Raw genomic sequence first — 576716 nt, forward strand, 5'->3', positions numbered from 1 at the left:
TATATATATTAGATGAAAATAACATATACGCTAAAGTTGAATCTCATAAAGATTGCCTCATGATTTAAGACGATCTTAATTGTCTATGTGACTATTGTATTGAAAACAATTTGTTTTTAAATATTAATAAATTTGTTTGTGTTATATTGACGAGAAAAAGAAAAATCTTTAATTTTGATTAAAAACAAAACAATAATGTTCTAATGTGAAAGCATGAAACTAAAGATCTTGGGATTGTTTTAAACTCTGACCTATTTTTTGAATCACATATCAATAAAATTACTTCCAAAGCATTGAGCATGTTTGGTTTCATAATTCGAATGAGTAAACACTTTAAAAATCCAAAGGCCCTAATTTCATTATATTATACGTTGGCACACGTTTCTCAGTTATAGAAATTCCAGGATGCCATTTATATAACAAGATTAGAAAACATTTAGAACAAATTTATAAAGTACTTAAAATACTAAACCGGTCTTTCTTATCTCTTAACTCTCACTACCTCCACCTACCATGGAATCACTTCTTTACAACGCTGCAGAGTGTGTACGGACCAACTACTGCTTCACAAAATTATGACAGGAATAGTTGGCTGTGCAGAATTAACGTACAGAAAATATGTACATCTCCCCTCCCCTCCTTATCCTCTCTTCATACATCCTTGTCCCAATCCCGCCCAATTAACAAAAAACGTTATTTTAAAACAAAAAAAGTTTTTTTTCTTATTAAAAATATATATATGAAAATGAAATTTTTTAAATTAAAAACTTAAATGTATTTATAAAATATGTATAATATTATTTTGACTAACTTTGTACAATTACTATTTGTGGAAATCTTTTATTGGTTCTGAGCTTATAAACTATATCTGTTTGTTTACTATTTGTTTACTAGTTTTTGTTGGCACAGGGCAATGCATTGGTACTCAAATTGTTGGATATCTTTTTAATTTTTTGTACATGGAAAATAAAATCATAAGTCATTCGTTTAAGGTGCCAGTTTAAAGACAGTGAAATATTGCAGTCTTGAATTACTTTCAAAAAAATATTTCACGTCCACCCAGAGATAAATTGAACCTGAGACATCGATCATGATAGATGAACGTTACAAAAGATAAAAATCAATATTTTTTACGTGTAATTACACAAAATTATTTTTCATTTTATGAAAAATTATTAAAAATGCATGAAATCAAATAATGAACATATTACAATTATCAGTTGAGTCAATCAAATCAAACTGTAAAAATGTAAACCACTGAATTTTGATAAAGAGTAAAAAAAACAAAGTAAAAAAATCTTATATTCTAATCAAATCGGCAAACAAACACCTTTTTATTATGCTAATGCCAAAGTGGGGATGGTTTGAAAGAAAAATTCCGCGGCAAAATGAGTGAAGGGGTTGAAACTTGCGGTCAGAGGAGGTTGGTTGGGTGGTTTTCTGCGTGGATAATTAGCAAGGTCCAGCGGCTATTGCAAGGGAAGGGATGTGATAGCTTTGTTTCATCCCCCGTAGGTTAATTTCATTTGTTTTTCATTACTCTGAAATAATGATTTATAACCTTTGCTTGATCCTGTAAATTTTTAACTACATGGATTTATAAGGTCATCTGGAATAAATACGGTAGGTTGAGTTTGAATTCTTTTATTTGAAAAAGGTGACATGGAAATGTCATTAATAAAAAGATCGATGAATATAATATATCAGGGTGTTTGGGAGAGAGTGGGATAAAAAAAAGGTAGATAAAAGGGGGCATTTGAAACAAATTTGCAGTAGTGGCTCGTTCCAAAATATCATCAATTCGTTAATTAGTTTTAAAAAAATGTTTTTGCTGTCATTTTCCCAGATTTTAGTATTGTTCCTTTGATGGGAAAAAATTGAAGGCTTATGTTAGCTCCAAATAAATTTTGTTTGCTTAAATAGTGTTGAACCATCGTTGAATGAAAATTTGGTTCATATAATCATTAAAAAAACAAATGATAGGATGCAAAATATTTTACTCGTTAAAAATGTTCTGAGTTGTTGTTTTTGATAGGCCTAACTACGCAAATAACATATTTATTTTTTTACCAGCAATGCCTTTATTGGAGCCTTTATTTCAATATTGTATTACATGTAGCATACTGTTCAAAAAGACAAACTTACCAAATTTTTGCTCTTGTAAAACGGTACAATACTACCAAGGCAAACAAAATTTGTTATAGCTGATACAAGCCTATTAAGGGTATAATATGAAATCTGGGAAAATTAAAAATAAAAACATTAAAAAAAAAACCGTTATTATTATTAATTGGTGACGTTTGAGGACGGGACTTTAGAGAATTTTTTTTCAAAAAAGTCTTCTCAATCTATATTTTTTTTTGTACCACTCTACCAAATACCTAATTTTTATTATATTTGTTATACCTTTATAAATTATAATCATAAAATATTAAAAAATATTTTGCAGATGATAAAATTCAGTACCCGAACAAGCAAATATTTCTACAAACATTTACACATACCGAAAATATTGATGTGTAAGGTATAAAAATAGGTATTAAAATCGTCATCATCAAAATACAAAATTGAAATCTATTACTCATTTGCCTTTTTAAATCCATAAGTAATTCTCTACAAATGGTGGTTAATTTTTTAAATTTTGTTAAAATATATAAATAATTATAATAAGTAAAATTCAAATATAAATAAATAAATACTAAAAAGCGCGTCGTATGCTCTCTGCCTACCCCTACGAGAAAACGATGTGGTGGTTTGTGATTTTGGTAAGTAGAGAAAAAAAATCACAGGGAAGAATTTAATAAAACCTTATGTTTTATGTTTAAAAAATTTAAATATGAACGACTCCCTAGTGAGGAAATCCAGCCAGTCTGCAAGCATTAGATCAACAAAACCGGTAGCGAAAAAACTATTTATTTTATGGTAACAGCACTTCAAATTACTGTTATAACAGGGGTGAATGAATCCACCCTGCGCTTGCGGTGGTTTGTAGAAGTGTATTGTTGGAGCTTTTTAGGCGTTTCTATAGACCCCAGGCTCTTAGACAAAATAGGGCAGCAAAGGAGTTTATTCGTCCAGCCGTAAACATTTCCGAGCACCTAGGGAGTCCAAACAATTGCCTACTGCATTGTTATAGGTGACCCTTAACTTATTTTAGTCATTATTCCATAGTTCCGCGGTATACGTAGAATTCAAATATGATGTAAGAGGATATTTTTCACATCGTAACTGCTTTCAATAAAGCAACTTGCTGGCATAGATGAACTTATAATGATGGCTCTTTTCTGTATCTCTGTGCATCTGTTTTTTTACCATCATCAGTCAGCATGTGGCCTAGATATTTGACTTTAACAGTTAAAAAATGTTGGTTTCCAGGGATCTAAGAGGTAGTCGCATGAGTTCAGAAAATTAACTCGTGTGCTTAAACATAATACAGTGAGTGGTGACACTCGTTGACGATGTTCTCACTGCTAGGCTATCCATTTGACGTGGGAGTGGGCGGAGCCATCTGTAACATAGCGATCGGCAGCTGGGCCGAAGATAAATTATTCCGAGGCACTCAGATTCAGACTTTCCTAGATAAAATACGTATTCTTTATAATAAACGAGTATCTCAACATCAACAATCTTTTGTTTTCTGGCGTTCAAGTTATTACACATGAGAACATAGGATATAAGAGATATACTATATACATAAGTTCAAGGTATTAACATAAGTTATGTCCGTTTTTTTCCAAAAAAATATCCGTTTTTCAAAAGAAAATTTTCCGTTCTGTAAGATGTTTTGTTTGCTTTTTTGTTTCATCTATTAAAAATGGAACTAACGTTGAATGTAATTTTGAAAATTTATAGCATAACATTTTAGACACCTCTGTCTTTTCACGTTCAATCAAGGGAATAAAACTGCCAAAGCAGCTCGCAAAATTTGCGCAGTACACGATGAAGATACTATGTGACTAATCTTTATATATATATCTATAATTTTTCTGTACGTGTGATGTCACTGAACTCCTCCTGAACGGCTAAACTGATTTACGTGTGGTTTTCAGCAAAATGTAGATCTTTTTGCTGCGCGTGTTTGTAAATTAAAATCTTTATTCTTATCAGTAAAAATAAAGTTAGGAGCATGAATATTTTATTTATCGACTTACCAGGGTTGCGTTGGACGAAAATGCATATATTTACAAAAAAAAATGCAAGGGTGTTATTTGTTTGTAAAAAAATGTTTACAAACAGTATTCGTATTTTATGGAACCCAATCAAATTTTTTCCTTAGATTTTTAATAATTTCTACCCATTTATTTATGCTTAATTAAACCATAAACAATAACCTAGAAGTACCTACCTTAATTCAATATTTGAATATTGATAATTTTTAGTTTAAGAATTAAATAATTTACAAGTACCGTGGTATTCATTTATCAATAAAAAGGCTTTTTTCTTTTATTCGAACAGTTTTAGCATGCTTTCGCGACAAAATCAGTCGTTTTTCTTTACATTTCTTTTGATTTCGAATTAAATGTCTCGCTCACGCAAAACCCGGCTGGCGATTAAAGAATGACTGAACATCGATAAAACGTTTGCGTAACCAGCTAATAGCAGGCAAGCCAACGTTTGGGCAGGATAACGTTTCGTTTGTCGAGTCCGCTAGTTTGTTGTAAAATTATACAGAAAAATACATTATTGACCAATTTGTTGTAATTTTTTGTTGTTGTTACCCTTGTTCTCTTCATTTGGAAAAAACGGACACAAAAATGTTGACACCAAAAAATGTATGTCGATAATACATTTTCCTTCTCTATTTTACATCAAATTAGACAATAACTCATAGCGCCTTCACCGTACACTAGGCAAATATCGCGAGCAGCTTTGGCAGCCTTATTGCCTCGATTGAACGTGAACAGAAAGAGAAGTTGAAAATGTTTACTATCGTCTAATTGAATTGTATCAAAAAGGCTTGTTATTTAATAAAATCAAACGTATAATGTAAAAACAAATACAACATCCTAAAGAGCCGAAAAAATTCTAATGAATGACGTACACCTATAACCTTGAGCAATTATTATTTCTTTTGGTGTTCGTTTTTAAATTTGGAATAAAACCGACCTAACTTATATAAAAACCTAATATATTGGATCAAAGAAATACAGGAAGCTTTTTTTATCCAATGTTAATAATTCATTACAGTTCGTTCGTTAACAGGTCGTAAAATGTATTGAACTATAAATAAAGACATTTGACTGAACGTGATTAAAACCCTTTAGATACAATCATATTGTAATCATTACAAAAGTCGTTTCATGTGTTATTTTCATTTACGTATACTATTTATTTCGAATAAATCGATACTTTCAATGGCACCAAAAACATACTTTACTCTACTGTCAGAATGTATTGTAGAGTCATCAATCAATTAATATAAGGTATACACACATGTCGTGGGTATTCTGCGAAAAAGCACTAAGTCAAAAATTTGCTGTTTTGATTTAATGATGTGGTTATACTGTTGAAAAAATACTCTAAAATTTGCAAAAACGCACTTAGTCCTATCTATACTACAAGTCGAGATATTTTCTGTAATAAGTCAATATAACAAAAATCCGTGCAGAGAAAAAGCACCAAAAGACAAGGTACGCCGTACTGGCGGGCCATCAATAACAATATTTCGGTTGTATTCAGCGGAGCTTATGGAGCAGTACTGACTTGAGAAAAAGTGAGATTGTTGGTCGGCGACATACTTTCCTGGAGATGTGATGTCTACATGCTTCACTCAGGGGCAAACGTGGCAATTTTCTTTTTTTTTTTCTCTCTTTACTAATTAATTATTATTTTACCTAATGTAGTAGGTACTTTACATTAGATAAAATGATTATACAACTTTTTTAATTTTAAAAAAATACATTTTTCACAAAATGACTATAGTAGGTACAATGTGACTTCACTTTGAATTCCGTAATGTGGTATTATGTATCAGCGAAAATGCACTAAGTCATGTCAATCCACCATTATTTGAAAAATATTTTCTGAAAGTTCAGTTATTATTTATTAAACTATTTATTGAAATGTAGTATATCGATCAATTAACCATTTTTTCAAGTTGGCTTAATAATGTTTAGTATTAAAAAAAAGTTATCTCGTTACAAATTTTGAATTTCAGTTATCTCAGAAATAGTAATTTGAATTAGTGCTTTTTCGCAGAATACGCACGATATATTGATTTAACTTTCATTACAGATTTTTTAGATTTCAGGCATTATTTTTAATCTTTAACTGTTTAAAAACAATTAAGAAATGAATGTGTTTTTTATAAAGTAACATATATGCGGTGTCAGAGAAGTTTTGATAAACGAATATTTGAATATAGTTTTTCTTTTACTCTATCGCAGATGCCTCCAATGAAGAAGTTTGGTGGTTTTTAAAAACTAATATCTCTGGACACAAACTTTCTCCAACGAGTAGTTCCTTAAAAGCACGCCCCACGAGTCATTTTACTAAGTGGTTATATTTTTTTACTGTCAATTTTGCAATCCGGTAAACATTAGTCGAATTCAGTTATCAAGACAAGGCAAATAACCCGAATATATAATAGCTACTAATTTAATATTTTTTTAATTTTTTATAATTTTTTTTGTTTGACTATTTTTCCATACATGCAAATATAAATACAAAAATACACTAAAGAAAAAAAAATCTTAAAATTAAGCAATAATATAAATTGGAAAAAATGTTCACAAAGACTTCAGCGTGTGAGCGTGGGTTATTCTTTTTTTAATTATTAATAAGTTTATAGCATATAAATATGGTATGACATGACCATCAAACGCACTATGTAAAATCTCTCCTACCCGGTCGACTGTACTATTTATTTAGAATTGTAGACACATACACCATGTACATCATAAAACGATTAAATAGACCACCATAAAACCCTTATTCGTACGTAATGGTGAATAAGTAATCGCATGCAGGAAAGTGAGGTGATCAATATGACGCTTCAAACGCTAGTTTTTTAACAGTGAAATATTTCAGTAAAACAAATAAATAATAAGTGGCTATTAAACATTTCTGCCAAAACATAAGCAATAAATTTAAAATCTTTAAAAAAAAATACTGGTTTACAGTAATAAATTTATTAAGTTCAAATAACATATACTGTCAGTTTATTTATTGAATAAACGTTTTATTATAAAACTTACATTTGAAGCACTAACATTTATTATTTATTTTATTTAGTTCTATGATTAACATAGTCTAATATATATTTACAACACAATATTTACATCTATACTTATTCAAACATTGTTTATCACTATTATACACTATAAATCCTAATTTATAATATTCACTGTTTTATATGTACATTTTCATTAGTAAAAATATAACAAAATACCTTTTAAACAATTTTTTTTAAAATAAATATATTTTTATGGTTGATCCAGTGTAAGTTGGATTCGTTCCGACGCTGACGTTTCGGCTACCATTGCAGGAGCAACTTCAGAGTAAACTGTGCACCTACCGTTTATACAAAATGTAACTGACAGCTTGCTAAACAAAATATTAAAGAAACAAAATATTTTAATGATATTTGGGACTGTGGGAAAAACAATTGACCACTTTTTAAACCCAAAAGACAAGAACCCCTGGAAACTGAAGCAGTTTATAAACCGAACTGCCAAGGATGTGATAAAGTGTACATTGGATAAACAGCAAGGAAAATAATTGATGAACTTAAAAGGGCGTGTTAACTAAGGCACCCTGACTGTAATGATATAGACACAAGACATATTTTTGATTTCGAACCATTGATTTAGAATACCTCTAGAAATTACACTGCACTCATAATAAAAGAGGCAATTGAAATACATAATCATCATTCCATATCCGCTCCCTAGTAAGGACATATGGTGTCTACAGAGAGCTTTTGTACACCTCTATCGGATGTCAGCTTCTGTGCATCCACTCAAGTCAAGTTTGCGTCCCGTAGTTCTGACATGGACTGCTGACAAATAGTCAGCAGCGGACATCCAGGACGTCAAGAACCTGATGCCTTATGAAGTAGGCTAGCGTGGTTAAGGTTCTCAGGAGGTATCCGAAGTATATGACCCAGCCAACCGTATCACCTTCGCTTGATGACAGTTGTCACCAAAGTTGACTGCGTGCGTTCTCTTTTTTCTTTATTCCTAACAAATAGAAACACCCAAATAACATAAACAAAGACGAAAGGCTGAAATTAATCTCAACATGTTTCCCGGCACTACACTACAAAAATGACACAGAATGTGCCTGCTGCTAACTGCGATACGGTATAAATAACTAATACGCAAACATTTTTTTTTTACAAAACACACAGTTTACCCTGAAGATGGCTCCTGCAATGGTAACCGAAAGTCGAAACAAATCAAACTTACACGGGATTACCCAAAAAAGATACATGTTGATAAGACTGACCGTGAAAACCCATACACCTATAAACTTTGTTTTTAACCACTTGTATATATTTTTCTACCAACCTTACGTACCTTGAAAATGAATCTTCTATCGATTTAAAACCGGTCAGAACAAACAAAGAAATTAAAAACAAAAGCATTTCATATTTATTTTATTACAAGTTATATTATTTCTTCATTTAAAATAATATTTTTTGTGAGTGTTTGCGTGTAACTTTGCATGTGAATATTAAGTTTTTCAATATTATTTTTCATTGTTTGTATAACAAATGAATAAATACAAGTATCGATTAAAACAGAACAGAATTGGAACCGAACTCATAAATTTTGTGATCCAATATACAACCAGCTGTTGGATCAAATTATTTGGGTTTTGTATACAGCTCCAATCAATAGTCATTGTTTTCTGGTTGTATGTAAATATTCCACCAAACATTGTACTGATACTCACGCTGACAAAATGTATCAGAAATTTCACTTGATACAGATTTTTCAATAAAAAGTGGACCGTATTTCGAGCGTATTATTTTTTTACACACTACCAATGAATTGCAATCCCTAGAGATTTTCCTTATCAATTACGATGAAGAAGATTTTTCCTGAAATGCAACCATTTATTTATTTATTTAACTTTTTGTACATAATGTTACTTGAACATTGGCGGGCTTATTGCCAAATGGCAATTTCTTCCAACCAACCGATAAAAAAAAAGTTTTATTTTTATAATTCAAGTTACAGAACATTTTCAATAGAAAAAATAAATAAAAAGCTGAAGATATATAAAAATAGAAATAAACGTATTTGTTAATAAATTACCTTTAAACAAAACTATTACTCAATAGGAAAAGGGAAAAAAGGGAAAAGAGGAAAAAAAAGGAGGAGAGATTAAGGAAGAGAAAGGAAATGTTTCTTTAGACGTGATTTAAACAGAGATAATGTAGTAACATCTTTGATGGTGGATGGGAGATGATTCCACAGTCGAGCCGCATGGACACTATATGAGTTAGAGAAGAAAGAGGAATTGTGGATGGGTATTAAGAGAGTGCCTTGAGAATTAGAACGAAGATGTTATCCATGAACTGATAAGTATTGAAATTTTTCATGCAGGTATATAGGAGCGTTTGGACTATAGAGTACGTTGAACAGAAGTGAGAGGGAGTGATAATCTCTCCGCTGTCTAATTTTGAGCCATTTCAGTTGCCTACGATAGTCAGAAATGTGGTCATGTTTCCTAAAACCATGTATTCTGAAGTCGTTCAAATTTATCGAGTTGTTCACAGCTTAAATCAGTCATGGAAACATCAGCGTTATCTAGAATGGGTAGTAGTAATGCTTGTACACCATGAGACCACGGACCGATTGTCAATTAAAGGAACAGTCGTGTTCTAAAACCGGTATGTTCATTAAATTTATTTCCGTGATTTAACAACATGAGCTATTACAAATTTAGTAATTCAAAAAAGTTTAAATTTTATTCATCTTTTTCCTAATTTAACCTTTCGTAACCTTACCTAAACATCCAATTGAAAAAATAAAAGTTTTGTGTTTTATTTCATGTTCTAGAAAAATTTGAAATGAAATGTTAAAAATAAAACACTTTGACATAAGGGGTGTCTCGAAACTCTCTTGAATTTGGAATTCAGAATGATTTTTGTTGTGTCAAACATGGAAAACGCATATTTTGAATTTTTCATTAGCAAAGTTTGAGGTTAAGTCATGGAGCATTTTTTAGTCAAGCAACGCATAAAAATTGTGAAAATTCACAACTGAAATAGTGAGTTATTAACAGAGCCGGTTAGAAAATGTCACACATTTTTAAGTCATCATTATGCATCGTTTCGCGCCGCTGTAAAGAAATTGTTGGCTCCGTTCAGGGTGTTAAAGCAAGTGGCTGTCTTCACACGGGTCATTGCGCCAGTTAGAAAAAGTACACGAACTCCCATCTGCCTCCATTCCTCATCGTTTACATAAATCAAATATCGTCAGAAGCTCTTTGCAACGAATTTGGATTAAAGACCTGTACATGCACACTTGTACAATTCATTAAACACAATATATAAAGCCAACAGACCATGCGCAGCGTCAAACATTTGTCAATTGGATAAAAGAGCATCAACACGATGGTGATTTTACCAAAATAATGTCTTTAGCAATAAGGCGCACTTCCAACTTGATGGGTACATCAATAAACAGAACGGTTGGATTTGGAGGACTAAAAACCTACGAGTAATTCATCAGCAGCCTATGCACCCATTGCGTGGGACCGTGTGGTGTGGATTTCGAACCAGCAGAATCTTTGACCCGTATTTTTTGAGAATGCAACCGGAAATGCTGTGACCGTCAATGGTCTTCATTATCGTGGCATGTTACCTCCATTTTTATGGCCTATGATGGATAAAATTATTTTTGATGACATTTGGTTTCAACAAGATGGTGCAACCTGCCACGCTGCGGCAGGAACACGCGGCGTGGGGAAAAGTTGATTTCCCATCAAGATCGTGTGATCTGACACGTCTGGACTTTTTTTTTGGGAGTTTCTGAAAGTATATGCAAATAATCCACAAACAATTTTGGAGCTTAAAACGAAAATTTGACTAGTTATTGATGAAGTTCATGTGATCGAAAATTATTGTGAAAAGGGTGAACATTTGTCAACAAAGCCCAGGCGGGAATTTGTCTGATGTTGTGTTCCACACGTAACCTCCGTATACATATTTTGCATTAACCTTTCCCTTACTGTCCTAAAAACACCCGCGAATTACGGTGCTGGGTAGTCACTACACATTTAAAAAAAGGGATTTAAAAGGAGAAAAATGGAATATTTATAGGGAATGGCTTTAATTAACCATAAAGTAATTCGAAGATGATAATATTTCAAATCTAGCTGCTTAAAACATGAAAAAACCACTGGGTATCGCTAAAGACTCGGGAAAAACGTAGTACACTCGCGCCTACTTCCCAAGAGCTACTAAGTAGCTAGAAATGGACTACGTGACTGAACATGTAGTGGACGTGTAACGCCAGGTGTTATTGGTATACTGTGAGTATACTTTTTATGATATTTGTGATTTATCCCCGATTTCCGATAAAATGCTTTTTTCGTGCCTAATAAGTACTTATTATTTAACCAAAAAATATTTCAGTCGATATGTAAATGTGCAATGGAGGAATACTGAAAATTTACACTTAATTTTTATTATATTTATAAAGATATTATAGTTATTAGACGCAATGTGTACTAGCTACACATCACCGGGGAGGGAGGGTTAAAAAGAACTCAAAATTTTAATGCAGGACGTGTTTTAGTAAAAAAAAAATACAATTCGACTTCTTGTGTTTCAAAACCTACGTTTTGAAACACCTTTATATATACCATATGCGAGTTTAATATTGGAACAAAACTAGTTTCAGATATTCTGAATTACCTATCTTCAGGTGTAAATAACAACTTAACCAAAGTAATTATACCGAATATTAATAAAGTGCTGGTAGGGTTAGATGGAAGGGTTAAGACAGAGTGGGGTGGAGATAGGTAACTCAGAATCCCTGAAACTAGTTGTGTTCTTAAAATAATTTCGTACGTGGTATATATATTTATATTCATAAAGTGGTTTATTTGAAATATCATAATTAACCTTGTAATTTAAAATTGACAATAATTATTTTCCTTTCGGACAAAGATCTTTTAGCTTTATGGCTCCTAAAATTTATAGTAAGGTTGAAAATATTTTATTCACCCAGCACAATGTAAATACCATACAAAAAAAACCAATAGCCTATTAAGTTAGGAAGAAAATAAACTCAAAGCTTATTAAACTACATTGCAAGGTAGTTTAATGAGCTTTAAAACAAAGTTATATTAATATTTATAGTGTCCACGACAATTTAAACACTAAACTTATACAATACAAAGATAGGAAGGATAATATTTATACATTTATGTATGTGTGTGTATGTATGTATGGATGTGTATGTGGGTGTATGCATGTTTATAAGGGTGCACACGTGTGTGTGTATGTATTTTGAAATATATAAACAAACATATAATATGTTAGTCTGCCTTAACACGGGTCTTCTCCTATTAGGCATTACATTAAGAAAAAAAAAATTTAAAATATATATATAAAAAATGAGAAAATGAAAATAAGGTTATAGAAGAGCGGGACAAGAACCTTATGCACAATTCAGTTCGGCTTAATAAGATAGTAACAACTCGATAAAGAGCTTGCACAAAAATTAAAAATGGTCATCAAGCAAACTGAATGAATATCTAGGAGAAAAAAATATGGGAATCTAGGCATTTAAAAAGATTCATTTTTAAATGCCTAGATCAGATGCCTAGCATCATCTTTGTAGTAACAACCCATTAAAGGTATTTCTTGCCACTAGAAATTTATCTTTTCACAACTGTTTGTCTCTTGTGGTCTCTTCCACGTTTTTGATTTTTAAATAAGCGCCAATTAAGAAACTAAATATAAATATTTTTTTGGATAATTGTTTCGTTACGCGGTTGGTGGCTTTTTAATTTAATATTTCATTGTTGTACACCGAACGGTTTAATCGATTGTCCTGAAACGGACTTCGTTAAGTCTCTACAAAACAATTAATTAACTACAGGAGAGTGAAAATGGTTTTAACATTTTTTTCGTATTTGTAAAAAATACTCTACTTAGCTTTAAAATGGGTTTTATTGTCCTTTTTCCTGTATTTGAGTCGAAGTACGTAAATTACAAAGGTTACCCCCAGTTGGATTAAAATAAACATTCACAAAATATTTTTATTTTTTTATTTCTATCAGTGGTTTGATTTTATATTTTTTATTTTGTACATATGCATTTGTTGTATTACTGTTGATACTTTTTGTTTTTTTTTTAGGAATATAATTTATATAGTTTTTAGATTGTTATTTTCAACATAAAAAAAAAAAAAAATTTTCTCTTTGTCTTGGTATAATTATATTTTGTATTTTTTTTTGTTCAATGTACCTTTGATAAAAGATAAACTTACAAGTCTTTTTTTAAAAAAACATTTTCGTTTGCCTATTAATGATTTATTTTTTGCATAATGTGTTAGTGTGTTCATTGTATGAAACCGTTGTGTTATAAAAGTATATACATTTAATTTTTTTATGTTTTTTTTCTCCCTTATTTACTGTTTATTATTTAAAGTATTTATTTAGTACTCTTCGCACTGTAAAAGGCACTTGGTGCCGTGTATATGAATAAATAAATAAAAATCCCAAGTAAATGTAATCATGTATTTATGAAGAAAAAAACATATCAAAATTTAAAATAATGGTCAAGACATATGTGATAAACAATTTATAAATTAAATATATTTGCAATGTTATTATTAGAACACACATAACAATATGTGTGATATGTGTGCCCTAATTTAAGATTTAAATAATAAAAATAAAAAAATGTATCAATTATTTAACTATTTTAATCAATTGAAAAGTAATGACCAATTCATTTGTTAAAATAAATTGTAACAATTATGAAATGACAGAAAATAAATTTATAAAACGAAATGTTTTATTTTAAATCTTTAAAAGTGGCACTACTTTTTACATTTTGTAATTCGGTGAATATTGCAGAAGACCGTAGGTACTACTTATTTATTTTATATTAAAACTAGCGGACCCGACAGACGTTGTCCTGCCCGAACGTTAGCTTGCTTGCTATTACCTTGGAATAAGACTTTTCATTGAAAAGAAGATACCTAGGTACTTGTTTATGGTTGAATTCCAAAACATAAAATTATTAATTTTTAAATAAATAATTCGTTTTGGACATATCCTTTAATGACTGGGAGGAAAAAATATTGATATTTTACTTGTGTTTTTTATAACCTTTCCAATTCATTTATCTCAATTTTTTTCTTGTACAAATTGTTTATTGATCAATTCTGTTTATATTTTTTTAAGTTCAAACTGTTCCCTTTTATGATTTGTAATAATTGTGTCATTGAAATAACTATGTTTTAATTAATTCTTTATTTTTTTACAATAAATTTATCTTTCATTTTTAGGTTTATGTAAAATATTATGTCATTATTACTTCCGACATTTAATTTTTAATTTTAATAGTTATAATTTATCATTAATATAAGATTAAGTTTGTTAATATTTTGATTATTTTGTTGTAATTTTTCTAGTTACTAAGTTCTATCTTCCTTCTAGTTTTACTGTGAGTTTCTATTTTCTGTTAAATAGGCACTATCAGGTTTTGGTGGGTTTTTCTGTTAGTGCCTATTTCAATTTGGATATGTGTTTATTATTACAATTGATATTTTGATGTTATTCTTGTACTTATATTTTTCTTGTCTTTTGTTTGTATCTATATTGTTATTCCTGTATGTTTTTCTTATGTTTATAAATGTAACTTGTTTTTGGCCGATGTTATCAAGTTTTGGTAAGGGGCCCTAATAAGGAAAAAAAAAAACAGGGGAGCACTTTTCTCATGAATACGATATTCAAAAATGTATTCAATAGTAGTAAATATTATTTTAGTATTACAAAAAAAACTGTAAAAAGAAATAAATGTGAAGAAATCATAAGGAATGTAAGGAAATAATCTGATAAGAATCTATGAAAACGAATGTGTTTTGTAAACATTTAAAAGCTATCTTTTATAAACATAAAAAACAACATCCTTCCATTTTTTGTGTTTGCATTCTCATCGAATGCAACCCTGGCAGGTCGATAAAAAAAAAATAATGCTTCTAACTTTTTTTTCACATTATCGATTGAAAATTTTAATATCTACGAATACGCACTGCGCTAAGATTTACATTTCGCTGAAAACCACACGTAAATTAGTTAAGCTGTTTAGAAGAAGTTCAGTGACATCACACTTACAGAAGAATTATATATAAAAATATATGAATTGTAGGTGTCTGCGAGTATGCAATGATGTCAGTTGTTATTGTTGCAAATTCACAAAAAATCATAACCCATCTACTTACCCTCCTATCTCACATCAGTCATTTGACAATTAGTGCTGAATCTAGAACGGAAACCATTGGTATATTTTGCTATCCGCTCGCGCCGCCGCCGCGACTTGAAGCTCGCTGCCAAATGCCTTCCATTTTACACATATCGGTTACATTAAGCCTCGACCATTGCGACCGTAATGCCATTAAATAGTGTCAAGTGTCAGGAATCAATCCCAAGACATGCAGCAGGAAGAAGAAAGAAGCCAGGAACAGGTTAGTTGCTATCTCACTCTAGTCCATCTTCAACAGCAGAGTTAGTAAACGACATTTAGCACTGGTGTTGGTTGAGCTACGACCAACGCCATCGCAATTTACACAACATTAATTATTATTATTATTTAAATCTTTAAAAATAAAATCTATTTATATCTCACCATTATTTTAAAAGCTGGTAGACTTCGCGTCCGAGGAAAATTTGATTTCTCAGACCATCCCGCTAGAAGATATTATATTTAGGACTGGTTATATACCTAAATTAAAAATGGAAAACACAAATTAATACATTGGTTAAGCGAATAAGAGAGTGTATATATATTTTAATAAAACTTTGAAATATCTTCCAAATTGTACAATGTACAATCTTTACGACAATATGGTATTATCTGTTGGGGAGGTTCCTACACAAGTGTTATTTACTCAGTAAAAATAGTACAAAGATGAATAATTAAAAAAGATTTTACAAAAACCATCAACATTCCCAAAATATAACTATTTAAAATTTTTAATGTTCCATCGATTGACACAATATATAAAAAAAAACAATTTTTCAAATCTAAATATATAAAGAGAATAAAAAAAATCTATACCTTAAGTTATTCACGTAGACGCCAATATTATATTAATATGCCAACATTTAGTACTAAATATTTTGAAAAAAGTTATATATATCAGAAAAAAAAATTCTATGACAATTTGCCCAACGAAATAAAAATTATCAATGTCGATTCAAAATTCAAACTAAAGATAATTATAATTGTTTTTCAACCTCTTTAATTAAATGCTGCTTTTTCACATTTAAATCATGTTTAAGTTTTTTATTTTGAAATTAAAGAAATATGTGTTTTTTCAATGTTTTTTTTTCTACAGTACTTAAAGTTCTTTTGTTAAGTACCTTGAAAACCTTATTTCATAATTTTCTTTAACATGTTATATTTATTTATTTATATACGGCATTTCTGCCATTTACATATATGTGGTATAAAGAGTGCTAAAAAATATAAATATAAAAAATCTAGTATGATTAATTAATATACTCGAACTATACATATTATAAATAACTTGAAATTCGTACATATTTTAAAGAAATTTTACAATAACAAAATACATTAATCAATTAAATTATAACTATTCTAACCCAACATCCTGAGTTGATTTGATTTTTTTGATAAAAATATGTTGGTCACTTTATTTTTTAAGTTAAACAGAGATTAACTATATATATTAAAATATGATGCATACTCATTCCCAGTATTCTGGAATCTAAAAATGGGTGAGTTATATTGAGCTACCGTTCGAGAATTTTGACAATAAAATATTGTAGATGTTCTGCTTAACCAAGGTGGTACATATAATGAAATCAGCTTCAGTAGATCAGGGGTATCAAACATTGGTTTAACTATTTTATATAAAGTCGTAAGATCGGTCGATGTTCTTCGTTCTTGCAATTTAGTTAATTTAAGTGAGTAGAATTTGTTATAATTTAATTGATTACTAGGAAAATCCATCTTAAAATTAATACATTTAATTATGTGCCAGAGAGTGAGTGTGCGTGTGCGTGTTTATGTGTGTAATTATACATGCGTGCGCACGCATGCTCATTTGCATGCATATGTATATGCACTTATTTATAAAAAAATGTTTTATATCCCTTCATTTATTTTTTTGAAATATATGTGTATTTTGTACTTAAATTATTAATATTGTAATCCCCACAAGAGGTTGCTTCTTTTTTGGTGTAGTATTTTGTTTAAGTTTTTGTTTCTGTACTTTTGCTTTATTATGTATTTCTTTTTGTTAACATGTTGTAACTTAATATTATGTTCAATAAAAAAAATAAAAAAAATATAATACAAATATAATGTTACCACGGAGTTTATGAAAGCGGGCCGTGAAATAATTTTGTATGACTACACAAGTCTATTAACCGATGTATAAAGGAAGAATACACTCCTTCAGATTGGAGAAAGGCTGTTGTTATGATGTTTTACAAAGAAAAAGTCTTTAGAATGAAATTCGGAAATTATTCAGCAATCAGCCGTTTAAGCGCTGTTGGCAAAACGAATATAACAATACTGATTGGGTGATTAAGAAAAGTAACTAAAGATAGAGTGTTGGATATTCAGAGCAGTAATATGAATGGAAGAGGATTTATTTAATTTTTGCTTTACGAAATATGAAACTTTTCTAGCTAAAAACCAAAAGCGTTTCTACGCATTGGTCGATCTGCAAAAAGCGTTTGATAGAGTTGACAGATTTGAATTATGGAAGGTGTTCTCGGAGCATGGAATAAACGCTAATCTGAGAAATGTTGAATTTAAAATGCTTATAAAACTTTTCATTACGCCTAGGACTAAGGACTTTTATTGCATTTTTGCCTTTATTTAACTATGATCTGTGTTTGCGTATTGCATATGAAAATAATAGTTTGTTAATAGTAAAAAGTATTAATTTTCTTGGTGCATACGTTCTTTAAGGTTTTAATACTATGCCAGTAATAAAACCCGCAGAAAACCTTGTTTGCCTATTTCGCGCCCTAAAATGGTAATTAAATTAATCTCGAAACATTATTTATGTTCAATTTTTGAGTTTGTTCAAACTTTTGTAGACAAATTACTGGATATCACCCCTCGGAAGTCATTAAGATCAACAAATTACAACAGGGATGAAGAACACCCGAAAGAAGGGAATATGAAAGTCTAGGCATTTATAGGGCTTATGACCTGTCATTGGCTGGTTTGAGTGGCCATTTTACACACTGTGCAATATTTACCATTTTGCCTATGTTTGAACATCCCCATTTTTTCAATTCCTTCATTTGTTGATTTTGTTGTAGTTAAAGAGCTGAAACCTTTATTGTTGTGAAAATCAACTAATGGAAGAATTTAAGATATATGGATGTTCAAACAAAGGCAAAATGGTGAATGTTGCACAGTGTGTAAAGTGGCCACTGAAACCAGCCAATGACATGTCATAAGCCCGGTAAATGCCTAGACTTCTATATTCCTTTCTTAAAGGTGTTCTCCACCCCTGTTGTAATTTGTTGATAATTTATGTAGATCTATATATACATTTTCTCAAAAAGGAATTTAGAAAAAAATGTTGTCTATAAATAAATTCTAGTCATTTTTTAAACGGAGAAAATAAAAAAGGGGAAAAAAGTAAGGAGCTAACAATTTTGTGACGATTAATCTGGTGCTGTTTTTACCCTTAGGAATAAGTTATAAAGAAAATATTATTGAAAACCTCATACCAAGTTTTATCTCAATTCTCGCTGAGTTTGCAGGTAAAGTAAACCATACGAATTTATTCGACTTATCGAAGTCTCCTTAAAACCACTTGTAACAGTTTGAAACTTAATGGGAGTTGGGCCCAACCCTCAATTATTGGCATCACCCCGTAGGGTAGTGGATTCGGGGCGACTGTGTAACCGTGCACCACAAAAAGAAGATTTATTCCTAACTTGTTCACTATTTGTCGGATTACTTGATTGATTTAGTGAATTTATAAGGACCGACTTTGAATTTAAATAAGTACATTAGTCGCGAATTCAACCCAATACTTTCAAGGTTACGGTAAAACAAAATTACGAGAACGAAAGTTTATTTCAGTTCAAATAAATACATTTATGCCGCAAATTGAGTTCTAACTTCAGGAAGCAATACATTGAATTTCAAAGTTAGATATAAAGCTTTTTTGTTTCAGTCAAACACATTCGTACTAAACATTTTATTTAAATATGAAACCAGATAGTAAAACATAAACATTATTAATATTACCTTTCGAATACCTAGCGTCAATACGAACTATTGTCAGAATTCATTCTTACATAGATCGTGTTCCACCTTTAACAACTTTTTTAACTTTATAGATACCTATCATACAGGATTACAAATATTTAAAAATAGTGAATTGAAAACTTTTGCACACATTCATATTGTTATTTTAAATAAAATTTCTCTACTGAAATTTGTATTACTGCTTAAATCGCTTTAATGAAATTTTATCAACTACCTTTGTTTTAAAATCTTCTCCTTATATTGCTTTTTCAAATTTCAAAGATTACTTGCTATACTGATTACTTGATTACTGTTACTATTATTTTTTCTCTGCTGCATTGACATGTTTTTATACTTTTAAACTACTTTTAATTACTTTTCTTGTATATGATTATTAAATCAAAATATTGCTGCTCTGACTATAATGTGTCATTATTTTAAAATATGTTTTTTAAATTTACTGCCTTGAATTTGATTTAAAGATTTTTTTCGTCGTTTCATTGAATCCCTTAAAATATGTTTGTGTATATTTATGTTTTTCCTTTTTAAAAGTGTTTTTTTTTTATATCTGAGCATGTGTTTCATTTTTTCATTTAATTCTTACTTTTCAATTACTTCTACAAAATTTGTTTTTCCTCATTTTAAATATTATTTCCAATTGTAAATACTAACAACAAACTCTTAAATAACTTTTTTTGCTTTGATTAAAATTTTTAAACAACTTCCATTTACGTTTTTTTCCTTCTCTTTTTTATACTTTCATTGTTACCTTATTTATAATTATTGTATCGTATGGAAATTTTACTGGTCATTTAGAGTTAAGTCTAACTGTGTAAAATATAAGACTATGTAACCGTACTGTATGTTTCCTGAATAAAAGAAAAAAAAATATTGTAAATTTGATTCAATTTCATTCAATTCATTGGAGTCAAAAAAATATCGAACGGAGATAAGCCCGTCTCGTTTTTTAGTAGTTACTGCGTTTGCTTACCATTTTTAAGGTCTTGGGTTCAATTCTTGTTAGGGTGGACATAAAATATTGGTTTTCATGGTCATCTGAATTCCAATATTTCAACGTTCTGAAGCGTAAGACTGATTACTTCCATGTTACAAAAATTATCCTGATACACTGCAATTGAAATGAAATACAGTTTTATGTGCATCTCTGGATACTTATGAACGAAGTTTTGCAGAAAGCAGCCAGCCATAGTTAATGTGCATCTGAGTTAATAGCACTTTGGTGAAAAGAGTGAATAGTCAAATCTGCACAACAGTTACTGTTGTAATGTTATTACTTTGTCCAATGATAAATAATCCTTTTTTTTTATACTACAAAAGAAAAATTACGAATTTAACCAGTTTTAGTGGTTTTTAAAGTCTGGCTGACCACACAAACTAAAATGTGCATTTTTCAGATAGCAGTTGCTCTAATAAAACTTTGATATAGTTTGTGTCTATGCATTGAACAAATTAATTGTATTTATACGAGCTGAAAATGGCAATGCTTTGTTATTGTTAGATTTAAATACAATCTGTAGTTTAATACCAATTTTTGTATTTAGTCTAAATTAAATATGAACGCTTACATTATTATTTATGTATTTAGGATTTTCATAAATTGTGAGGACAGAGAATATTAATAAATAGGTATTCGAACATTGTTTTCCTGTCACTGTCTTGCGATGCCTTCCTAATACTATGCGAAAAATATAACTGCCTGTCAGAATTTTTGTTAGAAAAGACAAAATCGACGTTTCGTTGTCTCGTTTTCCGCACCTCAAAAGTCAACCGATTATTTATAAACCTTGAGGATGTTATTTGGAAGATTTTACAAAAAACCGCACGTAAATATGTTTCCCAGTTAATGCAAGACTTATAACAGAAATTCATATATATATATGGAATGATTTGACTGCTTAGTTGTGAATAATTACTTAATTTATCAATTATTATAAATTTGAAAAAAAAAACTGTAATTAACGAATTTCGGTGATTTTTTAAAATCTAGCTGAGCACACAACCTGAAATATGCATTTTGCAGAAAACAGCAAGATTTTAAATTGAATTATTTAACTTTGAAATGTATAAGGTGACATTCTGTAAAAAAAAATTTTTTTTTCAGGTTTTTTTAAATTAATGAAATTATAAATTAAAAATACTTACGTGTTTAACCGTAAGATTTTTTTATTGCTGTTGATGTTTTCTGCAAATTGAGAAATACCATTTTTGTGATCAAGACTATTTTCAGAAGGTGATTATTACAGTTTTTGTTAATGAAAGCCGCCAGGTTGTTTTTTACAGAACGTGGAATTGACTTTACTGCACCCGATAACACCAATATATCATTTTTTATAAATTGTTAACTACCTGCCTTATGCATATCTACGTTTATATGATGAGGATGATACAGTGTTTAGAACAGTATTTGAATCGAGTTGTGGTCCCGTGGATCGCGTTGCGCTCTAACGGATCAGAGATCCAAGGTTCGAATCCCTTCTAATCCAACTTGATTGGAATTTTCTAATAGTGAGTTATTTACAACTCATTGAAAATGACCACCAAACTTGAAATATTTGGGTGAACCTTAGAAACGCTAATATTTCATTAAAAAAATAATTTAAAAAAAACTCAGCACAAAGATATGGTTATAAAGTAAGCCTCTTAACCTCAATTATTTCGCACATAATTTATTAACAACTTATAAACTATTCAATACGACGAAGGTGATGAAAATTAAATTGTTTGGTTCAGCTCACCTTCTCAGGGCCCTTTTAAGGGTAACCACTTTAAGTAGAACTATATGAAGTAGAAATAAGGGTTTAAAGTAGAGGTTTCTTCTCTGAAGTGATGGTTATTAAAAGAAAGTAATATTAAAGTAATTAACATTATATATTTTTTAATTTTAAACCTTCAAGTGCAGAAAATAAACAATTTGGTGGACTTATTGTTAAAAGCAAAATATCTCAGCCGACCAAAAAAACAGACTAGATAAAAAAAAATTGTCAAAAATTTGTCCTGTAAAAATATATATACGTGACAAAACCTAATGAATTAAAAATAAAGGCAGCTTTTTTTAATTTTTTTTTTTTTTGAAAAATTTCATAAAAGATACATGTTTTAGAAAAAAATCTATACAGATCAACTTTTATACATCAAGTAAATGTTATCACTGTAACTCTCCAAAAAAAGAGACTAACTCTTGTGCTTGAAAAGTGAGTTAAACTGTTGTAGTTGTTTATTTATAAGAGTTTTTTCAATTTTGAATAAACGAGTACATGAAAAAAAAAACAAGAATTTATGAAGAAAAAAACATAAAATATTAATACATCCATACTAATTAACATTTAATGCAGTTTTTACACGTATTCAAAAAATACATAAGAGAAATTTAATGTGATTTGTTTTTGGCCGATGTTATCATGTTTTGGTAAAAGGCATTAATAAAGGGAAAAATGTTTTTTTTTTAAAAATTTTATGCCACAACTTGATAAGTAAAAAAGTATATCATTTGAGACTTGGGTTAATTATACAGAGTGACTGGAACTGAACTCGTCATAGCAAATTCACGCATAGATAAGGTCATTTGCTAATTATTGGATCTTACATTCCCTAGCTAAAGTTTTATAGTTTGGGAGGTATGTCAATTTTTATACTTTATTGAGATTATTCCAAAACTTTTTTTTCAAGCACCCAGAACTTTAAATTCATTGGATATTTTAGTATTTTTTAATTATTTGTTGGTAGTCATAAACATTTTTGATTATAATACTTCAGAACTTTCCTCAAACTCGGGTTTAAAAATTAGATATTACTCTTTAAAAAAATATATTTTAAAAAAAATCTGACGATAAAATACAACCTGAAGTAAAAAAAAAAACTACTGTGTTTAAATAATTTAATCGACTCTAAGTTAGTTTTCTAGTTCGTCATCTTTTAAAAAAAAACGTAGTATTTTATTCTAAAGAAAAAAGAAAAGAAGCCTAGTTTCCGACGTTTCTTTCCGAAGTTCCCTAGTTAAAATTCCGACGTATTTTAATCACAAATGTTTATAACTACCAACAAATAATAAAAATATGGTTATGTTTTAAGTGTTCCTGGAAAGTGGCCAGGAAAGTTGCATTTTTACAGGAAGAGCTTTCTTATTCCGAAATAGGGCACTTTTAACAGAAAAAAATTGCTGATAAATGATGTGCCATATTGAGCAATGGAAAGTGTTTACATTAAGCATAACTGTTTAGTCAAAAGAAACTCATAAAAAAAACAAAAACGTTTTCAAACGTCATTAAATATTTTAAGTTTGATGCTTTTTAATATAAGTAATAAAAAATCAATTCGTATTTATAAATGGTAATTTTTTCAGCGAGTTGAACTCACTTTTAGAAAATGCTGCTAAGTTGAGGTAGAGTGGGGTTTGAACCTCGGACCTCTTGTCCGCGAGACCGCTACACTAGCCACGAGACTTTAACTCAGATTCATTAATTAAAATTTGTTAATTTGACTTATTTTTAAAAATGTAACTGTTCATTTCTTAGTTTGGAACGGAATTTTCGAAAATAACGTAAAATAAGACAAATATAAGAAAAATACTCATTTAAATTGTTTGAGGTGTTTGTTTTAATTCGCTTGGTTAAACTTGTGTTTTAAAAGCTTTAATTAATAATTTAGTCCATTGGGACTAATTAAGATATTTTGAATAACTAAGTTTTGCGAGTCTCTCGTGTAATAAGCTAAGTTTAAAGCCATTTGCAAAATAATCGCAACCTCTTTACTAAACAACGGAGCGGCCATTTTGAAACAAGCGTATTAAAATGGTTTGTTGCTTAGATTATTCGAAAATTGATTTTCACCATGTTCTAGAATTTTTTGTCACATATTTTATAAAATATTATATGAGTATCGAGATTTTTACATGTATAAATTACAAACTTAATATTGGTAGTTAAACGGGTAAGCAATATTTAACGAAATTGGATTGAAATATTGTAACATAAAGAGAAAACACTCCGTACAAATCCGAGCTAAAAAGTAAAGGAATGACCAGCGGAGGAAGCAAGTATCTTCACGTCATATCACGTCGACTTTGACAAGCAAAACAAGTAGTACAGTAAAAAGCACGTACTGTTTTTATTGGTCTACTGTAAGTTCTATTCAGCATGTCACTCCTCTCCGCATACGCGTCACCTTTGTTTATCGTTGCAAATGTCACTTAATTCATAAATATCTCGGCAACTACCCTGAATATTACCACATTTTATTGTAATCTTCGAAAAAAACCTGAAAAAATCACAGGTTTACGCAAATTAGATAATATTAAATAAAATTTTTGGCCGATTAGAATCTCCGAAAATGACAAATATATAAAAATTCAACAATGTTTTGATTTTGTCTAAATGCTTGCAGACTGGCTTGATTTTCTCCCCAGGGAGTTGTTCATATTTAAATTTTTTGCAACAGAGTTTTACTTCACAAAAATCAACAGACGGAAGAGTCGAGTAAATGTGGATATTCAAACGTAAACATAATGGTGAATGTTACACAGTGTGTAATGTGGCCACTTAAATAAGCCAATGACAGGTCATAAGCTCTGTAAATGCCGAGACTCTCATATTCCCCTTCTCAAAAATGTATGACTTTGTTGCAACAAATTTAAATATAAAAATTCAATTGAGAGAAAAAGATTTAATCTTATAAGATAAAGAACATATTATTTTAATAAGATGAAAAGATAACCTCAAATTAACACACAGTGAGTTTTTTCACTTGTTCTTTTGTCTGTTAAAGGTAAAACAAGAGAATTATTATTAAAAACTCGTTTTTTATAATATACATTGATAAATGATGAGTATGTATAAGCTATATTATTAGAATCGTTTAATTCTGCTTTAAATATTTTATTTGTGTTCAACCTTATTCCTGATTTACCTGATACGTAATTATGAACGAAATCAAGTATAATAATGTATGAAAATGACATGAAAACCAGTGATATGAATTCTGCTTGCTGGATATTTTCTTGATAGCATATTATAATGAGTCTACGTTAGACGGATGACATTGCCTGCACAACCTCTGTAGAACCTTTACCCCTTTTTTTCTCGATTTGCCTGCCTAAAGAAGATTTTACTTGGCTTTCCATTCTTACAGTTCTAAAGTGAAATTTTTCTTAATTTCCTGTGTGTGTCGCGCATATTTGAACTATAGAAATTCATTTTGTAAGCATTTTCGTTTTACGAGAATGTGTTTGACTTGAATTACTACTGAATATTGTAAATATGTAAACTTTTCATGCATTCAAACCTTAAGGATTTTCAGGATTCCAATTTTAATATATCGACAGAAAAAATATTAATATTTGACAAACAATAGTAAAGGATTTAAAAAAATAGAAGTGACAAAGAAACTCAAGGCATTTACAGGGTTTATTACTTGTCATTAGTTTTTTTAAGGGGGCGCTTTATACATTGTGAAACATACACCATTTTGCCTTTGATTAAAAAAATATTGATGCTTTAAAATAAGCGGAAATTATATGTTAAAATATGGATAAAATTATCATTTTTAAAAACCAGTTTATGACTGGTCACGAGACTTGTTGATGACAATATTTTTGTATTATCTTTTCAAAAATGTTCACATTTCTGTTGGGACATCATCTTTTAGTACAAATATTAAATAACAAAAAACCATCACGCCATTTTCCCATAGGGGTAAGTAGAGAAGATTGAATGCCATTTTTCTCTGTCTTTGCATACTTACCTTGCATTCAGTATATTCGTGCATCTTATTAAGCACGCACGTCAATTATTCCGACTTTTAATATGTTCATCTTCACGTTGAATTTTCTAAGTAAGCTTTGTTAGTTTTGTTGGACTTGGTCATTTATTTATTGACAGTCATGGTTCATTTAAACAATTTATAGGGTTTCAATATTACAATATAAGAATAGTAGCAAAGAATTTTAGAAAAAAAGAAAAGAAGCATTGACAAACATAAGGGACACCAAAACAAGATCTGGATTATTTGTTAACTGCTCGTTGAAATCGCTGTAAACTTAAACCAAAAAAGTCCAAACCTTTTCCTGAGTTGAGTTGAGTCATGCCATGTCTTTCTCGGTATTCCTTGTTTTCTACACATGCGAGTATATATATAATGAGTACTAATCTTCTATTTAAGTAAATTTATATTGAAGAAATATATATATTTACCTATACTTAAAACATTACCTTCGTGGTAAAATCTTTTCACTTATTTTTTATTTAAATAAAAAAATTAAATAAAGGATTCCTTGAATTCTTATATTTACTAAAATATTTCAATTTTCCGGACCATTTCCTAAAAGTCTGAAATGGAAATCGAGTTGTGGTAGAGTGGGATTTGCACCTCGGACCTTTGGCCCGTGAGTCCACAATACTACCATGGGACCACAACCTTGTTCGCAACCCGTTACGTTAGTAAGTACTAGTATATAGCCATCTTTCACTATCGTATGCGTATGTACAATGGTTTAATTGTGTAGTTTTTCGTAATTACTATGTATACTACGGTGATGGTAAAGGAGAAAGTGTATTTTAGTATTTGCATGTTAGTATTGTGAGTGTCCTGATGAAGAGACGGGAACGTCTCGAAACCGGTATATATAAATAGTCGGATTGTAGTTATATACTTTTAAAAAAAATATAAGAATACAAATACTTGTGTTCTTATTATTCACCTAATTATTCAAATTTTTGGATTATTACCTAAAAGTCGCAAATAACTTGTGGTGAAAAAATATAAATCGAGTTGGTAGAGTAAAATTTGTGCCTTGAGCTTTTGGTCCGTAATTCCGCAATACCATCGCGTCAGTAAATATTTTATTCGTATAACAATATGGAGTTCCGAAAAATAAAATGACTACTTAATTAATATTTTCTTTCTATATGTGAATATATCGTCATGATTGTAGAACAACGACGCATGTGATTTTCTTTTAATATACATAAGAGAAATTTTATGTGACTTGTTTTTGATCGATGTTTTCATGTTTTGGTAAAAGGCCCTAATAAAGGGAAAAATGTTTTTTTTTTTTACATTTTATGCCACAACTTGATAAGTAAAAAAGTATGTCATTTGAGACTTGGGATAGTTATACAGAGTGACTGGAACTGAACCCGGGATAGCAAATTCACGCATAGATGAGGTCATTTGCTAATTATTGGATCTTACTTTCCCTAACTAAAGTTTTATAGTTTGGGAGATATGTCAATTTTTATACTTTATTGAGATTATTCCAAAACTTTTCTTTCAAGCACCTAGAACTTTATATTCATTGGATATTTAAGTATTTTTTAATTATTTGTTGGTAGTCATAAACATTTTTGATTATAATACTTCGGAACTTTCCTCAAACTCGGGTTTAAAAATAAGATATTACTCTTTAAAAAAATATAGTTCAAAAAAAATCTAACGATAAAATACAAACTGAAGTAAGAAAAAAAACTACTGTGTTTAAATAATTTAATCCACCTTTAGTTAGTTCTCTAGTTCGTCATCTTTTTTAAAAAAACGTAGTATCTTATTCTAAAGAAAAAAAAAAGAAGCCTAGTTTGTGGAAAACGCCGACGTAATTTAATCACAAATGTTTATGTTATATTGTAGTTTACGAACAAAAAATAGAAAAATACCAAAATAATGAAAAAAAAAAAAGTTCTGAATGCTTGAAGGTCGAATTTTAGAAAATACTCAATGAAGTCTAAAAATGAACATATCTTCCAAACTATAAAATTTTAGGTAAGGAAAGTAAGGTCTAATAATTAGCAAATGACCTCCTCCTTATGTGAATTTGCTATGGCAGGTTCAGTTCCAGTCACCCTGTTTATACGTTTTTTTTTCGAACTTCAAAAAAAGACTTTGTATAAGCTTTTCAAATTCAAATATAAAAAAAGGCAATATCACATTTTTCACATATCCGTCGTTGCCCTACGATTCCGACAGTACATTTGTTTCTAGTATTATCAGAATGTTTTTTTTGCAATACAAAAAAGTTAAAGCTGAAACAGTTTCCAGCTTATTACCATATTTACAACCACGAAGGGAATACAATAATTTGTAAACATAATTTGTGGCTGGCAACTGATTTTGAATGTGTCCTTAATATCAATATGCAACCTGATTATGGAAGCATTAATTCAGTTACAACGTGTATTTGATTGAAATTGAAATGGTTATGGCTCAATAAAACGGGAGCAATAGGGTTGTAATATTCAAATCAAATACATTAATTTGGTGACTGACGTAATAAAGTTTAGAGACAATATGTATTTTTCGACCGTTCTCTTTATTTTTGTTTTTTTTATTTCATATTTTTTTAATGACAGGTGCATTTATTTTTTTGCAAATGCAATTCTGACCGGATCATTATTTTTTTCTAATATTATAAGAGTACTCTTAGTAACATTTATTTTTTATTTATAAAAAAAAAAAGTCAATGTTATTAATGAAGTTGTAAAGAGCAAGGAAAAACCATGAACATAATATGCAATATTCAAGAGTTTTAAAATTTACGACTTAGTATAAAAAAAAAATGTACACAATTAGAACATGTGAACTAAAACTCAACAATTTTTGAGCTAACACTGGTAAAATTAAACTAATCTTGCTATATTATTTTCCAAAACAGTTTTATAATAAAGCATATTTTTTTCAAATGTTATTCCGCAAATGATAAAAATATAAATCAAAATCTTCATTGTGAAAAGTTTCATAAATCTTTTTATCACAATTTTACGTCATATTTATGACCCTTATCCATAATATGAATACAAAAGTAAATATATTAAAAACAACAGAAAAATGTAAAATTGTGTTGTTATGAATTTTTTTTCAAAACAATGACGTCAACTTTAATGTACGAATTTATTTATTTATTTATTTATTTAAATATACATTTTTACGAAATGGCACAAAAAATATTCTGTCATTTTTTGCTTGTACTGGGAGTAGGCTCAGTTTATTAAAGGTCGGCAAGCTAGAAGTATTAGTATGGCTAATGTTGCAATCGGTTCCTATATGGACAAATGCCTGTTCTAAGAAACTAATTTGTTGCAGCAAATATGGTTACCGATTATGTTTCCCATAAATAAAAATAATATTGAAAAAAAAGAAAAACAATTAAAGCCCAAAAAAGAAAGAGAAAATATATATACAATTTACATTGATCCAAAAATAGAAAATATGTATATGTATAAATAAGTATAAAAAAAAAATGATTCAATGGAATTGTATAATATTTAAATTATTATCCTTAATACATTTTCTGATTCCTTACTTCCAATATCTGTCAACCAAATTGTAACTCCATTTTTCAATACTGTTTCATCATATTTACAGATTTATTAGACTTCCGAACACACGGCATCAGGTAATATAGTTTAAGTTAGTTAAAAAGAAATGATTTTTGGAATACCGCTGTACGTGCTATTGGAATCACCAAATCGTTTCTAACCGTACTCCTGGTTGAGTGCGCATGACTCACAATTACCTGAGTGATCCTGTTTTTGTGAGTGTCGAGTATTATTTTTATTAATATAGATTGGTCTGAAGTCAAAGACGTCTAAGGATTCAAAAAGAAAATCGAATTAAATATGAAATTTTAATTCACTGTGTAATAAATTAAATAATTTATATAATAAAATCCTGCCCTTTGAGATAATCTGTGTCTAAATGGATGAAAAGTACAGTGCTGCATTTGAAATTTAAACACAACGTGAACCAGTGTTTTTAATTGAATAGTATTTATTTATTTTATTTATTTTATTTATTTTATTTATTTTATTTATTTTATTTATTTTATTTATTTTATTTATTTTATTTATTTTATTTATTTTATTTATTTTATTTATTTTATTTATTTTATTTATTTTATTTATTTTATTTATTTATTAATTACATTATGCATATATTTGTTAAGGACAGAGACACAGTTTATAGCGACACAATCAGGAACGACCCATGTCTGTGAACTTGCTCCGACTCGCTAGAAAATCCGTGTTGAGTCGGGGCACTTGTAATTCATTCATAACCATACATTCACACACATATATACATATATATTCACACATACATATGTGTATTATATTTTATATATATACATATATATTAAGTTTATTTCTTAGGTTAAAACCCTGAAAAAGGAAATCGAGCCGAGTTCAACTCGTAAAGTAGTGGTTTGTGCATTTTCCTACCATACTTGAAGTCTCATGTTCGATTTCTGGAAAGGCAGAAATAAAATATTAGTTAAGGGTGCTTTTACATTCCAATATTATATTGTTCCTATACAAGTACCCGTAAGACTGATACTAGGTGCGTATAGGGATATAAAAATTATTAAAAAATACCGTACGATACTTTTTATTATAGATGTAATATTACTATAATATTTTTGTCATATGACAAAAAATGTTTTTTTAGATTTATCTAATACGACCACTCTGAAGATGCCCAATGGAGGGTGAAAGCCCTAATTGGTCAAAATAAATAAGTATAAGTGTACCAAGTATTTTTTGAATTAAAAACTTATATGTAAATATAAGTTATTACATCATTACAATGGAATTCCATCAAGAATTGTCAATAAATAATTTAAATGAAATAAAACATTTTTGTTTGAAATTAAGATAAACTTGACCATTTTGATAATAAATGGTCAATGGAGAATTATTATACAAAACCATGAAATCAATTTATGGGACCACTAACATTATTGATCGTTTAATAAATCAATAAGATCGCTTTAAGGAATCAGAATTTGAGAATAACATCCTATTAATATTTGATTTAGAAATTCGATGTCTGAGATTTGGTATGATTTAATATCAATATAATTTGGCAATATATACAATGAAAGCGTTTGGAAATACATTATTCCACAATTTATTATTCCACACTTAAAGTTTTAACCTGTCATGAAATAAATAAAAAAAAATCTGCTATTTAGAGAACCTTTATAAACTTCAGGTTGTGATCCCGTGGCTAGTGTTGTGGACTCATGGAGCATAGGTATGAGGTTTGAACCCCACTCTACCTTACTTGATTACCATTTTCTAATAATGATTCTATAAGGCGCTCTAAGTGTAACCAATTTTACGCTGCTGTAGATACCAAATGGCTAATACAGTGCGCTCATGTTTTGACACGTGTTACTCTGTTATATTGTTAATAATTCAACAGAAGCATATTTTTTTACGTCATAGTTAAAAAAAGTTATCAAAATGGAATTCAAACTCAACAGTGTTTTTGCTCTGTATTTGGCTGGAAAATCGAGCTACGACATTTACATGTGAACAAAATGTGTGTGTATCGGACCATTTCACATTACAATGATACTGGTAGCATAAAAAAAACGCTATGAAGGTGGACTTAAAAAAAAAACATTGACAGAAATGGATCGAAAGGTGAAGGCCAGAATTCAACGTAATCTACGATAAAGCGCCGTCCAATTGGCGAAAATTCTCAATGTGTCTGCTCGTAGCGTACGGCGCAAATTAAAAAAATGATCTCCAATTAAAGCCCTACAAAACACAAAATTGTAAGATTTAACGCTTGCATAAAAGGCAGTTTGCCTAGCAAGAATAAAGGTGTTAAAACACTTGCACGTTGGCGGCGAGCAAGAAAATTTGTTTTTTTCTAATGAAAAATTGTTTACGGCTCAGCAATATGCAAACAAACGATCGTGTATGGTTACAGTGCAAATTAAAAGGCGATTTAGACCAGCGAATTGCTATGCAAAAGCAAGCGCCTGCATAAGACGCTCACCACTCGTTTCTATTGAACAGGGTGTAAAGGTACATCAGAAAATCTACAGTAAAAGGATTTTAAATGATGCGTTGTTACCTTGGGCACGTTAAAAAATCAGTAAAAACCATTGAACAAGACTCGGCACCATCCCATAAAACCCGTGAAACCCAAAGTTTTTTACAAGAGAAGGTTCCCAGCTTCATTTCATCACAACGGTGGCCTCCATATTCCCCGGACTAAAACCCAATGAACTTTTCCGTATTATTCATTCTAGAGGCCAAAGTATCAGTTAAAAAATATGAGACGGTTGACGCCTTGAAGATTGCTCTTCGCCAAGAATGGGACAAAATACCATCAGCCCACATTCGTGCAGCGTGTGAAGCCTTCTAGGACAGACTCGAAGCTTTTATCCGCGCTAAAGGTTATTTCATCGAGCAATAACATATTTTTAGGAAACAATTAAATATTTACAATAAACTGAAGTTTTTAAATTAAAAAAATCAAACTAGACAAAATTTAAGATATTTTTAATAGTTAACACTTCGAGTGCCGACCTCTTTATATGTATATTTAAATAAAAATATACCCAACATTTAAATAATTGGGTAAATCATAAGAACGAACATATTAATTTTTACAAAAAAAAACTCATTTCCAGATCATTATAGATATCACCCGAGAGAGGTACTATAAATAAAAAGGACTCCAACTGCGAATTATTTAGAGCATTCGTTGTATAGAGGCAAATGATGACCAATTTTACGCTTCAGGTGTCATTCCAGTTACTATGAAATAATATTGATACGTGTAAATATCTTTTTAAATAAATATTTTACGACGAATCGACGAGAACTTGTACACTCCAGGTAGATAGAAAAGAATTGTCTCATGTTATAATGTTTTGCGTTATTAAAAAAAATATTTTGTAAAGTTTTTGAAATGCTGGTAGTAGATATTTCTGGATATCACCAATTTAAGGTTAACACTGTATCAACCTTGAAATATAGAAGAAAGGTTTGTTCTGTCAACTTTAAAAACGTAAGCTCGATTTTATTAACGAACCTTTTGTGTTGTTTTTTCACGTACAGGAGTTTTCTTATTTAATGGAAAGTTTTTTACTCACTATAAAAACTTTTCATTTTACAAAGAACAGCACTTGAAAAATATTGAAGTGGGGTGCTGTGAATAACTCGTAACCGAATTTTGATGAAAGAAAAAGTGAACATATGGAAGAAGGTTTTCACGCATACACATTTCCTCGAAATAGTAAACAAACATAATACAAATTTATTTTTAAAATATACGACCCAAGCCAACTACAACAGTTAAATGAAAAAACACATGTACAAGAAATTTAACAAAAAGAAAACTATGTGGCAAAGACAAAAACGGACAGTAAAATAATGGTATACAATATGAAAGCGATAAATATTTAAGATTTTAAGCTAAACTTTGCCAATTTATTTTCATACTGCACTGTTTAAGTGGCAAAGAGATCTAAAAAAAGCCTGAACATCTACCAATAAGTTTGAGAGATTTGTTAGCAATATTATCAATGTGTTCACAATAGGAGAGTTAATTAGCTAAAGTAATGCCAGGATCCTTTTTTGACGAAGCCATTGGAAGACTATTGATTCAAGACCAAATTAAATCCTTCGTTACTACCATGACGCGTTACTTATAAGCAAACAAAAAATGAAAGGCTTATAATGTACGACTACATTATCTTGACGTTTTGAAAGTTGAGAACTTTTAATTGACTACAGAATATTACGAGGCATGTTAAAAAAAGTAAGTGTATTGTGACTATAACGAGCTGTGGTTTTTTGTTGAGTTGGGTTGAGAGTTGGCAACACTGAGTGGTAGAGGGGGATATCCTGACAAAGCCGCCTCCGTGGTGTAGTGGTCAAGACGCTTGACTTACGCACGGAAGGTTCCGGGTTCGATTCCCGGTGAGAACACAAAAATTAAAATGTGATTTTTCTCAAGCCTGGTTGTTCTGTAATGTAATTCACCACTGTAATTGGGCCTCCTGGCCTGTTGTGGTGCGAAAATAATTTTAAAAAATTAAAAGCGAACATCGCAGAAACACGGCAGTACGTAAACTCACGTGGTAGTGTAAGCTCACGTTGTAGCGTCCAGTTGTGTGAAAGATGTCGGTAAGGAACTTCGTCAAGTGCGAGCCACGTGCTGTGATCCACTTCCTACTCGCAAAAGAAATAACAGAATAGGATCAATACGGTTTACGGTGAATGTGTTATGAACACAATAAGTGTGTTTAAGTGGTGAAGGAAGGTAAGTGGAGGCACAACAAATGTTCTTAACGAACAGAGAATGGCAAAAAAATCTGACTTCAGTGTTTTGGGACCGAAAACGCATTATTTTGGACAAACATCTGTCTCAAAGGGAGACTATTAATGAACAACGATATTGTGAGACCCTAAAAAACTGAAAAAGTGCAGAACGCTGACAAGAGGAGTGTGCTTGTTGCACGAAAACGCCCGTCCTCACACTGCCTTAGTCACTGAGGCGCTCTAAGGCTCATTTTATGGAGATGTTTTGAACAACTCCCCGCATTTCCCTAATTTGGCGCTTTCAGATTATTTGTTCACCTCTCTGAAGCACACATGGACAAACAGGTGCAAAAAAAGGTTCTCAAGTAGGGTAAAAAAGATTTAAAAGCACAGTGCAAAAAATATAATAATTACGAGATATGTTTCGTATTTACTCAACATCATTTCCTTTCCGCGTCCAATAGTGTATGGAGCACTGCATTGGTACACCAATTGCAGTGTATCTTGACTAATTTTTGTAACATGAAGGTAAAGTGATCAGTCTTAGGCTTCAGGTACCAGTTCAGACAGTAAAATGTTCCAGGGTAAAAACACCTTTTTTCAAATAAGCTTTCATGTCAACCATGTTGGGAATTGAATCCGATTCCTCTTGCATGATAAGTATACGCGCTGACTACAACATCATGAGGCCGACAAAATTTCGTATTTACTAAGGGAATTCAAAAATAATTTACTACCTAATGGTCTCTTTTCATAAGTTATCAATAAGTAATTTTTTCTAACATTTGTTATTGCAATTTTAAAATTATTTTTCTGATTTTAGATTTTTTTTTAGCTTTTGTGCTTTATTTTCACTTATATTATATGACTGTTTGTCACACATTCAACATTTTGCTTATGTGTGAACATCCATATTTCTTTTATTCTTCCATTTGATGATTTTAGTGAAGCTAAAGAGCTTAAACCCCTATTGTTGAAGAATAAATCCATCTTATCGAATTATTTCACGTACTAGGCAACGCCTGAAAACAATTTTCCAATTTTTAAACTTCTTTTATACCGTGGGTTTTATTTCAATATTTTGGGTTTGCCCAAATGTTGTAGTTTTACAATTTAGTTGTTTTACTGATAAACTTTTAATCTCTTCTCTATAACTGCGCAACTTATAGAAATGGCGTGATGGTACATTATTGTTGATTGACGGTGATAAAAAAACACAAGATCAAATATCGTATGTAAGTATTTGTCTTTGAAATTTAGCGTGACTATGAATATATGGATTGTTTTCAAATGATTGCACTTGCAATTCTAAGAAAAACATTTCTCCAGGCCGTCCTTCGCTGGCCGTCTAGCCTGAGCTCGGATTGATTCGTTTTCTAACAGCATAATAAATAAGAAGTGCTCCGAGATAAAATAGCGGGGGTGGAGGAGAGCAACTATATCATTCCATCGGTAAACTATTCGAATAAATCACCCAAGAACGCCTGTAGGGAATCTCACTGCGGTCGCCTCGATCCTTCCGCGATATCTGTGTTTGTTATGCCGAGATTAGAATGTTTTATTGGCCGAATTCAATCCAACTTGGTCACATCTGCAAAGAATTGGAACGATATAGAAAATATTCTCCAGTGGTTATTGCAACGTAAGAATATTTTTTGTGCTTATTCTTAAAATGCTCTACTTCCGATAAGACATTTTTTTTTTGTCGACCACGTGATTATTTTATAAGCCTATACACATAAGCTTAGAAGATTTTTACAAAAGATAATGGTTGAAACCGGATGTAAACTGAGAGGGTGCAATACAATAAATAAAAATAATATATTGAACCAGAGCAAAAAGAGTATTCTATTTTAATTAGAACAGGGGTCAGCACTTAAAGTGTTACCTATTAAAAATTATGTAATTTTTTTTGATTTTGATTATTTAATTTTTAGAACTTCAGTATATCGTAAAAAAAATCAATGTTTAACAAAATTATGTTATTGTTAGATGTAGTCACCTTTAACGCGGATAAAAGCATCAAGTCTGCCCATAAATAATTCACACGCTGCATGAATGTGAGCTGATGGTATTTTGTCCCATTCTTAGCAAAGAGCAATCTTTAAGGCTTCGACCATCTAATTTTTTTTTAGCTGATACTTTGGCAAAGTCCATTTAGTGTAAGTCCGGGGAATGTGGAGACCACTGTTGTATTGAAATAAAGCTAGGAATTTTTTCTTGTAAAAAACGTTGGGTTTCGCGGGCTTTATGGGTTGGGATGGTGCCGAGTCTTGTTGAAACGTCCAATAGTTTCTACAGGTTTTTTTACGTGCCTAAGGTAAAACGCATCAATTAAAACCTGTTTACGGAAGATTTGCTGATTTACCTTAACGCCTTGTTTTTTTTCAATATGCGCTCCATGCAAGCAGACATATTGAGATTTTTTGCAAATCGAACTGCGCTTTGTCGTGGATAACGTTGAATTCTGGCCTTCACCTTTCGATCCATTTCTGTTGATGTTGCTGTTTTTGGATGTCCACCTCCTGGCTTTTTTTGAATGCTACCAGTATCATTGTAACGTGAAATGGTCCGATTCATAAACATTTTGTTCACATGTAAATGTCGTAGCTCATTAATAATGTCTGTTTGCGATTTTCCAGACAAATACAGAGCAATACTGTTAAGTTTGAATTCCACTTAACAAACTAATTTAACTTTTAACTTTTTTTAACTGTAACTTTTAACAAAACGCTTCCGTAGAATTATTAACAATATAATAGACTGACACGTGTCAAAACATGAGCGCACTGTCATCAGCCGTTTGGTTGCTACAGCAGCGTGAAGTTGGTAACACTTCGAGCGCCTACTCTTGTATATTAAAGTAGATTGTAATCGGAAAAAAAACAAGTAGACTGTTATTAAAAAAACAGGTATTTTATTTTGTAACTATATAAATTAATGCAAAAAATAGAATTAAATGATGTAAAATGTTAGCCTCGCCATGTATTTCCCAGCAAAAGAATATTATATTAAATATAAAAATATTATTCAGAAATTGTGGAAGAAAAAATTTAATAAAAAAATGCAATCAAAATTATTTCAAGTGTACCGAGAAAAATTATATGTTAAGTAATCAGAAAAGTAAAATTGAAATACAGTTAGTATAAATTATAGTAAAAACAGCAAACAAGTAACTGTTTTCACGTAAATCAATTTTAAAGAAACTAAAATACCTAAAAAGTCACATTAAGAAGTATTATTATTGTTATAAAAATACGATTTGGATTTGGAAATACTCGTAATAAATTCTTATCTGGGAAATTTTACGCCAAAGAATAAATTTTTAAAGTTTTTACCAACCAATAAGTAGCAAATTTACACAAAAAAATGTGAAAAACAATATTTTTATATCGCTCTTAACTGTGCTAAAACGAAATATTTTAAGGTAAAGTTTCATTTGGTCATTTTTTTGCTTTGTAAAACTTTTTCAAAAATATGAACAAAAAATTAATTATTATAATTTTAATCATCTCAGTACCCTTTTGATCCCCATCCATAATTTTCCCTTCTTTACAAACTCATGTACTGTTAACTCGGCTCGACTGTAAAATCATCTCTTATCCAATATCAAGGATCTTTCTAAATCAACTTTTTAAACTCGCCTGAATAACATTTTCATCTCTTTCTTAAACACTCTTTTCTTTTTTTTTACCTTTAAAATCGATATTAAATGACCTATAATCACAAAGTGCTAGTGTTTTTTGAGAATGCATTTTTTTTTTTGTATTTTTTGTATACGCATTGAAAATAAAAATAAATACGACATTTTGAAGAGCAAGTCCGGTATTATTGATAAGATCAAAAAAGGGTCATTGAAATGGTTTGGTCGCGTAGAACACGTGGATAAAGAAATGGTGATGATGATAAAGCAGATATATAAGGTGAGAATGAATGGGCACATAAAGCGTGGACAACCACGACAGATGCGGCATGATTAGATAAACCAAAATCTAAAGTCTGGTCATGTCAAAAGCAAACACAACCAAAAAGCATGTATGACAAGATGTATGAATGTGAAAGAAGCTAGGAATATTTGTCAGGATAAAAGTGTGTGGCAAGTCATCCTCTCTGCCTACCCCTACGGAGAAATCGGTATTTTAGTAGGAGTCCTTCAGATTAGCTCTTAATCAGCCCTTAACTTCATTAAAGTTGACAGATGGAATAATTGAAAAAATATGTGTATTCAGGCAAATGAAAAATTATAGATGTCACACAGTGTATAAAGTGGCCACTTAAACCAACCAATGACAGGTCATAAGCCCTGTAAATGCCTTGACTTTCATATTCCCTTCTATATAATGTTCTCCATCTCTGTTGTTATTTGTAAATTTTAATGACTCCCTAGGGGGTGAAATTCAGTATTTTGTCTACACGCATTTAAACAAACTCAAAATATTGGAACTAATTAAAAAGTTGACAAAACATATTACAACAGAGATGAAGAACATTTTAGAGAAGATATCTAGGCATCTACAGGGCTTATGACCTGTCATTGGCTGGTTTAAGTGGCCAATTTACACACTGTGTAACATTCACCATTCTGCCCATGTTTGAACATCCACATCAACTCTTCCATCTGTTAATGTTTGTGAAGTTAAAGAACTGAAACTTTTATTTATGCGGGTGAGATTCATCTAATTGAATTATTTCACCTACACACTAGGCAACGTCTGAAATTTTTTATTTCTTTCAATTTCTATACTTCTTCATGGACCAGGTGGATTTATCAACAATATTTTGAGTTTGTCCAAAACTTTGTAGACAATGACTGGATTTGACTCTCCGGGGAGATGTTAACATTAACATATTACAACAGAGATGAAGAACATTTTAGAGAAGGTAATATATGTTGATGTTAACAGCTCCCCAGAGAGTTGAATCCATTCCTTGTCGACAAAAATTTGGACAAACTCAAAATATTGTTGTAGTTGATATAATCCAGATTCAAGAATATCGAATACATAATAAAAATTTTACATTTTAAAAATAATCCATAACATTTGCTTAGCTTGCACTGCCACATACAAGTGTAGTATATTCAAGGGACCTGTTACAAAACCTTAAAACATCCTTTTACCTTTTACCTTCTAGCTTTCCGTATCCGGTTTAAGAAGACACCTTGACGTTTTTCAATACAGTCGTACCGGTTGAGCATATGCTTACTGCAATGAAAATACGGGATACGAGGAAGTGAATTTATTTTATTTCCGTGTTTGAGACAGGAAGCAGGATCTAGTGACGTAGATACAGGACAATCTGGCATGATCAGAATATGTTTCGGATTTGTTTCCTTTACCTCCTCCTCACATAAAAAACGTTTTATTTTTGTCATTTCTGTTTTTGCGAATAAAAAAGATACATTGAATTTAATAAGAGTATATTTCTCAATGCTTCAAGTAAAAAAATATACGCACTTCACGGGCATATATTTTTAAGTTTTTGCAATCATATTTTAAAGAAACTTTTCATTCAATAAGGTTTTTTTGTTATTTTAAATATGTCGTTTGTCGTATGCAATTATTTATTTTTATTTATTGGATTTTTTAACTTTGTTTATTACTATAGTTTAACACGGCCAAAAAATCAATAATCAGTTATTGACTGGGTAATCTGTTAATTATTGGCAGTGAAATAAAATTACAGAGTAAGAAATTATTATATTTTTAACTAAACTTAATATATTTTTTATTTGTTTTTTGTACAACAAAGCCAAGGGGTCTAATTACGTAAAAAGTAAACCAAAAAGTGTGACTTAATCAAAAATCAACCCTCCGTATCAGCAACAAGTATTTTAGTCATTACACCTTTGAGGCCAAATTTTTTTTCTTTGATTTTTATCTGTGTAAACTGTAAATCATAGACTAACGCTTATATATCCCTGCAAAAAAACTGCTTTTGCAGTTTGGCGGGAATTAAAAAAAATGTTTAGAATTTAAAAAAAATAAATTAATTTTTAAAAATATATATATATACATATACCTCCTTGAAAAATTTCAACGCTTATCAGCGAATGGTTTACCTCTTCGTTTTAATTCACAAAACAACCTTTTTATACCAATTTGAAATTCTATTTTCTTTTCTAACTCATATAGTGTCCATGCGGCTCGACTGTGGAATTATCGATGTTTCTACAGTATCTCTGTTTAAATCACGTCTGAAGAAACATTTTATTTCTCTTACAAATTACAACAGGGATGGAGAACATAAAGAAAATAATATTTTTTATGAAAGTCTAGACATTTATAGGGCTTATGTCTCTCATTGTCTGTTTTCAGTTTCAGCAGGAAAGTGTTTATTTGATATTTTAAAATACAATATATCACAAATTGTTACTCACTTAGTTGAAAAACTTTTTGGTGGGAGTCATTTTTTTAAAAGGTTTATTTTACATAACATGATTAATATTATACAAGTTTATTTATAAACACGCACGATAAAATATGAAAATGATATTTTTTTAGTTCTTTTTTTTCATTTGAAGATCTTTCATGGTTTGTGGGTGATCATTGAACCTTTGAACCTTGTAATGTTCGTTCTCCGAAGTAATTTGTAATTCAGGGAACGACCTTGGAGCTCTTAATTTCTAATTTAGTGTTGTGAGTGTGGGAAACTCTTTTTTTTTAATTTCGGAACAACAAAGTGATCTACAATCAATTTGTAGTGACAAAGTTGTTTTACCGGCAGGACATTACAGAATTTAAAATAAATACCGCGTTTAAGTAGCCACTTTACACGCTAAGTAACATTCACCATTTTGCCTATATTAGAACATCGATACTTCTTCAATTCTTCCATCTGTTGATTAAGTGATGTTAAAAAGACCTTTATTGTTATGAAGAGATTCATCTGATTGAACCATTTCGCCTGAAATCAATTTTCCGATTTTCGAAATTCTTCTTAGACTAGTTAGTTTTAGTATAATTTTTTCTTCACTTATCAATTTTCACTTTTCCTATATTCCATTTTCCATGGAGTGTAAGTATTTATTAAAAGTATTTTATACACAAATACTGTAATTTATATTTGTATATGGATAAAGTTATAATTTCATATTTTTTTAAATACGTTTTGAAAAATAAATTACATAAATAACATTTTATTGCTCAATTGGAATAAATTTTCATTTGAAAATAAACCCGTCATTGTAAGATTTATATTATGTACAGAGAGTTAAATAAATAAAATAATTTTATTTAAATGATTGACGCATAAAAATCAACATCCTTTTCATACACAAAACGGTAAAACAATTTAAATAACACCATCAATAAAGAGAAAGTGGTCATTAGAAACTTTAACAGTTGGTAGGATAGGGAGGTGGATGTTAGTTATATAGGCAGGCAGTAGAAGGGTAGTAGTGAAGGAAACATACGGGGGATGGATTCTTTGGGCCTTGGGATTTAAAAATAGATTGGTTTTCGATCTGCGGTTGCAGTGAGGAAATATATAGCTGAGAAATCAATGTGCAATCTATTACTTCAGTAAAGTTGTAATAAAATAATCAGAACAAAAATACACGTTATTAAATACAAATGGTGCCAAAGGAAGAAATGTTTATGTTTATTTGTAATAAAAGAACTTAAGAGGAAACGTAGTCCCGTATTTTCTCCATGGATTATGGAACCAAATTATTTTTTTTACGTAGTATGAATATTTACCATTTTCTGGTTTTCCTTTTTTAATAAATTGTTTCTTATGGAAGCTAGGACCATCCAAAAATATTTATTAAAACGCCCAGTTTTATCAGCCTTTATTGGGTGTACGTTATACGAACATGTTAAATAATTTTGAAAAACGGAAAATCACTAACACAGAAAATTTAATCATGATCCTATTTCTAAAAAAAAAAAAATGCAAAAATGTGTTTATATTTGAGGAGCGGAAAACGGAAAGGTGAAACGTCTATTTAATTCATTTTATTTATTTGAAAAATCAGTAAATCGTGTAGTTGTCTTTTTTGCACTGTATCGGGGAGACATCTGCGAGATAGTGACAAAAGACAATGTTCAAATATTATGGCGTCAAAATTCTTACCTAACGCATATCCTCGTAAAGACGTTTAAAAAAGCTTTCTTTTCGTCCAGTAAAGTTGAAAAAATGATACATGGGGTCATAAACCTTTACCTAGAGAATTATGTTTAAAAAAATGCTTATAATTATAAGTAACTACTTTACTACGAGAGATAACTTTTTTTACAATTCAAATTGTGTACAAAATGGGGAGTGACGTCTTACAATAATGAATTTATTTCACTTTAAATAAGTTAATATTTTCTGTATAAATGTGAACAACAAAAAAATATATGCTGTTTTCAATCAGTGCAACACAAAAAGAAATATAAAATGAATCATTTAATTATATTTATTGTTTTTCATAATATTTTTTTTAACTTTTTCATAAATGAACCGTATTAAAATAATGGTTTCATGCATATTTTGCAAAATTATTTGTTGTTTAAATTTAATTGGAGGATTATTGGTAATAATCATATTAATTAAAAATGAATAGGTATTCCGTCTTCTGTTGTCAGCAGATGAAGCGGATAGATGACGTTGTTATCACACTAAACCATAGAAAAATAAGCCACTTATATATTTTATTACTTGTATGTATGTACTTGTACATGGTGGTACAAATTATGAAAATAAATATAGCTTACCTATTAAAAAAGTCACAGTTTGCCACTGGTCTAACTGCAAAACTTGTCAAAACAACTATATGTAATTGCCGGTATCCCGCAAAGGTAACATTTTGAGGGAATTCAAAAGTGCATTCAAATAAGGTACTTTTACAACTATTAATTTCAAATACTTTTATTTAAATCACCTATTGTCTATTTTGTTTCATCGGCAATCTGACAGATGGAAAAATAATTAATTTTTAAGTAATGCATATGCTTCTTACACATTAATTTGCTAATTACACATTTTCTTTAAGATCCTAGCAGTATTTCTACACTTTAAAAGGACACAACACGCCATGGTTGAATTCAAATCAGGAGTTGCATACTGAGCGACGTCTACAAAGAAACTAATGGGTGAAAACGTTAACCTACTCATTTATAAGTAGTTTAATCACCTTCTGATTAATGTGCTTATGCGGTTTCTAGACAATTCTTAATTCTATGATTCCGTGTATAGTTCGCACTCTTTTCCATATCAAATCTAATGATGAACGTTATAATGCATTACAAAACATTGAAAAAGAATGCGAACTATAAACGGCTTAGTTTTTTTTTCCACATCCGCTCCTAAGTGGAGAGTGTGGAGATCATCAAACGCCTACACGAGACTCCATCGCCAGCAAGCACTCTCACATCCTCTCACGTCAATCTTGTGTTCCTAAGTTTGGCCGAATAAAGCCGAAAGATCATCATCAACTGCCTTCCAGGATAGTAAGAGCCTGCAGGAGTTAAAAAAAACTTTACTTTTAACGCTAATATCACAGTTATTCACAAACAAAGCCAAGCTCAGCTAAAAAAGCATCCGATCGAACCGTTATGTTTATGTTGTCAAATAAAACAAAATGGCCACTAATTAGTTGCTAACCGACAAACCAACATCGCTTGCGTTCTATCAAACAAAGTGATAGGGCGTCTTTCTAGATTACACATTGTTACTCTGAGCGCAAGACATTGTTTAAACTCTAAATATACAACGCCATTCATTCAAGTCTCTGAATTATTTATTTCATATTCGCGCAATTAGGGGGGTTAAATGCAAAACCGCCACTGTGCATGATCACTACTTTTAGGAAGACCAACTTAACCAACAGCAAAAAGACTATATCTTTTTAGTTCAATGCGCAACTTGTGCATGTTATAAATGGTAGAACTTAAATTAAATAACTGTTTGGCTACTAGTTTTGTTAATTTTCCCATAAGAAACGATCATTCACTGATGTGGTTTTGCATTCGACTCCCTTAATTAACCTCTAAAGTTTGTTTAAATATACACAAAAGGAAAGGATAATTTACCTCTGAAAGGTTTTAAACTAGAGCATTTTTTATACATGTATTTTTTGTCATATTGTAATATAGTAGTTAAACTTACCTACGGATAAGACAATCAATTTATATTCCTACAAACAGTAGTTTTTTGCCCCCGGGCATTCTTATCTGTGGGGAGTTGGTGGTAGCCGAAGGGTGTTATAGGGGAAGGAAAATTGAACGGGTTGTTGATCAAATGAAGGGTTGGAGACTTGACGGGTAGATAAGAAAACTGAGGGTTGGGATGAATACTTTCCCTTAGAGGGGCGAGTTCAGTGTCTGGTTTCAAATATAAATGCCAATAACATTGCATTGTTTTATTTTGAACATAAAAATAGTAATTAATTGATTTCTGTAAACCATACTGTGTATAAACTGCGGTAAATATAACGTGGTTAGCCAAATTGTAAAATCTCAGGTGTTAAAAAATATGTATTATCGTAGATCAGCCTTTTTACAATTCCATCACATTTTGTGATTTGGCTAGCCAATATGTACACATTTTGGTTTGAATGGCAACCAGCTGCGATATATACAATATAAAAACACACATACTTTTCTGCTCACTCAAATTTAAAATACACATTTGATCATAATATTCATAATTACAATACGCGTTATTCAGGGAATCTTCATGTGTCTAAGTATCGCTCAACAAAGTTTGGCAGTAGGTCCTTGGAAAATATTGGCCATTCCGAATATAATAAACTGCCCGATGAGCTAAGACACGAAAAACTGAATAAAAAATCCAGAAATGTCGCAATTAAAAAATATTTCTTAAATCTTTTTGATATTGATAATTATTAATGTAGTTTATACAAGATGGTGTTTTATGTTTCTTATACAATAATGTTTTCTTTTTATTTCAAATAGATTAATTTGTGTGATATTATGTATTGTCAAAAAAATGTTTTTTCTTATTTACGGTCCCAAATAAGTTTCCTATAACTCCAGAGAGTATAATATGTAATTTTTGTATTATATGTTTTATTAATAATATAAAAAATTAAAAAAATAAAATACATTTTTCATTATAAAAACCAAATTTAAAAATATGCACGGTTTAAAATTTAATATATTAAATACGGAAGTTTTTAAAGACGTAAAGTGGGTTTTGCATGTTGGTTTGCATGTTGGTTTAAATGGTGTCCTGACGAAGAGACAGGTACGTCTCGAAACCAGTACACACAGAAAAGTCGGTAAGTGGTTCTATACAAATATTTAATAACATTTATTCAATATGTTATTTTATGAAATGTTTTTCTACAGGTTTATTACTATTTTTTTACAATAAACACTTTGTCGTCTTACGATTATGCATAAAAAGTATATGTATCTGTATATCGATCGTTATGGAGAAAATTATTGCACGTGCAAATTCATATTTTCATTCCTGAACGTAAGACCAGTTGTAGTAAATAATTTTATCTGGAAGACAAAAAAATAATCGAAAAAAACAGTATAGTCAGACATTTACATACGTAGGTAGTCACCCAATTGTACATTCAGAATCAGTGTATTACCCTCCAGCTCCCGTTTTTGCAACTTTACACAAACAATTTTTTTTTATATGTTTAAAAAAAGCAGTATTGATAAATATTTTAAACCTATAAGCAGAAAGTTTTTCATTTCCAATATCTACATGTTTTATCCATTCCGATAAAGGTAGCAAAGTTCGCATTTGAATTTTTACTAAAGTTATAAATGTAAAATGATTTTCTAAATTTGAACTTAAAATAATATTATTAAATTGTAAATATTGTATGATTTATAGTAGAATTCACTTTAATTCTTGTACTATATTAAACTTTTTATTCCTGAGCTAGGTTCAATTTGTTTTCTTAAGACTATGTTTATAAACATTTAAACTGATGCAAAAAAAATATAAAGGCATTAACTTATTGAGTTAACTTCCAAAAATAATAATTTCTAGGTAATTATGAACAAAATTAAGTTATAAAATGCGAGTATAAATATACAGGGGTCGGCACTCAAAGTGTTAGCAATTAAAAAAATTTTAACTTTTACAATTTCGTTTTATTTTATTATTTACAATATTATAAAAAAATATCAATGTGTTTCTTTTTTGGGTGAAACCGTGTGTGCTGGATATGTTCCGAGGTTTTGACTACCATTGCAGGAGCCATCTTCAGGGTAAACTGAGGATGGCTCCTGCAATGGTAGCCGAAACGTCGGAACAAATCCAACACACACAGTATCACCAAAAAAGAAAACAAATTGATAACAGTGACCGTGAAAACCTTCGCACCTATTAATAATATATGTAAAAAATTTATCGTAAAAAAATATATATCTTGGTCGATATAACCACATTTGGCGCTGATAAAAGTATCGAGTCTATCCAAGAAGGCTTCACACGCTGCACGAATGTGGGATGATGGTATTTTGTCCCATTCTCGGCCAAGAGCAATCTTTAAGGCGTCGACCGTCTCATATATATTAGCTGATAATGTGGCCTCAAGAATATACTTATAATATACGAATAGTCCATTGGCTTAAAATCCGGGGAATATGGTGGCCACGGTTGAACTTGGGTTGGGTTTCACGGGCTTCATGAGATGGGATGGTGTCGAGTCTTGTTGAAACGTCCAATAGTTTCTACTGAATTTTTTACGTGCCCAAGGTCACAATGCATCATTTAAAATCTTTTCACGGAAGATTTGCTAATTTACTTTTACGCCCTGCTTTTTGAGCAGGCGTTAAAACTTGCACTTTGTAGGGCTTCAATTGTTTTTCATTTTTTAATATGCGCCCCATGCTACGAGCAGACATATTGAGATTTTTTGCCAATTGAACTGCACTTTCTCGCGGATTACGTTGAATTCTTGCCTTCACCTTTCGATCCATTTCTGTTAATGTTGCTGTTTTTGGATGTCCACTTCAATGGCGTTTTTTATGCTACCAGCATCATTGTAACGTGAAATGGTCCGATACAAAAACATTTTGTTCACGTAGCTCATTAATAATGGCTGGTTGCGATTTTATAGCCAAATACAAAGCAATAACACTGTTGAGTTTGAATTCCATTTTGATAACTTTTTCTAAATGTGACGTAAAACAATATGCTTCAGTAGAATTATAAACAATATAACAGACTGACACGTGTCTAAACATGAGCACACTATCATTAGCCGTTTGGTATCTACAGCAGCGTGAAGTTGGTAATACTTCGAGTGTATTTGTGTGTGTGAGTGTATGTAAACATCATAGGATGTATGTTTGTGTGTATAATTATATATGAAAATATATTTAATATCTTACTGTATACCCATATACCAATCTGGCAGTGGCGAATGGTGATTTTATTTACAGGTAAGCTATAAAAAATATCATATATTTGTATCTACATAGGAGGTACATAATATAATGTAAGAAATATATACTATAAATTGATATTTTTCTGTGGTTCTGTGTGATACAACAACTCTTACCCATGAAATCAACTCAAACTACGTAACTTTGTGATATATTAAATTATAAAGATATATTCTCCATTACTTTAATTTATAAATAAATAAAAAACTCCACTTTGAATTCAGTCGATATTAGGTATTCAATTGAAATGTCAACTAGCCGCATTGTTCTAATAAATACTAGTGCTAAAAACGGCCGCGTGGAGTACTATATGTCCTGCAATATGACGCATGAAAGTAATTATGGCCTTATGTCAAAAGTACCATCTCAAAGAAAAAAAATCCTTAAGAAACAACGTTTGAAATACTGTTTTCCGAATCAAGAATTTTCAAATAATTTGTGTAATCTGCAAGTTTAATCTAGAAGGGAAAACCCGAACTGGGGTTGATACATTCAAAATATAGTGTACTTATTTGTATGAAAAAATAAGCTGAAATAATTGGCTAGTTTCTTGGCTCACCGCAGGCGCTGGGCGCGTTTTATTAAAATTTATATTTATATTAGGATAAAAATACAAACGGTGGAAATGATAAAAAATAAATGGCAATTATTTATTTGTTTTTCAGTACATAAAGTTACAATAAAAAAATATTATGGTAAGTCAAATATAAAGGTAAGCTGTGCATAATCGCTTCTATACACGGTTCACCCCTGCTATCTGGGTACATTTCCTTACTATAAAAGCCCATAAAGCGTGTAAATTAATAAATTAAAAAACGCAAAAGAGGTTTTCATATAAGCGTTAAAAATAATGTTAAAACAAATCATTTGCGACACAACGACTGACCCTTTTGGTTTTTGTCTCTAATAAACCAAAGTTACAGACCGTAAGCTCAGACCAATTAATTATATTATACCTAATATCGTTTGTGTTTTGTGAGCTATACGTTATGTTTCACTGAGCGGTTTTTCCTTTAGTTTTTTTGTATTTTCATCCACTTAATCACTTCGTTCAGTCAAGACGAGAGGTGGCTTAGAGGGCGAGACAAATAAATTGCTACAAACCTTAAACAATTTAACATCTTTTTCTTGATTAAACATAAGTAATCATATATTTGTTGACGGCAAACTCATGTTGTCCAAGAATTACTAATAAATAAGTAGATTAATCATCTTAATTAAATAGGAAAATTCTGATCGTAATTCAAATTTGCAATAGAAAAAAGGCGTACGAGACTACAATATTTTCAGTACTTAAATAGTTTTAACATAAATATCACAGAAAAAGTGCGTCTATTTTTAATACCCATATATTCTCATTAGTTTGTGTAAGAGACTAATGAAAATATAACAACAAGAATACAAGATACTCCAATAGGGATCTGATACTAAATGAAGGGGTCAACACTGTTTTGGCATTGAGACAACACTTTTGCGTTGGCAAGAAGGTTTATAACTTTTTGCCACAATCGTGGAAAAGCGGGAGTGTTGTCAAGTCGCGGAAGGTGTTGACCTCGCTCTTTAGTGACATTGAATGCCGTGGATTGCAGATGCTTACTGAATGTTAAAAATAAAATTTAAAAAAAGTAATAATTTAAATAAAACATATTTACAAATGGTAATCATGAAGTTTCGCATTATATGTTAAATAAATTGTTTATGTTTTATAAATGTATGTATGTGTATGCACATAAGTGCATGTACATGTGTGTGTATGTATGTATGTATATGTGTGTGTATATGTGTTTATATGAGTATGTATGTATATATGTATATATGTTTATGTGTATATGTATGTATCAAAATGTGTATACGAGTAAGTTTATATTTTATAAGTCTGTGTTTCCTATTAGCTTGTAAACCATTTCATGTATTAAAATGTAATTCCTATCTTAAAACGGGGTATGTACCCTTGTTAGTTAGCTTAAGTGGAAAAAAAGTTGCAAAATGTATAAATAAATAAATAAAAAAATAGAAATAGCAACCAGTCACTTAATCACAGATGTTTATCACGTCGATTAAAAGTTCTGAACCACCACTTATTCATAAGAATTTTTTGTTGGGTCAGTAACTACCGATAAGTGAGACCATGGCGATTAAGCTGCTGGACAAGAATTTGAGATTCGATTGCAACTCTCAGTTAAGAATCCGTCAGGATGAAATCAAGTAAAGAAAAGTCTTCATTGCAGTATATGCTTGGTGCGTTCACCAATCATGATTGAAATCCTGGGTTCATATAAGATGGACATAGTCATTATTATGCATATAGTAAATAACATATCAATCGCTTCTTTCGTAATAAAATGTTTCCTCCTATGATCACTTGAAAAACTAACTTCAAATCCTTTTTTATTTACTTAAACTCTCATTTATGCTGTGTTTGCTGTTAGCAGAAGAAAGCGGTGTTATCACTCCTGGCAAAAAGACGTTATACTTGCCATATCTGCCCGGTAATGCTATTACCATACCTACTGTAATCAAAAATAATTTCTAATATTGTTTTAGTTATGTTTGATTATTTGATAAAAATAAGATAAATAAATGGGTATAAGCATCGGTTGTCTGAACTGAACTCTTGTCCGTCTGTTTTGTCTTTGTCGCATAGAAGGGAGGTGGTAAATTTACTCATCTAAATAGTAGACTTACTCAAGAGAACCGTTTTGTCTGCTCCAAAGGAGGTTGTAAGGACGATTAGAGTCTTTGCATATGATTGTTTCTACGGTTGATAATAGAAAATCAGGGTTTTCGCAAGGGATCAGTGTTATTACCAGATATAATTTTGCCTGAGTTCCATAAGGATCATGTTAAGATCTTTGCTAGGACTTTGCCAGTAGTGTCTTGATCATTCTATGTATTTATGTGCTTTGGCATTCGTATTGTTTTTCTTCTCTTGCTTCAGTTTATGTTTTTCTGTTTTTTTTTTTTTAAATAAAGAAATATTTGCGTTCTTATGATTAACCCAAATATTTAATTTTGAGGGCCATTCTCAACGAGTTGTAAATAACTCACTATTAGAAAATGGAATCAAGTTGGGGTAGAGTGGGATTCGAACCACGGACCTTTGGTCTGTGAGTCCGAGACACTAGCCACGGGACCACAACCCGACTATGTCGTATGGGACAAATACTTCAAATGGTTTCTAAATGTAATTGGGTTTTGTGCAATTGTTTGTTTAGTTACGTAACGTTACGTTCTTCTTCCTTTCCGAAACGAAATCTGGAGCATGCGGCCGCGGTCTCAATTTGGAACTAACATTGTATTGTAATAGTACACTGTCATACTATTTTTTTTTTTAAATATGTGATTGTACTGACCATGTGTATTTGATTGATCACAAATTAACAGTAGTGTAGTGAGGGGTACAATTGAAGCTTTTAAAGATTTTTTGTTTTGTTATTTTCGCGGTTTTATTGAAAAAAAATATTACATTTTTAGTAAATAAGTTTTTTCAAAAACTGATAGTGAATATGTGAATCTGAAAAAATACACTAGTCTAAATGAACGGTTTCGGGAAAAGGGTGGGTGTTTTTCATTAAAAAGAATCCATAATGCCTTTCGTTAGCCTGTCGATTGACTTGATAAAAACAAAACAAACTTTTTATTTCAGTTGAATCATAACAAGTAATCAAATTATAACATATTTTAAAGGTATGTTTCATTTACTTTCCAAATGTCAAGGGTATTAATAACTTACATAAAGTAAATTTGTTTTCAATTACCTTTTCTCGTTCAGTCCTCAATTCACGAACAAACCAAATAATTGAGCCAAATTGAAAGCGGACCTTAATTTTCCCTGAAATAGCGCGCATGAAAATCTGTTCGTAGAAACAATAAACTTTTTTCATTACTTACTATGGGTTGCTCATACGATGGTAATTTGAAATTCTATGAAACTTTTAAACGTTTTCGTTCTGCGAACGAAACGAAACATGCCGTTTAGTGAGAATTTGGTGACGTAATTATCGAAAAAGTGCTATATTAGTTTTGAAAACAAGTTGCTTGAAATTTCATAAATAGGTGATTGCCTATCAGAATACCACTCTTATGACAGTTAAATCAAATAAAGCACTTACATTCGCAAACGTTTTACTTTAAGGTAAAATATATTTAAAATTAAAATAATAATTTAAAATAAAAGCCAAGTGTCTAAGAAAGCAAGAAAAAAAGCAAAAATATTAATTTTCGCACCAACAAGTCATAAAAAAATCTCAGTACTCGTGTACTACCAAAAACCTCTGCAGTACGCAAGACAAATCCTAACATCTTGAACGAACTACTACAAACTGTTTCGATCTGATCATTTCATTTCATTTCATTTCATTTTTTTTTTTTTGCACCACGACAGGCCAGGGGGCCCAATTACAGTGGTGAGTTACATTACAGAACAACCAGGCTTAAGAAAAATCACATCTTTAATTTTTGTGTTCTCACCGGGAATCGAACCCGGAACCTTCCGGGCGTGAGTCAAGCGTCTTGACCACTACACCACGGAGGCCGCCATGAAATGTCAGGGAACTCACAAAAGCGATGCCTAGATCTTTAACCTTCAAAGTCAGCATAAGATTGTGGTCATTCATTCCATTGCGGAAAAAAAGCGTTTTCGTGTTTGAAAAGTGTACAAATAATAAATAACGTCAACAATGCATTTTGTTATAAACGAAATAAAATATTTTTAATAAAAATGAACTTTTTCGTTTGATATAGTAAAACGATTATATAAAAGATTAGCATTTTTCATAAAACTATGCCTCACAGATTGCTTTTTTTATGTATGTAAACATCTTGATTGTAAAATCAATATCTAATTTATATTCATGGGCTTTGTGTAGCGACAGCAATACACTACAAAGCACTTGCCTCGAAAGTGTGTCAATTCGAAAATAAAAAATTGGCCAACATTCATTTAGAGGCAATTCGACATCCTGTACCCAACTTTTACACGATTAGTTTCGCTTTGTGTATTAAAGTGGATAATATTTTGGTACTTATACACTTGGTATTATAAAAAAAGGATCAGATGATGTTTTAAAAATGAAAATTGTTAGTATACAAGAAGAAGAAATAATAAGAAAATATGTACATTTTCCGGCGTTTTCTCGTAGGTGAAATAAACTAATAGAGTTTGAAAAAATATATAAATTCTACATACATTCAATCCTGTACCGCATATCAAGCCATATATGGTTTCTCAAGTTTAAGAACGTAATAAAGTGATTCTTTGTAAAATGGAACTTTTTTTTTTGTTTATGGCAAGTCCAATGTAACAACAATAATTTAACCGTATGTGCAACGCGCCCGGCTTAGCGAGTTCTACAAAAATAGTGTTACATTTATCATTGAAAAATTAATAGTTAAAGGTAAGTGATAACTATAAAAAAATTGAATCTATTGATTTGGTGTTTATTTTGTAGAACTCCATATTTAAACTTATAATAAGAAATCAAACACTGATTTGAGTCTACTGAATACTTTATTTTATTTTTACAAATAAATTTTATATGTTTATATTTGTAAAAATAAAATAAAGTGTTCAGTAGACTCAAATCAGTGTTTGATTTCTAATTATAAGTTTAAAAAATTAAATACTTATATGATGAATCCCTGAAAACAAAGAATGTGTTTCGTATTTATGAAATTTTATATTTTTATCTTATTTTTGAGATATTTTTTGCAACCGCCATATTCGGCTTCGTATGCATTGCGGTCTAAAACACTATCAAACAGGTATGGTTTCGTATGCATTTAACGTATTTTCTTTATTTTTTTTCACTGATCAATGGACAGTAAATGCCCGGTTACGATGGCGTCGTAATAATAAAAATGAATATATGGCACTGTATGACTTTAAAATTGCAATCTCGGAGCATTTGCGAATGTCGGGAATAGTTGTATCCAAAAAATGTGGTCGTCCGGCTGTTGTTTTGGAATATGGAACGCCGAGATCGAGCCGAGTCAATAGTCCATCAGGTCGAGGTGACACTCCATCCAGCTTGCCTGATTAACCAATACCAGTAAAAATATCAAGAAAAACTCCAGCACGACATTAAGAGCTGCCTTTGAAATCTGTGCACACAAACAGTGTCGACTATATTTTCATATAGACAAAAAATCGACAACTAAGCCAAAATTGCTCAACCGGCCGTTTCTTTACCAAATGTGAGTTAACTTGTGCTTCAATGGCAAACGAAATTGCCCGAAATTGCATTGATTTGTCATCAAATCAATATAAAATTTGGTTATTGTATCTATTTCCATGAATGCATAGGAATTCATATATGGTTGCGTGTACATTTACTTGAATGCACACGAAGCCTTTTATGTTTTTTTTTCAAAAATAATGATTCATTTTTTTATTATTATTTTTTTACTTTGTATCGTTTTGTTTTTTTAAATTAAACACGTTTACAGAAAAAAATAATTTGAAATGTATATTTTTAATAATTATGTGGTAGAGACATTTAAGCAAAAGGTTTATCATTTTTCATTAACTGATTTCAATTATCAAATTTGCTATTCTTATACATCATCTAACAAGTCCGAGTATTTTTATAATATTTCGAAATCCAGTAGGAAGTAAAATACAGTTCTGTGCGCAAAATAGAATCAGAATTCAAGACGAGTGATTTTAACTCGATGGATACTCTCAGGTAAAAATCTAGTTAAATAAAATCGATTAAAGACACGTCACCTTGTATTTATTTATTTAAAATTGACTTTTTTCTTAAAAAATACTTGGGCGAACTTATTGTTTAAAGCATCTTCCAGCCAAAAACAAACTAGTCAAAAGAAGAGTTGGTCAAAAATTTGTACTCAAAAATCATCTAATTGATATAATAATAAAAAAACCTAATTAATTAAAAATAACAGCCGTTTTTTTTAATGGGAGATAAGGTTTGCACATATTAACTTTTTTAAAAAATCATTATGTTTTATATATTAAATGGTGAGGAATGTAGAATCTGATTATGTAGATATCCCTACCGGCATCCAGTTGGGTATTTGCACCACCCGCTAGTATTAATAGGACATAATAAAATATTGCAATGTAGAACTATCTTTAATACTGAAATTTTACGTGCTCCTTGTCAGAAATTGCACCTAAGACCTCAAGCATGACAAACACCAACTACTACATTACAAGGAGAATTTTATTTACTTTATGATCATAATCTTTTACTTCGCTCTACTCAGGATAGAACACTTTCCATTCTTCGAAAAAGCACATTATTTTTCAGGTATTCCTTTTCCGTCCAAGCTGCTAGACTTTGGAATGATCTACCTTTTCATATAAAAAATGCACCTTTACTAGCCACCGATTATGATAACAATTGTTTTTTAATATCAATCGTGTTATGACATCGCTTTAAGGACAAAATATAGTGCAATTAATTTTATTTTATATTATGTATGTAAGATTCCTTTGTTTTTTTTTCTTTATGAGTCAATTATTTTTATATATATTAAAAAAAAAAAAATTTTAGGCTTCTTTTCGAAAAAAAAAATATTTGTATTTGTTTGTTATTTTATATTTTTCTATGAAACTAAAAAATAAAATTTTGTTTTGTTTTATATGATACAATTTATATTTTCGAGGAATGATTAAAAGTGTTATTTGAAAAGACAATTCAGAAGATATGGCACTTACAAAACTTCTGAACTTACATTGGCTGTTTTTAAGTTTTTAAATTTACTCATTTAAAAAAGAGTGGTTAATGTGGCTACTTTCAACACTGTAACTTATACCATTTTATTCATGTTTAAACACCTATGTTTATTTATTTTTTTCACCTGGTAATTCTTATGAAGTTAGAGTTAAAATCTTTACTCATGTGCCCGAGATTCATCCAAAATTGAAGACTAATTATTTTAAATCAACATTGAAAAGCACACAACAACAACAACAACAAACCATCACGCCGTTTCCCCGTAGGGGTAGGCGAAAATGATAGAACGCCATAACACTCTATCTTGGCATACAGACCTCGCTTCCTCTACATTCATACATCTTCTCATGCACGCACGCCGATTATTCCTACTTTTGACATGTCCATCTTCAAGTATTTGATGGACTTGATCGTGCCATGTCTTTCTCGGTCTTCCTCGTTTTATGCATCCATCAACATTTGCATTGTAGATCCTTTTAGCCGTTCTTTTGCTGTCCATTCGCTTTACATGTCCAAACCAACGCAGCATCCCTTTCTTGATTCTGTTAATAATGCATGTCTCAGCCTGACACACTTCACGGATCTCGACATTTGTGCACCTATCATACATCGTTTTACCACACATTCGCCCGAGGGATCGCATTTCGACAAGCACACAATGATTATATTAACCAAACGAGACTTAAAGTGATTTTACCGAATAATATGTTTATTTAACCCTATCGGGTTTTTAAAATAGTAAATAAACAATCAAAGTATGTTTTTTTTTTATTCTTTTGTTTTCAAATCTCCCTGTGGGAAAAAACTGAAGTACTTTTCTTAAATCTTTCATTCTGAATCAAATTTACAAGCTGCTCTTAAGCTCCAATTTCAACTCACTTTACTTAATAAGAAAATCTTTTCTGTTTTATTTTTTTTTTATTTTTAAATAACTAAAACGGATGGTAATGGTCTTGATATTTTTTTCGTGCGACATCGAATAATTTTTTTATAAAGTTTCGAAATATGCATATTTTGAATTACTCAAAAACGAGACATTTCGCACCTCGTGGAACAAACGGCACGTATGACGTTTTGGCGTAACTTTTACGCAACTTTTGTTAGACGCCCAGTAGGCGGTCACAACGCGTGGCGTCATAATGACGTGAAACCAAAAGAGAGCGGTTTTGTAAGTGCTAATTATTTAAACCAGAAAACCGTAAATGAAAACTTGTTTCGAATACATTGGTAAATACATAATTTGAATCCTTAGAATTCGTTTTAAATACATATTGTATTTGTATCGTTATTCCTGAGTTATAAAAATACACTGTTGTTAACAAAATACTTATGAAAGCGGAACACAATCTTGGGTGGTTTATGCAATTCCGCTCAGAGTTATTTTCACTCAAAAGGAATTTAAAAGCTCGATGCAATCTTGTTCAGAATAATGAAAAATGCTTCCGTCATAGTAAATAATGTATTTATAGAGACATATCTATGAAGGTACATATATACAAAACTAGTCACGTTGTTGCCTTGAGATAGTATTTGTTTCCTACCACAAATGAATTTTTATTTTCAGAACAACTTTTTACTAAAAATGGCTACAAAAGTTAAATACTGTTTTTTTTTTCAAAATTAAGAGATCAATGAAGCCCAAAAATTGATATAAAAAATCATCCAATGATGTATTTTTCAACATTATTTTACATCAAATTAACTAATAATAACATTTTCTACTTACTCATATTTGAAAAAAAAAATCCAAAATAAAACTTTCAATATTTGTTGCATATTTATTTATTTGACGAACTTATGCAGTCGATTCTAACGATGGTGAATTCAATTTTTTACTATAAATTCAGGCACTAATAAAATAAAAATACAACGTAATAAAAGTAAAGCTAGGACAAAAAAAATATAAATTAGTACCTCAAGACAAGATCCGGTCGATCTTAGTGATTTTTGAAATCTAAAAGACTTACACCAAAAAAGTCCAGATCTTGTCTCAAGTTTACAATACGACACAATCGGGACATTGTACGTTATATATATATATTTTTTAAATGTATTTCTAAATGCATCAACACCTTAGATTTCATAATGTATTCTTAATTTAGTAAACCCACGCAAAGGCTATGCCTATGTGAAATTTTTATTAAAAAAATAAAAATAAAGTGATTTATATTATGTTATAAAAAATGTCACAAAATGTAAAAAAAAAAGGCAATTAATAATTGAATTCATAGCATCTTCATTGTATATTGCGCAAATATCGCGAGCTGCCACCTTTCCCACGTCTCTTTCCTCTCTCTATGATTATCGAATGAAGCTTCTTGTTCTTCATTTTCTACTATCCGTGGCCCTGTTATAGGTCCTGTCAAACATAAAGATCTGGTGGCTTCCAAAAAAAAATTAGGCTTTTAAAAAGTTTTGTAATTATTTCGGCGTATTGATCATGTCCAATCGATTTAATCCCAGTCAGTGAAGAATTCACAACTCTATTTTTTCAATTTAATAAAGTGCATAATGTGTAATATTTATTTAAGAACAACGATGCTAAGGCTACCAGATAAGAGAGAGCTCCTTTGGGTAGCGTTTTTTGTTTGGCAACGAGCATTTTTTCGTGTATGCGGGAACCGCCAAGGAGACTTATGATCTCAGATGTTGAAAGGAAACACGGTCTCACTTTTTTTCATACAATTGCTTTCCCGTATTTTCTTCTTGGATTCTGGGACAAGAACAGTGATTTTCACTATAAATATTTATTATGCGCGGGTTTTCATAGTTTTGTTTTTCTGTTAAATTGTTTCGTATGGGAGATGGGTCCACCTAAGAACCCAAAAAAGGACCCAGTTTTATATGCTGTCTTCGGACGTACGGTATACAAGCATCATAAATAATTTTGAAAATCTGAAAAGTTGCTGACCCGGTAAATTTTTTGAATAAAAACAATCAAGTCAGTTCAGTTCGTCAGTTTCCGTCAGTTCGGGGTGCGGAAAATGGGACATTGAAACGTCAATTTTGTAGATTTTAGCTAGGTAAAATCGGTCCAACGTCTTGTCCTTTTTGCACAGTACCGGGGAGGAATTTGCTCGGAAATGATGTAAAAATAATGTAAAATACCTTAACATCTAAATTTTTCGACATTGTTTATCTTTTTAACATCATAAGCCAGATGTTTTTCCATGAAGTAATACTTAAATCCGGGATTTCGCCTCGATGGCAATTCTCGAGTAAAAATTCTGAAAAAGGAAAACAAGTTATCAGTTTGCCTTGTGATATATGTATAACATATGTGAAGATACAAAGTAGTTGGTGCGTTTGCAAATACAGTGCCCTATGCACCACCAGAAGCAGAAAGAATGATATTAATGAACAATGTGATAAATTGTTCCAATAAATGTTAGTTAAAATTTGTGTAAAACGACTTACCGACTTTTCTACTTATCTACCGGCTTCGAGGCAAAGCCGTCTTTTCTTCAGAACAGTAATTAAACTAACACACATACTTTATTTTATTGGGTAAAAAGAACATTTCCGATACCAATTAATTAATTGACTTTTTTTAAATGCTATTTAAGAATTTTTCTTTTTAATTTACCTATTTTTCTTTCCAGATTTAAAATGTTCAGTGATTCTCGTTTTATATTTTTTTTCATTTTTTCCAATCTGGTATTCCTTGTCATTTATGAAATTTCAGTTACTAATTTGAATATTTTTTTTTATGCTTTGTGAAATCACGATGTATAGACGGAAAAATGTATAAAGTAGGTTTGCTGGGATCACTATCACTTACGCATATTATCACTTTGAGATGGAAAATTTCCTAAAAACAGTGGCAAAACCATAAAAATAATACATTTTTTAATATTTAAATGTATAATACAGTACGAATGCCAATTACAATGAACAAACATCATTAGGTATTTGTGTTTTATACATGTTGTATACATGTTCAAAAAAAAATTGCATGGTACAAACAATGACAAATAAGTCAATAATACGCATTATTATTAATAATAAGGGAAAAATACTCTATAACTCGTAATCTCAGCATGAAAAAGATCCACCTCTCTCAGTAGGCCGTTCAACAGTCTAATCATCCTACCCACAGACCTCATCGACGGTAAATTTGTCCCGCATTTAGGAAGAACGAAAGCTAAAAATACATATGCCAGTGTACTTTAAATCTTTTTCCTGGATCACAATCCCGTGAATTCGTCCGCAACAAGCCTCACTTGTTCACTCCACTTACTCCAGCCCTCAATCTTTTCTTATCAGTGCAGCTGCTTCAGCGCACGTCTCTGATCACTTGGTCCATAAAGGCGTCTCTTGGCCGACCTCTGTATTTTCTACTCTCAGCCATTCCTTCTGCAATAGTAAGTTGTAGACTTGGGTGCCTGATGTTATAGCCCATCTAGTTTGCTCTTAGTTGGACTATCCCATAAATAATTTTTCTCTTTTTACAGATTTCACTCAATACCTCGCTGTTTTAGACGTTATCCGACCAATAGATCCCCAGTATGCGTCTGTAGCACCACACTTCAAAAGCAGCCAGACGTCCGCACTCATCCTGGCAAATGGTTCATTTTTCGCAGTCGTACAGTAGTACACTCCAGACTTAAGTTTTGATAAAAATTTTACAGACCCTAATATTAATGTTATTTGATTAAAATATCTATGGAAATTTGAATAAAAGTACTTTAAAACAACATTTTTCTCTTTTGATTTTTTGTTGGAAGATTCTTCTGGGTAAAAAAAGCACCATGAATATAACAAACAGGTGGTAGTATTGATTATGGCAAACACTGCGCTACTGCGGCGAACTTTTGCTTTCTATCAAAATATTTTACGAAGATAGCTACAATATAGGTTTAATTGCCTGCACACACACCTGTTTAAAAGATTTTAAATTCATTGCATTGAAATTGGTATTAGGTACTAACTACGGTATCAAATTATAACAATGAGGAAAGTAGGTCATTGTTCATATCAGAGGCGAATCGTCGAAATAAACGATTATGCACAGCTTACCATTTTATTTGACTTTTAATATTTATAGTAAACTAGCGGACCCGACAGACATTGTCCTTCCCGAACGTTGGCTTGCCTGCTATTATATTGGAAAAAACTTTTCATTTACATGTTTGTGATTAAATTCCAAAACTAAAAATTGTTGATTTTCAAAAAGTATTGAATTTAAATAGGTACCTGTTTATGGTTGAATTCCAAAACATAAAATTAATATTTTTTCAAATATGGCATTCTTTTTGCAAACTTTAAGCTCCGGTCATCTCACCAGCAAAATGGTGTACTTATGTAGGAGTTCAATTTTTAAAAATGTATTGAATTTAGTATAATTTTGGTGTCACCAAAAATCCAATAAAAAAAAATGGGTAGAAATTAAAAGAAATTTAAGGATAGAATCTGATTAAGATCCATAAAAAACAAATTTTGTTTGTAAACATAAAAAAACAAACCATTTTTATACATAAAAAAATAACATTTTTCCATTTTTTTGCAAATGCATTCTCTTCGAATGCAACCCTGGCAGATCGATGAATATAACATTTATGTTCCTAACTTCTTTTTTACAAATTAGATTGAAAATTTCAATATTGACGAACATGCATAGCGCAAAGATCTAATTTTTTTTGTAAACCGCACGTAAATTGGTAAGGCCTTTTAGGAGGAGTACGGTGACATTACATGTACAGAGGAATTGTGTATATAAAGATATGTTTAATAAATAAAAAAAATAATTGTTAATTATTATAAATTACCACCACTGTTTGATCAATGAAGTGCGCCCAGTGCCTAGCCCGTTCTCAGTTCTCAGTGAATGATGAAACTAGCAAATTACCTTAGTATATTACTCCATACAAAAAAATAGACCAAATTTTACATTTTTAACCTAAATCAGCTTTTTTAGTACTAAAACAAGCTTGCAGATTACTTATATTATGTAAAGATTTTCTATTTGTAAACTAGTATTTCGAACATTATTTCCGATGGACTATTTTTCTAAGACAGGATACCGTTGACATATTATGTATCACATAGAACATGCGGCGTTTGCAGTGGCCGTTTTTTGGCATTATTAATTTTAAAAGGAATCGGCCAGAGCTCAGCGTAAGCAGTTTACTGCCGAATGTCATTGTGGTATTTTTAATGAACCTTTGTGTGTACAATACAACAATACTTTTGTATTGAATTAAAATATTGTAAAATAAAGCTAAAAATGTCGCGTGGTTAATAATTATTGTCGTTTGAGTTAATTTTTACAGAACCACAGAAAAAAAAGTAGTTTATTACTATATTACTTACATTTAGGTACAAATAAGCGAACATTTTTTGTAGATTACCTTTGAAATAAATCACGGCTCGGCGCTGGTTTATATCTATCATAAAATGTTTCGGAACTAAAGAAAAACTTCTGATTTTATTTATGTATAATAGTTTTTTTTATTACCATTATGTGTTATTTTACTTTTCCACATTTGCCTTCTTCAAATTCACAAGTATGCTCATTAAATTACCTTAAAATTGAAAAAAATTAAAAAATTGTTTTTATAATACATGATATGTTATTATTGGAAGGTAATTTCAAATACTTAAAAATTTAAATTTATTTCAACAGAGGGAAAAAATTTTTGAGAAGGGAATATGGAAGTCTAGGCATTTACGATCTGTCATTGGCTGGTTTAAGTGGCCACTTTACACACTGTGTAACATTCACCATTCTGCCAATGTTTGAACATCCACACTTCCTCAACTCTTCCATCTGTTGACTTTTGTGACGTGAAAGAGCTGAAACCTTTATCACGGGTGTGAAATTCATCCGGCTGAACCAAAACACTTACTAGGCAACTCATGAAAACAATTTTCCAATTTTTATACTTTTACCAGGTAGTTATTTCAACAATGTTTATGTATATGAATAACTCCCTAGGGAGGAAATCCAGGCAGTCTGCAAGCACTTGGACATACTAAAATATTGTTGAGTACTTTTATTAATCGAGAAATGTGTTTTGTTTTTTACGTGAAAAAAAATGTAAATTGGTAGGTAACTTTTTAATGAATTTCTTAAACTATACCGTTATCAGCACACAAACCGCTCCCTCAAGCGTCAGGATTTTATTTCCTCTTTACAATAGGAAGAGATACAAAGTTCCGACTTCCTTACGGTACTCCCAACTAAATATGATATTAAAATTCAGCTCGACTTTATGAACGCAGTAAGAATTTTCAAACGATTTCAGTACTCGGGGTCACAAAAAAGCTTTAGCAGTTCTTCTAGAAATCAAAACGATGAAATGGAACATAAAAAAAAACATATTTAATCTAATTGATTTTCATATAAGGCCTTAAAAATGTATGTTCAAGAAGGAAAGCGATATTTTTGACTTGTGTTCTTCATTTTATTTTCCACATCCGCTTCTAAGTGGAGCATGTGGACATCACCAGTTGCCTCCAGGAGCCCCTTTCGCCAGCCAGCACTCCCACCTCCTCCCACGTCTATCTTACGCCCATTAGCCCCACCAAATAATTTGAAAGATCTTCATTGACGCAGGACGGCGTGAGTCCGCAGGTTTAAAGAAGAGGACACTTGGGAAAAGGCTCTCCTGAGGCATGTGCAGCACGTATCCAAGCCAGGTCCACCGCCGCATCCTCAGGACGATCGTTATAAGATGCTGCGTCCGTTTTTGGACTTCAATGTTAGTTATAAAATCGAACCACCTTATACCTAATATTCTCCTCAAGCACTTACTATCAAAACTCAGAAGTTTGGTGTTCTGAGCTTTAGTGAGGTGCCAAGATTTGCACCCATATATGAGTACTGGTATTATACAAGAGTACTCAGTACAATAGTTTCATATTGAAACAATATCATTTATATACAAAATGATTTTAATATATATTAACAAATAATGGCCAGACGCATTGGCCCAAAATGATAAGGCTGGTGAATATTTTCTACAATCTTAACTATTTAAGATTGAAGTTGACATATTACATCAAACGGCTTAACGTTGCTTACATAATATTTTTATTGGGATTTTGGCAAATAGCTGAAATTTGTCCTCTAATAATAATCTTGTGTCCATACACATGTAAGGGATTATATACTGCTGCACTTGAATGTAATTTCTAATATATGTAAAAGCCCGTAGGGCGTGTAAATTAATAAATAAATAAAATAAGTAAATATTTTCGCTTAGTCAAAAATACATTAATATTACATATTTTAAAACGTATTTGAATTCTTATTTAGTCATATTTCAATTCATACCATAACTTTGTTGTCTATTTTTATTTGTTTTTTAATACTGTATTATCTTGAATTTTATTCAATTTTTTTGTTTTTATGTTTTGTGTTTTTTTTTTATCACATGTATTAAAAGCTATATGTTTGTTGAAAATAAAAACATAGTTAAATACCCTTTTAGTTAAACAATTGTATTTTTTTCAATTGCATTTTAAGTTTTAATATTTACTTCGTTTTGGATTGGTATCTTTAGCTCTTCTATCATTTTGAAAGAAAATATATTATCAAAAAAATATTTGTTAATCAGATTTTTTGTCACACTGGGTATATATGTATTATTTAATTCAAAATACTGTGGTCCTCTTTTCGCATAATTTTCTCGAATTTCCAAAATTTATTCACAAATGTCTCACAGCACCCCGAAGAGCCAACCCTTTTAAATAAAACACAACCAATGTTCAGTTTCTTCTGTTAGACCTTTTCATTGGCATCGGGCAAAATTGGTGTCGTATGTTTTTACACTATTTGAAAGGGAGTTTGAATGAATAACGATTTCCACCCCCGTGATAGTGACAACTTTTCATATCTACATAAGGGTAAGGATAATAAAATAAAGTTTTCTCATTCAGGATAAATATACACAATTGAAAAATCTTCGACAGGTTTTTGTTATTTTCTTATAATTCCTATAACTCTTTTTTATACCGTAGCTGCATATATACATACATTGGAGTAGATTATTAATGTCGCAGAGTAAGAAAAAAATCGTATCAAACTACTCGACTTTCCATCCTGCGTCAGTTTTTTTGCAATTGCCTCTAAATCAAGTTCTTTACTATGTAAAAAAAAAATACAATTGATAAATATGAAACCAACGCTTTCCATATTTATCTATTTAAGCTAGTGATTTGTATTTAAAATCACCGCCGAAGATTGTCTATGTTACGCAATCGTCGCTTCTGCCACTTATTATAAAGTGTTGAATATAAAATATCAGGATCAATCTTCAAATTAAAAGAACCCAACAAAATATAAACACTCGTTCAGCAACACAAATTTACTGTATTGTCCCATTTGTATCAACCGCCTTTGGTAAAAAGCAATATAATGTATTTGCTCCAAAGTGATTTATTGCCAAATATAAAAGACTCATAATGTAAAACAAATTTTAAAATGAAAATAACTGCATATATAAAAAGTATAGCGAGAGATTTTTTTGAAAAGTATATGTTAATCAAAAAACGTAGTACTTTATATAATTGGTACACATATTATTTATATTTTTATTTATTTCATTGCTTTATATTTGTTTTTTATTAAATATTATACTGTATTATTAATGTTTAAGTAACATGTATTCTTGGCACATATATATATACTTTTTTTTATATAATAACGATTCTTAATTTCTTACATTTGATTAGCTAGGCATTTATAATTAAGTAGTTTTAGTTTTTCTTTTTTATGTTATTGTTTTATTAGTATAGGACTACTTATGCTCTAAAGATAGAAAATCTCCATCTTAGAACAGGCTGAGGCATGTAAGATGGAGACTACTCGTATCATAAACAGAGAACACTCCGTTATCATTTTATATTAATTAGTTTGAAATAGATTCCCTGTTATTATGTATGAATACAATTTTTTTGCAATAAATAAAAAAATAAAAAATAAATCTAAAGGGAAATGATGCAGGAAGGTAAAAAAAGCTACAAACAAGTTAGTGGTTATCCTATTCCAGTCCACCTTCCCTAGTCAAATTAATGAACAACAATGAGGAATTCCACTGTTGTCTAATTTATTTTTTTTCTATTTCTATTCTAGCGTATTATTTAACTAAGCAAAAATATACATATATTTTTTTTTTGTGCGTTATTTACAAAGATATGATTTTTTAAAGTTACATTTATCAAATACCGTGCCAAATGACTCTAATAAGTGTGTCACTTTTCAGTAGTGACGTCATGAAACGGTTGGCGTTCTTACTTTCACTGACCGCGGTAAGTTGTACTTCTCTAGCCAATAACAAAACCGACAAGAATCTATGGAATATTGCTTTGATTACTTAATTTAGTTGATCGTTATTTGTTCATTTATATATTATGGTTGTTTTTACGAACGTTACGATTTAGAACAACCTAGAAAGTTGACGTAATCTCTGGTTGAAATGTCAACGAAGTATTATTTGCCGGATATCTATACCTATTTTTTTTTTCTATGGTCAAATGTGCGGGGGCTTTACAGCGGAAACCGGAAATACTACACGTAGATTTAAGGAGTGACGTCATTATTTACGATTTTAAAATGATTACTATTTTTGACATTTTTTATTTACTTTTGCGTGCGTTTTTGAGATATTTTATCATACTCCAATTTTTTTTAATATTCACGTGTACACGAAAACATTTTTAAAATTTAATTCCGGGTTGGACTGAAATTTCTCACTGACACCGGCGTGGTTGACGCCACGACCGTCAGCATAGCAAATAGCATAGCATTAATAATTTGAAATTCTAAAAAAATACAGCCCACTTAAATCCCACTATTATCATACAAGCCACGAGGCTTGCGCTGGGGGAAATTCGTTTTCCGAGTCTTTCCCGGCCAAACCTTACATTAGAAAAATTCAACAGCAACAAACTATCACGCTGTTTCCCCGTAAAGGTAGGATAGAACGTCATACTACTCAGTCTTTACATACAGACCTTGCTTTCTCTACCGTTTTCTAAAGCACACAACCGAATAGTTTTGTTTTTTACAGGTCCGGCTTCAAATATTTTTTTGTCGCACCATAACAGGTTAGGTGACTCAATTACAATAGTAAAATGCCTGGGATACCCAATTAAAAATAAAAAAAAGTTTAATTTTTGTGTTCGCCGGAAAGCGAATTCTATGGGTGAGTTATGCGTCTTAGATTTGGTCATGCTCTTTTTTTTGTTTTCCGTATTCATTCAGCTAGTAATTGATTAATAAAAAATTGAACTACTAGTGGGAATAATGTGTCTATTTATTAAATGAATACACTTCTACACTAATAAGTTCAATAAATGCTGACTCCAGATTCAATTTTCAAAAAGTTAAAAAAGATATTGAATTTAATTTACCTTTTTTAATATTCAGATCAAAAGAAATTTACGCATTTTTAAAAGCCGAAGCTTCTTTAATTTTTAACGTACAAAAATATCGTGGGTAGAAAAACCATTTATAAAACTATGAACTATACGAGATATTTTATCTTACATAAAACATGTAATCGTGATTCCACCTTTGTTGTCACAATTATTTATAATCTCGTACTTTTCTAGAATAATTTGCTGATATTTTTGATATAAAGGTTATATTTAGGATTTAAGAAAATAAAAAGTGACATAGTCAGATACATAAAAGTAACGTTAATAAAATACCTAAATTAATTTAGATAAAAAAATATCTTATTATGTAATTCTAGCTTTAATATTATGGAGTTTATTGTCAAATATCAATTGTAATTAATATCAAATATGAAATGAAAATTAATCACTCGATTCAACGAGTTATTTATACAAATGAGTAATAAAGTAATAATATGACCTTAGTTAGAAGTTTTTGTGGTCATTGCGTTTTTCACATAAATAGTATGGAGATGGCTAAGCACCCATTTTTAATGTTTAGTTGAATTTTCCCATCAAGGAGCTGGTTTATAAATTAATGTATTACGAAGCATTATGTATTTTTTATTTTTTATTTATTATTTCCTCACACCCTATAATCACCTCGTGGTATTATTGTTTTGTCTACCATGTGAGAGGTCTCAAGTTCGATTCTGGACATGGTTGATATGAAATATTGATTTAAATTAAACACACTAGAATATTTCATAGCCTCTGGACTAGTACCTGAAGCGTGGGACTGATCATCTTACCTTCTGTTACAACGATGATCAAGATACGCTGTGATTGGTGTACCAGTGCAGTGCCCTATGTACCATTATGGAAAAGGAATTATGATTATGTTGAAGATAAAAAATACAAACAAATAAAAAATACAAACAAAATACAGTCAATTCTTCAGTCTTCAATTATATGAATTATTAATCTTTAAAGTATTAACTTTGTGATGAAACATTTTAATAAATTTAATTAATTATTTGTATATAACCACTTACCGACTTTTTATGGTTTCCAGTTTCAAGACAGACACGTCTCTTCGCCAGGAAACTAATTAAACCAACCTGCAAAACCTACTGTACACCAATGTTTGAGTATGTCCAAATGCTTGCAGACTGGCTGGATTGTTGCATTGTTGAATTACTACCTAGTAAAAGAAGAAGTATAAAAATTGGAAAATATTTTTCAGGCGTTGCCTAGTAGGTGATTTGGTTCAGCTGGATGAATCTCACCCACGTGATAAAGGTTGTAGCTCTTTTACTTCACAAAAGTCAACAGATGGAAGAGTTGAGGAAATGTGTATGTTCAAACATGGACAGAATGGTGAATGTTACACAGTGTGTAGAGTGGCCACTTAAACCAGCTAACGACAGGTCATAAGCTCTGTAAATGCAACATAAAAGCAACATAAAATATTTTCATAACCTAATCAGTGCATGTTTTTTATAATCAGTGCATTAGCTTATTAAAATGCATGTCGTGTTGGTTTTATATTCTCGTGCAACAACTAGCGCATGTATTTTCTTAATTAAAATGGATGTTTTTATTATGAGTAGGTGCTTTTGTCATCAATTGAAATGTATTTTGAGCATGGCAGGCATAAACTAATAAGTTTATCAATTTATGGCTGCAAATATTACCGATAACCAGTTGGTCAAACAAGGCGGTTGGTTCCCCGCCTTAGCGCACGGTACAAACGAATATAAATAAGCAAATATTCGTGAGCTTCCAAGTAAATTTATATAAACGAGGGTGGAGTTCTATGGCTGTCATGTTTATTGGCTGGAATGGCAATTTTAAATGCCTCCATTACTCCTTTGGGAAATAAAACAGCTGCGTCGACTAATTTACACCCTCCATAAATATTTCTTTTTAGGTGACATTTTTTTCAGCAAAGCTCTGATACAATATTTCGAGTATGTCTAAATCTTCTTAGAATACAAGGCTAAAAAAACAATGATGTCATTAGGATTTATGCTTCCTTTAATTTTTAAAAAATACGTATTAACTAGACACATTGGTATTTAATGAGACATGCTGGTGGATAATCATGTAAAATTTTCCAATTGCTTCCAATTTGCAGACAAAACTGCCCCCGTAATAAGCCATTTGAATGTAAAAACTGCCTAAAAAACGCTTCAAGAAGATTTTTTAAATCTCATTAAATGGGCGCATGGCTATAGCTTAGTAATAAATTCTAAAAAAACTTGTTGATATATCCTCACCATATATCACTTAATGTGAATGTGAATTTTAAATGAAAATACAAGTTCACATAAATTTTTGCTTTTATTCAAATTCAAATATAGAATCTGATAAATGTAATTGTCCCATTATAGATGTTGTAAATAATCATAAGTATTTCGAAATAATTATTGATTCTAAATTTAGCTGGGGTGCTCATATTGATGAAATCTGCGATTGATTAAGGTACTGGCTAAAAGCCATTTATGAAAAAAGCATACTACCTTTCAAAACGATAAAATACATATATATATACCTTGCTCATTGAATCGATTATATCTTACAGAGTGCTTGTCTGGGGTCTCACCTTCTAGTCTCACCTGGGTAAAATTTATGATATTCAGGTAAGACTATTAAAGAGGATTGTACCAGATAGCATAATCCGTGAAGCGAAACATATGGGTGGAGGTGTATATTTTAAAAGTATGTAATGTCCTGCCGGGAAAACAACTTTGTGACTACAAATTAATTGTAGATCACTTAGTTGATCCGGAAAAAAAAAAAAGGGTTTCCTTCACTCACAAAACTAGATACAGTTTTGTGAGTGAAGTTACTTCGGAGAGCGAATATTGAATTGCGTTGTTCCTAGGTTGTTCAATGATCTCCCACAAACCATCATAAACATGAAAGATCTTCAAATGAAAAAAAATGAACTAAAGAAATATTTTAGAAGTAATTTTATTGAGAGATGTGAATTGTCTGGTTTAAAACTGCAAAATGTTTGTGATTTTTACAAGTTCAAAATTAAAAAAAATTGTGTTTGTTAAGTACTGAATTTGCATTTTGTATACTGGCAACTCATACAAGACTTAATATCCCGTTTCTACCCAAATCCTTCCTATTTCAAATTCTTGTTCTTCTAGCGTCCAGTGAGCAAGTCACATGTAAAAAGTTGTCTCTCTGATAAATCTTTATTATGAAATGTCCTACGTCAGCATATTTCGTACAGAGTGAAGTTAACCATAATCTACACGATATCGGTATTCGTGCTATAACGATAGTAAAGTGAAATATATATATGAAACAATCTGAAGAACTTTAAAAGTAAGAAACAACTTCCATTCAGTCCACTTAATTCTAATTCCTTCTGTTATTCAGTGTACAATACCTGAAAGGCATTGAGCTGACCAAACATTCCTTTTTGATCCTATTTGAGACGGATATATCAATCTTTTCCTAAAATTAATTCCCAATATCTATTAGTCTTACATATAATTAAGAATAGTCCAGAAGGAGCGTAGAATCATATTTGAATACATCAGACAATAATTTCTTCTCTTAGACACACCTTCGCCGCGCGCATACTTGAAGTCACCGAGTAATATTGCCAGATCGCGATGAATATAACCATAACACAAATGTAAGGTAAAAAAAAACAATTTGTATTTTTCAAATTTTATTTTACATAAAACTGATATTTTTATATCACGTTAAACAATATTTCATGTTTTAAAGATAATGTCGGCCAAATATCTACCACGGCGTTGTTTACCACGGGATTAAAATCCGAGGTTCAATTTTTATTATTTCTTTTATTATATGAGCAACGTAGGGTTAAAAAATTTACTACCCTGGCAACACCAATGAAATTTCCATTTTGTTTCTTCGACAATCTGACAGATTTGATAATTACACATGAAATGTGATTGCATCCTGTTTCTTTAAGATCCTAGCAGTATTTTTACACTTTAAAAGGACAAATATCGGGTTGTGGTCCTGTGGCTAGTGTCTCGGACTCACGGACCAAAGGTCTGTGGTTCGAATCCCACTTTACCCCAACTTGATTCCCATTTTCTAATAGTGAGTTATTTACAACTCGTTGAAAATGGCCCTCAAAATTAAATATTTGGGTAAATCATAAGAACGCAAATATTTCTTTTTCAAAAAAAAAAAAAAAAAACACGGCATGGCTAAATTCGAATCAGGAGTTGCGTTCTGAGCGACGTCCACAAAAAAACTAATGGGTCAAAACGTAAACCTACTCATTTATGAGTAGTTGAGTCGCATTCTGTTTGATGTGCGTATGCGGTTTCTGGACTATTCTTAATTCTATGTAGTCTTTTATGAAGTTTTCATAAATGTTATTTTTTTATTTTTTCATTGGTGACACGCAAATTCAAATATCGTTCGAAAATTCATTCGGTTCGTAATTCATATAGTAGATAGGTAGACACCTACGCAATATTTTTAGTTGATGCGTAAGGTTATACATTATTTTTTAATGGCTATTTAGATGCGCCATAAAAAGAATTACAAAATAACATTAATGTGAAATTTCTGTATCAACTATTATTTTTAACTATTTCATAGATTTATACAACCAGTATATTAACTTGATGAATATTTATTTTTAAATTACCTTACTACATTATCGAAATGTATAAATCTTAAAGTATTTTAAAATTTTGTACCACGTCTTCTGAAATAATATACCGATTGGCTCAATTATCATTGACAAATTTACTGGCTGCTGTCAAATCTGTAACTGGCGACAATTCATCTAGAGGATTTTAATATACAATATAAAATCAGAAATGATTTCCTCAAAAGCCATATTAGTGTCAAAGCTTTTGAAGAGGCTGATTTTGACCCTCCAGAACACGACCACAGATATAGTTTATTGATCAAACAGTTTTATGAAATTAAGAAGATATATTTATCTTTTTAAAGTAAATCCAAAACTCTGTTCAAGGGGATCCACTAGTCACGTCAATAATTTTAAGATAATTTCATGTCAAATTCTGCCACATTTCAATAGTAAGATTACTCATTGGTAAAACTTTATTTTAAAATTCAAGAGCCTAATACACAATAATGACTTCATAAACGAAGTTAAAAAATTGCATAACCTTTTTGGATGTTTGCAAGGAAGTGTTAAATATCGTAAAACATCTACCAATAAGGAACAGTTATTACATCGATGTTACCAAGTTACTAGAAAAACGGAATGAAAATCGACGTCTTATTGCAAACAACCATCTTGACAATATTACATCTTTACCTAATCTAGGTATAAAAAATGTAAATTCAGTACTTAACAGAATTTTTTATTAAAGCAGGTATCCATTCACATTATTTACCGACCCGCATCTACCACATTTCTTCTTGCTGGATTTGAATCCTAGAGAGGCCACTTAATCATCATCCTCATTCAAAGTGCACTGCATTGGTACACCAATTGCAGCGTATCTTGATCATTTTTGTTTTATGAAGGCAAAATGATCAGTTTTACACTTCATGTACTAGTCCAGGGAACATGAAATATTCTTGTGTAAATACAACCTTTTAAATAAATATTTAAAATCAGCCATGTCGGGAATCGAACCCAAACCTCTTGAATGGCAGGCTAACTCGCTGACCATTACACCACGAGGCCGAGGCCACTCACTAAAGAAAAAAAATATTTCCATAATTAAAATCAATCCAAACTTATAACATTTTTTAATAAATTCTGTATTTTGTTCCTATTATTAGCCCAAATGTTTCAATTTCAAGGGCCATTTTGAGGAGTTGTTAAAAACTCTATTCGATAATAGAAAAATACTAGCCGCGGGACCACAACCCAATTTTGCTTAACGGTATCATGTGAATTTCGACAACCGTGCCCAGCAGTGTGAAATAGGCCAAATTTCGCGACTATCTTTTGAGTCTCAATGTAAAGATGAAGGCTCTGAAACTGTAAAAAGGGTATAACTTTTGAATAATAATACGAGCTCCATACTATTTTAGGTGGCCATTCTCTGAATAAAGAGCTGTGGCAGCGTCGAGACGTGTCCGCGACACTCAATTTGTCAATAAAATTATTCAAATTGTTCGCGGGAAAAATTTTCTTCTCGCTTTGGTCGCCATTATAGATCCCTTGAAAACAAACTGACCCTTTTGCTATACCCTGTTTACAAAATTTAAATTTAAATTTTATTATAAATATTTTAATTGTGTTCTAAATTCTTGGATACTATATATTGCAACAAGGAAGGATCACATTTTGAGGAGGAGATATGTAAAACTTGTCGACAAACATTTGGTCGACTAAAAAAATATAAGATCCAACCTTCAAATCAAAATTCATTAGTTTATTAATGAACCCTTTTATCTACAAAATTTGCACTACTATGTAGTAATATATAATATTATTATTAATATTAAAAGCATTAACTTTGTGGTCACACATTTAAATAAATGTTATTTAATATTTGTATACAACCACTTACTGACTTTTCTATGTCTACCGGTTTCGAAACGTACCCGTCTCTTCGTCAGGACACCAATTAAGCCAACATGTAAACCAACATGCAAAATTCAATACACACCTTTACCATAGTTGGTGAATAATAAATAACATAACTATGGTGTGAAGGTGTGTAGTGGGTTTTGCATGTTGGTTTGCGTGTTGGTTTGATTGGTGTCCTGACGAAGAGACGGGTACGTCTCGAAACCGGTAGACATAGAAAAGTCAGTAAGTGGTTATTTACAAATATTTGATAACATATATAATATAATTTACCGGAAATCAATTTCAAACAATAAAAAAGTCTCAATCCATCATGGGACAAAATTTTTAACTGTGTAAATTGTAGTTGCAATCGTAGTGTAAATTGTACTATATTATAATATGACATGATATGTTGGTGAGGATGCTTAAAAAAATATTGATTAAATAATTATTTAAAAACCTAGGATCCATTTATTACATTTAACGTTTGAAGAACTCTATGTAATAAAAGTCATTTTAAATATCTCTAATTTTAGCAACGTGTAACATCAATTACCGTGCTGATGTTTAAACAACAATATTTTCTCAACTCTTACGTCGTTTTAATGGGTTTTTTCTCTCACTTCAAGTTTTCAGTTCTAAAAAAACAACAAAACTTTCATAAACATTTGTCAGATTAAAATAATTGTATATTTTTTTTTAAAGTAATATAATTTATTCAAAGCAAACAACCACTTTCTAATCTTCTTGTTTTCATTCTCGTACAAGTAGCAAAAAAGAGGGTCCGTCGTACTTTCTTCTTGTTTCCAATGTTTTTAGAATTGTAAGGGTTGATCCAAATATGTGTGTGTGTGGCTCGCCTATGTTTTAAATACGGTGTCTTGTAAGTTATAGTGTTTAAAAAAAACCAAAACTTTTATTAAAACATGTAGTTTTTGAGAAATTTTCCTGCTTATTAAAAAATAGTTCCGTTTAGTTCAGTGTCAGATAATGACATTTATTCAGAAAGCAAATATAACAAAACATAATCATTCATTACACATGTCACCCTTGATTATTAGCGTCCTCATGATTTACCGAAACATTTTCATTTAGACGATTTTTTTATTAGTTACAAATAATTTTGTCTTGAAATAAGGGACATGTTGTGATAGAAAAGAGTTTAAACTTTGGATCTTTGATTCGTGAATCGGCAAAACTACCACGGGTTTATTGAAACTGAACTTATAAATTGGACAATATTATACCCATGTTTGCAAATAAAAAACGATCGACTTACCTATTTGTTTTGTGATTCAACATCTGCGGCACATGACTTCTGGTACACCGTGTGTATTGTTTGTTTGGAGGTTTTTGTTCCACAAATGTAGGGGATGAAAGATACATCTTTACCAAATATGACGTCTTTGGAAATGTTTTTGGTACAAGGTTGAAAAAGTTGATCTGAATTTTGGGGAAGGAGGAAAGCCTGATTTCGATATGTTATTTTAGAAAGGAAAACATTTTAGTCAAGAATGAATATAAATTTGATAAAAACGTACATTCAAAGTCTAGTTTTTGTGAAAATAAATGTTTATATTTGATATTGAACAAGTAAGTTTTTATTTAAATACTAAACTCCTTTGGGTCAAAAATCGAAAAAAAAGTAAACAGAAAGATTAATAACACTAGAAACAAATTATTTGAGAATTCAAAAGCTTATTAAATTGTGTGTTATGTAAGTTAGATTGAATAAAACAGTTTCAATAAAAACCAATACTTTATTCGTTTTCTTTTAAACAGTTAAAAGTATTATAAACAAGTTGTTACACTTTTTTACATTGTACACATTTCGATCATTAGTTTGAACGTTTATACACGCCAAAAAGAAAAGTAACTCATTATTATTGCAAAAAAAAATTAAAAAGTCAGAAATTATTATTTGAAATTTAATATTCTTTTGCTTGTTAAATTAAAAAAATAATCTCATTGTTTAAAGATACACGAAATATATGACACCTTTTTTACACAATAGTACAAAAGTATGAGCAAATTTTATTATATAATATTACATTCTTTATGGCAAATAAATAAAGTTATGTTTTTTAATTGAAAGAAAACGTGTTTCTGATAAAAAAGACAATAAGTAATTACAGAGGTATAACGATTAATAAAAAAAGATGGCGTTTTGTTTTATTTTCCGAAACCATAGTATTACATTTAAAAAATAACCCGAATCTGACTTTATTTTTTAAAGCTGTAATAATTTTCATATTTAATTATTTTCTTATGTAAGTATCAATAAAACATAAGTAACAAAAGCAACAGCTTACCTAACATATATTTATCTAACGTTATATTGTACAAAACATTAGTTTTTCGTTTTTTGCATATTATTATTATAAGCTCTATTTACAAGACATATAAAATATTATTAAATTAAATTACATATTATAATAAAAAAAGCAATTATTACATAAACCAATAAAATGTTTGATTCTTTAACTGTGACTGAGATGTACAACAAAAAGTATTTACGTCATAAAAGTCAAATATAATTATGTACATTTTTAATTAATCATTAAATAACTTAGTTAACATTTAAAAAATAAAATGTTTATTGATCAAGGCTTTAAAAACAAAATACTTAATTCGGATAAACTCATGTTATTTATTCTTAATGTAATTCTATATAAATAATTTTGTATGCCTTAATAATTTTAATTACTTTATCAACATCAAACAAATCTTGTTTCAATGTTAAAAATTAACAAGCACATTTAATACAATATTATAAGGTATTTACCGTATTAAAATTAAAGAAATTAATAAAGGTAGGTTTTATTTACAACTAATGCTCTTTGAAAACTTGTTTGAGTAACAATAAATAAGTATTTTACATTATTATATACACGTATAAATTAATACTGCTTATAGATTTTATACTAAAAAATATATTTACAATTATAAAATCTTATTAACTGCTTTAGTGTAAATATAATAATATAAACCCATTTTATACTGATGTGCTGCATTTTAAAATATCTAATTATTATCATATTTTTGTTTTCATACTAATTTAAAGTGACTTAGATTCACATTTAAAGATTCTTGAAACGTTTTTTGATCAGTCGCATTTTGTGTATCGTTTTGTATCGTTAAGGAAACAGAAGGTAGGCAGAACATAACAAACATTGACATTTAATCGATAAAGTCCTGTACTGATTTTATTTAGGAAATAGAAAACATTTAACCCATGTCATACTAATTCAGAAAACTAAGTATTGAAAAAAATCTTATCAGATTAAATCCAATTTTCGATAAAATTGGAGGCAGGTACTAAATTATATTTGGAATTTGTGATACTAAATGACAATTGATTAATTAATTAATAAATTTCAGTAAAAAAACTGTAAATGACAAAGAGCAAAATTTTAAAGAGAGAGAAAATAAATTACAATAAACCATGTTTTTTGTTATAATTAATACACTAATATTAAATTTACCCGGCAAGCAGTCAGCGTGTTGGTCAACCATAAAAAGGGCATGGGTCTGATGCATGACTGATGAATTAAACAATAATATTTGTACACTGCAATATTTCGTACTCCTTGGGATGGTATTTAAAGCGCAACACTGTTTATCTTGCCTCCAAGTAATAAAAAAAAAGTATTTCACAACACTATTTATTCTAAAGTAATGCTATAAGCTGATTTCTAACGAAAACATGAAACTACATAATTATTTATAGATGGCGCTTATTATTTATCTCATTTTTGGTTTTTTACACCATTTTCTAAAAAGGACTTTAATTTTATTGTTATGGTATTTGTTACAATCAATTTAGTGTTAAGTTTCAGCAAACCAAGTTTTGTAAAATTTTCATTGAAAACAAACGTAAAAATATATTTTTTTTTTAAAAAATTATAAAAGCGCCATCTATGAATAATTAAGTTCATATTTTCGTTTTAAATTACTTTATGCAAAGGGCTTAGCATAATTTTTACTCATTTTTAATACTGACAGGCTTTGAGAACCTATTTGATTTATCTATCATTGGCTTTTTCAAATGATCGTTTAACACAATAAAGCATCAACTATTTTTCCAATTTTTTGAGAAACATATTCTTTCATCTTTCTATACAGGCTGATTCAGGCATTAAAAGTAATGAAAGTATTTTGTTAAAAAAGTTATGTTAAAGACATCGTAAACAACATAGATATGTTGTTTTTTTCAAATATTTATTCAAAGGTCTGGAGGTCTGGTAATAATGACTTCATCAATAATTTTTCATTCGAGGAGGGATTGTCATAGTATGGCTATTTTCCCCATACAAAACATAATTACTTGTAACCTACGATTTGTGACATTTTTTTCTACATACGAGTATATTTGTTATTTACCATTGACATTAATACATAAATACATGCTCTGAGCCCTTGAAAATGATGACACTTAACTCATGCCCAAATGTTTAGTCACGCCCAATGTGTATTTAGTAATACTTCGATCGCTATATAGGCGCGACGTTTAGAATCAAAAGCAAAATGCCTGCTAGTGTTATGAAAACCTTTCGGATTAACGATGCAAAAATGATTGTGCAAAACACTGTAATTTAAAAAAAAATAACCTGTAAATATTTGTTCATGATTGATAACAAAGCTTAAAACAATAATTATTCAAATATAAATTTATTTTTTTGTAAACGTCAAACTACACCCAGTGGCGCAATTGCGAAGCTCTTCTTAGTTACAGGGATGTACTGATAAGAATTCGTTTTTAAAGTACAGTAAACGTGAGTTAATATTATTTTTGTATTCCTAAAATCCAGTGAATGGAAATAAATGGGTCGAAATTATAAGGAATTTAAGAAAATAATCTGATTGACATCCATCAAAAAATAAAATTAATTGTTAACATAAAATACAAACTTTATTATATACCAAAAATGAGGATCCTCCGATTGTTTCTGGCACATTCATGCTCGTTAAATGCAGCCCTGGTCTAAATAAACTTACTCATTAACTATGCGTACGTTTTCATGTCACTTTTTTTTTAAACATTGAACTATAAAGGGCACGTCTATGTATAAATATGTCAATGCTATTTACCCAATTTAAACAACAGAACATCGTGCAAATGAAATAAATCATTTTTATATATTTTAAAAGTCTTTGAATTTTATTATGTGACGCTAGTCACTAATTTTTGTTCTCTTGATCCTGGTTTAGTAGAGTTGGTGGAGAATCGGGTATCAGGATAGCAGATAGAGTAGAAAGGCGAATAATAAGACGTGGTGCGCCTGTGAAGAGAGTATGAGTGGCTGTCCTCCCCTCTGCATGGCGGCTGGATACTCTCCTGATAGCACGGACAACCGTTTGTCTATATGAGAATTGTAGTACATATGCAATGGAGCATATTATGATATAAATGATTAAAAATTACTGCCCTTTGTTGCTAGAATTGCATATTAATTATTATACAATATAAATAAAAAGCGTATTTTCAGCTTTGATCGTATTTTGATATATGTTTTTATAATTATAAGCAGGTATGTATGTACACTTCAGGAGGTATCGGGAATGCAAAACAATGACCTTAATATTTCTTTCTGAGGTCTACGTTAAAGGCGCACGGAATGAATGCGTCAGTGTGTTGTGACGTAGACCCCATCTATACATACAGAAACATGTATACAAATATGATAAATCACAAAAAAAGTTAAACCTAACGGTATTTATTAACATCCAAAAATATATTTGAATCGGTCACTTGAGAAACCTCATAAGTAAGTCAGTCTAAACTTTTTAGAACTCACACAAAAACTGTTTGTTATTATCTTTATTATGGTTTGAATGAAGTTTTTACGTAATACGAAACTTAAATAAAAAATAATGTGATGGTGCAAGTTTTATTTTAAATATATAGATATTCCTATCGGTTTCGTCCATACAAAAAAAGTATTTTATTGGTCAATAAACGAGTTACTATTTAAAAATTTTCAACTTCATATATTGTGATATTATTGGATTGAACTCCACTGCTTTCACTGCTTCTTTCACTACCCTTTTCACTGCCCCTTTCACTGTGAGTTTGGCAAATAGGATAGAATGCCTTTGTCGGGCATTGTCATTTTGCTTCATGACCATTGTAATGGTCAGCGCGTTTGCCATGGTTGATTTGAAATATTGATTTTAAAGGGGTAGAATACCTTTAAGAAAAAAATATGAAAGTCTAGGCATTTACAGGGCTCACGATTTGTCATTTGCTGGTTTAAGTGGCCATTTTACACACTGTGTAACATTTATCATTTTGCCTATGTTTTAAAATCCATATTTCTTCAATTCATCTATCTGTTGATTTTAGTGAAGTAAAAGAGGTCATCAGCCCTGTAGATCCCTAGACTTCCATATTCCCTTCTTTAAAGTATTCTTCATCCCTGTTGCAATTTGTTAATCTTAATGACTCCCGAGGGGGTGAATTCCAGTCTTTTGTCGGTAAACAAACTCAAATATCGTATTAAAATGGTGTTTGTACCTGAAGCGTGAGACTGATCATCTTGCCTTCATGTAACAAAAATGATCAAGATACGCTGCAATTGGTGTATCGATGTAATGTCCTATGCACCATTAGGTGCGGAAAGGTAATGGTGATGATGACCTCATGACCATATTGCAAACACAAATGGTATCAATAACTGTATTTACTGTATCACAATAGCTTAAGTCAATTATAGTAAATTTATAAACTTAATAACGTAAAAAACTATAACCAAAGTATGAAATAGTGTATTCTTTAACAAAAAACTAGTTTTTTAACGGAATAAAGTGCATTTCAAGTCAAAGTCATATCCACCAAAAAACTGACTTATAGGGTTTCTCAAATGACCGATTCATTTATAATCTGCCTCATAGTCCAATGGTCATCGCGATTACCTTCCATGTTAGAGCTCTCGTGTTCAATTCCTTTCGTATTTTGAGAACGTCTAAATTTTTATAGACGAATACTAAAATGATGTCCTGATTGGATTTTATCTATTTTAATGTCTCAAAACGAATGATCATTGTATAATTATTTACATCATTCCGTGTTAAAACGTTTTGTAAAAATGATCACTATCCCTACTTTTTAAATAGGCATTCAATTGATTGAATTTAAACCGTGGTCGGAAAATTCTGTATGTTTTGTGTAAAACATGTAAAAAAAAATCATCCCACTAAAAAACTCCAGATTCGATGTGAAAATAGCGATCAAAGCTGAAAATACGCATTTTATTTACATTAAATGGAAATAGTTTTATAAAAATATAATACAACATGTGGAGGCAATGGAACATCACGGAACATCACAAACATAAAAAGTAGTACCCATTATCATAACTAAGCGGCCAGCATTTCAATAATTGCTAGTAAAAGTATTGGGGGAAAATAATATATATTTTGACATAAAAAACTTCAATTGCTCTTATACAGAAATGTAAATAATAAAAAAACATAAATTTGTTAAAAATATAATCAGAAGAACATTTTAATAACAGTTAGATAACAGGTTTATAAAATATTAGTAATTAATTTATTCCAACACATTTTTAATGTCTTTGATTGTTAACGGATACATACTTTACTCGATCAATTTTTTAATATTTTTATTATCTGATTTTGTGACCTGTTTAGGTCATTTAGACTTCAATAGCTTATTTAGCGCTAACCCCCCCCCCATCCATAAATAAAACATCCAAAAGCAAAAAGTCTTCATTCGCCCTTTGTAAATCTAGCGTCCCACATGGTTCCGTGCTTGGTCCCATGCTATTAACACTGTTCATTAACAATGTGTCTAAAATTATAATATTATTTGGGTCATTCACATTTTCTTATTGTTATGCGTTACTGCTCTTTTTGAGATACAAACAATAGACAAAACCACGTATTTCAATGCACCCAAATCATCAATAATTGGATGTCATCAAATATACTCAAACTTAATCCATATAAAATTGAGCTTCAATAGACAAAGAAAGAAAACCGACAAAACCTTTAAAACTGATCTCGCGTTTTAATCACATGTTGTGATCTTACTCCTCCTATAAATAATGAACTACTGGGTGTTCATTTAGATTAATATCATCTCTTTATTCTCAGGTCAATTAAACGGTAAGTGCTGGTTTCTTCTATCTCCGACAAATCAAATCTGTACCCAGAATTATTTCCATAGATGCAACTGAAGCCTTTGTGAATATAATTATCGTTTTGCAACTTGATTACTCTCAAAATACCAAACTAATAAACGTTATTCGTTTCATTTTTTTTTGCACCACAACAGGCCAGGAGGCCCAATTATAGTGGTGAATTACATTACAGAACAACCAGGCTTGAGAAAAATCACATTTTAATTTTTATGTTTTCACCGGGAATCAAACCAGGAACCTTCCGTGCGTGAGTCAAGCGTCTTGACCACTACACCACGGAGGCCGAACTTCAATTTGTTTTCAATGCAGTAGCAAGGCTTATTATGGGAGTAAAAAAATATTCTCACATCTCATAACATCTTTGAAATTTGCACTGGTTGAAAAGCCCAGAGTGAATAAAATACAGGTTTCCTGCACAGCATTAAATCTTTAAAATGAAATAGCTCCAAAATAGCGGATCTATGTGTTAGGGAAAATACATGTCAAAGAAAATCTGCTATTAGGTCAACATTTGAATTAGGCAGAGGACAACATGTTGAAATCCGGCTTTGCTCAAACACTGAGTTCGGAGATCGTGCGTTTGTCTGCCTGGAACTAATTGTCTTCACAATTACGAATCATCGAAAGTTCCAGTCACTTTAGATATCAACTAAAATCTTACTTCTTCCGTTTGTCATACCCAAATCAGAAAATATTTTACTTTAGCTTGGAATGTAAGTTGACTTATACAATTGTAAAGCGCTTTTAAGGTGATTTTTCACAAAAATGGCACTTTATAAATCAGACAAATATTATCATTTAAAAAAAAACGTAAAATTAAAAAAGATATAAAATTTAAAAAAACGTGCTACTAATATTAAATATGAAGTAAGGATGTGACTTTTGTTTTTCATGAATAAATGGACCAAAAAAGCAAGATTTTCTGAGGAATATTCATGAAAACTGTTTTTTTTTTTTAAAATACTTTATTTTATTTTTTAACTCCAATTATTAATATTGGTTTTTTAACCCTTTCGAACATAAAGAGCGTATTTTGGGTCACCGAAGTGGCATATTTTTTCAATGACTTGTTTGTTATTATTTTCATTCATTTTTATAAAATCCTACACCACATTATTAAAAATGCAAGAGTTTTATTTCAGTATTTTTCTGCAGAAGTTTTTCAATAATAATTCAGATTTATGTTTGCTTCTTCTCGCGTGCAAACAGCAAACATCATAATTCAAAGCTTGACAGTTTAATAATCTTTGATATGGTTTTCAGTTTGAAAGTGAGCTTTTTGCAATTTAAGCGCAAATTTCCGGCCATAGCCACAAAAAAACGGATTTTGCGCTTACATGCATTTCTTTTCTTAATTCTCCGCTAACGAGTAACGCGATATTAGATAAATTCTCTTCAGTTTCACTACGAGAGCAGAGCGATGCCATACTTGTACAGCATCCTCTCGTAACAGTATTTTATGAAAAAAAACTGTGAATTTCGCATAAAACTATAAATGTTTTTAAACATTTTATATTCAATGTGACAAGTCATAACAAATTTATTATAAATATCGAATTTATATCATTTTAGCTAGGGTATTTCTGGTACTCCCCTCAGGAACTCACGGATTCATTCACGCTCAGGCCTAGAAAGTTTGATGTGTAAAATGTATTGAAATAAATAAGACATGTGATTTAAATATTAACTTTGCATATGCCACGTTAGGCATTACGAAGTTAAAATATATTTATTAAACAGATGAAAGAATAACAAAAACATCTCATAAAGACCACTCTTAAAATTTATAGACCTTGTTTTTGTAAAGAGATTGGTCTTATACAAACTAACGAAAAAGGAAGCAAAATAGAAAGTTGTGTAAGTTTGTGTGTATCCTTTTCAAGGTGGATTAAGGACGAAGAGTTTATGTTAATTTCGAAGCTTTGTGCAAAAATAACATTTACCTTTATTCCGTCCGCAGTTAGCTAGGAAAACGAGCCAACTTATCCAATAAACTTTCTATGCCTTATGAACGGAGTTGTTCCTTTTGCAAAGCAAAGCTAATTAAACGTTAATATGTTGTTACTGCGGTAATTTTGTTATTCTTGTGTAAACAAAATTTTGAAATAACTCATAGAAACTTTATTAGAATCCATACCGTACCTATCCATAATCAATTTGTAATCGATTCGATCACTTCAGTTAAGTAGCTAAGCTTAGAGTATAAAATAACTTCTGCTGGCTTCGTGCATATTTAATCAATGTTTGTAAAATGACATGAGGGCAATCATTGTTTCTATAGTGTTAGACAAATATTATATTACATAAACAATTTCACTTTCGAGAAGATACTAAAGAAATAAAAATTAAAAATTTAAAATCTAAAAAGTTCAAACCAACCCTGATTTTACCGGACCTAGTGGATTGGCACGATAGATGTGAATGTGTTTCTAGAGTATTAATATTATAGATTGTTTATAAAAATCATCATTTTAATGATTGATTTTAATCAAACACTTCCTCACACCCGATGGTGCATAGGGCAAGGCATTGTTAAATCAAATGCAGCGTACCTCGATCATATATTATAGAAAGGTTAGGTGATCAGTCTTACGCTTCAGATGCCAGTCCAGGGACAATAACATACTTAAGTGTTAATTTTTATAAAAAATGATTTATCTAGCTGCATCCAGTGGTACATAGGACACAATATTGTCACTCCAATCACAACGTACCTTTATAGATTTATTTTTTCCATGCAAGGTAAGATTATCGGTCTAACCCTTCAGGTATAAGTCCAGGGGCAGTAAATATTTCAGTGTTGAACCACTATTAAAAGTAATTAATATTCCACGTCAACTCTGCCAGGAATTGAACCCGGCATCTCAATAGCAGTAAGCAAAAACGCCAACCATTACATTACGAAGCCGATTTATAGACTTTTGATTCCTTTTGTAAGATTTTTACTTGAGAGTAGCCTTCGAGTCGAAATCGCTTGCCCAGAATTGGTTCCATTTCCAACCTCTTTTGAATAACAGTTTTCTTGTCAATCTTCCCAGCAATCTAATTCGGGACATAAATCAAAATAGGTGAACGCGCTTATCACTATACTACGAGGCAAAAATTTCTCAAAACGAAGTGAAAATTTAGTTCAGATTAGTCGGCCTTACGGTTGTACTGGTAAGCCTATTGTCTGCTATTAAATAAATAAAATAAAAAATAATGCAATAAAAATCAGTCCATCCTAGGTAATTTTATCACGCATGTGTAGATGTGTTCGATTCGATCCTTCTAAAATTGGCTGTATTTTTACAATTGGTATTCCCATCCCCATTTTACCATTATAATAAGGGTAATGTTCTCATCCATTTTCTATTACTTTACGTAAGCGTAATTCTATACCAAGTTTATGTGTAGGACCCTAAATATAATAAACCTGTGATAAGTCTACCCTAATTGATTTATTTTGATTTTATTTATTAATTATCATATTACCCATAAATTATAATTTATACAAAGTTGCTTTGACTATCTAACTAGGGTTATTTACTCTGTTCTAAGACAGTGAAAATAAAAACAGTAACCAACACACAGAAACAATAATAAAAGTAGCGGAAATAGTGAAAAACATGGTAACACAGTAAACAAATATTTAATTACCCAGTAAAATACGTAGTAAAAACAAAATACATAGTTAGAAAAATATATGTTGTCGCAGTGAAAAAAATGCATGTGTATAGCGAAAAATATATTTTAAAAAAACCTTGCCAAATACCAGGTGAATAGAAAAAAATATAGTTAAAACACAGTACAAGATGTAATAAAAAAATATATATAAACAGTAAATTAATATATTAAATATGTTGGTTTCTTACTGGATTAGTAATTGAATTGTTTTTTTTTACCTGAAGGATCTTTTGAAAAAGAGGTGTTACTGTAAAGGGTAAGTAAATAATCCTATCACCAGACAACACCGGCTTGGAAACGAGTATGGAGAAGTTAATACTTTTCGTTTTCCATTGTGAGTTTTTAGACTAGAAATTCTTACGGTGATAAAATTAAAATCACCATCGTCATTATCTTTCTGCGCCTGATGGTGCATAGGGGACTGCATTGGTACACCAACCGCAGCGTATCGTGATTATCAGTTTTTCGCTTCTGTGTGAAAAAAACCTTTTAAATAAATATTTCATATTATCAATGTTAGGAATCGAACCCGAGAGTTCTTGCATAATAAGCAAATGTGCTGACCATTACATCACTAGGCTGTCTAAAATAAAATCAAAATAATTTACGTTACTCGAATGCTTTTAAATCACTGACTTTTTGTATTTTATTTACCTACACTTAAATAATAAATACCGACTGTTAGTTAATTTTTTTGCCTAAAACTGATTTAATTTTTGAAAATATTGAAATTAGTACCTACCTATTTTTTGTAATGTTTTACTTTGATTTATTAATATCTATAAAGCATAATTTATTTCGATAATAGAGAAAATCAAAATATATTTAATAAACACGAGTACATATTTACTTTTAAAATAAATTTCTTTAATTTTTATTTTGTACCTGTCGCGATATAACCTCCTGGGCGTATATAATAAAATATATTTCTATATACAGAACTAATATAATAAACACCAATGAACTTCTATCAAAAATTTTCAGTAAAAAGCTTGAATTAACATAGTTTTGAAACATGTTTTTTAATAAGCCGGGATTAAAATGTTCGTCTAAGGATTAGGAGCGTAAAAATATGAAGCCCATTTGTCAAGCTCCGGTTTACCGGTGGTGTTTGAACTAAACACAGGTAGGTAATTCTGCCGTTACCACGCTAAGGAGAATTATTCTTATTTGAAATGAGGTAATCAAGTGTATATGGTATTATCCGGGTCTTTGAAAGTGTTCCTATTCCGTGTTCAGATCACTGTAACTACCGCAAACAGACCCCTTTCAAAGTCATAATATGAAATATGTAAAGCGTGTATTGTATCCGACGGAGAAAAGGGATTACATGTTTCCTGAATAAGGGAACTATAAAAAACATACACAAGATATGAAACTGAATGGTGCGGTATGGTTTTACTATTACGCGTAATTCAGTTGATAAAGAGAGCTTCACAAGAATGAACAGTTGGCAGTCAAACATAGGCAGAATAGCGTTTGTATCACATTGTTTAAAGTGGCCTCTAAAACAGAATGTTCGCTAGTTTCATTTTCATTTATTTTTTTCTTCTAGCAGATTCTGAATGTATTCATTTGATAAAAAAATAGTTTGGTCTTTGGGGCACAGATTTTGATTTTAATAAAAAAATTAAAATTAAATCATTTCTTTTATTACTGAGCGTATTAAAAAAAATTATAACTCTTTTCCAGGTGATATAAATTTGAATCACACCATTTCAGAAAAGGAGAAACCTACTGTTAATATCAGTTAAAGACTAGTCACATATTTATGTTAGCGAAAATATAATGTCTATGTGGTTATTATTATTCCATTATTTATTCTTATTATTTCCAATATTTTAAGTTCTATCAATAAAGGATTTAGTTATAAAAGCGTATACAGTACCCAATGAATGAATCACTGAACTTACGTGTTGGAATTTTCGGAGGTCCAAATTACTTCTAAAACTAATATTTATATGTCTCATGCTTCACTCTAGGAAATAACGTAATATTTTTTTCAGGCAGACTTCATGTTTTGAAAAAATTTCTAAAAGTTTTCATAAATTTCATATATGTATTGTGTCTCGCAACGGGAAGACTATTATTTTTTTAAATAATTATTCCTAGAAATAGATTTTCTTCAACCTAGTTCATAAAAAAAGAAAATGGCTCTGTTTCGCAAGAACATTGCATACTCTTTCCCTATTTGCGCCCTATTTGAAGACTCAAAATGAAAAAATGTAAAAAATATCTCATGTCTATAAAACAAAAAAATAACATTTCTTCCAGTAAATAATAATAATATATATAATAATAATAATAATAATAATAATAATAAAAATACCCACACATAGGCCCTGACTTTGTGGGATTTTTTAAAAAGTGTTAATGTTATTGTATTAATTGTAGTTTTTATTTTGTATTTGTAACTCATGTATACCCGTTGTAAAATATAAAGAATTATTTATTTATATTTAAAAAATAAAATTGACTTCTATAAATGTTTAATTTACTAATAAGCTTGATTGATGTACCATCATTACATAAAAAATGACTCCATATTTATGTTTTATATACTAAATAGCTTAATTGAACAGGTAGTATTCGCTGGTTGCGAAAATAAATCAAATTTAAATCGGATTGTGGTCCTGTGGCTAGTGTCTCGGTCTCACGGACCAAAGGTTCGTGGTTCGAATCCCACTCTACCCCAACTTGATTCCCATTTTCTAATATTGAGTTATTTACAACTCATTAAAAATATGGCCTTCAAAATGAATTTTTGGGAGAATCATAAGAACGCAAATATTTATTTTTACTATTAAAAAAAAGAAATGAAATTAGCAATGTGTTGTTCCTTAATTAACATAGCACAGATATTATTATTATTTATTTTATTTATTTTTATTTTTTACCAATGTCCCGATTGCGTCGTAATGTAAACTCGATACAAAATTCGGACTTTCTTGGTATGTCTTTTTTTATTTAAACAATCACTTAGATGGACTAGATCTTGTCTTAAGGTAGTTATAATTTTTTAATTTTTTATTTTGTCCTTTTTTTTTAAAGTTGTATTTTATTTCAGCTATCTTTATTATTTAAAAAAAATGTATTAACCATTGTAAAATGGACTTAATAAGTTAATTTTCAATAAAGCAAATTAAAACCAGAGACTTTAAAGTACAAGTCAACAAATCGTTTAAAAATGCAGGGTATATTGCAAATTTCCAACGTACTTTTTTTATAAAACCAGACAGCATTGTCTATTTTCCCGACCCGCACTTCTTACAAATAGCAGAAAATCATCTTCAGCTCTACAAATATATTCAGACCACAATAGATTGTTCATATGTGAGGATATTTTCAGCACCAGATATGAGGAATACCGACGATTGGTGAGGCGCATACTAAATACTCTCCACCTCCCCTAACCACATAAGGAAAAAGGAGATAAAATGATATTAACAATATAAATACAGAGCCATTGATCTTTTTCACCATGGTGCTGGAAAACGATTCAAAATTAACACGACTTTCAGTCAAAAAGGATTGGTCTGCTTCTTGATTAAAGTGTATAACCTACTTTTATTGTCTATCGGCAATTAAGAACTGTCACTATAAAATTGCTAGCTAAAATGAATAAATGAGGGGATTTAGGCACGGATTGATGAGTGGATAGGTCAATTAGCATACAATGTGCTTTTATTGTTTTTATTTGTAGTTGTTACTAATAGGATAAATGTTAAAAGAAAAATTAATAAGTTATGTTAAAAAATAATGTTGAATGTTTCCCTCGGTACGGACTCTCCGGTGAGGGAACGTTGTATATAAAAAAAATAGTTAATAAAAATAAATTATAAACGGATTGTACAACTTAATATGGCGCGGTAAAATTACCTAGGGTAAAATGATTTTCATTATAAGTTATTTTTTCATTCCATTTATTAAGCTGCAAAAAAATGTACTGAAACTGAAAACGACATAAAATGCAGAACCTGCTTTTGATGAAAAATTGTCTTTTGTTTATCATGTCAATGAAATTTCAAGCAAGGCATTAAAAATGTTGGGCTTTATTTTGAGAAATACAAAAAACTTCAAGTCCATCCGATCATTGAAAATATTATACTGTTCTCTTGTAAGAAGTAATTTAGATTTTAATTCATCAATATGGTCACCCTGCTATAATGTTCATGTTTATAATATAGAAAACATTCAACATAAATTTCTACGATATATAAACTACAAACTAAACATTCCAATTCAAAATTTGAATTATGACTATTTATTAACACTGTTTAACCTAACAACACTTTCTGAAAGAAGAACTATTGATGATCTCATTGTACTGTATAAAATTGTAAACTCTCTTTTTGACGCACCAAAAATACTTGAATTGATTAATTTTAGAGTACCGGCTGTCAACACTAGGAGTACTTTATTGTTTCATTGCCCCAGTACTTCTTCCAACCAACAAAACAATTCATTGATACCGAGACTGCATAGGTTAGGTAACACTTATGGAACGGCTGCAGACATTCTGTCCAATTCTTTACCATCTTATAAGTCCAAAATATCAAGTTTATTTGTAGCTGCTCGTCAAACCATTATTGACAATTCAATTTCATAATTTAAAAAAATACTTACTTGTTTATTTTTATTACCTTATACTTGTTTTTTTTATTTTTTACCATTATATCAAATTGCACTGTAGTATTGGCAAATACGCATTTCATAGATACATATTTTTATTTCTTATTTTTTCGTAATAATATATGCTTGCTTGTTTATTAATTTAACTTAAAAATGTCTTTCTTGCTTACCGTAACACTTTATTTATTGTTTGCCTTACAGAATTTATTTCATAAGCTTATATCTTTGCATTTTTTGTTTATATGCTTACTGTTTTTTCTTGCATATCTTTGTTATTATTGTTTTTTTTTTTTACTTTGTATCATATTCTTTCTAACTAATTTCACATATTTTTTCTGTATATTCTGTTTATTATTTAGTATGTTAGCATGTAATTCATTTTTATTTTTTGTAAATGCCTTTTGGGCGTTAATGAACAAAATAAATAAATAAATAAACAGAGAACCTGTCAAACATTATAAAACGAAGAATACTAGATTGCATGCCTGACAGCTCCCTGTAAATACGTCCCGTCTTAACTCAATAAATATTATGTAAGCATAGAATTAAGAACAGTCCAGAAGAAGCGTTGAATCATATTTGCATACATCGGTATGTGTCCAATAATCTCCCTACTATGGCCTACTTTTGCCGCGCGCATTCGTGATGTGGCCGCGTAATGTTGCTTGATGGGAAAAAAATAATCATAACACAAATGTAAGGTAAAAAAAAGCAATCTGTTAATTTCTCTAGAATTTTATTGTGCACGCGGGAACATTAATTGACACAACAGAGTAGATAAGTAAAGGGTCATTTAATAAGAGTAATTGAATTTATGAACCTTGAACTTAAAATATAAAACAAATTTTATTTTACATAAAACTGATATTTTTATATCGTGTTAAATAATATTTGATGTTTTAAAGAGAACGTTGTTCAAATGTCCCCCATGGCGTTGTTATATCAGAGGTTTCTAATTATTATTAGTTCTTGCATAAGATGAGCAAAGTAGGGTAAAAAAAATACTACCTTGGCAACACTATCGAAATTTTCATTTTGTTTCTTCGACAATCTGATAGATGGAAAAATAATTTTATTTTTAAGTAGTGCATTTGCTACTTAAACATTTGTTTGCTAATTACACATGAAATGTGATATCTTTCATCTTTTATCTTTAAGATCCTAGCAGTATTTCTACATTTTAAAAGGACACAACACGGCACAGTTGAATTCAAATCAGGAGTTGCGCACAGAGCGACGTCTACCAAGAAACTAATGGGTCAAAGCGTAAAGCTACTCATTTATGAGTAGTTATGTTGCCTTCGGTTTGATGTGCGTATGCGGTTTCTAGACTATTCTTAATTCTATATCTGTAAGTAATCTAAATCGTGAATAATTTCAAAATAATGACTTACAAGATTCTAAAAAAACTGTAAGTAAACAAGCTTGAATTGAGATTTTCTTCTAATGGATCATGTCGACAGCAAAAACATTTTTTGAGGATTTTTACCTTAGAGCAGCCATTGAGTCAAAATCACTCGTCCAGGATTTTAATTCGAAATGTTTGTTTGAAATATGGTTTAACATATCAATATTTTATTGTCCCTTGGCTGGTACCTAGACCATTAGTCTGATAATCTTACCTTATTCATGTTTATCAGATGTGTGTAGGGAAATGATGATGATGATCATATCGGATATTGATTAGCTTTTTTTGACTTTGAACACTGTCCAATCACAGCACACAACATAATTATGAATCTAATTTATCGTAGTTATACAGAAAGCAGCGAGTCCAAAATTTTGAAAAAAAAAAAGATTTTAGTGTTATCGGGTGCTGTAAGGTGAAGTTTATGTTCTGCTAAAAACAGCCAGGCCACTTTCAAACAAAAAACTATAACAACCACCTTCTGAAAATAGTGTTGATCACAAAAACGGCATTTCTTAATTTGCAAAAAACACCCACAGCAATAGAAAAATCTTGCGGTGTAGATGCTGACGGGAAGATAAATGCCTCCAGAAATCTAGTTTACGTAAATAAATTTGAGTTAATATATGTATAGGTATTTATTTTAATTTTATGAATTCATTAACTTGAAAATGCTTGATATAAAAGAAAATGTTTCGATACAGAATTATACGTATATATTCAAAATTTAAATGAGGTATCATTGAACATTAGATCCTGTCGTTTTCTGCAAAATGCATGTTTTAGGTTATGTGGTGAGCCAGACTTAAACAAATCACCAAAACTCCTTTTACATGATATAATGAACTATCTTTCAAGATACTACAACAAATAAATTAAGTGGTTGTTTATAATTAAGTACCGTAATACAAAATGACATGTTCAATACATAATCACACAACATACTTCAGAGTTTTTCTAGGCCAGGCCGTTTTCTGCAAAATACACATGTTAAGATATGTGGTCAGCCAGACTTTAAAAATCACTGAAACTGGTTAAATATCATCACACTCTTTTTTGTAGTAAAAAACTCATTTTTGTATTATTTATCATTTGTAAAAGCAAATTACATTCCAACTGTTGCGTAGATTTGATTATTCACTCTTTTCACAAAAGTGTAATTATTTCAGTTTAATTTTTTTATAGCTCGCTGATTTCTGCATAAATACGATTAATTGTGTCTTACTTATGATCATTCAGAACCACATTGGACATTGATCAAGGTCTCTTACCGTTGAGCACATGTACGGAGATAGTCTTAGACTGAGCGTTGCTGGGGTTACACTGGTAATGCCCGGAGTCCGAGGGACGAGCATTCTGTATAAGCAAGAAAGAAGTAGTTGTCTCTCCTTTCTCTGTGATCACACTAACACCACCACGAGGCGAATCGTAGCTGATTATCTGTAAAAACAAACTTGCATCATTTCATGAATAAAATTGAAAAAAAAATCTATTTAAACTGTCTTTTATATAATAGTTTTTTTTTTTAACACATATGTACATTTTTTTGGGTTAAGTGTATTTCTGATTATTTTAGATTAACTACACTCACTATAAGAAAATGGGAATCAAGTTAGGGAAGAGGGAGTTCGAAACTTGGACCTCTGAACCGTGAGTCCGCAAAACTAGCCACGGGACCACAACCCGATACGAATCTTATAAATAACCGTCAGCTAAAACTGAAGGTTGTAAAAGGAGACGTATTAGTCGGCACCAACCTTCCAAGAAACGAGGAGTGATTTAAGTCTGGTAATATTAGTAAAGTGAGAGAAGTATTATCATTTGACACAGAAGATGTAATGGTTAATGTGATTCATGAAAGTAAGGAGAGAATTGCGCTCTTCCGGACCACTTGAGGACCCTAATTACTTTCATAAAATTGCAGAAAGAAGAGACACCATTAGCAGTTGATGGATAGCGGCCATTTTGTGCACACAGCTCGCTTGCTTCTAAAATTAAATGTTGTAGAATTTTAACATTTCTACTAATAAGATACAACTTGTTAAAGTGTATTCATTCGTCATTTTTTATACAGGGAAAACAAAGAATCAAGCTAGTAGCAGTACTGAGTAAAACCCACAGTGACCGAGAAAAAAGAAATATTTTTCTTTATTTATTTTTCTAATATGTATGAAAAGTTTTAACGAAAATATTTTATAACCATTTAAAAAAATAAAAAAAAGGATTTGCGTTATTATGATATATCAAGAGATACAAAACTTTGGGAGCCATTTTTAACGAGTTTTAAAAAGCTCAGTATTAGAAAATTGGAATCAAGTTGTGGTGTAGTTTGAACCCTACTGAACCTTAGTCTTCTGATCCGTGAGTCCGAGACATTAGCCACGGGTCCACAACCCGATTAAAACAACTTGGTTCATATATTTATCTGAGAGAATAAAACACGGGAGTCCACTTTTTGCTATTTATATGTGAATAAAACACCGAACTCCACTCTAGTTTTATAAGTAAATGCTTTTTTAAGTTGAAGTATAAATCTGAAGCCAACTTTGTTTTAATGCCAAAAACATCATTTGTCCCAGATAGGCTACTTAAATATGCATATTTATGGTTAAAATATTATTTTACCATGAAAATTCTTTATAGATTGAAATTATCTTATTTGATTAAAATGTTATGACATTATGAAAATCACACAATCACACAATCACAAAACGTTTTAGGTTTCCTGTACATTTCGTTCAATGTGACTCCCGTGGTTTATCCTCTAACGTCTAAGATACAGATATTAGATTCACGTTTGTTCATTTAACCCACAACTTATAAAGATCCGTGCGCTGAGCGTTTGGAGGACAATATATATGTTAGTAAAATACTCGTAAGTGTAAATATCTGTTTATAAACTATGAATTTTAATAAAAGCTAACTTAATTTTAAAAAAAATTAAATAAAAGGAATAAAAAACATTAAAACAAATGTTTTAATTATGTGTCCAAGCGGATAAATAAAACATTTTTGTGTATGAAAAAGAATCAAATCCTGGAAGAGTGTTTTTGACTCAGTGGCTACTTTCAGGTAAACGCCTTAAATAAGGATACCGATTTTCAAACCGCAATATTTATTTGTTACACGACAAGCACCTTAGGCGTAAGACTAATCACCCTACCTTCATAAAACAGGTGATCGAAAAAAGCTTCATTCGGCTTACCAATGCAGTACCCTATGCATCACTGGGTGCGGAAAGGGGGATTTTTTTCATTATGTTTTTTTATAAGCATTATAAAATATTGGTAGTTAAAACGAAATATCTAGAATAAATCGTCAACAATATGACTAAACCTAAACTGCTTTATGCCACCCTGTGAGCTTAAAAAAACATATTTAATAATCAGTGTTACGGACGTCAAACGGAAAGCGGCCCTTGTAGGGACCGCCCCTGCGCTATATTAAAATGTTTAGACTTAGGGATCTCGGTATGTGTTAGAAATGAGCTGCCCCTCCAATAAAGACTAGTATTTGTCACTTTCGGGGGTGGCCTTTTCCATACCGAGACATTTAGAATAGGCATTTAGTTACAAATTAGTTTTAAGTATATTTTTGAATGTGCATCGTTTCGCGCTGCGTTGCCGCCGCAAGAATGCCGTGAGAACTGGAGGGGGTAGTGCCTATATACGTGGAGGGAGGGAGACGGATGGAGCGGGCGTGCGGCCTTCTCTATCGCTCTCTCTCTCTCCACGCGGCATACGACGGCTAGACCCGCTCGGCGGGGTGAATGGTGGGGCACGTAGCGCGAACGGTATATAACGTGTACAAATGAAAATAAATGACACTTCTTCTCTGACGTTTGGCTTTTACTCATCTCTACTCGCTTCTCCCCGACCCGGCTTTCTACTCGATTCTTCTTCACTTCGCTTGACACCTTCGCTTCACCCTGGACTTGGATTTTGGACTTCTCTCCCTACGGATTCCTGACCACGGCGAACCGGCAACTTCAACCTGAAATAAGAGGCCCTTCTGAGGACATCTCCGGCCCTGACGAGTTAGACAAGATCGCCTAGCCTCCGCTGCCTTACAACCAGTGGATCGGGACGTGTGCGTTAGTGACTGCAGCGGAACCACAACACGACGCCGGTAGCGCGTTAGCTACATTGTTGGTCCTTCGAGAAATCCGGATCTGCTGTCGTCACACGAGTGATCATCTACCTGATGCCTGCTTCTCTTCGGTCTGGAAGAAACGCCGCCATGCAGGAAGGACGCGCCGAATCCGACTCCGGTTCATCGACTTCGGCCCAGACGACAACGGAATCTACCGCCCACTCAAGAGAGATGCGAGCCATGCAGCAGCGACTGATGCAGGACATGACGGCCGGGATGGTTGAGATGTTCAAGGAAATGAGATCTCAGCTCCCGCTCATGTTGGCCGCTACTACAACCCCAGAGAAGACCACGACGCCCGCCGGAGCGAGCGCCGCGGCGGCGGCGCCTACCTGTGCACACCTTGGGTCGTTGGAAACGACCCAACCCGGGCCTGCGTACTTGGAGGAAGCCGCTGAGCCACGACCGAACGTAGCAAGCCCTGCGGACCACGCTACATTAGACCCGACGACACTCGGCTCCATGGATTCGGAGACAAGACGACTCACCGGCGAGTGGGTTGACAACCAGAACAGTGCTTCATACCCCACAGTTGACAGGATGGCCGCAGCATTCGTGAGGGCACTGAAGGACGGTGATTCGACTGGAGTGACGTCGCAGCCACGAAGTGATGACCCAAGGATGACGTCATTCATCGCGAGGCAGACTGGTGCGAGAGACTTGCCGCAGTTCTCCGGGGATCCGCTAGAGTGGCGGATTTTTAAATCGCAGTTCAACCAGTCTACGGAGATGTGTGCATTATCCAATGCAGAAAACATCATACGGCTGCAGAGATCACTCACAGGACGGGCCAGACAGACTGTATCAGCCCTACTCGTGGACCCGGGCAGGGTTCCCGAGATCATGAAGATGTTGGAATCCGCGTTCGGACACCCTGAGCTCGTCGTGGAGACGGTCTTGGAACGGGTGCGGAGGATTCCGAAGCTGCCAGACAACGCGTCCGCGGAAGCCGTGACGGATTACGCCGTCGCAGTGAGGAACGTCGTCGCGACCGTCGAAGGATTCGACGGTGAACACCTTTCTTCGCCGAAGCTTCTCTGGGAAATGGTAGGGAAGCTTCCCTACACGCACCGATGGATGTGGATTACGTCGCGCATCGGGACGAAGAGAAAAGCGAAGTTAAGTGAATTAGCCGACTGGCTAAAGGACGTGACGGGCGTGATACCTAACGCCGGGTGCCTCGATATCAATACAGGCCCCGTCAGGGCTGAAAGGAATCGCGCCTCTAAAGGACACGTGCTGCTGAACGTACACAGTGAAAGTGAAAAATGCGCAAAGTGCAACGGAACACACAAGCTCGACGTGTGCCGCGAATATTCGGGGCTTGGCGTGAAAGACAAGTGGGCATTTGTGCGCGATTTAAGACTGTGCTTCCTGTGCCTTGGGGAAACGCTGCCGAACGTCGAAATGTCGGGCAACAAGGTGCAACATAGACGAGTGCGGAGGAAGGCACCATCGCACACTACATACGCCGCGCGCCCAGTCGACGGATGAGAATGTGTTACACGTATCGCGGAAGGAGGGCTCGGTCGCCCTTAAAGTGTTACCTGTGACTCTCAGTGGACCGAAAGGTCGAGTAAATACATACGCGTTACTAGACGAAGGTTCAACTATCACACTACTGGAAGAAGAAGTCGCCGACGCGATCGGAGCGCGCGGTCTACAGGCCGGTATACAAGTTACGGGTATAGCCGAATCGCCGCGAGTGATGCGTCATCGCGACGCGTAAAAGTGATAATAAAAGGCGACGCCGGCGCTTATGAAGCGATCGCCTACACAGTTAAGACACTCAACTTGCCGACACAAAAAGTTAAAAGTTGCGACAACTCGGCGCGGGAAGTGACAGTGAGACCTAAGATGCTTATAGGCCTCGATAACGCCGAGTTAATAGTGCCGCACGGCCGGGCGGAGTTTCGAAGTGACGGCGTCATCATAAGTGATACGCCGCTTGGCCGCGTCGCGTTTGGCCGACACGTGAGTCATAACGATAATAACGCGAGTGCACCTACGGGTGAAAAATATAACGAAGATAAGTCAGTTTCTAATGGCATAGTGAAAACGGTCCTAGTGAGTGCTAAAGGACCGTCGCGTGATGACGCGCTAAGTGAATTAGTGAAATTTAACTTCAAAGTGGATTCGATCGGAATCACGACCGCGCCGCGGATATGTGCCGCAGAAAAAAGAGCGCTGGATATAATGCATAACTCCACAAAGCAGCTTCCTACAGGCCGGTGGGAAACGGGCCTGCTATGGAGTTCAGACAACGCATCGCTCCCCTACAACCGAGAAGCGGCAGAAAAACGCCTCTACTCGTTGGAAAGAAAATTAAAAAAGAACCCGGTACTTGAAGTTGCGTACCGGGCTAAAATCAGCGAGTATGAGGAAAAGGGATACGCCGTTGAGTTATCCAGGGAAGAAGAGGCACGAGAAAACCCAAGGAAATGGTTCCTGCCTCATTTTTCGGTATGCAATCCGAACAAGGTTGGGAAAATTCGGGTTGTGTTCGACGCGGCGAGCCCTCACAGAGGTGTGTGCCTCAACGACCACTTACTGACGGGACCGGACTTGCTCACGTCACTAGTGGGGAACATACAGAGGTTCCGAGAGGGTGGCGTAGCTATCGCCGCCGATATAAAGGAGATGTTTCTCCGCATAAAGATGACACCCGATGACACGATGTCACAATTGTTTTTGTGGCGTCGAAAACCGAACGAAGCAGTGAGGACCTTCGCTTTCACATCCATGATGTTCGGAGCCAGGTGTTCTCCGAGCAGCGCCCAGTACGTAAGAGACCGCGTGGCCGCGGCAAATGCTGAATCATTCCCGGAAGCAGCGCGGGCTGTACACGAGAAAATGTACATGGACGATTATTTGGACGCCGTGGATTCGACTGCGGAGGCTGCAAAATTGGTGAAAGACGTCACGGCCCTCCTGCTGACGGGGGGCTTTGAAATGACGGGATGGGCATCAAACAACGCCAAGGCATTGTGCTCGGTCCGCGACGAGGATCGAGCCAAGACGGCTATCATCATTGGCGAGGCCGCCACTACGGAAAGAGTACTAGGCGTGCGGTGGGACCCGCACGCAGACTATCTAGTATTCAAGTATAACCAAGAGGGCGGTGACGAACCTGAATGGCCTACAAAGAGGCAGATGTTGGGAGCCGCCATGAGGGTCTTCGATCCAATGGGATTTATTGGATGCATAACAGTGAGGGCTAAAATACTGTTACAAGCCGTGTGGCGATCGAACATACAATGGGACGAGGCTTTAAAACTAGAACACGTGCAGAGATGGCGCGAATGGCGGCAGTTACTAGCCGAAAGTAACTGCGCAATACCGAGGTGTTGTATCAACAGGAAGGCGGAGGAAATAACAATGCACGTCTTCAGCGATGCCTCGGAACAAGCCTGCTGTGCGGTGGCATATTTTGTGCACAGGGCGGGCACTAGCTTTATTATGAGCAAATGTAAAGTAGCGCCGCTAAAGCCTTTATCGATACCGCGTCTAGAACTTCAGGCGGCGCTACTCGCCGCGCGGTTAGCGGCGAGTATAAAGAGGGAAAGCCGCATGAAAATTAAAAGAACTATATTCTGGACGGACTCGAGCACGGTTCTATCCTGGATACGCACAGACCCGTTGAAGTATTCAACGTTCGTAGCAAACCGACTCGGGGAGATCGATGAAATCGCCGGAATAAACGGTTGGCGCTGGGTACCGACAAAACAAAACCCGGCGGACATCGGAACGCGAGATACACAGCCACTCGATCTGTCTTCGAACGGCATGTGGTTCCGGGGCCCAGATTTCCTCTCCCGGCCGGAGAGTGAATGGCCTCAGGAAAAAGGGACAATCTCGCCTCCTGAAGACGCGCTGGAGATAAGACCACCGCGTCACTTTGTGGGCCATTGCCACACGACGACAGGACTCCCGGACGTATCCCGCTTTTCATCGTGGGTACGACTTATACGGACGACGGCCTGGGTTATGAGGTTCGTCGGACGTTGCCGCCGTCCCAGACAACGTGACGAGCCCGAGAAGCCGGGAGGTGACTTCGAACTCCGGGCCGAAGAATTGAATAAAGCCGAAGAAATATGGGTGCGCCTGTCACAGAGGCGTGCCTTCGGCAAAGAAATAGAATGCCTACAACGGGGAGAGGCCCTACCGCCCGGAGGACGGCTACGCGCTGTCACGCCGTTTATTGATGGAAGCGGCATACTGCGTATGGGAACCAGACTACAAAGGATAGATGACCAGAACGTGAATGCCCCGCCAATACTGGACGGCGGGGATGAATATTGCAGACTGATGATAAGTTACCAGCACGCAGCATCAGGACATCCAGGGACGGAGCGCACGATAAGCGATATCAGGTCGGGCTACTTTGTCGTGCGCCTCCGTACGACGCTGCGAGGGATCATCAGGAGCTGCCGGGCGTGCCGCATGCTGAGATGCATTCCGAAGCCGCCACTGATGGGACAGCTGCCGGCGGCCAGGCTGGCTAGCGGGGAGCGGCCGTTCACTCACTGCGGCCTCGATTTCTTCGGACCGATGACCGTGACACTGGGACGGCGCACTGAGAAAAGGTACGGTGCGCTCTTCACGTGCATGACAACGCGGGCGGTGCATATGGAGTTGGCATACTCCCTATCCGCGGACTCGGCTATAATGGCTCTAAGAAGGATGGCCGCTAGGCGTGGTCACCCCGCGGTATTGTACACAGATAACGGTACAAATTTCCACGGGGCCGATCGCGAGATGAACGCGGCCATAAAGGAGCTAAGCCGAGATGAGAAAATGCTCGGTGAACTAAGCGCCAGAAGGGTGGAGTGGAAGTTCATTCCCGCCTCCTCACCACACATGGGAGGCGCCTGGGAGCGCCTAGTAAGATCAGTGAAGGTAGCGCTAAGCGCTACTATAAAAGCGCGTTCCCCACGGGAAGAGACACTGATAACGGCGCTAGCTGAGGCGGAATACAGCGTCAACAGCCGCCCGCTAACACATGTGTCTGTGGACCCGAAAGATAAGGAGCCGTTGACTCCTAACCACTTCTTGCTGGGATCAGCTGGCGGTTTACAGCCTTTGGTCCATTATAGTAAGGCGGAGGAGGCCACTTGCCTTAGGAAACAGTGGCGAGTGGCCCAACAGATGGCGGACATCTTCTGGCGACGGTGGGTGCGAGAATATCTGCCCACGCTGGCGCAGAGACCGAAATGAAGGGACCCGGCAACGCCCATACAAGAGGGAGACCTGGTATTAATAGCGGACCCAAAGCTGCCACGCAACACATGGCCCCGAGGACGAGTCACGAGGGCCAGCCCGGCAGCCGATGGACAAGTCCGCGTGGTGCAGGTCAAGACGGCGACCGGGACCTACACGAGACCAGCAGTCAAGGTGGCGGTCTTCGCCGAAGGGGGCCACTAGCAGCCGAAGGACGTCCGGATGCTTCAGCGCAGCGGAGACTGCACCGGGGGAGTGTTACGGACGTCAAACGGAAAGCGGCCCTTGTAGGGACCGCCCCTGCGCTATATTAAAATGTTTAGACTTAGGGATCTCGGTATGTGTTAGAAATGAGCTGCCCCTCCAATAAAGACTAGTATTTGTCACTTTCGGGGGTGGCCTTTTCCATACCGAGACATTTAGAATAGGCATTTAGTTACAAATTGGTTTTAAGTATATTTTTGAATGTGCATCGTTTTGCGCTGCGTTGCCGCCGCAAGAATGCCGTGAGAACTGGAGGGGGTAGTGCCTATATACGTGGAGGGAGGGAGACGGATGGAGCGGGCGTGCGGCCTTCTCTATCGCTCTCTCTCTCTCCGCGCGGCATACAACGGCTAGACCCGCTCGGCGGGGTGAATGGTGGGGCACGTAGCGCGAACGGTATATAACGTGTACAAATGAAAATAAATGACACTTCTTCTCTGACGTTTGGCTTTTACTCATCTCTACTCGCTTCTCCCCGACCCGGCTTTCTACTCGATTCTTCTTCACTTCGCTTGACACCTTCGCTTCACCCTGGACTTGGATTTTGGACTTCTCTCCCTACGGATTCCTGACCACGGCGAACCGGCAACTTCAACCTGAAATAAGAGGCCCTTCTGAGGACATCTCCGGCCCTGACGAGTTAGACAAGATCGCCTAGCCTCCGCTGCCTTACAACCAGTGGATCGGGACGTGTGCGTTAGTGACTGCAGCGGAATCACAACACGACGCCGGTAGCGCGTTAGCTACAATCAGGTTTCTAAATAAGACGTAATTAATTCATTGAGTTTTTAAGAAATTTTTTGAAATGCCGACAAAATTGAAATATGTTGGCAAATCTTAAAAATGATAATATTTATTGAAAAAAAGGGTATGTGGAAAAGCACTGTTATTGTATTGAATTCAATTTCTCTTAAAAAATAATTTCTGTTTTTATTATCTATGAAAACTATTAGTAAATTATAACAATGGTTTTCAGGAAAATAAACGCGTTTTATATACGTGACTAACAAAATGTTCAATATTTTAATTCGTGTCCAAAAACATATTTTTATTTTACAGCTTCTGTTAAAATTAATTAAAGTTATGATTCTCCTTTCTTTTAAATAAATGTACATATTTCACAAGGAAGACTGAACAAAGGAAGTTTTTTTGGAAATTACGCGTAAAGAGGAACCCATTTACATACGAAATTGAAATATTTTTTCAACACAGGGAAAACAAAACATCTTGGGATTGATATTGTCTAATATAAAGGAAATGAGGTGCTTTATTTTATATGTTCTTTATATTTAAAGCTAATGCTAGTAATTTTTTACCAAACAAACACGTGTATTATAGAAATAAGAGAACATTATTGTTTGTATTTATTTATTAATTTCTACTTTAACAATTAAGTACTCGTATTATTTTTTTTATTCAAAATAATATCCCCTCACTGGGGTGTCCCGTGCCGAGGGAAACATTTTACAATATGTATGATGAATCATGCCTTAAATTAGTTATTTAACCTAGTAATAATAAGAAAATAAAAACGTAATCAATCTAATTAACATAATTATAACCGTAAACATAATAAGCCAAATAAACTAAAATAATCATAAAAAACATAATAAATTCATATAAACTTGCAGACAAAATTTCAGAATCAGGAAACGATTTTTTACCTATTCGGCTTGGTCCACTTATCGATCCGTGCGCAACCCATCTTAACTATCCATTTATTAATAGCAATTTTATATTGAGAGAACTTACATATTGTCCTTATTGACAAACAAAGTAGATTGTACACTTTAACCGAGCAGTTGGCCAATCTTCTTTAACCGAAAGTTGTATTAATTTTAAGTTGTTTTGCAGCATTAGAGTGAAGTATCTAGTAACTCTTATATTAATGTAATGAGTTTTGGAAGGTAGAAAATAATGTTTGTATGCGTAAAATAACAGAGCTTTTAAAAATAATTGTTTTACAGATGTAACATTAAGATTTACGAATATTCCGAGGGAGCTTGTTCTGATTGAGACTCTCAAGATAATTTTTACCAAAGCTTTTTGTGCAATGATTATTTGTTTGATCAACGTGTCATTTGCACATCCCCATCCAATTCTACTGTATTTCAAAACTGATTGACTTATCGCGTAATATATTTCTACAAGTTCTTTTAGGCTGATTATATTTCTTATAGGTTTAAAAAAGTAAATTTGTTTTTTCAATTTATTTTTAACATGTTCGATTTGATTACTCCATCTTAAATACCCATCTATATAAATACCTAAATATTGAATCTACTCTATCCAAAAATTGACTATTACATGTAATATTTGTAATTTGGTTATTGTTATTATAGCTGTGAATAGCTAAGGAAAGATTTAGATTAAATATGGATTTATTATTAATTTCAAATGTTGTATGAATAAAAATAAAAAAATTAAAAAACCGACGTCTCAGAGACGGATTGATTTATGGATAATTTACCTGAGACAGAGAACCTTTTAAATATGTACATATAAATTTGGATTTTTGACTATTAAAAGGGTTTTAGCCATCGCAAGCCTGTTAAAATAATCACTATACATATGAAACATTTAATATTCTACTTATGACAAATCTACTATTATTTTATTTTTCAGACATTGGCTGATTGACGAATGTTCCACGACGTGTAAAGTTGCCACTTACACCTGCTAATGATTGATAGGGCATAAACCCTGTAAATACCTAGACTTCCATATTCCCTTCTTAAATTAGGTTGATGCTCGGTTTTTGTCTTGAAAAGGGCGGTGTTAGGAATAGAGCGAATTTATAAACCACGACTTTTTTTGGGCTGTGAATAGAATAAAATAAATAAAATAAGTTTGGATTGTGGCCGATAGAGATATGGTAACGGTTTTGGTTTACCCGATCGGACTTGTTTTTTCCAGTTTACTAACAAGCTTATGAACTAACATACCCCTTCGCCGTCAGAATTAGGAAAATTAGTTTGTGGATGATACTAAGGTTGCTCTGACGGCAATAGGGGCATTGAAAGCAGTAAATGTAAATGAAAAATGAAAAAAAACTGAATATTTTGTTAACAATATTAAAAAAAAAAAAACAGAAAATTACCGCGCAAAAAAATCATTGTTTTTTAATGCGCGGATCTGAAAATAGGCCACAAGACCTTTCGAACGGATTCGGTTAAGTGGGCGGGGCTTTCGATTCCCTTCTCAAAAATATTTTCCATCTCTGTTGTAATATGTCAACCCTTTGCTCTTCGATGGTACAAATTTGTCTGAGTACAAAATAACACATATATACCTATCTTATAAAAGAATGAATTTTGTTTAACTAATAACTGGGACGTTTTTGCGTAGTTTTGGCCATTTTTTATAACTCCACCAAAATTACTCCTGGGAATCCCTTTGCGTAGAACCGTCACCGTGGCTGTGTAAAATTATAATTCCGTTGCCAACATCAATATTTTTATTATGATAGCCGATAAGATTTTTTTTCAACATTTTTTTTATTTGATTATAATGTTGGTTATTCGTTAAAATATATATTTAGAAAAACATATCGTTTTAAAAAAAAAGCAACTTCATTTTATTCTCATTCCCTAACTCAATTTTTTATGACTTTTGTTTTAATAAAGAAAGATTAAAAAAAAAAAAACAAGAAAACATATTTTATCGTTTTCAAGCTAAAAATAATAACTACTGAGGGATCAAAGGTTTAATATTATAAAATATGTTTTGATCCGATTTGTATCTATAAACACTACCAACCCACTCGTAGTCAGCTTTGAAAGCACTTCCTTCACTTACTAGAAAACCGTTTTGAAGACCGAGGGTCTTTCTATCGGTTTTGCTTTTACTAAAAGAAAAAATATTTCAAAATCGAGTAAATTAATTTTTAAAATTTCAATTTAGTGTACTCGTACCATGATTTTAGTTTTATTTAAGTTTCTTGCCTTAATTGCCTTTTTACAGTGAGTTTGGCAAATTGTATGAAGGGGTAATGTCGAATATTTTCATTATTCCTCATGATCATACGAGTATTTCAAACAGGAATGGTAGCAAAAACTGTATTTACTTATACCATAATAGTCAATGTCTATTAAAGTTAATTTATAAATTTCATTTTTGTTTTAAAATTTCATAACTCCGATGACTTTCACATAAGTCACAAAAATATACTTGCCATAATCGTGCACGTAGCACCGCTTATTTATAAGTAAATGGGTTGTTAGATGGTAGGTACTACGTTCAATAATTTTAACTCCAAGGGTTAGTAACACTGCTTCTCTTCGTTGAGAAAGAACAGCTGTAACAATCGGTAAGTACAAACCTTAAATAACTTACAGAAGTCTGTTTTGGTTGGTTAGAGATATTGTTTAAAGCAATAAGGCCGAAAACGTATGCACAAACTGTTTAAAAGTTTAATCAATAAATAAGTTTTCAAGTTAATCAAACTTTACAAACAAAAATGTCTTACGGCATCATTGTGATTCCAATAGATGTACGCTGGTGCTTCAGGAGAAAATAGCACGACACACGTAAGGTTAATGGTGCTTCCTCGGTCTATATAAAGGTCTGGTCCTCCAATAATTTCTGTTGTTGGTTCTGAAACAAACGATAACAAAGTGTCATTAATTTATAGTTTACTAATATTCTGCAGCAATTTTATAATAATATCGTTTGAGGAGACAGTTTCTTCAATTTTAATATATTTTGATTTTGGTAATTGCAGTGCCCATGCATTAGGCACTAACATGGTAAAAGTGTATGTACATTTTATCTGTTTAAGTTGCGAGCGGTGCTAGGTGGCCGGCTCTATGAATTCGGGTTTGGCTTTCCTAGTCACTCACACGTCCTTGCTATTATAATTGTATTTAACGCTTGAATTTAATTGCTAAAAGAAATATTCGAGTTTTAATTATTGACCTAATATGTATTAATTCGACCTATCAATTGCGATCACTTGCGCCTGGAGTATTTAATGATCCAGTTTAGGATATCACAGCAATGTTAAGAACTGAAAACTTGATTAATTATCAATCAGAGTGAATTATTTTACCTACATGCTAAGCAACACCAGAAAAAAAAACTGTTTTTGAAAATTAACAAATGGAAAAATTGAAGGAATCACCATCATCTCTATATCCGCACCTAGTGGTGTATCGGCAACCGCATTGGCAGCCAATTGCAGCGCATATATATATTTTATTTATATGGAATGTAAGGTGATCAGTCTTACGTTTCAGGCGCCAATCCAGAAACATTAAAATATTACAATGTAGCACCTTTGAAACGAATGTTTCTCGCCCTCCCACTACACAACGGGGAGGATTACTTATTTGTTTTTTTATTTTTTTTGCCAGGACTTTTACCTGAGAGTACTTATCGAGTCAAAAACGCTCATCCACGATTCTTAACTATCTCGGGCACGAGGTAAAAAATAAATAAATATGAATGATTATCGAATAAATAATATGAATGTTACACAGAGCGCAAAATGAATTATCAAATCAGCAAATGGACTGGATCTTCCTTAGGGGGAAAGATTTGCGTGAGAAATTCCCTGATGGTTTTTCAAATATTTCAGTTGGTTTTATTTCAACTTCATTTTTTTTTATTTTTTAATAAATTATGTATTTTTTTTTATTGCATGTGTTTTTTCATATTTGACCTGCCATGTACATATTTTTTATGTTTTGGTTATATGTAGTAAATATAGTAATATTGACTGTAGAAAATTCATACATATATTCGTCCCAACTCAAAACAGGACGTTGGTTCCATGGAGTTAGGACTTGCGTCTCAATAAATGTTTAAATTAATATGATGTGAATAAATAAATAAATTAATAAAAATAATAGGAAAATAAAACAGGTATTTTGATAGCTTTTTACAAACAATGAAACGCATATTTTTTAATTTATGTAAATTTTCATAATAACATGGAAAAAACAATAGAGAATTGGAGTGTGGCATTTTTGTCACAATGTGTTTTAATGCCTCAAAGCATTCTCAATTGTCAAAGAAATAAAAAATATTTTTTAACGATTGCTTTGTCAATATTTTGAGTTTTGCCAAATTTTACTTGATCATTTTACATGTTCTCCGTATACCTGATTTTTTTTTTAATGAATATGAACTGGTTTAATGTTGCCGTATATTTAAACAGAGATGAAAAACATTTGGGAGAAATGAATACAGATGTCTAGGTATTTACAGGGCATATAACCTGTCATTATGGTTTACCTCTTCGTTCTCATTCTGAAGGCACTCTCTTAATACCCATACACAATTCCTCTTTCTTCTCTAACTCATATAGTGTCCATGCGGCTCGACTGTGGAATCATCTCCCATCCACCATCAAAGATGTTACTACATTATCTCTGTTTAAATCACGTCTGAAGAAACATCTCCTTTCTCTTCCTTAATCTCTCCTCCTTTCTTTTTTCCTCTTTCCGCTTTTTTCCTTTTTCCCATTGAGTAATAGTTTTGATTTAAGGTAATTTATAAACAAATACGTTTATTTCTATTTTTATATATTTTTAACTTTTTAATCTTTTTTTTTTCTATTGAATATGTTCTGTAACTTGAATTATAAAAATAAAACTTTTATTTTATTGGTTGGTTGGAAGAAATTGCCATTTGGCAATAAGCCCGCCAATGTACAAATAACATTATGTACAAAAAGTTAAATAAAAAATTAGCCGGTTTAAGTGACCGCTTTACACACTGTGTCATTTAAAATATTGTTGACAAATCCACCCTGTCCATGAAGAAGAATTGAAATTAAAAAATATTTTATGTGTTACTTAGTATGTAAGTAAAACAATTTAATAAATCTCACCCAAATTTTACAAACATAAAAAGATAAAAGAATTATAAGAATATTTTAAATATAGGCAGAATGGTAAAGGTAACACAATGTGTAAAGTGGCCACTTAAACCAGCCAATTATAGATGGAATGTAAATGTCTTGACTTCCAATTTTTTTTCTCTAAAAAGTTCTTCATCTCTGTTGTAGTATATTATTTGATTATTTTAACAAAGCGTAAAAAACGTTATGGAATATTTTAATGGGGGAACTTACAACAACCGTATTAAACCATTAGAAACTATTCAAAAATTTCTATTTAAAAAAATGCTTCACAAAAATTGCACTTTTCCCTATATCCAATTGTTCCAAGAATTGTTAAACTTTTAGACATAGGACAAATAAATTGTTTTCAATGTTTAAAATATGTATTTAAAAACCAAAATTTATTTACAAGTAATTCAAATATAAAGTCAAAGAAGGAATCGTGTATTAGAAATACCACATTGTAAAACGAGGCTCGCACAGAGACATGGATATTTTATAGGCCCAAAATTATTTTTTTTTTTACTGACAATATTTCATTAATTCCAAACTTTTAAAATTTTCCTTCTTTTAAAAAACACTCACTATTCTGGATACAAACTAAAGATATCAGCTTTTTTTTTCTATGATATATTTTGTTGCCCTTTAATAATGACAATAATAATGCCCTTTAATAATGCCAAAATGTTCATGTATTTATAATTTTCTCAAACTGAATGGTTTGGGTAGGTAGGAAAAAATTGCCTTAAGGCAATACGTCCGCTCTTATATGTATATATATGGTATATGTATATAAAGTGTCAAATAAATAAATAAATAATAATAAGGAATATTTTTATGTTTTTTTCTTATTTTCTTTTTTAATTACTATAAAAAAATACCAAGTCTTTTACAGAATATTTTACTTTCTCTTTTTTATGTTATATAAAAATATTATAACTGTCTATTTATTATAGGAGCAAAAATTCATTGATATTTTCTTGAATACTCACGAACAGGCCAAGCCTTTGTGGGATTTTTTATTTACTATTTTTACTACAAATATGTATTTCATTGCTATGTAATTATCCTTTATTTTTTTAATACTCTGTATCACCTCTTATGTATATTGTAAAAAAAAAATATATATAAAAAAATAAATATATGCAGCCCGAATATATTTTTTTTCGATTTTTTTCAATATTTCAAATACGTGTCTCTGTTTGTTTCACGGCGATTGAATCTTGAATGAAATTTATAGCAACCAATATCATCATGCAATCATCTGTTTATAAGAAAATGTACTTTAATTGCATTTAATGGTATAAACTTGTGGCGTGACATTGTTTAAAATGATGTTTGGTGTTTATATTGGATTTTGTAAGCACTAAAATAGTTTGAAACAAACCTGTCACCTGATAAAATTGATGCATTAGAATACTTTCAAGCTTATAATAGTTGTTTTTTTTAATGAATTATATTTTTTAATTGAGCAGAATGTTGCCAAAAATCAATTAAAATTAATGTTTTTATCCAATATATTAATTGCCAATGGCGAAAATATCTTCTTAGGGAGAAGTCTCGCGTGGTCTCATTAAAACACAAAGAGAATTAGTTTTATTCCTTATTGTAAAATTCAATTTACTGCAAAAATATAACACTAACCGGAAGTTCAAGTTTTTATTATTATTTTCAGAAATTCATGAAGCTTCCATAATAATGAGATCAATTCTTTTCGCGGCTTTCTTCAAGAAAAATACTTCCGCCACTTTGTTGGGAAAGGTCCCTGAGTGCATTTTTTATCCTTTGTGAGAGAACTTGAAGTGAAAAAAGGAAAATATCAGAGAGCTATTCTGCAGTAAGCGGCTAGTCTTTAACTGCAACAATGGCTTGCACTCGTTACTCGTTAGATGCAATTGGGTTGTTCCAATTCAACGACGCAAAAATAAGATTAAAATATTTTGCTACAAAATTTTTAATCAAAAAAATTATTAAAATGAATCATGTTGATTTTTGTTTGTTTTAAGTCATGATATTATCGAATTGAAAAACAATGTTTTCTATCACATTCATTCAATTTATATTTCATATTAGTAAGAATAACAATATAAAACATAACAAAAGACACCAAAAATAACATTTATAATGGAAAAATAAAATTAAATAAACGTTACAATCGCATAATATTAGGTATATTGAACAGTAACAGGTTTAAAAAAAATATATTATGGTTAAAACAATTATTAAATATCTACATGAGGACTAATTAGTTGCTCAACTAAAGGTGTATCGAGAATTTAATTATATAAAAATGAACAAATTTTATAGCAAAAAATAAAATAAAAACAAAAGTATCAATAAGTACTCAAAAAAAATACTTTTAAATTAATTAAAGAATTTTATAAGCTTTTTAGATCTGTATAGATTGTTTTTTTTTTTTTTTTTTAATTTGGTTGATCCAAATTCTGATTAAACAATGCGTTCTTATTATGCCATTTGTTTGTAAAATCAAAAGTGTTTATTTCCAATGCTAAAATTATCAGTAATTCTAATTTTTCTCCAATTTAATCATTTTCGTATGAATGAAAATATTTGACTATTTCAAAATGCGCGTCATCAAAGCAATGAAGACTTTTTAAGTGTAGAAAATGCAAAGCAAAATAAAAACGAAAAATAGCGTTAACTGTTCTATTACGAGGAGAGAAAGCGACGTCAAATTGGCCGTTCTATTGCAATCGAGTAGAAGAGGTATGCAATGGGGTAAATTAGCGTAATTACGACCTGAAAATGTTGCACAATCTAAGCCATAGAATATCTTCTCTTGATAACAGTGACAATACTAAACTAGCATAGTTGAGTATGGGTTATATATATTCCACAAACCATGTACAGTGTAAATATACATGAATAGACTTTTAATATTCCAGAAGGCGCGTAGAACCAAGTTTGCATACATCGCACTGTGTCCAAAAGTATCCCAATTATCACCCCCTGCACGACATCCCGCAGCGCGCATGCGTGAAGTGGCCGCGTAATGTTGCTAGACCGCGAAATATATATTATCGTAACACAAATAAAAGTTGATTTTGTCTTATATTTTAGTACGTTTTACAACAAAAAATATTTGACTGACTGGTCTTTTGAAAAAAAAAGACTTTTATTAGGCAGATGCAAAAAAAAAACATTAAATAATCATTAAGTAATTGAGTAAATTATTACCGTTCAATATTGTAACTAAGGCTTATTTATTGTTTATTTATTTATTAAATTTAACAAAGCATAATTGAAAAATGGTAAACACAAGTCCGTATAATATAAACAGGCACATTTGAAATAAAAACATATAAAGAAAACTAAAGCTTGGACAAAAAAAAAAATAATAATTACTACAATATTTTGAGTTTGTCCAAATTTTTGTAGACAAGGACTGGATTCAACTCCCTTGTTGATAAATTACCTGGTCCATGAAGAAGTATAGAAATTGAAAAAATAACTTTTTCAGGCGTTGCCTAGTATGTAGGTGAAATAATTCAATTAGATGAATCTCACCCGCATAAATAAAGGTTTCAGCTCTTTAACTTCACAAACATCAACAGGTGAAAGAATTGATGGAATATAGATGTTCAAATATAGGCAGAATGGTGAATGTAACACAGTGTGTAAAGTGGCCACTTAAACCAGCCATTGACAGGTCATAAGCCCTGTAGATGCCTAGACTACTATATTACATTTTCTTAAATGTTCTTCATCTCTGTTGTAATATGTTAAATAATGACTACCTCAAAACAAAGATCTAGTATATATAAGTCATTGTTTAAATCTAGAAAAACTTACACCAAATAAGCCCAAATCTTGTCTTGAGTTCACAATACGACACAATCGGGACATTGGTGCATGCAAGCCATAGTTTGTGCTGTGCTGATCATTGACCAGCAAGCTATTTTTTCGCAACCAGTGGATCGGAATATTGTATGACACTTTTTAAAAGAAAGCCGGATAAAAAAATTTACAACCCTGGAAATACTAACAAAATGTCCATCTTGTTTTATTTCACAATCTGGCAGATGGTAAAACAATTGAATTCTTCAATAATTTTATATGCGGGTTCACTATTCAAAAAAAAAAGGAATAATCCGCTAAGCCTCTACTTAGAGGCTTGTCAGCAGATGGGATAGAGGGGATATGGAAGGAGGTAATGAAAAATACACCACAGCACCCAGACAAATTGACAAAAAATTTCTAGGATTTTTACCTGCAACTAGCGAAAATCGAACCGAAAAATTGGCCGTTTAACCAACTGCACTACGACAAACACGTTAAAAAAATGACATAAAATTAACTTTGAGTTTGTAAACTGATATATTAGTTTTAATAGTTGATCGCCGAGAATATTGTATATTTTTATTTCTATGTAAACAACACTTTTTTGACCATGACTTGTGTGATTTAGTAATTTAAAAAAAAATTTTTTTTTAAATAAATTAACTTGTAAGTAATAATTATGTATAAAAAATGTAATTGCCTTGCTTGAAACGAAAGAACTTTAAATAATAAAACGTAAATACGATAAAATGTTTATAAATAAAACAAAATAAAAAATAAAATTTTTAACACTAGTACTAATTGTTATTTGGAAACATGGTTAAATCTTTTTTTTTTTAATGAGTAATGAAGACATTTAAAAATGCAATATTAAAAGTCGTTAAATCACTACTAAACGTATGCAGATAGATATTTTGCATGTCTTACGGTACAGGTGAGGGAGATTTCTCACCCCTATTGCGACGCTCCGCTTTCCAATTGATCAGAAAAGCGAACCTCTTTGATGTTTATCAAATTAGATCACAAAGGCAAAACGTTCTCATCATTCTCTTTGGCCTTTCTAAGCAGCACACGCGAGAGAATGGATCTACAATCTACATGTATGCAGAAATATTTTACATTGTATTGAAGCATGAATACACGGAAAAAACTTGCATCAATGAAAATTTGTATTTAAAAATGTAATATACGAAGCATTTAATTATTAACTGCTTAAGATATTTTAATACACAAAAGTCAATAGTGAAAACACTCCATCCACGTACCCGAAAACCATTTGAAAGGCAGTGATCTACCGTAATGTAAACCGTGATTTTAATTTAATGTATCACTACTGCTTTCCTATTGTTATTACTTTTTTGTTTGACAAATTATTTAGTGGGCTTATGTCGGATATTGTCATTCTTCTACATGACCACACTAATTTTATAAAATTCTTTTTAAAAAAGCCAGTTTCTACGACGATATTGTTATGAATTTAAAACAACAATTAAGACTATTTGCACAAACTACATCATTTTACAAAGACACATTTATATGTTTTTTATGTCCCGACTTGGTAGAAAATTCTGTATTAAGTCGGGACTCTTCGATATATAAATCAAAAATATTTATTTACATATAAAAACAATATACAAGTAATCAAAACTATATGCAAAATAATCAAAACAATATACTGAATAATAATTGAAAAATGTAAATAATAAAAATTTATACATGTCAAAAAAATGGAATGTAAAAAAGTTAAATAATAATACGTATGACAGTGATGATATACACATATACGTATTTGGAGAATAATGAAGACAGCAGCGATGTTTTATATTCATTCCCAAAGCAATCTCAAACAGTGGTCTCTACCCCTCGATACAATACAATTATGGATCTTCATCTTAAGTATGTAAATTGTTTTGGAGAACTTAATATTTTCATCCAATACGTTGAACACTCTTGGAGTTATATATGAAAAGTGTCTCTGAGCAAACATCGTGCGTGTTTTCGGTATTAAAAAGTTTAGGTTACGCGAAACCTCGTACGGGCATTCTATTGGGACCTCCTTCCGTAGTCGCCTGACCAGAAAATTGTCAATACATTCTTAATATAGATTTGACAAATATCAAGAACTTTTACCGATTGAAATAATGGTTCAGATGAGTAGGTTGGAGGGCACCGAAGCATAACTCTAAGAATAAGTTTTTGCGTCTTGATTAGGAGGTTCATGACAATTGTTGAGCCACCTCCCCAGCCAATTATGCCATAAGCAAAATTCTTTTTTAAAAATTTCTTAAATCCAATGCCCTTTATAACGTCACCAAAGAATACATTTCATTATCATGCATTTAGCTCAGCATTTTTTTTAGGTTACTAACTATTTCAATCAAGTCTCAATAAAAGGAGATGTTGACAATTACAACACCCAGGGTTTGAATAGCAACATTACTTCCCTTTTAAGGGAAAGGACAGCACACAATATTTGTTCAGTTCATATCCAGAGAAATTAAAGTCCTTTAATAATACATAAAGTTATTAAATAAAAAACTAAAATTCTGCTAATATCACTAACCATATTTTGGGATGCCCCTGAGAGTCTCCCATTTCTCTACACAAGAGCTAACAAACTGACAGAATTAAAAAATTCAACAATGAGTTGCAACAATATAGAAGTTTGTTCGTAGGGAGAATTGTGAATGTTACACACTGTGTCAAGTAATTACTTAACAATTTTCTTATCAATATAAATAAATGTATATGTATCGTATATATAGGATACATGTGATTTTATTTTTTCTCATGAACTAAAAAAACTAGCTAAACAGCATTAAATTTAAATTGTTTTACCATATTTTAAATTATTGATTATCACAATGAGGAGGTTCAGTGGTTTTTTATTTTTTTATTTGTTAATAGACTATTAAACTAAGCAAAAAATTATATATTTTTTTATGTATCGTATTGTCAGCGTTATGATTTTAGAAAGTTTCGTATTTTTAAAATTAATCCGCATGTGACGTCTCAAGTTCTCTTCCGCTTTTTCTCGGTTAATTATGCTGATCGGTCTATTGACGATGAGGTAACCGGAAATCTTTCAAAACTATCTTCTCATTGGTTGATTCGTATAAACTAGTGATGTCATTCAAAGTAGTTTGTTTTTATTAAAATATTTTTTTTGTACATTCCGTACAAGAACTTTTGCCGCATAATTAAGTGCTCTAATTTTTACTTCCAGTAAGAAAACATTTTTTGTATCCAATTTCCCGTAGGGCTGAAGTTCCCCATTGAAAATAGGCTTTGATTATAAGAAAAATCAGTGTAAAAAAGCCTTTTTAACCATCAAATGGGTAAAAATATATTTTTAGTTCTTCCAAGTTATGGATTAAAACAGCAAATGTCGGTTTATAAGACGTGTAAATGCCTTAATATCAGCTCAGTAATGACGATGTCACGAGAGCAATAAAACTGTTTTTTGATCAATCTAAGTGGATGAAAGTGTTAATCTGTAATTAAAAAAAGTATGTTTTATTATAAATTTCCACCTATTTATTTTACTAACGTGAACATTTTTGTTTTTATTATTGTTTTAGTTATCGTTATGACGTTTATAAATGAAGTTTTACTGCATTTTCATTCACCGTAACTATTCGTTTCAGCAGGTTCAATTTTACTGAATGGTTATTTTTAATGGGTCAAACCAATAAAAGTTGGTTGCATCCTTCCTACTTCTAACCATTAACGGGTAAATTTAACCTTCAACTGTAAAAGCAGACTTCAATAGGCGAATCAACGGAATGGGTCATAAATGATCAATTTCTATTGTGAGACTTTGAAAGTAAAGACCACGACTTGTAAAAGCTTAGAGTTATTTATATAAAATATGCTTCAGTAAATGAAATTTTAAAAAAAGAATCTGGGTTGAGAAAAATGAATAGAAGATGCTTTATTATTATGATGGTCTGAAAATAATATCTTTGAACAATATCCTTAATTTGCATTTTGGATCACATTGAACGTAAAAATTATTAAATTAAATAAGGTTTAATGCATACTATAAAATTTAATTTGACTGATTTTCTTACTGAAATACAAAATGACAGCCATTTAAGCGCAATAAATTGAATTTTTCGAAAACATCAAGCTCTGGTTAAGGGTCAAATGAAGTATTAAATTTTTTTTTGATATTTTTTGCATTCCGAGTAATCCAAAAGGTAATTTTATAGACCTCTTTTATTTTTAAATATGGACAAAAAATATCGGCCCACCCTATTGTATCAATATAATAAACATATTATTTCCTCACTAAATGCATGCCAGTTTGGAAAATATAGCGTTGCCTCTAACAATTGAAAAGAAAAGATCAAATCACGATCTACATGCGAATAATTATGTGCAAAATAAAATCAAGGAAGACAAAACTACCTACGATTTGAAATAACATATTATGTTTGTATATTACGCGCTTGTAACGCGTGCATTTAATTATATTTTATTGATATTTTATAACGTGGCGCGTACAACTATTTAAATCTAACCTCTTAATTGGAGTTGTTTTGGTAGTTGACATTAATGTCGTTTAAAATAGGATAGAAATCTAATTGTATTAATTTAACCATAAGGAGAGTAAACAGTTTATGTTGAGATTTATCAGCAATAACTTGTGACATTTCGTAGAATGTAGAATAGTACAACGGGCATCGAAAGTTTATAGTAACATTAGTTTATATTCTAGAATATTCCTTCTAAGAGGAAACACGAGAATGTTGAACAAGTTTTAAGCGTTTCCAATACCTTCTTGTACCAGTATTTTAGGACCCTTTGTAGATGTTTACCATTTTGATATTTCGCAAGTTATTCTGAAATAGATTTATACACTAAAGTGAGAAACTTAAGATTTCATTAGTAATTTAAAATGAACGAACCAAAATACTATAAACTATCTTACTCATAAGAAAGATTTGTTTATTTTTTATAAGTTAACTATCTATGTATTAAGTTTCAATAATTCATCATCATACCTTTGTTACACCTGAGGGTGCATAAGGCAATACATTCGTTCACTAAATGCAGTGTACCTCGATTATCTGTTACGTGAAGATGATCAGTCTTGCTAAAAAAAAATAACTTCCACAATATATAATTACAAGAAAGATAGATAACATTTTTGAGAGAGGAATGTGAATGTCTTGGTATTTACATGGCGTATGAAATGTCATTGGCTGGTTTTAGTGGGCACTTTATACACTTCAGTATATTTGTTTTTTTTTTTTTTTATCAACATTTACGGCCAACTTTCCTTGAAAAAAAATTATAATGGAAACATTTCAGGTAATTTTTTTTTTAAAACATTCATATTTTTTTACCTTAGACTTAGAAACAAAAATTAAACCTTAAAAATACACAATACACTAAGTAGATCTTTTAAATAATTATCAAATAAATGTATGAGCTAAATTAATTAATTAAATATTTCATAAGATAAATATAACAAAAAAATATAAGGTTACTGTTTCATATAAAAATTATCCCAAAGGTTTAAATACCATTCATCATCTTTGAAAAAAATCAAATGGCATGTTCAATAGGAACAATACACAACATAATTTATATGAGATACGTGGGAATAGCTATTTCCAAGTTCATGGAGTCCGTTTAAAACGGTATAACAAAAATACACTGTCCGTGAATTATTGCTACAAAATGGTGAAACCTGTCTAGTCTAGTCTAAAATCGTATTTTGAAATTTTTTGTTTAAACAACCACATTTCTTTGATTATTTCATCAGTTGATTTCTATGAAGTTAAAGGCTGACCTATATTGATGCAGGTGATGAAAGCCAGTCCTTGTCTGTAAAAGTTTTGACATTGTCAGTAAAAAAAACTGTTTTCCTTTAATTGAAAAATCAATTATAATCTTGGTTAAACTTAAAATTTATACATGACGATTACAATTGAAATTGAAATTATTATTTTTTTTTTTTTTAAATAAGCTCCTTACGTATTTTCGAAAAACGTATCGTTAACTTTCTTTATTACTGTAAACATTGTTCGCAGTGTAAACAGTCAATCTTACCTCTATTTATTTTCCTTTTTTTATTTATTAATTAAAGGCCTCTGACAATTTGTACAGTTAACATACATGTCATTAGAACAAAAAAGAACTTGTGAATATAGAAAATAAAGGCCGTGACTTGGAACAAAGGTAAAGAAAGATAGACAGTCTCACAGTCACTCAGTTTAGCCATGGCATCATATCACACTTTTCTTGACACTGGCAAGATCCAGCCCAACAAACTCCAAGTCACTGGAAGAGCTTAAAAGTCTACACATTCTTGATATTGGAGAATCAAAGCCATAGTTGTATTTGGTAGATTTGACATGCAAAAGATTGTTGTTTCTAGTGATACGGGAGGGAATATGGAAGAATATTGTACGTAACAGAGAAATGACATCACTTATTTAGTTTAGTATTTAAAAAATATATATTTTTTAATTTTTTTTTATTAACTTACAATTTTAAAAAACCCGTTAGGGTTACATTAGAAATTTTATATTGTCTAGTCATTTTATGTGTCGTCTAGTCTAGTTAGTTCAGTAATCATGTGCTTTTTCAGATTGATTTTAAATTTGTCTCCAGTAAAAGTTTTCAAGTAGTAAGGTAAGTTGTTGTAGTGTTTAAGTACATTATGTCGTATTTTTGACTGTCCTGTGTTTGTCTTTGCATTTTCAATATGATAGTGTTGTTGTCTGGTGTCATATTTGTGTATGTCAGTATTTTTGGCTAATATTATGTCGTCGTCTTGTATGTTTCCCAGTGTTGTTTTGTGCACAATTTTTAAGATCTCAATTTTAGTCAAGTAGTTTATGTCAAATTGGTGTGTTTTTTTGTACAATTCAGTCGTAGAGGTCAGATAGGGTAGGTTGTATGTTAGTTTAAGAATTTTATTTTGTTGTCTTTGTAAATTAATATAAAGTCCAATTCTGTTCCATGGTTCTCCGATGTAGACATTTGTACACATTTTTCTATATCAGCATAGGAATAGGTCCTCTTTCAAACTTGAGCTACCACACGACTCTTCTCAAAAAACGATGCTGGACGGATTCCAAATGGTCAATATGATTCCGATAGTTTTTCCTCTTTTTTATCGCATATACTATACTACACTCATTTTTCACATATTTCGGAATGTCATAATTTTTGAAATCGCCATTTAAATGATTTAATAGGGACTTGAATAACTTCTCTCTATTTTCTAACATATGGTGTTAGCTTAGCCTTTTTACATTGGGCAATACTCACAGTTAAGTACATCGTAAAACTCCACCAATAGGCTTGAAATGACAGTATGTACTATTCTGCCGAAATGATAAAAACATATTTTTTTCATAGCGTTGAACATGCCGAATTTTGTGCCAAAAAAAGAGTATGTGCTATTGAGATATATCACTAGAGTCAACATGTGGGTTCGAAATATGTTTCCTCAACCAGCGGCCAGTTGGCATATGTTTGATAGAACGGACTTTAGTCTGTTGCAAGCGTTCACCGGCTATTTTTCTCCTCGCAATTACTATTACTATTACTATTGCTTATATGTACGCTAAGATACTATTCAAATCAATCAAGAAGAGCGATGGTATAACTTTTCACCGGTAAGTAATTTATTTATTTATATATCAACGGTTTAAGAATCTTTTTACAATAAAAAAAATTACAGAAATAATCACAGCAGAGAACAATTCATTATTTTATATTTAATATGAAATATAACTACAAAATTCAACTGAATAATTAAAGCTAAACAAATTTATTAAAGTAAATTTTTTTTTTTTAAAAACTACTACAAAAACTTAAAAAAGAAACAACATATCCAAGATGACTAATAAAAGATAACAATTAAAGTGAGAAAATCTTATGCTCTAAATATAAATATAACAAAATAAAATTGAGAATAATTCAACATAAACATAAAGTGGCTAGTATTTAGCTAGGTAATAATGAAAAAGAAAAATAATGCTACAATAATATTTTATTAATAATACGTTTTTTGGATCAATATGAAAGCTTAAATAATCTGAATAACACCTTTATTTTATCAGTTGGTTAGAAGATGATGTAATTTGGCAATAAATACACAAATGTATAATTTATAAATAAAAAAATATACAAAAATACGTATCCGAGAAAAAAAAATTAAATCCAATAATGTATTTTTTAATAAATTCATTCTAATTCTAATAATATTTTTATCTCAATAAATATTTGCTTAAAATGGCTATTTTGGTGTTAAAAAACGTTTTACCAATATGTTACCAGCTATCTCCTGTCTCTGTTCTTCTCAGTTAGACGGGCGTTTAGTGAAACGATAAACAAAGGTGACGCGTATGCGGAAGGGAGTGACATACTGTATAGAACTTACAGTAGACCGATGTCAACAGTCCGTAATTTTTACTGTACTACTTGTTTTGCTTGTCAAAGTCAACGTGATATGACGTAGCAATACTTGCTCCCTCCGCTGCTCGAATTTGTATGAAGTATTATCTCAATGGTCAAAACATACTTGGAAATGCTTAAATGGGTCTTACCTCACCCACTGTATTCACCGGACATTACACCTTTCGATTTAAATTTGATCTGATCAATGACTAATCGCCTAGCTGAGCAGAACTTACATTTTTAAAATTATTATTTTTATTTATTTAGTCCTTAAATAGCACAAACAAAACATATGAATGTCCTAATATTAACTTATATCTCATTATTATAAAAACACATGCTACATTATTAACATTTCTAAAACATATACGAACACTTCAAAAAAAAAAACTTATTTAAAGCCAACTCGAATAAGATTACTTTTTAAGGGCTAACTTTTCTGCTTCACACATGTTTTTTAGCTTACATTGAAATGGAATAATATTTTTTGTTCTCTTATTTCTAATGTTATTTCCTTATAATATAACTAAATAGCTCGGTGCATCAGCGAGTTATGTGTCTTTGTCTTCTTACTTAATTTTTATTTCTAGTTTCATATCTGCGTTCACATTGATTAGAAAAAAATTTTTTTAGTCAACTCTTTTGTGGTATATTCATTAATCATTTTGTGAATAAAAAACATTACATTAGAATGTATCATATAAATATATATGAAGATGCAACAAAATGCCTTGATTCGTGGATAATCTAAAAAGATGAGTAGTTCTTTCAGTTGTTTTCGATTTATATTTGTTTTGTGTATGTGTAAAGAAAATATTGTGGACAGTGTTTTTTTTTCGTATTTATTGATATTTATGTAAGTTGAAAAAAAAAATTGTTGCAACAAACCCGCCAAGTAAATGATAAAAATTCTTCAGTCTTTTTAATTTAAACTACTAACGTAGATATTTCGAAAGATTTCTTCGCGTAAATAAATATTTAAAAAAAATATATATATTCATGCATCGTGAGTCAAAATCAATTCTGCTTACTTACGGCTTATCAAAACGGAGTTTTACGTTTCGCGTGCACGATAAAAGACTATCTCCCCTGTACAGGGGGAAATAACCCAATCTCGTTCTACTCGTGTACCCGTGCTCAGACGGTTTACGATCACTCTTTTTACAGCCGGAACATCGAGTTTGCGGTTAGGTCACGTTTCATAATTCGACCAAATTGTTTTGTTCCTTTGATGGCGCTTAAAGCGATACAAAGTCAAACGTCAGTTTCGTAAAATCACGCGAAAGTTAATTAGAATTAGTTTGGAGCCAAACATAATAAAAGGTTTCTTGGAAAAACAGTTTATTTTTGCTTTTTATTATGTTAAGAAACTGGGGTCTAAATTGTGAATTGGTTATTCTTTTATAAAAAGACATTATCATTACGTTATGTGAAACCGTATTACAATTCAAGTTAAGACATTTAACACACACTATTAAACTATAAGGATTTTGACCGGTGCCGTGGCGCAGTTGGTTCAACTGCCAACTGTAGTTCGATTCCCGCCAGTTGTAACAAAATAATTAAAAATATTTTTTTCTGTTGGTCTGGGTGCTTTGCTGTATTTTTAATTACCTCCTTCCGTATCCCCTCTATCCCACCTATTTATTTAAAAACAAAACCTCTATAAAGTATATCAAATTCTTTATGGACAAGTATTAGATTCAAATATTTAAGAAATTCACATGGTTTTAAAGATATTTCAACAAAGACGGATTTTTTTTTTCAAAACTTTTGAATACCTCAGGGGCGCTTTACAAAGTGATTTTGTAGATAAATAAATGTAATTGAAAGTCAAACAATTTATTTTTTAACCACATGATGCGGATTTATTCAAATGATTTAGATAACAAGTGGGTTTGAAGTTTTTTTCGGAAACATCACTTCACTCTCACAGTTTTTCTTTTTTGCTGAGAGGGCATTTCATGCCATAGGGCCTGCAACTGCAAATGCGCGTTCGCCGAATTTTGTGCGCTGTTTGCGTAGAAGTATAATAACTATTTCTCTCGCCGTAGACATAGCTGAGCAAAACGTAAGACGCCTGTTAGCTAGTTTATCTATAATGCATAGTTCCCTTAACACACAAGAAAAAAAAATATCATCATGTCATGTCCGTTCCCTAGTTAGAGCATATGGTGTACACAAAGAGCCTCCATGCATCTCTATCGGCTGTCACCTTCTTCGCGGCCTTCCAAGTCAGTTTCTCGTCCCGAAGTTCTGACATAAACTGCCGACAGTCAGCAGTGGAGGTCCAGGTCGTCGAGAACCTGATGCCTTGTAAAGTAGGCAAGCGTGGTTAAGGCTCTCAGAAGACATCCGCAGTATAAGGCCTACCTAACGGTATCGCCACCGCTTTACGACAGTTGTCACCGAAGTTTGATATATTTAGGCATGTTAGGTAATTTTCAATGAATTATTTTGTCCATCAGGAACTTTGAAAATAACAAAATTTACTCATTGTACAGGGAATTTAAGCTATTCAATGAGTTACCTGAAGAAATAAAGAAAATAGAAAAAATCGAAATATTTAAAATAATTTTAAAAAATATGTTACGGAGAAATTTTGATAAAAAAACTGTAATATTATTAAAATTTATATAAGTTCTTAAGATGACATGAACTAACTTGATAAAGCATAAATAAATAAATAAATAAAATTTCAAGTACCTTGAGACAAATATATAAAACTAAAAGAAAGAGATGTAATCTAATTAGATCACTAAGCACGATACATAAATAATTTGAATGCAAAGAGACAGTGATTATTAAGCGGCGATCATCTAGGAGATGGGTAACTTGAGGTTAGGAACCTCAAGTTACCCAAGGTTGACTTAACTACAGGGAGTTTTTTCACACAGTATGTTAAAGGTTAAAAATGAGTTTAGAACACTTTATTTGTAAAACAACAAAAATGGAACTCCGTGACCTATCAAAACAAATATTCGTCTGTTTGTAAATTAACAGTTTTCTTTTCGTTTTCTTTTCGTTTTCTTTTCGTTTTCTTTTCGTTTTCTTTTCATTTTCTTTTCGTTTTCACGGTACTCGGTTTTACGCAAAAAAGCCGTTGCATAAGAATAAAGATGTACGTACGTACAATAGCGCTAACACGATCAATTTATTGATTTGACGTGATGATATTTATGACCTCATATTCAAAGCTTGCGCCGCAAGATGTTTTTCACTCTATGAACTGCATTACCGTTTAGAGTAATAAATATTTTTTACCTATTTGGGCTTGAAGTCGTTCCATTACAACCGCCAGAAATAAAATTTTACGATACGTGAAGCAATGTAATTTGCTGTGGCGTTCCAAAACATTACACGGGCAGAATTTCACAGAATTGAATAATAATAGGAAATAATATTTAGGCAATAATCCGGTTCAGAAGGACCAACACCATACAAATTACATAAATATTCAATTATATTTTCAGTGATTAAGTTACGAAAAAGATCTTTGGCCTTGTGGTGTAATGGTCAGCGCGGTTGCCTACCATGCAAGAAGTCTCGGGTTCGATTTCCGACTTGGTTGATATAAAATATTTATTTTAAAGGGTGTTTTGACTCCTAAATATTTCATAGTCCCTGGACTGGTACCTGAAGCGTAAGACTAATCATCTTACCTTAATGAAACAAAAATGATCAATATACGCTACGATTGTTATACCAATGCAGTGCCCTTTGCATCATTAAGTGCGGAAAAGGAACGATGATGAAATTAAAAAAGGTGCTTTGGACAATTCAGTGTGGAAAAACTAGCGAAAAAAAAAGATTCAAGAATATTTTCATTGATTTTATTGAGATAGGAGATTCATGCAATAATCCGGTGTGGAAGGACTGACACCATACAAACAGCTTAAAATTTCAACATGTTAGGTGATTTTGTTAAACAGGTGATTTGGGCAATAATCTGGTTTAGAAGGGCAATCGCCGCTCATGAACAAAATATTATGTAAATATTCTACAATATACCGTATTTTTCGGACCATAAGACGCATTGTTTTATTCTAAAAATTCAACTAAAAATTGGGTTGCGAGTTATGGTCCGATGCGTTTTATCGTCCGCAAAATGCGGTAACGAGTGTTAAAATAAAAAATGTGAGATAGGCAACAATCCGAAACATCTAGATGTAGGTTATGCAGTGCAAATGAGGAAACACCCACACAAATCATATGTGAAGGTGATGCTTAACATCATAAAAGAAGCCTCATCCTCGGGGGACCACTAGTTAATCTTGAGGATGTTAAAGAGCTCGTCCCATACCTAGTAACCCGATACTTGAGGTAAATGGGTTTGGAAGGAGAGATTTAGCAAAATGAGAACTCTCCCCTTTCACACGGTAGCCAAGCTTTTTGAAGACCTGGGCTTGGAGGGCGAGAACTATTTATGGGGATTCGTCATTATCGATCTTTTAAGGCCGCAGTGACGTCAGAAGGTTGTATAGCACCTCAAAGAATAAGAATAGAGAATAATTATGTCCAGAAATAATTCACCGTGCAAACTAAATAAATATTTTACAATGTTTTGAGTATGTTCAATGAAAGTCCAAAGGCCCTCCCTTTATATCATGACTTCAATATCACCTCCTCAAATATTTTTTATTAAATAAAACCTTACCTTGAAGATATGAGGTTCTCGATATTATAATAAGGTCCAGGCTATTTTTGTAAATGTTCATTCAAATCAGTCAATGACAGGTCATAATTCCCGTAAGTCCTTGAATATTTATTTAAAAATATTCTTCAACATTGTAAAATCCGTGAAACAAAGTTATTATTTAAAATATGCAGAATTTTTGGTTTTCCGAAAAATATTAAATAAAAATATATGATTCGAGTAAGAAATAAAAGAAAAATAAATATTGAAACAAAAGCTAACGGAAATATTTATTTCCAAAAGTCATATTATTTATGAAAATGCCTCCCTACATAAGAAACATAAAAGTATTTCGGTACTTTTATAACAACTCTAGAATGTTGGATTACGCTCTTGTCAGAGAACCAACCCTTGAGAATTTCCGTATAAATCGAGAATACTTTTTTCGGCATTCCTAATTTTTTTGAAAGGGTTACAAACCGCAGATATCAAAATCGTAAGAATTTTTAATGTAAAAATATTTTTGCAAGGTTTGTTTACTACCAATTCGAAGCATTTTCGATTCCAGTAAAATGTCAGACATTTTGTTGTTATTTTGGAAATTCCAGATATCGTTTTACGTTGTTAAGTTGCAATAATGTGCACAAATGTTTCTCAATAATCATAATATTAAATAAATGTGTTTGATGTTGAAATAAGATAGAGTTGAAAACCTACTCCATCACTATGGTACGAGTAATATACTTTAATGAAGGTGGGATGTTATTTATTATATTGACACATTCAGACAATAATGATTTATTTACATAATACAGAGAAGGTGGAAATACAGACCAGCAAAGTTTGGTACACATGGTACATTCTTAAATACATGCGGGCGTATATCAGGATTGAATCGTCAATATAAGCGATTAAGAGCACCAAACTATTACGTTGGACTATCCATTAAAATGTTTTACGGTTACTTTACTTACAGAAAAACAAATACTTAAATACTATCTCTTATATCACCACCTCATTACTATCGTTTGTATTTTTCTTCAAATATAAATAAAACGCGCCCAGCGCCATCAGTGAGCTATAAAACTAGCCGATTATTCCACCTTATTTCTTCATACAAATAAGTATACTATATTTTGAACATTATAAGCCCAGTCGCGGTTTTTTTCTCTTACAGAAAGCTAGCAGATTTTTTTAAAAACAGTATTTCATACACTATTTCTAAAGGACTATTTTTCTGTGAGATGATTCAGTTGACATATGACCACCATTACTTTCATGCAGTCATATTGCATGATATGTAGCGCTCGACGCGGCTGTTTTTGGCAATATTTATTTGTAGAACAAATCGACCAATTGACATTTCATTCGTTATGGGAATATTTAATACCTAATGAATTAATTGTGCTATTATTTATCAATAATATATATATATAAGTTATGTATTGAAGTAATGGAGAATATAGCTACATAATAAAATACATCACGAAGTTAATATAAATCGTCATTTAAGTTGATATCATGGTTAAGAGATGATGTTATATCACACAAAACCACAAAAAAAATACAATTTAGAGTATATTATATTGCACTGTAAATTGTAATTACTATTTACATAGGTACAAATTTATAATAATTTTTGATACCTGTAAATAAAATCACCGTTCACGTTAATGCATAAATATAAGAGGGTGTGTTTGTGTCAGCAGATGCAGATGCAAAATCAAAAGCAAAAGCAAGCGCAAAAACAAGTGGGAGTGTATCGCAGCCATAAAGAGAAAGTCGTAAAATATTTTATAATAAATAAATAAAATCTATTTATTAATTCGTTAAAAAAGAGAGGGAAAAACACTTTTGAGAAGGGAATATGGAAGTTCAGGCATTTACAGAGCTTATGACCTATCATTGGTTGGTTTAAGTGGTCACTTTAAACACTATGTAACATTCACCATTCGGCTCATGTTTAAAGATCCACATTTCCTCAACTTTTCCCTCTGTTGACTTTAGTGAAGCAAAGCAGCTGAAACCTTCATCTTGTGGGTGAGATTAATCCAGCTGAACCAATTCGCAACGTCTGAAAACAATTTCCCTAGTTTTAAACTGCTTCTAATACCAGTTGGTCAACTCAACAATCTTCTAAGTATGTACATATGAGTGGAGACTAGCTGGATTTATGTTTGCATCCCTCTTCACTGCAATTTGGTTACATTTTCTAATAGTGAGTTCATAAAATTAAGAATAGTCCAGAAACCGCATACGCACATCAAACAGAAGGCGACTCAACTACTCATAAATAGGTAGGTTTGCGTTTTGACCCATTAGTTTCTCTGTAGACGTCGCTCAGTATGCAACTCCTGATTCGAATTTAAGCATGCCGTGTTGTGTCCTTTTAAAATGTAGAAATACTGCTAGGATCTTAAAAAAACAGGATGCAATCACATTTCATGTGCAATTATCAAATGAATGTTTGTGTTGCTAACGCATTACTTAAAAATTCAATTATTTTTTCATCTGTCAGATTGTTGAAGAAACAAAATAGAAATTTCGTTAGTGTTGCCAGGGTAGTAACATTTTTCACACTACTTTGCTCATATAATAGGAGAAAAAATGATAATTGAACCTCGAATTAAACAACGCCGTGGTGAACATTTGACCGACATTATCTTTACCAACATAAAATATTATTTAACATGATATAAAAATATCCTTTTTAGGTAAAATAAAATTTGTTTTATATTTTAAGTTCAAAGTTCATTCATTCAATTACTCTTATTAAATGATCATTTACTTATCAACTCTGCTGTGTCAATCAATGTTTCCGAGTGCACAATGAAATTTTAGAAAAAATAACAAATCGTTTTTTTTACCTTAAATTTGTGTTATGGGTATATTCTTCGCGATCTGGCAATATTATGCGCAGCGAAAGTGTGTCTAAGTGGGGGAATTATTAGCATAGTCCGATGTATTCAAATATGATTCTACGCTCTTTCTTTGAGTAAGTTATTCACAACTCGTAAAAATGGCTGGCAAAATTGAAATATTTCTGTGAATAATAAGAAGCCAATATTAATTTATTATTAATAATATAAGATTCCTCTTAATTTTGTCTTTTTCATGCAACTTGTGTTGTCAATTTTGATTAAAGTGCTAAAACCAAGTTACATTATTTAACAAAAAACACTCAAAGCAAAAGTGACTAAAATCGGAAAAAGAAACAGACAAACATAATTTTTTTTTTGAGCAATCCACTACTTTTCTTATTATTAAACGAACTAATTCATCATCATCATCATCATACCTTTTCCGCATCTAATGGTGCATAGGACACTGCATTGGTACACTAATCGCAGTATATCTTGATCATTTTTGCTACACAAAGATGACCTGTCTTACGCTTCAGGTACCAGTCCAAGTACAATAAAATATTCTAGTATAAAAATATTAAAAAAAAAAAAAACATTTTATGTCAATCCTGTCGGGAATCTAGCCCGAGACCTCTTGCAAGGTGGGCAAACGCACTGACCACTACACCACAAATCCGACAAAATTTATATGAAATACATATTTTTTTTAACTTTTCAAATTGTGAAAGCTTTGCACAGATTACGAATTCAACATTATGACTCCTTTCTAAGGATTATAACCAATATTATTTTAGCCCAGAGACGCGATTTATAGATTGATTAAATCTATTTACTTTGTCATACGCCTATAGAATAAGGCTAAAGCAATAGGTACCCATTCACATTCTTAATACAGATTATCTTCCTTTCATGTATTAATTTTACACCCTTTGACGAAATATTGTGTGACAAGGACATAAAATGAAGGCTGTTATTATTATTTGTGAATTCACGTGACGTGTTTAGCGCTCTTAAACGGAATAACAAAGTTGACAAACTAATGATTATGTTGTTAAAATTATATAATAATGATAGCGAAACATTCTTGATATAATGATTATAAATAATTAAGACAACTTTAATTGCATTTATCAATTCAATGTTCATTTTTTAAAAGGTCTTTGATTTTGTAGTAACGAATTAAAAAAAAAAAAATTGTTACAACAGAGAGGGAAAAAAACTTTGAAAAGGAATATGGAAATCTAGGCATTTACTATTATGACCTGTCATCTTAATCTTAAATATTCGTATGAAAAAAGACGTCGTCAAAAAACAGGCGCAATCAAGGTAATACATAAAAGCTTTTCCACTTGAACTAAGAAATAACGTTCAAAATATTGTATATCCTGAGGATACTTACTTATATTGTTGGCCAGAAAAGCCGAGAAATAAAGCAAGGATTAAGGCAGATTAAATGTTGTGGAAATGCGATCATTAAGAGCGCTGTATGGGAATAATGTGTGTATGAACAGCTCAGTGGGGAAAAGGATTTAAAAAGTACGAGAAATAGAGGAGGATTAGAGGGAGGTAAAAAAAGAAAATGTGCTAAGAGTAGAAGATACTTGAAGAATAACCCAACTCACAATTAAACAATATCAACTATTTTAGCTGAATTATTCACATACTCGTTCCTATTCATCTCGTTTCGAATATTATGTAAATGTTTTTATTTATATTAAAGAGCAGTTTTTAAAGAAATCACGCTATCGAAAGTTTTCAACATAAAAATGATCTTTAACGTCTAATTTGAATGGTTAAATAAATAAAAAATAATACTGTTGACGTTAAAAAATATATGATATTCAATAAACAGTTATATTTACTACCATTTGAATGTCAACAAAAATATTTTTCTACGTAAGATTTTTCATTAAATAAACCGTTTAAAAACGTGTTTTACTTATACCTACTAGAGATGAGTTCGGTTAGACCCATTGTAAATCCTCGATTATTTATTTTATTATTTATGTATCAACAATTTTACAGAAATAATCTCCATTAAATTTGGCCATACTTGTTTACAAACCTTGGTACTGACAAGCTTTCACGTTGTGTTAGCGTTGTCTTATGTGTATGTTTATACCTTTTCTGGTAGTTACTATCAAATCAATATCTAGTAACAAATTTTAGCCAGAGAATAGCATTTTCTGACAGGCGCCCTTGTTTTTTAAAAAGTTCAGGTGTTTCTTCCTTTTCAACATGTTCATTATTTTATTATGCGTCCATGTAGCTACAAAAAAAATAAATTAGTTATTAAATACCATTTTTAGCATTTTTTTAGTGCTAATCTCCACTTTCTGATTTTAGAATTTGTCTTATAAAACAACATAAATGTCTCTTGTAAAGTATGCAAAATGGTTTATTAAACATTCAAGAACTAGAGCAGCGATGTGTAAAAGTTACACGTGACTGGTAAGGAAGAAATAAATATGAATATTTTCAGTACTGTTTTTACAAATGTTTGGCAAAAATAGTCCGACGAAAGCTTATTTTCTCCATAAAAAATAATGTTAGTGAAATACCGCATCAGCAACTGATATTTGCACTCCAGCCGTTTGTATCGGTTGACTGTTATCGTGGAGTTCCATTTGGTAGATTGGAACAGAGCGAAAGTGGTGTTAATATCACAAAACAGATCATTTCGCTTGTTTGTTTACAATAACCATATGGTCTACCTTAATGGAAAGACGTGCATGCAGAAAATTGTACATACAGGAAGTATTTTAAAAAAAGGCATTTAACAAAAAAAATATCGATATATTGCAACATAGATGAAAAGCATGTTTTAGACGAGAATATAGAAGTTAAGGCATTAACAGGGCTTATGACTTGTCGTTGGCTGATTTAAGTGGCGACTTTACACACTGTGCAACATTTATTATTCTGCCTATTTTAAGCATCTATATTGCACCAATCTGTTGATTTTTGTATCCATTAGTAATATTTGCGCTCTTATGATTTACCCGAATATTTCATTTTCAGGGAATTTTTATACATTATGTTTATTGTACAGTGGCGGGTTTATTGCCAAATGGCAATTTATTCCAACCATCCACTAAAAAAAAAGTATTACTTTTATAATTCATTAAATTTTTTAAACACAAAAAAACTGAAATAACTGTATTTGTATATAAATTACCCTAAATCAATACCATTACGCAATGGGAAAAACTCACCCAGAGAGGTGAAAAATGTCAATGTCCAAAGTAATATTGTTCAACATAGAGAAAGTCCGTCAAATAGGCATAAACATTGGTAGGTTGGTCCTGAATATTGGAATGTGAAACAGTCTATGCTGTTGCTGTCTAAGGTAATTAATTATCCGGAACATAAAAACTTATTTCAGGGTTGTCAACAATACCGCGCAACAATCGACAAAAGTGCGTGGTTAAATACACATTCCTTCTGGTTTTTAAACTGCTGTAACCATGCATACCCTGGAGGAACTCAATGGGATAAAGCTATGGATAATATATGTGTATGGTATTATGGTCTTCTCAAGTCCAATGAAACCATCTTGGCAGATCGCTATCGACTATAATTGATGGGTTTGAGCAAAGCATTGAAGAAAAACCACAATACAGAGACACGACAAAGTAATTATGCAGCGTGACAACGCGCAGCCACATGTTGCAAGGCCATTTGGAGACCATCGAATAGGAAGTCCTACCCCACCAGTCGAATTCACCAGACATGGTTTCATCTTATTACCACTTGTTCCGATCGATGACTTAAGAAAGTGCCAAAAAATGGCTCACATCAAATCGTGCATAAACTCAAAAGATTTCATTTCATCATTTTATTTATTCATATATATGTACATTACAAAATAAAATATCTTAATTCATACATATAGAAATAATTAGGTAAGATTAGGTATATGTAAAAAAAACACATTAGTATACATAATATCCAAAGAATAATATGTTAAAAAAGTAAGAGAATCTTGTAACGAAAAACTCCCTCAGAGACGTGAAAAATGTCAATGTCCAAAGTGATATTGTTCAACATAGAGATAGCCCTTCCAACAGGCATAACCATTGGCAGGTTGGTCCTGTATATTGGAATGTGAAACAGTCTATGTTGACGCTGTCTAAGGTAATTATCAGGAACATAAAAGCTAATGCTCCGCATAATTTCAGGGTTGTCAATAATACCGCGCAACAATCGAAAGAAGTGCATTGTTAAATACACATTCCTTCTAGTCTTCAAACTGCTGTAACCAAGCATACCCTGGAGAAACTCAGTGGGATAAAGCCATGGATAATATCCGCACTCCCTCATGTAGAGAAACCGAAGAAATTTCTTCTGAACCCTCTCCACCATAAGAGAGTACTTCAACTCACACGGTCCCCAAATCATCGAGCCACTCTCGAGTCTACTTCGCACCAACGAGTTATAAAGAATTCTCAGTACTCGTGTACTACCAAAAACCCTAGCAGTACGCAAGACGAATCCTAACATCTTCAATGAACTACTACAAACTGTTTCGATCTGATCATGAAATGTCAGGGAACTCACAAAAGTGATGCCTAGATCTTTAACCTTCGCAATCCGCAATAGATTCTGGTCATTCATTCTATAGCGGAAGAATAGCGTTTTGTGGGCCCTGGTGAAAGACATAACTGAGCATTTTGAAATATTGAACAATAATTTATTTCGTCTTCCCCATTCAGATACGTTTAATATATCCGTTTGGAGAGAACGAAAATCATCCAAAGTTTTAACCCTCAAAAATAGTTTCAAGTCATCCGCGAATAATAAAAAACGCGATTTGACTACAACTTTTTTAATATCATTGATAAAAATAGAGAACAGTAATGGACCCAAGTTGGATCCCTGGGGAACACCTGAGTAAGTATTAAAAATTTTTGATGCAAACAAGCCATGTGAAACGTATTGATTTCGGTTTCGGAGGTAGCTCGCCATTAATTTTAGCATTCCATCCGAGAAACCGATCTCACTCAGCTTGTTTAACATAACATCATGATCGACTGTATCAAAGGCTTTGGCAAAGTCATTATATGAACAGTCAACCTGATGTCCTGCATCTAATGCAGCCGTAATATAGTCTGTAAATATCATTAAATTTGTTTCAACCGAGCGACCCTTCCTGAACCCATGCTGTTCATCTATTATAAATGGCTCGACTCGAGAAGCGATGATTTTACTTATTAAAATTTCAAATACCTTAGCTGGCGCTGAAAGTACAGCTACAGGTCTATAGTTTTCTACGGATGACTTAGAGCCACTCTTGTGTATAGGAGTAACTTTAGATATCTTCCAAATTTCTGGAAAGACTCCTGTATTTAATGACAAATTAAATAAAAAACAAAGCGGCCCCTTTAAAAAATCTACGCATCCTTTAAAAAAGAACGTCGGTAAAAAATCTGGACCAAGAGAATTGGTATTACTCAATCTATCTAAGATGAGTCTAGAGGAACCAAATGCCAGATGACACCGGTTTGTGGGACTGAAAGTCAGATGTTTTCAGCTGTGGGAGCTATTGGGGTTACCATATTGTGGACCGGTCACCAGTTGTGGCCATCGGCTGTTTCACGGCGCTACCATACGCTTCGTAGGTAGGCCTTTAAGCGTGCATACTTCTACTACTCACTCTCACGGAAATGCGATTTGGCCTGCGTTACTAAGAAGATGTAAGGAGTCTATTGAAATCTTCATCAGCATCTTGCGCGTACGGCACTTTGCGTTACAGAAATTTGCAAATAAACAATCGGTGATAAAGAAAGTAAAACATCTGTACTTACAGGAGTATAATACACTATTTATTAATGAACGAATTAAGAACCATCGAAATTAGTAAAAACAATGTTTCAAGATTGTCCAAATTTTTTTAGACATGGACCGGATTCAACCCTCTAGGGAGCTGTGGATATTTACATTTTACAACAGACATGAAGAATATTTTACATATGGAAATATATAACTCTAGGCATCCACAGGGCTTATGAAAAGTCATCGGTTGGTTTAAGTGGCCATTTTACACACTGTATAACATTTACCATTCTGCCTATATTCAAACATCTATATTCCTACGATTCTTCCATCTGCTGACGTTTTTAAAGTTAAAGAGCTGAAACTTTAATCGTTGTGGATGAGATTCATCTATCTGAATTATTTTACCTACATACTAAGCAACGCCTGAAAACATTTTTCAATTTTTATACTTCTTAGATGTTTGTATAATGCAGAATGGTAATTTTTACAGTGTGTAAAGTTGTCACTTCAACCAGCCAATGACAGGTCAGAAGTCTTGCGGATGCCTAGAATTTTATACTCCCTTCTGTTAAATGTTTTTTTATGTTTGTTATAATTTGTCAAATTAGTTTACTTTGTGTATTATTTTATATATTTGAATTTTTTTTTCTGATACATTTATGTTTTTTTAAAATTAGATTAGGGATGTAACAATAAAATCAACACGACGAGGATCTTGGATCTTGAGTAGCTGCGGCAAGACGTGATAGAAAAAAAAGTGGATTGGTCAGTGCGTTGGCTTTATATACTTTTGCTTACGTCACTTATCCTCAGAAGTGCCAACTTAGCACGCCTCTCGTCCATTGGTTGGTATCTTCTTTGAGGCACCACAAGTCGTTCTTTCAAGGTAGTTTGCGTGTGCTGCCGGAAGATGGGAGAATGTAGTCACTAGCTATGGAGAAAACTTTCAATGACATGTTCTTTACTTTTTAAAATAAATAAACCCATAATTCACGAAAACATTGCGGTAACTTTTTCAAGTCTCCATAAAAAAAAAAACGTTTTGCGCATTTTGAAAACAATAATTAAATTGTATTTTTAATTCATTAATTTTCTTACAGACCTTTTATTTTCTGATTGCAAATATAATTTGTATATTGACGTCTGAATAACGAAATACGTGAAACTTTTCTTATCAAATAAGATATTTGATAACAAATATTAGATAACGTCAAAGTAATAATCTTAAGGAAACAACCATTATTCGTTTCAGAGTCCTTTTACAAATAAGTGTCCTTGAAAAGTTCCACAACGAGGAGACCTTTTAAGTTTGGCCATGAGCTTAAAACTATAAAACAGCTATTAAAATAATCATAATTAATTGAAGTAAGCACCAAACTTGTTTAATTAAGTGGAAACTTTCACCAAGAAGTTATATCCAAAATTTTATTTTAACATTTTAAAAAGAATATTTTTTTACTAACAGTAATTTTTTCTATTCATAAAAAAAATGCAAATTAGATTAATTAAGTTCGGCTATGACATAATGTGCAATTTTTAAGAATTTAGGAAACCTTCTTTTAATAAGTTGTTTAATTTCTTAAATATGTGTTTTTGAATCTAAAACATGTATAAACATATTACAACAGAGATAAAGAACATTTAAAAGAAGGGAATATAGAAGTCTAGGCATCTACAGGACTAATGACCTGTCAATGGCTGGTTTAAGTGGCCACTTTGCACACTGTATAACATTCACCATTCTGCCTATATTTGAACATCTATGTTCCTTCAATTATTTCATCTGTTGATGTTTGTGAAGTTAAAGAGCTGAAACCTTCATTTATGCGGGTGAAAGTCATCTAATTGAATTGTTTCACCTACATACTAGGCAACGCCTGAAAATGTTATTTTTTCAATTTCTATACTTCTTCATGGACCAGGTAATTTATCAACAATGTTTTGAGTTTTTTTGCCATTTAGAACGATTGACATAGCTAAGCTTGTCTAAGTCTTTGTAAAAAAAATACTTTTTAAACATACACGTATTGTAATGTTATGTTTGATGTTTGTATGTTTGTTGTGATCAGCTTCATCAAAGTAGGGTGCATGAGTTGGGCTGGACTTTTAATTAGAATGGACGGCGACAACCCAATAAAACACCTAACTCTATCCGTGCCACAAGGTGGACACAGTCCAGGAACGCCAAAATGCGATGGATGGACTGCATCAGCGTAAACGAACGTTGGTACTAGGGAACTTGAGAGGAAGGGAAGCTGACCGACATAAGTGGAGAAGACTCCTGGGTCCTTCAGGGTTGTCGAGTTCATGATGATGCTGATGAATGTTTTTTTATGGACACATTTATTATTTATTTATTTTTCAAGTCTACTGAACACTTTTTTTAGTTCTTACCAATATAAAAACAAACATTTCGTGACAATTGTTTTGCCTTGTTAAGGCATAATATATTAATCATTTTATAATGCATTTATATTTTTAGAAATTCTTAAAAACATAAATACTTTATAAAAATACATTTATGTTTATAAAAATTTCTTCAAAATCATTTTTAAAAAAATATTTTTCAAAAATATATACAAAATAGTATAAAATTAAAATTTTGCTGAGTTACATACATACGACTCGTCAGCAGGTTCTTATAAATTGCTTCGATTATTCGTTTAATGATCTTTGGTTGAGGCCGTAAATATTATGAAAAAACATTAAATATCTCATATTACATAATAGTTCATATGTTTGAAGCTTAACGCTATACAAATAAAAAATATAACAGTAGTACATAAAAAAAAAAAACAACTGTAACTGATAGAAAAATGCTAACGTTTCGTTTTCTGCGGAAACACCCTTTAGCCTCGAAGAAAAATGACGATGATGAAAAACTATCAGGGTGAGTCGGGTGTTACGACTCGGTATATGTAGTAACACATACATACGTACTCTCGTGTACTAGTGTCTATCAGGGGTGGTTCGTGTTTTTTGATTATAAGTAATTTGGCAATGTTGCAGAAAGTGGCTGGGCTACATTAGGCGAATGCCACCTGATGATCCACTCTGCTTGCCTCTTTTACTAGCCACTTGGAAGTAAGCTCCCCAAAACACCGTTGACGATTGTTCACCAAATGTATGGTAGATATTTCACATCATAGTGAAAATAAACACGAAACGATAAGGAAACATAGGGTGGATCGACTTTTATTGAACTATCATTATTTTGATTTATTTAATGCCAGACAAACGAAACTAGATATTTAATAAAACCGACTATTCTCGAGTTGGTTACCTTTTGCTGGATTTTTATCTGCAAGAATCAACTGGGTAAATTTAAAATAAACACCTAATAATATTGTAACAATAAAAAAAGTACATATTTTGATTTCAATTTTTAAAATATTTTTTTACCAGTAACCGAGTTTCGTCGTGACCGACATCGTCAGACTGGTCAAACCCAGTCACATGTATTTTTTTAAAAATAAAAGTGGAATAAAACTGTTTACTAATTTTTATTATTATAATTAAAATGCAGTTAAAAGAAATGTCAATAGAAAAACTCAACCTTATAATATTATGAATGACGATCTACCCCAATTTTACCGTGATATAAGGAATTGGATGAGATGTGTGAAATAGGCCAATGTATATACTGGTATAAAATGTACGGTAAAGGGTGGCAACTAAAAATAAGTGTTTCGGTTATTTAAAAGGAGTAGCGGTAACAGTTACCGTTTCACAAAATTTACGGTTTCTAAATAACAAAATAAATCATCGTGGGCATTGAATCTGGCACAAGTAGCTGCTGAAATCATTATTAAAAAATAAAATTACCCATTACTTTTAACGAAACAGGCTATGTGAATCTGTTCTTAAATAACAGTTTAGAGCAGTGTAGCCAAAACCCGAGGCCATCTCCCCCCCCTCCGGGTAGCACTTTTTTTTTGTTTTGCTTGAGGATCCACCGCGGTCGCGGTCATAAGAATCAGATGAAAATCTGCAATATTGGGGAAGAGGCGGAGGATAAGGTCCGTTTACCTACGCCGCTTTAAACTTTTATTAAAAAAAAAAACAGTTTCATGAAGCAGCTTAAGTTAAGTTTTTCTTTTTAGTAATAGTTTTTTTCGTTGTTTAAAACGATTTCAGCTGATTTGAGAGAATAACGTCATGTTTTTTTTCTTTTCACTACCACAAGAGGAAAACAGCTTGGGTTTGCAAGATCAGATTTGACTCTATCAGCCTACCATCAAGCAAATGAACTTACATTCCCTATCACCGAGACATTTGTAACAATTCAACCAAGGTGCAATGAGCGATAGGGACCGCATTGAAAGCAGTCAATGTAAATTTTTAAAAAGCAAATCTTTTAAATACAAAGATTTTAAAAAGTAATTATTCGTTTGTTGCAGTTCTTGTTTAGCAATCCCCGAAGAATGTAAACTCAGGTAATATGCATCTCGTCTTTGTTAGTTCAATACCGCGGATAAACTATATGACAAAATGTTCAGGAGAGACAAAATAAATTGCGATTTCCTTTTAAAAAAAGATAAAAAAAATTAATTTAAATGCAGTTTTTTTGATGTTGTTGATTTATTTTAGAAAATTTATTCTTACTATCGTATGAGTCCATACAAAGTTTATTATGGCAGATATGTATAGCTTATTTGCGGCAACAGCCTTGACGCAAATCGAGCCCGTCTCATTCGCTGCGTTGGATTTAGAGATATACGCGGTATTGTTTGCTTCGTCAGTAGGGAAGATTCAAATGGTACTGATTTGAATCGAATGAAAGCAGTTAATTAGTCAAATTTGAAATCCAAATATACCAATCAATACGGCTTATCTCAATCAATTAAAAATGCCAAAAAAACGGATTTAGATGTTTTTCACTCTTACGCGACATCGAACTTGATTAGGCAAGATATTCGTCTTATTTGAAATGTGTATCGTGCTTTGCAACACTTTTTTTTCAAATAAAAATGTTTAGTCATACGGGAAATCGAACTAATTTATTTATTCATTCAAAATAAAACTCGTTTCATTATTTATGAACTTATGAAGGCTTTTTAGGCTGTGCCCGTATCAAGCCATAATAATTAACAAAAAAAAAAACGTTGTAAAATTAATTAGATTAAATTATAATGACATGTGATGCAATAAAATAACAATCCATAAAAACAAGGTATTAGTAATAATAACAAAATTAAACTATTAAAATCATACTTAGCAAATCGGAAGCAGTATACATATGTTAATGAAAAAAAAAGCCTTTTGCAAACAGTAAATTCTGGAGTACCCCAAGGATCTATTTTGGGTCCAATTTTATATATTTTTTACATTTATGATTTGTCACTGTACAATTTCAAGGGAAAAATTATTATGTATGCCGACGACATTGGATTATTTTATAAAAATCAAACAGACGTATTAACAAACAATGACATAAACAAAGACCTAACTATGTTGACTAAATGGACAAACACAAACTTACTTACACTTAATGAAAAAAATGCAATATTATCCATTTTGAATCTAGAAAAAAATTTCATAAAGTATATGCTTACATAAATAATGAACGACTTACTGAAATTGAACATGTTAAATACTTAGGACTAACAATAGACAGACAATTAACATGGACAATTCATATCAACAATTTAATTAGCAAAGTGGCGACATTATCGAGTATTTTTTTAAAAATCAAAAATTTTGTTCCAAAAACGGAAAAAATTCTAATGTATGAAGCCTATGTAAAAACTAAAATATGTTATACGCAACTACTATGGGGAGCAGGATATCAAAATGACATAAACAGACTACAAAGACAAATAAATAAAATATTTAAGTTAGTATATGACCTTCCCTATTTAACTGCAAATATAGAACTTTTTAAACTAACTAAGCAATTAAATATAACTGAACTCTTTCAACTAGAATCATTTAAATTTATCCATAAATTAGCCACTAATGTAATTGTAGACAAAGAACTAAAACTTGTAAAAAATTGTAGTCAACATGGACATAATACGAGAATATCAGACAAATACCATATACAACTTTCTAAAACAAGACAAGGACAATCAAGACTAAAGAACCAGGGACGGAAATTATACAATAAACTACCGGACAAAACTGAACAAAAGACTCAGACAAACTTTTAAAAAGACGTAAAAAATATTATTTTGAACAACAGAGTATGAATGAAAAATGTATATACTATTCTATGTAAAATAAATGTAAAAATCCGTAAGGGTTAATTAACAAATTTTCGAATAAAAAAATTCCAAAGAATACAATACACAAAAGATAATATTAATAATATCATAAAATAAAAGATTGCAAAAAATGTTTTCCTACGAGCAGTTTAAATAAGAGCATTAAATTGTTCGCCCAAGTCACACGCGGAGTAATTTCAGAAATACGAAACTTCTAAAAATTACAGTGCTGATAATGCGATATATTTAATTGTTTTTGTTTACATGTTTCAGTTGATTTTAAATAAATTTTAAAGGTTAATTGGTATTGCTGTTGATTTTTACAATAAAAAAACCAAGTTTTTTTTTTTTTACATAAAGTACGCCCCTGGTATCTTTAAATGTATCGGCGCACACATACATTTTCCCTTGACATATGATATACGGCTTCAGTACTAAGGTTGCGGACATTCGATGTAAAGAATTGGAAATATTACAACTTGTTCTCTGTAACAGAGATAAGATAAGATATAAGAAAATTATTTAGGAACGGAAGTTTTTCTTTTCTTATTACTTAATCCTATGAAAAAAAGCTTACACGATTATTTTTAGTGATTTCGGTTACTGATTTTCTTTTACGTCTACCTAACCTTTCTTTACTTCAAGTCTTATAAAATATATTATGTAGGTACTAAATTTATTTATTTTTTTACTTATAAACAATTTCTTTCACATAATTTCAGATGATCAGTCTCAACTCCGTGGGACTAAAAGTCCGGTTTCGAGTATAGAGTAAAGATTTTTTTTAGGTTGTAGTTTGATAAAAGGTAAAGAATTCAAATGATTTTACCATTTTTAAACACCGTTATTTCAAAACCAAGCCATTAAAATAAAATAACAATAAAAGAAAAACGATCATTTTCTCAAGTATTTCTGATCAAGACTTAATACAACAAACATATAATTACTTTTTTACCGGCAGATAACGCCTCTTAATTAAGACTTAACGTAAGTGCATTGATACTATTGGTAAATTTGGTTCAGTATTTTAAATAAATAAGTATGAGACAAAAAATGATTCAAGCAAAATCTTATTATTTTTTAAAAAAACAAGCATTTTCAATAATACAATTTCCTAGCATTTTTCTTATACTCTTAACTAATAACGCCTTCAACAATCAATCATTTAAAATAATTTTAAAAAGTTTAGTTCTCACCTTTTTTATAGATTAATATTTTTTTTGAAAAAAAAGTAACACGAATATGTTCGGGTTTCATGTGTCATTTAAAATTTCGATTTAAGTAAAAATTTAATGTTTATATTAGCCGTTTAATGGCATTGAACCCGAAACCCTTAGTATATGTAAAACGCAGTAACTATTCGATAATAAGGTCGATCTACTCCTAGTAGACTGGCCTTTAAAGCGTAAGACAAATCATATTTTTTTTTTTTTTTTATTATTTATAAAACATACAATACAGTTAGTAGATATTTATTATACTCACAGGAGTTATATTTAAAAAACTCATTTAAGACAGAACATAAATATATTTTTTTTATGACAATACATAATATCACACATAGTTAATACACTCCAAAGTAGTAAGACAATATAATATAAGAAACACAAAACACAGTACTTTACACTATCTATATAAATAACATTAATAGCTATCACGATCAAAAAGATTTAAGTAATATTTTTTAATTGCGACAATTTTGGTTTTACTATTTTACTTTTTGTTTTTAAGCGCATCGAGCAGTTTATTGAATTCAAAATGGCCAATATTTTCCAGATACTTTTTTCCAAACTTCGTTGAACGAAATTTAGTAGCATCAAGATTTTTAGAGTTACGCGTGTTATGGTTATCTTCTATTCGTGTTAAATCAATTTTCCTATTTAAAACTTACCGATTATTTTTATCTACTTCACATTTTAACGTTTGATATATCTCATAGAGAGAGAACACTAAGAAGTCGATATGGAAGTCTAGACAATAACATGGCTAATGACATATTATTAACTCCTTTAAGTGATCACTTCACACTTCTACAAAGTCATAATTCTGCATTTGTTTAAATATCTATAATTCTTTTCCTCTATTCTTCTCTATCTCCATATGCTTACTTTTGTAAAGTAAACCACTTAAACTAGTCAGTGACTTATAATAAGCACTGTAACAACTGAAATTTGAAAATGTGTTAATACACTTTTAAACTAAGACAAACATTTTCAAAACATTTATCACGTTATCTTAACATGTTTTTATTAAAATTTGTAATTATTTCACCCTCGACGTCACGCGCTGTCGTTGGTGGGTTGTGTTGAGATAAAAAAACTCAACAAAATACACGAAACGTTGAAAAAAATGGCTTACCTAAAATCTAAAATTTATCACAAATCATAACACATACAACGCTATACTAAATAAGTAATTTTTCACAAAAACCTGTAACGTCTTTAATTAGTTCATCTTTAACAAAATCATTTTTAATATATTTTTTCATACGTTTTTGAGAAACTCCGCCGTACAATTAAATACCCTTATATTACCGCGAAAGAAAACATTTTTTAAATCCAATTTTCCGGAGCACTGAAGGAGTTTTTTTTTTTCAAAAGTCTGTTTCATAGTTGGCAGAAAGATGTTGCTTTAAGCAAAAAAACGCGCAAAAGTGTATATATTTTAAGAACTTGAAGTTCTAAATAAATCAATATTAGATTTTTTGTAAAGATTACACAAATGTACTTCCTATCTGTCGTAAAATAAAATATGTCATTTCATTCTCTATATGTCGATAAATAAGACTTGATTCAAATTATTTTTAATAACCAACGCATTATGTTTTTAACAGTCACTGGATGAAAATAATCTGCCCGACCATCTACTAGATCACCTCTGCATGACGTCACAGCCACCCTTTTAGTTATTACCCCCACTTCATTCGGAATCTTGGTCTGTATAAGGGTACTTACAAGTGCTGTAAAGTCCCTGTGTAGTACATTTATCCTCTGATAAGAACGAAACGTGAAAACTTTTCCAAATATTATCTGATCGAGACGCTTTGTTTCTGCGTAGGTTGCTAGATTTTTGACCAAAATAAAATCAATATCAACTTTAAGATCAAACTTGTTTTTAATTAAGTCACTATCGTTATCTACTTTTACTATTGGTCCGATAGTTCTTGAATTGACTAAATTTAAACAATATTTTAACCCTCCACGGTGATGTGTAGCTATTTCACATTGCGCCAAACAACTATAATATCTTTATAAATATAATAAATATTGGGTTTAGATTTTCAGTATTTCTCCATTATACATTTTCGAATCGACTGAAATAATTTTCTTTTTAAATAATAAGTACTTATTAGGCACAAAAAAACATTTTATCGAAAATCGGGAATAAATTACAAATATCATCAAAAGTATAACAATAACACGTGGGTGTATGTACGTGTGTGTGTATGTACATGTGAATATATGTGTATATTTATATATACGTGTGTATATATGTGTATGTGTGTATATATGTGTATATCTGTATGTATATGAATCAAAATGTGTATCCGAATAAGTTTATATTTTGTTTGTCTGTGCTCTATATTAATTTGTTAACTATTATAATATATTAAAATGTAATTGCCTAGCTTGGAACGGGGTATGTACCCTTGTTAGCTGGGCAAAGTGAACATGGAATTGTATTTTGATAATGAGTGTGAATAAATAAAATAAATAAATAAACACTTGGAGTTACACGTCCACTACATGTCCTGTCACGTAGTCCAGTACCAGCTACTTAGTAGGTCTCGGAAAGTTGGCGCGGGTGCACGTTTTGCCCATACATTAGAAATACCCAATGGTTTTTTCATGTTTTCAGCAGTTAGATTTGAAATATTATTATCTTTGAATTAAATTATGGTAATCTCTTTAATTATTTTAATGTGTAGTGACTACACAGCACCGTAACGCGCGTGTATTTTTAGGACAGTAAGGGAAAGGTTTATATGTCGAAATTTTTGGAGACAGGGCAAGATTACACTCTCGATGACACGCTTATTCTTCATCCGTCTTGGTACAATTCATCCGTCTGTGTCCAGGTGGATGAAGTAGAACCGTAAACCTAGTAGAGTCTTTTCGACGCGATGGCTACTCACAGGTAAAAATCCTGAAAAAGAAATCGATCCGGGATAAGTCGGCCTTGGAGCGCAGTGTTGGTTAAATTCGCCTTCCGAGCTTGAATTCCCTGATTCGATTCTTTGTAGGATCGACGTGAAACAATTGTTTAAAATGTGGTTTAACACTGCAATACTTTACTGTCCCTGGACTGGTATCTGGGGCGTAGGACTATTCTCCTCACCTTCATGTAACAAAATATTGAAGTTCACTGCATTTTGAATTTAAATATAGTGCCTTATGCACCACCGGGTATAGGTATGATAATAATGATATACTTACTTACACAAATTTAAATCCGTTCATTCAAAATCCCAATTCACTTGTTTTACAAAAAATATTATTAATAAAACATTTAAGGCACAATATTTCAAACCAGGAACCCTTGATCAATGATCTCACATTATTAACTAAAAATACTTTCCAGCAACAAGAGTGTTTGCCTCTTAAACATTATTTCGATGTGTTTTCAAACAGCGTCATATTTTAACTCGTATTTACTTCATTACAATCTAGATTTTCAATAAAATTTTGATAACCATTTTTAAGACTAATTTAAATAAACATATTTAACAAATCAAAAATGTTTTTAGATTGCCCATATTTTTGTTGACAAGAACTGGATTCAATTCTCTTTAAAATAAACATATTACAACAGATATGAAGAACATGGCCGCGTAAACTATCCAATGACAGGTCATAAACCCCGTGGATGCTTAGACTTCTACATTTCCTTCTCTTAAATGTTATATCTAGGCGTATAAAATAAAAAAATAAAAAAAAAAAAAATCGTACTTGCATCAAAACAAAAAACCTCAATGAAAAAAAACATGGTTTTAATACAGGTTATTAAAATTTAAATGCTTTTTAAAGTTATGCTTTAAATATAAATAACCTTTTTTAAGACTAATTTAAATAAACATATTTAACATATTAACAATGTTTTTAGATTGTCCAAATTTTTGTCCACAAGGACTGGATTCAACTCTCTGGGTAGCTGTTAATATTAATATATTACAACAGATATGAACATGGCCACTGTGGATGCCTGGACTTCTACATTTCCTTCTCTAAAATGTTAAATCTAACGTAATTGCATAGAAACAAAAAGCCTCAATTAAAAAACGTTGTTATTTTAATTTTAATACTTTTTTGAAACTATTGTCTTTTTTAAATAATGAGTCCATATTTTTGGACATGTACCAAATAAACCGCAAGATATTCCTTTAAACAATAAGTCGGCCAAATAACTTATTAGTTGTACTTGATGGTTTAAATAAATAAATAATGTCTGCGTTCATCTTTCCGGTCCTGAGTCATTTTTCACTGCACGCTAGTCAACACAATTATTTGATTCAATTATTATTATTTTTCAATATCATAAACAATTCTTTTAAAAATCACAAAAGTGAGCAAACACAGCCTGTGAAAGGCGTTTTTTAGCATTATCAGAATTAATAGGGACTCAAATCAAATTAACGGATAAATCTGGTGTGTTTTTCTTCTCACCCCTTACATAATACAAGCGATTTATCAAATAAGCCGGTTGTATTATCTCAAATGAAAAGAGTTTTTTCTGCTCACTTCAGAAGAAATAAGAGAACCGAGGAGGGAAAAATTGTTTTACAGGGTGGATACAAATTACTGAGAAAAAAATGTTTTTGATTAGCTAAACATTACAGTTATTTTACATCATGATAACCCTTTCTGCACCCAATGGCGCATAGGGCACTGCATTGATACATGAAATTTAGCGAGACTTTTTTTTAGTATTTTTGTGCAACTAATTAATATTATGATGAAGGTGTATGGTGGATTTTGCACGTCAGAAAAATTAGTGTCCTGACCCAGAGATGGGTTTTTCTAGAAACCGGTAGACATGGAAAAGTCAGTAAGTAGTTACGTAGTTATATGCAATTATTTACTAACACGAAATTAAATAAAATGACCTCAAAATCAAGGCAGTTAGTATTTTTTTAATAAAATTCCATCGTAATACTAGAAAAGAAGCTGAAGAATTTATGTCAGAGTGAAATTTTTATTTATTGTAAGTGTTGTTTCTTTTTTTCTCTTTTTATATCATATAAAACAATTAGTATAATTGATGTAACAAGTATAAAATAAATAATACACCGACACTGAAAAACGCAGTTATGAGCCAGCGGAGTAGCAACATCCACAAATAAAAAATGAACAATGTGCATTGCTCAATAATAATTAAAACTACTTAATAACCATAACAGAGTAAGTCACTCTACGCATAAGAGAAGGTTTTTTTTTTGGACAGTTACAGTTATAAAATCAACTAAATATGTAAAAGTAGACAGTAATAGAAAAAAAAAGTTTTTCATTACATAAATAAAAGACAAATGAGACTTAAATCCACAAATTTCTAATATCCAGTGACCGGTTTCATCGCTTTCGCGACATCTTCGAGACTAGTATCTTTATTTAGGAGTTCAATGTATTTATACAAAACAGAGGTATGGATACAAAATTCAAAACAAGATGATACTAAATTAAACAAAGTTATTTTTATCTTTAGGATCATTATTTTTTTTTTCGGTTTCACTAATGAGTTGATAAAATACTATTTTAATAAGTTTAAGTATTTTATTTTAAGTGACCCATCTTTCGTGAGTGTGATTTTTGTCAATTATGATTTCTGAAAAACAAAGGGTCAGAAGTCATTAGCAAAAATATACTACAAAAAAATATTTCATCTAATTTTTAATTTTGTATCCTTACCTCTGTTTTGTATAAATCCATTAAACTCCTTAATAAAGATACCAGTCATGAAAATGTCGATAAAGCGATGAAACCGGTCACTGGATATCTCAAATTTGTGGATTTAAGTATAACTCGTCATTTATTATTATTAATTAATCATATTAATTTCCATCAAGAATTTTCACTTACAAACATAATTTTTTTTTGTAAAAAAAAAGTGTATCATTTAATGTTGCCATATTAATTTATTTAAATAAAAGACGTATTTTTGTAAACTTTGTTAATCATTTTATTTATTTTGTTAGATAATTGAAATAAAAAAAGGCTAACAAGTAAAGTCTAGTATACTAAAATTTAGTTGGTACTAAATGGGCTGTTCAAGACAGGGGCATACCTTAAGTTGATGGTCAATGTCAGGAAGACCGACATGACACACAAAAAAGAAGAAAAAATAAATTCTAGTTCTCTAAGTCCAAACTTCAGGACCATGTATGTAAATATTTTTATTGAATTTTATTTAGAACACAGTAATAATATAAGTTTCAGGTACCAGTCCAGGGGCTATAAAATATTATTGTATAAAAACACCCTTCTAAAAAATATTCCATATCGGAAATCGAACCCGAGACCTCTAGCAAGGTAAGAAGCTGACTGAACCAAGAAAATAATAATAAAGAGAAGAAAATTAGGAAATATAGGCATTTACATGACTTATGATACGCCATTGGCTAGTTTAAGTAGCTTTATTCAATGCGTTACATTTACCGTTCGATCTAAATTTAACATCCATATTTCTTCAATGCTTTTTTCAGTTGATTTGTATGAAATATATCAGCTGAAACCTTAATGAAGACTGAATTATTTCAACTACATTCTAAGCAACGCCTGAAAACATTACGTGTTTCTTAAAAATATTTTTACATACGCAAATATTTTTCTGATCTTGTTGTGATCATAAGGGGTAGTTTAGTTCATGGATGCTAGAAAGGATAGGAACTATTTGAACGCCACGCGTTGTCTCGCAGCTTCGCTAAATGGTCCGCAGTCGAAAGCAATTTATATTTTCCCAAGATTGTCTTTCCTTTTACTTTCGGCGGAAAATAGATTTTTTCGACAGATATTTTTATGATTTAAAGGGCTAAGGATTACCGTTTCTGATTTATCGGTTAATGTCGCCTTCGTAAATAAGCTTCGAGTGTTTTCGTATAAAGTTTGATTCCAGAATAAGGAAATTCGCGAACATTCTGAATTACGAACATACTTTTACATTATGGCCAAAGTTCAGATACATTTTTTGGAATTTATGAAGACGTTTATTCATTGATTCCTTTAGAACAAAAACAAGATTATACCTCATATGTAATGTCTACAAAAAGAAATTTTTGTCAAAATTTTATAAAAAAAGTTTGTCATTGGAAATTTACAAAAAAGATATTTCAAGTTTTTGGAATTTCTGATATTAGTGTGTAAAAAAAATTAAGTATCCTGTTATGTTGTTTTTTTAAAATGCAAAATATTTTTTTTTATGCTTTTCAACCTATTCATTCTTGTGGAATTTTGATATCACATGAGTCTACGTATAATACAATACTTGATATCATCATCATTATACTCCTATCCGCACCCTCAGGTGCATCGGGCACCACATTAGCCCATTGAATGTAGAGTACATCAGCCTTACGCTTTAAGCGCTAATCCAACAACAAGAAATATTACACTTTCCTTTGAGTCAATACTTTACAAGTATGTTGACTTTCCCAGGAATTGAACCCGGAATCACAAGCATAGTAGACAAACGCGCCAACGTCTACTCTAGGAGGCGGACTTATCTCCACTCGATTTCCTCATTTGAATTTTTTACCTGAGAGCAGCCATCGAGTCGAAAGCAGTCGTCTAGGATTCTGGTTCTATTTCGGACAAGACAAATAAAATTTACTCTATTTAAGATGTAGCTAGTGAAGAAAAAGAGTGATCTACTTATTTTACGTCAATGATGATTTACAATACTTTTGTGCGTAGTTAAACTAAAAATGATAATAGTTTCATAGAAATTTCAATTAATATTCTTATATAATAATGAAATCAATAACTAAGCACCTAATTAATGAGAAAATCATGTAAATATCTTAAATGAATCACAGTACTTTATAATCAAAAATAATGTTACAATATATAATAATTATATATGCCGTATGAATATACATGTACAGAAAGAGACTTTAAATTAGGACCATTTTTTTATTAATTTGCATATTTATGGTTTTATCGAAATATGATTTTGTATAGAACACTGCAAAAACTTCATCGTCATTCCCTCTTCGCACCTTATGCTGCATAGAGCACTTCGTTGTGAAATCAATCGCAGAGTATCTTAGTCATTTTTGTTACATGAAGGTAAGGTGATCAGTCATACATTTTAGATACCTTTTAGACTTAAGGTATCCTTATCTGCCTTAACTTTTGAGAATAATCTTTTAGAAATAAATCTTTATTGACAAATACACAACTCATTTTGTGTTGTATTGTACATTATACAATTTTTAAATAAAATAAAAAAAATCAGCAACAAATGTAATTTGATCTATTTTGTGTTATTCGATAATAAAATATATATTTCTGTATGCAGGTGAAATTGTGTCGACCAATACCTATGAATTGTGTGTTTTCAAGTTTTAATTTAATTATATACATAACTACGAATATTTGGAAAAAAAATACGTATCTGGTCAGTCTTACGCTTTGGATGACAGTGAAAGATTGTGGTGTAAAATCACCTTTAAGTGTTAATAACAAATATTCCATGTTAATCTTGACATGAATCGACCCAGGATCTAAAACATGGTAGGTAAACGCATTAACAACTGGATTATAAGGTGGATTTTATTCTACCGGATTTATTTTAAAGGATTCTTTTTGATAGGAGTAACCATCAACTCAAAACAATCGTAAAACATTCACAAACAGAAGTGTGTTTTTTTACCAGATCAGAATAAATAAATAAACTTCAAAGAAAAAACCAATCCGAGAATTAAGTTGTAGTCCCACGGTAGTGTTGCAAACTCATGGTTTAGAGGTCGTGGATTCTCTTTTTTTCTAACAAAATTTGATTTACTGTTGTAGTATTTTGATAACTAGTTTTAAATACTCGATAGCACTCGCGCACCGTTTTCGTACACCTCTCTACTCATATCTCACTATTATCACATAGGCAAGTTAGCTTCACATCTAAAGTTTCTGTGTCTCGCACCATTCAAATTGAAATATTAATTCACAAACAAAAGTTCCTTGAATAATTTATCTAAATGAAAGTAAAAGTGAGCATATTGCTTTAAAGCAATTTCTTACCACATATCCAAGCGTTAAATTTGAGAGTATATAAACATATTGTAGGTTTTTAATAATATCGTCATCATAAAACCAAACATTATTACACATATATATTTTTTATGAAATTAAAAGTGACTTAATGTCTTTACCATATTATAAAGAGAAAGGGAGTAAAGAGAGAAGAAAAGAAGGAGAAGAAAGGAAGAGCGAAAATATTCAGGATGTGACATTTCACACGTGATTTAAATGTAAATAAAGAAGGGGTGTCTCTGACATTAGTGACTAGATTATTTTATAATCAAGCACCAATTACTGTTAAAGAAGAGAAAACAAATAGGAGTGGTGTATGGGTTTTGAAAGGGTTATCACGTTACCAGAACGAAGAAATAGCCCATGTTGTGATATATTTTGGGAAAACTCTCTCTAAGATAAACAGACGAAGTGGGACTAATTAAAATATTGAGAAGAAGTGATATAATATGAATTTTTTTTCTATTCCTGATACAGAGTAGTTGCGTGCAATTTTTGCTTATGAATTCGAGTTTGTGAAGATCAAAGATATAACGTATACAGACATTTTAAAATCGTTCCGACTTATCGAGAAGTTTAGAAATAGCATCTGAATAATACACATCTGCATAATCAAGGAGTAGAAAAAGTTAACTCTGGACTTATGTCTGATTAACGTTAATTGGCAAGAAATTCTTCAATCTTTGAAGTGTGTGCGAACTGCTATAAAGTTTACGAATAACTTAGTTAACCTGATTGTGCCACCTTAAATGCTCATGTATGACAAAACCTAAGTTTTTGACTGAGGTCATGAATGGTTTATGTAGTATATTTCAGAATAAATATTAAAAAATAATAAATTAAAGTTTAATTTGATCTAATGTGATGGTCCCCCACTGCGCGCGAAGGTTAGTACACGGTTCCAATAAACTCGCAGGCTCTGGATTTTCCTCCCTTTGGAACATCCCTTGATTTAGTTTTCCTAGTGTAAGCTCAGCCACTGAAGATAAGAAGGAGGGATCCCCTAATTGGGTCGCGTAGGATAATGTTACTCGCAAATTAAGGCTAAGTATAATATGCCTGCCGATTCGATAGTTTCCTCCTTATAATTAGAGAAATGTGGAGCCGTTTTAGAAAATTAAACTCTATTATTTCAAAACTATTGTGTCACCTACTAACACACATGGTTTTATAAGTACTAAACTTTACCCTTTTAGCTCATATTTATTTACTCACGTACCCACCAAAATTAAAAAGTGGCGAGTTTGTTTTTTAATTGCAAGTCTCTCTCTATAATCCACGTCTCGTGTCTGAGGATGTGATCACACCCAATTCCAGGCTTGGCTCGTCTGTGGACAGTCTTCCTTCATCTGGAATTATCTTGTGCTGTTCTGTAAGCATTTGTCAGTGATAGTTTGGATGATTCAGTGACCGAGCAGCTCCGTCCTGTCGGTTGACGTCCACGCAAACTTGTCCCTTCGACATTGACCAATAGGATAGTTTTTTCCAAACTTTCAGAGTTCCTTCTGGAAATATTCCAAAAAACTGTAGGTTTTTTTTACCGTACATGGTTGTTAGTCTTTCTCTCATGTCTAGTTTAAATTCGTAGCATTCGCCGCAAAAACACCACATTTCGAAAGTTTCGATTTTTTTATTTTCAGATTCTTTCAGTGCCTAACACTCCACACCATATATAAACACTGAGAATACCAACCTAATTACTAGTACCATTCCATAATTTTTATTTTGCTTATAATGTTAGTCAGCATACCAAAAACAAGTTCATTTTTAGTTTTATGGCTGACATTTAGCTGGTTTTTTCGTTTTTCAAGTAAATTCTCGTGATTCTCCTTAATTATATTTAAAGCATAAGTTTTACAATAAAAAAATGTAGGTACTATAAAATAACTCTTGAACTTTGCCAATTTGTTATCAGTTACAGGCTCAGCAACATTGGTCCATTGAAAATACTTTTGTGAGGAAAAATGTTCAAATAATGAATTCAGTTGATATATGTATTTTATTTATATTCAGGATTGATTTAGATATGAAATGATTTATTAGTTTCAAAACACTACTTTGATTTCAGTGTGTATCATTTTTGGGAGATCCCGTGTAAATTGGGTTCGTTTTGACGTTTTGGCTATCATCGGAGAAGCCATTTTAAGGGTAAACTGTGGATTTTGTTGAAAAAAATATGTGTTTATGCACTAGTAATTTGTACTGTTTTGCAGCCCGCAGTAGGTACATTCCATGTAATCTTTGTAGTTCTTAGTGCTTAAAACCATGTTACGTTTAATATCCACGGGGTCACCCAAAAATATATGTATTGATAACAGTGACCGTGAAAATCAACGCATCAAACTACTTAGATTTGTTTATTCAGTGACTATTCCAAATAAGACATTCGTCAAAGAAAATATTACAATTAGAAAATCAAAATCGTGATGTTTCTAACATCGCAATATTTCAGGCTTGGGAAAAAACGGCCAAACACGTCAATCCTGACACACAAACTAAAGTTTTTCCACATTTATTCATATTGTCATTAACGCCCTTCAGGCAAATATAATAATAGAATACATATATCACTTTAAAAATTCTGTCATATTTATAAGTAAATGTAAAATCTTAAAAATGATGTAAACTTTGTTTTGTGTAAAAAGAAGCCTTATATAAATAAAATGATTGCACTGTAACAGTTTCAAGGTATGATCTACTTTCTGAACAGGTTTCGCCTAAATCGAAGCCTTATAATTTATCATTGAATTCCCCGTATTCAGGATATTACTTTAACTTAATCGTATTTATAATCACATGTCACATTTATAATTCTTAAACGGGACTTTTATTAATTATAAGTTTAATTTACTGCTCAAAGGTACTATAAAATGAAGTATAAAATTAGTACGAAAAAACATTAGTCTGAGTACAATATTGAATGAAATAAAATAAGATGGTAATCGTTTTTTTTTCATCATATTCTGTCTATACGAGATATTAGTAAATCAATATTTTATGGAACCTTAAAACGCCTGAAAAATAAGAAAAAAATCACTATGTATTTCATTATATTTTTTTAGAGTATATGGGTTAAATATCACTAATATTTCACTACGTTTTTTGTAACTATCTGGGTTTTAAAGACCTGCATAAATAAACTCCTAGTTTTTTAAATATATTAATAAATATTGTTTACTATTTCATAAGTTCTTAATATATAATAAACGGGCTGAACCCAGCTTTGCTTTGCTATTGCTAGATTTGAGTACATACTCGTACATATATATTAAATTAACATAATCTAAAGTTTGACATTAACAGGTGCGAAGGTTTTCACGGTCACTGTTATCAATATGTTTCTTTTTTGGGTGATACCGTGTGTGTTTGATTTGTTCTGACGTTTTGGCTACCATTGCAAGAGTCATTTTCAGGTTTCATCACTCAATTTACCCTAAAGATGTCTTCTGCAATGGTAGTTGAAACGTCGGAACAAATCCAATAGACACGGTATCACCCAACAATGAAACATTTTGATATTAAATATTGGATTGAGTTAAAATTTAATTTGTACATATACATTATTATTTTTGTGTTTCGAATATCATAAATTGTTAGGATATGCGGTGACAGGGAATTTCGATCAAAAGGTTTATATAATAGAACATTGTTTTCCAGTCACTGTCTTGAAGATGCCTCCCCAATGCTGTGCAAAAAAGACAACTGCATTTCAGACCTTTTACGCCTAACTTAAATGAACAAAATAAATGTTTTGTTGTCCCATTTTCCACCCCTCGAAACTGAACGGATTTGTGTTTTTTTTTTTAAAGTATATCAAAATGAAATTTTCTGTATTAGTTCGTTTTGTTTTTTTCAAAAATAGTTATTTTATTTGTATGCCGTTCGCCCGCAGATAAAACAGGACGTTTTTATGGGTTTTTGGATATTTCTTATTCCCATAATAAAATATTCAGAAATAAAGCAAAATTTTTGAGACATTACGATGATAAATATTTAAAGTACTGTGGCGGGTCGACAACGACGGCACGAGCCGAACATTGCCGAACGCCGACGTAGAGCGTACGAACGGGCCAAACCGGCTTCGAGAAAACTACCGGATTCCGACCTCACCGCACGCGTCTTCGAGGCACAAAATTACCGCCAATTTAGATTTACCAACTTCATTTTATCTTGCCTAATATAGTTATTAGAATCCTTCTTTCAATGTGTTAGCTTCAGTAGTTTAGTTTCGTGAATAAATCTTTGTGTAAAACGTAAGTACCCTGTTTTACTTGCTCTCATTCTGTGCACCCACATAACTTTGTACATCACAAAATTAGGCCACCAACTAGGTGCCTACATAAAGGTGGTAACAACACGACTAAAAGTGGTGACCCCGACGTGATCACGAAAACACAACATTAAACAATCAATCACGGTGACCCCATTCAAATTCCATAAAAATTGCGCAAAATTTCAGACAGAAATATCTTCGCTTGACAAAATTGTACAACAATTACTTTTTTTCGGTCGGTACATGAAAAATTTAAAATTTCATTTTTAATTTGATTGCACTTTTAATTTATTTGTAATTAATCAAGGTTAATCTATTTCAAGGTTAACTTATTGTAAGGTTAATTAATTTAGTATAATAGAATTATATTATAATAATTATAATATATAATAGAATTAGATTTTTCAAAGACCGAGCGAATCGAGTGAATTTTTCTGTCGGTAACAATCTTCAATGTAAATGTAACTAATGTAAATGTAATTAATGTAACTAGTGAATTGATTAAACTGTGATTAATTTCTTAACAATATTACTCGGCCGGGATTAATTCAAACAGGTGATTCATAATTTAACTAAAATTATTATAAACAAACATAATATAATACGTTCGAGCGACTCGCTCACCAAAAATCGCACGCCGAGTAATACATTCCTACAACACATATAAATTTTTTTTTTTTTTTATTTTTCTTGAGTCGAACACACAAACAATTCACACGAACATTTACATAGGGTGCCAGATTGAGTAGAGGTACTTACAGGGTACCGGAACATAATTATTTTTGACAAATATTATATGGCGAGACAAGCGTGACGTAGGCATCCGAAAGTTTTCTCCTTGTGAACGCACTGCGGGAGTAAGTTTTTTTTTTACCAGCGAAATCTATCGGAAATATTTTTCAGCTGGCGCAGTCGTGCACAATACTTGCAATTTGTAAAATTTTATTTTTGTAAACAACTTGAAACTATCAAACAAACAGATATTCGGGCGGCTAAGCCGACGAATGTTTAACTTAGTACGTGGACATTAGTATCCATACTTTTTTTCTATATACATTATATTGTGTGACTGTACTATATATGTTTATATTTTTAACCTAGGCTATGCATGTTATTATGTGTTACAGATTTGAAGTTTTACCATAAACATTTTTAAACTTGATATATTGTACAACGGACAATCAAAAGGAATATTAATATTGAGGGGACCACTCAGGCTTGGAGAATACAAATACCTAATAGTTGGAAAATGTGTTCCGCCGTATGGTAAAATAATTATTTAAATTTTCTGTTTTTAATTTTCTTTTCTATAACTTGCACAGTACATACATAACAAATAGTGACTCTGACATTTAAAAAATAAATATTTTTGTTTGAAATTTAAATTTAAATTTAAATTTAAATCTAATAATTTAAACTTAACTTTTTAATACAACTACACTCATTATTGAATACTTTTATTTCAATATTTTAACTTATACTGTAATCATTATTACATACATTTTTCTGAATTTTTTTTTAAAAACGAATATTTTTAAACAGTAAACAATGGCTAACAAGGACAACACTGACTTGACAAATATCAACACAGCAAACAACATGTTCCACACGGATAGGATTAGCGTTAAACTACCACAGCTATGGGTGAACAACATCGAACTTTGGTTTAAACAGATAGAAGCACAATTCGAGTTGGCAAACATAGTTTCAGAAGACGCACGTTATAGTCACTTAGTGTCAAAACTTGAACAAGCGCACATAGAACAAGTTTCAGATATTTTACTCATGGAACCGAACCGAGCAAAATATACGAGGCTGAAGGAAGCTATAATCCAACGCATGGGCTGTCCACAGGACAGAAGGAGAGAAAAACTGTTTTCTTCCTTACAGCTTGGGGATCGAAACCCATCCAGCCTACTTAGAGAGATGCGGACGCTAGCAATAGGTTTACAAATAGACGAAACGACGTTGCAATACTTGTGGATACAACAACTGCCCAAGACGATCCAAGCGCATTTAGCCATAAGCGAAGATGACTGGGATAGGCAAGCGACGATAGCAGATCGCCTAATACAGGTGTACACACAGGATAATGTAGCGGTAGTAGGTACCAACAATAAAAATAACATTTGTAGTTTAGAACAGTCCGTACAAGCTCTAACCCATAAGGTAGAGAGTTTATTTCACACAATCAACAAACAGCATAGTCACAACAACAATAACAATAGATTCAAACACACAACAAGTAACAGCAGTAACAATTTCAATAACAACAAATACAACAACAATTTCAACAAAACAAGCTATAGGGCCAACGGAAATAACAAGAAAACTATTCTTTGTTACTTCCACACAAAATTTGGCGATCAAGCTAAGAAATGCGTCACACCATGTGAATTTAAACCGCATCTAGCTTCAAAAAACTAGATGGTCGAATCATAGCGGAGGCGGCTGATTCAACCAACACAACACGTCTCTTTGTTAAAGATCGTGATACCGGTGTGTCATACCTCGTTGACTCCGGATCGGAAATATCATTAATTCCTAGATCTTTACACAAACGCCATGGAGAAAAGTCTAAGCTAATTCTCTATGCAGCGAACGGGACTACGATCCAGAATTTCGGAGTTACCACGGTAACACTGAATCTGGGATGTAAACAAATGTTTACATGGAAGTTTATAATAGCGGATACGACACGCCCTATTATAGGAGCAGATTTTCTCCACAACTTCCACCTGTTAGTAGATGTTAGGAACAAACGGTTAGTAGACAATACAAACGGCAAGATAGTCAGAGCATTTGACATCTCCACAAACAACAACATAACATGTTCCATATCATTAACAGACAAAACCAACATTTACCACTCACTCATATTGAAGTATCCACAACTAGTAGATATCAATAAACCATACGCAGGGCTGGATAAACACAACACAATCCACCATATAGATACCCGTGGCAAACCCGTTATGTGTAAGACTCGTCGGCTGTCCCCAGAACTACTGAGGCAGGCGAAGCAAGAGTTCGATCACATGGTGGCTCAAGGTATTTGTAGACCCTCCAAGAGTGAGTGGGCCTCTCCATTGCATATGGTGAAGAAGAGCGATGGTACTTATCGCCCTTGTGGCGATTACCGTAGCTTAAACGCACAGACGGTACCTGATCGTTATTCCTTGCCACATATCCACGATATATGCAATGACTTATTTAACTGTAAAATTTTTTCCAAAATTGACTTACAACGAGCATATCACCAAATTCCAATTAATGAAACTGACATTAAAAAGACAGCTATAACCACACCATTCGGGTTATTTGAATTTGTAAGAATGCCATTCGGACTATCATGCGCTGCACAAACATTCCAACGTCACATCAACGAAGTCACAAGAGGTCTAGAAGGAGTACACGCATATATCGACGATATATTGATCGCTTCACCAGACGAAGAAACACATGTGGAACACTTAAAAGCTTTGTTCCAGCGACTTCAAGATCATGGAATGGTGGTAAACCCATCTAAATGCGAGTTTGCCAAGAAAACACTGTTATTTCTTGGTTATGAAATTTCGGCTGAAGGCATCGGACCCTCGCCAACAAAAGTGGAAGCCATCACGAACCTCAACAAGCCAGAAACCATTAAGCAGTTGAGAAGATTCTTGGCCATGGGAAACTTCTACCGAAGATTCATACCACGAGCAGCACACAAATTGATACGACTACACGATTACCTCAAGGGAGCAAAAAAGAATGACAACAGAAAAGTAGAGTGGAACGAAGTCACTACACACGATTTCGAAGAGGTCAAGAACTCGCTGATCAACGCCACTAAGCTTAGCTACCCAGAGGAAAGCAGCAAGATGTCAGTGTGGACAGACGCCTCAGATTACGCAATCGGAGGCGTGCTACAACAAACCACAGACGGCATCAACTACAAACCGATAAGTTTCTTCCCAAAAAAGTTGAACAAGGCTCAGTGTTCATATAGTACGTACGACAGGGAACTACTAGCCATTTTTGAGACTGTAAGGTACTTTCAACATTATCTGGAGGGCAGAGAATTCTGTATATACACGGACCATAAACCACTACAATTCGTGTTTAGAAGGAAAAGTCACGACAAAGAAAGCCCCAGACAACTCAGATATCTAGACTACATCTCACAGTTCAGCACGGACATCAAATACATAAAAGGAGAAGACAACGTCGTCGCCGATACCTTATCAAGAATCGACATGATCGAACAAGAGGCAAACATATCGTTCGAAAAGATCCATAAAGAACAAAGGCAGGACAACGAACTACTCGCACTCTTGGACGACAAGAACACTGCTCTGAACCTGATCAAAACCAACATGCAGGGACAAGAAATCGTCTTCGATCTCAACAAAGGCAACATGCGACCGTACATCCCAAAAACGCTACAGAGATCTTTCTTCAACCAAGTGCATAACCTCAACCATGCAGGAGCCGACGCCACGACCAAGACCATCAGTCAAAGAGGCGTCTGGAAAAATATGAAAGCAGACTGCGCAGCTTGGACGAAGGCCTGCATACCCTGTCAGAAGAGCAAAGTCAACAAACACACGAGGACACCGATCATCAAGATCGACATGCCGAGACAGAAATTCTGCGTGGTTCATGTCGACCTCATCGGACCTTTTCCACCATCAGAGGGACTGAGGTACTGCCTCACATGTATCGACCGATACACTCGATGGGCGGAAGTAATCCCTATCGCAGATATCCAGACCCACACAATCATCAGAGCCATCTGGGACAACTGGATTGCGAGATACGGCGTACCGGAGAAAATTATAACTGATCAGGGTAGGCAATTCATGTCTACGGACTTTAACTTGTTTTGTTCCAGATCAGGCATAGCACACTCCAACACGACGCCTTACCATCCACAAAGTAATGGCATGATCGAGCGATTTCATAGAACGCTGAAGACGGCCATTAAAGCTCACCACCCTGTTCCGTGGACAAAATCGATCAGCACCATACTACTCGGACTGAGGGCCACACTGCGCACGAATGCAGAGCACTCAGTAGCAGAGATGCTGTATGGGTGCAAACTAAAGTTACCAGCAGACATCCTGGAGCAGACGAACGACTACATTGACCCGGACTCCTACACTAGGCAACTGGTAAATTTCATGCAAAACGTCAAACCAAGGCCAGTCGAGCACCACAATAAAGGTAACGTTTTCATCCACCCGGAACTAAAGAGAGCCACACACTTGTTTCTGAGGGACGACAGAGTGTACAAACCCCTGATGCCGAACTACAAGGGGCCCTACAAGGTCATCACCAGGGCGGAAAAGACGGTAACACTGGACGTGGATGGCGAACATAAAAAGGTTTCGCTGGACAGGTGCAAGCCGGCGTTCCAGACAGCGGAAGAACGAGCCAGTCCAGCAGAAACGGAAACACCAACAGAACAACCGGCATACACAACGCGTAGCGGCAGGAGGGTGACACAGCGTCAGTTTTGAAAAACAGATTTCAAAACTTGGAAGGGGGCTGTGTGGCGGGTCGACAACGACGGCACGAGCCGAACATTGCCGAACGCCGACGTAGAGCGTACGAACGGGCCAAACCGGCTTCGAGAAAACTACCGGATTCCGACCTCACCGCACGCGTCTTCGAGGCACAAAATTACCGCCAATTTAGATTTACCAACTTCATTTTATCTTGCCTAATATAGTTATTAGAATCCTTCTTTCAATGTGTTAGCTTCAGTAGTTTAGTTTCGTGAATAAATCTTTGTGTAAAACGTAAGTACCCTGTTTTACTTGCTCTCATTCTGTGCACCCACATAACTTTGTACATCACAAAATTAGGCCACCAACTAGGTGCCTACATAAAGGTGGTAACAACACGACTAAAGTACCATAATCCAGGGTGAAAATACCGGACTACGATTATATGACGAAAAGTCAGACCATGTTTCCTTTCAAGATAAAACATTATTGGGTATATTCTCAAAGTTGGCTTCATAATGCTTTCACGTAACCAAAAACCGGATTTCTTTAATAAAACCATTGACCTATCAGTACACATAGACGCACCCTGAGCCCTCTAAAACTATGACACTTAACTCAAGCCCAAACGCTCAGTTGTGGCCAAAGCGTATTTATTCGTTTCTTAACCGCCAGCCGGTTTTGCTTGATTGTGCGTGAAAGCGTGTAAAAGCTGTCCAAAAAAAAAAGGTGTAACTTTTTGTTCTTAAAAAGAAACCAAGGTAATTGTTTATGACCGAATTCCAAAAACAGAAAATAATTCATTTTAAAGTGAATATATTTTTTTGCAAATGTCAAATTATGCTCTTCTACCAGCAGGGGTGCCCTTTTTTTAGGAGTGCAATTTTCGGAAATGCATTAAATGTCTGCTAATATTCTTTCATCATTACTGAAACAACAACATTCTTCTTTTTTTTTTGTTTATGCATTCTCGGCGATTGCAGCCGTCGTGAACGATAAAAAAAACATTTACGCTCCTTACTTTTTTTCTAATTTTTCTTTTGAGCCTGATAAATTTTTTTATTTTTTTATTTTACACATTATAAATTTTTGGTATATGTTTTTCCGCATTTATAAATTAATTTTAGGGAAAATAGTCCATTTACACTAGTTAAGCGAGTATTATATACATGCTCCAACTTATTTTTATATTCAGATAGAGACTGATGCTGAGAAACCAAAAAATATTTTTATATGTTAAGTTTATCTGAGAAAATTGATAAGTCGACAAAAAGTTAGGACGCCATAAAGGACCAATTAATCAAAAGAGCGAAAGCCGGAAAGAAAATAATGATAAATGAAGCATTTATGTTAATGTTATGTGTACAATTTCAAAATAAATAATTTATTTTATTTTTATTCGCGTCATGCTTGGAAGTGCGAAACTTATTTTCGTAAGTCACGATTTAGATGAGTTTTTATTTAATGTCATCATTATCATTATCATCATTCTCAACCCGCACCTAATGGTACATAAGATACTACATTGGTACACCAATCACAGCGTATCTTGATAATTATTATTACATAAGGGTGAGATGATCAGTTTTGCGCTTCGTACCATGAAATATTCCAGTGTAAAAACACCAATTTATTGAAATATTTCGAATCGAATCGAACCTAAGACATCCGGTACGATAGGCAAATAAGTTGACCATTACACTACGGGGTGGATATTGTAACGGTTACAAACTGCTGGCCGTCACAAACAATTATCACACGGCCAATCTTTGCATATTTTCTATTCAGAATACGTGTCTAAAAACGCGGCATTTCTAAGCTTTCTCTTTCGTGTCGACTATTTAAGGCAACGGATCACTGACAATTTATAGGGGGCTGCTTTTGGCGCAAATTATTAAATTACTTTTATTTATGCTGATCCACGGTCTTAATGACTCACATTTATCTTAGATTGTAATTTACAGAGCACCTTTTTTTACCTATTTATATATTTTTGATATTTTATAAAACATATAATTGTCACACAAACCACAGGTGGAAAACATGTGGAAGTCAATCTGAGGTGCTACGGAGATTAATGTCTCTCGCGAGAGAACGCATTGAGAGAAGAAATTATTGGATCGCGGAGCTGTCTCTGAAGCCTCCTGAGGTTAAAGCGCGGTGTTGGGTACCCGATCAGTGGACCACAATTGAACGTAGTTATGCAAAAAAGCAGCCAGTCATATAAAAAACAAACTGAAATAATAGCACTTTTGTAAAATGAGTGAATTATCAAATTTAAACCACACTTGGAATGTTTTTGACTTTAACAAATGATAAACAATGAATACTTAAGTTTTTTTATATTACAAACAAGAATCCAATTATGTATTTGACCAGTTTTAATGAATTAAAAAAAAACTTACAATTTTCTAGAGATGTGGGTGTTTTTTGCAAATTGAGAAATGCTTTTTTTGTGATCGACACCATTTTCAGAAGGTGATTTATACAGTTTTTTGTACGAAAGCAGTCTGGCTATTTTTAGCAAAACAAAGAATTGACCTTGCTACACCCGATTACGTCAATTTATTATTTTTTTAAATTGTGGACTGGCTGCTTTCTGCATTACTACGTTCAATTCTACATCATTGAAGAGTCGGACCCAGATGAACCCCATTTATTTCAAAATCCCATCTTCTACGGATCTCAATGCTGTTCGGATTGACACCTGGTCTCGTTCGGATAACTTAATTTTAAATCTGTTAATCAACAATTGTTTATTTACATTGATCATCTCAGAAGCATTACATTTATAATTGTTATAATTACAATAGGAATAATTTAATTATATTTGTTATCTTAGAAGAATTTAATTTATACGTTAGAATATTTTAAAATCAGGTTTCGTATATTTGCCGGTTTTAATTGTTTACATTGAAATTTTAGGAGTTTGTAGAAGAACATATTTTATTTATCATAGTTAAATGAATGAAAAAATCAGGTATCGTATTCATCATCATAGTAACATCAATTTAGGAATCAGGTGTTTTATTCTTCATATTTAGATCAATTTAGGAATCAAATAGAGTCTAACATAGCAAATAATTCATAATTAAATTCACATACTGCAAAGCAAGTGTTTCATTTCTGATATTAATCTCCAATACGTCTTTGTGTTGAGTTTTGTTAAATTTCAAATCTCCGAATCCCTGTCATGCTGTACCGTTGTGGCCTAGCCGGTGGCCGCTGGTTTTGGGATTGAAGGATCGCATGTTTGTGCGGGTATTTTTTGGACAAATTCTTGCAAAATTTAAATAATATGTGGTTTATCAACCCCTTTCGACCTACCGCGACAACATTAAAATGTCAGTGGAGGAACCCCAAATACAGAAAATCTATTAAAAAAGCAATTTATTTCAGATATATCAAGTGTTTTTTGAATGATCTTTTTAATGTATTTAAGCCACACGGTTATTATAAAAAAATTCTTTACAATTACAATGAAAAAAAAAAATTAGGTTATTTTTACTGACCCTCGTACAAGTTAAAAATTAAAAAATGGCCGTGTAAGATCGATACGGAGGAAATACGGCGAACAAAATGTTTGGTGATCCGAAAATTTGACGTATCTGTTCAATGTTGCTAGCTGAGAAAAGCTTCTATTGTTGCTATTCGATAGTGATCACTAGATTGGGTTTCAATTTTCTACAATCCAATCAAACTAAAAAAATGTATTCGTTTGTTTGTTTGTTTGTGAGAAGTGTTTAGTAGACATTTTTTTAGGCATACACATTTATTCCCCTTGTAAATACGATGCTTATACGATCGTTCACAAATATTTCAATTCGCTTAAATGCGAAGGCAAACAAACTCGAATACGCCTGATCCGTGTGGTGAAATAACACAATACAAATGGATTTTGATAATAAACCTAATTGAGAGTGAACTAAGAGGATATAAAAATAAAGTGTGGGGCATTCTTCTCTGGCCGAGTTTTTTGCAATAGCGTCGAGTTTTCGGATACGAAACTGGCCTTTATGTACGGCAAATACCGTTTAACCAGCCTTTGCGATTGGAGAAATGGCGCTTTTATGACTCAAAATAAAATATACAAACACTTGAAGAAAGAAATGATATTACGTTTTAGCCTAAACTCATTACATACAAAGGCAAAACAAATACGGAGCATTCGTTACTTTGGTATTATTAGTTCAAAAATATTGTACAAAAAAACCTCTTAACGTAATATATGTGAGCCGTTTTATTTTATTTTTGACATGATGAAAACAGAATTTGCAATAATTTATCATAAAAACAGTGATAACGTTTTCTTATTATTTCTTTAGTATTTTCCAAAATATTTTAAGCTATTTTATTTACTTTTTGATCTTTCAGGGCTTAAATTGATTCTAATTAATTAATATAATTGTACATATGTAAAATAATCTACAGTGTCATTCGTCAGTTTTCTTACAAGTGTTCATCTCGATTTTTTTTTGTATTTTTGCGAATTTCATGACGGTTTTATATTTAAAATCAGCCAATGACATGCCATTAGCTCAGTAATGTAATGGAGGGTTAATGATTTAAATTGAACTATTTGGCTATACTCTTATATCCAATATAGGTCCAAGATAAGAATTGAAGAAATGTAGGTGTTCAGACAAAAGCAGAACGGTGATTGATGAACTGGGTAAATTTGCAAGTCAAACCAGCCGATGAGAGATCATTAGCCTTGTAAAATCCTGGACTTTTATATTCCCGTCTTGAAAATACATATAATCTATATCTGTTATAAAAAAATATTCGGCTATTAAAAACTGTGAACCTTTGTTGAAATGCTTTTGGTGTAAAATTTTTTGCAAGATAATTGTCCACATTTTTTTCCATATTGCCGGCGAATTTTTTTTATGACAAGTGAACTCTGAGCATTCCGTAAAAAAATAATTGTACCTGTACAACCATAACTAGGTAGTCATAAAAAATCTCTTATGATAATGGAGTATTAAGGTTTTATGATGACAGTGTATGATCAAATAAAAAATGTGTATCTCTGCCTAACCATTTAGGGATCAGGTGTACCGCTGGTATACCAAAAGAGAGTCAGACTATTATTATCCCCGTAATAAAAATCTTGTTTAAGGCAGATTCAAACCATAAAATCCTGCGAAGCATAGAAATGAAAACATAAAATTCTCCCTAAAATTACAATAAATTTCTTTCTCAATGCCTGGTTTTGCGAAAAATATTTTATTCCTTTAGTAGACACAAGGGTAAGTGACTTCACGCATTTGCGGATATTTGCCGTGCGATAATTTGTCGTTTTTAAATGAACTAAAAAAGTGTTTTTTTCAAACATAACCTACTTTTATAACTTGGACATAAGTCTTCCTTAATATTTGTGTAAGATTTTTGACTGAGCATCCAAAAATTACAAATTTTTCGAACGGGGGACCAACGACCACAGCGCTTGCATATACATTATGCAAGGTGTGTCCGGAAAATAAGGTCAGTGATTTTTTTGACCCGACTGTACGTTGGAGCGCGCGCAAACTAGTAAGAAATGGTAGTGGGGAAAGTCAACTAACGAACACTGGGCCTCTCAATTTTCTCCGGCCATCTGGAGAGTGAAGAAAGACGTTTTCTCGGAAGTTGTTTTGGGACCGTGTACAAAAGTCAAAGTGCAGTGCTCGGTAGAGCGAAGGATGGCGATCGAGTTTTGCGTCAAACTTTGCAAAACTGCCACGAAAACTGTCAAAATGATATAAACAGCCTTTGAAAAAGATGCTCTGTTGGATCAACAAAAGTCGGCGTTCTCTTGTTTCAAAATATCTAAAATTATCAAATTCAAAATCAAGACGATACTCATTGCGTTTATTCCCAAATATTTAATGCAGTCAACTGGTTTTAAAATCTAACACAAACAATTAATGTCAAAAAACTGGTCCATCGCGAGTTTGTACCACATAAATTTTACGTGGAAGTGCTAAAAAGTCTGAGACACAGAATTCAACGCGTCCAGCCGGATATCGCAGACGACTGGAAGTCGCATCACGAGAACGTTCCAGCCCACAGCGCCTTCCTTGTCACCAACTACCTGGCCAAAGCATTAGCTCTAATGATTCCCCAGCCCCCTCTACAGTCTGGATCTGGCTCCCTCCAACTTATTTTTGTTTCCACGCCTGAAAGGACCCATGAAAAAAAACATTTCGAGACTATCAAGGGGATCCAAACAGCTTGTACCGCGAGCTTTAAGGGGCACCGGATAAGGAGGCATTCGATGTCTGTAAAAATCAATGGAGCTAATGCATCAAAGCAAAATAAGCCTGTTTTGAAGAATTTTGACGTGTTGTGACGAAACATTTAATAACTTCTTTGTAATCGACTCACTGACATTACTTTCCGGACTCTCCATGTAAAGCGTCATGACAGTAAAAAGTTGGATATTTATTTATTTATTTAGTGTGCAAACAATAAAAAAAAATAATGTTCACAGAAATATTCAAATAAATAAAAAAAAACACTTATTTGTCATTAAAAACATCTAAAATATAAAAAAAATAAAATTTAAATGAAAAAGTTGTAAAAATTAATTCATTACTATAAAATTTATCTTATTTACACATGTTTACATTAATAAAATACGAATTGAAATTAAATTAATTAGATATTTTATTGTAAGAAGCTTATACCTTTATATAAATACAATAAAAATAATCAATAAAATACCAATAAAATAAGCATTGAAATAAAACGTAAAAAGCGGGAAATCATCCGTCGTATTATTAACAACTTTATTTTTTCTATTAAACGATTTTAAAAATTTAAAACGAAAAAAAAACGCTTCTTTCTTTTATTTTCAAGATTATAAAAAAACAGGATGCAGTCAAATAGTTATAATAATACTCGAGTTATCGAATTAAATTTGACCTATGGGGGATTCGACTTTCCCTTATCGATCCGGCTAGGTTAAAATCCATTTTCAATTTTTACATGTTATTTTACCGTTTTCTTATTGTTGTCCTAAAAAACATTTTTTTGATTATTCAACCAGCGCTCATAAGAGAGAAAATAAATCGATTAGTTTTGAAAAAAAATAAAGGTGCGTGCATTTTAAATGTGTTCAAATGTATTTTTGAGTATTTTTTCATTTATTTTTATGAAGTGTCGCCATTCAAAGATTTAATGTTCGTTGAAAAAAACATCTAAAACTACCGTTTTGAGTAACTTTTGAACCACCCAATTCCACAATTTTTCTTTTCCTTGTGTCTCATCAGGTATCTTCGACGTTGGAAATCACTTCTAAAAAAGTCTCTCTTTCTTGCGTCGCTCAAACTCACTACTCCACTCACCACATAATGGTCCAGTCTCTTATGTTGTGCAGCCAGGACTTGCCTTCTGCCAGGACCACATTGTCCCTCAATCTTGTCAACTAGTATACATTAGAGGACTTTATACTTGTTTTCACACAGAAGGCGACCAAAATAAGAAATCTTACGGACCTTTGTATACTTTAACAATTCCTTGTTAAAATTATCTCTCTTATCTCTTTTAGACCTCTACCTTGTTGACCAAATCTTCTGTCTACGGTACACAAAGCATTATTCTGTAAAGTCACATCTCAAATACTTCCAATCGGTTCATAAAGTGTAATTTTAAAGTCCATACATACAAAAAAATAGACCAAACACAGAACTTCATTATTTTCTGATAAGTTTTAATTTCCAATTATAATTGCAGAATATTGAAGTCATTTCGTTTAATATGCTACAAACCATTTTGATCCTGCGTTTCACCTACATATCTGCATATACACAATCATCAGCGGCGCTATAGCTCGTTGCGGGCCCTGGGTTCCTCCAGAATCTGTCTCCTTTTCTCAATGCACCCTGCAGCTCTTCTCCAGTTCATCAGGGTTCTGATTTCTCTGATGTCACTTTTCACATTTGCATCTACATGTTTTGTTATTATACTGCCCTTTATACTGTATTTTAATTGGTCCACCGTCTCCAATAATTCATTTCGTAATCGTAAAGTAATGATCGAGTAGTCGGTCCTGCCAAATTCCATGTATTTTGTTTTTTTAATTTAAATGTTTAACCCCAATAATTTCTCTGCGGCGTCATTTATCTTATTTAGAAGTTCTTGAATATTAGCAATGTTATCAGCAAAGATGAATTGGCAAATATTATACAGCTGATAGATGTGCCGTTAATCTTCAATCAGTTTGAAAAGTTTTCTAAGACTTTTTGAATGACATAATCTTACCTAGAGTCATCATCATCATTCCTTTTTTCGTACATAAGGGTACATTAAACTCTGCATTGGTTCACCAATTGCAGCGCATCCTGATTGTTTTTGTTACGTGAAAATAAGATAATCAGTCTTACGCTTCAGGCGCCAGTCAAGGACTATTCAATAGTAAAGTGTCAACTATGATGGGAATCGAATCTGAATCGAAACTACGTAGAGTACATATTGAATAATATTGACGAAAATATGCAACCCTATCATCCATTTTATGGTTAAAAAACCAAGATAAAAATTTTGACGAACAGGTAAGCTTGCAAGATTAAATGCATATTTGTGATATAAACTACATTTAAATTTAGAACGTGCGCGATACCTCTTATCCTTCATTATAGGATGGAAATATTTGGCTTTGCAGTTACATTAGGGGTTTAATCACGAAATAATTCAAATGATGGCTGTAAACTTAGCGCAGAAAAACGTGTTTATTGCTTTACTTTGAATATCTTTATGCTATTACTGTGCTTTATGTCATGTTGCATTATGGTAAGAAATATTAATTATTATTCACCCTTGCTTGCTTGGGGCGATTAAAAAATTCCATTTTTCACAATCCAAAAACACGAGCAACAAATAAATGTCAATTTAATACCTTAGTGGAAAGATGTTTAAGTATATGATGAAGATAAGATATAATTTTATACCCGGTTTATAAGGCCCTTTAATGCCAAGTAATAAACCCACTAAAGTCTTAAATAAATACAAGAAATTATTTTTGTATAATTCATAAAAAAAAAAAACACCATAAGATCTTTAAAAATATTTCGTGATACTTTTCAATTGAATCATCACTGTTAGTCTAAATACAGTGTATTTCAATTCTTTGTGAGATGAAAGTTTGGTGATGAATCCTAGGTTTTAGATGCTAGTAAAGGAACAATGAAATAAATGTAGATTTTGAAAACTTATTTTTAAATGAATAGCGTAAACTAATTATTATTTTCTCATATTTATTAGCAAAACATTTGTGTTCTTATACAAAAACTTTTTTAATGTCTATCGAATTCTTCCAATAGCCTTTGTTGAAACTCAAAATAAAATGTATACCCACAAACAGGCCATGCGATAGTAGGATTTTTTTGTGATCATCATCATCATCATTCCCTTTCCGCACTTATGGTGCATAGGGCACTGTATTGGTACACCAATCGCAGCGTATTTTGATCATTTTTGTTACATGAAGGTTAGAAAATCAGTCTTACGCTTCAGTTACCAGTCCAGGAACAATGATATTTTCTAGTGTGAAAACACTATTTTCAAATAAATATTTAAAATCAAGCATGTCGGGAATCGAACCCGAGACCTCTTGCATGTTAGGCTAATGCGCTGACTATTACACCACGAGACCGAAGCATTAGTTTTAACGTTTTTAATTTATTTTCAGCAGCAGTTGTCAAAAATAAAAAATCCGTTTATTACGACTCTGGCGATGTAACGGATTTATTTAACACAAAAAACAAAATGTATTCGGGTAAATAAAATATTAAAAAAAGCCGACAATTTAATATAATTATTTTGTGTTAATGCAATAGAGTATTCTGTATTTGAAACTAATTTATACCTATCGTAAAATAGAAAGAAAAAAATTAAAAAAAAAAAAAAAACTCTTTACATCAATACTTTAAGTCCAAATTTTGAATTTATTGAATTTATATATTTATCCGTGTTTAGAATTTTTACCCAAAAGTCTAGCCTTCTAGTCGAAATCACTCGTCCAGAGTTCAGGTTTTATTTTACTCACATATTTGCATGTTTTAACCACCAGTATAGGGATAAAGTTTTTAAAAGTTCATACCTACATTTGACTAAATTACTTCATACAGAAACATAAAAAAACGAACACTTGATAGTAAAAAAGTCACAAAACAAACAACTTTAGAAAATCCTTGTTGTAATAAACCTTGAAACAAATAAAAATGTAATAATAAAATAATTCTACTCGCAACATTATTATATAGGTTAAATTTTAACCTGGTTAAATAATATACTTAAAAGTGAATTTACTCACCAACTACATTTAAATGTATAAAATGACTCATATGAGGCGTTGTTGATATTTGACACTCATAAATTCCAGAATCCCTGTGCTGCGGATATTTGATCTGAAAAGATTCAAAAAAGAAAAACTTTATTATGTTATTATTATAAAAAAAATATTATTTAAAAATTACTTTTATTTAAAAAAAACCCCGAATCATCAAATAACGTCAGTAAATTGGAATAAATAGGCTTTTAGATTTAATTTATTTTGAAAAATACAAATCGGATTTTTAATGAAATGTATCACTTAGCTTTAGCGCAGATACAACAGAGCATTGCTAAAATGGATAAACTATTTATAATTCTATGTCAAAATCTAGGAAATCTGGTTGTAAAACTGAGAGATTTGTTGATTTTACTTCTCCATGCAATATTTGATCAATGAGAGTCAAATATGTTGATGATAAGGAGTGAAAGAGATTAGTGGTATTTATAAATGTTGCTGATACACCAAAAAATTAACTGTATAATTTCATGTTTTCATCTTAACTTCAGTGAATTAATGAATTTCATTCCGTGCCAGAAGTTTGTCGTCTATTAAAGTTTTTTAATTCACGGGCGTTGAGAACGACCAAAGTGTTAATTTTCTACAGAAACTCGGTGTATTTGAAAAAATGCTTAGCAATCAAGTAAGTCAAAATATTTAACTGGAGGCCAGAATAAAAATATGGAGAACAGATAGGAAAAATAACGCGATAGATATAAAAAAATACTACGTCAAAAACAAAGAAATTCAAAAACCAAAGATTAAACAATTTTTACAATAACGTCAGAAGTTCTTCTTTTTTTCTTCCACATCTGGTCCTAAAAAAGCACGTGGACAACATCAGTTGCTTCCCGGAAACCTTATCGCCAGCCAGCACTCTTCCTTTCTCCCACGTCAATCCCAGCGTTTCTTTGTTCCACTGAATAAACTCAAAAGATCGTCATCGACGGCTTTCTAGGACAGCGAGAGCCCGCAGGTTTAAAGAACAGGCAACTTAGGTTTGAGTTATCTTAAAGGCATGCGTAGTACGTGTCCAAGCCAGGTCCACCGCCGCATTCTCAAGTCGCTCGTTATAGGAGGCAGCTGCGTCCATTCTTGAACTTCAATATTAGTTATAAAAACGAACCACCTTATGCCTAATATTCTTCTTAAGCACTTACTCTCAAAACTCAGAAGTTTGATGTTCAGAGCTTTGGTAAAATGCCAAAGTTTGCACCTATATAAAGGTACTGGCATTAAACAAGAGTTGAATAATCAGCATTTAGTTTTGGATGAGTATAGACTACAGTTCTAGACAACACGAATCACGTTAAAAGTTGCTCCAGCAATTTTTAGGCGGGTTGCGAGCTTTTTGTGCAAGCTTCCATTCTCAGTTATGTGAACCTTCAAGTATTTTAAGCTGTAAACTTTCTAGATCCTCTACTCATTAATATAAAGAGTCTGATCAGGGTCAAGACAGGGTTTGTTGAACATGATCTGAGTCTTTTTAGTATTATTACTCAGACCCAGATGAGTAGAATTTTCCCGTAGTTTGTCAACAGTTTCCTGAAAATCAACAGCAGACTTTTCAAGAAGAACCGCATCGTCTGCATACTCAAAAATCACACAGTTTTAGGGGGTAGTTGACTTCTACGCTTCAATCGGGTGATATTGATTTGCGCAGAATTTAATCCATCAATATGATGAATTCAAACTGTGCAATAAAAGGGTGTTGAAAATTAATAAATAGCATTTTAACCGAGATATTTGGAAGCGATTTAATACTTTTATTACCTGGAGTGTATAGTCTTCTGAATGAAGAAGGTGAATGGCTCGAAACCGAAGATCTGAAGTATATGTGTACCTTCCTACAGTTAGAAGATGGATATCTCGATGTCTCACCCAGGAGACTTGGAGTGGCGTCTGCTGAAAAAAAAATTCACCATTTAGTGTTTTTTTGTATTAATACATAAAAACTTCAAAACGTAAGTAAACATCCCTTGCTACTCAATTATTATAGGGAAGAAATAGTTTTTCTATATTTGTTTATATAAATATGTGTATATGCTTTTGATTTCTTTATTATTTTTTTTACTCTTTCAGATATATTAAATTACTCATTGCAATTCAATGCATTGCAACAAATAAATTACGAACTTTTGAATTACTTCTACTATAAATTCTTAAACATGTTTTTATCAACTTAATTGTCTAACCTTTGTACTCGTATAACTGCAACCTATTTTTGTTTAAAAACTTTATTATGTATTGTATAAGCAAATTTATATTGTAAAAGCTCTATGGACATTCAATGTATAAAAACCAAATAAAAAATATATATAAATTAAAATGTTGGAGAAGTTTAAGAATACAATTTTTACAAAAAGTTTGTTTTTTTACTTCTGAAGGCCAAAAATGTTTTTTTTACTGTAGATAATATATGACATAATTAATTACGATCCGAACGATAAAATATTTTTATGTTTTTAAAAACACATTTTTGCCTTGAAAACAAAAATGGAATTAATTTTCGTAATTTGATTACATTTGCGTCTTTAAGCTTTTTTGGTTATTTCATATTTTTTTAATAGTGTATTAGTATTATGAATGCAATTACATTGATTTATTTAGTATTATTTGTTTATATTTTTGATTTAAATTTTGAATAAAAATATTTTTAAATAAAAAAAAATAAATTTAATCACCACACAAATCCGATCAGTTTTTTTAAAGTGGTTTTGTTTGATTCAACCAACGCCAACGCAGTGTTATCGATTAAATCCAAAAACTGTGTCATTTGGGGTCTAACCCTATAAGTAGGTTAGAACCGTAAATTCGAGTATTTTCAATTCCTGTCATTGTCCTTGGGTATGCATGGCCCCAAACCATAACTTTTAGAAACTCAATAAGATTGTTCATGGCATAATTACCCCTTTACAAATTTATGCGAAGCCAGCTTTCAAAGGCTAAACCAAATTAGGCGCACAACACCTTCCCGTAATCTGTTTTTCATTTGAGAGAGTAAAATAAAAAAAATAGCTGAAATACAGCTGAGGAGTTATGTATTTCTAACAGGCTAAAATCCCATATCGCGTGATTTCATTACTTTGCTTGGAAATATACGACTTTGTGTTTTTTTGTTTTTGACAAAAGAACAACATTTATTTTCGGTTTTATAAAAATATCAAAAAGGTAATAAGAGATAATATTTGCTAGATGCTAAATATAATTCATTCAAGTTGTTAGTATACAAAATATTATTATGCGTTAAATTTTTTGAAAACATGCCATTATTATTTCACGGTTATTACACAAAGCACATTTTTTCTTTTACAATAATTACGCTTTTTCCCAGAAAAAATAGAAAAAAGATAAAAATACATAAATATCTACAATGCTCCAAGATGGTATTTATTTCGCAATTTTTGCAGTGTACAGAGGTTTTTGTTCCAGGTCCAAAATAATTAGGAGTTTCCTGTGTTGAGGCATAACCTTTTACGCTACATACGTAATTTTCATTGGATGATACTAAAACAATAAAAATTTAAATATAAATAAATTACACCATACAAATAAAAGGAATTTGTCTATTTTTACAAGAACATTATTTAATTAACTTCATTTTGATATTATTTGCTTCTTACAGTACCTACGTTTGGCAAAATTCGTATTTCTATAAGTGGTTAATAAATATTTTATTTGACGAAATCCTTGAAGAGTCTTGAAAATCTTAAATTTTGACATCTAAATTTTATATGAAATGCACAGGTCAGATCTGTCTTTGTTTGGCACTTTTCAAGAATAACTGTTTTTGTATCTTGTCTACTACCTAAAATTAAATTGGCTGTGTCAGCCGTTTCAAATAATCGAAATATAAATTAAATTAATACCTTCTAAGAAATTGATAACCGCTAATAAAATTATCTAAAACCGAAGTAATTAATGATTAACAATATTGACAAAAGATGTTTCTTAATCAAAAAGCATTTGATTTTCCTCCATTAAGTTTCACTTTTTTATTGGTTATTGTATTATAAACACTAATTTATATTAAATTTATGGGCAGACATATAAGCAAATAAAGAAAAAAAGTACACAAATAAAATAAAAATAACTCATTTAGACTAATAAAAGCACCCGGTAGCAGGCATTACTTCAAATCGTGTTTTTATTCTAGTTGTTTTGTATTTTAGTTCAGTTAGTTGGCCATTTTAGTTACCATTGCATGACACACGCTCACTGGAGCATGTGGATGAAAAAGAGAAAAAGTAAAAACCGTAGAAGTAAAATGGTTTGAGTACAAACCACATGTGCACGGAAATTTAGATCATAGGGATAATTTATCAAAGATACAAAACAGCACGGAATAACAGAACAACATATTTATCTTCAGCAAGATCACATAATTAGTGGACAATAATCGCTTTGATATATGTGAGCAAAATATTATTGAATTATGCAATATTCGTAATGAATATTAACATAATTATTTTTTCCTGTTTTAGTAAAAAAATATGTATGTATAAAATACGTTTGAAAAATGGCAAGTTAATTGCTAAAGGCGAAGTATAAATACTGATCAATATAATACGATTGTTTCATTTGTAAAAAAAATGTCGTAACACCTTCACATAAAAATAAAAACATATTAATTAGGTAGGAAGTAAAAAAATAATGTTTCTTTTTAAAACGAGACAATGATACGACATTATAATATTTGAAATGAAAGTAAATAGAACCAATAAGATTTAAATTCGTCTGTGTCCAGACGGATGGAAAATACAATTCTGTGTGCACAATAAAATCAGAACCCTTTGACAAATGACTTCGACTAAAAAATCCTAAAAAAGAATATTGAGTGGAGAAAGGTCCGAATTACAATACGTTGGTTGGTGTGTTAACTTGCGGTGTTTAAGGTTTTGAGTTCGACTTCTGGGAAGATCGACATGAAATATTTTTTATAAGGGGATTTCAGGTATTTACTTTTACTATTTATTTATTAAGATAGGTGGATACCTCACTTTTTTCAGTATCCCTGGACTAGTTCAGAAGCGAAAAACAGATCATCTTATGTACATCTCTGTATCACATGATCGAAAAATACTGCATTTACTTTACCAATGCAGAATTACGCAATATTAGGTGCAGATAAAGGTTTGAGAAATTATCAGACTGAGCTTGTAAAATCACTTTATCAATAGAATAAACTTAAATATTTTTCTTTTAATTGAATTTTTAAAGACTAACTGATATCTTTCCGTTTCTTGACAAATGAAGAACATATGAGGATACAAGAAAAAAAAATACAACAAATTAATCAATAATATATTCTCCTTCATTATTCTACCACACATGAGTCAAAAATTCATCGCATCTTCACCGTACAATGTACAATTATCGCAAGTATCTTTGGCAGCTTTATCCCCTCGATTGAACGCAAACAGAAAAAGTTGTCAAATATGCTTACTCTATTATACTTGACATTATATTTTGAAGGATTGTAATCAAGTAAAATAATATGTGTAATACAATATTCTAGAGCGAAATTTTTATTTTGAATGACGTATAACCTTGACAATTTGTTTGACTCTTGGTGCTCATTTTTAAATTAAAAATTAAATGACACAACCTTTGTTCACACTTAATATTATGGATAAATTAAACAAAATGTAAACATCGCGATTTTCACAAAAAATATATTTTATGACTTTGATAAAAAAGTGACATCGTCGCCGTTCAGGCAAAAATCACTTACTCTAAAAAATTCAGTTTAAAGTTAAATATGAATATGCCATTTGAAGTGTAAAATTCTGTACTTTAAGAGGCAAAAGTTGCGTAAATCGAAATTATTTGATGTCGGAGCAAAACAGTGGTGTGAGTTTCAGTAAAATTTTAACAAGCATTAAAAAATATAGGTAGATAGCATTTATTGACAATTAAGGCAGATTTTTATCATTTTTTAATTTTGACAGCATCTTTCTAAAATCAACATTTTTTGTGTTTGGGCATTTGCATAATAGCGCATAAAACAATGAACACGTTAAAAAGTATTTTACAAATGTATTCCAAACATTAAAATTAAATAATTATTTGTGGTATTCTTGTCGCTGACTCTTTTGGGTTTGCATTGTCCGGATTATAAATAAGCGAAAATCACGAAACGAAATTTTAGTCGCCGTGCCAAACCGTGCGTAAAAACCATCCAGATGTATAAAAATACATCCGAAATAAAAAGTTACCCATGAAATCAAAAAGGCACGAAGGAATTTAAACTAATATTCTTATTGCGATTTCTCAAAACTGTGTTTTTTGGGTTGGTGACTTTTGCCAAAACGGGGACAATGTGTAGTACCCGAAAATTTGGAAATATTTATTTTTCATTGATATACGGTGACCTCAGTGGTATTTTTCCGGGTTTTTTCTTGCTGTTATAAGTGTAAAGAAACTTAAATGATTTAAATTAAAAACATGCATATTTTTTTAAAATTAAGCGCTCTTATCAAAACCAGTTTGATTGTTAACTCAATTTTAAGTGGGTAATTGAAACACAAGGCTTGATTTTTCCTATCTTTAAATCTTGAACTATTTACCGTCAATTCCTTCCGCCCTCTTCCTAATATTGCGGTTCCAGGGGCGGAGTTTGGCACCAAAACTAAATACAAAGTGCCATAAATTACGTACGGCCCTGGCCATAAGTTTCCGGGAAATAACGACCTGACCGTTAGACTAGGTTAGGGAATATCAAATACCAGAAACACAGCCCTTGGCTTCGAAACCACGAAATCGTTGAACACAAATAGTGCGAAAATGCAATTTAAACGGTCAATAAGAAAAAATCGTTTGAAATTAGATTTACCGATTAAATCATATTTTAGAAAAATAATAGATTCATTCATTAAATAAATCTTTAATGCAAAACACTAAAAACTGGAGAAATTTGTAACATTAACTCAGAAAATAGCAATTTGCTTGTTAGCGTGAGTAGTATCCTGCTGGAGAAATGGGAACGTCTTGGATACGGTAGATATAGAAAAGTCGTTATATACCTTCAAATATTTTTTTAATATTTAGGTTTGACGACAAAGTTAATGCTTGTAACGTATTGGATGACCAAATTAAGTTCTCCAAATCAATGTCTATGTTTAGGATGAACATCCGAGGGGGAAACACCACTGTATAAGATTGCTCCAGGAATAAATTTATAGTATCGATGCGTCTTCATTATTACCCATTTATGTTTATCGTCTTTGAAAAAACTTAATAGCGATGCTTAATTATTTGAAAATATGTATTCTGGCTATTGTTTATCGAAAAATAAAATTTCTTTACAAAATATAAATTGTACCAAATAAATGTTAAACTTTTAACACATTTTTGAATTATTTTATTTAAATTTTTACTGTGTAAATTAATTACTGAATTGAGAAATTAAACTGTTAAATTGATTAAAATTTTAGATACACGATCTGAACTTTGCTACACCATGAATTTATTAAATACCTCATCTGTATTGTATTTTATGACATGTATACGTTTTTATTTTGTATTTTTTATATTGATGTATCATCATATTTTTTTGTAAATGTATTGATTTTTGAATAGAAGAGTCTCGATTTAACATGGATTTTCCAAGCGAATCTATTTAAATTGTGTGCTAGAAATACCACATTGTAAAACAAGGCTAGCACAGAGATACGCATATTTTGTAGGCCCAACTTTTTTTTTTTTTTTTTACTGATAATATTTCGTTAGTCCCAAGCTTTCCCTACCTGGTAAAAGAAGCAGAAGACGAAATTGGAAAAATGTTTTCAGGCATTGCCCAGTAGGAGAATTGGTTCAGCCGGATGAATCTTACCCGCATTATAAAGGTTTCAGCTCTTTTACTTCACAAAAGTCAACATATGGAAGAGTTGAGGAAATTTGGATGTTCAAACATAGGCAGAATGGTGAATGTTACACAGTGTGTAAAGTGGCCACTTAAACCAGCCAATGACAGTTCATTATCCCTGTCAGTGCTTAAAATCCCATGTTTCTTCTCAAAAATATTTTCTCTCTCTGTTGCAACAAATTTTAATATGAACAACTCCCTAGGGAGAAAATCCAGCCAGTCTGCAAGCATTTGGACATACTCAAAACATTGTTGAAAAATATTATTAATTAAAATTAAAAAAAAAAAACGATACCGCTTCAATAAGCTAATTCAGTTGATCCATTTAACCTGCTCTAATGTACAAGCATGATTATTTTTCACTACAGTCAGGAGCTCAGATAAATTTGGGCGGATTAACGAAATTGTAAGCCACGTTAGACGTACCCAAATAGCTTTATCCGTTGGGGTTTATTCGTTTCCAAACACGATTGTGCTGAATTTGGATTAACAGATTCGATCAGATCAATGAATTATTTAAATTCATTGCCATATTAAGCCCATTTAAAAGTATCTACGATTTAAGCTATACGGTTTGGTTTCAGAGATACCATTACTAACCTTTGGGTTCGGATACAAACACACAGCTTATAAATAGGCACAGACCAACTGATTTTGTCTTTATTTACGAGTTTAGTTAAGTAAATAAGATTTTTTCTTTCAAGAAACATCATCATCATCATCCGTCCAATAAACAATGCTCTGAGTATGCTCAAATGATTGTGCTGATTTGTGGCTGTTGTTAAAGCTGGATTTTCTCCCTTGCGAGTTACTTATATTTGAATAAGTTGAAACAGAGGAAGAACATTTTTGTGAAGAAAATATGAAAGTCTAGGCATTTACATGGCTTACAACTGTCACTGACTGGTTTAAGATGCCACATAACACACTGTATTACATTCACCATTCTGCCCATGTTTATGAATCTCACCCACATGATGAAGGTTTCAGGTCTTTTACTTCAGATAAGTCAAAAAATAGAAGAATTTAATGAATATGAATGTTTTAACATAGGCAAAATGATGAATGTTATACAATACGTAAAGTGGCCACCTAAACCATTCAATGGTAAGTCTTAAACCCTGTAAATGCCTAGTGGTTGCGAATTATGTGAGTATGCATTGGTCGAAAATTGTAACAATTTCTACATCTTTTGTACCCACAACCAATGTTTACTTCCCACCTCAGTATCCTTTGATCACCCGCCACATTAAGACCTCGTGTCATGAATTGCGCGTTTATTTCGCTGAAAGTGTGCCGCATCATAGACTTTGTTTTCACAAACCACCAGTGTTGAGCTCTAGATCGGGAGCTTACCCTTGTGTTAGTGCCACTTGCAAGTGACCAGTCGGACCACAGCAATTCTAAAAAGAACTAAGAAAAGTTTGGTGGTATCTATTCCTAATCCATCTCATTTGTTGAGGTTGTGACCAATTGACACGGCATACCACATATCAAGAATACTCTCTTATTTTCTTCTTCTTCTAGCGCCTTGCCAGGTTCTTTTGAAGTTGGCGATAACCACAGCAAAAGCATATGTATCTGTCCTGCGCTAATTAACTAATCACAAGACGACAGCTTGATGCCATAGTGATTCCTGTGAAAAGATGACAAGAGTGGTTTTTAGTTCCCTTTTTTGGTGGATTTTCTGCCGGGGTTACCTTCCCTTAACTGGTTGATTTTGGTTTTGAGGCACCAAAATTTGCATTTCATCTTCTCATTATCTACTATGAGCACGCCGTTATGAGTATGGTCCCATTGCCCAGGGTTCGCAACGTAGACGCTAACGAATTGGACTAGTCAGTAGTGTTGCCGATGGAATGCAACTAAGCGTTTGCAGCATTTTATGAAATCACATCCTCCAGCAAGATGTGACTTACTGCGACCCTACTGACAGTTGGAAACACTTATTTTCATTTAAATTAAATACAGTCCTCTCAGCTAAATAATATCGTCGAAGCCCCAAGGCTTCGCCCCCGCCATTTCTCGCCCAGCAGTCGCGTGAAATTTTGTTTTTCCGTCACAAAGGTTCCCAAATTTTCTTCTCAAAAATGTTTTTCCTCTGTTGCCACAAATTTAGATCGTCCGTCTACTTGAAATTTATTGCAACATAGAACATAAACATTTTTGAGTAGGAAACATCTCTAGTCATTTACAGGGCTTATGACCTGTCATTGGCTGGTTTAGGTGGCTTTTTTACACACTGTTAAGCATTTAGCATTTTGTTCTCAAGGGTAAAATTCACTCCCACACTTCTTAGGGTAAAATTCAGCCTCGTCAACAAAAGTTTGGACGTACTAAAAATATTGACCGTAAATGTACGTCTGTTTTATAGTTGAATGAAAATACCATAATGAAATTAAATGTTAGTGAATGTAAATATTTTTTTTTTTAAGTAACTACTTACCGATTTTTCAATGTCTACCGGTTTCGAGCCTTACTTGTCTCTTCATCAGGACACTAATCAAACTAACATCCAAACCCACTAATCACCTTCACCATAGTGGTGACACGAAAATATTTAACCTACTTGCAAAAAAGATACATGCTATGGAAATCTTATACCAACGTGTACTGATTATAATAAAATCTTTTTTTTTTGCACCACAATAGGCCAGGAGGCCTAATTAAAGTGGTGAATTTCATCACAGAGCACCCAAGCTTGAGAAAAATCAAATTTTAATTATTGTTTTCTCACCGGGAATCGAACCCGGAACCTTCCGTGCGTGAGTCAAGCGTCTTGACCACTACACCACGGAGGCCGCTTGTGTAATATTGTCGGAGCAATAATTGATTGATGGAAGGGAGGGGGATGAATTTACTTTTTTTTTGGGCAACTACTATGGCGAAGGTGTAGGCATAGTGGGATTAACAGGGTAATGAATGTCCTGATGAAGAGACGGGTATGTCTCGAAACCGATATAAGACGGTAAGTGGTATTATGTTATTTTATTATTTCTTTTATTTATTATGGTTCACAAACGATAAACAATACACACGACATTGGTAAAATAATCACAATTTGTTATGTTTTGATATTGTTCATCAATAATATGTAAATAAAACATGCACAAATAAGTAAAAAAAGAATATATAAATATTATTTTTTATAAAAATTCAAGATCTTAAATACATTTTATAAAACACTAATTTAAACTAAAAGATTATTACAAATAATTATTAAATAAGATTTTAAAACCACTATCCCATGTCGGCCTTGGGGTGTAGTGGTTAGCGCGTTTGCCTACCATGCAAGAGATTTTGAGGTCGACTCCCAACATGGTTGATAAGAACTATTTATTTGAAACGGAGTTTTTACACTGGAATTATTATTTCATAGTTTTTGGACAGGCATCTGAAGCGTAAGACTTTTGGACGAAATGGGAGTTACATAATTTTTACCTTGTTTATAATGCACAAGGTTTATATTTACTTCAAATGAATAGTTATTTATTTGTGTACTTTGAAAAACAATGTACTATTAAATTTACTTCAATAAAAAAATATGTTTATTATATGTATGGACCAGAAACTGATCATCTAATTTACTTTATTTTATTTATTTACCATTTTGTACATAATGTTAATAGTACATTGGCAGGCTTGTTGCCAAATGGCAATTTCTTCCAACAAACTCAAGTTACAAAACGTATCCGATAGAAAAAAAAGCTTATATTATATTAAAATAGAAATAACTGTATTTGTATATAAATTACCTTAAATCAATACTATTACTCGATGAGAAAAGGGAACAAAGAAAAAAAAGGAATGGAGGAGAGATTAAGGAAGAGAAATGGGACGTTTCTTCTGACGTGATTTAAACAGAGATATTGTAGAAAAATATTTGATGGTGGATGGGAGATTATTTCACAATCGAGCCGCATGGACACTATATGAGTAAGAAAAGAAAGAGGAATTGTAGATGAGTATTAAGAGAGTGCTTTGAGAATTAGAACGAAGAGGTAAACCATTAACTGATAAGTGTTGATTTTTTTCACTGAAGTATAAATGAGCATAAGGACTATAAAGTACATTTAAAAGAAGTGAGAGGTAGTGACAGTCTCTCTATTGTCTAATTCAGCCATTTCAGTTGCCTACGATAATCAGAAATGTGACCACATTTTCTAAGACCAAAAATATACCTTCATGTAACAAAAAATATCAAGAAACGCTGCAATTGGTTTGCCAATGCAGCGCCTTATTCACCATTAGGTTCGAAAAGAGAATAATGATGACGATTTAGTGGTTGGATACAATCAGTATTGCCAAAACTGTTATAATATTTCGTTGAACTCGTTATATAATCTGGATTCGGTTAGGTGTAATATAATCGTAGGAAGGCCTGTAAATCACACAATTGTGAGTAAAATTCCGACGGTTTCAGGTCCACTGGATCTCGTCTCCGGGCTCCATAAATACTCGTACACGGGAATTACGGTTGACCTCTTTCGGATGAAGGCTCGAGGGTAACTCCCCGTTATAATTGAGTTCCGAACCATATAACGCCGGTAACGGCCGCTACGGCGCTAACGTCTGCCCGCGTTAGCGACGCCGAGCCCTGAAATCCGTTATTTGGCCTAAAAACAACTAGATTTAAGCGCCTCTGTTTTTATTATTCCTTATTTTGATTTTAACGATGGTTTTTAAGATAGCCCCGATTTAAATTAATTAAAAGTTATCAAAGCGGCTTAGCACGAATAACTTAATTTCTTAAGTCTTGTTTCTTCTAAAAAACTTACGGAATATAATATTATTTCTAAACTCAAGATAATTATTTTTTTGTTAAATATTATCACGATCACAGTCTTAAAGTGCACATAAAGTATATAGGACACTACATTAAAACATCAGTTGAACGTAGTTATGTAGAAAACAGCCATCCATAGAAAAGTGAAACAGAGATTATAGCACTTTATTGAAAAGGGTGGATTATCGATTCTACACAACAGTTAGAATGTTTTTTAATTTGGCAAATGATAAATATTGCATGCATTGGTTTTTTGTAACACAAAAAAAAACAACTATTTATTTGGTGAGATTTAATGATTTTTAAAGTCTGGTTGACAACACAACCTAAAAACTGCATTTTGCAGAAAACAGACAGTCCTAGTAAAACTCTGACGTGTGTTATATCATAATATAATGATCATATTATTTTATGTTAAAATTAGGGTACTTAATTGTTAAGAATAACTTAAATCATTTTTCTAATAATCTTATAATAATTTAATTATGTTTGAAAAGAACTTTGGTGATTTTTTTAACTTTGGCTGACCACACAACCTACCGCAACAACCGTTTTCATGACATTTTGACATCATGGAATTTTCAAAAGGTGGTTATTACAGTTTTTTGTATGAAAGCAGCTTGGCTGATTTAACAGGAACATAGAATTAACCTTCTTGAACTTGATAACACCAAAATAGATTTTTTTCTAAATTGTGGATTGACTGCTTTTTGCATTACTACGTTCAATTGTAATGTATCCTAATAATTTATTACGTGGTAGTAAGGTTGTAATATAAAATAATTCATAAAATCAATCATTATATACATCTACAAGCAAAATTACAGAGACGGGCAGTGACAATCGAACAATTTGGAATATTTTACAAGAAATTTTTCACACCAATAAAAGTTTTTCATCAATACAAAAAAAATCAAATCGATCGCAAAATTATTGATCCTGAAAAAACCCGAGTGAAATTGCAAATTTCTTTAACAAATTTTTTTCCTCAGTTGGTCTGCCACTAGCCACTGATAATATTTAAAAAAATGAAAAATACGGAATATGAACTTGCACTCAAAAGTGAATCCTCGCCATTTGTCACTGTCAAACATCTAGATAGATTTCAACTAACAACAAATAAAGAATTTACTAAAACAATGTATTCTTTAAAATATACCAGTAGCTTGGGAAAATATGGAATTACCACCAAAATTATGAAAATCTCAAATTCTGGCTAAAACTGGATGCTTTCCTTTTTGTTTAAAAGAGGCTACGATACTTCTCATTTACAAAACTAGTGAAAAGTTATCAATTTTCAACTATCGTCCTATCTCCCTATTTTTAAACCAGACCAGACTTTAACATTTTCTTAATGGTGAAGATCTTTTGTCGGAGAACCAATATGGTTTCAGAGAGGGTACTGCGGATGCTATAGCTGGCATTACTAAATATATCACACAAAGCCTTGACAGTGGTAATAGGCTTATTTAGCCAAAGCCTTTGATATAGTATCTCATGTGAAAAAAAAAACAAAAGCATATCGGCAGCAAAGATACCGTTTTTGGATGGATAGATAATTTCTTCACACTGAAATCACAAGCAGCAGTAATATATATATACATCTCAAGGAGAAGTACAAAGTGGAGATTTTCAATCACACTTTGAAGTTCTGTAAAAAAGTGTCCTCAGACCAGTTCTTTTCCATATATTTACGAGTACGTGCTTCCACTTTCCATTATGTTGTATCCCAACTCAACACAGAACATTTGGCCTCATAGAGTTTGGAATACGTTATTATTGTATTTTTTTAATTAAACATGTATGTGTACGGCTCATAAATAACAGTTTTATGGTAAAACAGGCTCATTTTCAAACAAACACTTTCTAAAACATCTTGAAAATTTCATTTATATTTTTGGTCATGGTCTTTTGCTTTGCTTATTTCAGAAGAGAACGTTTCCTATTTTTTCACATAGCACATCTTTTTTTAGCAATTCCTTTTCAGTTCCAGGCGCTAGCTAGACTTTGGAATAAACAAAATCATCATTTCAAGAGAGAACCCTCTCGACCACCTTCGAGAAACGCTTGCAATACTACTTTGTATCCTTAGAACCCTAACTTTCTTTCATTTTAAAGTTTGAAAAAAATATTTTTTTCCTTTCCTTTCCTTGGTTCCTCTTTCTCTCTCTCTCCTTTCAAACTCATAACCTGATTCCACATTTCTTAAATGTTCTTTTTTCGAATTTAATAAAACCTTTTTCTTTGGAAACAACGTACTGATCACCTCGGTTAATGCTTGTGATTATGTATCGGCACGCTCGCTTTGAAATGGTTGAGTCATGAGCAAATATGATTTTTGGTCCTAGCACGACGCAATAATTTCTCATCAGTATTTAGTTATACAAATCCATCGCGTCTGACTTTTCAAATGCCGAGAATTTGATCCAAAACATTATCTCAGTTTTTAATCAATAAGGTGGAGAACTCCAGTATAAGGTGAGTGTCTGACGTCATATTTTTTATTTATTTATACTTTTACATTATTTGTATTCTTTTTTTTTATACAGAATAATGTTCCCTCACTGGGGTGTCCCGTGCCAAGGGAAACATTTTACAAAAATGTGAAACATGCCTAAGATAATAATATTTAACAAAGTTATGAAATATATTTAACAAAGTTAAAAAAATTAACAAAATAAGAACAACAAAAAAAACGTTATTTAAACAAATTAACCTAAGTATAATTAACATAATAAACAAAATAAAAAACAAAAATATTCATAAAAACGTAACCAATTTATAAAGACTAATTAATAAAATTCATAAACTGCATACATTTTACATATTTGGCTTGATCCACTCATCGATCCGTGCGCAACCCACCTCCACTATCCATTTCTTAATAGCCATTTTATATTTTGAGAACTTACTTATTGTCTTTATGGATAATGGAAGTAGATTGTACACATCAACCGAGTAGTAGGTCAATCCTCTTTAACCGAAGGTTGCATTTATTTTTTTGCAGCATCGGGGTGGAGTATCTTTTTGGTCTTGGAGTTCAGAGAATTGTTAAAAATGAACTTCGCAAACAAAACAGATAAACCCGCAAATTGGCTACCAGTAAATCGGCACCTATAGATCTTTCGGTATGTGGCAGGATCAATTAAAATGACAGTAGAACAAAAAACCAGTAAAGTGTGCTAATGCAACATTTTGTTCATCATTGTGTGTGGATAAAGAAATGATGAAGGCGATAAAAATTGAACCTTGGAATTTATGTCAACGTAATTTTTCTTCGAAATAATTTCACTTAACTTTCGTTTTAGTAATCTCTTGACCTGAACCTTAAGTGGGTTATTTTTTAAGGTGGATACTAATATATTATTTATGAAATTTCGAGGATATTATCTTAGTTATATTTCCCTTAGGGATACAGATAACCCTGAATTCCAGGTCGATAGAAACCTTTTTTTATAAAAATACAATAAACATTAAAACATGTTTATGAATATGTGTATTCAGAAAATAACGGGAATTTGTAAATTTTGCGGGTTTAGAGAGTCCGATTGTCATATTTTTAGAAATATGTTAGTATACATGATCCTGAAAACAGCCAAAATTTTCAGCTGTATTAATTGTTTACTTTGTCTGTGATAGCCGCTAGTGTTTTTATGAGCTCAGCAATTTTCATTTGTTAAAAAAATGGATAAAAGAATTTGAATATTTTTTTTTTGTAAAAAATGGAATAAAGTGTAACAAAGTCTAACGAATTATGTAAAATGTTAACAAAAGTCTTTACTGAGTCTGTTATGAGTAAAACAAGAGTTTACGAGTGTTTTAGGCGTTTCCAAGATGGCCGTGAAGACGTTGAAGATGACGGACGGCCGGGACGCCCCAGCACATCAACAACCGATAAAAACGTGAAAAAAGTTAATAAAATGGTTTTGAACGCTCGCCAAATCACAAAAAAGAAGTTGCTGATGAGTTGGCATATCAAAAGGCTCATGTTATAATAAATTTTCGTATGTTTTGGGTATGAAACACGTGGCAGCAATATTTGTTCCAAAATTGTTGAAATTCGAACAAAAACAGCGGCAAATGGAAATTGCTCAGGGCTCACTAATTGGAGTCAACAACGATGCAGAATTACTAAAACATGTTATCAGGTGACAAAACATAGGTTTACGGATATGATGTCGAAAGTTAGACTGAATCGTCTCAGTGGAGGCATTCTGGACCGCCAAGTAGAAAATTGCCGAGCACGCTGAACACGTCTGACGATAGCTGCTACCTCAAATAAAGTAAACAATGAATACAGCTGAAAAAGTTAACATACTTAAGGAGCATGTATATCAATTTAAATTTATTTTAAATTTGACAATCAGACTCTCCGAACCCGCGAAATTTAAAAATTCCCGTTATTTTCTGAATACACCTCGTACTAGTATGTTTTTATTTACTTTGTCTGTTCTTTCTTTAAAATGAAAAAAAAAAAAACATTAGTGTTTTTACGATTATCCCAAATATCTCAATTTTGGTGGCCATTTCCAACGAGTTGTAAATAACTCACTAAGATAAAATGGAAATCAAGTTGGGGTCGAGTGGGGTTCGAACCTCGGACCTCTGATCCTCGAGTCCGCAACACTAGCCACAGGACCACAACCCGATTCATTGTTCTAATTGTTTTATTATTATTATGTATAAAAATATAATTGCATTGCATGGAACGGGGTATGTACTTTTGTAAACTGGGAAAACTTTTAAACAAAAGAATGTGTATATGATAAAATGTAAAAATAAATAAATGAAACCTTTTATGAATATTTGAAAATAACTTAAACCATACATTATATTCTTTTCTGTTCAAATATGCAATAATGCAGAATTCCTTTGTAATATCTGAGGCATTCATTTTATAAAGCATTATTTAATGAAATAAAATTATTGTTATTAATTGATTCGGCATTCACTTTGTAAGACTTTATCATGAATTATAATATAAATAAAAACTCTATTATTAATGTTACAGGTTTTATTATCTTAAAAGAACACAACTGTAGTTTTAGGAGAGCATTTTTTCCATCGACGGGCGATATGATAATTATCATTCCCTTTTCTAGAATTGATGGTGCATAGGGCACTGCACTCTCACTCCAGGGCCTATGAAATGTTGTAGTATAAAAACCCCATTAAAAATAAATATTTCATGTCAACCATGTCGGAATCAAACCCGAGGCCCTTTGCGTGGTAGGCAAAAGCGCTTACCATTACACCACGAGGCTGACAAATTCATTATATATTAATATAAAATTTATTCACATATTTAAAAAAAAAAATTATTATAAAAATAAAATAACTTTGTTTTTATGTTCATCCCTCACTCACCCCTGACTGTATACATATACATATATACAGGGTCTTCCAATAAGGACTTCCAAACTTTAACAGTTGATAGTGGCCATATTTTTGAAGCAACATCTGTAAAATCTGATGTTATTTATTAAATTTGTTTTGCCAAATCACGATGGACGGATATAGCGTTCAACAACACGTGCAAATGATAAAATTCTTTTATCAAAATGGGTGTTCTGTTCGGGCAACGTTTCACGCGTTTTGCCCATTTTACGGTCACCATAGGCGTCCTATCAAAAGGATTATTCACAGTTTGGTGGATAAATTTGAGCCCCCTGGTTCAGTTATCAATCAACTAACATTCGTACGTCAACAAAACGCAAGATCTGTCGAAAACATCGCCTCTATCCGAGAGTGTACAAGAAAAACCGAGGCAGTCGATTTCGCGTCGCCCATAAAAACTCGGCCTTTCGCAGACAACAACTCGGCGAATTTAAATTGACCTAGAAACTAAAGGTAAACGGCCATAGACAACGATGTGTGTTTGCTGAATGGGCTCTGTAGCAGTTGGAAGCTGACCCTAATTTTCATCGAAAAATCATCTTCAGCGATGAGGTCCATTTCTGGATGAATGGGTACCTCAACAAACTAAAGTGTCAAATTTGGGAAGATATTAATCCACATGAGATTCAAGAACGTCCAATGCATCCCAATAAACTCACTGTTTGGTGTGAATTTTGGGCTGGCAGCCTCAAAGGTTCATGTTTCTTTGAAAACGACGTTGGCCAGGCCACCACCGTCAACGGCAAGCGCTATAGGGTGATGATTCCCAACTTTTGCTGACCTAAATTGGATGATATGCGACTTTCATTTATCAAATAAATAATTGATAACCATATAATGTTGGTTTGTATTTATCCTTGAAGAAGGCGATGTGTTGCCGAAACATGTTGGTATTTTTTTTTTTTTAAATAAAGCGGTAAATAATAATTGAGAAATTAACTGTATGTTATTATATTATCTAGTATTTAGTAGTAGTCGGCCTCGTGGTGTAGTGGTCAGCGCATTTGCCTACCATGCAAGAGATCTTGGGTTCGATTCCCGACATGAAATAAAATATTTATTTAAAAAGGCGTTTTTACGCTAGAATATTTCAGAGTCCCTGGACTGGCACCTGAAGCGTAAGACTGATCATCTAACCTGCATGCAACAAAAATGATTTTTTCAATGTAGTGTCCTATGCACCATAAGGTGCGGGAAGGGAATGATGATGATGATGATGATCTAGTATTTCTCTTACCGACATTGTCTTGTTGCCTCGCATTTATCGAGAATAGGCGTCTTTACTTCGGCAATGTGTCTTTGTGAAAATGACGATGAGACATTAGATCATCTGTTTTTTTACTGTCCCCTCTACGAAAGACGCAAATTCCTTCAAAATATTTGTGAAGAATATAATACGTTCCCTCTTAACGTAAAATTCTTACTCGCCCAGAATGATTTGGATACTTATTTACTTCTGACTAAATTCTTAAGGACAAATAATAAAAATATTAGAATTTGTTAAATATTATTTGCCAAATTTAAATAATAAGTCTAATTGAATGTCCCTCTTTACTTTTGGCCCAAAATTTCATGTTATGTTTACGTTTAATTTGGACGGTAAAAATATTTTATTGTCATATAACTCTTTCATACTGATTTTAACTACATCACATTATATTATATTTTTTCGTGGGTATGGGTTTTTTTTGTCGTTCACTGAAGCGTATATTTTTTTAATATCTTATTCTTGTTTCTTAGAGCCAAAATCACTCGTGAACGAGTGGAGGCGTATATATAAAAAAAAGCCTTTAAAATAAATAAACAAGTGTCAACACAACAAACATTATAATATGAACCTTATCATAAAACTATGTAGGAACACGAAGTTTGTGACTTTATTTTCTTTTTAAATATGTAAGTGTACCGAAATGAAAATTAAAGTTTTCCAAGGCAAAAATAAAATTTAAAGAATGTTTTTAACTCGATGGCTGGTCTCAGATAAAAATAATTCTAGTGGTTGGCGCATTCGCCTACCACGCCTGAAGTTTTTAGTTCCATTTACAGCATGGTTGCTGTGAAATAATATAAATTGCTGTGATTTTAATTACAACATTTCATGGTCCCCGGACTGACTCGATCATCTTACTCCCATGTAATCAATATTTGAAAAAGGTTGCAAATGAGTATTTAATGCGATTCCTTAGGAGTCGTTAGAATTGGATAAATGTTACGCGACATTGAAATAGAGAATACAAATTTCAATAAAATATAAATAATTTTAAAAAATTAAAAAAAGATAATCAATTTTCACGGTAGAATTTTTTTAGTTCACAAAATAAGTTTTACATTTATATTTAAAAACTTTTTTTCATCTTTAAGAGACGTGTTCGAAAATTTGTATTTTACAGTAAGCAGTTAATAAGCATGTATGCCAACAACAAGGCGGTATTATGACGAAGGCTCTATTGCTTTAACTTACTTTTTCCAAAGGAATATTTTTCTCTTAGTGGATAAAATCATCCGCTTATACCAGTGCTTCTCAGTTTTATTTTTTAAATGTAAAAATATAACCAAGCAGTAAATTTTAAAAAAAATCTGTGATAACGCGTGCTTTTTTTAAAAACAAATGTACTTTATTTATTATTTTTAATTAATTTTAAATAGGTATTCATTTAAGCAAATAAGATATATTGATATAGACTATACAGGTTGTAGTGACGTTAGCAGCTTGTAAAGCACTAACTTTCATATAAAATAATGAGAATCAATATGAGAAACAGTTTTCTGGAGGTTTGTGCATCATTAAAAAATAAAATAGTTGAAAAAAAAAGGCAGTGTAGGTGAACGAAGTATCTTTTAAATGACCAAAAATAAATACAAAACGAGGAATAAGATAAAAAGAAACTATATTTCCTAAATTATTTACTCTGGTTCTGTTTCGAAAGCTTGACTCTACTTATTGTGGCATTAATGTGGATGAAGGAGATAAAAGAGTTTGACCAACCTTTGATTTGCTGATGATATATATTCACTTTGACAATACGGAGGACGAAATAATATCAATGTTGATACACTCCCAAAATCAATGCAACAAAGTGAGACTAAAAATGAACATAGATAAGACAAAAGTTTTGTCTACAAGTTCAAAACTGCTAATAAAGATTGACAGCCAGGGCATTGGCAGAGTCGAATCATTGGTGTACTAAGATCACACTATACTCTCGTCGCAATGGATCTTCACAGGTCGCGGTGACATCAAAAGCTTGCATAGAACTGACCCCCACTACTAAAAATAGGTCACACTGTTGAACAAGGGAGAAATAATTTGGAATCTGAATAAAAAAGAAGAAGAGAACTAGGATAGGCCGCATTCAGCAAAGTATTCAATATTCTGAAATCTAGAAGTATCCAAATACACCTGAAAAAAAAGGTGTTTTATGCATGCGTACTCTCTGTGATCATGGATGGGTTAGAAACATCACACATTAATAAAATAATCCTACACAAGCTTAAGGTAACAACAAAGAGCAATGGAAAGAAGAATGGTCAACATCTTGCTCAGGGATCGCAATACGAATCAGTGGATCAGATAAAAAGAATAACGGAACTAAAGTGGGAGAAAGGTCATGTTTTTTGGATGTCGGACGGTAGATGGACAAAAAAATATACATATTGGAGGCTGAGAACCGGACGCAGAAGCGTATGGAGGCCCCAGACTAGATGGTCTGACGACATTAAGAAAGTTGCAGTTATAAAGTGGCGAAGGGTGGCAGATTAAATAAAATTGTAGAGGTCTTTGTTAAACATAAGACTCGAAAAGAAATGTAAGTAACGTAAAGTCGTAACTTTGTGTTAAACCACTTATTTTAAATGTTTTTTTAACGACTGGTTTTTAAGTTACACAAACGAATATAAATATTAAAATGTTTTATTTTCAACAGTGTTATTATTAATTGGTTTATTATGACCGTCTAGAATACTTTCATATCTTCAGGTTAGAATTTAGAAGGATTTTGGCTGGTTTGACATTCTTGCACAAATGAATATCTAACTGTATAGATGCCCATGATATTCTTGTTCAGATCAACCTTAATTTACCTCACCGCAACTTGCGTATCAATGCTGTTTTTGCTGCGGAAAATTATAAAACCAACATCGGATTATTTTCTCCTCTGCCGAAGATCTTAAAAAAAGATAACAAAATCTCATTAAACGGTACTTTTGATGTGTTAGTACAGCAAAAGCAAGCATTCAATAACCAAGCAGTGTTTTAACTCCTGACTCACGACGACACACTTGCCATGTCCGTCTAAATTATGGCATAATTATATCTTTCTAAATTAAACTAGATAGTTTAGATAGAATATAATTATATATATATATACTAATTAATGTCAATCTGTTAGAGCTTCCATAAGCCTGTTGAATGGCTTAAAAAAAAATTGCTATTAAATTCAAAGACATTGTATACGTTTTTTTGCTACGTAGTGTTTTTTATTTGTAAAGGTGCGGTACAAAGTTGCTTCGTTTTAATTTTAATTTAATGAAATTATTTTGATTATTATGTTAATACTTTAATTCACGGAGAGAAATAAACACGGCCTATGATATGTGATTAAATTCAATGATCAGAATCAAAATATAACTATTCTGACTTTATATTCCGTTATCTTATATTATCAATTATTTATTTCAATACATTGCATACATATACAGTTTACATACATATGTATAAGGGTGGGCATATTGCCTTAAGGCAATTTTTTCCTACCTGTCTAAATCGTTAAATTTACAAAAAAAAATCAAGAGTATATGAACATACTGTAGGTGTGTTTTCATATTTTTATTAAAAAAAAAAAACATTAAAGTATATTTAGAAATAGTTATTAACTAAATATTCCCACTATACTATAAATAGAGGAGGGGATAAAAAGGGAAGGAAAGAGGGAGGAGAAAGGAAAAACTCACATATTCAAGAAGTGATATTTAAATCATGTTTTGAATGTGCATAGAGAAGGGGCGGGGGCATCTTTGATATTAATGAGTTGATTATTCCACCAACGAGAACCAATTACTGTGAAATAGAAAGCAAAACAATTAGGGCATTCAGTTAATCTATGTTTCGTTGTAACTTTAAAACACAATAATAGGCTTTCTTGCCTCCCGTTTTGAGAAACACTGACAAAAAACGTACTCCTTCAAATTGTTCGTTTAAGCCTTTATATTAAATTTGTAATATTAAAGAGTATTTCATAAATATGTAACCCAGTAAAGGCGATCATATTATATTTTCCTTAAAGTTTAAAAAAATATTTTTTGTGGCAAAGTTTGGCTTGACTGGAAAAGGGGAAGAAATGTCTGTTTAATATTCAGGCTCCTCTCTTGTCGATTTCGGTATCTTTTCTTATCTTAGGAAGATGTTTTTCATGAAACTTCAGGCATAAAGGCGGACAAAATTAACGATTAACCGTAATGAGATATTTTTCAAAGTTTGTTTTTTTTCGAATTTTTTTGGTAAAATCAAAGAATTTTGCAGCTAAGAGTTTGAATTAAAAAGTTGAAAAACTTTTTATGCCCCTGTAAAGAAAGACGAAGATTAAAATAATGCTACGGAAGATATTATCTGATTACTTTTTTCGCAAGACTTTCCTAATGTTCCTTTTAATTATCTTGCCTTTATAATTTCGGTTACTCAAAACAGACAGAAGAAAATTAAAAATTGTATTATTTAATTTTATCATCTTTTAATTTAAATAAACAAACATTATCAGAGATGAATCACATTTTGAAGAAGGCTTACTGGCCATTGGCTTTTTTTTGAAATAATAATGTTTTGTTTTTATTTTTTTAAATATACATAAGAACATATTACAACAGAGATGAAGAATATTTTAGAGAAGGTAATATAGAAGTATAGGCATTTACAGGGCTTATGACCTGCCTTCACTATCTAACACGTGCACATGACACACTGTGTAACATGTAACACAGTGTTTAAAGTGGCCACTTCAACCAGCCATTGACAGGTCATAAGCTCTGTAGATGCCTAGACTTCTATATTACCTTCTCTTAAATGTTCTTCATATCTGTTGTAATATGTAAATATAAACAGCTCCCCAGGGAGTTTAATCCAGTACTTTTCTACAAAAATTTGGACAAACTCAAAATATTTTTAGTAAACATAAGAAGTAAAACAGGAGTATTAAAAAAATTAAGAATAATAACATAGCAATAAAATACATGTCGTTTAAATGACTACTTTACTTACTGAGTAACATTCACGTTTGTGTTTATGTTTGAACATCCATTTTCCTTTAATTTCAACCAACTCTTGATTCTTGTGAAATAAAAGAGCTGAAACCTTTATTGATGCCAGTAAGCATTATCTGACGGATTTATTTAACCAACAAACTAGGAAACACCTGAAAATATTTTTAAATTTTTATGCTTCTTGGATCAATTGGTTGAATTAACAATATTTTCAGTTAATCCAATTTTTTGTAGACATGGACTGGATCCGATCCTCTTGGAAGTTATTAAAATAACATGTTAATATAAACAGAAACGGTAAAATTCTAACAAAAATATTACATTTCATTTTTCTTATCTTTTTTATTTGTTTATTTTTCCATCAACATGTTATTTAAAAAAATATATAGTTACAAAAATACACTTTTAAAAAATACATTTTAAAATTAAGCTAAAACATGAATTGGAAAAAATGCCCACAAAGACTTCAGCGTCTGAGCGTGGGCCATTCCTGTTTAATTATTAAAAGTTAATTGCATATGTATATGGTATGACATGAATATGAAAAAAAGAAAAAGAATGTGTCTATCTGTTCCTTCCATGCTGATCCAAGACCTCAAACCTATTTTAAAATGTACCAGTGATTTAATGTTTTGTAAATCATTGGTTAGAAAATTAAAGGATTTCGGACCAACATGTGAGGAGTGCCTCTGTGCGAACTTAATTCTGCATCCTGGAACTGACATTACACTATCGGATCTATTATTAATATGATTTAAATTATTACTGAACAATTCTCTATTCAAGTTAATATATTTTATGCACTAAAATATATTTAATTTTCTAAAATTGAATTATTTGCCATAATTAAATGGAAAGAGGAAATGTTTTTAAGGTTTGCGAGGTCTCATTTTCGATTTTTGATGAAATTGAAGTAAAATAGTTATTATTTATATAACGCGTTTGATAAGTTTATATTTAACTTAATTGGTGGCAATCATCTTGTTGTTTGATGTTCTATTTAAATAGATATTTTTATTTAGATTTTCCATAACACGAATTTAACCATGACCGCACTAAAAGTCGGACAACGGGAAAAAGATTATAACTTGAGTATTTAGATGATATTCTAGTAATTTCCACTTAGCGTAATTATTGAAGGTTGGGTACTAAAATCGCGTGTTTCATTTGATTCTAATAATGAATTTAAGTAATATTTCATTGGATGGGTCTAGTTAAACTACCATTTAAAATTGAGTAGCTTTTTAAGTCCAACGTGAATCAGATATAACTATTATTATACGTAGAGAGTGATAAATGAACATTTTAAAAGGTCATCTCGAGGACCATTAAATATCATGAGAATGAGCCAGCAAAATGTTAAAAAATGACTTCACAAAAAATAAAGAATACAACAAAAATTTTAATTTTCTAATGTACTAAAAATTTTCTACACGAACCACAGGTGTTGTCACAACTACAATTGTCGAGAAAATTGGGATTAGTTTGCAATAGTAAAAATAACATTAAGATTTTGGGGTAAAATAATAATAACCAAACCTTGACAATTTGTCATACATTCCATAACTATATTGTTTTCGCTCTATTTTTGTTTTATAAGAAAACAATTGAATAAAGAGTATTTCGAGTTTGTTCTATTATTTGCAAACAGCTGAATGTGTCACTAATTTGTTGTAAAGTGAAGTTTAAGAGATTAAAAAATAACACAGATGAAAAATGGAAAAAATATGGTTGTTCAACAAGACGAGAATGGCAAATGCTTCTTAGTGTGTGAAATAGCCACTTAAATAATCTAATGACATGTCATAACTCCAGTAAATGTATAAACTTCCATATTCCCTTGTCCTTAATGTTATTCATCTCAGTTGTATTATATTGATTTTTGTAACTCCCTAGGGGGTGAAATCTAGTCATCGTTGATAAACATAAAATATTTTTGATTAAACTAACTGGTCCAAGAAAAGCACGAAATTGAAAAAATATTAAAAGAAGGTTTACAGTAGGAAGATAAAGTAATTTAGTCAAATGAATTTCATTTACATTAATAAAAGTTTCAGCCTTTTGTTAACACAAAAATCAACAGTTGGAATGATCGAAGAAAAACAGATATTCAAACATAAGCGTTTAAACTGTTTTTCGTTTTTCTCTTAAATAAACATTTGACATTCCTTCTAAAATATTTTCTACTAATAAAAAAATAATATCATTATACACAATAAGGTTAATAATATAAATCATTCAACTATGTGCCCTTAAATATGTACACGAGTAAAAAAGTAAAATTATACGTAAGTACCTTGGTATTTTTCTAGACAGTGATATGAAATAGAAATGACAAATAAATGTTATCGTTAAAAGATGTAGAAATTTTATTTATATATTTGTTAGATTGTGAAACGTTTTCTCTCTAAAAAATATTAAAAAAAACTGTTTAATACGCAATCACACAGTATATTCTCCAGTATGGAATAAAACGCTGAGGAGGAGCTTACAAGACGAATTCTCGTCTACTTGTGATTGCCCAAAAAACCATAGCTAAAATTATATTTTAATAAAAAAACCTAAAAATAATAATTCCGAATAAATTATAAAAAATACGATATATCTTAAATTGATGACATCTTTTAAAAAGCATATTTTATATTATATAAACTTTCAACGAAAAAAACCCACTTGTTTTTAATATTTTCGATACTCTTGATTTCCCAATAGTTTATTTTCACATAGATGCAATACAACTGCAGCATTAAATCATCATTCATTTGTAGGTATTTAAAAAAATAGTATTCCAGAAATCTTCAAGTCAATAGCAAATGTTGAAACCTTTAAATTTAAATTTAAATTTTAAATAGCACGTGAGGCCCACCCTATCCTGAACTCCATAGAGTGGAAAATTGTGTCATTTTTGGAATACAATACATAATTTTAAAGTATTTGTTTTAGATAGTAAAAATGAAATGTAAATCAAATATAAAATATGTTTATATACTTTATTTTAAAAAGTTAAAAAAATAAAACTTAAAGAAAAACGAACTTCCTCTACAAACACGAGTTTTCAGTATATTAGAGAGGTAAAACCGTTATTCTTAATTGTGTATGTACAAACTATTTGTAATTTTATACTCATTTTGTTAACCTTTTTTTTAATAAATAAAAAAAAGGAAAATTGCAGCGGAAAAATATTTCAACGTTTCATCTCAAACCTTTACAACGTAAAATAATAATGGCTGAAACAGGAGGTGGCGCCGTATTCTACAGCCTGAAACTCCTGAAATTCATTACGAAAATTCATAAATCAAAACCCAGCAATATTTTTCAGCCGGTGTTGCCTGAAACTTGAAATTAAATCACCCGTCCAGGTTTGCACTTTCAGCTCTTCATTTTACAACCGCATTTAAATGAAAATAACCCGAAAAACAAGAGTGATTTTGTCATTTAAATATGTTTTTCGAAATGCTAAATATTGCAAGATTCCATTTTCTATGTTTTACAATATGTAATAAATATGTCATCGTCATTATCATAATTTTAATTTTCGTACACATATTGATACTCCATCTCTCAAACCAATTATTTAAATAATTCATTTTACGTTTTATGATACATTTTTATAAAATTTAATTTAAATAAAATTCATTATAAAAATTACAACACAATATAAAATAATTCATAAAGTTAAAAAAAAAACACAATATAGAACTTAATTTAAAAAAAAGTATATTAAACTACGTAATGGTTTGAACAAAGGATTATATTTTTAAACCAAAAAAACTCACAATTTTTCGAAGTCAGTTTTGATTTTGCATCATAAAATATTTCCCCTTTCACAGGAAATGATTTTTTAATATACAATTTCCTTGTTACTTACTTCCTGGCAAAAAAGGCAATTGTTCACCGCCCCTTAGTTAGTGGGTACAATACAGCCTTAAGGGTGTGTTTCTATAATAACAATACCACGGACAATATTTTATATGGGGAAGAGGGAAAATGCGTGGGAACCTCCAGGCTGTTATATGGAACCTTCAAAAGGCCTTTGGCTAAAATCAAAGCAGTAAGGACGTTTCTCTGTAATTATTAACAGCGGGGATACATTTTGTTCCTTTGTGGTGTATTCATATTATTAAATCATCAACAACAACAAAAAATCCTTATTATTTCATGTCATTAATAATCGAGATTGTAACGTGAGGCACCATTTATTTTTGTTAATTTTTATCTACAGACTTAAAAATATACCCATCAATAAATTGTGTATACTTGCATGCGTGTGTTTAATGAAATGTGTTGGTGTGTGATATAATTGTACATATTTGGTGTGTTGAGAAGACCAGGTTATGTGAACGTCAACCGACGCCGATGCAATGGCGTGTGGCAGCTTGGCCACTGGATTATTAAACTTATCTTTGAATTATCATAATTTTCTAAGTTAACACATTTAAAAGTCTAAATGCTTACTGGCAAGCCTAAAAGTAACCATTTTCAGACATGAGGTGAGGTTTTAAATAAAAAAAATTGTTTGTAATTCATTCAAGTGATTTTTTTCCACTTTCGTCAAAATATACCTAGATTGGAAACAGGGAACATTCTGCACATACTCGGGTTGGTCAGCGTTCAGGAATGGAAAAGAGGGCAGGGTAACGAGATGCTTAATTGACCCGATCAAAACTATCCGAAGCTCAAGAAAAGTATAGACGACATGGTTGCGGAAAGATAATGATAGCCTGAATAAACTTGAGCTTGTCGGCAGTATAAGGAGCGAAAAGTAATAGAAAGAGTGTCAACACCTTGTACTGACTGAATTAGGACCTTCGAAAAATACAAACAACTTTTTCATTAATAAGGTAACAAAAATAAAGTTTGGTTACGTAGAAAAAAAAACTAATAGTAGAAGCTAAACAGTAATATATATAGCAATATTGAACTGTTAAAAGAGACTGATTGATCAGATTTTACAGAAAAAGTTTTTTTTATGTAAAAAGTAACCACAACCAAGAAAAGTCTAGGAATATATGTCAAGACAGACACATTCGAAATTCCACCTTGTATGCTTACAAAATAGTGTAATGATAGTCATCATATTTTTTTATACTTCGGTCACTACATTGGTACGCCAAGCCGTTCAAAAAAACCCTTAAAATCAATACTTCATGTTCACCCTCCCAGAAAAAAACCCTGATCCTTAAACATGGTGAGCGAACGCGTCACCTGCTACGCAATGAGGCGGACTAATCTCCACTCATTTAATTTTTTTAAGATTTTCACCAGAGAGTACCTAGATATTGAGTCTTAAACAATCGCTCAGAATTCTTGTCCTATTTTAAACACAGAACTCTATTCTTCATCTGCCTGGATGCAGACAATAGTGATGATAGTAGAAGCAGAATATTAATCTTACCGTTTTGTTCCCCAGATTCTTGATCCTGCAGTTAAGGTAAGCAGTTTTACCCAGAAGGGCAGTGACGTTCTTGGAGGCGTTGACGTCGAAGTATGGACCCGATCTCGAACCACCGGAAGTTCCAACGCTCGCACTCCCCGTGACGCCCACACCCCCGAGAGAGTTGTCGAGGGGCGCGGGAGCTTTGCCCTCAGCGCTAGCATCTTCAGGTTGCTTGCCTTGGGTCCGCTGCGCGGAGAACACTGAAAAAAAAACAATTCGAATAAAATACAATATGTGTATGATCAAATGCAAATAAAAAAACGAAACCAGTATCCCAATGAAAACTTGAATTGTGTTTTTTTTTCTATATAAAAGAGAAGGAGTTAGCTAACGAGCACGCGCGTGTAAAGTATTTTGTCTGATGCACAAAAACACGTTTTTCGTTGGTCGTTTATCAAAAATACCTCAAGCAATGCGAGGACCATCTGGCTCCGATGCTTGTCTTCGACAATTTTTAAAAAAAATTAAGTTTACGGTCCACCGTAAATAATTGTTCACTCGGTTCACTCCATACAAGATTATATTAAAACCACCAACGGTAAAATTTATGAAAATTAAAAATATTCATCTAAGTGAAAAAAAAAAAACATGTTTGTGAATTTTTATATTTGTTTTATTATATTATTTGTGTTATTAGCTAAAATGCAGTTGATAGCGCGTTTGACTACCAAACAAAAGATCTTGAGTTTTATTTTCGGCATAGTTGACATGAAATATTTATGTAAAAAAAAATTTACACTTAATATTTCATAGTCCCTGTACTGGCACCTGAAGCGTAAAAATGATCATCTTAACTTCGTGTTACAAAAATATTGCAATTGGTGTACCAATGTAGTGCCCTATGCACCATTATGTATGGAAAGAGGAACGATGGTGATTAAGGAAGAGTTTTGACGTTTGTGCAAATTTAATATGGAAATACAACTAAGATGCGGATGGATTCCCGCGAAAACAGTCATTGTATTGGCCACGCCCTTAATACATCACGATAAGTGTAAATTTTTAACTCTCAATGCCAAACATGTCACGTTTTTCTAGGGACCTGTTTTCTCATAATTTATTTTTTAAAGTAACGAATGAAAGTAAATTCTCCACAATTTTTATATCAATTTTAAAAATACTTTTTTTTTTACCTATTTCATATATTTCGGACAAAAGGATTTTGAGTATAATTCTATTTAAATCAATAACCTACTTCCACTATCTATTGAAACAATTAGCAACGAGAAAATGTTTAAAAAGGCTATACAAAAATGGATAGTGGAGCTAGGTAAAAGTAAAATGGATTGTCTCATTCGCTAAAACCGATATTGAATCAACTGCTCCACCAGTGCACAGCTTTTGTTAGGTTTTCGTTATTTTCATTGTGCGTTTTGTACTATTAATAATATAAATGAACAAATATTCCTTGTTTTTTAAACAGTCCGAATATTTTGTTAATTATCTCTGTTTATCAAATTAATCTTCTTTGTTTATTCTCAAATGTAAGAACATTTCTGAAAAGTATATTGATAAGTGTCTTTGGCACAATTTAAACAAAAAATAAACAAATTAATCAGTGAAACTAAGAACAGGGGGGTTTTTCTACTTATCTAAGGTGTTAGCATATAAATGGATAGTGATATAAATAGACAGTGATATGCTAACACCTAAGATAAGTGAAAAAAAACCCCCAGCTCTAAGTTTCACTGATTAATTTGTTTATTTTTTGTTTAAATTCTATGACTTTGTGAAGAATATTCTGTGTTTCCTATATTAGTTTTATATCACATGTCGATTGGAAAGTGCTCTCCCGAAACTGTAGTAGTATTTTTGTAGAAGAATAAAAATTTTGTAACATTAATAACAAAGTTTGATTTTCATATTAATTTAAATCAAATATATTATCAATAAAGCCCATTTTTTTATTTAAAAATAACCAATTGTGTAACTTTCAATCTCGTAGCCCCTCCTTCCCAACCCCTTTCCATCACTCATTCTACAACGTATCGCCAAATGTAATTAACCTAATTTTAATGTTTGTTCGGACATGGTAGCAATTGCATCCTCTTTAAATATGCATGTAATTTATGTATTTTTTCGTATAAACCGAGTATACTTCAGTGATGATATAGGTGAAAGCGTATTTTAGTATTTGCATGTTTGTGTAGTAAGTGTCCTGATGATGAGACGGATACGTCTCGAAACCGGTAGACATAAAAAGTCGGTAAGTGGTTTTATACTTATATTTATTAACGTTTATTAAATTTAAGTTTGGAAGTAAAAATTCTTGATGGAAGTTCATTGTAATTTATTATATAAATAAAAGACGAGTGAAACTTTAATCGACAAAATTGGAATATCCAGTGACTGGTTTCATCGCTTTCGCGACATCTTCGAGACTGGTATGTAAAAATTATTCAAATTAAACCTAAAGGCCATAAACTTGACAAACTAGAAGTTCTCGAAATTAATAGATTAAAAAATAAACCCGACGTAGAATGGGCATTCTTCATTACTTTACCCATTGTAATATATTTTTACTAATGACTTTTTACCCTTTGATTTTCAGAAATCATAATTGACAAAAATCACACTCACGAAGGATGGGGCACTAAAAATAAAATACTTAAACTCATTAAAATAGCATTATATCAACTCATTAGTTAACCCAAACAAATTAAGATAATGATCCTTAAGATAAAAATAACTTAATTTTATTTACTTTCATATAATTTTGTATTATCTATCTTTATCTCTGTTTTGTAAAAATACATTGAACTCCTTAATAAAGATACCAGTCTCGAAAATATCGCGAAAGCGATGAAACCGGTCACCGGATATTCCAAATTTGTGGATTAAAGTATCACTCGTCATATATTGATAAAATAAATTTATTGAATTTACAAATAACAAATCGCATATTTGCAAGTTATTTCTAGTGCACCTAATTAAAAAAGAAGAAAACCTCTTGAAGAAGGTAAAAGGGTAATACGAGTACAAAGGGCTTTCATCAATTAAACTGTCCTTCAAAAGAGGTTTCAAACAAATTGAGAAGCATATTAAAGGGCAAATGAAATAGAAAGTTTACCCCAAAACGATACGAGATTGATTGGTTTTTTTATGAACAAAAATGTTTTATTGTTGTGAATTATTAAACGATGATTTTTGAAATTTAAAAACTTATTGCAACGCCAAATAAGTTACTAATGACAATTTGTTTGGTTGAATCAAATATGCATTATTTAAAAAATAGTTCACGATTGCATTTCATCCATGTACAAAATAAGGCGTATCGTATGAAGTGAAACGAAAAACTGTAGTGTGAAACCACATTTTTAACAAACAACTCATATTGACTCCATCCTTAATCAAACACTAGACTTTGAGCATTGTAGATGGCAAAAGTGTCAATCACTACACTACGAGGTGGACTTATATCCACAATACTTCAACCAAATTTTCTTAAAGTAACTATCGACTTGAAAATGAAATCAATAAATTAAGACAAAGGACATAGCAAGTCTTAAACACGCTTTTCTGTTTTTCAAGGCATCTTGTTCTTGCGGTCCTAGAAGTCTTCGTCTAATACTTTGACGGTAGCTAACGTCTAAACTAAGGGACGCAAAACTGTCTTATGACTCAATATGTTAGTTAACTGCAGACAGATGCATAAAGAGATTCAGTGAATACCATATGTTTTACCAAAAGCACTGACATGGATTAAGCAAGTCAAGTTGTCGAGTCGAAAACACTACCAGGATTTTGTTTTTATTTTATAAATTAAATAGCATACTTAGTTTATTCGTGGTGTTCGTACCAGAGATGGTTTATTGGTATGTGCATAAATAAAAATAAAAATATGTATTCATCAATTAGTAATTATTATTAAAAAAGCATATTTAATACAAAGAAAGAAAGATTCATTGCAACATTATACTTGTACAACATTATATTTATTTATTTATTCATACTTTTTCTTTTACAAACCATAATTAATAATAAAAACAATGTGACCTCACTGGGGTTAGCCGTGCCTAGGAAACGTAACAATATATTAATAAAAATTAATTACATTTGCAAATAAACAAAGAAGGCTAATTTAATAAACTGAGATAATTAACAAAGTGTTTAGGCAGTTTGAACACTACATATTTATGTTTATAATGAATTTATGTACATATATATTATTCATATTATTAAACGCACTTAAAGATAATTTATTTAACTTCTATCTAGCTCCACTCTCCATTTTTTATAGACTTTTTGAATATTTTTTCGTAAGTTATTGTTTTTATAGATAGTGGAAGTAGGTTGTAGATTTTGATTAAATGATAGTCAAAATCCCTTTGTCCAAAAGTGGTATTAGTTTGTATTTGTTTAAGTTGTGTATTGAGTATTAAGTGACTAAATAGAATAAGACAATACACATATCGGCCTCCGTGGTGTAGTGGTCAAGACACTTGACCCACACACAGAAGGTTCCTGGTTCGATTTCCGGTGAGAACACAAAAAAATAAATGTGATTTTTCTCAAGTCTGGGTGTTTTGTGATGTAACTCATAACTGTAATTGGGCCTCCTGGCCTGTTGTGCAAAAAAAAAAACACCGGGGATTACCAACGCATACGCAGATTTTAAACATAAAGTTTGCGATATCACTTTGACCATGCGCAATGCCATAATATAATAACGTATTTAGTTGTGTAAAATGTGCGTATATTAACATCAATGCATATAAAATAGTATACAAATAAAAACAATTGCAAATGTAGCGTTCCTCGTTCTCCATAGCAGACTTATAATATTGTTACAATATTATTTTAATTATTATAGGTACAAATTGTCAGAATGTAAAGAAATGCACTGCCGTGGGTTTTGGTCAGGAGCCGCCAGTAGTTCATACATAACTTAATATTTAAAAATGGCCAATTTACGCATTCATTTCAGTAAAAAAATAAACGGGAGATTGCTTAAAAGCGTTGTTTTAAAATTTAATACGCTAACGTACAAGTTTTAGAAGAATATTACGGTTTGGTATAATGAGGTTAAAAGTAAATATAGCTGGAGAAAATGCATTTTAAGTGCGATTATTAAAACACAGCGTAATCTTAATGTTAGTTCCTTGGGCATATTAAGTGCAACGTAAATAATAAGAAAGAGGTCGTTTTGCGATCTTAATGTGCTAACTAGACTTCTTATAAAGTCTCCAACAAGAATGTTGCAGATAACTTGAAAATTATTGTTCTGAACCCGGCTAGAAATAAATAATCATAATTGTTCTTCAGACCGATAAAATAACTTGTACTCAATTTTTTTTAATGATAAATGGTTTTCTGATAAATAAAGATAAAGACTGAATAAATATTTAAGACAAGGTATTTACCGAGTCTTAAAGGCAGTGTTATGAACTCCGGGTCAGGAAATCCGAGGTTCGAACTCTCCTCTACAACTTGTTTTCCATAGTCTAACACCATTTTTTAACCACTCAAAGAAAATGGTCCCAAAATTATAAATTCGGGTAAATCGTAAAAAAAACTTTTTTTTGCCGGTTTGAACGGCCACCTTACACATTGTGTAATTTTAACCATTCTGCCTCTGCCTTAATTTCAATATTGCTCAAATTCTTTCGTCTGTTACTTTGCAAAAATCAACAGATAGAAAAATTGAAGAAATATTGATATTTGTATCTAACTCAATAATTGTCACACTTTTATAATCACATTTTTTAAATGGTTTTTATTTGTGTTATAATATTTTAATGAGTTTTTAAGTTTGCTTTATTATTTTACGACTGATCAAATCTTATTTGAGATCCCTAACGTCGTAATCACTTAATTTATATCAAAATAATCATAAAAATATATTTTTGAAGTATGATAGCTACCATATCGCCAAAATATGTTTGCTTTTCAATATAATATTTAACTAAAAGCCTACTACTACTAAAAGGCAAAACTTTTCATCTCATTTCAGGATTTCAGAAATTACATTTATTACTGAAAGCTTAACAATAAAACTGCTGAATATTGATCTCTTTATACTGACACGCTTAGCTGAAAAGAGCTTAATACCAAATTGATTTAGGCACTGAATTTGCTGAAAAGAAGATAGAGAATGTTCAACAAAGGAAAAATCCTTTTCTTTTTTCATTTCCACTTCCGCTTCTAAGTGAAACATATGCAGACGATTTCAAGAATCCTTATCGTCAGAAAGCACTCTTGTCCTATCTCACGTCAATTCTGCAACCCAAAGTTCTGTCGAAAAAAGCCGAAAAATCATGGCGCGGAAGAAACTTGCAGGCGCAGGTGTAAAGAAGAGGCAACTTGAATTCAGGATATTTTTAAGCATTTGCACCACGTGTTTGTGCCAAATCTATAGCCCCACTCTCGAAAAATTGCAAAAAGAGGCTGCTGCGTCCGTTCTCTGACTTCAATGTTGGTAATGAAACCTAATCACAATATACAAAATAATATTTTCTTCAAGCGTATACTCTTGAAACTAAGATTACGTGTATTTTTTACTTTTGACAAACGTTGAATAAACGCTATATTTTTTGACCGTGTACGGACTAGAGTTATAAAAAGCATGCATCCACCAACAGTTTCTGACCATTTCATGCTACAATTTTTCATTATGTGAACTCCAAAGCTGTCATCTTTCTCGATCCTCTAGAAAAGACACAACTTTTTTAGAAGCATCAGGAAAAGATTTGTTGCACATAATCTGGTTCTTTTAGGTATCAGTATTAATACCCAGAAAAGCGATTTTTTTATATCTTTTCCAGAAAAAAATGATGATAAATATTAATTTAATTAAAAATTTCAATTGGGTAAATGGTTTATAAAAATAAAAAAAAATAACTTCAATTCCAATGGTACCGTCATCTTTTTTTAAAACAAAAATGTGTCGTTTTATGCAAAATTATGATTTTTTTATTATGTGAGACTCAATGTTTTTTTATTTACAATTTTATCATATCAACATTATTTAGTTGAAATCTTTGCCCAGCTAACAAGGGTACATACCTAATTCTTAGCTAGGAAATTCAAATGAGGTTATGGTCATATGACAAATATTATAATTGTAAGTCATGTTAAAACGTAGCTCATATTTAAAATATTAAAATACACAAAAACGCTATTTTTCATTTTCTTGGAATATGAGAAAACCTTCGCAGATGGGAAGTAGGTAGTTTTAATATTAAACGCATGTGGATTTCCCTTTTAGAGGAAATATATTATTTAATAACATGACGCTTCTTTATATTAAGATTTTTGAAATATTAAAATTACAGAATTTATTTTCAGCTGTCGTACGCCACCCTCGTATTATATACTGAGAATTTTTTTAATATCTCTCCTATGGTGATATAAAAAATCACTTCGTGTTTCAATTTTATATTTGTATCAGAAACTAAAATTCCGTAATATGCTCAAACTAGATTTTAACCGTGCGGCTTTGTTGGTATGGTGTTAGAGATAAATTATTATTATTTATTTTTGCACAACAACAGGCCAGGAAGCCCAATTACAGTGGTGAATTACATCACAGAACACCCAGGCTTGAGAAAAATTATATTTTAATTTTTGTGTTCTCACCGGGAATCGAACCCGGAGCCTTCCGTGCGTGAGTCAAGCGTCTTGACAACTACACTACATCAAGGTAATAAATTGTTTTTTCGCTTAGCAATAATTTTGCTGATGAAATGACATATTTTTTCGGGATTAAATTAAACTTGTGTTAATTGCTAGTCCTTCAACTATTGTTATGAAAAAATACGATGGCCCAATAATCTACGGCAAGGTAACATCGTTATTCTGTTTAAAAATAAAAAATTCTACATCAAAACCAAAACGAAAAGCAAACCAAACTAACTGCAGCTTAAGTAATTCAATTGTTTAAATTAAAAAAAATAGTTTTAAATCAATTCTTTTAGACATCACACTTTACCACCTACTCATTTTCAAGTAATGTTGCTGATTTTTGAAATACTTTTATTTTAAAATTTGGGATAAGAATTAAGTATGCTATTTTCTTTCTCACCTCTCCGGCTGTCCTTATTCAAAAAATATATAAATCAGTTGCTTCATTAAGATGTGAAGAAAACATAAACAAACAAACAAACACAAGTTTGAAGCACTGAAGATGAAGTTTAATTTTCTGTTGATTTTGTTTTCAATCATTTGTATTTTATTTGGAAACTCCTTAACAATTTTTTGAGTTGGTTGTTACATGTGAATAAATTAATGGTTATCATTGTTTTTTTCTTTTTATACTGATGCACTACGTGTAAACTTTGAATAATGTTCTTGTTTTGTGTAATTAATCGATTTTATTGTGTAAGATTATCATTTACCCCAGCTAACAAAAATTCAGTACCATGGAGTTAGAACTTGTGTCTCAATAGATACAAATACAATTATTTGTGAATAAAAGACAAAACCAAGTTATTGATCCCTGAGATTAGTAAAAATCAAATTCATGTATCTCTTTTTGATTATATCTGGTCCTCACCGCCTTTTTCTATTTGGTCATTATGATGTAAAGTTCACATCTTTCACATTCAGTTTTTTTTGGTTTATAGTGCCATTTTTATTCGGGCTCTTTGCCGATGTTTTAAATTTAATTTTGTGTCTATCAACAGGGTTGATAAAATTGACGTAGTTATTTAAATAATCTTTCGTGCTTAGGATTTCGATCGTCTCGCAGTAGTTCTTTTATGAAAATGACTGCAATTCTATACGAAATTATCAACGTGCATGAAAAAATATTGAAAAATCCAACCATCTGAAATATATTTTATTTTTTCTCGACATTTTATTTAAAATCGTTTACAATCAATAAACAACGAACACAATATCGGCAAAGTAATCACAATTCGTTACATCACAATATTTAGAGTGTGTCCATATTTTTTAAAACAGGCTAGATCTCATACGCAAAGACTTATTTAGATTTTAATTTGTTAAAGCATTTACAGAACTTATAATGCCTAGACTTCCATATTATCTTTTAAAAAATGTTTTCCATCTTTGATGAAACACATTTAGATCTAAATAACTCCCTAGGGAGGAGATCCAGCCTGTCTACAAATATTCGCACAAACTTATTGTTGATTGAACTTACTAATAAAAGCAGAAGTGTGAACACAATATGAAAAAATAAGTTGTAAAAAATCCTTAACATTTTTTTTAAATGAACAAGCTTAGTTAAATTTTATTTATTTGTGAAGTTTTCTACTTATAACGATGATTTGATAGACATAACGTTTTAAAAGAAATACAGAAAAAAAAAATGATTATGATTTATTAATTTGGTATTTAAAAAAAATTACAAACAAAGAAAATTATTTTTTTTGATTTTTTTTTAATTGAACAAGGCTGCACAAAAAAATGCATTAAAGTAATTTTTGAGATTCATCATAAGGTTTAAAAAAAAATACTGATTTTTAATTTGTAATTTTGTAAATATAGTTTTATTAAAAAGTAATAATTTTGAGATTCGAAGTAACTTTAAATGGTAAGAAGCTTAAGATATTCATACAATCAAGAAAAGAGTTCTGCGTTGGTTTGAGCATAAATACCAAATGGGACGTGAAATAACAGCTAAAAAGATATATGATGTTAATCAATGCAGGAAACGAGGAAGAGCGATAAAGATATTGGATTACCAAATCCTGCAAACACTTGAAGATAGTCATGTCAAAAGTTTAAATAGTCGACATCAGTATATAAGATGTATGATTGCAGAGAAATATAGTTTTCTGTGCAAATACAGAGTTAAATTGCATTTTATCCTCTTTGCCTACCCATGCGGAGAATTGATGAAGTGGTTTGTTTGTTTTGTTTTTTATAACATTATATGCTACAACTATAAAAAGATAAATATTTTGTAATATTTTTGTATAAATTGAAATTAACATATTACTTTTGTTTAAATTTATTATATTCATATTAACTTGCACGAATGAATAAAAACAAATGTTTTTTTTTTAAATGTTAAAACCATATATTTTGTAGATGGGATAGAAATAAATTTTATTAAGTTCAACAAAGTCAAGGAATTAAATAATGTAGATCTCTTAAAACTGCGGTTTGTTTCTTGTAACGAATCTGTTAAAAATGTAATCAAAAGTAAGTAATAAATTGAGAGTATCAACGAAAACTAAATCGTCTAAGAAGCAAATAATAAATCCACCCCCCCTAATGCGGGGTTGATTCTATTTTACCAAGGGTTAGCCGTGTTGAGGGATGGTGATACGGCTTAGGGTGGGTCCACTTAAAAGGTGCGTCCTCGAGAGGAATCTGCGACAGATAGACCATAAAGAGATCCGGGTCATTTACTGGACAAGGGAAGTTTATTTCGCACCCCCGTCACAGCTCGTGGGTATAAGAAGACGACGGGAACTGTAACGTATGAATAAGGATAGGGAGTTGCAAATTAACAAAAAGTAGATAAATTATTGGTGATGTCTGCTTGCATTATTTTTAACGAGGCTTATTAAAATTATAACGAACATTATCGAACCGTGTTTTTAGAGTAGCCGATATTTATTTTATGCAATTATAAAAAATCTTCAGTACACGATAGACGTGATAAACTTTATTTTTTTCAATCTTTTAGTCTTATTTAATATTAATATTTTTAGATATTTTTTTAACAGTGATTTTGCTAGAATAAAGAAGAACAGAGTACATGACCTGTCACCGGCTTGGTTATGTATTCACTATTTTTTTTAAATTTTATATTAATTACGTTACTATTCATTATAAAATACATTCAAGGCGAGAAGAAAATAATACGAGAGGAAAAAAAATATCTTTACAATTAAATGTGATAAAATGGTAAAATTAAAATACTCAGTAATAAGAGTAAAAGCTATCTTCTATGAACTTTTTTTCAGCAACACAAAAAATTTCGATTTCCGAAGAGACACGGTTGTGTAAAAACATTACTCTTTTTACTAGCATTTTCATTGGTAGGCTGGTTCTGGAAGCAGGAAAATAAAACAGTTTAAGCTGTCTATGTCTAAATTAGTTATAAGGAACATCAAAAAAACTCTTCTTTACGTCTTAAGTGATTGTTACACCACGATTCTATCAGAAAAAAAAAAATCTAACAACTGTAGCCAAGCATACTAAGTATGAAGTCTGACGGGTACAACCACGTATGGTATCCGTACCTTAAGTAAACATACCTCAAAATTTTCAAACTTAACAGAGTACTTGAACTCCAAGATCAGAGATCTAGACTTAGGTCTTCTTCACGCCAATGAGTTAACTTTACTCTGTGTAGTATTCACCATTCTGCCTACAGGTAGTTTAACTTCCATATTCGCGTATGGCATTTTTAGATTCTCTATAATACACTTGATTTTAATATTACCTACATTCTCATGCATGTTGGTTAGCTATAGACATTATGAGTATAGAGAAAACTATACTAGAAATATTTGTATTGGATTGGTTGCATTATTTAATAGTGGATTGATGATAGTGATTCGATTTTATGGAATTAATACTATTTTTACAGCATGTGAATTTTTTTAAATTATTGCTAGAATAACATTACGTAAAAGCAATCTCTAGCATAGCCATAGAAAATTGTTTTTTCAAAGGAACGTTTGAAACTTGTTTTAAGTATAAAACAAGTTTATTAATATTTTTAAATCAAGGTAGTTATTTTCTAATCATTCCGAAAGTACAAATTCACTGAATCAGCTCGCTAATAAAACTTTCAAGTAAGCTACTTCAAAGCTTCGTCAGTTTCATGAACAGAACACTTGCATATACATATATTTATTTATTGGAAACAATGTTTTGAGTTTGTCCAAATTTTTGTAGACAAGGACTAGATTGAACCCCCTAGGGAGCCGTTAATATTAACGTATTACAACAGAGATAAAAAACTCTTTAGATAATGGAATATGGAAGTCCAGACATTTACAAGGCTTATGAACTGTCATTGGCTGGTTAAGGTGGCCACTTTACACACTTTGTAAAATTCACCATTCGGCATATATTTAAACATTTCTTCGAGTCTTCCATCTGTTGACATTTGTGAAGTAAGAGAGCTGAAACCTTTATTGCTGCGGGTGAGATTCATATGATTGAATTATTTCACCCACATACTTACATCTTTTTGTGGTTAAACTTTGTGAGGAATGTAGTAATAAAAGAACGGATGCAGTAAACTCCGGTGACAACTGTCATCAAGCGGAAGCGATACGGTTGGCTAGGTTTTATACAGCGAATGCCTCCTGAAAGCCACAACCACGCTTACAAGGCATCAGGTTCTCAATGTCCTGGACGTCCACTGCTGACTGTTTGTTGGTAGTTTATGTCAGAACGTTGGGACGAGAACGTGACTTGGGAGGACGCAAAGGAGTTGGCAGCCGAAAGAGATGCATGAAGGCTCTTAATGGATACCATATGCTCCAACTAGAGAGCAGACATAGAATGCTAATGATGAAGATGATGATACTTCTTAGACCAGGTGGATTTATAAACAATTTTCTTCATTTCTGTTGTAATATATTAATATTACCAGCTCCCTAGAGGGTTAAATCCAGTCCTTGTCTACAATTATTTGGACAAACTCAAAAAATTGTTGATGAATCCACCTGGTTCAAGAAGAAGTGTTAAAATTAAAAAATATTCTCAGGCGTTGTCTAGTGTATAGTGAAATAATTCAATTAAATGAATCTCACCCGCAACAATAAAGGTTTCAGCTCTGTAACTTCACAAATGTCAACGGTTGGAAGAATCAAAGGAATATAGATGTTCAAATATAGGCGGAATGGTGAATGTTACGCAGTGTATTACCAGTCAATGCCTCAGGGCTTATGACTATAAGCCCTGAGGAGGCCTAGACTTCTTAATTCTCTTTTCTAAATAGTTATTTATCTCTGTTGTAATGTGTTAATGTATTGGCAAGTCAAACAGAGAGCAAATTTCGTTTCCAGTGTTCTGTCGTTTGTTTTGCTAGCTGTAACTAACCATCGCTAATTACACAGGTGACCGAACATGAACTGAATCACGTGACTGGTTTCCTACTCTACCTACGAACTTCCCTGCCAGCTACCCTTACCCGACTGCCAAGCTGTTCGGAAACTACTCCATGTTACAGCATAATGTATTACATGAAACAAACCACGCATATGTATTATTATAATTCAAAGGGTGATAAGTTTGAAACACACGCGCGATAATAACTACCACCAGGTAACTTCAAAATCAGGATTTTTGAATTAACCAATTAAACTCATTTTTGTATCTACAAAAAAACAAGTCGTGACGCATTTCAGTTTCAGTGTTGCAGAGCAGCGTTTTTTAAAAATTAAAAAATACATATAAGAATTTGTTACCCACTAAGTCAAAAGACTTTTCGGTGGGGCACATTTTTTTTTTATGACAGGTTTATATTACATTTATATTATTCATATTTTACAAATAAATTTATAAACGGGCACTATAAAGTATCTAAAAGATATTTCTTCAGCTCTTTTTTTTTCATTTGCAGATCTTTCATTGTCATGATGGTTTGTAGGAGATTATTAAACAATCTTGGAACAACGCAATTTAATGTTCGCTTTCCAAAGTAATTTGTAATTCGGGTAACAAACAGGGAGCCCTTAGGTTTTAATATAGTGTTGTGCGTATCAATATTTTTATTTAAAAAAAACTCATCTTCTTCTTCTTCAGCTTTGTTCTTTCCACTGCTGGATAAAGGCCTCTTCCAAACGTCTCCATTTTTTCCTCTCACTCCTTTTTATCATCTAAGTTTTACCGGCTATAGAGGCAATGTCATCGACTCATCTTTTTTGTGGCCTTCCAACAATTTTTTTGCCGTTGGTCTCCTTTTTATTATTCTGCCATAATTTTGCCTCGCTAAGTGTCCTGCCCACTGCCATTTTTAATTTCGCTGCACGATTCATGATATTCATGTCTCCGGTTCAACGCGTTATTTCTTCATGTCTTATTCTGTCTTTTCGACATACGAGCGAGCATCTGTCTTTCTATGGATCATTGCGTGAATTTTAATTTTAAACCACTTTTCAGTGGTACAGACATGGTTTTTAGTTGGTATGTAGTCACCAGCAATATGCACAGTTCATAAAATGGTCTTTTTAAGTATTTGTCTTTCTATGGATCATTGCGCGCATTTTAATTTCTGGCTACTTTTTTAGTGTAAAAGACATCGTTTTTAGTCCGTATGTAGTCACCGGCAATATGCACAGTTCATAAAAAGGTCTTTTCAAGCATAAAAGGACTTGTTTATTTTTAAAAATATATTTTAATTAGATTGCCAAAGCAGCCAAAATTCGCTATTTTTTTCTTGGTTCACTGTCTGCTTATCTTAACCGAGTTTGACTTTATTTCCTTGATATATGTATTTATCTTGTTGAAAATGTTTCTCCTTGTCAAACTCATAATCATTGTTTCATAAATATTAATTTCCCGGTTTGATTCATTTCGCCTGGTTCATACATGTTTTTTCTTTCGACCACTATATCACCTGTGAATTTGAGATATCTTAAATACATGCCATCAATCTTTACACCTTTATTTTCCCAATTTGGATTTTTAAATACATATTCCAAGGCTGGCGTAAAGAGCTTTGGCGATAATATGTCACCTTGTCTGACACTTTTTTCTAATTTTATCCTTCATATCTATGTTGCTCTAAATTTATATCAACCTTCCATTTACCTACCGCAGCTTCACACAACAATAATTAAGTGTGTGTCTGCCTGTCAAAACCACAATAAATTTAGTACTAAACTAACATCAAACATAAAGTGTTTCCAACAAAGTATCAACAACCGTGATGTGTTAGCGTCCACTCAGACCCCTTGTTCCTAACACAAGAAACTGGGCCAGCATAATATGACCGCCAGCTTCAACAGAAGGTTCCAGCATCATGTCATGCACCAATATTAAAGCAGGTTCGTGAACTTGCTTTCCCTGCAACCATACAGTCCACTCTAAACTTTTTTCCTTTTTTTCGTGGGTGAGAAATGTCTACTTCATCGAGTAAGATATAAAAATGCTGATCAAACGATTATATAATATGAAAAGTAATTAAACTACCTTATATGTAATCAAGGTTTTGAGTATGTGCAAATGTTTGCAGACAGGCTGAATTTCCTCCCTAGAGAGTTCTTTAAATCTTCCTTACCTTCCATTCCCAAACATGTTTGCACTCTGTTGCAACAGATTTAGATCTGAACATATGTATATAATTAAAATTCTGTCATATCTTATATTCTATACCATTGAATAAATTCTTTGCAATTTTTTTTTGTAGCACGAAAGACATAGCCTAAGAATCAATTATAATTATTAGTTAAGTAGAGAGACGTTCGTTGAGTGCACTATTTTTATTATTTTTCAATAGCTTTATTCTTTTATTATTTTTCCAAAATGGATCCTGGTTTAGCGAAAAGTAAAATAATTAAGCAAACTGTTATTTGAGCACTACGCGATGTACAATAAATAGTAGCTTTAACAACAAATACATAAAATAATAATCAAAACAGTTTTATATATTTTTTGCTACTGCCCAGACCAGGGGGTCCAATTACAGCGTTGAATACAGCACAGAATACCCAGGCTTGAGAAAATTACATCATTAATTTTTGTTTTCTCACCAGGAATCGAAATCGGAACCTCCCGTGAGTGAGTCGATTGTCTAACTACACCACTACACCACAGAAGCCGCCAATATTTGCACGTAAAACAACAAAATGCTTGATAAAATTATGCATGTAATTGTAATTATATTTATTTGATATTAGCACTAATATTTTATATTTATTATGGTATAAAGAATAACAACGTATACTTTCACCAGTGATACGATATTCGAAATCATTTGTATGAATCAAATAATGATTTTTCCAATAAATTGCCTTGTAAAATGTTGAATTAAATACATAATATATTTTACTTTGAGTCTTTTCTGAAGTAAAATATCATATTTGCATTTTTACAGAACCCGCAAAATATGTCAAGTTTTTTTGTAAATTTTCATAAAATTACATACAAAAATAAATGCACATGCCATTTTTTAAAATAAGCATATGTTTAGATTAATACTGGACAAAACATATCATATTCCTTCACCTGTGAAATTGCGTTTTGTGGGTTCAGAAGTTATACGTAGGAAGTGTAGATGTGCAGAATAATATTATTAAAAAAAAAACAAATACATTATACCACTTAGTTACAAACAAGAAATAAGCATTTCTTTATTTTCTCAAGTGCTTTTTCTTAAATATACTTAAGCTACGGCAGTCAAACATGTTCATCGAACATATCTTATTTAACCCAATCAATTTAGTCATGGCATTAAAAAATACAGATAATCATTTGTTTGCGAAAAAAAGAGACAAAGATATGATAAAGGAAATGGAAATTCAATTTTAATATTGAAAATTAAGATATTTATGTTTTGCATTTTCGAAATAATGATTTTACAAAATGTTTCCGCTCTCCATGTTAAAATAAAGTTTTCATAGATTGCGAGGTAATTAAATCCATTTGCATGTGACATGTAAAATCAACCTCACGATATAGTTTTAAGCTTTTTAAATAAGAAACATTTTACTGCTGTAGTTAAAACCATTTGTAATATGTAATTGGTATAACACACATTTAATAATTTACAATTTTAATCAAATGTCTTAGAAAAATACATTTTGGTAATTAATCGTGATTTTTAAATCTGAGCTTAATTCATTTCATATTATATATTTTGACATTAACATCTTACCTCGGATCGTGTAAGACAAACGTTTGAAATATGAAGTAATGAAAAATAACAACTAAAATCCTGTATACAGGGTGGCCGGAGAAGTGACGTCCAAAAGTAAAATAAAGGTGCCTCATATTGAGGAGAATCCGAAAAACTCAAATTAAGGTCCCGCAATTTTGCGTGGTTTTCGAGCTATGATTTTTCAATTAGTTTTTTTTTAATTTTCAACCAGATTGGTTTTTAATTATTTTTTTTGGATGGTTTTTTCAAGACATTTTTTGCAACATTTTTTTAAAATTGTACTGGCATGCATAACATATCCAGCTTAGAACCATCAATGGAAGCTACAAGAGTATTGACCTTAAATACAGGAATAAGGTTAAAGCGCGTCTGACTTGAACTTTCAACTTAAAATCAAAAATTTAGAAAAACAATTCTTTCTTTTTTAAGTAACCTTAAAAACTGTGTTAGACTCCAAGCTCTCTTAATAATATACCAAAAAAGTACTGAGTAGGCTATTATTTGATCGAATCAGCCTTCAAAGGTACTGAGGTGGAAAATCTCTCATACCCGTATGCAGAGACAAACCTTAAGGTGAGGAAAGTACATTCTATAGTCTTCACCTTCGGGTTATTCTCTACATTTGAAATTAGAATGTACTTTCCTCACCTTAAGTTTTGTCTCTGCATCAGTCACTCTCACTTTGTATTTACTGCTACTCGTGTTGCCATTTTATCTCTTACAGTTATTTTTGTTAGTTTACAAACTATCTTAGTAAATTATCCTTATAAACTATTCAGTTAAGTACCTTTAAAGGCTGATATTATTTGTCGGCCTCGTGGTGTAACGATCAGCGCGTTTGCTTACCATGCGAGAGGTCTCGGGATAGATTCCCGACATGGTTGATAAAATATTTTCATTTAAAAATATGTTTGAATACTAGAATATTTCACAGACCCTGAAATAGCACCTCAATCGTAAGACTGAACATCTTGCCTTTGTGTAACATAAATGATCAAGATGTGCTGCGATTGGTTTACCAATGCAGTGCTCTATGCACCATTAGGTGCTGAAAGGGAATGATGATGATGATGTTATTCGCAAATAATAGTCTATAAATTACTATTTTTCCATTATTTTTGTACTATTTTTGTATTATTACAAAAGCCTAAAGTCAAGCGCACTTTTATAAGTTACCTTTTAAAAATTTAAATATCAGTTGAAAGTTCTAGTCTGACTCGCTCGAACTTAAATTTTGCATTTAAGGTAAAATATTTTTTAGCTTTTATTTTTGTTGATCAACTGATTATGTAATGCGTAAAAGAACAATTAAAAACGAAAAAGTAAAAAAAAACTTTCTGAAATTAAAAAAAAATTAAAAACAGATCACGTCAAAAATTTTCAAAATCCTATTGAAAAAAATAAAACTCGAAAACTACGCAAAATTGCTGAACATACATAGGGGTAGTTTGGATACCCATCAATATGAGACACCTACATTTTAACTTTGGACGTCATCTCTCTGGCCACTCTGTATATATCAACGCCAAAGTCCTGTGTTTTTATCATAAAAATAAAATTGAGTTCCGCAAAATTCAACTGAAATTGTTACGAAAATAACATTAAATAAGGAATTCAGTCTTAAATAACATATTTTTGTGTGTTTTTCACCAACAGTATTCCACACGTTACGGCAGCATTTTCGACAAAATTACGATTACCAAACGAAAAGCCTTTATTCAACCGGGCAAATAATATGAAGTAAAGGAGAAAGGTGTGTAATAACTACGGCAAGATATTGTATTTTTGAAATGGATTTCATGCACGAATTATGAACTTTCTTTTACAAAACTTATGTTTAGATGACGTGTTCTTCAGATCCAAGATTTCAAAAATATTACCAGATTCTGATTTCAACCAATTACATATATATTCAAATTATAATAATAAAAATACGTATGTAGTTTTATTCCACTTTTATTTATAATTTATTTATTATTTTTTTACCAGTGACCGGGTTTCGTCGTGACCAACATCGTCCACCAGTCTGACGATGTCGGTCACGACGAAACTCGGTCACTGGTAAAAAAATTATTTTTAAAAAATATATAAATAAAAGTGGAATAAAACTATACGTATTTTTATTATTGTAATTTAAATGCAGTTCCTCAGTTTATTTATTTATTTGTTTTTTAATTATTTTACATATTTATTACAGCAATATACAAGTAATTATTTACACAACAAATTAATTTAGTAGTAAAAGTAAGCATACACATTTTTTATTTTTGCTGTTGGTTCATCTAAACTGCCTAACTAGGGATAGCTTCCCCGTTCTAAGGGAGTAAATTATGTATTTTTTAATGATATTTTAAAGTATTTACAGTTTTATCATAATGTGTGCTTTTTCAGTCTTAAAGGTAAACAAATGAATATCCAGAAAAAACATAAATAATACCAAAATCTCTATATCCTAAGTCCCAAGTCATTACTAGTAAAACAAGAAATCAGCTTACGTCCTTCTACATCGGACAACAAATTCTCTGACTCCCTCCGACCAATATGGATTAAGAATGCAGTCAACACCTTCCTCAGCCTGGCAATCCCACCACATTTCCACGAAACTGGGATAAGGTTATATACCCTCGGGCCTATATAATATTGCTGCCTTTGAGCTAAAAAAGTATTGACTCCTCTCTGTAGAATCAGATCCTTATTGGAGTGTCTAATATTATGAACATGACAAACCCTTGCGTATTTTTCCCTGTTGAGATGTGTGACCGCTACTGACCTCAATATACACTGTTGACGAATATCCAGCACTTGAAATTCTTTGAAGAGCGAATCACTCGGGTATCGGTATGGTTTTTTTAATATAACTCTTAACACTGATTTTTGAGCTATAGCTGCTGAAGCCATAGTCGTTTTAGTGCAGTTATCATATATATTCAATTTATAATATGTTTTCTTCTTTGTTTAGTTCGAATTTTTGGTATAATTTTTGGTGGTGACAAAATGAAAAAATACGTAATATAGGATAACTGTACGTATTATTTGATTGTTATCACTCTTAGACATGCTAAAACTGAGGCTCTGTGATTTTAGCATGAAATTGATATATCCTGGAGCAGTAAATTACAACCGGTCATCCTTCCTGTACATATAAATTATTTATGAGGGTTACATGTTTTGATGGACATATTATAATCCTTTGAAAATACATAACAAAGCAAAGGAGCTTAAAATATCACACAGCGAACATTACATAAACGAGAATTTCGGATACCAAATTTAATTCAAATTATTTCACATGCTTTTAAATTAATTAAGCAAACTTAAGATTATTAAATATTTATGTAAGACTTCAAAATATTTTTTTTATCAATGGATGGGTGCTCTTGTAAATGGATATGATACAGAACTTAGACATTCTAAATCGAATTTTCGAAAATATATAAATATAACGCATTATTTATATTTAAAGGGTGAACTTTGTGGTCAAACATTTGACTAAATATTATTTAATATTTGAATATAACCACTTACCGACTTTTTCAAGTCTACCGGTTTCGAGACGTACCCCTCTCTTTGTCAGGACACAAATTAAAAATGTTGTACATGTTGATTTGCATGTTGGTTTAATTTGTGTACTGACAAAGATACGGGTACGCCTCGTAACCGGTAGACATAGAAAAGTCGGCAAGTGATCTACAAATATTTAGTAATATTTGGTAAAATGCTTGACCACAAAGTTAACGATTTAAATATTAATAATGCATTATATTTATTTATTTTGGACCATTAAATTACTGTATCACTGTATTTTTTATGGTACGTCTCGAAACCGGTAGAAATATAATGCGTTCATTTTAAGAAAAAAAAACACAAAAAAGTGTATATTTTATAGTGGTGATAAATTCTAATGTTATCTTATTCTTGACCATTAGATTTAGTCTTCAATAATTATAGCACCCATACTACTGCTTGAAAAAATACCAAGTGTTAAAATGGATAATATTTTAAATACCTCCAAATGTTTTCAGACAAAAGCCGGAATCTAGAGTTATTGAGATTAATATTTAAATGATTAATTTGTGAATTAATTCAGTCAGATGAATCTCTCCAGCATCAAAAAAGGTTTCCTTTCTTTTACTTGACAAAAATTAACAGATGGTAGGCATGTTCAAACATAGGCAGAATGAACTAGGAAAATACTTCAGTGGAGATAATGTGGAAGTCCAGGCACTTACATGGCTTCAGCGGGCGTTCTCCGTCTATGTTGTAATATGTAAATTTTAATAACTTCCTGGAGGGTGACATTTAATCCTTGTCTACAGTATATTGTTAATATCTATGTATGTACGTTTCAAACACTGAAATACTAGTTAAATATTATTACTGATCAGATTTCACATGGAATAAAAAAAAACATTAATAAATAACTTATATAAAAGATAACTTAAATAACTATGTTCTCAGGTTATTAGCTTGAATGGAATTTGAAAAATATATATATATTGAATTAACCCTGTAAAACCTTAATTGAATCTGGCAGTTATTATATTTGATATTATAGAATTCCCTTTTTTTCCATCAAGGTTTAAAGGTTCCTTTCATTATTATTTTGAACGCACGTTTAATTAAAAATTATGTTTTTTAAAGTACTTTTGGGAAATAAATCCAGTTGCTAATTCATACTACAATCCATTTTATTAATTTAAAAAAATCAATTATAATGATAATACACATAAATTAAAACACATAACATATCAAGTCAGTTGGCGTTTGACCTTAAATAATTCAGATATGAACGGAAAAAATTAGGTGCTCTAACGAAGTAGAAATGTTTAAATGTAAACGCCATTATGGGCTGGATTATGTATTGCAACCTAGTGAACAAAAAAATAATGACATATAAATATTGCGGGCAACTAAAAAACAAAAGCCCGACATTATTATTTTTTCAAAATAAATTTAATTTTCTTAAGCCCTTACGGATTATATTCCTTTAACAAAATATATTTTTTTATAAATTCGTATTTAATTAAAATTGGTTGCAACAAAAAGAGAATACATTTTCAAGAAGGGGAATATGGGAGTCTTATGACCTGTCATTGGCTGGTTTAAGTGGCCACTTTACACAGTGTGTAACATTCACCATTCTGCCTGTGTTTGAATATTCACATTTCCTCAACTCTTCTATCTGTTGACTTTTGTAAAGTAAAAGAGATGAAACTTTTATCATGTGGATGAGATTTATCCGGCTGAATCAACTCACCTACTAGGCAACGCCTGAAAATAATTTTCCGATTTTGTATACTTCTTCTTTTATCAGGTAGTTAATTCAACAATGTTTTGAGTATAAGGAATGCCTCTCTGTTGCAACTAATTTAAATATAAACAACTCTCTAGGAAGAAAACCCAGCCAGTCTGCAAGCATTTGAACATACTCAAAACATTGTTGTCGTATTTTATTGTCTGTGATAATATTTTAACATCTTTGGAAAATGTTGTTTTAGTCTTGTTTAGTTTGATTGTATAATTTCTGACCCTGGTTAATTAGTCTCGACTGGCCACTACTCGTTTTGGAATGTTTTATGTGATATTTATTTATTTTAATTATCAAACACGCCGAGAGGGCTTTTACATCACAGGTACAAAATTAAAATTCAAGCGTTTTATGGTATAACAAGACAACACGTAGGTCAAATAAATATTTATTCTAATTAACGGATTTTAAAATAATTATTTTTATGTTTTGAGTCACATTATGCTTTATAGATAAATAAATATAAATAAAGAAAAGATACTTCTCAAAAAAAGGTCGGTGAATCACTAAACGTTTTTCAAAAATTAAAACAGTTTTAGGCAAAAACTTGAAGTAGGTAAGTAAAATACAAAAAGTCAAAGCGATTTCTTTATATATTTTTATTATTTTATTGTTCTGATTTTCTCCTTTTATATCTGTGTTTAGAAACAAACGTTTTTTTCAAGTTTTAGTTATTTGTCAACAATAACAAAAATGGCTGATTTATGAATAAATTTGAAGGAAGTTCAGTTGCATTTATTTTTTTAGTCTGTTTCAAGAGTTCTTTAGTTGTTGTCAGATGAAGAATGTCATATTATACTAAATTAAATATTTTATTTGTTTCTTTTTGAAGTCTGCTTATGTCATTTTGGTTTCCTGTTCCTCATAGTGATTGCATGGAACATATTTTACATAGGCTTTATAAATTAGATTTTTTTCCATTTTTGTTTTTTTATAAATATTTTTTAAAAATAAATAATGTTGCTTGTTTGCTAATTAAATTAAAGTTATAAATTGTCAATGTCAATTATCTGTTTGTTGTTGGACGTAAGTTTTTTATGTGTTTAATTTAATTAGTCGATGATCGTTTATATCAGCTTTTTTTAATAGTATTTTTTCTAGATTAAAAAGAAATAATTCGATTTTTTCTTCATTCTGTGCAATGAAATGTGCGATTATCCATTACGTCAACATAAAAAAATTAAAACGCGAAGTAAATGTTACCCAACGAGATGGTAATAGAATTTAGTTTTTCTGTAAAATCAAAGCTTCCTGTATAAAAAAAGAACACACGTTCTATCCCCATTTAATTGAAAAGTAATACAATTTTCTTGTATTTTATTTAAAATAAAAGGTTTTTCGTAAGAATTACAGAGCACTCAGTACTTAAAGAAAATTGAAAACATGAATCACGTAAATTGTATTTTTCCCATAAAATTTTAGGCCGTTCACTATCTTCAATATCCAATGTTTATTTTTGTGTAAAAACTGCCATACATAAAACTCTGGCATATTTTACTTCGTTCATTGCTTTCAGTACAGATTGGATGTTTATAAATATTCAAAACCTACAAACATTCTACTTGATGGTTTCTTTTATCTCAAGGCTATAAGATTTTTTATAGCGGTACATTTGGGATTCGAGAATAAATTATTAATTTAAAATAAATTTCTTTTCATAATAAATCTGTATTTTTTTACGGAACTGTTTTTTTAATATTTTTTTGTGTTTGTTAGACAAGTATTATATAAATTTGATAATCTTGTAAAAATAGGAAAAAAATAATATTTAAAGGGTTTATTACATAAATTTTTCAATCCCTTGATTTTTGTGAAGTCTCATATCCGCTTCTCAAAAAAGTTATTTATAGCAATTTAAATCAACACACTAGCATAACCCAGGTGCCTCAAAATCCACAAAAAAAATTTGATCTACCCAAAACATATTTTCATTTTTAATAAAAAAACGAATTGAAATTTTTATGGTTAACCAAAATATTTTTTTTTCAGCCATTTTCAACGAGTTCATCACAGTGGTGAGTACAGATTACTTAAAATTTATATTCATATTTATGCCATTCTTTTTATGTTTTTTTACCGCTTGTAATTTTTTTTATTACTTAAAATAAGTACATAAGAAAATATTTTTATTTTATTGGCTGTTTTCACCGAGTTTTGAATATATCACTTTTGTAAAATAGGAATCAAATGAGAGTAGAGTGGTGTTCCGAGCCTCGAACCTCTGATTCGCGAGTTTGCAACACTAGCCACGAGATTACAACCCGATTCATTTATAAATTGTTTACATGAATATAAACTGTTTTGATGTATGAAAATTTTCCAAACATTTTTTTACAAATGTGAAGTTTCTTGTCTATAAGAAACTGTACATTTTTTTTCAATTTCGTTTCTTTCAACGCCTGAATTTTTTATTTTTCAATATTTTGAATTTGTCCTATTTTTTTAGACAAGTACTGGATTGAACTCTCTAAGATGTTGTTAATATTAACATATTGCAACAGAGATGAAGAACATTACCTTCCTTTATTTTACCTACATTACCTTCTCTAAAATGTTCTTCATCTCTGTTGAAATATGTTAATAATTTTATTTTTTAATTTGAATTTAATATGAACCACGAGAATCACAGCTCAGTCAAATAAAAGCCAATCAATTTGTAGTTATCGATGCAATGTAGGAATCGTTGAATTTATCTAGAGTTACGGAAACTTAAATATGGTTTCAAATCACGTTTCAAATAAAAAAAATAAAGGATTTCCTCACGGAACCATAAACGTAGGGGATGTAATGGTTTAATAAAGGAAGCAGATTAGCAACCATTATGAAACTAATTTTCTTTTATTGAACCTTAACCGATCGCTTGGGGGTGAAATCAATAACCTAACGTTCCAATGAATATTAAACACTGGTTCAAGATTTAGTAGAATGCGGCTTTTAGAGAAATTCAACTGAAAGTACACCAACATATCTTGGATTTTTTTCACTTTAACTAATTTTTTTTTAGATGGGAATTGCTTATTTTTTACTTTGCTGATTATGAACAAGGCTTGTATTTACTGCAATAGGAGCTTTTAAACTACTGTAACTATTGTGAGATGATCTGGCGGAAAAGTCGGCTGTGGCCATGTTAAGCACTTTCTTCACATTTGTTAATTGAAAATTAAACCACCGAAAAAAAAGTTCAATTTTTTTTGTCAAGTTCAGAAAAATATCCGTATGGCGGAAGGTTTGGGAAGATTTTTGGCACAGTATCGAACACAATATATTTTTTTAAAACTAGACCGTACAGGCATCTCCATAGCTATTCCTTGTCTCCATGACTTTCATAAAGTCAAAAATGTCTTCATTTCTCCGTACGAAAAACAACAAAATATTTAACATCATCAACTCAGCCGCGTTTTTTTAGTACTAAAGAAAGCTTGTCGAATACAAATATTATTTAAAGATTCTCTATTTGGAAACTAGTATTTCGAACATTATTTCCAAAGGACTATTTTTCTTTGATGGGATGCCGTTGACATGTTATGGATCACATAGGACATGGTGGCCTCCGTGGTGCAGTGGTCAAGACGCTTGACTAACACATTGAAGGTTCCTGGTTCGATTCCCGGTGAGAACATAAAAATTAAAATGTGTTTTTTCTCAAGCCTGGGTGTTCTGTGATGTAATTTACCACTGTAATTGGGCCTTCTGGCCTGTTGTGGTACAAAAAATGAGAAAGAAAGAAAGTAGTAAAACGAGTATAAGAAAGTAGGACATGTGGCGTTCGATGTGGCCGTTTTTGGCATTACTGATTTTAAAAGGAATAGGCCAGTGCCCAGTGTTGGCATTTCAGTCATAATATAAATATCTGCTAAATGTCATTGTGGTATTATTTAGAAGTATTGTTTTAAAATACTGTGAAATAAAGCTGGGCATATCGTGAAGTCAAAAATAATTGTTGCTTAAGTTAATTTTCACAGAACCACAGAAAAGGAGCAAAAATTCATTAACATTTTCTTGTATACCCACGAACGGGCTATGCCTTTGTGATATTTTTTGTTTACTATTTTTCTATTAATATGTATTTCATTGATATGTAATTATGCTTTAGTTTTTTATTACTCTGATTAATTATTATGTTTATTATAAAACACAAAAAAAAAAATTATAAATATATTTAAATAAATAAAATACAATAAAAAATAGCGGTTTATGATTACATCAAACTTATATATACTTACGTTCATAATATAAACTTATATGTAGGTAGATTTATTAATGAATATTTTTTGTAGACTTTCTAAAAAAAAAATCACCGCTCATCATTGGTACCCATCAACATTAAGATCTATTTGACTATTATTTCGCTTTCCATTATTTCTCCATGCCCGAACCTAAGACAACTCAGCATTTATTTTTGCGACAATGCTCGTTTCATTGATTGAATTGATGAACTGGGTTGAAGTCTTGTTGTAACATCGTGAACTCACGGGTTCAAGATTCAAACTTTGCGCTACTATAACACAATTTCTCATTTACGGATTTATTTGTTATACATATTAATCATCTATGAGCACTCTAATATTAATATTATATATAAAGAGATACTACGCACGAACTCAAATAAAACTTAAGTGATGGCACCTACCCCTGTAAGGATATGGAGAGATAATATACCAGTAGAGACAGTTAATGAATATATATCTCGGCCATAAAATTGTACTGGGCAAGGAAAATCAAACGAAAGAGATCAACCGAAGAGTTGGGTTGAGATGGGAAGATTTTTGAAAATTTAGTCAAATTTTTTAAAATGTTCCAACCCCTATCTATATTAAACAAAAAATGTTTTAATTCGGTGTTTTTCCAGTACTTACATATGAATTTGAGACGATCACACTGTCCAACAAAAGTGCGTATAAACTGAGAGTTGCCCAGAGAGCCATAGAGCGAGCGATGCTAGGGATTAGTCTTGGAGATAAAGTAAGAAATGAAATCATAAGAACCAAAACAGAAGTGCTGGACATAAATGAAAGAGTTGCAACGTTGGAGTAATACAGGGCTGGTCATGTTGCTCACAGCTCAAACAATCAATAAACAAAAAGCCTTCTATTTTGTTGCCCTTGGGCTACTACTAAAAACCCCGGACGACCGCAGCTCCACTGGAGAGACGATATTTTGAAGCATTCGTGAACAGAGTGGATACAAATAGCTTAAGACCGTTCGGTATGGAGAAGGATGGAGAAGACCAATGATCAGGAGTGGACGACTACAGACTGAAGAAGACGAAGAAGAAGAATATATACATTTGGTGTTTATTTATCTACAGTTAAAACAAAAAAAATTACGACAAAACCAAAGAATATTTAATAAAAAATATAATTAAATGTTTGTGAATATATCAAAAATCCCTACGTATAGGATCGAATCTGCATTTAGCGAGATTTACCGAAGAGCAAAAAAAAGTTTTATATTTTTTTAAGAAGCTATCTAGAATCGTCAAACAAATGTCTATTGTATTTCAATGATATTTATAAACAATAACGTAATTTCAGAAATATCATATCGTAGAGACTGTCTTGCAAGCACATACCGACTTTTCTATGCCCAACAGTTTTGAGACGTACCCCTCTCTTCGTCAGAAAACTGATTAAATTATATTTAAATCCCACTATACTCCTTTAACAGGGCCGCAATTACAAATGCTGTCTTCGTTGTAACATATCAAGATGGTATAAGTCGAATCAATATTTATGTACGAAAATGTTTTTTTTTGCTTTACAAATTAAAGTATTGTCATCAGTAACCTGTAATTGAACATGTTTAGAAAACAAAATTGTATTCATATTATATTTTTCATTCAGAAAACCTAATTTTACTTAGTAGATAAAATTAAAGATAAAAAGTGCTAACTTCTCATTGTAATACGGGCCCCGTAGAAGTCTAAGTGTAATTGATAAACATAAAAAAGTTGGTAAGTGGTCATATCCAAATATTAATTTATTAAAATGCTTGAACGCAAAGCCTTTAATATTATTATTACAAACAATGAAAATTATTATTATTGCTCGTACCTTTTAAATGATTTAAGGTTTTACTGAGGTTAATGTCATAAATTGATTGTAATAAAATATTTTCGATTAAAAGTCCATCGCATCCGTTACCAGAGTCGTTAACTTTTACTATCGACGATTAATGGATTAATTTGTTTCAATTAATTTCATCTGCTCCCGTTCGAACAGCAGTTGTCCTATTTAAATTGCTTTCCGGAGTCCAGACACGAAGCCTTACCCTATATCCGGCGGAAATGCCTGGCTGTAATGGTTTAGTTTACCCGTCACAGGTGCTCGGCAGTTGCGCTATTGAGATGCCTTACTTTTCGGTAAAGTAGACATAGCTATTTCGTAAATTCATACATATCTTTTTTGGATCTGTCAACCAACGATTCATGTCAACAGTTGTTTGACAATTTTTCTTACGTTATACATTTTTAAATTGAAAATATGATCTGTTCAGGTGGAGGAAAAATACAGTTTTGTTTGTGAAATAGAACCAGAACCATGTACGACCGTTTTAGACTCGATGGCAGCTCTCAAGTAAAAATCCCGGAAAATAAAAAAAGAGTGAAAATAAGTACACATTGTAATGTAGTGATTAGCTTCTTAAGGTTTTGGGTTTGATTTCTGTCAAGATTGACTTGAAATATTGCTGTTTTAACCGCAATATTTAATTTTCCCTAGATTGGCACCTGAAATGTTGGACTAATAATATTTTTATATTAAAACCAATCGACAGATATAATTAATCCTTATTGATTGGTATATAAGCAGATCACTTATTAAAGATTTAAAAAGAACGTTCAAAATAATACCAAGAGACATATTATAAACTTTATAATATAACAACAAAATATACATAAAAATAATTATTATCTCCGAGAGACAAGACATTCCCCTGTCGCATACAAATGTTTTATCTTTCGACAAATGACATTACCTTCATGTAACAGATGATTTAAATATACTGAATTTGGTTTACTAATAAAGTATCTTATGCACAACTAGATGCGAGAAAGGAAATGACGTTATAAAATAATACTTTATTCACCCAAAAACTTTTTATTTTGAATGCTAAACAGATGGATATCAACGTCAATCTTTACATAATTAGGGAAAATTCGATTTCGGGATCACGAATTTATCTTTAATCTCAAATGTATGAGATTCCAGAGTAAACACGTCCAAATGTCTAAAGTTTTGTAGTCATTAGCGAGATAATTTAGGGAATTTAGTAACTAATGAAGCCTCTTTACTTTTAGATTTGATTTTATATCCAAGAAAATCTACAAGGTCTACTCTTTTCACGTTTCTTATTGAAACGAAAATGAAAGAAATTCACTTCTTTATTTGAAACTTAACGATCAAAGCCTCCATTGTGTTTACAAGATTCTCCGTTCCTATTGGCTGTGAATACCAATTTGGATTTTCAAAAGTACCTACTTAAGAGAGATTATTTAAACACTAATGGACAATAGAGAATTCAGTTTGAAAGTGTTAAATTCAAATATTATTTTCAAATTCAATGAACTCCTTGACTGTAGTACCTACCTGCATAAAGTTTAAAGTATTTATTTCTAGTATTTTTAACTATCAAAACCAATTACAACTTTTTAAATTTTTATATCTACTCACTTAATTTTTTATTATATAAATAAAACACGAGTGATACTTTAATCCACAAATTTGGAATATCCAGTGACCGGTTTCATCGCTTTCACGACATCTTCGAGACTGATGTGGCGAAAGCGATGAAACCGGTCACTGGATATTCCAAATTTGTGGATTAAAGTATCACTCGTGTTTTATTTATATAATAAATTACAATGAACTTCCATCAAGAATTTTCACTTACAAACTTAAATGTTTCACTTAATTTTTGTTTGCCTACTCGAATAATTAAACGACAAAACTTTTTTTTTGTTTTTCAATACTGTGAGAAGCGAACATATATACAATGTATTAAGTTATTTGGTAAACAAATATTACACAAACGAAAAATAATATTAAAAAACATAAATGTTATCTTATAAAAAGACATTACACATTTTCCATTAATTACTTAGCAAAATTTTAAAATACTTATTTTTTAAATGAGAAAACACTACAAAATGTGCTGAATGATGAATGTGTTGATGAACATTCAAAAGTAAAGTATAAAAGCTAAAACGTTTATTGTTGCGGAAGAGATTCATCTTTGATTGAATTATTTCACCTACATACTAGGCAACGCCTGATCATATTTTATAATTTGGAACTGATTTAATGTTTTTTTTTTTACAAACAGGGGGGTCTTAAACTGATAATCAACCGGAAAAAAAATTGAATATGTTTTTATCTTACAATTTATTTTAATCTAATCAAATTAATTAACAAGCTGTCAAAGTAAAAAACGGACTTTTTTGTGTAATGCTGAATACTGACGAATAAACAATAATGGATATGTACTTAGTGTTTTCATAATGGGTGGTGCATAGGGCACTGAGTATGCGCACTTAATGCAGCGTATACTTATTGTGTGATTGATGATTTTTAGTGCCATCATTATTGTAAGACGTTCGTATTTTTAAACACTATTGAAATTTGTTTCAGATTTCTATATTATTTTTAAAAATGTTTATTATCTTTATATATTGCAAAGACCTTAACTCAAATCCTATAAAAACAGTGTATTTTATCAAATAAAAAATGTAAATGCTGCCTATCTCAGAACAGGTATTTAAAAATAATGTGATATAGTTTTTTTATTACATTTGATGGTTTACTTGAAGATTTGAAAAAATCGTCTTCACATTTATTTATTTTTAAACTTTAGGTACAAAAATGAGGTTTGTTGGCGGTCTTTTTGCTAAAAGCAATATCTTCCAGCCAACTAAAAACAGACTGTTCAAAAGAAGAGTTTGTCAAAAATTTCTATTACTCTTGGCTCTATCCGACTGGGTTTTTCCAGGGTATGCATGGCTACAACAGCTTAGAGACTAGAAAAAATGTGTATTTGACTACATATTTTTATCGATTATTGTCGATAATCCTAGCCACGGGACCACAAACCGATTATCCCGATTATAATATTTTCGCTTAAATTCGTTGAAGATATGTACAAAGCATACTTTTTCTACATCAAAGAAGTAAAAATAATCATCGAACGCACGTTTAATTAAATGATCGATCTAAATTGAGGGTGAAAACGATAAATACTCTCAATAAAAACTTACAATGACGCCGCGCCGGTCTGAAGTTTTTGACTTTTAAATCAAATTTTCTTGTAATTTTATCGCGAATAAAGCAAATTGTTTGCCTTGCTTAATCGATAAACAGATAAATCGTTTCTTCATAATGGGGTGTTTCATACAAAAAAAAACACTTTTCTCTTGAGGAAATATTAACTCAAAACAGGGAGGGAACGACTTTAGTAGGCGTTTTTTGTAAAACGTCACTTAAGGGTTAAATTTTGACCAATAAAAATACCAGAAAACAGTTTTCGTAGTTCTTTTGAATTGTTTTATCGACGCCTTTAATCATGACTTTACAAAAAAGACCGAAAAACACAAATTATGTTTTCATGATAACCCATTCGCCTCCTATACTCGAATCCCCATCGGATGATTCCTGGCAGGAAAAAGGTAAAGTAAACGGTAAAGGTAAAAAAGGTAAACAAAATGGTAAAGGTATGTCATTTGAAACTAAATTCTATGGCCCACAAGATATTGTATAGGGTTATACGTTACATTATTTAATTTTATTTTATTACAAGCAACAAAATGGAATCAAAATAGACTAAGATGAGTATTTTTGATACCTCGTTGTGTTTGCGTTTAGGCGAAGGAATAAAGCTGCCAAACCTGCTTGCGATGTTTGCGCAATACTCAGTGAAGATGCTATGAATTATTGACTTATTTGTTGAAGCTTTTTTTTGTATCTGTATGTTCTCATCGTTTCGAAAAAAACGGACATGACTTATGTTAATACCTAATATATTAGGATTTATTAAAATCCTTGTTTTTTTCTTGCCTTGAGCTGAGTTGATTTCTGTCTCTAAAGTAAAATCTAAACCCTTAACCAATTAATTTAAGACTCAGTGACTATTCTCAGATAGAAATTCTTAAAAGGAAATTTAATGAAGATAAGTTCATCTCGTCGTGTATTGGTTTGCACGTCGCTTACTATGTGTTAAGTGCTATGATCAATCCTTAGCAGGGTGGACGTCAAGTATTGAATTCAAAAGTGGTTGGTTATGGACTGGCACCTTAAACGTAAGACTGATCACCTTATTTTTCATTAAAAAAAATAATCAAGATACATTGCAGATATAATAAAATACCTTTGCATCTCTGGGTGTGGACAGGAAAAAATTTGATGAAAGATGATAATCGGTGTTTTGCTGTAATGTGGGTATTAAAATAATGACCTTTGCACCATGAAGAAAAATAAAAGAATAAATATGTTGATGGTTATGACTTCAATAATGTTTTTTTAAAATATACGACACGTTAAAAAACAATTTCGGCAGATTTCAATAAAAAATATCGTTCTCGCATAATTTTTCAACGTATTTATAAAGTGTTCCCTTACGATATAGGTCACACTGCCTCTTTTACCCTTTTAACACTTTATTAGGGGTCATTTTTCCACTGTCAGCACTTGAAAATAGAGGACTCTTAAAGATACACAAACACAAAACATTTGGAAAGAATATCAGATTGTTTTACGTCAAAATGAACAAGGTAGTGGTAAGAAATATCGGTAGGTTTTTTATATGTGACGTTCCTTTTTGTATTTTGCCTTAAACTCGGAACAAAAAACAGACAGGAAAAGTTACAAGATTTGTTTGACGGACTCACGACATATAACGTAGAGTGAAACTAAAATGTCCAAACTTTTTTTATGTCAGACCATTTGAACTATAGTAGCGTGCAGACGGAGGGGTCCAAAAAGTGACTTATGAAGAAAAATGTTTTTCGGTGAATTTTTTCACCGACCCGTAGTATTTCTCTAGCTGTACCAACGTAAAAATATATGAATTCAAATAATTTTGTGTTTCGTTATCATTATTGTAATTACCTTGTGGTGCAAAGGGAACTATATTAACAGTCTTATAAGGAAATATTACATACTACGAATACCGATTAGAATTTGAAATAGATTGAGAAAAAATAATTGTATTTTCAAAATCAATATGGATATTATGGAGAAATGTTTTCATCCTTAACTTTTTATTTCATTTTTTATTTACCCTAGAAAAATGCGACATGTTTGGCATTGATAATTGTGACGTCAAGGTTCGTAACGATTTTCCATAAAAAAATAAACGACTTCAAACAATGTTCAAAATAAACATGAATCGTGACGTATTGCGGCGTGGTCTATGCAATGACTGTTTTCGAGGGAATTCAAAATAATAAATTTAAAAAAATATATTTGGAACTAATAAGTTGTAAAAAAATTCAAACATAGTGAAATATTTAACGAAAAAGCAAAAACAGTATCTTGTAGAGCAGAATTTCTTTTCGAATGACATGTAATTTTTAATATTTTGTTTTTCTTTTGGTGCTTATTTTAAAATTTGAAAAAAAAACCACCAGAAACTTATTTGACATCTCAAACATTATTTATAAACCCTGTTAAATAGGTTTTGAGACTTTTTTATTTTTAGTTTTTCTCTTAATATGGTAATTTTACTTTTGTTTGTGTACAGTTTCAAATGCACAGTATTATTGGTTAAATTTTGCTATCATTTTTATTTAATTGAAAATAACGTCTTAATTATTTCATTAATTGAAATTCCAACACAACATGTTATTTGTTGCTTTACGCTTTGTAGGCAAATTAATCTATACGTTTAAATAAATGTTTGTTTTGAGTATTATTCTCCCAATATCCTTAAAATAAAATAAACATAACAGAATTATAACAAATTTACTTTTAAAAAGTTTTCCTAAATTGAGATAATTTTAACTTTTGTTTCCGTTTCCCAAGCAGTATTTCTTCCCAGCAAAACTTTCTAATGAATATTAATAAACTTTTACAGCTCGCTGACCAAAAAATATGACGATGAAAAATGGACATCTTTAAGTACTCCAGAGACATATTCAAGATACAAAGTTGTTTGTTTGACAACACTGTAATAGCTAACTTTTCAAGAATCTGTCAAGGTTGGATAAAAAAAACTTTTTTTAGCTAAATAAAAGTTTGAAGAATTGAAATGTAGGCTTGGACGTTAAATTTGTCTAAGATAAAACATTGCTAACGTGTAAACAATTAAATTCTTGACTTTTTATCAAGAAAAATAAATGAACTATCCAATCTTTATGGGGATACTTGAATAATTTGATGATTGGCTTGACATAATAAAAAAAAATCGTGACGCTTTAAATAAATATAATGTTTTCATATTTAAGCAATAATAATTTTGTAATTACTTAGAAATAATTATGTTGTAATTTGTTTATATTTTATGTCTTATGTTTTAGTGAACGACAAAACAATTAAAACAAAAAACAGTTTTTTTAAATCATTTAATTACACGTATGCGCGTTGTGTGAAAAGGACGAAGTCATTGTTTTTAGCAAATTTTGACAAAAGATTTGAAAAAAATACGTTTGTCATTAACACGCGTAATTAAGGTTTTTGCAACTGGTGACTGAAATATGAGATGTTTGTTTATCCAGAAATTTTCATGTTTAACGGCAAGTTATCAAAAGAACACTTGTACTTGTTCAAAAAATAATATTTTCATAGTAACATAGTAACATAGTAACATAGTAACATAGTAACATGTTACTTTAAAAACAGGAGGGATTAAGACTTTAAGATTCGTAACGAATGATTTCGTAACAGATAATTAAAATGGAAAAAATATTGAATGAAAAAAAAAAATATAAAGTCTTTCAACAATACTTTGAAGAACTTTTAAAAATGAATAAACCATTCGAGAAATAACATATTTAAAAACCGTGTCAGAAATTTAATCTGGGACATTAACCATAATAAACAAACACGCAAACTTTTAAACAAAGTGAACTAAGTTATTTAATATGTTTGTAGCACTATTTACAGATCGATAGCATACACGGGTGCCAAATGATTTTACGACCAAAGAGGCAACTCAGCATTTTCTATTGATATATTTTATTCCGCAAAAAACAACAGTCATGCACATGGGACGTTAATTTAATTACAAAAAAATCGAATGATATAGCCAGTGCAGCGTCCTGGAGTACATTAAATTCGTTCCCGCCATAGAGACACGAAGAACAAAGGAAAATGGCCTATAAAAGTATGACAAGGCGTGGGAATACCAGTCAGTCAGCTCGAGTCAGTCAGCTTGAGTCAGTCAGCTAGAGTTAGTCAGACATTTCCAACAGTCCAGTAGTTCAGTCTGTTAGAAATACTCTCCTACATACGAGAAATAAACTATTAAGACCGTGGATTTTTCTATTGGTTTCAGTCATACAAAAAAGCAATGTTTGTCAATAAACGAGTTACTCTTTTTAGTGAGTCAGTATATTTGAGTTTGAACTCTATGTTACTCAAACGATTCACAAAAAAGTTGTTCATCTTTTTTGCCATGTAACAAATACAAATTGAACGCCAACCTCGTTTTAGCCGTCAATCTCTAACTGGGGTTGGAGCTCCACCTTACATCAACAAGCAAAATCTTACACATAACATATATGAAAATTGAAATCAAATTCTATGTTCATGTAACAAACCAGTTCATTTATTTAAAAAATATATTTTTTTTAATTTAAAACAAAGTGGTTGAAAAACAATATTATTTTTATTAGTACGGGCTATTTGACGCTTGTTTTCTTTTAAAGATTATTTGAAATAAAAAGATAATACGAAAACGTTTATTTAAGGTTTTGGTTATATAATATTTTACAAAAAAAACTGTATTTTCAGCAAAACGACGTTTTACATGTGATACTATATTATGTACCACTTTATTCACATCAGAGCGGAGAAAAAACTTCGTTTTATTTTGACACAATTTTCTTGAACGCTTTCTGGATATAATAAAGATAGCCGCTTTTACTGATTTGGCCAAGTTTTATGGTCAGCATAAACACGTAACTAAACAAAGAAAAAATCTATGTGGAGCATCGCTGCTTCTAATAATAAGTTATGCTTTAAGAAGAAAATCAATTCCTTGTTATCACAAATCAAATCACTTAAGTGAAAATTCTAATTTGTTAAATTACATTCTTTTTTTTTTTTCTTTTTTTAAATTAAAGTTTTTTTTTGCACCACAACAGGCCAGGAGGCTCAATTACAGTGGTGAATTATATCACAGTAACGTAATTCTTGCGCTCTGCGTTTACAAAGAGTTAAATTCATGGAAACATTAATTAATTTGATCCGGAAAATTGTTTATTTTTACATTGAAAATAATAAATTTTCTGTGAATAAATATAAAAATCAACAAACTACAAAATTTTAGAGAAGGAAATGTGGAAGTGTAGGCAATTACGGGGCGTATGACCAGTCATTGGCTTGTTGACCTGGCCATTTTATTCAATGCGCCACATTTACAATTTTGTCTATGTTTGAATATCGATAGTTTTTTAACTATTCAATCCATTATTTGACTAATGAAAAGGGGAAAAATCAAACAATTATTATAAACAACGAGAGTATAACATTCATTCGTGAAGTAAAATATCTGGGTGTGATAATCGACGACACCGGTTCGTTCCTCTCGCATGCAAATCGATATCGACTTAAGCATGAAAGAACGTGGGATCAACAGAGCTACTTAGAGCCTTAAAAGTAACGTAATTAGGGCTATTTATAGAGCCATCTATGTTTCACAACTGACATATGCAGCCAGAATCTTGTGGAATGAGGTTAAATATGGAACTGTAAATTGAACCATTTTAAGTGGTCAAAGATTGCCTTTGTTGGCGATCCCAGGGCCTATACGACTATTTCTACAGCAGCATTGCCTATTTTGGCAGCTGAGCTTCCTGCTTACTTGGGGTTAAGTCAAGCAGCAGCAATTAGTATGCAGAAGATAAGGGAACCGGTTGGGTATTTAGGATAGTAAAATTCTTATAGCTCATGGTGGCTTTAATTAAATTTCTATTATAACTGTCAATGGCTACGTCAACGAGTAAAGTTGCCGCTATTGGTGTAAGGGAAACCCTCAAATAATTGATAAGGCTCTATAACTTGCGTAAAAACTTACTGTCTGGTGTGGATTATAGTATGGTGGCATTATTAAGACATTTTTTTTCAAAAATGAGCAAAAACCTAACGTTACTGTAATTGATGAGCGCTATTGTACCATGCTAAATGTTTTTTCCCCTCAATTTGATGAAATGCTGCGCAAAGTTATCTTAAATTGGCGTTACTGGATCAACCAGTGCAAGAAAAGCTGTGATTGTCATGTAAACGATATTTTGCATACACGTACCATCTGATAAAACGATTTAAAAACTTTTATGGTAAATTTACGGTGTTTTATTTAGTTTTTACCTGTAAATCCTAAAGTAAGCCGTAATGACATCAAAAATAAAGTTGAGAATTATCGACCGGTCTCAATCTTACCAGTGTTTGGCAAAATATTTGAAATATTAGTTTATAATCACCTTTTATCTGAAGTTGCTTTACACATCCCAAATGAACAGCACGGTTTTATGCGGAAACGATCAGTAGTTTCTAATTTAACGCTCTTCACAACCGATATTGCTGAGTATATGGCCAAGGGATTACAATCTGATGTTATTTACACTGATTATTCAAAGGCGTTTGATCGTGTTGATCATTCAATCCTCTTAAAAAAGTTAATAGCAATCGGAATTAATAGAGATCTCTTATGTTGGCTTGGTTCTTACATCAGTAAAAGGAGTCAGGCAGTCGTCGTTGGCGGGCACTCTTCTGACTTTTCCTTGCTTCCATCTGGTGTCCCTCAAGGTAGCCATTTAGGACCCCTTTTATTCAATGTATATGTTCATGATATAGGCGATTGTTTTAATAACTCTAAATACATTATGTATGCAGACGACATGAAGGTATACTTAAATATTGAAAATACTAATGACTGTCATAAAATGCAGGAGGACCTCACTAGACTGTCGGTTTATTGTTTAAATAATAAACTATCGCTTAACCCTGAAAAATGCCTAAAAATAACATTCAAAAGAAAGACCCGTGCCATCGATTTTAATTACAAATTAAATAATACAAATATTAAATCTGTCGAAACAGTCCGTGATTTAGGTATCCTCTTAGATGAAAAATTAACTTTTAATCGTCACATCGATGGTATTACTGAAAAATCTTTTAGAACACTAGGATTTATACTACGCACAGGCAAACCGTTTCAAAATACCGATACTCTTAAAAAATTATATTTTTCTTATGTTCGTAGTTTACTAGAATTTTCTTCACCTGTCTGGTCTCCTTATTATAAAATTCATTCCTGCAAAATTGAAAGAATTCAAAAAATGTTTATAAAAAATTTAAACCGTAGATTACATCTCAATTTTCCAGATTATCGCCAAGCGTTCGTTTTTCATGATATCCAAACTCTCGCTGATAGACGAACCACAGCTGATATAGTGTTACTCACCAACATAATATCTGATAAAATAGATTCCCCCGAATAGGTTAACCGCATTCATCTTAAAGTACCACAGAGACAAACGCGTTATACACAACTTTTCCACATACCTAAATGCAGAACAAATTCGTCAAAAAACGCTACGATTAACCGTATTATGGATACGTATAACAGGAAATTTAACGAAATAGATATATTTACCAAAAATATTAAATTTATCAAAACTGCCATAGGTAATAAATTGTCTTTGTCCGCATCCTCCTCTCCGTTGCTCTCTATCCCTGAACATATATAAGTTTTATAGTGAGAAGATCTTTTAATATAATTATGTATCCCCGTACTGCGGGCCAACTGTTTGTGACACCTGATTTTTATAATCCGAATCATTTCTATTAAACTTATATGTTATTCTTATTTATATATTATGTAGGTGCATATAATATGCATTTGTGTGTTCGTTTTGAATCAACGTTCGCGTATTGTCAATCCTTATTTTATTGTTGTCATTATTTCGTATTTACTGCATTTTGTGATTACCTACTGTATTGTATAGGACTCGTCCCACATTATTCATTCGATGTGAATCAGTTAAATTTAAAAAATAAAATGCTTTTTTTTTCTTCAGAATACGGTTTTGAAATTTAACATACTTAAAAAAAAAAAAAAAGCAATTTATATCATTTCGTCATTTGAATTTTAACAAAAAGGTTTCTAACTTTTTACTAAGCTCTTTATTGTACCATTTTTAATACAATTTACAAGTTTTAAGCAAATATATTATTTTCATACTTACGCACCCATACAAACGCACCCTCTCCTTCTTTCATTCCCACACGCACATGTATCCTCTCCCTCATTCATTCACGCATACACACATTCACATACACATGAATACAAACGTCACACAAATACAATTACTAAACTTCTTTTCTTATATATTATGTGTCATTATATTTACAGTGGATTTTTTTAATTGGCTTTAGTATTGTTAAGATTTTTCTAATTATTTTGTTTATGTAATAGCTGTAAAAATCCCAAATAAAATGAAATAAATAAATAAAATAAATAAAATAAATGACGAACCCCTGGAGGCGGATATTAAACGTATTGCGGAGTTGACTATAAATGAATGGCAGAGATGTTTAGAATTCTTCCAAAGGGTGGGTGAACCTTTCCCTTTTACTCAGACCCGAGGACTGGAATTTAAAACAAAGACTGGTGTCTAAATCACCGAGCAGTTCAAATAAGTTCAGGTCACGGAGAATTAAGCTGTTGACTCTACTTTTTCGCTCTTGTTAATGCTCCAAATTGCACTTGGAGCGCATATAATCAAACGGCCGAACATGTCTTGGAGCATTGTCCCTTTTAGGATGAGGAAAGGAAAGTAATGTTGCACGTCTTGATCAAAGTTACCAGACCAGTATAGAATCTCGATCTAGTTTAAAACAGTAGGCATTTCAGATTATTTACTCAGTTTTTTAGCCCTTAGGTTAAGAAATGGGAGATAATCACATGTGCCTTATAATATTGTGACAGATACTTGCAAAACAAATATAGATCTTGTCTTTGAGAGAACGTGCAGAACGTTTGGTAAATTAAATTTGTCATATTGTCCAGAAAGAACAATCTTTCTGGGTATAAACTGAACTAATATCTTGTGCCATCTTTTTCCATTACAGGGAAGAATTGTTGCTAAACCTTGCTGTTGAAATTGTCAAACGTAGCACTTATCTACTAAGAATCCTTTCACTGTGACTTGATAAAATTTATTAAATTAATATTTTTTCATTTTTTCAAAAAGCAGTGCTACATGCATGATTATAGGATGTATCTTTATGTAATCTGACGTTATTAAATTTATAAAATTAGCGTAATGGACATAATACTATTGTGATACAAGTAAATACAGTTTTTGCTACCATTTGTCTTTGCAATATGGTTATGAGAATGAATGAAATATTCGAAAAAGAAATTCCATATATTTTGCCTAACTCACAGTGAAAGAGGTAGTGAAAATAGAAGAGTTCAATTAGATCAAAATCGCGAAATGTGAAATTGATAATCTAAAAAAAAGTAACTCGTTTATTGACAAAAAATATTGCTTTTTTGTATGAGTGAGACCGATAGGAAGACCGATTGTCTTTGAAATGGTTTCGGGTAGGTAGAAGAATATACTTTCATTGTTATTTTAATATAATGAATGAACGAAAACATTTTTTGCTATGGGTGAGATTATGACTGAATTATTTTACTCGCTTGTTAGGCTATGGTCGAAAATACTTTTCAATTTTTATGCTTCTTCTTAGACCAACTGGTTTTATCAACAGTGTTTTTTGTTTGTTCAAACTTTTGTAAACTTGAACTCGATTTGAACCCCACTGGAAGTTATCAATATAAATATACGAATATAACAACAGAGATGAATAATATTTTATAGGAGGGCCTATAGAAGTCTTTAGAAGTTGGCCTCGTGGTGTAGTGGTCAGCATATTTGCCTACCATGCGAGAGGTCTCGGGCTTGATTCCCGACATGGTTGACAAAAAAATCATTTTTAAAAGATGTTTGTGTTCTAGAATATTTCACAGTCCCTGGAATGGCACCTCAACCGTAAGACTGAACATCTTACCTTTTTGTAACATAAATGATCAAGATGTGCTGCAATTGGTGTACCAATGCAGTGCCCTATGCATCATTAGGTGCAAAAAGAGAATAATGAAAACAATAATATATTTGAAAATTAATATTATATAGAAGTGTTGGCATTTGCAAGGCTCATAATTTCTAATTTAAACCAACAATGACAGGTCATATTGTCCTGTCAATGCGTAGAATTATATTTACCCGTCAATAAAATATTCTTCATCTCGGTTGTAATTTATTAATATTTTTATCTCTTAAAGGGTGTTGAATTCAGTTTTTGTCTAGAAAAAGTTGAATATACTCAATATATTCTGAAATAAAAACGTTTTTTTTAAATAACAATTAATATGAAAATGCGAAGTGTTAGAGTTTTTTTATGGCATTTTTATTGCTAGAAAGTTTTTCCGAAAAAAAAAGTGTACTTGTTCATTATAAATTACTTAAATGTTTAATGTTTTTCAGGTTTACAGGGAAAATATCTGAAGCAATGAGAGAGATAAGCAGAGAATTCAAACAAGAGGTGAAAATCTCTTAAAGGAAAGTCTCAAGTGAATTCAAGGGTGAGTGGTGAAGGCTCTTTCTCTGGAAAACATCCACTTTGTAGAATACAGCCTCTGTAAAGAGATAATGTAAGTAATGGTGTAAAGAGAATTTATCTTACAAACAAAGCACGATAAGGAAACTTTCCGGTCTCTCAATATATCCTTTATTCTGTGCAATAAAATTTGTTTTACTGCGATGAATCAGGTCCTAGCAATACAAAATCATATTTTTACATTTGACTACTGTGAAATTGTCTAAAAACTGATACAAAAATTGAACAACATTTGGCTGACTTGATTACTCCGCATTTTTTTCAAATTACAGGGTAGTGACATTGAAAAGGTGGTCAAGTTTAAGTACCTTGGCAGCATTCTAACAGAGAGTCTCGACCCAGATATAAAAATTAAATGCATAATTGAGGCAGCAAGAGCTGCTTTTAACAAAATGGAATCCCTCTTCTGCAATGAAAATCTAAACTTGAAAATAGGGCAAAGATTGATAAAGTGTTATGTGTGGTCTATTCTGTTGTATGGCTGTGAGACTTGGACTCTGAAGGGGAACACTATGAACAAGTTGGAGGCTTTTGAGATTTGGATGCATCGCATAATGCTTAAGATATCTTAGACAGACTTGATAACAAACTTAGACGTCTTAAGTCAAGTTAAAACGAAGAAAAAACTCTAAACCACCATAAAAACAAATATTTTATTGTCAAAATTCTCGAACGGTAGCTCAATATAACTCACCTATTGTTAGATTACAGAATACCGGGAATGAATATGAATCACATTTTGATATATTTAGTTTATCTCTGCCTAACTTAAAAAATAAAGTGACAAACATATTTTTATCAAAAAGAGCACATCATCTTCAGAAGATTGGGTTGGAATAGTTATAATTTGATTGATTAATGTATTTTGTTATTGTATCATTTCTTTAAAATATGTATGTATTTCAAGTAATTAATAATGTGTACAGTACGAGTATATTAATATTTCATACTCGATTTTTTTTCTTTTTAATATTTTTATTTCTAAGCACTCTTTATACCACATATATGTAAATGGCAGAAATGCCGTATATAAATAAATAAATAAAAAGTTCGTAAAGTTTGATATTTGTGGCATATAATGTGAGGAAAAAAGTACCACTTGCTTCATTTTGAAGGACAAGATTGAGCGTCACTGAGGAGTTGGAAGAAGACAGATGTCTTGGCTGCGTAATATACGAGACTGGACTGGCTTCAGGACTGTGGATCAGATTTTCTGCAGCACAGGACAGAGAAACTTTCGCCAAAGTGATTGCTAACGATAGAGATACCTGACAGGGCACTGAGAGAAGAAGGAGAAATTGTCACCCAAATAAATTAAAAATTATTTAAGTTTTTACTGTATTTGAATTTTGTTATATTTTTGTTTTGACGTTACACAAGTATCTCTGTAGTTCAATTTTTAAAAAGTTAAAAATACTTCATTTTGTGCATAGAGTTAATATGTAGGGTAAAAAGAGACAGTGATTATCGGGTAATTTCTTAAAATTAACCTATAGTAACCTTAAGTTACCACACAGTAACTTAAGGAAGTTTTTTTACACATAATTTCAAAAGAAAAGGTGATCAGTTTTTTTAATTTTATTTTTTAAGATTCTTAAAAAAAAACAGTTTTTTTTATCCATTTTAACAAACCATGGTTTAAGAATTAAATGACAGTGAATTGAAGTATTTAATAAATTAACATTTTGTAAAAACAAAGGTTAATAACTAACGATAAAAATCCGTTTTTAAACAAACAAACAATCACACCGTTTCCCCGTAGAGGTAGGCAGAAAAGATAGATCGCCTCATAACTCTGTCTTTGCATACATAACTCACTTCCTCTACATTCACATACATCACCTCATGCACGCACGCCGATTATTTCCACTTTTGACACGTCCGTCTTCAAGTATTTGATGGACTTGATTATGCCATGTGTTTCTCGGTCTTCCTCGTTTTTTGCATTCATCAACATTTGCATCGTAGATCCTTTTAGCCCATCTATCGCTGTTCATTCGCTCTACTTGTCCAAACCACATAACACCCCTTACTTAATTGTGTCGATAATGCATGTCTCAGCCTTACATAGTTCACGGATCTTGACATTTATGCACCTATCAAACATCGTTTTACCACACATTCGTCTTTGGATTTTCTCCCTACACAACTTGTTATTTAGACCTAAATTTGTTGCATGCAAAATAGAAAAATAGTTTTCAGGTGTTGCCTGGTAGGTAAATTGGTTTTGCCGAATAAATCTCACCCACATGATAAAGTTTCAGTTCTTTTACTTCACAAAAGTCAACAGATGGAAGAGTTGAAGATATATGAATGTATAAACACAGACAGAATGGTAATGTTACACAATTTGTAAAGTGGCCACTTAAACCAGCCAATTACAAGTCTCTGTAAATGCCTAGACATTCATACTCCCTTCTCAAAAATGTTTTCTCCCTCTGCTGGGACAAATTAAGATTTTTTTAATCAATTATACGTTAGAAATTATTTAACGATCATTTTCTGTAAACTGTGTGTCCCAAAGTGATGATCATACATAAAAAGTAATTTTCAATGTGCTTTTATCATACAATATATGTTTATTTTATGAAATATTGTTCGCAACTTACCGTGAGTATAATTTATAAGGACGACAAGAATTTGCTCCTAAACAAACACACCAGCCACAAGCCAGCTGTCAATGTAAAAATCGAACTTTTCTGTGTAATGTTAATTACCAATGTATACAAAAAATTTTTAGACGTATTTAGGGGTTCCAGTAATTAAAAAATCGACTCCCCGTTGAATTTCGGTACACCTGAGCTTAAAGGACAAAAAAATCTTTTTTTGTTTTTAGCGGACTAGACTAGATCAAAATAAAGTACATTAGATACCCCTTTCTGGTTCCCTTCTAAGAAATCCAACAGCAGTATCATTTAACTTACAAACGGATATTTCTACATATTTTGCTCGATAAAAGATAAGTCTTCGAATTGAAAAAATATCAAACAGTATTTTCCTAGAAAAGTGAAATGTATGAGAGAATGGAAAGTTTATATAAGGAAATCGAGTCAACCCTTCAGACGACAAATAAATTATGTAGACATACCGACCACACATCAAATAACCCGAATGGTTTCCTCGGGTGTGGAGGGTCGTTCTTTTATTACACTACGTGGAGACTCACTCGGGAACAAACATAGACCACCCTCTTCCGACAAAACGAAAAAATTGCTTGGATTTCATCTAAATTCACGCGCTTTGAAACAAATTAATATTTATTTATTTTATTTATGAAAAATATCAACTGTATGTACCACCTATTACATAAAATGAAAAATATGCTCAATTTCTATTTAAATTAATGAGTTTAAAAACGAATTTTCAATGATTTATCTATTTGAAATTTCAAGTGTAAATGATAAGCACAGTTATTTAAAGTAAAAATAACAAGTTTCGTAATTTAGAGGACTTATTGCTAAAAACAGATTGGTCAAAAAAAAGAGTTGGTATTTTTTTTTATTAAAAAAGATAATATATATCAAAAGATGATCATCATCATCATTCCCGTTCCGCACCAAATGGTGCATAGAGCACTGCATTGGTAAAAAATGATCAGTCTTACGCTTCCAGGGACTATGAAATATTCTGGTTTGAAAACACCCATTTAAATAAATATTTCAAATTAACCATGTCAGGAATCGAACCTGAAACCTCTTGTTTGGTAGGCTAACGCGCTGACCATTACACCACGAAGCCGATAAAAGATACATATATTAAAAAACCCAATTTTTAAAGATAATAGCAGTTTTTTTATGGAGTAAAGTGAAATAAAAGTATATTATGTTAAAAATGTGGAATTAATCATTAATCTATTTATTATGAATGAACATTATCGTTAACAATGTTACGATTTTTTCAATTATTTATTTACATATATTTAATTCGTTAAAGTTAAATGGCACACTTGAATATCTTTTGTTTTATATTTTTTAACATGTATTTTTTATCTTTTCATTTAAATATATTTTTTTTTAAAATTATATGTGTAGCAAGCATAACTGCAGCCAAATTGTATTTATTTATTTATTTTGTAAACACAAAAAATGATTTCATAAATGTAAGCTAAAAAAACATGTGTGCGGCAGATAAGTTAATTCTTAAAAAGTAATCATATTCGAGTTGGCTTTAAATAAGTTTTTTGTGTACGAATATTGTTAAGAAATTTTAACAATTAGTAGATGTTTTTATAATAATAATATGTAAGTTATTATAAGAATATTCATAAATTAAGTTCATACTATTTTAAAATAAACATTAAAAAAAAATAAACATAAAAAATTTAAAAAAACAGTACATAGTTGTAAAAGTCCTCTGAGAGTTTATAAAAAAAATCGTTAAGTAAACTTAGGTAAGTGTATGTTTTCTGTGTTTGGGTGGAATAAATCATGTTTTTTTAAAGTGAAATAGATGACTCTTGATGAGTGGTTTTAACTTTATGGCTATTATAAGATAAAAAATATGTAAAATGGAGATAAATCCTCCTTGTTGCATAGTAGAAAAGTAGTTAGAAGTAGAAAGTCAATAAATTACTAAAAACGACTTAAGAATAATACATGCGTCAGGTATATATTTGGTATAAGAAATTGTGTCAAAATTTCTGAATATCATAGGAAACTAAAATGGCTGAAAATTTGATTATCACTCCCTCTCACTTCTGTTTACTGTTCTTCGTAGTTCTAACGCTCCTATGTACTTTCGTGAAAAAAAATCAACGCTTACCAACTCATGGTTTACCTCTTCGTTCTTATTCTCAAAGCATACTCTTAATACCCATCCACAATTTCTCTTTTTTTTCTCACTCACGTAGTGTCCACGCGGTTTGACTGAAATATCATCTCCCATTCATTATTAATGATATAAATTAGAAAAAAATATTTTTAACGGTGTCTTTGATCAGTGCTAAAAAAAGAAAAATTAAAAATGTAACTTTTCACTTCTTTTTTAAATATATTACATTTCTGACTAGACTTTTTAATATCTTTGTTCATTTCTAAAGTATCTTTGTTAAAATCAAGTCTGAAGAAACATCTTCTTTCTTTTTCTTAGTCTCTCTTCCTTTTATCATTCCTTTTTATTTATTTTTCTCATTGAGTACCAATATTGATTGAAAATTTATGAACAAATACAGTATTTTTAATAAAGTGAAGTTTTAATCATTTTTATATATATATATTTTTCTATTGAATGTGTTTTGACTCGAACAAATAACTATTTGGCAACAAGTCCGCCAATATTCAATTTGTATTATGTACAAAAAGTTAAATAAAAAAATAGTGGGCCCGTTCGTTTACTATGATTGGGTTGCTGGGATCGATTCTTGGCAGAGTCGATGTTTGTTTTAAAGACGGTTTTATTCTGTCAAATTTCACTATCATTGACCTGGTATATGAAGCCTCACACTGATCAACATTATGTGGCAATCAATCGAGAGACGCTACATTTGGTATTTAAATGTAGAAGTGAGTGCAGATAGAGGTATGATGATAATTAAATGATATAAAACCTTAATTGGTGAAGGGGCTTTTGGTTTAAATTTTTGTTGGCATTAAGAGGTCATACCATTTATTTACTCATTGCTTAATACAAGTTTAAAACCTTCATCACACTAGAGATTTTGCTCATATCATTATAAAGTGAAGATAAGGGTGGTTTCAACTTTATTCCCTTCCCTGATTTGGTATTAAGTCAGGCTTAAAGCCTATCTGAATACAGCCGGGATGGGGTATAAATCTGCATTAGAACCGTGATGTTCGGCAGCCTCCAATTCATCACTCCATATCCCTCTTTTCCTGGACTAGAAAGGGTTGTTTTCAGAGAAAGTCGTCCTTTAAATTATTCAGAAAGCTCTCTGGGCTTTTTAATCTTGCTAATATTTATGAAGCGCGTTTTAACTTGGATTGCCTTTCAAATTATTATGTAATTATTTAATGAAGAATATAATGCATGAAATTAAGATCGCATAAAATTCCGTAAATATTAGGGAGGAATGAAATTCAAATAAAGCCTTGTTAATAGGATAAATGAAACAAAGAATTAAAAGTACTCAATAATATTAAATAATGTTTAATGTCCCTTAAAACAATTTTTTTGACATGTTAAAATAATAAACATACGGATGAATTTTTCATATATACATTTTTTTGTAAATTGCATTTATAATAATCCATACCAGAATGAGATTGTGGTCCGAGGTTCGAACCCCGATTTACTACAACTTAACAACCATTACGTGTTGTCCAGATGTTTATTGAAATATATAAAACTATTTGAAACACTGTAAAATGAAAAAGTTGTCAGTGTATAATAAGTTTATGTTCATTTAAATATGTTTATTTTAATGTGATATCAAAATTTCGAATTGGTCAACTATATTATGAAAATTCCTCTCCTCTTCTCCTCCAATCTATTTCCTCATCCCTTAACCTTCTAAGGGGCTCTTTTTTTTTCTCATGTCTCATATATTATTTTTCTCTTTACTGTGTAACATGTTCTCTCATTATATTTGTGAAAAACTTAAACAGGAAGTAAGTACTATTTTTTATATTTTGTATTCTTATATAACAACTGTTGTTTTTCCTTAATAAATAAAAATAAAATAAATAATTAAAAATAAATATATGTTAATGTCATAATTTTCAATTGTTAGTTTATGTTCCTTTATTTATGTTTATTTAAATATGATATAAAAAATTTTAATTGGTCAATTATGTCACGAAAATTCCTTTTCTCCACTCCTCTACTCTATTTCTTGATCTTTTCTCTTTTTTTTTTCTCATGTCTTATATAATATATTATTTTTCTCTTTACTTTGTAACTTGTTCTATCATTATATTTGTGAAAAACTTTAACGGGATGTATGTACTATTTTTTTAATATTTTGTATTCTTAGAATACAATAACTGTTGTTTTTCCTTAATAAATAAAAATTAAATAAATAAATAAAAATAAATATATTTTGATGTCATAATTTTCAATTGTTATTTTTTCTATTATTTAATAAAAAACATACTTCCACTTTCTATTATGTTGTATCCTAACTCAAGACAGGGCTCTTGGCCCCGTAGAGTTTTGGATATTTTATTGATATTTTTTGTGATATATGTGTATGAACATGAATAAATTTAAAAAAATATATTTATTAAACAATTTTTTGTGCCATTGATTGAAGAAAAACTCAGCAAGTTGGCTACGGACTAACTCAAATCTTTACCGGCCGCCATTTAGATCTCTCAGAAATCAATAGCTGTCCATGTGACGATGAGACGCTTCCAGGCGTTCATCATTTAATGATGCATTGTCCCGTTTTCAGTTAGAGCTAATGCAACTCTCTAATTGCCTCTCGCATCTGCGAGATGTAGAAATTGAAATGAGGACCTGCGAGATACCGTAACAGTAATAAATCTTAAAGACTCATCACGTGAGGTAATTTCATACACGGTAAAGGTTTTTGTTGAAATCAATAGGACAGAAAATGCCGAACACTGTCAAAGTGGAACGAAAGGTCCGTTGATTATAGTCCAACTTCTCCTAAATGCAATTTCTGTATTTTAATCTTCTTAAAGCAAATGCAAAGAAGATTAAAAAAAAACCACAGTCAATTATTCCACCCGATCCTCACAATGCAGTTGGAGAAGTTAGAAAGAACATCCATTTGTAGTGAATAAAAGCTTTGTACATAATGAGCATGGCAAAATAAAACAATTATTTTTAAAAAAATATACATAAAAACATATAATTACTCACAATATCTTTATCTCACACAAGTCTTAAAATGAAAATATTTGAAACTTTATGATTTATTTTTGAAATAAGCGACCGTTATTTTATGTAAAAATGTTTATGCATCAAGGTGTTATTATCATCAAGTTTAAGACTATTGATCTTGCATTTTTGAACTTAATACGACTCAATTGATGTTTTTTGAAACATTAAAAACATTTAATAATGTTAAAGCCAACTTGAATTAAAATTTAAGTGACAAACAACTATTAAAAATCTACACATTAAGAGGTCTCATTTTTTTGTCGAGATACGCTGCAATTAAAAAATACGAATGGCCATGGATATATTTTAGAATATTTATCATGTTAATTTTTTTTTTAAAAAACCTATCAAAAGGTATTCTTTTTAAAGAAATATTTGTGAGCTATTATCAGTCATGCTGAGATCTTTAAAGCTACTAAATCGTCTTAGTAAAAATACGAAAATAAAACCATTTGCGAAAGTTTTTTTATGGCGTATTGTAAATATTCAACGTTAAAAAAATTACGCCATATAACACAAATTTGAAGTTCTTTTTAAATGAACAAAAAATTGTTACAGTTTGTTAGTTTCCAGAATCTCTTTGTTAGTACGCCATATCAAATAAGTAAAAAAGTAAGAGTCATTACATAAATTCCATCCAATGTGAAGTTTCATTCATATCTTCAGTAAAAGTCGATAAGTTATGTACGTAAAAAACGAAATCCCTCCATAGAAATATTTTATAAAATATTTTGTAAGGTTTTTGAAAAAAAACATTTTTATCATCGTTTACTGATCCACACCCAGAGGTGCATAGAGCACTGCGTCGGTACTCCAATTGCAGCGTAATGGTTAATTTTATTACATGAAACAAACCACACGAAAACAGTCGTCCAAGGTTCTGGTTCAATTTCATACGGTCAGAACTCCAAACCGTATTGTTTAACCACCCGGAAATAGAGAACATGGGTGGCAAATATGTGTCATTATTATTTTCTTATCCCCACAAAAATGAAATAAATCTCGATAATTTGTTACAAGAAAACAAGATGATCCGTTTTAAGGTCTAGGTCGGTGCCCGTCCAAGAACCCTGAAATAATGCATTAAGGGGAGCAAAAAGCAAATAGCTGGCAGCTGTTGTATATTCCCGTTGCTCAATCACATATGTTTATCGACGTAGTTTAAAAGTCCTCAAACAACTTGACCGATCACAATGGAACATGATTAATTGACAACGATACATTGTGCACAAACAATTGCAATTTTTTAAACGATTTATTAAAAACATATTACAACAGACAGGAAAAACCTTTTAGAGAAGGTAATGTAGAAGTCTATGCATCTACAGGGCTTGTGATCTAGCATAAACTGGTTTAAGTGGCCACTTTATACACCAGTAGCATTCATCATTCTGTTTATGTTTAAACATCCGCATTTCCTCAACTCTTTTATGTGTTGACTTTTGTATTACTTCTAATACACTATAAAGAGCAAAATGTTTTCCTTCTCCGTTGCAACAAATTAAGATCTTAATAACATCCTAGGGAGGAAATACAGCCTGTCTGCAAACAATTTGACATACTCAAAACATTGTTTAAATAGCGTATCTGGGGTAACTGATGTTTTTTGCAAAAACACAAAGTGGACTTCAGATTTTCATTTCAATTTTCAAGTTGTCAAAAGTGGACTTCGGTGTTTTATTTAGAAATAAATAGCTTATTGCGTTTGTTTCTGCATTTTTAACATTAAAACGATAAAAAGTGGACTCCCGTGTTTTATCTTCTAATGTCCCACAAGGCTCCGTGCTTGGTCCAATGCTCTTCACACTGTTCATTAACGATGTGTCCAAAATTATCCACTCATTCGGGTTACTTTCTCACTGTTATGTGGATGACCAACAAATTTATTTTTACTGCTCTCCTGAAAATATAAACAATTAAAAAAATTGCGTGTCTCAATGCATCTAAACCATCAACAACTGGATGTCATCAAATAGACTCAAACTCAATTCATCTAAAACTGAGCTTCTATTGATAGCGACAAAAAAGCAACAACACCTTTAAGTCGGACCTCCGATTTCAATCACAGGTTGTGATCTTACCCCTTGTATTAATGTTAAACTACTGGGTGTACATTTAGATTCAGATCTTACTCTTCATTCTCAGGTCAATAAAATGGTAAGTGCTGGTATCTACCATCTCCGACAGATCAAATCCGTGCAGAGAAATATTTCTATAGACGCAACAAAAGCTCGTGTAAATGCTCATGTCATTTTGCGTCTAGATAACTATAATGAAATATACGCAAATCTCCCAAAATATCAAATTAATAAACTTCAATCTGTTTTCAATGCAGCAACAAGGCTTATTACGGGAGTAAAGAAATATTCTCACATCTCGCAACATCTTGCACTGGTTAAAAAGCCCAGAGATAATAAAATACAAGCTTTGCTGGACAGTATTCGAACCTTTTCATGAAATGGCTCCAAGATACCTATCGGACCTTTGTATTAGGGAAAATACATGTCAAAGTAAATCTACTCTAAGGTCAGCATTTGATTCAAGAAGAGGAAAACTTGTCGATATCCAGCGCTCCCCAAACACTAGATTCGGAGATCGTGCTTTTGCCGTTGCCGGCCCCTCTGCCTGGATCCAATTGCCTTTAAACCTACAAATCATCAACAGTCCCAGTCAGTTTAGATTCACTAACACTAACTTAAAATTTCACTAACATCCCACGTTTTAAGACTTTCATACCCTCAATTTTAAATCTGAAAATATAATATGTCAATTTAGTTGAGTTGAGTTAGAATGTCAGTTTAGGTATAAAATTAAAAAGCGCTATTGAGGTGATTTTTCACAAAATGGCACTGTATAAATCCGCCAAATATTATTATTATTATTACAGATTTGGAGTAAAATTCTAATGTATTCCTTGTTAACTGAGAGGAAAAAGTGTTTTCTTGCCAAATATTGTTTAAATCGGTCACGATGTGTTGGTGATCCAAGTTGTGTTATATAATGGAACATATTAAATATTTAAAAAAGTAAAATAATATGTAAATATTTGTTTACAAAGTAAAGAATAAATTTCATATAAGTGATTTCATCCAAGAATTTTTGGTATCATAAAACAGATTCTTTCAGTCGTTTCAAATGCGTCAAAACATTGTTACGAATTTACCACAGAAGAAAATGGTATAACCGATAGCCAACACTCGTTCGGTGACGTGAAGTAACGTTCCTTAGAGAGTCCCGGATATATATCGATTTCCAACGTTTGTTTTCCCTCTGGGACTTAAAGAGAAACGACCGTCACAAGAGCCGAGGATAGAAAACGGAAAAACGAGATGTGAATTCGCCTGTAATCTCTATGCTTAAAGCGCGATCAAATGCTTTTCAAAGGAACGATAGTGTTTGAACAAAATTCCTGCTTTAATTATGAATTTATTTGGTATACCAATCGATAGGTTAAATAATGAAATTTCGTTTTGTGGATAAGTGAATAAATAATAAATTTCTAAAGTTAATATATTTAAAGCGCAAATTAAATAATAGTAATAATAATCACGATTTATTTACAAAAATTACAATTGTGAAGTAATTTATTTATTTATTTTATTAGGTAAACAAACAGTATGTTCACAAATATTGCCAATTTCTTTGTATATTAGTGTAAAAAACTCATGCACACGCCAATAAAATGTTAACACTTAATGCGATAATTTAAATAATATTTAATATAATAAATGTAAAACAAACGAAATGAAAAAATATGCAGATGATAAAAAAGTTAAATATCTGCTTCCCTCAAAATTTATATAACTTTTGACCTAAATTTACATACATTGTCAAAAAAAATATCAGCTTCGGTGAATATATTGTTATATTGGTTGCATATTCTAGGTATTGTTGATTGTTTAAAATAGTTTTTTTGACGCGTTTTCTGTGTAAAACAGAAGATTTTGTCTTGTCGGTCTAGATGGCACACGGAATGGAAGTTTTTCAAGTGGGTTAGGAGAATCAATTTTATTATTTATAGTAATCTACATGTTTTAAAAAATAAATTTCTCTGGAGTTTGCTAGACTGCTAAACTAGGTACAACCAAATGAAGGAGACATTTTATGCAAAATAAATAATAACAACCTACTTGTTCCTTTAAAATATATTTAAAGAATATTTATTCTACTCTTTATTATTTAAGAATGTGTTTAGGCAATTTTTCTGATATTTCTCCACCTAAACCCAGTAACAAATTTTAAAACAAATTTATTACATTAAATCCCACCCATAGTTTTGCAACGTTTGAGTAACGTATCAAATATTTTGGGGCCCAGAAACCTGATATTTCTTTGCTCGAATTCAGAGTTTGTGGTAAAACCCATGACCCATCCTCTAGTATGACTTCTGGAAGTGTAAAAGTGATCCTTTGGGAATTTGACAGAATAATTTGCAAACAATATACTTGTATAAAAATCTATTTCTAAGATCCCGAATTTCTCAAAAACTTGACGTTGGGATACCTGAAGGGCTTTTTTTAAAAAATATTTCAATAATCGGTATTTGAGCAGATTCGAGAGGTTTTTTTTTGTATTGATTTATTAGAAATACTTATTTTTTTTAAATCACGAAAAATCCATAAAATTGGATGATGTGATTTTTTTCGTGCAAACGGATAGAATATGCAATTTTGTGTGTGAAATAGAAACCGCATAACTACTCTCGGGTAAAAATCCTTAACATGGTAATAGAGTGAAGATAAGTCTGCCTTGTTGTAAAATGGGTGGCGCGTTCGATTATTGACATAAAATGTTCCAAGAAAGTCAACAGAGTATCTTTTTTATAAATTATGCATATCTATCTAAGAGTAAAATGCTTTATATGATTTACTAAAATATTTCATGTGGAGGAAAATTTTTAACGAGTTGTAAATAACTCATTAATAGAAAATGGGAATCAAATTGAGGTAGAGTGGGATTCAAATCACGGATCCTTGATCCGTGAATCCGAGAAACTAGTCCTAAAACCATTGCCCGATTAGTTAAAGGTTTTTTTTAAACGTGTAACAGTTCTGCTACAAACTATTTTAGCCATAACAAAATCCAAAATATACACAAAAATTTATTTAAAATTAGTGTTGCACAACAAGTATACAATTCATTTATTTATTTACATACGTGTAGTTTATTACACTTAACTAGAGACATACGTCTCAGCTCCATGGGACTAAAAGTCGTGTGTTGAGATGGGACAAGCAATTAGTTGACACAGATACATGAGTATATTACCACAAATATAGGATCGGAAACATAAAAAATAACTAAAAAAACATATATATCGATATGGCGAACAGTAAACTCAAACATTTAGAAAATCATCAAGGAGTTTCCTACTCAAATTCCTAGCACTAAAGAAAATCCAGTACTTGACTCGTCTCTCAAAAATAATTTTTGTTCTTGAGAGCTTATTACGTTCTTCCAAAATATAGAACACTCTCGATGCGACAAATAAGAGATCTCTCTTAGTAAATAAAGTCGTACGAGTTTTGGGTATGACATAATCAATGTATATTTTCTCACTGTTACATTATGATGTTGATTGTTAGAAAATTCATTTGAGATTTATTCGCCGTGAAACTAACGGACGAGTATTTGCAATATTTTTAAAACAATGTGTTTTTAAGTTAGTAAATGTTTTGCGCTTTGAAAAATAAGCAAAAAAAACCTGTTTGAAATTTTATATTTCTTTGCAATTGAGAATACTTTGAGGCATTAACCGTCATGCGTGTCCTGGATGAATAGACTAAGTTCTCCAAAACAAAAACCATTTTGAAGAGAAATGTACACGTTTTGATTTCGGCTAAGGGAAGAGACCATTACAGGATACTGCTGCAAGACATTGCAAAGATTTTATATTATCAATTGTATTGTTTAGATGTTGATTAAATCAATGTTTATGTAGTTATTGTTATTTTTTTGATAATATGTCTGCTTCCACTTTCCATTATGTTGTATCCCAACTCACCACAGGGCATTTGGCCTCATAGAGTTAGGAACAAGTCATTATTTTTTTGTAGTATGTATCTTCGCACGAATTAATAAATACAAATGTAACACAACAATACACAAAAATGCTAAAATGTTCCAAAAATTTTGTACCGTTTTTATAATTTTATTATGAAAATTAAAAAACAACTAAAGAAAATTTATTTCATTATTTGCAGAAGGCTATCAAAACATCAAGCGTTATTTTTAATTAAAAAAAAATGAGTTGTAAAGGGTTAATACGTCATTTTAAGGCCTCGAAATTCTACATTTATTAAATTACAATTTAAAATAAAAAAATATTCGTTTACACATAATCTTTTTTTTTTGTTGATAAATTGGTTATTAAGGAAAAAGGACCATAATTATTTCATTCATATTTTGAACCTTTTTTATGTAGCAACCATAATATATGTTTTTAGATAACTTAGAAATACACATGTTGAAAACAATAGAATAATTAAAGTCCATTAATTAAAATACGCCATTGTTGTGAAAATTATCTTTGAGGCTCTGTATTTATGTATGCTTTGTTAAGTTAGTTCATAGCATCATTAGAACAAAAATAAACTTTTAATGACATTATATTTTTTTATAAAGAATCTCAAGAACATATTTTTAAAATTAATTTTAAATATTTTAATTCTTGCTTTTTCTTTTATCTCCTCCGGTAACCTATTGTTCACCTTCCATTCCTTGTATAGTGAGTTTTGAGACCCAGTTATTCTCCTTATTGATCATCTTATTTTTTTTTATCTCTAGTTTTATATGTATGACATAGTTTGTAAAATTTGATTACATTTTTTAATTCACAAATCCTTTTAATTATTTCACGTATAAAAATTGCAACATTTTATTTTATTTGTCGCTTTATTGTGAGCAGGCCAATTTTTTGGGCATCCTTTCTACATGAAAATACGTTTATTTTTTAGTAAAATCCTCATTTTTAAGAATTGGTCTATTTTTTATATCCCCTTTATTACGTTCAAAAATAGTATTTTATTTGAGAACATTTAATTGTTTTAAATATGATAATACTATTATTTATATCTATAGTAGGAACTCAGAGTAATAATGCACCAAGCCGTAGAGGGGCCCAAACGTAGGAAAACCATTCTATAACTATTGAGTATTAAGTTAGCTACAGTTCGCAGCAAAAGAATGGGCCGTACTCAGGTCGAGAATTGCCAAATGGATATAAATTTTCATTGTCAATATTTTTAAATATGTACCTCTTTATTTATTATTGAAGGGTTGTTCCAATTTATTTTTCTATAATTCACCTATATTTATTTTATAAAACTGAAAATACATGTGTGTGTTTATTTTTTTATTTATTTACTCATTTTAATCATAATTAACTGATGTTATATTTATTGAGACATATACCCGTATGCAGAGACAAACCTTAAGGTGAGGAAAGTACATTCTAATCTCAAATGCAGAGAATAACCCAAAAGTGAAGACAATAGAATGTACTTTCCTCACCTTGAGGTTTGTCTCTGCATACGGGTTATAAATCCCAACTTTTTTTTTTTTTTTTTTTTTTATTATATTGAAAACATATTATACATAATTATATACAATATTCCCAAGGAGTTTTTAAAAAAAAACTCATTTAGGGACATACAGATAATAATTTTTTTAGAGACGTTTTTAAATTTTAAACTATAATATTATTTAACAAAAGCAGAAAAATTAAAATTATGATATACTACAAATTAAAAAGGGTATGAAAAATACTTAAAAATAACAGAATAAACAGAATACTAGGCATGGAAATAAATTCAAAATAATGTTTACATTATGCAATCTGGGAAAGAAAATTGAAAAAGTTTAAAAATTACATGGATGTATATATACATACTGAACTAGTACAAAATAAAATCATTTTTTTTAATTAACAAAATATGCGCACACCCAATACAGGTTAATTTTTTTTATCAAAAACGTTGAAAAAATTGAAATTATGTATACAAGCCAAAAAAAGTATATAAAAAGAAAAAAACACAAATAACATTTAAATAGTATTAAAAATTACATATACAAGCAAAAACGGTGAAATATTAAAAGGTATATGTTCAAGATGCGCATTCTCTATAAACTAACATTATTTATTCAAAGTACTTCTGGAAAAAATAATTTTTCAATTCGCACGTCCTGTTTCTATATTTTAAAATAGGTACTTTAAATTTTTGTGGCAATTTATTAAATTCCTTGAAACCTATGTATTGTAAAGATCTAGTACCAAACTTCGTAGACTTCACAGATCCAATATATATATTGTTTTTTGATCGAGTACTGTACCGATGGATGTCTCCAATGAAAACTGGCTTTATGTTACTGTGCATTGAGTCGAGAGTAGTATTAATGATAGTGTCAGTTATCTCGAAATAGGAAAGCATGCTAAAAGGCATGATTTTTGTTTCAAAATAAATGTCCCTTACATGAGTATCATACGGTAGGTTTGTTTGTTTGTCCGTCACATCTCCGAAACGGCGAGGCGTAGCGGCTTGAAATTAGGACACGTCATTTTAGATGCAATTTAAGGTTGACATTGCTATTTTCGAGTTAAATTTGAATGGACCTCTATTCAATAAAAACTCAAACTTTATATGGATGCCTAGTGCGGCCCTGACATATTGCCCGTAATCAACTGTCATTATATACAGTAAACATACTTTAATTCACAAATTTATCTCCCAAATTGAGAAAAAATAGTATCTGAAGTAAATATGTTGACATAAAAAAAGTTTTTAAGCATCATAATTCACGTGTCGGGACAATAAATGCCAAAAATCAATGTTAATCATGGGAAAATATTTGAAATCAATAACCTGTGAAAACTGACTCCTAAAAAAACACATTTGACGCTCCTACTGCTGCAACCAAACATACTGCAATTCACCTTAGTCTATTTTTATTTATTAAAACGTAAATATCCAAGTTATTTACAAACAAAGCCAAGCACAGCTAAAAAAGCATCCAATTGAACCCTTATGTTTATGTTGTCAAACAAAACAAAATAGCCACCAATTGGTTGCTAACCAACAAACCAACAAACCAACATAGCTTGCGTTTTATGAAAAATAGTGATAGGGCTTCTCTTTAGGTTCACGCATTATTACTCTAAAAGTAGAAACGTATTTAAGGTTATCCAAAGCAGTAACAATTAAATTAATATTCGCCACGATTATAAATTTATATGCAAATAAATGGTGAATTACCCAACGTCTAAGAGAATACAACCTTTTTAGGTATTAACATGCTTAATTTTATTTTCGATGATTAACTAAAAGGTCAGGAAAGGTAGAGTTAGGTCAGGTGAGGAGAGTTGAGGTAGAAATGGCGGTGGAAGGAGGGGAGATAAGGTTATTATTTAGGTCATTAGTCAAACCAGCATTCAACAAATCCAAATATGGAGCAGGCATTAAATATGTAAATTTAGATTTTGAATGTTGATTTAAAAGGTGTTTAAAATTCAGCGCTTTTGATTATTTTAAACAGAAAAATGTTTTAATAGAATATAAAAATAAAAATTCGTTAATAGTTTTATTTCACTTCGTTCATAATTTTTACCAGTAACCGGGATTTGTTGTGCCCAATATCGTCAGACTGGTGAAAGACTGAACAAATGTCTATGTTATATACAAGTGCAAGCAAGGGTTGCAGTCCAAAAATGCAGATTCACCGAGGAATGTCAGTAAAAAAACTCAATATTTTAATAGATTGAGATTATTAACAAATAATTATTATTAACTTCTTGGATTTATTAACAGAAGCACAGGTGACTTCAAAAATATAAATACCCTTAAAACTCTCTTCTATTCCCTAGATTGCCCGCACTTAGAGTATTCCTCTGTTATCGGGTATCCATATTAGGATGTTCTCATCAAGAATATTGAATCAGTTTAGCATCGATTTTTAATAAAGATAGGCTGGAGGTTGGGTTATCCAGAGACCTATATAGGTATAATGAGTTAGAAACTACCTTGAATATATCTTCTCTTCAAGACCGTCGAAATAAATCCGACCTTATAGTCCTATTTTAAATTCTCAACTCACTCTTTGATGCGCCTGAACTACTGAGCTCAATAAAATTCAAAAGCCCAACCAGAAACCTCAGACAAAACGTACTCTTTCATACCGATAACCATAGAACTAACTATGGTTTTCATTCCCCTTTGCTCAGAATTCTTTGGTCTGCCAACAAACATACCAGTCTTGATTTATTTAATAACAAGTTGTCTTCTTTCGATCACTGAATCAAATTCAATTATAAACACCTCTCTCCCGCTTCCACTCCCACAAAGTTTACTATAAACCATTGAGTATTTCTAATTTTTTTTATAAAAACTTTATATGTATAAATGTGTCCATTAAAATGCCCATTGGGCATATATATAAAAAAATAAACAATTAGATTAACAACGGAAGTGTATCTTTCTACTGAAAACAGCGGTTTTTTTATATAAATTAGTTATTTGTACATTATTTGAGACATTTTAACATTTTTTTACATTTAACATTAACATTTTTATCATTTTTTTTTTACCACAACAGGCCAGGAGGCCTAATTACAGTGGTGAATTACATCACAGAGCACCCAGGCTTGAGAAAAATCACATTTTAATTTTTTGTGTTCTCACCGAGAATCGAACCCGGAACCTTCCGTGCGTGAATCAAGCGTCTTGACCACTACACCACGGAGGCCACCAAAGACATAAGTTTCAACTCTATGGGACTAAAAGTCCTGTGTTGAGATGGAACGAGCAATTAGTTGACACAGACACATGAGTATATAACCACAAATATAGGATCAGAAATATAAAAAATAATTTAAAAAAAACATAAATATGGTTAACAGTAAACTCAAACATTCTGAAAATCATTAAGGGGCATTAAGTGGGCCACATGGCGACGATATCTACCTACTGTCAACAAAAGCTTCTCTTCGGACATCTATCTCCCTTTGTTAACCATGGAGTTGAAACAGTGTTTGATTTATTTAGTTTTTTATTGCTTACTTCTTGGTATGAACACTTGACCAATTTACTACTATACTCTATTTTTTTATAAATTTATTGATATTGTTTTAACTTTGCTGGAATTCCTCTCATCCATGCGCTTTGTAGTTGCACGATGATTGGTTATCTAGCTTTAATATATCAACTTTAAAATACCTTAGTTTTGTAAACGGAGTCTAGAATTCCAATCGTCTATGCGCTTAGTAGCAGCAAGGCGTGTTGTAATCTTACTCCTTTTTACTATTCATATTATTATTATTTTGAAATACACTAAATTTATTGTCAATTTTTAAAATGTGTAAACGGGGGCTAAATTTCTAACTGTCTATGCGTTCTGTAGCTGCAAGACGTCTTGTAATCTAGCTCCTATCTATTATAATTTTTGATTGATCTTAATTGAAAACGAGGAACTAGAATCCCAACCGTCCATGCGCTCTGTAGCTGCAAGACGTACTGGGATATTTATTAATTGTACAGCGCCCTTGAGGTGATTTTCACAAAAATGGCGCTTTATAAATTATCCAACTATATATATATATAAGGAGTTTCCTACTCAAATCTCTCCCACTAAGGAAAATCCAGTCCTTAACTCCTCTCATGAAAATAGTTTTTGTCCTTGAGAGCTTAATACGCTCTTTGAAAATATTGAACACTCTTAGTTGTTGATAAATGGTAGGTAAAATGTATATGCATTTTCGTATACCGTCACATACCTTATATCAGGAAATAAAAAATTAACAAAATTTATTTTTTAAATTATTTTTCCACGCCTATAAGGCTTTTACATACATGAAAGTTATCTAAAATATAGTATATTAAATAGAGTATATTAACAACATAAAATTTAAAAAATACAGTATAAAGCAACAAAAGATAGAACAGTGTTTAGAAGTATAGTTGGGATAAAAATAAAAAGATGAGTGTAATAACAACATAAATTTTAAAAAAATACAATATAAAGTAATAAAATATAAAACTGTGTTTAGAAGTTTAGTTAGTTTTTAAAAAAAAAAAAAAAATATTAAATAAGCTGAAGAATTGCAGTCAAAGGTTCAAAGCAGCTAGGTACATAATGTTAAAAAATAAAAATAATTTTAAGTTCTATTTGATATGGAACATAAACATTGATATTTAAAATTTACAAGACTCACGTTAAAGACACGTTACCGAGCGTTATAAAGCCGAGGCAATCAATTTCGCCGGACATAATTAAGTTAGTCTTTATGTGATAACATCTGGCATTCTTTTATCTCAATGATCAGAGTTTTACTGTAGTTAAAAAAAATACGTAGGCACACATCATTTTATGAAAAAAAAATCGATAAACATTTTGTTTTGAACACCATTTTGTGAAAAGGACCTAAATGATATTGTTATGGTATTTGTTACAATCAATATAATGTAAAATTTCCGCAAACCAAGTTTCGTAAAATTTCCATTTAAAATAAACGTAAAAAAAGGCATTTTTTCATAAAAAATATAAAAGTGCCATCTATGAATAATTATTTTCGTTAAGAATCACCTTAAATTCGATTATCTCAGAACTGGTTTGAATAACTTTATGCATTATGTCAGTAAATCCTCGATATATAACGTATTGTATATATTTCACTGTAATATAAAAATATGTCGATGAACCGCACACAAGAATATCGTAAACTGGACGTCCATTTCATTGTTCTTATCGGTATTAATTTTATGAAACGCTTAGAAATCTTAAATACACATGAATATATTAATTACTTTCAATAAGAAATATAACAAATTTGGTGTTTACTTTAAATTAAAGTTCCAGTAATTGATATTTAAAGTTTAGTATTTTGGTAAAGAGCAACATTGTTTGTTAATTGATTGAATTTTTGAAGATCCTTATTACTTTTACTTTGTTTTTACAATGTTTTTTTAAAATACCTTATTTTACAATTCATATACATATTTTTTGTTACACCTTAAACTTTGTTTTTAACAAAGTTTTTCTATATTTTTTGCTATGCACATACATTTTTTTACTATGTCTTGAACTATGAATTTTGTTTTTACTACGGATTTATTGCGTTTTAAATATGTTTTTTCATTGTCTTTTAATATATTTAATTTTTCTCTGTATCTTACTGGATTTTTCAAATAAGTTTTTTTTAAACTATGTTTTTACTATATTATTTACATTTGACTTGTACGTTTTTTGCCATGAATATAAATGTGTTTTTCTATACGTTTTTTACCTTTATTTATGTATTGATTTCTGTTTTTTTTTTTTTTTTTGAAGAGCTAAAAACGAGGTAAATTACCCTAGTTAGATAGTCAAAGTAACTCAGTATACATGTGAATTTTATGTATGGAAGATGATGATAAAATTAATAAATAAAAACGAAAAAACACTTTTCAAGGAGAAAATATTTACAAACCTCTTCACTATACAATGGCAGGCGCACAAACATATTTCTGCGGTGTAATGTGGTTTTAAGTACAATCATAAGGCAAGAAATAAAAATATTCAAGTTCAGACAGGAATCGAGTAACTGTAATTGTCCGTTTCATGGGACGTCCGTTTTATTGACACTCACTCTCCCCTACATTAAAAACCTGCTTGAATACACAAAGGAAAACGACTCGAGAAAACTGCCATCGTTTCGGAAACTAAGTTAAGGACGCGGAGCGGAGAAATGATTAAGTGAAGAACAAGAAAGATATAAGACCCAAAAAACGAAGTTGAGTGAGGAAGGAAGCAGAAAAACGTTGATTCGGTACACTGCCGCTGCAGCAGATGTGATGCAGGGTATCTTAGGAAGGGATGAGATAGTTTCAAGAATCTCATTTAGGGTGGCATAACTTCTCCTGGAGATACTGAACACGTAACAACTAACCCCGATAAAGTAAATTGCATTAGTGATGAGAAACCTTAACTTAAACGGAAAATTTTGTAAGCGGGTTTTACTTCCGTTTTCAGCTGACTTCTAAAATGCTCGAGAATTGTGTTTCGGAAAATACAATAAACTAAGTGCATTTTATGATGTTACCAACCTGCATTAAATAAAAAACAATGCGTTCCTTAGCAAAATTATGATTTCAATGATTTGAGTTTGTCCAAATTTTTGTTGTTTGACTGGATTCGACTACCTAGGGAGCTGTTAGTATTAACATTTTACTTGAATCAGCCAAAAGCCCTGTAGATGCCTCGACTTTTGTATTTCTTTCTCTAAAATATTCTTCATCTCCGTTGTCTTATGTTAATTTATAGCATAGTAAAATTGGCCTACAATAAGAATTACAGTGTCAAAACGTAAATATGTATTGAGTTTGTACAAATTTTTGTTGACAGGCTAGATTCCTTCCTTATATTTAAATAAATAATTCTTCTGTACGTGTGATGTCACTGAACTCCCCCTAAACGGCTTAACTGATTTACGTGGAGTTTTTAGAGAAAAGTAGATCTTTGCGCTGCGCGTGTTCGTAGATATTAGAATTTTCAATCGAATCTGTAAAAAAAGTTTAAGTGCGCATAATACAAAAAATTCGGCAAAAGGAAAATATTGGTCATTCCTAATTTAATTAACTGCCCGATGAGCTTAAACACGAAAAGTCAAATAGCAAATCTAAAAGTGTCGCAAATAAAAAATATAACTTTAATCTTGTTGATTGTGACCGTTATTGATGTTATTTTTATATAAAAAGAACTGAGTTTTATGTTGTTTAATAATTATCGCAGTAGGCTTAACTAGCAGTTCACAACGGAGTTCTAGTGCCAACTCTTATGTATGGGAGCAAAGTATGGAATTTAAAAAATTATGATGACAGTAGGTTAAATGCTGTCAAAATGCGATCCCTGAGGCAAATGTGTGGTAAAACGATGTATGATAGATGCACAAATGTCGAGATCTGTGAAGTGTGTAAGGTTGAGCCATGCTTTATCGACAGAATCAAGAAATGGGTGCTGCGTTGGTTTGGACATGTAGAGCGAATGGACAGCGAAAGAACGGCTAAAAGGATCTACGATGCAAATGTTGATGGATGCAGAAAACAAGGAAGACCGAGAAAGACATGGCATGATCAAGTCTATCAAATACTTGAGGATGGACATGTCAAAAGTAGGAATAATCGATGTGCGTGCATGAGAAGATGTATGAATGTAGAGGATGCGAGGTATTATTATTATTATTATATTTGGATAATTTATATATTGCCATTTTTGTGAAAATCACCTCAAGGGCGCTGTACAATAAATAAATATCCCACTACGTCTTGCAGCTACAGAGCGCATGGACAGTTGAGATTCTTGTTCCTCGTTTCCAATTATGATATACAGGAGCTAGATAACAGCACGTCTTACAGCTACAGAGCGCATAGACAATAAGAAATCTAGCCCCTTTTTGCATTTTTTATTTGACAATAAAGTTTAGAGATTTTGTGATATTTAGAAAAAATAAATAAAAAAACAATTTATAAAAATAGAAGTTAGACCACAACAAGTCTTGCAGCTACTGAGCGCATGGGCGGTTGGAATTCTAGACCTCATTTACTAAATTCTAGGTCTGTATGCTAAGATAGAGTTTTATGGCGTTCTATCCTCTCTGCCTACCCCTACGGGGAAACGGCGTGATTGTTTGTTTGTTTTGTTTGTTTGTAATAATGTTTTCTCACTTTTTTGGATGTATTACTTGTAAATATGTATGGTTTTATGTATTGTCACAAAAATGTTTTCTTTTTATGAACGGTCTAAAATTATTTTTTTTCAAATAACTCCTGCAGCTCAATCACAAATGACTATCGACGTGCTAATTAGTGGCGTGATAATTTTTTTTTACCGTGGTTGTTTATCGTATGCGCGGTCACAATGAAACATCCGTGAAAGTTATCGATCGGGATTATTATATTTTTTTATATTGTCATACTTTAACCTGATGCTTGGCAACACCTAATATTAAATGTCAAAATTAAAAATATTTACGTTTCGCAACGCATAATCCGTCACATATTTGAATTTTACCGGTGTAAATATGGAAAATATTCCTGAACTGTAAGTAAAATAATTTTATTTTATTTTTTGTTTACAATTTGTCATGCTATTTATTTGTTTTGAATCAAATTGAGAAAGCAATTAAACGAAAAAATTGTTGAAGGTATGAACACGATAAACAACAAACACAACGTTTTATTTTCTTTGATTTTACTGGGTAGTTTATTATATTATATAACATTCGTATATCTTAAGGCATTTGGTGGAAGAGCCATTTTATATGTTAAATTTAAACTAACCGACACGATTTACACGCGCGTTGACTTTTTTGATTTGACCACAGATTAATAAATTTGAAGTTTTGACTACGGAACTTATCTATGGCGTTTTGCAACGTGACCGCGATAACTTTAGCGTGTTCATAATTGTTCGTTGTGATCGCTCAAATACTTAGCACGTTTTTTAGCACGTCGATAGTCATTTGTGATTGAGCCCCTGGGAGTATAATATCATATTATGAATTATATATGTTCATAGTAAAAAAATAAAAAAATGTATGATTAGGAGCTGAGAGATAGCTTTTGAAGGTAGTCCAGCATCCGTTATCCTCTGCCTAGTTATTGCAAACATCTGGTGAATAGATGAGGGGCTCCAAAGCTGGTTGTTTCCTATTGAAAAGCATTAAGTATTAGGTGAGTGGAAACGTAAGTTGTGTCCATTTTTATCCAATGGTAAAAAATGGTAATGGTTCATTTGAATAAAAATGTTCTTTTCTACTAGATGTTGTTTGCTTTAACGTTATGTATATTATTTTTTTTGGTTAAAACCTTAAAAATGGCATGATAAGTAGACGAAAGATCGAATTTTCGACACTTCTTTCTGTTCGCGTTCAATCGAAATAATCAAGCTGCCAAAGCTGCTTGCGATATTTTGTGCGGTGAATATGTTTTGTTAAGTTGACTTATTTGTTGTAAAGTAATGTGAGAGAATACTTTATTGACTAATTCGTTATATTTGATTTAATTTTCTTATTACGAGTATTTTTTTATTCTTGTATCATTTGTATTTACATCTATGTTTCATTTGTTGGTTATAAAAGGTATATTTTCTGATTTATATTCATTCTTCAATTTTCATTATCATCGGTTTATTTTCTAATTTACATTGATGTTTTATTTTTTTTATTTTGGATGGTACATTTTCTAATCAATACTTACGTACGCTTCAATTTTTGTAATTAAAGGTTTGTTTTCTAATTAAAATTCAAGTTTCATTTTCTAATAATTGAGGGGATATTTTTAAGTTCATAATTCTTCTCCGTTTTTTATTATTATCGGTTTGTTTTTTAATTAATATTTAAAAAAATAAACAATAAGAATTTCAATAAGATTCCTTAGCAGATCTTAATTACAAATTCTTACCAAACTTTTAAGAAAAAAAATCATTTTAATGGCTAATTTGTAAGAAGGCTTTATATTGATTATTATTTTATGTTAACAGTATCGGTTTAATTTTTGGTAAATAAATTTTGTGAGAAAAATGCGTAAGCTTTTAATTATTAATAATTGTGAAGGAAAAATAAGAAACCCGCTGACAAGCGGCTTAGTGGCTTTTATCATTTTTTTCTTTTATATTTTCTGTTCATGTTTACCTTCTTAAATAAAAAAATAAAAAACAATAATAATTATAATTTTTTCATCATCATTCATAGTTTCCTTCCCGCATCTAATGGTGCATAGGGCACAGCATGGTACACCAATCGCAGCGTACCTTGATCAATTTTTTTTGTTTCATGAAGGTAAGATGATCAGTCTTACACTCCAGCTACTAGTACAGAAATTATGAAATATTCTAGTGTGAAAACACCTTTTGAAATAAATATTTTATTTCAACCATGTCGGGAATCGAACCCGAGACCTCTTACATTGTAGACAAACGCAGTGACCATTACACCACGAGGCCGAAATATAAAAAAAAATATAAATATATATTTCTTGACCTTTTAAGCATCATTTCATGAAAAAAACAGATGCGAAAAAAAAGGTCCTGCTTATACACGAAAATTCTCTAGCTGAGTGAGCCTAGTGAAATAAATAAATAATAAATTGGTGCTTTGAGAATAAGAACAAAGAGGTTTACCATGAAATGATAAGCTTTGAAATTGTTCATGAATATCTAGACCATATTTATCTATGTAAAAAAAGTATTGTACGCTTAAAACTAGCAAATATGAGTGCTCGTAAAGAATTGAATTATTCCACGAATTGTTTCAAGTCAATTTGCAGTTTATTAGGCACATGAAATAGTCTCCCAGTGGTATATGTAAGGGCTTTGTTTATTAACATAAGATTAATTTATGGCCGCCCCCACCCTTGTGCCGTGTTTAATAATGCAAGCGGTAAATGGTCGGCCCTCATGAAAGCGTGTATGAAAACGCGCTAAACGTAACTATCTAAATTTGAAAACACTAAAAACGTGTCTTTACGGGAATTTTAATGTTAACGGCGACGTAAAATAGGAGAGAGAATGGTGAACTTTGAAGCAGCGTATAGCAGTCGATCAACGTACAAACAAGCATAAAACGTGTTTAAACTGAGATAAACATATTACTCTCGTACACAGATTTTGTCTGTGGGCAGGCGGATGAAGAATACAGTTCTGCATGTGAAATAGAACCAAACTTCTGAGCAAGTGTTTTTGACTCAAAGGCATTTAATTTTCACAAATAAATTATTCAGTTTAAGTTATTTTACTTTCATGTTACATTTAAAAGTGTCACGGGCACAAGAATCGGTGATACAAAAATCAAGCTCCGCTCTTCCGCGAATTATTCCGGTCAAAATCATTCCATATACAGTATAATATTTTATTAACCTTTTACAACAGAGATGAAGAACATTTAAGAGACGGTAATATAGAAGTCTAGGCATCTACAGGGCTTATGACCTGTCAATGGCTGGTTTAAGTGGCCACTTTACACACTGTGTAACATTCACCATTCTGCCTATATTTGAACATCTATATTCCTTCAATTCTTTCATCTGTTGATGTTTGTGAAGTTATAAAATGTTAATGTAAACAGCTCCCCAGGAAGTTGAATCCGGTCCTTGTCTTGGACAAACTCAAAATATTGTTTATAATATTTTATTTAATATTTGTTTCAGTACTGTAGAACAGCGTATATTAGATATTTTTTACACGAATAAATAATTTTAACATATTTATTACAACAGAGATGAAGAACATTTAAGAGAAGGTAATATAGAAGTCTAGGCATCTACAGGTCTTATGACCTGTCATTGGCTGGTTTAAGTGACCACTTTACACACTGTGTAATATTCACCATTCTGCCCATATTTGAACAACTAAATTACTTCAATTCTTTTATCTGTTGATGTTTGTGAAGTTAAAGAGCTAAAACCATTATTTATTTATTTATTATATATTACCTTTTCTTGAATGTTCTTCATCTCTGTTGTAATATGTTAATGTTAACAGCTACCCAGGAAATTGAATCCAGTTCTTGTTTTCAAAAATTTGGACAAACTCAAAATATTATTGAATAATTTATTACCTACTAAATCTAAATACTTTTTGGGTGGACGCATTTTTTCGGACAGATTGATTTTACTTGCCTATCTTTAATTCATAATTACTTCAAGCTTAACGCCACTACAATTGTGCTTGTAAGTGCTCATCAATTATGCAAGTAAAGTGTTTGAAAACATTTCTCAAGTAATTACGCTGGGCCAGCTCAATACACGTACTGCGTCAACTTAGACTGCCAGCTCAACACACGCAAGCTGTGCCGGGGTCAAAATAGACCGCCGCGCCAGCTGAACGCACACGAGCTGTGCTAGCGTCAACCTAGACCGCTAGCTCAGTACACTAAGCTGTACTAGCGTCAACCTAGACCGCCAGCTCAACACACATATCTAAGCAGTACCAGCGTCACGCGACCGCCAGCCTTCCTATCGAGGTTTAAGCACTACACATAAAGTGCGCAGCATGTGATTAAATTGCGCGACTCTCCTTTAAAAAATACAGACCAATGTCATTTATAGTTCAATAAGACGAGGTATCTCTGCAAACCTTAAAAGTTCAATATCTTATTCACATAATGGTTAAATTGTCAAAAATTCATTATCATCATTATTCCGCTATCCTCATAGAGTACTGCATTGGTGAAATCATATTTCAATCATATGTTACATAAAGAAAAGGCGATCAATCCTACGCTTTAGGTGCCAGTCCAATAACAAAAAAAGGCAGTCTTTACAGTTTTCATACTCAATATTTAACGACCACTCTGCCAGGAATCGAATCCAGGACTTCAAGAATAATAGGTGAATGCGTCGACCACTACACAACGAGGCGGACCTATCTAAACTCAATTTCCTTATTCAGGATCTTTTATCTGAGAGCAGCCATCGAGTCGTAAACACTTATCCAGGGTTCTAGTTTTATTATCATATTACAACAGAGATGAAGAACATTTAAGAGAAGGTAATATAGAAGTCCAGGCATCTACAGGGCTAATGACCTGTCAATGGCTGGTTTAAGTGGCCACTTTACACACTGTGTAACATTCACCCTGATGCCTGGACTTCTATATTACCTTCTCTTAAATGTTCTTCATCTCTGTTGTAATATGTTAATATAAACAGCTCCCCAGGGAAATGAATCCAGTCCTTGTCTACAAAAATTTGGACAAACTCAAAATATTGTTCTAGTTTTATTTCTCGCACATAACTTTTTTTTTTATCCGTTTGGACACCTATTTGTAAATAACTATTTTAGATTTTGTGAACACACATTAAAATTAAAATAAACAAGTAAAATATTTTTGCTTAATCACATTATGTTTTTGTCAAATCTTTGCAATTTTGTTAATAATTTCATGAATAAAACACATAAAAAAATTAAGAGTAAGCTACGCTAATGAACTAAAAACTCTTCAAATAAATTTGATTAAGTATGTAGGATTGTTGCGTATTTCATTTACATTTCGATCTTTGATACAGGCAGTAAATCAAACATTTCATTACTTAATGCATTTTGTCATGAGGGCTCAAAGTTTATACATAATTTAATAGTCTGCTTATAAATTTATGGGTTCATAAATCATCCATTATGACGAGATAACGAAACGTAAGGAAAAAAGTTCATATGTAACAAGTCAATTAAAAAATAATGTATTGCGCATTATTGCCTCGTAATGTCAACGCGCCTTTTTTTTTATTCAGGATTTTTATAATAAGCAAATATTAACGCACCTTTATTTCTGGAAGTGGAGTTTTTACTCTACTTAAAGATAAAAATGAAAATGTTTTGAGAATGTCTGAATGTTTGCAGACAGGCTGGATTTATTCCTTAGGAAGTAATTTAGATCTTAATTAGTTGCAACTGAGAGGGAAACATTTTTGACAACGGAATATGACAGGTCATAAGCCCTGTAAATTCATAAAATCCCCTCTCAAAAGTATTTTTCCTCTGTTGCAACAAATAGACATCAAGCGGAGGCAATACGGTTGGCTAGGCTTTGTACTGCGGATGCCTCCTGAGAACCATAACCGCGCTTGCATACTTTACAAAGGATTTAGTTCTCGATTTCCTGGACGTCCACTGCTGACTGTTCCTTGGCAGTTTATGTCATAACTTCGGGACGAGAGCCCAAAGAGTTGGCAGCCAATATATATGCATGGAGGTACTTTGTGGATACCATGTGCTCCAACTAGGGAGCGGACATGGAATGATATGCAACAAATAAAAATTAAAATAAGAATAAAGTGATAGTTTAATTCTTAAAAGGGTGTGCTAAAAAAATATTTTTCACGCAATAACGTAATAAAAAGAAAAACAACATAGATATATACTGTCGAATAATTCCTTTTCAATAATTTATAAAAAAATGTAATAGAATTTAGGCCAGGTATAGCTAAATTAATTAAAAAATCATAAATCATATAACTAGCGTGCGCTTCCGCTAAGTGCCAATAATTGCTGGTGACGTAACATCGTGTTACCACATGCAAAAGATGGAATATTCTCAAGTTCAGACAATTGAAAAAAAAAACTTGGAGGCATACCTACTGTTTAATAATTCCTTATCCATAATTTATAAAAAATAAACATATAATTAAGCCTTGTCATAGAAAAATAAATTTAAAATCTTAAATACGCTGCTTATTTTACATGCGTGCGTCCCCCATCACTGTCGATAACCGACTGAATCTGTTTTATACAAACACTGAAACACTTAGAAAAGCGTCTCTCTCTTCCTTGTTATGATGTATACGTTCGTGCTCTCTCATACTGTTCATTGCTGTTTTGGCGGACATTTGTTCTTCGCGTAGTAAGGATAAATATTTTTTTTATTAAAAACTAGCATAGTCATACAAATTTTACTTCCTAAATCAAAGTTGCTAATGTTCATTTGAGGATTACAAAAAATACCATTTCATTTTTTTTTTAATAAGAGAAATATATCAAGTGTTGTTTCGTATGTATACTAGCGTGACATCACAGCCACAAAAGACTTTTAATACAGAGACGTATTTGCGGAAACTGGTTGTTAAAATGCTTGTAATTCAAGATCATGGTTTTTGGTTTTGAAGGTTTTTGGCTTAAAAAATACAATTACCAGCGGGTTGTTGAGTATAGTTTAAGCCGCCCTTAACACATAGAACAGACGCTGTTTGTATCCACCCACTCTGGATCAGAGTCTAGGTACCTGTAAATTTTGCAAGAGTCCTATTAAGCATCTATATACAGGAGTTGAGGAAAATGGGCTGATAAAATGAAAAAGAAGAATTAAAGAAGAATCTTGTCGCGTTTGTATACAGGTGAAATGTGTAAATAAATCTTTTTGATTTAATTAATTTCGTGTACATCAAAAGCAAAATTTGTTAAGCACTATACTTGTATAAATCACATCAAAGTCGCTGTATAGTAAATAAATATCCCAGCACGTCTTGCAGCTACAGAGTTTATGGACGGTTGGGATTCGAGTTCCCCGTTTTCAACTATGATCTATTTCAATTATAACAGATAGAAACTCAATTACAGTAAGTCTTGCAGATACAGAGCGTACATTTGGTAAGAAATCTAGCCCCGATTTACATTATTTTTTAATTAAAAAAAAAAAACTTTTTGAAATAATAGGAGTAAGATTACAAGTCTTGCAGCTACTAAGCGCATGGACGGTTGGAATTATAAACCTCATTTACAAAATTATGGTATTTGATAGCTGATAATATTTACATATTGTAGCCAGATTTTCAATCGTCTTGCAATACAAAGCACACGAACAAGTGAAACTCAAGCAATTTGAAATTAAATATAAATTTACAAAAACTAAACATTGAGTAGAATAGTGAATTTGTCAAGTGTTCATGCTCAAAAGTAAGTAACATAAAATTAAATCAATAAAGTACCATTTCAACACAATGTTTAACGAATTAAAGAAAGATATCCAAAGGGTAGCTTTTTAAGATTTTCGGTTGTTACCGCCGCACATGTGCCTAACGAACTGCTCGCTGATTCCTGATAGATGGTAGATGCACATGTGTAGTTATCAAAAAATGATGCCTATTATTTCAACGATTTTCTATCCGTTTAGGCTTGTATTATTTTAGATGTGCGACATTCTCACTCAATTTATTTTTTGCACTAATATTAGTCAAACGCGTGCATGAGAGTGGCTTAAGAATTAAGATATTATTTTGTACATTATAAGAAAGTCAATATTAAAGATATGATGTATTCAGCAATAAGTATCCCAATAAGCAACACTGTTGTAATTTATTGTTGAAGGTGGTGTTTCAAATAGTTAAATCTGGATACTTTCGCGTTACAATGAATAATGTACTGTTATTATAATAAGATTTTAAGGTAACATGCGCACTGTTTGAAAGATTCTGTTGTTCACAATTTGTCACATATTTTGGTCAGAACAAAAAATAAAACAATGATTTAAAAAAATATTATCAAAATTAAACCATTTTTTAGTGTTACAATTTTTATTATTTAACAAGAACACTACTATAGTTTCGGGAGAGCACTCCTCCCATCGATGGGTTATAAAAAACTTTTATATCACCCGTCTTTTAAAAGAGTTTTATATCACCCTTTGATAGAAGGAGTGCTCTCCCGAAACTGTAGTAGTGTTCTTGTAAAAGAATAAAAATTGTGTAACACTAATATCAAAGTTTTATTTTCATAATAATTTATAATGACGTGTTACGAAGTGAATGCCGATTCGATTAACAATAATATAAAACAAATTGCTGTCTTTTTTTCACGTATTGTCTACATATTGACGGCATATAAACCCTAATTTAAAGTTTTTTTAGCAGTTAACAAAGCGTTTGTATTGATAATCATATTTCCTGACGAATTTATAATGCTAATGCTAGTTTTGCACCACTTACCCATTATGTTATATAATACTTTGATAGTATATAGGCGTGTGACATGTACATTGTACGTATATTGAGAGAAATACATTTCGCTTTGTAGATAAAATTTTTGGCCCTTTGTCGCACGCGTCAGCCTTTGTAAATCCCGCCAAGTCATGGTATGTATAATGTATTATGTAAAAGATTTATGCCTTTTGGTCGCGAAATGTCTCCTGAGCTCTTTACTTGCATGTTTCGGCTCTTCCTTGTGCATTATTTAAAATTTATTAAGAAAACATTTCCATTTTCCCCAAGTTAAATAAAAACGTTTGCAAAAACTTAAACTATATCCACCAGTATTTTTGCATTGTTTTTTTGTTAATTTTCCTACCTTTATCAATTAACATGGCGAGATAGATTTAATCTTAATTACATTTTGCAGGTTTTAACGGCCTTTCAGATCATTGTTACGTTTTTCTGAGTAATTGTATCGTGTGTTATTAAAACTCCTACTTGCCGATGTTTTGGACAGTGTTACTGTTAAATCACAAAAAATTGACAATCGTACTCTCCGAACCCGCGAAATTTGAAAATTCCCGTTATTTTCTAAACACACCTCTTATTTGTCAACAATTCTGTAGTTTGGATCTAAAGAGCCAATGACGTTAATCGTAATACTACACGAGAGTTATTATTTTCCCATTTTGTGGCGTTATAATGAACTCTTGAAATGTTTTGAAAACAACAATATTTTCAGTTTGTCCAAATTTTTGGAGACAAGGACTGGATTCAGATGAAAGAATTGAAGGAATATAGGCAGAATGGTGAATGTTGCACAGTGTGTAAAGTGGCCACTTAAACCAGCCATTGGACTAACTCAAAATATTGTTGATAAATTACCTGGTCCATGAAGAAGTAAAGAAATTGAAAAAATAACATTTTCAGGCGTTGCCTAGTATGTAGGTGAAAGAATTCAATTAGATGAATCTCACCCGCATAAATAAAGGTTCAGCTCTTTAACTTCACAAACATCAACAGATGAAATAATTGAAGGAATATAGATGTTCAAATATAGGCAGAATGATGAATGTTACACAGTGTGTAAAGTGGCCACTTAAACCAGCCATTGACAGGTCATAAGCCCTGCAGATGCCTAGACTTTTAAACAACCTTCTCTTAAATGTTCTTCATCTCTGTTGTAATATGTTTTAAAAACAAATATTAATAAAAAAAACATTTCCAAGGCTAAAGGAAAAAAATGGTATGAGTCCCATTTTGACTTAGGAATGCAGTTTTGATAGTAATATTTGTTACCATCAAATTAAAAAAACAAACAACGGAAGAAAATGAATAGTCACTGAGATATTCGTCCTTAAAATATGGCGAGCAGGAAAAAAAGGTTAAGTTCTAAATATTTTTGAATGCTTACCGCAGAAATGAATACAAGTATTTTGTTCAACTCCTATCAATGGCAGGCGGCTACTTCAAATCATAGTCTACCAGCAGAAATAATGCAATAAAAAAAAAATCTAATCATTTGAATGACAAAAAAGTCACTATAGCTTAAAGAAAAGATCAAGAGCCAGATTTTTTACATAAATGAGACTGATATATTCACTTTTAGATCAAAGACAACTTTATTACCATTTTATAAAAAAAAAATGTCCCTTTCCAAGCAGACACATTTACAAATTGATAAATAAAATCTTAAAGGGATTTCTTAAAGAAGCCATAATAATTGTTCCTGGTAAACAACAGTTGAAAATACTAACTTAAATAATACTTTGACGATAAAAATATGTTTTTTTTTGGATTTATCGAAATTTCAAAGCCCCAAAGTAACGATGTGAACATTTAAAAAATCTTAAATATTACCCGTTACTTGTAACTTACATAATTTTTTACTTGTTTTTGCTGACACACAACTTTTTTCCCCCGAACACTTAGATTTATATTTTTGTTTTTGTTTTAGGTTCACGTAATGAAATATTTGTATTTTTTGGTTTGAATTTATATAAAACAAACACAAATCCAACAAATTAAAATCTTGTTTAATGTGTCAAGTACTTAAGTAAAAAAATGTGTGGATGTAAACTTAAAAAAACAAGTGTATTAAAAATCTCAAAACCCACATTTTATGACGTACATTTCTTTTTCTCTGTAGTCTTCATATACATGTTTGTGTTTTAATAAAATGGTTAACTTTTTTTTCAATTGTCTCTACAAAATGGTGTCAATAAAATAATGAAATCTGATATTGGGCCCTTTGGATCCGTGGCACAGAATTATGGAAGAAAATGTCAATTTTTTTTTGGTAGCTGCAACTAAAATAGATTATTTACAAAAGCTTTTGTGGAATCATGATATATAAACTACCTAAATAAAACAAATTTAAGCAATTTTCAGTTATTATTTACAATCATTCACACGTTTAATATAAAAGCGTATAAAACAGTATGTAACCAAAAAAATGGCGGATTTTGCATTCCGATCTAGTTCCGACGCGCAATCTGTAATTGCACATATTGTCTTTCGTTTATTACACCATATCAGAATTTATATTACACGTTTACAAAATGTAAAGATGTTGTCAGTGTTTATTTTATTAGAAATCGCTTAGGGTTTTTTTTATCTTAATCTTATTAAACATGTTCTTTAATTACGTGTAATTTTTATTTTGTTTGAGTGGAAAGAAAAAAAAATTTCGGAGCACCCCAAGGATCTATTTTGGGTCCACTATTATATATTTAATTCATTAATGACTTATCATTGTACAATTTTAAAGAAAAAAAAATGTATGCCAACGACATTGGACTTTTCTTAAAAATCAAACTGAAGTATAAACAAACAATAATATAAACGAAAACCTAACTATGCTGACTAAATGGACCAACTAAAACTAACTTATACTTAATAAAAAAAAGCAATAATATCCATTTTGAATCTAGAAAAAAAGGTCATAAAATAAATGCTTACATAAAAAAAGAACGACTTTTTGAAATTGAACATGGTAAATATTTAGAACTTACAATAGAAAGACAATAGACATGAATAACTCATATCAATAATGTAATTAGCAAAATAGCAATATTATTGAATCGTTTTTTCAAAAACCAAAAACTTTGTTCCGAAACTGGAAAAATTCTTATGTATAAAGCCTATATCAAATCTGAAATATGTTATATGCAACAACTATGGGGAACAGGAAACTAAAAAGATGTGAACTGACTACAACGAAAACAAAATAAAATATATAAGCTAGTATCTGACCTCCTTTATCTAACAACTAAATACTTCTTTGAAAAAACAGAACATTTAAATGTAAATGAACTTTTTCTACTTAAATCTTTAAAATTTATTAGTAAGTTAGCCACTAATATCACTGAAGACAAAGAAATAAAAAATAAATGAAACGTAATAAACATGGACATAATAGAAGAATATCAGAAAAAAATCACAAATATAACATTCCAAAACGAGACAAGGACAATCGAGACAAATAAATTAGGGAGTGAAATTATACAATAAACTACCGGACAAAAATAAACAAAAGACTCAGACAAACTTTTTAAAAGATGTAAAAAATATTATCATCAACAACAGAGGATGAAAAAAAAAAAATTTTGTAAAATGTATCCGTAAGGGTCAATAAATAAATTTTCAAGTACTTTTTTTTTAATTCAGCGTCTGTGTATGTGTCTGTAGCATGTGTAGAATCAAAACCCTTGGATGACAGTTTCTTACTCTATGAGAATATCTTATCTCAGGTTAAAATCAAGAAAAATCTGAAGGAATTTATCTTCTTTTGCCTATCACATTTGAGGTTTTATTTTATAAAATTATTTGAGAACTTTAAATGTTTTTTTACAGTTTAAATGACTTTCCGAACAAAATAATCATAAACCAACTCCACTCTGAAAAAAACAAGGTAAAAAAAGGAACAGAAAAACGATTAAAAAACAAACATGTTTGTTTAAAATATTTGTATTTATTTTTGAGTCAGCAGTTTATAAAATTGTGTAAATATTTGGTATTGCTTTATCATGTTTATTATTGTTTTCTTTAATTGCAAGAAAACATTGATTTTTCGGAAAAGTAAATCTGATCTTTCCGGAAAATAAACAGTGCGGTAGCATAATTTTTGTTGACTTTGCGGTTTTTCCATTATTTCTGGAAATTGGAAATTCAGGATTTATGTTTTTATCTACAAATCTTTATTGTCCATTTTATTGCCCATTTTTCATACCTCATTGCAGTGAAATAATTTTATTTTATTTGTTTAAGTATTCTCTTTTACAACCTTATTTATTTGAACAATGACTTAAAGAATAAAAAGTTTTATAGTTTGAATATTTCATGAACATATTGGTGGATTCCATGGAGTAATGGCTAAGATGTTTGACTCACACACGGAAATGTCCGGGTTGGATTCCCAGTGAAAAGACAAAACTTAAGTTTGATTTTTCGTAAGCCTAGGTAATGAGAGTTGTTATTCAACACTTTAATTAGCTTTTCTGGCCTTTTGTAGTGCAAAAAAAAAGTTCTTTAAATTTAATTTTTAGAAAAAAATAATTCTTTAAATTTATATTATTGACTTGCTTTATCTGTGGTTTGTTGGGTTTACTTTTCGTTAAGGTTTTAGAGTAGGATTTTAGATTTGTGAACATAATAACAATATCACATTTTTATAGACTAACGGATCATCTTATTTTATATTATATATATTCTTTCATAGTCATAGTTGGAAGACCAAGCTACTTTCAATCCTGATTGAATATATTATTCTACCAGGAAAATTTCTATTGATAATCAAAAACTCTTATTGAAAAACGACATGGCTACTTAATTTCTCCCTTATATCACGCTAGCTAGTTAATTTTAAAAATAAATGAAACAGGTATGTTTAGTTAAAGTTTGTTTTTTATTGTATTTAACAAATTAATATTCTCCGCGACTAGCATTTGCGTAGCGCATTCTGTTGGCCCAATTATTTGTTTTTTTTTTTCCTAAATTGCCTTTATTTTTTTAAGAGTGTACTTTATATTGGCTTCTTATGCTTCGATAGTGGTTAATTTGTTTTCATAGACGAAAGGAAATAATCCGATGCCGTCAAATTTATGAAATTAATATGTTGAATTTATGGTTTCTTAAAGAACCTTATTATACGTTCAGCAAACTGAACACCAATTTTATGAAGTAATTTTTTACAATTCGTTAGTGATTTTCGAGTGAAAAGCATCTTATTTTCAATTTGAGTATTGAAACAGAGCATAATTTTAAAAAAATGTTATTATTCATTTAATAAGACCAGACAGTATTTCTAATCGAAAGTTATAAAACAACAAAAAAAACACAAGTTTCATGAAGTATTACTGAATGTAATCTTTTGCGTGGCAGTATAAGGATTATCGTCATGCATACCTTGTACATTATGTACCTACGAGCAAAGAGGGAGTTGTAACGTACAGGTTTTAAGCCCCGCTTACTCAAGTATATTAGCGCTATATAGTAAATTATAAATCTAGCATATAAGAACGTTATCAAAGATTGTGGATTGGAGTTTTACTGCTATGCAGATGATGCTCAGATTTATTTTTATTGTAAACTAGGTGAGAGAAGTGTGTTTGTTGATTTAATTTATGGATACATTGAGAAAATAGAAAACTGGATGATTGAAAATAGACTAACATTAAACCCATCTAAAACGGAATGATTATGGATGGTTTCAGCCAGACGACAGAATTTGATTCAGGATACAGCACTACTTGATGTAAAAAGTACCGCTTTACCCACCGTTAAGCTACTGGAAGGTAATGCTTCTACCAGCTGAGACAAATTAAATGCATACGCAAAAAAAAACCGGTTGATGCCGCTCGTCAATTAATATATGCGTTTGTTGTGTCTAGACTTGATTATTGTAATAGTATCTATGCAGGTCTACCACTGAATAAAATAACTCACCTACAGTCTGTTTTAAATTCCACATCGAGACTAATTATCGGAATCTCAGAGTTCAGTCATATCACTCCACTACTTCGGGAATTACACTGGTTACGTTTTCCATAGAGGGTAAAATACAAACTATGTTGGCTTATGTTTAAGTCACTGCACAACTCTGCTATGGAATATCTAGGAGAACCATGTATTCCAGATAAATAAGCTGACAGACGTCTTACGCTTAGATCAGCTACACCTTTGTTAAAAGAAAAGTTATTATACCTCAAAGCAAATAGTGCACTAAATTTGGTGAACGCGCATTTGCGGTCGCAGGCCCTATGGCATGGAATGCTCTTTAAGCAGAAGTGCGAAACTGTGAGAGTGAGGTTGATGTTTTTTTTGAAAAAAATTAGAACCAATTTCTTCTCTAAATCATTTGCATAAATCCGTACATGTGATAAAATAGTATATTAAGTTATAAATAATGATAACAAACATATAAAGTGTTTTTTGGTCAGGTTAGTCTTCACCTTACATGGATCATATCGTTCTAAAAGGAAGGTGTTGGCAATTCTGTCAGTTGACGGCAGTTTTTTATTAACGTTGAACCACAATTTATTTTTTAGAAAAAAGAGAAAGAAATAAGAATGTAAGAATCATAAATATTTTAAATAGAAAGCCCTATTGAAGAAAGTTAAAGAATTTAAATTTATTAAGGATAGAGAAAAAATTTCATAAAGAAAATATCTAGGTACACATATACAGGGCTTATAATCATTTCAATTACAAAATGACGCCTGAATGTACTTCATCTTCTACCAGAAATGATCAAGATTGAAATTTCTTGCTAATTAATCTATTTTTGCTTAAACGTTTTTCATTGATAGCTGCTTTTATCTAAATCAACCTTTAATCATACCCCAAAGTAAAAAAGGTTTTTCTTTTTAAAATTAAAAGTTTTTTGAACATCTAATTTTTTTTATAAAAAAATAATTTTGTTTCATTAGTGACGAGCTGAACCCGGCAATACTTTGCTATTGCTAGATTTGAGTTCATACTCGTATACATATTAAATGAACAAAATCGAATGCTGTCGAAATACGATATCTCATGTAAATGTGTCGTTAAAATATATACGATAGATGCACAAATTAATGTTGAGATCCGTAAATTGTGTAAAGCTGAGATAAGAATTAATAACACTATCAAGAAAGGAGCTCTGCGTTGGCTTGGAGATAGAGAGCGAATGGCCAGCGAAAGAACGGCTAAAACTATTTACAATGCTAATATTGATGGATGCAGAAAAGAGAAAAACCGAGAAAGGCATGTTATGACCAAGTTCAACAAATACTTGATGATGCATGAGAAGATCTATGAATGTAGAGGAAGCGAGATCTGAAAGCAAAGATAGAGTGATGTGGCGTTTTATTTTCTCTCCTTACCCTTAGACGGCGTGATAGTTTGTTGTTGATGTTGTTATTGAAAAAAAAACATTTCTCTAATGCCATAATTCAGAAAAGAAATACGTGAATACGTTTGTATGAAGAAAAATCGTACCACGTTTCCTCTTAAGGTTAAACATAATTAAGTGTACATATCTAAATTAACGAATTTTTTTTAGTAAAAACCGTGTGGATACACGTAAAAAAGATGTTGTAACTTTTCATTGGTAAGTAGGTACCTAGGTTTATGATTGAATTCCATATTTAAAAATAATTAATTTAAGTAGCTTCCTAAGTACTTGTTTATCTTTAAATTCCGAAACATAAAATAATCTATTATTTTCAAATAAAGAATTCTTTCAGCAAATGTCAAACTCTGCTCAGGGATGCACTTGAGTCAGGAATGCGATTTTCAAAAATGTATCGAATGTTAGTTGATATTATTGTAGTATAACCAAAAATCCAGTAAAAAGAAATAAATGAGTAGAAATTATATGGAATTTAAGGAACTAATCAGACTGGAATTCATGAAAAACGAATGTTGTTTGTAAACATTCAAAAACCAGCTTTTTTATCTACAAAAAATAACCTATGACCATTTTTTCTGTATCTGTATTCTCGGCGAATGCAACCCTGGTGATGGATAAAAAAACAACAGTTATGCTCCCAACTTTCTTTGTACTTAATAAATTGAAGATTTCATGAGCTATAAATCTTTTCGTGGTAAAGATGTACATTTATCTAAAAACCGCACGCCAATCGGTCCGGTAGTTATTCAATCCATCGAGGATAACCATTTGAACATTGCTTTTTATATATAAAGATTCAGTTTTTTCAACTACTGTTAAAACAAAAAGTAAGTTCTAGTTCGTTCAATAACATTATTTTTTAAACATTTTTTGAAGCATAAGAATAAAAAAGTGATCAGTTTTTTTTTTAATAAAAAGAAATATTTGCGTTTTTATAATTTACCCAAATATTTGAATTTCGGTTGCAATTCTCAACGAGCTGTAAATAACTCAATAGAGGAAAAAGAAAATCAAGTTAAAGTAGAGTGGGGTTTGAACCTTGGACCTCTAATCCGTGAGCCCGCAATATTCCCCACGAGACCACAGCCCGATTCAACCTTTTCGATTCGCAAGCAGTACAAACCTTATAACTTTAATAGCATAATGAACAAATAGTGCTGCGATTTGCTTAAGTGGTGATTTGGGATTGGTAATCAGGTAATAATGTTTATTCGAATTTTAAAATTAAGTGTATGCTACCACATTTCATTATGTTGTACCCCAACGCAACACAAGGTTTTTAGTAATGGAGTTTGGGATACTTAACTATTTTACGTATTGCATATACTTTTGTAATAAATAAATCAAGTAAGACAGTCATAAATTGTACTCACCGAATGCTGGACTGAAGAACGTTACTAGGAGTAGAAGAGCCGTTAATTTGCCAGGAGGTTCCATGGCCTTCATATTTCCAGCAGTTGTGTCAGTATTTTGACAGTTTGTTTATTTGCCGCGACGTAAAACACATTTTCATTCGGACAACGAACACAAATTTGACAATTAACGCCGTTTCCAAGCCACGGGATGGTTTACACAAAGCAATAAGTGTCACAAACCTATTCGACTTTTACGTCACGCCGAATTCTCCGTTCCCCATTTTAATTAAACTATGAAGTAATTTATTTTGAAAACCCGAAGACCTTATAAAAGACTTAAACTAACATAGAATACGTCTTTAGAGTCTTAGCCGTCTAGAGCATTTTAGTCATGGAATTAATTAAACAAATTCACAAATTTACCGCAGTTTTTGGAGTTGTTAACCGCTTTGCAATTATTTAACTGAGTTTGAAACATTTCTTAGCACGGAAAGTCTTATTTTTCTTGGGTTTTTGCCTTATCACTACCATTTGCGTGACAAAGCAATCCGTTGTAGCTAATGCTGCAGTGTGCGTGCTCAGCCAATCACAGCTTTCTGAAACAAAATAACGACAAATTATTTTATAATTAGGCGCCATACGATCTGCTTTACTTCGTTAAAAAATATGTTTTATGACCCTCAACGAAAACAAATAATATCATTTAATAGTAAATGGTGTTTTTTTTCTTTCAACATATTTGTTGGATCCTATTTCATTACAAATACTTCATTTTACTAGCATTTTGATCCTTAAAACGTGGATTTAAAATAAATGTAATTTTCCTTGTACATACTATATATTACTAGCGGACCCGACAGACGTTGTCCTGTTCAAACGTTGGCTTTTCTGCTATTAACTTGGAAAAATATATTTCATTGATAAGAATTTCAAAATTAAAAATTATTAATATTCAAATATTGAAATTAAGTAGGTACCTAGGTACTTGTTTATGATTGAATTCCAAAACATAAATTAATTAATTTTCATTTATAAAATTCTTTTTGCAAATGTTAAACTCGGCTCTTCTCACCAACAGGTGTGCACTTTATTCATGAATGCGATTTTCAAAAATGTATTTAGTGTCAGCTAATATTACTTTAGTACTACCAAAAATCCAGTAAAAAGAAATAAATAAAAAAAAATTACAATGAATGCATGGAAATAATCTGATTGGGATCCATAAAAAGCGAATGTTGTTTATAAACATTCAAAAACAAACTTATTTTAAACACAAAAAAACAACATTCTTCCATTTTTTTTGTAAGTGCATTCTCGTTGAATGCAACCCTGGTAGGTTGATAAAAGAATATTGATGCTTTTAACTTTTTTTTACAGATTTGATTGAAAATTTAAATATCTACGAACACGCGCAGCGCAAAACCCTACATTTAACTAAAAACCGCAAGTAAATTGGTTAAGCCGTTTAGGAGAAATTCAGTGACATCACACGTTCGGAGGAATTACATATATAAAGAAGAATATGCCAAACATTTTACTTCAAAATAACCGATTTCAATAAATCAATATATTATGTTTATTGTGTATCAATCAAATTTTAAAATAAAATGCCTTTTTTCAGAATACGGTTTTGAAATTTAAAATAATTTTAAAAATACAATTTATAATATTTCTTGATTTAAATTTAAACAAAAAGGTTTCGAACTTTTTACCAAGTTCTTTATTGTACCATTTTCAATATAATCACAAATTGTACACAATTATTTTTTATTACAATTACGCAAATTCTTTTCTTTTATATTATGTGTCATTAGATTTACAGTGGATTTTTTGAATTGGCTCTAGTATTGTTAATTTTCTTTTTACTTATTTTGTTTATGTCATAGCTATAAAAATCCAAAATAATAATAAAATAAAATAAATAAACGTTTATTTTTGTAAAGTAAACATAAAGTAGCTCGTCCAGGCCTAAGGAGGGTTTCTAGGGTCCCACAGAAGCGTATTCTCTTGAATATTTTTTTTTTATCACCATATCGATTTCATTCCCATAATGTTAAAAATGTATTGAAATTATTTAAACATTTTGCAGTCGAATGTTTTCAATAATAAATCACATTTGCCTTTGCTTTACCCGTGCAAACAGCAAATATTACAATTAATCGCTTTACAATTTAACAATTTTTGATACGTTGCTCATTTTACACGTGTGCTCCTTATTATTTGTTCGCTTATTTTCACCAATAACAACAAAAATCCGGACTTCGTGCTTTAGATTTTAGATGCATTCCTTCTACAAACTCTTCGTTGTACCTTTCCGCTAACGGATTGTGTGACTCAAGATCAGTGTTATACAACTTGCAGCAGCGAGACAAGCGCGATGTCACATAGCGCCCTCTCGCAACAGTATTTTCTGAGAAAATGAATGAATTTTGCAGAAAACTCAAAGAGTTTTATAAATACTACCACAATAATCAAAATGACATTTTTTTAAAGCCGTATTAACAGCATTTTAGCTGGGGTAATCTTGGTACCCCCCCCTCAGGAATTCGAGGATTTTTTTCACCCTTTGACTCGGAAAGGTTAAAAATCTTAAAAATTTTAATGTCAAAAAATACAAGCTTCTATTTATGAAAAAGTTTTTTTCCATATATTTTTTGTAATTCAAAAATATACAAAGTTAACACTCATAACCTATGATAAAAAAAAAACTTAATTTCCACGAAGCCATTTTTTTGTATTATTATATTTTGTTTGTATTGATAACTGTTTTTCCCGAATTTCATGTATAACATTTCTCAGTAATACTTGAATGGCAGAAATGATGTAAAAATGAAATGTTATTTTAAAACATCATTAAATATAGTATTCATATTCGGCGCTATTGCTGACTTAAAAAGTATTTTAAATTAAGCATGAATTTTCGGTTTTTGTGTTTTTTTTTTAGTTATAATTTGAGTTATTGATTTTCATAAAAAAACAATGTATCGTTGTTATTTTAATTATCACATTATTATGCCACGTCAGTTTTTGCCACTACGAAGTTTCGTGCAGCATTACTGCCTCTTTTATCTGGACTGACATATCAGATCGTAATAACCCTGCAATACTCTGGAAAAAAATTTAAATGAATATTTTTTTAGTTTTTCATCGGAACAGGCCAGATGACCAAATCGCAGTATCGAATTTCACAATTCTAAGAATCGAGTTGTAGTTTCAAAGCTAGTGCTGCGGATTTACGGATCAGAGGTCTAAGGTTCGAGTCTCACTCCTCTCAGCTCGATTCCCACTTTTTAATAGTGAGTTATTTACAATTCATCAAAAATAACTCATTAAATTGAAATATTTGGGTAAATTGCAAGAACGCAAATATTTTAATATCTATTTTTATTATAAAAAAAACTATTTTGTTTAAAGCAGTGAAAAAATATCAAATGGGATAAAAATTAGACCACATATTTTTTTTGAGATCTTGATGATTTCTGCAAATTGTATAGTCTTTTCTCAATTCTGAGTATTCTGTGCTCACCAATATGGTGGATTTTCTGTCATGGTGTGGTGCATTACAATAAAAAAAATTAAAACTTCAAATTTTTTTTTTAACAATTTTCAATATTATTTAGGTATTTCTTAACAGTACACAAAGACGAATATAAAATATAGACAAGGGACAAAACGCTAAACAAATTTATTCAGTGATCGAATAAACAAACTCTGTATGTGCTTCCACTTCACATTTATAGAGGGGTGTCCACTGGGATACTTCACGTGTAAAAAATAAAGCAAACACTTGTGAAAATTAATCAATTTGTGGGAACATGTTAATAAATTCAAAAGAAAACACGGACCTGACAATTAGGTCAATTTATTTGACACTGAAAATGACGCTTTTTTTATTAATTTGATGTTTAATTTGTACTATTTAATTTAAATAGAGGTAGAACGTGGCTAGAATCATAATTAGGTAAATGAGATTTTTTTAAATATTTGTTTTTTTAGGTAACCGTGAATAATACTTTTACATTCCTGTTTATAAGACTAGTTTTTTTATAAAATAATATTATTTTACTTCGGGCTTGAGAATTTTTTCGGTAATGTTATAGCTGAGGTATTTTCCTCACACACGGAGCGTTTTAAGTTTGATTCCCGGAGTGATAAAATCTCTCTCCCGGTGAGATCTTCTTCTTTTCAAAATAGATAATTCAGAAATTTCATTCATGACTTAGGTATTATCATTTATAAGCATTTAGGGTGGCACGATCAGGTTAACGAAGTTAGTTGTAAATTTTATAGCAGTTTGCACTTACTTAAAAGATTACAGAATTTCTTGCCAATTAATGTTAAGCAAACATTAGTCCAGGGCTTACTTCTTCCACTCCTTGAATATGCGGATGTATGTTATCCAGATGCTAACTCTGAATTACTTGATAAATTAGAACGATTGCATAATATTTGTATTTGTTATATCTTTGATCTTCGCAAATTTGACCACATAACCGAGTATCGCACGCAACTACACTGGCTCAGTATCAGGCATAGAAGAAGCATTCACATTCTATCACTTCTTTACAATATTTTCAATAATCCCACTTTGCCTGTTTATCTGAAAGAGCTCATCCAACCTCTTTCACAACACGGACTATCTCTTCGTTCGTGTAACGATATAATCTTTTTAATGCCCTTTCATAGCTCTAACTTTCGTGCCTCCTCTTTCACAATAGTAGCTGCTTGATTGTGGAATAATCTACTCACTAATGTGAGAGACACCCCTTCTTTATTTACATTTAAGTAAAGATTGAAATATCACTATCTAAATATTCAAATTGTTCCTTTGTCCATCTTTCCCTTCCTTTCTTCCCGTCTCCTCTCCTCTCTTTATAGTATAGTGTAATTTTTTTTAAAAACATATTTTTATTCTGTTAATCTTTATTTTTAATTTATGTATAAAGTTGTAAGATTTAATATGTCCATGTTTTTAAAATTTTCTCAAACTGAACGGTTTTGGGTAGGTAGGAAAAAATTGCCTGAAGACGATTCCCCCCCCCCCCCCCTTATATTTATATATTTTCTACGTATATAAAGTGTCAAATAAATAGATAATTATGATCACATGAGAATTAATGTGATTTTTTTAAGCCTAGCTGTTCAGTGTTGTAATTCAAAAACACAATTGAGTCCTGTTCTTCTAACATGTACAAAAATAAATGGAATATATATGGTTATATCGAACTGGATTTAACCTTTTCAATTATTGATCGTAATGCACATTTTAATAGAAAATGACAGAAATATGCATGTTAGAAAAATGCATAAAGCTAAGAGTCACAGACATAGTGTGCAAAGTTATCACTAAGATATTGCAACAGAGGAGAAAAACTCGTTGAAAGGGAGAATATGAAAGTCCAGGCATTTACACAGTTGTGCAAAAAATATATATGTGAATGCCATTCTTCAAAATAAATAGCTTCTAAATACATATCTAAGCTATGTTGTCAATATTTTCAATGCATTTTTATTTCTATTTGAATCTAAAGTTCGAACTTAGTAACATCACAAAATATTCTGAAAATTCAAGCGCCGGAGTATTTGAAAAATAGGCAAACGTCAAAAGCAAGAAGACGAACATTTTACTTGAGAAAAGTTTGAAACTTTTTTGAAAAAGTGCCGCTACATCAAAAGACATCATCTATTTTGGTCTGAACTTTTAAATATTTCACTTGTAGCACTCATTGGGCAATTTCCAAAATACTTCAAGCATTATATTGGTCTTTTATATCAGCAAATCATAATTCGTGTTTGATTTCCATTTACCTGACATAAAATTATTGATACTCTATTTCTTTACATATTCATAAAATTTTTTTTTTAAACTAGCGGACTCGACAGATATTATCCTGCTCGAAAGTTGTCTCGCCTGCTATTATCTGGTTGAACAAACGTTTTTGCGGAAATAAGGACACACTTTATTTATTTTCAACTTTTTGAAAAGGGTTAATTTTTTATTTTATCTCCTCATGTGATTGGCAAAAAGTCCTCATCGTGCTCAAATCAAAATCACGCAAAAATTACTGCTCTAGTTCCATCATTCAGTTAGAAAATACGGGAATACATGGTAATGAAGGAAAATCATAGCGTGATTAACCCTGAGCCCTCTAAAATAATGACACTCAACCCATGCGAAACGCGAATTTAGTCATTCTCTAATCGCCAGCCGTGTTTTAACGTGAGCGTGACATTTAGTTCGGAACTAAAATAAATTAAAAGAAAAGTGCCCAATTGTCAAAAGTGCGAAAACTGTTCGGATATAAGATTTTTTTTTATATTTATGTATGTATGTACGATATTTATTTATAAAGGTACTTGTTTATGATTGAATTATAAAACTAAAAATTGTTAATATTCAAATTTTGAATTTAATAAGGTACATTTGTATTTGTTTTATGGTTAAATTTCAAAACATAAAATAATTCGTTTTCAAATAATATAATTTTGTAATAAAATGTAAAACTTTGCGCTACTTACCAACTATGGTGAATTTTGTGTAAGAATCCGTTTTACAAAAATGCATCAAATGTCAGTTAATTTTTTTTTTTAATTCCTAAAAATTCGTTTAAAATAAGTTAACAGATAGAAATTCAGAAATCATAAAGAATTTCATCAATTTTGGATTCACTCAAAATGATTCTTGTTTGTAAGCATTATAATAAAAACTTTTTTTAACCATACAAAAAAAATAACATTCTTCGAATTTTATGGAATATGTTTTAATTTATTTACAAACCTAATTCACGTAAATTAGATTATTTTGCAAAAAATCACATGTACATTGGTTCAGTAGTTATTGAGTCTATAAAGGACAAACATACATACTCTTACATTAATTTATATATATATGTATCTTTGTATATATATATATAAATATAAAGTATCACATCATTTAAAAAATGTATACAATATTTTTAAAGTTTAAATACGTTTTCAAGTTTTTTGGTAATTAAACTATTATTTTGAAAGAAGAAATGTTTTAAAAGAAAATAAAACTTATTTAAAAAAAATTCGGTAACACCTATGATTGGAAATTACTTAACTTTATAATAGGGCAAAAAGCTGATTTGTCCGGTATCTAAAGCACTGTTTACTAACAATAAATTGAAACAAACTATATGCCTATTCTTGTTTTTCTTACTCCAACCCACGCGTAATGTCATTATATATTACATCACATAATAAGTACGTAGCATGACATATAATTGGCCCCACTTTTGACCATCCATTTATATTTTAGGAAGCACTTATTTTTAAATAATACGTTTCAAAAATTCATAAAAATCTGACGTTTGGTTCACAGGTTACAGCGGTATCAGTAATACTTTGATTAATTTAAAAATAATGGAAAAATATTAATTGCTTGTGTTGATAAATAATTGCTTTTTTATGAGATAAAATACTGTTAAAGCAAAGTAAAACAAGTTTTAGTGAAGTGGTTTCCTGATTTTCAACGCAGCCATATGGACACCGATGATGCTGAACGCTGTGGTCGCCTAAATTCGGCAGTTGTTCCAGACAACATAAAGTCCACTTATTGTTTTGGCTATCGTAAATTGAAGTTGCGTGGGATAGCTGATCCTTTAAATATATCAAAAGGCAGTGTGTTCAATATTTTACATCCATCTTTGTCAGTGAGACAGCTCTCTTCGAAGTGTGTACCGCGTTTGATCTCAGTTAATTAATTTTAAAACCATTTATCCGCTCAAATTTCCTTGCCTCCTCTTTCACAGTAGTAACACTGCTGAATTGTAGAATAATCCCCTCAAATGTAAGAGAAACTTCTTTTTTTTTGACATTTAAATCAATATTGAAATGTCACAATCAAAATGTTGGAGACGTTTGTTCCTTTCTCCTTTTTCTATCCTTTCCATCCCCCCTCCGTTCCCCTCTTCATGATAAAATGTAAATTTTTAGTTTATAAAGTGTTTTAATAGTTTTTATTAAGTTATGAGATTCTGCATAAATACCCAGAATATGTCCATATTCCTGTAATTTTCTCAATCTTAACCGTTTCGGTAGGTAGGGAGAAATTGCCTTTAGGCAATATGCCCGCCCTTTATCATATTTATAAATTTAATACATATACATATTAAATAACAGGGAATCTATATAAAACTAGTAAATAGAATGTTTAAATGGGGCTTACATATACAGTGTATATATAAACATTGTATAATATGTATTTAAAGTGTTAAATAAATTGATTAAAATCAACAACGCGTCGACAATTCAGAGCGTTGTTTGATTTTTTTTAGTGTAATAAAAGACTTTTTCACACGGTATGGGACAACAGATGAAACATGGATCCATCGCTAGTAGTTAATACGTAGTTGGTAATTATTGTTAAAAATAAATTTAAAAATACTATAAAAAGTTACATTTATTTCATTTGCCACTTTTTAACATACCTACGTATGAAATTATAGAAAATAAAAATATTTTTCCTTAATAAAGAATAAAGAAAATATTAATTAAAACTGGTATTATTTAAAACTAATTCATAAACAAGATATCCAGCGGCAGATTTCCGATGTTAATTTTTTTTTTTTTTTAATAACACTATATAAATGAAAACGATTTTTTACTATGAATAGAAAACAAAAACGGATTTTATTTTTTAATGATCACATTTTCTGAATGTGGACCATTGCTTTGTATGCACTCCCCTAACCTGTTCCGCATATTTTTAAAAACACATCTGCACAGTGCACTAGAAATTACATTTATTTCAAGTCAGACATTGTCTTTGAACTGTGCGATACTGGCCGGTTGATTTTTGTCGCCGAGACTTTTGAGATAGTCTAACAAAAAAAATCACTTGGACTGGGATCGGGAGATCTCGCGGGCCAGGCGATGTCGCCAAATCTGTAGATAACGTTTTCTGGGAATAATGCCCTAACTGCATTCATTGATGGCTGGGTTGTGTGGGTAGCTGCACCATTTTGTTGAATTCGTGTGATTCGATCGAAAAAAAAACCGCCGTCAACTTGTTGTCTACAAAACCTGTCAACCAACTCGCAATGTCTTTCAGAATTGACGGTCACGGCTGCGCCTTGCTTGTTTTCAAAAAAGTAAGGCCCTATAATGCTCTTGCTAAAACGACACAACAAACAGTATTTTTTTAGCTGTCTTGTAGCATCTTACGCATTTTTTTCGGATCGTTTGGATCCCAGTAGCAATATTTTTGTTTATTGACATAATCGCCGAAATAAAAATGTGATTCATCGCTAAGAAGATGTTCCCCATTCGATCAGTCTGTTCGGCATAGATTTTCCTGATTCATAATAATTATTTTGTAAATTTTTCATGATTTGAATATTGCAAGGATGGAACTTTAATATCTTCTTTAGGATCGTTTGCAAAGTTTACCTGGGGATGCCTTAAACCGTAGAGCGTTTGCTGATCGAAAGTCGCAGATTTTCGAGTTCAGAATAACCGACTCGTTGCACGTTTTCTTTGGTTGATACCGTCGGTCTTTCGTCGGCCGACCAAAATTCGGTTTGTTTACTTTTGAAGCTGAAGCTCTGAATCGTTTTGCCTAGTTTTCGATTATTTTATTAAATGGCGTATTACAAATGCGAAGTATGTTTAAGAAAGCACAAAACTTACGACACGCGGCAATGGGCGAAAACTCATTAGTTAGGTACGCCTCAATAGCGTGACAAATCCACGATGCTCACGATATCAAAACACCCTCTCGCGTCTCTCCCGCACTTTCCAATAGAACATTATTTCAATTCAAAGCCGGAAATCTACCGCTGGACACCTTGTACTCAAAATAACTATTTGGAAAGCTAAGGTATGCCATTATATATATATTTTTTGTATTTTCTCAATTCAAATATATTTTTTTGCAGGCTCTATCACGTATGGTTTCTTATTCTGAGCTCATTGATCTACATATATTTAATAAATATATATAATATACGAGTATGTATTTTTTCAATAAAAACACAACAATGCTTCATATCTCCTTCAGAATCAAGAAAACGGAACCAGCTTTTGTGAAAAGACATTTCAATAGTTCTTGACAACAATGAGTTAGTAGAAGAGCGCAACCTATATACAAAATTGAAAATATTTTTCAAAGGCTTTAAATAATTTCCTCTTAAAACCTCTTTCTTTCAATCTAGTTGTTTACGCTTGAATAAGAAATGATTTTCTGTTTTATTCACTTAATTATAAAGCAACTTGTTTTTGCCTATTATTTATGTTCTCCCGTTCCTTTAACCTTCCTAATAGGCACCTTTTAATCAAATCATCATCAGTGCCAATTACAGTGTCGGGTCCAGCATATTTTTTTTTTTTTTTTTTTATTTAAAAATTTATTTATAAACCCTTACGGATTATAACATTCATTTTACATAAAATAATACATACATTTTTCATTTATACTCTGTTGTTTAAAATAATATTTTTTACATCTTTTGTAAAGTTTGTCTGAGTCTTTTGTTTAGTTTTGTCTGGTAGTTTATTGTATAATTTCAGTCCCTGGTTCATTAGTCTTGATTGTCCTTGTCTTGTTTTAAATAGTTGTATATGGTATTTGTCTGATATTCTCGTATTATGTCCATGTTGACTACAATTTTTTATTAGTTTTAGTTCTTCGTCTACAATTACATTAGTGGCTAATTTATGGATAAATTTTAATGATTCTAGTTGAAAGAGTTCAGTTATATTTAATTGCTTAGTTTGTTTAAAAAGTTCTCTAGTTGCAGTTAAATAGGGAAGGTCATATACTAACTTTAATATTTTATTTTGTTAACTTTAATATTTTATCTCGAATTTCATGCCATCCTTTGCTTATTTTCCAATTAAGGAACATCGCTGAATTTAAAAACAATACATGAAAAACTTAATTTATTACTGAGATTTTTATCTCAAAGATGGTTCTAGAATTATTATTTTTAATATCTAATTTTAATATTTTAAGCATCATGCCGTAATTATTATTTGTCTGATTAGCGACATTTATTTAGAAGGAAAATAGTTTATATCATTAAGCTTTATTTTCTTAATTTTACTAAATATAACATACTCATGTTTCACAATTTGTGTTAAAATTGATCGCGCTTTACCAACAAACTAATTTTCCATCGAATTTACTGAAAAGCGCGTAAATGTTCATGCAAACTTTTGAAATTAGCTTAAATGGGAATACAAGCCATGTTGTATTTATCATGTGAGTAATATTTGCAATTGATAAATGATTATTAATTAACCATTGACTAAATTACGCGTAGTTAAAATTCATCAAAAATATATAGTCTGGTCTCATTCAAAGACTAACATTATTTTCCACTTTTCTGCATCGTAGTCAAAACTGAACAGCTTTATCGAGAAATTTATAATAAAAACAGTGTTTTGATTCAAAATAATGTTTATAAAGTGAAATTTCAAACCCGTTCTATCTGATAAAGTAAATGTTTTTATTTACTCTTCAGCCAATGGAGTGGAAATTTCACAAGAAAACTTTGTCAAACGAGTAAATATTTTGACGTGGGAAACACTTTTTGATTATGAAAAATAAACGATAAGAAACTGTGGTCGAAAATGTCTAGATTCTGCAATTTTGCGTGTTATATAAAATTATTTTTAAAGATACGATAAATTATGAAACGTTTTCTTTCTACAACACTGCAAGTGAATAGATATATTTAAGATGATATTTTCCATTACATAAGAGAATCAAATTTCCTTTTGTATCTGGGTGGTTAAAAAATACAGTCATATTTGTAAAATAATAAATAAAATTCAGTCATTGTTAGGTTATATAAGTCCTGGTGATGAAGAAGTTCCCATGAAACTGGTTGACTAATAACTAAAAAATATATTGGTTTATACAAATTTAAAATCAAATATTTTGTAAAATTGAACCAAAATTATGGACGAGTGCTTTTTTTTACTTAGCTACTCTTAAATAAAAGTCCCAAATAAGAAAATCAAGAACATCAGTTCGCCTCATTGTAAAGTGGTTGGCTGGTTCGTCTCCTATTCTTGAAGTCTATATTGAGTTTGAAGGTTGTTCAAACTATTATGGTTTTTTTTAGTGAATGTTACTGAGTATGTAAAGTGGCTACTCAGACTAACCAATGAAAGGTCATAAGCCCTGTAAATATCTAGATTTCTATATTCCTTTCTCAAAACGTTTTCTCTCTCTGTTGCAGCAAACTTGGATTTAAATAACTCCCTACGGCGGAAATGCAGCCCGTCTACAAACATTTGGATATACTCAAAATATTGTTGAATTGTACACACATTATTATTATAAGAGCACACATAACAATATGTTCATGTGTGCCCTTTTTCAAAATTAAAAAAATACCAAGATAGAATTCCAAGAATAAAATATTTGAAATTCATATTGAAAATTGATCTCAGCGTGTAATTATCACGTTAAAGATTATTAATTATGCCATAAAATTTAATTAAGGAACCCCCAGATAATTTAAATTATCTCATATATCCAGTTTATTACCAGGAGCACATAACGCGGCCGCGGGGAGCGAAGTGTCACTTAAGAATGAAGAATACAAGGCGGGTGACCCGACTTTATCACTGTTGATTTTCTCGTTCCGTTTTAATTATTTTACCCTCCGTTATATGTGATCCTGGTCCCAATTATATGCTTTGAGCTTTTGAAAATATTTGTAATACGCGTTATCCCAAAATCCTACGCCCACGCAATGCTTTGCACCTCTAAAATGTTAACAGTACTCCCCCCAGATCTTAAAATAAACCACGTAGAAATTATATTTTAATGTAAGCCGATACCTTTTGTGAAAAATCAAAATAAAGTTTATCTGAATTTTACTTAAATGCGTTTTCAATTGAAACGATAAGTTTTGTGCGTAAAAGCATAATAGAAAGAAGGTAACTACGTATTAATTTAGAAAACTTGTAAGTTAAAAATAAAGAGAGTTTTTTATTTATTTATTTTATTTTGGCAAAGATTCATACTAAAAAACATACAATTTGAAGGTATTTGTCGATATAATTTCACATGTTTCTTCAATTATAGAATTACACAAATAAATGAAATAACGTTTGGTTTTTTTATTTAAATTTTTAAAGCCTTACTTATAAACCTGGTATAAAGATACGCGTAGGCGTACTTGAAGAATAATAATGGAAATACCATCTATATTCTACCACAATAATTAGTATTTTATTCCATTTCGTATTCTACTACTATATTTTGGCGTAACCTTATACCAGGTGAATAAATAAGGCCCTTGAAATTTCGCATACAGTAAACAAAACGATTAAAAATAAGTTGCACGTGTGTTCTTATTAACTAAAATTAATTCCTAAGAGAATATTCTAAAAAGTTGGGAGAGTATCATGAAAAATGACAAGTTTGTTATCTCAGTAGTAGATTATTATTTAATTATTTATGTTTAAAGCATTAACTTTGTGGTTACAAATTTCAATATTAGTACATAACCACTTACAGACTTTTTCAGTCTACCAGCTTCGAGACTTACCCGTCTCTTCGTCAGGACACCCACTACACGAACATGCAAATACTAAATTACACCTTCACTGCTGCATTGGAGTTTATAAACTCCAATGCAGCTTGTGTTTATCAAAAAACATTGGGAGAGCGTCACGTTACGTCAATATTTGCATCAAAAAACACATAAGATGTTTAAATAATAATAATTTTTCAAAGTTTGCTAATCATTTTATAACTTTAAATAACGATGTTGGTAGGGATAAAATATTAAATATTTTACATTCAAATAATAATAAAGGACTTAAATGAAATACTATGGAGATTTTTCACATAAAAAAGCAAAAAAAAATTATATTCCCTAAATAAATAATCAAATATCTTTTCAGTACAGCCCTCTGAGATACCTATTCTCAAAACTCAGTATTTTCCTGTTTGGGTGTGAGGTGCTACAACTTGCATCCATAGAAAAAAATAGGTGTTATGCAAGTGTTATGTAGGCGGCATTTGGTTTTCACTGAGTACATATTCCACAATTCCTCTTTCTTCTCTAACTCATATAGTGTCTACGCGGCTCGACTGTTTAATCATCTCCCATCCACCATCAACATTATCTTTGTTTAAATCACGTCTAAAGGAACATCTCCTTTCTCCTCCTTAATCTCTCCTCCTTTCCTTTTTACCCTTTTTTTCCTTTTGCCCATGGAGTAATAGTTGTGATTTAAGGTTATTTATAAAAAAATACGTTTATTTTTATTTTTATATATCTTAAGCCATTTAATCTTTATTTTCTCTTGGATATGTTCTGTAACTTGAATTATAAAAATATTTTTTAAATTTTATTGGTTGGTTGAAAGAAATTGCCATTTGGCAATAAGCCCGCCAATGTACAAATAACATTATGTACAAAAAAAATAAAATATCTGATCTCCAGACAGCCTTCATCCTGTTGAATGTGGCGCCTGCTTCTCCTAACCGCACTCCCAGTATTTTTTAAAGCTCCCCTTTTCCATTACTTTGTTATTTGAAACTCTCGACGCGCTCGATGAATTAGTTTGACAAAGTCAGGGGATTTTGAGCATCAAGGCACGAAGTGTTACACAGTTCATGGGTTCTTGCAATATTGATTTTAAACCCATGCATGCAAAATACCTATTTAGGCTTTTTACAGAGGCCTGAAAACCCGTTAAACGTAATTATTTGTTTAATTGTATTTAAAATGCAGTTGCATAAAAAGTTACAATATTTTTCAGTACTGGGTACTTAAAAAATATTTTCAATTTTAAAATACCGATTCTAATAAAAACACTGATTTTATTTAATAAAATAAAATTATAAATGTTCTTCTTTTTAACAGACCTTAAGATAAAAGGATTTTTTTGGGTGCAATGAGCGATAGAGAAGTAAAGATAAAAAAGATAGACGTCACAGTGAAATAGTGAAATGCAATCTGGACTAGGTACTCCGTGTTTGTCATTGTTGATTACATCCTGACAGACGCTCGTCTGCGTAAAGCTCTCTTCTCTTATACCGTCGAGTGAGCCATGAATACATAACGGTTTGCCACATCTATCTCCTTATACTCATGATACTCTGGGATCCGAGTTCGCTGTGAGTTCAGAGGATTTACAGAGGGGTGAATGGGACGTGTAAAATAAACACCAAAATGAGCAGTTTCACATAAAGTAAACCAAGAGGAAACGATTAGAGAGAGTGCATTTTTAAAACAACCTATTTATTGGAATGAAGGTCATTACAACATTACATATTTAAAAACTTTTTAAATTTTTTTTTTTCTGAAATCGATATATATTTTCTGACTCTTAACCGCTACAAAGAAAATGCTAAAGCCTTAATTGCAAAAAAATAGTTGTTGTATTATTTTTTCTAACTGTTTTTAACAAACGTTGTATGATATGTATTTGTACATATATTTTCATAATTATATTGATTTTTTCTTGATAAAAAATGATAACAATTTTGGGTTACTTTGTGTCAATCTATTGGCGATAAGATTTTTTTAGCGAGTTAGCGAAACACTTTTTATTTTTGCATGTTTTGTTTTCATTTCACAATGATTACAATATATATATCACAAAAAGAGTAATATGGAGTGACTAAGTGGTTGATGGGATTGGTTGGTTTGTGGCTGGATGGACCGCCAGTTAATTATGGTCCACCTATCTTACCCAGCCTGTGATTTCCCAATTGTTAATGTTTATTTATTCTCCTTGTAGCAATGGCCATGAGTAGTTACGGTTGCTATGAGAACAATTATTCGCATTCGTAGCAACCACCATCAACAATCTCAAATTTTCTCTCTTCACAATTCGTTCTGAAGACAACCGCATGTATTATGATTTTTCTGCCCGCATCCGCTCGCCTTTCAATCATCTGCCCGCATTCGCACACCTTTTGATCTTCTGACCGCCGCGCCGCACCGCGCCGTCGCATCGCGTCGAATTTAACGATATATTCCCCGCATAATTAAAGTAAAAGTTCAGTGTTCGTCAAAATAAAGAAAACACTACCCTGAAGCCAGGACTTGAAGATTGAGCATCCGGATACCTGTCCCTGATCCCCATTCCTGACTTCCCAAAGGTATCATTTTTGTCTGATTTTTTTTTTTTAGCCACATACTATTTTGTCCGCATCTGCCATCATCGCGCAAACGCATTTTTCTTACCCCGTAAAAATAAATACAGATCAACGATTCATTCAAGTAATACCCACGCAAATTGTAAATCGCTACCCCACAAGTAGTATGTTTTTTGTTCGTTTTTGGCATTGTATTGAGTAATATAGATAAAAGTATTATTGGCCTTAAATTTGAATATATTAGTAAACTCACTTTTTTCCTGCATTCAATAGTTGTTATTTAAAAAAAAAAAACGGTTTTGAGGATCCTTGACAGGGGTGAAAAGTACCCAACTTGCAATGAACACATAATGTTCTGCCTCATATATCTCGATAACGACACTCTGGGTTCCAGGTTTTCTCTGAATTCAGAAGACTTACGAAGTAGTGAATAAAATATGTATAATAATTTCTACAACCATCAATTATATTCATGTTCGTGGCACTAACTTTGTAATTATACATTACAATTGAAATTAAAATAATTTCCTACATTTTGTTCCAGTCTAACTTGCTAAAAACAATTGCCAAGTATCTATATAACACTTGACTCAAAGATTTTTTTTTATTTTTTAAAAGAAATATTTGCGTTCTTATGATTTACCCAAATATTTAATTTTGAGGGCCATTTTCAACGAGTTGTAAATAACTCACTATTAGAAAATAGGAATCAAGTTGGGGTCGAGTGAGATTCGAACCACAGACCTTTGGTCCGTGAGTCCGAGACACTAGCCACAGGACCACAACCCAAAAATGTATACTGTTTAAATCTTAAAATACCTATCTTTGATATAGGAGCACGTAGTAGTTTTGAAACATGTGGGCAATTAAATAAAAAATAAGGGGTGAAAAACAAAGCAGTTTTATTTTAATATCTATCAAAATAGTAAATGTTATATTTTTAAGGATCACCGTAAATTCATTAAAAAAAAATTAGAGCTAGGTACTCGATTATTAAAATGGAGATTAATAGAAATATCAAATGACGCTGAAACCATTATTGTATTCAAAAATAGTAGGCAAAATATTGATTTAAAATTCAATAATTTATTGATTTATTTAAATGTACAATACAGCACTAATGCCAATTACAAAATCCATAAATAATATAAATATGAAACTACAAAAAGCACAATTAATTACTAGGGCCACCAATACACGATACATAGCTACATAAGAAGAGTCTAAAACTGGTAATCCCAGCATGGAAAAAACCCACTTCTTCCGGTAGGTTGTACAACTGACCAATCGTTATTCCCACAGGCATCATCAAGGGTAAATTCGTTCTGCATTCTGGAAAAACAAATGGTCTGTGTTGCCTAGCTCTTAAATAGTTTCTCGGTACATATAATTTTATTCCCTTCAAAATGAAGGGATTGTAAACTGACCAGTTCAGAAGTTTAAAGGTCATCATAAGCAAGAAAATGCTCGGCTACATATGTTTACTTAAACTCACACAAATACTCAGAAATTCAGGATTTCTGTGAGTTAAGAGGGCTAAAATAAGGTATGCAAAACTAATTTTTCAGTTTTATTACAAAATTTTTCATTGCATTGCATTGATTAAAAAAAACGGCATGCTTTGAATGTAAGAATTAACCAAATGTAAAAAAAAGACAGATCCGAGATCAAATTTGTTTTTATTAATAAATCACGGTGTAAAAGATTCCCTTTATAAATGGACATTCAATCCACTGAAGCGCGTTGATTATATTTGGACTAAGAATTTGTTATCCCACGCTAAAAAACAAAACAACCTTTTTGTAAATATAATTTATTATTGACAATAATTAACAAGCTTATGTGATTATGTTGAAAAATTGTTTTCATGGTTGAAAATATAATAAAATGTAATTTTTGTGCATTTGATTAAGAATTACAACCTTTTTAATATGAAAACATTAATAAAAGCTTTATGAAATTTTGCTTCATACACAGCATACTTCAGAATTTAAAAATCAACAATCTGAAGAATGCAAATCAAGATTTTTTTACTAATTCTGGTCAAATTCTTCTTCTTCAGTGGTTAAGATGCTTGAATCACTCACGAAAGCTTCCTAGTTCAATTCCCAGGGAGTACTCAAAAATGTCTTTCTCTCTTCAATCTGGTTTTATACAAGCTAAAGTGTTCTGTGCTGTAATTCACCGTTTTAATTAAGCTTCTCTGGTGCAAACAAAAAATTAAATTAATAAACTTAATAAAATATATAAAGTAGTAAATTTCCATAAATCTTTTAAGCAAGGAATATAAAAAAACAATAGGCATAGTGACAACTCAAAAAAAAAATACAGAATATATGTCAATTTAATGCCTAAACACTCATATTCACACAAGAAAATTACAGGATATACGTCATGTTAATGCCTTAAAACTCATATTCCTTCTCAAAAATAATCCTTTTATACAAAAATGCACCAGTAAATATGAACATCGAAACAAAATAAATTTATGCTAACTCAGATATTTGAATATTAATAATAAAATTTGATTACTCACTTTTAATTGAATTTTTCAAATGAGTTTCAGGTTAATTGAAAATAGAATAGGTTTCAAGGTTTTATGAAAACCCTTTTGTTGTAAAAGGAAATAAATCTGCGTTAGTAAAATTGAAAATACAAAACTTGAAACATATTTATGAAAATCATTTCAAAAAGTCTTTCATCGTGTCTATTTTCAAAATTTTTAATTAATTTTCTGAACTGTCCTGTAATATTAACGAGAACAAAATAAACAGACCCTCCAGAAACAAATGTCTGAATAAAATCAAAATAATTTTTAGTCAAATAAATTAAAGTTAACTACGAATCTGTTTTGTGTAAAATACGAATTTTTTATTCTTACATTTTGGACGATCAAATAAGGCAAAATAGTGTATTAACCATAACATGACCTATAAATAAGTTCTACAATTTAATGATTACATGTTAACAAATAATGTAAATGAATTTGAAATGAATACAAGCTTTATTTAGGGCAGTATGAGGTATTGACCACGTATTAACCTATTTTTTTTTTTATTCTAGTATTTTTATTTATTTTCTTTCATGTGGCTTATGGTCTCCGGGAGATCATTGACTAGACTTGGAATGAAACGATTGGTATTTGTTTTCTAGAATATTTTGTGATTCACGGAATGACCTTAAGTTTTGATCTAGTGTTGTGAATGAGTGTCGTTTAATTGCCTATAAACTTATAATTACATTTATGAAATAAGGTAATAAATATATCGTTTTAGTATGTAGTAACATTTCAAACATAGGATTCTCTTAACAAGGAAATTCATTACTCGAGAAATAATACATCAGACAGCATTGATATCACGTCACAAACTATGCAATCAATCATTCTTGCCTCCATAATATTCCGTATAATCCCCTTCGTTGCTGTCCCCGGCAAATGATTGTTTTCTGTAAGAGTGAAGACTTCCCGGCAATGACATGGAAATTAATATTATTTTAATCGAGCAATGAGAAAATAGAACTAGGTGAGGAACAAAATAAAGAATGACGTGGAGAAATAATTACAAAAAAATAAGATAAAATTGTATATTAACTACAATTAATTAGTTTTAAATCATCTGCCGTTTGGTGATGAATACATTTTTTTTAAGGAATAGATCAAAATTTAAGTATTTAAGAATTTTAAGAGTTATGCTTAACTACATCTTTGAGATTTTTAAAAAATGCATGAATCTGTTTTTTTTTGGTTTTGTAGAGAATGTAACATGTATTAAAAAATGAGTGATGTTAATTAGTTAAGATTTGTAAAAACCAATATTTCACGTTTGTAATTTGGCAGATAGAGCGTATAAAAATATATATATTTTCTTAAACATTTTATTTAAGTTATAATTTTATTTATTTACACAAAACTGTAAAGTTTAAATATTTATAAATAGATACTATAAAAATAATAGGGTCTGCTATTCAATAACATGCTTCTACTAAATTGTAATAAAATAAAGCGACGATGGTTTAAATCATATGAAAAATAAAATGATAAGTAATTGAAACAATGTTATTCAGATAAATGAAAATAAAAGAAAAAGTGACAAAACAAGAAGATAGTGCGAAGGAAAAAGAAGGAAATTGATGAAGAGTGGTGAAAGATGAATGATAGAAAGTAGAAGAGGAAAATTGCATTTGATTTGATGACGAGAAATAAACAGCAATAAAAGACAAACCGTATTTTTTCAGTTATTCTGAATCATAATTGTTGGTTCATTTCAGTACGTATTATATGGAAAGTTAAATACATCCAGGCTTTTGAAATTTTTGTTCAACATTTAACAACAATGTTTGAGTATGTCCAAATGCTTGCAGACAAGTTGGATTTCCTCCCTAAGGAGTTGTTCATATTTTAATTTATTTCAACAGAGAGGAAAAACGTTTTTGAGAAGAAATATGTAAGTCTAGGCATTTACAGGGCTAATGACCTGTCATATTCTCATATTCCCTTCTCAAAAACGTTTTCCTTCTCTGTCGAAATAAATTTGAATATCAACATTTTACATATTATACGGAGTTATCAACATTGAGAGTGAAACGTTTTTGAGAAGGGAATATGGAAATCTAGGAAAAACTAGCCAATGACAGTCCTGTAAAGGCCTAGACTTCAATATGCTTTTTTCAAAAATTGTCCCCATAATTCTGTTGCAATAAATTTCAAGTATAAATGATTGTGAAAAAAATAACTTTAAAATGATGTAGTATATCGACGAATACAAAGTGTTATTTCTTAAACTTAGCAATAACCATGATCAGAAAAGTAAATAAACTTCTCAACAAGATTTTGGTGAACAATGCTACTTAAAGGCTTGATTCTAGATAAGATTCCGAAAAATGTTATTATTTACAATCTTAGGTTTCTGTAATAGTTTAATTCTGGAATGAAAATATAAAAATTGAATTTTTATAAAAACAATTATTTAGTTTCGTCAAAATCAACCAGAAAAATATATTTGAAGTAACTTAAGAGTATAAATTATTGCTTTTGATAAGAGAAAAATATCGCATACTGCGAATACCAAAAGAATGTGTTAAATGGATTTAGAAAAATGTTTTCAATCGTCTTTTTAAAAATACGCCTTCACGAAAACGTGACGATCGGGACGTAAATAAAGACGGTCAATTTAAACGATCACAAACTAAGGGCAAAATTTAACCGAATCGTAACCTAAAAAGGGCGGAGCAAATTAAATGAAGTGAATTTTTGGGAAATTAAAAAGGCAAATTAAAAATGATTTTTTATGCTACTAATAAATTTAATTAAAAAAAAAAAACTTAATTAACAGTATTTAAAGACCCCAGTTAAGTATTTTTTTTAAACCGTGGTAATATTCTATTAAACAATATTGATTTTACTAATTTGATAATGATTTATTCCACTTTATAATTAATTAATGCCACCGCTAAACACACAAAACAAAAGTAACTCAATTCAAATTTCACAAAAATTTCAAGCTTTATTCTGCTCAGAAAATTGTGTTACTAAAAATAAACTGATTGTTCTGCAATCATTTTTTAAAATTTAAATTTAACATTAAAACCAAAAACACAATTCATTCCTATTTAGTTCTGATAATGTTTCATTTTGCTTACGGAATTATCGAGTAGTAAAAATTGCTTAAAATTTAAATCTGAAAACAGTTTAATTAAACCTTAATTATTATAATAGTTTCCGTATCTTGCGCCTTTTAATGCATAGGGCACTGTACTGGTACTGGTAGCACTAAGTGGAGTTTGTGTACATTGCCAGTCGCTTCCAGGGCCCGTAATACAACAGTCAGTTAACATTTATTTAATTTAACATTACAGGCGGCCTCCGTGGTGTAGTGGTCAAGACGCTTGACTCACGCACGGAAGGTTCCGGGTTCGATTCCCGGTGAGAATACAAAAATTAAAATGTGATTTTTCTCAAGCCTGGGTGCTCTGTGATGTAATTCACCACTGTAATTAGGCCCCCTGGCCTGTTGTGGTGCAAAAAAAAATGTAAATGTAAAAAAAATAAAAAATTATCTTCAATTGTCTCTACCACCAATAAGCTACAAAAAGTGGCTTGGTGGGATTTTAGTTTTAGTAAAAATATAACAAGTGATTTTTATTTTAAATTGTAAAAACGTATAATTATACTATTAAATAAATAAAATAAAAAAATAAAAAAAAAGTAAAATTAAGTTTTCTGTATGAAAAATATAATATGTGTTGAATTACAGTCCTTGAAAATCAATATATTATCACATCCTCCATGCCAAGAATCAAACCCGGAACTTTAATCATGATAGGCGAATGCGTCAATCACTACACGCCCTTATCTCCATTGGATTTCCTTTTCCAGGATTTTTCCAAAAGAGTAGCCAACGAGTCAAAAATACTTTTACAGGGTTTTGGTTCTTTTTTACTGTTTCCTGTAGTTGACCGGACACACAACGTTTGTATTTTGTTTAAAATTATTTTCGTACCAGATTTCATGTTCATAGAGCGATTTATCAATTGGGATGACATGTTATATCGTTCCTTTAAGCCCCCGCTTGACAGAAACCTCTCAGCCATAATGTGATATTACGAGGCATAATCCCCGTAAAATGACCATTTCTCTACGTTCATAGTCCGTACTACTCCTTCGAGACAATACCTTCTAGATATTATTTGGAATGAAACTATTTTGTCAGAATGATTTCAATTTTCAACGCGCACAAATAATTACAAAATCATAAAACAATTTTGTTGTGAGTATTTTCTATTATTTGATTAAGTTTTAATAATTAAACGGTGCCATCAATCTTAATTTGGAAAAATTAAATATTGTGAAAGTTGAAATTTAAGATAAGAGTTGCCACGTTTGAGACTTAAGTGTGGCAATATAAAAAAATATTAATAAATTACAACAGGGATAGAGAATAACCTTTAAGGGGGTAAAATGGAAGTCTAGGCATTTACAGGGCTTATGACCTGTCATTGGCTAGTTTAAGTGGCCACTTTACAAACTGTGTAACATTCACCATTTAGCCTATGTTTGAACATACATATTTCTTCAATCCTTTCATTTGTTGATTTTAGTGAAGTTAAAGAGCTGAAACCTTTATCGATGTGAAGAGATTCATCTGACTGAATTATTTCACATACTAGGCAACACCTGAAAACAATTCTCCAATTTTTAAACTTCTTCTGGAAAATGGTGAATGTTACACAGTGTATAAAGTGGCCCTCTTAAAACAGCCAATGACAGGTCATAATCCATGTAAGTGCCTAGAGTTCCATATTCTTTTATTTAAGGTATTTTCCATCCCTTTTGTGATTTGTTAATCTTAATTACTCACGAAGGGGTGTCATTAAGATTTTTAATTTGAACAAACTTAAATATTGTAATAGAAAAATGTTTTTATCCCCAACTGATAAATTTTAAATACAGGAATCGCTAAAACGATAAACAATCATTGTGAAAAACTTTTATCGAACAGGTTATAACCGACAAGTGCGGCCATTACGATTGAGCTGCTGGTTCTATTTCGCACACAATGCTCTGTTTTTCATCCCCTTGGACCTGAATATGATAACAATTTATATAAACGGAATATATAATTCTAAGCATTTAAATGGCCAATCACCTATTATTAGCTGTTAAGCATTTGTTATAGGTCCTGTCGGATATACAGATCTGGTGGCTTCCTGTTTTTCTTAACATTTGGCTGGCCAACCGCCGGGTTAATGCAATAAATAGCATGATAAATAATAAATAAATATAGCAGTTTTGGAATATTTTCCATATTTACACGGGTGAAATTGTACGTTGCGAATTGTCAATATTTTGATATTTAACATTGTGTGTTCACAGATGTTCCATTGTGATCGCGAATACGATAAACAACCATGGAAAAAAAATGTTATCTCGTTGCTTATTAGCAAGTCGATAGTTATTTGTGATTCAGCTACAGATGCTACTCTCAGGTAAAAATCCGTCATTATAAAAACTCGAGTGGAGACAAATAGGCCTATGTGGTGTACTGTTTTTTGTGTTTTCTTGGCATTTAAATAAATAAATAAATTCATTGACCAAATAAATATATAAATAAATAATTCTAATGAAAGGTGTTAAAATAAATTATGACCTTTTTTTTTAACAAAAATAATTTCAAGGCTGTTAAAAAGTTTTGTAATCATTTCGGCGAATTGATCATGTCCAATCAATTTAATCCCAGTGAAAAATTCACTTCCCTCTTTTCTCAATCCAATGAAGTACATATTATGTACTTCTGGATTACTTTCTTTCAGCACAAAGATCCTAAGGCTACCAGATTTCAGAGAGCTCCTTTAAGCAGCTTTCTTCGTTTGATAATTAGTAAATTTTCCGTGTATGTGAGCTCCGCCAAGGAGACTTATGTCCTCAGATGCGGTGTGCGGTATGCGGTGGTCAAGCTGTTTAAACATTTGATTGGATTGAATTTGGTAAATTATCCGAAATAAAATAATTTCATTGGATTTAATTCTACTTTTATTTTTTTAATTTGCAAGTTTGATAATGTCCTAAGAAGACAAAACGCGTCACATTTTGAAATCATAGTAAACCATAATTGGAAAAATAATAGGAAAAAAAGTGGAATTAAATAAAATTAAAGTATTTTATTTTAGATACCTTACTAAATTTAAATATGGAATTCTGCCAATTATCTTCATAAACAATAAATTTGATAATTTATCTGACTCTGTTTACAATATTTATCTTAATCAACTCCCTATATCCTGTTTCAAGCGTAGAATGCAGGGTTAAATAAGGGAACGACATTTATTTTATTCTTCTGTATTCATTTTTAATTTATTCAGTAGCTCAATCACAAATAACTATCGACGTGCTTAAAAACATGCTTAGCGTTTGAGCGATCACAATTAACAATAATGAACAAGCTGTCATAAGTCAACGCGTGTGTAATCTCTAAATCAACGCTCGTGTCGTCTTGTTTTTTTGTTTTCCTTGTAAATAAATACAGTTCACTGTAAAAAATCGGCGTTAACTATAAAAAATAATACATTTGCAAAATAGTAAGAAGTATATCTCGCAAAAAATAAAAATTAAATTACAATTACTATGGCGACTGTTTTTCTTAACATTTGGCTGGCCAACCGCCGGGTTAATGCAATAAATAGCATGATAAATAATAAATAAATATAGCAGTTTTGGAATATTTTCCATATTTACACGGGTGAAATTGTAGGTTGCGAATTGTCAATACTTTGATATTTAACATTATGTGTTTTACGGATGTTCCATTGTGATCGCGAATACGATAAACAACCATGGAAATAAAGTTTTATCACGTTGCTTATTAGCACGTCGATAGTTATTTGTGATTGAGTTACAGATGCTACTCTCAGGTAAAAATCTGTCATTATAAAAACTCGAGTGGAGACAAGTAGGCCTCTGTGGTGTACTGTTTTTTTTGTGTTTTCTTGGCATTAAAATAAATAAATAAATTCATTGACCAAATAAATATATAAAAAAATAATTCTAATGAAAGGTGTTAAAATAAGTTGTGACTTTTTTTTTTAACTGAAGAAAACAGGAGAATATAAAAAATAAATACAAAAAAATTAGTAAATAATTTATTCTCATTCATCATTATACTACAAATTAATCAATTATTTATATCAATCTCATCGTACAGTGCGCAAATACCACGAAAAGCTTTGGCAACTTAATTGCCTAGATTGAATGCGAACAGAAAAGGGTCCAAAATGCTCATTTTTGTCTTATTGACATTCCATTTTGAAGGCTTGTAATCAAATAAAATAAAACACGTAACGTAACAACAAACATTAAATCTTGTGGAACATTTTTTTTTTTCTTTCGAACGACTTATAACATTTATCGTTTTGTTCTAGTTTTGGTGAACATTTTCCAATTTGGAAATATAGACAAAACTTATGTTAACACCTTTTTTAAAAAATATCAATCCACCCGATCTCATTTTATCGTATCGTGTGGATTTTTTCTATAGTGTGAAATGGGTCCTAAGGGTAAAATCTAGTAGGTACGTTATTTGGACATACTAAAAATACTGTCTTTATTTATTTAACTTATTTCTCTGCGAGTTTTCTGTGTTCAGGCAGATGAAAAATACAGTTTTGAGAGTGAAACATAAGATATATATTATAGAAGTCAAACTAAAAGATGGGTCATGGGGTCTACCACAAACTCTGAATTCGAGCAAAGAAATTTCAGGTTTCTTGGCCCTAAAATATTCAATATGTTACCCAAACATTAAAAACCATGACCCGAATCCTATTAAACAAATTTGTAATAAAATAGTTACTGGATTTAGGTAGAGAAAAATCGTTAAACTTACTTTAAAACATTTTTAAATTACAAATGGTATATTTATTGTATAACTTTATAATAAATTAACTAGACATAATCCAGAAAAATCTATTACCTAAGTATGTATGAAGCAAATAAAACAAAAAGTATTTTTTGTTAATAAACCATTTTTATTATTATGATTATTATTATTATTATTATTATTATTATTATTATTATTATTATTATTATTATTATAATTAATAAAGTAGGTGGAACATTCGCATACCATTCCTAGAGTCCAGGGTTTGATTCTTTCTAGGGCAGACATAAAATATTGGTTAGAAAGATCGCTCTTGTATCCTGTGTTTCTTTACTGAAGTTTAAGCGTAATACGGATCATTTTACCTTCCATGTACCAAAAATATACAAAAACGCTACTACTAGAGTAATAACGCAATTCCCTATGCACCAGTAGGTGTGGATAGGAAAATGATGATTATGATATGAATCTTCCTACACCCTCCGCTTTTAATGATGTAGAAATCTGTGTGGTTTCGCTCTTTAAAAAAGAACTCGCGATGAAAATTGAATTATCATTTTAGACATTGGGGCATAAAAACGAAATTTGCTACTGACTGATGATATGTTCGGGATCTCAAGAAGAGATTGATTGCAACAAAGATAAGACATGAATTATAATCTTAAGTATTTTGAAAACGGTACGTTTTCACTGCATGCTTCTCCGATGGCGACAAATTAGGTAATTGTTGTATTTTATCATCATTCCATGTACGCTCCCTAGTTGGAGCATATTGTGTCCACGAAGATTCTCCAGGCATCTCTGTCGGCTGCCAGCTTCTGTGCATCCTCTCAAGTCAGGTTCGCGTCCCGTAGTTCTGACATGAACTGCCAACGAACAGTCAGCAGTGGACGTCCAGGACGTCGAGTACCCGATGCCTTGTAAAATAGGCAAGCGTGGTTAAGGCTCTCAAGAGGCATCCGCAGTACATGGCTAAGCCAACCGTATCGCCTCCGCTTGATGACAGTTGTCACCGGAGTTTACTGGGTCCGTTCTCTTATCACTTCATTCCGGACAAATACAAACCACGGCACTTTTATTATTTGTAAAACTCACTATTTTGCTGTTTTGGGCCCTAGTGAGGTGCCACGATTCGCATTTATAGAAGAGAATAGGTGTTATGCAGACATTAAATAGGCGGCATTTGGTTTTTTATGTTGGTTTATTAAGTGTATTTCAAAATTGGAAAAATTACTCTTGCAATCCGAGCAACCATGCAATTCTTCTGAAAGAACGAAACTGGACAGTAGAGTGGGCTAGTATTTATTTTCCGAATTTTCAAATGAAAGGGGTCTTAAAAGTTGCCTTTTGGATAACTCAGAATGCAAAGACCATCAAAATTAATATTTAAGACTACTCTTGACCCTCAACCAGAGCTTAAAATTTTCAAAAAAGTCGATTTTTTGCGGTAAACTGGCTGTCATTTCGTATGAAAATCTGTCCAATTAAATTTTATAATGTGCATTAAATTTTATTTAATTAGTATCCAACGGCATAAATTGCACTTTGTTTTGTAATAAATCGGTAGCATTGTTTTAATGAGCCATGATTTTCGTCAATATTAACCAGGCGCTCAACGAAATCAGTTCCACGGAGTGTAAACTTTTTGCATTTCGGTAGTTTTAAAACGTGTTTGAATTTGTAATGTGATTAAGTAATACCTTTACAAACAAAATAATAATTTTGTCAATATAGATAATTAACAAAATGTTCAGACAGTGAAAAACTTCAAAAATTTGGTTGAGGGCCAAAAGTAGTATTGAATATCTTTTTAAATAATGTTCACGTTCAATGTTATCCAAAATCCAACTTTTTAGACCCCTTTCACTTTGATGTCTAAAAATATAAAAAAACTTTATACATCATCGGCCCACTATGCTAGACAGTCGGGATATGACTAGTGGGAGTCCTTTAAAATGGAGACCAAATTGTACAAGCATATAATTCGTTATGTTTTTAAGTCATGTTTTTTTTTTAGAATGGAATAATTTTCAGGAATTCATCCCTCTTTTATGCACTTGAATGTATGTTGCCGCACTGCATACCGCATCAGAACATACTTGTACAAATACTGAATACGGTTGAGATAGGTTTAGGAGAGAAACACAACAAATAACTTTGTACTGCAAATTGTATCACATAGATCCTTATACACGGTTTCTCCTCACAGCATTTCTAGCTGGAAAAAAGCGGACATACAACTCTCGGTATGTCTTTGATTTTTTAATTAAATTAAAGAAATTTATTTTGTTATAATAATGTCAAAACGAAAATGTATATGATTATTTAATTGACAGAACATTTTTTTTGTATTAATGTCATTTTACTTTTTTATTTTCGTTTATTTTATGACGAACGAAAACGGTGATAGTGAAAATTTCAAATGTGATAATGCAACTTCAACTCAAACTAATTTAATTGAATTTGTGCAAAAAACAATTCTTCGTAATCAAACATTTAAATGTAACCTGAGCAGGACCCTTCAGTTTTATGATCAGCGCCTACAACATTTTGGTCTAAATAAGTTGAAATTTAGGAGACAGATTCTACACTTGATATATCTTTACAAAATAATTTATCGTAATTTTAGTTTGACATTTTGTTTAGAAAATGTACCCCTGAATGTCCCCAGTCGGCGATTGAGATCGTACACAAAATTTTATCTTCCAACCCTCAATAATAATATGGCGCACTTTTATGCATTATCACGTACATGTGCTAAGATTTTATAACAGGATATAATCTATTGCTGATATTTATATCTTTAATGATAAATTGAATAATTAAAGGAAAACTGTAACGCAATTTATAAAATCAAATGGTCATTTCTGATAGTTAAGTAAAATAATTTGTAAGAACCTGTTAGTAATATTTAATTGTTATAACTTTTATAACAATCATAGAATTTAATTGAGCTAGCTAATTTAAACAAAATCTGTTATAATTTTTGTTTTCTTTATTTGTGAATGCTGTGTTCACACATAATTGATTAACAATTTCTAAAATAACGATTTGTGTTTATTATACCAATGTCAAATAAATTGTTTATTGCTTGTCTACCAAAATAAATAAATATTGCATTTTTATAATAACAGTTGTAGTATAAATTGTGGTGAGGATCCTCTCCCAGGTGTAGGTGGACAGAAGAGACGGTGTTGAGTAATTGAAGGTGTATTTTATTGCATTGCGTTCTATAAGATTCGATACTACGTTGTGAGTGACTCCAATGAGATGACTTGTTGAGCTGACGGTTTGGGCTGACTGGGCATGACCACACCCTGTGGTCTCTTTATGAGCCACGTTCCTTTGTTCTTTATGTCTCAATGGCGCGAATGAACTACATGACCTTATTCTTATTTAGATGAGCGTTTTCTGTGCCAAACTTTTAGTCTTGCAGAATATATTTCACTGCATTCAATATAAAATTATGACTTGCTTCATCGGTCTTCATCTTCACGTAAAATGAATGCATGTGTGTGTATAATCGATCAATAAATTATGAACCCCGCAGTGTGGTAGTTGATTTTGTCCACAAATAAAGCTGACAGATAACATAACATATTTGGGAGTTTTCGTTGATGAACAATCTCACGTACAAAACAGCTGATCGATAAAGAAAATTTATACATGCATTATACAATAATTTAAGAAATGTATAAGATCAAAGCTCTATTCGTTTGGCGTATTTTGTACTTTTTCAATCAGTATGTATGGGGTGGTTGTGTTCAGGCAATCCACATACCGTTCATGTTCATCCAAAAAACAATTTTTATATCAATATCCTACTACCTTGTCCTCTGATTCATTGTTTAAAGAGGCCAAAGTTCTTTGAATTAGATAAATTGACTTTAAATCATGTCTGATATACTTTAAGGCCACTAAAAAATAAAGAAACTAACAAAAAGTAATAACCGGATATTCCTTTAATGTGAATTACTGCGTACCAAAAATAAACACACTTGACTAAGAGGCATTTCTCTGTAGTAAGTTCAAGTATTTTTAATTTACTAGAACAGGTAATAAAATATATGTGATTCGTTTTCAAAAATTACATCTGTTTTGCTGGAACAGGAATGAAATGTGGAATAACTGGTGAACGAGCAATATGTTTCTTGATTGTGCCACTATAAACGATGTCCCTGTCTTCAATTAATACAAATACAATGTTATTTATAAATAAAAATTAAACATTTTGCCACGGAAGCCGCTGAATTAAATGTGATCATTATGATATTTGAATTAACTTGAATTTTTTAGAGTTACCCTTAAGTAGTCACGCAAAAAAGGAAGTGCAAAAGAGCAGGTTTTGAACCCCGGAATACTAATTCAAAAACCACGATATTATCACGGGACCACAGCTTCTATTTGTATGAAACCAAATTTCAATATTCCAAGGGGAATTTTTTTTGAAAACCTACGACTAAACAGATTGAAATATTGTGACAAACATACAAAGTAAGGTGATCAAAAGGTAGGATATTGTAACAGCTGTATTTTATGGAGGAGCCTTGATTGTATTTTGTACCCATCATGAATTAAACATTTCTTTTAGACCACAGATATATTTTGCAGACTTAAATCAAAAATATAGTTTGCAAAACAATTTCTTTTTCTGGGTTCTTGTACAGTGTGGTATTATTTATTTCTAATGCAGTATTGTTGAACCTGTAATTTTTTTCAGGTACTTACATTTGAAATATTTTGCTTGTCAATCGTTTTGCTTTTTAACTCATCCGGAAGTTCCGTCTGAACGTGGACTTTACATGCTTGTATTCATTGTGTGTAAAAAATAACAGTAAATATACTGACGACTGTGTCACGGTGCAAAACATGAGTATAAAATGTAATACGCATGAGCTGTTTTTTCTTCCTACTTGCAGAACCAGCCTGCCAATAGGAAGACTCATGTCTTAACCATAAAATTAAGAATAGTCCAGCAACCGCTTACGAGCATCAAACAAAAGGCGACTAAACTACTTATAATTGAGTAGTTTTACGTTTGGACCCATTAGTTTATTTGTAGACGTCGCTCAGTACGCAACTCCTGATTTGAATTCTTTGCCGTGTTGTGTCCTTTAAAAGTGTAGAAATACTACTAGGATCTAAAAAAAAATAGGGTGGGATCATATTTCATGTGTAATTAGCAAATTAATGTGTAAATAGCAAATACATTAAATTATTTTTTCATCTGCCAGATTGCCGAAAAAATTAAAATTAAAATTTCGTAAGGTTTGCCAGGGTAGTAAGTTTGCAAACCCTACTTTGCTCACCTAATGAGAGAACTGATGCAAATTGGACCTCGGATTAAACAACTCTGTGGTAAAAATTTTACTAACATTATCTTTAAAATATCAAATATTATTTAAAATGATATAAAAATATCCATTTTATGTAAAATAATATTTAAGTATATATTCAGTTCATATATTTAAATGTATGTTAAAAGTACAAAGTTCATAAATTAAATTACTTTTATTAAATTACCCTTTACTTATCTACTCTGTTGTGTCAATCAATATTCCGCGTGCATAGTAAAATTTTAGAGAAATTAACAGATTCCTTTTTTTTTGCCATACATTTGTGTTATGATTATATTTTTAATGCGCGTGGCATAAGTGGGGCATAGTGGGGGCATTTTCGGACACAGTTTGATGTATTCAAATATTATTCTAGGCTCCTTCTGAACTATTCTTAATTTAATGGTCTTTACTAAACCGTATCTCTTTGGATATCGACATATTGTTGACACGTGTTACTTTCTGAAAAAAAGTTCAGAGAGGATAGCTTCCCTTTACTCTAATTACTAAGTAATATTTTTTTTTCGATTTCATCACATTTAAGAGCTTGTTCAGAAAATGCCAATAAGCTGCGATTCTCTCGTGCGTAATACGCGCGACCGTTGCGTACAGAGGAAGCGTACCAACGCGCGAGCATTTGGGCTGAACAAAGCGCACTTTATATGTGCACTAGCTCTGGAGTTCACGAATAAAAACATCAACAGATGAAAGAATTGAAGGAATATTGATGTCCAAATATGGGCAGAATGGTGAATGTTACAGTGTGTAAAGTGGCCACTTAAACCAGTCATTTACAGGTTATGAGCTCTGTAGATGCCTCGACTTCTATGTTACCTTCTTTTAAATGTTCTTCATCTCTGTTGTAATATGATAATATAAACTGCTCCCCGGGGAGTTGAATCCAGTTGTCTACAAAAATTTGGACAAACTCAAAATATTGTCAAACAATGAACTTTGAATAAATTTATTTCGATGTTTTGTTAAAACTAGATTCATTTTCAGAATCAGAGACCTGCCGAGTCTGTAAAGGCAACTAACATAAAACTTCTACGGAATATTTCACTATTAATATTAGTTTCTTGCAGAACCACACAATGAAACTTTGTTTTTCTTTTTCAGTACTTTAAAGACACTGTACTTTTTTAGAAAAGACTAAAGATTGTTTAACTTTTTCAAAAGTCCACGTTGTTACTTTTTCTTTGAATAGCCTCTTGAATGTATACTGATTTCGCGTAATTCCTTCTTTCGAGTGCAAATAATTTTTCAAGTATTAAAACACTTTAAGATCAAGTATAAATATAAATATTGTGTAGTAAACACTATATAGAACCATGAATACTATCATCGAACTTTTTTATTTATTGCTGCCCCTTAGTGAAGCATATTTAAGCAAATACATTCCTTCACATACTTGAAACTATTTTAAATACCATCAGTTTTACATATACAAAAAAAGCAAAGTTTTTGCGTTGTGTTGTTTTTTAGTGGTGATAAATGTGCCTTGTGGTGTAGTGGTTGGCACGTTCGCCTACTACGCTTGAGAACCCGGGATATATTCCTGGCTGAGAGGGTGTATTTTTTTTTTCGAAGATGGTTCTTGACTACAGTATTTCACTGGCTGCCTAAAGTGTAAAATTAATCACCTTACATACCATATAACAAATGGATCCAGATGCACTACGATTGGAATAGGTGAAACTATTGACGGTTATAACGTATGTGAATTATTCTCGTATTACTTTGTCGTGTTCCACGACTATTATAAAAATAAACCAACAATGATCGGAGCTTAAACAAATTCAAACGTAATAATAATAAAAAAAATAATCGCCATTTTAAACAACTTAAAAAGGTCTAACCGTCGTTCGAACCGAACTACACCGGACGACCGCGTGACCATACTCTCCAGTCCTTTAAAACACGGCTGGCACGCCAATCCATTCCCCGCTGGACCTTGGGCAAGTGTGCACGTCTCTATCGGAACCCAATAGTTCCCGCACGAAGCGTAGAAGCTTCCAGCATTTTATTCATACAAAAAAATGTGCCGATCATAAAATGTTTCCTCAGTAAACCTGCTTGGTGGGTAAGCAAAAATAACGTTTAATTAAATAATAATACTCACTTTTCCATAAAGTTCAGTGCATAATTCGCTTCTCTTTTACAGATAAATAAATCAAAACAACGCTCATTTGAAATAGCGTCCGTTAAAACAAGCCGTTTTGTTATATCAACGACTCTCCATATTGTAAGTATCTTTTAAAGTACGGATCAATTTGTTTAATCTTTTGTCTAGTACCTTTTGTAATTAAATGCTTATTCTAGCATGAAGCGTCTCTTTACCCCCACAATTTAATCGGATCCACGCACGGTAATCACGTAATTGCGTCTCGCGCGGACCTTCAACTCCAATAACTTCTTTAAAGCGGCGGATAGTCAGGCTTTATCTCTTTTTCATGAAAATTCGCTAGGATGGTTTGAATCTACGAATAACCGGTATTTTCTTTGACCATCCATTGTCAAAGTTTGTGGTTCAGATCCTATCCAACACAGTGCCTTTGTCATCAGGAAAAGAGAATCAGACTATTTCCACAAGAGAACCCCTGGCCAAATTTATTTGGGTTGTTATTCACTTAGAACTAATTTTGCTTAATTTTCTTGTACATTATTAATCCACTAAATTAATATCAATCAGACTGTTTCCACAAGAGAACCCCTGGCCAAATTTATTTGGGTTACTAGTAACTTAGAAATAATTTTGCTCAACAATTTTGTACATTATTAATCCACTGAATTAATCTCAATCAAACTGTTTCTCGAAGATAGCCCCTGGCCAAATTTACAAATAAAAAAAACTTGTGCTTGAAAATAATGGTCACTGTTATAACATTTGAATTCTCAGAGGAATAACCCTGTAATTTGTTCTAGAAATACTGTTAACTGTTGTACACACTGTAAATTAACATTGTCCATTTTTGATGTTCTGTTTCTTAATAATTCTTAGAATAAACTCAATTGTAACGAACAACTGACTTATAATTCTGTTCTTCCAACCGAGTTACTCCTAAACAAGGAATAATTCGGGTACCTGAGGACCCATGGCTTCCTTAAAAGAACTCCGAGCAATACAAGACCAAGTTCTACCGGAGTGAGTCGAGGGCAAGATCGTAGTAGCAGAAGTAATACGATAATTTTAATTCAGTTTTTGACAGAGAAACAAGCGTACACAGTTAATTAATTTTTGTTTATTTCCAATGCAATGTAATAGCATAATATGATAATCTAAGTAGCATTTGCATTAACAAAAACATTGTTTTAAAATACGTTCGAATGCTAGATGCAAATAGAGGCCCAGGTAGTGATCGGATACCTCCAGTGTTCACAATTAATTGCGCACATAAATTATCTATTTTTTTTGCTCATATTTTTACAAAATCACTAACGGAAGGATTATTTCCAAGCAAATTGAAGAAAGCAAACACCATACCAATTCATAAAAGTGGGAAAAAAATTGGATCGAAAATCATTCCCCTATTTCCATACATCCAGTATTCAGTAAAATGTTCATAAAAATTGTTTATGATCAAGTTTGTTTTTTCATTTGTGACAAGATCTTTTGCAATGGTTTACTTTTTATCTGACAAACCAATGTCAGTCTGTTGTAATCGGTGGTTTCTGTTTGAATTTTGCTTCTATACCATCAGAAGTGCCCCAAGGTTCACACCTCGGGCCACTCTTTTTCAAAGATCATATTTATGATAACGGTGAATGTTTCAAATTTGCACAATTTAGTATTTTTGCCGATGATATGAAAGTATACTAACCTATCAATTATGATTAAGACAGTATACATTTTTCAGAAAGCCTGAATAGATTGAATACATATTGCATTAAGAACAGATTATCTATTAACATTAAAAATTGTCAGCAAATTTCTTTTTACCGCATTCGTTAAAAAAAAAAACTTATTTGAAATCAACGAGTTAATCATGATTTCTTCTTCGGAAGTCCGTGACCTTGGTGCTGTACTTGATAGTAAACTTACATAAAACAAACTTTTGGAAAATAATTGAGAAAAAGCTTACAAAAGGTTAAGGTTTGTCATACAATCAACCAAACCCCTTACATAAACTAATGCAGTAAGAAAACTTTTTTTTGTATGTACGTAGTGTCCTAGAGTTTGGTTTTCTGATTTGGAATCCTCAATAGAATACTCACAAAAATCATACTGAACATATTCACAGCTGTTTTAGATCATTTAATTTTTAAAATAATGTTTCGGTTTCAAGTAAGGCCGAGTCCGTTCATTTTCATGAGGTTCAAAATCTTTCAACTCGGCGTATCATGTTGAACATGCTTACTTTATAAAATTGTTTAAAACCTAATCGATAGCCCAAAATAGTTTGAAGCATTTCATATCAAGTACCTGTCCGTAAAACTCGTCATTATGTACTTTCCGACATTCCAAGCTCAGACTAATTATATGAAAAATAGCACTCTTCGAAGAACACAGACTACCTATGACGACAGTTTTGGTGACATCGACATAGTTCACTATAAATACTATATTTTTGTCAGATCTGTTAATGAAAGTGTCATTTTAAATCTATCTCCTGCTTATCTTTTGTACATAAAGAATATCTACTACTCGTATCTAATTGATCATTGTTGGTTGTGAATTTTTATTAGGAAATATAAATGTTCAAACTAATATGAACTATACAATGTTTTATCTATTTCATGCACTTTTTATTTAATTTGGTAATGTATCCAAAATAAAACAAGTTTATTGGATTGTAATTCTACTTTATTTTTTATAAAATATACAAAGGGTATATTGTGACGCGTTTCGTCTTGTTAGGACATTTTCAAACAAACTCATTTTCAACAAGACGAAACGCGTCACAATATACCCTTTGTATATTTTATAAAAAATAAAGTAGAATTACAATCCAATAAACTTGTTTTATTTTGGATACATTACCAAATTAAATATGGAATTCTACCAATTATCTGCATACACAATATATACACTTTTTATTTATTTAGTTTTTGCAATATTCCTTTTTTTAGTAATACTCTCTTTTTGTAGTCATAATAAATTAATGCGAAATCTGCAATTGCTCTTAATTTTTTTTTTGTTTTCTTGTACGAAAAAGACTACGATTTTCATAATAAATAAATAAAAATGAAGTGTTATGTGCACCACTGGTGCAAATATAAAGATCATGATAAATTATTTGTCCGCCTACAAGTCCAGTGGTCAACAAATTTGTATACAGTGCAAGATATCACGGGTTCCATTCTCAATATGGTTGCCATTAACTATTTATTAAAAATAAAAAAAAAACCGCAGTTTTTTGTCGTCACTATATTAATACTTTTAGTTAAAAACTGATCTTAAAAGTACAAATTTTAATTGAAATAAGCCGAGACATCTCGCACAGTAGACAGACGAAGACGAATCAATGTAGATCAATTTCTATTCTTTGATTTTTCGTTTGAATTTTTCTATTTCAATTTTACTGACACACTCGTAACAATTTCTACATTTATTTCCTAACCACATATTTCAAAAATGCAACCACAGATCGAAAGCCAATCTATTTCTAATCCCAAGGCTCGAAGAATCCATCCCCAGTATGTTTCCCTTACTACCGTTCAACTGTCTACCTAACTGTAACACATCTCACTTGTTCTACCCCCATTAAATTTTATAACACCTTCTTCGCAAAACATTGCAGTCTATTTCAAATAACTTATATTGTCTTAGCATTTTGATTTCAAATATAAAGTATATTTCAACATAAAAATTGAGAAAAACAACACTTAAACAATAACATATTTATTATAAGCTTCGCGAATTCGAAAACTCATATTTTCAAAGAAATTTACGTGTGGGTGATTTGTTGTACAAAACTGCAATTTTTGAACTAATAAAATGTAACTTAATATTTCTTAGTATTTGTAAACAATCAATTACTGACCTTTTTTTACTGGTTTCGAGACACGCCCGCCTGTGTCGGGAAATTATTCACAGTTTATTTTCTCGCCACATTCACGCAAAAACTGAGAATTTTAGGGACCATCAAAATGCGTGCAGGGAATATCACCTCTTTTTAAATTAAAATTATTGGGGGTCTTTCATATACTGTCGAGTAAAAAAAACTTTATTTGTTCTTAAAGTGGCATAAAAAATATTTTTGAATTTATAATTTTAAATTCCCGCGAAAACGGTTCGTTGCATTGGCCATGTCTCTAATTCGACATGATTCGGTTAAATGATGAACTTCGTTTGTGACCAATCAAATTAAAAAAGAACATCGTTACAAATCCTGACCTCACAATTGTCAAGGTCAAATATGTCGCGTATTTGAGAAGACATATTTTTTAGCAATTTTATTTTATTTGTTAATTTGAGCACGAATTTGGCTCAGCGGCACCATTTTCTCCATCGTGTCGATATTTTTTAAATATTTTAAAAGACCGTATTAACCTCTTAAGGACAAAAAAAGTTTTCAAGACAGGGGTTCAGGATTAGATTTCCCTTAAGAGGTGGGATTTGAGGTGGAGACTGACGATTTTTTAAAATTATTTGAGTAGCAATAAACTTTCAAGTTGATCAAATGTTTGTCTTAGTTATTTTTAAGTTGATGTGTTTTATGTTATTTATTAACCCTTATATAATATCATTTAAAAAAAAATATTTCTGATATTAACTCTTGAATGGGAGATAAGAAAAACGTGTTGAAAAGAGAAAAATTAACAGTGCACTAAGAATAATAACAACAGTAATAAACAGTAGAACGAATGAGTGATGAAAAAATAGTTATACTAAGTAAAAGACAAAATATTCTTAAGTTCAGATATTTGAAAAAAAAACATTGATTTAAACAAAAATATAGTTTAAGCCTGTTAAAGCAAAATAAATTTTAAAATCCAGTTAATTAAAAAAATACTGATTTGAACGAATGAAAAATACACACACAACTGATGTTTTACTTGTCTTATGCATTGGACGTATATCTTTGCCATCTAGATGCTGTTGTCTCATTCACACAAACACCTTCCACGAAACAGTGTCTCTGTCTTTTTTGTTACAAGTTCTATACTCGTGCTCTTTTTTACTCAGTTTAACATTTTTATTGTATTAGCATCACACATTTAATTATTTTGGTAAATGGTTTGGTTACCAAAACTTATTTAATTACTCTTCGCATAGCATGAATGGATATTTTTAAATTAAAATCCTCAATATATATACAAATTTTACCCAAATCCGGTACAAAAAAGTCCATTTGAAGATTTTAAAAATAGAACTTTATCATTAACTATTTTAAACAATCTAAAATACCTAGAATATACGACCAATATAACAATATATTTATCGAGGCTGATATTTTTTGTGATAATGTATGTAAATTTAGGTCAAAAATTATAGAAATTTTGAAAAAGCAGATATTTAACTTTATGATTATACACATAATTTTTCAATTCGTTTCTTTTACATTTATTATATTGAATATAATTTAAATTATTGTATAAAGTGTTAACAATTTTTTTGGTGTGTGCACGAGTGTCTTACACTAATATACAAAGATTTTGGAAATATTTGTGTACATACTGTTTGTTTACCTAATAAAATAAATAAATTAATTAATAAATTACAAAAAATACGAGAAATAAATCAAATTTTGTATCCTATATAGACTCATATTACATCATAGTCACACAAGAGCTTATGATGATATTGTTTTGTACATTATTGTTGTGTTATGTTATTTAATTATATTATTCGTCCAAACTCAACACGGGACTTCCTATGGACGAATATTGCGAATAAATAAATATTGGAACATAAACATCTAAACACTAACTACACCATCACTACGGGTAAATTTAGAAAAATTAAATAAATTCAAAGTAAATTTAAAGAATTTTTTTGAACAAGTGTAAAAAGTGCATTTAATTTGAATTAGTATGAATGTATTATTATTTTCTATTTTTTTTTTATGTATTCCATAAGTTTTTTTTTCTTATGTACTCGTGTATTCAAAATTATATAATGTCAAATAAATAAACGACTATAACAGTGTAAGTCACTCTCCAAACACAAGAATTAGTCTTTTGTATTTGAAAGCTACAGTTACAACATTTAATAAATGTATAAAAGAAGATTTGCATACAATTTTAAAAAACATGTACTATTTATGAAAAATATTATTTAATTTTTGAAAAAAACATATCCTTTAAATGATGTGTTCAAATTCGATATATATGTTTATTATGTTTATAATGATATATCTGATTTTGTTTTTCTTTTATTTTTTTCTCTTTTTGATTGAGCTGATACTGTTTTACTACCGCCCTTTTTTTACTGAAATTGTTTATGTTAAGATATTTATTTTTAAGTAGGATTAATATTTCTATAGGTAAACTTCACCAACAAGCCACAAAAAGTGGCTGGGTGAGGTTTTCGTATTTATTAGTTTTTTTTTTTATGTGTCTTAATTTTTATTCATGTGTACTTTTAAAATTAAATAAATGAAAAAAGGTAATTTTAATTTAAAAAAAAAATAACAATTTAGGGGTTATAATCAAATAAAATAATATGTGTGACGTGAAAGAAAAACACAACATCATATAAAGCAGAAAAACATATTTCAAACTACATGTAACATTAAAAATGTTGTTTTACTCTTGGTGTTCATTTTTTGATTAGGAAAAAAATGAGCACAACGTATGTTATCATTAAAAACTAATTAATTTTAATCTGCCTTTCTTTTATTCAAAAAAAAAAATTAAAGATAAAGTTTTAATTTTTAAAAAAAATCGTATACTTCTTAACTGCAATATATGCAGGAAAGTCTATTAGTAAAATATTGAGTCGAAAATTACGAAGTTCAGTTACTCTGTATCGTCAAAGCTGTAATTTTTTTATTAGCATAAAGCCATCTCCCACAAATTGACAATCACGTGGAAAATTTTAAACAAGTTTTCATTCCCTCGCCTTATGCAGCTAAAGTAATCCACTTGCATCATTCGGGGAGGCGTTTACTTTATGGCATTAAGTCTTACTCTGCTTCGAATAACACACGAAAATCAATATGTGAAACATGCCACTAACTAAACCGTAAAGGGAACCGTTTTCATTTTTATGAAACTGGATCGTGTAATTTTACTCAAGTCAAAAATTTATTTATTTTAACAACATGACTATCGTGATCCCTGATCTGAGATCACTATACTTAGGTATAGTTAAAATCATATTAAATTTATAAATTCAGTGAAATCCGGATATGAGAATCGTGGATAATGTTATCATTCGAATATTCATCGTCATCGTCATCGTCATCGTCATCGTCATCGTCATCGTCATCGTCATCTAAGGGTTAAATAGGTTAATAAAAGCTAAATTTACGTTAACCCTGCTTGGAATCAAGCCTCGAACCTCAAGTATGATAGGCGAACGCGTCAACCATTATTATTTTTTATCAAGTATAAATACTGATTTTTTATATACTACCATCATTGCCTACAACTAAAATTATTTGTATTCATTTTACAAAATGTTCCTTATTGTTTAATATTTATAATTTTACCTTGTTAATTGCTTCGAACAGATCACGTTATATACTCGTAATTGCTATACTTCGGTTGAACAGAAAAAGTTAAGAGAAAATCTAGACTATTAAATTTCATCATTTCAGTATTTGCTCATGTATGGCTTCTATGAATTAAACGCTTAAAAAAATAATATCACAAAGGAATTTTCAGACACAATTTTCGCTCCACGCTTATAAAATTATTTTGTTTCTAAGAAAATGTGAAAGGATTTTAAATGTTCCATGAATTTATTTTAGTTTTTATTTTTCAAAACCTTGCCACGTGGCCAAGATTTTTTTTCTCAAAAATCCGCTTTGAGATGTAAAGGTTAACGTTCTTAGCACTTTTTTATTAGTAAAAAAAATGTTAAATACAAAAATAGAATAAACAGGAAAGTTCGTTACACAGTGAGATAGAACCGTATTTATTCTTTCACCGAGAAAGATATTACAACTAATTTTATGTATAGGCACCTATATAAATTATATTTTGTGTCTGCCTCGTGCCCAGCGTATTTGCCTACTATGCAAGAGGTCTTGGGTTCAATTACCCACGTGCTGGACATACAAATATTTATATAAAAAGGTGTTTGTAAAGTAGAATATTTCATATTCGCAGGTCTGGCACTTTAAGCCTAAGACTGATAATCTGACCTACATACTGAACAAATCCAAGATATGCTTCCATTGGTGTACCAATGCAGTGTTTTTTGCACCGTTGGGTGCGGAAAAAGAACGAGAACATGTTTTTCTAATTATGAAAAATTGTTTAAAAAATTATAAAAACAAATATGAATAATACATTATGGTAAAAAATAAACGGGAATTTGAAAAAAAATGCACAATTTTAAGTTTCAATCAGTTTTCATTATTATCTCTTTTACAAAATTTGCCCTTTGCGGCAATATACTGATGCCAGCGCTTAATTCAATTGTCCATGCACTTTTCAGAGGCTTGCAAAGATATGGCCTTTAGCTCTAGCAGCAAATTATCTTTTATGGCATCAATCGTCTCAAAGCTCGTTCCTCTTAATAGCAAGATCTTGGGAAAAGAAAAAAATCAGACGGGTCTGGAAAATACGGTGCTTAGCTGATGAGATTATTCGAACTTTTGGCTAAAAACTCCGAAACAATCACCGCTGTATGAGACGGCGTTCTATCGTGGTGTAAAATCCACGAATTGTTCTTCCACATTCCTTCAGTGTTTTTGAGACGAGGGAGGCAGTTGCGCATTTCATCCCCAAAACATTTCAATGATAAGATGCTCAATAACACAGCAAGCTCTCATTGACCGGTTTAAGTTTACTTTTGTAAATTTACTTTGTTTTCTCTTCTGTTCATGAAGCATTATATCAAAAGCTCGTCGACTTGTGCCGATCACTATACAATTATACAACAGATGGACTCCACACTTAGGATTCTTACTTAAGAGTGGCTATTGTATCGCATCCATGATTTGAATTCTCTTTCACGCTTTTTCTTTCCCTTTGTGAAGCATTTGGCTAACACCAGTCAGCTCTACTCAAGCCCTGTCTTGCGTCAGCTCCTTTGCTTCATCCCAAAACAGTTCAACCTCTCAACGCTCTTCTGAGAGCAGCTAGCGTACAGTCATTAGCGGTAAAAAAACTTCTTATAGTTAACAATTATGGTTGATCTTATGTAAGATTTACAGCAAATAACAGCCATTTTCAGAGGAGCATTTTCATGAATACGCTTTTCAGACTGTCGGGTTTTCCTTAAAATTTCTTCGTCCCTGACAATGTCAGATTATTCAAAGTTTTTACTGCAAGCATCTTTTTAATTGATTCATTATTTTTTTGTATTTTGGTGAGATAACTCGACTCACATCCGTTGAGCAACACTTTCAGGATGCATGTGTTAAAAGAATGATACTCCATTTTCGTCGAATAATGTAACGAATCCCAGACAAGTATTTCGTTGAAGAAGTTGATAGGTGGACCTCTAGAACACAAAATTGTAGACCCTAGGAAAATAAAAGAAAAATGGGAAGACCATAGACGAGGTGGACTGACGACATCGTAAAACTCGTGGAAATGAGTGAAAACGGAGTGCCCAGGTCAGAAAAATATAGTAAAATTTGAAAGAAACCTATATCCAGCAGTAGAGAGAAACGAACTATTAAGAAAAAAAAGACTAAAACTCTTGCTATATTTTGTTGTTAAGCTCTTTTTGCATACTATCGTCTCTTGTTATGTTTGTTCTGTAGCTATTAACTTTGGCAATTGGTCATCCATAATATATAAAGTACTAATCGCAATCAGAGCAGGTTATGTAGGATGTTACATTGGTATTTTTACATTAACCCTAAGCTCTTCTTAATATGAGTTTTTTTGTAATGAGTGAACAAGATCTTTTTAAGCATCGATCGACGGGCGACGCGCGACGTTTACCGCGTTGTTGATACGTAACTGGTTTCTTTATTCTAGACCAGATAAAGAAATTGAGTGATTGTAACTAAGAAAAAAAAGTAATGTTTTACTATTGTCTTCAATGCACCCATTTACAGTAAAAAAAATCATTTAACATGAGTTTTATGATTTGCAAAATTTTTCGAGAAAGAAGAAATAATTTTTGAAGCAAAAAGTTAGTTAATTTAAATAAGTGTGAGCTAACGAGCCAACCGATATCAGAGGCGTCTCTCGAGAGAAGTGTCAAGTGTAAATCCGCCTAGAAATTACACCCGGGAGGGCAAACTCTCCTTGGTGTCCGGTATTTAAGCCGTAGAAGAGTTAACAAGAGAAAAAATAAAATACTACGTGGAAAAATCTTACTAAGAACGAATTTTGTAAGGAAAACTTGAAATATTTTGTGCAAATTTAACCAGCATCATTAGGGTTTCAGCAACAAATCAAAAGATTGCGGTAGGAAATTCAAAAAACTTGAATGCAAAATATAATTATGAAAGTAACTGGTTATTTAACGTCAGTGAATTATTTTACTGTGTGGCGGTGCCTTGAAATTGCACAAAATACAATACGACACCGGTCAGCAAAGGGCGCTGTCAAAACGTGAAAAAATGAGAAAACTAAAAATATCACTATTTTCTACGCCAATAGCCTCAAAACAAATACGTGATGTTAAGCTTTTAAATATCTTGATTTAAAAATACTGTTATTGGAAATTCGATAAAAGATTTTTTTCACGAGAATGCGTCATCGCGAATCATTTGATAATCATGATCTGTCTAATAATCGTAATTAAATATAATCCATTCAAGATATTTTTCCAACGGATTAAATTTCAACATGGCTGTCTTTAGCAGCCGTTATAAAATTAATGAAAGAAAGACAATTAACCAAGAATGTCATTTTACAAAATAAAACTTTGACCGTAGCGCGATCACAAGCGAATGAATGTAACTAAGTCATCACAAATAAATATACTTGGGATGCTATTTTTAGTAAACGCACGAATATTAGTCGGGCCAATTAAGCATACATTTGTCAAGGTGATTATTTTCGAATATTTCCAAGACGTCATCGTTCAAAAAAGTGAATTTATAGTGTCTAGTGTATAGTGCAAAACAGTGTCCGCCTGGTAGGGCACACCTGATAGGGCATATTAAGAAGACGAATGTTTTTTTTTAGTTTAGAGAGTAAATTTGAGCCAACAAACTAAATTTCTCAACTTGCATCCTTTATTGCATTAAAATACGTTTAAATGAAACTTTAAAAAATAACTAATAACATTCAATAAAAAAAATCGCTGAATTTCCGTAAGAAACAAAACGTGTTCGATACTGTTTTCACCCCCCATTGCGCATTTCTCTTTTGTTCTGTATTTCGTTACACCCAGTAAACAGCCCTTAAATTACGTGAGTGATTTTTCGCGTGTCACATACGATATACTTTGATTATACGTAACTCGAATATGGAACTCACAAGGGGTGGGATTAGGGAGGTTTGGTATTCTGATTTTCTAGCATGTGCGAAGAAAAAATATTTTGAGTTGGTCCAAATGTATGTAGACAAAAACTGGATTGCAGCAAAAGAGCTTATCATCATCATCATCATCATAACACTATCCGTTCCTGACGCTGAGTGAAAATACTAAATAAAACATATCGCAATCATCTGTTACATAAAGCTAAAATGATCAGTTATACGTTTCAGTTACCAGTCAGAGGAAAATGAAATATTGCTTCGAAAAATAATATTAAAAATTCATATTTAATTTTGACCTTGCCAGTAATCAAGCTTGGTAGCTCAAATATGGTAGGCAAACGCACCAACCACAATATTACGAAGAAGACTTATCCGCAATTGATTTCATTTTTCACGATGTTTCCCATAGAGTAGCTGTTGAGTCAAAAATACAACAGAAATGAAGCACATTAAAAAAAAAAAAAAATTGAAATAAGGGTTTTTTTTATTTATTTTTTTCTTATTTTTCCACTTTTGTTTCTTTCATGTGACTTTAAAAACCTTATCGCCAGCCAGCACTCTCTTTCCTTTCCACATTTATCTCACCTCATTAATTTCTGCAAAATACAACCGAAAAATAACTGCCTCACTCTTTATTTACAGTTCTCTATGACGCAGAGAGTCCATAGGAGTGAAGAAGAGGCTACTTGGTTTAAGGCTCTACTGAAGCATCCGCAGCACGTGATTATGTCAGCTTCCTTACCGCACCTTCAAGATGCTATTTACTTGAGTTTTGTAAAAATTACCTCAAGGGGCTTCCTTACTTCCAATGTCTGTCAGTCAAATTGTTTTTCTCTTTTTCAATGCTGATGATTTATCAGATTTCACAACAAACGTGTAATGGACGGTTTCGGTGTTTGCTCAAAATTCTCAACACAACTATCTAGGTCCCATTGTATTGCTGCAATCTGTAGCTAACTTCGTGGTCAATAATCATATAATGGTTTTTTTTGCATAGGTGACTCTATAAGGTTATTATTCTAAGGTTGCAAACAATCACTGCACACTAACCGTTCTGCCTATTAACCAAAAAACCACGCCAGGAGACCCAACTACAGTGGTGAGTTACAACACAGAACACCCAGGCTTGAAATAATCGCATTAATAATATGGCGAACTTGAATGCATCATCACGTATGTTAAGATTGTATAATAATGTGGAAAGTAATGCTGATATTGATATCTTTAATGATACATGAAGTAATTATAGAAAAATTGTAAAGCAATTTATAAAATTAAATATTCATTTATGCTAGTTACGTAAAATAATTTCAAAAAACCTGTTAATAATAAATTATTGTAATAACTTTTAAAACACAATAGAATTGAAATAAGCTATTCAATTTAAAAAAATATAAATTATAAAGTTTTTTTTCTTTATTTGTGAATGCTGTGTTCACATATAATTGATGAACAATATCTGAAATAACAATTTGTGATTGTTATACCAATGTATGGTTTATTGTCTGTGAACCAAAATAAATAAAATAAAAATAAAATATTTATTTTGTGTTCTCACTGAGAATCGAACCCGGAACCTTCCGTGCTCAAGTCAAGTGTCTTAACCATTACACTACAAAGGCCGCCATTGTATGTAGTTATCTTTGTAGACTGAAACTAGAACCTTTTACATGAAAGCCTAGTATCTCAATAGAGATAATGGAAATAACTGATAGTATTCATTAGTAATATTTCTATAAAGACTTCACCAAAAAGTCAACAGATGTCACCTTTGTGGAAATTCGGAATAATGTGATAGAACTTCTGTTTAGACAAGATCCGGAATAAAATAGGGAAAATGACGTAGAAATCACAAGCATTTTGCAGATTGATGAATGTTAGATAGTTTGTAAAGTGATCATCAAACTAGCCAATTGCAGATCATAAGCCATGTAAGTGCTTTATAATCCCTCTTGAAATATCAATAAGTATTCTTTCTTTCAATCAGAGGCCTAGCGGCCCCATCTGTCGTACACAAATAATGCAAAAGGTTTATTTTTGTATGGTTTCTTCCAGTACAAACTTTATTAGGTTGTACGGGGCAAATTCCTATCCCAGAAATTTAATCCCCGCTGGTTAAAAGAGTAAGAATGGATATTCAAATAAATGTTCAAGAAAAAAGTTTGAGACTTCAATTGCATTGTTTGGAAGCCATGTTGACTTTTTTTACTCACTAAGCTATGTTGCACGTGCAACAAAGATAAATATTATGTAATAATTTTACCAAACGTACGAATTGCCTGCTAGTTTATTAAAATTATTTTATCATTCTCTGGAGGATCATATCTGACTCATTTTATCTATGGAATTAATGAACAAACTCCATACCTCTAACTTGTCACTCCACAAAATAAACCATTAAGTTACACTCATTTGTGTGAAAAAATGCAAATTTGTATATTTTAAATATTTTCTTCAAGCCGTTGAAACTGACAACAGATTTATTTTTGATTAAATACAGTCCAAACTAATTTATTTTTTTGCTTTTGATATAAAACACAGTTCAGCCAAGAAATGTATACTGACGGTCTCCGTGGTGTAGTGGTTAAGATGCTTGATTCTTGCGCGGGAGGTTCTTTGATCGTTTCTTGGTGTGATAACAAAAATAAGGATATGTGTTGTATCTCAATCCGGGTGTTTTGTACTTTAATAACACTCAAAATGCCTATGTTTGTAGATCCCTATTTTTAAATTCTTCTATCTGATCATGTCTAAACATCTACATACCGTATAAAAAAAATGTCTTTTATTGTACGTATATCAATACTATTAACATTATTAAACATATTTTGTAAATAAAAATCTGACGAAATTTTAATATTGCTGTATGGTTACATTTTTGGATCAGTTGCACCGAAAAAAGCTAACTGATTATAAAATCATGGCAACGTTTTAGTCAAAATGGGCAAACAGCTTGCTTTAGCTAATCCTTGTTCATAAAAGTAATTTAGTCCATTTTAATAAAACGTGACAATTATTCTACTTTCAATTTATAGAAACTTAAGGCAAATTAAAAAATAAATTGCAGTGTTTAAAGCGCTTGCTTAAATAAGCCAATGTCAAGTTATAAGCACCGTATAAGCATATGTTCCCACATTTTTTTACTCTTAAGTTCTCTACATTCTGTTATAATACGAGAATCTGGCAAAAAGTACATAATTTACTTTACTTTTTATATTTATACAGTAACATGCGCACTCCTCATTTGTTATGAACAGTTGACGTATGCTTCTGCGCACCTTTATTGATAGCATATGTTTTAACTAAAATAACCTTATTGTTTAAAAAAATCTGAATGAAGTTTTACATTAAAAGAATTTGAGGAACTGATGAAAAATTTAAAAAAAATTTAAATCTTATTACAGTATTTTTTCATTATCATTTTTCAATTGTGTAAAACATAAATAATTCAAATTATATAAGGTATACTTATTTACATTATATGAAGTATTATTTCGGAAAAAATAAATGTATTTCAAATTAATTGAAGGGTATATTTTTAATTTGTAAAGTGTTCTAGGAACGAAAGATGTATTATTCCAAATAAATGTTCATCTGACTCACCTGCTTAGTGAGACCCCTTAAGTTGACGTATTCCAATTATGAAAAAAGCCTCGAGCGCAAAAGCCTTTCCGGTTGAATTGTCATAGCGTGCGTGCCTCCAACGCAACATACAAGTAACTTTGTAAGTATACCTGCACTCAAAATACGTACACTCTGAATAATTAACCGGCGTTTTGATTGACTACATAATTTTTTACTGTCCACTCAAACCAATATCGTAATACTAATTTTATAATAGTTTTCCTCGTTACGGAACTCCATACGTACCGTTTGGCGGCAATTACGAATTACTCACGTTCGAATTGGATTCTATTTCTACTGTTCAAATTGGGCGCAATCACGCGTCAGTTATTGACGTGTGTGTGACAAACCGTGATATGTCATTTCGTAATTTCGGGGTTGGTTGGCGGTGCGACGCACGGGGCGCGGGGGGAGTGTTGGAATGGCGAGACGTACTCCTCCCGCGACGTTTGGGGGGAAACTGACTGGCCGGGTTGTTCCCGCAGCTCCGTTCCACCCCCAGAACCCTCCCCCACTCCCTTCCCTGACCTATCCCCTTCCCTAAACAGCTCCAAGCCATGCTACCCTACCTTCACGTGTATTGACTGTACGCTAAAAGATACGTCAAAGACGGTCCAAACTTTAAATTCATGAAAAGGAATGTATTTACTGTTAGTAGGTAAAAAAAAAACATTTGTTTTAATAAATTGTGGCTAAAAATTGAAAATACTATATCTAGTACAGCTTGAAATTTTTTTCGGAAAGCGTAAGATAATTGATGAGATAATTATTATAAAACACGTACCGTATGCTATGACAAAATTAAACAGTAAGTTCAATAAAAAAATAAAACCATTGTTTAAGAAGTAATTTGAAAAATTCATCTGTAATTTGAAGGCTGCTACCAAATGCTTATTATAACCAACAAAAAAGTTATTGAATTTGAGAATATTTCATCGACATCCATAAAGGTTTATGCTTTTTTTCTTATACTTATTATGGACAAAAATATGCATGTTCAAACAGACTGGTTAATACATATTTATATTTGTTTTTATAAATATATACGCGAGAGAGAGGCGCAAAAGTTCATTCCTCGATAGCTTAGAGACCGCATGAACTGATCCAAGATGGTCCAACAAGGTCAGCCACCACACACGTTACTAAGGACGTTTACTGCCACTTAATATACAATGAAAATCGACTTACCTGTGTTGAAGTGTTCTCCCTTGCTCCACCAGATATTATTTTCGGGAATGATGCGGGTGTACAGTTCTTTCTTTTCCTGCTTTGTGCATCAGTCTTTTTGGATATTGGATGCGGTGATGATAATAATGCTGACATTTTAGCGGTTACTTTATATAGCAAGATAGCGGTACGAATATTATTTTGTGTTAGTTTTTCATGCGGATAACAGAAGACCATTAATTTGTTTTAAGAAGAATACAGTCAGTTTTATTTGAATATGGAATTTGTGAATTGTTGCGGTGCGGTAGGTACTGCCAGGTTGGTCAGTTCCTACTTCTCAAGGAAAAACCGCAATCAAAACATATAAATGGCAGTAAATATTCACGCGTCAATAATATTAAATGTATATTTAAAGCATTAACTTTAGAAGACGCTGTCAAAATTTATAAAAAAAGGATAATATTTATTACTAAATTGTACCTTGATCAGGAAGCTTGTATGCTTTTGAAACCAGGCGGTTATTAAAAAAATTGAAAAGTGAAAGAAAGAGTGAATAATATCAATATTTAGTAGTGAAAAAAAAACATGGTTTTTTTTTACTTTTCATCATGGATTGGTTAAAATTGAACATTAGGAAAAGCGATAAATCCAGTGAAAAAAAAAGAAAATATATTTTGCTCGAATACACTAAAAAAACCCTACCAATACAGACATACTTTTTATAGAATTTCCAGAACAGACATTAGGCAAATATACATAAAGACAATTTTAAGACACTTTCATCAATACCCTGACAGACATAATGACGGACAACAAATTTACGACACTAGGCAAATACAAAAAACAACACTTCTGCTACCAAAGAGAAAAAAACTAATTACGAATAAAGACACTATAATTTTCTGGCTTCTAAGCTATACAACTTTTTAAATATGGATATATTAGTAAGCAAAACGAAAAACAATGTTTTCAAAACTCTAGTCCATAAACTAATTACCAAAAGGACTAGACAGAAAGCTAAGGGATATGTTTCGTAAATCAGAATATAATTTTAAATTCATGAAAGTCCTTTCTCATTTTATTCATGTAGGTTTATTTTTAAATCTTTATATATTTTTTTTTTCAAATTTTTACACCTATATTTTTATGTGACTTGACAATTGATGTGAAAGTTTGTACTTTTATAATATATGAAATAAATAATACACTGACACTCCGGAACATGCCTGTGGGCTAGTGGATTGGCTACATCCATTAATAAAAAGTAAATGTTATGAAATGTACAAACAAACAAATAAACAAACAAACCATCACGCCGTTTCCCCGTAAGGGTAGGCAGAGAGGGTAGAACGCCACAACACTCTATCTTTGCATACATATCTCGCTTCCTCTACATTCATACATCTTCTCATGCATGCACGCCGATTATTCCGACTGTTGACATGTCCATCTTTAAGTATTTTTTGGATTTGGTCAGGCCACGTTTTTCTCGGTATTTCTCTATTTCTGCATCCATCAACATTTGCATTGTAAATATTCTTAGCCGTTCTTTCGCTGTCCATTCGTTCTACATGTCCAAACCAGCGCAGAGCTCCTTTCTTGATTTTGAAATGAAATGTACATATTGCATTAACATTTTTTTGTAAACTATGTATTTGAATTATATATTGGATTAAATAAATAAATGAAACAAAATAAAGTAATGAATTATCATATTTTATCAATTGATTAATGTATTTGACGTTATAGTTAATAATTTTTAAATATCTTGTAAATAATTCAAAAATGAGTTGTAAAATAAATAAGTCTAGATGTATTTACCAAAACCGTAAAATATTTTATTTATTTATTTAGGTGCTTTTTGTTTTTTTTATCTAAGTACTTGTTTTGTCGTAAAAAAAATATAGGTGTGAGAACCTATGAGTTTATTATGTGTTGTATGTATTTATAGTGCAGATTCCGCATTGATGAATCATCAGACCGGCGGCGCTCTGCTGCCAGTACAGCGGTCGTGTTATGTTAAGTTGTAACAATAATGATAAATGTGTTTACTGGTGAAATGTTTACAATTGAATGTTATGAAAATCTGGATTGAATTTTGAAACTGTCAATTTATTGCGAAATTAAATTATATTATTTTTATTTCGAAAGGCTTTAAGAAATACCTCGCCCCGTAGGACAATTTAGAGTAAACTGTATTGTTAGGGAAAGAAGGTTGCGCAACTCCACTTAACTGCTGATGATGAAACGTGACGTGTGATGGAACCTTGCTGGTGAAGCTGGCGGTCGTTAGACGCTAGCACAGCTTGTATGGAGCTGGAGGTCTAGATGGACGATGGCACAGCTCGCTTGTTGAATAATTATTTTAACACTTTACTTGTTTGATGTAAGATTAGTACTAAAAATGTTATATTGTTTCCGGCACTTACACATCAAATTATTGTTGCGTGGAGTGGGCTAAGAAAATGGGACGGACGGATGGGTAGATATAGGTTGAGACTTGTTCCAAATTTAGGTATTTTTTTATGTAATTTGATGGTAGCAACATTTTTATTTAATGTATTTATTGTTTTGGTGCAAATGCACTTTAATTTTTATTAATTTATTAATTTTATAAAAAAGTTACCCGCTTGTAAAATGATTCAACTTTGTGTGTAACAGTTAACGCAAGATTTTATACAAATAAATATTAAAAACCCCCGCGTCAATTTTATATTTTTGACTGTAAAAACCACTTAAGTAACTACCAAAGACGATGTTTTTAAAATACAAATTTAGGTTAAACGTGTTTTATAAAACAGTGTTTCTTGCTTTATGGGTTTATGCTGGATTTTGTTCATTGTAAGCCAAAAAAAAAAATTTTATCATTTTTTCCTATCTTAAACATGTTTAATTAACATGAAGAACATGTAAGAGAAGGTAATATAGAAGTTCAGGCATCTACAGGGCTTATGACCTGTCAATGGCTGGTTTAAGTGGCATGTTAATATAAACATCTCTCCAGGGAGTTGAATCCAGTCCTTGTCTACAGAAATTTGGACAAACTCAAAATATTGTTAACAGGTTTAAGTTGATTTTTTATTTGGTAATTTTGTAGAATTTGGTTCTGTATTCTAAAAATGTTAATTAAACTCTCATTTGAGTTTACAAATTTTGTTTTTTTAAACTAAAAATCTGACATGTTCTTAATTGATTGACATATCATGAAACCAAAAAAATAGAAATTAATATTAACGGCTTATCAAAAGATAGTACTGAGCAGTATTATTTACTTTGAATTGGGTTTTAAGTAAGGTTCCGGATACATTTGTCATTTTTAGAATTAAAATTACTAATAATACGAGTAACTCTAACCAACTGGAAAGTCCAATGAAAGCGTTATAGAGGTAGATCAAGATGGATATAAATAAATCGTTGGCAATAAGAACAGAGCAAGGCAGTAAATAATAATAAGTAAATAACATTTGCCAAACACAGGAGCAGTAGTAAATAATGTCCTATATCGTTTAGATTGTTTAGAAAAGGTCTTGTTTTTGTACGCAAATAAAGCAATGAAAACAGCCCTGAGGCATACCAAAGAAGTGATATAAATATTATGAGAAAGATGAAGAGATTGAAATTGAAGGAAATGTAAACGAAAAAAAGTTTTTCGAGACAAAAACCGATGCAGATAATGCCTAAAAAATTATATAAACTTCTCCTGAAGCTTACCATTGAAAATAAAATGACTCGCTTTTACAAGTAGAATTCTAGAAAGAGGCTGACAAAAAAATACGGATGAGAGACATTTAAAGCTGGTCAGTAAAAATGGCCAGAAACAGAAGAAAACTGAGAGTTTCCCATTTTGGAAAGTGTCTAGGAGAAAAACAATCATTAAAATTATTACTTAACCATTGATAAGCATTGGCAATCAAGCCATGTTATTCAAATGAAAATAGTTAAAACAGTAAAATTATACATACCAAAAAACAATTATATTTTTTTATATTTTCCATCTCGCTCCTAGAAGACGAATTTGCCAGCCTTCACTTTCGTTTTCTGCCACGCCAATCATGCGTCCCTTAGTTCCGCCAAATAAATCAGAAAAATCCTCTTCGACGCCGATGGCCTTCTAAAACAAATTAATATAAACCTTAAAAAAAAAAATTTATTCCCTGGAGAGTATAATATTATCTTAGACGTACCATTGAGTGTTTTAGTCAATAAAGTTTAAAAATACGAATACCGGACAGTCAGTTTGTTTTAAATTTAATAAAAAGTTACATTTTAATATTAAAACGTGCTTTTAGCGTTCGATCGAAATGTCTAGACAAAATATTAACTATAATCAGCTTATAATGAAAACCGCTCAGAGAAAAAAATAAAGTGAGGCATTTGAGAATTTCAATAGTTTTATTTTCAATTCTTTGATCATCAGCGTCGATTCAGATAGATTAGATATTCAAAAGGATGTACAGCTCTAAATTATTTTTTTTAAATAAAAATAAGTGAAACTTTAACTGTTTGAAAAAAAAAACTTATGGAAATCTGTATGAAAGTTCAATAATTGGATTAAAAATGGCTTGAAAATTTATTAGGATCTTCGCGAAAAAATACACAAAAACTTTTTTTACATCTTAACCTTTCTTCTACTTTTTTATCTTTTCTCTCCCCTCAGTGGGGGTTGGAAATTATCACAGCAATTCTTGCTTTGTTCGCAGCTACTCTGAATAAGGACTGAGCGCTGCAATGGAACCAGTCACGCAAGTCAAGAGATGCGCCTTCTACCTACACTGCGTCTTCCTTCAATCCTTTCCTTTGGAATGACTTGTAAAATGTTTTATTTTTCACCTCTTATCACATGCCCGAAGTACTCAGTTTTCTTTTTTTATGGTCTTAAGAACCTCTTTATCTTTTTCCATCCGTCGGAGAACGTCATCTATTCGGATTCTGTCCACCCAGGAGATTTTGAATGTCCTCTAGTAGCGCCACATTTCAAAGACTTCGATTTTTAAAAGTAGCTTGAGTGAGTGTCCTTAACCTTTTTTATTTAAAATCAATAAATTATGCTTAATCTAACAAATTACACCTACGATTAACTGCGTAATTATTTACAGTAGTGAATAATCTGTGTTGAGATTAAAACAATGCAATGTAGTAAAATTAATATTGTTTTGACTTTTTTTATCACATAACGTTCATTCATATAAAATAAATAAATGTGTCTGTATTACATTCACAAAGAAAAGAAAACATCTTAATTTTTATTACAAACTAAACAATAATGTACTAATAAGAAAGCACGAAATTAAAGATCTTGGGATTTTTTTAGACTCAAAACTACTTTTCGAATTGCATATCAATAAAATTATCTAAAGTATTGAGCATGTTAGATTTCATAATTCGAATGAATAAATACTTTGATAATCCAAAGACCCTTATTTCATTATATTATACATTTGTCAGAAGCCATTTGGAATACGCTTCTCAGATATGGAATCTCCAGTATGCCATATATATAAGTAGAATAGAAAATATTTAAAACAAATTTATAAAGTACCTTAAATACAAAACCGGTATTTCTTATGTATCTACTCTCACTGCCTCCACCTTCCATGGAATCATTTCTCTACAATACCGCAGAGTGTGTGCGGACCAACTACTGCTTTACAAAATTATGACATGAATGGTTGACTGTATAGAGCTGCTTGGTGTAATAACAATACATGTGCCAGCCAGGATTTGTAGACGGTACCACCTGTTTCATGTACCAATAAGTAAAACATCGTATGTTAAAAATGCTTTTTTTCGTAGGACTTTTTCAATGTACAATACAAAATTTAAAAATATAGATTACACAAACATCACTCTGTCAGATATAAAATTTACACTGAAAATGTATTATGTAACTTAGTAGACATTATAATAATAAATATGTACATCTCCCCTCCCCTCCTTATCCTTTCTTCAAGCATTTTTGTCCTTATCCCGCCCAATTTACAGTAACTTAATGTTCTTAAAATAAATATCAAAATATCCTTGATTACTGAGTACATGAAAATAACATTTTTATATGTATAAATTGTTTGTATTTATTTGATATGTAATATTTTATTTACTAACTTTGTATACTATGTGGAAATCTGTTATTAGTTCTGAGTTAATACACTATATCTGTTTGTTTACTAAAAATATGTATGTAGAACTGTTGATTTCCCAAATAAAATAAAATAAAATTTAAAAAAATATTGGATTAAAACTCAACTATATGGACTCCGTATTACAGTTCTCACCAATATACTCTCGAAAGAGTTCAAAATATTTTTTAAAGATACGTTAACTTTAAACTTGGAATCAGATATGAATTTATTAACTAGGAGTTTTTATTAAAAACTTTAAACTTGTTAAAACTTACTGAGAGAAGAAAAACTAAAGATTTACTATATTTATTTAAGATTGTAAACTTTACATGGAACTGTTCAAATCTATTAGCACTCATTAACTTCAAGGTACCTGGACGAAGGACTCGTCAAGTACCTCCGTTTAGTTGCAATAATTTGCGAACAGTATACTCATATAATGCTAATCTGAATCGACTCCATGTACTCGGCAATAACTATTACGACGTTGCTTATATTTTTAACATAACGTATAGTTTATATAAATCTACCCTATTTAATCATTTCAAAGATAGTAAACGGTAATTTACATTTTTTATATTAAAGTGCTTTCTATGTTGTTTACTTTTGTGTACCATATTTAAGTATAAAGTTATTTTTTAAATTACTTTAATTGTTATTATTATTACTATTTTTGTGGATTTTTATTTTGAGAAAACAGAATTGTATGTACCTCTTAAAGAAAAAAATATAAAAAATATTTTCCCTTTAAAATTTTATCCCCACACATTGTTCAATTATTTAAAAAAAATCTAAATATGTTCTTCATACGAAACTGCCGTGTTAAAGAATTTATTTAACATAACTAATTTGTTTAGTGTTGATTTTTTAGTTGAACTATAAAGTTATATTTCATATTATATATTACATAATGATTTTTTTAATGCTGTGATTATTTCTGTAAAACTTTTTACTCTAAAAGGTTCCTTGGACCGTTAATATAAACATAAATAAATAATACTTTTTCATTTTATTATGATATTCACATATGGATGTGTTTATATTATTTTTAATATAATATGTATATCAATAAGGTAAAAGGCACTGCGTATCGTGTATATTAATAAATAAATAGATAAATAAATATAAAATAAATACATATAAACTGGTAGCCGTTTTAATAAAGATACATGTAAATATATTACAAAGGATATGAAGAACATTTTCTACAAGGGAATATTGAAGTCTAGGCATTTACAGGGCTTATGATTTGTGGTTGGCTGGTTAAAGTAGCCACTTTACGCACTGTGTAACATTTACCATTCTGTCTATGCTTGAACATCTTAATTCCTTCAATTCTTCCTTCGGTTGAACTTTGTTTGAATAGAGACCAGTTGTGTTTAATTTACTTAATGGCTTAATTTATGTACCATCGTAACTTAAACAAGTAGTATTCGGTGTGCTGTTCCTTGATCAGCACAGCACAAACTATTTCCCGATTGTGTTGCATTGTAAACTTGAGAAAAAATCCGTACTTTTTTCGTGGAAATTTTTACTTGATTTAAACAATTATTAAGATGGACCAGACCTTGTCTTGAGGTAGTAATTTTAATCCTAGCTTCAATTCTCTTTATTTGTATTTTATTTTAACGCTCATCATTCAATATCATTCCCTTTCCATTCACAATGATGCATAGGGCACTGCATTGGTAACCAATCACAGCGTATTTTGATTATTTTTTAAGGTAAGATCATTCATAAAGGTAAAATCATCAGTCTTACGCTTCAGGTACCAGTTCAGGCACTTAAATGAAATATTAAAGTGTCAAAACACGCTTTGAAATAAATAGTTTATATCAACCATGTCGGGAATCAAAACCGAGACCTCTTGAATGGTAGGCAAACGTGCTGAACATTACACCGCGAGGCCGACTATTTAAACTCCATCGGTGTATATTATAGAAAAATGTATATACCCTTGATAAATCGACATAATACGCCCGTAAATAAATAAATAAATAAGACTTTCGTAATTAATCCAGGAAAGTGGGTAGGATTTTATGAATTTAAGAAGCTGAAGCCATTATTGATGCAGGAGAGATTCCGTTGTATTATATTATTCCATTCTATAAAATATTCTCAAATTTAGTTATAATATATTAATATTTACAACTCTTAAAGGGGTTGCACTCAGTTCTTGTCCACAAAAATAAGGATAAACTCAAAATATTGTTGATAAAATCTGCTGGTCCAAGAAGAAGTATAAAAGTTGGAAAGTATTTTCAGGCGTTGCTTATTATGTACAATAAATAATTCGGCCAGAATCAAATCAGCATCATTAAAAGTTTCAGCTCCTTAACTTTAAAAATATCAGTAGATGGAATAATTAAAGAAATAAAGATGTCTAAACATAGGCAGAATGGTGAATGTTACACAGTGTGTAAAGTTGCCACTCAAACCAGCCAACAAATGGTCATTTGACCGGTAGATGCCTAAACTTCTATATTCTCTTCTATAAAATGTTCTTCACCTCTGTTGTAATTTACTAATATAAATAACTACCAAGGGATATGAATCGAGTTCTAGTCTGCAGACAAACTCAAAATATTATATTATAAAAAGAGATAGACATAATTCTAAACTCACTATTTGATGCGCTTGAACTACTGAGCTCAATAAAAGTAAATATCCTAACTAGAAACCTCGGACAAAACTAACTCTTTCATACCGATAACCATATAACTAACTATGGTTTTCATTCCCCTATGCCCGGAATTTTTAGGTCTACCAACAAACATACCAGTCTTGATTTCTTTGATAACAAGTTGTCTTCTTTCAAACGATCACTGTATGAAATTAAATTATAAACACCTCTTTTCCGCTTCCACTCGCGCAAAGTCTACTGTATACCATTGTTTCTTTACTTTTTTTATAATAATTTTCTATGTATAAATATGTCCTAAAAATGCCCATTGGCGGTAATATAAATAAATAAATATTTTTTGATTCAAATAAGTTAAATTTCCGATAAATGCAATAAGCCATGACATTTTTTTTTAAACATTTTATGTTTTAAATGTAGGCATACAAGAATTGAAATTTACTTCCTAAGAAGTTTTTTTTTGTGTTTTTTTATTTATTTTTCAAAAATATTTACAAAATAGTCTTAAAATTGAAGTCTTGCTGGTTCGTTTAGTTACAATTCTTCAGCAGGTTCTTATTGATTGCTTCGATCATTTATACTGCTTTGATTATTCATACATTATTTACATTAACGAAGTCAAGGCATCCACAGACCTTAAGTTACCATTAAACATACTGTCAAATATTCAACATTCTGCCTCTGTTTAAATATCTTAATTTCATCAATTATTTAATAAGTTAATTTTTGTGAACTTAAATTGTTGAAACCTTTTTTTATGCGAGCGAGATTCATCTTACCCAATTATTTCACCTAAATATTTAAATCAGCCAATAACAGGTCATCAGACCTGTTAATGCCTCGATTTTCATGTATCTGTCCACAAACATTTAAACTCACTCAAAATGCTGTTATTTCTACTAAATAGTATATAATATAAAAAATAATTTCGTACTTCATAAATCAATAACGTCTGTTAAAGTCCAAAATTAGATTTATTCATTCGACGATCTGAAGTTCTCTTACAAAAGAAAAGTAATTTCGCCCATTGTTCGCAAACAGTTAGCGAGGGAGTGAAAAATGAAATAAGTGCATTATCGTTGGACTCACAAAGGCCTACTTGGGTCGCCATTTTGTGTTTCGGTGAGATATGACACCGTCCCGGCGGCACTCGAACCCGGGACTCAAGAGCTCAAGCGATTCCTAAAAGACACGTTCCGTTGCACTCGACATACTTTACCGAGATTACTAATAAAGAAATGAAAGCGGAATTTTTTTCAAAAAAGGAATGTTTTTAAATAAGGCACAAATATACTAAAACTATAAATATGGAAGCGTTTCTGTTTGTTTGTTAAGTTGTATTTTGTATCTCACCGGATCGACATATTTTTTTGTATAGATGCTCGTATTGCACAAGAGGTGAGTATAACATTTATAACACAGTATAACACAGAGTATTTTTCAATCCCAAATAAAAAAAAAGTACAATGAAAAAAATATTTAATTTATCGATAATGAGCCATATTATTTGAGAATGAGTAAGCAACTGTTCCAGCTGATAACAAATCTACCGAAATCTATCGATTTATTCGTCTGAATCTACCGTTTTAAGGTTGATGGAGGTTGGCAATGCTTCCCACTTCCCATTTCCTAGCGCGCTCCACGCAACAATAAAAACGCGTGTAGTGCCTGTCAAAAACACTTTAAATTCAATTCAGTACACAAATAACTTTCTACGTGCGAAGTGCTTTCAGCAAACAAGATCAACAACGGAGCAGTGCGACCGTCTACCCAGACCGCCATCTCCAAACAAGCTGTAACCGCCAGCTTCTCCACCAGGTTTCTGTACCACGTCACGTTTAAACATCAGCTGGTTAGTGGAGTTGCGCAATCTTCCTACTCCAACAATACAGTCTACTCTTTAAATTATCCTCCTCGAGACGGAGATTTCTTCACACCTTGCCCACTCTTTATTTTAAACAATTTATTTTTAAAATCTTTATCACTTACATATGCACACCAATTGAACGTAGTTATGCAGAAAGCAGCCAGCTAAAGAAAAATGAAACTGAGATAATAGCACTTTTATGAAAAGAGTAAAAAATCGAATTTACACAAAAGTTTGAACGTTTTCGACTTTGACAAATAATAAACAATGAATTCATGAGTTTTAAACTATTCGAAAAACGGGAATCTTGTGGTGTATTTTACCAGTTTTATTGATTTTTAAAGTACCGTAAGATTTTTTAAGTGTTGTGGGTGTTTTTTGCAAATTGCGAAATGCCGTTTTTGAGATCGACACTATTTTGAGTAGAGGATTATTACAGTTTTTTTTATGAAAGCGGTCTGGCTGTTTTTAGCAGAACATCGACCTTACTGCATCCGGTAACACCAAAATCTAATTTTTTCAAAATTGTGGACTGGCTGCTTTCTGCATAACTACGTTCAATTGCACCGTATTACACATGTATCCAGGAAATCCATCGGGCCCGGTAAAATAAGGGTGGGTTAACTTTTTATTTTGTTTTATTTTTTTATTTTCTCCTCACCTCGGTGAAAACTTTGCTAAAGAAGATGAAGGTAGATTGTATGTAATGGTATGGGTTAGCTCGAATTTCAAAATGTTGATCGAGTTTGTGAGTATATTATAAACCATTGTTTTATTATCCTTGTTTGTATTTGCTACATAGTTTTATGCTCTTATTATTCAATTTCTTGTACATATCGTTCGCATCGTAGAACAACGACGCATGATATTTTCTTCAAGTTTACGAGAAAGTGGTTTTAAATTATTTTTTGACGCTCTTTGTTACTACTCGATCCATCAAAAAGTAAACCATTTAATATTTGGGTTAGTTATCCGTATATTTTTTTTCAAACCTGGAAAAAAAAGCCTTTTTATAACTTTTTTAATATCAAAAATAAAAGAATGTCAATTCAATTGTCAATTGTTTATGTCGCATTTTTTGCACATCTGTCGTTGTTCTACGATCCCGACAGTATGTTTCTTCAAATAACTGTTGTTATTGGCTTAGGCCGTATATTATGTATACTAAATAAATATGAAAAATCGATTGGAGATTTGTCGGCCTAATGGTGTGCTGGTTAATATGATGACCGGCCATTAAAAATTAAAAAAATAAAAAAAATATTTTTAATTCGATAAAAGTAAAAATATCTTATGTTATTTTATTGGGTAGGGTAATTTTTTACTGTGGCGTGTAAACGGCCTATCTTGTATCATGTCGTCGCCGGAGATTTGAATTATTGTAAGGAGTTTAATTTTGTTTTATTTGCAATTTTTTACTCAAGCAAAAGATATTATTTATATAAATAGAAAAATAGAAACCAAAACTACAAAAATACTTCTATGTTTTTAAAATTTTTTATCTTACGAATTATTCATGAATGGAAAACTAGATATGAACGTAATTTCCATAAAAAAATATTTAAATCCTTAAATTTTCATATCGCTAGAAAACTTTATATGACTTTCATGAAAAACCCCTCCTAGCTTGCCTAAAGCTCGACTATTGGCTAACCCTGCGAGACTTATAACTTTAAATACATGAAAATTTAGCTTCCATCTTGTTGCGTTGCTTAATTTTTAACAAACTGCGTCTAAAGTGCTTTAAAAAATTATTTGAACAGATAAAAAAAACTAGTGTTAAGGAGACCGTAAAATTTACATTTTTAAATCTAGTGTGTGTGTAAAATTAAAAATAGGATTACTATTCCTTTATATAAATCATAATTGTTGTGAACAGTGCGGTATAAAATACTGATTTTTAAGGTCATTAGTTTTAATTCTCAAAATAACTAGTTTAGAGAAATGAGAAAATTAATCATGATAAAATACTCACCAGAGTTCGAAGGATACATTATTTCACTGCACATCACAATATACATATTTTGTGATATTTATTCATTTGTTTATTTATTTAAATCTTAAAGTAGGGCACACATATCATACATATTGTTATGTGTGTTCTAATAATAACATTACAAATATATTTAATTTATAAATTGTTTATCACATATGTCTTGACCACTATTTTAATTTTTGATGTGTTTTTTTCTTCATGAATATTTTTTTCCATTTCGTAATACTTTTTAATTGCTTTAAATAAAATTGAATTTTGTGACTTTGCCATATTTATTGCAGATATAAATATTATATTATTGAAATTGACAAAAATTAAACATTTGTCTTTGTTTTTACTTGATATTCCGTCCTTTTTTGTCGTTTTTGTAATATTTTATTTTTATTTACTTTCAAAAATAATATCTTAAAATCTAAATAATATTTTTTTTATTTTTTTTTATTTTTATTTAACTTTTTGTACATAATGTTATTTTTACATTGGCGGGCTTATTGCCAAATGGCAATTTCTTCCAACCAACCAATAAAATAAAAGTTTTATTTTTATAATTCAAGTTACAGAACATATTCAATAGAAAGAAAAAAAAAGATTAAAAAGTTAAAAATATATAAAAATAGAAATGAACGTATTTGTTTATAAATTACCTTAAATTAAAACTATTACTCAATGGGAAAAGGGAAACAAGTGGAAAGAGGAAGGAGAAGAGATTAAGGAAGAGAAAGGAGATGTTTCTTCAGACGTGATTTAAACAGAGATAATGTAGTAACATCTTTGATGGTGGATGGGAGATGATTCCACAGTCGAGCCGCATGGACACTATATGAGTTAGAGAAGAAAGAGGAATTGTGTATGGGTATTAAGAGAGTGCCTCGAGAATGAGAACGAAGAGGTAAACTATGAACTGATAAGCATTGAAATTTTTCACACAGGTATATAGGAGCGTTAGAACTATGAAGTACATTGAACAGAAGTGAGAGGGAGTGATAGTCTCTCCGCTGTCTAATTTTGAGCCATTTTTTGTTCCCGCAAAGCTAAGACTAAGCTAAGTCTGTAGGTTACATTTAAGAAAAGAGATATTTTATATTATAATGTCAGCCTGTATGTCAAATTCAACAAATACTTGAAGATAGACATGTCAAAAGTCGGAATAATCGGTGCGCGTGCATGAGAAGATATATGAATGTAGAGGAAGCGAGACCTGTATGCAAAGATATAATGATGTGGCGTTCTATTCTCACTGCCTACCCTTACAGAAAAAAGGTTGATGGTTTGTTTGATTGTTTTTGTTAAATTGAAAATACAATTCAGTGTGTGAAATAGAACCAGAATCTACGATGAGTACTTTCGGCTCAATAGCTACTCCCGGGTACTAACTACTCTCTACCCCGAATGAGGAAATAGAGTGGAATAAATCCGCCTCATAGTGTAGTAGTTGGCACATTTTCCTACTATGCTTGATGTCTCGGGTTCGATTTCTGGAAAGGTCAAAGAAAATATTTTATAAAAAGTTGGCTTTACACTGCAACATTTTGTATTCGTAGACTGGTACCTGAAACGTAAGACTGATCCTCTTACCTTCATGTGACATAATTGATTAGGGTACATTATATTTGATGTACCAATAGAGTGCCCCATGCACAATTAGAGGGGACATTTAAAGTTATAATCAATTTTCAAAACGAAGTATTTAACAATATAACGCGGATTTTTTATTAAGGTAATGTTTTTATTGGAAGAGAGCGTATGTTTTTATGATATTTTTTTTTGTGATTTCAAAATAATTCAACTAAGCGTAACGAAAATAATATTGTAACAATTTTTCATTAAATTTAAAGAGCGCTTTAATTTGTAAATATATAATTTACTGTTTTAAAAATATACTTTTTTTTGAACTGTTATTCTTGACATTGTTCAATATGTTGTAATGTTTTTTTTCAGTAAAAATTATAATCTTCTTATACAGGCACAGCTTAAAAAGCTGTGATAAGTTTGTGAATATACTATAAAATTTAATATAAATACATATAACCAAATGAAAATGATCAAATCACTTACAATTTGTAATTAGCATAGCAATCATATTAATGAATGTACCACTATTTTCTCTCTGAAGTACTGTGTATTTTTATTTCACAACCCCTTTGAAACTCCCTTCACAGCGGTATAGCGCATTCACAATAATTTGCATAAGAAGTTTACTGTTTTAATAAAAGTTCTGGTAAAGCTTCTACTAGGGTTAGCCACAGAAGAGCCAACTTACTGTACTCTATTCATTTGAAACCTGCAATCAACTACTAATGAGTCGAACGCTTTGTTCGACCTCTTTTTGTTATTAATTTATTGTATTGTAAGTATCTATAATCTTTAATGGGGTTGCGAAACACGTTGTTCTATGCAAAACTGTTGAGTTTAATTAAGATAAAATCAACATAATTATTTACCTGATGATGCATAGAGCACTTAATTGGTAAACCAGTTATATCATGAAGGTACGTATACTGATAAGTTTTATGCTTCAGAGCCTCGATTATGATGGGAAGATAAAATATATCTTCAATTTTATCTACAAAGTAAAATGAAGTTTTCTGTAGGAAAAATAAAATGTGTTAACAATTTTTTTTTATCTTAACATATTTAATTATCAGTTACCGACGAGGATATTCGAAATTTTCATACAAATATATTTTTTTTATTTTTTTCCATGTATTTAATATATAAATACATGGAAATATTTTTTTTAAATTTGAACAAGAACGATGGAGGAAAGAGCGTTTTACATAACTAGTGCAACAGACTGATAGACGAAATATATGTTTATTTCGTGTCACGCTAAAAGCGATGTTGAGTTTTTTTTTTTTTTTTAAATTTATTTTAAACTTTAATTAGAAAAAATAAGTACTTTGGTGGACTTATTTCTAGAAGCAATATCTTCCAGCCAATCAAAAAAACAGACTGGTCAAAATTTTGTACTAAAAAACCATAAATTTATAACAAAAGATACATACATATTTAAAGATGAAATTAAAAAAACGTAATTAATTCAAAATACCAGCTGTTTTTCAATTGGGAGATAAGGATTAAACATATTAACACGAATAAAAAATTTAAAAAGTACATTATGTTATACGTATTAAATGATAAAGAATGTGGGATCAGATAATGAGTTTGGAAAGAGAGAGAAATAGGAACCTAGAAAAGAAAAAAGGATAAAAAAAATATATTTGAGAAAAAAAAGCCGTAAAAACTCAAGGAGTTCTGGTTTCTGGGGATATATAATAATGTATCAGGCTTTTCTTGATTTAAAAAAAAAATTGAATTGAATTTTGACAAGCAAGTTTAAGGAGTCTTATTAATTATATAATAATTTGTATAAAAAGCCTAATACATATATAGTGCATCTTTTTTCAAAAGTAAAAAATCTATTGACGATAGGTGCAAAGCGTTTTATTGTTTTTATAATCTAGGTATTTTTAAAATTTCTGTTGAACATTTTCAATCCTTCCAATGTATATTATGTATTATGGTCTACACCCGACCAATGAAAACTCCAAATTACTGCATACAGAAGTGTAGTATAGAGTCTTCAAAGTTTCTTAAAGGGTTTGTTCATGATTAAAATAAAGCTCACAATTCGGTAACATTTTTTAACAACAAAATTTATGTGATACCCAAACAGCAATCTATTATCAAAAATAACTCCCAAGTCTAATCTCGCTGCACCGTGAAATACAATTATCTTAGTAGAAATTTTTCCTTTTTTTACATTGAATAAAGTTTTGAGGTATTAATGTAGAACTGATTTTTATTATATTTATCAATTAGACGGTAAAGATCTTCTTGGATATTTATATTCAACCCATTACGTTATGTGGACGATAAATTTTTGAATACATACAATATTATTTTTGCGTTCTTTTAAAAAAGATTTCTTAAAAATAGTTTTAAAATGCTTTTATTTATGTTGTTATTGATTTTATTTGATTTTACTCTCTTAAACATTTTTACGTAAAGATACGTAAGCAAACATTTTTTATTAATACAAAAAACACTGGCGTGCTTGTGAACCAAAATATATTTTTTTAAATTAACAATTTGTAAGTAAATGAACACGACCAAGTTTGCAATACAACCTTAAGACCCAAATCCATTTCACTAATCGATATCTCAGTATCCCACTCTACCCTACTTGATTCCTATTTTCTATCAATAAGTTATTTAAAACTCATTAAAAATGGACCTGAAATTGAAATATTTTTCATTTGAAAAAAATATTTTAACAGAGGGAATCGTTTTTTGACTCCAATTAAATGAATATAACCTTAAATCCAAAGAATTAAGAAAAGTCTAGAAGGAGCGTAGAATCATATTTTAAAACGTCAGACTGTGCCCAAAAAACATGCATGAAGTCACTGCGCAATATTGCCAGATCGCGAAAAATATAACCATAACGCAAATATAAGATAATTATATTTAAATTATTATTTCTCTAAAATTTTATTTTTATCACGGAAACATTGATTGACACAACAGAGCAAATAGTTGATGAACTTTGAACTTCAAAAATAAATAAAAAAATATTTTCCATAAAACAGATATTCTTACGTCATGCAAAAAAATATTAGATGTTTTGAAGATAATGTCAGTCAGAAGTCCACCACGGCGTTGTTGAATCTAAGAGGTTCAATTTTTATTAGTTCTCTCATTAGATGAGCAAAGTAGTCTAAAAAAAATGACTACCCTGGCAACACTAACAAAATGTTTGTTTTGTTTTCTTTGACAATCTGTCAGTTTTTAAACAAAATAATTCAATTTTTAAGTAATGCATTTGCTACTTACACGTGCATTTGCTACTTACACATGAAATGTGACCTCACCCTGTTTCTTTAAGATCTCAACAGTATTTGTACAGTTTAAAACGACACAACACGGCATAGTTGAATTTAAATCGGGAGTTGCGTAGAGAGCGACATCTTCAAAGAATCTAATTGATCAAAACGTAAAACTACTCGTTGAAGGGGAGTTTAGTCGCCTTCTGTTTAATGCGCGTATGCGGTTTCTGGACTACTGTTAATTCTATGCTTAAATCAAATGATGTATTTTGAAATAAACATCTCCTTTTACATCATTTTTCAAAAAATATTTACGAAGGTTTTTAGCAGACAAGTAATGGATATAAAATTTTTTTCAATAATTTGAATCATTATATTATCTATCATTTTTATTTATTGTTTTTTAATGGTGCCTCTTTACTTTTAGGTAAATTATTTTCATGGCAATTTTTATTTTGTCCGTAACCACTCTGACTTCCAAGGACTTCCATCTATACAGGAATCACTCTCTTAGGTTTCAAGTCAGCAGATAGTACTTTTTTACCTTCTCTTTTGCCCTTTCTTTATAATATTGATTGATTTCAATCAAAATAACAGTCTAATTTTTTTGTGGCCTCTGGTAGTCAGAATCATTTCGAAAATTCTCCAATTGTCAGACTACACAGGCTAGGAAATGAGTATGGAGTAATTGAAATGTTTTGTTTTCCATTGTCAGTGCTTAGAGTAAAAAAAATACGGCGATAAAATCAAAACATTACTCGAATGCTGTTAAAATCAATCTGAATTTTTCTATTTTGCTTGCCTACTTTAAATAATACCTAATGTAAGGTTTAACTTTACGCATTTTATTATATGCTTGCCTACTTTGACGTAGTATTTCCCATTTACTGTATATCTATAAAGCATAATGTAATTTGATACTAAAAAAAAAATATTGTTTAATAAATAGCGTCGTTATTATTATTTTTATTTTATTTGGATAATTAATACAGTGCCATTTTTGTAAAACTCACATCAAGGGCGCTGTACTGTGAAATAAAACTTCGGCACGTCTTGCAGCTGCAGAGCGCACAGACGATTGCGATTGTAGTTCCTCTTTTCCAATTATGCTTTTTTACAGAATAATCGATAGAATCAAGATTACATGAAGTCTTGCAGCTACAGAGCGCATAAACGATATTAAATCTGGTCCCATTATCACTCTGTTTTAATTTGACTATAAAGTTTAGTGTTTGAATAACATTTGAAATATATATATATTTTTTTAAAATAGGAGTTTAATTGTAACACGTCTTGCAGCTACTGAGCGCATAAACGGTTGAAATTCTAAATTTCTAAAATTCTAAAATTCTAAACACAAAATTTTGGCATTTGATAGTTGAAAACATTTACATATTGAAGCTAGATTACCAATCGTCTTGAAGCTACAAAACACATGGATGAGTGGAATTTAAGCAATTTAAAATAACAAAAAATAAACATTGAGCAGAGTACATAATTTGTCAAGTATTCCTGCTAAAAACTAAACAACCAAAATTTTAATTAATAAAGCAATGTATAACATCAACGTAAAAAAATAATTCAAAGGGTAGCTTTTGAAGATTGTAGGTATCGTGGTTACTGCTGGACATGTAGCTAACAAGCTGCTCGCTGATTCCTGGAAGATGGCAGATGCACATTTATGCAGTTACCGAGGGATGGTGTATATTGTTCCAATGAATTGGTGCTCATTTTGGTCGGAATTATTTCGTTTTAGGATAGGTACGCACCATTCCCGCTCATTTGTTTTTTAAGGTTAATTGCGGATAAATGCGCGTGTGAGAGTGGTATAAGGATTGATTTATCATTTTAGATGTTATTAAAAGGAAGGTATTTGAAATATTTTGCATTTAAAAAAAATATCAGTTCGTTTTCAGTAGCACTGTGGTAATTTATTATGGGGGTAGTGTTAGAGATATTTAAATTTGGGAACCTTCGAGTCTTAAATTAATACATTTTTAAACGTCTTTAATGGAATCATTTGAATTATTTTTAAATAACAGGCGCATTGCTGTTTGAATGTTTCCTTTGTTCACTACTTGTCACATATTTTGGTTAAAATAAAGTGTTAAACATTGCAATTTCGTGTATAATCTTCTTTACCCTTTTTTGTCCACAAATTGACCACTAACAGAATGTTTTTTTAACAGTTAACTTTAAAAAAATTTAAGGTTACGATTAGAAAGAGGAACTTTATTTCGCGCCCAGTCGGGACGGAGGTTGAGCGTTGAACCCCATACCCATAGCCCTTTGGACGTATATGGGTCACAAACAAATATGTAAATAATAATAAAATAAAAAATATTTTTGTCAAATTTGATATTTATTGCAACAATGAGGGAAAATGCAACATTTTTGAGAAGGGGATATGGAAGTATAGGTTTTTTCTGTTCTTGTCAAGACTTATAACCTAGATTTCTATATTTCCTTCTCGAAAATATTTTTTCCCTGTCTTGCAACAAATTAAATTATTGATAATTTCATTGGTAATGAAATCCAGCCATGTCGATAAACTTTTAAAAATACTACAAATATTGTTTAATTTATTTATTTACCCCGTTTTACTATGTCCATTTCAATTAAATGCGGTGTTTCAGGGCCAGACCACGAAAATTTAGAAGAACATTCCCCACTTTTTTGAAATCCCGATAGTATTTTTTTATTTTTTTTTTAAGGAAAAAAATCTCTTTTTTTTATTACAAGAGAAAAATAAATTTTAACTGAATATATAAATTTAAAGCGTTCCTTTTGTTAGTACGTTAAAATTTTAATGTCCTGTCATGTCAGAATAAATTTTGCGGCCTCCGTGGTGTAATGATTAAGACAGTTGACTCACGGGCGGAAGGTTCCAGGTTCGATTTTCGGTGAGAACACAAACATTAAATGTGATTTTTCTCAATCCTGGGTGTTTTGTGTAGTTAGGCCTCCTAGCCTGTTGTGGTGAAAAAATAATAGATATTAAAAATTGGATGACTTTATAATGTTAATGGAATTTTTAAAAATATGTTATTAAAAAAAATGTGTTGTTTTCACATATAATTGATTAATAATATGTAAACATAACAAATTGTGCTTATTTAACCAATGTTGGTTATATTGTTTATTGTTTGAAAACATAATTAATCAAATAAAATAGTGTATCCAATAACAAGAGCTAGTCCCTTTTTAGGAAAGTGACAGTTTTGAGATAAACTAAATATATGCATAAAAGTAAATTGCAAAAGAAGAAAAAACACTTTTCATTTTATGTAATCGTAAATTAATAAGAATAACTTTTGATTGACGTACATTTTTTTTTAAATAGATACGTCAGAGTCATCGTGAATTGCGTATAGAATTGGAAGGAACAGTCTCTCAAAACACCGGAGGTATTCTATAAACAAAACTTTATACGAGAATTACACATGCAAAAAAAGGTTGTCTTTTGAATATAAATAAGGACATTTGCACGAAAACGAAAAAGCTCCCGGAAATGCGGTTATATAAAAACGTGTCATAAAATAAACGTATTTTCGTGCGAACGACAGATGGATAATTTTTTTGGCTTAAGGGTTTTATATTATTTTATTTGTAATAAAGTTGCTTAAGAAAACGACTTTTTTTACATTTATTTTAGGGGGATTCAAGTAAAGTACATTTATCTCATCTGAATTATTTATTTATTTATACATATACACGGCAAGTAGTGCAGATGAACACTTCAAATAATATAGAGTAGGTAAACGAAAAAAATAAAAAGCATAAAAAGTATACATGTACATATTATACACAGTGGTTTTGTACAATAATCACGCTAACATATCGTGGAAAAAATAAATCATTTAATGGTATATAAAAATTAAAAAGTTAGAAAAATCTGAATTTTTCTAGTTAAAAAAGGACAAGTCGGTATATCTTAAATCATAATATGTATGTACATAAAAAAAATAAAAAAATTACCAAGCTGGAGAGAAAAAACGTTTTTTTTATATTTAAGAATAACAATCCTAAAAACATAAATATATATTTACAAAATGTAGAATTTTTGTTTTTAATGAAAAGCCAAAATAAAATTAAAATTTGTAAGTATACAACAATAGCCTATCAAATAAAAGTAACCGTTCTCCATTTTTGAAATAGTTAAATAGAGTTGATTTATATAAACTTTATTTTATGTTAAAAATATCACCAACGTCAGAATAGTTATTGCCGAGTACTTACATGGAGTTATATATTATACATACTTAAATTGTTACAACGCATCTTTTCGAATAAAAAATTTTCACGATTTTCAAATCACTGAGGAAAATCAATGGATACGCTAAATGAATTTAATAAAATAAATAAACTTTCAATGAAGACGAAAAACGATAAAATATCAATCAGATAAATTTTTTTTTTCTTTCTATTATTGTTATGATTCATCTCGAGTTTTGCAATAATTTAGTTTCCGGTAAGATAATTTGCAAGACCATTTAAAAATGATCATTTAATAGTCGGCTTCGTGGTGTAATGGTTAGCGCGTTTGTCTACCATGCAAGATGTTTCGGATTTGATTTCCGACATAGTTGATATGAAATACTTAGTTAAAAGGGCGTTTTTACACTAAAAATATAAATATAAATAGTCAGGAAAAAAAAAACAATTTCAGCTGCGATTGATGTGCCAATGCAGTGCCCTATGCATCATCATGTGCGGGAAATACATTTTGATAAATAATTAACTCACTTCCATAAATAAAACAGTAACTCCAATGAACACAATAAATAAAAATAGACAAATAATAAAATAAACATTGCAATACCGTAAAACTAGGTACCACATAATTTGTACACATTGCAACTTAAGCGATTTTTCACACATTTTTTACACAACATTCATTAATAATTCAAAATGAACGTAGTTATGTTGAAAATAGCCAGCAATAGAAAAGTGAAACTGAATTAATAATACTTTTGTGAAAAGAGTGAATAATCAAATCAATAAATAATGCAAGCATTCATAATGCAAAAAAGAATTTAACTATTAATTCGAACATATTAAATCATTTTAATGTCAACCAGATCTAAAATTGAATGAAACATGTGACATTCATTTTAATTACATTTTGACATCATGAAATTTTCAGAAGGTGATTAGTACAGTTTTTTTTATGAAAACGGACTGGCCGTTCTTAACAGAAAAAAGAATTGGTTTTCTTGATTCTACAACACCTAAATCTATTTCAAAATCGTGGACTAGCTGTTTTCTGCATAACAACGATCAAATAGTCATTGTCCGAGCAGATAAAAAATAAATGTAGTGAAGTATTGACACTCGCTTGTTACAAGATGTCACTACTATGCTCGTCGTGTAAGTGGGCGGAGCCACGTGGAACATGACAATTAGTAGGAGGCCGAAAGAAAATCATTACGATTCCACTCAGATTCAGCGCTCTAGCTATAGGAAGTATATGAAACTCTATCTTCACAATAGCAATCTTTTCCGTGGCCACTATTAAGTTTTTACAATTTGTAAATTTTTGTGCGAAATAGAACCAGAATTCCGGACGAGTGTTTTCGATTAAATGGATGGTCCTAGGTAAAAATTCTAGAAAAATAAATCAAGTGGAAAAAAGCCCGCCTCGCAGTAAAGCGGTTACCGCGTTCGCCTACCATGCTTGAGACCTTAAATTTAATTTCTACGAGAGCCGATTTGTCGTACACCTGTGTAATTAATGAATAAATGAAAACATATTTAAAAAAAATTAAGGACAAAAGTATTTGCCTTCATATTTCCTAAGCATTTCAATTTTGGGTTCATTTCAAACGAGTTAGAAAACTCTTCGATAATGAAAATTTTTTTTAGCGGAGTTTGATTCTCAAACCTTTGATCCGTGAGTCCGTGACACGACTCGAAATCATCGTCATTATAAAACTATTCATGGTGGTCTTGAATTTTCGTTTAATTTTTGAAGCAATATAGAAAAAAATATTAATCGTACAAATAAACAATCAAACAAACAAACAAACGATGCTCCCCCGTGAGTAGAGACAGAGATGATAAAACGGCATATCAATCTGCATTTGCATACTAATCTCGCTTCCTGTACATTCTTACATCTTCTCATGATGACCCGCTGATTATTCCGACTTTTGACATGTGTATCTTCAAGTATTTGTTAGATATCATCATGCAAGTTTTTCTTGGTCTTCCTCATTTTCTGAATCTATGAAAATTCCCATTGTCAATCTTTTTAGTCAATCTTTTGCTGTCCATTTGCTCAACATGTCCAAACCAGTGCAGAACTTCTTTCTGGATTTTGTCTATAGTGCTTATCTCAGCTTTACAAAATGTACTGACATCGACATTTATGCAACTTTTGTACATAGTTTAACTACACATTAATCTAAAATATCACATTTTGACCATGATTCACCTTACTTTTATCCTTGTTTTTCCAATTTTATAATTTGCTCCCATAAACAAGCGTAGGCACAGATACTTCATTGTGAACTTCTAATTTTTCTTCCAGTTGCAAACTTTTATTTGGCGAGATTGATAAAAATGCTCCGTTCACTCTTTTTTGGGAGCTCACTTTTCTTCCAATATCTTTCTCAGTCATTCCATTCCTAATAAATATACTTTACATACATATGAAAATAAAATCAAAACATAATGTGTTTATTTTTATTAAAACTAAACAAGAGATGAATAATACACGGTAAGACAAAGTTTTTTCTGCCAAGCAACATGTTTTACTTTACATAAATTATACTGTCAGTTTGCGTTGAAATTTAATACTCATTTTAGCCGAAATATAATAATAAATGAAGCTTTTTTTCAAAGCTTTGTGACGGGTCGTAAGGATGTAGCTAGCACAAAGGACTTTGGGTAGAAAACCTAATGTAAAGGTAATTAATTTCAGGTTTTATAACGTGTAATTTCTACAAAGTAATTTTAACGCAATTTATAAGTGAAAACTGTCAGTTGCATTCGGTCCAAAGGGAAAATAAGATTATTCTAGAAAATTGTCACAAGTTCGTGGACAGAATTAAAGAATTCCCTGTCTAGCTTTATGACAATGTTCAACATTTAAAACACATGAATACAACTTTTTTTACCTTTTTTAACTTCCGTTTATTATAACAAGAATATAAAATACAATCATAAAAGCATCTTTACAATATTTTGTCATTCAAACAACTATGCAATATAAGTTATTCATAACTTAGGTCTAATAAATAAAATAAAAATCGATTATGATATGTAAATAATGTTGTGCGAATTTATGTGAACTTCAAGCGGTTTGATTTATGATTAAAAAAAAACGCATAACCTATGATGAATTATTTAGTTATTGTCAACGTCAATCGTTTTGCTCGTTACTTTACTGAGTTGTACAAGTATTTGTGGATTTTTGAGGTATTTAAAACAAGATGTTGGCGAACAAATTTTCCAGATTTTGAATTCAGCTCCACGTCATATTGTGTCCATGAAGTTGTTTTAATACTTCATGAAGAATATGTTGAATCGTTTTAATTTGCCAGAAAATTCATTAGATATCAATCGAAGGGCTTAAGGGTGGATTTCTCGCAATATTTTTATAATAAAATTTGAGGCATATTTTCTATTAAATAACACCAAAAAATGTTTATTTTTTTTCAAAAAATACATTGAACATAGATCTGCCTTTGTTTGTATTAATTCGCCTATTGTATATACTATAAAATTACCGTCATAATCCATCAAGTCGCTGTTGTAATGATCGTACTCTGAATTATATTGTTCCGATGACGTATAAATAGACTTTTTCTTAAAGCTAAATTATTATGCAGGTAATAAAAAGGTCGAATGCGTCAATTCATTTCAGTTTTAAATAAACAATAACGATACACTTTTATGATATTCATAATTTTATTTTCATTTGTTGCAACATAGAGAGAAAACGCATTTGAGAAGAGGAAATGGAGTCTACGCATTTGCAGGACTTATGACCTGTCATTGGGTGGTTTAAGTGGCCACTTTACACACTGTGTAACATTTACTATTCTACCTAAGTTTAAACATCCACATTTCCTCAACTCTTCCATCTGTTGAATTTTGTGAAGAAAAAGAGCTGAAACCCCTATCACGTGGGTGAGATTCATTCGGCTGAACCAATTCACCTACTTTCTAGTTAATTAATTCAACAATGTTTTGAGCATGTTCAAATGCCTGCAGACAGGCTGAATTTCCTCCCCAGGGTGTTGAACAACTCCCTGCCCTTTGGATTCGATCACTGGACTTCTCACTGTACGGATGCCGACCGCGGCGTTTTCTTCTGGATTTAATTGTTCTTTTAAGGACAACAAATCAAATCGGCTTTGATTATAGTTTAGGGGAGTATGCGCTCAGTTCTTCAACTTCCGCTGCCTTACAATCAGCAAAACGGACGGACTAGTAAACGTCGTGAACATGCTAAACTCGCCGGTAGCGCGTCAGGTTCATGAATTGTGAGTTTGTAATTTTCTTTTATATTTTATTAGAATCCAATATAAATTACTTAAAATATGAATTACTAGCTTTTACCCGTGGCCTCGCTTACGTGGTATAAGAGAGAAATTGTTTAGGTAATCAATTAGTTCTGTTCCCCATAGAATGAAATATTTTATTGGAATTGAAAGTAGCTTGGTCTTCCAACAATCACTGTGAAAGAAATACCACGATCCGTTTGTCTATGGTAACGTAGCATTGTTATTCTGTTCACAAATCCTACAATAAAACCAAAACGAAAATCAAACTACATTAACCATAGATAAAACAAGTAAATGAAATAATTAATTTCAAATTTATTATTTGTCCACTTATTATCAAATAATGTTGCTCATTGTTAATGTTACATATATTTTTTCACTGCGCTTTTAAAAAAAATATGTATTAATGATAAGTATCCTTTTATACTTTTCAAGTTTTCGGCTATCTCTATGCAAAAATAATATGTCGATCGGTCGCTCTGTTGAGACGTGAAGGAAACACAAACAAACAAACACACTTGCGCATTTCAAAGGATTATTAATATTTTATCTTTATTTGTGTATGTCTATAAAGCATGATGTAATTTGATACTAAATTAAAAAACTATTTATTAAATATCTTTATATTAACTTTTGAGATATGAAACGTTTGAATTTTAATTTTGTGTCTGTCATGTAAAACCTTCTGGGTCTATTAAATAAATCAAAAACAAAAATATACACGATAAAATACAGTTTATTTAAAAATAAGATATTTTATAGTGTAAGACTTTTTAGTAAAGCTGATTTTCAATGTATTTTTGTGAGTTTTTCTTCAAATAACCAATGCGTCTTGATACTGGGTTTAAATATTAATAAAACCAAAACGCCATAACAAGAACAATCCATCATGCCGTTTCCCCGTAGTGGTAGGCAGAGAGAATAGAATGCCATATCACTGTCTTTGCATACATACCTCGCTTCCTCTACATTCGTACATCTTCTCATACACGCACGCCGATTATTCCTACTCTTGACATGTCTATCTTCAAGTACTTGATGGACTTGATAGTGCCATGTTTTTCTCGGTCTTCCTCGTTTTCTGCATCCATCAACATTTGCATAGTTTATTATTTTAGCCGTTATTTCACTGTCCATTTGTTCTACATTGTAACGCTTATAGTCGGCTCCGCATTCTAGCGCCACAGTGTAACGCTTGAGCTCGCCCTACGCATGTAGATGCTCATAAGACCACCTACATGGTTTTGACAGCCACTGAACAAAAATCAACCGTACGAATCTAGCTCACTTGCAAATGGGTAAAGACAAAATTACAGTCTGATCCTAGATAATGAAAGGGTTGTCTCTTTAAAACGGATCAGATTAATAAATAAATATAAATGTAAGAGTGAATTCTGAACGACGTTCAAAGCGCCCTCAAACGGATTATACACATAGGTTTCTAGTCAATAGATGCCAGAGAAAAAGGGGCATCATTGAAATAGATAAATAAATAAATAAATATTACCCGTTTGTAAATAAAATCCAATTTACTGAAGAAATCAATAAATTAAATATTATATGGCCGACTTTTATTACAAACGCATTCACCAAACTAGCTCAGTCAATCAAATCCTGCCCTCTGCGTTTTTTTGTTACGGTTTTATCTGCCCGGAAGTTTTTCACAAGTCACACAGTGTTGCCACTCTCAAAAATTTCAACTCGCGTGCCGGCAATGTGTAAAATGTTCCCAGCTGCGGAAATTAAAGTAACAATGCATTGAAATTGACTCGTAACAACATGTCCAAACCAACGCAGCACCCCTTTCTTGATTCTGTCGATAATGCAAGTCTCAGACTTACACAGTTTACGAATCTCGACATTTGTGCACCTATCATACATCGTTTTACCACACATTCACCTGAGGGATTGCATTTTGACAGCATTTACCTACTTTCATAATTATTTTTCCGATTCCAAAGTTCGCTCCCATAAATTAGAGTTGGCACTAGAACTCCATTGTGAACTGCTAGTTTAGCCTCCTGCGACAAACGAATGTTTGCCGAAGTAGATTTCAGTGCATCGTTTATCCTGTTCCTAGCATTCACCATCCTCGCAATATTCCATCCCTAGTAAATATACTTCCCAGATACACAAATTCTTCTACCTGATTCAGAATATCTTCGTTCACTCTGATCTCACATTTAGTTATATTTTCATTCCTTTCAAAAACCATCACTTTCGACATATTAATATTCATAAGCAAATCGCTTTTCTTGCATACATCGTGGACTTTTGTTACCAAGAAATGCAAGAAATGCGAGAAGCACGCTAAAAATCCATGTAAGGCGAATATCGTATTTTAAAAAAACGATCCTCAATTTATGTAAATCGTAAAAGTAGAAAGAACAATACAAGTTTATAATATATAAGAGTATAATATGGAAGGGTAGTAAGTCACTCCACCACTAAGCAGCTAAACTAACTTGAAGTTAGGGCACTTCGCATTGTAAATGCAACGCGAACTTGTATTTCCTGCAAACTTTCCTGTGTGCAATAGTCGCTTACCAGACCCGGCCAATCTAGGTCATTGGGAAATGCCTATTTCCTATTGGATGACGCATTTACATACAATATCATTATTCTGCCACAAACACGAAATACGAAATCAAATTACCGCATTGAAATATTTTTGATCACTGTTTCGATTAATAAATTTTGTACCTCAGAGGCAGACGGATGCAAATCCAAACGTCAAATGTTCAACAATAGCCTAAAAAATCTTCTTTCTCTAAGTTATTTCTGATAATTCAGAACATTAATTTGTATGTTCGGTATCTTTATACATTGGTTCTTTTATTATACAACTAACTTTTTTTTTAAACCATTGAACATGACCATAAACTGGATACGAAAATCGAAATGTCATTTGATCAAATTATGGATTTGCATCGGTTTCGCAATTTTTAAAGTCCGAATCAAACAAAATAATTGGTTTCAAATAAACGCAGTTTTTACATAAAAATCGCAATGATCTCGTTTTAGCCGTGTACTTTTCATATACAATAAACATCAAAAATTAAATAATGAAATATTGCGTAGCTATAACAATAGTTAACAAATAAATAAACAATATTCAAAAATAAAATAAATATTGAGGCGAGTAAAAAATAAAATCAATCTTAATTTTAAAATTGCAATCTAAATAGAACCTAGCTATTAAACTTTATGTACAAATTGACAAAGTATGTATCCGGGCGGATAAAGAATACAGATCTTTATATTTTTAATCTGTATTTAGTCATTCTTTAACCGCCAGCCGATTTTGACGTGATCTTGATATTTTGAAACCCGAATGCCTGATAGTGCGCGAAAAGGAAAAATTGGTGTAACTCTTCGTTAATAAGTCACTTGTTTATGAATGAATTCCAACTCTAAAAATGATTCATTTTGAAATATATAATTAGAGTAGGTACTTAAGTACTTTATTATGTTTGAATTTCAAAACATAAACGAATTTAATTCTCAATATACAATTCTTTTTGCAGATTTCAAACTCTGCTCTTCCACTAACAGTGGTGCACTTTATGTAGGAGTGCGATTTGTAAAAAAGTAATAAATATCATTTAGTATTATTTTATCAATACTAAGGTTTTTTTGAAAAGAATGGCGGGGTAAAAATTATAAGACATTTATAAAAATAATGTTGTTGATGTGCTCGTATACGGCTGTCAACCTCATTTTTCGACCGACTCTGAAGACTACAGAAGCATTTATTAATTTAGAAGCGGTATACAAAATGTAAATAAACACACTGTTTGCATTTAATCATCACGACATCCTCGTATTATTTCTATTATAAGGTACTTTTAATTTTGATGTTCTCAAGAAAAATATAAAAAAACGATATTGTTATTCTTCGCAGATCAAAAAGAATCCCTTTTATTGTAAAATACATCCCATTAAATGGGTTTTGTCATAATAAGTCCAACGGGATAATTACTCACATCAAAGATATTTTTTCCAGGCTTTTTTAAAGGTAAAAGACGCGTCATCAACAGGGGTAGATTTTGATTATACGGTAAAAATGTAACAACAAAAAAAAATACTTTAGTATAAATTTAGCAAATACTGGTATTGAAACGAAAAATTTTTCCAGGATGGAAAATATTATTGAATTTATTTATTGGGTTTTATATGACCCAACCCGCATTTTCACACTTAGTAAATAGTACACAATTCATTAAAACCTGGGACATAAAAAAACCTAATAGTGTTAACAGAAAATATCAATTGAGTCTAATGATTATTCAATTCTATGAGGCTTCTAGTAAAATCTGCCGGAATATGAAGCTGCATTTGGGCAGTTTTTAGAAAACTTAGACACATACTAGAAAATAAAGAGATTCCGATTTATCTCAAAAAAGAAAATTAATTAATCGTGTGTACTGCCAGTTACTATGCAAGCATTAAAGACCATGGCCCTTACAAAAATAAATGTAGAAAATCTCAAATGCATACAGCGATCCACGGAAATATCCATGCTTGGTATAAGTCTAAGAGACAGAAAAATAAATAAGGAAATTTAGAACAAAACCATCAAAATATCGGTATATCACGGATCGCGTAGCAAAACTGAAGTGGCGATGGGCAGGACATGTTGCGAGACAAGACTCCACAAGGTAGATTTCTAAAATTCTGAAGATGCAGACCTTGGGAGAATAAACGAGGCGTCAAAAGACCTAAAAAAGATGCTTCGACGACAAAGCCGCTGTGAAAGGTAATAATTGGCTGTTAGCAGGAGTGGCGAATGGTGATTTTATTGACAGGTAAGCTTTAAAAAAATATCATATTTTTGTACCTACATAAGAGGTACATAATATAATGTAAGTTATTTATAATATAAATTTATATTTTGCTGTGATTCTGTGTGATACAACAACTCTCATCCATGAAATTAACTCAAACGATGTAACTTCGTGATAAATTATTTTACATGATATATTATCCATTTCATTAATATATAATTCATTAAAAAATAAATGGAAAATACCACTATGAACTCAGTCGATATTATGTATTCAATCGAAATGTCAACTGGCCGAATTGTTCTAGTAATTAATAGTGCTATAAACGGCCGCGCGGAGCGCTATATGTCCTGCAAAATGACGGATGAAAGTAATTGTGGTCTTATGTCAAAAGTACCATCTCAAAGAAAAATAGTCCTTAAGAAATGATGCTTGAAATACTGTTTTCCAAATCAAAAATCTTCAAATAATTTTAGTAATCTGCAAGTTTAATCAAGGATTAAAAACCCGCACTGGGGTTAATACATTCAAAATATAGTTTACTTATTTGTATGAAAAAATAAGCTAGAAGAATTGGCTAGTTTCTTGGCTCACCGCAGGCGCTGGGCGCGCTTTTTAAAAAAACATAATTATATTAGGATAAAAATACAAACAGTGGAAATAATTAAAAATAAATATTATTTTTTTATTTGTTTTTCGGTAAATAAAATGCTCCTGGTAAGCAGCAACCGACCGAAAGAAATGGAAGGATATGGAAAAGCCCTTTATCCAGCAGTGGAGGACAGAAGGCTGAAGAAGAAGAAGAAGAACATAAAATACCTACCCGAGTAAATTCAAGCATAAAAAAATACAATAGAGAATAAACAATCCAAAAAAGATAGGTAGGTACATGAAATCATAATAAACAAAAATATTTTTGATATATTTTTAATGAATGGTTTAATATGAAAACGCGCGTTTATCGCTGTTCTCGCGATGTAATCGAATCTTAGGGGTCGTTCAGAAACGCGTTAAGAGTCTTAAGTATCGTTCATCAGAGCTGCGGTCAGCATAACGCACTATTAATATGTCGTTAGGTCCGCAGTTATGTCTCTTCGCCATAACTTATGGATAGTTAACTAGAATTATGAATTACAACATATATATTTAGCAGAGAAGCGAAGCTTCCTGAATAGAAAGCCTCTAAATTGTGCGTAAATGGATACCAAATGTTTTGTAATTAGCAAGTTCCCAACAACCAGAAACAAACAGAGACAAAACTGTTTGATTTATTGAAACATTAAAAATAAAAATCTTTTTTTTTATGCATAAAGCGATGTTGAAGCAAAAATATCAGTTATTTACGATTTTGTTATGTTGAAAAACTATTACGTAAATAACATAATATATCAAAAATAATTTGAGAATGTCCAAATATGTCAAATACATATAATCGTTCATTGTCACTTATACCCGTATGCAGAGACAAACCTTAAGGTGAGGAAAGTACATTCTATTGTCTTTACCTTCGGGTTATTTTCTGCATTTGAAATTAGAATGTACTTTCCTCACCTTAAGTTTTGTCTCTGCATATGGGTATTAGACTTTGAATCAATATTGCTTCTTAAAAAATGTTTTATATTTCTGTTGTTATATTTATTTTTACGCCTTATGGGCTCTTAAATTTATAAGCAATACATCCAAGTGCAGCAGTGTAACATAAATATATAAATTAAGTTAAAGTTAAGAATGACATAACAAATGCTAAAAAAAAAAAATCTTAAAACAATGAAATGTACCCACATATATACGTATGTGGGTTATACATCAAGATAATAAATATATTTATTTAAATAAATATATACACATATGAATATACTCTCTCCCTTATGCATACATACATACTCATATATATATATATATGTAAATATATTTACACACATATAAATTTATGTTTATATTATTATTGAGATACCGAAAAAAAATAAACTTAAAGTTAAATTAAGTAAATAAAGAATAAACAAAAAGAAATTTTATACAGAATATTATAAAGCCTTTGGAATATTTAACATATAATTATTGCTTTTATTTATTTATTATTTATTAAACGGTACTTCTTCTTCTTAGTTTTTCAATGGCCATTTCACCTCTCAACTCGGGTGTTCTGGCCAATATTAAACGGTACAAGTACCTTTAACAATATAAAATGTAATTTTAAGTTTAAGTGTTGGTTAGAAATACAAAAATCATAAAACAATATTAAAACATGGCTATAAAAAAATAAAAAATAACAAGAACGATTTATTTACATGTATGTATGTCAGCATACAAAAGATTAAAAAAAGCCGATAAATATATTAACTCATCTAATACATAATAATGAATATTAGATGAGTTAACCCAAAATTAATAGCATCAGTAGCTTTTGCAAATCATTTGTTAATCATTACCATAAAACATCAAAAAATATTTATAAAGAGATGATTTAAATTCACGGGGACATGAATTAAAAATGTCGGTATGAGAGGTACATTCATTTCCTAGTGTGTGTATACGCGGTATAGGAGAGTGACAAAGATAGTTGGTTTAAGAAGGGTGACAATATTATAGAGTATTTTGTCTATACGTGTTGGTGTATTGATTCTTATTAAATTTATCAAGACAACCTACACGCATCCATTTCACCATTTCACCATACTGGTTATCTAGCCGGTATATATAATCGCAAGTCCATACAAAAATATGTCAACATTAAATATTACGTATTGTTCATTTTGTAATTCTATTGCGAAATAGTTGAATACTGTCAGATTTGAAAAACACAAGTTCTATTTTATTGAATAAATAAAATTAATACTATGTTTTCATAAACCACCCCCACGCTTGTGGTTTTGAATAAACAAAGCAACGTTAGTTAATGAATAAAAAGATGACAAATATATTTTTACTAGTATAAACTTACATGAATATTAGGTAAGGTAAAATGTGTATTTTGAAATAAGGGAAAACGGTATACATCGAAGAGTGAAACATTTGGCATGGCACAAAATTAATTAAAAATATTTATTTAAATATAATACATGTTTATCTGCAAATATATACAGTTCATTATGTTACATACACATTTTCATTTTTTTTCCATAAGCTTTTCACGCCTAAAAGTGCATAAGGCACTGCATTGTTACACCAATCGCAGCGTATCTTGATATTTTTTTTGTAATATAAAGGTAAGATGATCAGTGTTACGCTTAAGGTGCCAGTCCAGGAACTATGAAATATTCAAGTGTGCAGATTTTTAAATAAACATTTTTATGTCAACCATGTCGGGAATCGAACCCGAGACCTCTAGCATGCTAGGCAAACATGCTAACCACTACCTCACGAGGCTGATATATATATTTATTTATTCTATAAATATAAATATATTATAAACATATGTGAACTTCAGTACGATTAAAAGAAAACACAATTTGAAAAATATGAAAAAGCTTGAAAAAAAAGCCTTTAGACAAGATCTGTTCTAAGTAATTGTTTTCATCTAAAAAGACTAAAACTAAAAAAAAAATCATGTCTCATGTTTACAGTATGACACAGTTGGAAAATGCAGGCCATAGTTTGTGCTGTTCTGATCAAGAAACAGCACGTCCCGTCGTTATTACGGAACCAGCTGACTAGAACATTGAATGCCACCTGTTCCAGTAACACGGAATATCAATTAAGATATACATATTCAGACAAGTATATACTCGTACTTACTTCATTTAACCTTCAAAAGATTTCTTGAGAAATATTTTTACAAAGATAGAAATTATTTTTTAAATTTAGGATAGAAATTTAGACGCAATAAGCATGCTGTCCGTATCTGGACGGAGCAAAAATATGGTTCTGCATGTTTTTTTTTTTTTTTAATGGGGGAGACAGTGTTATTCACTTTGCTTATAATGTATAGGGTTTAAATTTCACAAGTGGATTTTTTTTCCCGAGCCAGTATTTTAGTTGGAAGTAAAGAGTTTCGTCAATTTTATTTACAAAGTAAAATTAAGTTTTCTGCATAAAAAATATAAGATGCATACATTTTTCTAAACATGTTCTACAATATTGTATACGCTCATACAAATAACACTTAAAAGACTGAGGTAAATAATCCCTTTGCGCGCGGTGATGTTACTACTTGTAAAAAACTGTTTCATAAATATTTCTCATATTTTTCGCAAATAAACATAAAATGTAGCCCTGTTGTAGCAAAATAAATTAAAAATAATACATCATAAATACGTAACTCATATTACGCGCGTGCGTCCCTCATTGCTGTCATTAAAAGACTGAAGACCGAATCTGTTTTACCCATCACCCGCCCCAGAACAGCGTCTCTGTCTTCCTTGTTATGAGTTCTATCTTCGCGCTCTCTCTCATACAGATATGTTGTTGAATTAGCGGACATTCATTATTCGTGTAGCAAGGATAAATATTTTTTGTATTAACATCCAGCAAAAAATTTACAAATTTTACTTTACTAATCCGGTGTGAAAATGTCAATTTGAAGATTACAAAGAGTGGATCATTTAAAAAAAATAAGAGAAATATATCAAGTTTTGTGTCCTAAGTCGACTGGTGTGACATCACAGCCACACAAGGGTTAAAGACAGTCGAAAATATCTCTGTTAACCTGGCTATTTTTTTTTAGTTCTATCGTAAGGGAGGAATTTCTGCTGTCGACCTGTAAAGAAACTTCTCAGCATTTGCTCAGAGATAACAACAGAATCTTCGACAGCAGTAGGCCTTCCGTCTCACTTGAAGTGATCAAGGCATATTATACCATGTAAGATTCTACCTCTTGTAATAAGTCATTTTGACTGATTACGGAATGGATGTAACTTTGATCCTCACAACCGCTTCTGCAGCTTACACTTTCAAGCTGTGACAAACTGTGACTTTTGTAAGCTGTGACAGCTTACGCTTTCACAGCTTACAAAGACAATTTGCCATAAGATCTTGTAGAGGATACAGAACCATTTCACTCATCTCTGCTCAAGCTCTAACAGGATTTACACCGTTAGACCTTAAAATTCAAGAAAGGAAGGACATTTATAATGTTAAGAAATTTGGTAAGCTGTATTCCATTCCAGATGATCGCAAGTATCAAGGAACTGCAAACTATTTCGATTTACCTCACCCGTGCGAAAGGATTCCCGAAAATATTCTTTTACTTGACAAAGATATACCTCCTTATGCTCCCAACGAAATTAGAATCTTTACGGATGGTAGCCTGCTCGACGGAAAAGTGGGAGCGGCATTCGTTCCTTTTGAGAGTGATAAAGAATTACCAGGCAGAACATTTAAATTAGATAATTTCTGCTCAGTTTTCCAGGCTGAACTACTCGCAATACGAGAAGCTCTCGAATGGTTATTAAAGAAACCACCAGAGAGATGGGTTATTGCAAAAATATTATCAGATTGTCGTTCGGGCGTTCAAGCTATAACAGATACTCGGTCGGTAAATCCATTCATTGTAGATATTCAGAGTAAAATTAAGCATCTAAAAATAAGAGGGATGAACATTCAAATATGCTGGATAAGAGGACATGCTGGTATCGTAGGAAATGAGAGAGCGGATGAACGAGCAAGATCCGCAACTTGTAAAAGAACGGCACCTTTCTTCTCAGAATTTCCCCTTAGCTTTGCCAAACGCTGTATAAAACAAAATACGCAGCAGCGTTGGGAGGATCATTACCGCGCTTCTTCTGCAGGTAAAATCACTAAAATGTTTTTCCCAACGCTGGCTGATGCAGCAAACTTCCGTCATCATCACCAAAGTACTTTCGAAACGACTCAAATTTTTACCGGACACGGAGCTATGAGAAGTTATCTATATAGGTTTAAATTAAGGAATGATGACTATTGTCCATGCGATGATATTTCTTCACAGAGTATAGAACATCTGTTATTTCAGTGCCCATTTTTCAGTTTGCAACGCCATAATCTTGAAGCAGAATGCAGGAAAGATGGAATATCCTTAACAGATATCCACACTGTAGTAAAAAGTAGTTATCATGCGCCATTGTTCTTGAACTTTGCAACAATGGTGATTGGACTCATAAAGGTAATAAACCAAAATCAGTGATCGAACATCCCATTTCCAAGACAAACAAAAACTTTTTTTTCCGAGTACCTTAGCCTTGTACATGACACGTAAGGCTACTAAATACAGGAGTCCAAATATATAAAAAAATAAAAAAAATAAAAAAAAAACCGCTTCTGCATTGTGCCTCAAGTTATGTGTTTCAAAGCTAAAAAAAACGGCAATGCATCAACAAATTATGTAGGTAAATATAAACAGACCCCTGAACAAGTGTTTTCGACTAAATGGCCAAAATTCTGCCTTGAATTGATCGATTTCTGGCGGAGAATGTGAAATATTGATTTTAAAGGTGATTCTACACTGAAGTTAACACTTGATTCAGGTACGCTGTAATTGGATTACCAATACATTGTCCTTTGAACAACTGCGTGCGTATAGAGAAATTTCGACGAGGAAGCATAAAAACCTCAATTTGCTCACCGACGTTCATTCTGGCAAAACTATACATTGCATGTCAATTTGACATAAAAATTGTTGAAGACAATGTAACCTTATACGCATAAATTGGCATTATCATACAAAAAACGATAAACATGAAAATGACCTGAGAAAATAAAATATGGAAATAATGTTTTACATCAAATACGTTTTTGCTATTCTCATAATCTAAATCTGGACTAAAAATATATTTTTTAGGCCAACAGTATTTTAAAATGAATTTTTAATAACGTCCTTGTGGCAATATTGCTGAGATTTTTCTTTATTCGTTTTGGGTTGATTCTTGGTGAGATCGAAACAAATAATTAGTTTTTTCAATAAATAATTGTCACGTTTTTTAAAAAACTGAATTGTTTATTATAATTTACAGTTAAATAAAATAAGGGTTTTTGAAATACTTCAGAGTAAACAGATTTTTTTTGTGCTTAAAAGTAGGTAGTTTAAAAAATATTTTTGGATTTTATATGTAAAATTCTCGCAAAAACGGTTCATCGCATTACCCACGCCCCTAATATGTCACGATTCGGCAAAAAATTTACCTTTGTTTGTTGCCGTTAAATTTAAATAGAACGTCTTCACAATTCTTGACGTCACAATTGTCAAGGCCAAACATGTCGCGTTTTCGTGGAGACGTATTTTTTAACAATTTTTTTTTTTAAATTTAATAATCATTAAATTTGCATTTACTACTTAAACATTCGTTTGCTAATTACACATTAATTGTGATACCATCCTGTTTTTTTTTTTAATCCTAGCAGTATTTCTACACTTTAAAAGGACACAACACGGCATAGTTGAATTAAAATCAGGAGCGTACTGAGCGACGTCTACAATGAAACTAATGGGTTAAAACGTAAACCTACTAATCTATGAGAAGTTTATTCGCCTTCTGTCTGATGAGCGTATGCGGTTTCTGGAATATTCTTAATTCTATTTTTACAGGTTACGAAATATTGTTGGATAAGCAAATTTATTTTTTTGTTCACAAAAAAAAACAAAATGAAAATAATTCATAAAATGCGATTGTATAAAATCCCGTTTGTGGATGAAATAATTACTTTTACTTACGCTGGTTAGGTACTCAAGCCCAAGGCTTGAAATACTAAGAAATAAATAAAATATCTTTACGATATGTTATCTCTGTCTCTGGGAAAAAAAACAAATGAAGTCATATTTCCAGCTAATGCTTCAATATTCTAAATTATATTTTTATGGCGTAGTGAGTGCCCAACATAATATACGGTTACGAGCATAATTTTTTTTCGACCGCGTAAAACTTGAACAACGGTTTTCAAATTTCAAATTTTAAGTTCTAAATCAATGACGAGCTATGGATTATAATAAACTTAGTAGATACTCCCACGTATAATAAATAGACTCTCAGACGAAATAAATAAAAGTGAAATAAGTAAAACTAGAGTTTATTTTTTTTTATAACATTCTAAATTTAATGTGTTTAAAAATAAAAATCAAACAATGTTCAAAAAAACGGTTTTTGTTTGGTATTTTTTTTATATTTCAGTATTAAAAAACTTTGTTTTTTTACTTTTATTTTGTTGATTGACATATTTGAGAATTTTTTATATGTTCATAATACTATGGAACTTAAATATTTAAAGAGTGAAATTCCTGCAAAAAAACTGATTTTGCAGTTTGGCGGGAATTAAATGAATTTTTGAAAAAATACTTTTGTAAAAGAATTTCAACAAAAAAAAGGTGAGCACTTGAATGATTCCGTGTATAGTTTGATATTCTTGTCAAAGCGTCAGACTTTCACCATTCATAAATTTAATCTTAGATTTACTTAACTGTATTTCTGTTTTATTGTATATATTATGGTGACAAAATATCACGAAGAAGTTGATGAAGCCAAGCATTCACAACCATTTATAGTTTTGATTTTATTTAAATATTTTTTGATAGTCATACAAAAGCAGACTCCTAAAGATTGTTACAGTTGATACAAGGAAATATGTTATTTTTTTCTCTATTTTGCTATATGGTTATGTTGTTTTTATTGTTTTTGCCAATAGAACGTGGAGCAGTCACCGGATTTCAAACTATTCATATATGTAATCTTGCAAATATTTGTATGGTATTTGCGATATAATTTTTCAAGAATGAAATATGTTGTTCGTAGAAGGAAAATATTTATACTACCTTGTTCGCGTTTTTCCATGCAATGTTGAACCATAATATTGCCTTGTTGTGTGTAAATATTTTAATAACGGAATACTAAACTTCAAACTACAGAAATAAAGTAAAATTATTGTTTTAAAACAAAAGTTTAAAAATAAAATGACGTAACGCTTTTGTGTAAGAGTTTCCCGTCGACCTTTGTGTAATGGATCCTCCCACGAGAGATTCGGCTCAATTTATCCTTTTTATTTTTAGTAACATATTAAAATTACCTAATGATAAAAGTTTGGTTTGAACCTAAATTATTCAATAGAAATAAAACGTTTCAGAATATTAAAAATCGAGGCATTTATATAATTATTATAGCGGACACCAATTGTTGTGTAGATCGCCAGTTTTTATTTTTCAAAGGAATAACCCGTTAGGCTTCTATTTTAGAGGCTTGTTGACAGGTGGAATAGGGGATATACGGAAGAAGGTAATGAAAAATACATCATAACACCCAGACCATTTGAGAAAAAAATCTTTCATGATTTTGTTTTCTTGCAACTGGTGGGAATCGAACCCACTACACCAGTTTCACAGTGGGCCGTCCAACCAACTGCGCCTGTTGGTTGTGGTGAACTCATTAGTGATCGGCTTATTTTAGACTTTACTATTGGCGCAGTAGATACGTCATAAGTGTGTATAAACTACGCGTAGATGTTTTTAGTCATGTGCTACAAGCTAAAATGTGACGTAGGGAGTCGATTTACGTCTTACATACGAAATAAAATCGCACGCGTGGTCCCATTTTGTTCTGAAAAAGGTTGTTTTACAATTTATAATAATTTAAAAGTCTGTACTCACAAAAGTTTTGGACACTATTTATTAAATATTAAATAAATTTTAATTAAAAATAAACGAAATTGGTTATTGAATATATTTTCTTTATAAATGAGCACTAAAGTAAGAATTTATATAATATACTCATTATGCGGTTGGCAATTATTTCGAGTTGCGAACATCTTGGATCTTTGTTGTAGGTGGCGAGCTGCAAAGGTAGAGAGGAGGAGGAGTGATCAGTGCGTCGGTGTTTTTATATGCTCACCTACGTAACTGATCCTCGAGTTGCCAACCTATCGTGTTTGTTGTCTATTGTTATTATTTTGATACTTTCCGGTACCTACTTTTATGGCACCACATAACTATACACACCGTGAAACGTTTGCCTTTTTGTCTATGGATAGATGTTTTTTTTTTCAATCACTGAAGATCACTTAACTTAATCTTGGAGAGATCATAAGCTATGTAAATACCAAGAATTTTGAAACTATTTAGATAAGACATTAGTATTTTAGTAATATTGGACATTTGTTAATCAGTCATCTTTCTAAAGAAATAAATGTTTAAGAGAAAGTTTTCTTTAGATAATTTTTGAATTTTTAGCAAGGCTTTATTTAACAACAATGTTTGAAACCACTCCGTTTGATTTTTGGTAACAAAACACCACTAGAAAATATTGTTCATGGCTGGTTTGCAAAATTTCGTCATGTCCGTGCTTTCGTCAGTGCAAAATTGTCTCAAGAGTTGGTTTGAACACATGCAAAAGTATATTAAACTTTTAAGAAAGCAAAATGATTTTAAGCAAAAAAAAAAACTTTCATTGTTTTTACAAAACCTTGAAAATTAACCCTTTTACGACAGTTATAAGATAGCAAGTTTAATTAAAAAATATTTTACTAAAAAACGTGTGGTAAAACTAACATAGTAATTAATGTAATGCACGTCAGTAAAGTTTTTTTCTGAGGAATGTCTACTAACAAAGTTTCATAATAGTTTTTCTTTCAAAGTATTTTAGCGTTACACAGTTGAAAAATGTTACAAAATAGTAGAGATGTTTATAAAATGCGGTTAGATTATAATGATTCGGTGTTTTACCCTCATTTCCATGGATTCTAGCATCCTTTGAGAAAATACTTTGCTCATCCACAAAAAGTTTCAATATTCCTCGCTGAACCACGCTGTGGTTTTAAAACCTCCAGATTCCTTTCACCCGAAGTTCGTTAGTTTTATGGAAAAAAAAACAAAAGTTTTTAAGGTATTTGCGGGCCTCCGCCTATGAAAATCGCCTGCAAAGCTTGGAACTGAGAACACTTTGAGCTTTCGGTGTCAACCACGAAACTTTGGGCAGAAAGCAGAAAACCATTTGGCTGAGAGAAAGTTGTAGAAATATTTATTATATGAAATCGCGTAATGCCTATTTCAGAAATTATTATCTTTAAAATTAAAAAAAAATTGCATAATTAATAACGTCCCGTATTTCAAGTCGATGATAAATGTTAACACGATTATACTTAAAGGCATTGGTAGAATACCGTTTTTATAATATTAGATTGAATTGATTTTTAAATTTTATTTGGACTTTTTATGTAAGATTTTTCACCAGTGATTGACATCACTGTGTATCATAGCAACCAACACCAGTCTTTGATTTCGGTTAATGGTAACAATTCTCAAAAAAATTTGGTCTAAGGGAAGAAACCATTGCAGGAGACTCCTGCAAGATATTGCATAGATTTATATAATTTTAAGCGTATTGTCCAGATGCCCTTTTAAATATATCGTGGGCATACAAGAGAAATTGACCAAGTGACAAAATCAATAATGTTCAGGGGAGCCCTTTTAGTGTTTTTCTAGAATTCAATTGTCTCTCAAAGATTAGATTTTTCAAGTAGATGGTTGGTAATTTTATGTTATATGAACCATACTTTCAACTTTTTTGTAAAGTATAAATGTATTTAAAAAAAACATTATCACTTTTATGAAAAATATAAAAAAAAACTTAGTAAAATTTACTTGTAAAATTTGTCATGAAATTTTGCAGATAATCAGTTTGTTTCGTTCATTGAGGGAGGTTGTTTATAATTTATTTTTTTTTAAATCTATTTTATAACTTTGAAATATGTTTTTGGAATTATTTATTTCTTATTTCATTTTTTAAATATTTATATAGGTCAAATAAACACAGAAATACAAAATAAATGAAAGTGAACAAATAATTCATAAGTGTAATAAAATAAAATAAATAAAACAACTTTGTTAACCACTAATTTTTATTTTTACCGACCGGTTTCAAAGCAAACAAGCTTTATTGTGAATGTTTACGTAACTAATGAATTGATTCCTTTTTATTTTATTTCTATCATGTTTACTAAATACTACACGTGGACTCAATAAAAGTGTTTTTTTTCCTTTCTTTTTTTTCTCTTACACGGGTAGTAATCTGATATCATTATTTTCGAAGTAAGACAAGAAAGGACTAAAAGAAATATTCTTTATTTGGTTATTAATTATTGTTTTCTTATTATGAATCGCTTTTTTAATTTCTAAGATTTCTAAGTTGTCCAATTTAAATATTTTATTTTTAACATGAAGTACTTTTAATCCAGTGTTTTCATTGAAGTTATGATTATTTTCTATCAGATGATTTGCGAATTCAGAAAAAAATATTATTATTTTAGCATCTTAAGTGTTCTTTTACTTTACTCTAATATTAAAGTTTTTTTTAGTTTTTCCAATGTAGATTGAATCGCAATCATTACAATTTAATTGGTTTATTCCAGATTTATTATATTTATGGACTTTGCCTTTGTGATTTTTTTAACAATGTTCCTATATTATTAGTTGTGTTGAAAGCATTTTCTTAATTAACTTTTGATAAAAAACCATATCTGTCAAAATCAAAACGTATAACTAACTTACGAACTACTGACCACTAACTCTAACTCTCACTCTTCACTAGTAACATCTACCTACAAATAAAATTGACTTACTACTTTGTCAATTCTTTGAATCTTAAATTTACTAATAAAAGTGACTATGTGTGTTGGTCAGTTTGACTTGTCAAAAATTTGAGCTTCTATCAAATGGTCACATATTTATAGAACGAATTTTTTTTGGAGTGTCGGATCGACTTGGCATTTTTACCAGTCAGGCATTATGCTAATACAATGTCGAATAATCAATAATCTCAATTTCGTTATTTTCGCAAATGGCCACTTTTACTAATAAAACAACCATATGTTGTTTATTTACTAATATTTCACTACCATATCAGCTATTTTTAAATTATTTACGTGCTTGCATTTTCCATTATATTGTCTCTAAACTCAACACAGGGCTCTTGGCCTCATAGAGTTTGGGATAGGTGTTATAATATTTTTTTCTTATATGTAGGTATTTGTTTATAAAAAAAAAAATACCCAAAAGTACTTTGCAGACATTAAGCCGAGAAGCAAGCCACTGTCGCGGGCTATTTTGTCCCTCTTCACCGGCAAGTTCTGATACCTCAACATCCGCACAAATACATATGACCATCTTTATATCAAGATTATTTATGTCCATTTTTTTTCCAAATTTAAAAATGAGCACTAAATTTAAATCAAAATAGTAGTTTGGTAGTCAGATGGCAGAAGGAACCATTAGTATTTTTGTCAATGTTTAAATTTTCAAAGGTTTCAGTAAATATTTCAGTAAATACACGCAGAAATAAAAAATCAGCGTCACTTATAATGATAATTTATTATTGAAAAGCAACACTAAAATATTTCAGTTTGTGGATTAAAGTCTTGAAATTGAGACGCATTTCAGCTCTCCGGAACATTTTTGAAAATTACAGATGATTCCTTTTGCCAACTGACTACCGAGTTATACGTCTTTTAAAAGAAAATCTTCTGCTTTTCAAGAAATAGTGTTTACTTTTACGTTACATAAATTATTTTATTTTATTACAAGACATCAAAATGGATGTCAAGTAGATGAAAGTGAGCATTTTAGACATCGCATTTTGTTCGCGTTCTATCGAGTGAATGAAGCTGCCATAGCTGTTCGTGATATGAACAAAAGAACAGCTCGTTGGTGGTCATTGCGTTTCAAAGACAGTAGGACGATTTAAGATAGCGGTCTACACTCATGTGACTACAATGCATCTGCTGCATGCATAATATAGTTTAAGCGATCCTCATCAAAGTCTACTGGTCGTCCGAATCACTCAATGTCTTATAGGACTAATTTACTATCTTTGAAAAACAAAAACTATCAAAGATCTATCTTTTTATGCATAGCATCTTCGTCATACACTGCGTAAATATCGCCACTAACTTTGGCAGCTATGTTCCCTCAATTGAACGCGAACGAAAAGGGATATTAAAAAAAACACTTTGGTTTACTTGGCCTTATATTTGAAGGATTTATAATATTTATACGTAACGTAAAAGCAAAAACATTTATCAAAATTGTTTTTTCCATTGGAATCACGTGTAATTTTTACAATTTGTTCTAAATGCATTATCTAATTGCTTCATTGTTTACGTACTGAAAAATTCGGTAAGAAAGCTTTAAATAAATTAATGTACATTCGTGAAGTCATAAATATTAATACGAGCTAAACCAAAATAAACTATGGCGACATATAGGAATTAATAGTCACGCAAAAATTTAGGAACTTTAGCCCTACGGGTAATTAAATACCATTAATGTTTTCTTGCGCGCGGTAAAAATTGGAGAATTAAACTTTACAGAAAGTTTCCTGAAAATGTATGGAAAAAATTATAACAAACACTTACTTACTTACACTCACACAAAAACGGCCTACTTTAAATGACGTCACTGGTTCATATAAATCAATCTTTGAAATGAAAGCCATGCCATATTTCCGGTTTGCTTGCCATAAATGGACCAATGAGAAGAATGGAATGAGAATACGCGAAAAAGAACCTTTGACGTCACACGCGGAGTTTTTTCAAAAAATACAAAACTTTAAAAAATCGGAGCGCTGATAATACGATGTATTTATATATTTTTATAAATGGCTTAGTTTGATTTTGACTTAGTATATTTACAAATAAATAAAAAAACACTCTATTTCCCCATTATCACCTTCACATCGTGGTCATTTTTTAGCGTAGTTTGAACTATAACCATTTTCCTTCTTATTCATGTATTATTTTGTTTTATGTAGTAAAATAATGTTTTTTTGTTATTTAATTCCTTACAAAATAAATGTTGAAACGTGTAGAATATATTTTTTTTGTAATTTAAATTATAATAATAAAAATACATGTATGGTTTTATTCCACTTTTATTTATATATTTATAAATGCAAGTGGAATGAAACTATAAACGTATTTTTATTATCATAATTAAATGCAAGTTTACCAAGAAACGTCAGTTGAAAAACTATCAATTTAAATTAATTTAAATAACCTTCTAAATAACTTAATAAACATCAACAGATGATAGAATTTAAGGAATATAGATGTTCAAATATGGGCAGAATGGTGAATGTTACACAGTGTGTAAAGTGGCTGCTTAAACCAGCCAATGACAGGTCATGAGCCCTGTAGATGCCGAGACTTCTTTAATTTTCCCTTCTTTGTTTTAATATGTTAATATTAACAGCTTCCTATGGGGATGAATTCAATTCTTGTCTTCAAAAATTAGGACAAACACAAAACATCACTCTGTTAGATTTAAAATTTACACTAAAAATAAATAATGTAACTGGGTAGACATTATAATAATAAATATGTACATCTCCCTTCCCCTCCTTATCCTCTTTTCAAGCATCCTTGTTCTAATCCCGTCCAATTTCAATAACTTACGGTTCTTAAAATAATAAAAATAAACTCTTTGATTACTGAAAAATATTTACGAGTACACGAAAAATTTTATATGTTTAAACTTATATGTATTCGTATTTATTTAATATGTAATGTATTTTCTTCACTAACTTTATATACTTTGTGGAAATTTGTAATCAGTTCTGAGTTTACTTTGAACTGTTGGTTTCCCAAATAAAATAAAATAAAAAAAAACAAAGATGTTGGATTTTTATTTTGAACTATTTTTTTTTTCGATAAAAGAAACCAAATCGGTCCATAGCGCCCTGTAAAATGCTATCATTTCAGCAATATACGGATATAAATAAAGACATTTGATTCAATTTCCTTCCTGTACGGTACTTCGTGACAGAACGTGCTTGCAATAGGAAGTGTAAAGACTTCCTGGGATTATCTTCTCTCAAATGACCACTAACCACTCGCGGTGAACTAACGTCGCAATGAAAATCGTCTTATACAGATCAAACCAAGGGTTTTTAGTAAAACCATCTAAAGACAACGTATTTTCTGAAATGTTAACTCATTTAGTCTTAATTGTAGTAAAGAGAGACAGCGCACTCATTATAATGACTTTTTAACATCTTACAAACTTATGATCACGATTCAAAAGCGTAATATGAATGGTTTGTCTTAATTGGTCTATAAAAAACAGTGCAAAACATGTGAAAAATAAGTATTTCCGGATCATAAGACTGTTATATAATGTACTCAATTTTATAAAAAAAAACATTTGAAGTTTTTTTTGCTGATCGGGAGTCTTACGTTTAGTTTTGTCTGGTATTTGATTGTATAATTTCATTCCCTGATTTATTAGTCTCGATTGTCCTTGTCTCGTTTTGGGATGTTGTACCTGATATTGTTCTGATATTCTTGTATTAAGTCCACGTTTATTACATTTTTTTTCAAGTTTTAGTTCTTTGTCTTCAATTATATCAGTAGCTAACTTATGAATAAATTTTAAAGATTCTAGTAGAAAAAGTTCATTGACATTTAAAAGTTTAGTTTTTTTAACGAGTTTTTTAGTTTGTGTTAGATAATGGAGGTCATATAAGAGCCTTAATTTTTTATTTTGCTGTCGTTGTAGTCTGTTTATGTAATTTTTCTTTCCTGATCCCCATAGTTGTTGCACATAACATACTTGAGATTTGAAATAGGCTTCATACATAAGAAGTTTTTTCGATTTTGGAACAAAGTTTTAGATTTTTGAAAAAAGACTCGATAATGTTGCTATTTCGCTAATTACTTTATTGATGTGAGTTGTCCGTATCGATTGTCTTGTCTATTGTAAGTTCAAAATATTTAATATGTTCAATTTCAATAAGTTGTTTGTTGTTTATGCAAGCATCTATTTTACGGCTTTTTTCCTATTTATATATATTTTTTTTTTTCATTAATTGTAAGTTTGTGTTTGTCCATTTAGTCGACAAAGTTAGGTTTTCTATGTCAGTGTTTGTTGATACGTCAGTTTGATTTTTCTCTGAGTAAAAACTTTATGCTACGTTATTAACATTAATTGAACGACACGTTTTATGATAAATATCATTTTGTTTTTATTTTATGCGTGAAACAATTAAAAATCGTACTCCATTTTGTCTTCTATAGTAGGCCACGTGAGCATTGAGGTAAAATTGTAAGCACGGGTACTCTAGTGTTAAATTTGTCAAACTCACAGTCGTTCATTTCTACAATCAAATACATCAAATCCAATAAAATCATTTTTTAAATCTTCTGTTTTCTTTTGTTAACGATTTGAAAATTTAATAACAATATTTTGAGTTTCTCCAATTTTTTGTAGACAAGGACTGCATTCAACTCCCCGGGGAGCTGTTAATATTAACATAAAACAACAGAGATAAAGAACATTTTAGAGAAGGTAATACAGAAGTCTATGCATCTACAGGGCTTATGACCTGTCAATGGCTGGTTTAAGTCGCCACTTTATGTCGGTAAAATAATTCAATTTGATGACTCTCAACTGCATAAACAAAGGTTTTAGCTCTTTAACTTAACAAACATCAACAGATGAAAGAATTGAAGGAATAAAGATGTTCTTATATGGGCAGAATGGTTAAAGTTACACAGTGTGTAAAGCAGTCACTTAAACCAGCCATTGACAAGTCATAAGCCTTGTAGATGCCTAAACTTCTGTATTACCTTCTTTAATATGTTCTTCATCTCTGTTGTTATATGTTAATTTTAAAATTTGTTTATTTTTCTAACGGTCTTACAATGTTGGTCACGACGAAGCTAAGATAATTAAAAACCTTAAAAATGATACTGGTAAAAACCCAATAAAGAACTATATCACATCTTTTTTGGATGCAGTAAGAGTTTTTGGATAATTTCACTGCCTAAATCAAACTCACAGATTTAGAAAGCACTTGAATAAAAGTTTATGTTCCGATGTACAACTTTTATTTTGTTTCACTCCTAGTATTGCAATAATTCTCACATAGCACCAGTTCATGTGTGAAATTGTATTTTCAGTCCAGTTGAAATGGTTTTGGCTCGACCAACGCTTTATCTGTACTGTTAACAAAGGTTCGGAAGAAATTACTTCGTGTTGTATTGAAGTAATAAACTCGATCTTCATATTTTATTGATGACCTAGAGTGGGAATGTAAATATCAATATTATTATTTTATATTAATTGAAGCTATCAACTTTATTGATCTTCTTCTTTCTCACATCTACTCCTAAGTGGAGTACGTGAACATCACTAAACGATTCCAGAAATCTCAATTTTCAGCCAGCATTCTCGCCTCCTTCAATGTTAATCCCGTCTCCCGCCGAATGAAGCCAAAAGATAGCAGCGCCAAATGGTGTTTTTTTTTATAGGTAAGCTTTTTTTTTTCATAATTTACACGGCTTCTTTTCATATAGTTTTGTGTGAATACAACATCATTTCTTTGCTTTATCTGCTGTCAAAAGAAGACGGAATACTTACTTATTTTCCATTATAATAATTATTATCCACCAATTCAACTAAAACAAAAATTAATAATTTCATTAATTATGTTGGTGTATTATATTGTCAATTTTAAAAATAAAATACATGTATGCAAAAGTTGAAAAAATACAACATACTTAAAAATAATAAAATTGAAAAAAAAGAAAGGTTCCACATTAATTCATGTATAATATCTATTCGGTGATTTTGAACAAATGAGATCGTTTTATATTAGCATTTTTTTTACATTACAAATGTTTGAATCAACTAAATATTTGTCTAGGTCTTAATATGAATACTAAAAATAAGCAAATAATGTGGAACAAGTCCGGTCCATACCCTGACCCCCATTTACAATAATGGACAGAGGATCCAGAAAGTTGACATCTTCAAATAATAAGGAGTTCACATAACTGAGGATGAAAGCTTGCACAAAGAGCTCGCAACCCGCCTAGGAATTGCTGGAGCAACTTTTAACATGATGCGTGTTGTCTGGAACTCGAATCATTACATCATTCCCTTTTCGCAACTAATAGCGTATTGGGTAATGCATTGGTAGACCAATTGCAGCGTATCATAAACATTTTTGTAACATGAAGGTTAGATGATTAGTCTAACGCTTCAGGTCCCAGTCCAGAGACAATAAAATATTCCAGTATAAAAACACCTTTTTAAATAAACAAATATTTCATGTCAAGTATGACGGAAATCTAACCCGAGACCTCTTGCATGGTAGACAAACACGCTGACTAGTTTTTAGTCGGTCAAAATGTCGTCAATTTTTCAACTCTTGTATAATGCCAGTACTCCTATATGAGTGCGAATCCTGGCACCTTAGTTAAACTGAGAACACTTAACTTTTGAGTTTTTAAAGTAATTTGATTGTATAATCATTATTGACGTGCGACACAGCAGCCTCATAAAACGAGCGCCTTGAAGGTGGAGTAGGGGAATCGGCTTGTTCATGTGCTGAAGTTGCTTCCGGAAAGCTTCTATAGAAGTGTCGTCTTTTTTACACTTGCTGGCTCCCGCAATCCTGGAAAGCCATCGATGACAGTTTTTCGATTGTATTCATTAGAGTTTAGGAAGGCAAAATTGATTGACTGACGATTAGTCACCGGAGTCGTTTGGTAATGTCCACAGTCCACATGCTCTACTAAGGAAAATATTTTGAAAATAAAAACAATAATAATTACATTATATGGTAAAAACCGGTTGTTGCTGAACATGTATTTAAATTTACCACAGAACTCACGAAAAAATAATACAAACGTGAATTTATGTAAGCTCTTTATTCTATTTATATCAATTCACAAGTAACCGTAAACTCCCTTATCACCCCTGGGTTTTTATTCAAGTATTGGAGAAACAAACAACCCTTGAGTTTCAGCCTTGAATAGAAATACGTGATGTGACTTCGCGTGAGGGAGTATGATCGTCCGTCAATACGTTGAAACCTCACCTGAAACCAGAAAATTCATCCACCTGACCTGTTTTTAGATAAATTTATTTTCTGAACATTTTCAAGGAATCATCCTATCTTTTTGAATGAATAAAGCGGTCACCATTTGCGACATAAGTTAATATTGAACAAATTAAGTAATTATGGATAAAAATGCAACGCGCGGTACCTACATTATTTAGGCTTATGAAAATAGTTTTTTTTTTTTAAATTCACCTATAAGACGCTGTTTAAATTATTTTTACGTGAAAACTATGTTTAATATTTTGGATAAAAATATAGACATTTAGACATCATTTATCTTACGCGCCACTAAATACATAAAATAACTCATTCGGTGGGAATATGAATTTCTAACAACTGTAGCCCTTCCAACTGGCATAACTGTTGAAAAGTTGGTCCTGTATATCGAAATATGAATCAATCTATGCTGACGCTGTCTTAGGTAATTATCGGGAACATACAAACCAATGCTTCTCATAATCTCAAGATTATCTGTTCTTATCATCTGATTATTTGTTCCTGTACTAGTACGTGAAATGAAGGACTAATCATTATACTTTCATATGATCGATTATCGAAATAAGCTAGGTTTAGGTTAAACTAGGTTTACAAATGAAGTGCTCTTTTCACCACTGGTTGCGGAAAGGGGAATGATGATGATGTATTTCTTATTTTATTGTTGATATTTTTTTGTTTATTCTTGTTATTGAATAATTGCGTGTCTTTTTAACTCTTATGTAACTAGTGATGTCACACTAGTCAACATACAATACAAGACTCAACATATCTATCTTTTTTTTTAATACATAAAGTTTTTTTTTTCAATCTTCAAATGGACATTTTCACACCGGTTTCAGAAAGCGAAATTCGTAAAACTATGATGGATTTAAATACAAAAAAAAATATCCTTGCCCCGTGAAGAATGAATGTGACGCCCATACAGCAATAAATCTGTATTAAGGAGAGCAGGAAGATAGAACTCATAACCAGTAAGACAGAGGCGCTGTTCTGCAGTCGGTGTTTGGGTGAAATAGATTTAGTTGGTTGTTGACATTAATATGAGATTCACGCATGTAAGAGATGACCGGCGTATTTATGAGTTTTAGTTCATGCAGCTTTAATTATGATAAATTTAACGTTTATTTTTTATAAATTTTTGAAAAGGAATTATAAAACAGCATGTCTCTGTGTTTTTTTTTTCAAATATCTGAACTTTAGAATATTTTTATTCTTATTACTTATTTGTATAACCAACAATTACATTTATCATATATAAAAAACCAACCAAATTACAAAAAGGCCAATTACAAATTTTTACAAGTAGCACTACAGAAATAAATCTAAAAAAAAAGAAAAAAACGCTACAAAATTATTTCGAAAGCAATATTCCGTCTATTGCTTGTGGTAACACGATGTTTCATCAACATTGCGTGCAAACGAATTATTTACCACAGTCGTTTAAGAGTAACAAATATTTTTGCTCGCCATAGTTCAGCTAGCTGTATTCAGCATTAAGGAAATATTTGTATTTGATGTGTTTTGCTTCGGTAATATTTTTATTAACCAATATTGAATGCGTAACATTAAATATCTATTGATAGAGGTGTTTTTATGGAATCTGGACAGACACCTGAAGCATAAGAGCATATCTTACCTTGACATATCGCGTAATTGAGATACGCTACGTTCTCGATAGCTCGATGATTTGAGGACCGTGTGAGTTGAACTACTCTCTTATGGTAGAGAAGGTTCAGAAGAAATTTTTTCAGTTGCTCTACATGAAGAAGTGCGGATATTATCCATGGCTTTATCCCACTGAGCTCCTCCGGGATATGCTCGGTTACAGCAGTTTAAAGACCAGAAGGAATGTTTATTTAACTATGCACTTTTTTCGATTGTTTTGCGGTATCATTGACGACCCTGAAATTATGCGGAGCATAAGCTTTTATATTCCGGATTATTACCTTAGGCAGCGTCAGTATAAATTGTCTCACATTTCAATATACAGGACCAACTAGAAAGGCTATCTCTATGTTGAACAATATTACTGACATTAGACATTGACATTTTTAACGTCTCTGAGGGAGTGTTTCGTTACAAGATTCTCTAATTTTTTTACATATTATTTTCTGGATATTATGTATTATATACAGCTCATTTAACCTTATTATTTGAATTATTTCTATACGTTTGAATTAAGATATTCCATTTTGTAATGTAAAAATAATGCGTCACATTGCACTCCAACCGCGCTTTGTCAATAACTCAAACAATCAACGCCATTTACAAAGTATACCTTTGTTCTTGGTATTAATTTGAAACAAATCAATTAGATTTCTAGAAAGCATAATTATTGATATTGAAAATTGAAATTGAAATTTGGTGCTTAATTTGCAGTGTCTTATGCATCGCTGATTATAGACATGGAAGTAGGAGAATAATGACGCTAGTGTTAAAGTACTTTTTTACTCAATTAATAAAATCCTAGCAAATATACAGAATTCCTTTATCAAACATAAAAACAATAACGGCAGGATTCAGAATCAAGTTACTTCTATTTTGCGTGGGTCTCTAAATACGGAGATTAGATTGACAAACAGCGTACCAGAAAGGCCCGACACAGATTGATGGAGACAATCATTGACATAAAGTGATGCATATTATAAAGGCTGATAGATCAATATTTTCCTGTCTTTTCACCTTACCTTTCGTACGTTATACCTGTTCGTTTACAATAAGAAGACAAACAAAATAATGATTAAAACCTATTTTAAAATCATCAGCATTAGAATAATTTAAAATTCGTAGATATTTTCTTATGCCTTAAGATACTTAACGTATATTTTTTTGAGTAAAAAAAGCAATATTTGATTAATTATTTTTTACCGAAGCGTAACAAAATTCAGACCATTCGCGAAACATCGTAAATAACTTGATAAAATGGCAATCGGGTTTAAGTAGAGTAGAGTGAGATTTGAACCATGGACCTTCATTTCGTCAATCCTTAATATTATCACGAGACCACGGTTCTAAATCTATTTATGATTTTTTTATTGCGCGTGATTGTGACTTCATGTTAATGTATTTCTTTTAGCTATAAACTATATAATATATAACCCAGAAGGCTTTTACATGACAGGCTAAAAATTGAAATTCAAGCGTTTTATGATATTGCAAGTTTATAAAGTAGATCTAGTAAACAAAAATGTTTTTTTTAAATTAATAAAAATTTTGAAGGACATAACAGTTTATTGATAAACATAAGTCAATTTAAAATATTTCAGAAAGTAGGTAGGTTGTAGGTTTATTATTAAATGTGTTGTAATAATTATAACAGTTTTGGCCAAAAAATAAAATTCACAGCAGTACTTTTTATTTAATTGTTGGTTGGCAAAGTAAAAAAAGTTGTAGTGATTTTCGCAGTATTCGAATATTGTAGGTTATTTTGGTTTTATAATTGTGAGAATTTTTTTTCTCTTAACACTGACAATGAAATTCGAAACTAAAGAATTTGAAAAGGTCAGAAACCGCGTACGCGCATCGAAACCAAAAAACCACTCATAAATTAGTAGTATTTACGTTTTAGCCATTGGTTACTCTGTCGACGCCGATGTATATTCAATTATACCGTGTTGTGTCGTTTTTAAGTGTCAAAATACTGCTGGGATTAAGTGAGAATAGGGTGGGATCACATTTCAAATGTAAGTAGGGAATTCACAAAAAATATCATCTCAGAATTCGATTATTTTACCGTCTGTCAGATTGTGAAATACAAGAAACATTTTGCAAGTTTTACCCGGGTAGTTGATTTTTTTAACTTAGTTTTCTATTTTTCTTATTTCTGTACCATATCAGGTCTCCCCGACGTTGGCAATCACTCAAGAGTAGGCATTCCGTTCTTGTGGCAACTGGAACAGCGCCTCAACCCCGCGCACTCCCATCCAGTCTCGAATGTTTCTGAGCCAGGACATATGTCACCTTTCAACTCCACGCTTTCTCTCGATCTTTCCCATCATGATCAGCTGTAGAAACGCATATTTGCTTCCACGCATGATTTGGCCCAGATATGTGAGTTTTCTCTGTTTTATTGAGGACAGTAGTTCTTTTTTGGCACTGGCTCGTCTTAATACCTCCACGTTGGTCACTAAATCTGTCCACGGAATTCTCAGCATTCTCCAGTGAAACCACATTTCAAAAGCCTTTAATTGGTTTATGGAGTTCACCTTGAGAGTTCATGTTTCAACCCCGTAGAGCAGTATTGACCACACATAGCACTTGACCATCCTCTGTCTCAGTTTTAAATATAGACTCACTGCAGAATAATGATTTTATGCCATTGAATGCTGATCGTGCTATTATAGCTTTATTTTAATAAGCCTTAGTATAATATCAAATGGTATTTATTTGCTTGGTTACTAAATTATTCTTTGTTAATCAATATATTTTTGTAAATGGTAAATGTTTTTTTTTTTTAAATACAAATCTACTTTTATACATCTAGTAAATGTTATAACTGTAATTCTTTAAAAAAAGAGACTAGCTTTTGTGTTTGGAGAGTGACTTACACTGTTATAGTTATTTGTTATTTAATTATTATTAAATGTTGTTTATAAGGTTGGCTTAATAAAAGTACCTGTTTTTTGTTTATGAGGATTGCTACTTAAGTTTTGAGATATGGCAACACCAGTGTAAATATGTCAAATCTTACATTGTCATCGTCTAGTTTGCCATTTTTAAGGTAAACGTACTCAGAACGTTTCGTCATACAAGTGTTTTTACAGATACTTGAAAAATGAATTTTGTTAAAAAAAATAGATTTTCTATGACTATCAACGTGAATTAAACCAACAACAGTGTGCTGATTAACTCGCTGCGACTTTTGGTGACAAAGCACCATCCTTTATGGGTACATGTGTGTATGAATAATTTATAAAATCAATGTTTAAGTTCCAATTACTATTAATTAAGAGTAAGCTGATAGAAATAAGTACAATGTACAGCGCCCTTGAAGTGATTATTCACGAAAACGGCGCTATAAAAATTGTCAAAATTTATTATCATTATTTATTGAACCACCATGTTTCGTTGGTTTTCTAAATTCAATCGTGGCGCACTTCGTTACAGGATGAATTTCGTGAAGGTAGTCCAAAATTGGCTATTGTGCCAGAAAAAATCGTTGCTTTGCGTGAACTGATATTGCAAGATCGTCGTGTGACATACCGCGAGATTGAGGCATGCTTAATCATTTGTTTTACTTGCAATCATTCAATATTGCATGAACATTTGGTCGTCAAAAAGATTTGTTCGTGTTGAATACCACATAATTTGACAATCGCTCAAAAAAGGCTCGTTTCGATTGGTGCAAACAAATATAACTTAACATAAAATTATTTTTTATTTGTGTTGTTTTAATATACTTTTTGCGGTCTGGCAACATTTTGCAGCCACTTTACATATGCGCACTGGTAGGATGTATAATAAAATAGGTAATTAGAAAAAATTTGGACACAATGTGATGTATGCAAACTTGGTTCTACGCGCCTTCTGGTATATTATAATTCCATGGTCTGAAAATATTATAAAAAAACCTTCGTAGTCGTTTCCGAGCCAATGTAGTCTGACGATTAGAGAATTTAAAACATAATTTTGTCTTCTAAACGACAAAATAAAGGAAAACAGCAATCTTGTGCGCGCATTGGGTACTTTAATATTTATTAGACTTTAAATTACAAAATTATAAAAATAAGAGTTAGATAACAAGTCTTACAACTACTGAGCGCATGAAAGGTTGGAATTCTAGACCCTGTTTACAAAGTTATGGTATTTGATAATTTATATAATTTACCTTTTGAAGCTCGATTACCAATTGTCTTGCAGCTACAAAGCAAATGGACGAGTGGAGTTCTTAAAACATAAAATTAAATGAATGAATTTACAAAAATATGCTTTGAGCAGAATAGTAAATTTTTCAAGTCTTCATTCTAAAAAGTCAACAATAAAAACACAGATAAAGAACATTTTTAACATTATGGATAACAAAACAACACGGGAAAATCCGAAGGGTAGCTTTCGTAGATTGTAGGTAGTTATTGCCGCACACGGCTAGCTAACTTCAGGAAGATGGTAAATACCCACGTATAATTATACCGAGGAGAGGGACAATGCCTATTGTTCCAATGAGTTGGTGTCCATTTTGGTCTGTATTGTTTTGTTTTATAATGGGTACGCAATATTTCTGCCCAATATTTTATTCATTTATATTAGACGAACGCGTTTATGAGAGTGGTTTAAGGATTGATGTATTATTTAATATGTTATGAGAAAGCAGATTTTCAATATAGTATGTTTTTATGTTCAAGTTCACTTTTTGTATCACTGTTGTAATTAACTGTGGGAAGCTATGTTTCAGATAGTTAAATTTTGTCACTTTCGTGTCACAAATTAACACATTCTTAAACGATTTTAATGAATCAACTTTAATGAAATAACAAGTGAACTGCTGTTTGAAAGTTTCAATTGTTTTCAAATTTTTCTCGGAATAAAGTATAAAACAATGCCAAAAAATGAATGGTTTTCTAATTGAATTCGTGACGATTCCATACCCACTATTAATTGTAAGTACAACTTAATTTTGTACAATGCCACGCGCCTATACTACACAAACTACCCACACAACTCGAAAATGAACAATACTTTTTTCCTTCGGATCTGGAGGTTTAACGACGATCTGCAAATTTTCACCTTAAAAAAAGCGTTCCTTTGTTATTGGTGGCGTCCGTCTACTCCCAACTGAAGAAATGTCTCAATCGAAAAAAAAAAATGTCGTTAAATGCTCTTCTTGATACTTGGCAATTGCGATGGGAATCTTTCCCTTCAGGGAGGGTTACCTTTTTTTTTATTTCTTCAATCCGTCAGCGCTTAAAATTTTCTTGGGTTATTCCCGATCACTGGACTACGCAGTTTTTATCAGGTCATGGTAAATTTAATAAAAAAATATTTGTTTTTAATATTTTTGACTCCCCGTCGTGCTGCTGCGGATATCCTAACCAATTTTTTGAACACATCCTGTAGTCTTGTCCCTTTCCTCCTCTCTACGATTACCGAATGGAGCTTCTCGCTACTATCCGTGGTCTTATTATAGGTCCTGTCGGATATACAGATCTAGTGGCTTTCAAAAATAATTTCAAGGCTTTTAAAAAGTTTTGTAATCATTTCGGCAAATTGATCATGTCCAATTAATTTAATCCAAGTCAATGAAAAATTCACTTCCTTCTTTTTTCAATCCAATGAAGTACAAATTGTGTACTTCTGGATTACTTTCTTTCAAGTTAATGAAGAATTCACTTCCTTCTTTTCTCAATCCAATGAAGTACAAATTATGTGCTTCTGGATTACTTTCTTTCAGCACAAATATACTAAGGCTATCAGATTACAGAAAACTCCTCCCGGCAGCTTTTTCGTTCGACAACGAGCAAATTTTCCGTGGATGTGGGCACCGCCAAGGAGATTTATGTCCTCAGATGCGGTGTGCGGTATGTGGTAAACAAGCTGCATTGGTACACCAATTGCAGTGTGTCGTAATTATTTTTGGGTAAGCTGTTACATTCTTTACATTTTTTTCCACTTTTTGTCAACATATTGACAATTTACAAACACTCACTCAATGTTTCTTAACGGTTAAAATCCTATTTTAAAATTTTCTGCAGCGATTATATAGTTGAGCTTTGTTTCACGCCCTGTCGGTACGGTGGTTATGCGCGAATGAAATGCTGTGGAAACATTTTTTTAAAGTTACTTGACACAGATAAAAGTTACAACTCTTCAAGTTTTCTAGTGTAAATCATAAGCCATTCCTTGTACAAGAACGAATGTTTTTGTTTGTTCTGCTTGTAGTAGAATTTCCACAAACTGATGAAATATTCATATGTGTGCTTTAAAGTTTCATTATATAGTTTAAAATTGTATAATTAAAAAGATATAATGAAATAAGACGCGTTATAAGCGCGTTTTAGACGACGCGACTTTGAATTAGTGGGTATTCGTCGTGATCAGAATTGACGCTACAAAAAATAATACTAACACATGTAATGGAAAAATGAAATTATTTGATCCTTTTTTAATATATTTTTTTTTATTTATTTAATCTTACAAAACGGCCAAGGGGCATTTACAATAAATTTACAAGGCTTTTTTGTTTACATGTAGAAACAACAAAAAGCGCACTGCTATGCAAAATAAAAAGTGAAACTTTGCCTAGTAAAAAAGAAAAAAATATGGATATTAGAAAAGTAATTGAATTAAAAAGCAAATATGACTATAACTTTTAAAGAATTTAAATTAAAAATGTATATACATATATATATATATATATTTATATATATATATATAACTAGGGTGTCCCAGACTATAAGGGCAATTTTTTTTTTACAGATTGAGACACGCATACCCTCTTATTTTGTTCCATTTGACCTTAATAACTGAAATAATAAATATTATTGAAATCGGATAGCAATAACCCGTGCCAACTTGATGTCAAACTTTGAATATAAAAGTTTGTATGGAAACCATAGGGGAATATTTCAACTTAATATTTATTTTGTAAATAAAAAAATGGTACTTTGATTATTGTATCATATTTATTTTGTATTAAACATATTAATTATTAAAAGGACATAATTCATTAAATTTTCTTTTTAAGGTTTGTTTTTTTAGTCAGGATATACTTTTCTGTGTTCTTGTACGCAGCGTAATAAATATTAATTTTGTTCCTAGTTCACTGTGATTAAGCTATAAAAGTCTTGCATCAACTTAACAGCTCTTTCAGCCGTATCATTAACTGCTTTCAGCGACTGCACCTTCATTTTAGCGTGTTGAAACGAAGCATTAGCAAGCCACGAAGTAAGACACTCCATGAAAAAACTGTCATCAATTTTGAGTCACCTGAAAAAGGATCCGCTGTTCATGGAAACAAAGTCCTCGATGTTTTTTTTCGAAAAGAGGCCCGCTAAGTTTTTCTCTCGATGGAATGTAGCGTTTATTGTGGACCGATGGATTTTCTTTGGCCAAATTAGCAACTATGTTTACCTTACTTTTTTGGTTAATATCATCGTCAAATAGAGACATTATAGACACTTCGTCTGCTAAATACCACAAATGCTGGCACAACTTCTGTATAGTTGCTTTTGATATAGTTTTGTCGACCATTTTGTATGCTTTCACAGCTTTCAAAAAGCTTGAGTCCGTAGGGCGCTTTTACCGCTAAAGTGCATTGCAACCAAGGCTTGACATAGGATGTCGCAATAAACAGGCAGACGTCTAATAGAGATGTTTTGTCCTTATTTGACATTTTGAATTTAGAGCTAAACAACGATATTTTTAATGAATAACTAGCTCTCGCAATCCATCTTGCTTGGTGCATAGCACCTGGAGGCCAAATTTTAAATTCATTTACCTTATCTCCGCCAAGAAATATTATGCAGAGCTCTATTAACTCTCGATAGTCATCTCTTACAATTTCTTTGGTCAATTCAGTTCTGTAATACTCTAAAAGTTCATCAATTTTAGAATCGTTCAGACGTAATAGCGTTTTTTTGTGGCCTTGTATCTTTTCTACATTGATGTTTTTCCAGTTTGATCGAAAAAATTTGAGTAAAGAGATATCTCAAGGTGGATGAAGAAGCCATAATAGTTGAGAGAACACAGAAGAAGTTTCTTCATTACCTCTACATGAAAGAGCATGGATACTACGCATTGCAGTAACCATCATTGTTCCTTTTAGGTATGCTCGGTATCAAATTTGCGGGCCAGAAGGAGAATTATCTTATTTATGATGACCTTTAAACTTCTGAACGGGTAAATTTACAATCCCAACATTTTGAGGCGCATAAAATTATATGTACAGATCAACTACTAAATATATATATAAAATAAACAAGTTAAAATTATAATTTTCTTAAAAAATAATAGTGCAGTGTATTGTTAATAAAATGGATATATTTTGATAAAAATTTTAGGCACTAACAGGTAAATTTTGAGTAGGCAATTTTTCGCATTCTAAATTACCACTTCTCAAAACCTGGAAGAAGATTGCATTTTATGAAATGCGCCAACGAGGAGATTTGTTGCGCTAATATTTCCTGGTGCATTTTATTTGCTTGATGTAATTTACGACGTAAGTGAGAGCAATGGCAATCTTTGCAAATGCATTTTCGTAAAAGTAAATGAAAATAATGTCTGTATCCAAGCAGATACAGAATACAGTTCCGTATGTACAAAAGAACCGAAACCCTGGATCAGTGTTTTCGACTCGATGGCTACTCTCAGGTAAAAATTCTAAAAAAGAAAGTCAAGTCGAGATAAGCCACTTTGTGGTGTGGTGGTTGACGTATTTGCTAATCATTTTTGAGATCCTGGGTTTGATTTTTAACAGGATGCATGTCAAATATTATCATAAATATTAGGGCTATCTTTTTGTTCTAGTAACGAAAATGCCCTTTTAATACCCATTTGCCACTCTAATTTGTTTGCCTCATGTTTTACAGTAGGAGTTGTTTTTCATGACTAAAAAACCGGTCGAAAATAGAAATATAAACTCTAGTAATAAATATAAACTATATTAGATATAAGAGAATATTCGATCAAATTATTCTACCTACGAGTACCTTCTAGGAAATGCTTTAAATCAAAATATTTTTGTCTGCTTTGACCAGTTAAATAGATCAAAAATAATATTCTAAGAATATTACAAACACTACAAAAACTTCGAATAACAAAACGTGTTAAAAATATTTTTACACAAAAAAAAGTTTTCAGAAGCGTAACAGTCAATTTAAAAAAATGAACTCTTCAATAATTAAATTACATAAGCTCGTTTGTGAGTATGAATAGATCATTTAGGTTGTTTTTCGGTTTAATGTTTTAAAGACAATTAAATGTTAACATAAATATGAAAATATTTTTTATTTTGTGTTTGTAAAATATTTTTTGATAATCAGAAAACAACAGCTGATGATGTTTCATATAAAACACAGTAATTAATTAAATTTTCTACAAATAATAAATAACTTTTAGAAACGTATAATAAACGAATGAAAAATAACGCTTAATAGAATAAACTAGCGAACAATTTCTTTCATACGAAAATATTGGAAAAATGACAGGTTACATATTTATTTATAAAAAGATAAATTAATAAAGTTTAAAATATTTAAATATTACAACGAAGTTAAAGAACTTTTTAAAGAGTGAAATAAAGAAGTTAAGGCATCCACAGGGCTTTTGATCTGTCATTAATTGGTTAATGGTAAATGTTACACAGTGTGTAAAGTGGCCAGCAACTGACAGGTGATAAGCCCTATGGATGCCTAGACTTTTATATATTCTCTTCTTTAAAAAGTTATTTATCTCTGTTTTCATATATGTACCTTAAAGCTAAAAGGCTGGAAATCACATTTTTTTGCGAAATTGAGTTATGAATGTCATTTAGTTCATGTATTCAAATTCTATTAATGATGAAAACATAAGAGTCCTTCGGTGGACCACTACTAAAATAGCTTGTTCTTAAACGCCAGCAGTGCAGTTATAATACTCATGCTTTCAAAAAAATTCAACGGTCTGCTGGTATTAAAGCAGTGGACACCAAATAAATTCTATAATTTTTATAACGGAGGGCCGGATGTCTTGCAGGGTACCCGCTGGCACAGCGCGGGTTTAAACTGTGCAACTCGGTTATAAGCTTAGACTTTACCCTGTCTGCGTAATCTATAAGTGCGAAAGCACTACAATTAATGATATGAATCATACACGTATTACAAACTACCCAGAGAATGCAGCGAAGGATTTTGCGCAAGATTAAGTCTTATTGTCATAATCAACAATAGTTAACTATTATAACATTTCTTCTGCCGTTAATTTCATTATTTTACATTGATTTTTTAATTCATTTTCAATTAATAACACGTCATTCAATGTTTTTGCTTAAAGAAAGTTTTATAAGACATTGTTTCCCATTCAATATTTTCATGAATTTTTATACTTAAGTCCGAGGAGGAATTAAGGTGCGGGCCGGGAAGTTAAAACAAAAAAACATCGAAGTCTCCAAAGTTATTTGATAGTCCATTCTTTAAATGTTTTTTTCTTCAATATTCCTATCAAAAGCCTATAAATGCAAAAAAAAATAGCAATAAAATTTGTTTTTACATGAAGATGTACATTTGAAACAACTTCAAACCGCTCTCCTGAACAATTTACCAAATGTGACTTCCAGCATTTCAGCGTTAAAGTACAGATGTGTTAATGTTAATTAGGTTGATGAATCTCCAAAAATTTGGATAAATTCAAAACATTGTTGACTAAGGTTATATTAAAGTTTGGCTGATAAATGTAATGGTACACATTCAGTGAACTAGTTCTGTAGGTACTAGGGTTTCTGTCCCGGGTTTGTGTACCCAGGAATATACGGGAAAATTATCGATCTCGATCAAAACGTTAGTCGGGATTCCCGACCCTCGAAAAAAATATCCACGCGTCAACAAATGACAAAACCAGCCAAGCAGAGTCACTATTTCGACGGTTTTTTTCGTAAAATTTGCAGAATTGTCAAGAAAAAAACATTCCAAGGAAGCTATAAGTAAAACTCATAAAATTTCCAAAAACGCAAGAACGTTCATGAAAATAAAATATTTAAAAAAATTAATTGAGACCTGCAAAAAACGAACTCCAAATTTGGAGTTGCTTTAAAAAGCTTTATTATCTGCAAAACTAACTTCCACAGAGAGTGAAAGAGTTTTTCCGTGACAAGCTATTTCACTACAAAAAAGTCGGCTTTCCGATAAGGGCATGAAATGCCTGAACATGTTCAAAATGCCTATTTTGCTAAATAATAAGAAAACGATTTCGTTAACCTTTATTTGAGTTTTTTTAGGTGATTAAATAAATGTTTGTTTATTACGACGTTCTTTTTTATTTTGTCCATCCGTATACCCGTCCACGGCGCCTCTTTTAAAGGTACTAATGCGTTTTTGGTAGATTCTCAATTTTCGGAAAAACCTTGGATGGATATATAATAAATGGCGCCAATAATTGTGATTTTCTTTAGATAATATAATCATACGTTAAAATGTTTTGAAATTGTTACGTTTTAATTTTTTGTTCAATATGTTTACTGTCTTTAAAAATCATATATCCCAATAAACATTTAACATCGTCAAACCCTAATACGCACCTGATAGTGTATAGGGCATTGCATTGGAAAAGTATATGTATGTCTATTAACAAACGGTGTTAGTATAAGTAATAGTGACAGATTATTTCCTCGACTTCAGTTTTAAATTCAAAGCAACTCACCAGATAGTGATCCGACAAATATCGACACAGCAGCTGACCTCGATAAAAAAACTACTATGGAGATAGAACAATGGGAAGTGTTGTACCAAAACTGTTAAACTTAATACTAAGTGAAAATTGAGGGGGAAAAAATTTCATTACATTTTGAAAAATCGTCAAAAACTTATTGAAAAGAGCAAGTGAATCTTAAGTGTGCTTCTAAATAATTTCTTCATTTTTTATGAAACTCTGTATCTAGCTTTTTAAAAATAAAATGATATAATATAACCCGCAGACAAACTTTGGCTTTGCGGGAACAAAAATACAATTGTGTTTGCTATTTATTTGTTTAAATAAATCAATATTAAAAATAAAATAAAAAAAGTGTATCGCGATCATGCTGTACAATAAGGCAAAGTGATCAGTTATACGTTTTAGGTCCCAAATCTAGGGATAGTGAAACAATGCAGTTTAAAATTACCTTGTCCAGAAATATTTAATGTTGAACCTCTCAGGAGTCAAGCGGAGATGTCGAGAAAGATTTTTCTAGGCGTGATTTTTTTTGGATTTTTACCTGAGGGTAGTTAACGAGTTGAAAATTTCTTCTTGGATTTTGGTTATATTTCTGACAAAACTGAATTCTACTTCTGCCCGGACACAGAAAAAATACGTTTGATTATGTATTACTACAATATTTATTTTTATTGTAAAAGTAATGTTTTTATTTTTAGTAAATGAAATTAACATAAATCGTATTAAATTAATGTGAGAAATGATTTGAGAATGCTTCGCCCAGTTCGTAGCCAAATTCCATTTAAAATGGACGCTTTGATAAACAAAACGTGTCACATGCAATCGTGTACGCGTTACGTTTTGCCCAACGGCCGGTTGTGCTCGCCTTCCCCTTTTTGTGTGTGACAGGACTGTCAGCGGAATAACTAGAAAGGGAGCAACAACTGTGAAATAGACAGGAGCCAACCAAACCTGTAACGGGGAACGCGGGGAAAATGGGACAGCGGATAAAACAGAAAACATGGAAACAAATCGAATGAATAGTGGTTTTTTGTTGTGTTTTTATGACGAAATATCGAATTTCAGCATGTTAACCTGAGAGTATGAAAGTTAATTAATTTTTTCAACGGTATCGAGGTTGTGAAAAATTAAATTGAAATTGTCTTTAGTTATGTGGAAATTATAGTCCATTGATAAATGACACACGCGTGGAACGATTTCACTCGACATAAAAAGCAGCGACCGATGAGGCAGGTCATAACTTTATCATCATCCGCCAGAACCCTAATTGAAAATAATCATTATAATATAATCTAACTGAACCTGCCTAGTGGTTTATTTTTTTGTACACTTTAATATTTTAATTATTTTATCTTGTGCGAATGAAGAAAATAGGTTAGGCTGATCTGGGGTTACTCCGTATGAATCTTCCGGCGAAAGGATTTTTAAGTCCAAGTTAACAAAAAAAAAATCTTAGTTCTTTTCAGTATAATATTTATTTTTTTGTGGCTTTTTAAGTGGATAAGCCTTTTTCTTCTTTTTTTGACATTGGAAAACTATAATTGGCCTACAATTTTGATTTATTTGTGAATATTTTTTTTGTATTTTAAAAACTAAAATTTATACATTTATTTGAACTCCTGTATTTAGAAGCCTAACGTTTCATGTACAAGGCTAAGGTACTCGGAAAAAAATCGTTTTTGTTTGTCTTGGAAATGGAATGTTTGATCAGAGATTTTGGTTTATTACCTTAATGAGTCCAATCACCGTTGTTGCAAAGTTCAAGAACAATGGCGCGTGATAACTACTTTTAACTACAGTGTGGATATCTGTTAAGGATATTCCATCTTTCCTGCATCCTGTTTCATGATTATGGCGTTATAAACTGAAAAATGGGCACTGAAATAACAAATGTTCGATATTCTGTGAAGAAATATCATCGAATGGACAATAGTCATCATTCATTATTTGTAATTATTTTTTCTTATAATGGCTGTTGTTTTCTTTTAATTAATAAATAAAATTAAAATAAATCATGTATTTCCTTTCCACACTTATGATGCATAAGGCACTGCATTGACACACCAATCGCTGCCTATCTTAATCATTTCTGTCTCATGCTTCAGGTCCAGTCCAGAGACTATTACATATTGTAGTGTCAACAATACATTTTTAAATAAATATTTCATGTCAACCTTGTCAGAAATCGAACCCGAGATCTCTTGCATGGTGAGTATATGCATTTTATATTAAATGCGGTACAACATATTCTGCAAGACTAAAAGTATTTCACATAAAACATCCGTCTACATAAGATCAACGTTCTTCAGTGCATTAACTTCGTTCGTTTCGTGAAAATACAAAAAACAAAAAAACTCAGCCTAATAAGCGACCATAGAGTAGAGTAACGTAAGTCAGCCGTAGCAAGTCAGTCCAAAGAGTCAGCTCAACCAAGTCAGCTCAACGTAGTTACCCAGTCCCAGCACAGTAGTCCAAGTGAAATTAGTCAAACTTCCGTCGTCATTACTCTCGCGTTTCACGACAAAGTATCGTATCTTAATCAGCATGAAATAAAATACACCTTGGAACACCAACATTGTATTTTCAGTCCACTTTCAACTTTTGCTGGATCACCAATAGTCACAGTTAAAATAATGGTGATTATTCATACTGCTTAATTTTTTTTGAATTTGCTCCATTTTTAAAAATAAAATTGTTGTATTTGAATGTTAATTGAATAATTTTATGCAAATAGGCGGCTAACTACAAAATCGGAAAAAAATGAGCTAGTATCAGATTCATGGTTTAAAAGTGATATTCTTTCTAAATTTTATTAAATATTTGTACATAACCATTCACGGACGTTTCTTTTTCTGCCGGTTTCGAGGCGTACCCGTCTTTTCGTCAGGACACCAATTAAACTAACATGCAAAACCCACTATACACCTTCACTATAGTTGTTGCACAAAAATATAAAAGCAACACGGCATGTATTTTAATAAGCAACCCATACATGCACTGATTTGGGGATAAAATTGTTTTATGGTGTGGAAGAAATAGTTGAAAAAAGAAGTAGGTGCGTGATTATATATGGTGAAGGGTGACTATTACAATGTCAAATTGTATAATGGGCTATATTGAAAGGTTGTTTAGTTATTGATCGAAATAATTTTATTTTTTTAAAGTTTTTCTAATGCGAAACATTTCCATGATATTAGCTTGTCTCTTTATTATTTGTATGTTAAGTTTTAACTCCTGTATTTTTATTGAAGTAATGATTAAAATTGACAAAGTGATTTGTGAATTTAAAAAAAATTATTACTGTAAAGACACCTCATATGTTCGTACACGAATATCAACATTTTTTTATGTTGTTCCAACGTAAACTAAAAGACAAGTCTTTTGTTTCACTAATACTTCCAAAGTAAACTTAAGAGACGGGTACGTCTCGAAACCGGTAGACATAGAAAAGTCGGTAAGTGTCTATGTACAAATATTTCATTACATTAAGAAAAAAGTTTGACCACAAAGTTAATGCTTTAAATATCAACAATATGTGATATTCTTACTATTATTACAACGGTGTTCAGTCAAGTCTGTTACCTCACTTTTTGTTATTTTTGTCAAAAATGTTGAAATCGTATCATTTTTTTGTTTTAATAAGTAACAGCTAAACTATATAATTATTTGTATTCTTTTAAAGCTACGTCTGATGTTAATTATCTTAGTTTGAGGTTGGCGTGGTTTCACACGTTTTTGCATAACACCATCCAATTTACAACATGATGTAATAATTTATAAACAAATTTATTTCACGTCAATAATTTATAAAATTGAACAAACATCGTATTCATTCACTTTTCTACACCTAGTGGTCCAAATTTGAAAGTATGGAATCAATTAAAATATTTTCAGTAAAAAAAAAAAAAAAAATTTTCGGGCCTATAAAATATGCATGTCTGTGCAAACATCGTTTTACAATGTGATATTTCTAACACACGATTCTTTCTTTGACTTGATCTATTTGAATTACATATAAATAAATATTGGTTTTTAAATACATATTTTAAACATGTTGCATATTTTTGCATGTTGGTGTTGTGAGTGTCTTTACAAAGAGACGGGTACGTCTCGAAACCGGTAGATTTTAAAAGTTGGTAAGTGGTTATATACTAATATTTAAACATAGGTTTATTTTTAAATGACTGTCTAGATTCCTCAAAGAAATTCATCATATTTGTATAAATGATTGAACGTTGGTTGAATTTTTGATTGAGGTGAGTTCGTGAGTTGTATCTAATAGTTTATTTAAATATTGGTATTATTTTACGTAGGTTTATTGTGTCGGATAATTTCCGACGGTTGGAAAAAATAATTGATTAAAAATGTTTCAACCTATCATTTTATGTGTGAAAGGTGTCACTCAAACCATCTCGGAATGTCCGAAGAGTCCGATGTTCGCGAAGATTCTTTTCTATGTAAAATAATGATATGCCTTATTCACAAAAACCGCGATACACTCGCAACACGTAACAAAGAACCATAGTCACCCCTGAAGTGGAACGTAAGGCGGACTTCGTCGCTTTCAAGTTAAAGCAGCCGACAAAGCTATGAACACTGGCGGAATAGTTAGTTACCAGTTTAAATATTTAAAGTGAAAAGTGGCATTCGTAGTGTTATTTAATCCGGGAGAGTTTTAAAGAGTCTGGAGTAACGTGCTGTGTAGCTGAAAAAGATCTTGATAACATAATAAAGCCCTATTTCTAACTGTCTTGTGATAAGGAATTGTGATGTATAAAATGGAGCCATAAAAATAGTTCTAAAGAAAGGTAGATGTAATAAAAATAAGAAAAATGCGTCAAGAACTCAATTGGATACCAATAAAAAAAAGACTGATATATATTATGCCTGTTTTTATTTTGAAAAATTTGAAAAACTGAATGCCTGAATACTTCATTAATAAAATAGTGTTAAATAATATTTTTCATAAGTAAGTATACCTAATTATGAAATATATTACTAAAAATAAAAATAAGAATAAAATATGTCTACCATTTAAAAAAAACAAGATCCCAAAATTGCACTTTGAATACAAGTTTAAAAGTATATTGAGAGATGCATAAATGTATGAAGAATTGAAAGAGTTTGAATTAATTAAATAGGAGTATTATGTTAACTGTGTATGTAATTAAAACAAGTGTAAATATTAGTTTCCACACTAATTGTTTTATGAGCTAACTAAAGAAATAAATAATAAAAAATATGCTTAAACAAGCAGCATACATATAAGCTGAATAAAGAAAGGTTAATCTTATTCAAAATACGTTCACTGATTAAAAAAGCTGCCAGAGCAACTCAGTTTGATAAACAAGTAGCTTTATTTTAATTTTAATTCTTTTTTTGCTGGTACTTACACATTAAGGAATATGAATTTTTCCTCATTGACTCTTACACATGCTTAACTCTCCTCATAGAGAAATGATATTGCAGGTACAAGTTTAATGTTAACTCCATACTTTTCCAACACCCCTCACAATTTCATTATATCTACTTTCTAGTTTTTCGCAAATCAAAAAATGCGCGGAATAGTTTTTGACTTTATGCCAAAAACTACTCCGTTCATAAAGTCTTTATTCAACAAAATATACACATTTTTACAATATTAATACATTAAAAAGACAACAAAATACTAAAATATATGTTGTCCCTATAAACTATTCAATAATAGTTGGTCATCGGGTGCTCAGACATTAGTTTTAATTGATAATCAAATAAAAAGAGTACAGACACAGACACTGTATACATATAAAATAATAAACATAAAAAATAGTTTTTTTTTTAAGTAAGAAAATAGAGTAAAATAAAACAATTAAAATTAAAGAATAGCAATGTATTTGAAAATATTTTAAATACAGGAAAAAAATTAAACACACATATAAATAGTGCGTGCTCAAAAATGTAATCAAAACTAAATAAAAAATAAAACAAAGTAAATCGAAAATTTAAATTCATATTTATAGAAAAAATAAAAATAATAAGAAAATTAAAAGTACCCATATAAAATTAAGACTTGAAAAATGTAAATAAAATAAGAAAAACTTTAAAAAAGGTTAACCTAAGAAAATAACAAAAATGTTTTCAATGAGAGATAAAAAAATAATATTTTACATAAATAATAAATCAGTTTAGGAAAGTTCTGTCTCCTAACCACTTACGTAATAAAGCATAATTTTATTTTTACAATTAGCAGCCGTAGCGCAAAAACTTGATCCGTGCATCCACGTCTACTCACAAAGCCTCCTTGCACGTCCCACACATTATCTTTCGTCACATTTCTTACTCTCTCAATCATAATTTTCTCATACGGTTTACCAACTGAACTCAGAAGGCTGATTGCCCAATATTTTTCACACTTCGCATGAGATCCCCTTCCCTTATATAAAGGCATGACAACCGCCCTCCTTCATTCCAAAGGCGTGTCATTCCCCTAGGTGGAGATTGAAAAGTCTGTGCAGCCATGTGTCCACGATCTAGCCACTACTCTTCAGATATTAGACAGCGACCTTATCATACCCAACGGATTTACCATTCTTCGTACTTTTCAGCGCACTCTTTATTTCTACCATGTTTATCTCATATGCAGTATCATTAATCGTATATTCCCATAACCAAATATATCATTTCACATTTTACTATTATTTTTTTAAAAAGGAGTGTGTGCTACAGTAATTGGATATGCTACAGAAATTAAACATTCTAAATTTAATGGTCAAAATTAAATAAATACAATACGTTAGTTTTCAGAAAAAACACAAAAAAATGTATTTTTCATAGTGTCAGGTTCATACTTTTACTTATTTTTGACCGTTAGAATTAGAGGGTCCAATTATTACAGCTTGTTTAATTACTATAGTATCCACCCTACATTAGAGAAAGGAATATAAAAGTCTAGGCATCCACATTCATCATTTCGCCGATATTTAAACATCTGATTTCCTTCAATTCTTTCAGTTGTTAACGCTTGTGAAGTTTAAGAGCTAAAACTTTTATTGTTATGGGTGAGATTCATATGATAAAATTATTTCGCCTACAAACTAGGCAACAACTGAAAATGTTTTTAAATTTTTATGCTTCTTCTTGGAGCCAGCCAATGACATATCATAAGCCCCGTGGATGCCTAGACTTCTATATTTCCTTCTATAAAACGTTTTTTATCTCTGTTGTAATATTTTAATATTAACAGCCTCCTAGAGTATTGGCACTTTCATCACAAAGGTCATTTCAATAAAAAGCAATACGGATTTAAACCTCAAAAATCAACAGAAGACGCTCTAAACGCATCAGTCAAGGTCATCAAGACTGCACTGTAAGACAAGAAAATGATAGTAGCGATCTTGCTCGACATAAAAAAAGCCTTTAATAACGCTTGGTGGCCATTTTTAACATGCCAACTGAGCAGTAAGAAATGCCCTTAAAACTTTTTCTTGCTAGTGAAGAGCTAATATCAACAAAGGAAAGTTGTATTGTCACACTTCGATGCCACCCTTGCGTTCAAAGATCCTCCTGCGGACCGAGCTTCTGGAATTACATCTTGGATGATGAACTCCAGAAAGACTTGGGTCAACTGAAGGCATTTGCGGACGACCCTCTCTTGATAGCCGTGGCAGACAATACAACATAACTTGAGAGGATGACAAACAATGCGCTAAAAATATCACAACATGGGGCTCAAAAGCTAAACTACTCCAGTTCTTGTCTACAAAAATTTTGAAAAATCAAAATTATCGATTTAACACAAATTTATTCATTTTTCTAAGTTGGTGGATCAGGGGTATCTTTGTAAAATGATTCGATTATCTTTATATCAAAACTTTAATATTTTGTGTTATAAAATAATCCGGTCAATACAGCAACCAACACTTAGAAGATTCGATGGGATGAACATTCCGTACATAGCGTTTATATAATATAATGCTGTAAATATTGGAGGGTAGCCACCGTGAAATAGAAGCTTATGTAAATAATGAGAAAAGGATTCTCTAGAGTGAATCTTCCTTCGAAAAGACTTTACAGATGTGAGACAGATCGTTTTTAAAGAAACAGATTTCAAAATAAAACTAAAAGGAATAAACGACAAATTTTCTTTAGATTCCATTAATATAGTTCATTTAAAAAACATTTATTAAATTCAAAAATATTTTCCCTCTCTGATACAACAAATGTTGATCTAAATAACTCCTCAGCGAGAACATCAAACCGGTCTTCAAGCATTTGGACACACTCGAAACATTGTTCAACGCTTATCAAGTAAAAAAATTAATTAAATGATGTATTTTCTGTTTACTTACTTCGTATGTTTAATTCCCTTTTTATTAATTGACTGTTTGTTCTATTGTTTATTGTCAGCCTTGTGGTAAAGTGTTCGGTTCGTTTGCCTACCATGCAAGAGGTTTCGGGTTCGATTCCCCACATGCTGACATAAAATATATATTTTAAAATATGTTTTTACGCAAAAATATTATTTCATTGTCCATGGGCTGGCATCTGAAGCCTAAGACTGATCATCTTACTTTTATGTAACAAATCGGTGTACTTATGTGGTGCTCAATGCAACATCAGGTGTGGAAAGGGAATGATGGTGATGATATTGTGTATACCTTTCTTTAAGATAAAAAAACCATTTGTTTTACCAAGACCAATTTAACCGGGTGACGCAAACCCTCCAAAAGCTATTTTGATTAGATATGAGTTTTTATTTAAAATATTTTGAATTTGTTTGTGGTTCTTGTTTTTACTAAGTATTAAGTTCTCGAGGTTTTGAAAGTCTTCTGTTATCTGCTCGTTGGCAGTTTATGTCAGAGCTACGAAACGCCTACCTGACTTGGAGCATAGAACCCGACTTCTGACAGGAAACCCTGGAGGCTTCTTGTGAACACCATATGCTTCAACTACGGAGTGCATATGAAATAATGATTTTGTTGAATAAATGTTGCAGTCGCGGCCTTTATACTCGTCGATTCAGCATGAAATATAAATCGCACGAGACTTCACCCTTTCGGGAACAAGTTGGTAATTTGACCGTTAATCTTTAAGCGATCGCCTGCCGGAAAAGTAAGGCGGAAATCCATTGGCCTCCTCCCGCCCACAGCACTTCCCTCACCTGAATTATTCATGCCCCCCTGAGTTATCGCCCACACAACAAACCCATCTGTCAAAATCAAGCACCTTCATTTTTTTCGTTAGATCCAACACCTTTATCTTAAGTCAGGTTCCCAGAATTTTTTTTTTTTACTATTTTCTTTGCCTCTCCGGCGTAGCACTACGGCACGGTACAAAAAACGTTTTTTTTTGGTCTCAAGTTGATTAATTGTTTGTTCTTTTAAAATAATGAATCGGGTTTTGGTCCTCTGGCTAGTGTTGTGGACTTACGGATCAGAGGTCTTAGGGTCGAACCTCACTCTACTCCGACTTTAAAATACTTAATAGTTTATTTGATGTCCCGACTATTCTCCAACTAATATCTCTTAATGTTCATTCACGTAGACTCAGAAATAATGAAATTCTGTTTCTCGGTCATCATAAGACTAATTATGGTTCCCATGCGCCTCTACCCAAAATGATTAGATTTATAAATAAAAATCAAGATTTTAATTATTTTGATTGTAAATTGAGTTTTCTTACAAATAGACTGAAAAAATATTCCAAATAAATTGACTGTATATTTATAGAATGAACCTGGATTCCATAATGCCTGTCTAATGCGTTAATTTGTCTTTGCTTTGTTTTGTTGAATTGATTCTATTATATGTTAATGTATTATTATTGTTTTCCGTTATTTGATTTGCTTAAATTGGAAATTGTTCGTAAATTTGTTGAATAAATAAACTTTTTTTTCATATTCTAATACTGAGTTATTAACGGCTTTAAAAGTGCCATTTAAAAGCAAAATATTTGGGTAAATTACAAAAACCCTTCTATTTTTACTAAATAAATTAACAAAATCTATTTTTACCAAAAAAATCGTAATACAAAAACGACAAAATGACTGTATTTTTTGGATTATAAGACGCACTTTTTCCTCTGAAAATTGAATCAAAAATTGGGGTGCGTCTTATAGTCCGATGCGTCTTATCATCCGCAAAATACGATACGTACAATGATACTTCTAAAATATGAAAACTTTATCAAGTTCCGTATTAATAAGTAGACAAATATACAAATAATATTAGCCATATACGTATAAAATAAGCATAAAATACTTATCTGGGGGTTTTCAATAAAGTAAGGCTTGGCTGCGTCCTCGAACCATAATTATCAAATATATTGAATTATTTTATCTTATGTTCTCGCCCCAAAGATGCATAAATTTAAGAGTACGTAGACTTGACGTTATTTTATCAAAATAATATTAATGACATTCTGGAAATTGCCAAAAGACTGCAGGAAAACTCCGCTCATCGGGGTCTTCAAATCCATATTTAAATGACCCTGATCACGGTTAAAAAATTTTCTTCTGACCCTGATCACCTTTCTTCAAACATATTATATAAGAAATCAAACACTGATTCACTTCTACTGACTAACTTCACAAACATTAACAGATAAAAGAATTGAAGGAATATAGATGTTCAAATATAGGCAGAATGGTGAATGTTACACAGTGTGTAAAGTGACCACTTAAACCAGCCATTGACAGGTCATAAGCCCTGTAGATGCCTAGAGTTCTATATTACCTTTTCTTAAATGTTCTTCATCTCTGTTGTAATATGTTAATATATACAGCTCCCCAGGGAGTTAAATCCAGTCCTTGTCTACAAAAAATTGGACAAACTCAAAATATTGTTAATAAGTTTAAATATGGATTTCTACAAAATAAACACCGAATCAATAAATACCTGTTTTTAATATGATAGGAAAAGGATTGAGGAATTTGAAAGCCTTAAATACTTTGAAGTACACATAACTGGGAATGGTGGCATACACAAAAAGTTTGCAACCTGCCAACGGATTGCTGAAGGAACTTTTAACATGATGCATGCTTTTTAAAGATCTAGTGTATATTCGGTATAAAGAAAATGCCAATTCCTCAACTTTTGAATTATGCCAGTTATCCTTTTTGGGTGCGATTCTTGGTACCTTACTAAATCTCACAACATTCAGCTGAGTTTTGAGAGTGAGTACCTGAGAAAAATAAAAGGTATAAATTGGTCTGTTTTTAATGGTAACATTGATGTCCAAGGACAAACGCTGCAGCTTTTTATAACTAGCGTATTAAGGGTATGGCGGTCAGCCTGGCTTGGACACGCAAATGCCTAAGGAGAGCCTTTACAAACAGAAAGCTTAATGAGAAAACACAATAAAAAATGTTTTATCAGTTTCTTCAACACTTTAACCTATTGAATTTTATTGAAACGTGTAAGAGCTGCAACCTTTATTGATATGGGTGATTTTAATTTGGCTAAATAAAGAGATTAATTTCTGAAACAATATCCAGTTACTTATCATAAAGATACACATAAAACAAAATATATCAGCCAGTAATCTTTATAATTGTCCATGGCACGCGATTAACAAGAATCACAAGAGATAATGAACATAATGTTCGTTATTCCAATCATCAGATGTATGAATGTGGAAGAGGCTAGGGTTGTATGCCAGGATAGACGTGTGTGGCGGTCCATTCTCTCTGCCTACCCCTACGGGGAAATGGCGTGATGGTAGTAGTAGTAGTAGTACAAGAGATAAAAAAAATGATTATTATTATATATTATAATAATTTATTTTATTATTATTATAATAATTATTATACAACACATACAACTATTGAGACAAAAATACAAAGTTTTGTCATGTTGAGTGTGGTGTGTTTGTTTTGGTGACACCCTGTTGTTCTAGCAATTTGTACGTTTGACATATCTCACTGGGTTATGCAGCCAGCCAGATCAAAATTTATTCGCACGAGTGGTCATTATTCATAATTCTCAAATAATTATATTTAACATAAACACGAGTCATTGACATTCACATTTGAAATTCACGTGATCCATACCCGACCCAAGACTAACCTTTTTTATTTTCTCAAAACGAGGAAAAAAAAACAAGTTTATTTGTTGTTAGTAAACATTGTTTTTATATAAATGAGCAAATTTATTCATCGTTTATGTGTGATGCGTTTGTGTTAAGCGTTTACATAAGTTGTGTCCGTCCGACAGACTTGGTGATGAAAAAGATTGGCGTCCCTCTCCAAGAGGCCTCCAGAAGTGCTGAAGGCAGAAACGGATGGAGGCGGATCGTAACTACGTACTTCCCTCCTGTCTACGACCATGACTGGTTTGCTAAAAGCAAACTACTAAAAAGAAAATAAGGTATTTAACAAACCTATCGATTAATCAAATTTCTTCCCAATTTGACGTAAATTATATCGTTTTTATTCAAGAAAAAAAATTGAAATGGCGATGTTGAAAGAAGATGAAAAATTTACAAATTACAACAGGGATGGAGAATACCTTAAATAAGGGAATATGGAAGTCAGGGCATTTACAGGGCTTATGACCTGTCATTGGCTGGTTTAAGTGGCCACTTTACACACTGTGTAACATTCACCATTTTGCCTATGTTTGAACATCCATATTTCTTCAATTATTCCATGTGTTGATTTTAGTGAAGTAGTTATTTTAGTTGTGTAAAGTTGTGTGGCCACTTAAACCAGCCAATGACAGGTCAAAAGCCCTGTAAATGCCCTGACTTCCATATTCCCTTATTTAAGGTATTCTCCATCCCTGTTGTAATTTGTAAATCCTAATGACCCCCGAGGGGGTGAAATCCAGTCTTTTGTCTATGAACAGTTGGACAAACTCAAATATTGTAAAGATGAAAAATGTTTTTGTTTTTTTTTGGGAAAAGAAATATTTGCGTTCTAATAATTTACCCAAATATTTCATTTTTAGGGCCATTTTCAACGAGTTGTAAATAACTCACTATTAGAAAATGGAAATAAAGTTGGAGTAGAGTGGGATTTGAACCACGGACCATCGGTCCGTGAGTCCGAAACACTAGTCACAGGACCACAACCCGATTTAACATTGTAACAGAAAAACAATTTTTTTCGGAATTTGAATTGGCTCAAGTTGTTTTTTTTCGACCCTTGTTGAAGTAAACAAAAACATCCGTAAGATAAACATGCAAAATGTCTACACAACATATTTTTTACGATGACATCATCGAAAAATTCATAAATAATCACATATTTATATGGTGCTCCTTTTGTTTCAGCCAAAGATAAGTGATCTTTTGTGAGAAAAAAATGGAATAACAAATTGTTTTGACCTTAACTCTTAAAATACTGTGGTAAATAATATGGGTGCGCTCGGTGGTGTAACATTGTGTTACTACTAGTAAAAGACGGAATATTCTAAAGTTTAGACATTTGAAAAAAAAGCATAGGGATATACTGTTTTATAACTCCTTTTCCATAAATTATGCAAATTAACTCTTGATTTAGTCCTGTTATAGCAAAATAAATCAAAAATTATAAATACGCCGCTCATATTACGAGCGTGCGTCTCCCATCACTGTCATCAACTGACTGAATCTGTTTTAAACAACACATGCCATAGCGTCTCTGTCTTACTTCTTATGAGTTTTATTTTCGCGCTCTTTCTCATACACATGTATTGCTTAATTAGCGGACATATATTCTTCACGTAGCAAGAAAAAATATTTTTTGTTTTAACACCCAACATAGATTTTTAATTTTTACTTTTCAAATCCGGTGTGTAAATGTATATTTGAAGATTACAAAAAGTACGACTATAAAAAAAATAAAAAATTAAGAGGCATATATCAAGTCTTGTATCACATGTCGACCTGTGTGACATCAAAGCCACACAAGATTTAAGGAAAGCTGTGATAAAATTTTAAATTTATAATTTATTCTTTAATTTACAAAAAACCCGTATGCAGTGGATTGTAAACCAGAAGCGCAATGATCTGTTAACTATACTGTCACGTAAATGTAGAATTTGACACCGAGGAATATTATAAACTGCAATACCTGCCCAATCATAAATTAGGTTTTACAGATTTTGAAATTAATTCATTGTTAATTTATTTATCTTAAATAAACAAACAGTCGACAATGAAATAATAACATTTTTTTAAAATACAGTTTAAAGACAGATCAGCAAAGTTTCTAAATAAAAATCAAACATATTATTAAATTATGTTACAACAAAAGTATGTATTTATGTGTATTTGTATGAAAGTAAGTGTCGATGTGTATTTATGTGTATTAGTGTGGGAGTAAGTGTTGAGGTGTGTATATACTCTGCTAAATATAAATATAAATATACTATGCTAAAATGAAGTACCTACGTAGATAAAATTGAAGTTATAAAAAGTTACCTATTTATTTTAAGAAATAAATTGTTGTCAGTATTTTTGTCATTTTTTCCAATCTTGAAGCCTTTTACGCCACAAAAGATTGAATGCAGGATTTTTTTAGTATTTTCCGTTAAAAATTATGCCAGTTTTTAAGCCTCTTTAAATACGATTTTGTCGGCCTCGTGGTAAAGTGATCAGCGCGTTTGCTTACCATGCAAGAGGTCTCGGGATAGATTCCCGATATAATTGACATGAAATATTTATTTAAAAATGTGTTTTACGCAAGAATATTTCATGGACCCTGGAGTGCCACCCGAAGCGTAAGGAATGATCACCTTTATGTAACAAAAATGAGCAAGGTACGCTGCGGTTAGTTTATAACGCAGTGACCTATGCACTATTTGGTGCAGAAAGATGGAATGATGATGATGACGATTAGATCCGTTTTCGACCGGCCCTGGCTTTATTGTAGACTTTTATATTCCCTCTTCTAAAATGTTCATCATCTCATTTTTAATATATAACAACTTGGTTAAAATTCAAAATAAAGTGATGCCAAAAAGTAAATGGTTATTTTGAATTTTTATGCGTTAATTATTAAAAATACATATTTTTATTATAATAATAAAAATACGTATATAGTATTATTCCACTTTTATTTTTAAATTTTTACTAGTGACCAAGTTTCGTCGTGACCGACATCGTCAGACTGGATGTTGGTCATGTTAGTCACGATGAAACCCGGTCACTGGTAAATATTTATTAATAAAAGTGGAATAAAACTATGAACGTATTTTATTATTATAATGAAAATGCAGTTCCACCAAAAAATGTAAAATAAAAAAAATAAAAAACTCAATTCAAACATTTTTATTTTATGTTAAAAAGTAATCCCTAGTAGGAGATGACACGTGCTAAAGCAGACTGACATATTTGTTTATTTACATATTTCGATATAAATACACATACACGTGTGCATCCTTATAAATATACATACACATGCACACATACATTCGCATGCTCACATACACTCACATATATACATGCATATATACTCTATATATACAAAATAATAAATTGTAGACCATGGTCAAACAAAAAAAGTGTTGGAAGGCTACAGAAAAGCAAGGTCGACGACATTGCCATAGCCGGTAAAACATGGATGATGAAAGCGGGTGGTAGGAAGGAATGGAGACAATATGTGCTTTTTTTGGGTGATACCGTGTGTGTTAGATTTGTTCCAATGTTTCGGCTACCATTGCAGGAGCCATCTTCAGGGTAAACTGAGAGTTTTGTTAAAAAGAGTTTACGCTGAAGATGGCTCTTGCAATGGTAGCCGAAACGTCGGAACAAATCCAACACACGCGGTATCAACCAAAAAAGAAACAAATTGATAACAGTGACCGTGAAAACCTTCGCATCTATTTAGGAGTGGAAACGTTTGGAAGAGACCTTTATCCAGCAGCGGACAGAACAAGACTGAAGAAGAAGAAGAAGAAGACAAACATGTTGTATATAAACATACAAATTAACAATAAATTAACTAATTATTTAAGTTATTCCATTTTCTTCGAACTTTTATGGTTTTTGTTTAGAAATATGTATGAGTACAAATTTATCCAAATACCCTTTGTATACTCATAATAATTATGTAAATAATCCATATATTTTTTGACTACTTTCTTTACTCACCACACTTTTTACTACCGAAATAAAATATTGTTTTATTTTTAAAGACTAAAACGGGACGTGTTTTAAGTGCCAGTGTTTATTTTTAAGACCGGATACTTTGTTCCAGTTGTGGATAAGAATTTGTTTGTTTTATTAGTCTTGGCTGCCCGCAAAAGAAACTCCTTGAAATATCTCCTTTCATTTAATACTCTAAGTTGTGAATTTTCAGATAAGCTCTACACAAAAAATACAAAATGACTATAGTTTTAACTAAGCAAACTTTTCTTCGTTTAATTTTCTACAAAAAAACACTAAAGAAAAGTTAATTTTTATTATCATAATAAATACAAAAACATGCTACGTCATCTACTAAACCTGTTTTTTTTCAATAAAAACATAAAGTATTAAAAAATATTTTTCTCAATAAACTGTTAACCCTACAATGGCCAATGTATATGATTTACGTACCGAAAATCGATTAATAAAAGTTATTTCAAACAGATCTATCACTTGGTGACTAGTTTATTATATTGTTTGCATACAAACCATTATAATTTATTTTTAAAAGTCGCCACCAGGGTAAAATTTTGATAATATTTGATACAAAAAGTCAGTTGCACATATACTGTCGAAAATGTTATTTGGCTAAAGTTCAAAGGGTGATTTCTTTGTTTTTTTTTAATATTTTAAGTTTGTTTCCGCAACTTTTATTATTATGTAAAAATATGTTCATAAAAATCGTTATTTCTTGTTTCCCTTAAATTCTTGTATTTTTTAGAGTTTTATTGCCCCATGTTGCATGTTGTCCACTTAAACTAAAATATTGTATTAAAAAAAAAATATTGATTTAAAATTATTTTTTTTAGTATTTGCATAAAAAAAATACACATAAAAACATGTTTTTAGTTAAAATTAGAAAAATTGGGCATTGAAGGGTTGAAAAATATTTTTTCATCGGGTGCTCAGACATTATTTTTCATTAAGATTCAAACAAATGAGTACACGCATCATATTGTAAATACGAGTATAGAAAATAATAAACATATTAACCAATGGTAGTAAATAACCACTTACCGACTCTTGTAGTCTACCGGTTTCGAGACGTACTTTTTAAATATAAATAATAATGAACATATATTCATTTTGTTTTTGATGCTTTGAAAAAATAAAAAAAAATATTAAAAAGAAAGAAAGCAAAAAAATTTCAACAAAACCAAATATAATGGTCTAAAATATTTTTCAAAAAGTAAAGAAATACCGACAGAAAATATAAAAACATTGAAGAATAACCATTTACTTAAATATATTTAAAATCAAATGATGCAGAAGACATTGCCCATTGTCAGTTGTGCATGGACTACTGCATTAGTAATGCTCATTACGTTGAACCTTGGTTATGTTTATACTTCTTCTTTACGTGTATGGATAGGCACTTTCAAAAGGACTTTTGTATTGGCTCTACGTACAATATTTACAGGATAAAATGCTGTCTAGCTGGCTACTCCCCGTGCTATGATCCAATATTCAATTTCTGAATGGCACAATGCAAATTATGGCATATCAGTCGTGGTCACTAGGGTGAGCCGATATATTTTTTTCCTAATTTTGAAATGAAAGAGGTCTTAAAAGTTGCTTAATGGATTACTCGGAATTCAAAATATCAAAACAATTTATTTAATACTACTTTTGGCCCTCAATCAGAGTTTCCAGTTATCGAAAAAGTCATTTTTTGCGCTTAACTGGCTGTCATTTTGTATTTGAGTAAAAAAATCAGTCCAAATAAATTTTATAATATGCATAAAATCTTATGAAAGAAACATCTACAGGCGTTAGTTGCATTTTGTTTAGCATGTAATGGGTAGCATTGTTTTAAAGAGCCATTGTTTTCGTCCATATTAGACCGGCGCTCAACGGAATCAGTCCCGCGGAGTGTTAACTTTTTGCATTTCGGTTGCTTCAAAACATGTTTGAATTTGAAATGTGGTTTATTTATATCTTTATAAACAAAAAAAAATATTTTATCGATATAAAAAATTAACAAAATATTCAGCCAGCTATAAAATTAAAACCCCGGTTGAAAGCCAAAAGTAGTATTGAATTTTTTTTTAATTAATGTTATAGAACATGCAACATTTTAGATATCTTTTACTTTGATGTCTAAAAAAATAAAAAACTTCATAAATCTTTGGCAAGAGGGAAGCACGTCGTTAGGATCCGCCTCTATACGCTTCTGTTCTCAGCCCTTCCGGGAGCCTCCTGAAGAGAGATCCTGTCGCATCTGTCACCAAGTTCTGTCTGTCTTGCAGGACTTCTTCCGCGAGATCAAGTTCCAACTACTATTCCTTGTATCACCAATGTTTGCATGTTATCTTCATCGTAACGTGGCCAAAGTACCCGAAAACACGGATTTGCACATTATTATTCTTCTTAAAAGATATATTAGTTTCTTTTTATTCATTTTTTTAATTAAATGTGTTCATTTCAACTTAAGAAGGAATTAATTTACAAACTAAAGTATTGTAATATTGTGAGTTTGTCGAAACTTTTGTAGACAACGACTGAATTCAACTCCCTGGGAAGCTGTTAATAATAACATATTTCAACGAAGATAAAAAACATTTTAGAGAAGATAATATAGAAGTCTAGGCATCTACAGGGCTCATGACCTGTCATCGGCTGGTTTAAGTAGCCACTTTACACACCGTGTAACATTCACTATTCTGGCCATATTTGAAAATCTGTATTCCTTCAATTGTTTCATCTGTTGATGTTTGTGAGTGTGTTCCCCAGGGTTGAATCCACTCCTTGTCTACAAAAATTGGACAAACTCAAAATATTGTTGATAAATCCACCTGGTCCATGAAGAAGTATAGAAATTGTAAAAATAAAATTTTCAGGCGTTGCCTAATATGTAGGTAAAATAATTCAATTACACGAATCTCACCGCATAAATAAAGGTTTCAGCTATTTAACTTCATAAACATCAACAAATGAACGAGCTGAAGGGATATAGATGTTCAAATATGTACAGAATGGTGAATGTTACACTGTGTGTAAAGTGGCCACTTAAACCAGCCAATGACAGGTTATAAGCCCCGTGGATGCCTAGACTTCTATATTACCTTCTCTTATATGTTCTTCATCTCTTTTGTAATAAACAAATATTGTTTACCATCCACAAAAATAATTGCAAGTTTGTCCTGCACATTTGTTGTCATGAAGTTTGAGGTTAAAATCAGATTGCTGTTGACCTTGTTTTTAATGTCTGGTGATTAAAAATTTTGCGATGATTTTACATTTTTTATGTTTTTACCAAATTTCTAGAATGCGGCGTGTGTGCCAGAAATTGTTTTTATTTTTATTCGTGAAATGATACAAAATGTTTTCTATCAGAATATTTATCAATTTAGATACTGTTGGCACTGTCAACGGATATCTAGAAATATGACATGTAAATAAATCAAAATCCACTCATAAATTACGCAAAATGCGGAACTTTTCCTCAAGTTGTAATTTGGTTTATTACTTTCTTTATTGAGGCATAAAAATAATCATCTTTACAAGCTCAAGAGTGATTGTCCCATAAGGAATTATTTTATGTAATAATAAAATGTCATGTACATCATAAAGTCTATTCACAAGTATTTGTAGTATTACCTACATATTTGTTTATTAAAATATACAGGGTGTTCTTTAAACCCTGTCACATCTGAAACCACGATGATCAGTATGAGCAGGAAGACATATTGACACATTAAAATACATTTTTAGAACGAATAAAATTTAAAAAAAAAAAATTAAAAAAAAACAAAGTTTAAATATGTCAATATGTCTTCTTGCCCATACTGATCGTCGTGGTATCACATGTGACAGGGTTTAAAGAACATCCTGTGTATAAAACGTGTCGATATTTTGTTCACGGGTACAATACATACATTTTATAGGAAAATAAAGTTTCCAGTTGAATGGAACAATGCAAGAAAGTTTTTTTCTTAATTGGATTACCTCTTTGTACTTTATATTTCATAACTTATTTACATATCCCCTCGTTTTCTACTCTAAAATAAAGGCTAAGTGGGTTATTTATATTCAAAACTAATACTTTTCAAGAAAATTATTTTGAAATTTTTATTCATTCATCATTTTCCATAGATAATAAAAATAATGTGACCTCATTGGGATTACCCGTGCCGAGAGGCACTAACCAATATACATTTTTTTATATTTTTACACGTAAAATATACAAAGAAAGATTATAAACAAAATGTTCTGACAGGTTCAAACACTACATTTTTATGTTTTTATTTAATTTCTGCAAACCTCTGTAATTTTTATTATAAAACGCACAATAAAAAAACAAAAACATAACATGAAAAAAAATCTTTTTAATTTTTAACACTATTTACAATATTTATCCCTGGACACCTAACGTTCGTACGTACCCCATTAAACCTATCCATTCGTCGATTCAACGCACAATTTTAGAGGTGGATATTTCTAATTAAAAACATATGTTTTTGTTATGTTTATTAGAAACGTATATAAAGCAAAGGTTTCATTGATAAATAAATTTAGTTCTTATAAATTAAGTCGTTAAAATGCACTAATTTTTAGAACTTTTAGAACACGACTTTATGTGTAGAAACTGATTGAAAAAAAAAACGTAAAATTGCATTATTTTCTTAAGAAAACTAAATAAATTTACTTAAAAAAAATATTACGTCTAATTTTAAGAAGCGCAAGTTACGCAAAAATCCACTTTATCTTTATAACAACAAATTGCGGTGTTACATTTTGATGGGTCAGTTTTTATAGGAACAAAACCCAAAATTTTGCTAGTTTTCTTATTATTGGTACTTCTGTAGGTTTAAGATTATGCTGCACGTTGACTGTCTATCGCTTTGACTTCCATATTTCTTTATAACTAGTTAATCATTTTTTTATATGCGTTGGCACTGTGTGAATTTCAAGTTGAATTTCGAGCCATTGTTCTAAAAAATGCAAAAGGAAATGTTTTTTCTTCTTCTCATAGCTGATTGGTCATGTATTGGTCAAATATAAGGAATAAATTCTACTCTTACTGCACGAGCTAGTCCTCTGGCAACTCGTACATTATTTATTGCAGCAGCTCTGCCTGAAGTACGCCTTTTACTCATGACCCAAACATGTCGGTTCCGACTGTGGATATTACTTTGTAACAAAGTCAAGATACTTGAATTATCGGAGAAGTCTTCCAATAGAATAGGTTGTGATTATAGATCCAATAAAAAATCCAGTGAACTAGATGAGAATTGTCCTTGATCATTCAGTTGATTATCCTTGCTGTCGGACGGGTCGCGGTCGTCTTGAATATCACTATCCTCATCATCAATCACTACATTGTCGTCTTGTTTGCCGTTCCTCTAACTCACTGATGTCATTATCTTTTAATAAAAAACGCGTGATGTCACCATCAGGCGTAGCAAAAAAAAAAATTAAAGTATTATGACTTGTCATAAATAAATATACACAAACCCTAACCATTCGTCGAAACGACGAGTAGGTTTGCAATTTCCTGAAAAATTGTGTATCTACCCGTTAGACATAATTGTCTCCCGAAAGACAATGGAAAGCACTTGAATAGTTGACAAGAAACAACACGATTATCGGCATGCGGGAGAAAAAGATACAGTGTATTAGCCATCGCGTATTTGTCGATTCGACAAAGGTAAGGTTTTTAGGGTTAAATAAATACTGGTACTTAAAATATGCATATTTTATTCCAGTTTATTTTATCAAGTGTTCTGCAAAGGGCGTTTGGGTACCTAGTCAATTGTCTCTGATTTAATTTTCGGCAAGGTATTTTTAAACTGCAATACTCAAAACCACGTTATTTACAGTTCTTTTCTTGACTTTAAGTAAAAAATCAAGATGTGCCCCGATTAGAGTGCCTTTTCAGTTTTTTTTGCATCATTAAAGTCGTAAAAAAGAATGATAATGACACTGTGTTATCAAAATTTGCTACAGCAGAGAGAGAAAAAATTTTGAAAGAGCTATTTAGAAGCGTAGGCATTTACAGGGCTTATGACCTATCATTAACTGGTTTCAGTGGCCATTTTATACACGGTGTAATATTTACCATTCGGCTTACGCTTAAACATTCACATTTTCTCGTTCATCTGTGGGAAGTAAAAGATATTTAGATTTAGGGTAATAATGCCCTATGCACGTTCAGTTGCTGATAGGGTTGAGATGGTGATGATGACGATCATTTATATAAATATAATAAAAAAATATGAATGTGTCGTAAATATAAAGTTTACCATTTGTTTGAGTTTTGATATTCTTCAAAGCCTCTCAATGCATTAATTCTAACAACCCCATTTCTCACACGATCAACTAACGACATCCTTATTGAATGCTTTTCCACAGCATTTAACATGATTTCATCCTTCCGTAGTCGTTTTTAAGCTTCACTGCTGTACATATATAATATAGACATAGGCAGATTACATAATATATAATATTATAAAGATATAAAGCTTGCCTATGCTTAGACTCCGCGAAACGAAGGGTGCTTAAGAATAAATCACCATGCAAATTTCGAAACAAAAAAAGCGAAAAAAAAATTAATTTTAGACGTAAACAATGACGTTATATTTCAAACGATATTACTAAAAACGAAAAAAAAAACAAACCAACAAACTTTCATGCCGTTTCTCCGTAGATGTGAGCAGATATTAAAAAACGTCATATCAGACCTCGCATCCTTTTAATTCAATTTACATACCCATTTCCATTATTCTGACTTCTAAAATCCACGTATCTGACCATTCGTTCTTCACATCCAAACTAATGCACCACTCCTTGATTTCATCGATCGCGCCTGACTCAATTTAAAAAATGTTTTCAATTACGCTTCACGCTTCATCAATTATAAGCTATTTATTCATATTAAATTTTAAAATCATGACTTTTTAATGAATCCAATTGATTTGCAAAGTTTATCCATTCTTATGGATTCTTCGCAAACTGAGTGATATAATGTTTCTTTTAAGATATTAAATTCGAATTTTTAGTCAAACACATTATTTATTATTATATTATTATTAGAAGCCTTAAGGTGAATACAGCCTTAAATTTTTTTCGTGCAGTTGATTAATAATCGAATATCTTTTCAATATAAACAATTTTTTGATGTTCCATGGCAATGCTCATTCAAACCCATTTCATTGTTAATCACCTTTTCTCCCCTCTAATTTTTTCCACTTAAACTTCCACGAAATAAAAAAAAACTTTTATTGCTAGCTACTTACACTGTGAGCGACTAATAGCTTGTTGGTTTTATATTTTTGTGCATTTAGTTTGATTTACACGTTCATGTTAGTGTTGTCTTAACAAAGAGACAGGTCCATCTTCAAACCAGCAGACGTAGTTAAATCAGTAGGTGGTTATATATCATTATTTAAGCCTTAAAATATTACAAAAGACAAGAAGAACATTTTAAAGAAGGTAATATAGAAGTCTAGGCATCTACAGGGCTGATGATTTGTAATTGGCTGGTTTAAGTGGCCACTTTACACAACATCTTTATTCCTTCAATTCTTTCATCTGTTGATGTTTGTTAAGATAAAGAGCTAAAACCTATATTTATGCGGGTGAGATTCATCTAATTGATTATTTCGCTTACATACTAGGCAACGCCTGAAAATTTTATTTTTTCAATTTCTATACTTCTTTATGGACCAGGTGGATTTTTCAATAATATTTTGTCTAGGCATTCACAGGAGAGACTTTTATATTACCTTCTCTAAAATGTTATTCATCTCCGTTGTAATATGTTTATGTTAAAAACTCCCCAGGGAGTTGAATCCATTTCTTGTCTACAAAAATTTGGACAAACCTAAAATATTGTTGATTATTTTAGCCTTTTTGCTATTTATATTTTTATTTATATGTATGACACCTTACCAAAGCTCAAAACACCAAACTTCTGAGTTTTGAGAGCAAGTGCTAAGAATAATGTTAGGTATAAGGTGGTTTGATTTTATAACTGACATTGAGGTCCGAGAACGGACCCAGCAGCCTCCTATAGCGAGCGTCTTGAAGATGCGGCGGTGGACCTGGCATGGACACGTGCTGCGCATGCCTCAGGAGGAACTTAACCCAAGTGTCCTCTTCTTTAAACCTGCGGGCTCACCCCATCCTGTAAGGCCGTTGACGACGATCTTTCGACTTTATTCGGAGGAACTAAAGGGCGCTGGATTGACGTGGGAAGAGGCAAACATGCTGGCTGGCAATAGGGTCTTCTGGAGGAACTGGTGATGTCCACATGCTCTACTTAAGAGCAGATGTGGAAAAGAAGTAGAAGAAGATGTATAAGGATTTCAGAGGGTATTTTAGTGAATATGGGTTGATTTTATCAGGATATTTGGCGATATAAAAGTCCTGAGTATATAATCTGAGCGTTAACAGGGATCAAAGGTGCCGGATTATTATTCTCGTATGTAAGAAACGTAGATTCTAGAATCGCAAAGATGTATCTCCGTATTAGATAAATTAATATTCAGGTTGCCTTACCGCTATCCTTTGAGCAGGTTTAATCTCACAGACGTTGTGCGTATTATAACTATGTTTAACCCACTCAATGCCTCAACAAGTCAAGTTTTAAAATGATTATATTAAAATAAATGTTTTTAGTTTATTAAATTTATTCGAGAGTTTAGTACCTTTTAATCAACCTCATTGCCATTTCTAAGTAACCTTTCATCACACGATGTAACCAAAATACTCGACAATCAAAATTCAATTTTCGTAGACTAGCCTTTTTAAATTGTCTAAAATGCTTAAACCTTAGAGTATTCTCAATCAAACTCATTAAATCGAATCGATTACCCGTAAATATATAAATTTTAAAATCATTTTTTTTTAACACTTTACATATAAAGCATATCCAGAAAATAAGAGTACTGATTGACTCTCTGTTAGATATTTTTTTCTCCAAAAGTTGGCAGGACTGATTGGTAGGAGGGAGTTTTTTGAACACAATGAGCACCAGCAACTCTTGTTAGTACCAAAACTTGCCGTGTAGTGTTTGTTTTTGTGAAAAATGTCAATAAAAAATCCCGTCAAACGCGAGGAGCAAATTGAATCGGGTTGCTAGCACTCGCGAGTTCCTTGAGCGATTTGAATTGAAAGGTGATCTGAGATGAAATCTGAGCTCCATTGTGACTGGTGATGAAACATGCGTGGCTTATTACACCTTGAGACAAAAAAACAGTGACGGCACACTTGTTTCCCACCTGTCAAAAAATTAAAAGCCTCGTTTTCGGGAAAAAAAATCATGACATCCGCGTTTCGGGACCAAAAAGGGATGATTTTAAATGATTTTTTGCCTCAAGGGGAGATGACTACTGTAGCACAATATTGTGAAACCCTACAAAAGCTCAAAAGAACAATTTTAAACAATTGAAGAAGAATGTTGACAAATAGAGTGTGTTTGTTGCAGGACAACGCCCGCCCACACACGGTTAACGCTATCAAGGTGCGTTTGAACTCGTTTGGTTGGGATATTTTGAACCACCTTGCATACCTAGCACCTTCAAATTTTCAATTTTTCACCTTTTTGAAGACTTACATGGGAAGGAAAAAATTCTAACCAATGAGGAGGTGAAACAAGAGGTCTTGAAATGGACGAAGGAGATGGCGGCAGAGTTCTATGAAGAGGGTATCAAAAAACTTGTGCCACGACTAACAACCTGCAAAGAACGGGAAAGCGAAAACGTTGAAAAATTAGTAATATATGTACTGTATAATATACAAACTATGAACTGTATTTTTTTTTAATGTATTTTATTTTAAATACAAAAACTGAGTTATCTTACTTTCTGGAAATGCCTCGGACATATACGGTTTACATACATATACGTAAGGGTGGGCAGTGGGCATATTGCCTTATTGCAATTTCTTCCTACCTACCCACATTGTTTACTTTGAGAAAAAACGTGGTATTTGGACGTTGTGTAGATAAAGATTAATATTATTTACTATCAGGCATAGAAGAAAAATTCACAGTATTTTAAATAATTCCATTACGCCTGTTTATCTGAAAGAACTCTTTCAACCTCTGCCACAGCAAAGTCTAGCTTTTTGTTCTTGTAACGAAAGAATCTTTTCAATACTTAATTATCACGCTAATTTTCTCAGTAATAGCTACTCAGTTGTGTAGTAAAATTCATCCGTCAGAGATACGTCAGAGACACCTCATTTTATTCACATTTAAATCACGATTAAAATGTTACTCCGAGTATTTGAGTTTTTCCTCTATCCGTCTTCTTTTATTCCAATTTTACTCCTTCCTCTCATCATAACTAATTGTTGATATTTAGTTAATTTCTGTAAACATATTTTTTTTCACATATATCCTTAATTTCACACTTGTAACGTTATAATTTACCTACAATATACTCATATACCACAAATTTTCTCAAAATAAACGGTTTTCTTAGTAGGAAGAAATTGCGGTATGGCAATATGCCCGCCCTTGTGCATACGTCTATAAAATTTGTAAGTTTTTTTGTTTTTGTTTTTTTGCATATTCCTTTTTGAAAAGAAAATTGAATAAATATCTACATTATACGATAAATAGAGAAGGGGCAAAGAGGGAAGGAAAGAAGAAGGAGTAAGTTAGGAGGTGATGTAATTGTCATTAATTTTAATAGTTTATCCTTCGACGATTGACGAGTTCTGGTCAAATTTTGGTTAAATTATCAAATATGTTAACCATTTATTAGACACATATTTTGTGTCGATTTACTGTATTTTGCGGACGATAAGACGCACCAAAATTATTGGTTAAATTTTCTGAGTAAAAAAGTGCGTCTAATGATCCGAAAAATATGTCACGTCTCGCAAAACCAATATTAAATCTTTGTTTTTTTATAATAAACCTATTGCATCTGAAAAAACTGAGTTGAAGACTGATCTACAAGTGTACGTTACGATGCTTTTTAACAAAAGCTTACATATTATCAACACGAAATGTAAAAAAAATGAATACCTCAACTCCGGTTGTATATGCATGAACCACCTTATTCTAGGTGTCCTATAAAGGGTTAACGTACGAAATAAAAAGTTAATTGTAAATTTTAAATCACGTACAAGGATAACACTTGAACTAGTAAGCCACTGGGTTTATACGGGTTAACCCACATTTACTCCGGTATTCGCTAATCAGATGCGTGATTCTCTGTCCGCGTACAGCGCGTCACTCAAGATCAGAAATTCCAAGTAAACTTAACGTCGGGGCTACACAGTATATTATAATACACAATAATGCCAGAATGCGGAGTATAAACCCTTACACTACAAGCGTACCACGTGTGCTTTATGTTCCTTTGGTATGCCTGTACCACGTGACCTTTTGTCAGGGTAAATAAAGGCAGGGATGGAATTAAAATACCAAACAATAATTTCTATTGATTCAAGATTTTTATTTTTACACACCCACATCATATGGAAATGTAAAGAGAGATTGTACCTCGTGAACTTATGGGTTATCAAACTTCAGCTATGTAGGTTGACCCTCAATCAAGTTTTTTTATTGAGTTTATAATGATCAAATATGCATTCTATTTAAGAATTATTTTCTCACGTTTCTACGAAAATGAAAAAGGGGAGATTTTTAATTTTTTATTTCATTTTATTATCATCATAACATATCCGCTCCCTAGTTGGAGCATGTGGTGTCCACAAAGAGCCTACAGGCATCTCTATCGACTTCTAGCTCCAGTGCGTCCTCCTAAGTCAGGTTCGCATCCCGTAGTTCTGACATAAACTGCCGACGAACGATCAGTAGCAGACATTCAAGACGTTGAGAACTTAATGTTAAGGCTCTCAGGAGGCAATTAAATTATAAACCCCAGCCAATCGTATTACACCAGCTTGATGAGAGTAGGCATCGGAGTTTGCTGCGTCCGTTCTCTTATTACTTCATTACTTTGAAAGTAAAACCATTGAACATCCAAAAATTTTGTATTCTCAAAATTTGACATTTTGCTGTTTTGGGCCTTAGAGAGGTGCCACGATTCGCATCCGTAGAGGAGAATACGTGTCATGCAGGCGTTATAATATAAAAATGGCATTTTGTTTCTACTGAGTAAATATCTGATCTACAGACAGCCTTTATACTATTAAACGTGGCGTTTGCCATTCCTAGCCACACTCCCAGTTCTTTTTTAATGCAGCCATTTTTCATAAAATAATATAACTACGTATTTCAATAAATTTAAGAAAATATTTAAAAAGAAAATCTTACTTCATTTTCAATTTTTATCGGTTATCACGAACCCATATCTTTATCAGGATATTAATTTCACTTGCATATAAATTCCGCTATAAACCTTCACCATTGTTATTGCACAAAAATATAGAACTAACGTTCCAATAGTGTAAACATATACTATTAGAATATGCACGTTAGAGTGAGAATAAGAAAATCTGTGAACAAATAATTAAATACTTGGAAGAAGAACAATAAACTTTCAAATAGTTATAATATAAAGGCAGTTATCATGAACCTGATCGTTAAAATATATCATTTAATCTATGGTGAAACTTCTTCTTTATCTTTTAAAAGATCCTAAGATATGTGATACATAAAACTAGCTGTTCTCCTGAGATAATGAAGTCCAACTGTTCCTTTATCTCTTGCGTGGTTTTCCAGGTGTACGTTGCTCAGATGGGATTTTATAGGCTGCAGTGTCCACACGATCCCTCCAGCATTTTTTTCTGGACAATGTTACAATTTCCTCTATTGCACACATATCTCTAATTTAAGTATTACCGATTTGGTATCGGGACGTTTTTCCAGTAATGGTCATTAAGAACTTTATTTCAGCAGTTTTGAGCAGCCCTTTAGTATGAACAGTGTCAGCTAGCACTTCCATAACAAACGTCATGATGGATCTTACATATGCCTTGTATATTCTGACCTAACTGTCTCTGATACCCTGACACAGCTGATTTTTTTTTGACCTGTTTTCAAACTTCAGTGTAAAAATCGCTGTGAATTGAGATTTCTACTCCCAAATATCTAAGACTCATGACGTGTTCCACTGATTTGTCAATAGTCAGCTTATTCCTTATCGGCTGTCTGGATACTGTAATACTTTTTGTTTTGCTGACTGATTTTGACATGTTTAGCCTTTTTGATAACATGTGGAATTTATACAGACTTCCTTGTAGGTCTTTTTTAGATTTGGCGATTATAGACACCGTGGATGACGTTAGACGACCAACTGTAAAATTGGCATCGTGGGTTTGATTCCTGGCCGTTGTATGAAAAAAAATGCATGAAAGATTATTTTCTCAGTTGATCTGGATGTTGTGGTGTTTTTTCATCGCCTCTTTCCATTTTCCCTCTTTTACACCAGCTGATAAACTTATTCAATAGAAGCTTAGAAGTTAATCCCTTGAAAAAAAAATAGCCGCGTCATCTGCATAGCGTGTCCTATTCATTCTTTGATTTTTTTAAAAATTCTTTATTAATTTGCAAATTTACAAACATTATATTTAAAAAAAACAGACAAAAACACCATAATATTTTTTACATATTCTACCATCAACACCATGTTCTTGTAGTGAAAATGTTTTAAATTTATTAAAGATATATTTTCAAAGCCCTGAATCAAAATAAATATGACGTCAGACAAAATTTAACGATGGTGCCAATTCGTTTGGAGGTAAGGTTGTTAACGACTTTACTGTCAACGCTGCAAGATGGAATGACGTCACGATTTAGCTTACCATGATGTATTATGAGATACGCTTGAGTGCTTATTTTGTAAGTACTACATAACATTCCAACATATTTAAATAATTATCCTTTTATAGTTTATAACTAGAAATAACTCAAAATAAAAAGTGTTTGTTTTATTTTATTTATTGGGGATATCAAAAGTAATACATGTAAAAAAATATAACAAATAAAATATACAGAGAATAAAACCAATGACAGATATCCACAGAAATACATCGAATACACGGACAATACATAATAGTGTGTTTGTGAGAGTGTAAGTGTGTGAGAGGGTGGGTGAGTGGGTGTTTTATTTCAATGAGGGTGGATATGTGTATAAATATTATTGCACTAGTGTCAAAAATATAAATATAAAATAAATATAAATATTAGTTGGAAGAAACTATGGTATGGGTGGTATTTTCAGTAAACAAATATTTCATTATCATCATTCGCTTTCCGCGCCTAAATGGGGCATAGGGCACTGCATTGGTACACCAATCGCAATGTGTATTGTTTATTTTAGTAACATGAAGATAAGATGATCAGTCTTGCGCTTCAGGTACCAGTCCACGGACTATAAAATACTCTCGTGTAAAAACACCCTTTTTAATAAACATTACATGTCAACCATGTCAGGAATCGAATCCGAGACCTATGCATGGTAGACAAACGAGCTACACCACAAGGCCGACAAATATTTACATTTTTCGTTGTTGCATAATTTTAATGATGTTTATACCATACTTAATATAAAACAAAAGGGATGAAAAAAAAATTGGAAGAGAAAATATTAATAATATATATATAAGACAGGATATTTAAGCATTTATAGGACTTATGATCGGTCATTGGCCGGTTTAAGTAGCCACATGTTTGAAAATGTATATTTCTTCAATTAACCTATCTGTTTATTTGTTAAGTTAAAGAGCTGATACCCTTATTGCTGTGGGTGAGATCCATTTGATGATTGAATTATTTCACCTACATACTTGGCAACGCTTTGAAATATTTATCATTTTTTATGCTTTTCGGACCAAGTGGATTTTTTAACAATGTTTAGAGTTTGTTGAATTTTTTGCAGACAAACACTATTTTCAACCCTTTACAGAGCTGTTAGTATTAACATATTACAACAGAGATTAAGAACATTTTAGAGAAGGAAATATGGAAGCCAAGGCTTTTACAAGGCTTCTGTCTTGTCATTGGCTCATTTAAGTGGCCACGTTTCACACTTGTAACATTGAGCACTTTGCTTACACACTGTGTACCATTCATTACTGTGTTTTAAGATCTATGGTTACACATATAAAAAGAGACATTTGCCCAAGCGTCAACCACAACCATAAAACAAGATACTCTAACAGGAATCTGATATTAAGTGAAGGGGTCAACACTGTTCTGGCATCAAGTCAACACTATTACGTAGGCTAAAAGGTCTATAACCTTTTGTCAGAGCCATGGAAAAACGGGAGCGTTGTCAAGTTTCGGAAGGTGTTGACCTCGTTCTTTCATGACATTGGTCGTAGGGAGTAAGAAAAGTTAATGCATGCCACGGATTGGAGATTCTTACTTTATGTCTAAAATAAAATATGGAAATAAGGAATAATTTTAAAATATATAAATACACATGACAACCATGAAGTTTCGTATTATAAATAAATTGTCTATGTTTTATGAATGTATGTATGTGTATGCGCATGGGTGTATGTACGTGTGTGTGTATGTTCATGAAAAAATATTCATAAATGATGAAATGATGAGAAAAGACATGAGAAAAAAAAAGAGCTTGTAAGAAGGTTACGGGATGAGGAAATAGAATGAAGGAGTGAAGGAGAGGGATTTTCATAATATAGTTGACTAAAAGTTTTCATAATATGGTTGAAAAAATTGACTTTTCAAAAAGTTCAAGCGCTGGGTAGTATCGAATATTTTTTATACTTTTTTTGCATTTTGAGTAATCCAAAAGGCAAATATTTTAGACACCTTTCAATTTGAAATTCGAAAAAAAAAAATATCGGCCCACCTTAATGTGCATCTGAAGCCATTAAAAAACGATAATGCATACAGTGCGCATATCACGCGTGGTCATAATTGAAATGTCATCGACATTGATACCATTAGTTTCGTATTTTTATCTGCTTTGTTGAGTTGTGTCTGACGTAAAAATCAAACAGCAAATTAACCACCTCAAATTTCTTGAAAATTAGAAAAATTGCCTAAAGAATGCTAACAAATGTTAAAAGGGGTTATAATGTTATGTCACGTGTGCGAGTTTTTGAATTTCATAAATTGTTTTCTGATGGTCGGCAAGAGGTGGAAGAAGCGTCAATACGAAGTTGAAGGCAATGCTAATTGTTTTTTTCGATATCAATATTACTATGACTGACTTGAGTGCCTAAGGGTCCAATAGTCAATCAAAAATAATAAAAATTCCTCTAGCTACACTCTAACACTAAAGTAATAAAAAGGAAATCACTCCAAAATTTACATATTCAACCACGGATTAGTCCAGGTTTAGTAGTAACTGCATCCACAAGAGGAGCAAAATTTAGGCACGATTACAAACTGTATAGAACCTTCTGCAACAAATTGATAACCCAAGTAAAAAAATAATTTTACCAAAACAAAATCTCCAAAAAAAAATTTCAATCCATTTCACTAGATTCTAGTACTTTTTTATCAGTTTATACCTTCTAGGAGTTTTTTTTTCAGTTTCACACACTTTCCCAGTTTTGATTTTTTTAGATCCATCACTTTTATAAGATTTTTATAATTTCAAATGTTCTTTAATTTTTTATAAGATTTCTATATTGAAGTCATCTCTAGACATTACAAAGACTAAATGTGGTGTATTATATAAAAGTAAGAAAATGAGGATACCTAGTGAGGGATATTCAGTGTCTAATAATATGTTTGCTTATAATAGAAATATCACATACTACAAATACCGTTAAAAATAAATTGAATTAATTTGGATAAAGTAATTTTATTTCTAAAATTTTTTCATCTCCTTTCTTGAGGTGCCTTGTCAGGTCCCTCCGACGTTGGTGATCACTACAGCGAAAGCATCTCGGTCCTGCGCCACTCCGCAGCCAGGACAACTGCTTATTGGATGTATTCGCCATAGATTCCTGGAAAAAGATGACCAGAGTGGTTTCTCGTTGCCTTCTCTGGTGGATTTTTCTGTCGGGGTTACCTTCCCTTAGCTGGATAGTTCTGGTTTGGAGGCGCCAGAAACTCGCCTTTCACCTTCTCGTTATCTGCTGTGATCACACCGATATGAGTGTGATACCATTGCCCGGGGTTCGCGAAGTGGACGCTAACGAGTAGGACTAGTCAGTAGTGTTGCCGGTGGAATGCAACTAGGCGTTTGCAGCATTTTATAAAATCACACACTCCAACAAGATGTGACTCACTGTGATCCTACTGACAGTTTGAACCCAAAAAATACATCCTTAGAGAAACGTGACATGTTTAACCTTGATAATTGTCAAGATTCGTGACAAAGTTGTATAAAAATTTAAACGGCTACAAATTTCGAAATTAACATGAATTGTAAAGTATTATTGGCGTGGCTAATGCAATGACCGTTTTCGCGGTAATTCAAAATGTAAAAATATTTTTTATGCGACTTATATTTATTTATTAATACAAATTTACATATTATAAAAATAAAATAATGTATCCCTAACTCAACGAAGCCAAGAACCATGTGTTGATTTGGGATACAACAAAATAGAAAGTGGAACAAATAATTCAATGGATACTTCAAATAAAAATTATTACTTAAATATTAATTTCAAAAAACATCTGGACAACACGCTTATTATTTCAAAAAAATAAGCAGTAATTTTTAAAATATATTTGACAGTATTTCATAAACCCATATCACTTAAAATTATTTTTTAAAAAGTGATATTTCCCCATTCAATTTTACATTATTCTATAACACTTTATTTTACTCAATTGTGTCTTCTCACTGTTTTGCAAACAGAACACATTGTATTGATTACTACAATAAACGCCAATTTCCGAAACGAAAAAAATGCTACAAAGAGGCTCTTATCAAACCAAGGGAAAAAGTATGGAAAAAATACTGGATTTGTGGAAGAAGTCTTCTGCAAAACAGCTTTTAATGGCCAAGGCCATTTCTGTGCTTGATTTTTCTCCGTATTTGCTGGTTATCACTCCATGTGACTTTTACCTGTTACAGAAATATATTTTAAGTCTGTTGAACAGGTAAAAGTTTAAATTACTCAAACATTACTACTACTCATTCTAGATTACGCTGATGTTTCTTTGTCTGATTTAAGCTGTGAGCAACTAGATAAACTTGAACGACTTCAGAATACATAAATATGGTACATTTTTGGTCTTAAGAAATATGACCACATTTCTGATTATCGTAGGCAACTGAAATGGCTCAATATTAGACAGTAGAGAGACTATTACTCCCTCTCACTTCTGTTCAATGTACTCCATAGTCCTAACGCTCCTATATACCTGCGTGAAAAATTTCATTGCTTACCAGTTCATGGTTTACCTCTTCGTTCTAATTCTCAAGGCACTCTCTTAATACCCATCCACAATTCCTCTTTCTTCTCTTACTCATAAAGTGTCCATGTGGTCCGACTGTGGAATCATCTCCCATCCACTATCAAAGATATTACTACATTACCTCTGTTTAAATCACGTCCGAAGAAACATCTCCTTTCTCTTCCTTAATCTCTCCACTTAATCTTTCCTCTTTCCACTTTTTTCCTTTATTCCATTGAGTAATAGTTTTGATTTAAGGTTATTTATTACGTTTACTTCTATTTTTATATAACTTTAGCTATTCAATTTTTTTTTTGTATTGAATATGTTCTTAACTTGAATTATAAAAATAAAACTTTTATTTTATCGGTTGGTTGGAAGAAATTGCCATTTGGCAATAAGCCTGCCAATGTACAAATAACATTATGTACAAAAAGTTAAATAAATAAATAAAATAAAAAGTAAAAATGGCAGAGTTATCAAAGAAGCTGATAGCTGATAAGCTACAGCGTTGTTTTAAACAATTGAAAACACGTATGCAGCGAGATAGACAAAAAGATAATGTTGAAGGGAATAAAAGTTAAATATAAGTTTATTTGCATTAAATTACAAATCTCGCACAATTCTCGTTATATCTTTGCCATACTACGTATCTATGTTCATGTATTGTCTATTTACTGATTCAATCTTGTTCATTTGAGTGATGGGAATTTGATGTCACGGGAAACTTGAGATGATGGCGTGATTGGGTACGATAAGATGACTTCATAATCGGATTCAATTAAGTTATTGTATAGTTATCACGGAACGATAACATGTTAGTTAGGTGAATTCATTTGAACATCGTGTTATCTATGAAGATATAACTTTAGTTAACTTTGGTCTTGATTCAAAGAGTTTAATACATTAATGAACTGTAGTTTTTTTATAATGGAACGGTTTAAGGAACAGCAATAATCGATAGTCTAAAAGACAAACGTGTTAAGTACAAAAAAAAAATAGTTTTGGGCATTTTAACATTAAATGTATCTAATGAGTATGTCGTACTATTCGCACTAACTAAAACCTGTATTTTTTATCTCTTGTTTGTAGTTATTATTCATAATAAGGGACATAAAATAAAGGCAAAAAAGCAGAACGTTTAACTTTAAACTACCATCCTGAAAAATAACCGATTCTTTAATTAGCACGTTTTACTTCTAGATCCTTGTAATGATTCTTATGACTGGAAGCAATCTGAACACAAAATCAGTTTGTTTTAAATCGGGTTGTGGTCCTACGGCTAGTGTCTCGGACTCACGGACCACAGGTCCGTGGTTCGAATCCCACTCTACCCCAACTCGATTCCATTTTCTAATAGTGAGTTATTTACAACTTGTTGAAAATGGCCTTCAAAATTAAATATTTGGGTAAATCATAAAAACGCTAATATTTCTTTTTTTTTTTTTTTTTAATTCATGGAAAGACAGATGCTCGGTGTATGTCAAAGAGACAAAAGAAGAAATGAAGAAATAAGGCGCCAAACCGGAGTCTTGGATATCATGGATCGTGCAGCGAAATTGAAATGGTAGTGGGCAGGACACTCGGCGAGGCAAAATGATGGCAGGTTGACACCCAGAATAATAAAATGGAGACCGTGGGCAAACAAAAGAAGTGTTGGAAGGCCACAGAAAAGATGGGTTGACGACATTGCCTCTATTGCCGGTAAAGCGGGTGATATGAAGGAGTGGAGACGTTTGGAAGAGGCCTTCCTCTAGCAGTGGAGAGAATAAGGCTGCAGAACAAGAAGAAGAAGTGGCTTGTGTTATGGACTTATAGATCAGAGGTTCGAAATTTGAAGCCCACTCTACCACAACTAATTTCGCATTTTCTAAAAGTGAGTTCGTTAAAAATGGCCCCCAAAACGGAAATATTTAGGTTAATCATACGAGTAAGAGCGCAAATATTTGTTTTATCCATAAAAAAATATTTTTTTCCTATTGTTTACCAATACATTGCTCTTTGCGCAATCTACAAATATACTATACGTGTAATGTATGAATCTAATTTCACTTTGATATTTCTTATTCGTTTTAGAAATATGTTTATAAGAACTTAACTTATCCTATCAAAGAAGATTGAAATAAATTCAATTTACTTTTTTTTGGCGTAAAGTCACGCTTTTTAAAAAATAATAAAATGTTATATTTTGAAATAGTTCAGGAAGAAAGTTTTATTGAGTAATTTTATATGCCTTATATCTTTTTATTTCTAAGAAACAGTCAAATTATTTACGTTAAACAAAATTAAAATATTTTGAAATTTTCCAATTTTTTATTGAAGACGCACTGGATTTCACTCCCTAAGGAGTGTCTTAATAAACCAATTAAAATATGATTTTACTTGATTTAAGCTTAATTTTGCTGTGGAGTTCATTTCGAGGGGAAAATGTTAATTTGAAAAATATATTTTAAATGTCTTGTAATACGTACAATAACAATGTATTAGAAAAAAAATGTATCTATAGCGGGAGATTTTTTAAAGCTGGCGCGTTCGCAATACTCACACAAACGCATTGTGTAGTATCTGTGAATAAGCGTATGGGATGACACCGCACGGCATACGCATTATAAAAATAATCTCGGTCTCTTTCGCTCTCAGACACGCTTATGAGCGTGACATAGACAACTATTGCTTTATTAGTTGCTAATGATATGTTAATAAATTTTACCCAGAATGCTTCTGCGTTTGTCTGGGTTATGCTGCAATTTTTAATAATAAACATATAATAATATGAATTCAATGTATATGTTATGCATTATATTATTAGGCTATGGGTTGAAAAAACTGGTTAAAAAATACATATATTCATTTAATCAAAACATGGATAGTTCTATTATCTGGAGCTGGCGCTTTCGCAAAACTTACAAAAAAGAAAATTTAATGTACATAATATTGATTTTAAGAATCGTGATACTTTTAAAGATAGTTTTTGGATTAGAGTAAAAAAAACAATCATTTAAGAAAAAATCATATACATACACGTATTTATTTATTTCCAAACGAGCATGTTTTTTAAATAATATTTTGTGTTCATTATAATAACAATTTATATGTGTAGTTATAATGCATAGTACAAATAATACTTGAGAAAATATGTATACACACTTATTGATAAACAATAAAGATAGCACATTTGGTTAAAATTTCATAAAAACTTTTAAAAAATCAATATCCTGTAGATTTAAAATGTGTTTGTGTGAGTTTTGCTAACGCGCCAGCATTAGTTAAGCAACTAGTACTATAAACGAACATAAGAAATACACATAAAAAATATAAGCGAAGTCATAAAATTATTATTTTATTGATAACTTTATGTATTTCTGTCTCTCTATCTGATCTGTCTTTAAACTTTGTATTTATTTTATAATTTAATAAATGTTGATTGTATGTTTCTATCCAAAGTCCGAGGCGGAATTGCTAGCCTTTCAGATTCTCGAGCGGCAAGGGTGCTGGCGGAGTGGAGGAGTCGCGCAATCTGGAGACTACTGAGACCCTGACTCGAGATGACGAAGAAGAACACGACAATGCCATGCTTGAATTTAAAAAAAATATTTTATCTTTCATTTCCTTAACTCGAACCGGAATTTCTCACACTATGATTTCTGTCACCTAAATATCCTATAAAGAAAATCACGGGGAGGGCTTAGTAATAATAATTGTTGTTTTAGATCAGTTTTTTGTATACATCTGCGTATTTTTTCATTGTTTAAGTTTCTTTCTAAAGGCTGTAGTCTGGAAAAACGCACGCAAAATGAAAAATTCATACGATTTTGCCATTTTAAATCTATTTTTTTTTTTAATCGCGCAGTAATACAAAAATAAAAAACATAAATTAGACAAAAACAATATTTTTTAAAGCTATTTCTGTTAAAAAATATACTAAAAAGTTTTGTGTTACTAAAATATAATAACTTTTAGAGCGGCAAATTACGCCATTTTAAATTTAGACTAAACTTAGGTATCTAGTATCTCGAACAAGACTTATTCTGAAATTTGTTGTAATAATTTAAAAGTAATAAATTGAACATGAAAGTGGCAGAAGCAAAATTTAAATTTATTGTTTTTTTAAAGAAATATAACCATTTTAAATCACAAACATTTTTGTGTCATATTCTTTTATTTCCCACGTAAAATTATGCCTACGGAAATACTTTAAAAAATATATATTTATTGAAATATTTTAGTAAAAACCTTTTTTTATAGAATTGTTTTCTCTTTTCTAAAACAAAAAAGATAATTATGTTTGTAATATTCAATTTATAACAATATCTTATTAACGTTTTTATGACTTTCATACCTGCCCTTATCGATACCGGTACAAATAATATTTGTGATTAAATAAATCATTCGTGTCTGAAATTATTTCAATTAATTCACATATTATTTTTAAAATCAAAGTCTGCTTTGTTAAATATGTAAAATGTTCTCAAGTAATTCTCGAGAGCATATTGATTGAACACTCAAAACATTTCGCAAGCTATAAGCAGTAATAGTTTTATTAAATCTCAGAACTTTCTTATTCAAGCAGTTTTACCAAATTCGTTGAAGTTTTACAATAGGATTATTTAACAAAGAAAATCTATCCTAAACACCGTCTTTATCCTATAAGTAAATAAATAATTTTAGACGATGTAAACCATATCAATCGTAACACCTCGCTCGGTTGAGTACTATTAACATTAATTTAAGAAGACTAAGAGTCTTAGGATTGAGAATTTAAATTCCTCAATTTAATAAAATATTAGAAAACACTTTGTTTATAAGTTTGACTAAATGAAAGTGTACAATTAAAAAAAAAAAAAATAGTACCTACATTAAATGTTACACCTTTTATACATTAATAATGTGTGATGGTGACATTGACCTTAGAGCAGGGTTTAAAAATATTCCGATATTTATATAAATATCAAAGTATCCGATACATAATAATATCTGGTATATAAGAAAAAGAAACACTTTGTATTAATATTACTTCTTGGTTTTTTGGGCGTTTTTTTAGGGCGAACTCTGATAGTTTGGAAAAACTGTTCTCCTGGTAAGTGTCGAAGGGACAAGGTCACGTGGACGTCAACCAACGCGACAAAATGGAGCGGCTTAGCCATTTAATTATCAGAATTATCCCTGACCAATGCCTACAGAAGAGCACAAGACCGTTGCAGATGGAGAGAGACTGTCCAAGATGAGCCACGCCTGGAGTCAGGCGTAATCACCATCCTCCGACATGAGACATGGATTGAAAAAAGAGTTAAATATTACTTATTGACGTTAAAATACTGTTTAATTGGGTAGTTTGTACGTGCAATATTTATTTTATAGATTGAATCAGCATTATAAATATTATGATTAAATATATACTAGTAATTAATAAAACATTTTATTTTTAGACCACTTGAGTCTATTTTAAATTATAACTAGTTCCGGAAAACGCTTTCGAAAATTACCTACAATATTCCTATTATTCAAACTTCACCCTCCTTTATAAGCTTCTTCTATATCTGTCTCATCCACCAGTACCTAGATTTTTCATATATAAATATTTATTTTATAATTATACCCATTTACAATTCCTTTTTCTTATCTTACTCATATAGTGTCCATGCGGTTCGACTGTGGAATCATCTCCCACCCACCATCAAAGATGTAACTACAGTATCACTGTTCAAATCACGTCTGGAAAAACATCTCCTTTCTCTTCATTAATCTCACCTCTTTTCCTCTTTCCTTTTTTTTCCCTTTTTCCATTGAATAATAGTAGTAATTTATATACAAATACATTAATTTATATTTTCATATATCTTTAGTAATTTTTTATCATTATCTTCTATTGAATATCTTTTAACTTGAATTATAGTTTATTTTTTAAATTTATTGGTTGGTTGTAAGAAATTGTCAATTGGCAATAAGCCGGCTAATGTACAATTGAATTTATGTACAAAAAGTTAAATAAATAAAATAACACCTGTAGATGGAAGGATTAGTGCTTTCCAAGACTAGTGGTTCATTCAAATAAATTCACGTGGTCTAACAACAAAGTGGTCTAAGACTCAATATCTTATACGGTTAACTATTGGAATATCATCAAATGACAAGGAATTTTCATCAGCATCTGTTATGCCTCCCAAACCCAATTTAAATCAGTATGTCTGGCTTTAGGGCGTCGGTTGAAATACTTAAAGAGGAATACAAATTTTACCGCCTTTATATTACTCATCTTATTTCAATGTTTAAACTAAACCAAAACAGAAAATGGAAGATATATCTTTAGAACTGCTGTAGGTGCATATTTTTGAACGGCTTTGGGTGAATTTTCGTTTTTATCCACAACAAGAAACAAACGCGACTTTATGGTGCCCGAGAAATCCCAGCAACGTTAAGGTTTACTTCGACCTACTAAATCTCACCCAAAATTAAGTGAGGGTTATCACTAAAGCCCGCCCAGTGCACTGCAGATTGAAAAAACACCTCGCTAGAATGAACCTTTTTTGAAACTTCTAGATGTAGGTTCTGCAGTGCAGATGAGGGAACACCTATACATTTTTCATTTGAATATGATTCTTAACATCATAAAAGGAGCCTCATTCTCAGAGGACCACTAGTTCAACTTGATAATGTTAAAAACTTGCTTTTTACCTATTAGCCTTATACTTTACGGATCTGAACTTGGAAGGGGAGATTTAACAATATGAGAACTCTTCCCATCCACACAGTAGCCAGGTTTTTTAAAGACTTGGGTATGAAAGGCAAGAGCTATTTACGGAGACTCGTCACAATAGATCTTCACAGGTCGCAGTAACGTCAGGAGCTTAAAACATATGACTGATTCCCAACTCTTAGAATTAACATTATGCTTTCGGGTATTGGGTTGCTTCTATAGGTTGAATAACTTTGTCGTTTTTCATTTGTCAGTTATTTAATCTCATCTCAGAACCATAGTTTTTTGTTCGTTGTTTTGCCATGAATGTAAATTTTTAGTTTGGATTTTAGTCCAAACTACAATGCACTTAATCATTTTAAAATAAATTTAATTTTTTTTAAAATTATTATGAAAATAAAACTTTGTTATCAGTGTTACACAATTGTTAATATAACTTAATTGTTAAGATAACAAAGTTTTATTTTCATAATAATTTATAATGAAGTGTTACGAAGTGAATGCCGATTCAATTAAAAATATTAATTTTTTTTATTTATAAATCATACAACACAAAGTATTTTACAAGTATAATACGTTGGATTACATTCTCAAGAGTTACAACAACTCAATTCGGGACGTAAATAATATTAGCATTTAGAAAATAACACATATTGAGAACAGAAAAAAAAACAATCAAGTTGAGCACCTTTATAACTAAATATACAACAACAATACATACGACTTAAACCTTTTCTTACACGAGTATAATATATATACATAAAAAAACGCTTTTAAGAATAAAAAAAAGTTGTGAATCCACTAAGATAGATAAGGTCATTAGCATCACATGCCATGCAGATGATGCTGCCGCGGTGATGATGAGAACATATCCATCTCAGCTAGTAAACATCTAGATGCCTAAGAAATGTCGTATAGTACAATAAACACATGAATATTGGAAACATAATTCGGATATACAAAACGGATATATTTGGTTTAAATTGCAGAATCTTTTTTTATATAATACTAGCTAAACCCGGCAATGCTTTACTTTTGCTAAACTTGAGTTCATACTTGTATATAGATTCAATGAACAAATTCGAATGCTGTCGAAATACTTTCTCTCAGGTGAGTGTGTGGTAAAAATATGAGCGATAGATGCACAAATGTTGAGATCCGAACATTATGTAAGGCTGAGATAAGCATTATTGACAAAATCAAGAAAGGAGCTCTGCGATGGTTTGGAGATATAGAGCGAATTGACAGAAAAAGAACGGCTAAAACTATTTAAATCCAATATGGGATTGCCCTAAACTTTTATTTCTCATCAACTTCAGGGTGCCTAGAAGAATGACTATACAGGTGCCACCGTTTTGTAGCAACAATTCACGGACAGTGTATACTTGTAATGCCGTATTAAAAAGACTTCACGTATCCGATATATTTAGTGTAGGGTATTGTTCCTTTAGAACAAACCTTTTGAACTTTTTCAAAAATGGTGAATGGTAATTATATTTATCTATTCATGCATTTCATAATAAACATAGTTTATTGTTCAATTTGCCCAGCTGTATGAAACAGTACTTATGATTTTCTTGTTGTATTACTGTAGAATGTTTTATTATTTAAACTTTCTACTGAATATGCTGTATAATTTTTTATGTTTGTTTTATAAATATAAATCTTTTATAATTTTTAGGTTAATTTTTTTAAATATAAATCTTGAGTATAAGGAAATTAATTGAAAAAAAAAATATTAAGCCAAATATGTTGTATTATAAATGTCTGTAAAATGCAGATTTGCCGTTAATGTTAATAAAATAAAAATAAAACTTAACAGTGATGGATGCAGAAATAAAGGAAGACAAGAAAGACATGGCATGACTAAAATCAACAAATACTTGAAGATGGACGTGGTAAAAGTCGGAATAATCGGCGCGCGTGCATAAGAAGATCTATGAATGTACAGAAAGCGAAATCTGAATGCAAAAAGAGAGTGATGAGGCGTTCTATCTTCTCTGCCTACCCTTACGGGGAAACAGTGTTATAGTTTGTAATTGTTTTTGTTATTGTAAAAAAAATATTTATCTAGTGTCATAATTCAGAGAGAAAATACGTAAATACCTTTGTATGAAGAAAAGTCTTACTACTTACAAAACTTCACTAAAAACTGTTTAGTAAAAACCGTTCGGATAAACGTGAAAAAGATGTTGTAACTTTTCATTGTTAAGTAGGTACGTGGGTATATGTTTATGATTGAATTCCAGAACTTGAAATTATTCATTTTCAAATACTGAATTTAAGTAGGTACCTAAGTATTTGTTAATGTTTAAATTCCATAACATTAAATAATTAATTATTTTCAAATTAGGAATTCTTTTAGCAAATGTCAAACTCTGCTCAGGGATGTACTTGAGTCAGGAATGCGATTTTCAACAATGTATAGAATGTCTGTTAATATTGTAGTGTTTCCAAAAATCCAGTAAAAATAAATAAATGGATACAAATTATAAGGAATTTAAGGAAATAATTTTATTGTGATCCATAAAAAAATAATATTCTTTTTAAACATTCAAAAAGTACCTTTTTTATCCACAAAAAAATTACCTTTGGCCATTTTTTTTGTATCCGCATTCTCGGCGAATGCAACCCTGGTGATGGATAAAAATAACGTTTACGCTCCTAACTTTTTTTGTACCGAATAATTTGAAGATTTAATGAGCTATAGTCCTTCTCGTGGCACAGATGTATATTTATCTGAAAACCGCACGTAAATCGGTCCCGTAGTTATTGCGTCCATCGAGAACAACCATTTGAACATTGCCTATTATATATCGGTAGTCAGATGGCAGAAAAGACAATCTGTAATTATCAAAAATGTTCAGGAGAGTTGAAATACGTCGACTTTAATTCACAAACTAAAATATTTTAGTATCGCTTTTAAATAATAAATAACCATTCTAAATTACGCCTTTTTTTTATTTTTTGCTGCGTGTATTTACCGAAATATTAATTAAAACTTTTGAAAACTAAAACATAGACAAAAATACAGATGGTCCCTTCTGCCATCTGACTATCGATATATAGATAAATATAAAATACAAAAAATTCATTCCTAAGAGTAAATAAAACACCATATTAGTGATGTGGAGACAGATGATTAGTTTTATCCTTCACTAAGATCCAGCAACCATAATATGTTACTATGTTAAATAAACTTTTAATAATAAAGTTATCATGGCGGTTTTATCGAGAATAACATATAATCGGGACTTTCATGCTAGGCAATTAATGCGCTAGCCACTATTCCGCGAGGCGGACAACCCCATATATGACTAAACTGTATCGAGTTCACCTGTAGTAGAACTAAAATAGCCGATCATAATTCTATTCTGATATGATGAGAGCCATAATTAAATAACGTAACTAAATCCTCCATTAGATGCGGTTCACAAAATGGCGAACGTTGTGGTTTTCCCGTGCTAGCGCTGATAGGCTGCGCTCTGCGATTTAATTTATATCAAATGTTCTTAATGCAGACGAAATTCTCTGCCTACCGCAGTCCGGCAATAAATTAGTCCTTGGTCAATGGAAACTGTGGCGTTCAACCACTCAATATTAAACCCAAATAGATAAACATAATATAACAAAACAAGGTACCTACCACGAAAATACAGGGCGGTATGAAAAAAACATCTTACTATTTGTAATAAATATTAATGTAGCTATATGGAAACAGAGGGAAAGAAAATGAGTGTAGAAAGTTCTATTATTTCTTAATATTTTTATCATATCAACTTATTGGCACTTTACAACTTTTTCACTCTTTCATTTATTTTAATATTTATTTTTACCCTTTTTTCCGGTACCCATAATAGTTATAAATGTAAAATCGGTCATTATTGGTCTTTTATTAAGTAACGCTTTACATTGTGTTTTGTTAAAGACTAATATTTTAATAAAAAATAAATAGAACATAAAATAAATGCTATTTTCCGAAAAGATAACATATTTGTATTTTTTTTTTACTTGACATTTATTTAAAAACGCTTTTAACAAAGTTTTTTCCTTTTTTAATTGATGGTATATTTTTAATTATAACATCATTTTAAACGTCTTTTGTGAAAGTTGCCTGAGTCATTTGTTTAGTTTTGTCTAGTAGTTTATTGTATACTTTAAGTCCCTGATCTATTAGTCTCGACTGTCCTTATCTCTTTCCATGTGATATTGTTCTAATATTCTTGTATTATACTCATTTTGATAACAATTTTTTCAGGTTTTAGTTATTTGTCTATTAATTATAACATTTGCCTATTTATCAATTAATTTTGAAGGTTGTAGTTGAAAAAAGTAATTTACATTTAATTTCTTAGTTTTTTTAAAACGGTTCTTTGTTGTTTCTCGATAAAAAAGGTCATTTACGATCTTCAATAGTTTATTTTGCTATAGTTGTAGTATATTTGTGTCATTTTGGTTTCATGTTTCTCATAGTTGTTGCTTGTAACATATTTCAGATTTTACGTAGGCTTCATACGTTAGATTTTTTTTAACATTTGCAACAAAGATTTTAACTTTTGACAAATTTAATAATTGACATGAATTACCCTTTTCAATTGTCAGTCTATTGTTTGTCCTAACTATTAAACATGTTCTATTTCAATAAGTCATTCATCGTTCATGTAGGCATTTATGTCTAGTCAATTTTGTCAGTAATTTCCTCATTCATAATGATGAAAAAAAAAACATCTCTCTTACTATTTATGACTTGTTAAGTATGGGTACATTTGTTTATTTTCAAATGTGTACATACTTAGTATATTTCAACAAATATGGATAACATTTTGGAGAAAATAATATAGAGGTTTAGCCATTTACAGGTCTTATGATGTAGTTTTGACTGGTTTATATGACCACTTGAACCAGCCAAGGACATTTAATTTTTTTAATGTTTTGGCATGCAAATTTTTTCATTTTATATGAATATGCCAGAACGGTAAATACTATATCTCTTTTTAACTCTCCAGGTGATTAAATCCAGTCCTTCTCCACAAAAATAACTTGGTTTGAACCTAGATCACTAAATATTGGTATAGAATATTACGGGCATCCCATGTTTTTGCAGTTTTAAAAAGGTCTCCAGGCCCGACTCGACACCCAGCCCATTTTTAATATCTTCCTAAATAGCGAAAGTCGCTCACATGCAATAATTGCGGACGCTCGCTTATAAGATTGAGATACATCGCGTAATCGTCACTAATTTATCCGAGTCTAGCATCACTTTTATTGTTGTTATTAATTATAATAATTGTATTTATTTTATTTTTTATATACGCAATAATAACTGTTAATGTCTTAGTGTACAACTTTCAGCTATTGCCGTGCCGAAAAACGTCGAATGATGAAACATTTCTGCAAAGACTGTAAAAGAGCCGTTTGTGACCCACATCCTGTTTCTATGTGCAGCAGTTGTACTGTGTAGGTTAATTTCAAAATTGTTTCAACTATTTGACAGCCTGAAAATTTAGAGTCGAGTAGTGGTCCTAAAGAATCAGGTTGTAGTTTTGTGGCTAGTGTCTCGGACTCACGGATCAAAGGTTCGTGGTTCAAATCCCACTCTACTCCAACTTGATTCTCATTTTCTAATAATGAGTTATTTGCAACTCGTTGGAAATGGCTCTCAAAATGGAATAATTGGGTGAATCATAAGATCAAAATTGTTCATTAAAAAGAAAAAAGATTTTTATATAAAGTAATTTGTTACAAAAAATAAAACTGATTGAATAAATATTGATGTTTTGTTTCGTAGTCTGACATACTAAATGTTAGTAAAACTGTTTCTCGAACATAAGGTGAGTTATCTAGGGTTAACAGATTTAAAATTATTTTTTAATGATTGAACACGATTTTTGACATGTTATAGAATTAGGAGATTATTTTTAGATTCAATATGAATATGTAAGATATTGGTAATAAGCACCCACTGATGAACTCCAGTTATGCAGTTCAGTAGAACTTGATAAATTGTAGAATTTTTGTACGCATATAAATAAGTGTTCTGACTAGGACCTTAAAATGTTTTAAATGTAATGGTTATTTACTTCAACAATGTGTCATAGACTCATCTTATGTAAATAATATTTAAAATTACGATTATATAATATATAAATTAAATAATCATTTTCATGTTTTTATTATCCTGGCAAATGTCCCAATTTTATTTTCCGCATTGAAAATTTCCATAGACATGTTACATTAAATTAAGGACCATGTTTTCTGTCTCACTCGGTCGACCTAACTGCGCTATTCTGGTACATTTAACGGTTGAATGACTTCTGCTTATAAATGTTTGTATCCACGCGAATACCCGTGCATGCAAATCACATAGGAACGGGAACACGTTCCGATCGCCTCAATGGTCCTTTGGACGGAAAACAAATTAAACTTTATCGATTATTAAATTCCAGTGTAACTTCGTCAGTACTTATAAATGAAATACGAAAATGCAATTTTTCAAGGAAAATAAAATGTTCACATTTAATTTCAAAGAATAAATCTTGCAAATATTGTTCATCAACATTCAACACGTAGTTTGAAAAGAGTAAATATGAAAATAGGAAATGCGTCAGAATCAACTTATTTCAAACATGTAAGTCATTATCTTCATCTGGATGAAATTGTGTATATGGGATGTATGTTTACTAGGAAAGGAAAGACTGATAAAAGTGAGTGCCGGGAACAGGGTGAACGGTATAAATCTACTTCGGCAAACAAATGTTTGTCGCAGGAGGCAAAACTAGCAGTTTACAAGTGTTCTAGTGCTAACTCTAATGTATGAGAGCGAAGTATGGAATTGTTAAAATAATAATGAAAGTAGGTTAAATGCTGTCAAAATGCGATCCCTCAGGCAAATGTGTTGTAAATCGATGTGTGATAGGTGCACAAATGTCGAGATCCGTGAATTGTGTAAGGCTGAGACATGCATTATCGACAGAACCAAGAAAAGGGTGCTGCGTTGATTTGGACATGTAAAACGTATGAACAGCAAAAGAAAGGCTAAAAGAATCTACGATGCAAATGTTGATGGATGCAGAAAACTAGGAAGACCGAAAAAGACATGGCACGATCAAGTCTATCAAATACTTGAAGAAGGACATGTCAAGAAAAGGAATAATCGGCGTGCGTGCATGAGAAGATGTATGAATGTACACGAAGCGAGGTCTGCGAGAGATGCAAAAACAGAATGATTCTCTCTACCTATCCGTACGGGGAAACGGCGTGATGGTTTGTTTGTTGTTTGCTTGTTTACCTTCATCTGCGTCAATAGGGAAATATAACATACTGTGAATACTAATAAGAATATGTAAAATTGATTAAGAAATAATAATTGTGTTTTTAAAATTAATATGGATATTGTGAAAAAATGTTACCATTAAAAATTTCAAAAATAAAATTGTTAAAAAATACGCCTTCACAAAAACCTACCGTGGTTGATCGTGACACTTATGACGTCAAGATTTATGTTTGTCATTTTTTCTTACTATTTGTATGAGCCGTTATTGTTGCGTGGTTTTTACGAAAGATTTTGAAGTTGTGATTTATGAATTCGTTGTGCATCCGAGTACTTCACGGTATTATTCATAAACTTTTTTTTCATTCATTATTTTACAAAATCCATTTTTTTTAAAAATTACTTAAACATTTGAATATACGCGGATAAAAGAATACATACCACAATATTTTTATACGAAGTGCGTGCTAAAATGACAAAACGTCAAACTTTAATGAAAATCCTGACGTATAAGGAACTAACCCAATTGAGTGTTTTCGTGTGATCTCCAATCTGGGACACATCCTGCGTGAAGACAAGCATAAAGTTTTTTAACCTATGCTAATGGGCAATATTGAGGAACAACGTAGACCTGGCAGAAGGCAAACGTCTTGGATGCTCAGCATAAGAGATTGGACTAGACTGGAACGAGATGTGTGGAAGAGTTGTTCTGAGCAGCGCAAGACAGAGAGACCTTTAGATAAGTGATTGCCAACGTGTGGGACACCTGATAGGCCAAAAGAAGAAGAATAATAAAATCAATGGAAAAATCAAAATTAAACAACAAAAACAGTTTAAAAAAATTTCCTCGTAGTCTAGTGGTCAGCACGTTTGCCTGCCATGCAAGAGGTCTCGGGTTCGATTCCCGACGTAATTGACATGAAATATTTATTAGAAAAGGTTTTTTTACACTAGAATATTTTATAGTTCCTCGACCTTTACCTGAAGCGTAAGACTGATTATTTTATATTTTTGTAACAAAAATGATCAAGATACATCTGTTCAACGTATTGGATAAACATCATAGGTTCTCCAAAACAATGTCTTTATTTAAGATAAGGATCCATAACTAGATTTTATCGAGGGGTAAAGACTTCTGTATAAGATTGCTTCGGGAATAAATATATAATATCAATGCTGTCTTTATTATTATTCATATACATATTTCGTATTTATATCATCATTGAATAAACTTAATATTGATGCTTAATAATTTGCAAACAATTTAAAAAATATATTTTTGCTAATCGAAGCATAAAATTATTTATTACTCTGTTAATTGAATTAGTGTAGATATGTTGATATTATTATTTCAATGATTTATTTGACATTTATTTCTATTATCAAAGTTATTTACCAAATTCATTTATAAAATTGCTTCTTATTATTAATTACCATGTATTGAATAGCCATGTATACAATACATATATTGTTTAAATATTTGATTTTAATCTTGATCAATTTGAAGCATTAAGCGGAGTACCTCAGGGCTCTCATTTGGGACCAATTTTATTTTCCTTGTTTATCAATGATCTAGCAAGCATATTTCATGGTGTTGAGTTTCTTATGTTTGCTGATGACATCAAGAAATTTAAAATTATTTAAACCATTGACGATTGTTATATTCTTCAAAAAAACCTAAATGATTTATTTGAATGGTGTTGATACAACGAATTGCATCTCAATATTAGCAAATGTCAAACCATAACTTTTCGCAAGAAAAAACAACATTTGTCATATGAGTATAAAAATAAATAAACATGTCTTACTAAAGTTATCTGAAATCAAGGATCTAGGTATTGTATTTGATCATAAACTGACATTTATATATCATATTAATGAAATTACTAATAGATCAATGAAATTGTAAGGTTTTATTTTAAGAACAGTTAAAAATTTCAAATCAATTTTATCTTTCAAAACTTTGCATGCATCACTTATCAGGAGCATAATTGAATACAATTCAAGTATCTGGAGCCCATTTTACGGAGTTCATTCGTCTAAACTTGAAAGAGTGCAATTTTTTACGTTTTATAAACTACAAGCTATTTACTCCGATTGAATCTTTAAACTGTGACTTTTTAATGAACACACTTGATTTGGAAAGTTTATCCAGAAGATTGAAACTGAGTGATTTAATGTTTCTCTTTAAGATAATAAATGGCATGTTGGACTCTCCTGACTTGCTAAACATGATTCAATTCCAAATACCTGTTAGGACTACTAGACATAATGTCCCATTTCATATAGATATTGCTACTACTAATTATGCTATGAATTCACATATTTCAAGATTGCCCAGTCTAGGGAATCAGATCATTTGTATTGGCATTTTTCACATTAGCCAAATGAAGTTTAAACTTGCTATTAAAGAAATAGTTTAGAATTTTGACTGATGTTTAAGTATTTATGTTCATTTATAAAAAAAATAGAAATAAACATAAAAATAAAATAATGACAAATATATTTATAAATGTACGACTAGATATTTGTTTTTTAGTTTTTAAAATTTAAATTTTTACATTAAAAAAAAAAGTTTTAATATTTATTTTTTTAAAAGGTTTCTTATGTTGTTTCTTTTTATATTTTATTTTTAAAAACGGTTGAGAACACCTGAGTTCTTATCAGGAGACAGTTAGTATTAAACCTAGGGCATTCAATGTACATTGCAACAATACCAACAAATCAATGATTTATGATTTATGCTATTTCAAATATACCGCATTATTTTATTTTTTTTATTTTTCTACCCAAGTATGTAAGTATTAAAATCCAAAAGTTATCATATGGAACATTTTTAAAACAACTGTGTAATATGTATAGATATATTGTTATTATATTATTTCATAATTTTGTAATAGAACACTGTTTGTTAATCGTATTTATGATTATGTTTATAAAAGGCATTTGTGCCGTGTATACACGAATAAATAAATAAAGCCATGTATTGTATTTCTTGACACGAATAAATTTTAACTTTTTAATTTTTAACATTATTGCTTTGGATATTGTGTTAAGTATTTTGTGTATTGTTTTGTTTTATTTTTTTTATATTTAAAAGAAACAAACAGTCAACAATGATCTAATAACATTAAAAAAGATAAGGTTTAAAGACAGACCAGTGAAGTTTCAAAATTAAAATCATACATATTAAATACTATTTAACAAAGGGGTGTTTTTTTGTCTATTTGTATTTATTTATTTATTTTTACATAAACGGCATAAATTGCTTTTAACATAAATTAAACATAAATATGAAAAAAAAAAACATAAATACCTTTTTAAAAAATATAAAATTGCCTAACTATAACAAAAGTAACAAGTAATAAGTAACCAAAAGTATTGACGAAATAAATACATAAATAAAAAAACAAAAAAGGAAAACATTTTTTAAAATAACGAAAAGTTAAGAATAATATTGCGAGAGAATAAAAAAATCAGACTCGTTTTATAACTATCAAGTCCAGAACCAAATATATCAGTTTTGCCCTCATACTAATTGCCATATTTGAGGAGCCTAGAGATAGGCGAGTGCATGTGATAGTTGAAGTAGTTGATGTAATAGGTGAGTATGAAAGTAAGTGTAGAGGTGTGTTTGTGTAGGAGTAAGTGTTCAGGTGTGTGAAAGCGTAAGAATCATTAAATAGCAAGTGGGAGCGTATCGCAGTCATAAAGAATGAGTCTTAATTTATTTGTAAATAAATTTAGGGGCATGTTAAATATATCAATAGATGAAAAAAAGGCATTAAAAAGAGGCAGATGTATTTTCGTATTTATAAATATTTTGATATATATTTGGAAGAGTTCCGACTTAACACGGCATTTTCTTACAAGTCGGGAAACAAAAAAATATAATTGTTCCATGATAAAAATGTTTATTGTGTGTATAAATAAATTAAAACTTAATAAATAAACGCGGCCAAAGAGAATAATGGTTATGATGATAATTTATTTATTTACTTGTATTACTAGCCTGTTTTTCAGCTTGCCATTTTACGATTTCCGCTAAAGCAAGTTAGGTGTTTATTTTAGTTAATCATTTTCTTTCTAGACTCTCAACGATTATTACTTGGATAAAATTGAAACAGCGATGTTTAGCACGAGCATGAAGCTTTATCATTGAACATCTTCCGTGCTAAAGGGGTTTTATCCACTAAACAATTTGAATCTAAAATCGTAAGGTAAACTGTCATTTTATCCATTTACTACCCACGTTTTGCGTTTTACTGTTTTAGAGTGCCTATAGACGATTAAGGACACAATGAGTGCCTATAATTTAAGTTAGGACCATTAAACAGTGTCAGCTCGTGGTCAGAATAACAAAGCATAAACGCTCCAGCTTATATATTTTTTATTTTCTTATTAATAAAAAATAATTACAAAGCAATGAAATACATGTTACTAGTAAAAATAGTAAATAACAGTTATAACAAAATTGGTAACATTACATGAAAACCATAAGCACTACAATGTATGAGTTTGTGAATTGTGCTACAAATTGAGCATTAACAATTTATTTATTTACATAACACTTAAAGGCAAGAAATATTGTAATATGTGTAGTGTTACTGGTTTACGTCATAAAATTTCGAACATAACAAAAATTTCACCAATTTATCCCAACACATTATGCACACAAGCTTCTATGCAGTAATGAAATAAAAAAGTTTTTTAATTTATTTTATTTAAATGTTTTTGTTAACATGTGTTTCATTTAAAAAAAGTTAGTATATAATTTTATTTCAACAAAAAAAATCCCATAAAGACATGCCCTGGTTGTGGGTATACAAAACATGTTTATGAATGTTTTGCTTCTCTAATAAATAGACTGATATATCATTTTTGTGTAATGTAAGTATAAGAAAAGAAAATATTCTGTAAAAAAATAGATAGTACATTTTTATTTTATAGTAATTTAAAAAGGAAATAAAAAATAAATATAAATAAACCTTATTATTAAAGAACAACAAAATATTTCATAAAAAAAATAGAATTCATATCGTTAGTTATCCAGGATATTGCGTATTTTTTTAAAGAAAGAAAATTGTGAAAGCTTGGGATCAATTAAATATTATAAGTAAATAGATTCTAAAATTTTTCGGCCTGTAAAATATACATGTCTCTGGGCTAGCCTCGTTATACAATGTGGTATTTCTAGCACACGATCCCTTCCTAGACATGATCTATTTGAATTACTTGTAAATACATTTTGGTTTTCAAATATATATTTTTAACATTGAAAACAATATATTCGTCTTATTCAAAAAAGTTTAGCTTATTGGAATATTTAGAAAGAGAAAAAAGTGCGATTTTTGTGAAGTATTATTTTTGAGATAAATTTTTGAACAGTTTCTAATGGTTTAATATGGTTGTTAAGAGCTACCCTTATCCAATTATTCCATAGAAAAGCGATGAATTTTTTAGAATTTATTTGAAAAGTATTTGGCTAGGCGTAAATACATAACCGTTTGAACTAAAAGGTAAAATATATCAGTATATTAATAATAATTTCAAGATAATTAGTCCATTTATGTTGATAGTCAATTATTTCTCCCTGGTATTTTATGCACCTTTCAGACATCACTTTTTGCAGTTATTACGTTTGTCAAGATAAAAATATTTATTGTGAAACATTAAAGAAGAAGAAGGGAAAAATGATTTTACGTTATTAGGTTTATCTTATCTGCCTACCCCTACGGGAAAAAGGCGTGTTTGTTTTTTTTTAAAGAAAAAACCCGCTTAACCTCTATTCATAGGTTTTTTAGCAGGTGGGAGAGAGGGGATATGGGAGGAAGTAATGAAAGATACACCGCAACGCCCAGACCGTTTGAGGAAAAAATCTTTCAAGAACTTTTTTCTAGCAACTGGAGGGAATCGAACCAGCGACTCCAGTCTCATAGTTAGCCATCTAACCAACTGCGCCACGGCACCTGTTATTCAAGAAGTAGTAAAAATGTATTGTATTCAATAGAAAATGCTGAGTTGCTTTTTTGTAGATGTTCTATATTTCATGTAAAATCATAAAACACATGTGTGTGGTGAATCGATAAACTTTGACCCCCACAGAGCCTAAAAGCCCCTTTCGGCAAATACGTGGAAAATTAAAATGAAATTGAGTCCTGTAGATGTAGGTACCATATTTTAATCTAGAAGACATTATTCTCATTATTAAAAGTCCCTTAACTATTAAACCGTAGATGTGGACATAATTCGGGATAATTTTGTTTTTCCCAAAGTATTCGCGTAAAACGTATTCCACCCCTGGACGGGAAGGGAGAGGGGATGAAATGAGTAACCATTATTTTATCCTGTAGGTAGAGCTTGGATGAGTTCTGAAATGGAGATTTTCCTGCCTGCGATTACACTATTTTCCAAACATTCCATAAACATTTTGAAGCATGTTTTCTTTAAGAGAGAAAATCCCAAAAACTTTTTAATAACAACTATACTATCATTTTTGGTATTCTGCTTTTAAACCAGGTAAAAAGTTGCGTCTAGGCAGAGTGATATAATAAAAATGGAGATACTATCCTTATTCAACCACAATAGATAGATATTGCTTTAAGCAATAAGTACGCCAAAATACTTATTATTTACTTGAGTTTAAAAAAAAAAAAAAAATACATATAAGGGTGATATTCCCATCTGTATTCTATCGCTATTCCGAGGCGTCACGTTGTACCAATTTTATGAGTAAGGCCCTTTGGGTATATTTTTTTTGAAAACTCTTAATTTACAGTATATATATATATTTATATTTATATGTAATTAATACCTTTGACCGTTTATTTTTAAACAATACTAACATATTACAACAGAGATGAAGAACATTTAATAGAAGGTAATATAGAAGTCTAGGCATCTACAGGGCTCATGACCTGCCATTGACTGGTTAAAGTGGCCACTATACACTGTGTAACATTCACCATTCTACCTATATTTAAACTGCTATATTCCTTCAATTCTTTCATCTGTTGATGTTTGTGAAGTTAAAGAGCTGAAACCTTTATTTATGCGGGTGAGATTCATCTTTAATGTTCTTCATCTCTGTTGTAATATGTCAATGTTAACATCTCCCCAGGGAGTTGAATCCAATCCTTGACTACAAAAATTTGGACCATCTCAAAATATTGTTTAAACAATACTTTGAGTTTTTCCAATTTTTTTTTAGACAAGAACTGGACTCATTCCTCTAGGGAGCTGTAAATATCAAAATACTACAACATGTGTAGATGAGAAACATTTAAGAGAAAGTAATATAAGAGTCTAGCCAATAATAAGTCGTAAGCCCTGTAAATGCCTTAACTTATATTTTCCTTCTCTAAAATGATTTTATCTCTTTTGTAATACGCTGGTATTTATTTTTAGCTTATAATATAATTTTCTGGGTTATTTATTAATTCCTTACTTGAGTGTAGAGTATAATGAAACATAATAAATCGGGCCATACTCATCAATTTGGTAATGTATCCAAAATAAAACAAGTTTAATGGATTGTAATTCTACTTTATTTTTTATAAAATATACAAAGGGTATATTGTGACGCGTTTCGTCTTGTTAGGACATTTTCAAACAAACTAATTTAAATATTTACCTTGTTTCCTTATATACTAAAAATAATTGCTATTTTATGTTTGTGGATTTCTATACAAGCCAATTTTTTTTTTTAAAATGGAAAGTTTTTCCCCAATATAACTAAAATATTCTCTTAATATACTCAGTATACCCTAATTGAATTTTAATTACTCTACTTATTTTGGCTTGTATAAAAATCCACAAACATAAAATACCAACAATAACACTTCCAAGTTCCCTTCTCAAAAAAAAATTTCCCTCTCCATTGCAACAAATTAAAATTATTTCAATTTTACTTATTTGGAAGTTCAACAAGGATACATAAAATACATACATTTTTTAAGTAAGTATTACAAACAATTATTATATATTTCCTTAATTATAGAATTCCACCATCTTTCATAAATTATGTCAAATAAGTGTGTAAAATCAATTTAAGTAATAATAAAGATTAAGTTTAGTGAAAGATGAGAATAAAGATTGAGTTAAAAAAATAAAATTGAGTTAAACATAAGAAAGTACTTTTTTTTTTTTAGAAAATTGTCTAAATATATCACTTTTTTGAGAAGGGAATATGAATGTTAAGACATTTACAGGACAAACGTAGTACGTTATTACGTGCTATTAATTATTTTATTTAATATGATGCCATTCTAATTTTATTTTTTACATGAATAGTCCACTAGCACAACCCGTGTTGAGGCATTTATTTATATTATTGATACTTTTCTATTAGTATTTCAATAATATATGCGTACATAAATAAACGCTTACATAAACTTGTATGTCGTATTTGTTATTGGCTGGTTTAATCGACTACTTCTTTCATTTATAAATAAACTCCTGATCAAATAGCCACTTTTTATTTAAAGAGGAAATGTGGTCTTACTCTTCTTTATACAAACGTGTTCCTGTATGTTCTCCCTAGATTAAAGCATTAGAGCAATGTTTTTTGTAAACAATTAAGAAATTTACCATTGATATGTCTTTGTAGTTTTTCTGTTTAGTAAATTGTTTCTCATGGGATCTAAGACATACAAAAACCCATAAAAGCGCCCAGTTTTATCTGCCGTCTTCGGACGTACTGTTATGCCTCAATCCTCTTCAAGAATAAGATGGTAGGTTGTTCTGGTGGAGTTTAGATTAAGAACATGATTTTAAGGAAATAACCAATTTTATATAATTTAAAATACACAAAGTAAAAGACTGATTACAACAACGTTTAGACTAATGTCAAGAAGTCCAGAAGATAAAAGATGGTGAAACAAAGCGCGTTTGACTTTATATCGTGTTGATTGACGTCATTAAGGAATCTCTATTTACACATATCCTAGAAAAATAGAAAAATAAGTTTAAAAATATTATTCTCCTCTAGTTACTTGTAGATAAGGTTTGCGAAAATAGATAAGTCTATGAAGCTAGGGTCCATAACAGTACGGTATACGAGTACAAGCATGATAAATAATTTTGAAAAACAGATATTTTACCGACCTGAAAAAAATCATTTTGATACTCTTTCTCAAAAAAATAACTGAATATGTTCAGTTTTAGGGTTCTGAAAACGGGATAACGAAACGTCAATTTTGGCGATTTCAGTTTTGAATAATCAATCCAACGCGCAATTGTTTTTATTGCACAGTCTCGGAAAGGAAGAAAAACAATCTCCAAATACCTATTCGTTAAAATTATCTAGCAACGCGTAACCTCTTAAAACAACAAATACACTTTTTGTGATTCATATGTTTTATAGCGCTTTTGTGGGTACAACAGTCGGATCATTGTACAAATAGTTGGACTGTCTGGAACTTTAAAAGCAGCCTCTATTTCAGTTGTGACGTTGAACCACACGCCATCCCTAGGGCGAGGATCCACCAGTATTAATCCTAATCCTCGCAGCCTCACAAATTTCAGTTAACGCTTGAGGTAGACGGTTATCGATTAGTATGCAACTCGAAGTTTCTAGACTAACGGGGTAGATGGGAGATAACTTACACTTAAGACTACTTAAAATTCTTTACAAACTTAAAATTGATGGGCGCTTTTCGGAGTTAAAAATGGGATCGAGATTCACAGAATTCCAAAGAATTACGGTAAAGAAATTCATTTAAAATATCGGACTATTGAAAATGAGACGCAATAATTATTTTTTTACCATCACTGCAGATTTATAAATTAAATTAAAAATTGCTACAATTTTTCCGAGTCCAAACGGATAAAAAATACAGTATGAGTATTTTCAACTTGATTGTTACTCTCGAGTAAAAATGATGAAAAAAAATCGAGCCGAGATAAGTCCGCCTCATAGTATGCCTCACGTTTGTCTACAACGCTTGAAGTCTTAGGTTTTATTCCCGGTAGTCCAAAAGTAAAATACAAGTTTAATAAAATATTTTATTACTCCTAAAATGACGCCAAAAGAGTTATTATTCGTATTTTTTAATAAAATTGTATTCGTATTTTTTCATTATATTGTATTTTTCTTTATTAATTAAATTTAATTTTATGAAGTTGCATTTGATACTATTTTATCAAATGTTATCATAATTTAATTAATTTTACTATGATTTTTTTTTCTTTAAAAGGATTATGACTAAACACGGGCACAGTCTAAAAGCCATAATAAGTTCATGATAAAAAATAATAAAGAATAAATATAACAGTTTTTAGGAGAATTTGATAACTTTCTTGGGAGTGACATTCAGCTTTTGGTTGATTTCAAAAAAGGTCGTATTCAATCACACGACACGATAAAATAAGATTGAATCAATTTTTATTTTATTTATTTATTGCACTCAGGTAAAAATCCTACATAGGGAAATCAAGTTGAGATTAATCGGCCTGGTGATGAATCTTGTGATCATACGAAATAAGGAATCACCTGCAAACATTGGACATACTCAAAATACTGTTAATTTTCCAAACCAATAAATCACTGGTAAATTGATAAAATTTGTAAGAAAAAACTGCGAAAAATCAAAAATATTTAATTTTAGGCAAAAACCAAACATTTTGAGCTTTTTCAAATGCTTGTAGAAAAAGGATGGATTTTTCACTTCCTTGTGTAATATTGAGGTAAAAATTTTACAAAACAAACAGAGAACAGTTTTGAGAAGAGGATACGGAATTCAAGGCATTTGTAAGGATAATGACCTGCTATAAGTTGGTTTAAGAAGCTACTTTACATACTGCCTAACATTTATCATTTTGCTTTGATTGAACATTCATATTTCTTCAATTCTTCAAGGTGTTGATTTTCGTTCAATTTAAAGAGCTAAAACCTTTATTGATGTGAGGAAAACACATCTAATTACTGAATTATTCCACCCAATGGACAACGTCTTATATAGAAAAAAAACTGATTAAAAAGACACAATTGATTTATTTTATTTTGAGTCTTGAAGTAGGGCTCACAAAAAAATATTCTCATGTGTGGTCTAATAATAAAAAAAAACATATTTATTTTCCTACCTTCTGTTTGAATTTTGTTTTTTTCTTCTTCATAAATGTTTTTCCCATATCGTAATATTTTTTTGTTTTTATTTTATCATAACATATGTTAAAAATGCCAAGATAAGATAAACATCTAAGAGAAAACCAACAAAGTTTAAAAAAAAAAAAATTAAAAGAAAAAGTGAATATTTATAAAAATTAAATAATAAGTAGAATAGGTGGCTAAACAAGAAAAAAATCACTTAGGCGTACTGCTGTAATACTGTCACAGCCTTGATTCCCAACAGTGTTCCACCAATTGACTGATTATGATGTTTGGACTTTTCTCCAACCATGCTCTGAAGCCTTCTATCCGGTTTCGCAGCAGTCCATCCCATTGAGGAAGAATTGCAGCGACAAACATCCCACTTGCATCACTATGTCGGAGAAACATGTGTAGGGCTCTATAACCTATAAAATTATGGTCCACTTTCATGTCCCTAACACTTCGTTGGTTGTATTTATTCATAACTGGGTTTTGTGGATAGACCACTATATTTATAAGATTGCTTTGGGAATACATTTATAGCATTGATGCTGTTTTCATTATTATGTATAAAAATTTTGAATAAACTTAACAGTGATGCTTGCTAATTTATGATTTTTTTTTTTTTTAATAAATATAAGCTTTCTGATAATTTACCCAAATATTTCAATTTCGGTGGCCATTTTCAACGAGTTGTAAATAACTCACTATTAGAAAATGGAAATCAAGTTGGGGAAGAGTGGGGTTTGAACCTCGGACCTCTGGCCCGTGAGTCCACAACACTAGCCACGTGACCACAACCCAACCTACCCAATATGGGATTGCCCTGAACTGTTATCTCTCATCAACTTCAGGGTGCTTGGAAGAATGACTAGACAGGTGCCACCGTTTTGTAGCAACAATTCACGGACAGTATATACTTGTAAAAAAGGAAAAAATATTAAGCCAAATATGTTAATATTATAAATGTTTGTAAAAAGCAGATTTGCCGTTTATATTAATAAAAAAAAAATGTGTTTTAATCATTGCTCATCGAAATAAAACTATTTATAAATCAGTTGACAAAATTATTAAATTATCGGTTGTACAATATAAAAATGTTACAATTACTTTTTTTCTGAATTATTTTATTTAAAATTTTAATACAAATAATAATTTTTAAATAAAATTTTGAAATCATCAAAGAATCAAATTAAAATTGGAGATACAATAACCCAACTTTGCTTTTCCATGTTTATTTAAATAATACTTTTGTATTATATTCATTGACATGTATAAATTGTTTTGTATACTGATATGTGTATATTGAAGAGTCCCGACATAACACAGAATATTCAAACAAGTCGGGACATAAAAACTAAAAATTGTGCGTACAAAAAAAAATACCACGAATCACAGGTGTATTGTTGCGAAAAAGCATTTTTATTTTATCATAATCTCAAAACTTGTAGGTCGTACAAATAAGCTGGATGACAGTTACGTTATTTTGATACGTAAGAGTATTATAATTTGATAATATAATTGTATGATATTATAAAATATTTGATATGTCACTTCTCTAGAGTTCCAGAGGGGTATTCAGCAAGATTACAACCCCACTCCCTTTCATTCGTACGAGTATAATATACGAGTCCAGACGGATGACCTTCAAACTTTAGCTCATTTGATGACTCAATATTTTGACCTCGTATTAAATATTTTAAGGGTCGATATTTTGAGAATTATTTACAATACCAAAAATTAATTCTAATTTTCACGGAGTCGTCAATAGGGTTGTCACTTTTCAAACTTGCTTTCGTCAAATAATACATTGTGCAGTATTATAATTTTACGAGAATACTCCCGGCATTTGACTCCAAAAGTCTTCAAGTGTGGAGGTATTTATCAATTTTTGTCAAAAAAGCTAAAACTTTTTTTTTTTAAATTAATATTATGGCGCCAAGAGTGTTCAATATCCTAGATGAAAATATTAACACTTTGAGCACCGGCCGAATACACATTGAATTTACCCTGTGCCCGCCCCATTTTTGTGAAATTTCATGCTTTGTGGAGGGTTTCTTAAATGTGTCATAATTATGTATATACTACGTTAAATCAATTGCAACTTTTTATATTTATTTGAAAGAATTTGATAAGTCATTTTTGTATGATAGTTTTGCCAACATTGACCTTTATGGAGAGCCACATTGCAATGTTTGCACATATACCTTATGCCTACATGGTCTCACTTCTTTTTTTGTGCTTTGTATCCCGAAGCTGTGTAAACACGTAATTATAACAACCACGCGTTGTGTACCAGTCCCGGGTTTTTGCTTAGTTTATCAGCAGCGAAAAATTACTAACAAAAGTCACTAGATGGCAATAAAATGCACGTTTCGAACAACTGGTAAACCACGTTAAAACGGGACCAGGACACAACGCGTGGTTATATAATCACGTGTTTACACGGCTCCGGGATACAAAATGTTAAGTTCTCCAAAACAAAATACATTTTCAGAAAAGTACAAGTTTGGATTTTGTATAAGGCAAGAGACCATTACAGGAGATTCATTCATATACTATTTAACGTGTTGTCCAGATGTTTATTGAAATAGTAGTATTTAAAACTATCTCTGTTTATTAAGTAGGTAAGTCTTCATTGTTAATTCTCAAATGTAAAAATATGTTTAAAAAATGTATATTATTAAGTGTCCTCGGCACGGATTACCCCAGTGAGGTCACATTATTTTTATTATTAATTATAGAATGTTAGAGAAAAAATATGAATAAATAAAATAAATATGTATGTTTTTGTAATAGTTTTTAATTTTATATTTTACAATTATTTCAATGTACCTACATACTTCCCCTTTTCATTATGTTGTATCCCTCAATCAGTTGTATCTTAACTCAACACAGGATTCTTGGCCTCATAGAGTTTGGGATACGTAATTATGATTTTTTGTAATACATGTACATGTATTTGTATGAATAAGTAAAAAAAAAAGATATAATTTGGTATCTTTTGTAAATTATCGGTCTTCAGGTGGATGAAAAAATATTATGATAATATAAATCAAGTGGATATAAGTCCGCCCAAGAGTGAAGTCGTTGGCGTTTTTGTGAACCATTCCTGAGGTCATGAGTTAAATTTTTGGCAGACTGCAGTTGACATTGATTTTAAAGTCCTCAAAGTTGGTGGCATATTTTTTTTACTTTTAGTCTACGAGTCCCACAAATTTATATTAACTTTCCGAAAATTCATAAGAGCCTCTCTGCGGAAGTTATATTTCATTCGACAAGTATTCGGTTGCATTGTGTGATGAAAGGTCACTGAGGGATGGTAATGGGCGTTGTCGGGAGGTCCTAAAGGGTACATCCAGTTTCTATATTGTTTGTGCCTTCAGAGCAGACAATGGGTCACTTTTCCAACCCCTGTTTCTTTGCATTGACCTTTATTTCTTACGGATCATTAAAAAAGCGCTATTTTCGTAAAAGAAAAAAAAATAAAAAGGGTGATGGAAATAACATTTTTTAAAAGACAATGGTAAACATTATTCTTATTTCAAGAAACTCGCCTGTAGAACATTAAAATGATGAAACGTTTGTCACGTATTTTGTAAATTTCTAACCTTGAAATAAAACTTTACACTTTTAATACCACATCACATATTTTTTATTCTAGTTTTATGTTACATACGGAATTGTATTCAAATATTTGAAATGTTTTATTATAAAATAAAATTGTATCATAATGTATCTCTAAATTTACGATTTAGAAGTTTCTGACTAATGAATAGGTTTATTGTATTATCAATGATGACACTATTTTCCTTGCCAATAATGAAGATGACATAAGCAAACTTCTCTGTGTCCTTGAAAATACAAGCAATAATTTTTGTCTTGAATTCAACAGGAAAATGACCAAAATGATGAAAATTGACCAGAAAAATACGAACAGACCGGAAACAATTAAAATTAGAAATTGCGAGAATGTTAAAAGGTATATTTATTTGGGATTCATGATAGAAAACAGAAAGAGCGTTGCTGAAATTGAAAGACGAAATGCCATCGCTCGGTTTGAGATGATGAAATTAAAACTAGTTTTGCAAAAATGCAGTATTACCGAGTCAACCAAAATAAAAATGGTTAAAAAACTCTGAAGTTTTTTTATTTTCTTGTATACCACAGAAACGTGAACCCTGAGGTGCTGGCGTAGAATATCTCTATAATCCGAAAACTGGGTATTGAACAGCATCTTTCTTCCACTATACAAATCTCTGTCCTCAGTTACGTGAAGTCCTACTAGATGAACAGACTTGGTAACATAATGAATAAAGTACATCCAACTTCAGAAAGAGACTGCCGATTTTGAAGAGCATCGTCTCTGTCGCACGAGTCCGGTATCTATATGAATGACAAAGATGACGCTTTCCACTCTTTTTTAAGCCCTAAGTTTTTAATTCAATGCTGTCTACTGTAAATACACCATTAAATGTACCAATTAGTTAAAAATCGTATGTTTAAAATGTTTTTTTTCGTGGGTATTTTTCAGTGTACAATACAAAATTTAAAGATATAGATAACACAAACATCACTCGGTCAGATTTGAAATTTACACTAAAAATGCATTATGTCACTTGGTAGACATTATAATAATAAATATGTACATCTCTTTTCCCCTTCTTATCCTCTGTTCAAGCATCCTTGTCCTTATTTCGCCTAATTTATAATAACTTACTATTCTTAAAAATACAAATAAATTTGACTTTTGAAAAAAATACATGAAAATATCATTTTTATATGTATAAACTAATATGTATTTAATTAATATGTACTCTTTTCTTTACTAAATTTGTATACTTTGAGGAAATTTGTTATTAGTTCTAAGTTTATACACTTTATCGGTTTGTTTACTATAAATATGTATGTAGATCTGTTGGTTTCCCAAATAAAATAATATTAATAAATAAATGTAACATATTATTTTATTTACAATAATATATTGATACATGTGGGGAGAATGATTGGTCTGTTAAACAGCCTACTGAGAGAGGTGGATTTTTTCCATGCTGGGATTAACAGCTTTAGACTCTTCCTCTCACACAATGTACCAAAATGTGCTTGTTCACTATTTTTTTTATGGAACATATTTTTAAACTTAATAATCTATAGTTCTTTTTTAAACGTGTTTTTTAAATTACCTTATAATGTAATACTCCTTTACGTACACTGTAATTGACAGTAGTTGATTTTACATTGAAATAAATCAATGAATGTTACAGATAATTCGCGAACGGTATACTCGTATAATGCTTTTATAAATCGATTTCATGTACTCGGCAATAACTATTCTGACGTTGCTGATACATTTAGCATAAAGTTTAGTTTAAATAGATTAATTGTGCTTTTTTAAAAAATAATAAAAAAAAAAAAAACATTTATCGTACTTTTTAACTATTATATTCCTTTTTTAGAGGCTTGTCAGCAGGTGGGAAAGGACGGATGTGGAAGGAGGTAATGAAAAATTCACTGCAATACTTAGATCAGTTGAGAAAAAATCTATAATGGATTTTTTTCTTACAACTGGTTGGAATCAAAACCACCACGCCATTTTCACAGTCGGCCGTCTAACTAACTGCGCCACGACGCCTGTCCTGTTTATTTACTGTATATTATTTGAAGTGTTTATTTCTACACAAAACGTATTTTTGTAAAGTAAACATCACCATGTACCGTGTATATTGATAAATAAGTAAACAAATATTTGTGAGAGAATTAAAAAGCCTTATTTACTACAAAAGATGGTCTCTTTCAATGTGGCCATTTCAGTAAAGTTTTTACCATTGCTTATTATCTTCCTAGGTAGAGAATTGAAAATTTCAACCATGGCAACTGGTATTGATCGTTTGCCACTGTAAATAATAAATTTAGGAGTATAAGCTCAAATAAGCTTAAGGTATTTGGTCAGGGTAGAGCACCAACAAATATTTCAAAAACCTTCTAATGCATGTTTTCCTCTGAAAACATGTTTGGTTAACGTTATCTACCGTTTAAAAAGTGGCAGCTTACAACATCATGTGATTTATTATTTTACATGGAAAACACGTTCTTAAAGCGTGAAAATCCTATACAGTTGATAGAAAATTTATCGTCATCTAAAGCAATAAGGAAAAAATAACGCGTCTTCGCCGAGGGCTCATGGCAAACACTTTCCTCCGAAATGTTCCACTTCAGGCTTCTTATTTTATACTTCATATCAAATAAAAGGGTGTCCTCGAACATTCAATTTGCTTTAACGGCAATTTTTTTGGCATTAATAGTGAAGAAGTAAAAAATAATATTTGTTAAAATATTGCTAAATTAAGCCACACGTTCTTTTTAATGTAAAGTATTATAATCGCTATCATTTTTTAAAGTCGTTATATTTTTAAATTACAGCGCCCGAGATGTCACGAGTTCAAATCGGTGAATTTACTTAACATTTTAAAAGAGAACTCGCACCCTTCAAAACACGCTTAACGTAGTTACCCGAAAACCAGAAAACTATCACAACACATAATTGATTGGCTATTCTAAGCACGTTTTTACCTGAAACTGTCACGTGTACATTCGTATTTTTTTTCACATCATTTTTTCGATAAACTTCAACCATACATTTTTTTTTCAAATCAGGTTGTGGTCTCGTGGCTAGTGTTACGAACTCACGGATCAGAGGTCCGGGGTTCGAACCCCACTCTACCCCAACTTGATTTGCGTTTTCTAATAGTGAGTGATTTACAACTCAAAAACTTGAAAATGACCCTAAAAATCGAAAAATTTAGGTATATAATAAGAAAGCAAATATTTATTATTTAATTTTAAAAAAAATCTCTAATTTTTGCAGCTTGTAGGAAAACGTTTTTTATATCCAATTACCGTAGCACTGATCTTTCTGGTGAAACTGAGCTGATATTTTTGTAGTAAATTGAGATTTTCTAGTGATATTTCTTAGTGAAACTGCATTTTAATTATAATACAACAATCATTATCATCTCTATTTTCGCACAGAGTGGTTCATTTCACTGGTTAACTAAATGCAGCATACTTAGATCCTCTGTTACATGCAGGTAAGACGGTCAGTTGTACACTTCAGGTGCTAGTCCAGAAATAATGTAGATTGCAGTTTAAAAAACCTATAAAATTGATATTTCACTTCCACCCTGCCTGGAATCGAATCCAAGACCTCAATAATGATAGGTGAAAGCGTCAACCACTAAACAATAAACATGACTTACTTCCACTCAATTTTTTTATTCAGGATTTTTACCTTAGAACAGCCATCGAGTCAAAAACACTCCTCCTGGCTCTGGTTCTATTTACACACAGAACTGTATTTTTTCTTCTCCTTTAAAGAAATGTGGGAAAAATGTGGATTGACATGGGTTGGCTCGAAGTCATTTTTATTGCCATTGTTTGTCTTTGCTACACAGTTTTGTGTTATTTTTATTCAGTTTCAAAAAATTTAACCGCTCTCGTGTAAAATTGAAAATAATCATATCTTTCGTTATAGTAAATAATCGAGATACACTTCATTTGATTTGAAAATTTCATGCCCTTTGCATTGTTGAGTGGGAATAAATGTTTGGTGATGTTTTTTTTTCCTTATGACATTTAAATTTTTACCTTTTAAAGCGGTCATTATAAATAGCACATCCTGTCATCCTTAAAAATCCATACGTGTCTGTGCTTAAATATGAAATCTGCCCTGAAATATGAATGTATGTATTTCTTCCTCTAAAAACTCATATCGCCAGACGTCATCTTTATTATTTCTTTTCGTCACTATGGAGAAATAACGCCGTTCGTTTTTTCTAAGAGAAAAAAGTGCGCGTGCAAATCCAATTTGTAAATATGCTGACGAAACCGATAGAAGGGTTGAAAAGGGGTACGATTTAAATATTAGTCGTTTTGTGTGGTGATTTTCGTTTTATTCCAAATAATTGTCTTATTAAATATTCGTGTAAAGGGAAAAGGAAATAAAATTGACCCGTTTTTGCTTACTACATTAATTATTTTTGTAAAACGATTTTGGATTGTCAAAGCTCAGAAACATCTCAGAAGTTAATTATACCAACAAAAAGAAATAATTTAAAATAGTGGTACAGTAATAATTTATTACATATTTGTCGAAAATGTAAAACAATAATTTTTCAACTTATTTATTTATTTATATATACGCACGATGGGCATTTAAAAGACATTTGTGTACATAGAAAATTATTATAAAATAAAGTAGAAAGACAAATTGGTATCTAGTTGACTTGGTGGGAGTGAAAGCGGGAGAGAGTTGTTTTTTATTGAATTTGATTAAATATGAAAAAAGAAACATACACGGAGTAGACATAATACGATACTTAAATGATAACAATGCTTTAGTCACTTAGTTAGGTCGTATGTTACATGATGGTAGCGTGAGCAGTCTTACGCTTCGGGTGGAAGTCCAAGAACAAAGAAACATTGTAGTTCAAAAAACCATTAAAATCAATATTTCATGTCCACCCTGCCAGGAATTGTAGCCAAGACCTCAAAAATAGTAGGCAAACATGTCAACTACTTTGCCTGAGAGCAGCCATCGAGTAGAAAACAATCGTTCAGTAGGTAGTGTTACACTGAAATATGGTCCTTGGATAGCAGTGCTGCGTTGGTTTGAACATAAAGAGCAAATAAACAGCTAAATAACGCCTAAAAATATTTACGATGTTAGTACTGATGGATGCAGAAACCAGAGATTGATTTGTTACGAACAAACCATACAAAAGTCGAAATAATGGGTGTGTGAGCATGAAAAGATGAATTAATATATAAAGGCTTGTTCTTTATGCAAAGACAGAGTAATGTGGCGTTACATTCTCATTGCCTATCTTTACATGAAAATAGTGTGATTATTTGCTTATTTCTTAGAAGTTTATTTTTAAGTCACACATAAAAACGATACCGGAATATTCAGAGTATCGAAAAGTCACAGAGAACTTAATCTTAGTTTCTATATGTTCCTACATAATTTGTAACTGATGTAATTTATGTGTTCTAGGAAATAAGATATTTATTTATTCTACCGCAAGATACTAGCAAACTTAAATAAGCCTCCAGAATCAATACTGTATGATTGTTAAAATACCCAATTAAAATACACATTTCACCGAAAGTAACGTTTACTCGAGAAAGCGTTCAATCGGTTAGTCCCATTTTTTGAGTTTAAAAAATAGTGATTGATACTCCTGATAACCAAAACCTATAGGTGGCCAATTAATGTTTGATTGTAAAAAAATATTTCATCCAGGATATTGCGCGTTTTTTCAGTCACACTCTTGGCATCACTTGTTCGCCTGTACTTATAATTTGGAAGATAATTTATTTATTTTTACACCCCACCTGGCCAAGAACCCAATTAAAGTATTAAATTACAGCACATAACACGCAGATTTGATAAACATCACATTTGTTTGTCCTCAACGGGAACTGAACACAAAACCGTGTTCTTTCATGCGTAAATTATACGTCTTTACTTTTATTTTTGAGACGATATCTTAAATTATTCAACAGGAAATAGTGAAACAATTGACGGATGGAACTTGTAAGAATAAATGCTGAATTTTAGAGATGAGAATATTTTATAGGTACTATGATTTTGAAAAATAATGTTTTAAATTCAGATAAAGAAAGATTGTATTTATAGAAACTTGGATGTTGATTATAAAAACACCCTTGGTACGAGTACATTGTGTTCCTTAAAACATTCTTTATAAATAAAATTGAAACATTTATAAAAAAAATTGTAAAAAAATAGATTTATAATATTTTCCCAAATATAGCCATTCACATTCCCAGTAGAACTTACCCTTTTATAAAGCTTGTATTTTTATTAGTTTTTTCAAAATACAGTTTTTATTAATTTCCCGACGTTTTTCTTCATGGTCGTAAGGGTGTTATAACAAACTCTTGTCTAGTTTTAAATATCGTATCCATCGCATTTTACACTTCCCATCTTTGTAAGAAAAACATGACAAAAAAAAACTTATAAGCTCCGTATGTATTGATGTAATATTTAGTAATCACTGTTAAAATAAAATAGTACGGTATTCAAAAAGTTAATTATACCTTAATAAAGAAGCTTGTGTGGCTTTGAAACCGGTTGGTTTAAAAAAATATGTAGTAAAAAACAGTATTGTTTTATATTTATTATATAATCATAAATCTATCTAGGCCTAGTATTTTAAATATACGTTCCAATATTATGATTGTTTTTTAGGTAAATCTGATTTATATGTGTAAATATAAAAAAAGGGTAAAACACCCGTAACATATCCGCTATTTCAAGGTCTAATAAACAACATATCTTACATCCGAAGCAAAATATTCAAGGATAACCCATTCTGTTTAAGACGAGTCTCCAGAGCCTCCACTTAAATATTCGGAAAATAATCCTCTTAAGTGCGCTGTCGTATAAAAGGGGCACTTAAAAGATAAATCCTCGCACCCCCTCATGCTAACGTTAGAACAATAAACAGGGGGTGTAAAAATAGTTACAAAAGACTTGGCCGCCTTATCATAACAGCAAAGGCTAGGACATTTTACTGTCAGAGTTCTTATGAAATAAAAGTTGCAAAAAGACAGACGTCTGAAAACCATCGTATTGACAATGATTTAAGAACTCAACGAATTTAATTTTAAGCTAGGCAGAATCACAATATTTGAGTCTGTCTAAATGTTTGTAGACAAAAGACTGGATTTCCCCCCCTTGGGAGTCATTCAGATTAACAAATTACAACAAGGATGGAGAATACCTTAAATAAGAGATTATGGAAGTCTAGGCATTTACAAGGCTTATGACCTGTCATTGGCAGGTTTAAATGGCCACTTTACACTTGTAATTTGTGTATTTTTTCGTTAATACGTTGGTGTAGTGAGTGTCCTGACAAAGAAACGGGTACGTCTTGAAACTAGTAGATATGAAAAGTCGGTAAGTGGTTCTGTATTAATATTAACTAACATTCAAAAAATTAGTATAATGACTCAAAACCGCGTTCCTCAAGTTATCCCTCTATGGAACAGAGCCAACAAAATGTTTTTTTTCTGTTTCGAGCGAAAAAAGAAAAAAGTTTTATTTGTGAAATATAATTGAAAACCCTGGACAATTGTTTTTTATCCAAAGGCTACTTTTAGGTAAAATTTTCCTGAAACAGGAAATCCTGTGGCCATAAATTTACCTCATAGTTAAGTAGTTGGCGTTTTTGCCAACTATGCTTGATGGCCTGGGTTCGATTCCTGACAAAAAGGAAGCAAAAAAAGGTTTCGAAAGTAAGTATACACAATTTTTTTCGTAATAATCAAACTTTTTACGTAGCTCTTTCCTGCACCCTTTTCAATAGAAGTACAAGTTTTGATTAATTTTATTTTTTTTTACTTATGCACCTACACACACGCAACCTCCCTCGTTTATTCACAAATACACACATTCACGTACACTCACATGAATACAAACGTCACACACATACAATTCCGAGTACGTGAACTCTTATCTTATATATTATGTATAATTAGATTTACAGTGGATGGTTTTAATTATTTTTAGTATTTTAAGTACATTCCTAATGATTTTTTATCTAGTATCTGTAAAAATTGAAAAAAAAATAACAAAAATACTGATTTCAAAGATAGTTTTAGACTGCAATATTTCATTGTCTAATGACTGGCATCTTAAGCATTCGACGGGTAAAATTGTTACTTGGACAAGCCGATAACAGGTTAAACGGCCTGTAAATAAATTTGTATTTGCAATATAATGTCATGTTAATTATTTAAAAATTGTTTGACTTCATTTTGAAGGTCTTTGAAACAACCTTCCAAAAATATAGTTGAAACTCTACCCCTAATGTGATGGTGGCTTGGTTTTTAAGAGAGAAGGTAAAAGATATATAAATTAACTTTACGCTTAATAGCCGTAATAAGATTTAAAGATAACTTTTATAGCATATTTAAAGTATTCCCAGAATAAAAAAATACGGTTCAATCCTTTTTTAACTAATATCTTAAATAATGGAAGACGTTTTATATTTCTTTGCTAGTAAAATTAAGTTAAGTTTTTAAGTTTGTTACAATACTTCGTACTTACTAAGTACCCAAAGCGCAAGACTATCTTTATCTATCAACAGATTATCAAGATTCGCTGCATTTAGTGTTCCAATGATGATCTTAAAGAATTAGAAAAAATATGTAATTTCTTTTTGAAATAGAGTGATAAATAAATCATAAAAATATTTTCATGTAGAAACGTTTAACTTTTTCCAATCATTTCAATATTGTTAAAGAGAAATCTTTACAAATGCTGGGCTTCATACACAGAATATCCAAGCCATTTAGAAATGCAGCATCAATAATTTGTTTGTATAATTCTCTTGTACGTAGCAAGTTGGAATTTGGAAGTATTGTTTGGTCACCTCATTATGTGATTTATAAAAATATAATTGAAACTGTACAGAAAAAATTTCTTCGTTCTTTGTCGTTTAAGTGTAACATGGGCAGAATACTTCAATGTTATGAAGAGCGCTTGGAGTATTTTAAAATTGAAAAGTTAGAAACTAGGAGACAAATTATAGATATGATGTACTTGTATAATATAATTCACAATAATGTTGATTCAGTGTTTTGTGTTCAAAGTGTGTCATTGTACGTTCCCCGTAGGCGCCTTAGATCACCTAATACATTTTACCTTCCAATTTTTACAAACAATATGGCACATTTTAACCCTCTTGCAAGTATGTTAAGACTCTATAACAAAATGGAAAAAAAAGTTAACATTGACATTTATCATGATAGAGCAAATAGTTATAAAAAAAACATTACTATGTATCATAGATCAAATGCCTAATCCTTAGTTTTGTGTATGTAAATTAATTTTAGCCTTTTTTATTATATCTTATATGTTTTTAATTTCTCTTTTCTTTTCTTTAAAAAAAAAAAAAAAATCTTTCTTTATTTTTACCTTTCACTAAACTTAATCTTTACCATTACTTAAATTGAATTTACACTCTTATTTTATATAATTTATGAAAGATGTTGAAGTTCTATAATTGAGAATATATGTAAAGAACGTTAGTTATGCTCACTTAAAAAATGTATGTATTGTATGTATTCTTGTTGAACTTCCAAATAAATTAAAAAAAAAAAAAAAAAAAACTATTTTTATGAAAAATCACCTCAAGGGCACTTAACAAATCTGTACTCAAACAAACATTCTAACTAAGCAAACACACTCTCTCTTTCGATTCGTGACTAATGTCTGAGGTAAGTGATTATACTTCACCACATATTATTAAAAAATACCAAAAATATATTTTTTGTAAAAATTGTAAAAATAATCAGCACAACACAATTACTAGTATACATGTATGCAATTTTTGCAGCAATCTCCAGCAACGGTTTCTTCCGTAAGAAAAAATAAATAAAACTGGACACTTCTCTTTAAAAAGTCTTTTGTTATGAATAACTTATTTATTTTCATTTTCGTTTTCATTTATTTATTTTAAGTTACATTGAGAACATTGCAGAATATCCAATTGATTCTCAACACATTACAAAATAAGCATATCAGATTTATTAAATAGAAAAGAGAAAAAAAAAGTAAATTATCATGTAAAATTAACATACATATTACAATTTGGAAATCGCCCTCCTAAGAGAAATCCCACTGTCATGTTATATATCGACATCGATTGAATAACACGATTACTCTACCAACCGGCATAACCATTGGCAGGTTGGTTCTATATCGTGGCAGGTAGAACAATCTGTGTTACCTTTGTCGAAGATGATCAGGGAGAAAAAGACTGAATAATTTCCGAATATTGGAATTATGTATGCGGCCACATATGAGTTGAAAAAAGTGAACACTCAAATGAATCCAGAACATTAAGCACTCTTGAGGCCACAAAAGATAAATTTCTCTGAGCGAAAGAGTGAGCGTTTTGGACATTAAATAATTTAAAATTACAGGAAAACCTGGTACGAGCATTCTGTTAGAATCGAAATCTTCTTTTGTAACCGCATGACCAGAAATGTGTGAATGACTCTTTGAAAAAAGGAAAAGAAGGATATTGAAGCATCACTCTCTGTTTTATTTTTTGATAATTTACTAAGGGGTTCATGATAGACACCGTGCAACCTCCTCTACCCAATATCTGTGCTGACACGGAAAAGGGGCACAAGTCGGGTTTTTTGCCAAATTGGGTTATTAATATCATTCGATACTCCATTTACAGACACACAAGTAAAATAAAGAACAGTAAAAAAAATCCTCACCATAACGATAAAAAAGTGATTTTACATTTGGCCTTAAGTCAATATTTGTAAAATAGTTTAAAAAAAATAGACCTGACTGGAGTCATGCCTTCTGAAAAATATTTTGATCAAATTTGTAGCACGGAATACGGACACAAGTCGACTTGCTCCCGATATGATATGATATTGTAAAAGAGCACTAATTGTATCTCTGGTCAATGTCATCGTCAAACCTGAAGTATATCAGTAAGGGCAGAGGAAGGATAAAAGCCGAGTGAACGCGGTCAAAATACAATCTCTTAGACATATGGGAAATCAATGTATCACATGTTTACAAATGATGAAATTGGGCGAGAGTGTAAATTTGAGTCAGGTTTAATCCAGTCAAGCTCAAATGTCTCTATGAATTTACGCCTAAGTGCACTTAGTGCCCAATTGATTGTAGTATGAAGTCAAAAATAACAAGGAAAAAGGTCAAAAGTCGTAAATAAACATAAAAACGCAATTTTTTGAAGAAATAAATATGACATCTCGTAGAAAATACTCTATTTAATTATATTCAAGCATTTGAATTGAAAAATTTAAGTCAGATCTTTTGTAATTAATAAAAAACCACCGAAACCCAGATGTCAAAAAGTAAAACAGCCATACTGTATTTAACAGTTACACCACGGAGACAAATGCCCCTTTTCTGTGTCAGCACAGATATAGTCATAGTTAGCCACTGACTGGAAAAGAGCAAAATACGAGGTTCTAGGAGTGTTAATATTCAATATGTTTGTAAGTGAGCAGAATACGTGACACAACTTTCTTGTTCTGGAAATCAGCGATTAAACCTGACCGATTCCCATATATTTCATGTATCACCATTTTGCTTCTAAATAAAATGGCTTCATTTTATCATCGCATAAACATTATATCTCTCTCACTTCTTTATAATATTCTTCACAATCCTTGCGCTTCAAAACATCTTGCTAATAATTTAATTAACCTTTCTGATCATGGTCTTTCACTTGCATGGCTCTTCTCAGGAGAGAACACTTTCCATTCCTCGACATAGCAAACCATTTTTCAGCTATTTCTTTTCCGTCCAAGCTGCTGGACTTTGGAATGAGCTACCCCTTCATATAAAAAATGCACCTTCTCTAGCCACTTTCAAGAAACGCCTGTAACATTATGATATATCCCCAGAATCCTTAACTCCTTTAGTTTTTTACTGCTTTATTTTTCTCAAATGTATTTTTTAAAATCCCTTTTTCTTTTCTTTGTTCATCTTTCTCTCTCCTTTCAAACTCATCATCTAATTCCACATTTTCCTCATCATTAGATATGTAAAACAAAGTATCTTTTTTTGAAAAAAGAAATGTTATTGTCAATATGTGCAAGCCTTATCTCCCAATTAAAAATCAGATTTTATTAAAAATGTTTATGTTTTTAGGGATTTTTCTATTTTTTTTTTTAACATATGTATGTATCTTTCAATATATGTTTATGGTTTTGTAGTACAAAATTTCGACCAATCTTTTCTTTTGACCAGAATGTTTTTTGGTTAGCTGGAAGATATTGCTTGTGGCAATAAGTCCACCAAAGTACTTATTCTTTGTACTTGAAGTTTTAAATAAATTAATAACTATTTGGTTTTTAATGCTGGCGCAAACGATCAAGTTTCTTTTCCAGATTAAAATGGGATCCAGGCAACGACTTCTTGCCTATACTGAACGTGACATATTTGATAAATATACACAAGGTATTATTTATTTATTTATAGGTATGTAATTTATTAAAAAACGAGATTTTTTTATAAATAATCGTAAAATAGAGTAAATTTGATTATAAAGATTATTAATACAACTAATAGATAGAGTTGGCAAACATTTCTTGCCAAGGTGCGGTGAATGGCACCGGAACTGGTTCTGTGCGGGGAACGGCTTTCCGGTGGGCTGACCGACAAGTCAAATAAAGTCTTCGGAGCAGGGGTACGAAACCAGCTTTCGGACCAAAATTTTAAAACTTTTTACATGATGATAAAGTGATCAGTTTTACACTTATATTCTATTCCATCACGTTTCCGTGTATACCCACCTTTAAAACCCATGTAACGTCCAACCTGCCAGGAATAGAATCCAGGTCCTTAAGCATGATAGGCAATCGCGCCAAACACTACATTACGAGTTTGACTTATCTCCACTTAATTTTTTTCTTGGATATTTTTACCCAAGTAGCAATCGAATCGAAAACATTTGTCCTGGATTTAAGTTCTATTTCACGGACAGAACTGTATTTTTCATCTACCCGGTGTGCAATCACAATGGCCACGCTTATCGATCAAAATGGACATGATAAAAGTTTCTCACCGGGATCGTTAATCGTTATTGCGATTCCAATGGAACATCGACTAAAATTTATCGATTGGAGATAACAGTATCTTTTAATATTGCCACACTTTTATCTCATGCACAGCAACACTTTGATAAAATTAATGTCATCACTCACATATTTTTGTTTTAAAAATTACGATGTATGGCATAATTTAGTAATTAAATTGATTAAAGAATAAAAAAACCTCCAAACAAATTCGTTTTACTATGATGTTATTTTTTGTTCGCAACTTATTATGTTATAAATATTTTGTAAATTGAATTTAATACAGAAACGAAATGAACCATTAGTTAATCACAGTATATAACATTATAACTACAGTGTCGCGTACAACGAAAATGTGTTTTTGATTTGGGCGGAAATCGTATCCAGTGCGCTTTCTGGCGTATTTTTTTATTATTGCGCAATAGTTTTAATTGTTATGTAAAGTGTGTGTAATGTTATGTTATGTGTGTGTAATGTTATGTAATGAGATGTTGTGTTGTAGAGTTCAACTCGTTTGCCTACCATGCATGAGGTCTCTGGCTCGATTCCCGACATGGTTGATATGAAGTAATTATTTTAAAAGGTGTTTTCACACTAGAATATTTCATAGTTTTTAAACTGGTACCTGAAGCAAAAACTGATTACCTTACCTTCATGTAACAAAACCAAAAACGCTGCGATTGATGGACCAATCAAGTGCCTTATGTACCGTTTGGTGAAGAAAGGGAATAATGATGATGATGATGTCGTCTAAAACATGATCTTTAATTATTTAATCGCGACGCACCAAACAGGCTAAATGTTTTTGTAATTTTATAAGATACTTATAAATCATGTAAGTTGTAATCGAGTTATTTAAGAAAGAAAACCTTGCAATTTACAAAACAAATGACAAACAGACAAACTCAAACTTGCTTAGATTATGTAAAATTTGACTCGCGTTCTTCTTCGACGTTTGGCGTCTGACTCGTGACCATGATAAGCCAATCCACTTCCAGTGTGATCGATCAAATTGATTCAGGACTTTTTGTCGACGTGATAAACCTCTTTGATTTAGCTTCTGGACTCCATTATTCAAAAGTGAGCTATTTTATTGTCGTTTTGAAAATAACCAGAGAAATGTCAATATTTGGTAAAATCATAAGAACGCAAAGATGTTTTGTGTATTCATTATGTTTATTTAATAAAAAAAAACAGTCCCTAATAAGCAGAATAAATACTTTTTGTCTACATAAATGTAAATTAAATTTTGAATAAATAAAAAGAGTCCAGTTTATACTGACACACTCAGGAACAACGCTTGTCTTTGAACTAAATAAACAAATTAACTATTTGTTCTATGAATTATAATGATAATTATAAAACGAAAATGACTTTTTTTATTTTTGTTTGTTAATAAAAAAATAAATATATTCAAATAAAATTTTACAATACGGTGATGTTTGTCTAAAATAATATCAATTTTTAATACAGAATTTTGGAGAAAAAAATATTAAAGCCAACATGAAAATGATCACAAAACCAGTGACAAGGAAAAAATCAGACACCCATTTAGAAAAAAGACGAAGTCGCAAACTTAAATTTTATGTAAAGCAGTAAAAATATTATAAAATGGGAAAAAATATTTATGAATAAAAAATAAAAAAAATTTAAACAGAAGGTTTAGAAGTATGTGTCAATTTACTTATATTAATTCATTAAAAAATATATGAACATTATTATTATAAGAGCAAACATATGAATTTGTTTATCTGAACCCTATTACAAGACCCAAAATTAATTACTAAGATATTTTCTTATTAAATTCGGAAATGAATTGCCTTTGAAATGAACGGCTTTTGAAAATTTTAAATAATAAAATGTTGGCCTTCTGTGTCGTAGGATAAGGGTGTCAGTACATAATGAAATTCTCCGTATTTCTAGCATTGTTCGACTGAGAAACCTAGATTTAAGGATCCGCTTGGAAATTTATATGGGCGATTCATTTCATTTTTTGCCTTTGACTACCCCAAAAGAAGATCCGTTTTCGAGATCATTCTATAAAAAATATTTCTCTGGTGTTAAACGGTGGGTAGTTTGATAAATTAGGAACACTTTTTACGAAACTCGAAATAAACTGACCTTAAGAAATATGTTACGGAAAGGAAAAATACTTTTTTTTGTGTAGGCGAACTAAAAAAAAATAACTACTGGTAATTCAATCTTTGTCAATTCAACAATTCCAAATATTCCCAGAAAAAATCTTTATGCATAAAAATTGTGTTTTTTTTGGTCGAGGTTTATTTGCGAGTAAATTTTGAAAAATTTATTACATTTTAAATATTTTATAGGTTAGATGGTTTTGGTAGTTTTTTTAAGATATTAAAAAAAAAAATTTTTTACCAAATATTTCAATTTTCAAGAAGTTGAAAATAATTCATAATTCAATTCAATTCAATTTTATTATATTTATTTATATATATTTACATTCCAAACTGGAATACATTATTCATACATGAGGGGTACTACTTGCAAACCCGGCAAAATCCAAAATTTAAGAAAACTGACACATTAATTTAAAATTATTCGGAATACAAATTTTTACAATAATCTTAACCTTGTCAGTTAAAAGTACGGTTTAATTTCTAAGACTTAACTTTAAATTATCGACTTTGTTGCAAACATGGCAACCTCTACTTGAGCATAACAAAGTTGGTAATGTATAAATTTAAATTTATTAATTTACTACTGTTTTTTGACATAATCATGCTTATGTCATCATTGCTTACGTATAAAATATTTACTGATTATAATAAAAGAAATAAGTTTTTTAAAAAGTTGAAGTTTAGTGTTGTATCAGTTTTTTGTGATTTGCTCAAGATAAACAAAGATGAATTTTGCCGGGTTTGCAAGTAGTACCCTGAAATATAACTAAATAAATTTCCCATTACCTATTCAACCTTAGCCTTGTCCTTAACTATTGGCGGCCTCCGTGGTGTAGTGGTCAAGACGCTTGACTCACGCACGGAAGGTTCCGGGTTCGATTCCCGGTGACAAAAATTTAAAATGTGATTTTTCTCAAGCCTGGTTGTTCTGTAATGTAATTCTCCGCTGTAATTGGGCATCCTGGCCTGTTGTGGTGCAAAAAAAATGAAATGAAATGAAAATGGAAAATGGATGGGAGATAATTCCACAGTCGAGCCGCATGGACACTATATGAGTTAGAGAAGAAAGAGGAATTGTGGATGGGTATGAAAAGAGTGCCTTAAGAATTAAAACAAAGAGGCGGCCTCCGTGGTGTAGTGATCAAGACGCTTTACTCCAGATGGAAGGTTCCGGGTTCGATTCCCGGTGAGAACACAAAAAAATAAATGTGATTTTTCTGTGATGTAATTCACTACTGTAATTGGGCCTCCTGGCCTTTTGTGTAAAAAAAAATTACATAAATAAGAGGTCAACTATTGATAAGCGTTAAATTTTTTTAGGCAGGTTAGGACTATGAAGTACGACTATGAAGTTTTACTTTATCGAAAACGTAAAACGAGATGTTGACATATTTTGGATATCCTAAAGTTGAACATTGGATTACTATTTAACTCATTGAGATTAATATGTGAATAAGAAAGCTTCGAGTTTAATTCCCGACATGTTTGATATAAAATATTTATTTAAAAGCGTGTTTTTACAATATAATATTTCATAGTCCCTGGACTGGTACCTGAAGCGTAAGACTGATTATCTTACCTTAATGTATCAACATTGATCAAGATACGCTGCAATTGGTGTACCAATGCAGTGCCCTATGCACAATTAGGTGCGGAAATGGGATGGTGATGATAAGATGTTCAAATGAAGCAATGTGAGTTACATTTAAATTGAAGAATACAAATAAATATAAACATCTGCCCATAAAAATAAACGGGCTATGTAGACAGTACAAAAGGTAAAAATAAATTAATGTTTAAATTTTATCAAATACTAGCGGACAAAGGTTGGTTTGCCTGATATTAGCTTGGAAAAAGACTTTTCATTGATAAGCAGGTACCTAGGTACTCGTGATGATTGAACTCTAAAACTGAAAATTATTAATATTCAAATTTTGAATTTCAGTAAGTACCTATTTACTTGTTTGTGGTTGAATTCCAAATCATAAAATAATTTATTTTCAAATAAAGAATTCTTTTGGCATATGTCAAACTCGGCTCTTTTCGCCAACGGGGTGCAATTTATTAATAAATGCTTTTTTCAAAAAGGTATTGAATGTCAGTTAATATTAGTTAAATACTACCAAAAACCCAGTAGAAAGACAAAAGTGGGAAGAAATTATAAGGAATGTGAGGAAATAATCTGATTGGGATCCATAAAAAGCGAATATTGTTTGAAAACATTTAAAAACAATTTTTTTTTAAACACACAAAGCAACATCCTTTCATTTTTTCTCCATGCAACCCTGGCAGGTCGATGAAAAAAAGATTTATGCGTCGAACTTTTTTTTTACAGATTCGATTGAAACATTTAATATCTACGAACACGCTTAGCGCAAATATTTACATTTCTCTAAAAACAGCACGTAAATCGGTTAAACCGTTCAGCGACATCACACGTACAGATGAATTACATATATCGAGATACATACGGCGGCCTCCGTGGTGTAGTGGTCAAGACGCTAGACTCACGCACGGAAGGTTCAGGGTTCGATTCCCGGTGAGAACACAAAAATTAAAAATGTGATTTTTTTCAAGCCTGGGTGCTCTGTGGTGTAATTCACCACTGTAATTAGGCCTCCTGGCCTGTTGTGGTGCAAAAAAAATGTAAAATATTTATTAAAAAATAATTAGTCATGTTTCGGTGTTTTTGATATAATTCAATTATTAGGTGACATTTTTTTTTTTAAATATTCATAATTTAAAATATCTAAAGGATCATTGAAACCATTCCAAACTATTCACAAATAGTAGGCGTATTGTGTATTTTATTTGATTAGGTATGAAAAGAGGAAGACTCATTATTTTTTCATTAAATGTTTTTGAAACTTTTAAAGAGGAGAATAATATCTCTTTCACCCGAATCGGGCCAGGCTAAGATATGAAATATTTCGGTCGTTTTTCTCGCTTTTCTGAATTTCATGCTTTGCGTTTGACCCTAACAATTATTCAAAGAAAGTTCTTTCATTAATTCGAGTTTTTCTTCGCCATACAAGAACCCTGCGCGAGGGTAAGGTAGGGTAATTACGGGAGAGAAGTTGGATGAATGTTTTTTTAAGTTCGTTGAAGATGAAAAATTAATATCTTTCGCGATCGAAAGAAAAATGAAACTTCATTTTCGTAATGATAGCGCAGAATGCGCCATTCGCTGAATGTTCGCTTCGGTGGATACATGGAATGAAGTTTTAAGTGAAAAAACAATTTGATGCAAAAAAATGTAAAGAACTCAAAACAATATATAATATTATTTCATGTAAATTTTAATATTTTGATTGATTTGGTGTTTAGTTTGTAGAACTCTATAATTAAACTTATAATAGAATATAATATATTGTTATTATATATATATATATTAATAAATTTTCATAATATAATATAATATATTTATAACATATTGTTTAAATTTCTTTATAAATGTTTTTCTTTTCTTTTCTTGATTTTATTTGAAAGGACAAAATATTTCTCTTTTTCATTTTTTTTATAAGTTTAGATTTATATGTATATTTATACAAGTAACCTAAGTAGTAGTTTTAAATAATAATTCATTTAATTTAAAAAATAAAAGTCTTCGTTTAGTGTTATTCAAAATCGTTTAAATTTTTTTATTAATATGTTTTGCTTTCTTACTTATATTTTTTACTTATATTTCTATGACCAAATATTTTATTTTTCAAGTATTTTAATAACTAGTTACATAATTTTTAAACTGTGTATCTTTTTTTTTTTGATTCCTTTATTTGTAAATAACTGTTTTGTAATAATTTGTTTTTAATACTTTATTTGACTTATTCCACTTAAATGTAGATATATTTTTTATTGTATATGCAACTTATATGTAAAAGGGACTCAGTGCAGTTTATTTCAATGAAAAAAAAATATAGGAAATCAAACACTTATTTGAATCTACTGAACACTTTATTTTATTTTTACAAATACAAAAACTAAATTTCGTGACAAGTGTTTCGCCTGGTTAAGGCATTTTTGAACAAATGTTAAGAATATATGGATTAAATGTCTTTTTAAAGTTATATAATTCAAGGTACTTAATTAAACAACAAAAATAATCTTATGAACATGTAAATGTACATTAATCATAATTGTGGGAAAACCCAATAGTTAAGGGCAATGCTAAGTGTTTTTTAGGTAATGTGGAATCGAGGTATTTATATTTGAGAGTACCACTTGCAAACCCGAGCAAATTCATATCTATTTATTTTGAGCAAATCACAAAAAAAAACTGATATAATACTTCGGTAGTCAGATGGCAGAAGGAATCATCTGTAATTTTCAAAAATGTTCAGGAGAGCTCTAATACGACTCAATTTCAAGACTTTAATCCCCAAACTGAAATATTTTAATGTTAAATTTCAATAATAAATTACCATTCTAAATTATGGTGTTTTTTTTTTTTTTTCTATTTGTATTTACTGAAATATTGATTTAAACTTTTGAAAATTAAAAAACGGAAAAAAATACAGATGGTCCCTTTTGCCATCTGACTACCGACTTAACTTTAACGGTTTTTTTTAAACTTTTTTAAAAATTATAATCAGTAAGTATTTTATACGTAAGCAGTGATGACATAAGCATGATTATGTCAAGAAACAGCAGCGAAATAATAAATTTAATTCTATACATTAACAACTTTGCAATACTCAAGTAGAGGTTACCATGTTTGCAATAAACCGGATGATTTAAAAATCAAATCTTACAAATTAAGCCGTATTTTTAACTGACAATGTTAAAATTATTGTAAAAAATTGAATTATAAATAAGTTTCAATTAATATCTCACTTTTTTGAAATTTTTAATATTGCCGGGTTTACAAGTAATACTTTTATTTGAATTTCAGAAACATTTATAACACACAAAGTATTTATTAACATACATGTATGTAGCAATATTTGAGTTTGTCCAAATGTTCATGGACAAAAGACTAGATTTCACCCCCCCGGGGGTTATTAAGATTAATCTGAAACTTTATAATTTTATATCTTTAGACAATAGTTCGGTAGTCAGATGGCAAAAGAGACCATCTGTATTTTTGTATATGTTTCAGTTTTCAAAAGTTTTAATTAATATTTCAGTAAATACACGCAGAAAAAAAATTAAAAAATCAGTGTCATTTAGTTAACACTAAAATATTTTAGTTTCTGGATTAAAGTCTTGAAATTAAGACGTATTTCAGCTCTCCTGAACATTTTTGAAAATTACAGATGGTTCCTTTTGCCATCTGACTACCGAGTTGTGGAAAATGTATTAATAATATTGTAATAGGTTGGTGTTCTTTATGATTTTAAAACATGATTGAAATATTATGGAGAAATTTATATAAACATAAATGTGTTTTTATACAATATTTTAATATTCATTTTACAAATGCATTTAAATTTTTAGAAATTCTTTGATATATAAATATTGTATAAAATTACCTTTATATTTTTATAAATTTTTTCATAATATTTCAATCATGTATTAAAATTATAAAGAACACAAACCTTTTATAATATTTCTGATATATTTTCCTCACGTATTATTTTAAGATGTAAAACTATAAAGCTTCATTGATTATCTTACAATACATACATGTGAGTCAATAAATAATATACATACCTAAGTTCCCCACTACTACTTTTTTTAAACTTATGTACCTTGAATAAAATAACTATAAAAGGATATTCAATCCATATTACGTTCACATTCGTTTGAAAATACCCTAACAAGGCGAAACAATTGTCACGAAATTTTTGTTTTTATATTTGTAAAAATAAAATGAAGTGTTCACTAGACTCAAATCAGTCTTTGATTTCTTAAATAAAAGGTTCAAATTTTAATAACCGGACACTTTACTCATTATGTGAATGTCGAAACATTCAAGGATTTTTTTTCCAATTTAGTAAGGGAGAGTGGGATAATGGCGAACTACGGGTAACTTCTAACGATGGTGTATTTTTACTGTACGAACTATTTTTTTTTGGAAGCAAGTTTTTCGTATTTGGCGAATATACGTTCATAAGTGTAATTTGATTGACTAATAATAAATGAAGTTTAAGTTTGCATTTGCCGACAGTCACATTATATTATATAAATTATTTGTGATATTATTCGTGAGCATAATATCATATTGAACTACGATTGCATAAATTTGTCTTCCAATAGATGTCTTTGACATGTGTTTCCAACAGCAAAACTAAAGTATTCTCTAGAGATCCTTTAAGGAGAACACGAATTACGGTTATATAATATTCCTTATAGAAGTAAATAACTAGCTTTAAAATAACTAAAGTCGCAGGATATAAGAAATTTTAATATTTAAAAACTTATGTAAAATAGTCGAAAATCGTACCTAATTAAAGAGACTTATTTTAATTTAAAAATTTGACGACAATTAATAGAAAACAATAGAACCACTGTTTTAAAATTTTTATTTTAAAACAGAGATGGAGATCGTTTTACAGTAGAGGATATTAGGTAGGTAGAAAGAAATTGCCTTAAGGCAATATGCCCGCCTTTATATGTATATGTATTGTATATGTACATAAAGTGTTCAATAAATAAACATTGAAGTATAGGCATTTACAGGGCTTTTGGCCTGTTTTTGGGCTGTTTAAGTTGTCACTTTACACACTGTGTAGAACTCACAATTCTCTGTTTGAATATTTCTTCTTCTTCTTCACGTGTCATGTCGGGTCCTTCCGACGTTGACGATCACTTGAAAGAAAGTTTCCCTATCCTGAACAGTGCGAAACAACTCCTCCACAGTTCTTTGTCGAGCCGGGAGATTCTTCGCACCCCTGGTCCATTTAAGGACCGCCCGGGACTCGGGGCCATTGTTTGGTGTCTCTTCATAGTGATATCCTGAGAATTATTGACCGAAGTGGTTTCCCGTTGCCTTCTTTGGTGGAATTTTCTGTCAGGGCTACCTACCCTTAGCTAGAGGAGTCCCGTTTTATGGCGCCGGACACTCGCCATTCATCCTCTCCCTATCTGCTATGGCACTGATGTTAATGCCAGTGGCCACATTGTCCAGGGCTCACCGGGCTAACGAGACCACTCATGGACGCTAAGGAGTAGGACTATTGGTAGTGTTGCTGATTAATTGCAACTGCGGCATTACACGGCATTTTATATGTACATATTTTCCAGCAAAATATGCACCACCGCGGCCCTACCAAAATTTGAGCCCCAACTTTGAATATTTATATGTCTTTAACTCTTCCATTTTTTTATTGTTGTGAAGTTTAAGAGATCAAACCTTTATTTACGTGGATGAGATTTGCCTGACTGCATTATTTCACTTGACATGCTAGGTAATGCCTGAAAATATTTTTAATGTTTTAAATTTTTCTCGAACCAGTTAGTTTGATCAACAATGCCTTGATTTTGTATTTTTTTGTAGACATGGAAACGTTAGTCTGCTGTACTATTTTAATATAAATAACTCACTAGGAGGTGAAATTAAGTCCTTGTCTGCAAATATTTGAACAAACTCAATCATTTAGTAAGAATTTTTGAAACATTTTAAATTAACTATAATAAAAAAACAGCAAAAAAAAATTTAGGCAAACTTATTTTGAAAAGATTCTTCATATCTGTTAAAATATGTGTCGATTCTGAATATCAAAAAGGCAAAACTACAGTTCGTTCTTGTCTGCTAATATGTACTGAGGAAACATATTTATTTATGTATGTAGGATTTTGGTGAATGGTAAGATTTGCATTTTTCTATTTTAATTTGTTCATACAAAGTACATATTATGAAAAAATAACCATGTATCCCTAACTCTATGTTGCCAAGAGCTCTGTTTTGAGTTGGCGTACAACGTAATGGAAAATAAATGCATGCATATTTAAAAAATATCTTAAAATTGCCGATCTCCGTGGTGTAGTGGTTAAAATGCTTGACCCTCACTCGGAAGTTTCCGGGTTTGATGTTTGACGAGAGCACAGAAATTTTAAAAATATAATATTCCTCAAGCCTGGCTATTTTTTGCTGTAATTTACCATTGTAGTATGCACTCCTGGCCTGTTGTGGTGCAAATAATAAGAAAAAAAAAACATAAATCGGTTACATTTTATTTTTTACACTATCGCATATCATATTATTTTATACACTTGATCATTATTATATTATAATGTAATATACTATGCATTTAAATTTATTGCAACAGAGAAGAAAAACATTTTTGAGAAGGGAATATGGAAGTCTAGGCATTTACAGGGCTTATGACCTGTTGTTGGCTGGTTTAAATGGCCTTTTTACACACTGTGTCACATTCACCATTCTGCTTATGTTTAAACATCCACATTTCCTCAATGATTCCATCTGTTGACTTTTGTGAAGTAAAGGAGCTGGAACCCTTATCCCATGGGTGAGAATCATCCGGCTGAACCAATTCACCTACTAGGCAACGCCTGAAAAACCTATTTCTGTGCTTCTGCTTTTACCAGTATGTTAACTTTTAAAAGACTGTGGTAAATAATTCTTTTGCGCGCGGTGATGTAACATCGTGTTACCACTAGTAAAAGACAAAATTTTCCAGTCCAGGCATTTGAAAAAAAAAAAAACATGAAGACATCCTGTTTTATAATTTTTTTTCTATAATTGATGCAAATTATAATAAAATTTAGCCCTGTCATAGCAAAATAAATTTAAAATCATAAATACGCCGCTCATATTACGCGCGTGCGTCTCCCATTACTGTCATCAACTGGATGAATCTGTTTTACACATACACAACACTCGCCACAGAACAGAGTCGCTGTCTTCCTTGTTATGAGTTATATTTTCGTGCTCTTTCTTACACAGATGTGTTGCTGAGTTAGCGGACATTCATTCTTTGCGTAGCAAAATAAATATTTTTTGTTTTAATTTCCAGCATAGTTATATAAATTTTACTTTCCAAATCCGGTGCAAAAATGTCCATTTGAAGAGTACAAAAATATATGAGTTCATCATTTAGAAAAATTAGTGAGATATATCAAGTCTTGTATCCTATGTTGACGAGTGTGACATCGTAGCCACACTAGAGTTTGTAAACCAGCCAATGACAAATTTTAAGCCCTGTAAATGCCTAGACTTCCATATTCCCATCCCGAAAATGTTTTCTCTCTCTGTTGCAACCAATGTAGATCTGAAAAACTCCCCAGGGAGGAAATCCAGCCTGTCTGTAAACATTTGAATGTACTCAAAATATTGCTGAACATTCAAAATATTATTATTGCTACATTTAGGTGGATGGAGAATATAATTATTCGTTTGAAATAGAACCAGAACCAAGAGTTTGAGAATCGACAACAGTTCTCAGTAAAAATTCCTGAATAAGGAAATTGATTGGAGATAAATCGGCCTCGTTGTGTAGTGGTTCGAGCGTTTGCCTACTATTCTTGAGGTCCTGGATACGATTTTGGCTAACGTGGATATGACAAATTGATTTAAAAGGTTTGACAGGACCTAAAGCAAAGGACTAATCACCTCACCGTCATATAATATTTATTTATTTATTTATTTAATTTTACAATACGCCCAAGGGGCATTTACAAAAAATATACAGTTAAGTACAAACATAGTGCGTAAAAATTTAAAAGATAAACAATACATTTAGAAACAATAAGAAGCATACTGCCATGCAAAATAAAAAGTGAAACTTTACATAGTAAAAAGAAAAAAATAATTTTATATGGATATAATAAAAGTAATTGAATTAAAAAGCAAATTGTAAGAAACTTGTAAAGAATTCAAACAAAAAATAAATACATTTTCATATACTTATAAGTATAAAAATAAATATACAGGTAACTACAAACAAAGAAAGTAATAATTTTATAAATACACAACACATTAAAAGATGATTGGCGGCCTCCGTGGTGTAGTGGTCAAGACGCAAGACTCACGCACGGAAGGTTCCGGGTTCGATTCCCGGTGAGAACACAAAAATTGAAATGTGATTTTTCTCAAACCTGGGTGCTCTGTGATGTAATTCACCACTGTAATTAAGCCTCCTGGCCTGTTGTGGTGCAAAAAAAAAGTTAAAAAAAAAAATAAAAAAAATTACTCAGTATTTGGTTCAGTAATGTACTACTATATCCATAACCGGATGCAGAAGAGAAATGATGATGACGATGGTGAATTCAATGATTCTCTTTTTAAATATTTGTCATAAAATGTTTTCCAGTTTCAGTTGTCGTTAATTAAAGCTTCAATACATTTCCCACTTTTAAAACAAAAGCAGTGAAATGAAACGATTCTCACAGATGGTTTATTGAAATATTTTCAAGGAGTCATTAATATTCTGGATGGAGTACCTTAAGCTACAAAGCTTCTCAATTGCACACTGACCCAATTCAAGAGTAGATTGCATATTGGATTAATTCCAAGCACTCGAGGGAGGATTCAATTCACTTTTGATATGAGAGTAATCTGTTTGTAACAGGTAGGAGTTTGTTACGTCTTCTATTTGTACAAAGACAAACTAGAATTCTAGTAACAAAGCGAGTATTACGCTTTTGTTTTTTCCATTTAATTGATTTATGTGTTAACAAAAAATACGCAGTTTCGTATTTTTTATTCATCTTGCGACTTGTTAGAAATAATATCTGACGTGTAAAGTCAAGACTAACAAATTATTATAAAAGTCAAATAATTAACACGTTAGCAACGATAATTTTATTAACACATTTCAACTGAGATGAAAAACATTTCAGAAAAATAATATAGAAGTCTAGGTAGATACAGGGCTCATGACCTGTCAATATGTTAATCTAAACATGTCCTAATAATAAATTTAAATATGTCCTGTTGTAATATGTTGATATAAACAGCTCCCTAGGGAGTTGAATACAGTCTTTGTCTACAAAAATTTATACAAACTCAAAATATTGTTGAAAATATTATTTTTTTAATTAGAAGACCATCGGACTCGTCTGTCGCAAATAAATAATGCAGATGGTAAGTTTTAAAAAAAATAATTATGATTATTACTTACTTTCATCTGCTTATTCGGGGCCCATTGCTATCTTAACATTTTTTTATTTTTTTTTTGCACCACAACAGGCCAGGAGGCCTAATTACTGTGGTGAATTACATCACAGAGCACCCAGGCTTGAGAAAAATCACATTTTCAATTTTTGTGTTCTCACCGGGAATCGAACCCGGAACCTTCCGTGCGTGAGTCAAGCGTCTTGACCACTACACCACGGAGGCCGCCAATCTTCATAATTTGACCCCGTTAGTCTACTATTTCTTATCTCGCAGTTGCAAACGAGTGCATTCTTATATTCCAAAGGACCGAATCGCCTTCTTGTCATCATTATTTCCCTGTTCTCTATTCAAAGGTACACAAGGCACTGCATTAGAACCTCAATGGCAGTGTATGTAGATCATTTTTATCACAAGCATTGAAAGATGATTAGTCCACAAAAAATTCAATATTCCTCTATATGAACATATTTAACCGTCCAAAAAGTGAAATTAAATTGGTGGTTGTAAAAAAAATATTTAATTAAAAATAATTATTTTTAAATTTTCGTTCTTTTTTTTTCCTTATAGTAAAAAAAATACCCCTTATGTATATTTTGAATAAAAACTAGGTTTTACGGAATTTTTTTCATTAGTATGGGTAATAAATGCCAGTTGCAAATACTAATTAAGATCTATGTTATTAATTAAAAAAGTGTAAATGCAATGTTAGACACGATCATAGATTGCAACCAAGTGGACAAAAATAGACACCATAAAGAAGAAGCGATTATAAAACAAAAATACGACATCTTATTTTATTTATTTTAGGAAGTATAAAATCTCAAAGTTGGTGTTCATTTAAATAAACATACTGTCTCAAAGGGTTGAAACCTAATAAGATGCCTTGGCGCAGTTGGCAAGATGACCAACTGTAAAACCAGCGTCGCGGGTTAGATTCCCGCCAGTTGCAAAAAGTTTTCTTGGAAATATTATGATCCAGGTGTAGCGGTGTATTTTTATAATTTCCATTTTTATCGTATCCTTTTTTTCACCAACAATTCTATAAAAAAAACGTGATTGGCGAACGCAATAACCACACACTACGAGGCGAATTAATCCCAATATATCAAAGTGATAACGTTTACAAATATTTTTACTAACCGTTTTGTATTTTAAAAATAAGTTTTTTCGTACATGCACTGGACTCTACTCCTTTATGTCTAGAATCTAGTCTATGTCAAGAAACATTTTGTACCTACCTTCTTCTTCTTTCCGAGCCTTGTCAGGTCTTTTCGATTTTGGCGATCACTATAGCGAAAGTACTTCGGTCCTGGTCTTATATTCCGCAGCCAGTATTTGCCGTAGTGATCACTGGGGAAAAATGAGCAGAGTGGTTTCTCGTTGCCTTCTCTGGTGGATTTTTCTATCGGGATTACCTTCCCTTAGATGGTTTGTTCTGGTTTGGATCCGCCAGAAACTCACCTTTCTTCTTATTATCTGCAGTGATCACACCGTTATGAGTGTGATTCCATTGCCCAGGGTTCGCGACGTGGACGCTAACGAATTGGACTAGTCAGTAGTGTTGCCGTTGAAATGCAACTGGGCGTTCGAAGTGTTTAATGGCATAACACTCTCCAGCAAGATGTGACTCACTGCAATTCTATTGAAAATTCAAGTTCCATTCTTACCTACCTATAAAATATGAATTAATTAATTTTAAATCAATAAAAATTTTAATTGTCGATATGATTGTCGATATGACTGGATTCCACCACCTAAGAAGCTGACGAAGATTATATTTAAAGTGATTACAGGTCGTTAGCCCATTGGTGATATTAGGTGTTTGATTCTTATTTTCATGTTAGAAGTGGTAAATGTGTACACTATTCACATTATAAAATGAAAAACAAATTGGATTCTAAAGACTTAATTTGAGTACATAAATCTTATTTATAGGGAGAAGCATTATTGTTTTTTGAGATGTTTCGAGATTTCAATACCCGCATTATTTTGGCCTTGTTGTGAGACGTGATGGTATGTAATATGTAACACAAAACCTAAAAGAAAGCTCGCCAAACTGTTATTTCATCCCCGTTTTAAGGGGAATCCGAACCACCCCGCCCCTCATATGTCAGTAAATATGTCAACACAACTTTATTGAAGCACTATTGATACTCTCCGGAGATACGGTAAAGGAAGATCCATCCCCCAGAGTATTTTATCATCAAATACTTTTTTTTCTCACGTCGTTAGGGAAATTTGTGTGATAACTTGAATTCAACTCATAGCCGGGATAGGGATAGGACTTGCCTTGGTGATTTAATATGTCCGCGAAAACAATATGAAGATTGCACAGCGAGTTTTTTGGGGTTATTTTGTAGTGTCATTTGCACTCTTTTCCGACGTTTTAAATATAATTACACCGTCCATCAACAGGGTTGAAGTTTTTTTTGTAGATATACATATATGTTACGTTACGTACCTTATATTTTTACCGTGCCGTAGTCGTCGCTATATGTTCATAATTTTGCAATTATGTTTTTTCAATATTTTATTTATTCGTCTTTTTTTCATTCAGCATTTATCAAAAATTGACCTTTAATTTATGCAAACTATTTTACTTTTAAATTCATCTGTTAGTCCTTTTTATTTGAAATATAATCGGTTTATTAATAAGAAAGCTTAGTTGTGTTATTGTTGTTTATAAACACTGTGACAAATATTTTTTTTTTTTTTAAATACTACCAGAAGCATACAATTTATGTTTGAAGCACCACCTTTCTGACTATTCATTATTATTAATTTATTTTTAGTATAAAATAAATACTAACGTTAAAATTTACTCAAATTTTTCAATTTAAATGGCAATTTTAAATGAAATGTAAATAACTTACTATTAGAAAATGGAAACCTCTGATCCGTGAGTCCGCAACACTAGCCACGGGTCAACAACTCAATTCAAACCAACCGTTCACACTCCTGCCTAGTTTTGGAAATAAAGATCTGAATTTTACCGCCCCTCACCCCTCTTCTCACATTTTCACGAAAACAAAATACTTGAAAATAATGACTCGACTTCGTTTATTTTCTCCATATGCTGATGAATTATTTAGTCAACTCTGTAAAAACAAAAATAAGAGGAAAATAATCATAACTGAATTTTACCTGGCTTGTGTAGCTTTGAAATCGGTAAGAAATCGGTAAAAAAATGGTAAGAATTTGGTTAAAAATTGGTAAGAAATCGGTATAAAATCGTTAAGAAATTTGCACAAAATTGGTTAGTAACAAAACTGTTTTTTTTTATTACTATTTTAACCACCGGAAGTATAAAAATATAAGTAATTACTTATATTTTGAGTATAATATAAGCGTATGATTACTATAGCTGAAATATATCTCCCTTGAAAAATGAAATAAATATCTGGGCTCCGATTACAATGGGAACTTAAGTTAAGTTGCAAAAAAACCAATTACCGTTTTTTTCTCAATTGGTCTGGGTGTTGTGGTGTATTTTTCATTACCTCCTTCCATATCCCCTCTTTCCCACCTGCTGACAAGCCTCAAAACAGAGGCTTCGCGGGTTATTCCTCTTTTTAAAAAACTAATTTATTTTTAACTTTATGTACAAAGTAAAAACAAGATTTCTGTAAGAAAATCATAATATGCATACAAATGTTTCTTTTTAACATGTTTAATCATAGGATACCGATGAAAATATTTTAAATATTCATGCAAATATACCCATTTTCTTACACAAATATTGAATTTTCTTTATAGACAGTCGAAGATAACTCTGTTAACTTTCCACTGTAATCAAGGCCCTGATACCCGTAGCGGCTGTAAAACTGAAAGCATAGCTTGAAAGGGCTATTTCAATAGGTGTTGCTCAAATGCAATATTTATGGCTCTGTGTACGAGAGTTTCTGCAGCTGACTTGCTTTCAATAATTTTTTTATAATATTTTTTTTAAAACGTTTTGGTTTTGTAGTGTTGAGTTTTTTTTGCACCTTAACAGACCAAAAGGCCTCATTACATCACAGAACACCCACGCTTGAGATCACATTTTAATTTTTGAGCTCTCACCGGGAACCGAGTTATAAATAAAATTTACAATTTGACTTGAAACTACAGTCGGCCTCATGTTGTAGCGGTCAGTGCGTTAACCTACCATGCAAGAGGTCTCGGGTTCGATTCTTGAGATGATTGTCATGAAAAAAATATTTAAAATGATGTCTTCACTCTAGAATATTTCACGGTCCCTGGACTGACGTCTGGAGTGTAGGAAAGATAATTTTACCTTTATGTTCAAGATATCCTGCAATTGGTGTACCAATGCAGAGTACCCTATGCACTATAAGGTGCGGAAAGAGAATGATGATGATAATTTAATTCCAAAACCAAATTACTTTTACTTTTATTTTTGCTTTTTCCTTGCACCGCACTATGGCAGGAGGTAAGAAACCTGTGGTAAATTAAGGCACAAAACACCCAGAAAAAGCCTCATAAGTTGTTTGTGATCTCACTAGAAAACGTAATTTTGGAAATATAAATCTCCCCAAGTACAATTTTAATTTAATACCTTATGTACATTTACACTTTATATACACATATGAGGACGGACATTTTCCCTTAAGACAATTTTTTCCTTCCTACTTAAACCGTTCAGTTTGAGAAAACAAGAAGTGTATGGACATATTTAAGACATACTGAATAAAAAATTAAAAAACTACACTATGCTATGAAGGGAAAACGTGGAATGGGAAGCAAAGAAGAGAGAGAAAGAAAAACTTGAATATATTTAGATACTGACAATTCAATCTTGATGCAAATTAAAGTTAAAATTAAAAAACATCATTATATTTTAATTAGAATGAATGTATTATTGTTTTATGTTTTTACTTGATATGTCTTATGTTTTCATTTTTCTTTTCACGTATTCGTATTTAAAATTATATAAACTCTTATAAATAACCAACTACAAAAGTGTAAGTCACTCTCCGAGCACAAGATGTTTTAGAGAGTTTTAGTGATAACATTTACTAGATGTGTAAAAGTAGATATGCTTAGAATTTTACAAAAACATGTACTTTTTTATAAAATTTACGAATTAAAAAAATATAAAAAAATGTTAATAACGAAAGGGCACCTCTTACATTAGTACGTAAATTATTCCACAATCAAGCAGCTACTACTGTGAAAAAGGAGCCAAAAGATTAGAGCGGTGAATGGGTATTAAAATAAACATAGCAAGCGTCTTATCAAACCAGTAATAGAACTATTAATTCAGGTGTCATTTTTTTAACTAAAAGATCCTTAGGCATATCCTACGTTTAGCAAAGTGTAACATTGCGGTAGATACTATGATAGTACCTCCCTATTTTTAAAAATATGGTAAGTAGCATTTTTTTAAATATTCTTATGATTAACCGAAATATTTCATTTTTTCGGGCCATATTTAATAAGTTGTAAATAACTTACTACAAGAAAATGAGAATTAATTTGATGTAGAGTTGGGTTCAAACCTAAAATCTCTAATACACGAGTCTGCAATACTAGTCACGGGAACACAACATAGATAACAAATATATTATTTAAATTTTAAAAACCAAACCATTTTGTAAAAGCTTTTAAATGTATTTTGTAAAAGTTTTTATAGAAAACATAGAACAGGTAAATATAAAATTAATAAAACACTCTGTTTTGAGGACACTTGAGTTTATTTCAATTCACTACTAGTTTTGGAAGGAACAGTTCTTTTTATCTGCAGGTGTTATTATAAACTAAACATTAATATACAGAAATAAAAATTCTAGTTAAAACATAAAGTGTTGACATTTTAAATAAAAGTGGCATATATCAGATCAAATGTGGAGATTGAAACACACAAACAAACAAAATTGAAAAATATATGAAATCATTTTTTTCCACAAAGATAATGCCGATAATCAATAATATAGAGCCGGTATTTTTTTATCTTAATAGAAAATGAAAATTTATTAACATTATGTTTTTTTTGTAAATATTTTATTTTACCTTAAATAGGCGTGTTTTATAAAAAACCTCCAGCATATACTTACATTCAAAAATAAAATTGGAACAAATAAATACTGCAGGTAAATAAAGTTTTGGCTAAAGTTCAATCGATGTTATAAATTTTGAAAAAGGGTTCTGACTACCAAGTAGTATCACGTACCAAGTAAAGGCTCTATAGCTCCTTAGAACCCAGTCAGAGAATTATATCTCCAAGGCTCTTAAGTTTACACGTGTCCTTTACCGTACTTCATGTCACCAAGTCCTTTGACAGAATCCGCAGTAAGTTTTGTCACCGATTCGTTTTATTCTGTAACTGAATGGTTGGTACTAAAATCTTAAATATGTACAATAGGGTGAGCCAATAACTTATTTTTCCGAATTTTGAAATAAAAGACGTCTAAAAAATTGCCTTTTCGATTACTCGGAATGCAAAAAATATCCAAAAAAATATTTAATACTACTTTTGGTCCTCAATCAGAGCTTGAAGTTTTCGAAAAAGTCAATTTTTTGCGCTAAACCGGCCGTCATTTCGTATTTATGTAAGAAAACCAGTTTAATTTAGTTTAGTAATGTGCATTAAATCGTATTAAATAAGCATCTAAGGGAGTGAGTTGCACATTGTTTTGTAATAAATTGGTGGCATTGTTTTAATGAGCCACTGTTTTTGTCAATATCAGCCAGGCGCTCAACGGAATCAGTTCCACGGAGTGTAAACTTTTTGCGTTTCGGTAGTTTTAAAACGTGTTTTAATTTGTAATGTGATAAAATTATATCTTTACTAACAAAAAAATCATTTTATAGATGTTCAGACAGTGATAAACTTTAAACTTCGGTTGAAGGCCAAAAGTAGGATGGAATATTTAAAAAAAATAATTTTACGTTCAATGAAATCCAAAATGCAACTTTTCAGACCTCTTTCACTTTGACGTCTAAAAAAATAAATAACTTCATACATCATCGGCCCACTCTAATGTATAATATAGACTTTGAAATGAGCTACCATTTCACTTTTCATGTGGCATAAAAAATGCATCTTCTCTAGCTACCTTTAAGAAACACCTGTAACATTACAATATATTCTCAAAATCTTGTATTTTTACGTTTTTCCTTCTAAACTCATTATTTGATTTAATATGTCTCATATTTTAAGGTGATTTTAAACGAAAATATTAAACTAATTGTTCATAGATAATTTTTAATTGATAAATTCAATTTTTACGTTTATTTTCAATGGAAATTCTACAAAACTTAGTTTCCGGAAACTTAACGCTGCATTGATTCTAACAAAAACCATAAAAATATAATATAGGTCTTTTTCACGAAATGGCGTATAAATCAAAAAATAACTAATTTTTTTGTTTGTTTAATAACCAAGCTATATTAAAAAGGGCTGTTAAAAAATATAAACTACATTCCCTAAACCCATTCAGACATTAAAAATTGATTCCAGTGGATATAAAAAATATATTTTGTTCCACTCTTAAAAGATCTTAAAGCTCTTAATAAAAATATTAATTTGTTAATTTTCATTTTAAATGTACAATGGGTCTGAAACTGATAATGAATCGTAAAAGCTCATGTAACATGTGTTATTCTTAAAGCATCTTACAATTTATGTTTATTTGATTAAATTATTTAAATTTAAGCGAAATATATTGAAAATTTGGCTTAGTTATCATTTTAAAGGAGGATAGGAATTTGCTACAAAACAAACAAATCAGCCAGAAGGCAAACTAAAAAACTAACTTAGAAATAAACTAGTACCAACTACTTACATATTCATTTAAGCATTTTATTTATTTTATATACGTACTCGTATGTATGTATGTATGTGTACATGTATATGCATACATGTTTACGAGTGTATATAAATGTGTGTATATATATTAATATAAATGAATGTGAGGGTGTGTGTGTGTGTGTACGTTGTATGTGCACTTACTCCCACACAAATACACACCCTCTCACGTCTACACTCATATAAATACACACAATCACACCTTTTTGTTGTACCATAATTTAATACGTATAATTTTTATTATGAGACTTCGCTGGTCTTTCTTTAAACCATATCTTTATTACATCATTTATTCATTGTTGACTACATGTTACTGTGAATTAAATTAAATAAATATTTATATTCATTTTCATAGTTTTGCATTGTTTCATATTTAAGTACTTATTTTGTTGTTCCTAATTAAAAAATGTGGTTGGTCTTGTTATTTGTAGTTATCATGACATATCTAGAATTCATGTAATGAAATAAATAAATTAAAATACAAACGTATGTACTCAAGGATACCAGTAATTAAAAAAATAAACTTGCTTTTTTTATTTCGGTAGGTACGGAAGTAAATAAATCTTAAATATAGTGAATGTTTGAATAAAGGCCCTGGTTTAGCGGTTAAAAGTTTATTTTGCAATTTTTCAGACAAACAGTTAAATAAACTTAATTATACTTCAATAATACAGACAGGAAAACGTCTAATAGTAAAATATGAATAGTAAAATTATGGAAATGTACGAAAAATACAGCGCTATTCCTTGGTTCTGACAGCGGGAATAACAAAGAGTGCATTGCGAGTAATTCATATTATTTTTATGCACGAAAACTTGCCGCCCCGTTTGTCTTTATTCCACCCTCACATATGAGCGGTGGTTGTGCTGGAAAGGAGATTTATAGCGCAAAAAGGCGGGAATCTGAAGAAAAATGGACTCCATCTTTCCAGGGGAGGAGTTTCAATTATAAGAGCTCCCGGGGTGCCTAGAGCGAAAAACGTTCAGGAAATATTTTTTACGTGCTCTGAGCGCCGTGTTACTGGGACTAATATTCCCCGTAGACAAAACGTGCTATGTTCATTTAAATACTGAATAAATACATTTATTAAGCTATGTGATTAATCAGGATCATAAATTCATTTTATGTTAAGAATACTACCCTGAAATAATAACCAAAATAAAGGAAACTGTCTTATTAGAAGTGAATTGTAAATGTTGCTGGTTCGGGGTTAGAGCTCTTACCCCAGTTGGAGATTGACAAAAGACACGATGTTGGTGTTCCAAGGAATATTTATTAGATGGCGAATAAATATACGGAACTTTGCTGTAAAGTACGAGAGTAACGGCGATGATGAGTCGAACTAGTTGCACTTGAACACTATGCTAGAACTGATTTGCTGCATGCCTGGGTTGACTTGGTTGAACTGACTTGTTGGGCTGATTTTTTGGGCTTACTTGCTTAGGCTGACTGACGTTACCACGCCCTTTCTCTTTACAGGCCGCGTTCTTTTGTTCTTCATATCTCCATGGTAGGAACGTTGCTCTTATGTAAACAAACGTTTTATACATTTCATGTAAAATATGTTGTACTGTATTCAATATAAAATTATGGCTTGCTTCTTCGGTGGTTGATTTATATTTCAAATGAAATGATTGAGCATGTGTGCGTTTTATTAAACTATGACCCTAACAGAATCAAACAATATTTTTTATTAGTCATTATTTCCTTAAAACCTGTATTTGGCTTGTATTTTGTAATATTTTTGAAAATTACATCAGAAGAGCTTCAGTACATTTAAGTAGATTAGAGAAAATGACATATCATCATTACTCTATCCGCACCCAGTGGTCCATAGGACACTGATTTGGAATATTAAATGAAGCGTCGTTCAATCGTCTGTTACATGAAAGTAAGGTGATCAATCTTACGCTTCAGGTATCAGTCGAAAGACAGTAAAATATTGTAGTGTTCAACCACCTTTAAAACAAATATTTCAGACTAGATGCACAACAATACCACCACAGCACCACAATACTAAAAAGCCAACTTTTCTCCACTCAATTTCTTGAGAAAATTCAACTTGTCGAAAACATTGCAGGATGGTTCTATTTCATACTTATATATGTATTCCTCATCCGACTGAATACAGATAATAACAGTATTAATTATCTCTTTTCAATGGTATTTATTTACTTTATTTTTTATTTTCATTTCATTTCAAACATATTGTTCAGTAAATTTTATTAAATACTAATAAACAAACACTTACAGACTTGTTAACGTCTACTGGTTTCGAGACATCCGTATTTTCGGTAGGTCTATCACCACATCCACCCTGAAGGCTTGAGGTGAGTAGTCACGCGAGGTACATACATATGTTTCATCATTTCAATTTTGGGGTATTTTAATGAATCCTTTTCGTACCATTGTTTACTTTTAATGAAACTGTAACAAAAAATAAAACACTTTCTATTAGTTTGTTTAATTCTTGTTCATTAAAATTCAAAACCCTCGAGTAAAGTTTCAAAGAAAAAATGTTTTCGCAAAAATATGATCAAAATATGCTTTGAAAATAAACAAATGTTGATATTAAAGACATTCAGCATGCTTTTGAAGAATTTAATTTAATTTTCTCTAAGAATCGAGTTCAGCAAATGAACAAAATAACCTGAAACAAATCTTCAAACTGTCTCAGTTTATTTAGTACGCTAAGTCGCCAAATATTACTCAACGCTAACCGCAAAATAAATTCTGAAAACGCAAACAGAACTTAAACGAATAAAATTTAATTTCAGTTTTATCATGGCTTTGTGTAAATAGCGGAGAAGAAAATTTCTCCAATTATTTTTTTAAAGCATTTGAAATAAATTTTTCTTCCGATAAACATAAAAAATCCATGGAAAAACGTTTATATTTTTTATACGTTTTTTATACAGGTTAGCTTTATTTGTTGTTAGACTTATATTAGAAAAACCCATAGAGTTTAACAGCTTATCTCTGCTTTGTCGACCTCATCAAAGTTTTCGATAGTCAGATTGGAGGACACCATAAAAAAATTTCGAAAAAGAAATATCCTCTTAACATTTTGAAATCCTGAAAAACTTTTAAAGTTGTATAGAATTTAAACACCTACATCTACATTAGAAATAACGAGTTCAGTCCCGAGCCCGGTCAAAATCAAGCTAAAAAACAGACCGATTCAATTTCTTTTCAATCTGTTTATGCACACAATAATCGAAGAGGCGGTTAGGATAAATCTTGGCTACAGACTCGATGGAAGAAAGATCAGCATTTTATCTTACGCTAATGACGCCGTCATAATTGCAGAATCTTAGGATAATCTTCAAATAATGCTTCAGAATTTTCAAACCCTTTAAAAAACCAAGCACATTGAAATTTTTAAACAACACTTTTAGTGCGCAGTAACTTGAAGTTTGCATCCATTGTGTGGAGCCCACAATACATAACAAACGTAGAAAAGATTGAAAATGTTCAATGAAAATTGTTTAAATACCTAGATTATAAAAACAATAAAACGCTTTGCACTTACAGCCAACCTGCCAAACAAAATGGATTTTTTACCCTTGAAAATAGACGCAATAAATATGAATTATATTAATTACATAAATTATTAAATAATAAAGTAGACTCTTTAAACCTACTCTCCAAAATTAATCTCAATGTCCTCCTTCGCATGACAACTGTTATTATTTATAAATAACGCCAAATTTATGCAGTGTATAAATCGATAATCAGTTTCATTACATTGACAAAATTGATATTTTTCAAAATACTCTCCCAACTTTTGCGAATAATCTCTTAAGAAAAAACTTTTTTTAATCATTACACAAGTCAAATTATTTTACTGCACCGATGTAACCACAAATGCCGCAAAAAATCATGCATACATAGAATTTGCAACTTGTTTAATAATTTTATTGGAGCCAATGCGAGTGATATATTTAACCTAAATAATGATAAATTCAAAAAGGAAATCAGCTACAGCATGCAGGCATTTGTCGTCGTGTGTGAGTAGTGATGAGTAAATACAATGTTATTTTTTCTTTTCATTTTAAATTTACGAAAGTAAATATTTACAAAAAAATTATTTATGGTTTTCCATAATTCTATTCTTGTGTAATATAACTTTATTTATGACACATTATGTACATTGTTAATTATGAGTTTGATATCATTTTTAGTCTAATATTAAGTATATTTTATACTATAACCGTATTATTGTATATATGACTATAGATTTCAATGAATAAATAAAAAAAAATGTTTTAATAATATTGTTCGCTGTAAAAGACACTGTCAAAATAAAAACAACAAATGCGTCTATTTTTTGTAATTCTATAATTTAAGATAAATGAGCATTTGAAATTGTATTGACGAATCGTCACCTTCAAATTGTATGTTTTATAGTCTGTATCTTTATTGAATCACTTTAAAAAACAAAATACAACATAAAACATTGGCGTATAATAGATTGAGTTTCTTTTTTTGGCATTTTTAAGTGGAGATGCGTGTAATAAGAAAAATACTTAAATGTCAGACACAAATGTTTCCCTCGTTTTACCAAATATGATTCTCCTTTAACCCTGCGATGGTCGCAATACCCAATGAGACAAAAACGGTCGCAATATGTCTGAAGGAAACACATTTTATTCCCGTTCTCATCTTACTTGAAAGAAATGTATTAAATAAAAAAAACATTAAATTATAGTTTTTTGATGGTTTTTTAATCAGAAAATATTTACGATTTGCTAGCCTGCTATTTGTTCGATTATTATTTCCAATAAAAATAATTTGAGAATTTATAGAGCTGATATTTTAGCATCGAAAACAAAATCACCATTGACCAACGCTCGCTAATTTGAACAAAATTATGTGCTGCACACATTTTATCTACTACGTCCACACCAGATTTTGTAATATGGTAGAGGATACGATTTCTTGCTTGCATTTATTGCCAGCATCTGCATCTATGGCGTCATTAAAATTCACGCCATAAATAAGAAAAAAGTTTTTTTTTCGGTACATAGGACACTACGGTACTCTATATTTTGTAACCGAATAAATTGGAATTCTCTGCAAGCCTCTTTGTTTGAATTAATTGAGAGGGAACTTAAGGTTATTTTTTTTGTTATCTTTACAGAAAACCAATTTTCTGCTGCGCTATTTTGCCCTGTATTTTTGATTGGGGAAACTAGTCTCCTTACAACATTAATAAGTTTATTACTTAAAGGATAAAGCCTGTCTGGTTGAGTTTCCAGCTATATCTCCAAATTATAAATGTCAAATAGTTTGGCTTTGGCATCAACTAGGGAGTATATTTTAATGCCATATTTATTTGATATAGAAGGTATACTGACGGAATGGACCTTTTCCGCGGAAACCTTTCATTTTTTCTTTTAACTTTGTAATTTTTGTTAGCTATCCTAAAAATAATCTTTTCAGAATGATGATTTACCAGAAACAATTTAAAATATAAATTTAAAAAATTTAAAAAAAATACAAATTTAAATATTATGACCAATGGTTACGCCACATTTACTCTATGTGTACATACATATAAACAAAGCATAGTTACTAAGATAAGACGTTCGAATTTATTTGCTACCTACTGGACCCTGGTTAAGATGTTGCATTGCCTACCGTGGCTACCGATATTGTCTCGACCCCATGATAACAACTGAACTGATTGTGTGTGCATGTGCTTTTTATATTCTCACTGCGATCGCAAATAAGTTATTTTTGCGATCAATAATTCATTAAATCCACTGTGTCGTGTAATCTTCAAGTGCTTTTTCTTCCTGACCACAAAATCTGATCTGATCCTGACTGCCACGACAAAAGTTCTAGACAATAAAGGTATCAGAACCCAGAATAAGGTAGGTTATTGTATTCATTGTATTCAGGGTTTCGTGGCAAAGCAAGTAAAGGATAACGCATTCCGCGAACCAGCATTTTGAGCGTCCACATGCTTACAAGCAAGTGGAGCAAATGATGAAATTCTTATATTATGACCTGAATGGTCGCAATGTATCTCACAGAACCAACTTGAAAATATCTATATTATTTTCTATGAATTTTTTTTTTCTTGAAAACACGATTATGCAGTCCATAAAAATCATTTATTATTTGAAAATAAAAAAACCTAAATCATTAAATAAAACACGAATGGTCGCAATGTGTCTCGCATAATTTTGCACTCAAAAGATTGTCATGCGCTCGCTCTACAATTCCGAATTTATGACTAACAGGAGCATTACCTTAACAGAAAGGTAAGAATGGGAGCGATATTGTCACGAGACGGATGAATGAGCAACTGCAGAAAAATAATGCCATATTGCAACATCGGAGGGTTAATTTGGATTTGTATATTAGGTTTGTTGATAGATAGGGTGATAAATGCTTTTTTCAGGGGAGGTTTTAATTACTAAGACAACGGTTAACATATTACATATAACATGTGTCAAAAATTCAAATGTCATTGTTATTTTTAATTTTTTGATACGGAATTTTGAAAACGGTTCTTAAAGCCATAAACCAAAAATAGACAAATTGCATTCGACATTCACGCATAACCAGGACTCATCAAAATTGTGCAATGCACGCTATCATAAGTAATTTAATGTCTAAGTATTTGATGGACTTGATCGTGTCACGTCTTTCTCGGTCTTCTTTGTTTTCTCCATCCATCAACATTCGCATCGTAGATCCTTTTACCCGTTCTTCCATTGTCCATTTGCTCTACATGTCTAAAACAACGCAGCACCCTTTTCTTGATTTTGTCGATAATGCATGTCTCAGGCTCACACAGTTCACGGATATCGAAATTAGTGCACCTTTCAAACATTGTTTTACCACGCATTTGCCTGAGGGATCGCATTTTAGCCGCATTCAACCTACTTTCATCACTATTTTTCTAATTCCTTACTTTGCTCCTATACATTAGAGTTCGCACTAGAACTCCATTGAGAACTGCTAGTTTTGCCTCCTGCAATAAACATTTGTTTGCTAAAGTAGATTTCAGTGCACCGTTCATCCTGTTTTCGGCACTCAGCTTCCTTTCAATATCTTTCTCAGTCTTTCCATCCCTAGTGAACATACTTCCCATATACACAAATTCTTGTACCTGATTCAAAATATCTCCGTTCACACAGATCTCACCTTTACTTATATTTTCATACCTTTCAAAAACCATCACTTTCGACTAAACTATACATTGTACGAGGATTTGTTTGATTTCGGCAAAAAAAAATAGATAATGGAGGTAGCATACGCACGGATTAATGAGTGGATCAGGCCAAATGGGTAATATATGCTTTTTTATGCATTACATGTATTAGGTATTATTTCATTTTATTTTTCTTTGTGTAGACAGCACAAATGCCACTCATAATCATAAGCGTGCATACATTTAAACATAACTGTGTTCTTTTACAAAATAACGAAATAATACAAAAAAAAATAAAGTTATACATATTACACAGTTGTTTTGTGTATTTTTTTAATATTATACTATGCGCTACATTATATTTAACTTCCTAAGGTAAACAGATAACGCAGTTAATTCGAAATGGCAAAAATCATAAATTATTCTTAATTTGTTGGTACTGTTGCAATGTATATTGAACTAGCGGACCTGACAGACGTTGTCCTGCCCGAACGTTGGCTTGCCTGCTATTAACTTGGAAAAATACTTTTCATTGGCAAATAGGTACCTTGATACTTGTTTATGGTTAAATTCCGAAAAATAAAATAATTTCATTTCAAATATAGAATTCTTTTTGCAAATGTAAAACTCGGCTCTTCTCACCAACGGGGGTGCATTTTATTCACAAATGCATTTTTTTTTCATTTATTGAATGTCAGTTTATATTGTTTTCGTATTTTGAAAAATCCCGATAAAAGAAATTATTGCGAAGAAATTAAAAGGAATTTAAGGAAAGAATCTGATTGGGACAATAAAAAGCGACTGTTGTGTGTAAACTTTCAAAAACAAACTTTTTTTAAACACAAAAAAACTACATCTTTCCAAATTTTTTGTACATGCATTCTTATTTTACGTACATAACATATTTATTAATTATTTAAGGATTTCTTTTTCTCTATTTACAAATGAACATAGATATTAAAAAAACCCCTCCGAATCCAAATCTATTTCTTTTGTAACAAGTTTAAGCTTGGTTTGGTTGGTGTGAAAAATTTCAATGCAACTGACTGTGCAACCAGTTTCCTAGACTGTGCTATCTTGGAAAAATTGAATTAATAGTTTAATTTTATGATTGAATTATGTTTAGTTAGATATATTCCAAAATTATTTGAAATGTATCCCTCGGCTCGGGACATCCTAGTGAGGAAGAATTATCTTTAAAGTAAAATTCAAACATAAATTGTAAAAGAACAAATAAATAAAATCTTTTAGAAAAAATAGATTTTTGAGAGTACAAATAAACTGATAACAAAAATAAATCACAGAGTTGAAAAAAAAGGAACTGTGTAATAATATTTGAAATAACGAGTAAAAAATATGAATTGTTAATATTAAAATAATATCTGAAGTGTAAAATGTATAACACCGTAAATTTTGTACGAAGTAAGATTATAAAAATAACATTTCATACAACTTTTCATACGGTTTATATCTATTAGTGATGACAAACAGGCGTAAGTTCATCTTTCTTATTTGACGTGACCTTAAATCATCTAAATTATGATGAAACGAAAGTGCTTGACATAAGATAAATCATTTATCTTAAAAATTCTGTCATACTTGGAATTATTTCCTGATCAGAATAGTAATAGAAATTCTATAAAAGGGACATTATTAATCGAACAGCTTGTCTCCAGCTTGGCATTTATTTGTACATAATAATTACTTGTCAGAATTTTGTATTTTTCAATTTATTTTTACGTATTACTTAGAATCGATCATTTATTATAGTTGTCAAACATGTTTGATCGTATCTGTACCAATATAAGATAAACTTATTTATTTCGAATTTCATATAATTAAAAATAAATGTAACACAAAGATAAATTCACATTTTACTTTCAGTAAAAAATACGCTTTTAACTTTGAAAAAAAAAGCAAATGAAAATGTTTGCAGGTGAAAAATATTTTTATTAAATATGTTTTATAAGCAGATATAAATTTTAACATTAACAATACACGTCACGCAAAAAGTACAACAGAAAAATACCGAAATGAAATTCTAGTGTTATCACACTTCTTATCAGATGTTATTGTAAAAATTTCGTTTCATTAGTTGTAACAAACAAACAAACAAACCATCACGCCCGTTCCCCGTAAGGGTAGGCAGAGAGGATAGAACGCCACAACACTCTATCTTTGCATACAGATCTCGCTTCCTCTACATTCATATATCTTCTCATGCACGCGCGCCGATTATTCCGACTTTTGACATGTCCATCTTTAAGTATTTGTTGGATTTGGTCATGCCATGTCTATCTCGGTCTTCCTCTATTTCTGCATCCATCAACATTCGCATCGTAAATATTATTAGCCATTCTCTCGCTGTCCATTCGTTCTACATGTCCAAACCAGCGCAGAGCTCCTTTCTTGATTTTGTCGATAATGCTTGTCTCAGCCTTACATAATGTACGGATCTCAACATTTGTGCATCTATCGTACATAGTTTTACCACACATTCGCCTGAGAGATCGCATTTCGACAGCATTCAGCCTACTTTCATCCCTGTTTTTCCAAGTCCCATACATCAGGGACGGGACCAGGACCCGTTGTGAACTGCCAATTTTGCCTCTTGTGACAAGCATTTATTTGCCAAGGTCGATTTAAGTGCACCGTTCACTCTGTTCCCGGCACTCCATGTTTATTAGTAATTTTTAATACATTTCAAGCATATTTTTAGGTTATGTCAATTGTCAGGGCTTTTCAGGCGCTATTGAAGGTTTTATCATTTTTCAAGAAGTATTTGCGTTCTTATGTTCGAATAACTCGACGTACGAGTATCATGTTGGATGTGAGCTTTTAATATGAAATTGTTAATAACCTAATCGATAGCCCAGAAATTGTTAGAAGCATTTCATGTAGAGTCCCTGTCCGTAAAACTCGTCATTCTGTACTTTTCGACATTCAGAGCTCGGAGACTAATTATATGAAGAATAGCACTCTTCAAAGAATACAGACTACCTATAATGACAGTTTTAGTGACATCGACATATAACACTGTAGATACTATATTTTTATCAGATCTGTTAAGAGACATTTTAAATTTATCTCCTGTTTAACTTTTAACCTTTACTTTTACATACATCTACTACCTGTATCTAATAAATTATTATAATAATAAAAATACTTTATAGTTTTATTCCACTTTTATTTATAATTATTTTATATTTTTTTTACCAGTGACCGGGTTTCGTCGTGACCGACATCGTCAGACTGGTAGGAGACAGTTACAAATTTCTTTGTTATATACAAGTGCAAGCAGGGGTTGTAAATTATGATTTTATATAATTATGTAAATTAAAGAATTAAAATTAAAAACATTTAAGTATAAGGTAATACCAATTATAAAAATAGAAGTTTTGTTTGAATGTACATAATAAAAACTGGTGTAAAATGTATAATTTTATAAACTTTTATAATGAAACTGTATTTGAATTATATGCATTTAAATTTAATTAAAACAGGGGCCGCTGGTTGGTAGTTCCATCGACAGCTATGTCTCCGGGCCCGGGGGGTAATTAATTGATTCTCTGAAAACAAAAATTCCCGGCAGTTAATTCTAATCGATTAGTTTCATTTTCAAACCTGGTCACTGGTAAAAATTTATAAAATAATCATAAATAAAAGTGAAATAAAACTATATAGTATTTTTATTATTATAATTAAAATACAGTTCCACCAAGAAATGTCAGTAGAAAAACTCAAATTATTAATAAATTATTGTTCGTTGTAAATTTAATTCAGTAGTAAATATAAATGTTTATGGAAGCAGAGAGAGAGGAGGAAGGTAGAGTTTGAACTTTACTATTTCTTCTCCCTTTTGTGTACTTTTTATTTAATTTTTAAACAAATTTATTTGTAATTATTTTTTCCCCCTCTTCTTCTGTATTTATAAGAAAATTAATCTGAAAACTGTAATCGTTCTGAATTATTTTCTTGTACCTTGATTTTGTTAAAAAGACTGAATGACACCCTTAATAAATAAATAACGCTTTGCTAAATGTCAATACAGGTTATTTTCGGCAACTAATTCTAAGGGCAAAAAACGTTTTAGACATCGTCACACATAAAAAAGATTGCTCCAAAGTAACCTTAATTATGTAAAAATGTTTCGATAATTATTGTTTTTACGGTACCACATTACGCAAGAGATTGACTCTGCTTTCATTTATTTTATGAGATCACCTTTAAAATGTCGCCGAGTCACGGATCATTCGTCCGAGGTTCAAATTCTGTTTTAACTTTATCAAATAGTTGAATCGATATTCAAAATTATATTCCACCAAATGATGATAACATGTAAAACGACTATGTATAAATATAGACGTGTTGCGGTCTTGCGGTAGAGTCATAGAGTCACGGATCAGAGGTCTTGGGTTGAAATTCGACTCATAGGCCATTGAAAAGTGTCAGGTTGTGGTCCTGTGGCTAGTATTACGGACTCACGGATGAGTTCCAAGGTTCGAACCCCACTCTACCCTAACTTGATTCTCATTTTCTAATATTGAATTATTAACAACCCGTTGAAAATTGCCCTAAAATTGAAATATTTCAGTTAACTATAAAAATGCAAATATAATTTGAAAACTTATCCATTCAAAAATATTGCATTTTAATAATGGACCAAACCATGTTTTTTAAAACCATTAAAGTGCAAGAAAAAAATATATTTTTCAAACTTTTATCAAAATAAAAGACAATTTGTTTCTTTTTTGGGTAATACCGTAAAAGTAAAAGTGAAATAAAAGACTACCGATACTGAAATATACAAATATGGAATAGCCAGTGACCGGTTTCATCACTTTCGCGTTTCGCTTCTCTATTAAGTTCAATTATGAATTAATATTTAAAAAAACATCGTTACTAGTGTTGCACGTGTTTATTCTTAAATAAACTATAGTTTTGAGAGAGCATTCCTCTCATCGACGGATGCTACAAAACGAGTAGTATGCATACAAAATATTGTCCATACACTATGAAGATGTTGCCAAAGCGATGAAACCGGTAATTGCGTATTTCAAGTTTTTGAACTTAAATATCACTCGTCTGTTATTTCTATAATAAATTGCAATGAAGTTCCACGGAGAATTTTCACTACTAAACTTGATGTTTTATTATTCAAAATGTTTTCTGGGTATACCAACTTGTCTCCACAAAACGTAACTGTATTATATCTTCCGGAACTGAAGCATAAAACGTAATCATTTTCATTCAGGTACAATCCATAGGATGCGCTGGTGAAAAGCCATAGATAGAAGAATTTTGGTGTTGGCGAAAAATGCAGTTTTGTGAAATTGTGGAATTTACTGGAATTTTCAGCTCCATTGTGCTGTATTGAGGTCAAACGGTTTCAGATAATCGCTGGAAATTTTTAAAATATCCCAACAATGTGATCATTTTTGAGTTGATTGCAAATAAACGCGATTGGGGGATAATTTAGATTGCTTCTTGTAATCATCCGGATTTTATTTAATTTACTGCATTACTGGCACAAATTAAACTAGAATCAAATAGAATAATGTTACAAAACAATTGCAAATGATTTGTCTAAAATAAGGAATTCTTTGAGAAACGACATGTAAATCTAAGCGTTTATTTATATGACTTATTTTGAAGTTGGTTTAGGCTTCTTAATTTTTTTTTTAGATTATTTGATTTTCTTTATTTTTCTTAGATTTTCTTTATTTATATTTAAGTAGATTACCTTCTCGTAGCAGCAACATATTTAAAACAAAATCTAAAAACTTTATACGATACGTTAATTTAAAACTCGGAATTAGATGTGAATTTATTAACTTTTATTTCATATTTAATACTTTGAACTTGTTAAAACTAACTGAGAGAAGAAAAATTATAGATTTATTGAATTTATTTAAGATTATCAACTTTACATGGGACTGCCGAATCTATTAGCGCTCATTAACTTCAAGGTACCTGGACAAATGACTCGTAAAGTACCTCCGTGTATTTGCAACAATTCACGTACTGTATACTCGTATAATGCTATTCTGAATCGACTCCATGTTCTCGGCAATAACTATTCCGACGTTGCTGATATTTTTCACTTAAAGTATAGCTTATATAAATTAACTCTATTTAATCATTTCAAAGATCATAAACGGTAATTTACATTTTTTATATTATAGTGCTTTCTATGTTTACTTTTGTATGCGTAGTATTGTGTACCATATTTACGTGTATACTTTATATTACTTTAATTGTTATTATTATTACTATTTCTTTAATTAATTTTTTTTGAGACAAAATAATTTTATTGTATTTGATATACTTATATTTTGTACCTTTTAAAGAGAAATATACCTAAATTATTTTCCTTTTGAAATTTTATTTGCACACATTGTTTAACTATTTTTTTTATATCTAAATATGTTTTTATACAAAACTACAATGTTATATATAGAGTATTTATGTAAAATAATACTTTTATATTTAATTTTGAAGTTTTTCACATTATATTGAAATGTTTATATTATTTTTTATGTAGACCTTTTTAGGGAAAAAGGCACTGCGTGCCGTGTATATTAATAAATAAATAAATAAATAATGGACTATATTTTTACTTAACCAACTAGAATTCATGGGTCAATTAATAAATACAAAATTATGTACAATATTAGTAATCTGACTTCATCTTTCCTAAACTTGTTATATTGTATTGTTTTGTTTAAAATGTTTTTACTCGTAAAATAATGTAATGAACGTTGTATAACAAAGTCCCACTCTAAACACGAGTGTCTTGCTCCAATTGAGAAGCAGAAACGTTGATTTTATCCTGTAATAATAGAAAGTATGTTTATATTAAACAATGATTGAATGTTGCTTGTTATTGTTGAAATTTGCTTCAATTTAGTTATAAGTGCTGCGTTTACATTTTGTACCATATAATAGTACATGAATAATTTTAATTATTTATGTGAATGCTACGCTGTTATATTATTTTACTACAGTAAAATTCAATAAAGCAAACTTTGGTTTTGATATTTTAAACAGTATTGGAAGCTTTGGCAAATAACTTAATAATAAAGCCAAAACCGATAACCATGAAAGTCCCTACGACGTGACCACAATTAAATTGTTTCAAAATACTCTCCAAACTCTGGTTTAAATTACAAATCAAATAATAAAAACGTTTTTACGATTTATTTTCAAAAAAACGCTGATCACATACCTTTTCAGCAATGAATTTTGTGACAAAAGTTATATAAAGTGTGAAAAACTAGTGCGGGAAAGGAGTGGTAGGAAGCGCACTAAATAAATAACGAAAAACAGTTAAAGGGCTTTGACCAGAGTCTTTACAGGACACTGCGGATTGAATAAACACCTTGCAAAAATAAATCTTTCTGAAACTTTAATATGCAAGTTCTGCGGTCTTGATGATGAAACACCTATACACATTTACTCTATGTAAAGACGATGCTTTATTTAATAAAAAAAGTCCCATCCCCGGGGGACCACTGGTTTAACATGAGGATGTCCCTTACCTAATAGCCCGATACTTCAAAAATTTGGGCTTAGAATGAAAGATTCCGCAATCTGTTAACACATGCCTTTCACTCAGTAGCCATGATCTGACAGGCTTGGAGGGCTAGAACTAATTTACGGGGACCCGTCAAAATAGATCTACATAGTTCGCAGTAACGTTGGGAGCTTTTATAGCACTGACCCCCATGTTTTACAAGAACGATAGGAATGCATAATAAGGCGGACTCCGTGGTGAAGTTGTTAAGACGCTTGGCGCCCACACGGAAGGTTCCGGGTTCGATTCCCGGTGAGAACACAAACATCGGATTTAATTTTTCTCAAGTCTAGGCGTTCTGTAACATAATTCACTGCTGTAATTGGGCTTCCTGGCTTGTTGTGGTACAAAAAAAAAAACAAAAAAATGATTAAAGAAGGCAATGAGATGAAAGTACAAATGATTAAAAAAACGGGTAACGGTTTGAGGATAGCGATATTTTAGACGTTTCTCAAAAACACATTTCGTCGTATATTCCATAGTCTTGCAGCCTGAACAGTAAACGGTTTGGTTTTATTATGCACGTATGATTTTTAAATAATCCTTAGTCAATTACTATATTTATTAAAATCTAATATTTCTAACTCAACGAAGACCAAAATCATAATAACATATAATCTTAAAAACGCAGTTTAAAAATAAATTATGAATTTAAAATAAATTATTTAATAAGGATAAAAAATACTTTTTTTTTAGGAAAATGTAATTAACTTAAACTTAAAAACAACCTGGTCTCCTTTAACTTGAAAAATTGTTTTATTTTTTAATTCGGACAAAGATTAAATAATAGTTATTCATTGATTTTCATTTTTAAACACTTATGACCCTGAGTTTAATTGAAAAAAAAAATTCTAACTGTTCTTGGAAATATGATTAAATAAATAAATAAATCAAATGGGTGGTTAAATGGTTTTTTTTTTCGTGTAATTCATTGAGATAGTAACTTTTTTATTCAATGGTTTTAGGTCAACACCTATAGCTCATTAGAGACGAAGCTAAACAATTTTTTTTTGTCAGTTTCATTGCTGCAGAACAGCGTTTATTCGGTATTTTTAGTTGCATATTATATTTAATTACCCATTAAGATAAATAAAAAAACGGTGGAAAACAATTTTTAAAGAAAGGTTTATTTACACTCTTATATATTTTGTAGATATTATGTATATTTATTCATTACCTTTTAGCAGGCACTATAAAGTAATTTCCGGGTATTTCTATAAAAAAAAATGTTTTTTTTTTAATTAGAAGTTTTTCCATGTAAATAATGGTTTGCGAGAGATTTTTGAACAGCCTTTTAACAACGCAATTAAATGATTGTTCTACGAAATAATAAATAATTCGGGGAATGACGAGGGAACCCAGAGTTTTTAATCTAGTGTTGTGAGTGTAAGAAACTTTTTTTTTTCCGGATTAACAAAGTGATCTGCAATCAATTTGTAGCAACAGCGTTGTTTATCGGCACAACATCACAGAATATAAAATTTAATTTATATCAACATTTTAAACTCGAATCTATGTGAATTAAAATCATCTCTTTATAAAAAAAATACTTTGAAAATATAATTAACTTTCTCCCATTTGTTTTGCTTCACGGATTAACCCCCCTTACCAGTCTCACCTAAATAAATACGAATGTCAATCGAAATGAATAAATTATTGGGAAATATGGAAATTCAGATGTTTAAAAAATGGTGCCCTGTTGTGGCGAGCATTACCAACAGCCGTGAGGTTGGCAGGTCCAAATTCCGCCTTGGCCCGCAACGCGTAGTCCGCTGCAACGTCAGTCCGGACGAGATATTAAACGCTATGTATCGGAAGAACTCACTACATTTCATCTTGGCATTTTGTGTCGCCTGCCCACAGATCTCCGCCAGTGCTTGCTAATGTACATTTCTTCTGTACAAGATAATAGAATGTAACTCGGGTGTAACTATTAAATAAATAACTTTTATTGTAATCCATCTTTCTCATTTAACCTCAAATCAACTAACGCGTACCCATCCTTTACTGTCATTGCTTTGAATACACATATTTTTTTTCTACAGTTAACACCTTTCAATGCAGCTGACCCTTAGACGTAGACAAACAGTTCTTAATATCAATTTTGATATTAATAGTATTATTGTATACAGGCTTTAACAGCAAAATTTTCAGTTGATTTAATATATCAGAATTAATCGCATCACGCTATCATGTTTCCATCACATTAACTGTGATTGGCATGAACTGCTTTGTCACAATCAATGTAATCTATACCACTCAGCTTGTCTCTTGTAAAGTGCATACTAAACTGCATAATTATACATAGTGCAGCTAAGTTGGAGTATATTATGGACTAATAATATAGCTGTTATGATATAGTAAATGACCTGCACACATTTCACTTATTATTACAGTACTTCGATCTCTACCAGATGGTGCATTTGGCGTGTCGTTATTAAGCCAAATGCTGCATATCTCTATCATCTGCTGCGTGAAGGTAAGTTGGTCAGTTTTAAACTTCAGCTGCCAGTCCAGAAATAGAAAATAATTAAAAACTCGAACCATCCCCTGTACTAGAACTTGAAATGAAGGCAGAAATGAGTCGTAGAGTTACGAAATCCACTCTGAAGGCTAGAAAATTTAGAAAATTTAAAAAAAGCCCCGAAATTTAAATACCTATTACATACATAAGAAAATAAATATTTTTATTTTGATATTTCAAAACAATGGGGCGTGATGTTGTTACTGCATAAATATATGTGATGTGTTTGAATATTTAAATTTTTGACTCATTGCAATAAATAGCTATGTTCAAAAAAAATGTTTTTTGTGGTGAAGCGGGGTTAGAATCTCAAACCCCTGATTTGAAATTGGCATCACTACCAAGGGCGGTAAAGCTAACTTATCACGGACTTCTTCAATAAAAAAAATAAATTTTTAAAGCGTATGACTAATAACTTTACCTTAGAGTGTATCTCAATCGTAAAAAACGATAACGATTCGATGAAAATGTATTTGGAACTATTGCGTTAGTACAAAAACGGGAATTTAAAAAAAAATGCCAGCAGTTTTTTTTAAATTATGAAATATTACCTCTTACCCACGGCTTTGCTTGCGTGGTTTAATGGAGAAATTTCCCGTTAGTTAATTAGTTTTATCGCTTAGCAATAATATTTTTTTCCACAGAATGAAAGATTTTTTCTGGATAAAAAGTAGCCTATATCAATTGGCAATTCTTCAGCTATTGCAATGCAAAAAAAACCTACAATCCGTAAGTACATTATGACAACGACGCATTGTTATTTTCTTTTTATATTAATTATTTTCCGCTAAGAGTTTACTAGGGAGTGAAACTTTTTCAGAAATAAATAGTCAGAGATATAACAACTTTGTTATAAAATATATATTTAGTAAAACTCTTTGTTTTTAGACCACTGGAGTTTATTTCAAAGCACTACTAGATTCGGAAGCCACAGTTTCTTACATCTAAAGTTGTTTTTACAAATTTTAACTACTACTACTACTACCATCACGCTATTTTCTGGTAGGGGTAGGCAGAGAGAATAGACCACCACACGCGTCTATCCTAGCATACATTTCTAGCTTCTTCCACCATCATACATCTTGTCATAGATGCCCTTTTGGTTCTGCTTGTTTTCGACATAAGCAGACTTAAGATTTAGGTTTATCTGATCATGCCGCGTCTTGTTTAGTCATCCTCGTCCCACGTCATCGTTCATATCCGCCATATATACCAGTTTTACTTATTTTCGCTATCCGTTCGTTCCACATAATCAAACCATCTCAAAAATCCTTTCTTAATCTTATCAATTATACCTGATTCAGATTTACACTCTCGCCTGATTTTATCATTCGTAACCCTTATATACATTGATTTCCCAAACATTCGATCGAGAGATCGCATTTCGACCTTGTTCACTCAGCTTTTATCCATTTTCTGCCAGTTCAATGTTTCGCTTCGATACGTAAGTGTTGGGATTAAAAAAAAAATATCGGTTTATTTTTATTATGATTTCAAAATGTTTAATTAATTATATATTTAACCATGGTATTTCGCAAAGTTAATGCCGATTAAATCAATAATACCCTGTTGTTGATTAAAACACTGCAATAATTAAGATTATTTTTGAAAAATGGTTGACTTCAAGAAAAACTAACATCAATAGAAAAAAAGCATAATAAATTACACTATGCAGACAGTACAAAAAAAAGTTGCCAGTATACACTAAGGGAGTTGGAAAGTTAATCAATAGAAGACTTTTTAAAGGGGGAGTCAATTTTCTAGCATGAAAATATATTTTCTAATTTGTTTTTAAAACATCTTGGTTGATAATCATAGTAGATTATATATTTGACCAGAATTGTTATTTCGTGACTAGTATTGTGAATGAGCAAGAAGTTGCTGAAGACTGCTGAAGACTGAAGAGTCTTACGGGAAATTGGATACAAAAAAATGTTTTCTTGCGCGCGGTAAAAATTAGAGCATTTAATTGAACGAAAAGAATAATTAAAAATATTTTAATAAAAACTCAATACTTCGAATGACGTCACTGGTTCATATAAACCATTCAATAATATGAGAGCTTTGTAGGATATCCGGTTTTGTCACCGTAAACAAACCAATCGAAAGAACTGTCAGAGAACATTCTTTTACGTCATTCGTGGAGTTATTTCAGAAAAACATAACTTTTAAAAATCATAGCGCTGATAATACGATATATGAAAATAAAATTTAAAAATTTTGGCTTAGTTTAATAATCTTTTGAAAAATAAAAAAAAGATAAAAAAGACACTGAGCTTCCTTATTGATAAATCAAGGGCAAATGTTCAAACCTCGCTATTTAATAAAAAAAGTCCTGTAATAAAATCTTAAACCAAAATTTGGAAAAAATTCGTGAGCCCAACCGCTAAAATGATATTTTGTTTTGATATGATGTTTTAGTATGATAAGCAATGTGTTCAAGTAAAAAATATTATTTGGTGGAGGAAGTATCAATATGAAAAATTATAATTTTACTAGAACATTAAATCAAAATATCGTCTTGGCGGTTGTCCCCACGACTTTTTTTAAAATTTATTTTAGTTTAAGATATTAATATTGGACTTTTTTCTACAAACTACGAAAAAAACCCTCGTGACAATGAGGCAATCCAGGTTATTGGGACTAATCGAGTCGACAATGGCCTTTCCTGGCCGCCTATTCCGTTTACACTATTATTATTTTATATATATTGTTTTGGTTGTTTTGTATATTGTTCAATACGTGTTTTTGTTTTATTTAAAGAAGGGTCCCGACTTCACGCGGAATTTCCTTACAAGTCGAGACATAAAAAAAAAACTTGTGCTCTATGATAAAATTGTATATTTTTTGCATTAAATAAAAAAATAAAATAAAAACGAATGTCTGCCTCATACCATGTACATATAAATTAGTTTTATATTTTGTAAAAACATATTGAAAATCTTGCAAAATGTGATGAAACAGAATATTCAAAATATGTTTTTTTTGTCTCAAAATACAAAAAATTGGAACCCAAATATTTTTTTTTAATTTTCGACTGCAGAAAAAAAATTGACATGGCCATTTTTAAAAACGGAATATTTTCAAGACTGCCCTCTTTATAAATATATTACTAATTTACTGCTGACATGCATAAAAACCTTTTAAATTTATACATTGAAAATGTGTTTTTAACAAAAATTGAACATTTTTTAATTCTTCTCAAGTTTTCAAAGCTTAAAATACGAAGTTTTAAAATAAGAAAAGTAAACTAAATTATGAATGCGTAATTGAAATAAGGGTTTTTTTAATAAAAAATCAAAGTTAACGTGTTACTTATTTCCAAATGAACGATACAAATAAAATTAATAATATGTACGAAAATACTATTCAACAAAAAACATCAAACTATTCATGAAAAATGTTTTAAATCATGTAAAATGCAGAAAAAATATATATTTACATGAAAATAAAAAAATGTATTTAAAGGGTATAGATTCATTGCCATTATATTCATTCTTTTGTAATTCAACGTTGTATGCACCAGAAAAGGGATACCCATAATTTAACAATATGTTTATCATTTTAAATTTGTTTATGTTTTTTTATTTCTTGATCAAACAAACTGCAATGTATATATAATTATTTGAAAATAAAAAAAAAAAAATTGATTAGAAATTTACTAAAAACCAAACCACAAACTTGAAACCCATGTGATCTCTTCAATTTTGTTACTTTTAAAGCACTCATAAGAATATGTTTATGTGTTTCCTATTTAAGGATTCAAAAACAAATAATAAATAAAATAGATAAAGATAACTAAAGGGTTTTTTTTAGAGAATTATTACTCTGAGACTTAACCTTTATCTTCGCAGAACGAAATATTTGTTTATTTAAATTGATTTCTGGAAAGTTTTCAGAATCCCAGACCAAAATATCGTTTTGTTTTAATCAAAGTTTATTATGAATTTTGATAATAATAAGAATTTTAAAATATGGGAAAAAAATGGTATGATCTTTTACAGTTCATGATAAAAAATGAAATCACATTTTTCTATAGGGTCCATTGTTTAGAAAGGAGTTATTTATGTTTACTATTGAGAATCCGCCGCGCTTTATCTGAGAGTAATATCAAAATATACGTACATACGTAGGTCATACTATATTTATTTACACCACGGCTCGTCGGCGTCAGCGCAGCGTCGGCGTCGGTTGCTTGTCGCGTCTCAAAGTGCGGCGCTACTAGCCTCTAGCCACCAGCCTCTAGCCACCAGCTACTAGCCACTAATGAAGAAGTAAGATAATGCAACCGGGGGGTTTAATTGGATTCCGAGGTTAGGCATCTATCATTGTTAGTCGCTGCCACCACACTGTCTCTATTTCGTAGCTGCATTGCACCCTCCTCCCAAAACTATCGGTAAGATATTCATCTTGAAAATTAAATCGTCCCTTTGCCTTCTGTGGGACTAATTAAGCGTATGAAAAGTAAGAAGTTTCGAGAGAAAATAATATACAAACGATACCAGACAAGAACGTTTGAAAATAAGATGGGCACCCCACCAAAACGGTAGTATATTTGAACTCGGAATTATTGTTGCATGTTTGCTATTTATATTTTATGTTTACATCCATAAAGTGTTATTTAGTAAATTATGTTTATTTATTATGAACTAGAAGGTTATATTAAAATAATCTAAACCGGGCACCTCGACACTGGTTATGCTCAGTGAGGTGTTCATATATATATATAAAAAAAAAGTTTCATATGAAATAAATACATTAATTAAATGTAGGTGCCTCATACTGAGGGGTATCCTAATCACCTATCCCATGTATGTTCTGCGATTTTGCGTAGTTTTCAAGTTATGATTTTTTTAATGGGTTTTCGAAAACTTTCGACCAGATTGGTTTTGTTTTTAAGCCCGGGAGGCTTTTTCAGGATCATTTTATGAAAGAAAGTAAATTTAAAAAATAAATAGTTACAAAAAAATAATAAATAATAATAAAACCTTTTAGAAATTTGAAAAAAAACATTTTAAACCGATCCCGTCGAAAATGTAAACTTTACGGCCGTTTAACAAAAATAAATAATGTAGTCAGATGAATGTCATCACAATAATAAAGATTCTTTAACTTCACTAAAATCAACAAATGGAAGAATTGAAGAAATATGGATGTAAAAACATAGGCAAAATAGGCATTTACATGTTTTTACATACATAAATACGAATTAAGGCCGATATGTATTTTACAAAGAAGTAGCGGAAAATATATAAATGATTTTTAGAAGAAAAAGAAAAATATAATATTTACATATTAGTATAAAAATGGAAAGAACAGAAGTGCATTTTTAAATATGAAGACAGAAATGCATTTTACACAAAAAAAGGAGCAAAAAATTAAAATGAATTTAGAAGAGAAAGAAAAATAAAAATCAAATAAAAATCATCACATATTAAAAGAAAATATATGAGGATACATATTAATACATACATATATTGCAGTGGAAAACAGGAGTACATTTTTTCGTATAGGTTGTATTAAAATAATCATAAAAAATATAGTTATATCTCTTTTTAATGTCTAGCCTTCCATATTCCCTTCTTTAAGGTATTTTCCATCCCTGTTGTAATTTAATACTACTACACTGACACAATTATCAATTTATGTTTTTTTATGAATATAGCCATTCGAATCGCTTAATAGAAATTATCTTTCGAAGTGTAGTAATATTCTAAAATATTTTTTTAGTGTTAAGTATATTAAGCACAAAGTTCTTGCTACGACACTTCTCGGAAGATTTTAGTAGATGTCCTCTCCTTATCGCTTTTATCGCATAATCCTAGTCTCGTACAGCAGGGCTTTCCCCTGATTATTTTACTGTGGGAAGCGATGTACTGTTAAGTACCGCTTAGTTGATGAAGCCGCGTAATCTGAGTCCAAACATCTAGCTTAATCTCCGGTCATTTGCTTCTTAAACTGTGAGCTGCAGACAACTTGTGATAATAGTCAATATTTGTTTTCAAACCTTGGAACCTTGAAATACAAACAAATGTCACAATACACGTTTGATTGCCCAAAAGAACAGAATTAAAATTATTAAAAAAAGGCTAGAACTTACCCTTCAAAATTATTTTTTAAAGAACTAGATGTACCCTCAATTGAACGTTGTTATGCAGAAAGCAGCCAGCCATAGAAAAGTGAAACTAAAATAATAGCACCTTTGTGAAAAGAGTAAATTATCTAATAAATCTACACAAAAATTGGATCATTTTTTACCTTAACAAATGATAAACAATGCATGTTATTTTTTTATATAAAAAAAATAATATTTGTTTTAACAGTTTTTATGATTTTCAAAAAACTATTTGATTTTTCTAGTGATGCGGGTATTTTCTGCGAATTGAGAAATGCCGTATTTGTGATCGACATCATTTTTAGACGGTTATTAATACTGTTTTTTGTATGATAGCGGTCTGGCTGTTTTTAGCAGAACATAACATCAACCTAACTGCACCGATAACATCAATATCTCTTTTTTTTAATTGTGGACTCGCTGCTTTCTGCAAAACTACGATTTAATCACGAAATTTTTGGGTATTATCCAAACATTAAAATAAAACACAAATGTACAAAATAAGTGAAACTCTAGATTTCCAAATAACTTTACTTTATACAGATGTTATATAACTGCGGTTTCAAATCACTATTCATATGTTTGGAAAAAAAAATCACTGCCTCCATAAATTTTAAAATCAAAAACGAATATCAAAATATTTTCTTTTTAATAAAAAAAAACACATGAAACCCACCCTATCCTGAACTTCATACCGTTAAAAATTGTGTATCTTATAGAATATAAACAGACTTAATAACCCGGCAATAGTTTTTCCCACGTATCAATAGAACAAACCTTTTGAGCTTTTTTAAAGATAGTGAATCGTAATTATAGTTATTTATTTGTACATTTCATAATATATACAATTTTTTGTTCACTTTGCCCTGCTGTATGAAACAGTACTTACGATTTTCTTGTTATATTACTGTAAAATATTTTATAATTTAATTGGTTTTTTCATTTATTCTTAAATTGGTAAAACTTTCTACTGAATATGTTGTATAATTTTTTGGTTAATTTTTTTTATAAATCTTTGTAGATAACGTTTTTTAGAAAATTTATGTTTTTTTAAAAAAAATATTAAGCCAAATATATTAGTGTTATGAATTTTTGTAAAAAGCAGATTTGCCGTTTATGTTAACAAAATAAAATATCTAATTTAAAGTAATCTGTTAGTAAAAATGAAATGTAAATAAAATATAATACATACATACATACACTTTATATATATATATATATATATAAATATATATATATATATATATATATATTTATATATAATTAAATGTAAAACGAACACAGGCACCGTGGCGCAGTTTGTTAAATGGCTGACTGTAAAGCTGTATTCAATTCCCGCCAGTTGCAAGAAAAAATCCAAGAAAGATTTTTTTCTCAATCGGTCTGGGTGCTGTGTATTTTTCATTACCTTGTTTCATATCCTCTCTACTCCACCTGCTGACAAGTTTCTAAATAGAGGCTAAGCGGGTTATTCTTTATATAAAAAAATACAAAAAATATATTTACAAAAAAAAAACTTACTCTCTAAACACGAGTTTTACTCTATTAAAGAGGAAAAAAGGTAATTATTCATTGTGGACCAATTATTTCGTAATTGAATACTTATTTTGTTAATATTTTCTAGTAAAAAATAAAAAATCAAAAACAATACTTATTTTAAGAGAAATAAAAAACACCGCCATCTAATTAGAGGTATTTTCATAAATTTAACCTTATAAAGTGATTATTTAAACAATATAAACCATTTATTAATACAAAAATGTTTGAGTATGTCCAATGCTTGCAGACAAGTCAACAGATGGAAGAGTTGAGGAAATGTGGATGTTCCAAACATGGGCAGAATGGTAAATGATACACAGTGTGTAAAGTGGCCACTTAAACCAACCAATGACAGGGCATAAGCCCTGTAAATTTCTTGACTTCCATATTCCCTTTTTTAAAATGTTTTCCCAATTCTGTTAAAATAAATTTAAATTAATTATTAATTTGTTGAAACAATACTCTGAATTTTTGATAAGAGTATAAACGAAAATAATAGAAATACGAATGAAATAAGCGAATTATAATTTAGAAAACAAATAGCAATAAAGATAATATTCAGGGATTTGATAAACACGGAAAGAACAGTGAAATATTTTAACTTACTGGAATTCTTCATTAATATTAAAAATTTATAACTTGAATAATTAAAGGTATTTACTAGACGAAAACATATTAAAACTAATGGCCTTATCTATAATGAAAATATTGTTGGGAGATATTGAAGCTCACTAAACATTTTTAATTTTTTTTTTTTTTTTTTAAAAAGAAATATTTGCGTTCTTATGATTTACCCAAATATTTAATTTTGAGGGCCATTTTCAACGAGTTCTAAATAACTCACTATTAGAAAATGGAATCAAGTTGGGGTAAAGTGGGATTCGAACCACAGACCTTTGGTCCGTGAGTCCGAGACACTAGCCACAGGACCACAACCTAATCATATAATAATAATGAGTCCTCGGTAACTTTTAAAATGTTGATTCAACTACAAAATTGTAACATAATTATAATAATAAAAGCTTGTGCAACATAATAATGAAAAAAGACGAATTACTTAACAATATTACGAAGATATAAATATCAATTAATTTGAAGTAATTAATATTTCTACCTTTAAATATAAAATTCAAAAGTAAATATGGTACGCGTGATAACAGTTTAATATAATATTGTGTGTTCGTTAGAGTATCACGGGAAATAAAAATAGGTACTATTTTTTACTTTTATGTTCTCCTATAGGACTAAAGCCCGGCTCCAAGGTATCCAAATGGTTTACGTTTTTTATATGGAATATGTATACAATAATATCCGGCAACCTCCGTGGTGTAGTGGTCAAGACGCTTGACGGAAGGTTCCGGGTTCAATTCCCGGTGAGAACAAAAATGCAAAGTGATTTTTCTCAAGCCTGGGTTGTTTTTGATGTAATTTACTACTGTAACAAGGCCTCCTGGCCTGTTGTGGTGCAAAAAAACAAATCAAATATGTGTATGAGAATATATATGTATGTTTTTATGTATGTATGTACATGTATGTTCATGAATGCATTATAAGTGTCCCGACTCAACACAGATTTTCTAGCAAGTCAAAGCAAATTCACTGGCATGAGCCATTCCTGTTTATGTCATGATAAATTTTGCATCTTTTAGTCAACTAACATTTGTTTTATGGTTATCTATCGCAAACAATTAAACGATCATTTCATGTATCATATGTATTTTTGTGCTTTTTTATCTAGTTTTTCTTATCATCTCATTTGATGTGTGTATCTTTCAAAAACTCATCAATTAAAAGTGGCTTTTGAAAGCAAATTACGGTACAACTTAAAAAAAGCAGGTATATAGAGTAACGTAAAGCTTAAACCACCCTTTACGGTATATTACGAATTTTTAAAGTTATCAATAATAAGAATTTTAGTAGTTTCTGTTAGATTAAACCTGTGTAACTATGTATTTTAGTTGTAATAATGAGTAAATTGTTTATTAATTTAGATTTTTAATTAAACACAAGTGAAAGTTACGTGTTTTATTTTTCATATTATATTTATAAAAAAAAAATCACACCATGAATACAGATATATTTATTTAGAATTCAAACAGACTTACAAATTAAATGATTATAAATAGAAACGATAAAAAATGTACATATAAAAATAGTAGGGCCTGCCCTTTAATAACATGTTTTCACTTAAAATAAAGCGGTGACTGTTAAAACCATATAAAAAATCCAAATTAAAAATTAAAATAAAAGAAAAGGTTTCGAATTAGAATAAGAGAATAAAAAAAATATAGACAAAACAAGAAGATGGCGAAAAGGAAAAGAAGGAAATTTATAAGGAGTGGTGGAGGATGAATAAAAGAAAGTAGAAATGGAGATCCTGTAGTAAACAAATTAATGTAATTTTTATTTTATCTGTATCTATGAAATGCGATCTCTTCGACGAGTGTGTAGGTAAACAATATGTGACAGGGTTACAAATGATGAAATCAGGCGAGAGTGTAAATCAGAGTAAAGTATAATTGAAAAGATTAAAAAAAGATCTCTGAGATGGTTTGGTCATGTAGATAATGGACGATGTAGATAATTGACGATGAAATAATGGTAAAACATATGAAATGAACAGTATCGTAGGATGAGGATGACCAAGGAAGACGTGGTATGATCAGATGAACAAACATTTTAAGTCTGGTCATGTCAAGAGCTGACAAAACTGAAAGGCATGGATAATAATATGTATGAATGTGGAAAAAACTAGGAATGTGTGCCAGTATAGACGTGTGTGGCGATTTATTTTCTTTGCTTACCCTAACGGGGAAATGGCGTGATGGTAGTAACAGTAGTAGTATAATAAAGTTATTTAACGTGCTACTCTCGTGCGTCAATGCGTTTGCCTACCATGCAAGAGATTTTGAAATATTTATTTATAAAGGTAGAATATATCATATTCCCAGGACTGGCACCTGAAGCAAAAGACTGTTCCCCTTCATGAAACGAAAAAGTTGATTAAGACACGCTGCCGTTGACATAATAATATAGTGCCCTATGCAAAATCAGGTGTGGAAAAGAAATAATGATGACTGATTGATGGGGTTAGAGGGAAGCATTTTTATTTTAAAATAAAAATAATACACAACATTATTTTGGTACGTGTATTTGTACATACACAAATCTGGATTTTCTCCCAAGGGGGAGTGGGTATATATTTTTATTTATATCCCTACAGAGATGCGGTAGAATTTTTTCAAATTCAGGATTATGGATATTCGAGCGTTTACAGGGCTTATGACCTGTCATTGGCTGGGTTAAGTGGCCACTTTAAGTAGGTACTACAACATTCCCCATTCCACTTATTAGCGAATATCCACACAGGTAACATTTTTGATTTTTGTATATATGTTATTAAACGAGAAACCATTCACAAGCGAGTTGGAGCGTCATCTATGTATTGATATTGAATGGTTTCTCGTTTAATAACATATATACAAAAATCAAAAATGTTACCTGTGTGGATATTCGCTAATAAGCGGAATGGGGAATGTTGTAGTACCTACTTAAAGTGGCCACTTAACCCAGCCAAAGACAGGCCATAAGCCCTGTAAACGCTCGAATATCCATAATCCTGAATTTAAAAAAATTCTACCGCATCTCTGTAGGGATATAAATAAAAATAAAAATAATACGTTGATAATCTCGTTTTTAGAGATAAATTCAACAATCAAATATGATTCAAAAGCACTCTCAAAGCAAGTCTATTTATATTATTTCTCTTTCCTTTCACCGCGGCACTTTGTTTATACGTTGATCAGAATTGAAGAACAAGTTTATGCTGTTCTCTTTGTCTTTTTGATTACCCACATCTATAAAGAACGGTATTTACAACGTTAGCTAACAATACGTTTCTAAGAGATTAAAGATCCGAAAAGCTAACGCTAAGCCCTAAATTAGGAGCGCTCCAAAAAACAGCCAAAAGCTTAAAACTGAATAAGCAAGCACAGGAAAGTGGCGTGTTACGTCTGAGCTTTTTCCTTTTTTAAGGAGTTTTCCAGATAATAAAGCTCGCTACGTACTTTTTAGAGAATTGGTCAGTAAGATAAACATATCGCTTTGAATGAATGAATGTAATTTGGCGTAAATTCGTTTGGCATTCTTGAAGCATGCCTGGGAAAAATAAATTCACCCTTTTGTTAGCCAGAAAAAAATATGTTTTTTTGTGTATTTTTTATTTTAGTCATTAAATTTTATGAGGGAACCATTTTGTGAAAAAAATATTCAGGAACTTTTTTATTTATTTTTAGTACTGTGATATCATATTTGTAATTATTAAAAAAAAAAAATAACAACACAACGCATTACATTTTGTTAACTGATTTTGTAGAAAGCTCAAGATTAATAATTCACTTAAAAAGCCCTTTTCCTATATTATTTTGAATAATTTATATGGCGCCAATTTCGTAATATAATACCTCAAAGGCGCTTTGCATAGTGATTATATAGATAAATATATTGCTTTTTAAATTTGTTTTTGAATTAAAACAATTTAATTTTGTTATGACATGCTACGGATTTATTCAAATGATTTAGAGATCAAGTGGGTTTTAAGCTTTTTCTGGAACATCACTTCACTCTCACAGCCTCGCACTACTGTAGGGAGAGCATTCCATGCCGTAGGGTCTGCGACCGCAAATGCGCGTTTGCAGAATTTAGTGCGCTGTTACATAAAACAAAAGAGTCACAAAGGTTTTTACGGTCACTGTTATCAATACGTTTCTTTTTTGGGTGATATCGTGTGTGTTGGATTTGTTCCAACGTTTCGGCTACCATTACAGGAGCCATCTTCAGGGTAAACTGAGTGTTTTGTAGAAAAAAGTGCGTGTTTAAGTACTAGTAATCTGTACCGTGTCGCAGTCGGCAGTAAGCACATTTCTATTAATTTGTGTAGTATGTATACATATTATTTTGGATTTTTCTTGTAGAATCAGGTAAAGAACTCGAATCCATGATCATTGGTGATTTACGCGGTGAAGTTGGACCGGGGGGCGCCCACCGTAACCTTGCAAATTTTCAGCGAATCGGGGCTGAGGGCGCGAAATTTAAAATTCCATTGATTTAACACAAATAGGGCGGCGTATGGCGCTTTCGAAGCCCGATCAAGCTGCAATCTTCGCCAGTGATCATATTTTTTAATTGTCAATAATTCGGCATAAAAAACACACAATTTTGACATTGAAGTTTTCATACACTTTTTAGAACGGTCTGAGAAAGAACACTTGGCTTTTATACCGCCGCTTTGGACGGCCGTATCCAATTCCGTAAGTATCTACCTGGAATAGAAAATGCATAATGAGCATCTTCAGATTGACTCTTGTCAGACAATCTGAAGATGCCCAGTGAAAACGCTAATTGGTTGAAAAGATAAGTGGAAGTATACCAAGTATATTTAATTAGTAGCTTATATTATGTCATCATTATTATTTAACATTTTTTTTAAAAGGAATTACTCGCTAAGCCTATATTCAGAGGCTTATTAGCAGGTGGAAAATATGAGATGAAGTTTTGAAAAATACACCACAACACTCAAATTAATTGAAAAAAAATATTTCATAGATTTTTTTTTTTGAAACTGGCGGGAATTAAACTCCTAACGCTAGTTTCACAGTTGGCTGTTTAACCAACTGTGCCACAGATAAATTTGTTTTAATACTTTTTTATATTTTTTTAATGTATTTATATTGTAATGCCATGTGTATTTTATTAAATAAATGAGAGCTAATGCAATGCTAAGATAGCAACCTTTGAAAAATATATTTTTTTTGGTTATGATGTCATTCTGTCGTTTATCAACTTTTTTTTATAAAAATTATGAGTTGAGTTGCAAATATAGTTTAAAATGATACTTCTGATGGTTTTAAAATATCGTTTAACAAACATAACAATATCCATCAGCCATTTTATTCGACCAATGACAGGTTTGAGATTAAAATTTTCAAAATGACCGTGCCATACAAATATAAAGAAAGTTTTCTGAATCCGTGTTTCTATTAAAGCTAATTTATTAGTATCTTCAAGTTTAAGTTCAGTTAAAATAACATTTCAAACATAAAAACTCTCTTTAGCATTAGTGTAGCAGTTTTTGTTATTTTTCTCGAAAACACCAAACGAAAGTTTGCTATCTTTGCTTCTAATGACCTCAAATACTATATTATTATTATTATATTATCATTAATGATTATTCAAACCAGTAATTTAATACTTGTTTTCTTGACGAAATAGTATTTTACTCCAATGGCCCATCATTTGATAACACGACAGTATTTTTTTAAACATCCCAGTTTTTGTATGTTACGTACTAAATTTTTCATCCCTTACGAGCTATTACGTCCAGCTGAAATATCCTGTTGTAAGCATCGTTTATTTTTCGATCGACACAAGCAGCTCATCCCAGACCGGAAGCACCGGAAACTATCAACAGAGCCTCGGACACCGGATGTAACTGCAGTGTGAGCTTTAACAAGATCGATGGTGCTGCCCTTCTCAATCTGAGAGGCTAAACTGAAAGCTTTTGAAAATTATATCGATGATATACGCCTTGATTTTCGCTAGAGAAAAATATTGTTCATTTGCTGGAGAGTGGATTTGATTACTGCGAAGAACTTGCGCAGATTGTTGGTATTTTTATAACAATTTAAGCGTTATTTTATATTTTATCTTTAAAAATAAGTACGTTTTTTATTCTTATTCTGAAAAATGGGGGTCAAAGTTTATTTTTAAAAACTTTATATGCATACAAAGGTGGCTTTTTCTTACCTATACAAACCATTTAGTTTGAGAAAATAACTTATATATGGAAATATTCTAGGTATGCTGTGGTAAAATCTTCATTAATTTTTGTAATATTTATTTTTTTACTCAGTGTTATTTGGCATATAATTTGTTGTTATAATTTGTTGGTATATTATATAATGAGTTTATAGAAACCATATATCAATTATTATTTCAATAATGATTTTGTATTATTTATTATTTACACTTTGTTTTTTTTTATTGTACTTCTATGGGCATCATATGTTATTATTATTTAATTAATTTGACAACATTTTTTATATTATTCATTTTTATGGCCTAAAATGTGTACTGCTTAAAAAGCCTAAATAAGTTCATAAACGAGTGTAATTTTGAATGATTAAATCAATTTTATAATTGTATTACAAAACAGAATAAATATACATGTATATATGCTTTTTAAAAATTATTATATGTTAAAAGGAAGGGTGAAAAGGTAAAACATCAAAGTTCTTACATAGTAACTTTCCAATCTGGATTTAAATGTCAATCATTTACAACAATAATAGTAACAACACGAACATAATATCTACATTTTGATCGGTAGAATTATTTTCTGAAAAGTGCACATATTAGTGAGACCAGTGAGTGACTTGCAAAACATTTGGAAGAAGAGGCACTGGACTTCAAGTAAGAATGTTATGGTCAATTTTTTAACACTTTAGATTTGTTAAATTTCGGTTAAAAGTCTTGATAAATTTACTATTGCCATAGATATCATTTCTATTTATAGAAGGCAGTAATAGTCAATGGTGGTATCGTTTGGTATTGCAAGGAAAAAAAACACTGTAACTAGTACTTACCTAATGCTACGTCAATTGTATCAATAGGCGCTGTCAACTTAATAAATATAATACTTAATAATGGCTCCTAAAAAAGATAATATTTAACTTTCACCTCCCTAAACCCTAGTTCATACATATCTGGACTCAAAATTCAAACAATTTTCAAATCTTTTTAAAAAATCCATCAGATAAACATATTTTTTTTACAAAAACAGCACACTAAATTTTAATTTAGTTTTTTCGGACTTGTCTGATTCATGAACTAGACGATCAGTTTAGAATGAATTAGTTATTTACTTAATTCACAAAGCTTATTAGTAACAGCGGTCTGCAATAAGATAATTATGAAAACTTATAAATTTAAATTAACATAAAATATTTTGTTGATAAAATGTTTCATTTGGTAAAAAATGGTTTAACATGAACCATTATAAACTTATTAAAAATAACCAAAATGAAACATAAAATGTATTGAAACTACACAACTTGTAAAAAAAGTATAATGTGCCAGAATAAGTAGAAATTACATTTTTTTTAATCTATGATTTTTATGTTTACTTTGCAAGTGTATTACATGCTGGTTAAATATTTTATTTAAAATATTTTGATGTTTATATGTATTTTAACTGTAGTGATCAGATACCTTATATTATAAACATGTAGTATACAAAGAGATTGTTATAAATTGTCAACATATATGGAAACGGGTTTTTTGTATTTTTAAAATCCCACGCACTTTTCTAGTATAAAATTTTCTCAAATTTTTTTTTAATTGTAAATGACAATTGAACAAAAAAAAAATTTTCATGTTGCTAATGAAATTAGCAAAAATATTTAAAGAATAGTTTTGAGATATTTTCAAAACAAAATAATACATTCTTTTATAACTATGCAACGAGAGGATTTAAAAATACAAGACTAGAAAAAATGACAAAAGCAATGTCCTTGAACTGCCTTATGTACAAGGGAATACAGTTATTTGAGGAAATGCCAGAAAACATAAAAAAATAAAAAAAATATCTAAAATTAAATGTAAAACATATAAAAAAAAACTAGTCTTAATATACATTGTAAAAAGTTAATATTAGTGTAAATATTGAACAGTTTGAATATTACAAATAAGGACTGTAAGTATACAATAGTGATAAATAATGTTAGAATAAGTATAGATGTAAATTTTGTATTTTAAATATATAAGACCATGTTTTTTATCATATAACTAAATAAGAAATAAATAAAAATATTGTTCTAATATGAACATGAAACTGATCCTACGGAGTAATCTTTCACAAATAATTATTATGAATAGTTGGATTTATCAAAAACAATTTTATAACAACACTATCGATAACTTTAAATCCTATTGTTAATAAAGGGACTCGATCAATCAATTCGTAATAATTGTGTCGACAAGGGAATGTCAATTATGAATTATTCTATCCAATGTATATTTTAAACTTACCTCCCATAAATTTGATGACTTGAATAACAGACATAGTTCTGCAGCATACGCTGTTGAAAAAATTTACATATTTTTGATGTGGAAGCGGCTAAGTATGCCTATTTCAGTTACTTTCTATGCCTTACGCTAAACTGTTGTGGGGAGGTGCTGCAGATATTGATTTTGTTTTTGTGCTGCAGAAGAGAGTTGTTCGAGCAATTTACAATTTATATTCCAGAATAAATTAGAGATAAGTTTAAAAAAATGACAGTCACATATCAAAATATTTACTAAAACTTGATCTATGTATAAAACAATATTGATGATTTTTAAAAAAGAGAGATTTCTATGGGTTCAACATAAGAAATAAAAATAAACTAGCTTTGTCCACTACTAGACTACAAAAAAAAGATTATCAACCCTTAAAAGACTGTGATAAATAATCTCTTTGCGCGCGGTGATGAAACATCGTGTTACCACCAACAAAAAACGGAATATTCAAGAGTTTAGACATTTGAAAAAAAAAAATATGGATACAAACAATTTTATAATTTTTTTTCTATAATTTGTAAAAATAAACATTAAATTTGGCCCTGTTATAGTAAAAAAAAAAACCAACATAAATTTGCCGCTTTACTTCACGCGTGCACCCCCCATCACTGTCAATAACCGAACGAATTTGTTTCACACAACTCCGGCTAAGCTGGCTACAGAACAGCGTCTGTGTCTTCCTTGTTATGTGTTATATCTTCGTGCTCTCTCTAATACAGATATAATGCTGTATTTGCGGATATCATTCTTCGGGTGGAAAGGTTAAATATTTTTTGTATTAAAATCCAGCAAAGTTATAAAAATTTTACTTTCTGAAGTCGGTATGAAAATGTCCATTTGAAGATTATAAAAATACAACTTCATAATAAAAAAAAAAAAGATAGATATATCAAGTCTTGTATCGTATGTCGACTAGTGTGACATCACAGCTACACATGAGTTATCATATTTTGCCTGCATACGATTCAACAACAAGATACCTCTTGAAATTCAGACTTTGCCAACTAAGAATTTTTAAGATCATAGGCTGTTTGAAAAAAGCTACTTTAGAGTCGAAAAATGTTTACAGGAAAAGACAACTTGACATTAAATTCATTTTTATTGATTTTAATTTATTCGTTTGCTAAGTTTTATTTTCTAATTGTTGGGTTGTATTATACAAGTTGTAATTAATTGACGTTTATAAGTGATTCCTATCATGTGAATCCTATGTCAAGAATATACTTAATTAAATTAAACTCATTATTAAGCAAGAGGTCGAAAAAAGCAACTTCAAAACATGTATTTTTAAATCCTTCTTTTTGGTTTTCGGTAATTGCGTACTTAAAAATTATTTTTCGTTATTTTACCAATATCCGATTTGCAATAACATATAAATAGTAAATCTTAGTATACACACTACTTTTACTCAATTAAATTCACAATTTTATTAAATAATAACCACCGTTGCATGTTTTTTTTAATTTCCCTTACATAGCTTTTAAAAATATTATGCATCAATAATGTCTGGTTCTAGTTAACTTGATAAGAAAACAACTTAAGGCGGATAATAATCTTAACAAAGTTTACAAGAGCTTATAGTTATCCCTTGTCGTTACAAGGCTTAGAGCAAGAACAAGAAGATGGTGTGTAAAGCTGTGGACACTAGTAAAAAGTGAATTTAATAATTACCGTAAGATACTCACGTTTTTACGACGAATCACAACATTTCAAAAATAATCGATCGATGGTAATTTCAAAATTTAAATGTTTCAATTTTAAAACCGTTATACTAAAGCGCAGTACCGTTCAAAAACGATATTTTAGCACAATAAGAAAATAAATAAAAATCTAAGTAGAATTAATATTATATTTTACATTACCTATGATGCACTGAATTACTATTTTTAAACAAACTACTTAGGTATCTTTGTTAATGAGGAAGTTGAGTGTTTTTTAATTTATTTATTTTTTATAGGCTATGAATGTAAAACGCCAGATTCCAAATCCCCAAAAGCGAGTGATCTCAATTGATATTTTCCATATATACTGATTAGCACGGACGTGTGAGTGACTAGGAAAGCAAAACCCGAATGAATAGAGCCGGCCACTTTGCGCATTTTGCAATTTAAGCATTTGTTTTGTATGGGTTATATGCTTACTATTTAATTAAATATTTTGATAAATACCTAACTGTGTTTAATGATTCATACATACATACCGAACTTAATAAAATAAAAGTTATAAATGAAATGTACTAACACATTACTATGTTAGTGCCTTACACTAACGTATAATTCATGGATACTACATGAAACTCTTCTACATTAAATTTTTCGTTTATTTAACTTTATGTAAAGCATTATCAGTCCAAGGATTTTTGAAAATTTTATATTTTTTAAAATTACTTCGCGTATGACGTCTCAAGTTCTCTTCCCTTCTTCTCGCTGAGTTCTGCTGATTGATCATTTGACTTACTTTAATCTGGAAATATATCACAACTCTCTTGTCATTGGTGGATTTTTGAGAACTAGTGACGTCGTGCAAAGAAGTTTTTTTTCTTGTTCGTACGATTAAAAAAAACTTTGCCGTACAATTCACGCTTTATTTTTTACTGAGCGAAATAATATTTTTTTGTATCCCCGTAGGGCTAAACATCAAAATTATAAAAAAATATTTTCGTTTAAATCTACTAGTATAATACATCTGATTAAAAATAAATCAACTGAAAAAATAATTCCGTATTTTTTGACAACTTTTTACTAACATAATTATCGAATGTGACTATTCGTTCGTTTTTTCAAACAATTAAATGATTTGCGTTTGATTTCGAAACTAATTTAATTACATGTTATTGGAAGATTTCACGAAAATTAAATAAACAACTTATTAAATAATAAATTATCCATTTATAAAATAATAGATTTATTTTTATCATTTTAGTTTTTTTAATGTATAAATACATGACTGAGCAAAATAATTTATTTTTTTCCTTATACATTTGGTTAACATGTTTGTTTTATTCTTGTCTCTAATTAAAATTACATAACTGAATGGATTGGATTAAAATTCAATGCTCTTGCATCACTAGTTGCGGATGAGAAAATGATAAAAAATACATAATTACAAAAATGAAAGCAATATTAAAATGTCCACCCTTAAGGTATATGAATGACTTATTTTATCAATTTCCTTTTTTCATATACAGGTAAAGTACATATTTGAATTTACTGTTCGTTATTTCTCGTAAAAGTAAGTTCATTGTCTGTTTGGCCCTGTGGCCTGTCATACCAAGGTCTTCTATTGTTACAGCGACTGTCATAACAGTCTGTGTCGGTCATAAAAGCATTCCCGGTATTAATTATTAATGAAGATCGAGTGATCCCGAGGGATCACCATTTGTGTCACGAAGTTCTATTAAATTTATTTAGATTATGTTACAACGTAGCAAATAGTTTAATTTTATTATTTTCGCGAGGGAAATGCGGTTCTGTTGCCATTTTAAGGACATAACTGATGGTAATTTATTTATTCTAGATAATTTATATAGCGCCAAGCCAAGAATGCCTAGACTTTACAAAAAAGCGTCTAAAGACAGCTCGGTTGATGTATTCCTACAGCAAAGAAAGTTATACAAAAGATAAATAATTAGCTCATTTTTGGAAATATGAAACTCGACAGGAAAATGTCTTGTCTCTCTTAGATAATAATTATGTACATATATCCTCTCTGGTTTTGTTTTCATCAAACTTTTTATTTCTTAAATAAATAAACTGTTAACATAAAAATCCATAAGGGTTTATTCAATAACCTGAACATTGGTTTAAATACAATTTAAAAAAAAAATAGCTCCGGTTTTATCATAAATAACCTTAAGGGCGCAGTACAATAAACATGCCATATGCGGTTGAGATTCTAGTTCCCGGTTTCCAACTAAGGTGTTAAAATTTAATCATATGTTTTTACGACACGTCTTGCAGCTACATAGCGCATCGATAATTAAAAACTTAGTCCCCATTTATGTTTAATATTTTACCTCGATCTCGTGGTGTAGTGGTCAGTGTGTTTGCTTACCATGCAAGGGGTCATGGGTTCGATTCCCGGCATAGTTGACATGAAATATTTATTTAATAAGGTGTTTTTACAATAAAATATTTCATAGTCCCTGTACTGGTACCTGAAGCGTAAGACTGAACATCTTAACTTCATGTTACAAAAATGATCAAGATACACTGCGATTGGTGTACCAATGCAGTGCCCTTTGTTCCATTAGGTGCAGAGAGGGAATGATGATGATTTTACTTATAATCGTATCCCTTATAACTAAATATCTCTGAGTTGATGGGTCTTGTCGGTATCTGAACGGATAAAGAATACATTTTTGTGTGTGAAATAGAACCACCAACGAGTATTTCTGACTTAAAGGGTAAAAATTCTGCAAAATGATATCGAGTGCAAAAAATTCAGCCTATTAGTTAAGTGGTTAGTGTGTTCACCTATCACGCTTGAGGTACCTGGTTTGACTTCCGAAAAGGTCGATATGAAATATTTGTGCATTAAGTGGTTTGCAACACTTCGATGTCACTAGATTGCGGCTAAAGCGTATGACTGATCACCTCGCTTTCCTGATACGAGTGATCGAGAAACGCTGCATTTAATGTTTTAGTGCAGTACCTTATGGACCTATTTATTCACAAAGAGATATTAGGAATGATGGAAATCTATCAAGTCAATAACACTTCCATACAGCTCAAGTTCTATTTCACAAATTTAACTTTATGAAATAAATCATATTAGTACCGAATGGAGCTTCTTGCTACTATCCATGGTCCCGTTATACGTCTTGTCGGATGTACAAATAAAGTGGATCCAAAAGAAAAATTCGAGGCTTTTAAAAAGTTTTTTAAATAATTTCAGCGAATTGATCATGTTCAATCAATTCAATGCCAGTCAGTGAAGTAACGCTTCCTTCTTTTTTACAATTGAATTTTAGTACACAAGCATTTGGATAGACTCAAAACATTGTTCGTCAACTTTGTGGTCATAATATTTTAACTAATGTTGGTAGATATTAGTATAGAACCACTTACCGACTTTTCATGTTTAACGGTTTCGAGACGTACCCGTCTCTTTGTCAGGACACTTATTACACCAACATAAAAATACTTAAATACACTTTTACCATTATCATCACCGCAACATACATAGTATTTACGAATAAATACACAAATTACGTGCTGAGTTATAGAGGATAAAAACACCACCGCGTCCAAACATTCATTAAAAAAATAATAGTTTTGTATTTTAAAAGCTATAAAAAAGGATATTCTCCTAATAAATGATCAAACATTTATACATTTTTTTAAATTTAATCTACTTACACTTATATGTTTATAACATTGTAAAAACCACTTTAATTTAGAGTAATACTTCATTCATTCATTTAATTTAATGTAATTACAAGCTAAATTATTATGAAAATAAAACTTTGTTATTAGTGTTACACAATTTTATTATTTTACAAGAACACAACTATAGTTTTGGTAGAGCACTCCTCCCATCGACGGGTGATATAAAACTCATATAGTAAACACAAAATATTGTTCACAATGTCATAGAATTAAAAAAAAAACTAATTAATCAGTGTAACTTAGGGCAGGGGGGTTTTTCCCCTGTCTTCTTGTAAAATAATTAAATTGTGTAACACTAATAACAAAGTTTTATTTTCATAATAATTTATAATGAAGTGTTACGAAGTAAATGCCGATTCAATTAAAAATATTAATTATAAGCTAGTTTAATTCCTGACGATGAGGTAGTAACCTCAAAACCATTCAAAGTATAACTCTAAATTAAAGTGATTTTTACACATTTATAAACATATAAGTGTAAAATATCATACCACAAAGTGAAAAATGTTTTTGATAACAATAATAAATATACTTACCTTATATGCAATTATTTATAAATAAATATTGTTAATCTTTTTTATGATTCTAAACAAAATTGTTTCCATTTAGTATAAAACAGTTCTAACAATGCTCATACGACAAGTTTAGCCTTTCCTCGTTGGCTTTGTCGTAAAAATTTAATATGAAATTTTAATACCCGCGCAGAAGTATGTGTTCACACTATAAAAGTGCACATTACCCCAAATTTGCATACATATAACCGGACCGAGACACATTTCCTGTCTCTCTCTCGTAAGATGAGGATATCAGGGGAAAACGTGACGAGAATGGATGATCAGCCCCTGACCTGTCCATCACTAGAGGGTACGGAATATAAGGATATATTAGAACGTGTGATTGGAGTACTGAACCAGTTGATCAACAAGGAGACACAAAATGAAAGAATATATTCTTATTTACTTATCTTAAATTTTATATACAAAATGTAGAGTGCATTAAAACGGGTTTTGGTCCCGTAAGAAGTGTCGTAAGCTCCAAATTAGATGGTCAGAGACATAAACCCAGCTATACCACTTGTTTCCTCAGAGTAATAATGCGCCAAGCTATAGAGGAGCCCAAACGTAGGAAAACCATTAAATGACTATTATGTATTAAGTTAGCTACAGTTCGCAGCAAAAGAATGGGCCGTACTTAGGTCGAGAATTGACAAACAGATCTTAATTTGCATTGTAAATGTTTTTAAATATGTACCTGTGTATTTATTATTGCAGGGTTATTCCAATTTATTTTTCTATAATTCACCTAAATTTATTTTATAAAACTGAAAATAAATGTTGTATTTTTTTTTGTTTATTCACAATATAATTATGTTACATTTATTGAGACATAAATCCCAACTCCATGGAACCAAAGTCCTATGTTGAGTTTATTTGTTTGTCCGTCACATCTCCGGAATGGAGAGTCGTAGCGGCTTGAAATTTGGACACGTCATTTAAGATGAGATTTTAAGGTTACCGTTGCTATTTTCGAGTAAAATTTGAATCGACCTCTACTCAATAAAAACTCAAACTTCATATGGATGCCTAGTGCAGCCCCGAAATATTGCCCGTAATTAACGGTCGTTATCAACAGTAAACATACTTTAATTCACAAATTTATCTCCCAAATTGTGAAAAAATAGTATTTGAAGTAAATATGCTGATATAAGTTTTAAAGCAACATTATACACGTGTCGGGACAATAAATGCCAAAAACCAATGTCAAATATGGGAAAATATTCGAAATCAATTACCTGTGAAAACCGACTCCTTTAACATTTTTGACGCTCCTACTGCTTCAACCAAACATACTGTAATTCACCATAGTCGATTTTTGTTTATTATAACGCAAATATACAAGTTATTTACAAATAAAGCCAAGCACAGCTACAAAAACATCCGATCGAACCGTTATGTTTATTTTGTTAAATTAAACAATATCGCTACCAATTGGTTGCTAACCGACAAACCAACATCGCTTGCGTTTTATGAAAGATAGTGATAGGGCTTCTCTATAAGTTTACGCATTATAACTCTGAGCTTGTTTTCCAATTTCAAAACCGGTTTGTAAGAACACCCTGACAATCAACATATTCACATATTACAACAGAGATGAAGAACATTTAAGAAAAGGTAATATAGAAGTCTAGGCATCTACAGGGCTTATGACCTGTCAATGGCTGGTTTAAGTGGCCACTTTACACACTGTGTAACATTCACCATTCTGCCTGTATTTGAACATCTAAATTCCTTCAATTCTTTCATCTGTTGATGTTTGTGAAGTTAAAAAGCTGAAACCTTTATTTATGCAGGTGAGATTTATCTAATTGAATTATTTCACTTACATACTAGGCAACGCCTGAAAATGTTATTTTTTCAATTTCTATACTTCTTCATGGACCAGGTAATTTATCAACAGGAATTTATCTAACCAGGTAATTTATCTCTGTTGTAATATGTTAATATAAACAGCTCCCTAAGGAGTTGAATCCAGTCCTTGTCTACGAAAATTTGGACAAAATCAAAATACTGTTGATCAACATATTCGTTTAAATAAGAATAACGCATTTTTGAAATAATATTTGGGGGTTTTACGTACTTAAAAATATTTCCCATCCAACCAAAAACAAATTACTGTTTGACGGTCAAGATTTGTATTTACCAATTTTATAGTTATTTTTATTGGAGTTGTTGTTTTAATTTATATGCAAAGCTTGTAAATAATAATATTCCATGTTTAAAGCAACTTGTCTTTAACAGGTGCTCCAAGTTTCGTATGGTAAGTGGTAATGGAAACCAGGAGATTATGGAAAAAATATTTTGTGATTGTTATTGAAGTTTTACTTGTTATGTAAAACCAGCATTTGTTACGAAGCGATTTCACCTCGGAAACCAAGGGACGATCATTTATATTCATTTAGTTTTCAGCGGGTTTTATCAACCCGGAAGGCTGAGATATAGAGGAATAGTTGAATTGACCTTTTACAAACTAATTATGGTAAATCAAAGATAGAAGCCCACTTTGCTCATCGACATTGCTTGGTTGAGCTGTCTCCCCAATATTCTTACCATATAATGTTGATGATGAACGCATCTCACAAGCGACGATATAACCGAAACAAGAACCACGAAGCGTACACATCACTCAGCGAACATACAAAGCGGTCAACTTTTTCTCGAAAGGCAAAACTGTTATGGCAGGAAAAACTAACGGAAATTACTTTCTGGCTATACCTTGTATATAAAATTTTACCCACTTAAAAATTATCTTATCTGTATACTAAACTTTATTTACTTTTTGTAATATTTGAGATTGACATTGAACAAAAGGAAAAAAAAAATTCATCATTCCATGTCAGCTCCCTATTCGGAGCCTATGGTGTCCACAAAGATCCCACAGACATTTCTGTCAGCTGCCAACTCCTGTGTATCTTCATAAGTCTGATTTGTGTCACGTAGTTCTGACATGAACTGCTGACGAACAGTTAGCTGCGGACGTTGAGGATGTCAAGAACTTGAGTCTTATTAAGCAGGCAAACCTGGTTAATGCTCTATGAATGTATTTGCTCTATATTTCAATTAAATTCAAATAAATTAATTTATTTTAAAATAATATATAAAATTCATACATATCAAGACGTATTTATTATAAAAAAGAAAAAAAATCATGAAAGGGACTCATGTCAAAGTAGTAGGAGAATCCTGCTAGGGAAAACCCCTTCGGATACATGAAACAGATCAATATCCAGAGCGGTGTTGTTCGGCAAAACGGTAGCTCTTCCAACAGGCATAACCATCGGCAGGTTGGTTCTGTAGAAACTCAGTCGGGTAGAGTCAAGGATAATACTCGCATTCTCTTATTCAGATATATGTTAAAAACTTCTTTTGTATTTTCTCTATCATAAAAGAGTACTTCAGTTCATCTTGCCCCCAAATTATCGAGCCAAATTGGCCCAGCCAACCGTATCTCCTCGGCTTGATAACAGTTTTTTTACACCAGAGTATTAATTAAGTTTACTTTAACACTAAGTTTATCTTAATGTTGTTTTTTGTGATTTTTATTCATTCATGGGCTCTGATTGCATTATCATTTGTAAGATATCAATAATAATGCATTTACAAGGATGTTCCGTGATATTTTTTATTTGTTATCTAAGGCTATGAAAACTTCCGAAAAACCGGAAATCTATCAAAATACTCTTTCATTGATTGATTTTGAAGAACTCGTATCATTAAAGTAGATAAAAAATTTTTTCATGCATTTTAGAGAAACTTTGCCGATCAATTTTTTATATTTATTTTTTTTACATATATTTGGACCCCTGTATTTAGTAGCCTTACGTGTCATGTACAAGGCTAAGGTACTCGGAAAAAATCGTTTTTGTTTGTCTTGGAAATCGGATGTTCGATAACTGATTTTGGTTTATTACCTTTATGAGTCAGTTCAAGAACAATGGCGCGTGATAACTTCTTTTAACTGCAGTGTGGATATCTGTTAAGGATATTCCATCTTTCCTGCATTCTGCTTCAAGATTATGGCGTTGTAAACTGAAAAATGGGCACTGAAATAACAAATGTTCGATACTCCGTGAAGAAATATCAGCGCATGAACAATAGTCATCATTCTTTAATTTAAACCTATATACATGCCGATCAATTAAATACTCTAATTAAAAGTAAACAAACTTTTTTATATCTTATTGCAAAATGGAAACGCATCAATTTCAATTTCAATACTCCTAACTGTTTAATAACTTTACTGGAGTGTTAACAGAAGTAATTAAAGCATCCTCAGTTAAGCATAGTTATGCGTCCGTTAATAAAAAATGCATAAAACTAAATGCAAGTTAAGTGCAACTAGTAAAGTATGCCCTCGTTATAGCACAGCACTTGAACGTGTAGAGACACTTAAAATAAATATGAGTTTTATCGTTTAACGACATTATTATGTTGGGGAATAAGTGCTTACTTACTTAATTTTTCTTTACTCACTCAATTGCAGTGTTCATAATAACAAAGACACGTATTATTTTGTGTTTTTACTTTACGAATTTTGAACTGCTTGATTAATTGGAACATTTTTTAATATATTTGGACCCCTGTATTTGCTTTCGAAATTCGATATCTGTATACTTTTTTATGCATGTTAAAAGTTAAAACATTAAATTATACGGCAAAGTTTCTTGAAAATGTATGAAAAAAATCTACTGTAAAAAAGTCACTAGATCTTCCAAATCAACCAATAGTAAGAGAGTTGGGATAGATTACCAGTTTACGGTAAGTCAACTGACCAATCAACCGAACTCGCAGAGAAGAAAGGAATGAGAATTTCAGACGTCACACGTGAAGTAATTTCAAAAATACAACACTCATAGCGCTGATAATACGTTACACATTTTTTTAAATAATTTTTGATTTAGTTAAATGGTATATTCACTTCCTTGTTGGAGTAAAAATTCAGTGTTCTATGCATCATCGGGTGACGATAGGATACTAGTAATGAACAATAATGATTTGCTTCAAAGAAATGTAAAAGTTGTTTTTTCTCCATAAAAAATATTATATTCTTTGCATAACAAACTAAAAGTTGGTATTCAATTTCTGATAGAGTTTTTACTTCAGAGAAATTTTAATTAATTTTAATTTCCTTAACTGAATTTCATCGCGAATGTGTCAAAAAAATCAATGATACAAAAATCAAATATAGCTATAGAGCTTGAATCGGTGTGAACCCGTGGCTAGTGTTGCAGACTCGCGGATCAGAGGTCCAAGGTTCGAAACCCACTCTACTTCAACTTGATATCCGTTTTCTAATAGAGCCTTATTTACAACTCGTTAAATATTGCTACCATAATTAGAATGTTTGAGTGAAATTATAATAACAGCAATATGTTTTTTTTTATTTTTAAAAAAGCATTTTTGATATACACCAATTCATACGAACTATGCCCAGAACTCTCCACTTATACGTTTTGCTAGTGAATATAATTTGAATTTTCCCCTTATTGATCCATTTGATTGTGAAAAAATAACATTTAAAATGCGCGTCTTAAAACATACTTTTTTGTCTTATACTTAGTTTCAATAATAAAATTTTATTTTATTTTATTAAATTTTATCTCTAATTCTTAATATTTGATATATTTATATTTTCGATACTTGACACCCTCTTTCCAATAAAACACCCACACACCCATCCTCTCACTCACTTACACTCACACAAACACAATAGTATGTATTGTACGTGTATTTAATGTATTTCTGTGGATATCTGTCATTGGTTTTATTCTCTGTATATGTTATTTGTTTTTTTTTTATTACATGTATTACTGTTGATATCCCCAATAAATAAAATAAAAAAAATAAAATAAGATCAGTAGTAAAGAATATAAATTTGTTTCTTTAGAGTTTTTAACTGATTACTTTTACTTCACACTATAAATAAATATGATAATCACCATCACGCAATGCATGATAAAGAGAACCAATGCGATTTTTTTTAGTAAAACGTCTAAAAAGATTATTGTTATTATTATTGGATGAAGACGCTCATTTATGGTGTCGATTATAACACTTAAAATGTTGAAAGTTATTGCAAAAGATGGGGAAAACATATTTCAGTAGGTTTCACCCAGATCGATAAAAGTTTTTAATATTTTATTTTACAAAACAGACTGGTGAATTTTACGTCGAGTTTAATGTGGCCACCTTAATCATCCAATAACAGGTCAAAAGCTCTGAAAGTTACTAGACTTTCTTATTTCTAAGCTACTTAAAAATGTTTTCCCTCACTATGGCAATAAATTTCAATTTCAATCCGTCAGGAGTCGCGCTATGAGCATTTTGCTCACATTTATTTTAAATTACTATTTTTCCGCAGTATATGACAATATTTGGGCTTATGTGCCTAGGTACCTTCATAAATATTTTTCTTTTTTTGGTTTTGACCTAATAAAGCTTAGCCAAAATCAAATAAGGGTTATCACTAGAGCCCTTAGAGGGCACTGCAGATTGAACAAACACCTTGCTAGAATGAACCTTTCCGAAACTTCTAGATGTAGGTTCTGCTTTGCAGATGAGGAAACACCGATACACATTTTATGTGAATGTGATGCTTTACATTAAAAAAATAGCCTCATCCTCAAAGGGGCCACAATAAGCCTAAATATGTTAAAGAGCTTGCCCCCTATCAAATAGCCCAATAATTTACGGATCTGGGCTTGGATGGGGAGATTTAGCAAAATGTAAACCCTTGCCTTCTCCACAGTAGCCAGGCTCTTAATAGACCTGGGTTTAAAGGGCGAGAAGTATTCACGGGGACCCGTCACAATAGATCTTCACAGGTCGATGTGACGTCAGGAGCTTGCATGCACTGACCTCTTCTACTATTAAAAAGAATAAATATTCTTCTTTTATCATTTAGGCTAGTGCAGATTTTTTTTTAGTACCAGCACAGTAGTGTAGTGAAACAATTGTCATAATAATACCAAGAACGCTGAATTTTGTACATTCTTTTCTACCATTTAGGCATATAAATATAATTAACTTTACAGCGCATATTTATTCTATAATGCTGATTAGATTCTAGATAGAGAATTTCTGACTAGAAAAGAGTAAAAAAAACAATCAAATTTATTCATGGTAAAAAAAAATTTGATTAAGACATTCTTTTGAAGTCTGAAGACTGTTTTAGAAAAAACTTAATTTTACTCTCTTACATACCAGATGAAAAAAAGTTGTTCTCATGCTGTCTTCGCTTCGCGAGAATGTTAATATTGACAAAAAATGTAAATCTGACTCAAAACTTGAGGTTATAAACATTTTTTAATTTATTATTGTTATCAAAACACATTTTTCACTTTGTGGTATGACATTTTACACCTATTTGTTTATAAATTTGTATAAACCACTTTTTTTTTTTTTATTTATTTAGAAAGGGAGTGGATATTGTGAACCAAATTATGGAGGATAATATTGTTAAAAAAATTACATGCAGATGGCCAATAATAATACTATTTTCAATGCTGAATGTTGGCGGAAAAAATGACAAAATTTTACTAAAGTGAAGTTGTCCATCGGAGACGATTGTTTCTAAAATGTTTATTACACAAGCAAAACCCCACATAAAACGATTATTTACGATTTAAAAAAATATTTTTGGGTTCGGGACAAACAATGAAACAATTTGTATTATTATATTAGTTTTGCCATAACAGAATGGCAAAACAGAGGCTGCGGTGAATGAATTTTGTTAAATGTGTCCAAGAAGAAAGAACAAGCGTTAAAAAAAACTTTGTTTCGTGCAAAAAAATACTTAGCACCGAACATGTACCATGCGTGTGTACTGCATGTTTTGAAGGATATACTCATAATGCTCTAATGGAAGACTAATTAATGTATTTTCATTACCTCCTTCCATATCCCCTCTATCCCACCTGCTGACAAGCCTCAAAATAGAGGTTTATCGGTTTATTCCTTTAAAAAATAAATATTTACGAGTATTTATATATAGATATAGTACTTTAAGTATATTACAATATTGTTCCTATGTTACTAAAAAAACTGGATTTTTTTTTGTTGTTTTATTTTCTTGAATGTACATCAAGGTATCGTTTATTTTTTCTTAAATGTAGTTGCACTTAATTCAAAACAAGTTGTTTGATTTATTTTCCTTTCATTGTTATTAAAATAACATGTGATTTAGTGATAAAATCCAGTAAAAGACGCGTGAGAATTTTGCTCTCCCGTTCGTATTCGTGTAATTAATTTAAGTGCGACATCTGAAGGGTGAATAATTCCCTAGGTAGTGAAACCCAGCTTTGTCTAGAGACATTTTGACATACTTAAAAAATTGTTAATATCCAAAGAATTTTGGTAATTATTCATAATAACCTTATAATTTTATTAAAATACTAACTTAATTATACGTGGAAAATAATTTGAAAAGTAAATATTATGAATATTACCCATCCTGGATTAACATTTCATTGTTAACATTTCCTGATCAATTAACAGAATACAACCATATTTTGTAAATGATGGATCGTTATTTCAACCCACTGACAATATCCTCCAACCATCCCCTCATAGCCACCAGGCACGCACTGAATAAATAACCGACTCTTTGTGTAAAGATTTATTGTTAAAAAGGTTTGTTTTTATTGTGAAAAACGTTTTACTTTCTTGTAAAGAAGAAAACTATTTTCCCGCAGAAATATAGAGCACTTATATCAAATCATAAAAAAACTGTAGTAAAATAGTATGTTTTACTAATAATTGTATTGTGTTTAAAATACTTTTTATTATTTTTGAAATTATTTTTCATGTAACTCCATGCTGTTCATCAAATTATGTTTTCTAAAGTCTCAGTCTTGAAGTGCCAACGGACGCTTAATTGTGTCTGTAAGTGTAACAGTGTGATATAAATTAAGGTACCTAGACACTTAAACATCGACGATTAAGAGGCAGCTGATAAATCGGCAAGGCTGGGAGCTGAGGCAGTCCAAATAGGCTCCGAGCCCTACTGTGGATTGCCCAAATGTGCACCTCGTAACGAACTTAGGTCATGTTCTGGCAAAAAGTACCTGGTCAGCCCCGTGCAAAGGAATCGATCAAAGTGTTCATGCAAATGTTTGCTTTTGACTTAATAAAAATTCAGCCTCATCAAGTGAGGGTTATCACTAGAGCCCTAACAGGGCGCTGCAGATTGAACAAACGCCTTGGTAGAATGAACCTTTCCAAGCAGATGAGAAAACACTTATAAAGTAGTAGTGGTATTTACTGAAAACGTGTCGAGACCCTTGGATAGAGGTCATTAAGTGGATTGCTCATATAATGATTTGGCCAAGGTTTTTGACAGGGTGAATCACGATGTGTTGCTAAGAAAATAAAATAAAATTGGTTTTAGTAATAAACTATTCATATTTTTTTGCAAATTATTTTTAAAACAGGAGTAAATTTGTCACTTATAGACTTTTTACTTTTAAATCCTTTTTTACATTTTCAGGAGTCCCACAGGGCTCTAATTTAGGTCCACTTTTATTCTCCATTTTTATATTTAACATTACTTGCGTGGTATCGCATTCACGAGTTTTGTTGTGTGCAGATGACCTAAAGTTGTTTCTTGAGATTTCCACCTTGAATGATTGCCGCCTTCTATAGTTCGATATAAATAATATATTTGATTGGGGAGCTCAGAACCAACTAAATTTTAAAGTTTTAAATTATAATGTTTGAAAACTATTTTTATACGGTACTGTATGGGAGTATGTTCACTTAAATGAACTGCCACTGTCAAAAATCTGGGAGTTATGTTTGATGCTATACTGAAATTTCATACTCACATAGGCACTGTCTGTGACAATGCGCGCAAAATATTGGGATTTTTTATCTTCCTGCTTGCAGAACTAACCTGCCGATGGTAATGCCAGTAGGAAGAGCAATGTCTTTACTCAACCGTATCTCTTTGGATATCGACATCTTTCATATAAGTAAAAAATAGTTCAGAAAAGGAAAGCATTATTTTTCTTTAATTGCTGGGTATTTTTATTGAACCATCTTTGTAGATTTAAATTTTAGTATTAATTTTTTCGTGTTATGTATGCATTGAAATATTTTGTAATGTACATAAACGTTTATAAAATAAACAAATTGAAATTTAAAATTTAAAATTGAAATACACATTGTATGTTAATGTAATCTGGGCTCGACAATTAGAGTCGACAATGAGCGGATTGCAAATAAGTGATTTTCACCACAATTGGTGACCACTACAATTGGTGACCCCGACAACTAACCCCCCACACATTTTTTAATTATTGAATTTCTTCTTGGGTCAGTTGGTTAACTTGACAATGTTTTAAGCTTGTCAATATTTTTGTAGCCAAGAACTAAGTCCACTAGTCCAGGTATTGATAAGGCTTATAAATAAAAGTGCATGGTTCTTCCTTTTCCAGTTCTCGTTTGCAAAAATGACCACAAACTTAAAGCATTATTGATACTTCGAATGGTGTAATCATGTTTTTAAAAAAAAAATCTTTTTAATATTGCGGCCACGTGTATGTTTGTTTTACATTGATGCTAGAAGTCTTGGGTTCGATTCCCGACATGGTTGATGTGAAATATTTATTTGAAAACTGTGTTTTAGCACTAGAATATTTCATGGTCCCTGTACTGGCACCTGAAGGATAAGACTGATCTTCTTTCCGATATGTTACAAAATGATTAAGGTACGCTACGATTGGTGTACCAATGCAGTGCCTTATGGACCATTGGGTGTGAAAAAGGGATATTTATGATGATGAAAATATCGTTTGCCTTTGACATACAAATATATAAAAACGAATGGAAAGATAAAACTGACTAGCAACTAAATTAAGTAGCAAATTTGGTTTCAGGCAAAAACTTCACAATGTGTTTTATCAGTCAGCCATCGGCACCGTACGTGTTAAGAATTTTCTAACTTTACTTACCTCCCAAACTAACAACACACCTTAACCCATTCGTGCACCTAAAAATATTTGCTGATTTTAAAAATAAATATTCACATTTATGAAATGAAGATTTGATAAAGGAAACAATTTTTAAAGCTGAATTCAATGGTAGGTTATTTAAAAATAAATAAATTTAATATCAATTAGGTTAAAATTATGATCAATTTTCAAAACACTTTTGTAAGAAAATGTTCATTGTAATTTATTTAAGAAATATAAGCGATCGATACTTATATCTATCTTTTTTCTATCAGTGCCTTAAGCTAGGGTTTCCTAGGACAGCGGTGCCCGTATCTTAACGGCCGTAGTGAACGGTGATGCGGTGGACTGCCGTTTTAACGGTGACTAGAGTGTGGTTTCCTAGGAAAACAGTGTTAAACGGTGTTGATTACACCGTTTTCATAGGAAACCACTCTCTCGGCACCGTTACGACGGCTATCCACCGCATCAACGTTCACTACGGCCGTTAAGATACGGGCACCGCTGTCCTAGGAAACCCTAGCTTTACTGGGTCCCCCGACGTAGACGATCACTACGGCGAAAACATATGTATCTGTCCTGCGCTAATTTTACATTTCGCAGCCAGGACGATTGCTTATTGATGTACTCGCCATAGTGATTCTTGGGAAAAGATGACCAGAGTGGTTTCCCGTTCCCTTCTCTGTTGGATTTTCTGTCGGGGTTACCTTCCCTTAGCTGGTTTGTTTTGGTTTTGAGGCGCCAAAAACTCGCCTTTCATCCTCTTGTTATCTGCTGTGATCAGACCGTTATGAGTGTGATCCTATTGCCCGGGGTTCGCGACTTATATATATGAGTTTGGAATATCCAGTACCCGGTTTCATCGTTTTGGCGATATCTTCGAGACTGGCATCTTTGATATAAAATTTAATGTATTTATATATAAACGGTAAGAATAGAGAATTCAAAATAACAAAGTTTCAGCTCTTTAATATTATAAACATCAACAGATGAAAGAATTGAAGGAATATAGATGTTCAAATATGGGCAGAAAGGTGAATGTTACACAGTATGTAGAGTGGCCACTTAAGCCAGTCAATGACAGACAGGACATAAGCTCTGTAGATGCCTGACTTCTATATTACCATATCTAAAATGTTTTTATCTCTGTTGTAATGTCTCTGTGTTAACATTTTTTATATGTTGGGAAAAAAGCTTTGATAAGCTTCCAGAAATCCTAAAATCAATTACTAATATTAAAACATATTAAAACATGAAATCCACCCTATATTTAACTGGAGTTAACTGTATGAATACAGTGAAAAATGGTGTATATTATATGAACAATATTTTTTTAAAGTATTTCTGTTAAAAAATATACCTTGAAGTTTTATGTAACTAAAATATAATTACCTTTAGACCCGCAGATTACGCCATTTCAAATTTAGACCAAACTTAGGTATCTGGGATTTTAATATAGACTAAGTATTGAAATTAAATTTTTTGTAATAATTGTGTTTGGGTCCTGTGGCTAGTGTCTCGGACTCACGGACCAAAGGTCTGTGGTTCAAATCCCACTCTACCCCAACTTGATTCCCATTTTCCAAGAGTGAGTTATTTACAACTCGTTGAAAATGGCCCTCAAAATTAAATCTTTGGGTAAATCATAAGAACGCAAATATTTCTTTTATTTTAAAAAAAATATATTTAATGTTTAGTATTTTATTTTTAAAAAGAAATACAAGCATTCTAAATCACATTTATTTTTGTGACATTTTCCTTTATTTCTACGCAAAATTATTCCTTCGGTAATACTTTACATAAATTATATTTATTAAAATATTTTAGTTGAAACCTTTATTTATAAAATTGTAATATTTAAAAAAAAAATAAAATAAGATAATTCTGTTTGTAATATTCAATTTCTTATTAACGTTTTTATGACCTCCATATTTGCCCTTACCGGTACAAATAAGGATAGGTAAAAAGTAATAATATTGTAGTTACATAAAACTTTTAAGTATATTTTTTAATAGAAATACAGTAACAAATTATTTTTTATATCGAATTTGTGTTTTAAAAAAAACAATGTTTTTTTATCATTTCGTGATTTAAAAAAACTTTCGTTTTTTAAAATGGCAAAATCGTGTGATTTCCTCATTTTGCTTGCGTTTTTCCAGACTACAGCCTCAATATAAAAATAAATGCAAAACAAACTAGACACGAGTTTTCACTTTATTAGAGAGGTAGAAACGTATAACGCAAATGTTTATATGAATTAATTTGTATAATACATAATTGATAAACAAAAAAACAAAAGAACTTCAATTAATAATAATTATATCTTCGATTCCTAGGAGGTATTGTAATTTGTCCAAGGTTTGTTCGTATGGACTGGTTCGTCATGATACACAAGTCAGGAAACTACACGACTATGGAATTAGAGGTTCTTCTTAAGGAGCAAATTTTTCCATCTCTGAGTAAGGTATTGAATAACAAATCATCGCATAACATTATTCTGATGATTTACGTCCCGATTACCGGGCAACGCTTTCACAAACTATGAGTATCTTTATGAGTAGATTTGTGAAATGTACATTTTGTACGGCAAAGTTGCATTTCAATTTTATTTAATTTCATGATTTGTATTTTGCTGTTCATTTTTATTTATAAATTGTTTTCAAATTACTGATTGTTAAATGTGATAACATAGTTTTAAATCATTGACGTCTACAAAAAATTTAACGAATACCATGAAAATAAATAAAAAAAAACACAAATTGAAAAAAATGACTTCTGTAAACTTGTTACATGTTACTTGGTATTTTTTCCTTTCCACAGTCAATATAAATCAACATTATATACTTTTTTCATTATAACATTATCTAGTTATTAAGCACAAAATAAAAAATAGTTCAATAATGTATATTTAAAAACTTCTGCACTACATAATCATTTTTTTTATTTTTTATTTTTCGATGGAAAACAGATAAATGAAGACACTCTTCAAAACAACAATAGATAAATTGCAACATTGTTAATTGTACTTAAATATCTATTACAAAATCTCTCAATAATTTTTCTGAACATTTTCTGTAATATTTCTTGTGTCAAGGAGTTAACTTAACAAACTAATAGACATCTTAAAATAAAGGGGTTAAGGACTACAGGGCGTTTAAAATTTATCGCCCGGTTCCCAAGTTAATAAACTGGAGAAATATTGGGAGATGAAGTTAAGGCACGTTGAATATTCCACTTCTAGAATTCTTGAGATTGTTTACCCTGTACACTGAGCGTGAGGTTCAGAGCATACATCTACTCTTTGACGAGGTCGTGGCTGAGTAACTCGGGTATTTATTTTCAACCCTTAAATTTAAGACGTTCAGCTAAATGGAATTATAACATAATACACAATATGCCGTTTCAAAAACGTAATTAAGGAATTTAACAAAACAAGCCATAGGATATTTGAACGTTTTATTTTTATATGAGCAAAAAATAACTATGACTACTGTTTTATTATTTTTCTCCGTCTGACGTCAAATATGTTTTTTACAATGATTTTAAGAGTGAGGAAGTGAGTATTTTCAATACCTCATTCTGTTCGCGTTAAATTAAAAGAATAAAGGAGAAAATAAATTATTAACTTATTTGTTGCAAAATAATAAAGAAGAGAGAACTACTATGCTTGGTATTAAATAAGAACACCTTTCTCCGATCGCCCGCTTAAGGTACTAGTCTACAGAAAAATATTTTTTTTTTCAAAAATATTTACACAATAGTCTCAAAATTAAGCTGCTGAATAGTAAGCATACAGCTCGCAAGCAGGTTCTTATACATTGTTTCTTTTTTTTATACTTAGTCTACATTAATTATTATTTCATTTGAAAAACATAACATGATTAACCACATTTTATAACATTATTTAAGATTAAACACTATCATTAATACAAAAAAAAATTCCATCAGCCATAATTTGAGCAACGTCTCACTTTTGTATTTAGCTAACTATTTTTAATATTGTTTAGTAAGATGTTAAATATTTAAGGTAAACCTACAGTATTGCTGTGCTTTTTTGCCATATTTATTACAATATCTAGGAACAGCTAGCCCTTCCATACCAGTAAACCTGGTGTTGTAATCATGTACCAATTTGTTATAATACTCGGAGTGCGACGCGTGCTGACAAATTTAATTGTTTCAAAGTAGAGCCCTAACTGATAATTTATTTACAGATTTAAACATTAATGATATTTAAATATTGTGTCTCTGACAGTAAACATCTTTATATAGTAGTAATTTGATCATAAAATTTTGCAAAGTTTGAATAAAATTAATATTAATTTCACTTGATTACCCCCAGGAAGTTATAGCGTATCGTATAATTGATTCTGACAAAGATAAATAAATTAATCGTAAAGTATAAACAGGGACATAATATTTTAAAATACACATTATATCACTTTTTTCTCTTAATTGCTTTCATAATTTTCTTATATGTACATCCCATTTAAAATAACAATCTATTGTTTATTCTAAATACACATACTGTTCAATATTTTCACACATGCACGGTTTTACAATATCACTGTGGATACGTGCATAGTTAATAAATAAATCAACAAATGAATAAATTAATGATTAAATCACTCCGATTTTTCCAGGAATTGAACCTGGGATTTCAAGAATTATAGGTAAAAAGACCAACCATGATACCATGAGACAGATAAATTTACACCAAATTTTCATTTTAGGTTTTTGGCCTAAACACTTATTCACGGTTTCTTGATATATTTCACTTACATTACAATATTATTTATTCCACCTTATCACGGGTTTAAAAAGTAGTTCAAACTATATCCAGTTTAAAAATAAAATAAAACGATTGAGATTATTGCTTGCCTACACCATTCTCCTTTGTTCCATTAAGTTAAAAAAACAATTTTATCCTCATAAAAAATGTCTCCCCAGGGATAGTGAAAAAGTTTGATGCGAAATAAGAGCTCGATTTTTACTGAGCTTTAAGTTTTCCTCAAAAGTTTCACATCACCTTAATTGTTATAGGATACTCAAGAACCTAATAGATTGGAATTTATCGCCATTTGTCGAACTCGGCCACAGTTTGCCAAGACCATATATACACTATTTCCGCCTCCAGTGGGCAAAGGATTTTATTTTATATCACTTTTAAAAACTTATAATGTAAAAATCCAATATTTAGAAAGGAACTCTTTTTTTAGAGTGGTGCTTTCAGATCATAAAATTTGCCATTCGAATATAGGTTTAATTTTCTGAAAACTTGTGTTGTTAAATAACGTTTATAGTCACAATATTTTGAGTAAGGCAAAATGTTGATAGATTCCACTAATAATGAAGTTATCAAAATTTTCAAAGACATAAAAAAAAAAAGAAAATCTGGATTATTTAACCAACTAATCAAAGAAAATAAAAACTTTTTTTTAGGTGGTGCATAGTGAGTGATCTAGTTCAGTTCAATTAATCTCATCGATGTCAATAAAAGTTTCAGCGAATTTTCCTTTAAAAAAGTGAAATTTATAGCCTGATTTTTATTTGGATACAAATTACTTTTTTATAATAAATTTACACAGTGTGTAAAGTGGCTACTTAAATCTGCCAATTGCAGGTCATAAGCCTGGTAAATGTTTAGATTTCCATATTCCTTTCTCAAAAATGCTTTTCCATTCTGTTGCAACAAATTTAGATCTTAATTACTCCCTAGGGCAGAAATCCAGCTTGTCTACAAACATTTGGATATACTCAAAACATTTCTGATTAAACAAACTGGTAAAAGAATAAGAATTGAAAACTGTTTTCAGGCGTTGCCTAGAAGGTAAACTGGTTCAGCCGGATGAATCTCACCCACTTGACAAAAGTTTTAGCTCTTTAACTTCACAAAAGTCAACAGATGGAAGAAATGAGGATATAAACATTTTTAAACATGGGCAGAATAGTGAATATTACACAGTCTGTAAACTGGCCACATAAACCAGCGAACGACAGGTCACAAGCCCTTTAAATGCGCAGACTTCCATATTCCCTTCTCAAAGGTATTTTCTCTCTTTGTTGCAAAGAATTTTGATCCAATTATATTACTTTTATAATTACTAAGACATTACTGCTATGTCAAGACTATTTACCTTTTTTGAAAAGTTTTCTATTGCCGTGCCTCAAAGTGTAATTTATTTATACAATTGACAAAACATTATAATTCTGTTCTTTTCCACATCCGCTTCTAAGTGGAGCACGTGGACATCACCGGACGCCTCCAGGAGACCCTACCGCCAAGCAGCACTCTGACCTCCTCCTAAATACTGCGTCCCTGAGTTCCGCTGAATAAATATTGTCTTTAACGGCCTTCCAGGATGCGGACAATGGAAGTTCGCAGGTGTGAAAAAGAGCTACTAAGTGTATACATTATAATTAGTAGATTTCATGTATGGTTACTTAAATCATAGTAATTTTTAATTCATTAATTTCAAATTATATTTGTTTACAAAGTCACTAAATTATTACGGCTTTTTAGATATGTTCCGTGCTAAGCCGTTATAATTAAAAATATAAAAGTTTATTTAAAAAAAATGAAATTGCCTGTGACACAATAAATGATAATTTTAATTTTATATATTTTTTGTAAATAAACAGTATGTACAGAAATATTGATAATATCTTTGTTTATTAGTATAGGACCCTCATTAACAAATAAAAAAAAATACACTTTACATTAACTTACATTATGTGAAATAAAACAGATGAAAAATACGTATTTCAACAATAAATTAATTTCGTTCAATAATTCAAATATTAGCTTTTCTCGGTAACTCTATGATTTTTTACTTAAATTGACATAAAATGCCATAAAAAATGTCATTCTTGTTACATTGCTCGCATATAATATAATACGTTTTGTACGTATTATATAATGCTCGAAATAATACGTACAAAAATCGTATTGAACATATTCAAAATTATTTTCTTAGACAATTAGATTTCAAAAATAATGTTTCATTCTCAAGTAGGACTGAGTCAGCTAATTTTCACAAGGTTCAAAATCTCGCAACTCGGCGTACCATGTTGGATATGAGCTTTCTTTACAAAAATGTTCAAAAAGGAATTGATAGGCCAGAAATTGTTAGAGGCATTTCATATCGGGTCCCTGTCCGTAGAACTCGTCAATCTGTACTCTTCGACATTCCTAACTCAATGACTAATTATTTAAAAAATAGCACTCTACGAAGAATACAGATTACCTATAATGACAGTTTTAGTGACATCGACATACTACATTGTAAATACCATATTTTTATCAGATCAGTTAAAGACATTTTTAATTTATCTCCTGCTTGACTTTAAACTTTAAATTTGATTTTTAATTTTATCTTTCAATTTTAATTTTTTAATTTTAATTCTTAATTTTAAATTTTAATTTAAACTTTTAACTTAATTTTAATTTAAACTTTTCATTTTAATTTTAACTTTTACTTTTAATTTTACACATTTGATTTCAACTCTTAATTTATACTTACTTACATCTACTACCTGCATCGAATAATTTATTGTCAGTTGTGATTTTTACAATTAAATTTAAATGTCCATGGAAGCAGAGAGAGAGGGAGGAGAGTAGAGTAGCTATACAATGTCTTTTCCTTTTTATGAACTTAGTGAGTAATAATTTTATTTTTACTTTTTTTAGAATTAAAATATTTTTTCCCTCTCCTCCTGCATTCATTAGTGTGAAATCTGTAATTGGTCTTACTTTTTGAAATTGTTCTTTTAAACCATGTTTTATATAAAGACTGTGTGATTTCATTAATAAATAAATATTATCGGTATTACTGATTGTTTTAAATAGTTTGTTGATGCGTTGTCTGTGTAAAACAAGATTTTGTCTTGTCGGTCTAGACGGCACACGGAATGAAAGTCTTTTAAAATGATTGGGAAAATGAATTTTATTATTTATTTATCTGTATATAAGTAATTGGTTTTACATTATTCTTCGATTTTTAAGAGCGTTTATTCCATGGTACTGCATACTTTCAGCAAAGTTAGAGAAGTAAAAATTTAACTGAAATACGACCTATTTAAATATTTTTTTGTTGAACTCTTTCTAGTTTATTAATACTAACATTATAGTCAGATGACCAAATAGGAATATAGTATTCTAGCTGGGGACGAACAAATGTTTTATAAAAATGTTCATTTGTCTCTGCATGTTTAAATAGTTTCGATGCTCGATAAATTCGACCATTTTATATGTTAATAATGATAAAGAAAAACAATCCAGAAACGGAAAATAATATAACAAATTTAATCCTTTAGTATGAAACTACGGATTCTTGGGGTTGTAACAGGTAATGATCATTCGCCATTTTAATTATTAAATTTAGAATTTAATTTTCCATTTCCATCCTGTCCAATTAAAAACATTTTGGACTGTTATTGAATTATAAATAATTCAATACTTTAACAGTACAATATTTTCAGTAAACAAACGTTTCTTTTCAAAAAAAAAAATATTTATGTTGAAAACACGATTGTAGTTACTCATTATAAAATTAAAATAAAAAAAATATTAGGTTTCTAAAAATAAAATTTATAAATATCCCATTTTAGAACAAGACCAAATGATTAAATTTCCCCCTCACCTCTCACTCTGCATAACCACAAACACAATATACTATTTGATATACGAGTATAAACTTGACTTATTACCTCCATGTTAGATTTAGTGAACACTATCAAAACTATAAAACTGTACAATGTTTACTTCTCAACTACACATTGATTAGAAAGCTTTTGTAGCTTCAAAATCAGTCGGTAATTAAATAAAATTGTGTTTTTATTTCATATTTTAATGAACTTCTTTATTTTTTATTGTTATTCTTTCTCTTATAACGTCATTTTTTGTTTTGTGTTATATAAAAAAATTCAAAATATATTTTTAAAAAACCAGTTAATCAACAAATAAACTTTCATGTATTTTGTGCAATTCTCAAATTGACCATGCACGTGAAATTCGATTAATACCTACAAAAAGCACGTTTTCTAGAATGTATTTTTGTTGAATTAACTTATAAAATAAAATAAACTTATCCTTCCTTTGCTGATAATGTTATACTTGTATAATTTTAATTGAATATAACCGAGACCACTTAACTTCGGTAATATTTTCGATCCAACAGCTTCCAACGGAGACTACCTTCCTCTCACCCCCTAACTGTATCGATTACTGGGAACCCATATACCAACTTCCCTTCAGTCGATACAGCTAATAAATCTTCCATATATCCCATACATCTACGTTTACTGGGTAAACAATCATAATTATTTACAACGATTATAAATTTGACAGCCCCATTTTGTAATATTTACACCCGGCGTAAATAATTACCAACGGCGTCTAATTGGCAATAATTCAAATATTAAGTTTGGTACCTAAATAATATGATACGTCCTATTTAATTTACAACAAATCTTTCTTTGTTGATATACTAAGTTAATCTGAGTTATAATAATAGTAATCAACCTTTTATCCCAGAAAGCACGTAGAGAAGTGTAATACTATGAATTCAACAAAAAAAAAAAGACTGACAATAAAGACTTATCATCTTACCTTCATGTAACGTCTTTATTTATTTTTTTTTTTTTTTTGCACAACAACAGGCCAGAAAGCTCAATTACAGTTGTGAATTACATCACAGAATACCCAGACTTGAGAAAATAAAAAAAAAAAAAATTGTGTTCTCACCGGGAATCGAAACCGGAACCTTCCGTGTGTGAGTCAAGCGTCCTGACTACTCACCACGGAGGCCGCCAAAGATTCACTGGGAATGTTGTATCTATGCATAAGTACCATTACGCGCAAATAGTAAGTGATGATCATCAGTTAAAACAAAAAAAGATTCACTTTATGTAAACAAAGAACATTAATATTTACAGTATGCCTAATACCACAGTATGGTAAATATTACACAATGAGAGAAGTAATCACTTAAACGAGCTTATGACATGACATTTTTTTTTGTTGTTTTTTTGCAATAAACAAAAGAGGTAAAACAGAGTATACAAAGAATAAAGGATAATTACAAAACAATGAAATATATATTAACAGTAATAATAGTAAACAAAAAATTCCACAAAAACATGACCTGTACGTGGGTATACAAGAAATGTTTACAATTTTTTTGCTCCTATATTAAATAGACAGGTATAATATGTTTGCGTTATATAAGAAAGAGAAAAAAAATATTCTGTTAAAGATTATAAGGTCCTTTTTTATTTTACAGTAATTTAAAAAATAAATAGAAAATATTTTTTAAAAAACGTGAAAATATTAAAGGACAAAAAATATATCATAGAAAAAAAGAGCTTATATCTTTTGTTTGAATCGAGGATAGAGCGTGTTTTTAAGAAAAGAAAATCTTTGAAAATTTGGGATCAATGAAATGTTATCAGTAAAAAAGAATTAAACATTTTTGGGCCTGTAAAATATGCATGTCTCTGTGCTAGCCTCGTTTTACAATGTGGTATTTCTAACACAATTCCTTATTTGACTTGATCTATTTGAATCACTTGTAAATACATTTTGGTTCCTAAATATATATTTCCAACATTGAAAACAAAATATTTGACTTATATCTAAAAGTTTAGTTTCTTTAAACCATTGGAAAGCGGGAAAAGTGCGATTTTTATGAAGAATTATTTTTAAGATAAATTTTTGAACAGTTTATAATGGTTTAATATTATTATTATTATATTTAACTTTTATGGCGCCATTTTCGTAATAAAATACCTCAAGGGCGCTTTAAATAGTGATTCTCAATACTTAAGTGGAAGTTGCCATGTTTGCAACAAACCCGAAAATTTAAAAGTCAAGTTCTTACAAATAAAGCCGTATTTTTAACTGACAGTGTTATAATTATTGTTAAAAAATGTATTCCTAATAGGTTTTAATTAATATCTCACTTTTTTTAGATTTAAGATTTTTCCGGGTTTGCAAGTAGTACCCTCATTTATGAGCCGCGATATTTTTTGCTCGTTAAAAAATAGCAATTATTTTATTTTTCATAAGCCGTGATTCTTGGAAAACGTCAATAATAGTTTTATAAAAATAATACTTTCATTTCCAAAAATAAAACTTGCCCTCAGAAAACTCACGATGTTTCGAGGCTTTACTGACAGAATGCATTAAGTCAACAGTCTTTATATATTTCAAATATTTTTAATATAGGTGCAATAAGTTGATTTTAAATTTAATGCTTTGCCTAGAATAAAGATAATTCTTTTAAAACTTTGAAAACAATGATTTTTAAAAAAAAGTTTGGAAGACATAATGCGTTGAAAGAATAAAACAGACTTAAGTGCGATTATGTCAAAACTTGTTTTGATGACTTAATGCATTCTGTCCGTAAAGTCTCGATTTCAAATTCATGACTTTTGCTCCAAATATACATATTACTTTTTAAAAACTTTAAATTGTATCTAAATACTTCATTTCAGTTTCTTGATAATTTTGAAGGTACTCAAAAGGTAATGAAAATTAAAATTTTAGTGAAAAATTGTTTTTCACATTTATAATTTGCTACTTATTGCCCATTTTACGTTTCTTTCAATGATATGACCAAGAACTCACATGACAAGATGGCGGTAATTCGAGTTTTACCCACGCCAAACCTAACCAGCCAATCGAGTCCGGTATATTATATTTGATTTTTCAAATGCTATTTTTGGACGAAGTCTAAAATTAAATCTTGGCATCATTGATTTTGATTTAGAAATTGGTCTAAAAAGCCAGATAGACAAAAACTGTTTTTAAGTTAATGTTTAATGCTCCCCAGTGGGGGAACTAAAAAAATTGTAAAATAATAGATAAACAAAATTATGAATAAATATTCCTGCATAAGTTGGTTGTAGAAACAACATATTCCTGTTTTAACTTCATCTATGAAGTTTTAAAACAGTGTCAAAATTTTATATGGCTGCATTTCTGCAACTTCAAACATACGAGAAGAGATAGATCGCGCATTCGAGATAGGTGTTTCTCTGCGTTATATTATAAGTATCTGACTCAGGGATACAGAACCCGTTACGTAATAATACACTATTTTTTAAATTAATATAAAAACAGTTTGTTACTAACAACATAATATTTATTTTATTACGGGACAGTTTTAAAGTTTCACAAGCTATCACATTTTTTAACAACGCAACGCTGGAAAGGAAAAAGTTACAAGCGAAATTTTACAACTTTACAGAATAACTAATTAAGGTATTACAATATTGGAGCTTGTCCAAATGTTTGTGGAGCTTGTCCAAATGTTTGTAGTATTGGATTTTACCCCCTCGGAAGTCATTAAGATTAACAAATTACAACATGGAAAATACCATAGAAAAGAGAATACGGAAGTCTAGGCATTTACGGGGCTTATGACCTGTCATTGGCTGGTTTCAGCTCTTTAACTTCAATCAAATGGAAGAAATTAAGAAATATGAATGTTCAAACATAGGCAAAATGGTAAATGTTACACAGTGTGTAAAGTGGCCACTTAAACCAGCCAATGATAGGTCATAAGCCCTGTAAATGCCTAGACTTTCATATTTCATTTTCTAAGGTATTCTCCACCCCTGTTGTAAATTGTTAATTAGGATGTTTCATATATTTTTCAATTGATAAAAAAAATCTTATGCACACGTTTTATTTTGACGTGATTCCTACATGAATAAAAAAAATATAACACGAAATTCGTTTTTAATTTAAAAAAATAATTTAATTGGCTCTTCTGTAAAGTTGCTACGTGTTGATTGGTAATTTTCTTTTCCAGCGTCAATATTAAAGTAAAAAGTCCAGATTCTGTATTATGTGGTGTTTTGTATCAACGTATGAAGAGAAAGGTGAGAGGGGGTTGAATTTGGTTAGTTGTGAAAATGACGACGGAAAAAAATCTTTTTTTTTTTATTTCGTCCTCCGAATATTCCACAACTACTTGCTATAATACAAATAATATTTTTGGCGAATTTACTCGTAACGTTAGCCGTCGCGTATTTTTTTTTGCAGCGTTTCACGTGGGAACTATGGTTAAATTATCACATTGTCCTGTCCTGAAAGGTCAACTTTTAAAATTCGTTAGTGGTAGAAAAAAAAACATTTGCATCAACGAAAAACTAATGCATATTGCGAAAATTTTAAAATGGCGTCAAAGTAATGTCACGTTGAGTTGTTAAAGAGTCACAAGTGTTAAAATAATTTGTCAAACCACGAGTACAGTGAAGAAAGGAAGTAAAAACAAATAATAACGCTTCTCAACGCCCGCCAAGAAAATAATTCTGTCACGAATTTGGCACGCGCTTCGACAATTTGCCATCTCTTTATCTTTGTATGTCGCGTCGCACATTGCAGCACAAAGTTGACTTCTTTCACGAGTATTAGACGCTGGGACAAAATATGTAAGGAAATGCACTTCCTCGGGGCTTTTAAAATCCAACTCCCGGCAAAGGCGAAGCATCTCGAGTCGCATGTTCTCCCAGGAATATCAGAACAATGAAGACAAGATTGTCTAATGCATTCTGATGTCCCCCTATGGAAAGTTATACGTCAGAATTGCTTTATGCTCCCGAGTTTCGTTACTCTCTTTTAATATTTTTATTGAGCCATTTTTCCTACCATTGACACGTGTAAACTTTTTAATGGCGACGCCGAAGTTTGTGGACGGTAACGAGGTTTTATGGGGAAGAAAAGTGGCTTCGGAGAAAATAAACATTTTAAAAGTGAAATTTAGAACATCGTCATTTTACCGTTATAAAAATAAATGCAATTCAACTTTTTTTAAACAATGTGTTTATTTTATGGAGCAAAATTATTATCCAACAAATGTTCAGCTCAATATATAAAAATTAATTAGAACACAGTTATCTAACATGCTTTGATGGCGTTGTTGTACCAAAATTAAAAAAATGATATGGACAGCGTACGTTGGATTACAGTGTTAAAAAAATATTTAATATGTTGCCACTTGACTTGCATGAAATACTAAAAATTTAAGCAACTCAATATAATTATCTCTCATTAAAAACATTTTGATTATTTCATTTTTAAACTTTTCTTTTCTTTCTTATTTGATTAACATATTTCTCTTAATTTGAATAGGAACTTTTAATTTTGAGTTTTTGTTTTATAAATATTTATTGAAATTTTTGATTTGCATAGTTTTTTTTTTCTATATTCTGAATACTATTTTTTCGAAGCATCTTAAACCAAATAACACTCGTTTGTTCATTATTTTACATTTGTACAAAATTAAAACTGATCTTTTTTACTTTTATTTTAATCTTAATTAAAAATAATGTCGGAGCAAACTGATGACAAACTTTTATTTAATACAATATTTTGAGTTTGTCCTAATGTTTGTAGACAAGAGACTGCATTTCATCCCCTAAAGAGTCATTAAGATTATCAAATTACAACAGGGATAGAGAACAATTAAGAAAAGTAAATTTGAAATTCTAGGCATTTACAGGGCTTATGACCGGTCATCGGCTGGTTTGAAAACCAACAAGAGTTGGATAATTGTTTTCAGGCGCTGCCTAGTATGTGAAATAATTCGATCAGATGAATCCCTTCACAACAATAAAGGTTTCAGCTCTTCAATTTCACTAAAATCAACAGATGGAGGAATTAAAGACATATGGATGTTCAAACATAGGCAAATTGGTGAATGTAGCGCAGTTTGTAAAGTGGAAACTTAATCCAGCAAATGACAGGTCATAAGCCCGGTAAATGCCTAGATTTCCATATTTCTTTATTTAAAATGTACTCCATTACCAACAGTAATTTAATAATATTATTTAATAGTTTAACGGGGTTGAATTTATGTTTTATTACTTTAAATTTTTTTTTACATGTATTAATATTGTTAAAATACGTGTATTTTATTGAATAAAGACTATTATTCAAATTATGGTTATAATTTTGTATTTATTATTATTTTTTTATTTATTTACAGACTCATTAATTCTATTGAACAATGGTAAATACTTTTATCTATCAATAACATATTACAACAGAGATGAAGAATATTTTAGAGAAGGTAATCTAGAAGTCTAGGCATTTACAGGGCTTAGACCTGTCATTGTCTGGTTTGAGTGGCCACTTTACACACTGTTTAACATTCAGCATCCTGCCCATATTTGAACATTTACATTCCTTCAGTTATTTCATATTGATGATCTTCATAAAGAGCTTAAACCTTTATTAATGCTCGTAAGATTCATCTATTGAATTATTTCACCTACATACTAGGCAACGCCTGAAAAAAAATATTTCTGTGCAATTGCTACGGGTTCAAGGGCGGTTTTGATATAATTAAAGTAACGATCAAAAATTCATAATATGTAGGTACTATCGAGGTTTTCAAATATCATTACTTCTAGTATAAAAAACTTTTGGATGGAGAGGGGTGGGGGGGGGGCTTCAATTCCCTAAACTTATACTTTATTTACCAGTACGTCTTTGGTTAACAGTCTCTAAGGCGTAGAATTCGCGCGCAGATCTTGCTTCAAATATTTGTTAAAAAACAGGACGTGTTCTAGTTTTTCTGAATTTATTTATTTAATAATTTATTAACATATATTTTAAATACATATGAGGGCGGACAATTTATTTTTACCTATTCACAATTGTATTGTAATTGTACCCAATTTGTGTAATTCACAACATAATAAGTATCCATTTTAATACATACTATAAACTTTATTATTTTACCTAACACTGTTACAAATTTTCAAAACGAATTTCATTTCGCACCCACCTACTTAATGTGCAGTATTTTATATTTTTTTATGTACTTCTGTTAAATATAGTGCAATTCGACTCTTCGAAAAATAAACTGTCTGATTGACAAATGTCCACATACATATTCACTAGTAACGCCATTAAACGCTTGATTATATTTATATACCTGTCATTTTGAAGCCCTCTGTGAGTATAAAATAATTAATTTTAAAAAATATATTTTGACCCATGTAATATGGGCTTTATTTTAAAACCTAAGAATGCAAGATTTTTTACGGAATTTCTTGTAACCGTAAAAAATCTTGCATTCTTAGGTTTTAAAATAAAGCCCATATTATTAAAACCTACGCGTGTAATATTTATTTACATTTTTTTTTTTTTTACATTTTTTTGCACCACAACAGGCCAGGAGGCCTAATTACAGTAGTGAATTACATCACAGAGCACCCAGTCACATTTTAATTTTTGTGTTCTCACCGGGAATCGAACCCGGAACCTCCCGTGTGTGAATCATGCGTCTTGACCACTACACCACGGAGGCCACATATTCCAGTGTGTATCCATTAGTTTTATGTGATTACACACTCACCTGTATGGAGCTATCTTGCTATGCTATGTAACCTCAGGTGTCTTTTTGCGCCGAAATTTAACGCTAAGTAACTTCACTTAATCCTTCTTTGATGAATAATTATACCTCAGCCATGTTTCACTTAAACTTACTATCTTTCACTACCTTTTCTCTTATCTTTCAAGGACGCGGTTTCTTGGCTTTTACTTTCACAAAATTAAATTAGTCCTTCTGAATAACTCGTGAGATATCTTCAACCCACAGTTTTAAGAATATTGAAGAAGACAACGATGCTTGAACTTAATTACCTACGTAAATATGTTAACTTCAAATATTTATACCAAATCAACAACCACGTGTTTATATAATATATCTACAGGTTCTTACCAACTACGAAATTCGTTGAAGGGTAAATGTTTGGTTAGCTAAATACCTGGTTGCGCGAGTGGTTGGAAGGATTTAGTGGTTTGTGGCTGAATGGATCACCAGTTGATAAAGGTTCACCTATCATACATCCCACCCTGTGATTTGTCTACTTCCAATCCCCAAAAATTGATTTATTCTTCACGTCACAAACACCAACAATCTTGTTTTTCCTTTTGCATAATTGTCTGCCAACAACCGCAAGTTTTCAAAATTCTTCTGCCCGCATCCGCTCACCTTTTCATCTTCTGATTCATAGATATCTCGTATTTCATCCCCATCATAATTAAGTCAAAAGTATTGAGTTCTGTGATCGTCAATAACCCGAAGCACCACCCGCAAGAAAAGACTTGGAGAATTTAGCATCTGAATTCTCGTCTTGATCCCGTTTTCTGGATTTTTTATCTTAATTACAAAAAATAAAAAAAAATGTTTACTTCAGAAATGTAGGATTTTTGTTTGATGTAGTTCGTTTGGCTGCATATTGTTTTTATCCACATCTACCATCTTTTTGCACCGCATTTTTCGTACTCCTCAAAATACACAGATCAACAATTCAATCAATTTATCCCACGCAAAATCGCCACCCCAAGACTTTTCTGGCATTGTACACTGATAACAAGCAAGAATTGGAATTTTGTGGACTGTATAAAAACTGTTTACTCACATTTTTAATTTTTCCGTTTATTTCCTCCACAAAACTCGTCACTTTTTCTTTTGAACTGAGATACCGGTACCGTGTAGATGATGATGGCATGTTTACTTTTAACTGTTTATGTACCAATAGTTTCATTTGATTATTCTTTAAAATTGGTTCTCGAAATAACCTTTTATTAGCCTGAAAATATGGTTTAATACAAATACATTATTTTTAAGGTTCAAACTGGTGGTTCCCAACTTTCCGATAAAAATGCAGTGGGATAAAATAACGGATAACTATTATACGTCCTCATGTAGAGATGACTCAGATATTTTTTCTGAGCCTTCCCCAACTTCGGGGAATATCTCACTGCGTGTGGACTCAATATCATTGTATCACTCCCAAGACTTCTTTGGACCAACGAGTTGTACCAAAGACCAAAGGGCCAGTAAGAAACCAACATATTGACTGGTACTCTGGTTTTGACATAACCAAGTTCATGCGATTTAAAAAAAACTGATTACTGCTGAATCTGGACGCTAATAATGCAAGCTTTTTCGTGTTAAAAAATATGTAATTCTTCGGAAAACATTAAATTTATCCATCGACGAAATGAAATTATTAATTAATTCTTAAGTTTACATGCTATAAGAATACTTATATCTTGTGTTCTGAGTTATTATACAGTTCCGTTTTTTTTAAATATTTTTTTCTGTCTATTTGTTTAAACAAAGACAAATGACAAATCACTTTATAATAATAATAATGTTTGGATAATTTATATAGCGCCATTTTTGTGAAAATCACCTCAAGGGCGCTGACATAGAATTCACACTTAGAATTTCAATCCTAATAGGTCAGAGCATTCAAATAAAGTCTTTTCGTTTTCTTTTTACAAATAATCATTTTTTAATTTAAATTTTACGAGGGTAAAGGGATACTTTTTTTTCGTGTGAGTTTGGATAAATTTTCTATAGAGGTTTAAAATTTACAAAATATGAATTACTAAAAAATTAGACAAGTTCTGTGAGGCAAACGACCGTAGTACGCTACTGTAAATATATTTTTTACATTACTCTCGATTTTAAAAAATACCGTAATTGATAAACTGCAAGTACGTACAAAAATAAGTACGAAAAAATGACACTAAAATATGTTCAAAATTGTATACGACCCTTCGCCCAACTTTTTTTTATGGAAGCTTGTTTTGCTTTTCCTCTTTACCCATAGCTGTAATGCGACGCCGACGCCAACGTAGCAAAATACCATGGCTTTCAAAATGACAGTAATGTTATTACCCACTTTAATTTAGCCCAAATTTTCAGTTCGCTACATTTGAAATTATACAACTCAATTATTTCTTTCCTCGCAAATTCCGAATTAAAATCAAAAACAACCCTTTCAAAAACATCTTTAAGGAATGGTTTCTATTTTACAACCGCTACTAACTTTAACTTATATATTTCTATTTCCGTTTTATCTGTAATTTATTCAAATCGTATTATAAGCAATACCTTTTCTCCGATCCTGATTGTATGGTTTCGATTCAAAGAATTTCTCAGAGCCAACGTAATTGGAAATTCGATAATTAAATACAGTTGCCTTTGTGAAAGGCAATCTTTAAACTCAAGTTACAGTATATTGAGTAGCAATCAAAATCAAGTCTAAATAAAATCTTCCGTCTCAAAGGCCGCAATATTTAAATAAAATATTTTTAATTCGTGTAACACCGCAAAGCCCGCCGTTGCGCCTATTTTATATTTTTAAATTACTAGACATTGTTTTTACAAGAAACGAATGTTTGATCTTAATTTTAACGTAAACAGCAAACAAGCCATCACGCCAGTTTCCTGTGGAGGCAAGCAGAGAGGGTAGAACGCCACGTCATTCTATTTTTTTATACATACCTCGCTTCCTTTACAGTTATGTTATATATCTTCTCATGCGCGCACAAAAATTATTTCGACTTTTGACATGTCACTCTTTAAGTATTTGTTGGATTTGACCATGTCATGTCTTCCCCGATCTTTTCCGTTTTTTGCATACATTGAAATCACATTTATCACAAGATTTCGTTTGAATCACTATTAGAAATTACTACAAAAACACGTAAAATTTTGACGAAAACGCTACAATAAATTAAACTATAGGCTTTTAAATGTTAACATTTTTTGGGTACAGCTGGTCTTCAGTGATTAATAAAACTGGATTTTTTTACTTAAGAAAAAGTGAGGACCTACTGTTTGAATATAATGAGAGTATGTTTTTTAATGAATAGCAAGTACCTGACATGCGTTTTAATTATGTTTATCGAACTGCTTTTGGATAAACATTTTTTTTCCATCTAGTGCAAACACGAATAAATCAAAAGGTTTTTGGGTGAGAGTCCATGTGAAAAGCGTAGATTCTCCGATTTTTTTTTTTAGTTCGAAATCTTTGTGGGCATCCGCACGAAAACTCACTAAAGTTGTATCGCAATCGGAAGATCGCATGCTGGACAAACAAACAAAGAAACCTTTATATACTAGGTGGGCAACTAAGTTCCCGGGTTTCACACATAGATGGCACGTGTAGTGAACATACATGTCAGAAGTTTTGCTTGTTTTATAGGTTAAATGGCAGTCAACAATTATCAGTCGTAATGCAAACACATATCGCAAGGCAAAATATTTATTTTAACACTTTGTATACTGGAGCCATGTAAACATGTTCTTATATAATTATGCGTCGTGTCGCGGTCCCGTATTTTCACGTGGTTTACCAGCTGTCTAAAAAGGTGCATTTTATTGACATCTAATGACTTTTTAAGTACTTTTTCGCTGCTGATCAACCACGTGAAAACACGGGACCAGGATACAAAGCACAAAAAAAGGAGTGAGGCCCTGTTGGCGGCCTCCGTGGTGTAGTGGTCAAGACGCTTGACTCACGCACGGAAGGTTCCGGGTTCGATTCCCGGTGAGAACACAAAAATTAAAATGTGTTTTTTCTCAAGCCTGGGTGCTCTGTGATGTAATTCACCACTGTAATTAGGCCTCCTGGCCTGTTGTGGTGCAAAAGAAAATGTAAATGTATATGTGCGAACATTGCAATGCGCAATGTGCCTCTCCATCAAGGCTACTGTTGGCAAAACTATCATACAAAAGTGACTTATTTCATTAATTAAAATAAATATGAGATGTTTCAAATGATTTAATCAAGTATTTTCACAAAGCATAAAATTTCACAAAAATGGGCCGGGCACAGGTTAAATTCTATGTTTATTCGGCCGGTACTCAAAGTGTTAACAACAAAGATGTTGAGTTTGGTGCCAAATAAATAGCATTTTCTGGCTTTATTTTTCTGCTTTAACTCAAAAATAGTACAGATGAAGCCGCTATTGACGAATATGCGCGATTAAAATCTACCTATGAAAAGTGGTTTAAACGCTTCGGAAATCGCAATTTCGACACTGAGGACAAGGTGCGCTCCGGGAGACTGCGTTATTGGATGAAAATAATACGCAAACACAAGATCAACTTGCAAAGGCATTAAATTTGACTCACCAAGGTATTTTCCGAACGTTTGCATTATATTGAAAAAGTCAAATGGAAGGAAAATAGGTGCCGTTTGACGTTTGCGTTGACTGTGTTAAACACTGTTTATTAAGAAAAATGGCAAAGCAACTATGTTGAAATATAGCAATATCTTAACCTGTCATCATAAGAAACGTAGAACGGAAATAGACATCATACGCATTTTTAAAATACTTAATGCTATAATTGATGTCCCATCTTTGTTGCACTCAATTTTTTTTTTTATGTTGCCAACCGTGTCACCAGAAATCAAAATTGGCTATTTATTAAGTCTTCTTGAAGTATCTTTTGCTTTTATGCTCCAGTGTCAAGATCAGTCAATTGGTCGCACAACCTGGAATTCTTTGAGATAAATCTTCCCAATTTTCGCAAACCATTGTGGGATGAAGAAGGATTGGTATGGCTAATCTCGAAATATCTTGTTGATCACATTCTTAAATATATTGAGCACCATTATTTTATTGCCCTTTTTTGTCATTACTACATAGTTTTGTGTTATTTTTGTATAAATAAATCGAAAAAAGTGATATAAGGTAAGTGGGTAAAGTAAAATATTTGTTAGGATCACGAGTATTAAGCTCATATGTTCATGAAACTACTAGCTTTTTCCGCAGCGTCGCTTGCGCGGTATAAGGGAGGAATCATTACTTACGTGATTATTAAGTTTTGTCGTTTAGCAAAAAAAAAATACCTGTGAAATGATATACTATTTCGGGATAGAAAGTAGCTCTTATCGATTGCCGGTCCTCCAACTATGGCTGTATAAAAAATACGATCATCCGTCAGTCTATGATCATACGCATCGTTATTATATTCACAAATTCAAAATCCTACTACAAAACTAAAACGTCAAAAGTCAAACCAAACTGATAAAAGATAAAATAAGTCAATTGTATTTATTTAAAAAAAATATTTCAAATTAATTATTTTTGACGTCCCATACTACTAATTTTCAAATGTTTTTTAGGAAGATTTTTTTCGGAATAAAAATTAAGTAGCTTATTTTGCTTTATATTTTTCCGACCATCCCTGTTCAAGAAAACAAGTCGATTGGTCGCTCCGTTGAAGCGTGACCGACAAAATGAACAAAATAAAAAAAGTTACGTTTTATATGTTTTTACAAGCTTTAAGAGGTCGAGTTTTAAAAACAGGTTTATTTCACAATATTCATGTAATTTCGCTAGCATCAACAAAAGTTTTTTTCTTTTTAATTGATAGAAATATCAGTTTAAAATACAATATTTAAGTTTGGAGACAAAATAGTTATTATTAACTGTATCGTAATGAAATATGTTAGGCATCTTGTGTTGAAATCGGTTTTCGTATAATTTTGTTTTGTGTAAGAATGTTGATAAATAATTAATTAAATTAATATTAAGAAGCACTAACTTTGTAATTTTCCGTGTAAAATAATATAACTATTTACTCGTATTTTGTTTTTTTATTTATAAAATCGCTGTAAAAAACAACGTATGCGAGAAGTAAACAACGGTAACTCCAAATTTGATTATATTGAGTTATTACTATGTTAAAACCAATTTTGTTGTACTCTTTTACAACGTAAATAGCATTAACAACAATTTTTTTTTAAAATACAAATAATTTTTATTTTAATTTTGTAACTCCACACCACATCAGTAAAAAAAAACATAAAGTACTAAGAAGAGTGAGAAATAAAACATTTAATCATTTGTTTTACAGAAAATAACACTGTTTTACTTATGAATATCTACATACCTATTTTTTACAAAAAATCATAAAAAAATGTTTTTTATTTCGTGAAAATAATTACTTTGCTATTGGTATATCAAAAAACTCAACTTATTTTGTAAGACAATAAATTAATGAAAATTAAAACATTTCGTTGAAGTATAGGCACCCGTTCAACAATTCATAATTTAAAAAAATATATTTAACTATCGTATATTATTTTTACAAGAAATGTTTTTTTCTTCAATTAGGAACACTTATTTTTTACTTATTATAAAATAGTTCTTTTTTCTATCATGGATGAAAAATTATTTTTTTATTTTTGTGTTCCCATTTAACATCTGATATTGTTGTAATGATAATTCCATTGAGGGTTAAACAATTGTTTCCATTTTGAGCACTAAAAAAGACAAAATACTATGGAAAAATTGAGTAGTAAAAACATAAAAAAATCAATATACTTTAGGAAACAAATTTACTATAAAGCATTTCATTATAAAATACTAAATGTTCAAAGTAGAGATGCCAAGAATATTCAGTTACTAATTGGTATTATTCAAATATTTGTGTTTTATTGCCATTTTTTTAATGGACTGAGTCCGTTGATAAATAAATAATAAATACATAAAGAAATTATTTTTAAAAATACATTGCGTACTCGGTCGAATAATGAATACCACACTTTGAAAAAAAAACACACAAATTACTCAAAAATGTATTTTCTTTAATCGCAAATTATTAAATTAATACTTCAAATCGATCAGTGGTAATCTGTAATTAATTAAATTATTTTTTTATCATTTGTTAATGGCAAACGATTGCACTTCCCCTCATAAATAATACCTAGCGAGATCTTGTTGTTACACTCCAAACAAACAGCAAGTTTTTATTTATTTAATTTTATTTTTTAAAAGAAAACAACAGCCATTATAACAAATAAACCAAAATTATCGGCTAAATATAGTTTTCTATACATTATTAAATACAATGTCAAAAAAAGAAGATAAACAGCTCACCTTTAAAAAACTACTCCGCATCATTCCACACGTAAAAGATAAATAAAATATTACAATGTTAATAAAATGTTTACTCAGACTTAAAAATCCTTTCGCCGGCGGATATCCGGAGTAACCCCAAAAAAGCCCTCCCTCCCTTCATTATTTTAAACAAGAAAAAATAATTACAATATTAAAGTATTAAAAAAAAAAAAAAAAAAAATTTACACTTAAAAGTACACTGTGAAGTTTTATTATTTAAAGTACACTATAAAATTGAACACTATAAAGTTTTATTATGATGTTTTATTAAATAGTGCCGTGATGTTCATTGATCAAATATTTACTTATTGCTAATAATTATTACAAAAAATTACTACAAATAACACAATGTCAGGTAATAATGAACAAATAACGCATGTCGAGACATGATCTACTCGCAAATGAAGCGAATACGTCCGCCCCGTCACCCCCGCTTGCACCGCAATGAGTCACGCGCGTAATGCACAAATCTTTTGCTGAACATTCGGCCGCCGAATATTTTGCGCTTCGGCCGAGAGCGTGGCCGAATATTCGGTCTTCGGCCAAATCACGATTCACGGTATCTCTACTAGTTCAAAGTATATAAGACATAATTAATTTGTCTCTCCTGGAAAGTCGTGTTTGATCAATTATTATTTTTATTTATGGACTTACACAATGGCAAACACATTTTTCCATAATACATACAGGAGATACTGTAGTTTATTTATCGCATAAATAATTTGTCAATGTTAAGTCCAATTTGTAGATTTTAGATCAGCAAACTTTAATGACATAACGTTTAATATCATATCCACACAAATAACATCAATTCTGATTTTACTGCGAGCCAAAACCATGCGTCGTTCTCATTTTTTTTCATAATAACTGGACCGTCTATTTTTGTAAAACGTTTTTATGGACAGTTTAATTTACGAAGGAAATAAAAAAATATTTTCTATTTACATGTTTTTTGATTTTTTACATTTTTTATCTTGAAAACATCGTTACAGGTTAAATGATTTATTAATGCTATTTCAAGAAGACATTTTGAATTCCATGGGGATTATGTGAAAAACGATTCAAAGAGAATATTCATTATTATTAAGCCGAATAAATGTATTGCCAGGCAAATGAAAATTGAAGAATGATCATGTAAAAATAAATTTTGTTATTTTTTATTGGTAATTGGCTTGAAATTTTAACGAGTGGAATTTTCTTGAAAATATGTATTAATGTAATTAATATTATGCTTGGCTACTACCTACTGGTTTAGACGTATTTTTTTTCAATAACAATGATTTTATTTTGCTTCTTGTTCTGTCTTTGTTAATAAATATTTACACAATCGTCAAAAAAGATAATTGCGTTCTTACGATTTACTAAAATATCTACATTTTGGGTGCCATTTTAACAAGTTTAAAGGTAAAAAATGGATAAAACTAATTTGAATACCATAGAATTGAATAGTCCAGAAGGAGCGTAAAATCATTTTTTAATACATCAGACTGCGTCCAAAAATCCCCTTACTTTGCCCCATTTTCACGGCGCGCATGCGTGAAGTTGACACGTAATGTTTCCAGATCGTGAAAACCATAATCATAACACAAATGTTAGATTACATTATATTTTAAAAAAAAAGCTATTTCTCTAAAATTATTGTACACGCGGAAACATTGACTGACAGAACCGATAAGATAAGAAAAGGGTCATTTAATAAAAGTAATTTAATTAATGAACTGTAAACCAAAAATAATAAAACTAAATTTATTTTACATAAAATTGATATTTTTAGGTCATATTAAATAATATTTCATGTTAAAAAGATAATGTCAGTCAAATAGAAAATCCAAGAGGTCAAATTTTCATTAGTTATCTCATTGGATGAGTAAAGTAGCGTAAAAAATTCAACTACTAACAAAATGTCCATTTTATTTTCTTTGACAATCTGACAGATGGAAAAATAATTTATTTTTAAGTAATGCATTTGCCACTTACAAATGCATTCGCTACTTACAGATGGAATGTGATCCCATCCTGTTTTTTTTAGATCCCAGCAGTATTAATTTTAAAACCACACAACACGGCATAGTTGAATTTAAATCGGGAGTTGCTTACTGAGCGACGTCTACATAGAAACTGATCGGTCAAAACGTAAAAGTACTCCTTAAAGAGTAGTTAAGTCGCCTTTTGTTTTATGTGCGCGTGCGGTTTCTAGACTTTTCTTAATTTAATGTTAAATACATTCAAAATTCGACTATTCTGTAAAAAGTAATATCTATGAATGAGCCGGATAAATCCGAGTAACAAAACCTTGCGGTAAACAAGAATTTGAACTTTTAAATTTCCAACTTCGCTGTTGATCAAACACGGGCTGAGTTGTGTAATATCGCGAAATGCACCGCCTCTGCATACACTTGCTAAAGCAGCCTTTCCTTCGATATGCAAGACTCACACCGCAAATATTTTGATACGAATTCATTTCCTCAAGATACCTGTCGTATGCAAGGAACACATGCGCCACACTGTACTCTGCATCGCTTCGGAGACTGAATTCCAAGTTAAATTTGGTGGTTTATAAGTTCTATAAGGTGTTTCAAAATTCATGTTCAAATTTCAATACGAAAAATATTTTTTTTACGTCAATTGCAACTTGGCCCAAGATTGTGGGAGGAAAGAAGGTGTTTTATGCACCTAGAAAAAAACTATGACAGGAGTCGTCTAGTTTTAAGAATAACAAATGATGTATTGTCATTTAAGCCATAATCATAACTACATTATAATTGTATCGGTCATTTGAGAAACCCCATCAGTCAGTCGAAATACTGCTAGAATCTTTAAGAAACAAGATGGGATCACATTTTATGCGTAATTAGCAAATGAATGTGTAAGTGGCAAATACATTACCTTAAAATTGAATTATTTTTCCATCTGTCAGATTGTCGAAGAAATCAAAATGAACATTTCGTTAGTGTTGCCAGGATAGTATTTTTTTAACCCTACTTTGCTCATCTAATGAGAGAACTAATGAAAATTGGACCTCGGATTAAACACCACCGTGGAGGACATGTGACCGACATTATCTTTAAAACATCAAATATTATTTAACATGATATAAAAATATCCGTTTTATGTAAAGTATTTTTTTTTTTATATTTTAAGTTCTGCCAGGCTGCTCAGGTTCCCACTTTTTAAGGAAAAGCTGACAACTAAAACATATAAATAGCAATAAACATTCACGCGTAACCAACATTCGGTTTTTAACGGAATAAATTGCTTATTAAGTCGAAGTCAGTTTTACAAACGACCGATTCAATTTCCACTGGTCTTTCAATATGTTCTGTGGGAAAATACTACAGATATTTACCCTGTTTTTGTGCTGCAAAATTGGGTTGTTCTAGCAATTAAATATATAAAAGTTAAGCTTAGTTCAAAAATATTAACACATTGATGGTCACGTGTCAATATATTTACGAAAATCTAATATACGTACATAAACATATTGATGGCTTTAAGCGGAATATAGAATTTCATAGGTTTAACACAAGAAATAAAGACAAACCAGCTGTGTCCACCACTAGACTGCAAAAACTTAATAATTATTTTACCCTAAACTGCATACAATTTTACAACAAGGTACCTCTTGAAATTCAGGCTTTGACAACAAAATATTTTAAAGATTTTGACACGCACAGGTTGTTTGGAAAGAGCTTCTATAGAGACGAAAAATATTTTAAAAACAAGATAGCTTCGCAATAGATTTGTGTTTATTAAATTAACACATCGCTAATTGTGTTGATGATTTGGTTTTATAAGTTTGTTGATATTGATTTACTAATTGTTGAATCGGATTATAAAGTTGTAATTTATTGACGTTTATAAGTGATTCAATGAATCTTATGTAAGGAATATACTAAACTAAACTTAACCGAGTTTTGGGAAGGACTGTAATCAGAAAAGGGTTGTCAGCTGCCAGATTTCGCAAATCAGAGTTATAGTGCTTGACATCCCATGAGACCATGACACGATGTTTAGCATTGATCAAGATATAGAAAAAGTGTGCCAAGCACAAGTTTCAACTGAGTTTTCGTTCGAAATCAACATGTAGATCTCTTCGCGACTAAACAGTGTGGGATGAAGTTGGATTGGCATAGTATAGCTCGAAGTCTTAGGTCTTTCGTTTTTATGAATATATTGTATATAATTATTGTTTTGCCCTTGTTTGTCTTTGCTAAATAGTTTTATATTCTTTTTGTTCAGTTTTTTGCATTGATGTTTCTTCATGTAACTGTTGTAATTGGCTTAGGCCGTAAATATAATAAATAAATAAATGTATCAAACCAAAACGACTGCGAATATTAAAAAAATATATAATCTGCGGGAAATATTCCGTATCTGTTGTTGAAAAATGAAAGTACTTATTTTAGTTTTTTTTAAATTTAATTTTTAATTTTCTTTAGCGACCAGGTTTCATCATATTTTTTTTCCCATATTTATGCATGGTTATTCAGGGCCAGACCGCGAAACCTCAGAGGAACATTCATCATGTAAAGTTTTTAAAAAAATCAAAAAGTCGTTTAAAAAAAAATATGGTCTCAAAAATGTAGTAAGCCCTTAATTTCTCGGACAATCAGTCCCTCTACAAACCCCTACCCCTCTACTACCCAGCCGCTTCACTCGTTCACGTCCGGTGCGTATCACTTCGTTGGTCAAATACGTTTTTATCTCTTTTTTTGTTGAGGAGGGGTAGAGGTTTGCCAAAGGCATGCTTATCCGAGAATTTAAAAATTCACCCCATTTTAAGATTATAATTTATTTTTTTTAATTACTTTTTCGAAAAAAAAAATTATAATGTTAATTTGGAATGTTCCTCTGAAATTTCGTGGTCTGGCCCTGAAAACCGTGTAAAAAATCACGATTCACAACTTCTGCTTTCACGTATATTTTACAGGTTTTTTTTTAGTCTCCCACCAGTTGAACGTTGTCGGTTACGATAAAACTTGATGGTAAAAATTGGGACAAATGTGCAGCACAAAACTATTATTTTTTTATGGAAAAAAATATTAGTGTAAATCGCTAACTGAATTAAAAAGTACTGAACAAATCAAATAACGTAAAGCGATACAAATGAAATATATTGATTGACCTCTCTACCCTAGCTGCAACATTTATTTATTGATCATTTTATTAAAATAACACTGGTCTGCAATAAAAATATTTTTTCTAGTCTTGATACCATTTCCACTTATTATTATACATATGCAAAATGATTTCCTGAATCCAAACAACCCACGTTTTTTTTCCGATCACACGCCGGTTTCGGGGACTCCCTCTTATTTTTATCCCTTTTTAAAAGTAATTTTATGGTTGTGAATTTGATTTTAAGGGGTGAAAAGAGTTATTTTAGTTTTAAATTCAAAATTCATGTCTTAGAACTTTTCACCTCTCAAGTCCCTCAAAAGAAATATAAGGAGTAAAATGATACTTTTCATCCCTTCAAATTATCTAAAAGTGATAAAATAGCTGTGGAGTAATCTCCACTTAAGTCGGGTGTCATATTCGGATTCAGGAGATCATTTTACACAAGAATCAACTGGAAAGGCTGATTTTCAAGCCGACCGGTGTACATATAAAAAATTTTTTAGCGTTTCTTAAAACCTTTTTTTTTATTACAAATCAATCTAATTTTCTAAAAATTATAACAACTACATCCAATTTGTATTTATTTATGAAGTAAATAACAATAAAAACTATTTTGAGTAAACTCATAAATAAATAATTAATGTACGTTCACAAAATAACAATGAATTTGCAGATGATACCCTTATATATATAGCGGGAGAAAACTATGAAGACTCAATTAATAAATTGAATGAAGATCTACAGAATATATCGTCATGGCTAAAGATAAATAAATTGAAATTAAATGGTAGTAAAACAAAATATATGGAAATAGGTAATAAAGCACATGGCATAACAATGAATGTAAATATTGATGGTAAAATTATTGAAAGGGTTGATGAAATGAAATACTTAGAAATTATTCTTGACTCCAGATTAAATTTAACATCACACTTTGAATATATACATTAGAAAATTTCAAAAAAGATTTTCTTCCTAGGAAGAATTCGAAAAAAAATAAATAAAAAGAGTGCAGAACTTATATACAAAACAATAATTGCCCCTCATTGGGACTATTGCTTTACTATATTATAGTTAGCTAACGAGGGAGACATAAACAAGTTTGAAATACTACAAAATAGAGCAATGAGAATTATACTGAAAAAAAGCAAATATAATAGTGTTGAAAAAATGAGAAAACAATTGAACTGGATAGGAATAAAGAAAAGACTATTGTATAATGCATTTGTATTTATATATAAAGTGTTTAATAATCTCATGCCAAAGTATTTTATAAGTGAAATTATATTAAATAGAAATGTACATAAATATAGGACAAGAAATAGAAATAGGATAAGACTACCACTTAAGAAAAAAACAAAATCACAAAATAGCTTAATGTATAAAGGGTTAAAACTGTATGATGAGATGCCTGAAAGTATGAAGAATGAAAGAAAACTTACGGATTTAAAAAAAAATGATATGTTTATTGTAATAATGTAGTTATGTAAGAAATAGTTAATAAGTATTTGTTATAATTGTAAATATATTAGTTAATATACAATGTAATATTAACTAACTTAAGTAAATAATTTAAAAAAAAAAAAAAAAAGAAACTTATTTTTATATTTTTATATTTTTTATTCAATTATACAAATTTTTTTTGTACTTCCATGAGTTACAACAAACTCATTTTGAGACAGATTTTTTTTTGCATAAAGGTCTTGTTATAATATAATTATACAGTAACAAGTACATAAAACTGAAATAAGATAGCAAGCTAAGTATATAAGACAAAGAAATGAAAACAAATCATAATAAAAATAAATATTAAATATTTACATTTAATAAGAAAGAAATATCTGAGGAAAAATATGAACTCAAAACTAAATTTCACTTTCCACGTACCTCCTCAAGTAGTAATTTTTTTAATGAATATAGTATTTTTTTGACGTCCTATAGGACTTCGGTAGCCTGTTTTACTCACTTCAAGCAAGGTACTGCAGAGCCCTTAGACCATACCTTGTCGTGCGTGATCCAGGTACGTGAATATTTTGACTCTGTCGCGTAATAAACTGGTGGACGTCACGATTGAAAGTATAGCCAATAGAAAGAGTGTTTATTTACGCCTTGAAGCACCGTGTTTGCTATCCCATAATACGGTATGAGTAAAAATGGGAGAATGTCAGTCAGTTTGTAAGTGTCTTTCTTTTTTTTTGTTTTTTTTTTACAAAACACATAAGAGGTAAAAAAAAGTATTAAAAAATTAAAGAAAATGACATTGTTATAAAATACATATTAATAGTAAAAATAGTAAAGAAAAAACATCCCACAAAAGCATGGCCTGTTCGTGGGTATACAATGAAATGTTGATGAATTTTTGCTCCTACAATTATAATATTTTTTTATAACATAAAAAAGAGAAACTTAAATTTCTGTATAAGAATAAATGGTATTTTTATTTATAATTTTATATTACATAGTAATTAAAAAAGGAAATAAAAAATATAAGAAAACATAAAAATATTCCTTATTATTAAAGGGCAACAAAATATATCATAGAAAAAAAGAGTTCATATCTTTAGTTTGAATCCAGGATATTGCGTGTTTTTTAAAAAAATGAAAATTTTGAAAGCTTGGAATCAATGAAATATCTGTAAAAAAAAAAAATTTTTTTGGGCCTATGCATGTCTCTGTGCTAGCCTTGTTTTTCAATGTGGTATTTCTAACACACGATTCCTTCTTTGACTTGATCTATTTGAATTACTAGTGAATAAAATTTGGTTCTTAAATATATATTTAAAACATTAAAAACAATAGATTTGTCTTATGTCTAAAAGTTAAGCTTCTGAGAACAATTTGAAAGGGAGAAAAGTGCAATTTTTGCGAAGCATTATTTTTAATTTAATTTTTGAACAGTTTCTAATGGTTTAATATGGTTGTTGTAAGCTCCCCCCCATTCAATTATTCCATAGAAAAGCGATGACTGTATAAGTGCATAATATACCATTTTAATAGTATTTAGCTGGGCGTGAATACTTAGCGGTTCGAACTCATATATTAAATATCTTAGTTTATTAACAATTATTTCAAGATGATTTGACATGCGAAATTTAACTTAAAAATGAAAAATCACAATTAACAATTTTAATTCATGAAATACTCGTGTATATTCTATTTGTTTGATGAGGCCTTGGATTTGAAGAATATTTTGTTTGGTATACACAGCGCGACCATTTTTTATTGTTGACAAGATTTATTCTTCCCTATGAGAAATATCATTTTTATTTATCCGAAATAATTACAAGCCGGCGCGGCTGATAAACGAGAGTCAACAAAGGATGACAGTCGGCTGAGAGGGAGGGAAAAGCATCGTTAAAATGGCGCCCAAGACAAGAGATTGTAAAAATACGTCTTGAAATGTTCAGAGAAAGATCTATCCATAAGTTATCATAATCACTCATTAATCTCTTTCCGCATTT

The 576716-nt window shown here is 31.2% G+C and overlaps 1 protein-coding gene and 1 long non-coding RNA gene across 3 annotated transcripts; one reads left to right on the forward strand and one right to left on the reverse strand.

The window, feature by feature from the left end:
• Window positions 1-78482: 78482 nt before the first annotated feature.
• LOC148280767 (neurotrimin-like) lies at window positions 78483-331799 on the reverse strand. Of its 2 annotated transcripts, none has more exons than XM_088227843.1 (8): window positions 331358-331799; window positions 282459-283036; window positions 199521-199762; window positions 171597-171725; window positions 169806-169899; window positions 105412-105539; window positions 92579-92747; window positions 78483-78774 (listed from the first exon to the last, which is right to left on the reverse strand). In XM_088227843.1, exons 2-8 carry the CDS (start codon window positions 282529-282531, stop codon window positions 78671-78673), a joined length of 939 nt encoding a protein of 312 aa, XP_088083969.1. In that variant the 5' UTR covers window positions 282532-283036; window positions 331358-331799; the 3' UTR covers window positions 78483-78670. The 2 variants fall into 2 exon arrangements, with proteins under 2 accessions (XP_088083969.1, XP_088083968.1); XM_088227842.1 differs by having other exon boundaries at window positions 78483-78798.
• On the forward strand, window positions 316202-329222 carry LOC148280768 (uncharacterized). Its single transcript, XR_015822517.1, has 3 exons — window positions 316202-316331; window positions 316413-316493; window positions 328397-329222. It is a non-coding gene; the product is annotated as an uncharacterized LOC148280768 (long non-coding RNA).
• Window positions 331800-576716: the final 244917 nt, after the last annotated feature.

Source organism: Micrasema longulum, unplaced genomic scaffold, assembly GCF_059751315.1.
Source record: "Micrasema longulum isolate JH-2025_06_02 unplaced genomic scaffold, ASM5975131v1 h1tg000543l, whole genome shotgun sequence".
Lineage (NCBI taxonomy): Eukaryota > Metazoa > Arthropoda > Insecta > Trichoptera > Brachycentridae > Micrasema > Micrasema longulum.

Bases quoted from the DNA above. Each gene is read 5' to 3' on its own strand.
- LOC148280767 (XM_088227842.1), bottom strand. From the start codon at position 282,531: ATGAAGGCCATGGAACCTCCTGGCAAATTAACGGCTCTTCTACTCCTA. The intron at 171,726-199,520 runs GTAAGATTAATA...TTTTTTCAGCAG, and splicing joins AGAATCTGGGGAACAAAACG to ACGCCACTCCAAGTCTCCTG. The intron at 169,900-171,596 runs GTAATAAAAGTA...GAATCTTTTCAG, and splicing joins CAGAAGACTATACACTCCAG to ATCAAATATCCGCAGCACAG.